Source organism: Balaenoptera musculus, chromosome 2 (assembly GCF_009873245.2).
Source record: "Balaenoptera musculus isolate JJ_BM4_2016_0621 chromosome 2, mBalMus1.pri.v3, whole genome shotgun sequence".
Lineage (NCBI taxonomy): Eukaryota > Metazoa > Chordata > Mammalia > Artiodactyla > Balaenopteridae > Balaenoptera > Balaenoptera musculus.
The window spans coordinates 82,409,077-82,985,792 of record NC_045786.1 but is presented as its reverse complement, the minus strand read 5'-3'; the positions used below and the strand labels follow the sequence as shown (position 1 = coordinate 82,985,792).

Sequence of the window (576,716 nt, the reverse complement as noted above, 5' to 3'; positions counted from 1 at the left end):
TGCAGTTTTTTTCTTGTAGTTGATTTCTAATCTCGTAGTGTTGTGGTTGGAAAAGATGCTTTATATAATTTCCATTTTCTTAAATTTACTGAGGTTCACTTTGTGACCCAGCATGTGATCAGTTCTGGAGAATGTTCCATGTGCACTTGAAAAGAATGTGTATTCTGCTGCTTTTGGATGGAATGCTCTATAAATATCAGTTAAGCCCATCTGGTTTAGGTGTCATTTCAGGCCTGTGTTTCCTTATTGATTTTCTGTCCGGATGATGTGTCCATTGATGTAGGGAGGGTATTAAAGTCCCCCACTATTATTGTGTTTCTATCAATTTCTGCTTTCATGTCTGTTAACATTTGACTTACATATTGAGGTGCTCCTATGTTGGGTGCATATATATTTACAACTGTTATATCTTCTTCTTGGATTGATCCCTTGATCATTATGAAGTGTCTTTCCTTGTCTCTTGTAATGGTCTTTATCTTAAAGTCTATTTTGTGTGATATGAGTATTGCTACTCCAGCTTTCTTTTGATTTCCATTTGCATGGAATAACTTTTTCTATCCTCTCACTTTCAGTCTGTATGTGTCTCTAGATCTGAAGTGGGTCTCTTGTAGGCAGCATATATATGGGTCTTGTTTTTGTATCCATTCAGCCAGTCTGTGTCTTTTGGTTGGAGCATTTAATTCATTTATATTTAAGGTAATTATCAATATGTATATTCTTATTGCCATTTTGTTAATTGTTTTAAATTTGTTTTTGTAGGTCTTTTTTCTTCCTTTCCTCTTTTGTTCTCTTATCTTGTGATTTTGTGACTATCTTTACTGTTGTGTTTGGATTCCCTTTTCTTTTTTGTGTGTATATCAATTATATATTTTTGGTTTGTAGTTACTGTGAGCTTTTGATATAGCAGTATATATATGTGTGTGTGTGTGTGTGTGTGTATATATATATATACACACACACACGCACATTATATAAAATTATTTAAAGTTGCTGAACTCTTAATTTCAAATGCATGTCAAGTATCCTGCATCATTTGTACTCTCCTCCTCGAAACTATTATTACTAGTTTAGATATCATATTTGTGTGTGGATGATTTCCTACCTTTTCTATATGTTTGCCTTTATCAGTGAGCTTTCCCATTTTGTAATTTTCTTATTTCTAGTTGTGGCTTTTTCTTTTCCACCTTGAGAAGTTCTTTAGCATTTGTTGTAAAGCTGGTTTGGTGATGCTGAATTATTTTAGCTTTTGTTTGTCTGTAAAGATTTTGAATTTTTTGTCAAATCTGCACAAGATCCTTGTTGGGTAGAGTATTCTTGGTTGTAGATTTTTCCCTTTCATCACTTTAAATATATTGTGCCACTCCCTTCTGGCCTGCAGAGATTATGCTGAAAAATCAGCTGGTAGCCTTATGGAGATTCCCTTTATGTTACTTGTTCCTTTTCTCTTGTTGTTTTTAATATTTTCTCTTTATCTTTAATTTTTGTCAGTTTGAATACTATGTGTCTTGGCATGTTCCTCCTTGGGTTAATCCTGTATGGGACTCTCTGCTGTTTCTAGACTTGGGTGACTGTTTCCTTTCCCATGTTAGGGAATTTTTCAGCTATTATCTCTTAAGTATTATCTCAGGTTCTTTCTCTCTCTCTTCTCCTTCTGGGACCCCTAAAATGCAAATATTCATGCATTTGATGTTGTCCCAAAGGTCTCTTAAACTGTCCTCATTTCTTTTCATTCTTTTTTTTTTTATTCTGTTCTCTGGCAGTGATTTCCACCACTCTGTCTTCCAGGTCACTTATCCATTCTTCTGACTCATTTATTCTGCTATTGATTCCTTCTAGTGTATTTTTTTATTGCACTTATTTTATTCTTCAACTCTGTTTGGTTGTTCTTTATATTTTCTAACTCTGTGTTATAAAGTTCTTGTAACTTCTTGTTCTGTGTGTCCAGCTTTTTCCCAAGTTCTTGGATCATCTTTACAGTCATTACTCTGAACTCTTCCTTGGGTAGATTGCCTATCTTCACTTCACTTAGTTGTTCTTCTGGGGTTTTATCTTGTTCCTTCACCTGGAACATATTCCTCTGCCATCTCATTTTGTTTACATTTCTATTTGTAGTTTTATGTATGTGGAAATTTAGTTACATTTCTCTACCTTGGAGAAGTGGCCCTCTGTAGGGGATGTCCTATGTATCCCAGCAGTACACTCCCCTCTTGTCACCTAAGGACCAGGGACCACCTAGTCCCAGGGTAGGTTCTGACCTGTGTTTTCAGACTCAGTTCTGCAGGCTGCAGGATCATAGTTTTCTTGCTTCTGGTGTCTGCCCCCTGGTAGATGTGGCTGGTCTAGAGGCTTGTGCTGGCTTCTTGGTGGTAAGGACCTGTGCCTGCCCACTGGTGGGTGGAGCTGGGTGTTGGCTGTCTAGTGGGCAAGGCCATGTCAAGGGGTGTGTCTAGATGCAGCTATGGGTTCAGGAAGTCTTTAGGCAGCCTGTCTGCTAATGGGTAGGGCTGTGTTTCCACCTGTTGGTTGTTTGGCCTGAGGCATCCCAGAACTGGAGCCTACAGGCTGTTGGCTTGGGCCAGGCCTTGGTGCCAAAATGTCAGCCTCCAGGAGAGCTCATGGTGATGGATACTCCCTAATACCTCCACCACCAGTGTCCTTGTCCCCAGAGTGAGCCACTGCCACCCCCGCCTCCCCAGGAGACCCTCCAAGACCAGTAGGTAGGTCTGGCCCAGGCTCTTGTGAAGTCACTGCTTTTGCCCTGGCCTGGGTCCCAATGTGCATGAGACCTTGTGTTCACCTTTCAGATATGGAGTCTCTGTTTCCCCCAGTCCTGTTGAGCTCCTGCAATCAAGCCCTGCTGGCCTTCAAAGCCAAATGCTCTGGGGGCTCCTCTCCCCAATGTGAGACCCCCAGACTTGGTAGCCTGATGTGGGGCTCAGAACTCTCACTCCTGTGGGAGAACTTCTGCAATATATTTATTCTCTCATTTGTAGGTCACCAGCCGGGGTATGGAATTTGATTATATCATGAGTGTGCCCCTCCTACCATCACATGTGCTTTCTTTTTTTTGTCTTTGGATGTAGAATATCTTTTTTGGTAGGTTCCAGTCTTTTTTACCAATGGTTGTTCAGCAGTTAGATGTGATTTTGGTGTGCTCATGAGAGGAGGTGGGCTCAAGGTCCTTCTATTCTACCATCTTGTCTGGAAGTTCTTTCTTTATATTTTAGATATTAACCCCTTATCGGTCATATTATTTGCAAATATTTTCTCCCATTCCATAGGTTTTCTTTTTGCTTTGTCAGTGGTTTCCTTTACTATGCAAAAGCTTTAAGTTTGATTAGGTCCCATTTGTTTATTTTTGCTCTTATTTCCTTTGCTTTAGGAGGCAAATCCAAAAATATATTGCTACAATTTATGTCAAAGAGTGTTCCGCCCATTTTCTCTTCTAGGTGTTTTATGGTCTCAAGTCCTACATTTAAGACTACATTTAAGTCTTTAATCTGTTTTGAGTTTATTTTTGTATTAGGAAATGTTCTAATCTCGTTCTTACACATGTAGCTGTCCAGTTTTCCCAGAACCACTTATTGAAAAGACTGTCTTTTCTCCATTGTATATTCTTTCCTCCTTTGTTGTATTTTAACTGACTGTAAGTGTGTGGGTTTATTTCTGGTTTCTCTATTCTGTTGCATTGATCTATGTGTCTGGTTTTTGTTTTTGGCCAGTACCATACTGTTTTGGTTACTGGAGCTTTGTAATATAGTCTGAAGTCAGGAAGCATGATTCCTCCAGCCCTGTTCTTCTTTCTCAAGATTGTTTTGGCTATTGGGGGTCTTTTGTGTTTTTGTATAAATTTTAAAATCATTTGTTCTATTTCTGTGGAAAATGCCACTCGTATTTTGATAGGGATTGCACTGACTCTGTAGATTGCCTTGGGTGGTATGGTCATTTTAACAATATTAATTCTTCCAATCTATGAACACAGTACATGTTTCCATCTCTATGTGTTCAGTTTCTTTCATCAGTGTCTTATAATTTTCCAAGTACAGGTGTTTTACTTTTACTCAACTGAGATTTTCAAAAGAGATATACTCTAAAAATAAGAGCAGACTAAAATAGACCAACCTTGAGCAGATCAAGATGATCTGCCCATATGTTATCGGACTGCCAGAAGAAAATTAAATCCTTCTTGGAAGATGATGAACTATTCAGAAGGCTTATAATACTTCAGACATTAGATCTAACATTCAGTTAAACTTTACTAGGCATATCAGAAAACAAAACAAAATGAAACTGTGACTGAAAAATAAATAATAGAAACAAACCAACAAATGAGTTACATATTAGAATTATCAAATGTAGACATTAAAATAGTTATGATTTTGATTTTTGGCAAAACAAAAAGATGGTGAATTTCATTAAACTAGGGTATGTGAAAAAATTTAAAGGGAAATTTTCAAACAGAAAAAAATACAATAATTGAATTAAGAATTTAAAGAATGGATTTAATAACAGACACAGCAGAAAAGAGGCTTAGTGAACTGAAACATAGGTCAGTAGAAAGTGTCCAGAATGAAGTCCAAAGAGGGAAAAAATATAAAGAATACTTTTAAGAGATTATAAGAGATATGTGGGACCCCATGTAAAGATCTAACATACATGTAATTAGAGGAGAGATTGTGGAAGATGCAATACTGGAAGAGCTACTGCATGAGAATTTTCTAAAACTACCAAGAGATATTAAGTCATAAATTCAAGAAGATCTGCAAACCTCAAACAGGATAAAATCAAAGAAAACCTCAAATAGGATAAAATCAAAGAAAACCATATCTAGGCACATCATAGTAAAACTGCTGCAAACCAAGGAAAAACAGAAAAATATTTTAAAAAGCAAGGAAAAACACACATTACCTTCAAAGAGGCAGCAAGACTGGCAGCTGACCTCTTAATAGAAGCAAGAGAAACCATGAGTCAATCGAATCACATCTTTGAAATAATGTAAGAAAATAAATGTGAATTGAGAATTCCATACCTAATGAATATATCCTTCAAAAATTAAGGCAAAATAAATACTTTTTCAGACAAACAAAAACTTAGAGTTCATCCCCATTTGACCTTCACTAAAATACTAAAGAGAGTTCTTTGGCAGAAGGAAAATGATCCTAGATAGAAGCACAAAAATGCAAAAAGGAAAAATGACAACAGAAAGAATAACAACAATAGAAATATAAATACATATTAATTAATTAAAACAATAACACTAATGTTTGTGGGTTTAAAAATATATGTTGAATTGAAACACAAAATAGCAAAAGCATAGAGAGTAGAGAGGTAAATGGTGTTAAGGTGTTATAAATCCTTGAGAGCCCTATGCTAAGTGAAATAAATTAGACAGAGAAAGGCAAATACTGTATGATTTCACTTACATGTGGAATCTAAAAAAACTGAACTCATAAAACAGAGAACAGATTGGTGGATGCCAGAGTCAGGGAGTTGGGGGTGGGAGAAATTGGTGAAGGTGGTCAAAAGGTACAAAATTCCAGTTATAAGATAAATAATTCTAGTTATATAATGTACAGCATGATGACTATAGTTAACAATACTGTATTGTATATTTGAAAGTTACTAAGGGAATAGATCTTAAAAGTTCTCATAAAATGAGAAAAATTGTAATTATATGAGGTAATGGGTGTTAACTGGACATGTTGTGGTAATCATTTCACAATATGTAAATGCATCAAATCTCATTCTGTTATACATATTAAACAAATACAATGTTATATGTCAATTATATCTCAATAAAATTAGAAAAATATTTTAAAGAAGTCTTATAAGGTCTTTGCATTGTCTGGAAAGTGGATAAAATATTAACTTAAAGTAAATACTAATAAGTCAAAGATGCATGTTGTAATAATTGAAGTACAAAACAGTATTACAAACTAACAAGGAAAGAAAATTGAATAATTACAAATACTTTATGATATAGTATTACTAGAGATAAAGTAAAACCTCTGTATGCAACAATTCTAGAGATAAAGAAAAAGATCTCTTCATTTTGACAAATTTAGAAGGAACTTTAATACTTCTAACTATTTCAGCATTAAATATTAGAGATAAATAATTACTGTATTATTTTATATTAATAGCAATAAAGAGGGACATTTCATAGTGATAAAATAATCAATTTAAAGGGAAGATGTAATAACCGAAGTTTACAACCAACTAATAAAATAACCTTAATTTTAAGATGTAAACTAACATAATTAAATGGAGAAATAAACAAATCCACAGTTGTGCATTCAATAACTACAGAATGCACAATATTTCCAAATACATGTGGAAGATTTACCAAAATTGGCCATATGCTGGAAAATAAAACAGTTTCCAATAAGTGATAAAGAATTGAAATCATAAAGTAATTTTCTTGACCACAGTGGAAACAAACTAGTAATAAAAATAGATTATTCCTAAAATAACTGAAAATATTTTTTAAGAAAGACATTTAGCACTAAGTAGACTAGAACATGTTCAATAGCATTGAAAGAATGTACAAAACCTTGGCTCAGTCACCATTTTTCATTTGAAACATTTCTGGATTTATCTGTATGCTTTAATGCATTTGTTAAGCTTGATTCTCCCATCCTCTCAAGGGCTGAGTGTTCTCCTGCACTGCAGAGAGAGAAAGCTCTTCTGACTTTCACTGCAAGTCTCTCCATTTCCTTGAATTTTTACCTAGAGGAAGTTTTGTATTTGTAAGTTTTTAGTGTACGTTTGCACATAAGTGTAAAGGAAAAAAAAGTCAATTGGGCATTGGAAACAGGATTAATACAGGCTGTATTCAATAATAGTGATGGGCAATTCAGCCCTGACCTTTGGGAGAATCAGGCTGAACAAACAACAAATTGAAAGGACTGGTGTTGACAAATAAGATTTCTATGAGCAAATGAACTGGTTAATGAACAAATTCAAGGTAACTATGACTGGGAAGCTTCTTTTCTTGGCTTATGCCTTGTCTGACTTAGTGAATGACGATACATAATTAGGATGCAGTGCTCTTGAATGAGAAGTAATTGAGTCATAATACCAAGTTTGACTGGATTTTGACTTACTCAACCAAAGTCGGGTGGGTATCCATTGTCTTAGTTCTTCCATAGTGCGCTCCACCTTTCCCTTTCTGGTCAATTCATCTTCTGCAGCAGATTAGTCATCAGGCTAAAGAAAAATGTATACTCTGACTCTTAGGAATTAATAGGGGTTAATCATTCACAAAATTCAGAAAGCCTACCATCCCTTCATGTGGATTGGGTTCTCAGCTCTACATGGTTGCATTCTCTTCTGCTTCATGGCTTTCTGCCTCTTCTCTTGTTTTTTCCTCTGCATAGAACACCCATCTTCACTTATCAGCCAAGTGAGATCAAATAGTACTTCCTCCCTGAGACTCATGACCCTTTCTGACAAAAATGAATGGCTATTTGTCTGTGCTTTACTGTTGTTTTTTGTGTTTGTTTGTTTTATCATGTCCCTTATAGCACTTTTGTCCAGATGTAATTGTTTATCTCTTTAAATATTTGCTTTCCCTTATATACCATGAACTCCACAAAATTAGGGTCCATGTTTTATTTTTTTTTTTAAAGTTTATGGCTGCTCTGTTTGTTTGTTTGTTTGTTTGTTTATTTATGGCTGTGTTGGGTCTTCATTTCTGTGCAAGGGCTTTCTCTAGTTGTGGCAAGCGGGGGCCACTCTTCATCGCGGTGCGTGGGTCTCTCACTATCGCGGCCTCTCTTGTTGCGGAGCACAGGCTCCAGACGTGCAGGCTCAGTAATTGTGGCTCACGGGCCCAGCTGCTCCGCGGCATGTGGGATCTTCCGAGACCAGGGCTCGAACCCGTGTCCCCTGCATTAGCAGGCAGATTCTCAACCACTGCGCCACCAGGGAAGCCCCATGTTTTATTTTTTAATAATAATACTGAGCTCTTATTATGTGCCAGGCACATAATATAGTCTTCACAACAAACCTTGTTATAGATATTTGTGTCATGTTCATTTTATGGATAAGGAAAAAGTCAGAGAGGTGAGGTAACTTGCCCCAAATCCACAGCAATTGAAGTGACAGAGCAGAGAGTGAACCTCAGTCTGTCTGAATCCAGAGCCTAATTCTTATCCACATTCTCCATCTCAGCAATTTCACCTCCGAAAAAGTCCTTTGGTGCTTAATAAAGGTTTGACTTTGAAGGCAAGATCTTTCCTAACCATATAAGTGCCCAGTAGAACATGTTTATAATAGTATGCAGGTAGAACTGATGAACCCAGAAACTATGTATCTAATAGAAATCTGTCTGTATATTTTCAAACCAATAAGTAAACAAGAAGATCCACCGAATTCCAAGGATGCATTTTATTAAAGAAGGCAGAGGGACAAGTTTACTGAAACCTTGAAGGAGTGTTTGCTTACAGAGACTGTCAGGAAGAGTGACAGTGCCAAGCACACAGCAGAAGGAAGGGCTATAAAACTTCAGTACTGAACAGCAGACCACGAGTGGGAAGTCCAGCTGATTTAAAAGTGCAGGCTGCTTTCCTCTGGAAGAAAACACTTTGGTAGGGTCCAGCCTTACGCTGCTACAGGAATTCACCACTCTTCTCTTACCCAAAGCCATTTATTCTGATATTTAAAGTGGGTCCATGAATTCTTTAGAAATCTAAAGAGCCAGAGGTGCCTCAGCGGCCCAGAAACACATCTCTCTTTAGCCTAATCACTGCCTAGTTGCTGGGAGGTTCATGCTGTCACTGAGGGGAGCTGCTGGTACTCTGAGTCAATTCTGGATTTGGCTAATAGTCCCATTTTATGAGGTTTTATACCCCCTTTGTGCCATTCGTTGTTTTCTATTCTTGGAGGCCTTGCCAATGACAGTATTGCACTGAGATACAGGTACAGTGCCACTTTCCTATAAAAGGAGGAACGAGAGCCAGTGTCAACAGCTCCTGTCAAGAAAGAGGTCAGAGTAACTGGCAGGGCTGTCTCAGATCAACTACTTAATCCCACTCCTAGGAAGGGTGGGAATAATGAGAACAGCTATTTATGATGTTTGGATGACTATGGAGACTCACTTTAAGGCTGCACATGGAGTACGAGTATAAAAGTTGCTCTGAGAGCCTGGGAAATCGTATGCAGAGGGAATTTCAAGACATTACTATCCAGTTCTTTTTTTTCCTCCTTGCCTTCTCATTTTTTCCTTCTTTCAGTCAAAAAGCGGTGCATTGGCTACATTTCTCTTAAAATACACAATTCTTCTTCCTGCAGTACGACCCCTTGGCAGGAGAGAGAATTGATATGGACACATGTAGCTGAAGCTTAATTCCCATTCCTTGATCTAGGTTAAAGGTCTGAAGACTGGGAAGAGTAGGAGCTCTTCCCTTCACTTTTTATTTTGCTCTCTTTTTTCTGTGTACATTTTATCTCTGCTTCAATAATCAAGGTCTCAGATACTGGCTTTCCCCCTCATTAATTCGTTCGTTTCCTGACCTCAGGTACTGTGTTCTACATCTCATCAAGGACAATGGTGTTCTCCTGCTATTTTAATACTCATCATGTGTAGGCAATCTTATGAAGACTCAGACCTTTAGTAGAACCTGGGATAGTGATGAAATTCAAAGACACTGCTTGTTGGGATACATACTAACAATACAGTGGGAGGGTACTGGGAGGGTTAAGTGCTGCTTTAAGGCCAAGGGAGTGGCTGGATCCCAGCAGCAGGTGCATTTGCTTTCATCTCTCCTTTGGTCCACCCCAATCAGCATGTCATCTCAACTCTAAAGGCCCCCAGTGATGACTGCTCCTCAGCCTTCAATGGACAAGAATTGAAGAAAAATTAACTTGAGGATATCTTCTACTCTATTATGGAGTTACTAGAGTTTGTGAAGTGCCCAGAATCTGTTTGTTGGTCAGTTCTTTGGCTAAGGCTGCCTTTGCCTCTGATTCATCCTTCTGCCTACTCATCCCCTGCCCTACCCACTTCTCCCATCATAGTTTGAAATGTTAATCCCTGTCTCTGATCACTGGCAGGCCTCATTCCTATTAAGCATGGTTCTCATTTCCTTATTTTTATAAGCTGGTAGCCATCCAGTTTCCTCCTAGGCTGCAATGTGCAACACAAAAACAAGTCATTTAAAATCTGCTTCTTTGGGTTATGGACCATTCCTGAATACCAACTAGGTAGAACCAGGAGTTGGTAACAGATACCCAACCCAAACTTGGCAGGTCTGGTGGGAGAAACTGAAGGAAAAGATGTCTTTATAAAAGATAAGAATCATCTGATTGGCTATACCAGTGTCTGGGGGGTTCCATATCAAATATGTTTCTTCTACTGGTCTCAAACATTGTTACATTACACTACTTAGCAAAGGGAAATAAGAAGTCTTTATATGCTGGGGGGTGGGTGGTGGTAAAGGATAGAGGAAGAGTATGGACTCTGGCGTTTGTAGTCCTCAGTTTGGACCACTCCATCATTATTATCTCTGTGACCTGAGCAGGTTCCTCAACCTTTCTAAGCCTCAGTTTCTTTATCAGTGAAATGGGAATCATAATAAAACCTTCTTTATAGGATTGTTATGAAGATTAAATGAAATAATGCAAACATGTAAAGTACTTAGTCCAGGGCAAAGTATAATGAGGGCTCAACAAATGTTAAATGTGAGATAAAATTATCTTTTCATTAACGAAGTTCACCTGACTCACTTATACCTGTTTATGTGTCCAAATACAGCAAGCAGTACATAGACTCAGACACTGATAACTCTGGGGTTCTGAGGTTCTTTGTTCCAATTGCAGCCTGTTGAGGATCGTTAAGGAGTGGGCCAGAGGATACAGAGAGGATCTCTGAACCTAAAACAATACAAAGTGTATTTGAGAGGATGAACTGACTCTCTGGCTAACCCCAAGAGAACATTTTCACAGCTTATCTGAGATTTGAATCTCCTTAGGTTGGGCCAGGTACAGTTTTTAGTCTGAGGTTAGTGTAATGGAGGTGTAGGGGCCTCTAGAGAGTGGCTTGGTGGGGCAGGTAATGGCAGCACAATATGTTCTATGCCACTAGTCCCATCACCACCACACACACACACACACACACACACACACATTACCATTCACATACATTTAAATTCAACACAAACCCAAAGACTCACTCTTAGGGGGCCTGCCATGGAGATGGAGATGTATTTATCAAACCCTCTGGGTTTGAATCCCAAGCTTCATCTCATCCAGGCTCTTCCTTGGCAACTTAATAAGCCTCTTTATGCCTCATTTCTCTGTATAAAATCGGAATTATAATAGTTCCTACATCAGAAAGTAGTTTAAATTATATAATGCATGTAACATGCTGAGCGTGCTGGGTACAGCCTTTAGTCAGTATTAGCCATTGGTTTTATTTTTGTTTTGATTTTTAAAAAAGAAAGATATCACCAGCCCAATCTGAAACCCCAAGGCAAAGATTATTCTGATCAAAGACAAAACAATCATATTTCATTCAGGGGTTTGTTTCAAAATATCTGCCGGATATTAGCAAAAGTAAAAAGCCAAATATTCAAAGAGACTGAAAGAAAATAAACCAAAATATCCACTGACTTTCTGTTAGTGATGGGATTGTGGTAGGTTGTTGTTTTCTTTATACTTTTCATAAATTCCAAATTTTCTACAATGAGCACATATTACTTTTATAGTCAGGAAAAATCATTGTGTTTTATAAATATTCATATATACAATTATCAGATGACAGTGCGTGGATTTTAACCTGTCTCCTCAACATCCTCACACTTGTCCTCATCTTTGCCAGACCCTCTGGTTAAATATGGTGCCTAATGACTGGAGAATTGTTAAAAGTGTGAATGAATGTGTGCTGCATGTGTGAAGATATTGATCTTCAATTTTTTGCTCTCTTTCATTTTTGGAATGTTAAAATACCAAAATGTAAAAATATCCCCCTTTAAGAACAATCAAATATTACTATTTAGTCCTTTTGGCTTCAGATATTTTGTTTATCTGAATAAAGTAGGATATTACAAATAAAATTCAGGTTCTCTTTATTTTCCTCTCCAAGTTCCATCCCCTTATCTATTCTCTATGGGAAGCCATTATTATATATTTGAAGGGTACCATTTCACTCCATAGTTTTATATTTTAATTGAGTGTAGATGCTCCATGAACAGCAGATAGTATTGCTTTATCTGCTTTGTAGTGCTTAGAGATTTTTTTCATAGCTTGCTTATTTTAACTCAGATTATATTTTCTAGGTCAGTGCTATCCAATAAAAATATATAAGCCACATATTAATTTAAAATTTTCTAATAGCCACATCTAAAAAAAGCAAAGAGAGGGAGTTCCCTGGTGGTCCAGTGGTTAGGACTCACCACTTTCACTGCCGTGGGCCTGGGTTCAATCCCTGGTCAGGGAACTAAGATCCTGCAAGCCACATGGTGTGACCAAAATAAATAAATTAATTAAAATTTTAAAAATTAAAAAAAATAAATAAAACAGAAAAGCAGAAAGAAACCAGCAAAATTAAATTTAGTATATATTTTATTAAACTCAATATATCCAAAATATTACTCTTCTAACATACATCTTTAACCATATTTCAAGTGTTTATTAGCTTTATGTGGCTAGTGGCTACCATATTGGAGAGGAAAATTCTAGATCTATTTATATTGATACACATTCACTTAATTGTTGTAGAACATCTCAATTTATTTACCCATTCACTTATTGATGAACAGTTAGGTTTTTTTCCCTATTGCAAATAATATTTACTTGAATTTTTTTTTCTATGTCTTCTCCTACACATGTACAAGAGTTTCTCTTAGTGAATATCATGATTGGAATAACCTGTTCATAAGAGTGAGCATCTAATTGTAAGACTGTTGCCAAATTGCTCTCCATAGTGGTTGTACCAGTTTACATTCTTTTTTTTTTTTTTTTAATTATTATTTATTTATTTATTTATGGCTGCGTTGGGTCCTCGCTGCCGCGCGAGGGCCCTCCCCAGCTGCGGCGAGCAGGGGCTACTGCTCATCACGGTGCGTGGGCCTCTCACCGCCGTGGCCTCTCCTGCCGCGGAGCACAGGCTCCAGACGCACAGGCTCAGTAATTGTGGCTCACGGGACCGGCCGCTCCGCGGCATGTGGGATCCTCCCAGACCAGGGCTCGAACCCGTGTCCCCCGCACCGGCAGGCAGACTCTCAACCACTGCGCCACCAGGGAAGCCCTTACATTCTTAACAACAGAGGCTAAGAGTGCTGAGAGCACTTGATTTGCACATCTTCACTGACAGACGCCCAGGGTGGAATCCCACCTTTAATTCTTACTAAATTGGCAAGCTATTTAATCTCTGTTTCCTTATCTATGAAGTGAGACTAATAAAAATACTACCTACCTCATTGTTGTTAGTAGTAGATGAGTTAATACATAAAAAGAAAGCACTTAGAACTATGCCTGGAAAATGGTAATCCCTCAATAAATGTAAGCTACTGTGGTCATAATCTCATTTGTTCTTCATAGTTGCTCTGTGGAGTAAGCAGGATAGGCACTCTTATTACCAAGATAAGAGATTGGATAAAACCCAATCCAGGTCTGGGATTCATTAAATGATATTTAATGACATTAAATAGCTACAAAGAGATTGTTTCATTCAATCTCTCTCTTGTTTTAGAGAAGAAAAAACTGGGGTTTCCTGGGATTTTAATTAGCTTCTCCAAATTGGCTAGAGTATTAGAACTAAGTCTTCTTATTCTTAGATATTACGAGTTGTGTAAATCCTTCCCTTTACTAGAAAACATTGGAGGAAACATAATTTAGGCCATGATCAGATACCAAAGTTAATGGGAAATAACTTTGGAAGTATAAGCTTGTTTAATTAGAGCAAAGATTTAGAATACCTTCTCTTACATCCTGATATTCAGCAAGAATTTCAGTTCTGTCTGCCACCACTATCACCAACATTGTTAACACTACCACACAACCAATACCACTATATACCCTCTATCCCATTGAGATCAGACCTATATCAACTGGAGTAGGTGGTGTCATATTGGATAGTATTGACGGTGCCTCCATAATGCCTAGTGAGAGTAAATTAGAGCCTAGTGTTAGAAGAGATGCCCCAAGCCTAGGCAGGAAGGACAGATACTAGGACTGGGAAAGCTTTCTTTCTCTACCTTAAATTCTTCTAAAATTTTCCCCTTCTTTTCACTCATTGTGTGTATGTTTTCCCTTAAGTTTTTGGACATATTTCCTATGGCTGCTTTAAAGTCCTTGTGTGCAATTTCCATCACCTGGATCCCTTCTGGGTCAGTTACTTTTTTTTTTTTTTTTTAACATCTTTATTGGAGTATAATTGCTTTACAATGGTGTGTTAGTTTCTGCTTTATAACAAAGTGAATCAGTTATACATATACATATGTTCCCATATCTCTTCCCTCTTGATTCTCCCTCCCTCCCACCCTCCCTATCCCATTCCTCTAGGTGGTCACAAAGCACTGAGCTGATCTCCCTGTGCTATGCGGCTGCTTCCCACTAGCTATCTATTTTATGTTTGGTAGTGGATATATGTCCATGCCACTCTCTCACTTTGTCAGAGCTTACCCTTCCCCCTCCCCATATCCTCAAGTCCATTCTCTAGTAGGTCTGTGTCTTTATTCCTGTCTTGCCCCTAGGTTCTTCATGACCTTTTTTTCCCTTAGATTCCATATATATGTGTTAGCATACTGTATTTCTTTTTCTCTTTCTAACTTACTTCACTCTGTATGACAGACTCTAGGTCCATCCACCTCACTACAAATAACTCAATTTCGTTTCTTTTTATGGCTGAGTAAAATTCCATTGTATATATGTGCCACATCTTCTTTATCCATTCATCCAATGATGGACACTTAGGTTGCTTCCATGTCCTGGCTATTGTAAATAGAGCTGCAATGAACATTGTGGTACATGACTCTTTTTGAATTATGGTTTTCTCAGGGTATATGCACAGTAGTGGGATTGCTGGGTTGAATGGTAGTTCTATTTTTAGTTTTTTAAGGAACCTCCATACTGTTATCCATAGTGGCTATGTCAATTTACATTCCCACCAACAGTGCAAGAGGGTTCCCTTTTCTCCACACCCTCTCCAGCATTTATTGTTTCTAGATTTTTTGATGATGGCCATCGTGACCAGTGTGAGATGATATCTCATTGTAGTTTTGATTTGCATTTCTCTAATGATTAATGATGTTGAGCATCCTTTCATGTGTTTGTTGGCAATCTGTATATCTTCTTTGGAGAAATGTCTATTTAGGTCTTCTGCCCATTTTTGGATTGGGTTGTTGTTTTTTTGATATTGAGCTGCATGAGCTGCTTGTATATTTTGGAGATTAATCCTTTTTCAGTTGCTTCATTTGCAAATATTTTCTCCCATTCTGAGGTTTGTCTTTTCATCTTGTTTATGGTTTCCTTTGCTGTGCAAAAGCTTTTAAGTTTCATTAGGTCCCATTTGTTTATTTTTCTTTTTATTTCCATTTCTCTAGGAGGTGGGTCAAAAAGGATCTTGCTGTGATTTATGTCATAGAGTGTTCTGCCTACGTTTTCCTCTAAGAGTTTGATAGTGTCTGGCCTTACATTTAGGTCTTTAATCCATTTTGACTTTATTTTTGTGTATGGTGTTAGGGAGTGTTCTAATTTCATTCTTTTACATGTACCTGTCCAGTTTTCCCAGCAACCACTTATTGAAGAGGCTGTCTTTTCTCCACTGTATATGCTTGCCTCCTTTATCAAAGATAAGGTGACCATATGTGCATGGGTTTATCTCTGGGCTTTCTATTCTGTTCCATTGATCTATATTTCTGTTTTTGTGCCAGTACCACACTGTCTTGATTACTGTAGGTTTGTAGTATAGTCTGAAGTCAGGGAGCCTGATTCCTCCAGCTCCATTTTTCTTTCTCAAGATTGCTTTGGCTATTCGGGGTCTTTTGTGTTTCTATACAAATTGTGAAATTCTTTGTTCTACTTCTGTGAAAAATGCCAGTGGTAGTTTGATAGGGATTGCATTAAATCTGTAGATTGCTTTGGGTAGTAGAGTCATTTTCACAATGTTGATTCTTCCAATCCAAGAACATGGTAGATCTCTGCATCTATTTGTATCATCTTTAATTTCTTTCATCAGTGTCTTATAATTTTCTTCATACAGGTCTTTTGTCTCCTTAGGTAGGTTTATTCCTAGATATTTTATTCTTTTTGTTGCAATGGTAAATGGGAGTGTTTTCTTAATTTCACTTTCAAATTTTTCATCATTAGTGTATAGGAATGCCAGAGATTTCTGTGCATTAATTTTGTATCCTGCTACTTTACCAAATTCATTGATTAGCTCTAGGAGTTTTCTGGTAGCATCTTTAGGATTCTCTATGTATAGTATCATGTCATCTGCAAACAGTGACAGCTTTACTTCTTCTTTTCCGATTTGGATTCCTTTTATTTCTTTTTCTTCTCTGATTGCTGTGGCTAACACTTCCAAAACTATGTTGAATAATAGTGGTGAGAGTGGGCAACCTTGTCTTGTTCCTGATCTTAGTGGAAATGGTTTCAGTTTTTCACCATTGAGGACAATGTTGGCTGTGGGTTTGTCATATATGGCCTTTATTCTGTTGAGGAAAGTTCCCTCTATGCCTACTTTCTGGAGGGTTTTTATCATAAATGAGTGTTGAATTTGTCGAAAGCTTTCTCTGCATCTATTGAGATGATCATATGGTTTTTCTCCTTCAATTTGTTAATACAGTGTATCACATTGATTTGCGTATATTGAAGAATCCTTGCATTCCTGGAATAAACCCCACTTGATCATGGTGTATGAGCCTTTTAATGTGTTGTTGGATTCTGTTTGCTAGTATTTTGTTGAGGATTTTTGCATCTATGTTCATCAGTGATATTGGCCTGTAGTTTTCTTTCTTTGTGACATCTTTGTCTGGTTTTGGTATCAGGGTGATGGTAGCCTCGTAGAATGATTTTGGGAGTGTTCCTCCCTCTGCTATATTTTGGAAGAGGTTGAGAAGGATAGGTGTTAGCTCTTCTCTAAATGTTTGATAGAATTCGTCCGTGAAGCCATCTGGTCCTGGGCTTTTGTTTGTTGGAAGATTTTTAATCACAGTTTCATTTTCAGTGCTTGTGATTGGTCTGTTCATATTTTCTATTTCTTCCTGGTTCAGTCTTGGCAGGTTGTGCATTTCTAAGAATTTGTCCATTTCTTCCAGGTTGTCCATTTTATTGGCATAGAGTTGCTTGTAGTACTCTCTCATGATCCTTTGTATTTCTGCAGCGTCAGTTGTTACTTCTCCTTTTTCATTTCTAATTCTATTGATTTGAGTCTTCTCCCTTTTTTTCTTGATGATTCTGGCTAATGGTTTATCAATTTTGTTTATCTTCTCAAAGAACCAGCTTTTAGTTTTATTGATCTTTGCTATCGTTGCCCTCATTTCTTTTTCATTTATTTCTGACGTAATCTTTATGATTTCTTTCCTTCTGCTAACTGTGGGTTTTTTTGTTCTTCTTTCTCTAATTGCTTTAGGTGCAAGGTTAGGTTGTTTATTTGTGATGTTTCCTGTTTCTTAAGGTAGGATTGTATTGCTATAAACTTCCCTCTTAGAACTGCTTTTGCTGCATCCCATAGGTTTTGGGTCGTCATGTCTCCATTGTCATTTGTTTCTAGGTATTTTTTGATATCCTCTTTGATTTCTTCAGTGATCACTGGGTTATTAAGTAGTGTATTGTTTAGCCTCCATGTGTTTGTATTTTTTACAGATCCTTTCCTGTAATTGGTATGTAGTCTTATAGTGTTGTGGTCAGAAAAGATACTTGATACCAATTCAATTTTCTTAAATTTACCAAGGCTTGAATTGTGACCCAAGATATGATCTATCCTGGAGAATGTTCCATGAGCACTTGAGAAGAATGTGTATTCTGTTGTTTTTGGATGGAATGTCCTATAAATATCAATTAAGTCCATCTTGTTTAATGTATCATTTAAAGCTTGTGTTTTCTTATTTATTTTCATTTTGGATGATCTGTCCATTGGTGAAAGTGGGCTGTTAAAGTCCCCTGCTATGATTGTGTTACTGTCGATTTCCCCTTTTACGGCTGTTAGTATTTGCCTTTTGTATTGAGGTGCTCCTCTGTTGGGTGCATAAATATTTACAATTGTTATATCTTCTTCTTGGATCAATCCCTTGATCATTATGTAGTGTCCTTCTTTGTCTCTTGTAATAGTCTTTATTTTAAAGTCTGTTTTGTCTGATATGAGAATTGCTACTCCAGCTTTTTTTGATTTCCATTTGCATGGAATATCTTCGTCCATCCCCTCACTTTCAGTCTGTATGTGTCCCTAGGTCTGAAGTGGGTCTCTTGTAGACAGCATGTATATGGGTCTTGTTTTCATATCCATTCAGTGAGTCTGTGTCTTTTGGTGGTAGCATTTAATCCATTTACATGTAAGGTAATTATCGATATGTATGTTCCTATTACCATTTTCTTAATTGTTTTGGGTTTGTTATTGTAGGTCTTTTCCTTTTCTTGTGTTTCCTGCCTAGAGAAGTTTCTTTAGCATTTGTAAAGCTGGTTTGGTGGTGCTGAACTCTCTCAGCTTTTGCTTGTCTGTAAAGGTTTTAATTTCTCCATCAAATCTGAATGAGCTCCTTGCTGGGTAGATTAATCTTGGTTGTAGGTTTTTCTCCTTCATCACTTTAAATATGTCCTGCCACTCCCTTTTGGCTTGCAGAGTTTCTGCTGAAAGATCAGCTGTTAACCTTATGGAGATTCCCTTGCATGTTATTTGTTGTTTTTCCCTTGCTGCTTTTAATATGTTTTCTTTGTATTTAATTTTTGATAGTTTGATTAATATGTGTCTTGGCGTGTTTCTCCTTGGATTTATCCTGTATCGGACTGTGCTTCCTGGACTTGATTAACTATTTCCTTTCCCATATTAGGGAAGTTTTCAACTATTATCTCTTCAAATATTTTCTCAGTCCCTTTCTTTTTCTCTTCTTCTTCTGGGACCCCTATAATTCGAATATTGGTGCGTTTAATGTTGTCCCAGAGGTCTCTGAGACTGTCCTCAGTTCTTTTCATTCTTTTTTCTTTATTCTGCTCTGCAGTAGTTATTTCCACTATTTTATCTTCTAGGTCACTTATCTTTTCTTCTGCCTCAGTTATTCTGCTATTGATCCCTTCTAGAGAATTTTTAATTTCATTTATTGTGTTGTTCATCATTGTTTGTTTGCTCTTCAGTTCTTCTAGGTCTTCTAGTTCTTAAACGTTTTTTGTATTTTCTCTATTTCCAAGATTTTGGATCATCTTTACTATCATTATTCTGAATTCTTTTTCAGGTAGACTGCCTATTTCCTCTTCATTTATTAGGTCTGGTGGGATTTTACCTTGCTCCTTCATCTGCTGTCTGTTTTTCTGTCTTCTCGTTTTGCTTAACTTGATGTGTTTGGGGTCTCCTTTTCGCCGGCTGCAGGTTCGTACTTCCCGTTGTTTTTGGTGTCTGTCCCCAGTGGCTAAGGTTGGTTCAGTGGGTTGTGTAGGCTTCCTGGTGGAGGGGACTAGTGCCTGTGTTCTGGTGGATGAGGCTGGATCTTGTCTTTCTGGTGGGCAGGTCCACGTCTGGTGGTGTGTTTTGGGGTGTCTGTGGGCTTATTATGATTTTAGGCAGCCTCTCTGCTAATGGATGAGGCTGTGTTCCTGTCTTGCTAATTGTTTGGCATAGGGTGTCCAGCACTGTAGCTTGTTGGTCGTTGAGTGAAGCAGGGTCCTGGCGTTGAGATGGAGATCTCTGGGAGATTTTTGCCGTTTGAGATTACGTGAAGCTGGGAGGTCTCTTGTGGGCCAGTGTCCTGAAGTTGGCTCTCCCACCTAAGAGGCACAGCCCTGATGCCTGGCTGGAGCACCAAGAGCCTTTCCTCCACACGGCTCAGAATAAAAGGGAGAAAAAATAGAAAGAAAGAAAGAGGATAAAATAAAATAAAGTAAAATAAAATAAAATAATTGAAGTCAAAAATAAAAAATAATTATTAAAAAAAAATTTTTAAGTAAAAAAAAAAAAAAAAAAAACCGATGGACAGAACCCTAGGACAAATGGTAAAAGCAAAATTATATAGATAAAATCACACACAGAAGCAGACACATACATACTCACAAAAAGAGAAAAAGGGAAATATATATATATATCGTTGCTCCCAAAGTCCACCTCCTCAATTTGGGATGATTCGTTGTCTGTTCAGGTATTCCACAGATGCAGGGTACATCAAGTTGATTGTGGAGATTTAATCCGCTGCTCCTGAGGCTGCTGGGAGAAATTTCCCTTTCTCTTCTTTGTTCGCACAGCTCCCGGGGTTCAGCTTTGGATTTGGCCCCACCTCTGCGTGTAGGTCACCTGAGGGCGTCTGTTTTTCGCTCAGACAGGACAGGGTTAAAGGAACAGCTGATTCGGGGGCTCTGGCTCACTCATCCCGGTGGGAGGGAAGGGTACAGATGCGGGGCAACCCTGCAGCGGCAGAGGCCCGCGTGACGTTGCACCAGCCTGAGGCGTGCCATGCGTTCTCCTGGGGAAGTTGTCCCTGGATCATGGACCCTGGCAGTGGTGGGCTGCACAGGCTCCCGGGAGGGGCGGTGTGGATAGTGACCTATGTTTGCTCACAGGCTTCTTGGTGGCTGCAGCAGCAGCCTTAGCATCTCATGCCCGTCTCTGGGGTCCGTGCTGATAGCCGTGGCTGGCGCCCATCTCTGGAGCTCCTTTAAGGGGCTCTCTTAATCCCCTCTCCTCGCGCACCAGGAAACAAAGAGGGAAGCAAAAGTCTCTTGCCTCTTCGGCAGCTCCAGACTTTCCCGGGCTCCCTCCCAGCTAGCTGTGGCGCACTAGCCCCCTTCAGGCTGTGTTCACACCGCCAACCCCAGTCCTCTCCCTGGGATCCGATCGAAGCCCGAGCCTCAGCTCCCAGCCCCCGCCCGCCCCAGCAGGTGAGCAGACAAGCCTCTCTGGCTGGTGAGTGCTGCTTGGCGCCGAGCCTCTGTGCGGGAATCTCTCCGCTTTGCCCTCCGCACCCCGGTTGCTGCGCTCTCCTCCGTGGCTCCGAAGCTCCCCGCCTCCTCCAACCGCAGTCTCCGCCCGCAAAGGGGCTTCCTAGTGTGTGGAAACCTTTCCTCCTTCACAGCTCCCTCCCACTGGTGCAGGTCCCGTCCCTATTCTTTGTCTCTGTTTTTTCTTTTTTCTTTTACCCTACCCAGGTACGTGGGGAGTTTCTTGCCTTTTGAAAGGTCTGTCTTCTGCCAGCATTCAGTGGGTGTTCTATAGGAGCAGTTCCACATGTAGATGTATTTCTGATGTATCTGTGGGGAGGAAGGTGATCTCCGCATCTTACTCTTCCGCCATCTTGAAGCTCCTTCTCGGTCAGTTACTACTGAATGCTTTTTTTTTGAAATTTAAATTTTTTTTTCACATCCAGTGATTTTTGATTGGCAACTGGACATTATGAATTATACAGTGTAGGGTATCTGGATTATGTTATGTTTTTCTGAACAGTAATTCTTATTTTAGAAGGCAATTAGTTTGGCTGGACTCAAACTCACAACTCTGTCTGCCTTGTGGTGGACAGAAAATGAACTCCCCACTCAGTTTATTCAGCTCCCAGCTACTGTATATTTCAGAACCCCTTCAGGTCTTCCCTAGCCATGTATAATTTAGTGGTCATCCAAAGTTTTAGGCAGATTTTGTATGCATATGTTGGGGGATTTCCTGTTGTGCAGCTCCCTCCCTTTCAGGATTATTCCTCTAACTTTCTGCTTTGCCTGCCCCAAACTATGTCTGATACCTCAAACCAGTAAGTTGGTGGCTTTCTGCTGCTGCACTTGTGTAGGTAGGAGCCTGAGAACCTTTAAATCATACTCATGGAAATTCTTCTTTTAAGGATAGGCTTTCCTCTAGTTTTGATTTTGGTCACTCTCCAGTTCTTAATATAATTAAAAAATATATATTGTCCAGATTTTACAATTGCCATCTGAGGGAGAGTTAGATCCACCAAGAGTCTCCAACTATTTCTGAAGCTGCAACACCCCATTAAGTGAGTTTTAATTTAAAATGATTCCACCTTCCCCCATGCTATTTACCCACTGTAGAAATTGAATATGAGTTGAAGGTGCATGAAAGCATTTATAGTATTTTCTCTTTGTCTGAAAATGTTTGAATTTTTCCTTAAACTTTTTAAATGAAAAGATTACTTCGTGAATGATGCTGCTTACTTCCTATTACTTGACAAAACGAACGTAACGTTTTATTGTTCTACTTTTAATGATATTAAGACTGATCTCGGTACCTGGTTGGAGATTTTCAAGCAGCCCAGGCAGAAGTCAGTACCTCAAAGGGGAGTGGAAAGTAGGACATATCTCAGTGGGATGAGGCACTGAATATGCACAATTGTGGAGCAAAAGGAAAGAAAATAAATTTTGATTTCACATATTATTTTCTGCATTGCTTCTGAGAAACCTGTGAACTCAGGTCAGGTTAGAAAAGGACTAAAATGACCCAAGCACTAAGAGAAATTCTGACAAAGACCCCAGAGAGCCCTTATAGAAGAATTGTCAGTAACATTATGGTGTACTTAGAATCATTGGAGTTTCATAATGGAAACAGCCTTATGGGGCCACATAGTTCAATGCCAAGGATTTCCTACAGGATACGGTCTTACTTTCCTGTGCTGCCTATTCTTTCCTCACTGGTAGGATGACATCAATAATCCCAAAGATACCATACAGCTCTAATAGTCTGGTTTATAATCACCATCCCTTCCCAACTGAGGCCATAACTTGAGTTCATGGCTGAACTAAACTAAAGCATGGATCTATTCTCTTCCACCCAGTACTCTTTCCACAAGAAGAGAAGCTAAAATTTATTGAGTGTGCTGAACATTGTACATATCACAAATAATTTAATCCTTACTATAACCTACTATAAGGCAGGTACTATTACTATCTCCATTTTAAAATTTATGAAATTAAGGCACAGAAAGCTAAGCAGTTTAATAAATGTGCCTCCAAAGCATATCTTTTTAAAAATTTTTATTTTGTATTGGAGTATCATTGATTAACAATGTTGTGTTAGTTTCAGGTGCATAGAAAGTGATTCAGTTATACATATTCATGTATCTATTCTATTTCAAATTCTATTCCCATTTAGGTTATTACAGAATATTGAGCAGAGTTGCCTGTACTATACAGTAGGTGCTTGTTGGTTATCTATTTTAAATATAGCAGTGTGTATGTGTCAATCACAAACTCCCAATCTATCCCTCCCCCCACCTGTCCCTCCTAGTAACCATAAGTTCGTTCTCTAAGTTTGTGAGTCTGTTTCTGTTTTGTAAATAAGTTCATTTGTATCATTTTTTTCATATTCCACATATAAGAAATATTATATGATATTTGTCTTTTTCTGTCTGACTTACTTCACTTAGTATAATAATCTCCAGGTCCATCCATGTTGATAAAATGGAATTATTTCATTCTTTTTAATAGCAGAGTAATATTCCATTGCATATATGTACCACATCTTCTTTATCCATTCATCTACAATGGACATTTAGGTTGCTTCCACATCTTGGCTGTTGTAAACAGTGCTGCTGTGAACATTGGGGTGCATCTATCCTTTCAAACCATGTTTTTCTCCAGATATATGCCCAGGAGTGGGATTGCTGGATCATGTGGTAGCTCTATTTTCTGAGGTATCTCCATACTGTTTTCCAAAGTGCCTACACCAACTAACATTCCCACCAACAGTGTAGGAGGGTTCCCCTTTCTCCATACCCTCTCCGGCATTTATTCTTTGTAGACTTTTTGATGATGGCCATTCTTACTGGTGTGAGGTGATATCTCATTGTAGTTTTTTCTTTTTTCTTTTTTTTTTTTAACATCTTTACTGGAGTATAATTGCTTTACAATGGTGTGTTAGTTTCTGCTGTATAACAAAGTGAATAAGCTATACATAAACATATATCCCCAAATCTCCTCCCTCTTGCGTCTCCCTCCCACCCTCCCTATCCCACCCCTCTAGGTGGATGCAAAGCACCGAGCTGATCTCCCTGTGCTATAAGGCTGCTTCCCACTAGCTATCTGTTTTACATTTGGTGGTGTATATATGTCCATGCCACTCTCTCACTTTGTCCCAGCTTACCCTTCCCCCACCCCGTGTCCTCAAGTCCATTCTCTAGGTCTGTGTCTTTAGTCCTGTCCTGCTCCTAGGTTCTTCAGAACCATTTTTTTCTTTTTTTTTTAGATTCCGTATATATATGTTAGCATGCAGTATTTGTTTTTCTCTTTCTGACTTACTTCACTCTGTATGACAGACTCTAGGTCCATCCACCTCACTACAAATAACTCAATTTCGTTTCTTTTTATGGCTGAGTAATATTCCATTGCATATATGTGCCACATCTTCTTTATCCATTCATCTGTCGATGGACACTTAGGTTGCTTCCATGTCCTGGCTATTGTAAATAGAGCTGCAATGAACATTGTGGTGCATGACTCTTTTTGAATTATGGTTTTCTCAGGGTATATGCCCAGTAGTGGGATTGCTGGATTGTATGGTAGTTCTATTTTTAGTTTTTTAAGGAATGTCCGTACTGTTCTCCATAGTGGCTGTATCAATTTACATTCCCACCAAAAGTGCAAGAGGGTTCCCTTTTCTCCACACCCTCTCCGGCAATTATTGTTTGTAGATTTTTTTTTTTAAACTAATTATTTCAGCTTACTTTTTTTTTTTTAACTTTGGGTTTATTTATTTAATTAATTTATTTATTTATGGCTGTGTTGGGTCTTCGTTTCTGTGTGAGGACTTTCTCTAGTTGTGGCAAGTGGGGGCCACTCTTCATCACGGTGCGCGGGCCTCTCATTATCACGGCCTCTCTTGTTGCGGAGCACAGGCTTCAGACGCGCAGGCTCAGTAATTGTGGCTCACGGGCCTAGTTGCTCCGTGGCATGTGGGATCTTCCGAGACCAGGGCTCGAACCCGTGTCCCCTGCATTAGCAGGCAGATTCTCAACCACTGCGCCACCAGGGAAGCCCTGTTTGTAGATTTTTTGATGATGGCCATTCTGACTGGTGTGAGGTGATACTCATTGTAGTTTTGATTTGCATTTCTCTAATGATGAGTGATGTTGAACATCCTTCCATGTGTTTGTTGGCAATCTGTATATCTTCTTTGGAGAAATGTCTATTTAGTTCTTCTGCCCATTTCCTGATTAGGTTGTTTGTTTTTTGATGTTGAGCTGCGTGAGCTGTTTGTATATTTTAGAGATTAATCCCTTGTCAGTCACATCATTTGCAAATATTTTCTCCCATTCTGTGGGTTGTCTTTACGTTTTGTTTATGGTTTCCTTTGCTGTGCAAAGGCTTTTGAGTTTAATTAGGTCCCATTTGTTTATTTTTGTTTTTATTTTCATCACTCTGGGAGATGGACTGAAAAAGATATTGCTGCGATTTATGTCAGAGTGTTCTGCATATGTTTTCCTCGAAGAGTTTTATAGTATCTGGTCTTACATTTTGGTGTTTAATCCATTTTGAGTTTATTTTTGTGTATGGTGCTAAGAATGTTTTTTTTTAATATAATTAAATTAATTAATTTATTTATGGCTGCATTGGGCCTTCATTGCTGTGTGTGGGCTTTCTGTAGTTGTGGTGAGCAGGGACTACTGTTCATTGCAGTGTGCGGGCTTCTCATTGTGGTGGCTTCTCTTGTTGCAGAGCATGGGCTCTAGGCACATGGTCTTCAGTAGTTGCAGCACACGGGCTCAGTAGTTGTGGCATGTGGGCTCTAGGGCACGCGGGCTTCAATAGTTGTGGCATGCATGCTCAGTAGTTGTGGCTCACGGGCTCTAGAGCACAGGCTCAGTATTTGTGGTGCACAGTTGCTAAGCACAGTTGTGGGCTTAGTTGCTTCACGGCATGTGGGATCTTCCTGGACCAGGTATTGAACCCATGTCCCCTGCATTGGCAGGCAGATTCTTAACCACTGCACCACCAGGGAAGTCCCACTAAGAATGTTGTAATTTCATTTTTTTTTCCCCAGGTAGCTGTCCAGTTTTCCCAGCACCACTTATTAAAGAGACTGTCTATTTTTCATTGTAGAGTCTTGCTTCCTTTGTCGTAGATTAATTGACCATAGGTGTGTGGGTTTATTTCTGGGCTTTCTCTCCTGCTCCATTGATCTATATTTCTGTTTTTGTGCCAGTACCATACTGTTTTGATTACTGTAGCTTTGTCATATAGTCTGAAGCAGGGAGCCTGATTCCTCCAGCTCCCTTTTTGTGTCTCAAGATTGCTTTGGCTGTTTGGGGTCTTTTGTGTCTCCATACAAGTTAAAAAAATTTTTTTGTTCTAGTTCTGTGAAAAATGCCATTGGTATTTCATAGGGATTGTATTGAATCTGTAGATTGCCTTGGGTAATATAGTCATTTTGACAATATTGATCCTTCCAATCCAAGACGACAGTATATCTTTCCATCCGTTTGTGTCATCTTTGATTTCTTTCATTAGCATCTTATAGCTTTCGGACTACAGTTCTTTTGCCTCCTTAATAAACCTCCTACTTAGGTAAGTTTATTCCTATGTATTTTATTGTTTTTGATGTGTAAATGGGATTGTTTCTTTAATTCCTCTTTCTGATCTTTCATTGTTAGTGTACAGAAATACAACAGATTTCTGTGTATTCATTTTGTATCCTGCAACTTTACCGAATTCATTGATGATCTCTAGTAGTTTTCTGGTAGCATCTTTAGGATTTTATATGCATAGTATCATGTCATCTGCAAGCAGTGACAGTTTTACTACTTCTTTTCCAATTTGGATTCCTTTTATTTCTTTTTCTTCTCTGATTGCCTCGACTAGGACTTGCAAAACTATGTTGAATAAAGGTAGCAAGACTGGACATCCTTGCATTGTTCTTGATCTTAGAGGAAATGCTTACAGCTTTTCACCATTGAGTATGATGTTAGCTGCAGGTTTGTCATATATGGCCTTTATTAGGTTGAGGTAGGTTCCCTCTATGCCCACATTCTGGAGAGTTTTTATTATAAATTGGTGTTCAATTTTGTCAAAAGCTTTTTCTGTATCTATTGAGATGATTGTATTGTTTTTATTCTTCAATTTGTTAATGTGGTGTATCACACTGATTGATATTGAAAAATCCTTGCATCCTGGGATAAATCTCACTTGATCATGGTGTATGATCCTTTTAATGTATTGTTGGATTTGGTTTGCTAGTATTTTGTTGAGGATTTTTGTGTCTATGTTCGTCAGTGATATTGGCCTATAATTTTCTTTTTTTGTGGTATCTTTGTCTGATTTTGGTATCAGGGTAATGGTGGCCTCATATAATGAGTTTGGGAATATTCCTTCCTCTGAAATTTTATGGAAGAGTTTCAGAAGGATAGGTGTTAACTCTTCTCTAAATGTTTGATAGAATTTGCCTGTGAAACCATCAGGTCCTAGACTTTTGTTGGGGGTTTTAAAATCACAGTTTCAATTTCAGTACTTGTGATTGGTCGGTTCATATTATCTATTTCTTCTTGGTTCAGTCTTGGGAAATTATACCTTTTTAAGAATTTGTCCATTTCTTCCAGGTTGTCCATTTTCTTGGCATATAGTTGCTTGTAGTAGATTCTTATGATCCTTTGTATTTGTGTTGTGTCCATTGTAACTTCTTTTTCGTTTCTAATCTTATTGATTTGAGTCTTCTCCCTTTTTTCTTGATGCATCTGGCTAAAGGTTTATCAGCTTTGTTTATCTTTTCAAAGAACCAGCTTTTAGTTTCATTGATCTTTTCTATTGTTTTCTTCATTTCTATTTCATTTATTTCTGCTCTGATCTTTATGATTTCTTTCCTTCTACTAACTTTGGGTTTTGTTTGTTCTTTCTCTAGTTGCTTTAGGTGTAAGGTTAGGTTTTTTGTTTTGTTTTGTTTTGTTTTAAATTTTATTTATTTATTTATTTATTTATTTATTTATGGCTGTGTTGGGTCTTCGTTTCTGTGCAAGGGCTTTCTCTAGTTGCAGTGAGCGGGGGCCACTCTTCATCGCGATGCGCAGGCCTCTCACTATCGCGGCCTCTCTTGTTGCCGAGCACAGGCTCCAGACGCGCAGGCTCAGTAGTTGTGGCTCACGGGCCTAGTTGCTCCACAGCATGTGGGATCTTCCCAGACCAGGGCTCAAACCTGTGTCCCCTGCATTGGCAGGAGGATTCTCAACCACTGCACCACCAGGGAAGCCCGGTTAGGTTGTTTATTTGAGATTTTTCTTGTTTCCTGAGGTAAGATTGTATTCCTGTTAACTTCCTTCTTAGAACTGCTTTGCTGTGTCCAATAGGTTTTAGATTGTCATGCTTTTTTTTTTTCATTTGTCTCTCGGTATTTTTTGATTTCCTCCTTGATTTCTTCAGTGATCCCTTGGTTATTTAGTAGCATATTGTTTAGCCTCCACTTGTTTGTCTTTTGTACAGTGTTTTTCTTGTATTTGATGTCTAATCTCATAGCGTTTTGGTCGGAAAAGATGCTTGAAACTATTTCAATTTTCTTAAACTTTCCGAGGTTCTTTTTGTGGCCCAGCATGTGATCAATTCTGGACAATGTTTCATGTGCATTTGAGAAGAATGTGTATTCTGCTGCTTTTTAATGGAATGCTATATAAATATCAATTAATATATATAAATATCAATATATTAAATATATAAATATCAATATATTAAATATTATATGTAATATATATTTATCATTATATATTATTATTTTATATTATAAAAAATAATATATTATATATATATACTAACATGCTAACATATAAATAATGTATAATATATTTATATATATTTAAATATATAGGTATATAGATATCAATTAATTACCCATCTGGTCTAATGTGTCACTTAAGGCCTGTTTCCTTATTGATTTTCTGTCTGGATGATCTGTCCTTTGATGAAAGTGGGCTGTTAAAGTCCCGTACTATTATTGTGTTACTGTCAATTTCTCTTTTTATGGCTGTTAGTATTTTACTTATATATTGAGGTGCTCTTATGTTGGCTGCATATATATTTACAATTGTTATATCCTCTTCTTAGATTAATCCCTTGATCATTATGTAGTGTTCTTCTTTGTCTCTTGTAACAGACTTTATTTTGAAGTCCTTTTATCTGATATGGGTCTGCTACTCCAGCTTTCTTTTGATTTCCTTTTACATGGAATACATTTTTCCATTGCCTCACTTTCTGTATGTGTCCCTAGATCTGAAGTGGGTCTCTTGTAGACAGCAAATATACAGGTTTTGTTTTGTATCCATTCAGCCAGTCTATGTCTTATGGTTGGAGCATTTAATCCATTTACATTTAAGGTAACTATTGATATGTATGTTCTTATTGCCATTTTGTTAATTGTTTTGGATTTGTTTTTGCAGGTGTTTTTTCTTCCCTTCCTATTTTGTCCTCTTCTATTGTGTGTTGATGATTAACTTTAGTGTTGTGTTTGGATTTGGATTCCTTTTTCTTTTTTGTGTGTGTGTCTATTGTTGATTTTCAGATTTCGGTTACTATGAGGTTTTGATATAGCAGTCTCTATATAAACAAGATTGTTTTAAGTTGTTGGTCTTTTTTTTAAAATTTATTTATTTATTTAATTTTTAAATTTTTGGCTGTGTTGGGTCTTTGTTTCTGTGTGAGGGCTTTCTCTAGTTGCGGCAAGCGGGGGCCACTCTTTATCGCGGTGCGTGGGCCTCTCACTACCGCGGCCTCTCTTGTTGCAGAGCACAGGCTCCAGACGCGCAGGCTCAGTAGTTGTGGCTCACGGGCCCAGTTGCTCCACAGCATGTGGGATCTTCCCAGACCAGGGCTCGAACCCGTGTCCCCTGCATTGGCAGGCAGATTCTCAACCACTGCGCCACCAGGGAAGCCCAAGTTGTTGGTCTTTTAATTTCAAATGCATTTCCGATATCCTGCATTTGTGCTCTCCTCTTCTTACAATTGCTGGTTTTGATATCACATTTGTGTGTGGATGACTTCCTACCTTTACTGTATGTTTGCTTTTACCGGTGGGCTTTCCCATTCATAATTTTCTTATTTCTAGTTGTGGCCTTTTTTATTTTATTTTTTGCCACCTAGTGAAGTTCCTTTAGCATTTGTCACAAAGCTGGTCTGGTGGTGCTGAATTCTCTTAGCTTTTGCTTGTTTGTAAAGCTTTTGACTTCTCTGTCGAATCTGAATGAGAGCCTTGCTGGGTAGAGTATTCTTATAGGTTTCATGACTTTAAATTTATCTTGCTATTCTCTTCTGGCCTGCAGAGTTTCTGCTGAGAAATCAGCTGTTAACCTTATGGGAGTTCCCTTGTATGTTATTTGTTGGTTTTCCCTTGTTGCTTTAATATTTTTTTCTTTCTCTTTCATTTTTGTTAATTTGATTACTATGTGTCTTAGCAATGTTCCTCCCTGGGTTTATCCTGCCTGGGACTCTCTGCACTTCCTAGACTTGGGTGACTCTTTCCATTCCCATTAGGGAAGTTTTCAGCTATTATCTCTTCAAATATTTTCTCAGGTCCTTTCTCTCTCTCTTCCCCTTCTGCAACCCCTATAATGTGTATGTTGGTGTGTTCAGTGTCGTCCCAGAGGTCTCTTAGGCTGTCCTCATTTCTTTTCATTCTTTTTTCTTTATTCTGTTCATGGCAGTGATTTCCACCATTCTGTCTTCCAGCTCACTTATCCATTCTTCTGCCTCAGTTATTCTGCTATTGATTCCTTCTAGTGTATTTTTCAATTCAGTTATTGTATTGTTCATCTCTGTTTGTTTGTTATTTAGTTCTTCTAGGTCTTTGTTAAACATTTCTTGTATCTTCTCAATCCTTGCCTTTATTCTTGTTCTGAGATCTTGGATCTTCTTTACTATCATTACTCTGAATTCTTTTTTGGGTAGATTTCCTATCTCCACTTCATGTAGTTGTTCTTCTGGGGTTTTATCTTGTTCCTTTGTCAGGGACATAGTCCTGTGCTGTCTCATTTTATCTAACTTTGTGTGATTGCAGTTTCTGTCCCGCTGGCTGCAGTGTTTTAGTTCTTCTTGTTTCTGCTGTCTGCCCCCTGGTGGATGAGGCTGTCTAAGAGGCTTTTGCAGGCTTCCTGATGGGCGGACTGGTTCCTGCCCATTGTTGGGTGGAGCTGGGTCTTGTCCCTCTGGTGAGCAGGGCTGTGCTTATGAAGACTTTAAGCAGCCTGTCTGCTGATGGATGAGGTTGTGTTCCCACTCTGTTGGTTGTTTAGCCTGAGGCTTTCCAGCACTGGAGACTACAGGCTATTGGGTGGGGCCAGGTCTTTGGGAGAAAATGGCAGCCTCCAGGTGGGCTCATGCCAATGAGTACTCCCCAGAACTATCGCTGCCAGTGTCTTTGTCCCCAGCGTGAACCACAGCTGCCCCCCACCTCTGCAGGAGACCCTCCAGTACTAGCAGGTAGATCTGGCCCAGTCTCTTATGAGGTCACTACTTTTTTCCCAGGGTCTTGGTACACACAAGACCTTGTGTGCACCCTCCAAGAGTTTCTGTTTCCACCAGTCCTGTGGAATTCCTGTGATCAAACCCCACTGGCCTTCAAAGCCAGATTCTCTGTAGGCTCCTCCTCCCATTGCCAGACCCCCAGACTGGGGAGCCTTATGTGGGGTTCAGAACTTTCACTCTGTCTCATTGTGGCTTCTTCTTTGTCTTTGGATGTAGGGTATCTTTTTTGGTAGGTTGCAGTATTTTTTTATCAATGGTTGTTCAGCAGTTAGTTGTGATTTTGGTGTTTTTGTAAGAAGAGCTAAGCTCATGTCCTTCTACTTTGCTATCTTGTCTTCCCAAGCATCTGTTGACTTTCTTCTTGGTTGGTCCTTTGACAGCACTTGAAAATAGGTCCTTGAGAGCACAAATTTCACACACATATTTTTCCAGAAAATATACAGTCAGCCCTCTGTATCCAGTGGTACTGCATCCTTCCAAAGCATATCTTGAATCCTTTTATTTTTCTTACCATCACTGTCACTACAATAGTCCAAAGCCTATGCCAACTCTTACCTAGATTCTTGTAATCTAACTGCTCTATTTGTTTCCACTCTTGCCCCTCCCAGTTCATCTCCTCTCAGCAGCCAAAGTGATCTCTCAAAAATGTAAAACAAATAATGTCACCTTTCTACTCAGACTCTCCAGTGGTTTCTCACTGCACTCAGAATAACATGTCGACTCCATACTGTGGCCTTTGAGGTCCTATGGAACCAGGTATTTATTTGTCTTTCTGATCTCCCCTCTTGCCATGATATCCTAGATGATGCTTCTAAAATCCCTGTCTTCACATTCCCCAAAGATGCTGCTCCTGCTGGGCTCCAGCCCTCCACACTGCTCAGCCTGCTCCTCTCCAGCATCTTCACATCTCATTATTCAGCTTTCAGCTGGAATGTAACCTTAGCAACATTCTCCCTGACCATCTGAGCTAAAGAACAAAATGCCTCCTCCCAACACTCCGTCTGAGGCAATCATCTATGCCACCATGCTATTTTGTTACCTACACAATTATCGCTATCTAAAATTACCATATTATTTACTTATTTTTTTGTCTCTCCACTAGAATATATACTCCATATGTTAGTCTAAGTTCTCTAAGAAGCAAACACCAAGATGGTAATAGATGTGCAAGGGTTTTTAGTAGAAATGCCCAAGAGAGAAAATGCGAAGGGAACACAAATTTGAGAGAGTCGTCAGAACGTGACTCAAGTGTGAACCTGAGTGAAGGAGAGACGACAAGAAGGTTAGGCTGAAGTGAACTAGACTGCTGTACAGTCTTAGGAATACTCAGTAAGGCCATCACTGAGTTCTCAAGTTGTAGTTGACCATCTTAGGAGTACCATGTCTCCCAGGAATGGACTTGCCTTAGTCACAGTCAGAGTCACAGCCAGTCAGAGGCATGGAGCAGCCCATGCAAAGTGTGGTCTGGTACAAATGATACACTGGATTTCAGAGTACAGAATCTGAGGTGCTTGGTCAATTATACTACCATAGTTGGAGACCTATAAGGCACATTTTCATGCCTGCCACACTTTACAAGAGCAAGGACTGTGTGCTCTCTGTCTATTCTCAGCACTTTCCATGATATCTGATATACAGAAGATGTTTAAGACATACTTGTGGGATGAATGAATGAATAAACAAAAGAATGAAGAATCCTGCCCAAGATCACATAGGTGGAAGAACAGAATTTGGGAACCAGTTTCTCCAATTTCAGATAATTAAGTGCTACCAGTGCTTTTTGACTATGCCTACTATCTTATACTGTCTCTAAGACTGTAAACCAGAAAAAATAAAATCAGTTATGTATCCTTGATTGGGCCTACATGGTATATTTACATCTCTTCTGAAACATATTGTCCAAATGTTCTATCTTTTTTTTTTTTTTTTAATATTTATTTATTTATTTATGGCTGTGTTGGGTCTTCGTTTCTGTGCAAGGGCTTTCTCTAGTTGTGGCAAGTGGGGACCACTCTTCATAGCAGTGCGCGGGCCTCTCACTATCCCGGCCTCTCTTGTTGCGGAGCACAGGCTCCAGACGCGCAGGCTCAGTAATTATGGCTCACGGGCCCAGCTGCTCTGCAGCATGTGGGATCTTCCCAGACCAGGGCTCGAACCTGTGTCCCCTGCATTGGCAGGCAGATTCTCAACCACTGCACCACCAGGGAAGCCCCAAATGTTCTATCTTTAACACAGTGTTTTTCTTGGACCTGACAAAAAACAGAAAAGTTTGCAACCACCATGCAGAAGAAATAGTGTTAACTGCCCTCCCTCTCACCAAATGTATTAGATATACAAAGTGGAATCTTTTTTTTCTTCAAGAGCAGTTACAAAGTGGAGAGAAAAAACAGAAGGCAGTGCTCTTCCAGAAAGATTAAGAGTGGGCATCAACCCTGTACTCTCAGTAAATGTCATGTAGAGAAGAGCAATGCATTCATGTTACCACTGTGTGATATGATAATCAATAAAGTCTGGGATATTTCTATAAGGGAGTTGTTGAGTTTTATCACACAGGACAAACATCTAACTTGACCATCTTACAAAAATGCTCAAAAACAGAAGAGACATCTTAAAACAAGTTTCAATGCAGGCAAAATAATAGAAACCACATAAAATTATTTTTAAATGTTATACTTTGAAGCTGATAACTTGAGATCAAAGACAGTGGTAAATTGCTTATCTAAAATATCTCCTTCTCCGAAATCTGGATAGCAAAAATAAACAACTTTGCTCCAGACCTTAATCATTTTCCCTAAAACCAAAACAGAATAAATAGTACTAGTTGTCCATAGAAGAGTCCACAGCAATGAGCAAGTGAAAAAACACACACCAGTGGTGTGTAAGAGAACTTGGTACAAGTATGATGCAAAAGAGCTGATTTTCTAAAATTAAATCATTGTTTTAAAACCCTGGAGCCTTCATTCTGTGTAGTGACTTGGAGCCCAGAGAAAAAAAATGCCTCTTTGATTAGCCAGGGATCTTTGAGTTGTTTTGACTCAAGGATCAGAATGGCTGCACTGCTTGGAGACAGGTGAGAAGAAATGAAGTGGAGAGAGATGGTTAGTCATAGAAGAAGAAGTGGAATTTGCAATGGGTAGGTCACCATGGTTTGAATAGGTGGAAATTAGGCAAATGGGAAATGATTTAACATGGTATGAGAGGGAGAGAGGATAGCAGTCTGATGATGGTGGAGGGTTCTAGTGGAGACAAGGGTGAGAATGCTAATTTTGCCTAATGCTGTTGTTTCTAATCTTGGCTTATACACAAATTCATTGACTTCCACCCCAGACTTACTAAATTGAAATCTCTAGTAATGGGGGCTGCAAACCTTTTTTATTTTAGAATCGATAAATGATTCGCATGGTCATCCAAATCTGGCTGACTGGGTCAGTTTGAATTTCAGGTCTCCAGTTACTAGGAAATTAATGTCAGCAAATTCCATTGCTAGTGTAGATACAGGAAATATGCACTTCTATTTGTCCAACTGAAACCAGGAAGAATACCCTTGAGCTTACTGCTTTCATTCCTTTAAGATGTCATTCTGAAATTTGATTTCACAATGTTGCCTTCTTATCTCCCTTAAGTGGTGGAAAGAAGAGGCTGGATACCACACAAGTGTTTCAAAGGTGTGATAAAACAAAATATTGGGTTGACCAAAAATTTTGTTTGGGGTTTTCCGTAAGATGTTACAGAAAACAAACTTTTTGGCCAACCCAATAGAAAAAAATAAAAATAAAAAAAACCAAACCAAAACAAACAAACAAAAAACAAAATAGAGATGATTGTCAAGCCGAATAAATCAAACTGACCCACATTTTTAGCAGTTTCATTGAAATATAACTGCCATACAAATGAGAGCATGTGTGAGTTTTGACATATGTATACACCTATAAAACCATAACCACAATCAAGATAATGAACGTTTCTATGACCCTCCAAATTTCCTTTAGGTCCCTTTGAAATCCCTTCCTTCCAACTTTCCCTGTTCCCCTTTCTTGTCCACAGGCAATGACAATATGCTTTCTATCAATTTAGTTTGCATTTTCTAGAATTTTATGTAATTAGAATCACTGAATGGTCTCTCTTTTGTATGGCATCTTTAATTAAGCATAATTTTAGACTCATCTAAATTCTTATTTTATCAATAGTTTTTTCTTTTTGTTTGCTAACTAGTATTTCATAGTATAGACATTCCAGTTTGTTTATCTCTTCACCAGGTGATGAGCATTGGTTTGTTTCAGTTTGGGGCTATAACAAATAAAGCTGCTATATACACTCATGATAGGTCTTTACATGGACATATGCTTTCATTTTTTTAGGGTAAACATCTAGAACAAGAATAACTGGATTATATAAGTATAGGCATTACTTTATAAGAAACTATCAAACTATATTCCAAAGTGCTTATACCATTTTACATTCCTGCCAGCAATGTCTAAGAGTTCCAGTTCCTCCACAAGCCAAATAACACTTGATCATAATATATTATCATTTTTATAGATAGCTGGATTTCATCTCTTAAAATTTTATTTAGGATTATTGCATCTATGCTCAGGAGGGATATTGGTCTATAGTTTTATTTTCTCATTGTATTTGTCTGTTTTTGGTGTCAGGATAATGTTGGTCTCATAGAATGAATCAGGAAATATTTTCTCCTATTCAATTTAATTTTCTGTAGGAGTTTGTGTATATTTGGTGTTATTTCTCCATTAAATATTTAGTAGATTCATCAGTGAAGTCATCTGTGCCTGGTATTTTCTTTGTCAGAGGTTTTTTTAAACTATGAATTAAATTTCTTTCATAAATATAAAGCTATTCAGGTTATTTCTTCTTGAGTAAACTTTGATAGTCTGTATCTTTCAAGGAATTTGTCAACAATAGTTTTAAAAGCCAGAAAACTGTGAAGCAATGCATTAGAAATTCTGAGAGAAAATTATTTTCTATTCTCGGTCAAACAATTAAGCTTGAGGTAGAATAAAGATATTTCAGTCATGCAAGCTCTCACCCTCCAGAAGCTACTGAATGATATGCTCCACCATAAGAGGTTAAATCAAGAGAGAGGAAGACATGAGAACCAAGAAATGGGGTGTCCAGCACAGGAAATGCTAGAAAACCAGTCCAAGTTAGAGCAAAAGGACTCCAGGATGGAAACCTCCAAAAACAATAAAATGAAATTAAATGAAATGAGTAAAATAAAATACTGATGCTTTTTACTATGTGAAAAAGAGAATTAAAAGAGCTTTTTAGTATCTATCACTATATTGGGGAAAATTAATAATAAGTATGTAGATAACTAAGCAAATAAAAGAATGAGGCAGTAATGGAGAAAAACAAAATTTATATAAAAAGAAATTATGATACTATATTAGCCTAATAATCAACACTATTTATATAGATAAAATAATATAAACATTAAATAATCATATAACAAAAATTAGTGATATTAAAATTGATAATGTCAATTATTAAAGTGATATACTGGGATAAAGGGATATCGGGTAGGAATGAGACAGAAAAATTCTCATCTGTCAAAAACATGAGGTCAACAGAGAATTTCTATAAAGAGTATAAACATAGTATATATAAAAGTGAAGATAAATTCCAGAAGAGAAAGCCAAGAAACAGTACTGAGGCATACATATGTATATAGCTTGGGACTATATTTTTCCTTTATAAGCCTTGTAGTGCTATTTAACTTTTTAAACTATGTGCATTATTTTGATAAAAATAAAAATTAATTTTAAATAGACTAAAATTGTCACTAAATTCCACTACTACTGTGGTGACAGGAAACTTTCTAATGAAATTTCTTTATTATATCACAATACTTATGACTAATAATCCTCACATTACTTATAGGACAAAGATCACAAGCTTCTTAGCTTGATACTTGTATCAGTTAGATATTGCTGGGTAACAAATCACCCCAAAACTTAGTAGCTTAAAACAATAAACATTTCTCACAAGTCAACAGGTCAGCTGTTTGCTTCTTATCTCATTAGGGCCCACTCATGTGTCTACAGTTAGTTAAGGATCAAGTAGACAGCTCTGCTAACAGTGTTTTCTCATTTGTTTGGAGTTTGCTGGCTCTTAGCTAGTCTAGGGTGGCTTTGGCTGGGACAACTGGACTTCTTCCATATGATCTCTTATCCTCCAGCCTATTAGCTGGGCTCATTCTCATAGCAGCTAGCCAGGGTTCCAAGAGAGTGAACAGGGTGCAAGGTCTCTTGACTCCTAGGCTCAAGATTGGCACAAAATTACTTCTGCCTAATTTCATTGGTTGGTGCAATTATAAGTGCAGTCCAGATTCAAGGGGTAAAAAATAGATTTGATCTTTTAATGAGAAGAGCTACAAAGTCACACTGCAAAGGGTGTGGGTCACAGAGAATTGTGACCACTTTTGTACTCAGTCTCCCTCAACCCTTAAGCACCCATTTGCCTTCCTACATGGGTTTCCCAAGTCCATATACATTGTCTTAGTCAGTTCAGGCTGTATAACAAAAGTACCATAGGTTTATTTCTCAACAAACATTTATTTACTTCTCACAGTTCTGGAGGCTGGTAAGCCCCATATCAAGCCTCCAGCAGATCCAATGTGAGGTGAGGACATGCTTTTTGGATTGTAGACAAGCTTCCTTCTCATTGTATCCTCACATGGCAGAGAGAGATCATCTCTCATGTCTCTTCTTATAAGGGCACTAATCCCATTCATGAGGTCTCCACCCTCATGAACTTATTACCTTCCAAAGGCCCCAACTCCAAATACCATCATATTGGGGATTAGGGTCTCAGCATATGAATTTTAAAGGGACACAAACATTTAGTCTATAGCTTACATAAAGGCTTCTATGCTGTTGTCTCACCCAAAGGGCACTTCCTTACCTTCTACAAGATATTCAATCTTCCCACCCATTCAGATTCTAGATCAAGTCCCTTTCCCCCCTTTAAGCCCTCCCTGGCCTTCCCAAGCCTTTTGTGATCTCCTATATTGTCAGTATCACCCATTTGTCACTTACCTCTATGGTAAACTTAAATTATTATCTTAGCCCTGAACTGGATCCTACTTTCCTTGATGACAAGAATTTGTATATTGTGATGTTTTAAAAATACCACATTGTACCTGGAAGACTATCCATAATGGTTTAGTAAATGAATGAATTAATTAATAGATGGGTATATGGACAATCAGGCTGCCTCCTCTGACTTGGAACAGAATGATGACTATATATATTGAATGGGAAGAGACTTGGATAAACCTTATACTCTGTAAAACCATGACTCCAGGGTGTGTAAGTTGAGCCATTTCCAGGAATACAAGAAAAATAAAATGTTAAAAGGAAGACAGGAAGGAGGGAGGGAGGAGGGAAGGAGGGAAAGAGGAAGGGAGGGAAGGAAGAAAAGAAGGAAAGAAAGAAAGAAGGAATGAAGGAAAGCTACTCCCTCTTTCACCCTCACTACTGTCAAGTCACTCAATCTCCTTCTGGACTAAAATTAAGAATGCTGCTCCAACCTCTCCTGCTGAGAGTGTCCTACCTATGTCTCTTATGTTGGAAAATGCACTTCCCCTGCCTGGGCGCCCCTCTCTTTGGGCCATGTGGAAAGGGGGCTGAACAGAAGCCATAGTGAGAGACTCTGCTTCCCCTTGCATTAGGGCAGGGACGTCAAGAAGCTGTCCTGCCTTTCTCATACTCCCTTCCTGCTACATGAGTAATTTGGCTCAAGGCACTTTGGACAATCTTGCAAGAACTAGAGACTAGACATCCAACATTCCTTTTTATCAATCATTATGAGGAAGCTGAATGCCAATCTCAGAGAAATTTTGCCTTCCTGCCCTCCACTGGCTTCCCTTCAGGAGATAGAGAACCTATTACTATGTCACCCAAGCTCTTCCTGCCCATCTGCTTTTGTTGAAACCTCCTCTCTCTCCCATCTGTATTTGACTGCAATATATTTTGTTGCTCATTTTCTGGTAATATTTTAAAGCTTAGATTTTTTTGTGTGTGACTCTTCTGTGAGTTCCATTAATTCTTCCTCTAAAGGTACCATCTTTTCTATTACTTTTACTCATGTGGAATTTGTCACTGGATTGTGCTGTCACCACTAAAGGTTCTCACAATCTTTCTTGTCAGTTGCTGAGTGGGTTTAAGATCCTTATGACTAGTAACAAGACCATCCAAATCAATCCCACTCTCTAAAATTAGAATTCTCCACACCTCTGGTCAGTCTGGAGAGTGGGAACAATTTGGGGCCTTTTTCTTTTCCTGTTGCTTCAGAGTTTAAAAGGGGCATCTCCAGTTTAGTTTAACCCTACATTTTGAGATAGCTGAAAATAGTTGTAAAAAATTTGATGCAGTTTAAAATGTTTTCAAAGTTTAAAATGTTCTACATGTTTCATAAACGCCTCTTCATTCCTGAGTTGAAAGATATTATTTTGACAGTTAAGAATCAATTGATATAATTACAAAAAAAAAAGGAAGGGTAGGAGAGGTGGGCAGCAGATAAATTGTGCTGGCTGTTTCTCTTGCCCATGCTGAATACATGTATAAAAGAAAACATAATTAGGAAACCAGAAGAGAGAGTGAAAAGTAACTTTAGCTGTGAAGCTATTGATCCTTATCTACCCTTTCAGATTCTGGGTAAGAAAACCACATAGTTGGTCCATGTTGACATCTCCAGGCATTCTTTTCTTAAAGAAGATCCTGATGTTTAAAATCATGTACACATATAGCCTTCTCTCTGAATATTGCCCAACACCACCTAGTAAACTCCCTGTAATTCCTCTGCAGTTTATTGGCCTGTTCGTATCATTCCCTTTGCATCTCTCAGTGTACAATCTCTCAGAGTGGTGTGTCCATGTTCCCAGCTAGATGGAAAAAAATTTTTAGCTATCTCAACCATAGAAAGATTTTCTTTTTTAAAAAAATTTACTTATTTTTTGGCTGTGTTGGGTCTTCATGGCTGCACATGGGCTTTCTCTAGTTGTGGCAAGCAGGGGCTACTTTTCATTGTGGTGCACGGGCTTCCCGTTGCGGTGGCTTCTCTTGTTGCGGAGCACAGGCTCTAGGTGCACAGGCTTCAGTAGCTGTGGTGCTCAGGCTCAGTAGTTGTGGCTCACGGGCTCTAGAGTGCAGGCTCAGTAGTTGTGGCGCACGGGCTTAGTTGCTCTGCAGCATGTGGGATCTTCCCGGACCAGGGATCGAACATGTGTCCCCTGCATTGGCAGGCGGATTCTTAACCACTGCGCCACCCTATGAAGCTAATAAAGCTTCATCTCAAGATTCTTCACTTGTATGAGCTTTGTCCAAGGTTCTATACCTAATTTTGTGTTCATGTCATTTTTCTTAAAAGTGCTCCCCTAAATCATATCATATTTATATATGATAAATCATACATAAATCATATAAGATTCAGGTCCCACAAAACCCAGATCTGCCACTGGTCTCTACTTACTCCTGGATCTTCTCTTACCCATTAATTCATTTAAAATCAAAATACAATGAAAGAAGAACCAAACTTACTTTTTCTTTGAGTCTCTCCATCAAAGAGACAATTCATCAAAAGATTTTTTAAAGGCACCTTCTCTTTCTTCTTCAGTTTTTCCCATACTTATATGTGCCATCAGGTTTTCTTATCAATTGATAAAAATCTAGCCCCAAATTAAAAACTTTTGGCTTCTCCCTGTAACTTTATTATCTTCAAAATGGAGGGTTAAGTCAAACTGGGGGACAGCTCTTAGCCTTTCACCATGACTCAGGACACTGCTAGTCTCCAAATGGAAGAATACAGGAAGGGGACATTTAAGATGTATGTCTTTGTAGCCCCCAAAGGGCTGGACACTTTTCTGCAAGTGTCATCATTTCCTTAGGACTGGGGTTTCAAAGTCTTAGGAATAAAAATGAGGTTATGATCCTAGTGTCAGTCTTTCTGCCCAGCAGAGAAGACCCTACGTGCATAGTTTTGTGATAACTTTTGCCAATGTTTACTCACAAGATGAGTCTTCACATACCTGAGTAAGTGATAGCAAGGCAAGGAAACAAGAATAATTGGGCAGGGAGTCATGACCCTGCCCTACTAACTGCCTGTATTGAGATTGATAATCAGAGGGGCCAGAGCCTGAAGATCCTTGAATAAGGTAAGGAGGGAAGTGAAAGAAGCAGGTCCTCAGAGCTATATGTGGCCCCCTTCATCTGAGCAGCCCAAGTCTTCTCTTTAGCTAGGAAAACGTGTGAAATGCAATTCCTATCTAATCTTCCCCATCTTAGACCTTTTATTTGGCCTTATGCTTTTCACCAGCCCCCCAGTTTTGTTTTAGGAACTTTGGATGTAACCATGTAAGAATCAGCATTAAGAGCACAGGCCAAGCAGTCCTGGGATTGTTTATTATATCTGGCTTCTGTCACTCATTCTGGCCTTGGGTTAACCTCATTAAGCTTCAATATTCTTATGGACAGAACAGGGTTAGAATTAATGTGGTTGTTAGCAACTAAATGAGATGTCTGTAAAGTCCTTAGCAAATAATAGACATTCAATAAATATTAGCTCTTGTGGTTGCTATGATTATTTTTTGGAAGTCTCCTAGACAGAGTGAATCATTAGGTATTTAACAGGTAAGAGCCAAGTTATATAATACCAAAGAGGATGGAAAGACATGCCTATTGCCTATTCACCCTATCCTTCTCCTAGACCACTAGGAGCCCGGAGATGGGGGCAGAGGATGAGGGGCCAGAAACAGGAAAAGAAGGAAACACATAGAAGACAAGTGTGTTGAAAGAATATAAATCCTCAAGGGCCAGAATGGTCTAGGGATAGACTTTGAATTCCTGATGACCACTAGAGGAGCATCCTTAATCTATATATGAGCACCTTCTTCCAACTCCACAGGGGTTTCTTCCTCCAGATGAGTTTGATGAATCTCAAAGTCTGGGAGGGGCAGCAGAGAAAACTGGAGTCTACAGAATAAGTTCTTCCTATTGGCAGAAGCGTCCTGGTTAACTAGTCAAGTCAGATAAAATATGTCCACTTACTGAAACTAGCAGGTTTATGGCATTTTGAAAGTAGAGATTATTAGTCTATTTCATAAGAGAAAATTGTGAAGTGCTTTTTAAATTCAATGTAAGTACCACAAACTCTCATGGCTAGAAGGCAATTTAAAGACCATTCATTTCAATCCTGTTGTTTGTCAGATGATGTAACTCAAAGTTCAGAAAGGCCAAATGACTTGCTCATGGGCACATTGCAAGTTTGACCAGGTAGCCAAAATACAATTAGCTGGGACAGACAAATAATTGGCTTGGCTTTTAACTTCTTATTAACTCAAACTTGATCACTCAAATTGGTTTAGAAATGTAGACACAGATTAAGAAATGCCCGTAAGTGAATGGAAAGAAAATAAAAAGACTTGGGTCATATTTATACTGATTTTCCTTCTCTAAAGGATAATGTTTATAAAGACATTGATTCATAAGCCATAAACTTTAAGAGGAGGTAGTTTTACATGTTCCTCTTCAATTTTTTCTTCAAACATGGGAACGTAACACAAAATACCGATTATTAGTGCCCTGCTATTCCCAGACCTCCCCTCCTGCTGTGTCCGTTAAGGGGCACACCACCTCCAATTAGATTCAAAAGAGGAAGACTTCTTTCCTCCAGAAGAGTAATCAATCTAATAAAAAACAAACAACAACAACAAAAAACAAAACAAAAACAAAAAATTGGAGTTAGGCAGAGGGGGAAGAAGAGAAAAAGTCTTAGTGGTTTGAGGTGGAGGAGGACAAATTTTATCAGGGTGTTTGAGAAATTTGTTTTAAGCTATATGTCTTGATCTTCTTCAATAGACTTCGTTTCTAATTACTGTTTTTCTCTTAAATTGGACTATGCTTCTTCCAAAGGGCACTTTTGTAAAACGACCTCTCCTAGAAACCTTTCCCCTAAGCCTCCCCTTTTATAAGGTTTACAAGTAATGGTTTACTGAAACCAATTTGTACTTGCTCACAAGAGCAAATTCTGGGCATCTCTTCTCAATTCCATTCAGTGGCCTCACATTGGTAGCTTGAAATTGCCATGGTGGAAATATTTACACCACAGAAACTGGCAAACACTACAGATTAGGGCTTGTTTTTCTCCCCTCAGAGAGCCAGTTTACCAGCACCCACTGGACAAAAAAAAAAAAAAAAAAAAAACCAACAAAAACAAAAAAACCCCACAATGATACAATGATAAAAGAATCTTCCTCCCAATTCCCATGTTCAGATTTTGTTTTTTAACCATGATAGCTGTGTTCTCTCTTTGGACTCTCTCCACTGGAAATAAATGCTCCTAAAAATATAGCATTGGGAACTGGAAGAAAAGCAATGGAAAACTAACTTCTCAGTTCTTTCAAGTAATAACTCCAGTGTCATTTGTTTGAGTTAATGTGTTAAAATGTGTCACTTGCGTAACAGAAAAGTAACTGTAGCAATCCAGACACTCCAGTTTTCTTCATTCAAAGGGAGAAAAACCAGCCTTTGTTCCAAGGTCACACTCTATACACTAGAACACTAGCAGCTGTTTCATGAACACGTGTACATGTCAAGGAGGAGAGGTTGAAGGAATGTTTATAGTTTCATTCAAACCCATCCTTCACCATTACAATAACAATGTGTGCTCTAACAATAGATGAATATCGTCATTTTAGTGTGTGAAAGATAGCTTATTTTTTCTTCCTTAAGTATTTAAATTTATTATTATAGCACTCTTCTAGGAGACTTGGCACCTATAAAATATTTTTAAAGGATTCCTATTCCCTTTTGTCATAAATACCTTTAAAAATAATAAAATAACTGTTCCTCTAACTGGAAAAATATACAAGACAAAAGTCTGCACCCAAATTCAGTTAACTGCAGGTTAAAAACCTGCTTGTACATAAGGTCCCTGTTCTCAAGGTATTTGCAGTCTCCTTGGGGGAACTTTTTTGAGAAATTTTGTTCTGAAATTCCTTAAGAATCATAACACTTTTCATACATAATCTTATTAGTAGCATCTTTATCCTCCTGGCTTAGATTTAACTTATAAGAAAAAAAAAAAAAGCCAAATGTCACTTATCACCAAACTATAAAGTGGGCAATGAAACTGGACAGTACTTTTTTTGGTAAAAAGAAGCAAAGAGAAGAGTAATAGGGCTGTTTTTCTTTCGACTCATAAACTGGCTCTGTAGGTAACTCCAAAAGAGGATTTCTGGAAGAGAACCAGGCAATGTAACATCATCAGAATAAGTGGGTATCTTCCACTCATTCATATAACAAATATTTATGGGGAAGTCAATAAGGGAGATGGCTCATTTGGATGCATAAGTTCTTAATTTCCACTGCTTTAATTGAAAGAAATCAGTCTCATTACCATATATCCTATTTATAAAAGTTCTCAAACTTTTTTCATGTAGCATACACTGTGTTAAATGCTTTCCATGCATTTATCCAAGCTCTGTGAGATATATATCATTGTTACCTTTAATATATAAATGAGAAAACTGAGGCTTAAAGTGGTTAAGTCAGCAGCAGCCTGGAATTTGTAACATGAGTCTTTCTAATTCTCAGCCCTGTACTCTTAACCACTGTTAGGAGATCTTCCTCCTGTCCATACAAAAAAATCACACGCTACCTTCCATCGCTAAATGAAAAGCCACTAGAATGAAGCAGGTGAGAATTGAAACAGGAGTTCAGAAGAAGCAGCCACCTGTGTGGGCTCTGATGCAGTAGAATTGTGTGGAGGGGCAAAACTTTGGCTCAACAGGATTAGGAGAGAGGAAAGAGTAGTGGTTGCAGGCAGCAGCAAGAGCAAGGGCAAAGGTTTGAAGTAAGAACAGTTAAGTTGCTTTTGCTAGGGGAGGATACAAAGGAACAGAGCAGAATAGGTAGAATGACAGCAAGGCAGAAAGGTAAGTGACTGCGAGTGGTGGTGGTAGCCCAGGAAGACAGGGTATCTGGGCAAAACAAACAAACAGAAACCAGCCATGTTGCTACCTAAACCTAGAGGCAGAAAGCAAGAATAGCATCTAGGGCAGAGGTTCTTACCCCAAAGTTCCCAGGGAAATTTGAAAAAAATCCCAGGCCCAGACTATAACCCATATCAGTGAATCTGGATTTCTGGGGATGAAGTCCAGGCCTCATTTTGTTTGGTTCATTTTGCTTTAAGTTCCCCCAAAATGAAAGCCACTTGTCTAGCACCTTCCGTTAAAGTAGATGAAACAGATAGGAATGGAGTTTGAGTACATAAAACACAAGTTGGCAATCTGAGAACCAGGCCACAAAGAGGGACACAGGCAGAAAGGCAGTGAGGACACAAACATGGACTGGTACCAAGAGATCAGATGGGGTAGAAGAGCCATGAGAGAAGTGGACCCTATGTGTAAGCAAAAGGTGTTTGGGCTCAAACCAACTCTGTTCACACCAGTCTGATGGAGAATCACATCCAGATGCAGAGGGAGTAGAGTGACATGAGTAAAAGTATGGACTCTACCACCTGTTAGCTCTGGGACCCCAGGCAAGTTACTCGACCTCTGTGAGCCTCAGAGCTCTCATCTGTAATGGGAATGCTAATCCTTTCTGCCTTTCAGGAATATACGTACCCTAGGCATAGGAGAAAGGTTATGAGCTGATGGTCCTCTAGGAGATACCAGCTCTAAAAACAGGTTGAAAACTGAAGTGAAAAGTGCTCATCCCTGAGAACAAGGAGATGGCAATAGAAAAGTAGATTGCTGCCAGGTGGTAGGAAAGCTCACTCATTTTTTTGTAGTAATGATAGGGAAAAAGAAGCACAACATTTTTGGAAGGCAATGTGGAAAAATATATCACGGGCCAGAAAGATGTTTATACCATTTTATCTAATAATCCCACTCTTGGAATTTATCCTAGAGAAATAAATCAACAGAAGAAAAAGAAGCTACACTGTATAAAGATCTATAATATAAAAGAATGGAAACAACCCAAATTGCCAAATATAGGTCAATGGCTAAGTAAACTGTTAAACATCTACTCAGTGGAATATTAACTTTGGGATTCAGGAACCTTGTCTTATCTTTTAATTTTTAAAAGTTCATCCTTAATTATACAAAGAATATTTTTAAATATTTAAATATACAGAAAAAGTTAGAGTCCCCTTGACCAATCTTAGTTTCCTGTCTAAATGTGGCCACTGTTAACAGTTTGGTATAGACTCTCCCAGACATTTTTTAGTATATTTACATACACACACACACATATACACTTACATATGTATATACACATATCTGTAGAGCTATATATTTTGTTTAGTGTGTGTTAAGAAAAAGCCATCTTGCTGTTCTTGTTTTTCTGCAACTTTTTTGTTTAACATCTTTATTGGAGTATAATTGCTTACAATGCTGTGTTAATTTCTGCTCTATAACAAAGTGAATCAGCTATATGTATACATATATCCCCATATCTCTTCCCTCTTGCGTCTCCCTCCCTCCCTCCCACCCTCCCTATCCCACCCCTCTAGGTGGTCACAAAGCACTGAGCTGATCTCCCTGTGCTATGCGGCTGCTTCCCACTAGCTATCTATTTTACATTTGGTAGTGTATATATGTCCATGCCACTCTCTCACTTCATCTCAGCTTACCCTTCCCCCTCCCCGTGTACTCAAGTCCATTTCTTTGTTGGCTCATTTTCTTAGCAACAAGCCTTGGAAAGTTTCCATGTCAGTACTGATAGAACACATTCTTTTTAGAATGAATATATCTCAGTTTATCTAACCATTCCCAGTATAGATGAGCAGTTATGTGGTCTTCAATTTTCAAGATTACAAATGTAACAATGAACCCCCTTGTTTCTGTCTCCTGAAGCACATGTTTCTTGAGGGCAGATATGGAAGAGTGCAATCAATGGTTGGGTGCAGAGTGTCTGTGCATTTCCAATGTTAGTAGTTAAATGGCTGCACTGGCTTCCTCCTGGCCAACAGGAGAGGGCAGCACCCATTGTCCTACACTCTAAAGTGGGTGTTATCAAACTTTCTAATATTGCCAATCTGCAAGGTAAACATTATAATTATCGCTTTAATTTGCATTTCCTGACTTCTTGTTAGGGTAAGCCTCTCTTCTGGCCATTTATATATATATTTTTTGGCATGTTACCTGTTTGTCACCTTTGCCAGTTTTTCTAATTTATCATCATTTTGATATCCCTGTCACATAACAGAGTCAGTTGTAAGGCAAGTGCTCAAATATTTAGTGAATTGACTTATACTACTAAAAATAATAATTAAATCCTCCATAGAAACACAAAGTATTTATGACATAGTATTAAATTGAAGGGAAGAATATAAATTATGTGCAATATGTAACAATATTCATGCATTTCAACATAGGCTGGAAGGGAACACAAAATAATAACAACAAAGCTTTTGAAATAGGAGTTAACATTTACATAGCACTTAACAGATGTTAAGTACTGATCAAAATGTTTCCCGTGTTGTATTAATACCTTTATTCCTCAGAACAATCCCTATTAGATTTCTTTGAACTTGCTAAAAATCACAGTTTGTATAAGTGGCAAAGCCAGGATTTGATGAAACTGAGCAGTCTGATTCCAGAACCTGCATTCTTAACGACTACATTATACTAATATAACTTTTAAAAATTCTTTATCATTTTCATGTTATTATTTTTACAATAAAAAAATACCAGTAGAGAGAGTTTGGGGGGCTTTTTCAGTCATGGATCTTCATGGGGTATCTGCACCTTAGTAGTCATCATGGCCCTCTACTTTGCAAGTTCATAAACTACAGTCTGACAGTACATCAGTGTGGCCAGGTCCCAGGGAACCAAGCCATGTTAACCAAACTCACGAGAGACTGACTATAAGTCAGAACTATGTCAGTTTTGTTCATTGATATTGAGAGCTTTCGTTGCCAAGAGAAATGCATTATTCACAGCAGTCCAAACATGCTCTTCCTGCTGGGAAAGTCTAAACTGGAAACCAGATTAAAGATTAAAATTTACTCAGTGAGAGCAGAGTAAAAGCAATGGGAAATGGATGAGCTTGGGCAATAGTGTCATCACAGAGTAGTTACAATGACTCCCGGTCCACAGACACAAGGGTACAAGAAAAAGTGACTTTTTAATGATGTAATTTCATTCTTAATCTTCCTCCCACCAAGCTACTGGGAAACCTAACTTTGTTTTCTTTTTTTCCCTCTCCTCCCAGTGATTTCTGGAATCCTATGCAAAGCCACGCTTGTTGGGGTAGGGGTGGGGGTCACCTGGTATGTCATGTGGTCCTTGGTCCTCTACCATCAAGCTACCTAAGTTGCCAGTGAGATATTCTCTGTCCCTTCCAGCATGCTGTCTGCTACTTCTGTGCCATTCATGGCATACAGGAAGCTTTCAGCTGCCCCCAGACCCCACTCGGGGCCAAGGCTGCCTGTCATTCTATCAGCCTAGTTGCCTGTGCAACCATTCCTGGGATGTGGGGTATATGTCCTGTCAATCAGGGACACACTGGCCTTCATACTTGCCTCCTCTCGCACTCATTCTTCCAGGCAACACCAGGAGAAATGCCTTTCTTAGGTGGGGTAAATCCTGCCTTCATGATTCTGGCCAATTTCTATACTCATTCAGCATTCCTCTCTGGGCCTTAGGCTTGTGTACCTATCTAAGACAACTATTAGGATACTTTCTTTTTGTACTGGTGGATATCTCCCTTGACATAATGACCTCAGAGACAACTGTTGGCTTGGGGTTGGGGTAGAGAACTAGAAATACTAAAAAAATTTAAGTATAGATCTGTGCAGATTTAGATAGGAAAGAATGAAAGAGGGAGAGAGGAAGGAGGGAAGGAAGGGAAAGAAAAGAGAGGAAGGAAGGAAGAAAGAGATAGAGAACCTCAAGATATGCTGCCACATAACCTCATTTAGAGATGAGAACATCCAAGGCCTTCTCTGGACAATGTTGGTACTTGGTTGGGTTTTCAGTAGCCACCTGCCCTTTTTCTGATTTTTATAGCAACTGTACAAAACCTTTGCCTTTCCACTGTTACTTCTGACAGACATACTGCATTTACTTTCTATCATGTTTTCCTTCTGTTGCCGTCCCCGTAGGTGTCCTATGGACAGCCGGGGCCGTCTGCTTGCATAACAGTTGGCAGTACACAGTGAAGTGTCCCAATGTGCTCCCAATAACTCAACGGAAGGGTAGCTGGAATAGCATTATTGAGGCCTTGTTGCCCTGAGGATAGGGCCTGCTTCGTGGGTATACAACCTGTGCCATCAAACATAGGACCCCACACTTGGTTTAATGCTCTGCTATCATCATCCTTAAATTCTTAATAATTTTTTAACAAAGGGCCCTGCACTGTCATTTTACGCTGGGCCCCACAAATTACACAGCTTGTTCAGCCAAAAGGTCATCATCTCAAAAGGGAATTTGCAAGGTCTGCATTTAGACACCTGTCTCCAGGGTTTCTGAGATAGGAAACTATAGAGAGAAACCAGACTTCAACCGCATTAAGGATTCAGTTAATGGCTAATTTGTGTAAGTTTGGTTAAGAAGTATCGATTCAGGTAATTTTTTTCAGTTTCAAAACTCTTGGGCTTTTTGAGTGCTTTTAGTAATTGTTAACAGTCCTGTTTGTGAGCTTAATGTGCACATTATCGTCTCCATTTATGGCTATATCCATACCTTTATTTATGGATGTAGCCCCGCATATACAAACTGATTAGAATAATAGGATGATTGCAAACTATATGTTGGAATTAATTCAAACAACTGTTTTCAGAATGACTGATCGTTTACTGGGATGGTGTCTTTCTGTAGCCCAAATGTCTATGGAAGCCTAACTGGATCAATGCCATGAGCCACCCTAAGCTCATTAAGTTTCTGTCCCAGGCTGACTCATGGGTCAATAGGCACCCTTTACCATACGCTTCCCATTAGCTGTGGCATCAATCTGAGACAAGAGCATGACACCTAATCTTTAGGCTCCCTAATGTGGTTTAGAGAGATTGCTGAGAATCAGTTTTATCAGCCAGTCCTGCTCCATTCCATCCTGTCAGGGTTAATAAAATACTCAAGGAGTTGTGGATAAGATGATAACTTTATGTCTCCAAAGAGTTATAGTTTTTTTAAATATTTGTATCATTTCCTGTCAAGTGAATAATAAGTCAGGCATGGAGTTATTATTAATCAAATCAATGTATTATCCCGCCTGCTTGGGAGAGAAGCCACACTTCAAACTAATCCCTGTATTTATGGGAATTGACAGATGATTCTGTCTTCAGACAAGGATCTATGCAACCTTCCAGAAAACTTGGAATGTCTTTCATCACAGAAGGAAGAATGTTGTGATCTATTTCCTGAAATAATTTATGGCTCTTGGAGATGAGCTCTGGGTACCCAGCCTTCGGCTGACATACAACGACTTCCCCTATAAGTAGCATCATGTGCTGAATGTCTCTTGACACTTAACACATTATGAATGTGACGTGCATATATTGGCCACCAAATCAGGAAGGCCCTATCTTCTCATTAGCACTGCCCTTCTTTCCTTACTACCGTTACTTAAATCTGTCAATAAGGAAATCAGAGTTTTTGTTCTGAACATTTACACAGTCTAGAGTAGAAATGTGTTATGTATTATGGTCCAATGAATGGTGTCCACTGACAAACTCTGAATTTAGGGAGTTACAAAGTAATGGAAAGAGTAGAGGGAGGCTGGAACCATGGGTTCAAGGATTATCCCTGCCATTACCAACTGTCTGTCCCAGGGCAAGTTATAAATACTTAACCTCTCTGAGCTTCATTTTTTAAAATATTCAGATTGAGACTAATGTCCAAGTGTATAAATATACTAATATACAAATTCAGATGAACTGCTTCATGGGGTTGTTCTGAAGCTTAAAAATAGATTATTTCTGTGAAAATGTTTTGTAAGGGGTGGTCTTAAAAACAAATGGTGATCAAAATTAAGACAACATGGGAAGATTCTGTGTAGATTTTATTAATTCCTAAGACAGCAATACTCAATCTTGGCTGCTTTTAAGATTCCCAATGCCCAAGCTGCATTGAGATCAATTAAATCAGAATCTCTAGAACTGGGATTCAGACATCAGTATTTTCTTAAAGCTCTCCAGGTGATTCCTATACAGTCAAACTTGAGAATGACTCAAGGAAAAAGAAAACCACTTTCATGCTTCGCTTCCTGTAGCTTGACCAAGCAACTTAACAAATGATTTGGTTATAGGTTCCCTCAGGCACCCGGGATGCTTCTAGGCACGTCTCAATTGCTAAAGAAATATCTGTTGATAACCCCTCCAAGTGACTATGAAAAGAATTGAAAACTCCTCACATTAAGTCCATATTATGGCAACTCATTTCTTGTTTAGTGAGTTATTTGTGGGCAAAGGATGGTAGTGCCTGTCAAAAAAGTTAAAAGAACTTGGCATGAGAAGTCAGGTGGCATGTTCACCACAACCACATAGAAATGAGTAGTGAAAGGAGGCAGGAGAGAAAAATGAAGCTGTGCTGGGGGCCCCGGCCAGCACGTGTGCATGCAGCTTTCCTTGCCAGCATGTGGTGTGCAGCGGGCTGCCTTTGGTGTCTGGCTGATGGTGGAGGATGCCAAAAAAGTGTGAAAGCCTTATAAATGTGTCCGCTGAACATCACTGACAAGCCACTGGACTCCAGCTCTCCCATCTATCTCTGGCAGGGTTGACGTCAGCCTTCCAAGTCTGGGAGAGCAGCTGTGTGATAAATCATTCAGTGGCCTCGGAAAGTTAGGAGTTTTCTTGTGGTAGATAGGTGGCTGCCCTCCAGGTAGTGATGGCTGTGGGAGAGGGACAGATCCCAGTGAGCAGAGAGTCCCATGCAGGGAACGAAGTGAAGGTTTAGGAAGGGTCTCCAGAAAACCTAGAGGGACCGATATTGTCGCACTGGGCTGGGAATTTTATATATGTGATCACATTTAATGCTCACAGCCATTCTATGAGATGGGTATCTTATTGTCTCTGTTTTTACAGATCCAGAACTTAAGGTTCTGAAAGCTTAAATCAGTCTCTGCAGATCACATATCTAGGAAGTGACAGAGTGGGGGACTTAACAGAGCCAGTTATCTCCCAGTTTGTGTCGTCTCTGCCCTAAGGACTTGTCCTCCAAAGGTGATCAATTAACAAAGTTCACTCAAGCCAAGCAAATCTTTGTGGTTTCTATCCATTCATATGCCCTTCTCCCATCCTTGAGCCACTACCTATGTTATTTTCATCCCCCAAAGTAAATCAACCTACTATGTGACTGTGTCCTGTCAAAGAAAGCCTTGCTACTTAGAGTATGGTCCAGGAACCAGCAGCATCGCCTGAGAGCTTAGTAGTAATGCAGATCAAGCTCCACTGCATTTTAACAAGATTGTCGAGGGATTCATTAAAATTTACAAAGCCCTGGTCTACCCAGAAAGCTTTATCTGAAAAGGAATTTAGATCAGTGATTCTCAAATTTGTATGCATTAGAATTACCTGGTGGTTGGGGGTAAAATGAAGATTTCTAGGTCTTTCGCCAGAGGGTTCTAACTTGGGAGCTATGGTGTGGGACATGGGGAATATACGTGTTTTAGCAAAGCAGCCCAGCTGATTCGGCTAAAGGTGATCTGAAAAGACGGCTATAATCAACATTGGCTCAGGAAGGTCAGCACCTGCCTTCATTTACAGATGACGAGACTGAGGTCAAGGAGAGGGAGATGATGACAAGGTCACGAGGTCACCGGCGATAGAACTAAGATTAGACTTACGTTCTTGAAGCAGACTAACCACACCAGGTTCAGGACTGTAGGTCTTGGAGAAAATCACTGCCAAGACTCTGCCCCTTTGTTCTTTCTAGCACTTTAGAATTCTTGATGCAATTGCAGTTGATTGACTCCTTGATGAGAAAGGAACATTCTGGACATGGTGTTGGAGGAAACAATGAGAGTCACTGGATCTCACTGAAGTCTTTCATAGACCTGGTTTTTAAAGTTTGTTTTATTTTTAATGAGTTAAGGGATTGCTTTGGCAAGCTAGAGTTGAGAAGCACAGGGACCCGAGTGAAACAGTAATACTCACACCTCCATCTGTATGTGCTTATGTGTACATTATCTCATTTAACCACTGCAATAACCCTGTGAGGTACCATTTTACAGCCAGCAAACTGCAGAGTCAGGGATGGAACCCAGCCCTCTAGCTTCAGGGATCTCTCTGCTGTACAATTACCACCTTCTGGGGAAAGTTAAGAAATTCCACCTAAAGACTGTAAGCAGTTGGTGGACCATAGTTTGTAAACCCAAGAGACACAATTAAAATCCTGCTTAGGTCATACTTTTAATTTTATCACCCTGACCATGGAACTCTAATATCATCCCTGGCACTTTACTGCATCCCTTAGGAAGAAAGGCAAGAAAGAAAAAAAAAACTTTGGGGTGCTTTTATTTGGAAACTGTACTTTTCTTTTTGACATGACATAGTGGAAAAAACATAATTTTTTGTTAAATCATGCCTCTCCATTTATTAGTTGTATGATACTGGGAAAGTTCTTCTGATATCTATAAGCCTAGTTTTTCTTATCTGTAAAATGTGTCATTGTGAGAATCATGCAGATAATGTTAATATATGGTCTGACGCAATGCTTGAGATACATGTGAGGACACGATGAGACGATAGTCATCTATGAACCAGGAAGTAAGCTCTGGCCAGATACCGAATCTGCTGGCACCTTGACCTCCAGAACTGTGAGAAATAAATATTCGTTGTTTAAGATATCCAGTTTCTGGTAGTTTTGTTATAGCAACCCAAAGGACTGAGATACCTCCTTCAATCTGAAGCATTCCCACAGGCTTTCTTTGTCATGTTTTAGGGACACAGTCCCTCTCCTTTTTTTGTTAGTATTGGGTTGGCCCAAAAGTTCGTTTGGGTTTTTTGTAAGATGTTTCAGAAAAACCCGAACGAACTTTTTAGCCAACCCATAGAATATTCCTCATTTTGAGGGTTTTTTTTGATGTTTCCTTATGGTTAGATTCAAGTTGTATATTCTTAGTCAGAATACTCCATAGATGATGGTGTATCCTCAGGGTATCACATGGAGCTGTAAGATGTCCATCTGCCTCAGTAGTCATGTTGATTTTGATTACTGTGTCAAGCTGTTGTTCAGTTTCTCCATTATGCAATGAGTGCTTTTTCTCCATCACAACTAATAGGTAATCTGTGGAGATTTAAGACTGTGCGAATATTCTTATCTTCATTAAAACTTTCCCCTATATTTAGCAGTTATTGATGATTCTTGCCTGATGCAATCTTTACTGTGATGATTGAAAATGATAATTTTCCAGCTCCCATACCCCCACCACATTTACATGTTGGCTCTCAGCATTCTATGGTAAGCAAGGGCCCTCCATTCTTCCTCATTCATTTATTCATTTATTACCAGTATGGACTCATGGATTTAAATTTTTTCAAAGGTTTATAATTCATCATCATACTTAAGTATTTTGGTGCTCAAATTATCCCATATTTGGCCAGTTGGAACGCTTTTCAGCTAGCACCTTGGTCCTTGTGACATGACCCCATCTTTTTTAATGCTTTCTTACTTGCAAGAATAACAAGATGTTCCAGGCTCACATTTTACCTACATTGCCCCATCCCTGAGGTCAGCCATTTCTCCAAAGAGCCTTGGTTCCTTTTAGTAGTTAATGGTATTTGAGACCAAGGTCTGGGTTTTAGGTATGATCATTGCTACTGAGGGGTCTTTGATTCTCGGCCATTTCAACAGATAGAGCTAGGAAATAGTTACATGAAAATATACCTGTATATATACATATACAAACATACATACAAACACAAACATACATACATACAAACATATACTTGTATGTTTGCATGTGCATATTACAAGCATAGACATAATTAAGAAATCATCAGTTCACACTGATACCTCTAATTCCAGTCTATATCCATGAAGTTCTATCTTGCCTTCTCTCATGCTATATTTGTATGTCCCTTCTGCCACAGTGAGAACTCTGACTCTCATCAACATTAACCCATTTACTCATTTGCTCAATCCTATAGTATATCTAAAATAATTTCAGAATTGCTTCGCTCATATTTCTGTAATTGAAAAAACACTACTAAAAAGAGCTCAGAAGTTATTTGCAATTCTCCCCTCACTTCTCATGCTCAACCTTGGCCAAGATGGTGGGTATATGGTCAAAAATTGTGTTCCTAGCCACTCTCCCCATATGACGCCTTAGTCCTTTAGAGCCCCAAGGACTGCAGTAAGGAAATAGAGTGGCAAAAGATCTAAATGAATCCAGGATGTCTAAAGAACCCAGGGGGTTGGTGTGTTCTATTCTGAGAGACCCACAGGTCTGCTCTATGATGGGGACCAGCACGCATGGCCTGATTTGTTTCAATTCTTGTAAAAAATACAAATGGAATTTTTTTGGGCTCAGAAATTAGGAGGCATCCTCCTCCAGATTGTTCCCCTCTTTGATCTAGTCGATCCTCCACTATTTGTGAAGTGAACCATAAATTTGGTCTTACTTCACTTCTCAAAACCTGCAGGCTACCCACTTGTCACAGAAGCCAGAGTGCAGCCTCCCGTCTCCAAGCTCATCTTCCAGAGTTTAATCCATGTCCTTTGGACGGGGCCAGTGTATTAACTGGCAGACAACTGGAGGAAACACAATTTTCCTGTAACCATTCTGAATTCCTCCTTTGATGTCAGGTTACAATTCTCTCTTGCATACTGCAGTGCACACAATTTCATCTGAATCAGGTCCAGCTCTGATAACCCTGGGAAGCCACAACATGCCAGAGGAGAAGGATTTACACACGCAATTCTTTTCCACAGCAAGAAAATAATCAAGGTAGAAAAGATTGTCATGGAAACAGCTGTGCTTCTTTCCAAGAGCTTTCTGCTGTCTGTTTGAGGTGATACTATTCAGTCTTGACCCCTTTGGTTACAATCTTCTGTTCCTAATCAGCGCATGTTCAGTAGAGAGTTAATAAAACAAATGCAGGTCCCTAATGACAACAGGAATATTATCTTTGGGTAGCAGCAAAATACCCATATGATCATTGATGTGATTTGCACTTCTCTTGGCTTTCAAAAGTAACTGGGAAAGGAAAATAGAGATAGTGAGTGTTGGAGTGTGACAGTATCTAGTGAGGACTGGGAAGGGACTTTGTTCTAAGGCTTATCCCTGGTCTCAGAGCATGAATTTGATGAGTGCACCTATCTCAAAATCCTGCCTTTCTTCTCTGTATCTTTTTCCATCTTTTTTAAAAAAATTTTTTTAAATTTTATTTATTTATTTATTTATTTATGGCCGTGTTGGGTCTTCGTTTCTGTGCGAGGGCTTTCTCTAGTTGCGGCAAGTGAGGGCCACTCTTCATCGCGGTGCGCGGGCCTCTCACTATCGCGGCCTCTCTTGTTGCGGAGCACAGGCTCCAGACGCGCAGGCTCAGTAGTTGTGGCTCACCTGCCTAGTTGCTCCGCGGCATGTGGGATCCTCCCAGACCAGGGCTCAAACCCATGTCCCCTGCATTAGCAGGCAGATTCTCAACCACTGCGCCACCAGGGAAGCCCCGCTCTTTTTCCATCTTTATCACAATTTGCTCCCTCTATCTGGGGGGGACTTCCTAAGACAGATTCAAACAGAAAGTATGTTTTATCACAGCACTTCTTCCACTTGAATCTCTACAATGCGCAAGAGTGTGAGTCACGTTTTCCTAGTTTACCTCATCTTTTATGCGTACTTATTAGCCATAACACAATTCATAACCCTTGAAATATAAACATAATGATCTTGCTCTTTCCAGTTCTAGCTGGCCATAGCAATCATAGACTGTGGTAGGCAATACTGGAAACTACCCTTTCCAATGATCTTCACTTTCTGTGTAATTCCCTCACCTTGAGTATGGTCTGGATCTGAGGACTTGCTTCTAACTCATAGAATATGGCAAAAATGATGAGATGTCACTTCCAAGATTACATTACAAAAGGCTGTGATTTCTGTCTTCCTCTCATTCCCTCACTTGTACTCTCATTTGCCCTCTCACCTATTTACTCTGATGAAGCCAGCTGCCCTGTTGTAAACTACTCTATGAAGAGACCCACAGGCAAAGAATCAAAGGAGGCCTCTGGCCATTAGCCAGTGGAGAAACAAGGGCCTCAGTCCAATAGTTCACAAGGAACTGAATCTCATCAACAACCATGTGAGTGAGCTTGGAAATGGATATTCTCCAATTAAGCCTTCAGGTGGGACTATAATCCCATCCTTGTGCGAGACCCAGAGTGGAGGACCCAACTAGGCCAGGCCCATGGAAACTATAAGATAATGAGTGTTGTTTAAGCTACTAAGTTTGGGGGTAATTTGTTACACAGCAATAGATAACTAATGCACAAAATCTTACTCAACTGTGCCATGAAGCTGACCTTGTAACACATCAGTTCATCTCACCAGCTCCACCTGCATTCTCTCACCCTCATGAATGAAGCCCATTTCATTCTGTGTACCTTGCTTTATAATGTCATTCAATTTCCATTTTTTCTTGGCCTGTTCCTTAGTCCACTCTGCCACCACTCAAAATCATTTCTGCTGTTGCACCTTAATAGCTCATAGCATTTTCCTTTCTCTTTATCGTCAATAAGCCTCAGCACATTCTTCCATAGTAGATGCTCAGTAAATAATTGTGGATTGATTTAGATGTAAACATTCATTTCAAATCATTCACTTAAAAGAGTTATTGAATACCTATTCTATGCTAGGTACTAAGAATGAATTGATGAGTAAAAATATACACAGGCCTTGCCCTCATGGAACTTACCATCTAGAGAGGGAAGCTGATATTTGCACTGGTCATTTACACAACAAATGTGTTAGATATTAAGTTCCCTGAAGGAGAGCTAAAGATGCTGCAAGAAGGTTAGAAATAAAGATTTTACCTAGTAAGGGAAATCAGGGGAGATGCTCAGAAAAAGTGATAACTGAGTTAATTTTTCAAAACTGAGTGGGCATTAACTTAGCAAAAGTGAGCAGGGGGTGGGGGGACAGAGGGAGGAGGGAAGCATTCTAGACAAAGGGAACAGAATGTGCAAGGTAGTCTTTGAAGTACTTGAGAGTCCATGAGTCTTGAGATTAAAAAACAAGGAAGAGTGTGATGTGAGATGAGTGAAGAGGTAGATGAGGGTTAGACCTGATCCTATCTTTTCTAGGCCATCTTTGAATAATGGACGTTTCAGGAATATCCAGAAAGTTCCTGTACTACAACTACATTCTCTTGGTGTCATTACAGCCCAGCAGGTCTCAAATATGTTTTAGTCCTATTTTAGGTAGCTGCTTTTTGAAGCTTGCTTTGATGGTACCCTTGAAAGAAATCAGGACCATGAAAAAATGAAAAGACATGGCCCATGACCACAAAGAGTGAGTGTTCTAGTTGGGGACTCATCATGGAAAAAACTTACCAGTCTCTGAATCACAATAATACAGTGCACGTAAAATAAAACAAACCCCTAAATGCCAATAGAGAACTCAAAATTAAATAACCCTAGAGGATAAAGGGGAGATGAATGATGAGTAAATCCCACTTAGTCTTGGTTCCCCCCCAAGCCCACTTTCAAGTCTCTCTTTGGCTAGCCAGTGAGTATCAGTCCTCTCAAAGACGTCTGTGGTACAGTTTGGACCATGAGAGGGGAGGAAGAGATCTCCAAAAATAGAAATGGAGACAAGGCCCTGTGAAACTGATGGAAGATAGCAAGAGAAGAATCAAAGATACTTCTAGGGAACTCTGCTGTTCTCTTAGGGATACTGGAACACTTCTGCTCATTTTGTATGGAAATGTTAGAGAATGGCAGACACAAGTGACTCATGTGCCTGGCACAAGTTGATGGTCAGTATACACTTACTGAACAGTTGGAGAAGGGTCATTCCTCATATAGGAGATCCTTCGCCCACCGTGGGGATAGAGGTTTCCATAGGAGGAATTATATAGCTTATGAACTCAAGGCGTCCTGAAGCCTTGTTTAGAGATTCTGTCTCTCTCTCCTCTCCTCCCTAACTTTAAGATACAGTCAACTTGTATGGATGGCCCCAGAAGACCTCCTGTAAGAGGATAGGTCATATGGGCAGAAGAGGCAATGCATGAGCTTATAAGTGAAAGCCCTGTTCGTTAACTCTATTTGGCCATATGAGTCTTGGGAATCTGACTCTTGAACTCACTCCTAAATACTGGGAATTTCAATGGATCTTGGACCACCCTGACAGTCTTCAGTGGTCCTGACTGCAGGATTATAGGCTCAAATGCAACCATCCATGAAACAACAACTTGAACAGCAAATTCCAAATATGCCTTAATCTTGGGGAAAAAAAAATACCCACATGGAATTTTTAGGCATATGCAGATTTTCAGTGATTAAAAATGGCCACCATTTAAAAATTACTTCCTATGTTCCTGGAACACTACTCTATATGAGTTATGTCACTCAATCCACACACAAAGCCCTTTAAGATGGTGCCATCATCTTAATTGTACAGATGGAGAGACTAAGGCTCAGAAAGTTTAAGAAACCTTCTCCAAGATCCCAGAGTAAAGGCAGCAAAGATAGAATTTTAACTCAGGTAGGTTTGTTTCTGGGATTCAACAGCTCAACCCAACGTCTTTTCTTCTGGGAAGGCTTATGTGAGTTCCCTGCCCACTCTGCCCCCATCGGACTTTGAACGCACTTTTATTACAAACGGAAAATATTATATAGTAGTAACTTAGGATTTCATGAAATCCTCTTTGAGGGTATTCCCTACCACTGTGCCTGACACATGGTGGGTCTGCCAGTGTTTATAGAATAAATAAATGCAGATTAAGGTCGTTTCTCTCTAGGAACAAAGCATGCACTAACTGTAGAGAAGAGAATAGCAATTATGCCCACAAGCTGACTGGAGACTACTTTCTCCTCCCCTTCTGACTCCAGAAGAGGACATTCTTCTCTGAGGCAGGTTCCCAGCCTCTTCTGCAGCTGCCACAGGGGCTTGGAGGACCCCTGGAAGCCAGAACCCTCTCCTGTAACCCCCAGCCCCCGGTCAGCCCCATCAGAGCACCCTGGTCTGAGCACCGATCCTGAGGCTGTAGGCACACATTCTCTGGCTTCTGTAAAAACATCTCGCTCCATGGGGTGAGACCCAAGAGTGACTTAACATGACTCAGTGAGAGCCCAGGGAAAGTGAGGGCTGCTGTGGTTTCTCCTCTTCCTGTGGAAAGATCAGTTGATCCTGGGCCTGGGCTTCTCATGGGGCCTGGGCTGCTAGCCTGATGTCTCTGCTCTGTTCACTCGGCTCCACAGCCCCTCCTTCTCTTTCCTCAGGGCCAGGCTGACACCTTAGGGGACTCACATCTGAATCATATCAGGAGGTCAACAGGGAGGAAATGAGAGGTGAGGACAGATGTCCTTTCCCCCAGCTGGGTGGATAACAGTCTTAGTAGTCACAATAACCAGCAGCCTTTGGGCATGTCCGGTATACCAGCCACTGTGTCGAGGGCTGCAATGCACAATAAATGTTCACTCTTCCTGTTATTGAGTGCTTACTCTGTACCAGTCACTATTCCAGGAGCTTTAGAAGTATTAATTCATTTAATCTTCACCGCAATCCCATGAAGTAGGTCCTATTATTACCCTCACCATTTTGCAGGTAAGAAAACCAAGGCAGGGAGAGAATAATTAACTTGCTCAAGGCCACAGAGCTGGGATATGGTAGAGGGGTTTGAACTCGAGCAGCCCGGCTTCAGAGCCCATTCAACTATTTACGTATATAAGCTAATCCTTGCAAAAGCCCTTGCAGTGATTATTATTCTTCCCATATGCAGATGGGGAAGCCAAGGTTCTAAGGATGTTAAATGACCAGGGTGAGATGTAGAAGCAATTAACTGATATAGGAAGAATATGACTGTGTTCTGGTTCCAGAGCCTGAGCTCATTCCCCAGCATCATGCAGACCTGAAGCTCAAATTGGGTCTCTAACAGAAAATATTTACAAATCACTACAAGGGCAGAATGGTTAGGGACGGTTCTCTAGAGGTGCTAGGGCTACTGATCTTGTCCTTGCACAATATGCTATTCTCAGAATGGCTGCTGCCATCACCCACCAACAGGCCAAATGTCCCTACTCAAAACTCTCACAAATATGAGGCAAGCCAGCCTGGGTCCCAGCTCCACCAAGCCTGGCTCTCTGAAACTCACTTCAGGACCCAGGAAAGAGCTCAGAGACCAGGGCACAGGCCCCATCTGTGCTCCAGCCCTGACCTTAAGCTCAGACTGAGAAGCTGCGATGCCAGATGAAACCCCTGATGTGTGTACTATCTTCCCTCTAATTCCCAGCCCCCTCTGTTGTTTTTTAAGGAGTGAAAATGGATGGCTGCCTTTTCAGGAACATCAGATGCCTAGTACAAGTGCACAATAATTTTCAGGACTGAAATTTCTGATTACTTGATAGTTTTGAGCAATCCCTGGTCCATGGGAGAGGGTCCATGATGCAGACCAGAAGGGGCCACTTGCTTACTTCTTGCCTGTGGGGGAACCATACTCACCTTGATTCCCCTCCAGACATGTAGTTCAAGTTACCTCAGCCAGAAACAGCAACTGGGGCCCAATCTGCACTGTGTCCCCTTCACAAAGGTTTGCATATGGAAAGCATTTGGGGCTGTGTCAGTCTCGGCTGTGGGGACAGGTGGGGCACAGCTGGCAGCCTGGCTCTCTGCTGCCAGGCTGCAGGCGGAGGCCCTGCCTCCTTCCACAAGGTGTTTCCAATAAAGAGGGCACATTTCCTTCATTAGAAAGAAAACAAACCCAAATGGGCAATGTCATGGTGTTTCTCAGGAAAAGAGGAAAACCGTCTTCAGATGTCCTCGGTGAGCTCCTCTGATGCACCTTTGTGTGGGGCTGGCATGGGGAAGAGAGCAGTACATTTATGCGGAAAGCGAGAGGAGACCTCCACAGTTCCACCACCAAACCTGCTTCCCCAAACTAAACGATGCTTGTTTGGCTGCATCATAGACTGTCAGGACTTGAGGAGGCACAGAGTCCAGCCTCCCTGTTTGGCAGATGAGGACACAAAGCCCAGGGAGGCCAAAGAACTCGACCAGCAGTTAGGGCAGAGCTGCAGCTAGAACCTGCAACTCCTAAACCCAGTCCAGGGTGCTTTCTGGCATATTCCATTGCACACAACCATCTCAACAATTGAACACACATCTACTCATGTGTAGTTGATGCTTTAAAGCAATGGTTCTCAACCTGGATGCATGTTGTAAATGCCTGGGAGGCTTTGAAGAAACACCAGTAATACCCAGGAGTCATACCCTGAGATTCCTATTTAGCGGGTGTCTGGCATGAGGCCCCAACATGGGTTTTTTTTTTTTTTTATAATTTTTATTATGAAGTTTATGAAGCAATGAAGGTAATGTTTTCCCCCTACATTTAATTTATTAATTTATTTATTTATGGCTGTGTTGGGTCTTCATTTCCGTGCGAGGGCTTTCTCTAGTTGTGGCAAGCGGGGGCCACTCTTCATCGCGGTGCGCGGGCCTCTCACTATCGCGGCCTCTCTTGTTGCGGAGCACAGGCTCCAGATGCACAGGCTCAGTAATTGTGGCTCACGGGCCCAGCTGCTCTGCGGCATGTGGGATCCTCCCAGACCAGGGCCCGAACTCGTCTGCCCTGCATTAGCAAGCAGACTCTCAACCACTGCGCCACCAGGGAAGCCCAACATGGGTATTTTTAAAAGCTCTTCAGGTGTCCTGCATAGGATTGAGAGCTCAGGATTGCGCTGGCAAATATATAAATAACTCCCAAGCTCACATGCGAGGTGCTATAGATGGTCCAAGAAGAATGCAAGTGTGATCCTGACTGCGCTAACCTTTTTTTGCCCAGGAGACTAATCCAGGTAAACACTACTGTTTATTCCACCTAAGCAAAGCTTGCTCCCCTTTTCAGGCCAATCTCAAATCACCCCTCTTCCATAAAGCCTTTTTAACGAGACCCCAAATGAAGTTGGCATACCTCTTCTCTGAACTCCTACACTACCCACAGGCTTTAGGCAAACAATTCAGCACCAAATTACATATGCTTTCTATTGTTATGCTGTAGTAATTATGAAATGGAAGCTTCCATTTATTCAGTGTATACTATGTGCCAGCAACTCTGCTTTATGCTTACCATACATTGCCACCAATATTCCCAGGAGCTCTGCAAAGAGGGCATCAATATACCTATTGTACAGATTAAGAAACTGAGACTCATAGATGTTAAGTATGTTGCCCCAAACCAGATAGCTAGTAAGGACGTATGAATCGGTATGCCTCCAAAGTCCTCTCAAATGCATCATTTTACATCAAATATAAACACTATTTCTTTATTATAACATGTACTCCTGATATGTTACTCTGCAAGCTGTAAAGTTCTTTGATGTACATTCTCTTACTTAATCCTGGCTATAGCTCTGCTATCAGCTCTATTTGACAAGCAAGGGAATTAAGTCTGAAAAATCAGGTAAAATGCTCAAAATCCTATGGCCTAGCCAGGAACCCAGTTATTCTGATTCCAAGTGCAGGACTATTTCTACTACTGTCATATGCCATGTGCCAAGCTCTGTTCCATGTTGACCTGAAGTCCCATGAGGGTCTAAACTGTGTTTTGTGCTTCTCCTGTATTTCCTTTATATACCAGATATACAGCCTGTTGCTTTATTAATTGATTTGCCAAGAAATAGCAAGAATGTCTTCATGAGGCATCCTGTCCCTAAGGACCTGAAGAACAGAACGCTAAAAACACTTTTGGGACTGGAAAGAACTGCTGAGGAGGCATGACTGGTTCTTTTTAGTGCCATGACTAAGTCATGTTCTTTAAAAAAAAAAAAAAAAAACCTTCCAGTCACTCTTTATGAAGGTATGATTCTCAACTATCTACATCAGCTAACAGAAGCAAAGAGCAATGTGAATTAAGTGACCTGCTTATGATCATGAAATGAACCAGTGGAAGAGAGAAAATTTCCATCTGCTTCCTTCCAAAGTCTCTGATATGAATCCTGGTCACCTACCTATGACATAGCAGTATCTTTTTATTTATTTAATCATATCCGAACTCATTTCCCAAAGGACTCAAAGTGGTTTGCAATATGAATAGATACAACAAGTAAAGGTAAAATAGAAACAAGTAAAGGCAACCAAGGCTGAGAAAAACGTAAATGTAAAAAGTCAGGTCCAAGGAAAACTACTTTATTAGTCAGATAGGAAACAGTGCCTAAAGCCCAAAACACTGCAGTGAATTTAAAATAGATCTTCCATGCGTGGGGTTCAGTTGATGAGGTGCTTTTAAGGGCTGAGTAATTCCTGTGGGGTTTTACTCCATGCCAGATATTGACCCAGAAGAATGATTAACGCAATGAAACTATAGAATTTATCCCCAGGATGTGGTCAACACACTGTATTCATGCATCCGTAGTTAAATGGGAAATGTGTCCTCCAAGTCTAATGTTGCCAGAAAGACCACGTCAATGCTTTGCTTTGTGCAGAACAGAATTTTTATTTCAACAAGTCTGAATCATGTCCATTCATTCATTTAGCAAATATTGTGACAGTAAGTCATCTGCCAGGAGCTGGGCAATGCACTGGAAATTCGAAGGCAAATAAGACATGGACACTTTCCCACAGGACTTCTCTGTCAAGAGGAACAAACAGGCTTATACATATATAATCGGCACAACTGTAAGGGGATTCTAGAGGTATCAATAAGGGGTGTAAAAGCAGAGATGGGGACAACCACTTCACTGAGGTTAGCAGGTGTTTCTTATCTTCTAACCAACATAATCTGGTTACAAGAGCACTGGGGTTCTGGGTTGAGGGGGCCATCCTTAGTAAAGTGGACCTGGGGGAAACCATAGTATAAATAACTTACCTTTGTGACTTGCTGAACAGTTCCATATTTCTCATTTGTTTGTGTGAAGAAATAGGCAGGCAAAAGGCAGCAGTGCCAGCTTAAAAATGGTGGCCAGCAGGAACAGGATGAAAGAATGTAAAGGAATGCTGTAACAAATATTTTTGTAACGTCTAGGTTAGTGAGACTGATTTCTTGGCATGGCATAGGCATTTTACTCTTGGCAGTCCTCCGTATGATAAAGGCACGTTCAGAGTCAAAATCAACTTTCTAGCAGACTATGCATCCATTCGAACCACCTATGATCACATTTAAAACAAAAATCTAGTATCTTGAGAGAGACGGAAAATGGCGGGTGTGTGTGCAATGATCAGCACCAAAAACTGAAAGCTAGTAACAAAAGTGACCAAATATTTTAATTCTTTGGATCTCTGGTGCAGATTCAAAAATTGGGAGCAATCTCTTCTGGCTGACCTGGCTGAAGAAAACTTTAATGGCTATTAAAAAAATGTAGTATGAATGCAGAAGAATTTACAAATCTATAGCTGCAAAAGCAACCTGCATATAGAGTTTACTGTGATTGATTCCAGTATATGTGTCTGGAGAACTCCCAAAACAGAGCTTTATGGAAAACTGGCACATGCTTGGTGTTAGCTCAAGGCAGGTGCTGACTTTCTCCTGTAGAAACGAAAGCAGATAAGGTAACTTTTAAAGAAAATAACAGAAAATAACCTTCTCTTTTCTTGCTTGTATTAACTGATAGGTTGGAAGTTGAAAAACAAACTTAAAAATCTAAGAATTACTGAATACTGGATATATCAGGAAATCAGATAAAGTGGAGAGCCTTAAAGAGAAGTGTGCACACTTGTGACCAAAAACTAAGCCACCAGGAACTAGGAAGATTGAACCCATGACTTAAGTGTTTATGAGAGATGACACTCGGTTAAGAGTACAGGCCACAGGGGAACTAGACTCCTTGGGTTAGACTCCCAGCTCCTCCATTGTATGTCTCTGGTCAAGTTACTGACAGTTGTCTCACTTGAAAATAATGACACCTACCTCACCGGGCTGTTGTGAGGATTGAATTAGATAATGCACGTGAGGCTTAGCACAATGCCCGGCACTTAGTAAATGTTAAAATAAAAAAAAAAAAATTCAGCTGCTGTATTATAAGCATTCTCTCACATAATTCTCACAACCCTGCATGGAATGTCCAATGATCCTCATTTTCCTGGTATGGGGAAGGTAACTGTCTTAGCTAAACATTCCCACAGGTGATGGACTTTCTAAGTGATAGCCACGCCCTGCCTTCTTCCTCCCCTCCTTTTCCCAGGAAGTCATGCTATCCGTAGTGTAGATAGTCTTTCACTTGTTTCCCAAAACTCAATCTGTCCCATGGCTTTCTCCCCAACTATTCCCCCTTCATAATTCTCCATGATCCTCAAGTCCCTCCTTTTACTATGGAAACATATTTTGTTTTGTCATTGAATTTTGTTCATCAACATTTATTTTCAAATTATATTCCATTATAAATTACTATAAGATATTGGGTATAATTCCCTGTGCTATAGAGTAAGTCTTTGTTGCTTATCTATTTTATGTATAGTAGTTTGGGTCTGTTAATCCCATACCCCTAATTTGTCCCTCTCCCACTCCCTCTCACCTTTGGTAACCATAAGTTTATTTTCTATGTCTGAGAGTGTTTCTGTTTTGTATATACATTCATTTGTATTATTTTTTAGATTCCACACATAAGTTATATTATATGGTATTTGTCTTTCTCTGTTTGACTGAATTCATTCTATAGGTCCATCCATGTTGCTGCAAATGGCAATATTTCATCCTTTTTTATGGCTGAGTAATATTCCATTGTATATGTATACCACATCTTCTTAAGTCAATCAGCTGTTGATGGGCCCTTGGGTTGTTTCCATGTCTTGGCTCTTGTAAATAGTGCTTTTCTGAACATTGGGGTGCAAGTATCTTTTCAAATTAGAGTTTTGTTTTTTTCAGATATATACCCAGGTATGGGGTTCCTGGATCCTATGGTAGTTCTAGTTTTAGTTTTTTTAAGGAACCCCCATACTGTTTTCCATAGTGGCTGCACTATTTTACATTCCCATCAACAGTGTACAAGGGTTCCCTTTTCTCCACACCCTCTCCAGCATTTATTTTGTAGATTTTTTGATGATAGCCATTCTGACCAATGTGAGATGATACCTCATTGTGGTTTTGAATTGCATTTCAATAATAATCAGTGATGTTACACATCTTTTCATTTGCCTGTTGGCCATCTGTATGTCTTCTTTGGAAAAATGTCTATTTAGGTCTTCTGCCCATTTCTTGATTGGGTTCTTTGTTTTTCAGTATTGAGTTGTATGAGCTGTTTGTATATTTCAGATATTGACCCCTTCTTGGTAGCATCATTTGAAAATATTTTTCCCAATCTATAGGTTGTCTTTTTGTTTTGTTGATGGTTGCCTTTGCCGTGCAAAAGCTTGTAAGTTTGATTAGGTCCCATTTATTTAATTTTGCTTTTATTTCTTTTGCCTTGGGAGACTGATCTAAGAAATTATTGTTACAATTTATGTCAAAGAATGTTTTGCCTATGTTCCTTTCTAGGAGTTTTATGGTGCCATATCTTACATTTAGATCTTTAAACCATTTTGAGTTTATTTTTATGTATGGTATGAGGGAATGTTTTAATTTCATTGATGTACATGTAGCTGTCCAGCTTTCCCAATACCACTTGTTGAAGAGACTGTCTTTTCTCCATTGTATATTCTTGCCTCCTTTACCATAGATGAATTGACCAGAGGTGTGCAGGTTTTTTTCTGTGCTCTCCATTCTGTGCCATTGATCCATGTACATCTTTTTGAGCCATGCTGTTTTGATTACCATAGCTTTGTAGTATAGTGTAAAGTCTGGAAGGGTTATACCTCCAGCTTCGTTCTTTTCTCTCAGGATTGCTTTGGAAATTCTGGATATTTTGTAGTTTTATAGAAATTTTAGGATTATTTGTTCTAGTTCTGTGAAAAATCTCATGGGTATTTTGATAGGAGTTGCATTAAATTTGTAATTGCTTTGCATAGTATGGCCATTTTAACAATATTAATTTTTCCAATCAGAGAACTGGGATATCTTTGAATCCTCTTCAATTTCCTTTACCAATGTTTTATAGTTTTCAGCGTAAAGGTCTTTCACCTTCTTGGTTAAGTTCATTCCTAGGTAATTTTTTGATGTAATTTTAAGTGAGTTTTTTTTTTTTTTTGCTTTCTCTTTCTGATATCTCACTGTTAGTATATAGAAATGCAAGAGATTTCTGTATATTAATCTTGCATCCTGCTACATTGCTGAATTCATTTATTAGTTCTAATAGTTCTGGGGCGGAGACTTTAGGGTTCTCTATGTAGAGTATCATGTCATCTGAAAATAATGACAGTTATACCTCTTCCTTTCCAATTTAGAGATCTTTTATTTCTTTTTCTCATCTGATTGCTATAGTGAGGACTTCCAAAACTTTGTTGAATAGAAGTGGTAAGAGTGAGCCTCCTTGTTTTGTTTCTGAATTTAGTGGGAAGGCTTTCAGCTTTTCACCATTGAGTATTATGTTGGCTGTGGGTTGTCATAAATGGCCTTTATTATGCTGAGATATGTTCCCTCTATATCCACTTTGATGAGTTTTTTTGTTTTTTTTAAAAAATTTATTTATTTATTTATTTTTGGCTGCATTGGGTCTTCATTTCCGTGCGAGGGCTTTCTCTAGTTGCGGCAAGCAGGGGCCACTCTTCATCGTGGTGCGCGGGCCTCTCATTATCGTGGCCTCTCCTGTCGCAGAGCACAGGCTCCAGACGCGCAGGCTCAGTAGTTGTGGCTCACGGGCCCAGTTGCTCTGCGGCATGTGGGATCTTCCCAGACCAGGGCTCGAACCCGCGTCCCCTGCATTAGCAGGCAGATTCTCAACCACCGCGCCACCAGGGAAGCCCCCACTTTGATGAGTTTTTATCATGAATGGTTCTTGAATTTTATCAAAGCTTTTTCTGAATCTATTGAGATAAATCATGTTTTTGTCTTTACTTTTATTAATGTGGAGTATCACATTGATTGATTTGCATATGTTGAACCATCCTTGCAACCCTGGAATGAATTCAACTTGATCATAGTGTATGTTCTTTTTTATGTATTTTTGGGTTTGGTTTGCTAATATTTTGTTGAGGTTTTTTGCATCTATATTCATCAAAGATATTAGCTTGTAATTTTCTTTTTTGGTAGTGCCTTGGTCTGGTTTTGGTAATGGTGGCCTTGTAGAATGAATTTGGGAGTGTTTCCTCCTCTTTGAATTTTTTAGAATAATTTGAAAAGGATAGGTATAAGTTCTTCTTTATATATTTGGTAGAATTCCCCAGTGAAGCCCTCCAATCCTGGACTTCTGTTTGCAGGTTTTTTTAAATTAAAGATTCTATTTCACTCCTAGTGATTGGTCTGTTCAAATTATCCGTTTCTTCTGAATCACATCTGGCAGGATGTATGTATGTCAGGATGTATGTATACATCCTTGGCAGGATGTATGTTTCTAGAAATTTGTCCATTTCTTCTAGATTGTCCAATTTATTTAGCATATAACTGTTCTTAGTATTCTCTTGTGGTTTTTTGTATTTCTGTGCTATCAGTTGTCATTTCTCCTCTATTTTAAATTTTGTTTATTTGTATATTCTCTCTTTTCTTCTTGGTGAGCCTTGCTAGAGGTTTGTTAATTTTGTTTGTCTTAAAAAAAAAAAACTCTTGGTTTTATTGATCTTCTCTATTGTTTTTTATCTCTATTTATTTACTCTCTGATCTTTATTATTTGCTTTCTTCTGCTGACTTGGTCTTTGTTCTTCTTTTTCTAATTCTTTTAGGTGGTACGTTAGGCTGTTTATTTCAGACTTGTTTCTTGAGGAAGGCCTGTATGGCTATGAATTCCCACTTAGAACTGCTTTTGCTGCATCCTATAGATTTTGTAAAGTTATATTTTCATTTTCTTTTGTCTTGAGGTATTTCCTGATTTCTTTGATTTCATTGGTGACCCATTGGATTTTTAGTATCTTGTTGTTTAGTCTCCATGTGTTTTTTCTTTTCTCGTTTTTCTTTCTGTGGTTGATTTCTAGTTTCATATCTTTGTGATCAGAAGAGATGCTTGAAATAATTTCTGTCCTGTTAAATTTGTTGAGGCTTGTTTTGTGTCCTAGTATGTGGTCTACCCTAGAGGGCATTCAATGTGCACTTGAAAAGAAATGTGTATTCTGCTTTTTTTGGATGTAGTGGTCTGTAGATATCAATTAAGTACAACTTGTCTATTGTGTCATTTAGGGCCTTTGTTGCCCTAATTTTTCCAGATTTTCTGTCTGGATGATCTGTCTATTGATGTCAGTGGAGTGTTAAAATCTCCTACTATTACTGAATTATTATCAATTTCTCCCTTCATATCTCTTAGTATTTGCTCTATATATGGAGATGCTCATGTATTGGGTGCATATATGTTAACAATTGTAATATCTTCCTCTTATATTGATCCCTTTATCATTATATAATGCCCATCTCTGTCTTTTGCTAGAGCCTTTGTTTTAAAGTCTATTTTGTCTGATGTGAGTATTGCTACCTCTGCTTTCTTATTGCTTCCATTTCCATGATATATGTTTTTCCATATCATCACTCTCAGTCTGTGTGTGTCTTTTACCCTGAAGTGAGTCTCTTACCAGCAGCTTATTCCAGGTTTTTTTTATCCAGTCAGGCAGCCTATGTCTTTTGATCAAAACATTTATCCCATTGCCATTTAAAGTGATTATTGATAAGTATGTACTTATTACCATTTTATTCCATGTTTTCCAGTGGTTTTTGTATTTTTTCTTTTTCATTTCTTCTTTTTTTTTTCTGTTGTGATTTGATGATTTTCTGTTGTAGCATGCTTGAGTTTCTTTCTTTTGGTTTTTGTGAATCTATTGTATGTTTTTGATTTGGGTTACCATGGTGTTCATGTATGTTGATCCATAGCTTACCTACTTGCTTTAAATTGATAGTCATTCAAGTTCAAACACATTCTAAAAGATCTATTTTTTAAATCCTCTCCTCCACATTTTATGTTTTTGATGTCCTGTTTTATATCTTCAGGCTTATACTTCTACTGCTTGCTGTAGTTATAATCTCTCTTACAATTTTTTCTATTTGTTTTTCAATCTATGTACTGGCTTATTTATGTAATCTTCAATCCTTACTTTATATCTGCCTTTTCTATTGTGGTTTTCCCTTTCCTATAGATTCTTAGTACTTTTCTATTTAGAGAAGACCCATCAATATTTCTTTTAGGGTAGGCTTAGTATTGCTGAATCCTTTTAACTTTTGCTTATCTGAGAAATTCTTTATCTCTCCTTCTATTCTAAATTATTATCTTGCTGGGTAGGGTATCCTATGCTGCAGGGTGTTCCCTTTCAGGGCTTTGGATATATCATGCCACTTCCTCCTGCCCTGCAAAGTTTCTGCAGAGAAATCAGTTGATAGACTTATGGGGGTTCCCTTATAAATGACTCTTTGTTTATCTCTTGCTGCCTTTATAATCCTTTCTTTATTTCTAACTTTTGCCATATTAATTATGATATGTCTTGGCATGGGTCTGTTTGGGTTTATCTTGTTTGAGACCTCCTGTGCTTCCTGTACCAGGATATGTGTTTCCTTTTTTAGGTTTGGGAAGTTTTCAGCCATAATTTCTTTTTGTAATTTAATTTTTATTTTATATTGGGGTATAGTTGATTTACAATGTTGTGTTGTTTTCGGGTGTACAGCAAAGTGGTTCAATTTTACATATACATATAACCATTCTTTTTCAGATTCTTTTCTGTTATAGGTTAATACAGAATTCTGAGTAGAGTTCCCTGTGCTATAGAGTAGGTCCTTGTTGATTATCTATTTTATATATAGTAGTGTATATATGTTAATCCCAAACTCCTAATTTATCCCTCCCCTACCACATTTCCCCTTTGGTAACCGTAAGTTTGTTTTTGAAGGCTGTGAGTCTGTTTCTGTTTTGTAAATAAGTTCATTTGTATCATCTTTTTAGATTCCACATATAAGTGATATCATATGACATTTATCTTTCTCTGTCTGACTTACTTCACTTAGTATGATAATCTCTAGGTCCATCCATATTGCTGCAAATGGCATTATTTCATTCCTTTTTGTGGCTGAGTAATATTACATTGTATATATGTACCATATCTTCCTTATCCATTCCTCTGTCAATGGATATTTAGGTTGCTTCCATGTCTTGGCTATTGTAAACAGTGCTGCAGTGAACATTGGGGTGCATGTATCCTTTTGATTTATGGTTTTCTCCAGATAGATGCCCAGGAGTGGGACTGCTGGATTATATGTTACTTCTATTTTTAGTTTTTTAAGGAACCTCCATACTGTTCTCCATAATAGTTGTACCAATTTACATTCCCACCAACCATGTAGGAGGGTTCCCTTTTCTCCACACCCTCTCCAGCATTTATTGTTTGTAGACTTTTTGATGATGGCCATTCTGACCGGTATGAGGTGATACCTCATTGTAGTTTTGATTTGCATTTCTCTAATAATTAGCGATGTTGAGCATCTTTTCAATAACACTGATGAACATAGATGAAAAAATCCTCAACAAAATACTAGTAGACCAAATCTAACAATACATTAAAGGATCATACACCATGATCAAGTGGGATTTATCCCAGGGATGCAAGGACTTTTCAATATCTGGAAATCAATCAGTGTGATACACCATATTAACAAACTGAAGAATAAAAACCATACGATCATCTCAGTAGATGAAGAAAAACCTTTTGACAAGATTCAACACCCATTTATGATAAAAACCCTCCAGAAAGTCAGCATAGAGGTAACCTACCTCAACATAATAAAGATCATTTATGACAAACCCATAGCTAACATCATACTCAATGGTGAAAAGCTGAAAGCATTTACCCTCAGATCAGGAATGAGACAAGGATGTCCACTCTCACCACTTTTATTCAACATAGTTTTGCAAGTCCTAGCCAAGGCAATCAGAGAAGAAAAAGAAATAAAAGAATACAAATTGGAAAAGAAGTAGTAAAACTGTCACTGTTTGCAGGTGACATGATACTATACATAGAAAATCCTAAAGATGCTATGAGAAAACTACTAGACATCATCAATGAATTCAGTAAGGTTGCACGATAGAAATCTCTTGCATTTGTATACACTAACAACAAAAGATCAGAAAGAGAAACTAAGGAAACAATGCCATTTACCATGGCATCAGAAAGAATAAAATACCTAGGAATAAACCTATCTAAGGAGGAAAAAGACCTGTACTCTGAAAACTATAAGATGCAGATGAAAGAAATCAAAGATGACACAAACAGATGGAAAGGCATACCATGTCCTTGGATTGGAAGAATCCATATTGCCAAATGACTATAGTACCCAAGATTCAATGCAATCCCTATCAAATTACCAATGGCATTTTTCACAGAACTAGAACAAAAAATTTAAAATTTTTATAGAAACACAAAAGTCCCCAAGTAGCCAAAGCAATCCTGAGAAAGAAAAATGGAGCTGGAGGAATCAGGTTCCCTGACTTCAAACTATACTACAAAGCTACAGTAATCAAAACAGTATGGTACTGGTACAAAAACAGAAATATAGATCAATGGAACAGGATAGAAAGCCCAGAAATAAATCCACACACCTATGGTCAGTTAATCTACAACAAAGGAGGCAAGAATGTACAATGGAGAAAAAATGGTCTCTTCAATAAGTGGTGCTGGGAAAACTGGACAGCTACACATAAAAGAATGAAATTAGAACATTCTCTAACATAATACACAAAAATAAACTCAAAATAAATTAAATACCCAAATGTAAGACCAGATACTACAGAACTCTTAGAGGAAAACAGAGGCAGAACACTCTTAGACATAAATTGCAGCAATCTTTTTGGATCCACCTCCTAGAGTAATGAAAATAAAAACAAAAATAAACAAATGGGACCTAATTAAACTTAAAAGCTTTTGCAGCACAAAGGAAACCCTAAACAAAATGAAAAGACAACCCACAGAATGGGAGAAAATATTTGCAAATGAAGCAACTGACAAGGGATTAGTCTCCAAAATATACAAATAGCTCACACAGCTCAATATCAAAAAAGCAAACAACACAATCAAAAAATGGGCAGAAGACCTAAATAGACATTTCTCCAAAGAAGACATACAGATGGCCAAAACGCACATAATTTCTTTAAATACATTTTCGATACCCTTTTCTCTTTTCTCCTTCTGGATCCCCTGTTATACATAGGTTGGCATGTTTTATATTAACCCTTGGATCTTGTATTTTGCTTTCACTTTTTTTTTCATTTGTCTTTTTGTCTGGTGTTCTGATTGGTTGATTTCCATTATCCTATCTTCCAGATCACTGATTCATTCTTCTGTGTCATTTAGTCAGCTATATATTGCTTCTAGATTGCTTTTTATCTCAGAAATTGAATTATCTCTTTTTGATTTGCTCATCCTGATAGCTTCTAGTTCCTTGTTGCAGTGATCTGTGTTTCTATCGATAATCTTTCTCAATTTAGTTGGCATTTTTATTACCACCTTTTTGAACTTGGAATCTGTTAGACTGGTGAGCTCTGTTTTACTATTTATTCTTTCAAGGGATTTCTCTTGTTCTCTTAATTGGGAGTAGTTCCCCTGCCTTTTAATTTTACTTAACTTTCTCTGTCTCTATGAATTAAGGAGAAATAGTTATTTATCGTGCTCTTGAAGGGGTGTTTTCATGTGGGAGCATCACTGTGTAGACTGTGTGTGATCAATGTTTTAGATGTGAGAGCTGGTTATGATGTGGATACCAGCCATGTCTTTCCTCAGAGTGTGTTGGCCACTATCACCTTGATAGGGGATGTGGTTGGTGTTGGGGGCTCTAAAGCCTGTGCAGGGTGTGAGGCAGGACTTTCTCTTGCTCCATAGCTGTTGCCACCCTGTCAGGGGCTGGATCTGCTCCCCAGGTGTTGGAGTAGAAGCCCTGAGGATCGGGCTTGATCAGGTTCCATTCCCCTTGAGTGCCTGCCCTGCCCCAGAGGAGATGATCACTGAAGCCAGTGAGACCCATGCACTCACAGAGTCACAGAGGACTGATGCTTTGCCTGTGTAGGCATCTGTTGTTCCACTGGGACACAGTCCAATCACATCCCTCCTCCTACGTGTTCATCTCAGATCTAGTGGAAGGCTGTGGTGTGGAGTGGGCAGGGTCAGAGCATTCACAGGTTGTGAGATGGATCATGGCATGCAAGTCAAGGTATCTCCTGCTCTACCACCAAAGCAAGCAAGCCACCACTGCCCCACCTGGACCACACCCCAGGCTCCCTGGGCTGTCGCTGAGCTGCTAGACCAAGTCTTCTCTCTAGGCCTGGCTGGCTCAGACCTCAAGTCAAGTTGTGGCATCAAGTGATCAAGACCAGGGCGTTTGCTGGGCTGTAGTGGAGACGGGAGCAGGCACCAATTCCCAGTGCCACTCCAGCAATCACTGACAATGGCTGCTGCTGTCCCACCCGGACTTCACTCCAGGCCCCCGTGCTGTCTCTGAGTAGCTATACCAAGTCTTTTCCCAGTGCCTGGCTATCTCAGATCTCACATCAAGTTATGGTATAGAGTGAGCAGGGCCAAGGTGTTCACCCCGCTTGGATTCGGGAGTGTGGTGAAGTGGCAGCCAGCAGTGCAAAGCTCTCTCCTCCCTGATTGTTGGCAAGCCAGCACTCACACACTCTTCGCAGGTAGAGTCTAGGCTTTCCCAGCCCTTCTATCTGTCCCAGCAGTTCTCTCAACAGCCAAGGGAGCTTGTCTCCTCCACATAGACCCCAGGACTGGGAGCCCCAGTCTTTGGCTTGACCTGCTCACTCCTCAGGGTGAGGGTCCACCTTTGTGGAATTATTCTTCCTTTCAGATCCCTCCCAGAGGTGGAGGTTCCGACTTTATGCCTTTTTTCCATCCTACCCATTTATGTGGAGATCTTTCTTACAGGTTTGTTTGCATAGATGTTCTTCTGCCAGTTTCCAGTTCGTTTTTCATGGGAATTGTTCCACATGTTTTGATACATTTTTGATGTGTTTGTGGGGGAAGGTGAGCTCCACATCCTCCTACTCCACCATCTTGATCCTGTTCATCAACTTGTTTATGCCAAGGACACACAGGACTACTCCACATTAAGTACTGGTATTAGGGAAACCACCTTGACTATGTGGATGATAGCCTGCTGGTCTTTGGATACTTCTCCCACCATTATCTTTTCCTTAGTTTCCATTTTTCCATATTTTGTCAGCCTCAAAATATTCCATTCCATATCTGGACAAGGTTCCCAGGGAAGATGAAAACATTTTAGAGATCACAGATGATTCTAACTTCCATTATCAGACTACAGTCCACTTTAAAGACTACAGGCAGTCAATAGAACCTGCTTTGTAACTCAGAGAAGAGAGGAGGCCAGAGGGGAGAACACCTGTCTTCAAATATTTGAGGTACTGTCATGAGGAAGAGAGACTGATTCAGCCTCTTCTCCAAGGGCGGAAGCAGGCACTGGGTGGTGACTGTGGGGAACCAGATCTCAGGTTGAGAGAAGGAGCTGTTTCCTCGCAAAGGGGCTGCACTGTTAGGGGGTTGGCTGCCTTGAGCTCATGAGCACTGCGTCACTGGGAACATTTGAGCAGAGGTTGAATGCCACCTGTAGGCTTGTTCTGAAGGGGGTCCCTGCATGAAGTAGAAAGTATACTGTCCCCTGTTAGAATGCAGGAGTGTCACCTGGAATAGTTCTATAGGTGTTTAGCAGATAACTGAAAGAACAGTGAGACAGACTATGAAGAGCAACCTGGATGGGGTATTAGGTGGTGAAAAGAGTGTACAGGCTGAGTAAAGGAGGATGCTTAAGAAAAACTACCCACCTTACCACTCTGTTTTAATCATCACTGATATCCAGAGAAACATAGTTCCTCTTTGGAGCCACCCAGGACTCAGACAAGGCACTCTACTCGTCCTCTTCCCCCTTTTTTCCGGTGGGCCCTCCCATCCAGCAGCAAGTCAACTAAATGCCTCTGGCTGCTCTATGATGCTATTTTGGAGAAAGTCCCCAGGCCTGGAGGATCAGGTAGAAAGTCCATGTAAAGGGTAAGTGGCAGTAAATAAGAATGAGTATATAATTGAGAATAGCCTTTAGGGGTTTAGATCTAATATCCTTGATTTCAGCCTAATGGGTGGATGGATTAAGGAACACCACTGCAGTGTAGCTAAAAGGAGGCAGAGTTGGGGGTAAGCATGGGGTGATAAAAAGCACGAGAGCCCGACAGGCAGCTTGGACTGGATGCATGTACCTCACATTAGAACTCCTCAGAATGGGCTGATGATGATGACTGCTATACAAAATAGCAAGTCAAAGAATTATTCAGTGGATATTTGCTCCACAGAAATTAGATGTATGAGGTATCACATTCTTTTATCTTTCTATATCCAGTTAGACTTGCTCTGAACCTCTAGTCTCCCCACCCCATCCCCTTGGCTTCTATAAGAATCTCAGGTCTTACTTGGTCCCAGGAACCAGGAGAGGGCCTAGTCATTAGTCCCTAATGGATGCTATTATTTCCAAGGCTCCCATGTCACCACTGTTGGTGTCTGGCTCTCCCAGCTCTCAGCTGGCGACAGGGAACATGGACCATTGCTCTGAAGGCCTTGGTACTTGCTGATCATACCCCAGGCATCACTCTACCTGCCACCTCTTGGGGTTTTGGGAGGCAGGTGGGATTAGGATCTCTGCCATCGAATAGAATGCACAACCCCTTCATCTCCCAAGTTGGAGAAATGCAGATCGATCTTTCCAGCATTCAGTTACTGGGTCTTCTCCTTAACCCTCAAAGTCCCTCCTTCTCTCCAACAATCCAACTCTATCTAGGCTCCCTGAGCCAAAAATTTCAAAACGAAGTGCTGGTAAATCTCTTCCTGGGAAAGCGAAATACAGCCCTCTGGAGTGCAAACATGTGGTCGCTCTTCTGATGACCTGGACAGTTTTTAGTTATTTATTTGTATTTATTTAGCTTTTCATATAAGCCAGACACTAGGACAAGTGGTTTTGCAATAAGCATTGTTTCATCGAATCCTCACAAAAGCCATACAGGTAGGTAAGATTACTATTCCAGTCAGATGTGTAAGACAAGTGAAGCTTGAAGTGATGGTTAAGGAACTTGCCTGAGGAGGTGGAGCTAAACCCAGGCTAAGGATCCCAGAGCCCTGACTCACAATCACCACACCATCTACTTGCCTCTATGAAATTAATAAATTAATCCATCAATATATAACTTTCTCATTCTTTTTGTGAGGATGCTACAGCAGAAAATAAGACACAGGTAAATTAATCAGGTTAACATGCCAGAATGATACCAGTTAAATCCCAGAGACTCCACACAGTAGGGTTTTAAGAACCTGAGATGCTTTCTCAGCACTCGGCAGACCCTGTAGGCCCTGGGGAGCTGCCCTGGAGCTTTTTTATCTTCTCTGTGGGCTGCAGGGCGGAGTGGGGGGTGGGAAGTGCATCTGCCTGGGTTAATTGTAGCAGTGCTCTCGTTGTTCTTGGCATCATGAATGCTCTGTGAAGAGACCCTCTGAAGTGTTCCTTTGAGAGAACGCACCTTGCTCCTGCCTCTCTAGGCTCTCCCTGTCCCTTGGCTGCAAAAGAGATCATTGTGTTTCTTTTCTTTTTTCTTAAAAATTAAAAATATTTTCTATCCCCTAATAACTATTAAAACTATTATCCTCTTCAAACATCTTTTAAAAGGTAGTCACCATATGCAGTATTTTTTCACCAGCCATTCTTCAACTTCCTAGAGTCTAGTACTTACTATATGTCATATTTCAATATCTCTGAAATTAGAAATAAATCTTACATGCAGTGGCATCTTTACAACTCTAATTGGCATTCTTTTGTTTGTTTTCAAGTAGTGTATAAATGAATGGTGCATCTTTGAAATGATGGCATCTTAAGAGTCAATGAACTATGATATGTATAATGCACAGTGGAAAGATTCCAGATTAGAACCTCCCCAAGGTCAGGTAAGAGAAACTTTCTTATTTATCTAGTGCCCTCATCTCCCACACTCAGTGCTTAGCCCAGTAGTGCTAAATGTTTTAGCACATTTCATTTGAGATGATGAAATGTCTACTAGATGTAAACTATGTGTCAACCTTTGACAAAGTCCTGTCAATCACAAAGGTACTTCCAGTGATCTTTTCTACCACTGAAAATCTAACTAAACCACCAAACTCCTGAACTATAATTATTTATAAAAGTTTTATTTACAAAAATATTTGATCAATAATGTCAGTAATTCATACAGATAAGAAATCATTCACAATACCTCAGGATATTTTGTTATTAATGTTGTACAGTTAGAAACTATTCCTATTGTTCAAACACATGGTTTTAGAGCTTTAGAAAACAAACTATTAGCTGATATAGCAAAGCAATACCAAGAAAATATTTTGACCTGCCCTATAGTATCTATGGATTACTTAGCTTAGAAATCTTGTTTTCATCTAGTTCAGACCGAGTAGGTACATTATAAAGAAAAATAGGTATTGTTTTCATATGTGACTTAGAATGTGATCAGAACAGGGCTGAATGCCAGCCTCCATTAACAGTAAGGCAGCGTCAGTCATTAATGGCCCTGTCCATTCTTATTGGTCAGTGTCCTTGCTGAACTGATTGATAATAATTTTAATATCTCTTCCGATCACCTAAGTATGATCCCAAATTAATTCTTCTTCAATCATCGCTTAATAAAAATGTCATCATCTCAAGAAAGTAACAGGAATTTTATTCAAAACTTTTCCAAGGATGTGCTGGAGTCAATGTAATTTCTGTCCAATCACTGTGCATCACTTTGTACTTATATATTTATATAGTGCTGCACACTGAGGAGAGAGTCAGAAAGGGGACCATAAGTAAAATCGTCAACCATCAAAGAAACACCCTACTCTCTGCTCACATTTAAGAAGACAGGGAGCATAGGAACATTTGTGACAAGGATGAAATGACTACATTTCTCCTTGGTCATTACTTTATCTTCCAAAGTAAGTTAACCACCATCTTACTATGCATCCTGGTCCAATAACATTTTTTTAAAAATAAACCCAGGGCTGCAGTTTATTAAAAACTTAAACTTGCCCTTATAAACCTTACGGGAATCCAAATTTAGATAGCCAGAGATTTCTGGCCAACTCATCATTACTATTTCTTGAACTCTGGACATTTACGTACGTGGCTCCAAGCTGATTTGCATTCTGCACCAGTTACAGGAATGGATCTGCCAGGAAGTTTTGAAACGCGAGGACAGATAGGCCTCTTTCTTGGTTAATTCATAGCTCCAGTCCTACAGATCAGCCCAGCCGGGTCCTCCAAATCTTTTGCAATGAGCATTTTGAAACACATGGGTCATTTAGTTCTGGCTTCCAGGCAGTTCAGCAAAATGCTTAGCCTAGAGAATTGCAAAAGTTTATGATTTCTCACCGAGGAATGAAATGTGACGCAGTAGAGTGCACTGCAGACATTTAATACCAGATGTTAATGTAAAAATTGGAAAATTGTGGCCTCACATGATTATCTGATCCCTAACCCGCAAAAACCCATTACAGTCCAGAAGGCATAATCATTTCTGGCTTCTCCCACTATTAAACTTTGTGTCTAATTTTTTTAATGTGAAATAGTAATTCTGAGTTACTTAACTGAGATAATTAGATCATATCAGTCTTGAGGCATTTTGTGTACACACTAACAGAGTAATGCAATTCCTAACCATAAAAATCAGAAGTAAAGCAATTCTGATTTGTTGCATTTTCTAGTAATTTAAAAAAATAGTGTGAGGCATGTTTATTTCCCTTGTCTGTACTCCACCCCTATCTAACTTCATGAAATGCATAAGGGAAAGGAAGGAAAGGAGGAGATCTTGCTAACTTGCATCGAGAGGGAAAGAGAACACCTGAAATACAAATTTCCCAGCACTTTAACATTTGTTTTCACTCTTTCCCTGAATCTGTATCCTTAAGAAGTAGAATGACTGTTTTAGAAGGAGGATGGACTGTTTAGAAATCCCAGATCTATGAGGAGAGCTTGGTGTAGAATGAGTAGTTGCAGGTAAGAAGCTGCAGATTTGGTGTCACATCTCAGTGAGTTCTAGCTCTTTTACTTCCTGTGTGATATTGGACAAAGTGCTTAACCTCTCTGTGCCTGAGTTTCCTCTTCCTAAAAGTGGGTTCAACATGAACATTCTGCCCACCTCACAGGGTTGTTGTAAGGCTCAAAGAATACATAAACTGAAAAGTTCTAAATAACTATGAAGGAAATAGCTCAAGCTCTGTTGTTTCAACTGGAATCCTGAGGAAGCTGGGACCCAAAGAATCTCCTCTAAGCCCAGGGACAGGTAGAGAGAACTTTAAAGTGGCCTCTTTTACTGGGCATGAATATCTTACTTTTATTTCCTTATGCTTTTGATATTTTAAAGGGCAGAGAGGAAAGCAGATACAAGATCTTAATGAATCACTAGTAAGAAATTGGTTCAACTGACCCAGACAAAAGCACTTCTATAGGGTTTAGCACCTGTGTGGTGAGGCTGAGAAAGACCTGGAGATAGCAGGACACCAGGGACTGTTCTAGAGAAATAGAAGCCGGCAGAAAAGCCAAGTCCTGCCCTCAAGAGAGCATCCGATCTGATCTCTTTCTCCCTCTCTCTTGTTCTCTCTCTCATTCTCTCTCTCTCTCTCTCGTTCTCTCTCTCTTCCCCATCTCTCTTTCTCCCTCCCTCTCTCCCTCCCTCCCTCCTTCCAATCAAAAACAATTGCAAATGCATAGCAGGCAATACTGGCAAAAACAGCTCAGAGAATGGGTGAATAAGAAAGGATCTTTGAGACCATGTGGACCAATTTCTCCGTTGATGGATGGACACTAAGGCCTGGGGAAGTTGGGTGGCATGCCCCGCCCCACACAAATCAGCAGCATCACTGCCACAAGAAGCCAGAGCTTGTGGCCCCCATTCCCAATGAATTTTTTAATCTAATTTTCATTTTGTATCGTTGATTTACAATGTTGTGTTAATTTCTGGTGTACAGCAAAGTGATTTAGTTATACAAATATCCATTCTTTTTCCGATTCTTTTTCCATATAGGTTATTACAGAATATTGAGTAGAGTTCCCTGTGCTATACAGTAGGTCCTTATTGATTATCTGTTTTATATATAATAGTGTGTGTATGTTAATCCGAAACTTCGGATTTATCCCTCCCCAGCCCACCTTTCCACTTTGGTGACCATAAGTTTGTTTTCGAAGTTTGTGAGTCTGTTTCTGTTCTGTAAATAAGTTCATTTGTATCTTTTTTTAGATTCCACATGTAACTGATATATGATATTTGTCTTTCTCTGTCTTACTTCACTTAGTATATAATCTCCAGGTCCATTCATCTTGCTCCAAATGGCATTATTCAATTCTTTTTTATGGCTGAGTCATATTCCATTGTGTATATATATCTGTATATATCTATATCTATATATGTATCTATCTCACATCTTTTTTATCCATTCATCTGTCGACTGACACTTAGGTTGCTTCCATGTCTTGGCTATTATAAATAGTGCTCCAGTGAACATTGGGGTGCATGTATCTTTTCAAATTATGGTTGTTTTTTCTCCAGATATATTCCCAGGAGTGGGATTGCAGGATCATATGGTAGCTCTATTTTTAGATTTTAAAGAACCTCCATACTCTTCTCCATAGTGGCTGTACAAATTTACATTCCCAGAAACAACGTAGGAGTGTTCCTTTTTCTCCACACCTTCTCCAGCGTTTATTTTTTGTAGACTTTTCAATGATGGCCATTCTGACTGGAGTGAGGTGATACCTCATTGTATTTCTGATTCGCGTTTCTCTAATAATTAGTGATGTTGAGCATCTTTTCATGTGCCTTTTGGCCATCTGTATGTCTTCTCTGGAGAAATGTCTATTTAGATCTTCTGCTCATTTTTTGATTGGGTTGTTTGTTTTTTGATATGGAGCTGTATAAGCTGTTTAAATATTTTGGAGATTACTCCCGTGTCAGTTGCATCATTTGCAAATATTTTCTCCCATTCTGTGGGTTGTCTTTTCATTTTGTTTATGGTTTCCTTTGCTGTGCAAAAGCTTTCAAGTTTAATTAGGTCCCATTTTTTAATTTTTGTTTTTATTTTCGTTAGGAGGTGGGTTAAAAAAGATCTTGCTGTCATTTATGTCAGAGAGTGTTCTCCCTATGTTTGCTTCTGTGAGTTTTATAGTATCCAGTCTTGCATTTAGGTCTTTAATCCATTTTAAGTTTATTTTTGTGTATGGTGATAGAGAATGTTCTAATTTCATTCTTTTACATGTAGCTGTCCAGTTTTCCCTGCACAACTTATTGAAGAGACTGTCTTTTCTCCATTGTATATTCTTGCCTCCTTTGTCATAGATTAATTGACCGTAGGTGTATGGGTTTATTTCTGGGCTTTCTATCCATTGATCTATATTTCTGTTTTTTGTGCCAGTACCATACTGTTTTAATTACTGTAGCTTTCTCGTATTGTGTAATGTCTGAGAGCCTGATTCCTCCAGCTCCATTTTTCTTTCTCAGGATTGCTTTGGTTATTTGGGGTCTTTTGTGTTTCCATACAACTTTAAACATTTTTTGTTCTACTTCTGTGAAAAATGTCTTTGGTAATTTGATAGGGATTGCATTGAAACTGTAGATTGCCTTGGGTAGTATAGTCATTTTGACAATATTGATTCTTCCAAATCAAAGAACATGGTATATGTTTCCATCTGTTTGTGTCACCTTCGATTTCTTTCATTAGCGTCTTATAGTTTTCAGAGTACAGGTCTTTTGTCTCCTTAGATAGGTTTATTCCTAGGTATTTTATTCTTTTTGATGTGATGGCAAATGGTATTGTTTCCTTAATTTCTCTTTCTTATCTTTTGTTTTTAGTGTATAGGAATGCAAGAAATTTCTGTGTCTTAATGTTGTATCCTGCAAATTTACTGAATTCATTGACAGACTTTAAAATAAAGACTGTTACAAGAGACAAAGAAGAACACTACATAATGATCAAGAAATCAATCCAAGAAGAAGATATAACAATTGTAAATATATATGCAACCAACATAGGAGCACCTCAATATATAAGGCAAATGCTAAGAGCCATAAACGGAGAAAGAAAATTGACAGTAACACAATAATAGTGGGGGACTTTAACAACACACTTACATCAATGGACAGATCATCCAGACAGAAAATCAATAAGGAAAAACAGGCCTGAAATGAAACATTAGATCAGATGGACTTAACTGATATTTATAGGACATTCCATCCAAAAGCAGAAGAATACACATTCTTCTCAAGTACACATGGAACATTCTCAAGGATAGATCATGTGCTGGGCCACAAAGCAAACCTAGGTAAATTTATGAAAATTGAAGTCATATCAAGCATATTTTCTGACCACAGCACTATGAGATTAGAAATCAGCTACAAGAAAAAAACTATAAAAAAACACAAACACGTGGAGACTAAACAGTATGCTACTAAACAACTAATGGATCACTGAAGAAATAAAAAAATACCTAGAGACAAATTACAATGAAAACACAACAATCCAAAACCTATGGACATGGCAAAAGCAGTTCTAAGAGGGAAGTTTATAGCGATACAAGCTTACCTCAGGAAACAAGAAAAAGCTCAAATAAACAACCTAACCTTACACCTAAAGCAACTAGAGCAAGAAGAAAAACCCAAAATTAGTAGAAGGAAAAAAATCTTGAAGATCAGAGCAGAAATAAATGAAATAGAGATGAAGAAAACAATAGAAAGATCAATGAAACTAGAAGCTGGTTCTTTGAAAAGATACACAAAATTGACAAACTTTTAGCCAGACTCATCAAGAAAAAAAGGGAGAGGGCTCAAATCAATAAAAATAGAAATGAAAAAGAAGAATTACAATGGACACCACAGAAATAGAAAGGACCATAAGAGACTACTACAAGCAACTATATACCAATAAAATGGACAACATGGAATGGACAAATTCTTAGAAAGGTACAATCCTCCAAGACTAAACCAGGAAGAAATAGAAAATATGAACAGACCAATCACAAGTACTGAAATTGAAACTGTGATTAAAGAACTTCCAACAAACAAAAGTCCAGGACCAGATGGCTTCACAGGCAAACCTCATCAAACATTTAGAGAAGAGTTAACACCTATCCTTCTGAAACTCTTCCAAAAAATTGCAGAGGAAGGAAAACTCTCAAACTCATTCTATGAGGCCACCATCACCCTGACACCAAAACCACACAAAGATACCACAAAGAAAGAAAATTACAGGCCAATATCCCTGATGAGCATAGACAGAAAATTCCTCAACAAAATACTAGCAAACTGTATCCACCAATACATTAAAAGGATTATACACCATGATCAAGTGGGATTTATACCAAGGATGCAAGAATTCACTATCTGCAAATCAGTCAGTGTGATACACCACATTAACAAACTGAAGAATAAAAACCATATGATCATCTCAATAGATGCAGGAAAAGCTTTTGACAACATTCAACACCCATTTATTATAAAAACTCTCCAGAAAGTGGGCATAGAGGGAAACTACCTCAACATAATAAAGCACATATATGACAAAACCCCAGCTAGTATCATTCTCAACAATGAAAACCTGAAAGCGTTTTCTCTAAGATCAGGAACAGGACAAGGATGTCCACTCTCGCTACTTTTATTCAACATAGTTTTGCAAGTCCTAGCCACAGCTATCAGAGAAGAAAAGGAAATAAAAGGAATCCAAATTGGAAAAGAAGAAGTAAAACAGTCACTTTGCAGATGATATGATACTATACATAGAAAATCCTAAAGATGCTACCAGAAAACTACTAGAGGTCACTAATGAAATTTTCTTGATCTCACATTGACTATGGAGGAGGTTTTGTTATCTACTTTTCAAATACAATCTAATAGTTTTTCCTTTGAGGAATTAAATTGATTTTGCAAGGAGCCATATCACCTTTAGAGATATATATCTGGAAACTCTTATCTCCCTTCCTCGATTCTTCCTCTATTCCTTTCTTTCTCTCTTTATCCCTCTTGCTTTCTTCACCACTCTTTTTCTTTCTTTTGATCATAGATATATATATACCTGAGGGCAGATGAGAGAAAGAGAAACAGCAGATCTAAAATGGGAAACACAGTTTGTTCTTTTTTCCATTTTTTTCATTTTTTTATTGAAGTAAAAAAATTGATTTACCATATTGTGTTAGTTTCAGGTGTGTAGAATATTCAGTTCCTTTTTTTTTCAGATTATATTCCATTACAGGTTATTACAAAATATTGGGTGTAATTCCTTGTGCTATACCATAAATCGTAATTGCTTATATATTATATATAGTAGTTTGTATCCGTTAATCCCATACTCGTAATTTGTCCCTCTGCCCCTCTCTCTCCCCTTTGGTAACTATAAGTTTGTTTTCTATGTCTGGGGGTCTGTTTCTGTTTTGTATATACATTCATTTGTAATATTTCTTAGATTACACATATAAGTGATGTCATATAGTATTCGTCTTTCTCTGTCTGACTTATTTCCCTAAGCATAATATTCACTAGGTCCATCCATGTTTCTGCAAATGTCAGTATTTCATTTTTTATGTTTGAGTAATATTCCATTGTATATGTATACCACATCTTCTTTTTTTTTTTAACATCTTTATTGAAGTATAATTGCTTTACAATGGTGTGTTAGTTTCTGCATTATAACAAAGTGAATCAGTTATATATATACATATGTTCCCATATCTCTTCCCTCTTGCATCTCCCTCCCTCCCACCCTCCCTCTCCCACCCCTCTAGCTGGTCACAAAGCACCAAGCTGATCTCCCTGTGCTATGCGGCTGCTTCCCACTAGCTATCTATTTTACATTTGGTAGTGTATATATGTCCATGACACTCTCTCACCCTGTCACATCTCACCCCTCCCCCTCCCCATATCCTCAAGTCCATTCTTTAGTAGGTCTGTGTCTTTATTCCCATCTTGCCACTAGGTCCTTCATGACCTTTTTTTTTTTTTTCCCTTAGATTCCATATATATGTGTTAGCATACTGTATTTGTTTTTCTCTTTCTGACTTACTTCACTCTGTATGACAGACTCTAACTCCATCCACCTCATTACAAATACCTCCATTTCATTTCTTTTTATGGCTGAGTAATATTCCATTGTATATATGTGCCACATCTTCTTTATCCATTCATCCGATGATGGACACTTAGGTTGCTTCCATGTCCTGGCTATTGTAAATAGAGCTGCAATGAACATTTTGGTACATGACTCTTTCTGAATTATGGTTTTCTCAGGATATATGCCCAGTAGTGGGATTGCTGGTTCATATGGTAGTTCTATTTTTAGCTTTTTAAGGAACCTCCATACTGTTCTCCATAGTGGCTGTATCAAATTACATTCCCACCAACAGTGCAAGAGAGTTCCCTTTTCTCCACACCCTCTCCAGCATTTATTGTTTCTAGGTTTTTTGATGATGGCCATTCTGACCGGTGTGAGATGATACCTCATTGTAGTTTTGATTTGCATTTCTCTAATGATTAAGGATGTTGAGCATTCTTTCATGTGTCTGTTGGCCATCTGTATATCTTCTTTGGAGAAATGTCTATTTAGGTCTTCTGCCCATTTTTGGATTGGGTTGTTTGCTTTTTTGTTATTGAGCTGCATGAGCTGCTTGTAAATCTTGGAGATTAATCCTTTGTCAGTTGCTTCATTTGCAAATATTTTCTCCCATTCTGAGGGTTGTCTTTTGGTTTTGTTTATGGTTTCCTTTGCTGTGCAAAAGCTTTTAAGTTTCATTAGGTCCCATTTGTTTATTTGTGTTTTTATTTCCATTTCTCTAGGAGCTGGGTCAAAAAGGATCTTGCTGCGATTTATGTCATAGAGTGTTCTGCCTATGTTTTCCTCTAAGAGTTTGATAGTGTCTGGCTTTACACTTAGGTCTTTAATCCATTTTGAGTTTATTTTTGTGTATGGTGTCAGGGAGTGTTCTAATTTCATACTTTTACATGTACCTGTCCAATTTTCCCAGCACCACTTATTGAAGAGGCTGTCTTTTCTCCACTGTATATGCTTGCCTCCTTTATCAAAGATAAGGTGACCATATGTGCGTGGGTTTATCTCTGGGCTTTCTATCCTGTTCCATTGATCTATATTTCTGTTTTTGTGCCAGTACCAAACTGTCTTGATTACTGTAGCTTTGTAATATAGTCTGAAGTCAGGGAGCCTGATTGCTCCAGCTCCATTTTTCGTTCTCAAGATTGCTTTGGCTATTCGGGGTCTTTTGTGTCTCCATACAAATTGTGAAATTTTTTGTTCTAGTTCTGTGAAAAATGCCTGTGGTAGTTTGATAGAGATTGCATTGAATCTGTAGATTGCTTTGGGTAGTAGAGTCATTTTCACAATGTTGATTCTTCCAATCCAAGAACATGGTATATCTCTCCATCTATTTGTATCATCTTTAATTTCTTTCCTCAGTTTCCTATAATTTTCTGCATACAGATCTTTTGTCTCCTTAGGTAGGTTTATTCCTAGATATTTTATTCTTTTTGTTGCAATGGTAAATGGGAGTGTTTTCTTAATTTCACTTTCAGATTTTTCAGCATTAGTATATAGGAATGCAAGAGATTTCTGTGCATTAATTTTGTATCCTGCTACTTTACCAAATTCATTGATTAGCTCTAGTAGTTTTCTGGTGGCAGTTTTAGGATTCTCTATGTATAGTATCATGTCATCTGCAAACAAGGACAGCTTTACTTCTTCTTTTCCAATTTGGATTCATTTTATTTCTTTTTCTTCTCTGATTGCTGTGGCTAACACTTCCAAAACTATGTTGAATAATAGTGGTGAGAGTGGGCAACCTTGTCTTGTTCCTGATCTTAATGGAAATGGTTTCAGTTTTTCACCATTGAGGACAATGTTGGCTGTGGGTTTTTCATATATGTCCTTTATTATGTTGAGGAAAGTTCCCTCTATGCCTACTTTCTGCAGGGCTTTTATCATAAATGGGTGTTGAATTTTGTCGAAAGCTTTCTCTGCATCTATTGAGATGATTATATGGTTTTTCTCCTTCAATTTGTTAATATGATGTATCACGTTCATTGATGTGCGTATATTGAAGAATCCTTGCATTCCTGGAATAAACCCCACTTGATCATGGTGTATGATCCTTTTAATGTGCTGTTGGATTCTGTTTGCTAGTATTTTGTTGAGGATTTTTGCATCTATGTTCATCAGGGATATTGGCCTGTAGTTTTCTTTCTTTGTGACATCTTTGTCTGGTTTTGGTATCAGGGTGATGGTGGCCTTGTAGAATGAGTTGGGGAGTGTTCCTCCCTCTGCAATATTTTGGAAGAGGTTGAGAAGGATAGGTGTTAGCTCTTCTCTAAATGTTTGATAGATTTCGCCAGTGAAGCCATCTGGTCCTGGGCTTTTGTTTGTTGGAAGATTTTTAATCACAGTTTCAATTTCAGTGCTTGTGATTGGTCTGTTCATATTTTCTATTTCTTCCTGGTTCAGTCTCGGTAGGTTGTGCATTTCTAAGAATCTGTCCATTTCTTCCAAGTTGTCCATTTTATTGGCATAGAGTTGCTTGTAGTAATCTCTCATGATCATTTGTATTTCTGCAGTGTCAGTGGTTACTTCTCCTTTTTCATTTCTAATTCTATTGATTTGAGTCTTCTCCCTTTTTCTCTTGATGAGTCTGGCTAATGGTTTATCAATTTTGTTTATCTTCTCGAAGAACCAGCTTTTAGTTTCATTGATTTTTGCTATTGTTTCCTTCATTTCTTTTTCATTTATTTCTGGTCTGATCTTTATGATTTCTTTCCTTCTGCTAGCTTTGGGGTTTTTTTGCTCTTCTTTCTCTAATTGCTTTAGGTGCAAGGTTAGGTTGTTTATTCGAGATGTTTCCTGTTTCTTGATGTAGGCTTGTATTGCTATAAACTTCCCTCTTAGAACTGCTTTTGCTGCATCCCATAGGTTTTGGGTCGTCGTGTCTCCATTGTCATTTGTTTCTAGGTATTTTTTGATTTCCCCTTTGATTTCTTCAGTGATCACTTCGTTATTAAGTAGTGTATTGTGTAGCCTCCATGTGTTTGTAGTTTTTACAGATCTTTTCCTGTAATTGATATCTAGTCTCATAGCATTGTGGTTGGAAAAGATACTTGATACGATTTCAATTTTCTTAAATTTACCAAGGCTTGATTTGTGACCCAAGATATGATCTATCCTGGAGAATGTTGCATGAGCACTTGAGAAAAATGTGTATTCTGTTGTTTTTGGGTGGAATGTCTTATAAATATCAATTAAGTCCATCTTGTTTAATGTATCTTTTAAAGCTTGTGTTTTCTTATTTATTTTCATTTTGGATGATCTGTCCATTGGTGAAAGTGGGCTGTTAAAGTCCCCTACTATGATTGTGTTACTGTCGATTTCCCCTTTTATGGCTGTTAGTATTTGCCTTATGTATTGAGGTGCTCCTCTGTTGGGTGCATAAATATTTACAATTGTTATATCTTCTTCTTGGATCGATCCCTTGATTATATGTAGTGTCCTTCTTTGTCTCTTGTAATAGTCTTTGTTTTAAAGTCTATTTTGTCTGATATGAGAATTGCTACTTCAGCTTTCTTTTGATTTCCATTTGCATGGAATATCTTTTTCCATCCCCTCACTTTCAGTCTGTATGTGTCTCTAGGTCTGAAGTGGGTCTCTTGTAGACACCATATATATGGGTCATGTTTTTGTATCCATTCAGCCAGTCTGTGTTTTTTGGTGGGAGCATTTAATCCATTTACATTTAAGGTAATTATTGATATGTATGTTCCTATTCCCATTTTCTTAAATATTTTGTGTTTGTTATTGTAGGTGTTTTCCTTCTCTTGTGTTTCTTGCCTAGAGAAGTTCCTTTAGCATTTGTTGTAAAGCTGGTTTGGTGGTGCTGAACTCTCTCAGCTTTTGCTTGTCTGTAAAGGTTTTAATTTCTCTATCAAATCTGAATGAGATCCTTGCTGGGTAGAGTAACCTTGGTTGTAGGTTTTTCTCCTTCATGACTTTAAGTATATCCTGCCACTCCCTTCTGGCTTGCAGAGTTTCTGCTGAAAGATCAGCTGTTAACCTTATGGGGATTCCCTTGTGTGTTATGTGTTGTTTTTCCCTTGCTGCTTTTAATATGTTTTCTTTATATTTAATTTTTGATAGTTTGATTAATATGTGTCTTGGCGTGTTTCTCCTTGGATTTGTCCTGTATGGGACTCTCTGTGCTTCCAGGACTTGATTAACTATTTCCTTTCCCATATTAGGGAAGTTTTCAACTATAATCTCTTCAAATATTTTCTCAGTCCCTTTCTTTTTCTCTTCTTCTTCTGGGACCCCTATAATTCGAATGTTGGTGCGTTTAATGTTGTCCCAGAGGTCTCTGAGACTGTCCTCAGTTCTTTTCATTCTTTTTTCTTTATTCTGCTCTGCAGTAGTTATTTCCACTATTTTATCTTCCAGGTCACTTATCCGTTCTTCTGCCTCAGTTATTCTGCTATTGATCCCATCTAGAGTATTTTTAATTTCATTTATTGTGTTTTTCATCGTTGCTTGCTTCCTCTTTAGTTCTTCTATGTCCTTGTTAAATGTTTCTTGCATTTTGTCTATTCTATTTCCAAGATTTTGGATCATCTTTACTATCATTATTCTGAATTCTTTTCCAGGTAGACTGCCTATTTCCTCTTCATTTGTTAGGTCTGGTGTGTTTTGACCCTGCTCCTTCACCTGCTGTGTGTTTTTTTGTCTTCTCATTTTGCTTATCTTACTGTGTTTTGGGTCTCCTTTTCACAGGCTGCAGGTTCGTAGTTCCCGTTGTTTTTGGTATCTGTCCCCAGTGGCTAAGGTTGGTTCAGTGGGTTGTGTAGGCTTCCTGGTGGAGGGGACTAGTGCCTGTGTTCTGGTGGATGAGGTTGGATCTTGTCTTTCTGGTGGGCACGTCCACGTCTGGTGGTGTGTTTTGGGGTGTCTGTGGCCTTATTATGTTTTTAGGCAGCCTCTCTGCTAATGGATGGGGCTGTGTTCCTGTCTTGGTAGTTGTTTGGCATAGGGTGTCCAGCACTGTAGCTTGCTGGTCGTTGAGTGAAGCTGGGTCTTGATGTTGAGATGGAGATCTCTGAGAGATTTTTGCCGTTTGGTATTACGTGGAGCTGGGAGGTCTCTTGTGGACCAGTGTCCTGAAGTTGTCTCTTCCACCTCAGAGGCACAGCCCTGATGCCTGGCTGGAGCACCAAGAGCCTTTCATCCACATGGCTCAGAATAAAAGGGAGAAAAAAATAGAAAGAAAGAAAGAAAGAAAGAGGATAAAATAAAATAAAATAAAGCTATTATAATAAAAAATAAGAAAAACAAATTATTAAGAATAAATGTATTCAGAAAAAAATTTTTTTAATTTTTAAAAATAGATTTATTAATTTTTTATAATAAAAAATAAGAAAAAAAATTAAGAAAAAAATTTATTAAAAATATATTTTTAATTTTTTAAAATAAAAAATATGAAAAAACTTATTAAAATTTTTTTTTAATTTCTAAAAATAGAAAATAAGGAAAAAATTATTAAGAAAACATTTATTAGGAAAAAAATTTTTTTAAGTAAAAAAAAAAAAAAACGGACGGACCTAACCCTAGGACTAATGGTGAAAGCAAAGCTATACAGACAAAATCTCACCCAGAAGCATACACATATACACTTATACACTCACAAAAAAAGGAAAAGGGGAAAAATTAATATATCCTGCTCCCAAAGTCCACCTCCTCAATTTGGGATGATTCGTTGTCTATTCAGGTATTCAACAGGTACAGGCACATCAAGTTGTTTGTGGAGCTTTAATCCGCTGCTTCTGAGGCTGCTGGGAGAGATTTCCCTTTCTCTTCTTTGTTTGTACAGCTCCCGGGGTTCAGCTTTGGATTTGAACCCGCCTCTGCATGTAGGTCGCCTGAGGGCGTCTGTTCCCCGCCCAGACAGGACGGGGTTAAAGGAGCAGCTGCTTCGGAGGCTCTGGCTCACTCAGGCCAGGGAGAGGGAGGGGTACGGATGCGGGACGAGCCTGCAGCGGCAGAGGCCGGCGTGACGTTGCAGCAGCCTGAGGCACGCCGTGCGTTCTCCCGGGGAAGTTGTCCCCGGATCACGGGAGCCCGGCAGCGGCGGGCTGCACAGGTTCCCGGGAGGGGCGGTGTGGAGAGTGACCTGTGCTCGCACACAGGCTTCTTGGGGGCGGCAGCAGCAGCCCTAGCGGCTCCTGCCCGTCTCTGGGGTCCGCGCTGATAACCGCGGCTCGCGCCTGTCTCTGGGGTCCGCGCTGTTAGCCGCGGCTCACGCCTGCCTCTGGGGTCTGCGCTGATAGCTGCGGCTCGGGCCCGTCTCTGGAGTTCGTTTAGGCGGCGCTCTGAATCCCCTCTCCTTGCGCGCTGTGAAACAAAGAGGCAAGAAAAAGTCTCTTGCCTCTTCGGCGGCTGCAGACTTTTTCTCGGGCTCCCTTCCGGCTAGCTGTGGTGCGCTAACCCCTTCAGGCTGTGTTCACGCCGCCAGCCCCAGTCCTCTCCCTGCGATCCGACAAATCCCGAGCCTCGGCTCCCAGCCCCCGCCCGCCCCAGTGGGTGAGCAGACAAGCCTCTCGGGCTGGTGAGTGCTGCTCAGCGCTGATCCTCTGTGCGGGAATCTGTCCGCTTTGCTCTCCGCACCCCTGTGGCTGTGCTCTCCTCCGTGGCTTCGAAGCTTCCCCCCTCTGCCACCCGCAGTCTCTGCCCGCGAAGGGGCTTCCTAGTGTGTGGAAACCTTTCCTCCTTCACAGCTCCCTCCCACTGGTGCAGGTCCCGTCCCTATTCTTTTGTCTCTGTTATTTCTTTTTTCTTTTGCCCTACCCAAGTACGTGGGGATTTCCTTGCCTTTTGGGAGGTCTGACGTCTTCTGCCAGCATTCAGTGGGTGTTCTGTAGGAGCAGTTCCACGTGTAGATGTATTTCTACTGTATCTGTGGGAAGGAAGGTGATCTCCGCGTCTTACTCTTCCGCCATCTTGCCCCCCCTCCCACCACATCTTCTTAAGCCAATTGTCTGTTGATGGGCACTTGGGTTGCTTCCATGTCTTGACTATTGTAAATAGTGCTGCTATAAACATTCAGGTACATGTACCATTTTGAATTAGAGTTTTCATCTTTTTGGGATATATGCCCAGGATTAGGATTGCTACAGCCAGAACTTGAAGGGCCAAGATCTCAGAGAGTAGCTGCACGCATTAAGAGAGTCTCATATTTTATACTGCTTTTTCTCCCAGGGCATTTACCAATTCAAATCATGGGGCATGATAATATGGAAGAAGGTGGCCTAAAGCTGTGGTAATCTCACTGAGCCAGAGAAACAGTACAGCCAGGACTTGAGGAGTTAAGTTCCCAGAGAAAAAGGAACCAAAGAAAAGTGAGTCTGACTTTCTGCATGCAGTTTTTGTTTTGGTGCATTTTTATGTCTTCTAAGCTATATGTGTGTAAGTTAAGAAACCAAAAATCAAAGCAAAAAGCTGTTAGCAAGACGCTAAAATGCTAAACAGACATTTTAGTAGCCTTTGGTGCTGACAATATAAAAGCTGGAGTTCAGAACCTTCAAGTAGAAAAGGCCAATGAAATACCCCAAATTTTCAACTGAGATTTTCTTCTTTTATTGAGGTATGGTTGATTTACAATGTTTTATAAAGTTCAGGTTTATGTAATAGTGATTCACAATTTTAAAGGTTATACTCCATTGATAATTATTATAAAATATTGGCTATATTCCCTGTGTTGTACCATATATCCTTGTAGCTTATTTTATACATAGTAGTACCTCTAAATCCCCTACCCTATCTTGCCCCACCCCCTTTTCCTCTCCCCACCGGTAGCCACTGGTTTGTTCTCTATATAGGAGTCTCTTTTTTGTTATATTCACTAGTTTTAGTTTTTAGATTCCATGTATAAGTGATGTCGTGTAACATTGTGTTTCTCTCTCTGGCTTATTTCACTTAGCATAATACCGTCCAAGTCCATCCATGTTGTTGCAAATGCCAAAATTTCATTCTTTTATGGCTGAATAATATTCTATTGTATATACATACCACATATTCTTTATCCATTCATCTGTTGCTGGACACTCAGGTTGCACCCATATCTTGGCAATTGTAAATAATGCTGCTATGAACATTGGAGTGCATTATCTTTTTGAATTAGTGGGGATTTGGGGGGTTTTTTGGGTTTTTTTGATATACAGGAGTGGAATTGCTCAGTCACATGGTAGTTCTATTTTAGTTTTTTGAGGAACCTCCATACTGTTTTTCACAGCAGTGGAACCAATTTACACTCCAACAGTGTACGAGAGCTTCCTTTTTTCCACATACTTGCCAACATTTGTTATTTGCAGACTTTGTAGACTTTTTGATGATAGCCACTCTGACAGGTATGAGGTTATATCTCATTGAGGTATTAATTTGCATTTCTCTGATTAACAATGTTGAGCATCTTTTCGTGTGTCTGTTGGCCATCTGTATGTTTTATTTGAAGAAATGTTTATTAAATTGGGTTGTTTGGTTTTTTGCTGTTGAGTTGTATGAGCCATATATGTTACTTCTTGTTTGTTTTTATTGAAGTAGAGTTGATTTACAATGTTGTGTCAGTTTCAGGTGTACAGCAAAGTGATTTACTTATACATATACATATGTATCTATTCTTTTCCAGATTCTTTTCCCTTCTAGGTTATTACAAAATATTGAGTATAGTTCCCTGTGCTATACCGTAGGTCCTTGTTGGTTATTTATTTTACATATAGTGGTGTGTATATGTTAATCCTAGTCTCCTATTTTATCCTTCCCCCATCTTTCTCCTTTGGTAACCATACGTTTGTTTTCTATGTCTGTGGATTTATTTCTGCTTTGTAAATAACTTCATTTGTATCTTTTTTTTTTTTTAGATTCCACATATAAGCGATATTGTAAGATATTTGTGTTTCTCTATCTGGCTTACTTCACTTACTATGATCTCACTAGGTCCATCCATGTTGCTGCAAATGACATTATTTCATTATTTTTTATGGCTGAGTCTTATTCTATTGTGTGTGTGTACATATATATATATATGCACACATACCTATATACCACATCTTCTGTATCCATTCATCTGTCAATGGACACTTAGGTTGCTTCCATGTCCTGGTTATTGTAAATAGTGCTGCAATGAACATTCAGGTGCATGTATCTTTTCAAATTAGGGTTTTTTCCAGATATATGCCCAAGAGTGGGATTGCAGGATCTTATGGTAGCTCTATTTTTAGTTTTTCAAGGAACCTCCACACTCTTCTCCATAGTGGCTGTACCAATTTACATTCCCAGAAACAATGTAGGAGGGTTCCTTTTTCTCCACACCCTTTCCAGCATTTATTATTTGTAGATTTTTCAATGATGGCCATTTTGACTGGAGTGATGTGATACCTCATTGTATTTCTGATTTGCATTTCTCTAATAATTAGCAATGTTGAGCATCTTTTCATGTACGTTTTGGCCATCTGTATGTCTTCTCTGGAGAAATGTCTATTTTGTCAAATGCTTTTTCTGAGTCTGTTGAGATGATCACATGGTTTTTATCTTTCCTTTTGTTAATGTGGTGTATCACATTGATTTGCATACATTGAACCATCCTTGTGACCCTGGAATGAATCCAAATTGGTGTATGATTATTTTTTTTCTATTGTGGATTTTGTTTGCTAATATGTTGTTGAAGATTTTTGCATCTATATTCAACAAAGATATTGACATGTAATTTTCTTTCTTTGTAGTGCCTTTTTTTGATTTAGTATCAGGGTACTGGTGGTCTTGTGAAATGAATTTGGGAGTAATCCTTCAATTATTTGGAATAGTTTGAGAATGATCAGCATAAGTTCTTCTTTATATGTTTGGTAGAATTCCCTAGTGAAGCCCTCCAGTCATGGACTTTTGTTTGCAGGGAGATATTTTTTTGTTTGCTTGTTTGTTTGTTTTTTATTACAGATCCTACTTCACTTCTAGTGATTGGTGTGTTCAAATTATCTGTTTCTTCTTGAATCACTCTTAGCAGGCTGTATGTTTCTAGAAATTTTCTAGAATGTTTAACATAATGTTTAACATTATGTTTAACATAAAGTTTAATGTTTAACATTATGTTACTAGTATGTTTCTAGAAATTTGTCCATTTCCTCTAGATTGTCCAATTTATTTGGCATAAAACTGTTCATAGTATTCTCTTGTGATTTTTTTGTATTTCTGTAGTATTGGTTATTGCTCCTCTGTCATTTCTTATTTTGTTTATTTGGATCCTCTCTTTTCTTCTTGGTGAGCCTGGCTAAAAGTTCATCAATTTTGTTTATATTTTCAAAAAACTAGCTCTTGCTTTCATTGCTCTTTTGTCATTTTTATTTTATTTTACTCATTTCCTTTCCAATCTTTATTATTTCCTTCATCCTGCTGACTATGGGCTTTGTTTGTACTTTTTCTAATTCTTTTAGGTGGTAGGCTACCTTGTTTATTTGAGACTTTTCTTGTTTCTTGATGGAGGCCTGTATCACTATGAACTTCCCTCTTAGAACTGCTTCTGCTGCATCCCATAAATTTTGTAAAGTTGTGTTTTTATTTTCTTTTGTCTTGAGGTATTTCCTGATTTCTCCTTTGATTTCATCTTTGACCCACTGGATTTTTATTAGCATGTTGTTTAGTCTCCATGTGTTCTTTTCCCATTTTTCTTTCTGTAGTTGATTTTTATGTTTATACTGTTGTAATCAGAACAGTTACTTGAAATAATTTCTATCCCCTTAAATTTGTTGAGCCTCATTTTGTGACCTGGAATGTGGTTTATCCTGGAAAATGTTCCATGTGTGCTTGAAAAGAATATGTGTTCTGGGTTTTTTGGATGTAGTGTCCTACAGATATCAATTAAGTCAACCAGTCTATTGTATCATTTAGGGCCTCGGTTGCCTTATTGATTTTCTGTCTGGGTCATCTGTCTATTGATGTCAGTGGGCTGCTACAGTCTCCTACTCCTATTATATTACTGTCAATTTCTCCCTTCATGTCCCTTAGTATTTGCTTTATATATTTAGGTGCTCCACTATTGGGTGCATATATGTTAACAAGTTTAATATTATCTTCTTGTATTGGTCCTTTTATCGTATATAATGCTCTTCCTTTCTTTATAGCCTTTTTTTTTAAAAGTCTATTTTGTCTGATATGAGTATTGTTACCCCCACTTTCTTGTTGTTTCCATTGGCATGAAGTATCTTTTCCATCCTCTAACTTTCAGGCTGTGTGTGTCTTTCACTCTGACGTGAGTCTCTTGTAGGCAACATATTGAACAGTCCTGTTTTTTAATCCAGTCAGCCACTCTATGTCTTTTAATTGGAACATTTTTTTCATTGACATTTAAAGTAATTGTTGATAGATATGTTATTGCCATTTTATTCCTTGTTTTTCCAGTCTTTTTTTTTTTTTTGGTTTTTGGTTTTTGGTTCATTTCTTTTTGATTTTCCTGTTTGGGTTTGATGATTTTCTTTTATGGTATACTTGTGTTCCTTTCTTTCTGGCTTTTGTGAATCTACTGTAGTTTTTTGATTTGTGGTTACCATGAGGCTCATTATGTTGACCCATAACTATATTTAGTTGCTTTAAACTGATAATCATTTAAATTCAAATACATTCTAAAAGATCTATTTTTTAACTCCTCTCCCTCATATTTTGTGTTTTTGATGTCCTAGTTTACATCTTCATGCTTTTACTTTTACTGTTTACTTTAGTTATAATCGCTTTTACAATTTCTTTTGTTTGTCTTTTAATCTATGTACTGGTTTATTTAAGTGATCTTCAGTCCTTATTATATATTTGACTTTCATATTGGGATTTTCCCTTTCCTATAAATTCTTGATTCTTTTCTATTTAGAGAAGCCCCTTCAATATTTCTTTTAGGGTAGGTTTAGTATGCTGAATTCTTTTAGTTTTTGCTTGTTTGATATATCCTTTATCTCTCTTTCTATTCTAAATAATAATGTTGCTGGATAGAATATCCTAGGTTGCAAGTTTTTCCCTTTCAGGACTTTGGCTACATTGTGCCACTCCCTTCTAGCCTGCAAAGCTTCTGCAGAGAAATCAACTAATAGCCTTATGGAGGGGTCCCTTGTAACCCTTGTAAATGACTGTCACTTGCTGCCTTTAGAATCTTCTCTTTATCTCTAACTTTTGCCATATTAATTATGATATGTCTTGGCATGGATCTGTCTGGATTCATCTTGTTTGGGACCCCCTGCGCTTCCTGTAGGATATCTGTTCCCTTGTTTAGATTTGGGAAGTTTCAGCCATAATTTCTTCAGATATATTTTTGATACCCACCTCTCTCTTCTCTTTCTGGAACACCTGTTATGCGTAGGTTGGCACATTTTACATTATCCCATAGATAACATATGTTGCTTTCATTTTTTATTTGTCTTTCTGTCTGCTGTTCTGACTGGGTGATTTCCATTATTCTATCTTCCAGATCACTTATTTGTTCTTCTGTGTCATTTAGTCAGCTATCCATTGCTTCTAGATTGCTTTTTATCTCAGAAATTGAATTATCCCTTTCTGATGGTTCATCTTTATAGTTTCTAGTTCCTTGTTGCAATGATCTGCATTTCTATCAATAATCTTTCTTAATTCAGTTAGCATTTTTATTACCACCTTTTGAACTGAGGATCTGGTAGACTAGTGAGCTCTGTTTCATTATGTTTTCTTTCAGGGGATTTCTCTTGCTCTTTTTATTGGGAGTAGTTTCTGTATTTTCATTTTATCTAATTTTCTGTGTCTCTATGAATTCAGGAGGAACTGTTATCTTTTGTCGGCTTGAAGGGTGTTTTTATGTGGGAGCATCCCTGTTAAGACTCTGTGTGTGTAATATCTTCAGTGAGAGGGTTGGTTTTGACATGGACACCAGCCACATCTTTCCTTAGGGTGCTGGCTGTTTTCCCCTTGATAGGGGGTGTGGTTGGTGTTGGGTCTAAAGTCTGTGCAGGGTGTAAGGTGGGACTTCCTCTCTGTCCATGGCTGTCGCTGTCTTGTGAGGGGTGAGGTCTGGTCCCCAGTAGTGAGAGTAGAAACCCTGATATTCAGGCTCAATCAGGCTCCGTTCCCCCTGAGTGCATGCCCTGACCTAAAGGAGGTGATTGCTAAAGCAAGTGAAGCCCATGCATTCACAGAGGATAGATGTGCTGCCTGTGTAGGCCTCTGCAGCTCCACCTGGATGCAGCCTAAGGTCACATCCCTTCCCTTGTTGTGTTGGTCCTAGATCTAGTGCAAGGTTGTGGTGTGGAGTGGCTGGGCCAGAGCATTCACTAGTCTAGGACTGGGGTTGGGGCTTTGTGACTGCAGGAATTGAGGTGGCTAAGCTGCTGCCAGAGATCTGGGCTGTCTCTGTGGCAGACATCTCCCAGGACCTGTCTACCCCAGATCCAGTGCTAAGCTGCAGTGTGGAGTGGGTGGAGCTGGAGCACTCACTGCGCTGGGAGACTAACTGTGGCATGCTCCTGCAGCTCCGCCCAAGCACACACTGACAACGACCACCACCACCCTAACTGGGTCACACCCCAGACCCCAGTCTGTCTCTGTGTAGCTATCCCAAGTATTTTCCCAGGGCTGGTTGGCCCAGATCTCATGCCAATCTGTGGTATGGAGTGAGCAGGACTGGGTGTCTGCCCCATTCAGATTGGGGAGTGCAGTGAGGTGACAGCTGCCAGTGCAAGTCTCTCTCTGTCATGACTGTTGGTGAAACAGCACATGCACACTCCTTGGAGTAGAGCCTGGGCTTCTCCAGCCCTTCTATCTGTCCCAGCAGTTCTCCCAGTAGCCAACAGGCTCTGTCTCCTCTGTGCTGTTCCCGAGGACTGGGACACCCAGATTGTGGCTCGACCTGCTCGCTCCCCCAGGTGAGGGTCCACCAATGCAGAATTTCTTTTCCTTTCAGATTCCTCTCAGGGGTGGGGGTCCCTACCCTATGCATTTTTTCTGTCCTACCTTGTTACGTGGAGATCTTTCCTGCAGCTTTGGTATAGGAGTTCTTCTGCCAGTTTCCAATTAGTTTTCCTTAAGAATTGTCCCATATGTAGATTTTTTTTGATGTGTTTGTATGGGGAGGTGAGCTCCACATCCTCCTATTCCACCATCTTGATCCCTCCTCTGGGAAACACAATTTGTAATTGCCTATAAGAGCTCAAAACGTGGACAGAGACTTTAAAAACACATAGTTATCAACTTTAGTCCTGAATATAGAATTTTTTTCTTTCCAAATAATCTGATAATATTTATGTAAATCTAAAATTTTACTATTCCCCAGTGCATCACCATCACCACTCAGGCTTTTTTATCTTCAGGCTCAAAATAATTCCTGGCACTTGAATGACCTCGGAATGGGTACGTGAGTTCATTTGCATCTCATGGGGCCAAAGTAAACTGATAAATGTGTTTCTCTCACAGCTATCCACATTATCTGTTTATAAACAGCCTTATTTAATTTGAACTGAATTTGCAAACGTGGACCATTCCTAATCTTTCCCATCCCTTAAACATAGGTCAAATTGGTTCATTTTATTCTTGACTCTGATCCTAAGAATGATGTACATTTTCCCTAGGCATGTAAAGGAGAGAAAAAAAAAAAAATCAGTTGATCAATGGAACAAAAACTCTCCCCAATGAGTTTCCAATAAAGAGACTAAACATCAAACACCACAAGTGCCAAAATATTTAGTAAAAGTTTGCAAATCTTTCAAAAATGTTACAACGCAGTGAAACTAATGACAAATTAGACACTGAAAACTAACATCTAGTTAAGTCTATGCAGGCATGTAGGAGAACAGGGAATATCTAAAAGCATTAACTATGATTAAACCACTGTATTAGGCTCTTTTATATATATCTCATTTGATCCCATTCAGGAAAAGTTATCCCAGACTTGGAAATTAAGGCCAAAAAAAAAAAAAAAAAAAGGATTGTGTGATCCATTAATATCATGCTAGCCCATTATCCATCTGACTCTTTTGGGAAATATAACTTTGACTAATAATGCAATAAGGACCAGATTAAGGATTCTGTAAAGTTGGAGGATGATTTATAGAAAATTGATAAGGCATGATGATCATTTATTTTTGTTTTCTGATAGAGAAATTTACCTCCAAGGTTATAGTTACTATATAAAAATACCTCCAAGGTTATTTCCCTTTAGAATACTAACCAGTTTTAGATCTTATTTTGCAATCTCATCAATGCCTTTTCCACTGATTACTTAAATTCCAGTTCTTCACATTTGCTCTTGTATTCTGATTGAGTTAAATGGCACTTAACTCATCATCTATTCACATGAGAATTATGTTTTCAATGATTTAAGAATTTGTGCTTTGACAATCCTCGAACAACCACATGAGGTAGGTAGTATATCCTCATTTTACAGAGGAAGAAACTGAGTCTCAGAGGAAGCACATTACCTGCCCAAGCTTACAGAGGTAAGAAGTGACAGAACTGGAGTTTGAACACAAATATGCTTGAATTCTTTTACAGATACTGTACTGATGACTCACATATGCACTCAAATTTGGACTGGAACATCTCCAAAAACTCAACCTCATGTGTTTGAATTATGAATATGACAGCTGAATATCAAAACCAACTAACTCTGAATGACCTACACCTGCATATTTAAATAAGTAATTAAAAAGACTGTTTATTAATTTGGTTTCAAATCTGAACTTTTTAAAACTGGAAATGTTGAAAGTATTTGCACATACATTACATGGAATAGTATCATCAAAGTGTGAAACTCCAGTGCTTTGCTGAGTCCATTAATAGCTCTAGATGAGGCAGAGAAAATAACTACTGAAGTTGTTATAAAAGTCATTGAAAAGTATTTTTAGAATACTTTCCAGAGTCTCTCTTTGACATTTCATGAACATGTCCCTGAGAATTTTTTGAATTAAATTTGACCAAATTGTCAGCCTATTCCACTGTAAAGATGTTCAGTCTACTTTGTCTGTAGACTAGTAGAACAATGTGGAATACCAACATGTTTTTCTGCTCTTCAGGCCTGAAGGTGATTTGTTGTCCTGGCTGAACACACAGGTAGGGATCAAGGCTGGACAGTGAGAAGCTGCCATAAGTCTGGAAGCACCTTAGTGTACAATGTGTACCTTTTAAATCTTAAAAGTGTATCTTGGGAACGGCTGATCTTACATATATAAGTGTTAATCTGTCACAAGGATGCTTTTCAGCTGGGATATATGCCTTGTGAATGCACCCTTTTATTCACCTGAAGACCCATTGTCTGTATATGCAGATTTACAAGTGTTTCTCCAGAAATAAGATTCTAAAGTACAGATCGATTGGTATCTAGGTTGATAAAAAAAAAAACCTGTGCTGGTATTGTGAGGGTTTTGTCCACCAACTCATGAATTGGACAGTGACCTCTGACCTGGTTTTCAGTAGAGCACGTCTCTGTTGGATGGCACTGGCCACTGTCTGACACAGATTTAGGTTAAGCGAGGCCATCTGCCCCACCCCTAGCCCCTGATCTTAAACTCTGGAGCCAGCTAATTTCAGGTCCAGCCGAAGTGAAAAGATAACTGTGTGGTTCAAATTCATCTTGACTCACAGTTTCACTGTTTTATCCTGGCTAAAGCTGCTCACTGTGTCTGTGGTTTTCTTACATAAATTTTCAATCCAGCTAGTGCTATTATACAGTGTCTTTTCCAACCCTGATGTCGGGGGTGGATTTTTAGCTCGCATATTTTTTCCAGATGTGATAAGCTCTCCATAGCCCTCTTGGTGAGCAAAAGCATATCCAGATCTTCTCGAGCTTGATCTCCGAGTCTGAGGCTTTCGGCTACGCAGGGGTCTTGCCTTCTTTTGAGCCTTCTGCCACTGGCGGATCTGGAGACAAAGGAGACCCAGAGTGAGATAAAGCATCCAGATGATAGACTCCATGCAGTGGGCTGCTTTGTGAAGTGAAAGCCTTTTCTGTAAAAACAACATCAATGATAACCAAGTACTCAACTTCACTGCAAAATCAAGTTTTTCACCTAAAAGCCAAGCAATTTTCTACCCAAAAGATTACACTGGATACTGGTTAGTTTTTATCTCTACTGAGAGAGAGACTATTAAGCAAACAAGAAGTGTTAAGACAAATTTCATTATTGTCCCCATCTCATACATCCACCTTAAGTGAACAGGAACATACTTTTGTACAGAAAGATTTTCTAACGTGCACCAGCCAAATACAGTCAGTAGAAAAATTTACAGACCCATTTGCCCCATATAAGTCTTTACTCTCTCTTTTAGAGGTTCTCAGGATCCAACAGTCATTAGTAACTGGACTAAGAGAAAATTTAGAACATGAGAGTCAGAAAATTTCAAACTCTTGTGGTAGGTCAAAGTACCACGGGATTTTCAGTGTTTTGATTTATTTGGGGGTTTTTTTGTGGTCTTTTGAAGAGCTCAACATTGTTTGGGTGGGTTTCTAGCGTTTCTTTCATTTCCCTGTAATGCCGAGGAGGAAGAGATCCAAGGTTTGGTGCTCAGCACCTTGTTCTTTAGGTCAGCTGATCGATTGCTTGGCTTCTGACTTTCACGTCAGGAGAAAGCCATTAAGCAGAAAATCATGATGTGTATAAACATAGGAAGAAATGAGCATCAGCTTCCTTCAGCTCATCCGTCAATCATGTTCTGAGTTTACATCAGAATGAGCTCACAGAGCCAAAGGGAAAGGACAAACATAACAGGGGAATCCATGAATCATTTCAGACGGAATCTCTTGGTACTTTGGCCCCCAGAACACGAAGGACTTCATGATAAGGGAATTTCTACCTCAGTTCTTCTCAGCATCATCAGCCTGGTCACTCACCCCCTCAGTGTTTCCCCCTTCTCAAGACATAGCTACAAATGCATCTCTTCTGTCGCCTTTTCTCATCTATCTATCTGGGTCCTGACCTAACTTGACATTGTGTTGCTTATACCCCTCTTTCCATAAAATACTGAAATATGTTCTGTTAATCCCTTGACTTAGGTATTTCTAGAATCTATTCTTTCTGTTTTTCTTCTAACTTTATATTTTCCAATCCAGCTATCATGTTGCTGTTCCCTTTCTTAATCTGTTCAGAAAGTAACCTCTCTCCCATGTTTAACAATCTGCCACTATATTTCTACAGAAATTTAGAGCCCCTTCACCTCATACTTTGCTTGTCTCCCTTTACTTTCCCCAAGTCAGTAACTTTCCCTCTAGCTTGCCTTTGCCTTGGAGCAAATGTCCAAAATGCTGCCAGCAAGCTTGTTTTTTTTAAAGTCAACTTTTAAAAATATCCAATTTAACTTGTAATTTACAACTCCCCACCTACATTTAGTGTAGACAGTTATCTTCATTGGCACTCCCAGGGCTAGTATGTTCAATTGTGGGCAGTTCCAGCTACTGTGATGTGATGCCGTGCACCTGTAGGTGTTTGTTTGCCGATGGGAAGTTCATTAGCTCTTTTCTGGACTTCTAATCAGGCAGAGGACATGATTCCAAGAGCAAAGAACCAACCCCTCAAGTACCCAGCAGCACTACAACATACCTGATCACTCAGGGTTGGGAATAAATCCACCTTCAAAAATCTGAATGCCACCACAGGCATAACTGAAGCCACTATCGTTAAGAGAATAACAAGCCAGATGCACTTCTGGGTCAAGGAATGTCGTGCATTTCCTATTATTAAAGAAAAATAAACATTGTGATTATAAATAAAACTGAATTATTGAATTAATGGGTTCTTTGTCTATTCCCATAAGGTCTTTTTTGAAAGGGACTTTTGGACTACCTAGGAGAACCACTGGGTATCTTCCCCAGTATATCATATGCTCAGTGGTGATAAGAATGCAAGAATGGTAAGATCACCCTTGGGAACTGCTTCACGGCCTGATCACTAGCGGACTGCCAGCCAGAGCCAAGCATTCTCTGATCCAGGCTCAGTCCAGCTTCACTCATGAAGCAGAATTCTCTCATCCAGCCTCAAAATCCCTCAACTACAAAGCAGCCATTATTTTTAAAGGCACATTTACCCTTATGGATTCAAACAAAACTATCATATCAAAACTACACAATGTACGTTCTGGATGCAGGTACAATCGCAAATACTGGTCTTCTCAACTGGCTATGTCATCAAAGGTGAGCTGTATCCACTACAGGGTCAACCTTTTAAATTCAGGCAACAGCCCCCAAAAACCTGCCTCAAAGGGACTTACCAACCTCTCTAGTGTTCACTCGGTTATGAAGTACTCAAGGTTCCAAGGAGATCAGAGACGCCCCTGGGTTTGTGAAAAGAGCATTCTCCACACTGGGAAACCACTGATTCAGCCATACAATATTCTAGTTCAATAGAGTAGTGAAACTCATTTCCAAGCCTGGAGCCAGTTTTCTTATTTATTTTATACTCACACCTCGTATACTGGGATGTTTGTTTAAACAAAGCAATAAGGGTCAGTAAGGCAGGCAGACAAACTATACAGAAGATGTCAACCCTACTTATGTTACCAAAATGAACTGTTGTTCCTGTTGGTTTTCTAGGCATATGATACCTCCAATTATCCAGGTTCCCCCTCCCAATGCTATAGTTAACACAATTTTAATGGGCTTTGGGTGTGATGCTTGGCTCCTTATTGGAATGTCTGCATTTTCTGTCTTAGGAGGATAGACTCTGCCTACCAAAGAGCACTTGATTGCATTTGCCTGGGCAGAAACAAACTTGACTCAGTAAATTAAATGTCTCTTTGAGCTCCCTGAAGCTCAGTACCCCCAGGCATGGCTGGAAAAACAAGCATCACTTTAAAACCACACTCCTGCTTGCTGCTGGCTACTAAGGAAAAAAAAATTTTCTTAAACCTCAATGTTGATTTAAGTTTTGAAAAGTCTCATTGGAACCCAGTAATTAATTCCTGGAATGGCATGTGCTTAGACAGTGGTCCCCACACAAACTACTTTCTCCAGTTGAGGCATTCCAGTCTCATTATGCATGTTCGAATGCTGTCTTAGGATTGGAAGTCTTCTGGTTAATGCACTGAACTTTCAGATTTGGCAACCAAAAAGAAAAGAAAAACCTTAAAAGTAGTTTAAATGGCTCTTTTTTTCCTAATATGTTTGTTTATTCTTATTCACAACCATCATGTTTATACATGGTTGGAATCTTTTGATAAGTAAAGGATTAACATTACATATTAAGTAAGAGAGGTACAACTTAAAGATTTCCATGTACACACAGAGGAAGGCCAAAATTGAATACAATACTCTTAAGCATATACATGCATTTAAATGGAATTGCAATTTCAGGTGCCTCTGGAAATGTATAACCCTATAATTGCTCTTATTTTGCTTTCTACATGAATCAGTCTTCTAAGAATTATTTTTCTAGACTGGATTTCCCAACTAGTGGATGCAAATCTGTCTTGCCTAATCGAGCTCAAGTAGGTTGTCACTATGTATCTCTCTTTTCCACAGTTTGCTGGGATGAACTCAGAAACATCACTGTTAACCAACTTATTTCACACACACTAGAGATTTCAAAACTTCTTTAAAAGTCTATTAATAGCCCCACTGTGTAAAGCTCAGTGGCCCTTGCTGGGAATCATTTTGAAATGTGGAGTGCAATGACAGTATACTCCAAAGATAGACCAGATATATACTCTTTGTAGAATCATAGAATCTCAGGGGTTTAAGGGATTTTAGGAGGTCTTTTGCTACCCATCTGCTGTTCGATGTCCCCAACTAGTAATCAAGCCACATTTGCTGTAATCATCATCTTCATCATCATTGTGGCTAACATTTACTTAAAAAGTATTATGTACCAGGCTACATGCTAAGCATTTCATATGCATTATGTCATTTAACCCTCACCACTTTCCTATAAAAGTAGGAACTATTAACATCCCCACGTTTAGAACTGAAGACATTAAGGCATGAAAAGGAAAAGAAACTTGCCTAAGGTCACACAGCTTATAAGTGGCAGAGACGACACTTGAACACTGGCTGTCTAACTACAGAGCCTATTCTTGGTGCCACTCATGGCCTATGTCCAGCAATTTTTAAAAGGCTCTAAATTATACATTATTTCTTTTCTAAATGCAAATAAGTTCCACAGGTAAACTTTGGCAGAAATGTTGGTGATAATGTGGCATAAAAGGGAAAGCCTGGCATTTCTTTCTCTTCCCTCTATCATACATGAACTTCACAGGTTTTTCAGGTATCCCTGATCTGTATGTGCTATGCCTCTTATTTGGAAAGGGACAGACTACTGCATCTGGGCTGTTAGGAACCTGTAAGCAGCTATCTCAGTGATTCTGCATCTAGTAGGGACAGCAAAACCTAATCATTTGGAGCTCACTTCAAGCCTGTAAGCCCTCAGATGTCTGGTTCAATCAATTCCTAGAGACAGAATTATTGGTCATCCCTAATCCCACCAAAAAAAGAAAATAAATTACAAAGACAAATCAATGACAACTGGACAGTAGGCCCCAGCAAATAGCAGGACTCACTTACCAACAAATGGAAACTGGCTTGGGAAGATGCCAAAGAGGCCATTACTGTGCATGGTAAATAAAATGGAGAAATAAGTGGCAATACTGCCCCAGACGAAGACATGATTAATGATAGTCCAGTAACTGGTATCCAAGGCTATCTGTAAATAAAGTCAAACACAAAGGGGAGATGGTGGAGGATTAAAAGGGCATCATTTTACTGAGTAATGTTTCCGCAGAACTGTTCTGTGAGAAGACAGTTGCACTTGTCTAGTTTCCAGCCAATCATAGGCCTCGCCACTTTCTGCACAACGCAGGGGACTAATGTGACATTTCTGGTAGACAATTGACTTTAGGACTTATATCTGCAAGCCATTATATCTAGCAACGTTGAGTCAAACATCAGGAAATAAAATGTTAAACTTTTTTTAAGTGAGAAATAAGAAAGCAGAATGGTTTCTAACTTCAAAGCTACTTTCCAAGTTGCTCTCAAAATTTTTCTATTGGAAAACTATTTTTCATAGTGGGCAAGTGCAACATTTTAAAATCTGTACATAGGGCTTCCCCGGTGGCGCAGTGGTTAAGAATCCACCTGCCAATGCAGGGGACACGGGTTCGAGCCCTGGTCCGGGAAGATCCCACATGCCGCGGAGCAACTAAGCCTGTGCACCACAACTACTGAGCCTGCACTCTAGAGCCCGTGAACCACAACTACTGAGCCCATGAGCCACAACTACTGAAGCCCGTGCACCTAGAGCCCGTGCTCCGCAACAAGAGAAGCCACCACAATGAGAAGCCTGTGCACCGAAACGAGGAGTAGCCCCCGCTCGCCGCAACTAGAGAAAGCCCATGCGCTCAGCAACGAAGACCCAACGCAGCCCCAAAAATAAATAAATTAATTAATTAATTTTAAAAAACACCTAAAAAAAAACTGTACATAGATTTTCATATGACCATTTTGACACAGGTATAATCTGTTTACATCAATATTCTAATTCATTCTGGTTATCATTTCTCTTAAGTTATTCAAATAATAGCAAAGAAAAATCCTTAATCCACTCTTGGCATAAAATTCAGAAGCTGGGGTTCATGGTGATCTGGGAACATGCTCACAAGCCCTTCTCCCTTCCAATAACTTGTTATGGCAGCGCAGCTGAAAAAGAGTAACCTGTTATGGGGAAACCAAGAAAGCCACTGGTAAATATGAACACTTGAGTTCTCAGAGAAAAAAAAAAGTAGGTTCTAGCATCCTTATTTGCATATCAGAGGCACAAAATGGTCCAAGTGAAGGTTTGCATTTCTAGCACAGTCTGATGCAAGGCCACAGATTTACTGCCTGCCTGAGGGGCTCTACCTACATAGTAAACAGATCCCTCTCTGCACATGGAGATATACTTCCCCTTCCCACATGACGTTTACTGTCCTTTAAAATGATGCCCCATAAAAAGAATGCTGGCAGCCTTGATGAAACTGCAGGGGTGCTAAAGGGACAGCCTTTACTTTCTTCAAGAGGCCTGAGAACAGAGAGCCCTGCTTTCCATGCCTCAGCAAAGAGATGCTGGCTTTCCAGTTCATTTGTCGAGACATTAGACCAAAATCTGCAGCTGTACCTTTCACCACCTGTCAGTTCATCACCATTAAGAGACACCACTAGCCTGACCTGTGTGGGTATGAGTAGGCAAAGAAAAATCACAACCAATTTAAGAGGACGCAATTGGAAAAAAAACAAGAACAAGTGGCTCCTGTTGAGGCAGAACTAATGGGAAAGACAGACAAGCACTATAACAACAACAACAAAAGTAATGAGAACTCTTAAGGAGATGCAATTAGATCATAGAAAAAAATTCTGGAAGAAATAAAAGCATTATTTCTGAATTTAAAAATTCAGTAGAGAAACCAAACAATAATAGTCACTGATGAGAACTGAATTAATATTCTGGGAAAAACAAATGGAAACAATATCTCGTAACAGGGCAAAAACTTGAAGAAATGGGAACCATGTGCAAAAAGATATGAGACACGGATGGCAAATCCATAGATGTCAGATCCATGGTCCCAATATAAGAAATAATGGCATCGTAGAAAGAGGAAAAGAAAGAAAGAGAGAAGTAGCAATCAAAGAAATGACAGAGAAAACTGCTCTGGGATAACAAACACCAAAGATTTTCAGATTGGGAGGGTACTGTAAATTCTAGGAAAATCAATGAAAGAAGTTATGTTCTGGTGACATTTGTGAAGTCCAAAGATAAAGAACATAAGCTTCTAGACACAGAAGATATTATTTACAAAGGAAAGAGAATCAACTTAATATCAAACTGCTACACTGCAATGGATGTAGTGGAAAATCATTTACAAAGTTCCTAAAGAAAAATGCTCTGACTTAAGAATCTTATGCCCATCCAATATATCATTGAGTAAAGATACAGAAAGATTTGAACTCAAAAGTATAACATCTATGTACCCCTTCTGCAGAAATTACTCAAGCTTAGACAGAGAGGAAAGGATGTTAATGCCGCTCTCAAAATGAGCTTATTCACAAAATTCCTGAAACTTATTCTGTGTGTTAAGGACAGCAGTGTCTGATTGAAGCCATGATTTCATGATGGATGCCTTAGCTGTGTCAGAGACTTCCAAGTCACTCCATTATCTCCTCCTCTGCTACAGAATTGAACACAGGGGAACTAGGCATGGAGAGTTCACAAAGCACCCATATGCTTTATTTAGTTGTGAAACAGACAAACAGAACTCCTCTTTGAGTGGAGAAATCTGGTTCTGATTTTGGATGCTACCTGTCTGACTGAATTTTGGACTTCCAAGATGTAGAGTGTTAGATGGCTTTGGTTTGAACTCAATGATACTCACTTAGATGGATCAAGGCATGGCAGAGATGCCATTTAAAAGCAGTATATTTACATTTGATTCATTCAATCTATTAAATATTTATTGAGTCATGAAGAGAAAGTCTGGGGTTTAACAAGATCTTTCATTGGATATAAGAGGCTAAGATTTGTAAAAGACATTGTTTATAGGATAGAAAAAGGACTCACCACAGGCGATTCAAACTGTATAAAAATTAAGCCCTTGATTTATACTTTCCCCTTCAAAAAAAACACCCCCCCAAAAAACCACACACAAAAAAAGACAAAAAACATAGGTGACATGGCTTAACGTATCCACCCAGAGGTACAGACTTTAATGGATTGGAAAGCTTTTGTAAATTCTAACTCAATATCTAATGGTATTGTCCACCATTTGCATAAAAGAGGAAATAGAAACAAACTCAAGATGCCTGATGAAGATCAATGGATCATCAAAAATCATTCTTACCAGATGGGGATGTAAATTGGTGCAGCCACTATGGAAAACATTATGGAGGTTCCTCAAGAAATTAAAACTAGAGTTGTCATATAATCCAGCAATCCCACTCCTGGGCATGTATCTGGACAAAACTGTAATTTGAAAAGATACATGTACCCCAGTGTTCATAGCAGCACTGTTTACAATAGCCAGGTCATGGAAGCAAGTGTCCATCAACACCAAGTATCCATTGACAGATGAACGAATAAAGAAGATTGTGTGTGTGTGTGTGTGTGTGTGTGTGTGTGTGTGCGTGCATATATATATATATATACACCCCCACAGTGAAATACTACTCAGTCATTAAAACGAATGAAATAATGCCATTTCTAGCAACATGGATGGACCTAGAGATGATCATACTAAGTGAAGTAAGTCAGAAACAGAAAGACAAATGCCATATGCTATCACTATATGTCAAATCTAAAATACGACACAAATGAACTTATTTACAAAACAGACTCACAGACATAGAGATCAGACTTGTGGTTGCCAAGGAGGTGGGGGGGGTTGGGAGAGGGATGGATTAGGAGTTTGGGATTAGCAGATGCAAACTAGAGTAAGTCCTCTACATACGAACCTTCAAGTTGTGAACTTTCAAAGATGCGAACATGCGTTCACATGTCCAATCATGTAAGTTAGTTCATGTGTCTGGCGTACATTGTCACGTGTGTGCATCCTCTACAAGTGGTTGTGCTTTTGTGTACTTTACTGTAGAGTACTGTATAGAGTACAGTAGTACAGTATCTTTATTTCAAGCTAGATCTGCAAGAGGACGACTTCATTGAACTCCTTGCTGTGCAACACGAGGAGCTTACTAATGAAAACCTGATGTAATTGGAGGCCCAGAGAAAGGATGAAGAGAGACAAGAGGAAGAAGAAGTAAATGAAGAACTGAAGAGATTCACGATGCAGGAAATGGCATGGGGTTGTTTTTTATTTGAGGTGGCACTGTTAGTTTTTGAGGCACAGGACCTGAATGTAGAATGGTACGTGAAGGTTGCAGTGGCCGTTCAGAATGCAGTCCAGTGCCACCATGTCATCTATGACTAGAAAAAAAGAGCTACCACCCAGACATCACTGGACTGTTTTCTCAAGAGGGTAGATAGATTGAATCCAGCAAGGAACCAGAACCTATGCCATCAACATCAAGCATGAGTGAAATTGCAGCTTGTCCTCCATCTCCTATTGCTGACAATCCTTCACCTCTATCACCTCCCACCTCCTCTCCCTCCTCGAGTCAGTAACTCTTCTTGCCTGTTCACTCGATGCCAGCCCCTGTGTGCCAGCTGTTGTACTGTACTACTGTACTTTTCAAGGTACCGTATTATAAGATTTAAAAGGTTTTCTTTATTTTTTGTGTTTGTTTTTTATGTATTATTTGTGTGAAAAGTATTATAAACCTAATACAGCACAGTACTATATAGCCGATTGTGTTAGTTGGGTACCTAGGCTAACTTTGTTGGACTTAGGAACAAATTGGACTTACGAACCGAACACACTCTCAGAACAGAACTCGTTTGTATGTAGGGGACTTACTGTATTATATATAGAATGAATAAAGAACAAGGTCCTACTATATAGCACAGGAAACTACATTCAATATCCTGTGATAAACCATAATGGAAAAGAATATGATACGTATGTGTATAACTGATTCACTTTGTTATAAAGCAGAAACTAACACACCATTGTAAAGCAATTATACTCCACTAAAGATGTTTAAAAAAAAAAAGAATATGAAAAAGAATATATTTATGTATAACAGAATCACTTTGCTGTACACCAGAAACACAACATTGTAAATCAACTATACTTCAATAAAATGAATTTTTAAAAAATCATTCCTACCAGAAAAACTTCTATGAATTTGAGATTCGGATGTGCCACATACATAGCATTGAACCTCTTGATAATTCCACAGAAATGTACTGCCAAGTAAACGTTATATCTCACTTTGAAACCTGGAAGTTACTAAGTCTTATAGAAGTCATGGGAAAGTTTCTGTTATCATTGGAAAAGTTTTCTTCCAAGAAGACAGCACAAGGAGGAAGTAGTAGTATAATCATTTCTCTTTACATGCAACGCGCAGTCTCAAGAAGTGATTGATTCATTGTGAGGTTTCCGCTAACATGGAGGTTATAGACATCCAATGCTAATCTCCTACATCTGGAAATTTATGTTAAAGCTTCCTGTTTTAATCTCAAAATGTGTAGTTAAAAAGAAAACCCCAGTATTCCTTTAAAATTACTGTCAACAAATGAAACAGAATTTTAAAAGGTGTAAAGCCATCAAGTTAAGATATTTCCACCAGTAGGTTACCTGCACACTGACCACAATGACCAAAGACGTGGCCATGGTCACTGCAAAAGACTGGTAGTCTGCAATGTGCTGTCCGTCTTCTCCAGCCACGTTGTAAAAGGCCCCGTACGGGATGAAGAAAAGGACTAATGAGGTGTAGATTCCATGTGCCACGCAGATGAAAAATTTATGCTTGTTAAAAAGTAGATTCAGCTGTCCAGGTTTGTAGAGCTGGGGACAATCCATGCTATTCTGGTCATTAACATCCTGTCAACAGAGAGTTACTTCAGTGGAAGAGGCTTGAGGAGAATTTAGAGAGACCCTGAATTTCCTATCTCCAGAAATAGCACATGCATATCTAAGCATGCCCTAATATACACTACTCATTATTTTGTTTTCATTCCCACTGTAACCCAAAGATAATAAAATGATCCCATTTTATATAGAGAACTTGAATCTCCAAGAGAGACTCATGAGAGGCCACACAGCTCTTATGGCAGAACCAGAACTTGATTGCACGCAGATATCTGGCTTCAAATTGAAGTTTCTTTCCTGTACTCCCCTGCAGCTGCATTCATGCCCCCAGAATTTTAGTACATCCTGTGCAACCAGTGGGCCCCAGGGGTTAATTGCCAAGGCAGTGAGTGGTAGTGACCAGGGGATGTCAGCAGAGAGCTGCAGAGTCAGAATTGGCCAACCTGAGTTCCCAACTTTGGGGGAAGCGTGAGCAGGAGAAAGGGAACTGGGAAAGGGGGAACTGGATGTGGGTTTCCAGGTGGAAGGGAGCTGAGCCTGAAGAGGTGAGTGTTCTACCCTGGGAGGATTCCACGGGCAGTTACCAGGTGTTCAGGGCAAAGAACTTAGACAGAATGAGAAGGTGTCATGTCTGGGCCCAACAGAGTCCTGGGAGAAACTAAAGCTGTGCTTCTCAAACTTCATGTGCACACTAATAACCTGGGGTACAGATTATAATTCAGTAGGTTTGGGGTGGGGCCTGAGACTGCATTTCCAACAAGCTCCAAAGCAATGCTGATGACCACACTGTGAGCACCACAGCCAGAAAGTATGGCAACGACTGACCACTGGCAACATCACAAGATCACGGGTAAGGTGAAACAGCCAAAGAGGGAGCAACGTAGGCATGAACTCTGGGAGCAGACCAAGTTCCCCTTCCTGCCTGTGGGATGACCCAGGCCTTGCCAAATGGAGTCCCATGAAGAACACTGATGTAGTCTCTTTGGGAAGTCCATTTTTGAGATGCTAGTGGGTGCTTCTTTCCCCAGTCCAGTGACTGATAAGGTTATATACACAGGCTTTGAAGCCAGACAATCCTGAGTTCAAACCCCAGCTCTGCTGCTTAGCAGGTGTGTAGTCTTGGACCTGTCATTTAACCTGTGTGCGCCTCAGTTTCCTCATCTCCAGAAGTACAAATGACAGCATCTCCCTCACAGGATCACTGTCGTGATGAAATGGGTATGTATTCAACAGAGTTCTTACCACAGTTGTTGTAATTAAAAAACAGATGCTTTTATAAATAATAACAAAAGAATGATGATAGTAATAGTAACAACAGTAATAGTGTTGCAATCTCAGGGTCAAGTGGCCTACTGCTAGGTTGAGTTCTGTCACATATTGGCCATGTGACTTTAGGAAAGTAACCTGAACTTCTGAGTTTTGGTTTCCTCCTTATAAAATGAGCAGACCCATAGATGGTCACTGAGGCCTTCCAGCATAGCACCCCATGATCTGGAGATCAGTTTAAGTGCCAGAGTTGACAAAGCAGGAAAGGATAGGGGTATATACTCAACTTGATGGCAATAAGGGGCCTTATTATACACACAGTTGACCCTTGAACAACATGGGTTTGAAGTGAGCAGGTTCACTTACACACAGAATTTTTCAATAAATATGTACTATGTGATCCGCTGTTGGTTGAAACTGCAGATGCGGAACCATGGATGTGGAGGGTCAACTGTATAACTGTAGGAGGATTTTTGAGTGCATGGGGATGGGGCCCAAGGCGAGGGGGACCCCTAACCCTTCTCTTGTTTCAAGGATCAATCGTATATTTTTTCTCTATATCTCTTAGCCCTTAGGTTGTTTCCATATCTTACTTATTATAAATAATGCTGCAATGAACATAGGAGTGCATATATCTTTTCAAATTAGTGTTTTCGCTTTCTTCGGATAAGTACCTAGAAGTGGAATTGCTGGATCACTTGGTAGTTCTATTTTTAATTTTTTGAGGAACCTCCATACTGTTTTCCATTCTGTTCAGATTTTATACTTAATCATAGTTCAGTCTTGGTAGGATGTATGTTTCTAGGAATTTATCCATTTCTTTAAGTTGTCCAATTTGTTGGTGTATAAGTGTTCATATTAGTCTCTTATGATCCTTGTATTTCTGTGGTCAGTTGTAATATATCCTCTTTTATTTCTGATTTTATTTATTTGAGTCCTCTCTCTTCTTTTCTTGGTGAGTCTACCTAGAGGTCTGTTAAATTTGTTTATCTTTTCAAGGAACCAGCTCTTAGTTTCGTTGATCTTCTCTATTGTTTTCTTAGTCTCTGTTTCATTTATTTATGCTCTAATCTTTGTTATTTCCTTCCTTCTACTAACTTTGGGCTTTGTTTGTTCTTCTTTTTCTAGTTCCTTGAGGTGTAAAGGTAGGTTGTTTATCTGAGACATTTCTTGTTTCTTGAGGTAGGCATTTATTACTATGAACTTCCCTCTTAAAACTGCTTTTACTGTATCCCACAAATTTTGGTATGTTATATTTCCATTTTAATTTGTCTCAAGGTTTTTTAAAATTTCCTTTTTGATTTCTTCTTTGACTCATTGGTATTCAGTAGCATGTCGCTTAATCCCCACATATATGTGAATTTTCCAGTTTTCTTCATGTTAAGTAATTTCTAGTTTTATACCACTGTGGTTAGAAAGATGCTTGATATGATTTCAATCTCTTAAATTTATTAAAACTTTTTTGTGGCTTAACATATGATCTGTCCTTTAAAATGTTCCACGTGCACTTGAGAAGAATTTGAATTTTGTTGCTTTAGGAGGGAATATTCTATATATATACATTGGGTGTATCTGGTATAACATGTCATTTAAGGCCAAAGTTTCTATATTGATTTTCTGCCTGAATGATATATCCATTGATCTAAGTGAGGTATTAAAGTCCCTTCTATTACTGTACTACTGTCTATTTCTCACTTTATGTCTGTTAATATTTGTTTTATATATTTAAGTGGTCCTATGTTGAGTGTGTAAATATTTACAAATGTTATATTCTGTTGTTGGATTGATTCCTTTATCATTATGTAATGCCCATCTTTGTCTCTTATTAGCCTTTGTTTTAAAGTCTATTTAGTCTTATATAAGTTTAGCCATTCCAGCTTTCTTTTGGTTTCCATTTGCATGGAATATCTTTTTCCAGCCCCTCACTTTCAGTTTCTGTGTGTCTGCATCTAAAGTGAGTCTCTTGGAGGCTGCATATAGATTGGTCTTGGGTTTTGTTTTTTGGTTTTTTTTTAATCCATTCAACCACTCTATTTGTTTTGATTAGAGAATTTAGTTCATTTACATTTAAAGTAATTACTGATAGGTAGGTACTTATTGCCATTTTGTTAATTGTTTTCTGGCTATTTTTGTAATTCCTTTCTGTTCCTTTCTTCTTCTCTTGCTCTCTTCCTTTGTGGTTTGATGACTTTCTTTAGTGATATGCTTATATTTCTTTATATTTTATGTATTTACTATAGGTTTTTGCTTTGTGGTAATACGAGGCTTATAAATAATACCATATCTATAATAGTCTATTTAAGTTGATAACTGCTTAAGTTTGATTCCATTCTAAAGCTCAACATTTTTCCTCTCCCCCCACATTTAATGTTTTTGATATCACATTTTACATCTTTTTATCTTGTGTATTACTTAATTATTGTAATCATAGTTATCTTTACTACTTTTGTCTTTTAATATTCATACTAGCTTTATAAGTGATTAAACCACTACCTTTACTATATACAGTTGACCCTTGAACAACACAGGGTTAAGGGCAACAATGCTCACACAGTCAAAAATCTGAATATAACTTTATGGTCGGCTCTCCATATTCATGGTTCCACATCCGTGGATTCACCCAGCTGTGGATTGTGTACCCACACAGTTCAAAACTGTGTTGTTCTGGGCTTCCCTGGTGGCGCAGTGGTTGAGAATCTGCCTGCCAATATAGGGGGCATGGGTTCGAGCCCTGGTCTGGGAAGATTCCACATGCCGCGGAGCAACTAAGCCCGTGTGCCACAACTACTGAGCCCGCGCGTCTGGAGCCTGTGCTCCGCAACAAGAGAGGCCGCGATAGAGGCCCGCGCACCGCAATGAAGAGCGGCCCCCACTTGCCGCAACTAGAGAAAGCCCTCGCACAGAAACGAAGACCCAACACAGCCATAAATAAATAAATAAATAAATAGCGAATAAACCTGTGTTGTTCAAACCTTTTGACTGAGATTTGTTCCTTCACAAGTTTTCTTGTTACTAATTAGCACCTTTCTTTTCAGATTAAAGAAGCCCCTTTAACATTTCTCATAAAGCTGGCTTAGTAGTGATGAATTCCTCTATCTTTTGCTTGTCTGAAAACCTCTTTCTCTCTCCTTCAATTCTGAATGATAACCTTGCCAGGTAGAATATTCTTGGTGAAAGTTCTACCTTTCAACTTTGAATATATCATGTCACTCCCTTTTGGCCTGCAAAGTTTCTGCTGAAAAAAATCTGCTGATAGTCTTATGGGGGTTGCCTTGTATGTAATAAGTTGTTTTTCTCTTGCTGCTTTTAATATTATTTCTTTGTCTTTAACTTTTGACAGTTTGATTACAAAGTGTTCTTCTGTGGGTCTCTTTGGGTTCATCTTATTTGGAACTCTCTGAGCTTCCTGGGTCTGGATGTCTGTTTCCTTCCCAGGTTGGGGAAGTTTTCAGTCATTATTTCTACAAATACAATTTCTGCTCCTTTCTCTCTCTCTTCCCCTTCTGAGACCCATAGAATGTGAATGTTGGTCTGTTTGATGTTGTCCTGTAAGTTCCTTAAGCTATCTTCACTTATTTTCATCCTGTTTTCTTTTTGCTGCTCTGATTGGGTGAGTTCCTGCCTTCAAGTTGACTGATCCTTCCTAATGTTTCATCTAGTCTGTTGTTGAACCCCTGTAGTGTATTAATCAGTTCAGCTCTTGTATTCTTCAGCTCTATGACTTCAACTTGGTATTTTGTTATATTTTTCATCTTTTTGTTGAAGTTATTTTGTTCATCCATTCTTCTCCCTCTTTAAGATCTTCTCTCTAAGATCATTGCTTTCCTCTGCTTCTTCATTTTGTTTGACGCTCTGTGTTTGTTTTCATACAGCTGACAAAACAAACACTTCTCCCTGTCTCCAAGAGTGGCCTCATGTAGGAGATAAACCTTATTGTTCAACCCTGCCCCAGCTCTTTGTTGTCTCTCAAACCTTCATGCTTGTTCAAACAGCCTATTATATTTTTAAGGGCTCTCAGTAGTTGAGAATGTGCCAAGACATGTCAGTGTCAGGGTCAGATTACAGCACCTAGATTCAGGCTGATTGGAATCTAGACCCTCAAGCAGCAGTTTTTAAAACCATGCAAATATATACCTGTGGGACTGCAAGAATGAGCCTCGTTGGCCACGAGAACCAGGCAATCTAGGAGGTTCCCTATGCAGCAGTCACAAAAGTCAGGGCTCCAGATTAATGCATAAGCTCTTTTCTGGGAGATAGCAGAAAGCTGGAGCAAGGCAGAGGGAGCAGACCAAGATGGCATCCACAGCTTACATTCCTTGAGAGCAGTTTCCTAAGCCACTAGGAGTGTGCCAAACCTGAAGCCTGCCCCTCAGGCTGAAGCTCCAGGACAAACAAAGAGGTCCTTTTTCCAGAAAGACTGGGAGTGTGTCTCAGTCTGCTGTCTGTGCAGTGCCCTGGGGGCAGCCTGCCAAGAACCAACTTTTCATTTGCTACTGTTTCATGGGACCCAGGAACGTAAGCCCCCAGCCACAAGAGCCAGGTGATCAAGTGGTGTCCCCTGGACAGCAGCTACAAGAACCACGGCACCAGACACATGTGAAGCTCCTCTCCAGGAGACACTGGAGCTCTGGCATGTGGCATAGGGAGAGCATGAAGATACTGCCTGCCCTCTGAGGTCTCTGGAAAGGATGACAGTCAGCCCCTAGATGCATGTTTAATTAGACGGCTGCCCCTCGAGGCCTCAGCTATAATGATTAGCTAATAGGCCTCCTTCACAGAAAGACTGAGCTCCTGAGTCTGTTGCCTCTTGCTCTGCCCTGGGAGGGGTGGTAGATATTTAAGAACTCTCTCTCCACTGGTTACAATCCTGTGAGACCACGAGTGTAAGCCCCACTGGCCACCAGAGCCAGATGATGTAGGAGTGTTCCCTGGCAGCAGCCGTAAAAATCAGGACACCAGATAGGAATATGAGCTCCTTTCTGGGTAACGCCGATTACTATAGTCCCATGGGACCAGGAATGCAAGTTTCCCTGGCCTCCAGGGCCAGGCAGTCAAGAGGTGTCCCCTGGACGGCAGCCACAAAAATAGGGGTACCAGACACATGTAACAGCTCCCTTTCAGGAGATATTGGTGCTCTGGAGTATGGCAAAGGGAGAGTACAAGGATGGCGTCCCCCAGTCTCTGTCCCTGGAGTGTGTCCCAGCGGGCTCCTAGATCTGTGTGTGTTAAATAAGATGCCTTCCCCCAGGCTGATGATTTAATATAAGCTGGTGAGCCTCCATCACTGGGCATGATCTGCTGCCTCTGAGCTGGGCCCAAGGAGCAAGTGGGTCTGAGCACACGGGCCCATTCAGAGCCATTTCTTAGATCGTTTCAGTCTTGTGGGTCTTGGGACATGAGCCTCATTGGTTTTAGGAGGTTCATCTCTCAGGTGCAGGTGCAGGTCTTAAATGTTAAGGTGCCCAATGTGGGGTGCACAGCCTTCACTCCTAAGGGAGAAGCTTCAGGTTTTGAGTTTTCTCCCTGTTGAGGATTGTCATGCTGAGGGCGGGGGTGGGGTTTATGGTGACATTGTGTGCCAGCCTCTCCAACTGGCTTCCATGTGGTTTTCTTCAGCCAGCCTTTAGGGTTTTTTAAGAGAAAATTTTTCCTTCTGTAGCTGTAGACCCACTGTGTCCACAGGAAGAGGTGAGTTCAGGATCTTCCTATAACACCATCTTGAATTCTCCCCTTATTATATATTTTTTCAAATTGCACAATAACCATCTTTTCCCAGAAGTTGCTTTATTTTTAATATTTTACTCCACATTCTGGGCAGCTACAAAGTACCAAGGAAAGGAACACTTGTAAACATGGGCACTTGGAAATGAATGAGCTTATACCCTTACATCTAAGCTCTTCAAGAGTTCATTACTTTTTGTAGAATTTCACAAAATATGTTGTTCACAAACTGCCCTTTTTACATACAAGAAGTGAGGCTTACAACTGACTATGGGAATGGGAGAGTAGAGTGAGCTCATAATGCGAAGATTTATATTTTGCAATAGATGGCTTTGGGCCAGAAAATGAGGCCTAGCAAATGGATCTAACAACAGCCTGGAGAAAATCTGATCTCTTTAAAAATACTTCAAAAAATTTTTTTAAACAACACACTCTGTGCCATGGAAGCTCCTCTGGCTAGCCTTTCACTTCCCCATAGGCAGCCAGACTTTGTCCCCATCCAGGAAGTACCCTCCAAGGGTCTGAGTGTGCCAAGGATCTACCATTTTATAAATGATTCCCTCCCTTCTCTCCCCTCAAGCACATGGAGCTAAACCAAAGAAAACTGCTCGCTTTCTCTCTCCATGGCTGTGGGGCTCCTCTCCCATTGGCAGGGTGTTCTTCTGGCCTGGAGTTCCTGTTCTGGGCTGTGCTGGACAGTGTCACCACAGATGCTAGCTCTCTGCACTCCAACCCAGCTCCATGATTTTCTATGTATCACTGCACGGTTCTCTGCACTTTCAGAGGCTAATACAGTATTCCCTGGTGTGTGAACAACAGGTACTAGTTCTGGGGCATATTGATCAGTTCTATGTGAAAAATAAATAAGTAAACGTGCAGTTCTATGAGTTTGGGAAATGCTGGGCTACAGTGAAATTAAAGAGACTGTTTCTTGCAGGACGTCTCAGAGCCTTTAGAGAAATAATGTAGGGTGTGAATCTTTAAGAGGATAGTAATCAAGCTCTGACCTTTTGGGGGAGGTGGGAGATCTGGAAGGGTTTTTGAGCCATGCAATACCTATTAAAACAACTGCATTCCTAGGACTCTATGATTCGTGTCTTCTACTTAGAAACTAAAAGCAACTAAAAGGCATCAACAGAGCAAAATACATTATAAAGGCAGAGATAAACACGTACCTGGTCAAAAATCCCCATGGCTAAAACAGGCAGTGATGTGTAGACAATGTTATAAAGGGTAATGAACCACTGGTCATAGACAGTCTGAAAAGAAATGAACATGTCAGTGAGAAATATCATCCATAGGTGTGAGAATATTCACTTTTAGGCTCTTGGACTGACTATCTCAATTTCCTGAGTTGGATGGGAGTTTGGTGTTAGAGTCAGACAGACATGAGTTCTCCCCAGGCTCTGTCTCTTATCAGCTCCACTGCTTTAGTGGGGTACTAGATCTTTCTAAACTTCAATTTCTTCATCTCTAAAATGAAGCCGTACTCTCACTTGCAGAGTTGCAGTGGGGGTGGATGAAAGGGTATCATACATGCAGAGCACATAAAACAATGCTGGACACACACAAGGCCCTGGCCCCTGTGGTGGGTTATTTCATTCTTTAGGTTTTTAATGGCTTATAATAAGTCCAATTACCTGATCTAAGTGATAAACAAGGATCCGCTAACATCTTCAGAGGGAGATACAGAAATGAACCTGTCAGCCCCACCCTCTGTTCAAATGGAGAGCTTTTTCTTGGGAGAGGTTTAAACCAAGGTAGACCTGGAACTAGCTGCTCACTACAGTGGGTATAAATAAGTAAGACAATAAAAATATCCCCTCACACCTATAGAGAGCACTTCCCTGCATGAGCCTCACTAAAAGTCAATGAGGCATGTGAAACGGTCATTATATCCCCATTGTATTAATAAGTGCCTAGAGATATAGAAACAGAATGTAATAAGTGTTACAGAGCTTATCACAGGCAAAGGCAAAAATTAAAACCTAGGTCTCCAGATCCTAACCAATGTCTGTTCTACCACTCTATCATACATTCATTCATTCATTCAATATTTATTAAGAAACCACTATGTGCCAGGTACCAGGTTCTAGGCAATAGTATTTGAACATGATACAATCAGATAAAAATTCCATATGAAATATGCATTGTAACGGTGTCAGGAAACAGACAAACAATTTATACAGTAACGAAGATATATATATATATATATAGTTGGTGAGTGAATGAGTGAGACGGTAATCAGTACTAGGGTGGAAAAGGGATAGGAAATATAGGAGGGCTGTAACTGTGATAAGGTGATTGGAGAAGGTCTCACTAAGAAGTAATATTGGAGAAAAAATCTGAAGGAAATAAAGAATCGAAATTTGCAGCTTTCTGGGACAGGAAAATTTCATAGTGCAAGTAGAGTGCATGAAAAATCCCTGAGGCAAGAAAGCATCTGGTATGTTCAGAGGACAGCAAGACAGTCCATCTGGCTGGAGCAGAGTGACCTACAGGGAGTATAATGATGTCAAAGAAATAAAGAGGAGGATCCTATGGAGGTAACCATGGCTTGTTCCCTAAGTAAAATGAGAAGACATTAGAGGATTCTGAGCAAAGAAACATCCTGATCCGATTTGTATATTAACCTGAGCACTCTGGATGCTGTGCTGAGAATAGACTGAAGAGGGGCAATTGTGGAAGTTGGGAAACCAATTAGGAGGCTACTGCAGTGCTCCAGATGAAAGATGAAGGGGGCTGGATCAGGTGATCAGCAGGGAGAAGTGCTAGATTTTGAATATATTCTGAAGCATATTTTCTTCTTAGGGCAATTCTGAAAGCAATGAGGAATCTTAAGTGCAAATGTTCCAGACAGAGAAACTAAAGGTAGGTTCTACATAGTTATATAGGTAAGGCAATCCTTTAAATCATGTCCTGTACATGTACACTATATTGATGACAAAGTATTTTGGTGTCTTTATTGTTAAATCTGGATTTGGACTACTCCAGGTCTTAGCATTATTGTTTACTCTCGAGATGGGTGTATATTTGTTCAAGGAAAGGGGAAGTGGAGGCCAGCGTTCAAAGGCCAAATCTCAATCTGGACTCTTCTGTTGAAGCTCCACAGGTGGTTTTATTCAATACTGAATAAACCAGACACTATGAAAAAATGGTGATTACTGTATTCTGAGCAAGGTTAGCCCCATGGTAAGAAGTAAAGAGCATGGACATTCCCACTGTCAGTCATCTCAAGGAGAGTTCATTCTTAGGGCAAAAAAAAAAAAAAAAAAAAAAGAGAACAGAAAAGAGAAGTGGGGTAGATGAGGGAAGGAAGGAAATTAGTTTACTCTCTGTGTATCTCAGAGAGTTGAGGCCTGGAATCGACATAGGAAAGACCTGCTCAATGTCATTCTCTTTGAGGGGAGGCTAAACGACAAGGCAGGAAAGTTGAATTCAACCACCAATAAACGGCTGAGACAGGATTTAGGCAAAGCGGCGACATTAGTAACTACCAGCAAGAGGCCTATGCCTGTGACTGAGGATAACCATTCTAGTAACCAGTTTTTAAGTTCTCTGAATGGTGATTCCCTGTTGTTATTCTTTGAGGCCTGCTAAACTCTGTTCTTTGACTCTGACTCTGCTGTGAGGATTTGAAAGGGGGGCCTGTGTCCAGAGATGCGCTAAGTGTTTAACAACTAGCTCTTAAAAAGAAAGAAAAAGCCCTGATTTGTAGCATTGACCAATTTCCATGGTGTAAATATTTTCCCGTGACTGTTGAAGCAGTCCTATCACTGAGTTGAGAAGCGATGTGCCATAGCACGCCATTGTATATAGTATTTCCACCACACAGATCCAACAGATAGAAATAACCTCAAGGGCAAAATCAGCAAAATAGGGTAAGCTAATTTAAAAGGGATGAGTTTTGAGTATTCATGAACTTCGTGTTGCATATAATTTATTTAAATTGTAAGTTTATATAATTTAATTTTTCATAACAGCTGTGTTTAACCACTGGCTCACATAAATCCTAAGAATTTAACAATCAGTTCTTAGGAGCCAATATGGGCCAGCTCGAGCATACCACAGCCTATGTTTATGCTTGGAGCAAAGTAGTACAGACAGCAGCATCCACCCAGAGGATCTTAGACTCAATGTGGCAAGAGAGAACCTACAGAAGGGCAGGGCAATAGCCTGGAGTATCAGGCAACCATGAGAATAGACCAGAAAAGTTTGTCAGCACTCCCTGGAAACCCCAAGATATTTTAGCAGAGCTATCTGAAACAAGCCTGGGTTTATGGTATGCATATAAGATAGGGGCATGTGCCGTCAGTAACAATGGATTCATACCAAACTCCCCACTGAAGATAACAACAAAAGCTAAGGAAAAAAAGTATCTTCATCAAAGCTTCAGTGAACTAACTAGTCGGGAACACCTGTCAAGATAAAGGAGAGGATAAGAATTTAAGAACCACTTCAAGGCATAGGATGATGTTTTCTTTCTCCAGAGACTGTGTTTATCTCCTTCTATCAGCTGCTGAGGTTGGGATGAAGACCTGATGTTTTCTGCACCACCCAGCTGTTCTGCCTGTGACCCTATTGCCAGGAGGCTGCCCTTGGGTCCCAGTCCAGAGTGGGGAGTATTTCAACAGGATCTCTACCCTTGACAGGCATTGAACCTTATCCCTCTAGACTCAGGAAATGATTAAAAGAGAGGACCATGAGCTTCACAGTTGCCTCCTGTAGATCATCAACATCCTCAGGGCACATGGCTCAGAGCAGTGCAAACCTCCAGGGTCCCAGCCCAGAGTAGAGTGTTAACAGAGCCCCAGACGCCAACTCCTATCTTCTGGACTCCTGTTTGCTCAGCCTCTCTCTCTTCCTTCGGATGAGCAAAGGTGTCCAACAAATCTATTCCTAGAGATACACGTTCAGAATGTTTGCCTTCGTGTACCAGGAGACATATGAAAATGCTCATACCAGAACTGGTTATAACAGTCCCAAACCAGAAACATCCATCAGGAGTGGAATGTAGAAAGACACTGTAGTATATTGATATCATAGAATTCTACAGAGTAATGAAAAGCAAGGAACTACAGCTATATCCAAAACCACAAATGAATCAAAAAATATATACAATGTTGAGCAAAAGAAGCCAGACAAAAAAGTATGATTCCATTTCAATAAAGTTTAAAAATGTGCCAGTCTATTCTATGTTGTTTAGAGATTTATACTCATAGGATAAGATTATAAAACAAAGTGATTATAAAATATCAGGGCAATGATTAACTCCAGAGAGTTGGAAAATGAGGTGTGACTGAGAAAAGGCAAGGGAGCTTCTGTGGTTTGGCAACGTTCTGGTTCTTGCCCTGGATCGTGGTGACGTGTTCATTTTACAATCTGTTAAGCTGACATTTATGTATTATGTACTTTTTTGGTAGATTTGTTATATTTTACAATAAAAAAGGAAACACATGACCTTATTTTTTAGTCATAGCCTGGCGAGACTTTGGGCACTGGGAGGATTTTTAAAATCCTGATGCCCGTGTCACATCCAGGCCAATTAAATCAGTATCTTTGGAGGTGGGATGATCCAAGCATTGGTAATTTTAAAAATTTCCCAGGTGATTCCACTGTGAAGCCAAGATTGAGAATTTCACTTACCGCCATCCAAAAAAAAAAATGCACTAGCTGACACAAATCCTCAAGCGGTAGCTGATGGCATCTTCTGACTTTCATTTCAATTCATTTTAGGATTGCAGTATGGAAAATATAAGAGGGGGAAGGCAATTAAATTGAAGTCTTATAGCGTCAGGCAGAACCTGGTACTGTCAGATCTCTTCTTCTTCCTCCACCTCATCCACCATCTAACTTCTACTCACTGAGAAGAGATGATTTTAGGTACAAGGAAGAAAGAAAGAATCTGGAAAATTACGACAAGCTAAACTATGAGTAACTGATTAAACCTGCAATTATTTGACGGTAGCATTTGTAAGCTGGCATTCAGATTTGAAGCCTCATTTCACAACTGGAGCAAGAGAGACAGGAAGGAAAATCAGTGAGAATAAAGTTTAAATGAGTTTTTGCAACTTCTTGCGAGAGTTTTTGCTGCCACACAGAATCACAACAACAAAAAGAAAACTAGCTGATATGTACTGAACACCATATGTACCAGGCATTATTTTAACATATATTGACTCATTAAGTAATCACAACAATCCTGTGAGGTTGGTGCTATCAACAGCCCCCAGTTTACAGATGGGGAAACTAGTTTGAGACCCATTAGGTTAGGAGACTGCCCAACGTCACACAGAACACAAAGATTTTTAAGGTGGGGTATGGAAATTTTAAGGGGTCCACAATGGCAAAACTATTTTCAGAATGATGCTAAGAACTTGATTATTTGCCCTTTTCACTCTCATTCTCGCATGAGTGTATATGACTTGTGATATCACAACCAACTGAATGCAGAAGCGGATATGAGAACCCAGCTGCTTCCTATTGTGCTAAATAGTAAGAACTTAAGTATAAAAATTGACTCTCTTCTCACAGCTTATTTTTTGGAGAGTACAGTAATTTTTTTCATTAAAATATGTTATTTAGGTAAACATGTCATGGGTTCATTATTTTTTAATAAATTAATAAATGTTTAAATTTTTTCTCCATTTTAATTTCTGATATGATAAATATTGATAGATAGGGTCCTGAGATCACAGAGTTTGAGAACTGCTGGCCGAGCAAGTGTCAGGACCAAGTTCCAGCCCTGGTACTCAGCATTCACAGCGCTGACCATGGCATGAAACCACCTCTCGATCAGTGGTATCATTTGGCAAGTTTCTTTAAAATCTTCTTTGCTCACATCATTTTACACAGTTGAGAGTGTGCAATAAATACAGTTTTGTATGCTGGTTTTTGTCATCTGAAATGGTAACATTAGCACTTGCCCAAGTTAGAAACCTTCCAACGGCTTCCATTTTACTTGGAATGAAATCCGGGCTCTGCACCATGACGTAAAGCTCTTCCTGAGCCATGCTTGTCTGCCTCTTCAACTTTGCTTCACTGTACTCTCGCCCTCACTCACGGAGCTTCAGCTTCACTGATTGTCTTCCTCTAACTTACCAGGCTCATTCCTACATCAAGGGACAATTGCACTTGCCAAGCCCTCTGCCTGGAATACTTTAGCCCCGGGGTATTCAAATGAAAGTTTCCCTCTAAACACTCAGGTCACAGTTCCAGTGTTACCTTCTCAATGAGAACTTCTACATTACCCAGTTCTTTCTTAATAACAATTCTGAAATAAGCTCACTAATTTACTTCTTTATCATCTGTCTTCATCCCACTAGAATATAATCTCCATGAAACAGAGACTTACGCACAACGCTAACTCCTGTGTCTAGAGCATCATCTAGCCAATGGTAGGTGCTCTATAAATATTTGATGAATTAATTATTTTACAACTTTTTATAAATGTTAGACATTTAACTTGCTACTAGACCCTCCCCTGAGGATGTGCCACAGGCTTCTCAAACTCAGTGTGCCCAGGCCTGGACTCATTCTCACAGTTCCTTAACCAGGCTCCCTTCTTGTGTTCTGACACCACCACATCCATCCCAGGGCCCAAGTCAGAAATATGATCTCTCTCCCTCTCTCCAACACCCGACATCAAATTAATCCCAGATCCCCCCGATTTAACCATGCCAGATGGCTTGTGCTGCAGCCCAAAGCACTCTTCACTTCTGTCAATTTCCTCCTATTGTCCCCCCTGTTGGGATGGCCATCCTTTCCCTCCTCACCTGCTTCGCTCTGATTGATCCCTGAAGGGTCAGCCCAGAGACAGATCTTCTGGGAAGACTTTCTGAGCGCTGCCCACTTCCATCCTCCAGGGCTGGGTTCCAGGCCACTCCTTGGTAGTCCCATGACACTCCACACCTCACCGCTTCATAGCTGTCGACTTACAATTATTTATATGCTGGTTCCCAGGCCCTCCCCACTAGACTTCAAGCTTCTTGGTGAAACCAAGCAGGACCCTGTGGGGCTCCCGGGCGTGGAAGCCTTTCCTTGTCCCCCATTTCTTGTTTGTAGGAAACAGACTCCAGCCTCCATGACCTTCCCTGAGTTCCAAAGGGAAGATTCGAAGAGTTGCTAATCAGGGAAGGGAGGGGATGCAGAGACAAGGAAGGAGCCGCCAAGAAACAATAGCGCAGCCTTGGGGCAGGTCTTGGTTCTGCCTTAAGGGATACACATAACAATCTCTTTGAGCTCTTTACTGAACTAAAACCCCCAACAGATGGAAGATGTCAGCATTCTTCATTCCAGAGAGGACCACCTGAGGCCAGATTAAAGGAACCAGAGAAGCTCATCAAGAGATTACCTGAGACCAGATTAAAGGAGTGCAGGCCCTGAACACACCCTAATCTTATCAGCAACCCCACCCTTGAACCCTTGCTATAAAACTCCTAACCAAACCCTCCTGGGTTGGGACACACAGTTTTTGGGGGCAGAAGCCTGCTGTGTCCCCCTTTGCCTGGCAAAGCAATAAAGCTATTCTTTTCCACTTCACCCAAAACTGTCTCCAAGATTCAATTCAGCACTGGTGCACAGAGGCCAAGTTTTTGGCATCACTGAGAGCAGGCTATACAATTTATTCATCTGTGGGAGCTCAGGAACCTAACTCAATGCCCGGCAGATGGTAAGTATTCAACAGAAGGAAGCTGGTATCTTAAGGGTAAAGGTATTGGAGTCAGAATTCTGATAGAACTGCGTGTCCCTGAGCAAAATACTCAATCTCTCTCAGTCTTAGGTTCCTTGGCTATAAAATGGGGATTTGAGGGGGGCTGTGAGTATGCAGTGAAATGAGTAAATGTCAGTACAGCAGCACCTGACGAACAGATAGTGAATACATTTATTATGCAAGGAAGGGAGGGAGGCAGGAGCATGCAAGGATTCAAGCTTCAAGTGATATGTTTAATGGTAAATAAAAAGGTATATTTTCCTACAAATTATACTTTTCTATGAAAATACAATTCTTTATTGCTACAACTAACCATAGACATTTATGTCCATAATAAACTGCTATATTAATGAAATCAATAGAAAATTAGAGCACGATTTAAAGAAAACCAAATACCTTGATATAATTATCATTTTCCTCGTGAATACTTAATTATATCAATCACTGTTTACTCTAACTCTAGTTTTGCCTCAAATGTATTAAACTGAGTCATTCACTTTTAAAAGACACCTTTCCCAGTTATGTGTATTGATTTAGCACAGCTTAGCCTTTAGGGGCTTCCATAAAAAATAAAATCACAAGCAGTATTTCTTCTACAACAGGCTTCTTCCTCTCCTTGCAAGAGATCTCCAACTACTCAAATAGTTATCCTAGTAAATGCTCCACTTCCCCTTTAAGTCCTTAGCTACACTCAGAAAAGTTTAAAGACCCCCTCTGGTGACTAGGACCAAAAGAGAGGGGCATACTAGCCACATCATGACCCACATGGACCCCATCCCTGTTTCTCCCCTTCCACGCATGCTCAAGCCCTCTACTATTTCCACTACCCCCTACCAAACACTCTCTCCCTCCCTCCCCTCCCCTCACATGTGGGTTGATCAGATGCCCCAAAGATATGGGTGGGGTGAAGGAAGGAGGGGGGATGATTCCTCTGTAGCCTCTCACGTGGGAAGCATTCTGGCCGGAGACTAGACCAGACCAGTGCTGACATTCTGATTTTGGGTGACTCAAATTGTTTGTATAAACAGGAGTCCTGAACAAAAATAATTGTCCTGAGGCCCCCATTCTCCTAGGGGCAGCCATACCACCTCTACTTCCAAATTTTCTGTTACCCATTTCCAATATTCTTCATAAGAGGGAAAAGCCATGCTCCTGTGCCATGCCACTAGTCTGTTTGGAAGCCTAAAAGTGTCTCTTCACAAATCAGGAAAAAGACAGTGGAATGTTCATTTTTCCAACTTCACTGTTTTCCTATTTAAGGAAAGCTCCTCCTGGCTCCCTTCTCTGTGGGAGCAATTTATCAACCTTATCAACCATTTTATATAGAGTAAAAATACTCCAGCTATAAATTATAATCTAACAGCTTGGGGAACACAAAATCTATGATTTATAGAATACCACATTTAAATAAACCTTAATAAGGATCTTAAACAGTTACAAAGGGCTTTCTCTTCTGAGACCATTGGCTTAGCTCCTTGTTCAAATGACATGTATTCCCCCCTTCTGCTCTGTGTTGCAAAGGAAAACTATATAATGATATTTTTCTTTTTGGCCTTAAAAAATTTGTCATTTAAAGAAAACACATTGTGGAATAAATATGAGGTGCTTAGCCTCAGCACATCTGTTACTGATTTGTGTAATTAGCAGAAACCCACCAGCAGGATCCAGGAGGAATGGCCCAGACCTGAGCACTCGCCCCTCCCAGGGTTTTCCGCAGAGCACATCTGGAAGGGGAGGGGAGGGGAACCGCCAGCCTGGTTGACATGGGCTCACAGGTAACCAAATCCATGAAGTCATCCAAGCCTTGAGGTTAGTCGCACTCTTTCACGTCACTTTCCAAACTTTTCATTATGAGTTTTCTTATATTGTTTGACAGAACTAATGTTTTTCTGGCCTTGACAAGATAATTGTTTCCATATCACAGCAGAATTAAAAAAAAAAAAAGTGCACAATGATAAATTGTCATTAGATAATATCAGAAGTACACAGTGCCAGTAGTTGCATAGTTTCAAATGTGAATTTCCTAAATAGGGCTTCAACCAATGGTTTTTTTTTGTTGTTGTGGGTTTTTTTTTTTTTTTTGAGGCGGGGAGGCAGGTGGTTGAGGGGTTCTTATGGCTCTATCTCTGGTGGGGGATAGTTTATTAAAAGTCCTGAGGGCATAAGGTACTTTTCAAATAAATTACACGTATAAACAGTGCACACAAATCCACAGCGGATTCCACGAAAATCATGCAGGCTTTGATAACAGATTGAGATAAAGCATGTCCTTAGAAAGTATCCATGATTCAGTTTTAAGACTTATCTGACCTTTATCCAAACCCCTCTGGTCCAGAAATCTGGTTGGAAATCTCATCAGGGCAGATTATATTTAAATGGTCTTTTAGTGGCAGTTTGGTTGGAGTGTTTGCTGGCAGAAGGTGGCCTCCAGCTTCCCGATGATTCCAGGAGGAAGTTGCCGCCTTTCTAAGGATCTAAGCTGTGGGAGATACTCCCTACAGCATAAGCTCTCTCTCAGTAAGAGAGTTCATTTTCTCCCCCATAGTCCTAGCGTACTGACTGTTTCTGGACGTTTCTCCTTTAGATTCCAAATAAAGCAAACATTTGCCTGATTAGGGGTTAGGAGAATACAGTTGTGTTTTTTTTGTTTTTTTTTTTAAAGATATCGCCATTCTCTCAAGTCTATAACAATTCCAGTGGCCATTTATCAAGCGGAGCAGAAGTACCACTGAAGAAAAAGTCAGAAGACGTGATGAGCTCTAGTCTCAGCCTTGTCTACCACTGATCGTCAGCTCTTGGGGAACTCAGGTTCCTCCTCTATAAAATGAGGGGCTAGGGGCTTCCCTGGTGGCGCAGTGGTTGAGAATCTGCCTGCCAATGCAGGAGACACGGGTTCGAGCCCTGGTCTGGGAAGATCCCACATGCCGCGGAGCAACTGGGCCCCTGAGCCACAATTACTGAGCCTGCGCGTCTGGAGCCTGTGCTCCGCAACAAGAGAGGCCGCGACAGTGAGAGGCCCGCGCACCGCGATGAAGAGTGGCCCCCGCTCGCCGCAACTAGAGAAAGCCCTTGCACAGAAACGAAGACCCAACACAGCCAAAAATAAGTATAAAAATAAATAAATAAATAATAATTAAAAAAAAAAAATGAGGGGCTAGACTCAGTATCTCTGACATTCCCTGCCAGAGCAAAGATTTTAGATTTCCACAAGACATACACTTTATGTTCTGTGTCCCAGCTACTTCTCCCAGGAAAGCCTACCCAGCAAAGCGAACAAAAGGAGTCTGGTCCCTCCCAGGCAGATTCTTTCTCCATGGGTCCTAAAGCAATCACAACAAAGGTGAGGCACTGAAGTCAAGCAGAGGAAAGTCTATAAACCAAGCACAACCCAGCCTGCACCAAATCATCATCCATCTGAGATGTCCTAAGTGCCACCATCTCACGAGCAGTGAATCGTCCCACCCACCGGCCCCTTGGAGCCTAGCACACCACAGCTGGATGGGCTTGCACACCTGCCTCAGCCCACCTACCAGGATGGGGCACTGCCTGGAGTCTACCGGAGCTATCATCAGAGAATAAGAGACTGGAAAAAATTCACCAGGCCCCACGAGACAGGCCAAGGGAGGAAAGAAATAGCACATGTCACTTCATTAAGTAATTAAATTGGTGCTTTAAAAGTCAACAATGTGTCTATGAAAGAACAATCTATTTACATTTAGTCAGGTGTTTTTGGTTGCAGAGTAGATTACTTCAAAGCAATCTGTTGAGAGATACAGGGAAGAAATATTTAGGTGCTTATGAATCATGCTGAGATTGGACAGGGTTGGTCCCAAGATATGGCCCGTCCATGGAAAATTTAATTTTAAAAAAGTCTTGGTGGAAAAATAAGCGAAAGGTGACTACAGAGTTATTCAACATCAGTTTCACATTTATGAAAGTAAAATCGTTCCCAGACTGTTAAGTTCCCTGAGGGCAGGAACTGCATCCCTCTGGTTCATTCTTGTGTCGCTGGAGGCCTGCAGAGCCCTTGGCCCCAAACTGGTACTCAGTTTATTCTTTTGAAATGAATGAGCATTCAGAGACTATAGGTTCTGTGCTGGAGGATGTGAGTGAGTCTCATTCCTGTGGGGATTAGACAGAGAAGTGACTGCAGATCAGGCCTGCCAAGCAAGGGCCTCTGAATACATGCCTGCTGTTACTGAATCTGCCGGGTCTTGGAGCTTTTATTACTACTGGCTCCATTTCACCATGGAGCTTTCAATTCCACTGAAGCAATTTAGGAGAAGGATGGCAGCGGTGGGAAGACCTTAGACGGCCGACTTTCATTAACAGACTGGAAGTAAGCAGCTTTCTAATGGGCTCTAGGAGCTAAGAAAGGCTTGTCGCCCAACATGCGGCTTTGGAGGCCCAAGCCAGCTAAATGATTTCAATGGGGGAAAAAGTGTCACTGCAAAAGTGTCCCCTATTCAAAAATTCTCATTCTCTGTAGACTAGCATTTCTCCCAAATATGTTGTTTTCTTTTCACTTGCCTCATTTACAGCATATTGTCCTTAGAAAAACAGGGCTAAGAAAAAAAGCCAAAAGATTTTTCAGTTAAACCTGTTGTTAATCAGGAGCTTCTAGTGAAAAACAGGGGATGGAAAAGAGACAATGATCCTGACCAATCTCAAGTCCATATCCGAGTTGCTGTCACAGCCAGTTCTCAGTATTAGTAACACACCAGCCCGCTCACATGGGGGTGGGGTGAGGGGACACCAGCGTTTCCATCCTTATAGTGGTATAACATCTGTTCTGGAAGATACTTCTTGCTGTATGCAATAAGTAATGCCATGCAGTTTTTTAAAGGTATTTCTGAATGAGTTGGTTTTAAATGGAATTTTAGAAATTAAAAAGAGATTAAATTCAGCTAACTGCAGGTCAGTTGGAAAGTGTTCAGGTATGACAGGAGGCTTTCCCTCCTTTTCCTCTAGTCTCACACCTTTACACAAACCAGCCCCTGCATCCCTGCAGGTAGCTACACCTGCAGGCCTCCAGACCTCCGCTTAATTTTGAAAATGTTCATACGCTCACTTGAGATTAATTGAGCCCCTGAAGTCACACCAGATCCTCACACATTCCTCCTTTTTCCCATGCTCTCATACTAAGTTCAAATACAGTACTTCTATCAGACATATTTGTGCATATCTTTATTTCCCAGTGAGAAAATGAGTTCCAGGTGGGTAGGAACTTGTCCTATTCATCATTTTGTTTTCTCTTCCCAAGACAGTAAACAAGCATTCCTACTAGCAATACAATGTTGTGTGACTCATGGCTATGAGCAAGGGATGAAGTATTCAATTTAAAATGACAAAAATTGTAATGTTTATAAAATCAGAATAAACAATTTGTAATAAATTCATATTTCAGAATGCCATTAAGAAAAATAACATTTTTGAAGAATGTAAAACAAGAGGGATTTCTCAAAATGTGGTTTTTTAAAAAGAAAAAAGCAAAGAGTATGTTCTCAGATATATAAAAGTCAATATATATTCACATAAAATTATGTTTATAATAAGGAAAAAACTTTGAGGATAGTGAAAAACATTTTACAGAAGTTTAAATGTAAACCTCCCCCCACCCCCCCTGATTCCTTTAGCATATAAAACAGGACTAATTTATCCCTGGACTAGATTTAATTAAGAAAATGGAAGTTTTTGAAAGAGAGGAACATAAATAGCCTGTTCTTCTGGGAATAATATTCTTAGCACCATTTTGTCCTTTGTACATTTTACTGCCTCAAAACATTGAAACTAGGATAAATAGTTTTGAAACTGTCAGAGACATCCAATCCAGAATTTCCCTAAGTGGGTTCTATATGGTACTATATAGTTCTGTAGGACTTTATGCATGTTGCTTGGGGAAAACAAGGTTCCATGCCACGTGAGTTTGGGTAATAATACCAAATATCATTGACTCTGAGACACTATTTATTCTAAGAAACACCATTATTGATGCCAAGATTAGACCAAATGGGGAATCTAACATTCTCATAACACTAAGGCAGCAAAGGGCTGAATCTTTAGTGTGAGAGTAAAGGAGAAACAAATCTTTATGCAGAAAGGGACTGCAAGGAAACTTGCCTGTGTCATCCTTGGAACTAGCTAAAGGGAGAGACAAAAAAATTTCTCCTGAAAACTTGACTCTCAAATGGTATTCACCAGAGTTTACATTCCAAATTCAAAAAAATCCTGGAACAGAGAGAAAGATCTCAGGTAGGTAGTATCCCCAGGGAACTGGCAGATGCCACACAAATGCTCTCTGGAAAAAAAGAGACTTCAGGAGTGATGTCATCAAGATGGCAGCATAGGTCATTCCCAGCTTCAGTCCCCCTCACAAGAAGACCACCTAGCAACTATCCACAGACAAGACACCACCGTGAAAATCCCAGAACTGGGGGCTGAAGCTGAAGTGCCCTGTTGGATCACAGAGACTGAGAAGCATCACATTAGAAGGGAAGGAGGAGCAACTATACCCTGACTGTGTCACCCCTCCCCCAGGCTGGTACAGCACTGCACCAAAAGGGCCCCTCTGGGCCTATGGTTTCTCCACTGGGAGAAAGAGAACCCAAAGTGGATCAGATACAGACAGATAAGGGGGGGACGGGGCTTACAGCAATCAGCACTCAGCAGCACTGAAGCAGAGATGCCAGCCAAGGTCTCTGCCCATCTGCAGAGCTGAGCCAGTAGCCCTTTCTGGCCAGGAACTTTGTTTGGTCCAGGCAGTTCTGCCTGATATGGGTACCCAGTCAACAAGCTATATTTGCTGTGGAGACTGTTCTGCGGCCCCACCTAGGCAGAGAAGAAAATTCACAACCTGCTGAGTATAGCCCCCAGTCCTACCCAACCAGGAAGCCTGGCCAGTGAACCCAGGTAGCCAGGGAGCCCTCCATGCTACAGCCCTGCTTACACAGAGCCCCAGGCCAGAAGGCCTACCCAACTCTTAAGTATAGCCTCTGGTCTCATATAACCAGGGAGTCAGAACAGTGACCCTGGGTAGCCTCAAAGCCCAGCCTATGGTACCACCCAGTCAAGAAACCGAGTCTACAGCCCCACCCTGAAGCACAGCCCAGCATACAGAACTTCCCAATTGCTAAATGCTGCCTATAGCCCAGCCCAGTCAGGGAGCTCAGCCAGTGAGCCCACCCAATCATGGAGCGTAGTCTGTGGGTCCCATCTGATGCGGGAGCCCAGACAGGGACCCAGTCCAACCTTGGGACACACCCTTTGGTCCCACCTTATCACAGAGCACAGCCTGAGGTCCCATCCAACCTTAAAGCCCTGCCTATGGCCCTGCATACACAAAGAATCCAGCCGTGAGCACCATCTGGTCAGGAAGCACAGCCTGAAATGTCATCTACTGTGAGCAATCACAGAGCCCAGCCAGCAGCAGCCCCCTGACCTCAGAGCATAGGCAGTGACTTCACCCAACTAGAGACCCTGACAGCAAACCCCACTGCCCACAGATGCTGCCAGCTGACCCATCAAGTACCCCAAGCTGCAGGAGATCTACGAACTGCCTGACAAGGAATTCACAATAATCCTCTTAAAGAATTTCAGTGAACTATAAGAATACACGGGGGCTTCCCTGGTGGCGCAGTGGTTGAGAATCTGCCTGCCAATGCAGGGGACACGGGTTTGAGCCCTGGTCTGGGAAGATCCCACGTGCCGCGGAGCAACTGGGCCCGTGAGCCACAACTACTGAGCCTGCGCGTCTGGAGCCTGTGCTCCGCAACAAGAGAGGCCGCGATAGTGAGAGGCCCGCGCACCGTGATGAAGAGCGGCCCCCGCTCGCCGCAACTAGAGAAAGCCCTCGCACAGAAACGAAGACCCAACACAGCCATACATAAATAAATAAATAATTAAGAAAAAAAAAAAAGAATACACAGGCAACTAAAATTAAGAAAACAATGCATAAACAAAATGAGAAGTTCAACAAAGAAATAGAAATCATCAAAACAAACAAATAGAAATCTTACAGCTGAAGAATACAATGAGAGAAGAAAGCAAAAAAGAGCATCAACAACAGACTCAACCAAGTAGAAGAAAGAATCAGTAAACTAGAACATAAGTCATGTTAAATTATCCAAACTCAAACAAATAGAAAGTAGAATGGTGATTTCCACAGGCTGGAGACAGAGGGAAATGGGGAGCTGTTTTTCAATGGATATAGAGTTTCAGTTTCACAGGATGAAAAAATTCTGGAGATCTGTTGTACAACAACGTGAAGTACTTAATACTACTGAACTGTACACTTAAAAATGGTTAAGACAGTAAATTTTATGTTTATGTTTTTTACCACAATTAAAAATATTTTTAAATTATTTTTTAAAAACTGACATAGACCACAATTAAAAAACCTACTTCATATGGTTATTATAAGTATTGAGCTAATACAGTCAAAACATTTAAACAATGCCTGGCACATAGTTAAGTGCTCTCTAAGTGTTAGCTATACTTGCAATTTGCTTTTATCCCTACTTGTTGGTGTCAGCAATATCATGATTCCACCTAGCAGATGACATCAAAACGTTTATGCCATTACATGGGCACTGTCATTGACTTGCTGCCTATTCTTCTCCAACAGACAATAACAAATTACTACTTGCCACTCTCCTGACAAGCCTATCTACTTTTCTGAAAATCCTGGAAATAAAACCTTCAATTCTCCACAATGTGGACAGCTAATAAAATTTATGAGATCACATTTTGCCATGTCCACGAAGAATGCACCTCTTAGACATCCCTTTCCGTACCTGAGATATAAGTTCCAGCAGGCATCACAGTCTGACACATACAAGGGCTTAGTAAATATTCACTGAATGAATGAAAGCCTAAAATAGTAGGATTCAGGGATCCTGTCCAGTAAGTATAAATCTAAGTCTCAATTTGATCATATCATCATAAAAATTAGGGCAAAATGGGTAGCAGTCCAAGATTTCTACTCAGTAGCCCAATTGGTCTTACGTGGTGACTCCTCCCCTCCTTAAAGAGGATTATTGGCTTATTTAAATCAGCCAAGACCTAGGCAAAGCAAAATAAACCAGGGAAAATCCACTCTACGTCTTTCCTGGAATGAAGCTATATATAAGAAATGTATTACTTGTGGTCCAATTAGCCATCATATATTCATATTAACACCACTGAAAAAAGACATCTTTCTACTTTCTGGAATCAATGCCATAATCACACTAAGATCTTAAGACACTGAGCCCACAGTGCTGGTCAGGCTGCACACATTTACACAGACCAGATGCAAAGCCTGTAGAGATGGCCCTTGGTGCAGGTAGAGTAAGTGACACCTGCAGGAGTGACTGGACGCATGTTGGAAGGACTCCTTGCTGGATCTACCTCAAGCAAGCACAGGAAAGAACTCTAGAAGCAACCAACAACATTGAAATGACTATACGCCTTCTATATGCCAGGCGCCGTTCAAGACTATAGGCTGTATGGATGACTCAGATGTGCTTCCTTTCCTTGAGAAGCTCAGGGTTAAGCTAGATAAAATCATAAGAGACTGGGTGAATCAGGAAAAGAAATCCTCTCCCCTGAAACAGATACCCATTTTTCTCCTGACCTTGTCTTAGTGCATGTATAAGCCTCAGGGGCCATGGCTTTGGCAGGGTTGATAAGAAGATTCTAAGCCCTCTGGAACAATTCTTTTGGGGGGAAAAGCTGTTTGCTTAACTGGCCCCTCTGCCTCAGAAAAGGTGAGTAGAGTCCAGAGTGGACAAAATGAGAAGTCAGCAGATTGGATTTCACTCCGGGCTCTGGGTTCAAAAAGGATACCTTCAGATTTTCTTCTATATTGGCCAGCCCCATGGTTTCAAAGTATGGTACCCCACTTGCAACATCAGCATCTACACGGAACTTGCTAAAAACGCAAATTTGGGAGCTCTGCCTCAGACCTACTGAATCAGAAAGTCAGGTGGGGCCCAGAGAGCTGTGCTTCAGAAGCCTTTCAGGTGATTCCCATGCACATTAAAGCTTGAGAACCACTGGTCCAGCTCAACTCACTAGCATGAGGAAGAACACAGAGGCCCGTTTAGGACTGACAACGGATTCAAATGAAGATTGTGCGATGAACTAGTTTTCAGTGTAAATAATAAAATAATAATAATAAATAATAAAACGAAGAAGAAAAGAACACAGAAAAGAAACATGCTCAATTAAATCAAACATTTAAGAAACCTAATTACAGCCAGGTGGTGTGTCTTATAGCTGAGTTTATATCAGATACTCATGTCTTTGGAGCAATCATTGTTCTCCCTTGCTGTTCTCTTTTAAACTGAAAATACTGTTGAGAAGATTAAAAATCTAGTTGCTTAACATTTGACTCTGACCAGTTTTATCAGATCCTGAAAGCAGAGCAGAAAATCACCTAAATGTAGAGATTAGAAGTCACTGAACATTCATTTCAACTTCATAGTTTTAACAAAGACAACTTTGGCAGTGAACTTGCCTATCCAAGCTTGGTGTGTCTGCCCATTCAAACCACTAACTACTCTTCTGCGTCCTAAAAGCTCTAAATAAGGGTTAAGGCATCTCTTCTGTGTTTTGTGATCTTTCAAAAGCCCCAAACTTTTACAATATGAAAACTGGATCTCTCAAAAACACCACTTAGCAAATAGCCTTGCTGCATTCTCATCTGGAGGAAAAGCCAACAGCCTAGGAGGGCACAGGCCACATTCCCATGCTTGTCTTTGCTGGACTAAGGTGGGACGGTGAGCAGGTAAATATTCTCACCCCAGTGCCTTCTCTGAAGCGGCGCTAGGAAAACTTTTATTTCTGAGAAACTAAAATCAAGACTTTGCTTTACTTCAACTGTCTAGATATTACCAAAAATACCAACAAAAATATCAACAGAATCTGCTTTTAGTTTGGGGAATGTTATTCTTAAAAGAGAAAATTAGAAATGGGTATGGATGTGCCTTTAGGAAATCTCAACTTCTCAGAAAAAGGGGAAAATGTACAAAACCTATTTTCATTACAAAAAGGACTTGCTAATCTCCCTTGGCACATTTAAGATAACATAAAATGCCAAGATTTAATTCATACTCAATTTTTCTGGAATAAAATAATTGAAAAAATTAGCTCCATGTATATCATTGAAACCAGTAACTAAAACAAGAGGAAGGAAGAACAATTGAAGAAATCTCTAATGACAGTTATGGTTACCATTTCATTCTCAAGGACAACCTTTTTCTTTTGTTGCTGTTGTTTAAAATATTGATGCCATTTTTTATTCAGAAATATATTTAAATGCTATAAGTCTTACATTTCACAGTTGATACCCAGGGTCAAAACTTTCCTGATATCCAAGATATGGGGTTAAGTAACCTTTAAAATGTCTAAAAGTAGATATAAAAATAGAATCCTAATTTACAAATTTGCTAATTTTTCTTCCTTGCTACCAACGTAATCTATGGATCAATTTTTAGCTGATGAATTGCTGTCAAACAGCCTTGAGGTCAGGGTAGCAATTCCTTCCCCTGATTTAAAAGATTTACGTTCAGTGTGTTGGGTGAGTGATCATCTTTCCAACAGATATGCCTCAACTTTTCTTATTAGTGTTTCTCAGATTCTGAATTAAAACTCTGCATCAAGCTTACCTGTCATCATACCCAAAATTTCAATAAAACCTTTAAAATGCGTAGGAAGGAGTCGTCATTAGTTACTATGTAAATAAGCAAAAAATAAAACTCTAGCTAAACATATATTCTTCTTGGGTTCAAAGCTCAAGTCAACTATCAATTACATAATTTGTCACACTGTCATTTATATTAGACATATAGAAATGATCTCTACTGATTAGGAAAGAGCCATGTATAACAGTCATCTACAATCCAGGGGATCGTATAAGAGAAAGAAACTTTTTTACCAACCTGGGCTGAGAAACCACAGAAGAAACCAAACCAGAAATGCACAAGCGTGAATGCAAAATTCTTATAGAAGAAATAGCATAAGAATTTGCACATTCGGAAATAGGACCACCTTCCATGAACAAGGAGAAGCCTCTGGAGGTATCTAAACTGTGCAAATGCGTAGTCACTGGCTAGGACTGCCTGCAGTCCTTCCTGGCCGCTGATGCCGACGCCAATGTGAGCACCTACAAAGGAGAAGAGGGACAGTTTCACTCCCCAAACAAAGACACAACCTCTTCGGGGAACCTATCCCTCCTCTTTCTTTAATTTATTTTTTTATTTTTTGGCCACGCCACTCGGCTTGCGGGATCTTAATTCCCCGATCAGGGATCAAACCCGGGCCCCCAGCAGTGGAAGCGCCAAGTCTTAACCACTGGACCGCCAGGGAATTCCCCTATCACTCTTCTTGTATGTTATTATTTATTCGCAGAAACCCATAGCATTTATAATTTTTCCCGTACATTGTCTCATGAAACACTCATGATAGGTATTTATCCTAGTTTTACAAATGAGAAAATTGGCTCAGCAAGTTCAGTAACTTGAACAAAGTTTTACAATTTGTAAGTGGCAAAGCTGGGACTAAACCTTAGTGTTGGGACTGTGTATGTAATGTTCATTCCTCTACACCATAGCTACTTGTTTCTCCAAACAGTGACCAATACATAAATGATTTCATTAAAGACAAGGTGTTTTCTTTTTTTTTTTTTTAATGAATGCTAATAATGGTGGATGAATTGAGCCCTAAAAGTATTCATTTCAGAAACACTGGGAAAATTAAATTGCAATGCAATCTCCATTACATATTGCCAAGTGCTGAACCTGGGAGCTCCAGGTCTGCAGCACGCCCCATTGAGCAAATGTTCCCTTACTTTTGATCATGCTGACGTCATTGGCTCCATCGCCTATGGCCAAAGTGACAGCATTTCTGTGCTTCTTCACCAGCTCTACTACTTGAGCTTTCTGGAGAGGGGTGACTCGGCAGCAAACCACAGTCTTACACATGCAGGCAAGTTCTAGAAGATCGTTCTTGACATCATTTTCTAGAGCATGGGCCTAGGTTATTTTTTTTTTAAATCCACAATAGAACGAGAAATAATAAATGAGAGATGTCATTTGGGAAGCAGATTTCTTGTTTCTCAGCTGATTTCTAAACAGTTTAATTCACTTCAACAAGTCATTGTTGACTCAGGGCCACACAAACAACAAAAGAAAAGAGTATTGAACTCCTACTTAGTGCCAAGGAATTTTACCATAAAAGTAAAAGACGCAGTGCCCTGTGTGTCTTCCTTGATGCATTATCGTGCTGCGTTGGAGAGATACAGTTGAATGCCGGAAAAGGTCCGGAATCCACTAAAATAAGGAAAAGCAAAGGACAGAACCAATCCGTCACCTCACCAAGTTTAGAATGAACTACATAATGATGATTTGTTTGTTCTACATGATGACATTTTTGTTTCCTTTGCACTGTTGTTTTGTATATTTAGTGTTTTTTGTTGTGGTTGTTAATGTGAGAGCAAATGAGAAGCAGATGATCTGGAGATTAGCCCTTGAAGAACATAGTGTCTGAAATCAAGAGAGGCCTGTGCAAAGGGTGGCATGCAACCTGTTTCTCAGACAGGGTTCCCCAATCATTTACACCCTTGCACTTCTCCAAATACATCAGAGCCTTTAGACATACCAAAGAAGGACTGGAAAAGAGAACATAATCCTTTGCAATTAACTACAATTTTTTTCTAGAAAACATCTCTACATTATTTAATAAACACATTAAGAGAAAACAGGAATCCACCTAAATTTTGACTCATCATTATCTTTGAATGACTCTTTAGCAAGATGTTCACAGCCCATTCACACTCTGGCCCTTATATTCCTTTTGAGTCTGTCTTCTACCACCACCTTCAGGTTTACTCTTTACTCCTGTCAGGCCAAGTTGCTTGCTTCCATAATTTGGCAGGTTCTTTCTTGCCTTTGTGCCTTTGCACTTGCTGTCTCCTCGACCTGAAAACATCACTTCCTCCAGGAAGTCTTCCCTGATTTTCCCATGAGGAACTCAATGTGCTGCTTTGCCTCTATGCTCTCAAAGCACTGTGTCCATTCCTCCTTATAGTATTTGTCATACCACTGTGAGATTAGCTCTCACCAGATGACAATTCCTAAGACAAGGACTGTGTTCTCTTCACATCCTTATCCTCAGGCTCTAGCACGGTGACCTGGGCATGCTTAATGAATGTTAATGGGATGAATGGAAGGATGGGTGAATGAGTATAAAAACATGACTCTAGTGTAGAAAATTCTCATGTCAAAGCCTACAATTCTTAGGGGAAATTGTGAGTTAGCTTTCTCAAATATAATTACCCTCTCTGAAAAAGAAAGCGTATAACTGGCTGTCTTGCTCAGAATGGTTCCCATCTCTCTCTTTTCTTTTTTCTTTATTATCAACAAGTGAAAAACCTAGACACAGACTGTGAGAAAGAAAGACCCAATTACATTCTGCAAAGCATCAAGATTTGAGCAAATTGGAATCATGATTTTTTAAAAAAAACTTCTGACCATACTAGCAGAAACACAGTCAATTCTCCTTAAATTAAAAATGACATTTCATGGTTTCATAAGCTTCAGGCTTTGAAGCTGAGGGGGTTCTTGAAGAGTGTCTATCTTAGCTCTTTCTTTCAACAGATTTAGAGACAGAGAGAGAATCATGTGTGTTATCACCTTAGTACTCTAACCGCCCACACACTGGCCTCTCTGAGCCTGAGGGAAAGTCAAAGCACAAGTCATTAGGGACCCTTTCCCTATTGTGGTTGGTCCCTGGGCAATTCAGCTCGAAGACCACCAACTCTAAGTCCCAGCTGACAGGCTTAGAATTTTCAGTTGCTGCTCATTTGTGCAAAGGAGAAGTTCGTGTCATCTGGACAAACTTTCAACTAAGCTTGGCCTGCAACTGAGCTCTGTAACTTTCCATGGTGTAGAAGGCAACACATCATTACGTCTGGAATCCAGCTGGATAACGCTCTAAGCACTAAGAGCTAACAGACAGCTGATCACAAGGGGGGAAATACAATATACTCATTTCCAACTTCTTTTGTCCTCTAAGAAACTGTCTACAAGAAGATACGTTTATTTTCCAAACTCCAAAAAGTGAAAAATGATCATCAAAGCCGGAGAAAGATGTGAGATTAGCTCTTTGTGCATATAAATGATAATTTCACTGGAGTACAATCAGAGCTTTTGTTTTCTAAATTAGAAACTCAGAAGAGCTTTTGATATTTGTTCAAGATTTGGAACCTGAACTACATTAAAAGTACAATGCAAGTTTATTCTATTACGACAAGAACCAGATTTCCTAATCAAAGCAAATTGTTTGGCATCGCTCTAAAATACTGCTATTTAGAAAAACCACTAGAGGTATCTTAATGGCAATAATTTGGTGTGGTAATTATATGAAGGTCAGGTTGTGCTCTGCAAATCACAAACATTAGCAAGAGCAATAATTGCAATACATCCATCCAGTTGCATTATTTTAATTAAACAACAGGGAGCTGTGACACCCTCCCTCAGAAAAGCACTTAAACAGTACTGCTAAATGGTCTGTAGTCATTTAGACAAGATTGATATCCTCTGAATTCAGTATTTCTTCAGATCCTCCCCGTCACTGTGGTGGTTCAAGCAATAATGTATGAAATATATATTAGAAGTTTCCCTTTCCTTTGCAAACAGGAAATCAGTGCATATGCCCTATTTCTAGTAGTGTCATTTGTTTTGAATACACAAAAGAAGATTTCATTATGACAGCACAAAAGAAATGATTATTGGGGTGGAGAAAAAGAAACAAAAAAGCCTTAAACGAACTCACCAAACTGTGGCCATTTATGATTAAGGCATAATCCCCTGTTACGGTTTCTTCTACAACTGAGTCCAACTCCAGCGGCTGCTTTTTTTCAAAAACTACATGGCCATTGGAAAAACTTCTGTTTTGTCCAAACAAATTTTCCTTTGCTTTCCTTAAAGGAGAGGGGAGGAAGGCAAATCATAACAAAGTATACAGAGCATACCTATTAACTCTAAGGAGAGACTGGCCTAGAGGTAAATTCATTTCATCACTATTCAGACAGACTGCTGCATGAGATACAGTTTCAGTAAGCTAGCTGGATAATTCTTTGTGATGAGGATACCATAGCAAATTTGCAAATTCCAGGAAGTAGGAGGGTAAACATAAGGAAAACAGAATCATCTCGAACGTTTTAAATTACCTAAAAGCTAAATCATCATCCTGAGCTGGCTTGAACTAGGGGCTCTTGATAAATTTGATACGTAAGGTTACCTGAGCTTCATGGACTTAAGAACCACTGATCTGGCACCTGATGTTGTTAAACAATGCAAAGGGAAAGACTAAAGACAACTGATGAAATCTTCTAGGAATTCCAGGGAATTCTGTATATAAAATAAATTAATCAACTTGTAGAACAATGTAATATGATCCAACTTAAAACGGCAGTCTTCTGAGAAGCACATCTTTTAGAAATTTGACAATAAAAACAAATAATGGCATTTACTGAATTGGCATAGTCATTATAACATAATGGAATATTTTAAGTGAAAATTGTACTCATCAGCTGAAACAATAGAATAAATCTTCTGGGAAAGAAACTACAGACACCAACGTGTAGAGGGTAGTTCCAAATGGAAACTCTCTCCAGTGTCCTAGATCTAATCAGCACTAGAACAACCCTGCCCACAACTCAACCATCTCTGCTGTTTAAGAGGAAGATTGTACGGTGACTTAACACCGTTAGAAGTGGCATTTTATTCTTCTCTTCAAAATGCAAAGACAATGCCTTTAAAGGAAGGAAAATTTCCTCTCCGAACCCCCTGGATGACAGGCTCTGAAGTAACATAGGGCAAGCTGACATGATTGCTAGAACTTTCGATCACAACCAGGGAACTACACAGTCGGCGCTCCGGAAGTTGAGTGCCAAAGCCAGCCACCAACACTTTAGGCCACAACTAGCATATACAAAACAAGTGCCCAGGACAGAATGGGGAGTGAGAGACAGGCCAGAAAATGGATGTTTTGTCTTACAGCAAAATGAAATGGTTCCCCAAAGACCCATCTTATGTAGAAAGCATTTATTTAAATGTTTTTTTGCTGTGGCTCCTCTGAAAGAAGACAATGTTCACATTACAAAAACAATCATTTTAGCCCTCAGCTTTCTAATTATTTGAAAATGTAACACTAATTGTTTACAAGTTAAGTTTTTTTTTTAAAAAAACACATCTTCTGGCTCAACATCTCCTTCTGCTGTCCAGGACCAAAATCACATCCTGCATTTAGGAACCCAGAGAACCCAAAGGTTACATGCCCTTGGCTCCAGGGATGATGATATTATACGTTTTAGCAATCAGTTTGCAGAATCAAAGAAAAAGATTTATAAAGTCAGAGTGCTATGTGTGAAGTTTAGGGAGTTAAGGAGGGGAGCGGGAGGGAGAACAGACATGAAAAATCATTGTTTTAAGTGGGAGATGCAGGGCTTTTGCATCAGATAATCATGTCAGGGAATCCTCCTCACAGTCATGAAAATTTACAGTCCATATAATGAAGAAAGCAAGAGAGACAAGTTCCTCCAAAATGAACATTTCTCTGACAGTGTTGCAGAGCTCATAAATTAGGTCCTCAGAAAGCACCAAAGGGCAAACATCTCCTGAAGTTTCCTTTTCAGTAAAGTTCTCACTTGCTGTATAAATGACTCAAACTCTGTTTTCCCCCAGAGAATGAAAACATTCCAAAGAAGGGTGAAGTTCATCAAAGTATTGGCTGAAATTCTATTTACTTAGGATTTTTTTCCCCTAAACTGTCTTCCTAACATCTCACATGAACCCTTTTCCGGGCAGAAAAGGGACAGTGTTTCCGGCTCTGCTTAAATTCCCACCGCACTCCCTCCACACAGGCCAGCCCTTTGCCCATGCTCTATAGCTGTCATTTCTTTTTCTTCCTGGAACTTAGCTCTTCAAACACCAGCTGGTCCTCGCCAAACAATTTATTAGGAGGGAAAAAGCGACACATAACTCCCTTCGTGGAATATGAACTATACATTTTTGCAGGCATGATACACAATGCTTTACTACAGAATACAAGTAACAAGTGCTAAAACAGAAGAGTGCCTGATTTTTCCAAGCTCTGTAATGAAGGGCAGTCTGTTACAATGTTGGCATGCAGAAAGGCATTATCGGTTGAGGCGACTTTGGCATTCACAGCCCCATGCCACCACAAACACAGCAAAGCACAGTTAGGCCCACGTTGGCTTACATGCAATCTATAAAGAAAAGAGATGGTAGGAGAAAGAGTCATTTTGTCAGTCTTCTTAAGGCGCTCTATATTCAAACCTTAAAATGACCTGTTAGAAAATAGAATGAAACCATGACGTCATGTTTAGACGAATACAATTTTGACTTTGATATGAGCATTGGGCTTGAAATCTGGAGATCTGGCTTCAGGCCCAAGGTCTGCCTCCGATATCTCATATGCCCACAGTTGAGTTATCTGACCTCTAGCCAGTTGATTAGTCAGTTACAGACCCAGGCGAGAACCCAGGTCTTCAAATTCCTAGTGCTCTGTCTACTGCACCAAAAGGTTTACACGTAGTTAGCTACAGGCTGCCTCTAGGTTGGGAAAAAGGCATAGTGCTAGAGCACCAGTTAGGGGAAAAGAGTACCCTGCCAACAGTAGAGAAAGGGAGAAAGTACATGAAAAATTGATGTCAAGCCTGAGTTTCATCCCTTATTAACTGTGTGACCTATAAGATACTCAACCCCCGAAGCGGTATCTTTATTAGAATCTAGGGGAATGATACCAGCGAATCACACTGGTTGATACCATTATGAAAACTCGGGCAGCTGTACCAGGCTGTACTGGAAGGTCTCCAATATTACTGAGTACTCTAAAATTTTACAATTTATGATAGAAACTAAACTTACTAAAACATTTTGCCAGGGTGACTAGAAATTGGGAATTAGGAACAAGGTGCATTTTGTTTGGCCTGCATAATGTTTAAAAAGAATCCGTATGAATTTACGGACAACGTGTTGTTCGCCTTCACCAAAGCCCCAAACACTCCATAATGCCTTGTGCGGCCCAGATCACACAACTAATATTACCTGCCTGGCCCTGGAGCCATTTGCATTTATGAACCTTGCTCATTCAAACAATAACTTTCCATCAAGTAGGTGTGCAAAAAATGCAATATGTATTTTGTTGATTAAAGAGGAAATGTCAGTTCCTAGGTATATCACTAGGATACTACTCAGAAGCAGTAGGGTCACTTCCTGGTTTAATTAATTTTCCTAACAATAAAACATGTGATCAATGCAACAAAAATGAAACATGTAATGGGTTTGCTTGTCAGCCCAAGCCAAATGACACCCTCAGTCCGCTTTTCTTTGGGCAGAAGACATATGTATTGAGGAAATGTAATCAATGCAGTAATCTTTGGAGAAAGCATAACAGGGTTTAATTGTAGATTTCTGGGCATGCCCTGAATACTAAAGCAGCTATGGCAGCAAAGTTAACCCAGGACTCAATGTGTCTAAAACATTTTCATGACATTAGATTTGAAACAAGCTGTATGCATGCATGATATGCATGAAAATTACATATCAATGTTTATGAAATAATTGAAACATATTTGACAGGTTTAAATATGAGCATTTAGGTCATTTCCTCCCAATAGTTACTATCACTTAGATCCTATTCTTTCTGATACTTCTTTTTAATGTTTTTGCATGAACCCCCACTGAACTCAAAGGTGTAACACAAGAAAATTGAGTGGTGTAAATTTACGATTTCAGTATTTCATCCCCAAAACCATGGCTTTAGATATAAGTAGCCAAGATTAGGATTATAGAGAGCAGCAGCTCCAGTAATAACTTTTCTTGGATGCTGCTTTTTCCCCCTAACATTAAGCAAATGCATACTATAAATGTATTGATTCTTCTCATACAGAATTTTCTATCATTCATTGCCTCTCTGCCGTAGAGTCTCAGAATGGGGTAATCTCCAAATCTGAGTTGAAATAAACATCATTTGCCAGCAAGTTAAACAAGGTGTGGCCTCAAGAGGCCTGAAATAATTAGTCTAGATGGAAAATCTTTATTTTTTTCCCTCTGAATGTTTTTTTTCTTCTCACTAAAAAAAATGGAGATAATCTTTTGGTTTTTTTTCCTAATTGTAAAAGTATTGTATGGACGCTATTACAACTTCAGATAACACAAAGAGCCATAACGAAGAAAGCAAACATGATCCACAATTGTGGCACCAAGAGAGAACAACTGTATGTATATGATCTCGAGAACTTGATGGGGAGGTAGGTAGATAGATATGCATATAGATGTATAGTGTCTTATACGTATACATACATACATACATATATACTTTTTTTGAAAAAATGGATCATGTTATGCATGAAATTTCATAAACTCATTTTTCACTTAAATATATCGTGGACATCTTCCAATGTCAAAAAACACATAATCACTTTTAAGACTGCATAGTATCTCACTCCATCTATATATCAGGGTAATTAACAAAATCCCTGTGGCTGGGTATTTGAGCGATTTCTAATATCCTATTATCATAATCGATGCCACAATATGTATGTATGTATACAAACACACACACGTACACACAAACACACATACATTTGTCCATTTATTTTTCTTAAGGACAATTCCTAGAAGTAAGAATCATTGGGTCTAAACTGTGCACATACATAATTTTGAAATATATTGCTAGTTCACCCTCTAGAAAGTTTCTACCAACTTACACTCCCAACAACAGTATATAAGAATTCATATTTCTCCACATTCCTTCCACGTAATGACAGTTATGTCACCTACTTAGTCAACCACATGTGGCTGGATAAAATCTTGAGAAATTAACTTCGGTTCCCCCACCCCTTCTGCAATCACCACGGCCACCACAGATGACCCTGTTTACTCAGAAACATACCTTGCCTCGGGGGATCTGACAGAGCCAAGTACAGAGAAAACAAAAGAGTCAAGATTTTGTTTTCTGAGTACCAAAATAGACTCCTGAAACTCACAGCAGCATTGTCATCCTGAATTCCAGCAATCTGGAATTCCACTAATTGGGCTTTTTGAGAGGGAAGAGGAAAGTTTCTTCAAGTGTCAAAAAACTAATCCTTAAAGGAATCAGGGCATAAAATGTGGCCCTAAGCAACAGACTAGAAAAAAATGACTCCTTTTCTCCATTTCCCATCCAGCCTAGAGGAGAGGGACTTTGAAGAGGAGGTTAGATGCTCGTGAATCACTAAAAGAAGCCTGGGTGCTGACCCACACCTTGAACTGGGAAAGGATAATGGAATTCTCAGATAAGTTTTTGGGAATCTGAGTATGGACGCGTTGCCACTGAAGCACGGTGACATGGAGGGTAGTAGAAGAAAGGGATTTCAGGAAGAGAGGTAACCATGTGAGAGCACTTCTCAGACACAGAGAGCTAAGGAAGAGCCCCTAAACTTCCATGTTTCCCCAGGAGGATGCGGACGTCAGCCAAGAGGGACAGCCAGCAACCCAGAGACCAGAGACCAGACATGGACACAGAAATGGGAAGTGCCAGATGCCACTGGATAGACGCTGAGGGTCAGTGACAGGTAAGGCAATTGCACATCCTAGACGTGAACTAAATTTACCCAAAGTGCCTAACTTAATTGTTCTGTCATCAGGCAGAAAAGGGGTTCAAGTTCAGTTTTAGAAAATTCAATGAGTTTCTGTTCTTGCACAGCTCAGTGTATTCCAGGCTGTGAAGTCAGACAAGCTAGAAATGACAGAGCCTCCTTCTACATCTCTTCACATCAAATCGAATTCCAAGTCCTATCCATTCTACCTCCGAAACAGCTGTCAATTTCATTCCACTTTTTCCTTGCCCGTTCTTACCACCTCGCTGCCTTAGTTCAACCCTCATCACCCCTAAACTTGAGTATTCCAACAGCTTCTTGATCCATCTCCCCATCCCATTCATTTTTCCGTCCAACATACTCCATCTATCCTGCCACTAGAGTGTTATTTCTAAAGTGCAAAATTGGATTTGTCTCTTTTCTGCTTAGAAGTCCCCTCCATCCATCCAGTACCTTCACATAAAGTGTATTCACTTTGGCTTAACACTCAATCTATCACCACTTCATCTCTGAAAAATTATCCCCACCCATAACTCTGTAGTACACTCCAGCTACAACTTGACAGGTTGCTCCTGGAATATAACATATCTTTCACGTCTGTATGCCTTTGTGTGCGCTGTTCCATCAACCTGCAATATTGTTATTCAATGTAATCAACAGAGGAAGAGGATCCATAAAATTTGTACTGGGAGTCACCATGTTGTTTTCAGTATCTTAAGAAGGTTAATGAAAAGTGTAGAATTTTCTCTGATAAGAATGTAGAGACTCCCTAAGTTTTTAAAGTTTTATTTTCCTTTCAGCTACCTTACAGCAACCTGGTGTAAAAACCTGCTATATCACACTGGTTAGAAGCTGTGACTGAAGATTATGTGTGTCTTTGCCAAATAAAAATTAGGAAATCTAATTAACTGTGACTGATATAATTTTATTATTATTATTTATATAATTTTAATAATAGACTCCATAGGGTCTATTGGGGAAATATTTTTAAAAATTAGTCCTTTTTGGTGGAAAGATTGAGAACAATGGCTGAAGAAAGAGGGCAAGAGGAAGGGAGGAAGTGGAAAGAGAGGAGGGAAGGCAAGAAGGATGCCCACTGAATGGCCGTAAAGCTTTACGTTCTTATATTAATCCCCCAGATAGAATAATTTATAAGGTAGGTATTTGTATGTTGTCCCATTTTACAAATGAGGAAACCAAACAAAGAGAGGTCGAATAGCATCTCAAAAGTCACTTAGCCAGCCAGGAGCATGAAGATGAGATTCCAACTTGCCTCCAGTTCACACAGAGTCTGTACTCTTCCTCTTACACCTGCTGTCTCTCCCTGAACTCCATTCTGCTCTAGTTGCTAACCTGGTGTCTGACCTCAAGTGAAACAGCCATATGCCTCAACAACTGCATTTTTTATATTAGCTATTTAAAGAGAGTAAGAATACACCCAAGGTGTGTTTACAGAGATACATGACAAGTGAGTGGGTACACAGGCTCTGGGGCCACGCTGCCTAGATTCAACCCCAGCTGAACCACTGACCGGCTGTGAAGCTTTGGGCACATTATTTACCCTATGTGTGCCTCAACTTCCTAATCTGTAAGACAAGGATAATGATAACGCCTTCCGCTGGGTTGCTTTGAGAATGAAACAAGAGAATGCATGTCTACTGCTTACCATAGGGTCCCAGGCACTATCTCAAAGCATTTAGCAATAGGCTCCTTAGAATCTTGATCTGTTTACATTGATCTTCCTTCAGCAAGAGTTAAATTCCCCCCAAAACAAAAAGTCATATAAAGAAAAAGATTTTCTCGAGGTAAAAAATTTAATTACTATTCATTATTAAATAAATCGTTAATATTTTCCCAATAGACCCTATGGACTGTCTTGTTAAACTTATAGAAATAATAATAATAAAATTATGTCAGTAATCATGAGATCTCCCAACTTTGATTTGGCAAATACATATGGAGTCTCCAGTCATAGCTTCTAACCAGCATGATATAGCCGTTTTCTGGAGTGAGTAAGACAGTGTAAAAAAGTTGGGAGATTCCATCTATAAGTATCAAGTGGGGTGCTGACAGTTAAGGCTTCCTTTCTTTTCAAAGTTCAGGAACAAAAGTTAAATGATGGAGGCACGTGAAGGAAGCCCATCGTGCCCCATTGCTGCCCCTCGAGACTGTAGCAAAAGCAAGCGGCAAAGCAGTTGGCCTCTAAGCCATTTGGCCAGACCCAAAGTGGGCTGAGTTTAGAGAAGCTCCTACGAGCACCAGCAAGCAAAAATTGTTATAAGACAGCACTTTTTGAAGTTCTGGGGAAATAATTAGGCAGACTTTTAAAATGTTCTTCTTCAAATGGGATTTTCCTCTTTCTCAACTATCAGATCTTCCTTTCCCCTCCCCCTCCCTCTCTTCCTTTCCTCCTTCCTCTAGCACTTACCTGAGTTCTTCTCTGACCTCCACGGCTGTGTTCCCTGCTATGATGAACACATCATTCATGTCATCAGTCAGCATGTTGCAGGCATAGCCAATATTGATGGCAGTTTCTGATACATAATAAAGCCGACTTCAGTTAGAACATTACTTAATAACGTAAGTACCTTCTCATAAAAGTTTTGAGGCCCTTGCTCTATTTCCTTAGAGCCTACAGGCCTCCTTAACTTCAAAGGGGGCATGATCGGTGACAAAATACAAGAAGCCCAGGGAGAAATTCAAAGATTTGTTAAATCCATGGAGAAATAGCAACATCTGTGAATCCTCAGCATTCTCATCTAGTTTTTTAAAAAACTTTTTGATTCCCAAAATGAGTACTCATGAAAATACCCCAAGATCTTGTGATTAGTAAAATGTATACATTTTAAAAATTTTACCAGAAGTCTCAAATACTGCCTTTAGAGAGCTGAAATACTAAACTTAGCTATTATTCAATCTGATAGACAAATTGAAAAAAAATCTCACAAAATGTTCAGCTGAACAGCAAAAATGATCTTACAAAATTTTTTAGTTCTTCCACATGCAACATTGCCATATTTGCATTAAGTGAATAGAAATTTGGAATTTGGCTATCACCTCAAAAAAAACCAGGACTGCTGCTACTAGATAACTAGAGTATTACATGATATTGACCAGTCCTTCCTCTAATTTTGTAGAAATGGAGCCTAGGATAGTTAAGTACCCCCTTTCATCTGCAATATAATCATCTGATTCTAATTTTACTGAGTCGTTAGACTTCAGCGAATTCTATAGAATCATTAGGTTTGTCCTAAGTCAAGGAAGACAATTGATAAAACCTCAGCATGTCCTTTGTAGAAACCACAGAAATGAAAGCTAAACAGTAAACTTGTGGCTATTCATAACTAATTGAACAGCTGTACCCACTGATCAACATCAAACTCTAGGAAGTCTAATAACACAACCACAGAGCTCGACTCTCTATGGTTTATTTTTTGTAATCAGTGATTTGAGTGAACATATAGAGAACTGATTTATCATATCTGCAAATACTCCAATGTTCTAAAAAAGTTAGATAGAATCTTAAAAACGTATGTGCCAGTTAACTGAATATTTCTGGTCCACTGATGGCCAAGCAGAAAATCATTTTTGTTTTAACCACTGCTAGCAATAGATCCAAAATGTATTGATCCCCTTTTCTTTCTTAGGAAACACAGTATTCTGAACGTAATGATTCTCTGATGACTTGGCGTATTGTCATGCCTGAAAGTGGGTCAGCTCTCCTTGTACAACTGCATGGGCAGTCCTGGAATTCAGCCAGATTGCACTGGTACAGCTGTGGTAGTTGTTAAAATACCAAAATATTTCCATACCAGCTGATAAACAGCTGCTTCCTTGAGCCTCTCCAAAGCCTACCCCTCCTCTAAGATTCCCAAACCTTCCTACCATGAAGAAACTAAAGAAGTAATGCTGAGGTCTCCAATGTCCTGCTTCAGAGCTGTGCCACTCCCTCTCTTAACCAGGAGCATACAAGCCAATAGTTCAACATTTTTAATACCATTGTTGCCTATGGGTATAACTATTATTTTTAAGAGGCAATTGAGCTGAAACTCAACTGGCCCCAGGGTATACTATAGAAGATATTTTGTTAGTTTGATAGTAAATTCTTGCAATATATGAGCTTTCCTTTTTGTATTTCAACTCTTTCCTATGCGGAGGACTGGGCAAATGTCTCCTTAATTGAGCTTTCTGGTTAATTAAAATTTTACCACAGAAATTATTGCCCCCTTGTCAAAACATCATCATCTATTTTCAAATTACCTTGTTTGTCTCCTGTTAGGACCCAGATCTTAATATTGGCTAGTGATAAGCTTGTAACCGTTTCAATAACACCCTCTTGTAACTTATCTTCTACAGCAGTGGCACCTAGTAGCTTCATTAAAAAAGAATACCTCATGTTAATGCATGCAAAAAATACCCATAACATCCACGGCTTTCAGTCACAGAGTTTAGAGGTCAAGGGACATGAATTGAAGATGGAGAGTATGATGCACTGATATAACAAGCATCCTATTATGTACAGAGGTGCGCTGGGAAGGACCCTAGAAGGAGGTTCCCTAATCAAGGCAACTGATGGGCATTCCAATTAATGCAGAGATCCTGGGAGTTAGAATTTACATGAGGGATCTGATATGCTCAGATAACATATTAGCATAACACGGGCTTCTAAGGACTTAAGAATCCCCCAGTTATATTAACATGGAAGGGTACAAAGGAGAGCCCTCGTCTCAGAGTCAGGATCACAAAAAAAGTAGAGGCATTCTCTTAAATTAACAAACCATCAGATGCCATAAACTAAAAAGTGAAGGTTCTTGTGCAATATTTCATCCAAAGATGAGCAAGGTGTGCTCCCTAGTGCCTCACAATAGCTAAGCATCCTGGCCACTAGGGCCTCAGGGAAGAGTGGTTTCTAGAATATATCACACTCTGGACAGTACAGATATCATCAGAATCTCATGGGTCTAGGATGGCTTACAGCTAGAGCCCCACTCTTCATGGCAAGTTTCCCTGCTCTAAAAAGGTGGGTTATAAAGCATGGAGGAAAAAAAAAAAAACAACACATAACATCAAACAAAACATGACATACCAGAGGCTGACAAAGAATAGGGAGTCTACTACCTTCTACTCTTGGGGGACTTCCAATTGCATAAGCTACTGTTAATAGAAATAATCCTCTGGCCACATATGGCAAGCTCAAAGTCAACATATAAAGCATGATTCATTGTTTGAAAGAGTAACATCTGCTGTGTGCAAGATGATTTAGCCAATGGATTATTCCCATGCTAGATCTCTAAACACATATTACCCCTTCTGTAAACACAAACCATCATGCTTCTAAACTCATACCATCAAATCCCTTTCGATTTCTTCATACAGCCCTGCTATCCGTTCATCCCTCTCATCTATGGCAGCATTTGCATCTTCAAGCATCTTATGCCACTCTTTGAAGTACTTGTCATCCAGATCTCTGTATGCGATGGCCAAGGTTCGAAGGCCTTCTCCTGCAAATTCCTGCCAGGGCAGACGGAGACTTAGGAACCATCCCAAAACAATAGTCACAGCAATAAAACAACAATGACAACAATGGGTAAGAAGTTCTGCACTCAAATTCATTTTATCTCAAGAGCACTACTTAGTCATCCTGACCTCCAACTTTCTAATCCCCTTGGAAAGGGGAGATGATATTTTTATTTTGTGTTTTGTTTGGGTTGAAACATTCAAGGGACCTAGCATTCCCCCTTAAGACTGCTGAAATGCCCTCTGAAGGGTCCTAGTTGAGAGGTGATCAGTGGTGCCCATGACTTGAGGTAACTACTTGAAGAAACATATTGGTTTCTAACCTATCCTCTGCCTGAAGGAAGCACTGCTGGCAATGTGAGGGACCCAGCCTGTTTCAAGGCCTATGGCCCTCGACTTTCAGGGGAGAAGAAAGGACCCTCAGAGGAGCCATAGCTCTCAAATCAAAGGTAGGAGGCTCTCTCAAGGGGCTGCAGCATGACATCTCACCGAAGTCTTGTCACCTTCCTCCTAATAATACAGCCACGCCTAAAATTAACTCTGTCCTACTTGTGTTTATGTTTGAAATTTTCCACAATAAAATACATTTATTCAATAATAGATGAATAAATAGATGTCAGGTGATAGAAATTTAAGGATGTAAATTAAAGTTATAATAATAACTCTAGGGGAAAAGTGAGAGAGAAAGGCAGAAAAGTTTAATATAAATGTTCGCTTCTGGGAAGTAGTACTAGGAATGGAGGCTGACTTTTACTTTTCATTCTAGAACTTCTGTAAATCGTTTTTTGCTATATTAAAGCCTAATTTTAATAATAAAACTGTTGAAAGTTTAAAGTGACAGTCAAGTCCAGTTAGTTTTTTAAAAAATCATTATTTTTCTAGAAACTATTTTCTATGGAGTTAGTATTTAATAATAGGTCAAATTTATCAGAGGATCATACTCTTCCTTTAGTGTCTCAGGAAGCCAACAATCTTAAATTATACCTCTAGTGCTTTATCCTTCTAACATGAAAATAAATAAATAAAAATAGGAGGCTGGTAGTTGCTAAGTGTTTCACACAGCTGCAATAGCTAGAAACATATGTTGGTTGAATGCTTGGGGAAATGCTAAAAACCTCCCACTTTGCCTAGGCCTCCGGTGGTCATTTTATGGGCCTCTACAGTGTAAGCATTTTCATAGCCATTTCTGCTCCTTTGGGCATTGCCACAGAGCATGTCTTCTCTGTTGTGTTCTGGCTTATGAGACAGACACAGGTTTGCAATCAAGCATAAATTAAACCATGACACACCCTAATTAGGTAAATGGAAAGAAAAGTCAGTGCATACTGCATGATGTGGTTTAGCCCAGAGAGACCATGAGAAAAATTATCCAAATTTATCTCGTAGGCAGTGGTAGCACTTTGGATATTGCAATCACATTGTACAAGCCCTCCTCCAAGACCACCACTGGGTCCCCTACTGATCTGAAAATCTAGTTACTGCCTTTTATAAGGATCTTTTGTCCTCTTAATTTGCACAAACACTTCTTTGACTTTAACTTTTTTTTTTTTAACATCTTTATTGGAGCATAATTGCTTTACAATGGTGTGTTAGTTTCTGCTGTATAACAAAGTGAATCAGCTATATGTATACATATATCCCCATATCTCCTCCCTCTTGCGTCTCCCTTGCAACCGCACTGGGCATTACAGTGCCTTTCTCTTTGTTCTGCACAGCAGTGAATCAGCTCTAAGATGACACTACAAAAGGGGACAGATGATTTAAGTTATTTAATTAGTGCATGAAACACAAGTTGAATTCTAAATGAACATTTGAACAAGGTCGTTTCCTATCATTAAACAATTCAAAAATCAATAATTAAATATAAATTTAAAACCACAGAATTTAGAAGTCAAAATGAATAAAGTGAATGAAGCGAAAGGAAGTCAAATTGATACTACCTGGAAAATAAATGTTTTGCACAGAAATATAAAAAGATCAAATTTGGCTTCCCATACTTTAGTATGAAAATCCAGGGCCTTGGTGTTTGAGCAATGGCAAAATCAAATACTTATGATTCCAATGTTGTTTTCATAAAAAAAAAAAAAATTTAAAAAGACCATGCTAGCCTTCTGGAAAAGATTAAAAGAAAATCAAGAATGCTCTATTGGAAAGACAAAAACAATAGCTATGTTTGTAACCAATATTACCAAACCATCATTCTTTAAACTTAAAGTCAGCCAGAGTTTTTTTATTTGTTTATTTGTTTGTTTAAAGATTCAGGGAATGTTTTATGTTAAATATAGGGCTTGGCAAAGAAAATGAATCCTCAATAGTTGGTTTTTTTTTTTTTTGGAAGTTTTTAAAATTTTTTTATCTTTTTTTAAACATCTTTATTGGAGTATAATTGCTTTACAAAGTTGTGTTAGTTTCTGCTGTATAACAAAGTGAATCAGCTATACGTATGCATATATCCCCATATCCCCTCCCTCTTGCGTCTCCCTCCCACCCTCCCTATCCCACTCCTTAATAGTTTTTTAAAGGAGAGAAATCAAGGAGAAAATAAGAGTTTTGAGCAATTGCCCTTAAATTTCATATTGGGTTAAACAGAACCTCAAACAAATAGAGACCGTTGAATCTCAGGTTTAAATCAGATAATGTTCATATTAATTCATAGACTCTTACTCTTTTGCAAAAAAAAAAAAAAAAAAGCTGTGCCAAAGACCAGCCCTGCTCCCTTTACAAAGCTTTTGGAAAGAAACTATGCTTAATCTTAGGATGTATGCATTTGGTAACTTCAACCTAGGGAACACTAGTGAGGCATCATGATTTATGACCTGAATAAGAGAACCCTTAGAGGAGAAAGTTGGCTACAGAGATTATTTTCCCCTCACCACATAAACACGACCCTGAACTATTCCCTGGAGGTAACCATAAGAGATTCCATTAGTACCAGACACATCGGAACCCAAGGGAAAGCAACTCTCCAGTTCCTCTTCCCTAAACCAGTCCAGTCACCCAGGTGAAACAGTCCCCAGCTGTAGGGAAGTTAGAGCAGGTTTCCCTTGGGGTCTTGAGTCTTCTGGCCGGAGTTCAGGAGCCCACACTCAGTGGCTACTTCTCAGCTGCTGTGTGTTAATCCACCTGCGGTGAGACTGACCAGACTCTCAGCAGGGTAGGGGGTAGGTCCACATGCCAGTTTCTAAACATTCACTGGCACAGTTTCCTGTGGAACCGTTCTTCACATGCTTTCTATTTCAGAAGTCAGATCATTTAACTGATATTTTAAAAATAAGACCTAACCATAGGAAGCAGCCAAAGGGCCACCGTGCTAACCTTATGACAGAGGCACTTACACTGAGATGGTCTGACGTCAAAGCCGGGAGGTCTTCGTTGGATGGATGAAGTCTTTCAAACAGAATAGTGTCTGCTCCTTTGGAATAAAGCTTTATCTGTCCTTCTGGGTTTCGAACTGAAAAAAAAGTTGGGAAAGTAGATTATATTCAGCGAAATCCATCAAAACTTGACTGTCCCTGGGCTCTAGCCAGGCAAGTTGGAAATGGGCATGTTTTAGCCAGTAGTAAAATATTCAGTGCCTTTGGTTAAAAGGTCATTACCTAAGTCACCTGGCTTTACTCCTGTTTTATTAACTTAGAAATATTCCATCTACAGGAAAAAGTGTTTTCATTCTGATGTGTACAACCTTGTTATTTTCCTTGACTACCATTTCTGAAGGGCTGATACGTTTAAATTAAGCCTTCTGTATTGAGCAGAACTGAGAGCTTTTTTTTGCCTGTCTCCTAATGTGAAATTCAAGACTGACTGTAGGAATCAGCTATCAGTGTCATGCCAAATGATCTCCATATGGAATTCTAGCCATTCAAAGCCATGGTTTATGCATTAGTTCGCAGTCCTTGCTGACATATCCCTTCACCCCCCTTTACTCCTTGGAAAAGCCCTTTCATTCTTGGGTCACAATCCTGGCTTCAAGCACACTTCACAGGGGGCTTTCGAAATTAAAGTTTCTATCTTCTTCCCACTGGAAGTCTTTATTAGTAGGGCTGTGTTTTTAACCTGCCCCCCCAGGTTTGGGAATGACAGCCTCGACTAGGCTCCAATCCCTCATCTCCAATTCTCGTGCCCTCCCCTGGCTGTTGCACATATTGCTGTCAGACAAATCTTTCTTTAAGCTAATCTTTCCTTACGCCTACCTTTGCAGGCTTGGTTTTACAGCTTGGCAGATACCAGACACCTAATTATTTATTGAATGAATGAATGGATGAATGAATGAATGACATAGCAATGTATTTCTCCCCTACTATTTCTGAAGGGCTGATATCATCTAGGACAACTGCCTGTGTCACAACTTCATGGTCTGAACACTGACCCTCACAAGCTTCATCCAGTCAAAGATTGTTACATGCTTTCCACTCAATTATACCTTTTCTCTAAAAATAGAACGCCTCAAAACAGATGAACATAAATATTGACTACTATTAGTTTAAGAGGATACAAAGTTTAGAGCTTGATTTAAAGGAATATAGATACAATAGTACAATAAATTACTTTTCCCTCTAATCTTTTCTTTAATTGAAGTATAGTCGACATACAACATTATGTGTTACAGGTGTACAATATAGTGATTCACAATTTTTAAAGGATATACTCCACTTATAGTTATTATACAATATTGACCTTATTCCCTGTGCTGTACAATATATGCTTGTAGCTTATTTTATGCATAATAGTTTGTGTCTCTTAATCCCCACCCTTAAATTTCCCCTCCCCCCTTTCCTCTCCCCACTGGTAACCACTAGTTTATTCTCTATATCTGTGAGTCTGCTTCTTTTTTGTTATGTTCACTAGTTTGTTGTATTTTTAAGATTCCACATATGAGTGATATCATACAGTATTTGTCTTTCTCTGTCTGACTTATTTCATTTAGCATAATACCTTCTAAGTACATCCATGTAGTTGCAAATGGCAAAATTTAATTCTTTTTTATGGCTGAGCAGTATTCCATTGTATATACCACAAGATATATACCACATCTTCTTTATCCATTCATTTGTTGATGGACACTTAGGTTGCTTCCTCTAATCTTTTTTTTTTAACATCTTTATTGGAGTATAATTGCTTTACAATGGTGTGTCAGTTTCTGCTTTATAAAAAAGTGAATCAGCTATACATATACATATGTTCCCATATCTCTTCCCTCTTGTATCTCCCTCCCACCCTCCTATCCCACCGTTCTAGGTGGTCACAAAGCACCGAGCTGATCTCCCTGTGCTATGCAGCTGCTTCCCACTAGCTATCTATTTTACATTTGGTAGTGTATACGTGTCCATGCCACTCTCTCACTTCTTCCCAGCTTACCCTTCCCACTCCCAGTGTCCTCAAGTCCATAGTCCATTCTTTACGTCTGCGTCTTTATTCCTGTCTTGCCCATAGGTTCTTCAGAACCATTTTTTTTTAAGATTCCATATATATGTGTTAGCATATGGTATTTGTTTTTCTCTTTCTGACTTACTTCACTCTGTATGACAGACTCTTAAGTCCATCCACCTCACTACAAATAACTCAATTTTGTTTCTTTTTATGGCTGAGTAATATTCCATTGTATATATGTGCCACATCTTCTTTATCCATTCATCTGTTGATGGACCCTTAGGTTGCTTCCATGTCCTGGCTATTGCAAATAGAGCTGCAATGAATATTGTGGTACATGACTCTTTGAATTATGATTATCTCGCTTCCTCTAATCTTTAATGACCTTTAGTCAACACTTAATCTAATCGAATTTCCTCCTAGCTTGAATAGATGTAATGCACCCTGGAAAATTTTTTTTTTTTTTTTTGGCATTTAAAGTGTACAATCTATTCATTTAAAAGAAATCATTTAAGTGGTACAAAAAAATGGTACCCATTCTCACAGTTTTGTATATCTAGGATAAATTATTATCCACAAAAATATGTTACAAATATTCACTCAAAAAGAAAGAGAAAATTGGGATAAACCCATTTTAGTATACAAATTTAATATCAAAGTCTCTATGCAAAATTGATTTGAATAAGTTCTGTTAGCCACTTCTAGTTTCTTTGTGATGTAAAATCTTTTAAAGCATAAAAATCAGCCTTTCTACATTATTCCATTAGACATACATAGAAGTTAAAAGAAATGAGAAGACAGAACAATCAACCAGGAAGGTGAATTTACTGAGAAACAGTCATTCGTTCTCCCTCCTCCTTTTCTTTTCCTCCTTTTCCAGGTCTCTTTCGGTTCCGATCAAGAGAAATCTTGAGAGTTCTGAGAATATTTCTTTGAGGGCTTCAAATCACCATACCTACATCCTCTGCCACAACTACACACACGGGAACAAAAATAAACCTCTGCTATCTACTCACGTAGGAGGGATTCATGCAAAATAAACTCCTACATGGAGACCAACAGGTGAGTTTTCTACCTGTTCTTTCTAATGTCCTTCCATTATAGTAAATCCCACACATTATGAGGAAGAAACGGTTATGTGAGCTTTTCCTTGAAGTCAAAAAACTTGCATTCATTTCAAGTACCTGGTGATCATAGGGTACAGCCAGGGAAGGTGCCATCCCCCTTGGGGGGAGGGGCGGTGGATGGGCTCCCGCACCCATGCACCTCCTGATGCACAGATTCTGGAGAAACAAAGGGCGGTCACACCGCAGTCAGCCTGTCAGGCTGTCGGGCCACTGGGCAACCCGACCAGCCTGGAAGTGCCCCATCAGTTTGCTGAAAGCAAAACCCTGTCCCCCCTGTGAAGCCAGGCAATTTGGGTCAGAGAGTCAGAGGAGACCGGTAATCAACTCCTCCTCTCTGCTCACCTCCTTGGGGTTACAGCAACCCCATCTCCAAACCCAAATCTGACCCTGGAGTGCCAAACTGGGAGTGGCAGGTGGGCTCTGCCGGTGCTTCAGCGCCCTCTGGAGGTTGTCTGCTCTAATGGCAACTCTCAGCCCTTCCTCCTCCTCCTTCCCTAGTCCTGGGGGCTGCCTTGGCCTCCTGCAGCTGCTGGCCTGAATTCATTCTTCTTTTTTCTCCAATTACAATGAAGTGTCTTACAGAGGTTTGGAATCTCTTGAAGAAGGAAGATCTTTTAGCCAATACACCTTAACCGTGAGAAGTTGGTTTCAAGAATGAACCTGAAATACTGTATTTTTCTCCTGATGATTCCAAGGAGAGACAGCTCAAGTTTTCTAAATCATAAGAAAAACCAAGGTAAATATGATATTCTGATTTTTTTTTTAATCAGTCATCAATTTTATACACATCAGTGTGTACATGTCAATCCCAATCGCCCAATTCAGCACACCACCATCCCCACCCCACCGCAGTTTTCCCCCCTTGGTGTCCATACGTTTGTTCTCTACATCTGTGTCTCAACTTCTGCCCTGCAAACCGGTTTGTCTGTACCATTTTTCTAGGTTCCACATACATGTGTTAATATACGATATTTGTATTTCTCTTTCTGACTTACTTCACTCTGTATGACAGTCTCTAGATCCATCCACGTCTCAACAAATGACTCAATTTCATTCCTTTTTATGGCTGAGTAATATTCAATTGTATATTTTTTTATTAGGATTTTTATTAGGATTTGTCTAGGGCTTGTCTTATCTTCTAAGACCCGTAGTCAACTTTTATAATTTCCAGAATATCTAATCCTAGGAAAGTCTGTCTCTTTCTTTTCTTATACAACAATCCAATTTAATAATTTCCCCCATATTTTCTCCCTTCCATTACCAAAGCTATAAAGGCAAAGTGTATATATCCCACATTTGCCAGTATGACTTCTCTATGACTGTTTATTTCTTATAGTCCAAGGTAGGATATCGGTTCTCAAACTTTTTGGTCTCAGAACCCCTTTACACTCTTAAAACTTCATGAGGACTCCATATAGGTTCTACCTATCAATATTTACTGCATTAGAAATTAAAACTGAGAAATTTTATTGTATCAATAGTCTTAAGACACTAATTGTAATATTACCAAAAGAATAATTATTATAATAACAATAAACCTATTATATATTTACATAAATAACAATTCTATGAAAAATAACTATATTTTCCAAAACCAAAACACTTAGTTTGGGGAGGGGCATTGTTTCATATAGTTACAGATAACTTTATTTATTTATTTTTTTGGCCATGCCACATGGCATGTGGGATCTTAGTTCCCAGAAGAATGTTTCATATAGTTACAGATAACTTTATTTATTTATTTTTTTGGCCATGCCACATGGCATGTGGGATCTTAGTTCCCAGACCAGGGATTGAACCCACACCCCCTGCTTTACAAGTGTGGAGTCTTAACCACTGGACCACCAGGGAAGTCCCTTACAGATCTCTTTAATGTCTGGCTTAATAGAAGACAGTTGGATTCTCATATCTTCTTTTGCATTCAATCTGTTATATTATCACATGTCATATGGCTTTTGTAAACCTCCACAATATACTCATTAGAAAAAAAATTGAAAGACAAGTAACATTAGTATTATTATGAAAATATTTTTGTCCTTGTGCAGCCTCTGAAAAACTATCAAGTTTTCCTAGGGTTCCCCAGACCACTCATTGAGAACCACTGGTCTAGGGAAATCACAGACCGATCTTGATTTGTGCAAATCCCTCACCATCTCTGTGTCTCAGTTTCTACTTGTGAAAAGGAGATGTTTAAACAACCTAACTTCTAAGGTCTTTCTAGCTCTACAATTTTCTGATTTAATAAAGATTTTCCATATCTGATGCCTTCTCTTAACCCAGCATTAGCCCCTTTAAATTTTGAGTTTATGTAAACCCAATTTCATGGAATCCTGTTTAATTTTACTCACTAAACATTTCCTTTAGCAGCTCAGCAAGTTTTATATCCCTTTTCATTCAAGGCTTATAGTTACTTCTGCTAGGAAATCTCTAGGCTAATAAAATCTCAGTCATTTCAGAAGTTAGCTTTTAAAAATAAATTAAAAATAACATAGCAGTTTTAAATGTTCAAGATAACATGTGGGCAGAGCCTGGACAAAGGTCATACATTTTTAGTTATAGAATCTGCTTCCATTGCCTGTCCTTTAAATACTGGTGTTCTTCAGAGATTTACCCAGGATTGACTTCTCCTCCCATCCTTCACACTCTCATTGGGCAGTCACATTCTTTTTATGGCTTCAGTTTTCATCGACAGGATGATTGCTCTCAAATGTGTATCTCCTGCCTAAATCCATTTCCAGCACTCCCTCTGCCTGTACATGCAACTACCAACTGGACATCTCCTCTTAGATGTGCCCAAGCACATCAAACTCAAACTGGACACGTTATCTATCACCAATGACTAGTTACTCCTCCTATGTCTCCAGTCCTAATAACCAGCTTCAGGACTTCCCTGGTGGTCCAGTGGTTACGACCTCACCTTCCAATACAGGGGGTGCGAGTTTGATCCCTGGTCAGGGAGCTAAGATCCCACATGCCTCGTGGCCATAAAAAAAACCAAAACATAAAACAGAAGTAATATTGAAATAATTTCAATAAAGACTTTAAAAATGGTCCACATTAAAAAAAAAAAAAAAAGTCTTTAAAACAAAATAATAACCAGCTTCAGCATTCACTCAGTCTCCCAAATCAGGTATCTGGCCATCACTCAAAGCTCCTCCCCCTTCACCACCCATACATCCAATCGAAGCCAAGAACTTCTCTCTGACACCTTCTCTCTTGCCTAGATTATCACATTAACCTAAATGGTTTTACTCGTTCCCTCAAACTCGTCTGCAATACAGCCAGAGTCATCTTCACACTACTGCTTAGAATCCCGCAATAGCTTCCTTCTGCCCTTAGATCAAGTTTGGACTCTTTAACATGTCATAAACAGGAATCATCAGGCCCCTTTTTAGCCTATTTCCTATCCTGCTTCACCATTTTCTCCTGGATGCAACCACAAAATACATTTTTCAATTTCACATTCTCCTTTAGCTTCAAGTTCCTGGAACATGGTAGGTACTGAATAAATATTTGCTTGATTGAGTTGAATTATAATTATGCAAAATTCGTTGAAAGCAGCAGCTATGCCTTTGTGATACAAAGGAAAGAAAAAAGTCAGAAATGGTTCCAGGTTTATGCTGTAAGGGTAAATACAATAGCAACACTGTGAAGGGTGATGAATAATTCTACTTTGTTATATCTCAGTTGGGTGGCTGTTCATACATCCACATAGAGAAATGCCTGTCATATGTCAGTGTGATTTGTACTTTGATAATCCTTAAAAGGTTTAGAGTTAAGAAACCTTTATCTAAAGATCTTGTAAGGGCTTTACAAGGAGCTATTGTAATCTATTCTTCTTTAATAATTATCTGTCACTTGCCCCTATTAATAACTATCTTTGAATTTTATCTCTGTATTTTTATTTACATAATTAGTAGCATTAATCCTTCTAAAACTACATACTGAGATGTACATGCTTATCAATATAGTATGTTCTATACCTTCTGACAAAATTCTTTATAGAAATCTATTTTTATTTAGATACCTCTGGATTAAATCAGGGCTGTTGCCCCAGAATGAAAGTACCCCTGGTACTTAAACTACACATTCATGATTCAATGAATGACTGTCAAAAAAAAAAAAAAAACCTTGAAGAAGGAGGAGAAGACCTAAGAGGGGGAGGAGGAGAAAGAGAAGCAGCTGCAGCAGCAACAACAAATGTCTGAGCCTTCAGGTCGGGGTGTTGCCCAACCAAGCCCCGTGACAATCATGAGGCTAACATTGTTTTTCACCTTGTTATCAAACAGAGACTTGTCTACCCTCGTGGAGTCTCTCTTTCAAATTCCTCCTGATTAAAAAACAAACAGAAATGAAATAAAGCCCCAAGCCTCCATGCATTCTGTGGTGGAACATTACCTTTCTTCATACGGGATCCATTAAGGCAAACATCTGATGTTTGTGGTTAGGCTGTGATTTCCCCATAGCCTGTAATGGTGACCAACACTGGGGAAAAGCTAAAAGTTTCCCTGTGTAGCAATCTTAGGTTTTGTCAACACCCTCAGAGCAAAGAGAAACCAGTTCTGGGCCAACCCAACGTCAATAACACTTGCCCTGAAGCTGTAAATAGAAGATAGTTCCTGCTGATACAACATTAGGCCAACACCCAGAGCAGCATGTGTGCTCATCAGTAACACTGATAGTGACTGCCTACAGCCTGTTGTCAAAAAAAATAAAAATAAACATCCTCAGATGATGTTTCTTTCCTGCTGAGAGCAATCGCCCAGAGCTAGTTTCTAGTAGTTAGAGACCAAAAGCCCTGCTATTACATATACACACATGTTTTTCAGAGTAAAAATTGATTTAATATGATGATCAGGATATTCATAAGTTACAAGGTGTTGGGTTAAATGTTATTTAATGAACATTCATAGAGAACCCACTGTGTGCTAAGCTCTGTGCTTGGCTCTGAGTAATTTACGAAGACTATGGCGCAGCTCCTGCCTTCAGGTAGCACCGCTCTAATAACAGAAAATCGTGAGCAGCCCGGGATTGGCATCACACTGGTGCTATGAACAAGGTGCTCTGGGGAACAAAGGAGAATGCGGTTATTCGGAGGGTAGGAAAAGAATTGAGAGAACAGGTGATACCTGAATCAGACATTACCAGATGAGTATGAGTTTTCCAAGAAGAGAAGAGGAGAAAAGGAGAGGTCTAGGCTGAGGAAATAGTACATGCAAACGGTGTGAAAGTGCACAATGCATGCCAGGAATGGTGAGGTCTAGTGAGGCTGGAGCACATAGTTTCAGGAAGTGGAAGAAAAGCAGCTTGAGGTCAGATTGCAAACAATCTTGAATGTCATGCTAAGGACATCCTTTAAGTTCTAGGAAACCAGCAAGATTTTTTAAGTTGGTGATGGCAAAATCAGGCCAACGTTTTAAAAAGAATACCCTGTTGTCAGCACAGAGGATTCTTTTAAGGGGAAACAGGTTTAAAGATATTGCAATAGTACAAGCAAGCAGTGATGAGAGCCTTAACTAAGGCAGTGGCACTGGGAATTAAGAGAAAAGGACAGTAGGCTTTTATGATAAAAACGGGGTTTTGAGGCTATTGTTAGAAAGATTACTCTGTTGCCTTGAGGAGGAGAGACTTAGAAACAGGATGACTACTGAGGATCCTATAGACAAGGCAAGAGATGCTGAAGCCTGAATGAAGAGAGTAGCAGAGTATCTCAGGGGAAAATAATGAGTAGTATTTGAGGATCTCCTTGTCCAGGGCAATGGTCCCCAGACTGGTTCTCTGCCCAGCAGCATCTGCATCAGCAATACCTGGGAGCCTGTTAGACATGCAAACTTTTAGGCCCCACCTCAGGCCTACTGAATCAGAAACTCTAGTGCCTAGGCCCAGCAATTTGCATTTTAACAAGCCCTCCTGGTGGTTCTGATGGGAGCTGAAGTTTCAGAACCACTAGCCTAAGGGGCACAAAGGAGATGGAAGTATCAAAAGCAAGTGAGCTACAATAGGGATTAAGAGGCTAGATGTTGGAGAAAGATGTTCAAATATTTGAAACCTGGGTTCAGATATTTCCTCTGCATCTTACTGGACTTGTAACAAGTTGTGTGACAATCTTGGGCAGGATACTTAAAATCTTTGAGCCCTAATTGCCTCATCTCCTGATTGGGGGTAATACACTATCGCAAGAATTTAATAAAATAATTCATTGTAAAGTGTTCAGTGCACTCACACAGGCATATAGCAAAAGGTAGTTAACAATTTTAATAAGAACTACATAAAGAGCAATAGTTGTGAGAAAGAAAGTTCTATATTAGACATACAAAATTTGAGGTAACTGTAGTACAACCCAGTGGCAGAATCCAGGAGAAAGCTGAAAGAGTGTGTGGGGACCTCAGAGAGAGATTGAAACTGAAGAACAATATGGGAAAGACACAGAATATAGGCAATAGCTACCACCATGTGAGTGGTCAAGATTATCCAAGGAGAGCACAGGAAGTGAGAAGAGAAAAGGACACCAACACTGAAGAGTGGGACAAAGAATAGTCAGCTTGAAAAGGAGCTTGAGAACAAAAACACAGGACAAGAGGAGAACCAGGAGCCAGCGAGCTCACAGAGGCCAAAAGAGGAGTGTCGAGAGAAGAAGGTCAACAGTCCCGAATATCACTAAGTTCAAAAAGATAGAGAGATGACAGTAGAAGATAGATGTTAGATAGATAGATAGATAGATAGATAGATAGATAGACAGAAAGAAAAAAGGAAGGAAGGGGGAGAGAGAGAGAGAGAAGGAAAGAAAGAAAGAAAGAAAGAAAGAAAGAAAGAAAGAAAGAAAGAAAGAAAGAAAGAAAGGAAGGAAGGAAGGAAGGAAGGAAGGAAGGAAGAAAGGAAGGAAGGAAGGAAGAAAGAAGGAAGGAAGGAAGGAAGGAATAAAGAAAGAAAGAAAAAGAAAAAAAGAAAGAAAGAAGAAAAAAGAGAAAGAAAGGAAGGGAGAGAGGGAGGGAGAGAGGGAGGGAGAGAAAGAAAGAAAGAAAGAGAGAGGGAGGCAGAGAAAGAAGGAAAGAGAGAAAGAGAGAAGGAAGGAAAGAAAAGAACTCAACTGACGAAGAATGAATGAGGGAAGAAAAAAAAAGGGAGAGAGAAAATAGAAGAAAGAAGAGAGAGAAAGAAGAAAGAAAGAAAAGAACGAGAGAGAGAGAAAGAAAGAGAGAGGGAGGGCTATTGCATTGGGCAGTTATGAGGTGATTGCAAACTTCTGAGAAGGCATTTCTTTTTTAACAGTGGAAGCAGAAGACTGACCCTAATAGGCTGAAAGGAGAAATCAAGGTAAGGATCAAAAACTGACCTTGAAAAATTAAGTTGTGATGGAAAGAAGAAAAATGGGGTGGCAAAATCAGTGGAGGTCAGAACATGAACAATAATCTTTAAGGAAACAGGATGATGACAGAGTTGCAGGCTGAAGGAAGGAGCCAGTGATGAAGAATAAGGAGCAAGCAGGGAAGGAAAAGGGATGGGAACAGGTAGAATCTTCAGCATTGAAAAGGAGCAAGAGGAATTTTTCTCTGAATCAGGAAAAAGATTGAGTAAAGTTATAGCTTGGGGATGAAGGAGGAAGATGGGGAAAAGGGTAAGGTTATAGTGTGCATCTCTGAGGGCCTCTTTTTTTAGAGAAATAGCAGGTGAATTTAGCTTCCAAGAGTAAAGGAGATTCATGGCAAGGTTGAGGACTTGAGGAAAGGGCAAAGATTTAGAACAGCTGTTATAAGGACTGGAAAAAGGAGCAAAATAAGAATGAGAGGGATGTTGATGCAGCACTGAGGGTTAGCACTGACTTAGGAAAGCATGGATTCATTGTGGTTCTAAATTCAGTAATGGGTGATCATCTCCAGCAATGCAAGTGAACAGAGTCAATGGATAATAATGAGAAGACTGATGATGATTTTCACAAAACAACAATATCAACAATAACTGGCATTCCTGAGCCAGTGCTGTGTAGTGAATGACCTTCCTTCATAGTCAGACCTCCTAGGTTTAAATCCTAGCTATTCTGTATCAAGCTATGTGACCTTGGGAAAGTTACTCAACCTCTCTGTTTCAGTTCTGTTATCTTTAAAATGGGCATAAAAATAATAGTACCTACTTTGTAGGGTTGTTGTGACAATTAAATCAGTTCATTCATGTATAGCACTTAGACCAGTACTGGACACACCATAAGCCCTTGTTACATGTTAGTTATAATCACCACTACTGAGTTGAGGCTAAGTTGAGGATAACAGAAGTTCAAAGGTTAACAAATATCACAACTCTCAGCACATAACCAAGAGTAAAGTCATCCTTGAGAAGTTTCCATATAACCAGAGTACTATCAAGAGATCAAAAATACTCTCAGCCACCAACCATACCTATGACAGACATCCTTTTTCTGAAATTGTTGAAATCCAAAAAGGCAAGCAATTGATAAGTAACTAGTGTTCCCAATTCTTCTATTGTTATTGTCTCTGGGGTCCGAGACTTAAAAATGAACCCCAAATTTTTTGCAGCAGTCACTAGGGCCCCTTCATCAGGTGATTGAACTTGGTAAATCAGCTCTCCTAAAAGGAAAAGAAACAGGTGGATTAAGTAACAACAAAAAAAGGAAAAGAAACAAAGGTATTAATACTGAGAATAATAACATTCATAGAACACCAATGCCAATTCCAACTCATTCTATAACACCCAACCCAAGTGTCAGCTCTAGAAATCAGACCTTTTCCACTCACCAACCAGGTGACCAGGTGCCTGTGCTGTGGATCCGCAGGACACCATGTATACCACCACTGGAGCCCTTGTCATCTTACAGGAAAAGGCTCATTCCTGAGCCTGCCTCCCTACTATGCTGAAAGTTTCTTAAGGCAGAGACCACACCTTTGTATTTTCAGTGACTAGAAATGTGCCATGAAAGTTTCACATACTAAAACACTTAATATATATTAACGCACATAATCCTCATGGCAATGAGGTAGGGATTATTAAAATTATTACAGGCATACCTCAGAGATATTGCAGATTTGGTTCCAGACGACTGCAATAAAGCAAATATCACAATAAAGCGAGTCACATGAATTTTTTGGCTCCTCAGTGCATATAAAAGTTACATTAACATTATACAGTAGTCTATTGTATGTGCAATAGCATTATATATAAGAATGTACATACTTAATTAAAAAATACTTTATTGTGAGAAAATGTTAATCATCATCTGAGCCTTCAGTGAGTCATAACCTTTTTGCAATAGTAACATCAAAGATCACTGATCACCATGATCACCATGACAAATATAATAATAATGAAAAGGTTTAAAATATTGTAAGAATTACCAAAATGTGACATAGTGACACAAGGTGAGCAAATGCTGTTGGGAAAATGGTGCCAACAGACTTGTTTGATGCAAGGTTGCCACAAACCTTCAATTTGTAGAGAACACAGTATATATGAAGGCAATAAAATGAGGTATGCCTGTATTTCCATTTTATACTGGTGAAAACTATGACTGAAAATATTATGTGATTTTTGCAAAATCACACAGCCAGAGTGACAGAGCAGACATTCCAAATTCCTCTTCAGTCTGCTACTAATGACCATTTTATGAGAACGCATGCAAGAAATCCCTTGAAATGTAAGGAATCAAACCAGGATGTTAATGATTGGTACCTGGTATTGTGTATGTGTTGGAGTGAGGGTGAGAGGGGAGAAGAGAGGAAAAGAATGAAGTGGGGGGAAAAAAAACATAAAAATACACTTTAAAACCAGCATCAATAAAGTAAGCCTTTCTATATAAAATTGTACTACCTTTGTATGTAAAAATAAATTAGAGAAAGTAGGCAGAGCTAGATCCATATTTACTGATTTATAGTAATATACAAGATAAATTGTTCAGAAAACTAGTTGCATATTAATCTATATATTATGATTCCTTTTTGTTAAAAACAAACCACCTACACATCTACATATATTCATATATAGACAAGCAAATAGAAAGTGTGAAAGTATGCACACCAAATGTTAACATTGGTTACCCCTGTAGAGGTGGAATTAAAATTCAGGGAAGAAATTATTAGCTCTGCCTTTATAAATCTTTGTATTGTATGGTTTCACTTGCTACAATAGGCATAAATTAATTTTTGAAATTCCAAAGAGAAAAAAAATTAAAGCAATTTCTTGATCTACCCATGAAATGATATGATAACTCCCACTTCTGGCAGCACTGTGGAGTAGGTGCCAGGATCAACCTTCCCTGTTGCAAAGAGCTACATATTCCACAAAGACAAAACATTTAAATATTTTTGAATGCACCCAGGACTGGCTAGAAAGCAGTCATTGTTCAGGTCAAAGACTGAAAAAAAAAATGGAATAAAGGCAGGGCATTTTCTAAACCAAGAGAACTTGCTCATTGGTTTCCAGTCTCTCAAGGCTTTGGTTAGAAAAGACACAGGCCAGGGAAAGAAGTCTAATGGGAGACCACCTCTTAAAATTGAGCCCCCAGAAAGGATACTCTCTCAGTATAAAGGTAAACTGAAAATCAGTGCCTCCTTTAAGAGTCATGTACGACAATGTTCATTGCAGCTCTATTTACAACAGCCAGGACATGGAAGCAACCTAAGTGTCCATCAACAGATGAATGGATAAAGAAGATGTGGCACATATATACAATGGAATATTACTCAGCCATAAAAAGAAACAAAATTGAGTTATTTGTAGTGAGATGGATGGACCTAGAGTCTGTCATACAGAGTGAAGTAAGTCAGAAAGAGAAAAACAAATACCGTATGCTAACACATATATATGGAATCTAAAAAAAAAAAAAAAATGGCTCTGAAGAACCTAGGGGCAGGACAGGAATAAAGATGCAGACGTAGAGAATGGACTTGAGGACACGGGGAGGGGAAAGGGTAAGCTGGGACAAAGTGAGAGAGTGGCATGGACTTATATACACTCCCAAATGTAAAATAGATAGCTAGTGGGAAGCAGCCACATAGCACAGGGAGATCAGCTCAGTGCTCTGTGTCCACCTAGAGGGGTGGGATGGGGAGGGTGGGAGGGAGACGCAAGAGGAAGTGGATATGGGGATATATATACGTATATGTATAGCTGATTCACTTTGTTATAAAGTAGAAACTAACACACCGTTGTAAAGCAATTATACTCCAATAAAGATGTTAAAAAAAAAGAAGAATGAATATTGTCAGTAAACTAGAAATTTGAGAAATGTCTGAAAGATAAAAAGCAGATTTGATAAATGAAGAAATAAGAAAGGAGAAAAACACAGCTCAAAGCACTTGAAAAAGAAAATTAATACAGAGGTAAGAGCAACCCCCAAAGAGTCTCCAAATCAGAATCAACAAATGAGAAAAGCAGAAGTGGTCTTGGAAGCACCATGAATAAAATTATTTGAAGAATTCCATTCAGCTCTCCCAGACCATTTGGGCTCCTCCTCCTGCCAGCTTACTCCGAACAGCAGGCTGCAGTGACATTTGCCCCAGGATGAAACCTTGAAAATGTTCTTCTACACAAAGTACACAATCCACCTAAAGAAACTTTTAAGATTTGAATGCTGGGGCTGGAGACCAAAGCTGAAAACAGCCAGAAGTAGCTTTAGAATTCCACAAGGATAAGAGAAATAAATTAATGAGAGAAAGGAACTCCATGACTCTGATATTTTCTTCCAGCCCAGACCTTAAGTATAACTTTGTCTCAAATTAGGGATCTGGCACAGATTCCTAGCACTAGATCTGAAAAAGTAAGATAGCTAAACCGAGGTATCATATGAATTCCAGGAGAGGGGAACCCCAAACCCAGAAGACGATCTATGTATTGTGCCTCTCCCCCACAATCTTGGGAGACAGGCCACTGTAATCAGAACCTACATTCACCAAGAGGCAAACAGGGATTCTCAAACACAAGTAGGAACAGGCAACCACAAACCATCAAACGTTTGAGAACGACATGAAAGTTAGACACAGAACTCAAAAAACAACATTCCATAAAATGAAACATAATAGAGGAAACAAAAGAAGATTTCAAATTAAGAATAATTAATATCCTCAAAGAGATCTAAGAAAATATCATGATATTGAAATAAAAACAGATAGCTATTAAAATAAAATAGAGCTTTAAAAATGAAATAAACTCAAAGGCAGAGATAAAAGAAATTTACTTGAAGGCACTGTGCTATCCTCAGATAAAAATATAATAAATCATTATTGGCATTATTATTATAAATATCAGTTTAAGTTATAAATATAATTATGTGAATCCTCACAGCAATTAAAATCAGAGGAATGAGTTAGTCCATCATCATCAAGGACAAAACTATGGCTTGAATGCAGTCCCAACAAAGAAAAAAAGAAGAAAAATATATAGAGAGAGAAAGAAAACATATATTCAAATGTACATATGCATATACACACATACATATATATATCACACACATACATATATACAGTCTGCAGACTATATATATTTCACTTTTGAGTTGAAATTACTTGAGTGGTAATTTTCACCCAACAGGTGATAGTAGAAAGAAATAAAACTTGTAAATGGAATAGACTGGGCCCAAATGGAGCGAGAAGCCAATTCACCATCCATTGTCCACCTGCCTCATTGCTTCAATATTAAAGCGGCCCAGCTGATTTTGTTCTCTTCTGTGAACCCTGAGCTCTGAACAACCATCCTGGTAGTGTGGAACTTGTTCATAATGGGGACTAAACACAAGTATTCTGTCAGTGTAAATCTGTCCCATTACTGGGAAAATTCATTCTAAGCATACGCCTGATGGCTATCTGCATCTATTAGATGTGCATGTTAATAGCGAAAGCTAAGTGGCTCAAGAGTGTTTCTCTGATTGTCCTGCCTACCAGGAAGCTCACAGTCAAATACGGTGCTCAATCATAAAAAATATTTCATCCCCTTTAACTGGCATATCTAGGCCCTCATCTTTTTGTTGTTCCTATTTCTTTTCTTTTTCTTTTCCTTTAAGTCTCTCCATATCTTTTGGAAGACATTCAGGATATAAATAAATACAAAGAAAAGTGAGTGATAGGTAAACCCCTCATGCAATGCTATATTCTGAATTAGAAAATCCTTCCAATTCCAAACATTCTTAATAAAAATATCAATACTGATTTAAAAAACAAGGCTCACTACTCAGACACACTTTGTACTTACCTGCACTATTTTCCTCTGACATTACGGTGTGGCAGAGTGCAAGTAACCTAAGGAATTCATGCACTTTGGGATCACCCATTTTAATGGATTCCATCAGATGGTGGTCAAAAAATTGAAATGTTCTCTCTGCTTGGGGGTTGACTGAGAAACCCACAGCCTCTTTTTTCTGTAGAAGAACAACAACAACAATGAAACTGTAGACTTCATTCCAACAACAATCTTTTAAAATTCAAAAACACTTCCTCTAAGTATTTTTAGTGCTTGTATGATTTTTCAGCCTCAAAAGCCTGGCACTAAAATGGCTTTCTGTTTCCTCATTACCGTTAAATATTATCTTCTCATTTCAGAGCTATGTAAACCTTCATCACCAGAGCAGTAAACCTTCCAAAAGCATATGGGGAGGAAAAATATCCAATGGATGTACAGATTCTCAAATGTTTACTTCAACTCCAAAATACAAAGAAACCCTGAAAACTGAAAGTTTTTTTCAAAACTTACTTGATGGCAAAACCTGACCTGACTTGAACTCATTTTGGCAGCAATATCTGACCTGGAATGGTATGTGCCTAATTATAGACTTTTAAAAGTCTACTTAGTGTGAATTAATATTTTCTGTTATAAAAATATTAATGTGTTTGATTACAGAGTACTTTCTCTGATCTCACTAGAGTTACTGCATAATATAATGACAGAATGAAAATCAGGATCTTGAGATATTTGTACTCACGTGTTCATTGCAGCATTATTCACAATAGCCAAGAGGTAGAAACAACATAAATGTCCATCAACAGATAAATAAAGAATATGTGGTTATATATATACAATGGAATATTATTCAGCCATTAAAAAAAGAAATCCTGTCTTTATGCTATGACATGAATGAACCTTGAAGGCATTATGCTAAGTGAAATAAACCACTGACAAAAGAACAAATATTGCATGATTCCATTTATATGAGGTATCTAAAGTAGGAAAATTCACAGAAACTGCGTGTAGAATGGTAGTTTCCAGGAATTAGAAGAATAGGGAAGTGGGGAATTGCAGTTCAATGAGAATTACAGAGTTTCAGACATGCAAGGTGAAAAAATTCTGGGATCTGCAGTACACTGTGCTCATTGTTAATAATAGTTTACTGTCCACTTAAAAATTTGTTGACTAAAAAAAAAAAAACAAGACGAAAGAAATAGGGTTCACTAAAGAACAGAACAAAATAGTAGAAGATAATTCAATACTAAATAAGATCTCTGTTAATTCACAGACTTCTGAAAAGCACAAAACGTACTTCTAACTTTTAAAAGTTTATTATTCAAAGCACTAGACCTGTGATCATGTCTTTGCAAGCGCAGTTAATGGGAAAATACTTTTAATATACACTTTGTCTTGGAGACCACAGAATAATATTTTAAATATAATACTTATATATCCAAGTATATGAGAAGACATACCAGTATACAAGATACTCCATTAGTTGTGTTTATCCCAGAATCATGGAGACTTATCTAATCACAGATTGTTTTGTTCATGTAATAAAGTTTGAAAACAACCACACACTGGGGGGAAAAAATGATCAGCTCACTACTAAGGAGTAAAATACATACTGGCTTTAGACTTCCCTAAACCCCGCCCAGGGAAGAAACTATGACTTAAAGAGATTACAGCCTGTCAAACTGTCATTCAAATATAAAGTCACCAGGTAGTTCTGAACAGATACTTTTCATGAACCCATCTTGAAATAGTTGTGAGAAAGAAAGTTTCTTTGTTTCTTTGAGGATACTTCAGCCAAATAAGAGATAACTGGAAAAACAGTGGGAAAGGGAGTAGTTAGTGGTAAGCACCAAATCTCTCTAACTGAAGAACTAAATATAAAAGAAATAGATTAGGATGGCAAAATAAAATGTATATATTATATACATTGACTATGTAGAAAAGACTGCTAAAAATTAGCAGGAGATCCTGATTTCCTCATTTTAGTATCTGAAGGTCAGAAGATATCATTTAAAAGCTCAAATCAACTAAGAGAAATCTATGTATATTTAAGATTAAGAAGCATCATTAATACAAGTAGTAGGAAAATATGAGGGAAAGAAGGATAAATATAATAATTTTACCATTTTTCATATTAGGAAATTGATAGACACTGCTTATGAAAAAAGAATTGAGTATTGTATAAACTCTTGAAAGTATACAGTAGAGAAACAATAAAATACTTTCCTAAATATTACAAGAGAAGCACACACACAGAGCAGAGTCCATACGGAGAATTATTAAAAATTATAAAGACACAAAGTATAACCTAAAATATTTAACAGAGCCAATGTAGATGGCCCAAACTCACTTATTAAAAAATTGGATGCAAAGCAAAATCCAACCCTCTGCTATACATGAGACACATCTAAAACAAAGTTATTTAGGAATATTGAAAATAAGAGGTGGGCAAATGCAAATCAAAAGAAACCAGGAGGGGCTTCCCTGGTGGCACAGTGGTTGTGAATCTGCCTGCCAATGCAGGGGACATGGGTTCAAGCCCTTGTCCGGGAAGATCCCACATGCCGCGGAGCAACTAGGCCCGTGAGCCACAACTACTGAGCCTGTGCACCTGGAGCCTGTGCTCCCAACAAGAGAGGCCGCGATAATGAGAGGCCCGCGCACCGCGATGAAGAGTGGTCCCCGCTTGCCGCAACTAGAGAAAGCCCTCGCACAGAAACGGAGACCCAACACAGCCAAAAATAAATAAAAAATTAAAAAAAATAAAAAATAAAAAAGAAACCAGGAGACATGACCTCAATATTAAATAAGGTTGAATCCAGGCCAAGGAGAATTAAATGAGTCAAAGAAGAGCACATTCATAATAAAAATATAACCACTGTGAACATCGATGCACCTCAACAAAGCATCAATACTCATAAAATGAAGACTTCAGGGTATATAGGAGCTAGAGAGAGAGAGAAATTATCCGAACACTTTAGTTAACCTCTTTAATCCAAACGATAATATAGATAAAAGATAAATAATGAAACAGAAGGCCTAAATAATATAATTAATAAGGTAGAACTAAAATGACATACAGCTAATTTTATACGTTGAAAACAGAAAATACATAAGCTTTCTTTTTAAGGACCCTGGAACACAGACAATAATTGATCATATTACGCCACAAAGAAAACCCAAATAAATTCCAAAAAAGTAGAAATAATACAAATCTATTCTTTTTGTTTTGTTTTGCTTTGTTTGTTTTGTTTGTTTGTTTTTATAGTTAATAATACTTTATTTTATATTTAACAGTTGCTAAGGGAATAGAATTTCAAAACTCCCATCACAAGAAAAAATAACTTGTAATTATAGTAGTGATGAATTTTTTGTTTTTTGAATTTTATTTAATATATTTTTTTATACAGCAGTTTCTTATTAGTTATCCATTTTATACATATTAGTGTATATACAAATCTATTCTTTTATTAAAAGTACAATAAAGGTGGGGAGGGAGTCCCAACCGCTTTGAAATTTTAAAGTTCTTCCTTAAAAACTCATGGTTCAATGTGGATATTCAAATTGATATAACAAAAATAAAGATACTTTAATACACTACAGGCCAAAATCCATGTAATTAAAACTAAAGCAGTGTTCAGAGGGAAATTAATAACCATAAATACTTGTATAAAAAAAGGAAAGAGGGACTTCCCTGGTGGTCCAGTGGTTGAGAATCTGCCTTCCAATGCAGGGGACGTGGCTTCGATCCCTGGTTGGAGAATTAAGATCCCACATGTTGTGGGGCAACTAAGCCCGCACTCTGCAACCAGAGAGCCCACGCTCTGCAACCAGAGAGCCCACGCACTGCAACTACTGAGCCCGTGTGCTCTGGAGCCCGCGCGCCACAACTAGAGAGCCCACGTGCCACAACTAGACAGAAGCCCGTGCGACACAGCAAAAGATGCTGCGTTGTGCAACTAAGACCCAATGCAGCCATAAATAAATATTTTTTAAACCAGGAAAGAACAAAATTTTTTAAAATTTTATTCAAGTAGAGTTGATTTACAATGTTGTGGTTAATTTCTGCTGCACAGCAAAGTGACTTTTTACATAGTCTTGTCAAAAATCAAAAACTTTGATAAAACATTGTGTTGGTATAGGTAGGAGAAAGCAGGTACTCTTGTACATTGCTTGTGACAGGGTAAATGGATGTAAATTCTAAAGAGGACAATTTGGCAATATTTATCAAATTATAAATGCACATATATTTTGATTGAGCAGTTCCCTAGAAATGGAACTTGTTAGAGAATATAGGATCCATGTGATATAATGTATACACTGTTATTTTTGCTGCATTTTCTTTACAAGCAAAATATTGAAAATATTCTGAATGTCCATTCTTGTCTCCTTACATAAATTAAGGAACATTGGTATAACAGACCATTATTCACCATAAAGAGAATAAGGGAGCACTTTTTTTTCACTGATATAGAAAGATCTTGATCATTGTTGAGGACGAAAGTTAAGAACAGTATGTATAGTTCACTACCAACTATGTAAAAAATGGAGAAATATATTTGCTTGTATATAATAAATATTTCTGAAAGAGAAAAAAAAACAGGGAACTCTGTGGTTGAGAAACCTGGATGAGAAGGAATTTTGAACCATATGAATCTATTTTTTTAATGTTACATATTAGGTACCTCATCTGGTCATAGTGGAAATCAGGTGTTAGGAACTCATCATTTCTTAAAAGCACATACAATTTGAAATTAAAAGTAAGAATGAATTTTATCACCTCCACACCTTAGTCATGTCTGTCTTCTGACCCAGAACATCATGTACTTCGCCTGACAAAACAAAAGTTGAGAATTAAAAATAAATGAAATTGAAACTAGATTTAGTCACTTAGTTTTAAGAAATACACTTGTTTATTAAAGCACTACTACTAGATGACATCATGAGCTCAAACCTAGACATTTTAAGGAGTGTTTTCAAACTGTAATGGTAGATACAGTGATTAACACAGAAAGATACTCATGTTTGCCCAAGATAGAACTAAAATGCAGTACACATTAAAACAAAATAAGATCGCAATCATGTTTTTCTGTAAATTTTATCATTCTGTTGTTACCATTATCTATGATGCTTGCAAGAGACAAATTTTGTTTTTCACTTTATACCCACTGTTGGGGAATCCAAAATGATATCCAAGACAGACCAATTCTCATCAATGCTAGAGCTTGGTGAGTACATCTTTGTCTATCTTGGTTTGGGCCAGATCCATCTTTAATATCTATAATGGCAAGGTCAAATTAGCAAGTAAACATGAAACCACGTCAGAGCCTTCTGCAGTCAGAAAACATAGCCACCTATGTGCCAAACATTTAAAAATAACTATTCTTAGTATAAAGCCGATATGTGCTTATTACAAATATATTGGAAAATACAGGCGTTTTAAAAACAGGAACGAAAACCTGTAAAAAAAAAAAAATGAAACAAAACAAACAAACAAAAAAAAACAGATTTCCATTCCTGTTTTATAGAGGACAGGACTGAAGAACAGAATTCAAAGTGACATGATTCAACTAAAACTAAAAAGTCAGCATAGTAGGTTTTTTAATTCAAATCTCTCTCTTTTCACTACACAATACTGTGACCCAAAAGCCACTTGATAAAGAGTTACTGGTTGTTTTTCTGGGGCTCAGGTCTAAATCTAGAATACTGTGAGGCTGCTGTGTGGGAAGAGGCCCTGAGCTAGAGAGTGAACCTAGCCCAGCACCTGGAATTTAAATCCCAAACTCACCACGGTTATGTGCCAGTCATTGCCCTTTATGCTATAACTCTGATAAACGTTAAAAGCAAAATAAAACTGTCTTTGTGTAAAATGGTCCTCCCAAAGAAAGCCTCTTCACAAGGCTGCTGATGAAAGTGAAGAAAAATTGAAGAAGTCTAAGAAAATAATAGTTCTGAGAAAGAAAATAGAAGCTTTAGATAAATCAGAGTAGAATATCAAATTTTCCCAAGGCCTGGATGTATGATATAAACAAGGTCAACTGTATGGGGTGGGGGGGGGAAGTGATTCTGGAACATTCTATGAGTGCTTTAGTAATAGTAAATGTATTATAAATTAGAATGGCTATATAAATTTAAGGGTCTAAAGGGATTACTTAAATCTTTCAGTTACTTTCCTGCCTTTTATGAGGGAAATTACAAGCTATCATGGGATTTGTAAATTTGGAGATTTGCAAAGATCTTGGGATATATACTTTGTGAAAAGCAAGGGACTTCTCTAAAAATCACCCTGTGACAAACATATCTACAAATAAATCTTGGTCCACGTGTCTGATAATTTCTTTAGGGTCATTTCCTAGAAGGGATATTATTATAATTATTATATTATCAATAAGTGCCATGGCAAAAGAATCCAAAAGGTCTACAAAATTCAAAATATCTCCAATACCCTAACAGAAATTTTCTCATTTAAACTGCTCTTTGGATTGTATATTTTGAAAACCTCTGAAAATAATATCAGAAGAATAAATTTTAAGAAAACGTTCTATTTTATCACCTTAATAATAGTGGTATCAGAAATGCACAATGTAACTGAGGGCTTGTGGAAGTCCAGCTTGAAAATCATCTGGTCCACTACCAGAGAAGGGTGGGGCAGGACAGGGGCAGGGCAGAAGAGAGGTGAGGAAACCATGGCGACCGTGGGTTATGGGGTTGGGATAGCAGACGGAGGTCAAAAGGTAGGAGAGTATGAAAATCAACTTCTTGTATTTCTTAGTTTTGCTCAGGGTCAAATCTTACTTTAAAATATTTGGCAATGTGTGAAGTTTCCCATCAGGAGACAAAGGAAAGTCTTCCCTCTCTTTCTCAGATTTCCTTTATTTCCTGAGATTTCTGTATTGAGAAACTGTACACTCAGAGTCCAGTGAAGTGAGATTGGGAGTCCAGAGGAACCCGACAGGACCCTTCCAGGAAGCTTTCGTGCTCTCAACAGAAGGAACTGTCTGCTAACTAGCCAAAGTCGGGGTGACAAGGGTCACATATAACTAGAATGCCTGAAAATCCAAAACAGAGCAGGTATCTTAAAAGAAGCATACAAATAGGAACTGGATATTGATGAAACAGTTTGACCACTCAGAGTAGCCCTATACAGTGTGAATTCTCAGGAATGAATTGTAAATTCTTATGAATACAGACACTAACATCAATTCCAGAGCTGTTAGGAAGCAAGTATAAAATACTGCTTTTACTGAAATAAATCAGGCTGTGAAGAACTTGTCCTCCCTGGGATACGGGTCTATCAGGCACCACCGAACAGATCACACAGTTGGTGCACTGAAAGGAACCTCAGACAGTATCACATCTAACCCCCGTCTCTACCCATGAATGGTAACAGATCCAAAGTATCATCTGAATTATTCAACATTCATCCAACAAATATTTAGCAAGTGTTTATTATGTGCCAAGCACTATGTTATTAGATGCTGGTGGTGCCCATATTCATCAGAAAAAGAGATTTTTTAATTAAAAAATAAAACAGTGCTGCTTATTTTTTTTAAGGACTGTTAACAATATCAGGAAAAAGGAACTGTTTCCCTTACCGTAGATTCTCCCATTAATGGAACATTTTTTAAAAGTCATGATGTTTTCAGTGAGGGTACCCGTTTTGTCAGAGAAAACATATTCAATCTGGCCTAGTTCCTCATTGAGCGTGGTCGTCCGAGCTTGAGCAGGTGTTGCCTTCCCAGAGTAATACATCTTCCGATCCCAGTTTATAAAATAACTGTGTCCCAGACGAATTACTTCCACACTTTCATCATTAAAATGGAAAAAAACGAGAAATACTCCATCAATTTCAGAAGATACAAAGCTTTGCCAAAGCAAGAAGTCTGCCAAAGTCTTCAGAGTTTAGAAGAAAATGTGGATGCTCTGTCTCCAGGTCTTAGTGAACTTCAGAGGCATCTCAGCGGAGTCTGTTCATAAAATGTTCTAAGTCATTTCCTTGTAGCACCTTGAAACAATGAGCTGGCTTTGCATAAAGCCTTAGGGAATGTTCCATGCTTCTCTACTTACATTAAACAGGCCCAGTAGAGATTTCTCCTATAGCATTTTAGTTGTTTGATGTGGCTTCACTTTGCCAAAAGAGGTAGAAAGGAGTATCTCCATGAAGCACTAAGCAAACCATAATAGCTATTGAGTAAAAACAGGTTGTGTTGTCATATTACTTTGCCCATTGAAAAGAGCACTGTCTCATGATCTAGTGGTGATTTACGATTTTCCAGCTCTAGAAGTGGAATTTCTGAAGCCAAGGGTATAATCGTTTTCAGTCTTTGTACACAAGGCAAAATCAACTTCCAAAAAGGTTACAATGTAAGTTTCTACCATTAGATTACTGAAAATTATCTTTTAGTCTATGCCAAGTCAAATGGTATCTCATTACTGTTTACTGCATTTCTTTTCTTATCAGTAAGTTGAATTTTTTTTTTCAAATTTTATTGGCCAGTTATATTTCTTCTCAGAATTATCTAATTGCATTACCTGCCTATTTCATCTTTCCTATTCAGGTATTAGTGTATTTCTTATTGATTTGTAAAAATTGTAGATATATATATGGCATATGTATCTATATACATTATGCTAATATGTTACCCAGTTTATCATTCATCTTTTAATTTTGTTTCCACTATTTTTGACACAAAGAAGTTTTCTCTCTTTAATCAATCAAATTTATCAATAGTTTATAGTTTCTGTTTATAGTTTCTTTTCAAGGAGCTTTGCTTAGGCCTTCCCTATGGCAAGATTATATATATACAGATATCTATACTCTTTTTCTAGTTCTTTGTTGATATTCTCCCCACATTTAATTATTTATTGCAATTAGAATTTTCTGAAGGATGTGCATAGAGAAGCTAATTTCAATTTTTACAAAGTTTATTCATCACCATTTGAACACTGAATCCTTTCCCCTACTGTACTGAGATGCTTCCATGTCACATATAAATTATTTCTTCAGTAGAATCTGTTTTAGGCATTTCAATTTTGTTCCTTAATGTGTTAATTAATGCACCTCTTATTTTCATTATTGTAGCTTTATAAAATTTGGCATACCTGGAAAGAGGTAAGAAAATCTTTATTCTCTTCTTTTTCAAAAATTCTCACCTGTAATCACTCATTTATTCCTCTCGATAGAATCAATGTATTCATCAAATAAACTTTAGAATCAATGTATCAACTTTCTCATTAAACTTATTTGGAATTTTTATTAAAGTTATATTAACCTCTTAATTATTTGAAAAGAATGGATATTTTATAACATTTAAACACAACTTCAAGAAAAAGGATAAATCTCCCCAGGAATTCAATTTTGAAAAAGTACTTCTATTGGTAAAGAGTTTAGTTTTGTTTTGCTTCTCTTTGTTTTTCACAAAGGTCCACACCATAGCTTGATAGATTTGTTCCTGGACATTGTATCTTTTTATTGATGGGAAAATTTTTTAGTTGCTTTTGGCTTAAAGGAAAGTGTTTTTAATACTAAAAGCTTTTCTTAATATTAAAAAAAGTGATTATGTTACAAAACACAACATTGCACTGAATTATCTTACTAAGAGTTTTACAGAGTTATTCTTTCGGATTTTCTAGGTTTATAATCACATTGTCTCTGCTCTTCCTTTCTAAGAGATTTTTTTCAGTTTCATGTCTCATTTTGTTCATAAATATTTTAGTTGCATGTGTTAGTACATTAACAAGAAGATCCAGAACAGTATAAAATAGTAATAGTAAAGCAGGGACCCATAGCTTATTTCTGATGTTAATGGGAATTAAGCTTTGGTTTTCTCATCTGTAAATTGAGAAAGTTAACAGCAGCCTGATTATGCTAACTCTGAACATTTGTCTCCTTAAAGACAAAAGATGACACCCAAGTCCTTTCTGGGCACTAAATCCTATGCTTCTAGTTCTATAAGTACATGAGACATCTATATTTCCCTCCCCAGCAATGGTAGGGTGTCAGTTCGTTTTCTAACTATTTAAGTGGTAACACTTTTTTTCACCCAAACTAAAAAATCACACTATGACTCTGTAGAATCATAAGATATAAAAATGAATGTCATATTCTGCATGTATTTATTTATACCTTATCTTATCATGATTTATTCTTCATATCATTCCCACCCCACTTCCTTGTAAGTTCCTTGCTGGCTGTTCTAATTCAGCTTTGTTCTTCCTATTCCATTCACTCAGAAAGCATTAGCACTTACCATGGACCAGGCAGAGTGCCTTACCTGTCATAGGCAGTCAGTTAGTGTTGAATGAGAAATCTGACCCTCTATTCCCTAATTGCACCAAGAAGGACATTAAGACCTAGAGAGGTTAAGTGACTAACCCAAGGTCACACAAATAATTAACCACAGAACCAAGACTAGAATTCAGGCATTTGGTAAAGTCAATGCAGACCTGACCTTAAGAATGCCATAAAAATGGCATTATGCAGGTAACTGATCAATCACTTGAAGCTTTCATTCATCTAAAAGTAAAGTATCTCCCTAAAAATCTAAGCAAAATTAATGGAGAACAGAATTTGATCCTTTTGTGTTGCAGGTCAAGTCAGTGGAAGTACTCTAAATTAATTTGAATTCTTAGACCTTAAAATAGTCTGTAGAGAGGCAGAGTATCCTTTTTGTTTGGGAAAAGAGCATTTAGGAGAGTCACAATGGAACATTTAGCTCTTTGTTTTATAATAGCAGAGAAAAGGAGACAAATGCTCAGAGTCAGTACAATCAAGCTGCTTAGTGTTTTCTGCCTGGACGCTCAAAGAACAGGGCTTATGATTCTGCCCATTCTGAGGCAAAATAAGCACCGTGGAAACGAGTTTCTTTTGTTTTGGAAAAAACACTAAAAAGCTAATTCCTTGGGAGTACAACAGCTGCACTTCTTAAGATGATGTATTAAAAAACTGTAGCTGGGTATGTTTTAACACTACAGTTAAATTTACAGCATAGAAATACCCTACCAAAATTAATGTCCTATGCTCACATAGAATTGTTAAGCATTCAAAGTAAATTCTACACTTTTATCCTCAAGTGACATGGCACTAATTTATTCCTTGTACCTATTCAAAGGCGTAATGGAAGCTTTTGTAGAAGGCCTTCATCCCTCCAATCAGAAATACCTGGGATTTCTCTTTTTCCAGATCTCGGTCTTAGCAACCTGAAGTTCCCTGGAATGCTTTTTCCCTCAAGCTGAACTCAGAATCACTGTTCTTATTTGGTGAGCAAAAATGCTCACATTTATTTTCATCAATACCATGGCTTACCAACAGGTAGAACATTCTAGCCTCTTTTTTTTTTTTCTCTTGATGTCTTGGCTGATTAATAAATCATGCACAGCTCAGACATAGACAATGAGCCAAGTGTTAGAAGACTTCGGTTTGGATCTTGGCTCTGTCCCTAACCAGCTCCACAATCCTGAAAAAATCATCTCATTTATAAAAGAAGTTCAGCAATAACTACTTCAAAAGATTTTGGGGAGACATAAATGAGATATTGCACGTGAAAGCACTTTATGTAAAATATGAAATGCAATCTAGAGGTAAGGTGATATTATTTGGAGCAGAAAGGAACTCAGAAATCAATTATCTCAATCTGCTCATTTTAGAGCACATATTTCATAGACAAACTAAGGCACAGAGAAGCCAAGTGCTTTCTCCAAGGTCACACAGCTATTAGTGGCAGTGACAAGACCAGAACTAGGGCTCAGACTATTCCAAATAGGTTTTCTTTCTGCCACTGTGGGGCACACATTAGAAGGAAAAGGAACCTGGGAATCCAGCCTTGGTCTTTAAAAAAAACAATCTTAAAAATCATTAAATGAAAAATGCCAATGCACTTCAAAGAAAGAGTGTATACGAAATACACTTCCTTCGTGAGGACACATGAAACTGCATGTGTGCAGATGGTAAGGCACTATGAGCATTTATTGTTCATTTCGACATAAAAGGAAAGCTATAAAAGCTGACCATAGGTCCTCTGGCAAAGAGCAGGATTTACTACAGACTTTATAATTGGATACAAGCATGAGAGGTCCTCAGAATCAACGATGAGCCAGTAGGATACATTTTAAATAGAGCCCGCTCTGACCACAGCTCCAGAAGGCCCAAAGCATTTTGCGGTGTTGTGGCCCCATGCCACTACTTCCAGTCAATTTCCCACAACTTGACATTTCAGTTTCCTGACTGTTCTCCAAAACAAGGGTGGATTTTGTGCATTAAACTTCCCTTGTTTCATCATAGCTAGGATTTTGGAAAGAGAGAAAAAGAAGCTCGTAAAAATTAGTGGGGATTTAGAGCTGGTGATTTTGTTTATTGTTAAAATACTGGTGATGAAGAATGTCAAACAACCAAGTCTCATCTTGGCTCCAGTGTCTTTGGGACCATCTGACTCAGTCTTGGTAGGATTAGGATCAAGAATGTCTCAGGTACAGATTCTAGGGCCAACTTCGAAGCCTTATCAAATATATATATATATATATAAACACATATATACACACACATATATGTATATACATATATAGAGAGAGAGAGAAACAGAGAGCGAGAGAGACAGCGAGACAGAGACAGAGAGAAGTGTGCTTATGTATAGATAGATAGGTAGACCATTTTAGCTCTAGTTTATAGGACCAAATCTAGAAATGACAGATCAAGTTGTAGAGGGAGTTATGAACCATACTTCTTATTCAACAATGAATAAGTGCCACCAACTATATTTCAACTCCTTCATGTACTCACTGAAGAGTTACTAATAATAATAGTAAAAATTAATATTCATTAAGCTCTTACAATGTGTCAGGCATTTGTCTTAGAGCTTTACAGGTTTGTTTATTCCTCATACAATCTTTTTAATTAGAACTATTACTTTCTCCATTTTTAAAATGAGGACCCTGAGATACTAGAAGGTGAAGTAACTTGCCCAAGGTTATGGAGCTAGTAAGTGGTAGAATAGGGTCTGAATCCAGGTATCTGGAGCCAGACAAGTGCCAGAGAGGCACCATCTCAATAGATCTCCCCAAATATTCTTCCATTTCTTTCCCAACATCAACCCAATTCTAACTCATCAGGTTGCATGAGATTATATCATGGTCCATGTATTCCAAAGGAAAACATTCCTAAGAAACCAAATCAAGAAGAAAAGAGAATGCATTTTTTGTAATTTGAAAATGTAAAAGTTAAACGATTTGAAAAGCTTAGTTGCCTCATTTGTAACAGATGTAGCAGATCATGAGCAGTTAGAGGGAGACAGCTATCTCACTGTTGTAATTTTAAAGCAAAAAAAATGATTACACAGAACAAAGGCTTTTGATGAAATGGCTTCACCAAAGTATAAACTCTCATCTTACCTCACATATAAAGAAATTGGTACAACTGTGTTGAGAATAATAATATATGACCAGAATGTTAAGAATCCTGAGAACACAGAGTTCTTCTCTCCTTCATTCCAAAAGAGGAAAGTTCTGAATTTGTCCCCAACTTGATTCTCCCAGATTGAATTTCCTATTGCAAGAATAATTCCCAAGCATATCAGAAACCCAAAAATCTGAAATGAGAATAGAGGTCTGGTTAAGGTTAACTTGAATCCCAAACTGGTCATATCAAGGCAATCTACCACTTCTAACTCCAAGAAATTGTCATTTGAAAAGCAAGTTATGCAAAGCTCGTCTTACTTATCATTAATCATACAAGTAAAATGTAATATATTTATGTTGGGAACTTGGCTAAATATTTTACATACATTTTCTCACTTAATTCTCCCACTGACTCTCTGAGATAGGAACAAACATTATTCACACTTTACAGGCCAAAACCAAAATAAAACAGAAGCCCAGACAGATTATATAACTTCTTTATGGTCACAAAGCTAATAACTTCACATCCTCTATTTGTGAAAAGTGCATATATTTAAGTGGCTTAAGTAAAGAAGATCATATGTACTGATTTGCTCTGGTCAATCCCAGTTTACATCTATTTTCCAGGCGTAATATTAATAGTATTCCCTTCTTTCACCTTCAAAAGCATCCTGTTTGAATAATAAACTATCTGGTAACCCAAGGAATAAAAGCAAAAGGAAGAAAATATCAGTAATAAAGGACTGTCTCAGACTAGTCAAGTCTCTTGGCTACAGACCTAGCTGCACAATCCTTACTTAAAGTCAACAAGAAAGATAAGGATTAATTAAAATACGGCATGACATATACTAACAGTTTTCAGGTTGCTTCTGAGATTTAAAAAAAAGTAGGAAGCAACCTGAAAACTGTTAGCCAACTCTTACATTGTGATTAGTATCAGTATTAGCAAAGCAGACATTTTAGAGGTAAAGCAACTAGGAAGACAGCAAGGCCAGTCCCTTGTAAGTCCAAAATCCCGAACTTGGAAAGGAAGGACACAAAGTCACCAAACATATAACACCTGAGTTGAACACAATGTTCTGGGAACCTTGCTAAGTGTCACCGTGTTAGGAGCAGACACCAGTCACTGTTGAGGGAGGAGTGGGGCTAAAAACAGGAACGTATTTCTCTCCTATTTCCTTTTTCCTCCAAGAAAGATTATTCAGGCATTCTAGGACTGCCTCCTTTATTCGCTCATGGACAAAATAGGCACATAAGAAGACAAAGTTGGGGAAAACCTGATTTAAAATATATTAGTATATTAATATACTTCAAATTAGGAAAACCTGATTTAAAGTATATCAGAAAACCAGGTATTAGAGAAAAGTAATACTGTGAATCCCCCAAATCCTACCAATTTGGTGCCTGTCTCACAGTATCCTCTTTTTCAATGGCTAACACTACAAATTAATGGAGGTAAATTACTTTAAGAACATTAAATTTGGTGATGCTTGGTATCAAATGCCCTAATTTAGGATGGACTCGGCTTCTAATTCCCCAATGGATCATTCAATTTTCTAGTAGAAAAAGCTAGAACAGTGCCTGCTTCACAACCAGTAAGCTTACTCTGTGGTGGATACATATACAATCCCCATGCAAGCCCTACAGGTGGGCTCAAGGCCGTTTAAATAGGGAATTCTAGGAGGTGGGCACATTCCTTCTGGGAATGTCCCCTTGGCCTCATGGACTCTATGGGTATGAGAGGAGGAAAGCCCAGGTCTGAGGGTGACACTGAAAGTAAAACACAGAGCCTGGCCAATATTTTGTGCCCCAAAAGAGTTCATTCCCTTTTTTCCTTATTCAGGGTCCCACCATAATGTATCAGTTGAGCAAATATTTACTGAGCGCAGATTCTTTAACGTTACTTGTGAGTCTGTGATGGGGCTGGTAGGGAAACATGGTTCAAAGTCCTCACTGTCCTCATATTTCAAAGTCAATGTTCTAAACTCAACCCTAATATAGGGAGGCAAAGCAATATGACACAAAAGTCAGATAACAATCTGATCCACAGCATGAGGAAGCACAAGATTAACCGATGAAAGGGTGGGATGTGAAGAAGACCTGACTATTTGGAGTTCACAAGTGGTAGAGAAAATCATTTCAAAAAATTCAGAGGAGAAAAAAAATTCAGAGAAAAGAGATAACCATGGGCCCAGGAGGTTTAGAAGTCTTCATGAAGGAGGTGAACAGTGACTTGGGCCTCAGAGGATTTATAAGCAGAACCAGCTACATAATTTTCAGGGCCCAGTGCAAAGTAAAAATGCAGGACCCCTTCTCCAAAAATTATGAAGAATTTCTACACAGCAACAACAGATCAATAAGCCAAGTGTGAGGCCCTTCTGAGTGGGGGCCCTGTGTGACTTCACAGGCCACATATCCGTGAAGCCAGCCCTGTCCATAAGCTATGTAGAGAGGGCATGAGCAAATGTAACATGACCAAAAGACCAAACTACCTTAAAAATTATGTTTTGTTTTTTAAAAACAAATGGTCTTGCAAGGCCATGAAGGCCTCCATAAGCACTAACCTACGTCTCATGAGAAACTCTACCAACGGCTGAGAAATCATAATCTAGGAAGTAGAAGACAGTAGAACTGGGCCCCAAATGCAAAGTCCCCAAATACAAATTCCACAAGGAGAATGTAGATTTCTGAAAGAATTCCCAGAAGAATGTAAGAAATATATTAAGATAACAATGACTAATGATAGTGCCTAATTTTGTTACAGTAACTTACCCATAATACTAGAGTATTCATCAATCTATCAATGCTTGTCCTCTTAAACTTTGTCTTACCACTGTTCTGCATTAGTTTAGTATCAGGACCTGCAAAAGAAAAAAAAAAAAAAAGAAAGAAAAAGATATAACTTTGAAATGATTAGATGATGTATTATTATTATTATTATTATTATTATTATTATTATTATTATTATTATTATTATTAATTCCTACTTATATCAAATGTTCCTGAAAGGAAAATAATATGTTTTTTCAAAATAATTTGACTTTTATTAAGAGCAGGATTATTACTAAGTTGTTTATGATTCTCATCTGCTGGCTTAACAACAATCCTGGAAATTGCAAGGGAACTGGTCCTCTTAGAAGGGGAAAAATCCAGACATAACTTGAAGCTAAAAGGTTTAAGAAATGCTATTTTTCAAAAATCTGTGTATGGATGTGCTTATAGTTTGAAGCAATTAAAGGTTAAGAAGTCAGTCAAACTGAGGAATAATTTATAAATGTCTAAAAGAATGTAGTAATAAACACAATTCAGAACACTAAGGTCAAAAATGGAAAGTTAAGATAAGAAATCAAATTCTGGATGTGTTTCCCAAAGACATGTGAGGTGACTTTAATGGAGAAACTAAAATAACTCCAAACAATACAACAGCAAGTAATTTAAACCTTTATTGTGTATTGCACACTATTTATATAATATGCATTTTTTTGTAAGGGCAAAAATTGTCTTAAATTCTGTTAGATTTATTTCAAGTAATTCTCTTAAATCCCATGTCAGACATTTACTAAGTGCCTTGTTCAAGAAATTCTGAGAATATTATTAACTGCTTTAGAGGTAGATTATTAGATGATTAACAAAGAATATTAGATTATATTGCTAAGGAAATTCCTTGTGGACAAAGAAGATGCTCAATAGAAGCGATTACATTTTAATTATATCAGACTTCCCTAGTCTTCCCTCTCCACTTCATCTTTCCACAATTATCACCAATCCATGCAGCACTTAAAAGCAGAGGAGAGGGGCTTCCCTGGTGGCGCAGTGGTTGAGAGTCTGCCTGCCAATGCAGGGGACACGGGTTCGAGCCCTGGTCTGGGAAGATCCCACATGCCGCGGAGCAGCTGGGCCCGTGAGCCACAACTACTGAGCCTGCGCGTCTGGAGCTTGTGCTCCGCGACAAGAGAGGCCGCGACAGTGAGAGGCCCGCGCACCGCGATGAAGAGTGGCACCCGCTCGCCGCAACTAGAGAAAGCCCTTGCACAGAAACGAAGGCCCAACACAGCCATAAATAAATAAATAATAAAATTATTAAAAAAAAAAAAAAAGCAGAGGAGAAGGGAAAGGGAAGAAAAGAGAGAAGCGGGGCACACATGGAATTATACGCCATTCTAGAAGTCAGGGAAGCATGGGAACATCCTTAAAAGACTCCTTTACTTGAAAGACAAATTGGAGCAAAGATTGGGGTCTCGAACAATTCACTGTCCTGAGTTGGAAATTGTACCCCAGTGTCCTATTCCCAGCCACTACTGTGTAAAGGAGACCACCCGCATTTTCTCAGAATCGTTTATTGAAATCATATGGACATTGAGGGTGGGAAGTATTTCTTTTAGTAAAGATCACAAAGAGCAAATAGAGTTTGTGATTGCTAAAAGCTGAAATATTGACAGACCAGTTTTGTGCCAAAAATTTACATTTCTTAGGCATACATACACACAGACTAGCAAAGAATCCACTGAATGTGTTCTTAAGCACTTATTTAAATATATCCACAGATGTTGACACACATCTCTTCTTCCCCTCATATTCACAGTCCTGAGAGAATTTTCCATACTCAACAGCCTCTTTTTCTTTATCTCCCACTCATTTCTCAAGCTAGTTTCTGGGCCAGTGACTCCACCAAAACAAATCTAGTGTTACCATCAATATCCTCCATGCCTTCTTGGACCTCTCAGCAGCCTTTGACACTGTTGATTACTCCATCCTTTTGAAACACACTCTTTCCTTAGCTTCCATTTTGCATGTTCTGCTTTCCCGCCTACCTCTTTGGTAGCTTCTTTTTTGTCTTCCATTATGTTCATTCCTTTCTTCCCAGCCATTAAATAGTGAGACTTCTTTAGAATCAGGCATAGGCCATCTTCTCTTCTTTCTCAATCCACCTTCCCTGAGCAATCTCATCTAAGACCACAGCTCCAATTAACATCTGTAGGCCAAATGTATATCTCCAGCTCAGATTGCTCCTCTGAGCCCTAAACTCATATATTTACATCCATATATTTGATTGCCTCTATGATATCTTCACCTGGTCTTTCTAAGGCTCCTCAAGTGGTCCTTGTCAAGCCCAACTTGTGACCTTTCTCCAAGGTTCCTTATCTCAGTGAATGGCACCACTATCCATCCAGTTGTGAAAAGTGGGAGAAACCTAAGAGTCTAGTCTATCACATCACTCCCACCCTAAATCCAAAGTACCATCATCTCTCAACTGGACTGTAGTAAAAGCCTAGCAACTTTGTCTCCCCACATGTACTCTGCCACCACCCGAATCATACACTTTTTCCAGGACCCTATTTACCAACTTTAAAAATACCGTAGGCAGGAGTGAAACTTTCAAATTTAACACTTACACACACGCCATCTGTTTGAAAAACTTGCAATGGCTTCTGAATGTTCTCAGGATAGAGACTAAAATTCTGGATACAGACCACAGGACCTGTATGTTCCGGCCCCTATCCCTGTCTCTAGTCACATGTTCATCTCTATCCTCCAAGTTTTCCATGCTCTACACTGGCCTTCTTAAGTTTTTTTGTTTGTTTGTTTGTTTGTTTTTACCTCCCCAGCCTCATTCCTACCATAGAGCCTTTGCCTATGGCGTGACTTTTAGCTAGCTTGTTCTTTCCCTTCATATTCCTCCACTACATACTCCTGTGAGTCCATGTTCTTTTTCTTCAGAGCACTTATCTCAGTTTGAGATTATATACTCATTACTACAATTATTTAAGATTAATGTCTCTCTCTCCTACCAGACTCAAAACCACATGAGTGAAGAGACCACTTTTTTTGTTCACATTCTTAATTGCAAATAAGTAAGTAGCATAGTGCCTGCCACATAGTAGGTACTCAATAAATAACTGTTTAATGAATGAATTTATTTATTAAGTACCTGCTATGTTTTAGGCAATGTGCATATGTCCTTTTCACCTATTATCTCACTAATGCTTAAAACAAGCCAAAAAATTAGGTACTATTATCCTTAGTTCACTAATAATGAAACTCAGGATTAAAGAATTTAAATAACTTGCCTGAGATTTTTTTTTTGTCTAGTTAAGCGTCAGAGCCAAAATTAGAACCCAGATATATCTAATTCTAAGGCTCTTGCTCTCAACCACTATTTTTAAAGCTATATGAAATAGTCCATTAATTCATTAATTCACTGACTCATTCAAACAATGTGTGTTTAAGACTGTGACTCATTCAGAGTCCAAACAGGAAATAGATGACACAATGATCAAGGGTAATTAGAGAAAGGTTTATTTATAAAGGGAATCTTTACAAAAGTGTGAGTGGGTGTATCGGAGGTACAGAAGTAAAAGGTTAATGCAGTAACCAAGGACTTAGTAGCAATCAAGATGTTTCTCTATCTACACCAGAAGGGTAGGATGAGGGGAGGGGGTGGTTATTAGACCCTAAGGAGAGAGTTGTGTAAAGTCTGCAGCCTTTAGAGGAAGAGTGACTTTATGTTGAGGGACTCAGCCAGCTTGAAGGTAGGCAGTCTGGGGGAATAAATACCTTGACCTCAATCTTCTTCCTTTGATCTCTTCCCAGGGACCCCCAATGATAGGACCAAAGTTCAAGGAAACCTATTAGTGTAAACCATACAAGTCAGCCTCCCAAGGCAGAGAGAAGAGTGTGAAATGTGAGAGTAGATCTGGAGGGGCAAATGGGAGACATCACAAAAACCTACTATGCACAAAACCCTACTATGCACCAAGATGGTGCTGACTCCTATGGACGCCTTAAATGAATAAGACTTCTGACTTGTACCCTCAGAAACAGGACTTTCTCCTCTCTTGAGATAAAGGAAAACCATACCAGGGAGGCATGGCCTAGCTGTTAATGTATATTAGACCCTCATAAATTATAGATTTGTAAAGTAAACCATGTTTATGTCAACTATACTCCTTGCACAATCCTTAGTGGCAGGTATAACTAGAGTAATAATACAGAAAGAATAGTTAATAATTTGTTTTGGGTAACTTTCATAAGATGTAGGTGTCCACCTAGAACTAGTTCCCCAAATTAGATGTCTCATGACTTAGGGGTTCTGGGACACTCATTTGTTCAACTCTGACATTGACGAAACCAACGATTCCTCTGCCTGCCGTTATTCTAGTTGAACTTTCTATTAACGTTTGTGCCTAGACTAAAGTCAATGTAGGCATACTCTGCTTTACAAATACCTGCCTCATGAAGATCCCCTGCCAGTGATCATCAAGGTCACATCACAAAAGAGGGTGATGCCCCACTCCTCCCTGCCGAGATCCAAGAGCAGTTCATTTTCCCAACTCTCAGCCTACGGCGCAGATAATGCACTCTGAATTGATGCCGAAAGAAGGGAGACACAGGGAAGGAAAGAAAATAGCATTTGTCAAGCATCCGCTTCCATATGCATTGCCTCACTGAGCCTTTACAGTGACTCTCTAATGTACTCATTCTTATCCCCATATTATAGCAGAGAAAACTAAAGCTTAGGAAGTTTAAGTAACCAAGGTTTAACATTCTCCAGCTGGTAAACAAATCTAAACCCAGATCTGTCCAATCCAAATTCTGTGAACTGTCTGTTACACTTTTTTGGAGGGAGACCTGTCCAGCTTACCACTCCACTTTCTTCTATGTAGGAGCATTTTCCCACAGAGCCAACATTATGAAGGAAAGCTTGACCCCTGAGGGGCTCTCAGCAGCTGTCCTAGCATAACATGCTATAGCTGAACCATACTTCCGAATTAGTCATTCCAAACAAGATCACACAAATGCAAACAAAAGTTTGGGCTACAGCCCACTCCTAGGATGATGCACCCCCCCATTTCTCTAATGATAGGGAGCAAACCAAGAGGGTCCGTCACATCAGAGGACCTCCAAGAAATCTCCCCTTCATTAAGTGGAAAGACTAAAGGGGGAAGGTAAAGAGAGGTTAACGTATAAGCCTAGCACTCTTTTTCTCAATACAAGATGCAAATAAGGAAATAGATGATCATAGGTTTATTCCCCTGACTACAGAGTAAAAGCATCTGGTGAAAACATTATGAAACCAGATTCATCCCCAGATAAAACTGTATATACAGCCTCATTTCTAGGGATTTCTCAAGTCCTTACAATGGCAATGCCCCAAGCAGCAAGAGCCTTGCTAACACCCACAGCTGAGAGTATTTAAGAGGAATTGGGAGGATTTCTCTAGATTTGGAACAGTTTTGAGTCTTTAATGAACATTTTGTTACTGTTGAAGGAAGTCAGTTAAGAAGAACATTCCAGTTTTGATTGCACATATAGTCAATGGGCCCAAAACACATCTTAATTTGGTGTCACAATAAACAGGATTTTTAAAAAATCAAGGACTGGCAATTGAAGCCATGAGTGAAATTTGAGAGGCTTTATGAAATGGTGCTACTGTAAGCTTCCTTAGCAGGAGAGTGCCATCTTGGGCCCTTAGAGACAAAGTAGAGACAGGAAAAGTGGCAGCAGGCAGGGGAAGAGGCACTCCCCCGCCTCCCCCAAGTCCTATCCCCACCTCCAGCATGCACAGTCTTTCCAGGACCCCCTGTCCTGCTGACGAATAGTAGAAGAAGCTCTGAAATAGACACAGAAATGACTGCAGGATCTCTAAGAAGGCTTTTCCAAAAGGATTGCTTGAACTTGGCAAACTACAAAATTAACAGCAGAGCTGGGGCTTTCTTTCATGCCCATCCTCCACTTTAAAGGCAGGCTGATTAATACATATAATGATGGGGATGATTGAGACGGGGTTAGAGAATGAGAAATTAAACAATAGGTATCATAAATAGTGCTACAATGAACATTGTGGTACATGTCTCTTTTTGAATTAATAGCCAGGACATGGAAGCAACCTAAATGTCTATCGACAGATGAATGGATAAAGAAGATGTGGCACATACATACAATGGAATATTACTCAGCCATAAAAAGAAACGAAATAGAGTTATTTGTAGTGAGGTGGATGGACCTAGAGTCTGTCATACAGAGTGAACCAAGTCAGAAAGAGAAAAACAAATGCTGTATGCTAACACATATATATGGAACCTAAAAAAAAATAAAAATGGTACTGATGAACCTAGTGGCAGGGCAGGAATAAAGACGTAGACATAGAGAATGGACTTGAGGACATGGGGCAGGGAGGAGGAAGCTGGGGTGAAGTGAGAGTAGCGACATACATACACTACCAAGTGTAAAATAGCTAGTGGGAAGCAGCTGCATAGCACAGGGAGATCAGCTCAGTGCTTTGCGATGACCTAGAGGGGTGGGATAGAGAGGGTGGGAAGGAGGCTTAAGTAGGAGGAGATATGGGGATATAGGTATGCATATGGCTGATTCACTTTGCTGTACAACCGAAACTAACACAGTATTGTGAAGCAATTATACTCCAATAAAAATCTATCCCAAAAAAAAAACCAGTAGGTATCTAGCATCTGAGTAATTAAGGCCCATGTACTCTTAAGAATAAGTTCATGGGGCTTCCCTGGTGGCGCAGTGGTTGAGAATCTGCCTGCCAATGCAGGGGACACGGGTTCGAGCCCTAGTCTGGGAACATCCCACATGCCACGGAGCAACTGGGCCCGTGAGCCACAACTACTGAGCCTGCGCGTCTGGAGCCTGTGCTCCGCAACAAGAGAGGCCGCGATAGTGAGAGGCCCGTGCACCGCGATGAAGAGTGGCCCCCGCTTGCCGCAACTAGAGAAAGCCCTCGCACAGAAACGAAGACCCAACACAGCCAAAAATAAATAAATAAATAAAGCCAGAAAACATCTTTAAAAAAAAAAAAAAAAAAGAATAAGTTCATGATGTCAGTGTTTCCTTGCAGAGTGGGGCCACACAAACTATTTCCAGAGCAGCAGAGTCTTATCCTGGTGCCCTGCACTCTGCAGTCAACCCAGAAGGGCACCTTGCATGCAATAAAAGCACCGTGCTCATCCAACCTGGAGAGCTGCAGACTGTGCTCACGTAGATCTCAGGAAGGGCTCTCCCATAACAGACCCTGGAGAGTCTTCTGTACCTGCAAAAATAACCATTCCAAAACACCAGCTGGTATTTCTCAGGACACAGCCCCTCAGGATTATCTTCTCATTGTTGAGGGAGTGCTTGCTGCCCTTCCAAGAGAGGACTCCGGTGAATTTATCTAGTTTGTTGTTAGGCGCCTCACAGACAACAATCCCTGTAAAATACAAAAAACAAACATCTTTATGACTCACCTCAAACTCTCTTTAGAGGTCCACAGTACTGCTTTAGCACCCAACTTCTAACATACAGTACACTTTCCTTCTCTTTTGGACAGCACAGTGTTATATATACACATATGTACGTATATCCTAGGCTGTGCTAGGAAAAATCATCTGGGAGGGGTACAAAGATGGAACTCAATCAGATATTTTGAAACATAATTTTCTGCACTGTCCAAATAAGAACAGAAACCTCAAGAGCCATGGGATGTTTATTCCTTTAAAAAGAAAAAGAATCACTAATCTCTACTTTTGGTTTGTAACAAATGATTTTTGAAAAGATAAAGCAGGGATGATCCTAAAAGTTTTTCTTATTTCATTTCTTTTTATTTAATGTAACTTTCATACAGGTTAAAGTGGCATACTTCCAGTTTCACAATCAAAGTTAATTGGGTCTTTCTAGGCTGATAATCAGAATTTCGGGGTTCCTACTATATTCCACCCCCAAGAAACCTGGGTCTTGTTTGCCACATGTGCCTGAGAATGCGTGTGATTCCTTTCAGCTGTTCTATGCTTCTTATTTTGATTAGATTCAGAGATCTGGGGACTCTCAGAGGCACCATATAACTTGCCCCAAACTGTCCAGAAGATGTTTCTAGTTTTTTTTAATACCAAGCCCATCCCAAACTAAGGGCATACCCATTCTAAATCAATGAATCAATTCGTTCCATTATTTCAATAAGGAAATACACTTTTAGGGTGAGGGTTCTCTTGATAGAAAAACAAACCAGAAATAATCTTTCATGGACCCTGTCACAAAATATATCTATTAGATTCAAGTACATTTGCATTGCAAACGGTTGGGGTTAACTTTTTATAAGTTATGAGTACAAAGATTTGAAAGACAGAGAGAGAGAGAGGAAGAAAAAGAGAGAGGGAAGGAATGAAAAAGGAGATTGAGGGTAGATCCAAACAGGGTTCAAGCCAGCCAGGGGTAAGATAAGTGTCTACAAAATTCTCTCTTGAAAACAATAAAAATACATTTATTTAATGAGAAGCCAAAAGGGTAGATTGCAACATAAAAAGTGGCATTTGGAAAATGAAAAAAGGAAGCATGTCTTCAGCATTGACTGAAGGGAAGAGAGGCCAGCCAGGCCTACAGAACCTTGTATTGCACTGTTACACCCCTAACAAACACCTCCTGAACTTAGAGGCTTCTTAGATGGGCTCCCTTCCTTAGTAGGATGCTATGTTTTCCTTTTAAAACTCATGGACCGAGGTGACAGCAGCCAGTTTTCACATGGCCTGATCACTCCTAACCAACCAGATCACTAATATTCATAGACCTTGCTTGAAAAAACAAAAACAAGAGTCTGGAAGGAATGAGAGACTCGAGGGCTCTGGGCTGCTTTTCCAACTCCATCTACCTTTCTCCAGTATCATAAAAGTGTCACTGACTGAACACCCCCAACTGGGACACACACTGGCTTCTTCCCAGAAGAAGATCCACTGCTAACTGTGAGCGTGCTGGCAGGAGGATTTGGATGAGGCTAAATAACCTGTACAAAGTCACTTTTTATACGAAGGGAAGTGGCTAAGTCCTTGTTTGCTCCCATTACAGCATATATCACAGATATTCAAAAGTAAATGAAAACTGATTTCAACTGGCCCAAGTTGTTTAGACGGTTACATTGTGGAAGAGAAGACTTTTTCTAAACTCTAAGAGTTTCAGTATCTTTTTTTCTTGACCAATAATGTACATTCCTGAATTTTGTAGAACCTTGAATTGGGTGTCACCAGCAAAACCGACATAAAATTATGGGTCGACAGCAACCCTCAAAGCTTATCCCAAATTCTTGACCCAAGACTCAATTTCTCAGGCTTCAAACTTGGCCACTTAAAAAAAAAAAAAAAGTGCTTTGGGCAAAAACAACATGATACACAGTTCCTGCCAACAGGAATATAAAAAACAGGCTCATTTGATCATTTTTATTGTCGTAAGCAAAGACTGACATGGAGGCAGATACGGCCTTGAACATGTTGGCTCGCCCCTCCCTGGCCCCAAGGCTCATCCACTTCTGGCCTGACACCAAGGGTGTGGTTCTAGACAGAAACAGGCAGTAAGGCCAAGGGGCTCTGCCTCAGTTTTTGGAGGCCCAACTCCAATGCAGCCCTTCTGGAAGAGTGTGGGCCCAGTGATTTAAATACATACTAAATACAGGGCCTAGTCAAAACAAAGTGGCAAGAACAAAGCCAAACTACTTTTTTTTTTTAATCTTTAGAAGTGCTCAGCTTCCCCCTTTCAGCCCTGTCAGCACAAAACACAAGCTTCCCAATGTCTTTTCTGCCTCTTTCCAAAAGGGGTGAGCAGGTTTCTTTGAGGGGAGTACTAGATTCACTTCTATAGCCCCATAACCCATCATACTGGCTCCATAATGGGATCTTAATAAATACTTGTTGGAGAGATGGATGGAAAGATGGTTTCAAGAGAGAGACTGGGAGGTGATATGAGTATTAGAGCAGATCTAAGATGAATGAAAGAAGTGGTATATTTCCATGGTAATATGATAAAGGGGATTGGAAGACCTAATCACCCAGCATCAATGGGGGACTTAGGTTGGCCTAACTCTAAAGGGATACAAATAGATCTGAGAACACTGAGAACAAGGTGGGCAACTTAAAGCACATCAGAAGCAACCAAAACTATATTCCTCACATAAAGCATAATAAGGACTAGAGAAAAACTGTAGGACCTTTCTTCCCTTTGCTAATTGTGTCAAAGAGTAAGAGGCAGTAAACAGTCAGATGACAATGGATGAGAAAACAGTTTAGGAAAAATGGCATTGTTTCTCACATAATTATTCACTGAACACATGTTTAGAGAACAAAGTCATCTTTAATGAGCAATAAAATAACTGGGAAAAAAATCATGTCAATAATGAGGTATAAATATAATGAAACTAGCTAGTCACAGTTGTTCGCTTCTCTGAAGATAACAGACGTGTAAGCAGATAGCAATTCATCCAGTGTGCAATCACACAGAAATACTCTAGGCCATACCGAACAAAATCCACAAGATTTCACTCTGAACCCTGCCGGCATTCTAAATTTAGTCAGCTGGATTGTTGGTTAATTACCATCCTAATAACCTTCTCAAACTAAAGTGTTTATCTTAAAGTGGAAATCTATAGTTTATCATGAAAATGGAATTCAGTACTCAATACTTCAAGATTTTTCCAGAGCAGTTGGCTTTATTTCTTTATGGATATTATTATTAGCAATGTTTCTTGATTATCTGCGCTACAACTCTTCCCTAAGACAATTACCTATTAAATAAGACATCATTGGACTTCCCTGGTGGTGCAATGGTTAAGAATCTGCCTGTCAATGCAGGGGACATGGGTTCGATCCCTGGTCCAAGAAGATCCCACATGCTGCAGAGCAACTAAGCCCATGCACCACAACTACCGAGCCTGTGCTCTAGAGCCTGCGTGCCACAACTACTGAGCCCACGAGCCACAACTACTGAAGCCCGCACGCCTAGAGCCCATGCTCCACAACAAGAGAAGCCACCGCAATGAGGAGTCCACGCACCACAACGCACCGCAATGAAGAGTAGCCCCCGCTCGCTGCAACTAGAGAAAGCTGGCGCGCAGCAACGGAGACCCAACGCAGCCATAAATAAATAAATAAATAAATAGGTAAATTTAAAAATAAATAAATAAGACATCATCATTGCTGTTCAAGAGTTTCTCCAGCCAAGAGCTTCTTAGAGTTTAGAAGACTGCCCTCTACTGTTGCCCTGATGATTGTGACAAATACTTATTTTTTCTTAGAAAGAAGAATGTCACCTTCCCATTTTCTAAAACCTCATTATTCTTCAACTATTAAGCCTTAGCCACCCATCATCACCACCATGATGGCCACATCAACACCAGCAGTAAAGAGAAGAGTTATTCCTCCTTGTCTTCACAAGGCATCTATGCCTTACACGGTCACATCGGCTTTGCTGTTAGGCTGTGCTTCTGTCCAGGTGAATAGGAAACAGATTTGATAAGTTTAAAAAGTCGCAAGATGCTAACCAAGCCTTTCTGTGTGTTTGGTTTTTTTTTTAAACCACAAAGAGATGCTTGTTTTTCTGTTTTAATTACACAGATGCTCTTCTTTAGAAAGGATCACAAAAATACACAAAGATTCCTGAAGTAAAGAGTCAACCTTTCCCTGGTTCGAAGCTCAGTATTAACAGTCATACAAAATATGTAAACTTGTCATATTTGCAAAAAAACAGATCTTAGTCCAGCCAGTAACAATATGCAAAAGATTCTTAAGCACATTTGGACAATTTACATCCGGGGCTTTCCTCAAGGCATAATAATGACCAGTTTACAAATGTATAATTGAAACTATTTCCAGTTATTATTTGTAAATCTTGTCAATTCCTGTAAGACTTCAATATGAAAAATCAAGATCCACTCTATTTTTATACTTATTATAATTTTAAGTCAAGTTATGTATCTTTTTTTATAAAATTCAACAGACTACATATCAATTTTTTTCTGATGTGTGAAACGTATAAAAATATTTATATGAGAACTTTTCAAATAAATGGATTTACCTACCAAAACCCACCTCTGTCTTGCATGTGCTGGTCTCTACGTTTGGCCAGCTCTTCTGTGAGCTCTTCTCAGGGATCCTGACATTCAAGGTCACTGAGAACATTTGCTACTTTTTAAAAACATGATGATGTCATCTGAGTCCTGAATGGACTTGATCTCTGGAAATTCATTTTGCATTTTCAGGTTTAAAATATTCTTGAAATGTATATCTTACCCTGATCAGGAGCTAAGCAGTCATGCTGATTCCCCTGACTCTCCCATGCTGCCTTTCTGTTTGCAGTTTAGAGCCTCTCATGTCCTTTCATAGACTAGGCTTTGCCAGCCGTCCTAGGTTCATATTCTAACTCCTCCACTTAGTAACCCTGGGACCTTGGGAAAGTTATTCAATTTATCTGGGATTCAAATTCCTTGCCCATAAGTTGGAAGTAATAATCTCTTCCTCCCAGGGCTGTAAGGATTTAGTAAGATAATATGTGCAATTACTTAGCATGGTGCCTGGTACATAGTGAGTACTTCTTCATGTGTCAACATCATGTGTAGGGCCTGAGAACTTTAGGACTTTTATCTAATTAAAGGCTTCTTTGGGAATGAGCTCTTGTTCAAGTCTGTCTTCTCCCCTGGGCTATAAGTGCTATGAAAGCAAGGCCTGCGTCTGACCTATTAACCACTGTATCTCCAGGCTTACTAAACACTGTACCCCCTTGCCATTGTGTTAAATATACATTTAGTGGATAAATGAACAGGTGACTGAGTGAATGGATAAAAGAAAGAAAAGAATGAATGAAAGCTCATGCCATGCCTGGGCTTCTCTGGTGGCGCAGTGGTTAAGAATCCGCCTGCCAATGCAGAGGACACGGGTTCAATCACTGGTCCGGGAAGATCCCACATGCCGTGGAGCAACTAAGCCCGTGCGCCACAACTACTGAGCCTGTGCTCTAGAACCCTCGAGCCACAACTGCTGAAGCTCGTGCGCCTAGAGCCCATGCTCCGCAACAAGAGAAGCCACCGCAACAAGAAGCCCTTGTACCGCAACCAAGAGCAGGTAGCCCCTGCTCGCCGCAACCAGAGAAAAGCCCGCGTGCAGCAACGAATACCCAACGCGGCCAAAAATAAATAAATAAAAAAAATTTTTTTTAAGTAGTCTGAAGTGACAATCTTTAAAAAAAAAAAAAGCTCATGCCATGCCTAAAGAGGCCACCAACAAGACACTGTCCATGGGCTTAAGAGCAAAAGTGGGGAGGCAGGGAGACTTAACAAGAGACATCCTGGAGCCAGACCCATGTCAGTTTTGACTCTTGGTCTTGTCCCCAGTTTGGAGTTCCCAGTGGGGACTTCTCTAGGGTTAGGACTGGGAAACTCAGGTCTTCAGCTACTTAGAACATGTGATATGTCCTTAGGACACAAGGACAAAAAACTGTAGTTTGGTGTTAAGAAAGTGTTTTGACAAATCTCAGAAGAAAAACCACATGGTAACTAGAAGCAAAAATAAGGCCATACCCAGATTTGCCCAGAAGTCACAAGCTAAAAGATATTCTTAGCACAGACAGAAAGGGCATGCCTCACATGTCTGTCTCATCTATTAGACCTTGCCATAGCCAGGCAGGGCATTTCCAAATGTACACAATGCTGATATCATACTTTTAATTTAAGCTAAAAGATGCAATATCTGGTTTTAATTCCCATGATTCAAGGAAATCTTTTTTTAGTCACCAGAAGAAAACTTGAAATCTACTGATATCCCATTATGACAAAGGTTAACAGAGGAGACATAAAAGAGGGGATAGAAGAAGACTGGAGGAGTAAAAGGATCAAAAGAACCTTGATAATACATGTGAAGATGTGTTATAATTCTACATACTTTGTATTGCAGCTTGTCCTTAGGGGTGCTTAATGAATAAACTTAATAAACTAATTAATAGAGAGAGAGTGATGAAAACAGAAAAGATAAAAAATAACAGAAAAAGAGACAATGTGGATAGAGGAGATAAGTAAACTAACATAAAGAGTGAAAGAGGAAGATGTAAAGAGAATAGTTAGAAATAATGCAAAAAGGGAGGAAAGAAAAATGGTGAAATGGGGTCATTAGAGAAATGTGTGTACATAGTATATGGTGTGTGAACGTGTGTGTCACAGAGGCAGGGAGAGACTGAACTTAAAACTAGGGCTTGGAGAAAAGGAAATGAAGGAAAAGTTGAAGGTTATAAGAAAGCAAAAGCAATCGTGGGAAGGATTTGGGGTTTGTTAACTGTCCCAACTCTTTCAAAGACTTTTCCACATCTTGCATCACTCTCTTCGTCTTTAAATTTGGCTGCCAACAGGGGAAATCTAATTTGTATATTGTATCTAATTTACAGTATTTCCCCCTAATCCCTCCGTTCATTTTCAGATGCTTTCTTGGAAACAAGAAATCATATTTTAATATGGCTAAACCCACAGAACATCATATTGCCTTGAACTTTAAGGTAGATTGAAATTCAACCCAAGATTTAAGAATGAAAGAGTAACTTTAGCAGAAATCTGGTATTTAGCCCAGAAGCGTACCAGCCTCATAAATTTGGCATTACATGTTCTCTGAAAAGTGACCACGGTTTACGTATAAATGAGAGACAAGAGAGGTCTGTGTTGCCTTTATCTGGGAAAACGATTATATGTTCGAGATTTGGTGAATTACCTGTGCTATGTGAAGCGAATTCAGGCCACAAGTATTAAGTAATAATTATTAATACACTTTTAAAATAAATTTTATGAAGCATTAACAGAAGACTATTTATGTATATATGCAAGTCCTTTGACCTCTCAGGACCTGTTATCCCATCTGTGATAAAGGAATTATTTTAGGTGAGGAAGTATTTTCCTGTTTCAGCCCAAGCAGCACCACTTGTACTGGTTTAAATTTGGGATTTTTGTGATAAATTGTGTTTGGAGAAAAGACTCTGAAGAAAAGACATTGTAAAACCACCAGATGACCCCTCTCCTAGCCACTGCCCTCCAGGAGAAGGGGACCCAGCACCCTTGCTTTGCCTTACAAGTTCCCATCAGGAAGCCTCCTCCTCACCCCATCGTTTCACACTCCACTCTCAATCCCTTACCTTAGGCCACTCCTTTGCTCTATCATGTCTCCCTGGGGCCTGAGGCTGATCCTGTCCCCCATTCTCCGGCACCTGTGACCATTTATTCATGCATTCAGCAAGTATTTATTGAGCACCTATTCTGTGCTAGGCTTTGTTCTAGGGACTTGGCATATATCAGTGAGCAAAACAAAGATCCCTGTGCAGCTTACATTGCAGCAGGTAGGCGACAATAAATAATAAACAGAAAATAAGCAACTTGTAGAGTATGCCAGCTGGTGATAAGTGCTATGAGAAGAAAAAGTCAAGCAGGGTAGGGAGGACTAAGAGGTGTATAAGGAGTCATGCTGAGGAGGAGGATTCTTGGCCCCATTCCTGCAGTTCCAAGTAAGAAATCTACCTAATCCAGCCTGGCCCTTTATACACTATCCTGGAACTGACCTATGGTCAGAGGATGTGTGTGGTAGAGACAGTACTCAACAAATATCCATACTCGTTATTTCCCAGCCTCCCTTGCAGTTAGGTCAGGCCCATGTGACTCACGCTGGCCAACGAAACGTGAGAGGAAGAGCAGCTGAAAGTCAGTTTGTCTCTTTCATCTCATCCTTACTCTGATGTGCTCACCTTAAAGGCCATTAGTCTAGGCATCACGGCTATGAGATGAAGAAGGCCACCCAACCTGCATCAGATGTGACATGAGGAAGAAATAAACTTCAACTGTTTATGTCACTATGATTTCAGGGTTGTTTGTAACTGAATCATAGTGTAGGCTATCTGTACCAGCATCCGTGAAAGAAAATGAACTGGTAATTATAACATCATTTTCTGCTTTTTGATGGTAAAGTAAGCAAAAAGTCATGAATTTTTACCTCCTCATAGACTGACAGAGGTGTAAAGGTACAATTCTGCCAGGAAAGAAATGAGTAAACTACATTTAGGTTGCCCTTTTAGGACTCCATAAATATTCTATGACATATTTTAAGAAAGTATTTTGATTCGTGAACACAATTTACTTTTCTTGGATTCATGTAACAGTAACATTTCATTGAAAAAATTACTTAGTAGAAAATGTGTAATTTGTTTTAATCTAATCAAAATATTTCTTGGGCCATTCAGTTTCCTGGCTATTCCCCTGACTTAAATCTCACACTGGAGGAACAATTTTTTTTCTATAAACATTTTCTACAACACCACTCATTTAAGAAAGACTAAAATATTAACTGTACCAGAGGGAGTTTACAAGCAAATGCAAAGCACAGGCAGTATAAGCTCTAAGCTGTCCACTGAGAAATTTTAAAATTAAATTTGCCTGTGCTCTAACTCATGGGATCATGCTAAGACCCTTGTCCACATTTTCCTTTAGTGGACTCCAAAGAAAACATTTTGAAAGATAGTCTCAAACTCATAAATATTTGTTAATAAATAAAACCAATCTATAGGGAAATACTGATATTCAAGGCCAGACCTATAAGTGTGTAAAGCAAGAAACCACTGAGGGGTGCCAGAAAGACCCCAAAGATTCTCCCACAGTCTGTCAGGGTGCCTAGAATCCTACCATTAATGGCTCTCTGCTTTGAGTCGAAGGATTTTGTTTCTCTGCAACAGCTTTAACAGAAAAGAACAAGACACAGCTGGAGTAGAACAGGCAAGAGAGACCACGCTGAGGAGCAGGGGACTGGGTTGAAAGATGTGAAGATGGTGACAGCAAAACCATGGTCTAAAATAAAGTGCAACAGCTGACCAACTGATTAATAAATCAGAATATTCTTCTAGAACACGTGCTATCTTTAAGACATTATACCAGGCACTCTGAAAGACACAGAAATATATGAGGCAGGATTACTGTCTTCGTGAAGTCTGCAGTCTAGTGTTTGGCCTTTGTTTTGGAGCCAGAGAATGGATGGTTGGTTAAAGCTAGAAATAAGAGTGTGGCCTGTCTTCATCCTCAGCATGTCTGCATAAGGCTCCAAGGAGACCTAGGTCAGGCAAGTGAAGGGTATTGTGGGACTAGAGAGAACGAGATCTAGAGAAGAGGAAACAAGGATGAAAGGAACGATGAACTGATAAAGTCATTCTCCCCTTGGAGAGTAAAAGAGTAAAACACTTTTACTCTTTAGTGTGAGAAGAGATTACAGGCTTTGATGCCTGGAGAATTTTATGCCTTTCCACCAAATAAAAAGAAACATAAATTGAATTTCATATAATTAGTTTGTTACACTGCTTTGTTACAAAAGCTTTTTGAGATTTTTGTTTGTCAGTTTTAAACACTTACCATCAAACTTTGCAAGTCTGCTAATATCTGCTCCAAGTTCTGAGGTAAGTGATAACGCATGGCGCACTTTAAGGTTCGTTTCCCTGTGAAATTAATTGACACGGCATGAACTTTTAAATGGAACAGTCCAACAGCATCTTACACAAAGCCATCAGGGACACTTCAGCAATCTCAGCACATGCAAAACCCAACACAAGAGATTCAAGAAACTCCCTCTGAATGTCATTCACACCTCCCACACTACCTCGGGAAAATGGACAGGGCTTTGCAGGCTCCTAAGAGTTGGCATTCCACCCACGGCACATCTGTGTAACAACAGAGTAATCTGTTTTGCTATTTGAAAAAACAGAGGATGTAATAAATATGCTTTCATTCAAACCTACTTAGACATCATGCATGACTTACAAAACACATTAGGAATGGGAACACAGTTGCCAAATAAAGGAGGCCAGTATCACTCCAGAGTCTGCTATCTATGTAGGAGTTTTACTTGTAAGAGATGGTCATGGCTCATTTCACAGTAGCTGAAATTCAAATGGGAAAAGGAATACAGCTTTCTTTTTCTTGGAGAATCAAGCCAAGAATCCCGTAAGTCTAGAATCATACAACTAGACAAGAACTAAGTAGATCACAGTGAGCTGGTCATCTTCCTCCAGGCAAGACCACATATACATTGGACAGATGGCTCTCTGGTATTCGTGAAATGACCAGCAGTGAAGATTCTATGGCCATCACTCAAGTCTTGTGTTTAAAGAGTTTGCAATGCCAGTTTCCTCACTGAGTTCAACCTAATTCTCTTCTACCGTAACTTAAGATCATCTGTCAGAGTTCTACCTTTATGGAATGTTTAGTAGTGGGCTCATTCAGTCAACAAATATTGATTGAATGTATACCATAGTCACTCATGAACCTCAATGTAGCCCCTAAACGTTATTGTCCTCTTGCAGGAAACAAGTGGTAGGTAAAAAAGCAAATATCGCCTTTTAGAAGTACATGCCAAACCATGAAATAATTGAATTTAGAGAACTGAGCAGGTACCTGAGACTGCATTTAATCTAAACTTCCCATGAGTGAGCTTCACAATGATGTTACGACAATATATACCCAACCCAAGGAATGCCCATTGGTGAAACAGCTTTCTGCAGGAAACATTAAGTTGAATGTATAATTGAAATGTCTTTGTTTAAAAGTAATCTTATTGATCTAAATCTATCAATTCATAGGAGGCAGAGATGAGTAGGGATTGAAATAGTCAAGAATAACTTCATAATTGAGGCAGATATTGAGCTGGGCTTGATGGAAAAGAGTGAGACAGTGGTGTTGAGGTTAAAGGACCAAAATGAGTTTGGTCATTTAAAAGACTTTTCAAATAATTGAAACAGTCAGTCACACCAGCTGGACCAGACAGCCCTCGTTCCATGACCATAAATCCCGTCACTCATCAAAGTTCATCATCATGTTAAGTTACTTCCTCAGGATTCTCTCTACCAGCTCACTTCCACCTTCAGATGTGGAAGCTAAAGGGGAAGAATAATCACACATAGACCTTACTGATAAAAAAAATTTCTTTTCCAAAACTCCTGATTACTACCTTCAGTGTCATGCCATACTCTTCCTTAATCTGCCTCAATATCTTGATAAACTTCAAAATGATTTTCAGCATAAGAAACAATACAGAAAGATCCTTTGTACCCTTTACTCAATTTCCCCTCTGGTACCATCTCACAAAACTATATCACAATATCATGAGCAGGATACTGACATTGACAGTCAAGATCCAGAACATTTCAATCACCACAAGGATTCCTTCAGTCTCCCTTTATGGACACACTCACTTCCCTGCATCCTGAAACCCATCTTTAACTCCCAGCAATCCCTAATCTGTTGTCCACTATTCTAATTTTATAGTGATGTTATACAAATGAAATAATACAGTATGTGACCCTTTGGGATTGGCTTTTGTCCACTCAACATGATTCTGTGAAGATTCATCCAGGTTGTCGCATGTATCAATAGTTTATTCCTTTTTATTGCTCAGTAATATTGCATGATATGGATATACCACAGTTTGTTCAACCACTCACCTGTTGAAGGACATATAAGTTGTTGCTAGTGTTTGGATATTACAAATAAAGCTGCCCAAAACATTTGTATATAAGTTTTTGTGTAAACTTTTGTGTAAACTCTGGGATAAATGCCTGGGAATGAAATTGCTGCGTGATATGGTAGTTACATGTTTAGTTTTTTAAGAAACTGCCAAACTGTTTTCCAGAGTGACTGTAGCATTTTACATTCCCATCAGCAATGTGTGAGTGACCCTGTTTCCCAACATCCTTGCCAGCATTTAGGGTTCTCACTATTTTTTCTTTTAGCTATTCTGATAGATGGGAAGTGATATGTCATTGTGGTTTTAATTTTAATATCCCTAATGGCTAATGGTGTTGAACATCTTTTTGTGTGCTTATTTGCCATCTGTATGTCATCTTTAGTGAAATGTCCCTTCATGTCATTTGCCAATTTTCTAACTGGATTGTTTAGGTTTTTTACTGTGGGGTTTTGAGGATTTTTAATATATTCAAGATACAAGTCCTTTGTCAGGTAGATAGGTTGCAAATATTTTCTCCTAGTCTGTAGCTTATTTTTTCATCCTCTTAACAGGGTCTTTTGCACAGAAAAACATTTTAATTTCATGAATTCCAGTTTGTCAAATTTTCCTTTTATGTATTATGCTTTTGGGATCAAATCTAAGAACTCTTCGACTAGCCCTAAATCTTGAAGATTTTCTACTATGCTTTTCTCTAAAGGTTTTATAGTTTTATATTTTACATTTGAATTCAGTTTCCTTAATAGTTACAAGGCTATTCAAATTATCCATTTCATATTGGATGGATTCTGATAATTTGTTTTCCAATGAAGTGGTCCATTTTATCTACTTTGTTAAATTAATGTGTATAGAGTGGTTTGTAGTATTTCCATATCCTTTTGATGACTTCAGGATCTGTCATAATATCCCCTGGTTCATTCAAGATATTGTTAACTTGGGTCTTCTCTCTTTTTTTCATTCCCTGTCTTCTTAAAAGTTTGTTTATTTTATTGATGTTTTCAAAGAACTAGCTCTTTGTTTCATTGACTTTTCTCTATCATTTTTCTATTTTCAAATTCATTGGTTTCCACTCTTTATCTCCTCCCTTCTGCTTGATTTGAGTTTATTTTGCTATTTTCTAGGTTCATGAGATGGAAGATTAGATCATTGATTGGAGGCTTTTTCTCTTTTCAAGTGTATACATGTATTGCTATAAATTTCCCTCTTAGCACTATTTTAGCCTCTGCCCAGACCAAGGGTAAGATCACACAGGCTGAACTCTATTTGGATAGCTCAATACAGCATTTATTTCGAAGGCAGTGGTTAAAACCATGGGCTCTTTTGTCAGCTGCCAGGTTTGAGTCCTGGCTTAACTCTCTAGAAGTTTGGAACAAATTCTTTCATCTCTCTAAGCCTTCATTTTCTCACTTGTACAACAGGGCTTATATAGTACCTACGTTAGGATTAAATGATGAAATTCATCTAAAGCACACATATAGTATCTTTAAAATGTAAGCATTCAATAAATATTTTGATGTCAGACAGACAAACCGAATCCACTGAAACAGAATTACTATACAGTCTATAACTAAATTCCAAATTAGCATCAATGTCAAAACTTCATCCTACTCCATTTCTCTCTTCTCTCTCTACATCTTCATTTGACCCAGTTCCAAAAGTTGCCTTCTAAAGTAACATCAGTCCTCTTTCTTCAAGGGATCTTGATTGTCACTCCTCTCATTTTCCTTAGAGAATCACTTGAAATTAAAAACAAACAAACAGACAGAAAACCCTTCCAGGGAATCTCAATGAAAAGTCCCTGTGTAAAGCTATTTACGTATATATGTTTAGCTTGCTGTTTCTGAAAGAAATAAATTCAAGAGAAAAAACAGAGGTTTCACAAGATCTGCAAAGTAATTAGCAAATGGACTTGGCAATTTAGAGTCTTATTTCTTCCAAGAAAATAAAATGAAGAATTAGGGCCTTTTTAGATTTTTTTTTGATTGAAGTAGAGTTGATTTACAATATTTCAGGTGTACAGAAAAGTTCTTCAGTTATATATATATATATATATATATATATATATATATATATATATGTATATATATATTCTTTTTCAGATTCTTTTCCATTATAGGTTATTACAAGATATTGAATATAGTTCCCTGTGTTATAAAGTAGGTCCTTGTTGTTTATCTATTTTATATATAGTAGTGTGTATCTGTTAATCTCAAATCCCTAATTTATCCCTCCCCCCTTCCCTTTGGTAACCATAAATCTGTTTTCTATGTCTGTGAGTCTATGCTTTGAAATAAGTTCCTTTGTATCATTTTTTTTTAGATTCCATGTATAAGCTATATCATATGGTACTTGTCTTTCTCTGTCTGATTTACTTCACTTAGTATGATAATCTCTAGGTCCATCCATGTTGCTACAAATGGCATTATTTCATTCTTTTTTATGGCTGAGTAATATTCCATTGTATACATATACCACATCTAAGAATAAGGTTTAAGGTTTAAGTTAGGTCCTGTTTCTAAAGCTATTACTCTTTTTTTTTTTAACATCTTTATTGGAGTATAACTGCTTTACAATGGTGTGTTAGTTTCTGTTTTATAACAAAGTGAATCAGTTATACATATACATATATCCCCATATCTCTTCCCTCTTGCACCTCCCTCCCTCCCACCCTCCCTATCCCAACCCTCTAGGTGGTCACAAAGCACCAAACTGATCTCCCTGTGCTATGTGGCTGTCTAAAGCTATTACTCTTAAATAAATTGAAAACCAATCTAAATAATTATTTTGACCTTAATAACTTACCCATCAAGCTCAGCAGTTTCAATATAACAGAGGCCATGTGGCTCACTACTTGATAGGAGAAGCAGATCAGCCTATTTTGAAAAACCAGGATAAAGAATACTTGAAAAGGGAAGATTGATTGAAAGCCTTCTACACTGTATCATCCCTCCACTACTAACGAGCCATCAGAGCCTTAGAAAAAAAGTGAGAGGTGAAGTTCTGTTCCACCTCTCTACCATATGCTCTGAATCAAACCCACCCTCCACTTCCTTGCTCCTGGTTTGCATGCCCTTGACCATCAGAACATAAGCAAGGGGAGAGATAGCATATAAATTAATAGCCACTTTAATTTTTTTAATAGAAATGTTTAAATTTTTATATATTTCTATATAAAATTTATATATCTCATAGAAATATATAAAATTCTATTTTCTTTTTTTGATAATTACTAATGGGAAATATAAAACTTTCCCCAATAAATAACTGGAAATACTTATATGCACATACTTTAATTCCGTGGTTATCAGTTAATAGCGGAGGCAGGAAAAGAAGATGGGGAAAGACAAAAGTAAAGTAGGATGGAGGAAACTGAAAACAATAGAAAAAATAAGAGAGGCAAGGAAATTTTTAAAAGAGAAAAGGATTAAAGGAAAAACAAGATTAAAACATAAACAAGAGAAAAGAAAAAGATGGTGGCGTGTAAGAAAAAGGAAAGAGAAGAAAAGCAGGGGCTAAGCAAGACGGCAGGGTAGAATAGAGAACATGGTAAACAGAAAACATTCAGAGGTGGGAAGCTGGTCTTTCACAGAGATAAATTATTCTATTCAGCCATCCATTTGTGTTTTGGAAATGACCCATCACAATTCAGTTTTAGAATTCTGGTAGCTTTCTACATTGGGAAATTGTTTATTTGAAATTTCAAAATTGATTTTTAAATGAGAGTTTTTATGAAATTCTGAAGGTTTTACATGTTTAAAAAGAATTGACTAAAATTCTAGCAATTTATTTTGACATATTAGCCTAACAATTTTTTAGATCTGTCTAAATGTACAACTGACATTCCAAAACTGTAAAGGTTTCTTACCTTTGTTTTTTAAATATTTGAATTGCCCCATTCTCAAACCTTGGAGGTTAAATTTAGAATCAATCCACTCATTTCATTGTCTCAAGCTTTTAAATTTTCAACTCAAAAATAGGCGTGGTGTAGGTGCATGTAGGGGGGAGGGGGTATAGTTTTGTCTAAGTTGTAATAAAACAGAACTACAAAGCAACTCAGTGACAACCCCTAACCGAATAAATGGGTTTGCACTATCAAGGCTCCGCCTCAACTCTGGATGAAAAAGCCAGAAATGCCTGTCAAGGCAGAAGTTATTTATTTTCTGACTTCTCACAATGTGACCTGAGCAAACCCGCTCTGAAGAGAACATGTGAAGAGTGTATGCCACTCCTGAGCCAAAAATTACCCATCTTGAGTTTAAAGTGAAAAAATGTTATGAAAGTTTACCTTGACTATATTTCTCACATTTAAATTTCAATGAATAAAGGCACAATAGCAGTAGAGCTTCATGCTCTTTGGCCTATGGTTCTCCTCCCCAAGTTTAACAGGATCATTTCAAAAAAAATCCAGAATTCCCTAATTCTATCATCTGTGATTGAAATAGTTATGAGGTTTAGAGAAAGATACCCATTTGTACATAGAGTTGCTTTTCTTCAAAACTCTGCCTAGTAAGAACCATTACTTTTTTCTTGTTACAGTTTAATTTTGAGCTCAGCTGCCTTAAGACATATTTTCGATAAACAAAGGGAGGAATTGTTGGCCACAGTTGGCTCAGAACATGTGACTGAGTCACCACTGCCACCTTCTGACCAGACTCTTTCCTAAGCAGTGACTCAACTTCCTAGAGGCATAAACTGAGAACTGTAAACCCCACGGGTTCTGGGCTAACTCTTCCTGTTCTCTCTACCCCCTGGGAACCTGGGACTTCTACCTTCCTGTCTTCTACCTTCCCCGCCTCCTCCTGTCACCTCCATTGTCACCTTTCTCTATGTCCTCTGAACCTTCCTCCTGTTTTCCCACTCCCTGATCTCTGTCCTGCCTTCCCTCATTCTTCCTCTGTTCCCCCTGCCCCACTGCTGAGCCTTGGTCTTTCCTTTTGCTAACTTCTCCCTTCAAGTTTTTTAAATTCATTAGTTGAGGAGGAAGTGTGAAGGGGCAGGACCATCGGGGCATCCAGTGGAATAAGTGACCAGCTCACTCATCATCATGCCGTCCTATTTCCATGTGCACTCAGTAGTCATTCTGGAAAGGAAGGGCAAGAGAGCTGTAGTAACAGCCCTGTTAGTCCTGGGTTGCCCTTTGGTCAGAGGTTCTGGGAAGGGAGTGGGGCAACACATGGGTGGTCTTAGGGCCCAACAAACCCCATGACTCTGTGAGCCTCAGGTCAATCCTCCTTAAAACTGATCCCTTTAGTATCTCTCAGGGACCCAATTCCTAGTCGATCCAGAAACTGGTGTTTGAGCTGTGGGTGTTTATAATACCAGTAGCCAAAATTTGGTGAGGACTTACTATGTGTCTGGCACTATGCCAATAGCCTTACATGCAATATTTTATTTAACTCAAAGAAATCCTGAATGTAGGTCTTGTTATCTCCACTTTACAGATAAGCAATGTGAGACTCAGAGAGGTTCAGTAACTTGTTTGCGGCCACATAGTTAAGTAGAGATGTGAATCTAGGCCATCTAAGGCATTTACTGCCAGGAGTACTAAATTAAATAAAAACTTCTTACCTTCAAGGATTTTATAGTTTAGTAAAGGCAGAATATGACAAGGGTTCTAAGTGTCTTATTAACAAAGTGCTGTGGGAGGAATGCAAATGAGAAAGGGAGTACGTCGGGTTGGTAGTTGAGGAAGGGCCTAATGGAATATTCTGGACGGAATGGAGGGCAGGTCTCCGCAGGCAGAGGCATTCTAGCAGGAATGCAGCACGGGGAAGGGAAGGTGTGATTATTGGAACTCACGGGGGGACCAACCATACCCATCTTCCTTAGACCCCCATTTGCACTTTCTGCTGTCAATTATTGGTGCCTTTTCCCCACGCCCTTCCAGGAAAGGCTCAGCTATGTCTCCCAAGAATCAAGGAATGTTTTTCAACACAATGTTCCTTCTCCCACCTTCCACAGGTAACAAAAAGCCCAAGCAGGGGCTTCACAGAAACCTGAAACAAACATACCAGCCAGAGGAACCTTGAAAACCTTGAACATCTTTGAGTTCTAGGCGCCAATGGCACTGGACTCCTAGATTTACTAGGCAAGATTAATGTTTGTTGAATTAAAGAACAAATGAAGCAAAACCTCAAGTGATTATAACACCTGAAAGCTGTAGAATTCTTTAAGGGTTTACAAAACACTCTCGCATAATTGCGTCACTTTATTCTCTCAACAACCCCATTAGGGGATAATATTGTTCCCATTGTGTGTGTAAGAAACCTGGGAAGGTAATTTCTGGCCTCACAAGCACTAGATGAGCTAAATTAACCCATGTAATGCCCATAGCCTTTACAAAGTCATGGTGAAAGTTTCATCACATGTAATAGATGATCCCAAAACTCCAAGCAATATAAGGCCATACTCATGGCCGCATGGAGGTTAAAGGGCAAAGCTCGAACTCGGAACTCTGATCCCAAAATGTATGCTCTTTCCACAGGTTGGCTACAAAATCACTGGAATACAACTATGAAAAACTGACAGCCTTTCACTTCGTTGGTGTTCAAAAACCAAAACTACAATGGTAAAAGAATATTGGGATTTGATTCATGACGTGATGGAAAGATAAATTTGTAGAACTGGAACACCATATTTGGATCTCCCTTCGTTTTTTGTAAGCCATTCTCACATGTGGAATTCTTCTTTATCATCTACAAAATTATCTTTTCTTTTATTCTTTTACAGTGCAAAAATAAGAATACAAAATGGCTCATGCAGTATACTTATGGAAAAATATGTTGATGTGGACAAAAGTCAGAATGAAGTCATAAAAATGAAAATGGGTAAGATTATAGTTAATGTTTTCATTTAAAATTTAAATTTCAGATCCAGCAAATGCATGTTGAATGTCTCACATATTTTTAAAAAAGGAAGATTTATTTCAGCAATTAGAGTAAAACAAGTAACTCTGATTTGAAGCTGTAAAACTTAAAATAACTGAAAAAGGCAATTCAACCACAAAATGGCCTCCCCGGAAGGATGTCCAAAAACAGTGCTGAAAAAGACTGGAGAAAATGCCCTGATGATGGGTCAAGAGAAAGCCAAAGCCTGCCCATGGTCAGCACTGGAGTTTAGGCTAAACTAGCCCTTTCATTTCTTAAGGTGAAATTTTCAGTTCTGTAACAGAAGAATGTCTTTGTTTTAAAGCAAAAATTTACTGTTGTAAACACCTAAAACATGAAGGCCTTTTTGTGGAGGGGATGGAGGTTGGACTGTTTTTCAAATAAGCTAAACAATTAAATTCATGTGATGTTCAAATATGCTCATGTCCAGTAAGAGGTTTATTTCTACCACCAGATGAGAAAAGCCAAACAAGACAAGAGCACTGCTGTCAAATAAAGGAGGAAGGTAGGCCTGGCTCCCAGGGTCCAGGGTCTGGACTTATTAAGAAGTCTGCAGTGTGTTTTTCTCACACAGTTTACTTAATTCTTCTAATGCAAGTCAATCTCATTGTGATAATTGAATTATGCTCTATGTTTTTTTTTTTTTTTCTTGGTCCTGAAGTAAAAATAGGAGCTCTGGAAATTCAGCTCAAAAGTGTTTCAGAGTTTTTTTTTAAAAAGGTAAGGGGCAGTTTTCCTTATTGGGAAAACAAAGGTGAGTAACTTCTGAACATGCCAGCTAACTGGTCATCTCAGGCAAGCTCCTTTCCTTGCTTAAAATGTACTGATATGGTGACATAAATCCAGTTAGAAGTTCTAAATGTGGACAGCTAGAGGTTATGCATCAGAATTGGGTGCAACATTCTCTGACCACTTCACCTCCATCATCCAAGCCTAGAGGCCCTGACTCTGGAAGCCCAGTCGCAAGGTAATGAGGACCTAGTCTTCCAGTGGAGGCAGGAGCAGCATATGGTAAAGAGAGGGGTTAAAACTCCTGGCTCTCCTATTGACAAGCTATCTGATGGCACTGTGCCTCCATTTTCTTATCTGTAAAATGGGAACAATAATAGTACATAACCTGCCGCCATTGGGATAATGTGAGGATTAAATGAGTTAAGTCATATAAAGAGCTTGTAATATTGGCTGTCATGTGGCACACAGTCAATAAAGGCGAGCTATTATTATCATGATCTTCATGATCTGGTTTCCCAAGATGTACCTCTGTGCAGTAACTCCGAAGTGAGTCTCTTTTAGAGACCTGTGATTGTTGCTCCCCAAATGTAAGCTCTCTGACAGCCCCTGCCAACTGATGCCAGGGAGTAGGAAGTTATATTAGCACTTCTAAGTGATTACAGCAGTTCACCCACAGAAACATTTATTTGTCCTAGAAAAGAGTTTCATAGGTGCCACGTAGCCGCACATGGATAAGCTTTGAACAGAGTGACCTAATCAAGAGGCACTGTGGTGTTTTGGCATTTGAAGGAATCCCTTCCTCACTTACCCAAAGATTAAACCAACAAAGCTATAATTGTATGAGTCAGACAGAGATCAATGGAGACAAAAATATCATCTTTGTCACTGATCAAGCTATTGGAGACCAGGCTTTAGGTCTGTGGGCCCAGTGGGCTGGCTAACACTTCACCACTGTTAGACTCATCTAGTCATAGTTGAAGCTCTCTGGAAGCTTGAAACTACCTGGACCCTCCCGCTACCCCCACCATGGGGATTTACTCCTGTAAAATTGGTACTTCGAACGAGCAGGGCAGAACGTACTCTCTGTACACAGACAGAGCCCAAAGAGAAAGGGAAGGAAGGAGGTGCCAGGTCATGCACACCACTCCCTGCCCCAACACTCAACAATCGGAGAAGTCACTCCTGGGAGAGGGGAGCAAGCAAGGGGGTGCAAGACGCTCAGTGTTATTTTGGCGCTGCCCCTCCAAGTGAAAACAGGAAGAACGAACCTAGGAAAGAGTAGGGAGTAAGCATTTCTACCCCATCACGTAGCCACAATAAAAAGGCTACATCTGCACTGTCCAGTAAGGTAGCCACAAGTCACACGTGGCTATTTAAATCTAAACTAATTAAAATTAAATAGAATTTAACATTCTGTTGTTCTAGCCACATTTCCAGTGCTCAGTATCCACAAGGTGCTACTGGCTGTTCTATATTTGGATGCACAAATATAGAACATTTTCTTCACTGCAGAAATTTTTATTGGACAGTGCTGGGACACGTGAATCACTGACTTCATGGAAACTCATCTAAATGTGGGATTCATTTTAAACCAATGATAATCATGCATGCATGGAACTGGTTTCCTTCCATGTGATGCTTGCACTTACACTTGACTTCCATGCTTCATTCCACAGAAAGGTTTGCAATAACAAGCAAGCATGTGTTATTTTCTATAACACAGAAAATACAACTAAATTAAAAACAAAGACCAAGGGAAGTGCAAATTAGAATATTAAGGCTAGAGGGCAAGTTGGAGCACAGATATGCTGTCCATGAGGTCCTTGGAGTTAAGAGATTTGAGACACAAATTTGACTCCTGCCTTTATGGGATTCACCTCTAAGAATCTGATAAATGAACATATTAGAGTATAGTATCAGTGAATAAGTGAGTTCAGTCCAATATTTACCTCTGTTAGAGTATATCCATAGGGCTCTTAAAACACATTATTTTTACTGAATACCTTAAGCAGAAATTACCTAGCATTTCCCCTGAAATATTCAATTCCAAATAAAATAATAGTTAAGTGTTTGGGATACTTTAATTTTTCCTAATTCCACTATATCTAGCACCATGCCTAGCATAAAGTAATTTCCAAAAAAATTTTTTTGAATGCACACATCCTAGAATTCTATATATGCCCATTAAAAAAAAAAGTTAAGATTATCCACTAAGAAGCACCAAAACTTTTTCATTGTAATTATCTTGATTGAAAGTAGAACCAAAATGAGTTATATGGAGTCCTTTCTTCTTAAGCAAAGAACCCTGAATATATGTGATCTTTTCTTAATTAGGGCATATTAGTACCTCATGGATCCAGAACACCCTGAATTTTGGAAATTTATATCCACTTTTCTTTTTTTTCCTGTCTTCTTTCTTAGAAAAGATTGACATTAATTCATTCAGCCAACACTTACTGACTGCCCCCTATGATCCTACATGACACTAGATGTTATGGACCAGGCAAATCAATGTGCTCTTTGCTCGTAAGAATCTTGTAGTCTAGTCTCAGCTCAGACAGAGAATCACAGCAACTACGGGCTGGAAGGGATCTCTGAGATCACATAATGCTCTTGCACCTTGATTTGACATGTGAAGAAACAAACAAAAGGCAGAGAAGATAAAGTGCTGTCACTGAAGGAATGGAGCAAAAGTTCTCATCCAATTCCCCACCCAGTGTCCTTACACTGTATTTTACACTGAGCCTCAATCTTTCCCACGGGGTATGTTCTTCTAACAGATGCTACCCTCAGTGTACTGCTCCTAGTATTTAATGAGCTGGAAAATAAGCTTGACATGCCACTTTAAATTGTGTCCAAAAAAGTAAGTAGGTTTTGAAAACCTGGCAGACTGCCCTACGTCTAAGGAACCCAGGTTATATCGGGTGGACTTTGAGACCTCCGTTTTGGCTGCACCAACACCTCTTGCTTATTTTTGGCTCTCAGCTATTTTCCAGAGGCTTGAGGTTGTCAGAGAAACAAGCAATTCTCTATTTAAAGTGTGCACTCTTTTTGAAAGGCCTGTCCACTGACTAGTCACCTCAGCATGGGTTGTTCCAGAGAATCAGTATACACAGATGATACATTAATGAAAGAAGACTGTTTCTGAAAGTGAATGTTTAAGAGTCTTAACTGAGTTGTTCTTGTAAATAGATCTTGGGGCCATTTGTTTTACGCTGTGGGAAAATGTCTCAAATTTAATGAAGAACACAGCTTGATAAATAAAATGGCATTAACACAAAAATTTTCATGAGTAATCTAATATATATTTGACATAAAGACTACAATAGTTAAAATTTTTAATCTCTGATCTGGATAGCTTTTATAGCCTTGCATTTAATACGAGCTATAGTTAGTCACATATATTTTAGTTTTAACTGACCCCTTGAATTTTATTAAGGAAACTGTAACACAGGCAGCTTGAGAATATAAATTATAGTGCATTTGATATACAAAGTAAAACCTCATAAATAGCATTTATTAAGAACATTCAATCAACATTTTCTGATCGTGATTATTCAGGAAAGAACATCCATTTTCTCTTTCTATAGCTAATCTTTTCTTCTATGATACTGCATATTAACATTATTAATTCCGTTATTGGGGAGATAATATTCAAACTGGGGGGATAATATTCAAACTATGTGAGAACAAACTATTTTTAAAGTACTCTGGAGCATTTTAAAAGCTCTTATTTAACATCAAACAATTGACAGCCTGATTTTAAATAGTTTTTACCTATTAATTTCCCAAAGGAAATAACAAGGTGATAATCACTCAGCCTTATCGGAATTATCAGGTTATTGAAAGTAATTAATCAATACGTCTCTCAAATATTTTATAATTGAGACTTTTTTAATAATACATCCTGGTTTTCCCTCCTTAATTATGCTAAATTAGCGCAGATTTACTAAATTTGCAAATGTAAATATTTTAGTACATATGCTATTTTAACCTGAGATAAATTTCTTAAACAATACTAAATACTCACAGCAACAAATTGGTTATTTTCTAATTTAATGATGTCTCCCACTTTGACATTCATCCATTTTTCATTCTGCAGTCTAAGAACAAAAACAAAATTAATTGTTTTCGGGAACAGAGAAGAATCAAGAGAATGTATTCACAATGGAGCATCATATGACAGAAGAAGCAGATAAGACTTTTTTTCTAGAATACTAAATTCAAAGAACCTTGCATAACAAAGTCTTATACCTGAGTGATGTGGGAACTAAGGCCCAGAGAAGTCAAGTGATTTGCCCAAAGACACCCAGTGAGTTAGTTATCCCTGGGGCTAGACTCAAAATGCCTAACTCTTGGCTGTGTGCTCTTTCCACCACCCCATGGTACCAGCTTTATACAGCAGCTATTAACTCTTACTTGCATATCCTTGGGCAGAATATTAAAAAAAAAAAACTCAGGGGGAAGGAAAGAAATAAATTCAGTCACTAACATTCTTTTCAACCTCTATATTAATAAATATAAAAACATGACTGCTGTTGTCTCAGAAGTCTGTTTAACTGGAGGCAAGAAATGAAGGAGACAGAAGCAACGGGGCAATAGCTAAAATGAAAGTAAGAGCAAAAGAATAAAAATTCTGGAAAGGACAAGAACAGCAATGGGTGACAAAAGAAGCCTTAGAAAACTGAACAAGAAAGACCACCTACAAATCATCCACAGCACTCTGGCCAAAGGGCAGGCTTGGTGGCATTCTAATGGCTAGGACCAACAGCTCAGAATTGAGAACACAGTCAAGATGTTGCACTGTTTTCTTCAAGGCTCACGTATATAATGGAGTCGCAGGTCTACCCTTCACCAAGTTCAAAGGGGTTTATGACAAAAAGCCATTGTGTCTAGTTGGTCAGGCCCCTCGCGACAGTTAGGCAGACAGGCCATCTGGAAACAGACCACCTGTGGCAGTATCCGTGATGCTAATCATCCCTTCTGAAGTTCTCTGAAATGTAAACCAGCTTTGTTTTCCAAGTTGGAGACCTTCATCACACTTCTTTCTCAGCGATTCCCTTCTAGGAGAGAAGGCTGGGACGAGTAGGCCAGGTTCCCCAACAAGTTAAGGTGGGCAGGTTAATTTCATTGTGCAGTTTTTAAAAAACAACCTAATTTACTTCTTTTATAAGCTGGAAAACAGTTTTAAATATTTATACAACTGTGAAATATGCCTCACACTATCAACCCCGCTGGGTCATTTGGCTTAAACACTCAAAGAATTTCTCTTTAATACGGATCCAAGTACATGTTGTTCTGGAAAGTTTTCAATTGCAGCATTTTCATCTCTAGCCAGAATTCAATCATTTTTCCAATGCCATACTTTTCTGCACTTTATCTAGTTCAATGAAAATGAAAGACCCTAGGAAGTCTTTAAATCTCATTTTATTTATTTTTACAGGTATGGATAGATTATGTGCTGGTCTGTTTCTCCTGGGGTATCTCCTTTGGAGCGTTAGTGACATTTCTCAGGGGACAGTATCTTAGATAAAATGAAAGTGCATCTGCTTCAAGAAGAAGCTGAGATGATACTAAGTCTCATTTGCAAACTTCTATTCCTCCTACCTGTATACTATAAGCTCTACAAAGGACCACGTCCTACCTCTTCCACCAAAATCGAAAAATCAACCCAAGTTAAAAGGAAACTCTACAGGATCTCTTATACATTTTAAAATGCACAGTTGAGAGTTAAGTTTCCACAGGTAAGTAACAATAGCCACTATTTGGGGTAATAAATTCTAACTTGTCTAGTGTCATAGTATTTCCCCCCATAAAACCAAAGCAATTGGAAATATGTTTTTAAAAGTCTGGTGATATCCATGGGAATTACTTGAATTAACTGCTACACTTGGAAAAATACTGGAATAAAATCTCTTTAAGAAAAAAATTTGCAAAATCCCAGGGCATGCAAAGAATCCTTGATAAGGAAGAATCTGATATGGTCAATATGAATTCCTACTGGGACAATACAGAGAAGTGATAAAGCAGAGAAAAATCCCTTCCCTCATGCCAGATTCTCATGCCCATTCTCCTCCTACCCACACGCACCGCTATCTGTATTTTACCCGCTACTTTCTAACGTATTAAATATTTCCAAAAATAGAAAAACACTCAGAATAAATCATCTGACCAACCCCCACTAAGATCTGACCATTAGTCTGCTAATGTCATCCAACAGGCCAAGAAAGCAGAAAATATCTGTAATACCATGTATGAGCCCAGTCTCCCTTACTTTATCTCACTCTACTCCTTTTTCTCTCTTTCTCTCTTGCCACCTGTCTGCCCTCTGCCCAGAACATATACCTCGGAGCTCCTCTTCCCAAAAGGCCCCTCTGTAACTCCAGATATCTTCCAACACCTACTCTTATCCTTGGTCACCTACCCCTTTCCACCTATTCCAATGGAAATTCCTTCCCTAAAAATGAGCACTCCAAACACTTTACTTCCAAAGTCTATGACTAACAGTATTTGAAATCTTAAAAACCTTCTGGAATGTACATGTACAAATTCCACAGGACACAATATCACCTCTGTGGGCTATGAGCTATAGAGAAGTTCACAAGGCAACAATGTTGTTTGTGACAAAATTTTTCAGAACTTGAAGCAAAATATTGTTGCAAAGGTACACAAACATGGGAGAAATTTCCTCAAAGGAAATATTATCCAAAACTAATGACCAATATGACAAAAAAACAGCAAGTGGTATTCCCTGGATGTTGACCCTGACCCTAGCGCTATCTAACTATTTCATCAACAACCTACACAACCAACCCACAGACACATTTGTCAGACTTGTACACAGCATCCTACCAAGAAGAGAGCATAACTCTTACAAAGAAGATTGTGATAGAAAGTTATGACTTGAAGAGGCTACCAGAAACTGAACAAAGAGGAAGAGGAAGAGGAAGAAGTACAAAACAGATTATTTTGGAGAGGAGAAAGTAATACTCTACAGATGTAATTAGGGTTTTGAAGAAAAAGGGCCTGGAGACATCAGTAAACCATATGTTGTGTGTGATGTCTTGGTTAAGCCTCTTATTTGAATATATATATCTGTAGAACAATCAATATGTATAACACAATCAGAGGAGTTTTTTTAATGTTATTTCCTATTCTTTCTTACCAGGTAATTATAACTGCATTTAACTAGGACCTCAGAGATACACTTCAGTTAGCACTAAGGATCATAGCTACAAAAGTACCCAAACTTACTAACAAGCATAAACTGATGAAGATCTGCAAAGGCATTTAAATCAAATATATTTTAAATCTCACCATTTTTCTCTTCCTACACACTACCACCATCACTGACTTCATAACATCAAAGACATATCAGAAGACTGGAGGGACAGATAGGAAAATTTCCTTTAAGGTTCATCTTCAAAACATTTCTAGACTTCTAAGATTTTAGCTTGTATAGTAATTTCATTTTGCCATCATCCTGAAATAACGAAAACAGACACTCCCTGGCCCTCCATGTGTGGTGCAGCTGTTCCCAAGACTCATGTTTGAAGCAAGCTTGGGTCATAGCTCTGTGCAGGGAACACAGGGTGGCCTTGTGAGACGTGAAAATGACACTTGGCACCATAGACTCGGCACCTTCAAACTTTGCTTTTACCATTGTCAAGAAAAGCCCTCCCACTCTACTAGAGGATTTGTAGTATATAAATACTCTGAAAGCAAGTTAATTCATGTAATTGCACTGAATCAAGAAACTCCAAGATTTTTAAATATGCTTCAATTATCAGTATCATCACATAATTGCTTCAGGCTTTGAAACGGAAATAATCTAGCTAATGCTTCTTTGAACCAGATTTTTCAAAAATAGTTGGGGTAATAAGTTAGCTTTTACCTTATAAGCTCACAAGCCAATCACTACATAATAAGCCAAAATTCAAGAAAAGGACTCATAAAATTCAAATTCCAAAGGTACCATAAAACATATGGGGTTAATTGTCACAGAATAGTGACTAGAATTATTTTGAGGAAAGAATTTTTAAAAACACACCCACTAACTATATATCTACTCTCAGAACATCAGAGAATCTGAGTTCTGAGAAAAGGTGGTGAGAGATAGCAACTGTATCTAATAATCGTTGATAAATTTGTCTGAACCTGCTTCTTCCTGATAAGGCATAGCATACTAGGAGCTGCTACAATTTGCTGAGGACCTCCTTGAGAAAATGAGAGTGGGATAGCACCTACCATTCTCCATGTCACTGAACCACTGGCTCCAGAGGCTAGAAATCAAGTATTTACCGTGAGCAAGATACCAAGCCCATTGCTGAAGCTTAAGGGGCAGAAGGAAGAGATCTTCATGGGTCTCCTCAAGTCTTCTGTCATCCTTTCCACAATCTAATTCTCCTGATTGCCCATTAGCATCACAGATTCCTGAAAAGAAGATTTCCTCAAAAGCTACAGAAGTTATGTTGGCATACTAGAGAAAGAAGATAATAAAGAAGGTCAGTATAATTGACCTCACCTAATTAACCAAACAATCCACATACACTGAGCTTTCTTTCTTCCTTAATCTCAAGCCCATGTCAGATCTATAACATACAAAAGTATTCAACTGCTCATACAGACTTTGTTTTATTCACCACTGTATCTTCAGGACCTAGAATAATGCCTAGTTTAGAGTAGGCGTTCAGTATTTGTTGAATGAATGATAAGTAAATTAATGAATATAGAATCATTATTTCTAAAAACAGTTGTTGAATGATAGCATTTCCCTGAATGTCTAATAAGAATTATAGCAGGGGGCTTCCCTGGTGGCGCCGTTGTTGAGAATCTGCCTGCCAATGCAGGGGACACGGGTTCGAGCCCTGGTCTGGGAAGATCCCACATGCCGCAGAGCAGCTAGGCACGTGAGTCACAATTACTGAGCCTGCGCGCCTGGAGCCTGTGCTCCGCAACAAGAGAGGCCGCGATAGTGAGAGGCCCGCACACTGCGATGAAGAGTGGCCCCCGCTTGCCACAACTAGAGAAAGCCCTCACACAGAAACAAAGACCCAACACAGCCAAAAATAAATAAATAAATAAATATTTAAAAAAAAAAAAAAAGAATTATAGCAATGAACAATTTATTTAGTGCTTACTGTACTCCAGGGAGTGTGCTGATCCCTTCCTGTATAGGGTTGCCAAATAAAAATAAATGACACCCAATTAAATATGAATTTCAGGTAAACAACCAATAATTTTTTAGTTTAAGTGTGTTCCATGTAATATTTCAGATATAGTTATACTAAAATATTGTCATTATCTGCATTTCAAATGTAACTGGATGTCCTATATTTTAACTTGCTACATCTGGCAACACTGAATAGTATCTTATCTCATTTAATCCTCACAGCAGCCCTATGAGATAGGTACTGTTTCTACCCCCATTTTAGCAACTTTAATCAGAATAGGAAACTGAAGTTCAAAGAAATTGAGACCTTTGCCCTATTTTGCAACATCTGTCAAAAATTCAAATGTCCACATACTTTGACATTCCACTTTAAAAAACTGATCATACAGGTGCTCAAAGATGGATATACAAGGATGTGTATTACAGTATTATTTGTAATAGCAATCTATGAGAAACCATCCCTGCCCATCAATAAGAATTAGACAGATATACCAGGGTACACCTATCCAATCATGGCTCATCTACTCAATGGAATACGATGCAGGCATTAACAAGAATAAGATAGGTCTATATGCACTGATGTGAAATATCCTCCAAGTTACATTATTAGGTTGGAAACAAGCACATGCACAACACTGCACATGTGTTGTAAGATTCTGTGTTTTGAAGCAAGGATAAACCTACACATATGTATGTTGTTCCATGCATAGAAAATTTCTTGAAAGACACACAAGAAACTGTTCAGTGGTAGCCATTAGAGAAAGGAAATGAAAAAGGAGAACCGGGATGTAAGGGAGACTCCATTTTCATTGTATACTTTTCTGGACTGTTTGAATTTTTGGCATTACAAATATTGGTATTTTAAAGGACAATTGGAGAGTAAAAATAGAAGAAAAGAAAACTCTTCCAAGTTCACATGTGAGTGGCAGAATCAGAACTACAACCTGAATCTGCCTGACTACAAAGCCATGCTTTTAATAAATCTATACTTATTGTTCTTTTTTTAACTATATTTTCCATGATAATTATGTACTGCCTATTTAGAAAGAGAATGGCCCCTAAGGAGCTGAAGAGATTCAAGCACAGCGATAGTGCAGACTCCCAGCGTTTCAATCCAGCCGATCCAAAGACAGCTGGCCGTCATGGTCCCCTGACAAAAGAGTCCAGTGGACAGCAGCAGTTCCTGGTTCTTTTCAATTCCGCTGCTGTCAGAGCCACACTACAGTAAGAGATACAGTTTGGCCCTAATCCTCTAACAACAGACTGGTGAACAGAATCTCATTACACTGAGAATGAGCATAATACATCATTGGAATCTATTTATTTGGAAGAATGCAGATGTTTTCCTCCTTTTCCTCCCTTCTTATTAGCACCATGCTCATGCTGAGGTAGAACCACACAGGGAGGGTTAGGTCTCACACCCATTTCGTAGGGGAAAAGGGTGAGAAGAAGGAGAAATGATAAGTTATAATCCTACAGCACGGATAATATCGTTTAACAATTTTCTGAGAAAAAGTAATCAATATCAGAGAGGCCCTGCCTAATTTGTACAAATCCTTGTAGAGCCTTTTGTGCATCATTTGGGTGCAGAAATACACATACAATTTGGCCTTACTATTTTGAAAACAGAATGATCAATTCACTTACTAAGTTTTACCTGAACAATAAATAAGCCCACTGACAGCTGCGCAAAAAATCTATACTCTTTAATCATTTCCATAAACTGAAACACTTCTCCTGAATGAGTCTCCCTAGATCCTTTCTGTCTTCTCTGTAAATTCTTAGAATTCCATTAATATATGGCTAATAGATGAAGAAACCCCAAGGAAATCAGAAGAAAATTATTTTAAAGGAAAACTATTACATCTGCTCTCACATACTAATGCTGAGGGAATACCTTAGATTGACCATGGAGAAAACAAGAGTAATTTAGGCCTAGGTCACATTCCTGGGCAGCAGAGTCAGAGGGAGATCTGTGTGGAAGAAGTTTACTGGCAAGTTCTCTTGGGAATAACACCTGTGCGGAGTGAAGGAAACAGCTGGGCAGAGGGAGGAGTTAGGCTGTTGATTCAGTCACAGTAAAGGCTCAGTCAACCCCAGGGAAGCTCTGGAACTGGAAAGGGCCTTCAGAGTTGGATCAAGGGGACCAGGCCTTTATACCTTGGCTTTGTTCAGTCATGGGATGCGGTCTGACCCTAGCAATGAGGTGTGACCTTAAGAAAAACAGCTCTCCTCAGCCAAGAGCAATTCCCAGAGAGAGCTGACAGCTGAGGGCTGTACATAGGCAGCACACCCAGCAGCTGGAGAAATACATTCTGCAGTCTGGAGGAGGGATGTAGGTGGAACAGCAGAGCACTTTTGACAAATTGGGAGCTCACTTTCCAATTTTGCTATCAACATACTCTTGTAATTAGAATATTCCTTTTTAATTCTAGGCTATTTCACCTTTCTTTAGCTCCAATTTCAATTCCATAAAGTCAATACAACCAGCTGCTATGAGTCTTTAAGCTCCCTACCTCCATTTAAAAACTTTGGGGAAAAAAAAAATCTGTGAAACTTTGGGTCATCCTTTTTTCCAATGATTATTAAACGAAGTTGGAAGATAAAACTGTATTACCTTTCCATTAAAAATATTCTACAGATAACCACTGACTACCCAAATATCCTAAGAGTAATGTCAATGGGAAAAAATCATTATTCCTGAAATATTCCTACTATGAAGAACATTTTTTTTTAACATCTTTACTGGAGTATAATTGCTTTACAATGGTGGGTTAGTTTCTGCTTTATAACAAAGTGAATCAGCTATACATACACATATATCCCCATATCTCCTCCCTCTTGCGACTCCCTCCCACCCTCCCTATCCCACCCCTCTAGGTGGTCACAGAACACCGAGCTGATCTCCCTGTGCTATGCGGGCTGCTTCCAGCTATCTATCTTACATTTGGTAGTGTATATATGTCCATGCCACTCTCTCACTTCGTCCCAGCTTACCCTTCCCCCTCCCCATATCCTCAAGTCCATTCTCTGCGTCTGTGTCTTTATTCCTGTCCTGCCCAAAGGTTCTTCAGAACCAATTCTTTTTTTTTTTTTAGATTCCATATATATGTGTTAGCATATGGTATTTGTTTTTCTCTTTCTGACTTACTTCACTCTGTATGACAGACTCTAGGTCCATCCACTTCACTACAGATAAGTTAATTTTGCTTCTTTTTATGGCTGAGTAATATTCCATTGTATATATGTGCCACATCTTCTTCATCCATTCATCTGTTGATGGACACTTAGGTTGCTTTCATGTCCTGGCTATTGTAAATAGAGCTGCAATGAACATTGTGGTACATGACTCTTTTTGAATTATGGTTTTCTCAGGGTATATGCCCAGTAGTGGGATTGCTGGGTCATATGGTATTTCTATTTTTAGTTTTTTTAAGGAACCTCCATACTGTTCTCCATAGTGGCTGTATCAATTTACATGCCCACCAACAGTGCAAGAGGGTTCCCTTTTCTCCACACCCTCTCCAGCATTTATTGTTTGTAGATTTTTAAATTATGGCCATTCTGACTGGTGTGAGGTGATATCTCATTGCAGTTTTCATTTGCATTTCTCTAATGATTAGTGATGTTGAGCATTCTTTCATGTGCTTGTTAGCAATCTGTATATCTTCTTTGGAGAAATGTCTGTTTAGGTCTTCTGCCCGTTTTTGGATTGGGTTGTTGGTTTTTTTTGATATTGAGATGCATGAGCTGCTTGTAAATTTTGGAGATTAATCCTTTGTCAGTTGCTTCATTTGCATATATTTTCTCCCATTCTGAAGGTTGTCTTTTCGTCTTGTTTATGGTTTCCTTTGCTGTGCAAAAGCTTTTTAAGTTTCATTGGGTCCCATTTGTTTGTTTTTGTTTTTATTTCCATTTCTCTAGGAGGTGGGTCAAGAAGGATCTTGCTGTGATTTATGTCATAGAGTCTTCTGCCTATGTTTTCCTCTAAGAGTTTTATAGTGTCTGGCCTTACATTTAGGTCTGTAATCCATTTGGAGTTTATTTTTGTGTATGGTGTTAGGGAGTGTTCTAATTTCATTCTTTTACATGTAGCTGTCCAGTTTTCCCAGCACCACTTATTGAAGAGGCCGTCTTTTCTCCATTGTATATTCTTCCCTCCTTTACCAAAAATAAGGTGACCATATGTGCGTGGGTTTATCTCTGGGCTTTCTATCCTGTTCCATTGATCTATATTTCTGTTTTTGTGCCAGTACCATACTGTCTTGATTACTGTAGCTTTGTAGTATAGTCTGTCGTCTGGGAGCCTGATTGCTCCAGCTCCGTTTTTCTTTCTCAAGATTGCTTTGGCTATTCGGGGTCTTTTGTGTTTCCATACAAATTGTGAAATTTTTGGTTCTAGTTCTGTGAAAAATGCCATTGGTAGTTTGATAGGGATTGCATTGAATCTGTAGATTGCTTTGGGTAGTATAGTCATTTTCACAATGTTGATCCTTCCAGTCCAAGAAATGGTATAGCTCTCCATCTGTTTGTGTCATCTTTAATTTCTTTCATCAGTGTCTTATAGTTTTCTGCATGCAGGTCTTTTGTCTACTTCGGTAGGTTTATTCCTAGGTATTTTATTCTTTTTGTTGCAGTGGTAAATAGGCGTGTTTCCTTAATTTCTCTTTCAGATTTTTCATCATTAGTGTATAGGAATGCAAGAGATTTCTGTGCATTAATTTTGTATCCTCCTACTTTACCAAATTCATTGATTAGCTCTAGTAGTTTTCTGGTAGCATCTTTAGGATTCTCTATGTATAGTATCATGTCATCTGCAAACAGTGACAGCTTTACTTCTTCTTTTCCGATTTGGATTCCTTTTATTTCTTTTTCTTCTCTGATTACTGTGGCTAAAACTTCCAAAACTATGTTGAATAGTAGTGGTGAGAGTGGGCAACCTTGTCTTGTTCCTGATCTTAGTGGAAATGGTTTCAGCTTTTCACCATTGAGAACGATGTTGGCTGTGGGTTTGTCATATATGGCCTTTATTATGCTGAGGTAAGTTCCTTCTATGCCTACTTTCTGGAGAGTTTTTATCATAAACAGGTGTTGAATTTTGTCAAAAGCTTTTTCTGCATCTATTGAGATGATCAAATGGTTTTTATCCTTCAGTTTGTTAATATGGTGTATCACATTGATTGATTTGCATATATTGAAGAATCATTGCCTCCTGGGATAAACCCCCCTTGATCATGGTGTATGATCCTTTTAATGTGCTGTTGGATTCTGTTTGCTAGTATTTTGTTGAGGATTTTTGCATCTATGGTCATCAGTGATATTGGCCTGTAATTTTCTTTCTTTGTGACATCTTTGTCTGGTTTTGGTATCAGAGTGATGGTGGCCTCGTAGAATGAGTTTGGGAGTGTTCCTCCCTCTGCTATATCTTGGAAGAGTTTGAGAAGGATAGGTGTTAGCTCTTCTCTAAATGTTTGATAGAATTCGCCTGTGAAGCCATCTGGTCCTGGGCTTTTGTTTGTTGGAAGATTTTTAATCACAGTCTCAAGTTCAGTGCTTGTGATTGGTCTGTTTATATTTTCTATTTCTTCCTGGTTCAGTCTCGGAAGGTTGTGCTTTTCTAAGTATGTGTCCATTTCTTCCAGGTTGTCCATTTTATTGGCATAGAGTTGCTTGCAGTAATCTCTCATGATCCTTTGTATTTCTGCAGTGTCAGTTGTTACTTCTCCTTTTTCATTTCTAATTCTATTGATTTGAGTCTTCTCCCTTTTTTTCTTGATGATTCTGGCTAATGGTTTATCAATTTTGTTTATCTTCTCAACTAACCAGCTTTCAGTTTTATTGATCTTTGCTATCATTTCCTTCATTTCTTTTTCATTTATTTCTGATCTGATCTTTATGATTCCTTTCCTTCTGCTAACTTTGGGGGTTTTTTGTTCTTCTTTCTCTAATTGCTTTAGGTATAAGATTAGGTTGTTTATTTGAGATGTTTCTTGTTTCTTGAGGTAGGATTGTATCGCTATAAACTCCCCTCTTAGAACTGCTTTTGCTGCATCCCACAGGTTTTGGGTCATCGTGTTTTCATTGTCATTTGTTTCTAGGTATTTTTTGATTTCCTCTTTGATTTCTTCAGTGATCTCTTGGTTATTAAGTAGTGTATTGTTTAGTCTCCATGTGTTTGTATTTTTTACAGATTTTTTCCTATAATTGATATCTATCTCATAGCATTGTAGTCGGAAAAGATACTTGATATGATTTTGAAGAACATATTTTGATGAAAAATTTGCAAGCAATTACCTTAGCCTGAGCAGATCAACCATTCTCTTCACCTAAATTGCCACACCTTATTTTGAGAAATCAGAGAATATGCTCTTACCTAGCTCGTATTAAATGACAACCTCTATTTCTGAATAATACTTCCAAAAAAGATGGTTCCAATGGAGGAAAATAAAACCTGAGCATCTTGGTTCCAGGATAGAAGGCCTGTATTATGTTTTCCCATTGCCTCTAATGATGTTCTTAATCATTTTTCCTACATAGAGCCAAATTAAGAGAGAAGCAAACATATGTTAAACCAGAAAAAAATAGTTGCTTAATATGCCAAGTAATAATACGTGCCATACTGACACAGACAGAGCAAAGGTGTCTCTAGGTGGTGTCTCTTGGGGGGTGTGATTTGTTTCACTCTGGTCAGAGAACCTAGCATCTCTGGAAATAGCATTCCTGACTCTGCAGCACAAAACACAGCTGAGGATATCACTGCAAGTTTGGGAGTTAATTTTCTTACTAGGTTTGCAGTCACATTAAGTCCTAAACAATTTTTAAGAAAATGTTAAAATGTTACTTTAAAGTAGGTTGTAATATTTATCACTTTGAGTTCCTCAGAAATAAGATAGCATGTAGGTAGAATTCTTCATTAGATCATCATCCAATGGCATGTGAGGTACCATCACCCTTCACTTAATGAGTTCAAGACTGCTCCCTAGGGGACTTCCCTGGCAGTCCAGTGGTTAAGACTCCGCGCTTCCAATGCCAGAGGTGCAGTTTCGACCCCTGGTCAGGGAACTAAGATCCCACATGCTGCATAGTGCAAACAAAAAACAAAGAAAGACTGCTTCATACATATAAAATGAGCATTCTGAGCCAGGCATTGAGCTGAGTGTTGAAGTTACAAGTAGAATTAGATACAGACCGTGGTTTCAAGAAACCTAGAGACTAGTGGGATATAAATCTGGCTCTTAAATAACCCTAATTAAATCATTTTTGCTTTCTAATACCTAGAGCATGTGGACGTTCTTCCACTCAGCAGTGAGGAGTACCTGTACTTCAAGAGAATGATCTCAGTGTTAGATTGTTCGCCATAAAGCTGTCATCAAAAGCCCAGTGAGAAAGTTGACAGACCAGAGAAATTGTCTAATAAAGGATATATTAACTTTCATTCCTCAAGATATTCCCAGCTTTGTCCCCTTATACTGTGAGCTCATCAGAAAACTATATGCCTGGACTGTATTACTCTGGTCCCTCTAGACTTAGCTTCTCAGAATCATGACTTAACATCATGCCAACAGATTTCAATCAGGATTTACTTGTGGTCATGAGTAAAATATCTCTGCTTTCTGAGTCTTCAGCCATTATGTCATTCACATTTCTCTCAGGACCAAGATAAATCTTATTGCTCGCAATTACTAGAATACTTCCTTTCATTGGGCCATCAGTTTTGTACCCTAGACACTTTCATTATGAGGAGAAACAAAGTTCAAGGTAATGTTTGAAATTCATGAATGACAAATTCTAATGGACTGTTTAAACAAAAACTAGGAAATTTTAAAGTAAAGATTCTGTCCTGGGAGATCAGCTCGATGCTTTGTGACGACCTAGAGGGGTGGGATAGGGAGGGTGAGAGGGAGGCTCAAGAGGGAGGGGATATGGGGATATACGTATGCATATAGCTGATTTGCTCTGTTGTACAGCAGAAACTAACACAACGTTGTAAAGCAATTATACTTCAATAAAGATATTAAAAAAGAAAAAGATTCTGTCCTTTGAGGATGACATTGTAGGGAGAATCGTGATACTTTCAGAAACAGAATACTATTCAGAATGGACCAGAAGTAGGAATCAATTTTTTTTAATCCTTACATTCTTAAAGAGGAGAATCTTGACCTTAAGTTTATGAAAGACATGATGTAACATAGTAGAAAGAGTCTGTGTCATGAGAAGCAGAAGACCTAGACTTGAGCCTAAGTCTACTACCAACCAACCATGTCACTTGGGCAAGAAGTTGACCAAAACTGGAATTCCCCACTATCACTTACATTAATTGGCTCATACCAACTCCTCAGAATGCTTATTTGTTCATAATACTAAGCTTTTAAAATGGGATAAACCCACCTGACATTTAAACATGTATCTATGATGACACCTGTGAATTTTACAGAAGCTTATGAAGAATTTTGTAAACCATAAAATAACATATACCTTAAAGTATTGTGACTATTTATTATTAAGCACCTCATTATAAGGATGGTACATTCCAATTTTTAAGTCTTCAAAAGAGCTATCTATATTTAGTATCTCCACTTCAAGATTGCCCCTGCTTTCTCCAATCAGGATTTTGTCTCCATCCCTCCAACTGCAATCCATCTTCATGGTGTTAAATCCAAGAATCAGTTCTCAGTCTTCATTATACCCAGCAGTTAACCACCCCCTCCTGCTTCAAACACCTTCTTTTCTTTAAATCCAGAGTACCACATTCCCTTGGTTTTCCTCTTACTTCATTAGTCACTCCTTCTTAAACCCTTAGCCAGCCCTTTCTTTTCTTCACATCTTCAAACCTTGGAGTGCCCCAGAGCTCCTCTCTTCACTCTCTAGAGTCTGGACTCTCACTCCAGGTGGCCAGATGACTTTCAAATATATCTTCAGATCAGACTTCTCCGCTAAGCTTCAGCTGCTCATTCTACATCTCTACAGAATGGTTAATATCTCAGTAGAACTCTGGTTTCCCAGTCCAGTCAAAAAAAGTCAACACTACAATAACACACTCCTTTCCCAGTTTTCCCCATCTTGGAACCTCGGCCAAGAACCACTCCTCCTAATTTCTCTCTTCATACACTTCCAACATGGCAGCACTCCTACTGGCTCTACCTTCAAAATACATCTCAATCTGTGGGTATTAGATAATGTTAAGGGAGTACTGCTACTTCATTGGGTGTAGTAATGGTATTATGGCTAAATATATTATAAGTCTTTATCTGTTCAAGAGAAACGCTAAAGTGGTGTTTACTGATAATGTGGTATGACATATAGGATTTACTTTTAAAATACCCCAGAAAATAAAAAGTGAGAATAGATACAAAAATAGCAGAAAGTTGATGGTGTCTTCAGCTGGGTAATACATAAAAAAGAGTTCATTGTACTGTTCTATTTTCATGTGTTTGACAATCCATAATAAGAAATATTCCTACTTTGTATCTTCTGCACGACTACCACCATCATTTCACCTGGGCAACAGTGGAAAACTCATAATTTGTCATCCCCATTCTGCTCTTGCCCTTCTTTGCTGTCTACTGTCCACACACCAGCCAGAGAAATCTTTTGGTCACACCATGTCATTCTCCTGCTTAAAACCAGCTTCACATTACATTTAGTATAAAATTGGAATTTCCTACCATGATCTATAAGAATTGGCTCTTGCCAGCCCCTCAGAACTCCCCTTTATCACAATACCCTAGCCACAGTAGACATTTTACTGTTGAGTTCATTGCCACTTTGGGGCCTTTATACTTATTGTTTTTGCCCAAGATCTTGGCATGGCTAGCTCCCTCTCAACTCAAATCTTATCTCCTTAAGGGACCTTCTTTGGTCACCTTACTTATTTATTTATTTATTTGTTTCTTTGTTTTTCAAATTTGAAGGATCACTTTTATTTTTTTAATTGAATGAAAGATTCTTTAAATTCTATAGTGCTTTACAATTTTCAAAAGTTCCACACACATGATTTCATATAACCCCATAATAACCCCCTTTTTAATCCCCTGTCCCTTTATTGCCCCCCCTTCCCCTCTACCCACTGGTAACCACTAGTTTTTTCTTTATATCTGTTAGTCTGCTTCTTTTTTGTTTTATTCACTAGTTTGTTGCATTTTTTAGATTCCACATATAAGTGATATCATACAGTATTTTTCTTTCTCCTTCTGACCTAATTCACTTAGCATAATGCCCTCCAAGCCCAACCATGTTGCTGCAATGGCAAAATTTCATTCTTTTTTATGTCTGAGTATTCCATCATATATATATATATATTTCCCACATCTTCTTTATCCATTCATCTGTTGATGGACATTTAGGTTGCTTCCATATCTTGGTAATTGTAAATAACACTGCTATGAACATTGGGGTGCCTGTATCTTTTCAAACTAGTGCTTTTGGTTTTTTTGGATATATACCCAGGAGTGGAATTGCTGGGTCACACGGTAGTTCTATTTTTAGTTTTTTGAGCAATCCCCATACTGTTTTCCACAGTGGCTGCACCAATTTGTATTCCCACCAACAGTGTAGGGTTCCCTTTTCTCCACATCCTTGCCAACATTTGTTATTTGTGTTCTTTGTGATAATAGCCATTCTGACAGGTGTGAGGTGATATCTTATTGTGGTTTTGATTTGCATTTCTCTGATGATTAGCAATATTGAGCATCTTTTCACGTGCCTGTTTGGCCACCCTATTTAAAATCATCTCCCCACCTCTCATCCTATTACTGACTATCTTATTATCCTATTTTGTTTTCTTAGTTGCACTTATGACTGAAGTTATAACTGAAACCATCTTACTTATTAATATTTTGTTTATTGTCCATGTTTCCCACTTGATAGTAGGCTCCTTAGGGCAGGGATTTTTCTGTCCTGCTCATTTCTGTATCCTTAGTATGTAGAACAGTGCCTGACATATATCAGGGACGCAATACGTATCTGCTGAACGAATATTTGAATGGACTAGTTATTTACATAGTTACTCGTACTGTGTGCTTAGCACATTTAGCTCTAGGGTTGCAGTGAGTAATAGTTCCACATGGCTACACCTGCTGCAAAGGCCCTAAAAATCTAGTAGAGATACCCACAAAGTACAGAAAGATAGTTAGTATAGGATGAATCATTGCAGGGCAAAGGATAACAGTTTAGAAAATAAAAGCATTATTCATTTTCCTCAAAGTGTGTACTTATGAGTTCCATTTCTTAATGGCTGTAAGGCAAGAGGGCACATCCCAAAGGGATGCCAACTTCTTTCATAGATTTATATTTCCAATTTCTTCATTATGATCTACTTCACGAATGTAAGTTGCTGGTTAAAAGAGTAAGTGGATTCTGCTGAATTCAACAAATATTGAACACCTACTACATGGAAAGCAGTAGATCAAGCACTGAGAATAAACACAGTATGGCTCCTGGTCTGAAGAGGACTTCCCTGGTGGTGCAGTGGTTAATAATCCGCCTGCCAATGCAGGGGACACAGGTTCAATCCCTGGTACGGGAAGCTCCCACATGCCGCGGAGCAACTAAGCCCGTGCACCACAACTACTGAGCCTGTGCTCTAGAGCCCGCACACCACAACTACTGAGCCCTCGTGCCACAACTACTGAAGCCTGCGCCTAGAGCCCGTGCTCCGCAACAAGAGAAGCCACCGCAGTGAGAAGCCCACACACTGCAACAAAGAGTAGCCCCCGCTACTCTTAGGGGGGAGCCTAAAATAGACTATTAAACTGCTGTGCTTAACTCTAGTTTGGTGACAGGTACCTGCTCTGGGAGTAAAATGAGGGTACTGATCATTCTACCTGACTGAAATAGATATTGGAAGGATTTCCAGAAACAGTTAACACCGGAGCCGAGCACTAACGGATGAAAAGCGGGGAAAGTAAAGTGTAACATTGCAGGCTGAAGTAAGGCAAGTAGCTCCATGTGATTGTAGATAATGTTAGAAAGACTAGCTGGAAGCTTGATGGGAGTAGGCGCTTTGATGGTACGGATAGAATAGGAAGTTACTAAGGAGTTTTTAGCAGCAATATGTTTTGATGTGAGTTGTTTTGTTGAAAGAAAACTGTCAGGAATATATTTGGCTTAGCATAACCCAGTCCTGCTTAGAGGAACTATACTCGACATGCACACTATGCTAGCAAAGACCCTGAAGTACTATCTCTGTACACCATGTAGGGATGTCATTGTTTCCCACTGGAAAAATTTACTAGAAGACAAAATTTTAAATATATTCTCAAACAGAGCATAAAAAATACTATAGACCAACAAAAGACAATGAATATAAATAGACAAGTCACTAAAAAGAGAAATAATACCATTGATAAATACTTGAAAAAATAATCACCTTCACTAGAAAACAATGAATTTTTAAAACAAGACATCTGTTATGCAAGACAACTTATGCAGTTGACCTAGATTTCCTAAAAGATAATACTCAAAGTTGTAATGGTGCTGTGGTAAAACCACTTGTTTGTTCAAATGGGAGGATAAATGGGCACAAACTTCCTAGAAAGCAATTTAACAGTATGTATTAAGAATCTTTAAAAGAGGCAAAGTTTAGATTCCCTAGAAATATACCCTAAAGAAACAAAGATATATATGAAACTTGCATTCAAAAATGTTTCTCTGAGAATTATTTATTAAAACAAAAAATTAGAAACAAGCTAATTTCCCAATAATAAGGGAATGATCAATTATAGCACATCTATTATTTAGCTATTAAAAATGTTTTCAAATAATTTTTAATGACATAAATGAGTTATGTCAAAAGAAAAAAGTAAAATACAAAGCTATATATATGCATATTTGCAAAAAACAAAAAAATACAACACAAGGGATAATACTTTTCTCCAAAAAGTAGAAATTCTGATTTTTCTGTGTTTTCACATTTTTTATTGATTAATTTGCAAAAAACAAAAAAATATAACACAAAGGATAATACTTTTCTCCAAAAAGTAGAAATTTTGATTTTTCTGTTTTCACATTTTTTATTGATTAATTTGCAAAAAGCAAAAATATACAACACAAGGGATAATACTTTTCTCCAAAAAGTAGAAATTTTGATTTTTCTGTGTTTTCACATTTTTTTATAGATTAATTTTAAAGATTCACCTCTTCCAGGAAGCCTCTTCTGACCCCTAGACTGGGCTAAGTACCCCCTCTTCAGTACTTCCATGTCAGTCCATGAAAACCCCCATCATTGTTCACGTTATACTGAAACTACCTACTTGGTTATCTCTCTTCCCACAAAATGAGAATTCATGAAACTAGCAATGGCATTTTAATCATCTTCGGTACACTGAAGATACTCAATATTTAGGGAACTAAGACAGACCTAAACATTCCTCTTTGGCTCAGAACAGCCATATGTCTGGTTTTAATAGTGCTGGGACAATAATTCAAGTGGCCCCAACGAGACTGGCTCTATTGTTGAGCCCTATCCAAGCCAATAGGGTTGGGTGTAAGCAGGAACTGTAACATTCTCCCCTACCCCAACCTAGGACATGAACTAGAACTCCCAAAGTAATCCACTCTACCTGGACCCTGCAGGCCTAGGTAAACCCAGCTTCTGCTGAAGGTCCTAACACATGCACTGCCTCATCTGCTACCCCATAGACCACAGCTCTGGAAGTCCCCTGGAACAGCTGAAGGCTTGGGTCGAGGGTTGGAATATCAAATGGTAGTTCCACTTCTCATATTTTAGAAGCAAGAGGGATGGTAAAGGCCTTCTAATATAATCCCTTCATTTCTCTCTGGCATTCCTCAAGTTCCAAAGTCTCTAGAATTTTCTGATCCCTGGATCCATCTAGATAATAAATAGATCTGTCTAGAGTAGACTCTGGTTTTCTTTGTTAGAAAGATGAAAACTTTCTGCCAGAAATCTACACTGTGTGCTCCACCCAGCTCCAGGATGAAGTTTTTCTGCTTCAGAGCAATGACAAGATGGCTTCTATGCTTGTCACAGCCCTTTATGCTTTCTAGCTATCAGGGAGTTTCAGGCCTTATGGTTTTATTTGTAATCTGCTAATATATATCTAAATATGTATATAACAATCTTTTCTCTTCCGAATTTCTTTCCTAATCACAAGAGCCACTGCTGGGAATTGTATTTTCGACTTGGTTAACTGGGAGATTTTAAGCCAGGGATGGTGGCCAATAATTAGGTACCATTTGAGTAGGACTTACATTAGGTCGACATTATCAGTACCAGGTTTGAAACTGAACATGAACAAATCTGTAGGCCAATTCTAAGTATTTATGCTGTGATATTTTGTATTTATTTGCATAAGCTCTGCTATAATTTCTACCATTTTAGACATCTAATGTTCTAAAATGCTCTCTACTTAGAAGGCCTATATTGAGTATTGTTTTCTTATCATTTTTTGTATCTCAATTCCAGTCTTCTTTCTTCTTTACTCCTAGAAGAAGAGTGAGAAAAGTGATATAGAGAAAGGACAAAATTTGGAATGAAGAGAAAAAGAACAAAAACTCTGTAGATATTCACCAATACACAATGAAATGGCATCACTGATAGTCTATATATAAGAAAGAATGACAGCATCTCTGTGCCTTGGCACCCACAAGAATTAAGACCAAAGGCAAAAAAAAAAAAAAAAGTCTATGGAACTACTTTCTATAATGAAGTGTCAGGTGAAAAAGAGAAAGCCCAACACAGAAAATAGGACCGATGCTGAGCGTATTTCTCAAAGTGGGAAGTGATGTTGTAGCATATGAGTTACCTGAGGGGGAGCAAACAAAGGAAGCCAGGTCCCTTTTTCTATATATTCTTTTTCTTCCTCTTACTGGAAAATTAGGTTCTATTATTCTTTTAAATATTAACCTATTTCTATCATCCAAGTTTCAGAAGGAAATGTTAAGTGAAAGAGGGCAAATTTCCATTAAAATCATATACCTAATAACTTACATAGCTGTCACCCCAAAACCTATTTCTAATAAAGCAAGTGTTGGCAGAGCTAAATCCTCAAGGGGATTAAATCTGGAAGGTCCAGGTCCCGCTGATAGAGGCAGTAAACAGACTATATGGCAGAGGTCAGTAATTTCCAACAGATATCTAATAACCAAGTCTAGAAAGAAGAAAACCTCAGCTCTCCCCTTTTGGCAGAAAAGCTTTACTTTTTTACATTTTAAAACTCTTTACAGTTCATATGGTTTCCAGACCTGCTCCCCAGAAGCGAGGGCAGTTTCCTGCCTGGGTCTCTCAGCTCCCCACATGTGATTTCTCAGGCAGCCAGCCAGATGGACATTTGGTTTGAAAATTAAGCCTTAAATTCAGCAGTGTGAAAGGGGAAAGTATGTCTGAACACAAATGCCTGGCACGGGGCAAGGTAACCAGATAAGGCAAGCTGGGTTAACAGGATTCATTAGCCAGGCAATTCAGAAAGTCCTGCTGGAGGGAAACATCTGCTGCAGACACAAGGAAGCCCATCTCCGCATCCCCGTCTCAGTGTCTAGGGCTGCCCAGTTTCCCACATTTTTGTTTTTCTGACATGCTACAACCTGGGAGCAGCTGAGAAAGAAACAGTAAGCATTGCTTCAAATACTTCCTTGAGCTCTGCCAATTCAGAAATGAAGCCCAGATGGAGCTAATCCTCTCTCTTTCTTTAAATGTCAGGCACAGCCTCATGCACCTTAAGGTGCAGAGGCATCAGGGAGATTCCAAGTAACAGAGAGCATTTGGACTAAAGATGGGTCTGGTATCCAATGACCCTATAGCAGACATCATTCTCCAGTGGTAATGACAGCAGACAATGATGTGCACAGAACATGCGATATGTGGACACCTCCTCTTGTCTCATATTAGTTTCAGGGGAGAAGGAGGGTAGAGAATACTAAGAAGATATTCTGGTCTTGCCTCAAAATGATTTGATTAATTTAAATGCATTTGGTTCATCTGTCACATAATTACTGAGCATCAGCTACATGCAGGATGCTGGTCAGTCAGGTGACGAAAATAGAGACTGTCTCAGTCTCCAGTAACTCACAGTGGCATGACAGACAGACAAGCACAGCGGGACAACCCCCCTCTCCCACATCTATCCTGGCCCCCTTCCACTGGCTCTTCCTCCACGCAGCAGGCGTGAGCTTTTCCAAAGGCAAATCCTTCCATGTATTCTCTCTGTTCTTAGGAAAAACACTCAAACTCTCAATGTGGTCTGCAAGGCCCTGCAGGCTCTGACTTCTGACCACTTTTCCAGCCTCACCTCACACTGCTTTTCTCTCAGTCTTGCTCTTTGTGCTTCTGCCATTCAGTCCCTCGTAATCGCATCCTCCTTCCCTCTGCAGGGCCTTTGCACATGCTGCTCCCTCTGTCTGTAATTCTCCTTCTCATCCCATCACCCCACACACTGTCTGATTAACTCCTAGTTGTCATAAGTTCTCAGCTTAAATTTACTACTTCCTCAAAGAACCCATTTCTAAACTTTCTTACCTCTGTCTACTGCCCCCCCCCCACACACAAAAAAAACCCCTTTCTTTAGAATCATAGTCTTTTCCTTAGCAGCACTTGCTTTGGCATGTAATTACACACTACTTAGCGTGACTGCAGTGGTTCCCCCTTACTGCGGTTTCACTTTCTGCAGTTTCAGTTACTTGCAGCCAACCGCAGTCTGAAAACATCAAATGGAAAATTTCAGAAATAAGTAATTCATAAGTTTTAAATTGTGCGCCGTTCTGAGTAGCATGATGAAATCTTGTGCTGTCCTGCTCCATCCCACCTGGGACGTCAACCATCTCTTTGTCCAGTGTATCCCACCCTTTAGTCACTTAAGAGCTGACTAGGTTATCAGATCACTGTCAGGGCATCACAGTGCGTGTGTTCAAGTAGTCTTACTTTACTTAATAATGGTCCCAAAGTGCAAGAGTAGTGATGCTGGTGATTCAGATATTTTCTTACTGTGCCTAATTTATAAACTTTCTCATAAGTATGTATGTATAGGAAAAAACATAGCACATATAGGGTTTGGTACTATCCACGATTTCAGGTATCCACTGTGGGGGGGTGGTCTTGGATAAAGGGAGACTACTGTATTTTATTAAGTCTACCTTTCCTGCTAGACACTAATCTTCATGGTTGCAGAGACCATGTCTATTGGGGTTCACTGCATTTCTAGTACCTAACACAGTACCTGGCATATAATAAGCATCAAAAATATAGACAAATAAATGAAAGGTAAGAAGACCTTTATGACATTATGCGCTATGATAGAGACAAGCAGAATTTGTGGGAGTGTCTGGTCAGGGCATTAACTCTGGCAACCTCGTGCTCTGAATTGTCTTCTGACACTTTCTGTTACAATTTCTCCCATTTGGAAAACAAAATCCTCATTGTTGGAAGATCCTACCTTTAAGTCCCTCTCTTCTTCCCCTAAATCATTCTGTAACTTTCTTGTATCTAACTCTCCTCTTCCACTATCATTTTTTATTATTATTATTTTTATTACCATTGTATCTATCCTTACATTTCCAACCTCCCATTCTGTGTTAATTCTTTTTATCCTGTGGAGCCTCTGACTTCCCTTCTTAGGCTCCTCACCATCACTACAAAGGTGAAGAGGATCACAGAGTCACAGTACCTAAGGGCTGGAAGGGACATTGAAATATCTGGCCCAATGGTACTCAAACTTCAATGTGCATAAGAATCCCATAAGGTGCTAATAGAGTCCTATCCCAGACTCAGAGATTTTGATTCAGGAGGTCTGGTAAAGGAAGTCCTCAGACCTCATTGTTAGAAGCACTAAATGGTCCAGTAATGTTCATGTTGGCCCCTCAGGGGCCACCACTGAGAGTAAGAAGGCAGCTGAGGACACCTGCTCTGGGGACCCAGCTATACTTGTATATGTTCTATATATTGGACTTCTATAAAGATTTCTTTTGAAAGTAATCTGCTGATTGGAAAAAGTTTTTAGATTACTGGTATCCAACTCCCTTGTTTTACAGATGAGAAAATTGAGGTCCTTGGTCCTTAGTCACACAGCCAATTTAGTGACAAAGCAGGGACCAGACATCAGCTTCCTGACACTAGACTGGTGGGCTTTCCCCAATACCCTCACTGCTGTGCCATCCGGCAGTCCTATAATGAGCAGCGTATATATGACAATGGCAGTCATAGCTGGACCACATTTTACCAAAGCACATAGTTGGAAATATGGGAAAGAGATGAGGGAGAGAATGGATTTATGCTAGCTCATCTATTTCTTTTTTTCATCCAGCATGTTCTTAACTTCCATGTGCAATAAACCTATGAAGAGGTAGTTATCCTTTATGACCAGTACCCTTCCCTAATTCTCTTCTGCTCTCCCTATGCTCTCATTCCTCCATTCAATTAGCTCTTCAATGGATGATCTTTGCTGGGAGCCAATTCTTCCATGAGTTATTCTGACATAATGATATCTCTGCTACTAGCCTCCCAAAACTTGGGTTAGGGTCCTCCCATGTGTGTTCTCCCAGAGCACCTCATGCTTCATTTTATCATGGCACCTATTGCTGTAAAATAATAGTCTGTTTATTTGTCCACCTCTTCCCCTGGACTCCAGGCTCCTTTAGGGAAGGAACATGGGTCTTAATAATCCCTGTATCCCTAGTACCTAGCATAGTGGCTGGTACAGAGAAGAGTTACATAAATGTAGGTTTAATGATAGATGGGTGAGTAGTAAATATGAGTCCCTGCCACCACTCTCAAGTCCCCTGTAAAATGTCTACTTCATGTCTCTGATGAAGCCCTAGCATGTGTAGATTGACACACAGAGCAAATTAGATTATCTGAATGAAACACATCTCCTATTGCCAACACAGCCCGTTCGATTTTGCTGATGTTCATGTGTTCTCCTCCATGAAGCCCTTTTAATGTCAATTTCATTTCTCAATGCTTCATTTTTCTTCTTTACCCCTGGAACTTCCCCATACTAGGCTTAACACTGGATATTAGTCAAATTTAAAACCAATAAATGCTTATTTTGAATTAATGCTCACTTTTCTGAAGCTTAGACACAGTATACTTTACTGCACATATATTCTCCGTTAAAAAATACTATCAACTTTCTTCACATTTTCAAAATCTATTCTTTCTCCATGATTAGAGTCCATTCCTCCTGCAATGTTCAGCATCACAATCCCAGTTACACTCTCCCTTTCTTCCTTACCTCTAGTAACTAGTCCACAATGCCACTGCCAGAGTTTTCTTCCCATGTGTTGCTGACAATATCACTCTTACAGCCTCCAAATTTCCCAGATGCTTCTGAGTCTTTAGATCTAATTTAGAGATCATTATTCTTACTTTCTATTCACACTGCCCTCTTTTTTTTTTCTTCCATTATTACACCTCTATTCCTTGTCAAAATTCAAGAGAGAATTTTTTAAGTTCCTGACATGGAATAAGGAACTAGATCTCAGTTTTAGACAATACTGCTCAAGTTTAAAGGTGGTTTAATGTTCCCCTGAATCACAGCTTCAAGGCACCATTTCCACCCAGGCTCCCAAATCCTACTAAGGTTTTCTACCACCTGGCTTTGGTTTATCAACAGAGCCTGTATACCAACAAGAATTTTTGAAAGCTGCACATTCCTAATGAGATGAGTCATTTTGCTCACTCATCTTACCTGTGAGTAAAAACAATGAAATGTGAGAGTATCCTGCAATTCTAGAGATAAACCTATTACATACAATATAGGTATGATTGCATTCTACTGGGGGCAGAAATTACCTTTTATTTAACTCTGCACCCCCAGCACATAGCATTCTGCCTGACACATGGTAGGCACTTAATAAATGTCTACTGAGTGAAAAAATGAACAAATGAACAAACACAGAACCTCTGATTAAAAGCTAAAAACCAGTGAGCATTAGTTTCCTAAGTCCACTATGACAGATTACCACAAACTAGGTTTTAAAACAGTAAATCTTTATTCTCTCACAGTTCTACAGGCTGGAAGTCCAAAATCAAGGTGTGTGCTGAGTGGTGCTCTCCCTAGAGGTTCTAGAGAAGGAACTGTTCCACACCCCTCCCCTAGCTCCTGGTAGCCTCAGGCATCTTGACCTGGGGCTCTATAGCTCTAACCTCTGCTTTCACATTATCTTTTTGTCTGTGTATCTTCTTCCCTGTTCTTCTCTTATACACTTGTGATTGGATTACCAGGATGATCTCATCTCAAGATCCTTAACTTAATGATACAGGCAAAGACCCTTTTTCCAAATAAGATCACATACACAGGCTCCAGTGGACCTATCTTTTAGGGGGCTGGGGGCATCATTCAGGCCATGACAATAGGGTATAGTATAATCTCAATTATTTTTTAAATACATAGTGTGTGGAGGAGTAGAGAGTAATAAGAAGAGGAGAAAACAAAGTTACAAAGATGGGAGAGAAAAGGGAGTACGAAAATGCCTTCACAAGTTCACTGTAGTTCACTCTGATCTGGATAATGGAATCAAGAGAAATTTCTGTATTTTCTTTATACTCTTTTAAGTTTTCTTAATTTTCTACCCACAAAAGACAGATAATATACCAACCTAAAATGCATGGGTTGTTCTTGGATTGGAAGAATCAACATTGTGAAAATGACTATACTACCCAAAGCAATCTACAGATTCAATGCAATCCCTATCAAACTACCACTGGCATTTTTCACAGAACTAGAACCCAAAATTTCACAATTTGTATGGAAACAAAAAAGACCCTGAATATCAAAGCAATCTTAAGAAAGAAAAAAAGAGCTGGAGCAATCAGGTTCTAGGATTTCAGACTACACTACAAAGCTACAGTAATCAAGACAGTATGGTACTGGCACAAACAGAAATATAAATTAATGGAACAGGATAGAAAGCCCAGAGATAAACCCACGCACATATGGTCACCTTATTTTTGATAAAGGAGGCAAGAATATACAATGGAGAAAAGACAGCCTCTTCAATAACTGGTGCTGGGGAAACTGGACAGATACATGTAAAAGAATGAAGTTAGAACACTCCCTAACACCATACACAAAAGTAAACTCAAAATGTATTAAAGACCTAAATGTAAGGCCAGATACTATCAAACTCTTAGAGGAAAACATAGGCAGAACACTCACATGACATAAACCACAGCAAGATCCTTTTTGACCCACCTCCTAGAGAAATGGAAATAAAAACAAAAATAAACAAATGGGATCTAATGAAACTTAAAACCTTTTGCCCAGCAAAGGAAACCATAAACAAGATGAAAAGACAACCCTCAGAATGGGAGAAAATATTTGCAAATGAAACAACTGACAAAGGATTAATCTCAAAAATATACAAGCAGCTCATGCAGCTCAATATCAAAAAAACAAACAACCCAATCCAAAAATGGGCAGAAGACCTAAATAGACATTTCTCCAATGAAGATATACAGATTACCAACAAACACATGAAAGAATGCTCAACATCACTAATTATTAGAGAAATGCAAATCAAAACTACAATGAGTTATCACCTCATACCAGTCACAATGGCCATCATCAAAATATCTACAAACAATAAATGCTGGAGAAGGTGTGGAGAAAAGGGAACCCTCTTGCACTGTTGGTGGGAGTGTAAATGGATACAGCCACTATGGAGAACAGTACGGAGGTTCCTTAAAAAACTGAAAATAGAACTACCATATGACACAGCAATCCCACTACTGGGCATATACCCTGAGAAACCCATAATTCAAAAAGAGTCATGTACCACAATGTTCACTGCACATCAATTTACAATAGCTAGGACATGGAAGCAACCTAAGTGTCCATCGACAGATGAATGGATAAAGAAGATGTGGCACATATATACAATGGAATATTACTCAGCCATAAAAAGAAACAAAATTGACTTATCTGTAGTGAGGTGGATGGACCTAGAGTCTGTCATACAGAGTGAAGTAAGTCAGAAAGAGAAAAACAAATACTGTATGCTAACACATATATATGGAGTCTAAAAAAAAAAAAATGGTTCTGAAGAACCTAGGGGCAGGACAGGAATAAAGATGCAGACGTAGAGAATGGACTATGGAATTGAGGACACTGGGAGTGGGAACGGTAAGCTGGGAAGAAGTGAGAGAGTGGCATGGACATATATACACTACCAAATGTAAAATAGATAGCTAGTGGGAAGCAGCTGCATATCACAGGAAGATCAGCTCAGTGCTTTGTGACCACCTAGAGGGATGGGATAAGGAGGGTGGGAGGGAGACACAAGAGGGAGGAGATATGGGGATATATGTATAGCTGATTCACTTTGTTATACAGCAGAAACTAACACACCATTGTAAAGCAATTATACTCCAATAAAGATGTTAAAAATAAATAAATAAATAAATAAATAAATAAATAAATAAATAAATAAATAAATAAATAAAATGCATAGGAGAAATGAAGCCATTGAGATTATCTCAGGAGATCTAAAGCAAAATGCCCTTGTAGTAGAAATGTGTATACAGTTCATCAGCAGTAAGTAGTTAATTGACAAATGCTGTCAAAACATTTGTTTGGTTTGGTATAGACAACCAGTGGGCTCTGACTGAAACCAAATTTACTCACTATAATATTATGATCTCTTTCAGCTTTCAGATTTTAAGATCTTAAGAAGGTTTTACAGTATTAAAGTTAATGTTCTAAAATCTCCAAGGCCTCTGTGGTTTAGGTTTAGGTTTGTTTTTTCAAAAGAAATTCTAGATCTCTCCCTATGACAACAGAGAAGAGATACATAAACCTATTTTTGAAAAAGAGAATCAAGTTTTAAACGTTACATAGAATGTGGTGTATTTTTAACTTCCATTGTCATCTCAGATAAGTGGGTCCTAGCTCCAGAAGAGCCTGCTATTTTGGTGAGCAGCTGCATGGGTTTGAGTTCAGAGCCAAGGCAGAACCAAACTACTCTGATTAATAAAAAGGAGACAAATATGAGGGGCCCCAGATACTGAGAGGAGACTGGAGACAGCTATACTGAGCACTGAATGGGGCAAGGAGAGATGATAAAGGCCAGCAGCAGAGAAAGAGAAATTTGGGGAAGAAAAATGTCAAAATGGGATTTCATACTGTTTGCTATGGAGTTTGTGAAATAAATTTCCTCATTTATATCCCCCACAAAGTCTTCATTCAACTCTACCTTGCTCTCTAATGCTTTCACCTGGGGGGTTCTTCAAGGGAGCTTTAAGAGGAGAAAAAGAGAGCCACTAACATCTGGGTTATATAAACTTTAAAAAGAAATTAGGAGATGCCACTGAAAAAAAACCCATGTGCAGAGTTTTGAAAGTACTATAATTTCCTGTTATTTCAAGATGCACCTCATTTGGGGAAACAGTCACCATTTAGAAATTCAACACAAAAAATTGTATTCATGCAATGTAATAATTGATTACAATGGAAAATCACTTATAAGAACTACAACAGTGTCACAGCTCACATATAGAAACCAGCGCATTGGCAAATGGACGCTTCCATTTGCAAAGCTGACATGCAGAATCGCCCAGGAAATGATCAGTCCAAGACTTAAGAAACTGAAATTAATTTATTGGGGGTGAAACTACTTTTGAAACACTTTTACTCTGAGTTAGCACTGTGAGCTAAAAATTAAATCAATTTTAAACCATTTGCACTGAGTCCAAAAAGTACTGAGACTACTCCCATTAGTTTGCTTTTGAATTCATTGTCATTTAAGCCCATAATAGTGTGTTTTATTAACACTGTTTAAAAAAAGAATCAATATTTTTCACCTCAAATTTTCCTTTCAAATATCCAGTTTTCTTCATATAGACCCTGAATAGCTGTCCCCTAGACCCAATGGCACCATCAAAACATAAATTATCTACATGCGCTAGAGGTAAAAAAAAAAAAAAAAAGAGTTGGTGCTCTGCCTTGTGTTTAACCACAGAAGTCTCCACTCCCCCTGCAAGTCCACAGGCCCTGATGAAGACGAAATAACTCAAAGCAGGGTTCATCTGTTCTCCCATGTAATCAGTAGAATTCCAGAACCTTGCACATTCCCACTCCCCCACTTACAAGAAGCACACAGACATACTAAATATGTGTCAGCTTCAGATTCATTAAGTTCAATGACCTTGGGCATTTTTTGTTGAGGGAGCTCAAGGACAAAGAGAGCATATTTAATAAGAATAATAAGCCACTCTTACCCAAGACCAACATTTTGGATCAAATCCAATACAGGGGGATAACATCTATGAATTACTCCTCTCCTGATTAAGGTATTGCCAAGAATTCAACAGCAAATGATAGTGCTTTTGACCACAGGTCTACATACCTCTAATCTGGGAGGACAAAGAAGATGGGAAGAGTTCCTTCAGAGCTGCCTGAAAGGATCTGCTAGCCACACTTCTGAATCTCTGCCCAAATTTACTCAGGGAATTCTGCAAACCAAAACTGATGCAGATACTTTACAGATGAGTGCAATATAGCTAGTAATTGCAATATAAAACTTATATTCAAACTGTTTCAAATTATTGATGTGTGGGGATTTACATGTGTCACTAATACATTTTTGAAAGCAGAACATTTTGGGGTTTTTTTCATATTGTGCTATGATTAAGAAAAGATAAATTTGAAACTTGATGGTTGGTGGTCTGACATGAAACCCTTGTTTCTGGAAACTCCCATGTGTGACGGAAGTGAAACCTCCCATGCTTTAGTCAATATGCCCAACCTGTTCCTGCTCACACTTAAACCTTCTGATAAAAGTTGCTATCAGTAGACTGAGTAATAATGCTTCAAGTTCCAATTACTTAATATAGGAAATAACAGTTTCAATGTAATCATTCTCAGTGGATTTTGTAAATATATCACAAAAACCCAGTCTTATGGAAAAGGGTAACTATCAATTTAGAAAGATGAAGAAACTATACTTTAAAATTAAAAACAGAGTAACTATCAAGCAATAGGGAAATGGTTATGTGAATTATAAGACATGAACTCAAAGGAATGCAGCCCTTAAAACTGCAGCCCTTAAAAATTAGGTATATAAAGACAATAGAAAAAGATTTGGAAAACGGTAATGATATGATGTGAAGTAAAAACAGAAGGAGGTCTTTAAAAGAAAAAAAAAATGGAAGGAGGGAATTCCCTGGCGATCCAGTGGTTAAGACTTGGTGCTTTCACTGCTGAGGGCCCGAGGTTTGACCCCTGGTCAGGGAACTAACATCCCACGAGCCACGTGGTGCAGCCAAAAAACAAAAAGTAAAAAGAGAAGGATAAAAACATATACACACAATTATGAGAAATCTTGGCATAGAAAAAAAAGACAGAAAGGAAATATAAGAAAATAGTAATAATTACTTTTGGATAGTGGAAGCATGAATGTTATTTTCTTCCTTCTACTTTTTCCTATTTTCCAAATTTCTCTTAATGAACGTATGCTACTTTTATAATGGAAAAAACCCCTACATACTAAAGAAAAAAATGAAACGAAATTTTCTATCCTAATATCCAGTGGGAGTTATCACTTAAACCAGAAAAGTTGATTAAACAAAGAGAAAATTTGCACCTACTGAAATAATATATTTGTTTGCATAATTATGCAGCATCCAGGAATACCAGACTTGAAGAGTACAGACAATACTCTGCAGTAAAGAAAGCCCTTGTCTCTCCCTATAAATACTCACAGTTTCCAAATGAGAAATGATTGAAGAAGATTGATGGCAAGAGTTCTGTGAAAGAGCCTGGGAAATTTAAGCCAAGTGTACCAAAGCTCAGGAAAGTATAAAGTGGAATTTGTTACACAAAAAGCTGATGGGCAAGAGCAGTTTGAAATCTAGAGAAGGCGGGAAAACATCCCGCCTGAAAGAGGGACGACTGCACCAGAGCATCTGAGCTCAGATTGTTCTAATGCACAAGTGTAAGTTCAGAAGATGTTAGGGAAGTAAAAAATACTAAGAAAAACTAACGCTGACTTTATTTGTTCATAGTGACACAAGCCACTATGCCGACAGCCAGCAAGATCAAACAGAGAATCCTGAGCTGGGAATCCAGAGGCCAGGCTGATAGCATAGAGCTCATTTTCTTCTCGGCTCAGTTCTCTCACCTCTAAGAGCAGTGTCATCCAATAGAAATAGAAGGCCAGCCACAAATGTGGACCACAAAGGTAATCTTAAATGTAAAATAGATAGCTAGTGGGAAGCAGCTGCATAGCACAGGGAGATCAGCTCGGTGCTCTGTGACCACCTAGAGGGGTGGGATAGGGAGGGTGGGAGGGAGACACAAGAGCGAGGATATATAGGAATGTATGTATATGTATAGCTGATTCACTTTGTTATACAGTAGAAACTAACACACCATTGTAAAGTAATTACACTCCAATAAAGATGTTAAAAAATAAATAAGTAAATACATAAATTTTCTGATAGCCACATTTAAACAAGTTTTTCAAAAGGTAAATTTAATTTTAATAATATGTTTTATTTAACCCAATGTATACAAAATACTATAATTTCAAAATGGAATCAATATAAAACAAATTATTAATGACATATCTTACATACTCTTTTTGGTACTATGCCATCAAAATCTGGTATATACTATATACTTAATAACACATCTGAATTTGGACCAGCCTCATTTCAAGTGCTCAAGAGCCACATGAGACTAACGGCTACCTAGCTGGGTAGCAGAAGACCTCCACACTCCTTCCCTTGTCCCAAATCCATACGACTAGAAATGCTGATGGGACAGAACAAAAATTGGAAGTTGCATAAATACATGAAAGTCAGAAAATGATTCAGAGTTGAGGACAACACATGTAATGGGGAAAGAAATAAAAGATGAAAATGAGAAAAATTAAAATCTGAATTTCTGAAGGAAAGAAAAATATGGCAAAATAATTATTGATTGGCCATGTATTTGACTAAAAATGTGAGCCTTACTACAAAAAAAATGTAAATCAGCATTACAGAATTATTCCTGTGTGAGGATTTATGTGAAAAACTATGCTTATCATTTTGAAAAATTAATGGAATTCCTTCCCTTGGATGTCTTTTAAAATTTGAGAGATACAGGAATAGAGATACAAGTGTAGGTAAAGAGATGGCCTTGACTAGAGGTTCTCGATTGTGTCTGCATAGTAGAATCATCTTGGAAACTTTATAAAACACCAGAGCCTCCCCTGCAAGCTCCTCATTTACTTGCTCTGGGCATGGCTGGGGTACAGATACAATGGGCAGCCCAGGTTGAGGAGTGTCATATGGGATGACCTCTGCGGGAACTTTCAGACTCCCTCTCACTGCCCCTCACCCGCCCAGGTGCTCTCATGGTGGCCAGTGGCCCGGGTTGTTAGCATAACCTGAGAAACCCTCAAGAGAAACACTAAGTATCACCTGGTACGTTTTCCACAGGTTCAGTCAGCAGATGGCACTCGTAGCCTGGGGGACAATGTGCACTTCCTATACAGCAGGCACAGTAATTTCTAGAAATTGGAATTGTTCGCTTCTACTTAGTTTTAAAACTTAAGACACCAAAAGATTTTATCAAAGGCTAATTCAATACCTATTTCTTAAGCACTTTCGCATATTTAACAGATTGTAGATACAGAAGATTGGTCCTGACTGGAAAGGAATATAAGTAACAAAACCTTGAAAAGGAAGGTTATAAAGGGAGAGTTTTGTCTCTCTAATTATTATGTGGCTTAAGTTTACATTGTTCATTCGCTTGCACAATGCTAAGAACATAGATGAATAATGCTCCAGGCACTAAAAGTGAGGATATATATATTTATTCACATATATATTACATTTAGATAAAATATATATATATATAATGTTTATATTTCTATAATTGTGTACAAAGCCCTTCAAATGCAAAATAAATAGAGAAGAAGTGGTCAGACCACAAAGTCTACATTTACACATCACAACACGAGTAGATAGAAGTCTAATTTAGGCTCTTACTTGCCATGGAACTCTGGACAAGTCATTCCTTTTCTAGGCCTTAATCTCTCCATCTCTAAAAAGAGGCACTATCACCCACACCCTGGGGTTTTATGAGAGTTAAATGTGGAAGCACTGGAGCCCACACATGGTAGTCACTGAATAAACATGTGTTGAATCTGAATGTAAATGCCATGTTCCTTGCTTCTGAGTGCAGAAGAAGGGAGACCTGAAGGCCAGAATGACAATTAATTGCCCAGAGTAGCACATCGATCACTTACATAGACCAGGTTTCCTGACTGGTGCTTTCATCGTACCCCCTTTCCCTCAGGAATCTCCTCCCCGAAGCTGACCATGCCTCCCCTCCCTCCAGGACAAGCCAGTGAAGGCTCCTGCCCTAGCATGAACCTCAAGTCCAGAAGCCCTCTGCCAGAAACACACAGGGAAGCCACAGTGCTTAGCAGTGCCCACCCCAGTGTGATACCCACATCCAGCAACATCTGGATGCCTCTGATCCCCTCCAGGCTTTTTACTTTATCCGTGCATCATGACCCATTGGTGTCTAGCATAGACCCAAAAGCACTTTCCTAACATTTTCCATTAACATTGCCATGGGGTTAAGTATGCATTAACTACTGTCTTAGATCAACTTCCCTAAAAGCAGATCCTGAGATGAGGATTCATATGTAAAGGGTTCTTTAGGAAATCACTTCTGGGAGAAACTGGTAAGGAAGATGAGAAGCAACGCATGGAAGGGGAAGAAGCCACGCAAGGGTATGACTGCAGGCAAAGTCCCATCCTCAGCCTGATCTCAACAGGCACTTGGGGTGCTAATTGCACCTCAGAGCTTGTCCAACTTGAGGCAGGGGTGCTGCTCTTTCTTACTCCTGCACCAATCGGTCATTGGCTCCAGTAGCCCAAGGACAGTGCTCTGAAGAAAGTAGCAAATAATGCAGACAGGAGCTGAGGGTGAGCACAGGAAGACAGTAGTGGTCTGCGCAGAGCGCTGAGAGCATCCTCTGCGACCACCAGCTCCAAAAGAGGACTCAGAGCTCCCTGGGCTATCTCAAATCTAAGCCCATTTGATTTCTCCAACTTCTCAAATTCCAAGAAGTGAAAAGCCAGTCTCCATAGCCTGAGAACATTCTGCAAAGACCAAAACCCCAGCCACTGGAATTGGCTAGTAATGGGACTCAGCAAAATTTTACAGATCAAGCTCCTCTGGTAGATTGCCCTCTCAGCAAGAATACTTGTTACTGCTCAGTTTGAAAATTCCATGGACACTGTGCTAGGCTCAAGGGACACAGACATGATCAAGAGAGATGCCCTAAAGGAGCTCACAGTAGAAGGTAATCTTACCAATGGAAAGTCTTGCGTGATTTTTAACCGAATCCTAAAGAATACTCCATTCTCAATGATGTGTGCTTCTACTTTCAACATCACAGGATCAGCAACAATACTTTTCAAAACATCACCCCATATCAAATTACAAAGAGATGTTACCTCATAAGGAATAGACAAGAAGCTAAATGAAACCACAAGAAAGTAAGACCAATGCTACTTCTAATTATAATGACAATGATAGCTAGCATGTGTGGGACACATACAATCATCAAGTTTCTGAATATCTAAGTTACTGGATATTCCCATGGCCTCCAGATAGAGGTGTCAATATCTATCACTGCCCAAGTAGTGTCACAAAATTTAACTGGTAATTTGAGAGACATTAAAAGATATGCTCAGGCTATTAGTTCAAATTCATTATGTAATTGTACATATTTTTAACATATTTCATGAGAGATGATACTTCAAAGTAATGAGACTGATTATCAAATGTTCCTTGGGGAATTAGTCAGATCATATTGTCAGATGTAATTCCCAGTCAGAACTGCAAGGCTTGAGAAAATCAGGATAGGCAACAGTCCAGCTCAAAGTCACACACTACATTAGCTTACAAAGAGTCACCACCTCTTAAGAACTTGCTCAAGACCATAGAATTACTCAGGGTCAGGACTAAACTCAAGTCTCCCTGAGTGCAAAACCCATACTTTTAAACACCATGCTATAGTGGCGACAATTCAAAACCTGCTGACATTGGAAATGAACCACATGGTTCCAGACATCTTTATGGCTTATCCATGTCACATCAAGATCACACTTTCAGAGGCTGTGTTTCTACAACTGTGGTTTTAGATTAAGATCATTTTTTTTCACTGTGCATTTAATCCCATTTTCTAAAATAATCCAATAAAGGAAACTATATGTATTCATTACATTATTAATAATCAGTCAATGTTTTGGTTGCAGAAGGAGATTAATTACTATAATCCTACAAGTTATTGTCTAGATTACCTAGCCCCTCTTGATATCCATTTCTTGGAATTTTCTATCTCATGTGATTAATATGTTTTATGATATTCCCTTTAAAAATTATGTTCTTCACAGTATCCAAGTGCTTCAAAATCATCAGCAGATGTGACTGACTGCCAGATTAAAGTACAATGTTAAAAATTTACTTTGTCACATGTTAAAAAAAAGGGACAAAGAAAGAGACTAAGAAACATGGAATGAAGGTTTGAAATTTCCCTTTTTGCTAAGTTTTCTGGAGGTGTTTTTGCTGTTGTTTGTGTATAAATACACATTTTAAACCATTTCAGATTCAAGAACCATTCCCGTATATATTTCTTTATAGATGGATGAATTTAACAGCAATTCAAAATCTGTGTTATGGTGGATAATTCGTTCTAAACGCAACTATCAAGTTAATAAAAAATGCTTATCACTATCACTTGATATGTGTTGAAGTCTCTCTAGCAATATTCCCAGAAATTACCAAAGCAAATTATTCAAATACATTACACATCTGCTACAAACATCACATGTGTGCCAGTTCTAAGTAGTATTAGATCTAGAAATGAAAAGTAACAATAATATGTCTGTGTTCCACAAAGGAAACTCCAAAGGAATTTGAAGTAAAAGTTGAGTGGGTAGCACAAGCATTTGCTGAACTTAAAAAAGAGCCATGAAGATACAAAGGACTTACACTGTAATTTTTAATAAGTTAAAGGGGGAGGGGCTTCCCTGGTCGTGCAGTGGTTAAGAATCTGCCTGCCAATGCAGGGGACACTGGTTTGATCCCTGGCCCGGGAAGATCCCACATGCCGCGGAGCAACTAAGCCATGCGCCACAACTACTGAGCCTGCGCTCTACAGCCTGCGAGCCACAACTACTGAAGCCCACGCGCCTAGAGCCCCTGTTCTGCAACAAAAGGAGTCATGACAATGAGAAGCCTGTGCACCGTAACGAAGAGTAGTCCCTGCTCGCTGCAACTAGAGAAAGCCCGCGCACACCACAAAGACCCAACACAGCCAAAAATAAAAGCAAATAAATAAATTAAAAAAAAAAAAGTTAAAGGGGGAAAGAAATATATATTCAATTAAATGTGAAAGCCACCAATTGTCCAGACCTGTTTTGTGACCAGACATCTTAAAAATAGCATAAAGAATATATTTCTTACTTGCTGTCAATGAGCACTTCAGATTGCCGATTATTCACTTGATTATCACTCTTGTGGCGAAACTGAAAATCAAAGTGTTTGTGAAAAAACATATTAAATCATACTTTGTCAGCACAAATAGTGACACTGAAAATACTTTGAGTTCATCTGCTTGGACAATATCACCATCGGTCTAAAATGAGCATGACTTATGCTGACCTTGGACCCAGCTCCACGTGTTCTAAATCTGAATCAAGACCCTTCCCACTAAACTTCATTCTAGGTGTCACCAATGCAACAAGTCTAGCCACATGCTCTTCCAATTCCCACACACTTATAGTTGCTTTGAAGAAAACAATGTGCCCTTTACTCTGTCACACAGTTCCAGAGAAAACCATACATTAATTGTGATGTCTTCAACAAGGAATGGGGCTTCCATTTCTCTCACATATGTGCTCAATACTTTACTGGAAAATCATTCATTCTGTTTTATGGATTTCTTTGAAGTCAAGCAATTACTTGTAACAACATGTATTCTTGTTCTCCAGAAATTCTAATTGTTAACAGTGATCTTATGAAATACTGAGCATTTAAAACAAAAATCAGAATACAATACTGAACCACATTTGGTGTGGATTTATGTTTTTATGCCCAAGTGATCCTATTTCTTATTTTGTATTCCAGTAATGAAAATATCTTATATTGCTTAGAAGAATCCACATATTATGAGCCTTCTACTAAACTCATAAATTAGCGGCCATTCAGATAAGGCTTTCTACATGAGCTGCCAAGACCAGATAGTAATAGGCTAAAGTAGAGATAAGATGTTATTTCAATCAATTAGCCTAAATGCACAGATGAACAGGAGATAAGAAATTTTGATTTTATATATTATAATCATCAGGATTATTACTTTTTCCTTAAAAAAAAACTCATAATATTGTATCAATATCACAATATATAAATTGCTTCCATCAGCCCTTCCCTTTTTCAACGTCCCTCCCAAATTCATCCCAATCTTTCTATTAGACTGTGCTCAGTGCCTACAATTACACTGATTGCCAGGTATAAGTCAATGAATATTACTAGGGAAAAAAAGATACTTAGCATTGGTTAACATGAAAAGAGTTTATAGTACTAGTAGAGGAGTAAGTTAAGCCAGCCCATCATTGGCGTGCAAACTTCTTTCCACCAACACTGCCATAGACGGGGAACATCATTTTGACAGAATATATAATTTGACAGGGGTGGAGAGTCTCTGCTCCTCCACACCTACACCCTGTCCTTCTACACTCTGCCCTGTGCCAGGGGAAGCTGACCTATTTAATCCTTGCCCTTTGGCTATTGATCGGGCTTGGCCAATAGGTGGTACTGACAGAAACTCATGGGGCCAGAGGAGAGGAAAATGGGGTATGTATTCCTGGCTTCTTTTGAGCTGAGTCAGCAGTGGCCACTTCCTCTACAGGTAGCCCTCAGCTGTAGCTCCAGGTCCAGCAATTGCTTCCTCCTTTTGCTCCTTCAGGTCTAGAAGTAGTATGGCCACCTATGTTGTTGCTACCCTATGTGCTTTTTCTCACTCACAACCCTTTAAGTAGTCCCTTCATTATTAATCTTTCTCCAATCTACCCCCATTCCAAGGTGACACCTCTTTCCTGCCAAGACCCTGACTAACCAGCACATACCATCACAAAAATAAAAGCATATTCAAGCATTAACTGCAGAAGACACAAAAAGAGACTTAGTATTTAGTCACATCTGTATCGAACCTGAAAATAGTCCCCTAAATTGACTAGCTGGCATCACAGAAAAGGACCAAGCAGTTTACCACCTAAAAGCTGAGGGGCCCACTCTCTGGGCCTCAGGATGCTCAGGCTTTGCCAAGGGGTCTTGGCATTGGCACAGATGGAGTCTGGAAGGACTAGAAACAGTAATCCCATGTATGAGTTCAGAGGAGATATAAATCTGTCAGTCACTGGCAAATAGAGAGCTATTGAGGCTAGGGTACATGCAATCACCTAGGAGAGAATAGAACTTGTCTGCATTTAGAATGTTTGGTTTGCCCAAGGCTTTGTTTTAAATCTTTGAATTTAAATGACCTTTGGATTATGGAGACTTCAAAACTTTCTGCTGTCTTATACCTTAATTATTTACATTAGTTGCCCGACTTTTGAAGTTATTTGGTATTGTAATTTCTGGTATAATGAGCAGAGGATGTGGGAATGCCTAATATCTACCAACTGCCAAAACTTAGACAAAGACTAGAGATATAGGATAAATAATACTTCACTAGGTGGAAGCAGGTTTGTGATCCAATTCTGGTCTTACCACTAACTGGTTGTATGTTCATTAGAAAATCTTTAGTTCCTTACAGGCTTTAGTTTCCTCAAGTACAAAATGAGGGTGTGAGTCTAGTTATTGAAGCCCCCTTGCTATTATCATAAACAGGCTCTAGCTCTATGACATCTATTTTAATCATCAAATAAGTAACCATAGAGTTTCTTATGGTATTTACCAAAAGAGCTTCATTCAAAAATTTCAAATGGATCTCTATTTTCTACTTCTGAGAGGTCACAATTGAAACTGAGACCTTAGGAATGCTCAAAAGCAAATACTTACATAATCATCTGTGGCATCTTTGACAGCTGTCATAGTTACCACCAGGACCAAAGGTACAATGGTGGTAAACCAGGTCAAGGAGGAAATTTCTGGAATCAGCTGAAACAAATATTTCAAGTAGTTTAGGGCTTTTAAATTTCATAAAGATAGCTTTCAATTTTTGTCACTCAATTTTATGACTTGACAGAAATTAATGAAATGATATTCAGATATTTGTACAAATATGGAACAGCTTTTCAATAATTTAAGTGTTTGCACTCAGGTATAAGACGCATAGAATAGAAGTATCATTGAAACAATTTTCAGACTGCCTGACAAAAATTAAATTTTTATAGCAAGTTGAGAAGTAAGCTTCTTGAAATCTTTCACAAATGACGATCTTTCTCTAGGATGATAAATGTCACCTATCTTTTCTCAGCTTCTCATTTCAACTTTTCACAGTTTTACCAACTCCTTACCAATTCCCAAAGAGAGAATCCTTGAGCACCTACCTTGCACCAGACACTGTGCCAAGTACTTTTAGATATTATGTCATTTGACCCTCAGAGAAGTTTTTTGCATTAGATTCTGTGCCAAAGGTGTTTTGCACAAACCCAGAGTGCTTACATTCCATGTAAATAGCACCCTGAGTGCACAGCATAGAACACACTGTGAATGGCAGCCTAGAGTCAGGAAATGCCACGGCCCTGGGTATCATTTTCCCATTTTATAAAAAAGGTATCTGAGAAGTCAAACAACTAAGCCAAGAACATACACTGCTAAAACTTGAACCTAGGTCTATTTAACTCCAAAGCTTGGACCTGTACCTGTAAAGCCACCCATCTGAGAGAGACATAGTAACAGTTGACATGACTCCCTTACAAAAGTAGTTTTCAAGTGGCGTTCATTTTGGAGCTACGTCAGGGCCATCAGGCAGGGAAGGATGGGTGGAGATGGTCAGTGTGTGGCAATCAGGCCCCATCAAAACAGCACTACAATAAATTTATTGTAGTGCTGTTTTATGTAATTTTATGTAATAACTTCCAAATAAAATTTTAAAAAAAGACAAACCTCAAAAGCCTCTGAAGTACCAACAAAAATATTAGGCTGGGTGGCAGAAAAGCTGGATTCTAGTCTGAGTTCTATCATTAACTCATGGTAAAACCTTTACACCTCACTTAACTTCTCCAGGTCTCATTTCTTCACCAATAAAAGAAAGGAGGTTGTACTGAACCATCCCAAAGATCCCTTCCAGATATAAAACTCTCTGAACAAGAGCCTTTGGCCATAAATAAGAAACCCATTAGAGAAATGAGCTCAAAATTTTAGGACAGTGTAAAGGGTTCTATGAAGAAACCAAAATTCATGGGGGAAAAAGAAAGTCTCCTCAAATATTGTAAGGTATACTTTCACTGCTTTTTTTTTCTTGTTCAGCATCCAGTTCTTCTCAACTCTATCCTTAATTCTTAAAGAACTACCCCACTCCTCTACTTTGAGTACACATAATTTTGGTGGACTGATTCCATCCAGCTGGCTCCTAGGCTTTGGCATGTGATCTAGGTCAAGGCAATTCCTGAGCCACAGTGATTGATTTAAGATAGGAAGGTAACAGCATGGTCCAATTACAACTAATCCCAAGACCTGCTGGAGCAACAGAAAAAGTGATTCATTCTCATTCTCTCTCTCCCTCTCCCTCTTTACTCTTCCTCCTCCCTCTTCCTCTCTCCCCTTCTCCCCCTCTGCCTCTGCCTCCCTTTTACATGGGAGTTGAAGCTAGGAGAATAAAAGTCTAAAGTTTTCAAGGAGCACCAAGTAGAGAGGGCCTGTAAAGTAAACATGGAGGAAGTAGAAAAAGAGAAGTCACGTCCTGTTAAAATAGTTTGCCCATGAATTGTCATACATAAAATACACTAAGTGAATTTAGATGCCTACCACTTACAACCAAAAGATTCTTAACAGTTATTCTATTGAATAAATAGTTATTCAATTAAAGAAAAAATAGTACTCAAGGTATAATCCAGATTGTACATATCTAGTCCATCTTCTTATTTTCTATAATTAACACATAGCCCAGTACATTCTGAATCTACCAGTTTGATCTGATTAAATCACTCTAAATACTAGGTAAATAACTGGCTAACATGAGCTGTTTATATGTATGTACATTCTTTGATTTATGCCCTTTCTTCCTAAAATATCAATAAAAGCTGAAATTTCATTTAGGTTCAAATTTTAGTCAAATGGGAAGAAAAAGAAAGGTTTCAAACTACCAATTAACCACTCAAAACTATCAAAAATAGTCACAGTGAAATAACATATAGCATACATCATTTATTATATATATATATAAAAAATTCATCATTGTTCTTAGATGCAAATGAAGTTTGCCAGATTAAGTTCCACAAAGTACTACTCAGCTAGACTCTGCTTCAACTCTCTCAATACCCATACTGTGAATGTGATAGGGAGATAAAGAAAGGAAGGAGGCTATGAACAGTAATTATTAGGCTCTGGTTTGGTTCAAATAAAGTACAAGGCAGCATTTTAAAATGACCTCAGTGTTTAAAATGATGAATGTACTATTTTTTACCCATTCCTAGCCCTCCCACCCTTGTGGAGAGAAACAGCAATAATAACTAAATAATTAAAAATCTGATAAAGCTGATTTTCTCTAAGCATGAACATTTAGCTAAGTAAAATAACTTATTTTTTCAAGTTATATGAATATTTCAAACAAACAGACGATGAAGAAATACAACCTAAACATTACCTGTAAAATCAGAAGGAAAAGGAAATACACATTTGCCACTCTTTGAAACTGTTCAAATAAATTAATGGGCAAGAAGGTGAGAATGTTGTACTTGGATGTGTGGATACGATTATCCTGAAAAAGAAACAGCATCACATTAGTTTGGGGCGAAGCACTGCTCATTATCAAATAGTTCTAAACTTACAAGACTGAGCATGAGTTATGCCAGAGCAAGAAAGATAAGCCAACTATCTAGGAAATTTCAAACTCTGTGTGGGCCAAGGGTTTCATTTTTCCCAAGATGACATGCTCCTGATACTACGTGCAATTACTGTTCAACTCCATAAAATCATCCATGACTAAAAAATTTATCAAGTGCAAAAGTCTGCCCCTGACTTTTTTTATTCTTATGCTTCATTCATTTGGCAGTTATTTCTTGAGAACCTACTGTATGCAGACACTGAGCTCATGCTGGATCTCGTGAGGTAAGAAGGGACTTTAAGGATCACCTGGTTCACCTTCCCAAAGCATGACACTTTAGATAACTCTGACAAGGGGCCCCTAGGTCTGTCTTTGAAAGTCTTCTGATAGGAAACTGACCACCTTGCCAGGCAGCCTATTTCCATTTCAGAATGGGAATTGCTAGAAAGGTCTTCATTATGAGAGACTCAAATCTGCCTCCCTGTAAATTTTGCCATATGCCAAATTCTATCCCTGGGGCCACCTAAATCAAGTCTAAGCCCTTTCCATGTTGACAACCTTCAAATACTTGAAGATGACTCATAGGACTCCCCTATATCTTCTCCACTATGATCTAGACATTGCCGAAACCCTCAGCCATTCTCCATGACTTTTCATGGACATCTTTTCCAGGTCAGCCTCTTCTGCATCCATCCCAACCTTTCTGCATCTCTCTTAAAACATGGTGTCCAGAACTAAACACATACTGCAGATCTGCTTCAACTGATCCGTGTACAAAAGAAACTTTGATGTTCCATATTCTGGATTATTGTACTAATATGCCTTAAAAATTCATTAGCATTTTGTCAATTAATCTCACTGTTTATTCATATTGAGGTTTTTTTAATTTTAGAATTTTATTTATTTTTGTATACAGCAGGTTCTTATTAGTTATCCATTTTATACATATTAGTGTATATATGTCAATCCTAATCTCCCAATTCATCACACCACCACACCCCCTCGCCACTTTCCCCCCTTGGTGTCCATACGTTTGTTCTCTATATCTGTGTCTCTATTTCTGCCCTGCAAACCGGTTCATCTGTACCATTTTCCTAGGTTCCACATATATATTCATATTGAGTTTTGATGAACTAAAATCTCTAGGTCATTTCTTCATAAATCACTATCAAATCAGGGCTCCCCTTCCTAAACATTCACAGTTGATTTTGTTTTAAATACTGATGATTTTTCATATATTCCTATTATACAAGCCAAATGAAAGCAATTAATCTTGAGTGTTCTATCCCAAAGTAGTAAACATTCCTCCCAGCTTTATGTCATCAAAAAATTTCAAACACATGCCTTTTATATAGTCTTCCAAAGCTATATAAAACTAATACATTAAAAAGTTCAGAGCTAAAAACCAAAAAACAATTTTTTAATTAAGGAAATAAAACTATGGCAAGCTACTAGAGACTTCTCCACAGATTAATGTTAATATCTTTTTCAGGTGTTTATATCTACCTAACTATATTCCCATGAGGCTTAACTCTATCTTATTCACAAAGATAGCAGGAGAAATTTGGGGTGACAGATCTTACTGACATTCAGAATCAACGTACCCAGAGAATTTCCATCCACTAATATTTTAAAATGGAGGTTAGTCTGTGTGACCTATTTTTTTAACTTAATTTTACTGAAGTATATTCTATTTACAATTTTGTGTTAGTTTCTGGTGTACAGCAAAGTGATTCATATATATATATATATATATATATATTCTTATATATATGTTCTTTTTCATATTCTTTTCCATTATAGTTTATTACAGGATATTAAATATAGCTCCCTGTGCTATAGAGTAGGACCTTTCTGTTTATCCATTCTATACATAATAGTTTGCATCTGCTAACCCCAAACTCCCCATCTATTCATCCGCCACCCCCTCTTCCCCTTGGCAATCACAAGTCTGTGCTCTATGTCTGTGAGTCTGCTTCTGTTTCGTAGATAGGGTCATTTGTGTCATATTTTAGAATCCACATATAAGTAATATCATATGGTATTTGTCTTTCTCTTTCTCACTTACTTCACTTAGTATGATAATCTCTAGGTCCACCCATGTTGCTGCAAATGGTGTTATTTCATTCCTCTTTATGGCTGAGTAGTATTCCATTATATATATATATATATATATATATATATATATATATACACACATATATATACACATATATATATACGTATATATATATGTGTATATATATATGTATATATATATATATATACCACATCTTCTTTATCCATTCATCTGTCAACAGACATTTAGGTTGCTTCCATATCTTGGCTATTGTAAATAGTGCTCAATGAACATTGGGGTGCATGTATCTTTTCGAATTAGAGTTTTGTCTGGATATATGCCCAGGAGTGGGATTGCTGGATCATACGGCAACTCTATTTTTAGTTTTTTGAGGAACATCCATACTGTTTTCCATAGTGGCTGCACCAACTTATGTTCCCACAAACAGTGCAGGAGGGTTCCCTTTTCTCCACAACCTCTCCAGCATTTGTTATTTGTAGACTTTTTTATGATGGCCATTCTGACCAGTGTGAGGTGGTACCTCATTGCAGATTTGATTTACATCTCTCTAATAATTAGCGATGTTGAGCATCTTTTCATGTGCCTATTGGCCATCTGTATGTTGTGTTTGGAGAAATGCCTATTTAGGTCTTCTGCCCATTTTTTGATTGGGTTGTTTTTTGTTGCTGAACTGTTTGTATATTTTGGAAATTAAGCTCTCTTCAGTCGCATCATTTGCAAATATTTTCTCCCAGTCCGTAGATTGTTGTTTCTTTTCGTTCCTGGTTTCCTTTGCTGTGCAAAAGCTTATAAGTTTGATTAGATCCCATTTGTTTATTTTTGCTTTTATTTCTATTGCCCTAGGAGACTGACCTAAGAAAACACTTGCATGATTTATGTCAGAGAATGTTTTGCCTATGTTCTCCTCTAGGAGTTTTATGATGTCACATCTTATATTTAAGTCTTTAAGCCATCTTGAGTTAATTTTTGTGTATGGTGTGAGGGTGTGTTATAATTTCATTGATTTCCATGTAGCTGTCCACCTTTCCCAACACCACGTGCTGAAGAGACTCTTTTCTCCATTGTATATTCACACCTCCTTTGTCAAAGATTGATTGACTGTAGGTGTGTGGGTTTATTTATGGGCTATTTTATTTCATTGATCCATATGTCTGTTTTTGTGCAAATACCATGTGGTTTTGATGACTATAGTTTTGTAGTATTGTCTGAAGTCTGGGAGGGTTATTCCTCCTGCTTTGTTCTTTTGCCTCAGAATTGCTTTGGCAATTCTGGGTCTTTTATGACCCAGAATTGGGTTCCATATAAATTTTAGGATTATTTGTTCTAGTTCTGTGAAAAATCTCATGGGTAATTTGATAGGGATCACATTAAATCTGTAGATTGCTTTGGGTAGTATGGCCATTTTAACAATATTAATTCTTCCAATCCAAGAGCCTGGGATATCTTTCCTTTTCTTGAATCATCTTCAATTTCCTCTATCAATGTTTTATAGTTCTCAGAATATGTCTTTCAGCTCCCTGATGAGGTTTATTCCTAAGTATTTTTTTTGATGCGATTTTAAAAAGGATTGTTTTTTTGTATTCCCTTTCTGATATTTCATTGTTAGTGTAAGGAAATGTAACCAATTTCTGTATGTTAATCTTGTATCCTGCTACCTTGCTGAATTTGTTTATCAGTTCTAGTAGTTTTTTGTATGGAGTCTTTAAGGTTTTCTATATATAGTATCATGTCATCTGCTTATAATGACAGTTTTACCTCTTCCCTACCAGTTTGAATAACTTTAATTTCTTTTTCTTGTCTGATTGCTGTAGCTAGGACTTCCAATACTATGTTAAGTGACAGTGGACATCCTTGTCTTGTTCCAGATTTTAGCAGGAAGGCTTTTAGCTTTTCACCATTGAGTATTAATTTGGCTGTGGGTTTGTCATAAATAATTTTTATTATGTTGAGATATGTTCCCTCTATACACACTTTGGTAAGAGTTTTTATTGTGAATGGATGTCAAATTTTATCAAATGCTTTTTCTGCATCTATTGAGATGATCATGTGGTTTTTGTCCTTCCTTTTGTGGATGTGGTGTATCACATTGATTGATTTGCATATGTTGAACCATCATTGTGACCCTGGGATGAATCAAACTTGATGATGGTGTATGATCTTTTTTATGTGTAGTGGATTCAGTTTGCTAATATTTTTTTTAAGTTGTTTTTTGTTTTTTGTTTTAATTAATTAATTAATTTATTTATTTATTTATGGCTGTGTTGGGTCTTCGTTTCTGTGCGAGGGCTTTCTCTAGTTGTGGCAAGCAGGGGCCACTCTTCATCGCAGTGCGCGGGCCTCTCACTATCATGGCCTCTCTTCTTGCAGAGCACAGGCTCCAGACACGCAGGCTCAGTAGTTGTGGCTCACGGGCCCAGTTGCTCCGCAGCATGTGGGATCTTCCCAGACCAGGGCTCGAACCCGTGTCCCCTGCATTAGCAGGCAGATTCTCAACCACTGCGCCACCAAGGAAGCCCAGTTTGCTAATATTTTGTTGAGAATTTTTGCATCTTTATTCATCAAAGATATTGGTCTGTAATTTTCTTTTTTGGTAGTGTTTTTGTCTAGTTTTGGTATCAGGGTGATGGTGGCCTCATAGAATGACTTTGGGAGTGCTCCCACCTCTTTAATCTTTTGGAAGAGTTTGAGAATGATCAATATAAGTTCTTCATTGCATGCTTGGTAGAATTCCCCAGTGAAGCCATCTGGTGCTGGACTTTTGCTTGCCAGGAATTTTTTTTTTTTTTAATTACAGATTCCATTTCACTTCTAGTGGTGGGTCTGTTCAAATTATCTATTTCTTCTTGATTCAATTTTGGTGGGCTGTATATTTCTAGAAAGTTGTCCATTTCTTCTAGGGTGTCCAATTTGTTGGCATATAATTGTTCATAGTATTCTCTTAAAGTTTTTTTTTTTTCCCCCTGCGGTATCGGTTTTTATTTCTCCTCTTTCCTTTCTTCTTTTGTTTATTTGGGTCTTCTCTCTTTTCTTCTTGGTGAGCTTGGCCAGAAGTTTGTCAATTTTTTACCCCTTTAAAGAACCAGCTCTTTGTTTTATCAATTTTTTTCTACTGTTTTTTTTTAATCTCTATTTTATTTATTTCCTCTCTGATCTTTACTATCTCCTTCTTTCTGCTGACTTTAGGTTTTGTTTGTTCTTTTTCTACTTCTTTTAGGTGGTAAGTTAGGTCGTTTATTTCAGACTTTCCTTATTTCTGGAGGAAGGCCTGTATCACTATGAACTTCCCTCTTAGAACTGCTTTTGCTGCATCCCACAGATTTTGTATGGTTGTGCTTTCATTGTCATTTGTCTCAAGGTATTTTTTAAATTCTTCTTTGATTTCATCATTGACCCATTGGGTTTTTTTAGTAGCATGTTGTTTAATCTCCTTATAATCATTTTTTTCTCATTTCTCTTTCTGTGGTTGATTTCTAGTTTCATGCCATTGTGGTCAGGAAACATACTTGAGATAATTTCTCTCCTCCTAAATTTGTTGAGGCTTGTTTTGTGTCCTAGTATGTGGTCAATCCTAGAGAATGTTCCATGTGCACTTGAAAAGAATGTGTATTCCATTAGTTTTGGGTGTAATATCATGAAAATATCGATTAAGTCTAACTGTTCTATTGTATTATTTAGGATCTCTGTTGCCTTATTGATTTTCTGTCTGGAAGATCTGTCCATTGATGTGAGTGGGGTGTTAAAACCTCCTACTACTATTGCATTCTCATCAATTTCTCCCTTTACATCTGTTAGTATTTGTTTTATGTATTTGAGTGATCCTATATTATGTGCATATATGTTAACACATGTAATATCCTCTTCTTATATTGATCCTTCTATCACTATATAGTGTCTTTATCTTTCTTTGTGGCCTTTGTTTTAAAGTCTATTTTGTCTGATATGAGTATTGCTATCCCTGCTTTCTTGTCATTTCCATTTGCATGAAATACCTTTTTCTGTCCCCTCACTTTCAATCTATGTGTGTTCTTTGCCCTAAAGTAGGTCTCTTATAGGCAGCATATTGTAGACTCTTGTTTTTTTAATCCAATCTGCCACTCTATGTCTTTTGATTGGAGCATTTAGTCCATTGACATTTAAGGTAATTGTTGATAGATATGTATTTATTGCCATTTTAAACCTCGTTTTCCAGTTGGTTTTGTATTTATTCTTGTTCCTTTCTTTTTCTTTTTGTTCTTCCTTTTGTGGTTTGATGGTTCTCTTTTGTATTACGCTTGTGTTCTCTTCTTTTTGGTTTTTGTGAACGTATTGTATGCTTTTGATTTGTGGTTACCTTATTTTTCAAGTATGTTAACCCATTCCTATATCTACTTGCTTCAGACTGGTAGTCATATGAGCTCAAACACATTCTAAAAAAAAAAATCTATATTTTCTTACTCTCCTCCCCACATTTTATTATTTTGATGCTCCTTTTTACATCTTCATGTATATCCTTCTGTTCTTCATTGTGGTTATCATCACTTTCACAAAATTTTTAAAATTTTTTTTAAAATCTGTGTACTGGCTTAAGTGATTTACTTTCCAATTGTGATTTTCTCTTTCCTATAGATTCTTGCTTCTTTTCTACCTAGAGAAAACCTTTTAATATTTCTTTTAGGATAGGTTTAGTATTGCTATATTCTTTTTAGTTTTTGCTTGTCTGAGAAATTCTTTCTCTCTCCTTCTATTCTAAATCATAATCTTGCTGGGTAGAGTATCCTAGGTTGCAGATTTTTCCCTTTCAGGACTTTAAATATATCTTGCTACTCCCTTCTGGCCAGCAACATTTCTGTAGAGAAATCAGCTGCTGGCCTTATGGGGGTTCCCTTGTAACTAACTCTTTTTCTCTTGCTACCTTTAGAATCTTCCCGTTAATTTTTGCCATTTTAATTATAGTATGTCTTGGTGTAGGTCTGTTTGGTTCATCTTGTTTGGGACCCTCTGTGCTTCTGGTACCTAGATATCTGTTTCCTTCTTTAGGTTTGGGAAGTTTTAAGCCATAATTTCTTCAAATACATTTTTGATCCCCTCTTCTCTTCTTCTCTTCTTACCTATTATGTGTAGATTGGCATGCTTTATATTATCCCATAGGCCGTGTATATTGTTTTCATTTTTTTTTTTCATTTTTCTTTCTGCCTGCTGTTCTGATTGGGTGATTTCCATTATTCTATCTTCCAGATCACGTATTCATTCTTCTTCATTACTCAGTTTGCTACTTATTGCCTTTAGCTCAGCTTTCATCTTAGCAAATGAGTTTTCTAATTTTTCTTGGTTCCTCTTTATAGTTTCTAGTTCCTTTTTACAATAATCTGCATTTCTATCAACAGCCTTTCTTAATTCCTTCAGTATTTTTATTACTTCCTTTTTTAACTTGGGGTCTATTAGACTAGAGAGGTCTGTTTCATTGTTTGTTCTTTCAGGAGAATTCTCTTGATCTTTTAATTAGGAATGGTTCCTCTCCTTCTTCACTTTACTTATATTTCTCTTACTCTATGAGTTTAGGAGAAACAGTTATCTACTGTGGTCTTGGAGAGATGTTTTTATGTGGGAGCATCCCTGTGTAGCCTTGAATGAGTCTAGTATTTTTGGTGTGTGGGCTGCTTTTAGTATGGATGCCTGCTGCATCTTTCCTCAGTGTGTGCTGGCCATTTTCTCTTTGGTAGAGGGTGTGACTGGTGTGGTGATGAGAGCCTGCACTGGATATTGAGGGCCTCCTCTTTGTTCTGTGACTGTCATAGTCCTGTCAAGGGCAGGACCTGCTCCCCAGTTATTGGATTAGAAGCCCCCAGATCCATTTCTGAGCTGTGGTGTGAGGTAGGCAGGACTAGAGCACTCCTTCTGGGGGACAAGCCACTGAGTATTCCTCCCCTGGAACTGTCCACCAGTGAGTATGCTCTGTGGTGTCGCCTGATACATGTCGTGTGGGCTCACAAAGTACACAGTCCTGCCTCAACTGTGCGAATGCAGGCAGTTGGCCCTGGTGTTCCTCCAGTGTTGTATTCACAAAGCCACCAGCACAGATCCATAGGTGCAGATCCACTGAAGTCAAGTACCAGGACCTCAGTAGTCATGCACCTGGACCTGCCATGGGAGCTATGGAAGCAGCCCAGACACGGCCCCACCTCCATGTGTGCACGCCTGCCCGCAAAGCCCATGGCTGCTAATGCCGGACCTGCCCCAGACACGGGAGCACCCATAGTCCACTTGGATATCCTGCACACACTGAGTTTACACAGGCCTCAGTGGCTGTGGTGTAAATCTGTGGATCGCACAGCCATGGAGAGAGGGCTCAGATTTCAGCCCTGCTTCCTACATCATGCAGCCCCTGGGGATCAGCTCTGATTTCAGCCCCGCCTCCACCTGTGGGCAATCCACTGGCTCTTGCACTCTCCCAGAGCTCATAGAGGTGGAGCCACACCCGCTGTGAGCACACCAAGAGTGAGGCTGCTATGGTGGGGGCCCCGCTCCTCCCTTCATGCCCCCATTAACAATGGCACTTCACTTCTATGGTGGGCCTGGGCTCCTTCCATGTATACTCCCTGATTGCCACCTGTATCACACTCCAGCCACCTCAGGCTGTCTCTGTGCAGCCAACCCCAATCCTCTCCCTGGGTCTGTCCTTTGAAGCCTGAGTTTCAGCACTCAGCCCCCGCATGCACCAGCAGACATGCGTCTAGGGCTGGGGACAGAAGGGAGCTGGCACAGACCATCTATACTGGTCTTTCTCTGTTCTGCCTGCTGCAAACACACTGCTGCACTCTCCTCTGAGCCTCTGAAGCTCCCTTTCTGTCCCAGCTGATCTCCCCACCAGTGAAGCAACTTTCCAGGGTAAGGGAACCTCTCCTCTTTCACAGCTCATTCCCAGAGAAACAGGTCCTATCCTGATTCTTCTTATTTTATTTTTTTCTTTCATCCTACCAAGTTATGTGGTAATCTTTCTTGCAATTCTGGCTGTCTGAGATCTTTTGCCCACATTCAGTAGGTATTCTGTGAGAATGGTTCCACATGTAGATATATTTTTGATACACTTGTGGGAGGAGGTGAGCTCCACCTCCTTCTATTCTGCCATCTTGATTGGAGCCTCCTGCCATGTGACTTGTTTTAAATGAACCTACACTGACTCCTAGCAATCACTACTACCTGTTTAAAGAAAATACTGTCATCTGTTAAATGGCCATTTTTAACATCTACCAGGAATCAATGCATCCAGCTCTGTGAAACAAGCTGTGGGAGAGTAGGAGAGGTGTCAATAGAAAGATTGCAGCTTAGTTGGTCTGATGCATAGAATTGTGCTGAAAACTGTCTGTGAGCTGATGATGACTATTTTGCAGTGAGTTCTCTACCCAAGAGATGGACTGGGTAGGAAGGCTGTGAGAGCTGTTGGTCACAACACATTTTTCTAAAAAAGGGACTTGGAAAAATAATGGGGAAGAGGAAAGCTAAGGAGAAAAAGCAGTTAACCAAAAGGATCACATATTCCTAATTCTATTTTATATTTTCCTTCTAAGTTGAAACTAAAATAGAGGTTAAGCCTATATCTTGCTAAAAGACAGACAGAAAATCTGCTGGGACCATGACATTCAAAACTATAGCAGGAATTATAAAGAAACTCTCCTACAAAATTGAATTCCACATAGGTGAAGAGTAAATTGTATGGGATAAAGTGATAATGCCAAATGGGGACTGTGACATTTCCGTTTAAACTGATGTATAACAATGATGGTGTTTGTTCTACGGACTCTGTTGTGACTTAGTCACAGATGATGTGAACCCTCATAGCTGACTGGGAACAAGGAACAAAGGCTCCCCCTCCTGGAGAATCTCTGCACCCTTTTACCTTTCTTTGTTTTTCAATCGAAAGGAAAAAAAGTTTCCATTTCCACTGTCTTATCCAAGAATGTGAGCGTCAGTAAGACCTTAATATTCAGTCATTTCATTGAGCCAGTCTACTGGCTTACAGTCAAACTGTATCACAACTCACTCTATAATACAGCACGGAAGATCTTCACCACTATCCTCTTAGCACTACTTTTCCATGAAGGACTACTAGACTGGAAGTCATGGCTTTAGTCTGTTAGCCAGGTGGACCAGTTAACGTGACCCCATGATAAGGTAGGTTTAACCACACGGTCACAAGCAATCTTGGACCAAGACAGGCCTCCCATGTGGTGGGAAAGAGCCTGACCCTAGAGGAGCATCAGGGATCATCTTCTCCCTGTAAGAAGCTCACTTCCAAGAGGAAGAGGGCAGAGCTGAGCTGAAGAGACCTACATATTCTGCCAAGATTGATGCATCAAGTGAATAACTCCACGTCTCATGGGGCAGAGTGAGAAAACGGGTGGACAGAGAAATGTCACCCCAGTAGAGACCCCTCCATTTGGAAGGCAACATCAGAATGAGGAAAAAGCATTGCTCCTCGAAAATACATTAATACAAAGACCCTGAGATGAGAAGGTGGCACACCTGCAGATCTAAAAGAGGGACTAAGAGGCTGGACTACAGAGGTCAGCACAAACTGAAGTTAGAGAGAGAAGTTTCTTGCAATCTATACTAAGGATTTTTGTCTTTATTTCAATGTCTTAAGTAATCCTGATAAGATTCTAATTTTAAACGATTACCCTAGCTATGGGGGCAGTGGGGGAGGGGGAGAACAAAGATGGAGGTGACAAAGAATAGACGTGAGAAGACCAATGAGGAGGTCTTTCAGTTAGTACAGATGAGAGATGGTGGGTGGCTTAGACCAGGGTGATGGCAGAAGGGGCAGCAATGAATAATAATAATAACAACAACAACAATAATAGCTGATATTTATCAAGCTCTTACTGTGTGTACTGTTCTAAGAGCTTTACATTTCATAGCTCATTTTATCCTCACAACATTCTTATGAAATAGGTATTATTATCCCCATTCTACAGAAGGGAAATCCAAGGTACAGTGATATTAAGTAGTTTACTCAAGATTGCACAGCTTATAAGTAGTGGAACCAAGATTTGAATCAAGGTACTCTGCTTCCAGAGCCCATTCTCTTCAACACTGTGCTTCTCCAGTTCACTGCAAAGCAGATGTCTCTTCTGCTTTCAGAGCAATCAGCCCTTGCTTTCTCCTCTACTCCGTATTTCTGGCCTGCTGTCACTTTCTCGCCAAAGAAATACTGTCATGTCTACCCCCTCCTCTTGAGTCAACCCCCTCAGTAGGAGCCCCAGTTACCTACTGCCTAATGTATGACCACACATCCTTGTACTCCCTTTCAATCCCCCTCAAAGCTCAATATATGCAAATAGTATAGCTAACTACTCCCTTATTTCAGCTCTCCAACAGAAGCAGCAAAAGTCCTTTACATTTGCAACACTGACTACTTGGTGGAGGGGAAGAATAAAGTAAAAAATGATATATTCTTCAAGGGGGCCATCAAATAAAATATTCATAAAATGAGAAGCATTATTTTTTATAATCAGATTTTGTTGTGTAATCATATTGCTTAAGAAAACAAAGCAAATAGACAGTAACAAACACTACTAAACTAGGAAACAGAACATTTGAGGAGTTTGCCTCAATCCTTCTACTGGCAAAATGGAGCTAATAATATTTCTCATTATACACTTATACAACTGTTGTGGAGATAAGGTGATATCATAGACATGAAAGCATCTTTGCTAAGTTGAAAAAATACAAATAGAGGATTTTTGTGAGCAATCCTCAAATAACCCAAATGGGTTTAGGAAATCCAATGTCCTAGGCAGGATAAACCGGGTATGACATAGTAACAAACAATTTCAGAATCTTCATGGTTTAACATAATAAGGGTTTATTTTTTGCTCATACTACTTGTGCAGCATGAGCCAGCAGGGAGACTCTGCTCATCACAGTTACTCACAATGGACCAGCCACCATCTCAAACGCTTCCAGTTGCAGTACCAGAGGGAAAGAGAGAGTTCTGAAGAGTCTCACACCACAAGTTAATGCTTCAAACCAAATGCTCACAGCTCATTGACCAGAAAGAGTAACCATGTGTCCAAAAGGCAGAAAGCCAGAAACACTAATGGACACCACTAATGGCTATCACAACCAGAAATGGAAACTAACCCTAATATCTGAAGAGTGCAAGACACAACAGCTACAAAAAGTAAATATCAAAAACAAACCTTAGGGCTCCCAATCCAGTCCTGTTTTAATGCCATGTATAAGAGACATTTGACTATTTCCCCCTTCCCCTCAGCTAACAGTACTCCAAAATTTCTTAGTCCTGTGATCTGGATGGACTTAACTCCCCTCCATAACTCCAGGGTCAAGCCCAGATTAGTTTAAACCAACTACATGGCCCATCCTCTTAATTACAATTTTGATTTCAGGGATTAGCACATCACTATGTCATGTAATTAAGGTCTTACTAACACTCAGTTCTGGGAATTTGCTGGAGATGTAGCCTTTCTCTCTCTTACTAGATTCCTGTCTGGAAGCAAGTAGCCTTAGCAGTCACTGACAGCATCTCAGGACCATGAGTGGAGGAGGCTGCAAAGAATAAATCCTGCACTGAAGATGCAGGGCCAGGAAATGCAGAGAACAAAACTAGACCAAGCCTCTCCTGGGGCTAGCCCTACCTCTGGACTTTTTAGTTATATGATCTGTCCATGTATGGTATTGTCTAAGTCAATCTGAGTTGAGTTTTCTTTTACACCCAACCAATCGAATGCCAGGTAAGACCGTTAATAATATATACAAGATCAGTTTACATTTTTATATAATAGTTTACTTTTATCTCTATATTTGCTTTAAACAGTGAGTCATGGAAGGCTGAGCCTAAATGCGTTTGGTGGTTGTCTGGGGACACTGCCTGCGTCTGTGAATCCCACAGGCCAAACCCCAGGAGCTTTCACAATGAGTACCAAATTTTCAGCACTAGCAAAAGATCTTCCCACATTTGAGGAAACATTTTTATGTCATGACAGGTATAAAAAGTAACTGAGGGATCTTGAGCAGGGAAAAAGCCTGTTTTTCTTACCAGAAGAGGAGACAGATATAGTATTGTTACAGTACAATCTGGATTCCAGAGAGAAAAATAGCCCTGACTCTTAAGGGAGAGATTATCTCTAAACCATAAAATGAAAACCAAAAAGAGACTGTGCCCACAGACTACTTGCATTAAAAAGGAAGTGGCCTAAAGGCATTTGCACCATGCAGGAAATATGCAAAACGCCCATGTTTATGCAAAGATCCCCAAAGAATGCATGTATGGGGCAAGCGGGCCTGGAGATTGGTTGTCTGGCACCTCACTGGTACCAGGCAGAAGCACAACTCCTCAGTATTAGTCAAATGTCGCCCACTGAGGAGTCTACAGCGTTCCAGGTTGGGAGGAATGGAGAGGTGATAATGCTCCTCTATGAACTATTAAGGGAGGGTCAACCCACAGAAGGGGCTTTACAGAGAGCTGTCGACAAACCTTGGCTACAATCATTATCATCACCACCACCATCACCACCATCAGCAGCAGTATAACATTCTCCTGAGCCTGGGCTCCCCACCATGAACAAAAACTTGTGGGAGTGAAAGAGCAGAGGCCACAATTCCCCCAACGTTCATCTATTCATTCAACTAAGGGCCTTCTATGTGTCAGTCACTGTGTCATTGAGCCAGGACTACAGAACTGAATAAAGTCCCTACTCTCCTACAGCAAGTTTGCACTTTAGTTGTAAAGAGAGAGGCAGACAATAAACTTGTAAACTGATGACACAATTTAAGATAGTGATCAATGCTATGAAGAAAACAGTGAGCAATAGAGCAGGAGCACCTTGCCTGAAAAGATTCCCTTAAGAAGCCTGCTTGTTTGGCTTTCCAGGTTAATGCAAACTCAAGATTACGCTATCTGATGAGACGCTGGGGTACCAGTCCCCCAGGGGATGCCCCAAACAGTTCTTCAGGCTATCAGGAAAAAAAATTAAGAAGAACTTCCATAATATATTTTAACAAAAAATTCAAAAGTTAAGTTTCCCTAATGTTTAATGTGCAGATTGTCTTTATTATATATGTATACACATACATAATCATTCAAACATATATACATTTATATAAATACATATATATGTAAATATTATAATTATATATATATATACAGTAAATACGAGTATATTGGGAAAGTTTTCTTTTTACAAGTAGGAAGCATGCTCAAAAAGTTTGAAGACTGTATAGTTTTGCTTGTTATTATTGGTGTATTTGTTTATTAGTTTGGTTGCTCTCTTTCTATTTAATTACTTTTTAATTTTTTATTTTAATAACTTTATTTATTTTATTTATTGATTTTTTTCTTTCTTTCTTTTTTATTTCTTTTCTCCCTTTTCTTCTGAGCCATGTGGCTGACAGGGTCTTGGTGCTCCAGCCAGTGTCAGGCCTGAGCCTCTGAGGTGGGAGAGCTGAGTTCAGGACATTGGTCCACTAGAGACCTCCCAGCCCCTCATAATATCAATTGATGAGAGCTTTCCCAGAGATATCTGTCTCAACGCTAAGACCCAGCTCCACTGAACGACCAACAAGCTCCAGTGCTGGACAACCCATGCCAAACAACTAGCAAGACAGGAACACAACCCCACCCATTGGCAGAGAGGCTGCCTAAAATCATAATAAGTTCACAGACACCCCAAAACACACCACCGGATGCGGTCCTACCCACCAGAAAGACAAGATCCTGCCTCATTCACCAGAACACAGGCACCAGTCCCCTCCACCAGGAAGGCTACACAACACATTGAACAAACCTTACCCACTGGGGCAGACACCAGAAACAATGGAAACTACGAACCTGCAGCCTGCAAAAGGGAGACCCCAAACACAGTGAGTGAAACAAAATGAGAAGACAGAGAAATACACAGCAGATGAAGGAGCAAGGTAAAAACCCACCAGACCAAACAAATGGAGAGGAAATAGGCAGTCTACCTGAAAAAGAATTCAGAGTAATGATAGTAAAGATATCCAATATCTTGGAAATAGAATGGAGAAAATACAAGAAACGTTTAACAAGGACCTAGAACTAAAGAACAAACAAACAAAGATGAACAACACAAGAAATGAAATTAAAAATTCTCTAGAAGGGATCAATAGCAGAATAACTGAGGCAGAAGAACGGATAAGTGACCTGGAAGATAAAATAGTGGAAATAACTACTGCAGAGCAGAATAAAGAAAAAAGAATGAAAAGAATTGAAGACAGTCTCAGAGACCTCTGGGACCCCATTAAATGCACCAACATCGTATTATAGGGGTCCCAGAAGAAGAAGAGAAAAAGAAAGGGACTGAGAAAATATTTGAAGAGATTATAGTTGAAAACTTCCCTAATATGGGAAAGGAAACAGTCAATCAAGTCCAGGAAGTGCAGAGAGTCCCATACAGGATAAATCCAAGGAGAAACACGCCAAGACACATATTAATCAAACTATCAAAAATTAAATACAAAGAAAAAATATTGAAAGCAGGAAGGGAAAAGCAACAAATAACATACAAGGGAATCCCCATAAGGTTAACAGCTGATCTTTCAGCAGAAACTCTGCAAGCCAGAAGAGTGTGGCAGGGCATATTTAAAGTGATGAAAGGGAAAAACCTACAATGAAGATCACTCTACCCAGCAAGGATCTCATTCAGATTTGACGGAGAAATTAAAAACTTTACAGACAAGCAAAAGCTAAGAGAATTCAGCACCACCAAACGAGCTTTACAACAAATGCTAAAGGAACTTCTCTAGGCAGGAAACACAAGAGAAGGAAAAGACCTACAATAACAAACCCAAAACAATTAAGAAAATGGTAATAGGAACATACCTATCGAGAATTACCTTAAATACAAATGGATTTAATGCTCCAACCAAAAGACGTAGACTGGCTGAATGGATACAAAAACAAGACCCATATATATGCTGTCTACAAGAGACCCACTTCAGATCTAGGGACACATACAGACTGAAAGTGAGGGAATGGAAAAAGATACTCCATGCAAATGGAAATCAAAACAAAGCTGGAGTAGCAATTCTCATATCAGACAAAATAGACTTTAAAACAAAGACTATTACAAGAGACAAAGGACACTACATAATGATCAAGGGATCAATCCAAGAAGAAGATATAACAATTGTAAATATTTATGCGCCCAATATAAGAGTACCTCAATACATAAGGCAAATGCTAACAGCCATAAAAGGGGAAATTGACAGTAACACAATCATAGTAGGGGATATTAACACCCCGCTTGCATCAATGGACAGATCATCCAAAATGAAAGTAAATAAGGAAACACAAGCTTTAAATGACACATTAAACAAGATGAACTTCATTGATATTTATAGAACATTCCATCCAAAAACAACAGAATACACTTTCTTTTCAAGTGCTCATGGAACATTCTCCAGGATAGATCATATCTTGGGTCACAATTCAAGCCTTGGTAAATTTTAAAAAATTGAAATCGTATCAAGTATCTTTTCTGACCACAGCACTATAAGACTAGATATCAATTACAGGAAAAAATCTGTAAAAAATACAAACACATGGAGGCTAAACAATACACTACTAACTAAGCAAGAAATAACTGAAGAAATCAAAGAGGAAATCAAAAAATACCTAGGAACAAATGACAATGAAAGCATGATGACCCAAAACCTATGGGATGCAGCAAAAGCAGTTCTAAGAAGGAAGTTTATAGCAATACAATCCTACCTCAAGTAACAAGAAACATCTCAAATAAACAGTCTAACCTTACACCTAGACAAATTAGAGAAAGAAGAACAGAAAAATCCCAAAGTTAGCAGAAGCAAAGAACATAAAGATCAGATCAGAAATAAATGAAAAAGAAATGAAGGAAATGATAGCAAAGATCAATAAAACTAAAAGCTGGTTCTTTGAGAAGATAAACAAAATTGATAAACCATTAGCCAGACTTATCAAGAAAAAAAGAGAGAAGACTCAAATCAATAGAATTAGAAATGAAAAAGGGGAATTAACAACTAACACTACAGAAATACAAAGGATCATGAGAGAATACTACAAGCAACTATATGGCAATAAAATGTACAACCTCGAAGAAATGGACAAATTCTTAGAAAAGAGCAACCTTCAGAGACTGACCCAGGAAGAAATAGAAAATATAAACAGACCAATCACAAGCACTGAAATTGAAACTGTGATTAAAAATCTTCCAACAAACAAAAGCCCAGGACCAGATGGCTTCACAGGTGAATTCTATCAAACATTTAGAGAAGAGCTAACATCTATCCTTCTCAAACTCTTCCAAAATATAGCAGAGGGAGGAACACTCCCAAACTCATTCTATGAGACCGCCATCACTCTGATACCAAAACCAGACAAAGATGTCACAAAGAAAGAAAACTACAGGCCAATACCACTGATGAACATAGATGCAAAAATCCTCAACAAAATACTAGCAAACAGAATCCAACAGCACATTAAAAGGATCATACACCATGATCAAGTGGGGTTTATCCCAGGAATGCAATGATTCTTCAATATACACAAATCAATCAATGTGATACACCATATTAACAAATCGAAGGAGAAAAACCATATGATCATCTCAATAGATACAGAAAAAGCTTCTGACAAAATTCAACACCCGTTTATGATAAAAACCCTCCAGAAAGTAGGCATAGAGGGAAATTACCTCAACATAATAAAGGCCATATATGACAAACCCACAGCCAACATCATTCTCAATGGTGAAAAACTGAAACCATTTCCACTAAGGTCAGGAACAAGACAAGGTTGCCCATTCACCACTATTTTCAACACGGTTTTGGAAGTTTTAGCCACAGTAATCAGAGAAGAAAAGGAAATAAAAGGAATCCAAATCGGAAAAGAAGAAGTAAAACTGTCACTGTTTGCAGATGACATAATACTATACATAGAGAATCCTAAAGATGCTACCAGAAAACTACTAGAGCTAATCATTGAATTTGGTAAAGTAGGAGGATACAAAATTAATGCACAGAAATCTCTTGCATTCCTATACACTAATGATGAAAAATCTGAAAGTGAAATCAAGAAAACACTCCCGTTTACCATTGCAACCAAAAGAATAAAATACCTAGGAATAAACCTACCTAAGGAGACAAAAGACCTGTATGCAGAAAACTGTAAGACACCAATGAAAGAAATTAAAGATGATACAAACAGATGGAGAGATATACCATGTTCTTGGATTGCAAGAATCAATATTGTGAAAATGACTATACTACCCAAAGCAATCTACTATCAAGATTCAATGCAATCCCTATCAAACTACCAAAGGTATTTTTCACAGAACTAGAACAAAAAATTTCACAATTTGCATGGAAACAAAAAAGACCCCGAATAGCAAAAGCAATGTTGAGAAAGAATAAAGGAGCTGGAGCAATCAGGCGCCTGGATTTCAGACTATACTACAAAGCTACAGTAATCAAGACAGTATGGTACTGACACAAACAGAAATATAGATCAATGGAACAGGATAGAAAGCCCGGAGATAAACCCACGCACATATGGTCACCTTATCTTTGATAAAGGAGGCAAGAATATACAGTGGAGAAAAGACAGCCTCTTCAATAACTGGTACTGGGGAAACTGGACAGCTACATGTAAAAGAATGAAATTAGAACATTCCCTAACACCATACACAAAAATAAACTCAAAATGGATTAAAGACCTAAATGTAAGGTCAGACACTATCAAACTCTTAGAGGAAAACATAGGCAGAACACTCTATGACATAAATCACAGCAAGATCCTTTTTGACCCACCTCCTAGAGAAATGGAAGTAAAAGCAAAAATAAAAAAATGGGGCCTAATGAAACTTAAAAGCTTTTGCCCAGCAAAGGAAACCATAAATAAGACAAAAAGTCAACCCTCAGAATGGGAGAAAATATTTGCAAATGAAGCAACTGACAAAGGATTAATCTCCAAAATATACAAGCAGCTCATGCAGCTCAATATCAAAAATACAAACAACCCAATCCAAAAATGCGCAGAAGACCTAAATAGACATTTCTCCAAAGAAGATATACAGATAGCCAACAAACACAATAAAGGATGCTCAACATCACTAATCATTAGAGAAATGCAAATCAAAACTACAATGAGGTATCACCTCACACTGGTCAGAATGGCCATCAGCAAAAAGTCTGCAAACAATAAATGCTGGAGAGTGTGTGGAGAAAAGGGAATCCTCTTGCACTGTTGGTGGGAATGTAAATTGATACAGCCGTTATGGAGAGCGGTATGGAGGTTCCTTAAAAAACTAAAAATAGAACTACTGTATGACCCAGCAATCACACTACGGCATATACCCTGAGAAACCCATAATTCAAAAAGAGTCATGTACCACAATGTTCATTGCAACACTATTTACAATAGCCAGGACATGGAAGCAACCTAAGGGTCCATCGACAGATGAATGGATAAATAAGATGTGGCACATATATACAATGGACTATTACTCAGCCACTAAAAGAAAAGAAACTGAGTTATTTGTAGTGAGGTGGATGGACCTAGAGACTGTCATACAGAGTGAAGTAAGTCAGAAAGAGAAAAACAAATACCCCGTGCTAACACATATATATGGAATCTAAAAAAAAAAAAAGTTTCTGAAGAACCTAGGGGCAGGACAGGAATAAAGACGCAGATGTAGAAAATGGACTTGAGGACACGGGGAGGGGGAAGGGTAAGCTGGGAAGAAGTGAGAGAGTGGCATGGGCATATATACACTACCAAATGTAAAACAGATAGCTAGTGGGAAGCAGCCGCATAGCATAGGGAGATCAGCTCGGTGCTTTGTGACCACCTAGAGGGGTGGGATAGGGAGGGTGGGAGGGAGATGCAAGAGTGAGGGGATATGGGGATATATATGTATACATATAGCTGATTCACTTTGTTATACAGCAGAAACTAACACACCATTGTAAAGCAATTATACTCCAATAAAGACGTGAAAAAAATTTTTTTTGAAGATTGTCAGACTAAACATTGTCATGGTCAAAGGAAATGAATAAGACCCATGTGTCACCAAGACTTGGACACAGAATGGAGAACGTGTGACTGTGTGTGTAATGGTGTCTCCGTGTCACACTATGACACCAGCTAACAGGTCTTGTCTCCTTACATATGCCAAGCACTGTGCTGAACACTGTACATACATCATCTCAGGTAATCTAAAAATTCAGGGAGCTGTTACAATTTCAGCACCATTTTACAGATGAAGAAACTGAGGCTCAGAGCAGTTCCAAGGGTTGCCCATAAGAGTTATGCTTCATAGAGTCATGTGTTCTCCCAAATGGTATGTGTTTCCTGGGAAATGAGTCAGAAACAAGGAGTCCTTAGACTCTCTCTTGATCAATGAACTCACTGACCCTCGTAGAACATTCTTCAGCTGGTGAAGAGAAGAGTCTCCTTAAACTAAAGCACAGTGAAGGGTGCACACTAATCCAATCAGCTAGAGTAGTCGCTTTCAGCCTTTTCAATCTAGGGAGAATGTCACAGGGCTTGTCTAGGGAGTGTCATTTCCCATCTAGACCTCAGAATCACCGACAGTGGCAGCAAGCTTTCAGAATGGTCTCAGTCTCGCCCCAAAGCAATCTGCCTGACAATGTCATAAACCTTGTTCTGTTTTCCACTCTCAGGCCTTGGTTTAGTGTTCCAGCATCTTAAAGACTGTTCTAGAGCTAGTAAGTGGCCTATGAATAGTAATATATCTACAAAAAGCTAATATTGGACAATCACCAGGGGAACAAAATAAATTTCCCTCTGACATTAATTTAATCACACTAATTTTTTTTTCTCCAGGGTGTTTAGATGCATACAATATAAAAGACTTTTAAATCGTTCCAGATAAAATGTTAACTTTTCTATTGTGACTTCTGAAAAAGGACTAAAAATGCTCTTAAAATTATACAGAGGGAGACAGATCTAGTATACGCCTTCTCCAGAGAGATAAGAGGTAAAACAAAAGAAAGGCATAGAAAAGAAAAAAGAAGTCAAATGTTGTATTTCAGTGGGACTTTCACAGGGCATCCCTAATGATTTGTTTGTCTGCTAGTTCTGCTTTTCCAAAGTTCTTCTATGCCTCCCCCTTGAAAGTCTGCTACCTGCTGGGGAGCAGGCCTTCAGCTTTGGCTCACTGCTTCATCTCAGTCTAGGGCTTTAGAGGCCTTGGACGACCAAAGTGGGCATTTCTTTGAGTTGATGTGGGGCTGGCTTGCTGAACTACAACGGCGCCTTTGGATAACTTAGTGCATACAAACCGCTTTGTTTATTAGGACTAAAAATTAGACCATGTAGTACAATCCGGGAACTAGGCCAGATTTCAGGCAGGACCTCAGCATTTATGACAATAACAAAGGCACAGTGGAAAAGTCCAGTTAATGAGGAAAGGCACCCATAAAGAATTTCCCAAAGGGCCAAGGGGTTATAATAACATACTACATATAGTCTAATCCTTCCTAAGACTCTACCTCTTATACTAGGGTTCTACACAAATAACAGCAGCTCTGGGGAAGTATGCCATTTTCTCCTGAATCCCTGAGGATCAGATGAGAAATGTGTGCAGCTCTGAGTTCTCACCCTCTGCAGGATGCTGGGGCAACTGGGACCCCTGGCCAACTCATGGAGGTGTCCTCCTCCAACATTCTGGGCTTTCCTGGCCTCCAGCCCATTCTCATTCAGGGTAGGATGATAAATCTAAATTGAGACAAACCCACACTACCTGGCTTTGTGATTTTGTTGTTGTTGTTGTTGAGTGGTGCTTGTTTGGGAATAAAGGTATTGAAGGGAAAGAACAGAGGACAAGTTGGGAAAGAGGGAAGGAAAATTGTCTACATGGAATGGGGGAAGAGAGAGGCTTTAAAACCATCTTCTATCATTAAAACACAATAACAATAATTTATAAATAAATGGAAGTGTCAATCTTTTATTTTTTTGTGATATTTAATGAGTTTTCATCAAATTTGCAAGTTTTGCTTAGGATGGCTTAGGTTAAAATAAAGACTAAATTTGCTTCTGGTAATTGGCAATGGGATCCCCTAATGACATACATCAAAGTAGGCAGGTGTCCTCTGTAGGAGCTGACAAATAGATTCATTAAGAAACTCAAGCTAGTGCTGAGCAGAGGAAGGGCTGCCAAGATGTGAACAGAGAAAATGCACAGTGGTTTCAAATGTGAGTCTCCAATCAAAACTCACTAGGACATATGGGGAGGGAGAAGGGTAAGCTGGGACGAAGTGAGAGAGTGGTATGGACATATATACACTACCAAATGTAAAATAGATAGCTAGTGGGAAGCAGCCGCATAGCACAGGGAGATCAGCTCGGTGCTTTGTGACCACCTAGAGGGGTGGGATAGGGAGGGTGGGAGGGAGGGAGACGCAAGAGGGAAGAGATGTGGGGATATATGTATATGTGTAACTGATTCACTTTGTTATAAAGCAGAAACTAACACAGCATTGTAAAGCAATTATACTCCAATAAAGATGTTATTAAAAAAAAAAAACTCACTAGGACAGATACACTAAGTTTCTGAACTGATTTGCAACTGAGCTGCTTCTCAGAGGAGCAATTCCAAGAACCAGGCTCCAGGGCAAGTTACAGTGGGCATTTATTTATTTAGTAGTTAATGATCCACCCGTGCATCCTAGCTGGGGAGGCCAGCTAGGAACTGTACAACAGGGTACAAAGCTGCTTTGAAACAAAGCAGACCAGATCCTTTCCCCTGCTCCCTGAATAAATGAATGGATGAATGAATGAGGGGCTCCCAGCTGCAGCACCCGTACCTTCTCCAACATCTCATCCCACATCCTTCAAATTCCTCTTCCACATTCCTCCTCCTGATTCACTCCACCTGGGGTAAGTGTGCAACAGCAAAGGTCACCCAGACCCTTATACAAATGTGCTGGTTTGGGGGAGGGAGAAGCCAGAGAGGTTGATGGATTTGGCAGAACAGAATCAGGAGGCATTTCATGAGAATGGAAGACTGTGCTCTGTGTCCCTCCCATGGAGGGTCACCAGCGGCACCAGAAATAGGACAAGGAATTTGAAGGGAATAAAGGAGGAAAAACCTAAAGGTGTGACTATGGCATGTAGCCTGAAGCCTTTTTGGGAAACAGGTTTTCCCAAAATGGCTACTGTTTATAATAGCAAAGGATATCAAACCCATTTCAGATATTATCTTCCCTCAATAGTCCCTTCCAGTGAGATGATCTGCTTATATACTCAGTAAGGAAAGTGACATCCAGAAAGCCAGAAAACACTTGCATAGGCCATGCCAGAGTCAAGGTCCATGGCACAACGCAGGCTTCTAGGGAATTTTCTGGTTCCAGACCTGAAGAAAAGCCCCCAGGGGCCTGTGGTTTAGCTCCTTGAAGGTTGATATGAATGAGTCTTATCTACCTCTATGTACCTCACCCCTGTGCCAAGAGCAGAGCAATTCCTCAGTAAATTTTGTCCCTAGTAATTTAATTTGTAATAATACTTAAAAATTTTTAATAGTTGTGTTTTTTAAATAAGTGCACGAATAAATGAACAAATAAGAAGTTCACTGTTGCAATGATCCAGAGAAACCTTCTACCAAAAAAAAAGTTCACACCTATTAGTATATGCCTGGCAATGTGCTAGGCATGGGGTAGGGGGTGAAGGAGGATACAGATGCATCACTTTGTGTTAAACACTGTTCTCTGGCCACTGTCCTCCATTACAACCCTAATACCCAGGGAAAACAACACATTAATTTCTAACATGTCAAGGTGAGGAGGATATCCTTCCTATGAGAAAGATCTAGGAAACAAGAAAGCACCAGGCAACTAGGCAGACATGGGGAGTAAGATTTGGGCAAGCGAGCTTGAAAGCAGAAGATGTGACACAGTCCACCCATAACTAGCTTCACCTGAAAGCACTTCACTTACCATTAGCATATAATTGAGGAAGGGGCTTATCACAACCTACAGTGCTAATCACTGCGAATTCAAACTGGATTTTGCATTTGTGACAAAGCCCCCCAGTTTCCCTGAAAATGCCACTGAAATAAGACAAGTTTCTGTTGCAAAATTACAACATAAAATACATTCAACATATGCCTTCTTACTCATGACAGACACACACAACCATTTGGACAGGAGCTATTGTAAAGAAGAAGGAAGAGGCAGAGAACAGGAGGAAAGGGAGGGAGGAAGGCAGACATGTCATAAAGAAAGGAGTTACATATGGAAGAGGACAAACCAAACCCCAAACTTCAGATGCAGAGATTAAGAAGGAAGAGCCTCCTCGCACACCTTGTTTCAGGACATCTTCAAGAGCTTCTTGAAGACCTTTCCCCCCCCAAATCTAAGTCATATTCACCATAAAGAAACAACAATCCAATTAATAAGGACTGGGTAAATGCCAACTGTCCCAGAAGATAACTGAAAAAGGAAAAAGGGAGGTCTTGGAGTCCTGAATCTGAAAGGTGGCTCTACATTTTACCAACTAAGTGGCCTTGGAAAAAAATTTTAGTCCCACCAATCTTCAGTTTCCCCATCTGTAAAATGTGAGTAATAATATTTACCATGCAGAGTTGGGAAGATCATATGAGGTAATGCATATAAAAGCACTAGCACTGTGCTTCCTAATTAAATACTTTTTTCCCTCCTCACCTCTTTGCTCTTTCCAGAATCTTCAGGGCACCCCTAACTGAAATAAGAATAGAGGATCTGTCCAGTGCTTCTGAAACTCAAATGTGTATATGAATCATTTGGGTTCAAATGCAGATTCTGACTCAGTAGTTTTGTGATGTGGCCTGAGATTCTGAATTTCTAACAAGCTCCAGGGGAGAAGATGATGCTGATTAGAGGCTCGCTTTTCAAGAAGCAAAGTATTAAATAGCCTCTAAGAGTTTTGATAAATACAAATTTCTATAATATAAGAAAGGTACATGTATTTTTCGAAAGGCTGTGCAAATAATTTAGTGAAATTCGTACATATCCAAAAAAGTCCCATTTGTCCACTATAGATGAGGAACCTTGTGAGATACTTGATTTCACCAGTAGACTATGGAGCGGAATCAACATCAGAGCTAAAACACTGAAATGCCTTACACCACTGCTTAGACTATAGAAAGAAAATGTCCTTTTGACTCAGCTGAAGATATTTTTCTAGATTTCTCATTCAATCCTTAGAAAAATACATTGGATGAAAATTAAAATCAGAGATTCTTCATGCATTTTCAGTTAAAGCTCTGGCAAATAAAAAGATCAGATCAAGCATTAAGTTGGAAAACAAAAGACCGTGGAAGAAATTCCACAGGTATGTGGAGGCACGGGGGAGCATGGCAGGAAGAGAAGGGGAAGAGGGCAGGAGGAACCCTTTTTTAAAAATGAAAAAATGCAAAATGTAAAAAAACTGACCATTTGCACAGGAAATAACATATAGGCCCTGTATAGGTTCAGGAATTTATTTATAATTATTTGTTCATAAAGCATAAATTCAGAACTATTCCTAATGTCAAAATACTTTAGTTATTTTTAATAATCACACATATAAAATTCACATTTGAATTAAACAAACAAAAAAAATTCAACTGCCTTTCATACTCAAAACATTCAATTCCAGAATAACCTAGAACTTTTGAAGGAGCACATCATTTTCTTCAGTCAGTTTAGGTTTAGATGGACTTAAAGGAGACTGGTACTGGGCTTTCTGAGTAGCCAATGATTCCACAAATCCAGACAAGGGTTCAAAGATTTGCAGTGCAAATTAGTAAGTTTCCAAATCAAGTTAGACCATTTTTATACTATATAAATGCAACATGGTATATTTTTCAAAAGACATTTGTTAACAACATGAACAAGTTTTTTAAAAAGAATTTATCTCACAAAACACCGAGCTGATCTCCCCATGCCATGCAGCTGCTTCCCACTAGCTATCTATTTGACATTTGGTAGTGTATATAAGTCCATGCCACTCTCTCACTTCGTCTCAGCTTACCCTTCCCCCTCCCCGTGTCCTCAAGTCCATTCTCTACGTCTGCCTCTTTATTCCTGTCCTGCCCCTAGGTTCTTCATAACCATTTCTTGGGGTTTTTTTGGTTTTTTTTTTTAGATTCTATATATATGTGTTAGGCATAGGGAGGGTGGGAGGGAGACGCAAGAGGGAGGAGATATGGGGATATATGTATATATATAGCTGATTCACTTTGTTATAAAGCAGAAACTAACACACCACTGTAAAGCAATTATACTCCAATAAAGATGTTAAAAAAAAAAGAATTTATCTCTTATTAGAAAATTATCTCCCTTACCCAGATATAGTGAAAACATTAATTGTAAGTCTAACGCCATTCAATTTTATACTTAATATTACAATGTCTTGTACTGTTATTTCATTTCTGTATATAAAATAATCTCAAAATCCCAAGGGGATAGTAAATCCCTGAGGAGCTAAGACCCTACCTTATACTTTTTTAAGTCTCTAAAGGATTTAACAAAGTGATAAACAATTCCTAATTACTCAATACAAGCCTGATAAACCCAATTTTTTTAAATGCAAAATAATACATGAGGGAAATGCAATTCCATTTATCAGAACAAACAGGAGCTAATGTAATTGTTAGTAATTCACAACACAAACAAGTAATTTCCAGTACATAACTTCGAGAAGTACATTTGCCAGAGAAAGATAGGCCCTAGCATAAATATAGATTTTTCACATTTTTTAGCATAACATCTTTGTGCAGTTCATTAACTTTTCCATATCAGAGAGTGAGGGAGAAGAAAAAAAATCAAACATTCTTTTAGCTTATTTTCTCACCTAGAAAAGTCTGAGCAGTGCTTTCTCTGCCAGACATTATGAAGTCCAGCCCATTTGTGCTCCTAAACTCACAAATGTCTTGCTTATAACAATGGCGTTTTTGTGGCATTTGGCCTACAAGAGTGTTTAAAATATTGCAGCACAGGACTTTGTGGTTTGCAAGAATCATAGAAACATGACTTGGAAAGGAATCTTCAAAGTTCAATTATTCATTCCATCCTTCTGCTTCCATATAAAAGTTATCTAAACCAGCAGTATAATAGATTTAATATTTTTTAAAAGGCTCTCTGCTTTTTAAGATAGAGAGCAATAATATAGCATAATTAAACAAAAATTGGGTTGGCAGCCAGGACAGTTAATTATAGAAATCGGAAACTAGTTAAGGCAACAAGACATAATTATTAATGGCCCAATGGCAACCTGTTGGGAGGTATGATACGGCACATGACTCTGTCCTCAACTGTGTTGTGCTCAATATTTTAATTAAAAGCTTATATTGGTGACTCTTAACCTGGCTGCTCATTAGAACCACATGGGGAGATTTTTTTTTTTTAATACCAATGCCTGGACTCCACCCCCCAGAGCCTCTATTTTGATTGGCGCATTGGCTTAGAATTCAGTGAAGATGCAGAAGACATGTACGTAAGTCCACATGTGACACAGCAGAGTAAGGCCTGTTCTATGACAAGCAAGATGCAGAGACAAATGTGGCACAGTCCTGATCATTAATAATGAAAATGAGATTAACAGGAGTCAACAATCACCAAAAAGCCAGAGCAATCTTGGGCTGCATTAATAATCCTTCTACTTCAAGCTGATCAAATAACTTTTGGGATATTGCTTGACTTTGGAGCAACCCACTTTAAGAAATGATAGCAAAGCTGAAGCTCTTTGAAAAGAAAGGGAATTGGAGATGATTGTTCTGGAGACTAGTCTACTCAGTGAGCCAAACATCAGAAGGGTTGTCACATGAAATAGGAGACACATTTGCTCTGCTTTGGCCTCAGAAGAAAAACTAACCCAATGGCTAATAAAGCAAAAGAAGATCAATTTGGATCAAATGATGGACAAACTGTCTAACGATCAAAACTATGCAAAGACAGAAAAGGCCCTTTTCAGAAGTGGTGTGTTTTCCTCCTCTAGAGGGATACAAACAGACTGGATATGTCATCACTAAAAATTCTGTGGAGAGAAGTTGGTGGAAAAGCTTTAAAGGATAATTCTATGCTGAGATTCTATGATGAACTTCAGCTAACTTCCTTACTGTACCAGTCAGGCTTTCCCATTTGTATAAAACAATTCCTCTTCCATGCACTTTTGGACTATTGGGACAGAATGATGTCACCACCTGCAGCATATCTAGATTGTACCTGGACAGCCACATCTATAATGAGGTGACCTTGATTCACAGCAAACTTTACAACCAAAGAGCACACGTAAAACCCAGAACAACTAGGGCTGCTAGAGATGTCAAATCAGGGTATCAGCAGGTAGAGATTTAGATCACCGATCTAGATATAAGAATCTGATTGCTGTTCTGTGCTTCAAAGAACAGTCTCTCACCATTCAAGCCAGAACATTCTTACAAAGATATACACACATTCTTATAACTACAACCCTTCCTACATGCACATAAACATGCAACACGCAAACATTTATATATATGGCCCCTAATCAACTCCTAGTATCATTTTTAAATTACCTCCAGATTTAACTTTAATGCCTAAATAGTTTACTTTTGTAAGACACTGCATATAGAAAGTCAGATATAAAATTCAACAGTAACCTGAGCACAGGTTTTATAATAGTAGACATGAATTTGAGACTACATTGTTAACACAAATGATTTGATTAATCTTTCCACTACAGAACATAAAATGTGATAGTTACTATCTTTTAATAATATGAATCACAGAAACAAACTATCTGGTCCAGTAAAGAAAATTACAAAAGAGTGTTAAAAACCTTGATACCGTTGGGGTTGTGGTTTTTCCGTTAGCCTCTCAACTGTTACTGAACTTGCCCAATGTTATCCACGTGATTGATTTATGGATTACTTTCATAAACCATTTTCCAACAAAGGAAACTGCAGTTGTAGTTCTTGCTTCACACAGAAGGTTACTTTCCTTCCTGCTCCATCTTTTCATTTCTCAGTCTTAGTTTAAATCTATCCCACCACAGCGAGGCTACAGCAGAGCTCCAAAATTCTAACACCAAAATTAGCTTATTTTAACTCTTAATTCCAATTACACATTGTTTGGAAACTTTTAAATTTTATATCATTGCAATGAATAAAGTAAAAGTAAAATAAATAAATAAATAAACCTAATCTACATGGCTTTATTTGAAACTTACTTCACAGAACAGATGGAACGGAACTAGTTTATGAGGATGCTTAAATTATCTCAAGCCTGGAACAGGTAAATGACAAACACTTCAGAGTTTCAGAGCTTAACTGGATTTTTTAATTACCTTAATGTGCCATTTTAGAACGTTTAGGAATAGGAATTCAGAGGCTAAAACAAAAGTTTAAAACAGATCAACCAAATCAAGGAAACCAAAAAATCAGACAAATGCTTAGCCAAAGAATAACACTATTTAAATAAATCAGATGTCAAAAAGATAAAACATTTATACTTTTAAAATCCTGAATCCAGAATGAAAATGAATTTGAGAGATGTCCAAAAATTATCTTTTCTCTTCAAGTAATTATTTGTAAAGAAAGATAAAAACCTCTGTCATGTAGAACGTAGAATAATTTACACGGATATTAACAGTACCCAAAACAGAAGGCATTTCAATGTTTGCTAAAAAGCCACTGTTACTATAGTAACGTCGCAATACAAAACACGCAACAACCAACAACCAGAAACCGATAACAAATGCAAGTTACTGGCACTTTCCACAACTAATTCGAGCTCGGTCACAGAGTTTGTCATCATCTGTACTCTTTGGTTGGTGCAGAAATTGCTTTGATTATCAGGCTTCTTGGTGAGGATCTACAGCATGTTGGCAGTGCAACTATGCTGCTCATGAAAAAAGAAAGAGAAATCCAAATTTTCCATCGGGCCAAGGATTAAAGCAGGACTAGGATGTGTCTCAGCATGTGGATATGCCAAGAGTCTCCCAAAGAAAATGTTTAGAGTTTTACCTTCCCACAGGCTTTTTGTACTTGGATAGTCAAAACGTCAGAAAATTGATTCAAAAATGTTTCACTTCATTTCAATGAGCCTGAAAGCTTAAATACTATTTCTCTTTTTTACTGCAAATTATTAATGAAGGGGGCTATACCCTACTCCCTTCTTTTTTTGCATGTTTTTTCCCCTGCCCTCTGACTTCCAAACCCTGGACTTTTAAAAAAATTTAAACTGCTTTCTTCAGGTCCTCCAAGTGCTTCCTTCTGACTTAAAGATGTTTTGCCTTAGCTCGTGAGCGCCTAGCATCAGATATGGTTTCCCGCCCCCTGTTCCCTGAGGGGCTCCACCCTGCACCCCACCCCACCTCAGCTTTCGTCTCACCCTTTCTCTGCTTTCCTCAGCTCTCCACTGCTTCTTGGGCTCCCTCCCTCCCCCTTTAACTGTGGGGGAGTTTCTACCGCCACACTTTCAGCCGTCCAGCCTTCAGTTCTATTTCTTCTCCTAGCTTTAAGCACCTCCTTCCAATGGATATCCCTAATCTACAACTCTAACCCCACCGAAGTTACATTCCATATTAACCTGGGCATTTCAATTTGGATATCGAATCTATTTAATCCCAAGTGCTAATAACATCCTTTTTCACTCTGTTGACTACTCAGCTCCTGAGAGCCTATTACCTCATATTCAAATTCTTTTTTTAAACAGTCAGGTCTCACCTACCTGAACTATCATTTCCCATGACACACCCTAATTCCCACGAGTTAGGTTGGACTTCGGGACTTTGCTCCTGTCTCTCGTTCCTAACAGCGGTGGTACAAATAAACAAACGAGGCTCGAATCATTTCCCTTTTCCTCTGGTGACACTTCCTCAAATACTTCACTCACCCTTCATTCCCCTAACACTTAACAGGCCACAACACACATGTAAAATTTAGCATTACCTTTTCAGTATTACCTATTGTCAAATTCATTCTTATGTCCTGGTCTTCTCTTCTGGAGTAGATTATACATGCTCCTTGAAGGTGGAAAGCAAAATTTATACCCGCTTTTTTAATAACCCTGGTAGCACTCAACACATTGCCAGTCTAAGCAATAGGGCCTTCTAGCATGCAGTTTGGGGCCCACCTAAATATACCCTGCCCATCCCAGTTTCCTCTTCTACTCCTTTGAGCTTCACACTCTTTTTGTTCATGGCCTCAAAACCTCTTTGGAAAGTGATTAAGTCAAGAAACACACATGTTACTAGGCATAGAGCAGGCACATTGTGAACATACTGAATTTTAAAAATCATTTCTATTAAAAAAAGGGACTAGGACTCATCGATTCACCCACAGACACAGGAATACAGGTTTTATTGTTATGCCAGTCTGGTCTCAGAGAAACACAGACACATCATTACAATGTGGATCTAAAGAGGTCCGGTGACTGTCCAAGCTCACACACCCAGAATCATGGTGGGCCATAATTTTTTACTCCACTCAAACCACTGATTCTGAGTTAAAAGAGAAGTGACTGTGGAAACAAAGAAAGCCCCATTTAAGTGGGTGGGAGGGACATGGAAGGGGCTCATGCTGAAGGGCATCTTGGTGGCATCATTGTAACACTGACTGCTAAGAATCAGCCATGTTGCCACACTGAATGAACACTTTTTGGAAAACCCAAATGGTCATTGTTCTACCAATCACAAAAATCATAAGAGCAACAAGAGCCTCCATCCAATAACCATAATATCAACAAGCCATCTCAAGATTCTAGGAATGAACTAAGGTGTTCGAATCACAGTTTTTGGATGGCAAGCTTTCTTTCAAAGCATCCAAGGGCTTCCCTGGTGGCGCAGTGGTTGAGAATCTGCCTGCCAATGCAGGCGACACGGGTTTGAGCCCTGGTCTGGGAAGATCCCACATGCCGCGGAGCAACTGGGCCCGTGAGCCACAACTACTGAGCCTGCACGTCTGGAGCCTGTGCTCCGCAACAAGAGAGGCTGTGATAGTGAGAGGCCCGCGCACCGCGATGAAGAGTGGCCCCCGCTCGCCGCAACTGGAGAAAGCCCTCGCACAGAAACGAAGACCCAACACAGACAAAAATAAATAAATAAATAAATTTAAGGAAAAAAAAAAAAAAAAGCATCCAAAACTACTTGGTTAAATTTTCACCAACTTATATAAGCCTGTACACTTCCTGAATAGGATCAATAATTCAGCTCAGGAAAAAGCCCTTTAGAAACTTCCCATCTACCTTCGTGCATGAAATACATTCAGACAGAAGTTGTTAAGTGTTCACGTTTACTGAACTTTCTGAGTTTGAGGCAGGATAAGTTTCTCAACACTCAGACGAGTTCATTCCCCTTCTCAAATTCTGTTAGAGTTCAAGAGAATTGAATGGGGGTAGGGTATGCCTGTGCTGATGTGAGACATAAAAATAACAGGAGCCAGTGGGAACCAATGTTTTCCAACATTTCTTTATTTCTTAATAAAGTTGGAAAATAGCTATAATTAATCCAACACTTTTTCTGACATCTTTTGACATCGACACATTTTAATACAACTGTTTTCAGTACTTCTACAATTCACTCTGAACTCCTTTTAATAGGGATCATGAGTGGCTGTCTGGCTCGCTCTCACGTTTTTCTAACATTATTAACATATTTTAATACAACAACTGTTCTCATTACTTCTATTATTCATTCCCATCATTAACCAAGAAAACTTTGAACTCCTTTCTAATGAGAATAATAATTCTAGCATTCGGCTCACTCTTCCTTCATTCTCCAATCTCACTTTGTGTTACACATCTTGACAGTCTGAAATCCCACTTGTTTTATGTTTTCCACCTTCCAGTTTTCACAATATCATGTGTCATTTCCCAATTAATTTCACTTAGAATCATTAACCTTGTCTTTTGTGTTCTAAAAGCTTTATCTTTTAAAAGCACTTTTGATCATTTTCTAAGCCTGTGCTATGTCCTATAAAGTGCTTTGAAGCTTAAGGGTCTGTTGATAAATTAATGTCCTCTAGGTATTGAAATATCTTCCTTCAGCCTTCAAAGAGAAAAGTTTGCTTGGCCAGTCTTTGTGTTTGTGGAAATCATACCAGTTATCTGAGCTTTGTGTAAATTTTTCTCCCAAGTTCTCATCTACAAACGCTAAGGGTACGATTTAAGGTCATTCTTAGCCTCACATTTGTAAAATTTTATATCTCCTTTATCTGCCTTTGTCTTCTGAGTATAAAAACCTTACCAGCAGGTATGTAAGAGAAGGAGAGGAGATTCAGAGGATTTGTTTGGGGGTTTTTTGTTGTTGTTGCAGTTTGTCTTTCAAGATTGGTCAAAAGAACAGCAGGGTATCATGGAAACAAAACAGGCTTTGAATCTGGCCAGTCTAAATTAGAATTCTACCTATTAGCAGTGTGACCTCAGACAAGTTACTAAGTGGAACTCCACTACAACCCTCTGGGTTTTGTGGAAGATTAGTTATATGTGTAAAGTACCTGGTACACAGCTAGACTCACAGCTGTAAGAATGGGAGCCATTATCCAGCTGTGTGACCTTGAGTAAGTCACTTAAGTGAGATCTCTGTGCATCAATGTATTCATACACAAAAGTGAGATAAGTAAAGTGCTCTCTTCATAGAGTTGTGAGATTAAATTAGTTTAATATAATACAGTGCTTAGAACTCTGCCTTTCAGATGGTAAGCACTATATATGTGTAAGCTACTATTATTATTATATCTAACTTTGTTATTATCATCACTGTTAACCATATATCTGTCAATATCCACACTGAGAGTGTCAGAAATATTTCCTGAACTCATCAAATGCTTTGCACAGAGTAGGTAATCAATAAGTATCTCATCAAATTATTATCATTGCCATATTGCTTATTCGGCAGGTGCAGGGGGCTGTTCTCTACAACCACAGTTGGTTACACTGTTAATCTTCTTGCTTTAGGTGCATTTGTATCTCTGCTATTGCATTCCCTGCATAATTTATCAGCAACTTCCACACATTCAGTATCACAGATTTGCTAACTTTTCAGCATGATATCTGCTGCAAAAAGTTTACAACTTTAGCCAACTTCTCAGTATCTTCTGAACATTATTTTCACTGATATCTTACTTTATCCAGTACTTTATAGGGAATCTAAAATTTATCATGCATACTTGCCCACAGCCATGTTAGGTTAAAGAAAAAATCCATATAAAAGGTTTAGCATAGAGCCTGGTACATAGTAAGCATCTAATATATATTAGCTAGTCTTACTATTATCGAATATTTATATAAATTAATTCATTTAACCCTTTGGTAGATAATCCTATAAGGAAAATTCCCCATTTCACAGGTGAAATTAATGGTATGCAGAAAAATAAATAAATCAAGATCACAAGTTAGCAAACGAGAAAGAGAAAAGATTCAAACTGTGGTCTATCTTATCCCCAAACACTCTTTCCACTACATTCGAGGAAATTTCACCATTTCTCCTTTCATCTTTTTTATAATTTTCAGTTTATTCCCATCTCCTTTTCAGCCTTACGGGGGAATACTACTTCATCAATTATTATAAGCATTCTTGCTGAGATCTGTTGGGGTTTCTTCAAATCCATTTCCATTTGCAGTAATACCCTTTAAACTAGGCAAGACTGAGCAAAAGACCCGTGGGTTCTGCCTTTCTTAAAAGGATAGTCCACGTATGACGTGCTCAAAAATCCTTAAAAATCAGATAGATATGGATTCAAATCCCATCTCTATAAAGACTAGCTCATAGAGTCATTGTGTGTTACTCCAGTCTGTTCAGTAACTATGAAATAGGTACTTTTATTATCCCCAATTTGTATCTGAATGGGCTGAGGCTGAGAAGGGTTCCACAGCTCACTGTCTGGCCAGACATCCTGTTGGGATTTCCCAAATCAACACACCACCAGCCAGGTCTAGTGGGGACCCTTGCTCATTCTAGGAGGGCCTGGCTCATCCCCTCTGAGCCACGGTAGGGGTCACTAGACCTGAGATACTCATGCCCCTCTCTGCTCTGCACCTTCCCTTTCTCAACTTTTGCTGTCATTCTTGGTTTTGCCAGCCCATAATGGGTTTTGGTTTTTTCCTTAGTATGTTTTAACTCCGAGACAAAGCTGCCTTATTCCGTCTGCTGTAGCTGCAGAAAATTGTTCCACTGCCTTGTCATTGTTAGGAAGCCCAACAGAGAACCCAGCCCCAGCTACACACCTGTGTGCTTTTGTTCAATATCATGCAAGCTCAAGAGAAAACCATCTCTGTATCCTTGGCATGTTATTATTAAAAGAAAGATCAAAAGCAAATATGGCAAATGGTTAACATCTATTTAATCTGGGTGGTAGGCACACAGGTGTCATATTATTCCCTGTACTTTCCTCTAAGTTTGAAATATTTCATAAATTAAGTAAAAATAACTATAAATATAAAAGACTGTATCATCTGACAAAATGCAGACAAAATATGGCTTTCCTTATCTAGTTACTACTCACAGAATGAAAATACCTCTTACACGTTGGAAAATAAGGATAAAGCCAACTACGTAAATGCATAATTACCCAGTAGTAGATTACTTATTACTGGGTTTTTGCCCCCAAGGTCTTAAAATATAGACATCTACTCCTCTGATTTAGGGTTTGGTGGTCAAGGCTTTCAAGGGTCATCCTCTAGAGCTAAAGAACTGGTGGTAAAATGGATAGAAAGGCATGGGGCCAAGTCTGGTGATGACCAGAAGGGCTAAATGACCAGCAGTCAGGAGGCTGCACAGAGTGGCATTAATCACCATGGAGAAAGTAGTCCCCGGTCCCCCCACCCCTGGCAACAAAGCATATTCATCAGCCTCCTGCGAGGGATTCCTTCTCTCAAGGACAGATTTACCTGAACCAAGCTTACAAGACTGATGAGTAAAATCAGGGTGCCAATATATTACTTTAATGAGAAATCTGTCATAGAGGCAGTGTGCTGACTCCCTGGAGAGACACTTACACTGAACATCAAATTATAATCACAAGTTTACGTGATTATCACAGTATGAGAAAAGAGGGGTTGTTAGCTACCTCTACTGCTATCAAGCTACAATAGCCCAATGTAGCCATCCACACATATGGAAAACACTGCCAACAGGAACTAAATACTAAAAATAATCCATTGGCCAAAATTCTCTCTCCTCTAGCTAGTTCCTAGTTGGAGACTGCCAACATTTGCCCCATGACACTCACATTTCTATGCCTTGATAGTCATCAAACCCCTCTGTGAATTGAGACTTTCTTTCATTAATGTGCTGGTATACTCAATCACAGCAGGTCTTCTAGGCCACATGTCTCCCACAGCATCAATTCTACCAGTTATCTTTCTTAGAACTTATTTAAAAAACTTCATGTAGCAACTTAGGTTGAGTCAAGGAAAGATGAGGAGGTTTTTATAAGGGCCCATGAAATAATTCACAAAGTGCTCACCAGAGTATCCCAAGTTTCTAGACTAGTGCCAGTCACTTAGTAGACTCTCAATAAATATTTCTTATGGGAATGAAGAAAACTCTCGTTAAAAAAAAAGTAGTTCAGTACAAGCTTAAAGATCACACATTTTAACTAATCATTCTCACTGCTCACTTGATAAATACAATCATTCAGGTCTGGGAACTTTCTCCTACATGCACTTTTCCACATTCAGCCTGAGTTGCTTTGAGAAAATCCCCAAATGTTATTCATCACCCATCAGCCACTATTACCACTTCTGTTACCAAGTACTACCATGGAGGCCTGCTTTCATAGCATTCTTACATTATTTGAGTGCCCAATGGGCACCAAGATGAATTAAGCATAAATTCTTGAGAAAGAAGATACTTCATCTTATTCCCATACCAATATGAATACCAACCACTCAGCGCAGAATAGAAATAAATGTATAAACATTACTAAAATCTGAATTTATGGAAACATATGGCACCTTGCTATTAAAATGGGCCAACAAAGTTTTTAGTGAAATCAAAATTCTAGAAGGCAAGAATCCTACTATCCTTAAGATCAGACCTACCCCAGCATGTGTGTGCTATGAGTGTTTTACTCACTGTGTACTGGTACTTCTCATTATATTCACGGTCATTGGCTTTTACTATCCGTTCCACTTCTAAAGAGAGAGAAATCAGGTATGAAATTAAATTTTCAACCAAAAGAAACATACAACTGTTTAAACTAATATCGAATAGGTTACTTTGATTGTCATCAAGGTTAGAAGAATTCTTTCTTTTGAAATCTGAAGGGCATTGGTTTTTTTCCAGCCTAAACGTTGGAACGTGTATTGGAAAATCCCAAAATGGAAAGCTGAAATGTTTTTCATTGTCTTTCTGATGCCAGCCATAAAGCAAAACAGTATGTGTCTCCAATTTCTATATCCCTTCAACTCCACAAAGACCCTTTCTGTTAACTTCAAGTAGTTCCTAAAAAAGAAGGAGCTGCTAAAAGTCAAATGCCACACTGGAAAGGAATCTTTTTTTGTTTTTGTTTTTTTGCTTCAGAGTTACAAGATATAACATAGCCAAACAAAACCATACTGAAGTGGCCTGTGAGGTCAGTGACCTTATAGTCACAGAGCCAAAGGTGATATTTCTAAACAACCCATGCATATTGAGAGGAACTTGACATTATCAGGGGACTGAGACCTACCCTTAGCTGGAAGTGGCCAAAAAAATAAAATCTCTTCTGAAAGCAAGTGGAGAGCTCTGGTCCAAGGTAGCAACTTAGGAAGATCCTGAACTCACCTCTTCCTATGGACATACTGAATGTACAGATATATCTGGAACAATTTCCTCAGAACAAAACCTAGAAACTGGCTAAGAGACTCCTTCACATCAGGCAAACAAGAGGGAAACCAATCAAAGCAGGTAGGAAACGCTGAGACACAACCTCACTATAAACCCCACCCTCAGACAAAGCAGGAGGCAACTCAAAACCCAGAGCTTCAACCCAAGGAGCAAAGGGCTCAGACCCCACATCGGGCACCCCCACTTTTCAGACAGGTACCTGAGAGACAGCCTCCAAAGCATCTGCTTTGAAGACCAATGGGGCAGGGCTGTGGCAAACTGAGGAAGAACTCTTAAAGTGCCCTCAGGCAGACTCACCCCAGGGCCCAGCACAGAAGCAGCCCTTTGAAAAGCACCAGAAAAAGACTCAGTTACTAACTTTAAAGCATTGGTCTAAGGGGCACGGACCTCTGGGATACTATCCAGGGACGGTGGCTGATAGGTACCATCTCCATCCTCTCCCTCTGCCTTGCTAATGCGGACGGGTGCCATCTTTTTTTTTTTTTCCTCCTTTATTCCTTTTTTTCTTTTTTCCCCCTTGTCTTTTTTTTCTTATTTTTCTTTTCTTTTCCTTTTCTTTTTTTTTTTTTTATTTTTATTTTCCACTGGGTGCCGTCTTTGCACTCCCACTCTGCCACACTGCAGAGCCCCAGGATCTCCTGGATGGGAGCGTCAACACACACCTGGTGCCCCAGTTTTTACATCTGATGCTGGTTTTCACAGCTGCCACCCAGGGAACACTTCTTGATTGCCTGACTCTGAAGGCCACGGGCTTGTGTTTCTGGATCCCATGGGACTGTAACAATCAAAGATTCTATTCTTGGCAGACTACCACCCCCAGGGCACTGCACAGACAGCTGACTGAAACACATTCTCAGTCTTTCTGAGAAAGAGGCCTGTTTGCACGTCCAAAAGCTTTGGCCTGTGGGGCAGGCTTCTCTGGTTTGGTACTCTTACAGGGGACTACGGAGAGGCTCTCAGGGAATGGAGGCCAATGGACACAATCTTTGTGCTCTCTCTCTCTGCCTCGCTCCAGCTCACCAGGATCTTCCAGAAAGGAGCTTATACCTTTCTCTGGTGCCCCAAATTTTCTGGCTACTGCCAGGGGACACTTCTATATCACCTGAAAGCAAGTACAAATAACAAAACAATAGGACAACAAACCCAAAGATTATCATAGTGCAGAAATTAAAATTTGTAGAGGGCAAGAAAAGACAATGCCCCAGAAACACCAGCAGAGCATGTTCTTATAGTAAGGGTAGCACGTTCTTGCTCCGTGTTTACTTAATCTAGAGTTGGCAAAAGGGTAACGGTGGAATAATGAAAGCTATGTAAGGAAGATCAGCCAAGTAACCAACAGACATCAATGTTGGACTCTCCTAGTAACTAACTTGACCATCTCAACCTGGGAGTCCCTTAATCCCACAGTTCCCCACCTGGGTAAGTGACAGGTTGTAAAAAGTATAAGGATGTGGTAAGAGTCTGACTTTAGAGAAGGTACATACAACCACAGAGATAAAGGAGACTGGAGAGTGGAAAGTAGGGATGAAGAAAGGAAGAGCAAGAGAAAAGCAAAGAGAAGGAGAGCTGGAAGTAGAAGGGAGATGAGAAAGAAGAGGGAGATGGAACAGGGAAAGAAGGAAGATAGGAGAATATCTTACCACCTGCTCCCTGTATACCAGGCACCACGAGTTATAAGAACTGATTCCTTTTTCCCAAAATTCCAAGAGGAATCTAAATGTCTCAACAGTCCCTGTGGCTCAGCTTTCATGTATGAAGTGCACCTCTGAGGACTGCTCCTGACAAATGACATCCTGTCTTTGGTTATGGTTGGGCTCCTACTCTTTGTAGAGTGTTCATCTGTTTGATATCTGCCTACATGGCTTCCTTCCTTACCATCTAATAAAGTCAGTTCCCTGTGTATAACTCTGAAATTGAGAACCCACCAGGAAGCAACCTCTCAACCAACCATCCCCTGAAAGAAAGATTTCAAAGTCTGACTGTAAAAGCATCATCCTCTCTCATCATTCCCCAACAAAGAGCAAAAATATCAAAGCCCAAAATGGAATTTTGGAGGCTGAGAGACTTAAAAGCTTAGAAAGCTGGAAGATTTGTTTATTCATCCCCACCTTAACCCAGGCATAGTAAAACTGCCGACAGGAAAACAGTGGATATTACTTGGGTGGGTGGGGGGTCTCTTCTGCGTGGCAAAGGCTAACCTGGCCCACTGGCCTCCTGCATGTAATTTACAGATTAACTTTAGTTTAAACCAAAAATCAGATGTGCTAACTTGTATGTTGATGGCTTTAGTTTAGAGCATATACATTCAGATGATGGTCATTTTTAAATTTCACATTTATATGAAGCACATCCAAGCATAGAATTCTATAGTTCTGTGTCTAATTTTACTTATTCCAAACACCAGAATCTTGACTCCTGTCCAGTGTCTCCATATAACCACCCTCCCCAAGGACTAAGAATAGCCCTTTCCCAAAGTGGCCAAAGGAGTAATTTCTGTGCTGGGAAAGTTTGGATCCTCTCCTGGGTATCCACAGTGCTCTTATCCCATGAGACCTTGTCAGAGCCAGGAAGTCCTCTCCTCTTTTTGCTTCTAAAATCTTCTTATTAAGACTTCATCTTTGTCTCTATACTTCCATTAAGTATTATCTTTCTGAACTGAGCCTTCATGGATAAATTCTGGGAGAAGATTTTCCATCCCTTCACTAAGCTCTGCAAAATTCTGGCTTTGGGTTTTAAATCCCTACAGTTTTCTGCCTTTAACCTGAACATGCTAGGCCTGAATTGTCTTTGTAGGAATTCACGTTCTTCCATGTGCTACAACAGTGCGTGAGGGGATATAAACCCCTGTTGGCAATAAGTCACATCCTGCAAGAAGGGGAAGCTGAGCACAAATCCCCCATAAACAACGCCCACTATGGATTGCTCAGAGGTTCAGTGACTTAATGCCCAACATTTTGTAGGCATCCTTCCAGGTGTGAGAAGAATGAAAGGAAAGTGCTCATCAAGGGATTTATGAGTTAACAGAGTAAGCTCGTTCCTGCACAATTGGTATCACTAAATGTGTCTGGTTCCAAAAACGAGTAAAGTGATACACATGGATGTATAAAATATAATAAACCAGAGTATGTTTACAGTGGAATAAAAGAACTTCCAGTTCAAGTTAGCATGTCCTTCTACCTCCCTTACCTCTCAGGTCCCACTGAAATGACAGAAAATATTTTTTTAAGAATAAAAACATACAGTGCTGGAAAATAAGAATGGGGCTATCAGAGGCTCATAAATTTTAAAGAAAGTCTACAAAATAAAATAGAAATCAGATGGGATCAATTTGACCAAAAAAAAAAAAAAAAGATAGGAACAATGCTAGCCAAAAGACTTAGAAGAGTTGTTTTCCCAATGGAGCCCCAGAGAAGTTCCAAATTCAGCCAATAAATACAAAGATTGAGAGTGTGTTGTAGATAGGGTGACAGTCCCAGTGATGCCTAATGTCTTGGCAAGATAATTAATAGGGTGGCCTTTTACTCTCAAAAGTGTCTCAGTGTGGAACATAAATTATCTGATCACCTTAGTTTTGGAGAATTACCAAAATAATTATAATTGAGCCAGTTGGGCCCTCTCACACACCCCTCCCTTACCCACTGAAGAGACTAGGCAACATGCCTAGGGAAGAAACCAAGAGGGGGTGTTCAGGCCTAAGAGAGAAGAAGCTCTGAACCTCCACATCAGCTACAGCAGACTCAGGCCCTCGTAAAGCCTGCCTTATTGGGGCAATTGTGGGATTTGCCAGATACCCTGACTAAACCACAATGCTATAGACTGAATGTTTGTGCCCCTCCCAAATTCATATATTGAGACTTAATCCCCAATGTGATGATATTTGAAAGCTTTTGGAAGGTAATTAGGTCATGAGGGTGGAGCCCCAATGAATGGGATTAGTGTTGTTAAAAAAGAGGCCCCAGAGAGCTCTCTTGCCCTTTTCATTATTTGAAGACACAGCAAGAAGATAACCATTTATGAACCAGGAAGCAGCCCTCACCAGTCCCCAAATCTGCTGATGCCTTGATCATGGACTTCCCAGCCTCCAGAACTGTGAGAAATAAATTTTTATTGTTTACAAGCCACCTAGTCTTTGTACTCTGTTATAGCAAACAGAATGGACTAAGACACACAGAAAAACCTCTCTGTGTGCTGGCTATATCACTGGTCCTCCTATTTAAAGGAGAGGCCTGACAGGGAAAAAGACCTTTGAAACTGCACTAATCCATCTAGTCCTTCATTTGTAAATACAAACCAGCAACCATAAGTCACCAGACATCTGAGAAAAACCAAGAGCACAAAACAGAAGGATCCAAGGGGAAGAGATAATGCTGAAAACACGTGGGGAAAGGGGGTTGTTTTTCTTTTTAATTCTAATTAGTACCTCAAAGATATTCAAGACATGGCATCCATGAAACAAGAACAAGCTGATAGGAACAAAGAAAACAGAGAACAAGAGAAAGCTCCTGGAAATTAAAAATATTTAATGCACGAACTGTATAGTAAGAAAGACAGAATGAAGAATAAGACTTAAGAAATCTCTTAAAATATATAAGAAAATGACAAAAAAGAAATGTGAAAAAAAAAAAAAACACACTTAGGAGAAAGGAACATAAACAATGGATGGGAGGAAATAATCAAATAAATAGAAGAAAATTTCTCTGCACCAGAGTAAGACAACTCTTCAAAGCAAAAGGGCCATCAAGTGCCAGTCAGGATGAATGAAAATGGACCTACAGATCTTCATAAAATTTTGATAAAAAACAAAGAGAAAAATAGTAAAAACTTCCAGAAGGAAAAAAATGGGTAGCCCCAGAGTCATAAGAATTAGAACAACATGAAATTTCTCATCAGCAACAAGGATGATAGAAAACACAGGAGTGATGCCTTCCAGTTTTAAGGAAAAAAATGTTTTTAAACTTAGAATTCTATCCTCAGGCAAATAATCAATCAAGTATGAAAAGGCAATAAAAACATCTTCAGACATGCAAGAGCGTTTACACACAAGATCATCTCCAAAATAATGTAATGTTGTACTCAAGAATGTACAACAGGAAAAATAATGGTTTAAGTTTTTAACGTAAAGTTGAGTGGAAGAAAATATAGAAGGATGATGATCAGCTAGAGTCCCTAATGAAAATAAAAATGCCTGACATGATGACCCACACACCTGTTCCAGGTGGACCACCAATTCTACAGAAAAAGGGAAGGTCTGTCTATTGCCCTTTACTTCATAGTCTGTAAGGTAAAAATAAACTAATTTCTTTGGGAAAGTATAATTATGTTAGTTGTTGGCTCAAACAATAATTTCTCTAACAACTCCTCATAAAGTAGTCATTGTTTGAGATAAAGAATATAATATGAGAATTTTAGAGCTGTGTTTTATAACAGGCCTATGGATATCATCTCAAACACAATTCCAAGGGCCCAATGATAGAGTCTCTGTACTCAGTCCCTGCTGAGCTGATGAAGTTCAGAAATGTATTTTAGGATATTTAAAAGAGCAAATGAACTACATGTCCTTTGAGCAATCATCCTAATTATTATTTCTCTCAACTGCACTTGCGCTAAACACTAAATGACTATAAGCTTGAGATTGAACTTCCTAGAAAATACCTGGAGAGCTGCTATGCTGTGCTGCTAGCTGAGTATAGATGTGTAAGACAGATGAGCAACGCTTAATAGTGTTAGCATTCTTTTGTGACAGCTGAGGAGCCTACCAAGACACGTGTTTGGATAGGAAGCCATCCTTCACCATTTCAGTGAGCCAAGACAATAGCCATTAGCAGAGGCAAAATTATCTTAGACATTGTTTTTAATCTGCTCCAGAATATAGTAAAAGAAGTCATTAAACCTTCAAAGTTCTGTTTCACACAGGGTGTTGGAAATAGTCTTTACTCCCCAAATCTCGTCAAGGCCAAAATAATTTGATGTCTGCCTCAATCAAATAAAATATCAATGAAGCACTCATAGAATGCTTATCTTTGAGCCACGTGCTTCCTGTTACATAATCCAAGATAACTAACTGAGGATATGTCACCTATTTTATGAAATGGTTATTTATAAATCAGTTAAATGTTAGGGAACATTTATCAAAAAGAGTAACCTGAGTTTCAGAATATGACCTGGAGGTACCCACTCCCTCCCTGAAATAATTATCTTATAGGGCTGACAGTTTGTTTGACTTGGTTTCAGACAATAAAACCATATCCATTTATGTATGCATGTATGCTTGTCTTTCCTTTTCGAAGGAGGAGATGCATCTAGAAAAATCCAACAGTGTTATCAGATAACTAAGACCTAAGTTTAAAAGGTGGGAGAAAAAAAGGGGAGGGGGAATTCCCTGGTGGGCCAGTGATTAGGACTCCATGCTTCCACTGCAGGGAGCCCAGTTCAATCCCTTGTCTGGGAACTAAGATCCCTAAGATCCCAGAATCACGGGGTGCGGCCAAAAAACAAAACAAAACAAAAAATTAAAAAAGATGGGAGGGACCTAACACTACTCTGCTGGGAATTTTTAATTACAATCAAGATGCTGTTCTCATGTCACCAAGACTTTTTAGACCCATAAAAATAGGTTTGATGAAAGAGCCCTCAGAAGAGGCCAGGATCACGAAGGAAGAGGCCTGAGATCTTCCACCAAACCATCTGCGTGAGCACATTTTTAACTCAGGACCTCTCCTTACCTATGCTTCCTCTGTAAAATAATGCCACTTTCTGTTGCCATCATTAAGTGAGAAAATGTAGGGAAAGCACTTTATAAACAGAAAAATACTTGAAGAGTCTTTTTTTAATGAAAAAAAATAGCAAATAAGAGGTGAAAAAAAGGAAATCATCCAAGTTTGGCTAGTCAGTCTTAACGTCACTATTACTATTATTGCTGAAGAGGGTCTGAAGTAATTTTCTGAATATTCTCAGTAGAAATTGACAAATGCCCATTGATTCTACTCTAGGTCCTCAAAGGCAACACCCACTTCCTAATCTGGGCTCTTCTCCCTCATAACAAAATAAATTTTACATTATCCAGCTTCCACTTCCAGGAGACAAGAGAAGACAGGTCACTTACATCTTTTTTGATGAGTTTGTCTCTGAACAATGCATAACACCTTAGGGTTTAAGACTAGTTAGTGAATGCAGCAACTCTGTTAACAAGATCAAGAGTAAAGGGAAGATTTAGGAGGCTTCCACCAGGCCCATGAGTGATCACAGCAACTATGAGCCCATAATTAATGAACACACTGTCTTTCTTCAATTAACTCCAGAGCATTTTGTCCTTTACCAAATGTGGTTTAGGAGACAGCCTCCAGGAAGTTGGCTTTAGCTCCCCAAAATCATGAAATGATGAAGCACCACAGAGAATTTAGGGGTCTCTGTATATAACCCTGATGGCATGGACTGACATTTCCTTATCAAGGTTGGTCCCAGTCCAGAAGCTGAAGAAGGTCTTGAAACATGGAGAATCACTTGGGGTTTGGGGTTGTTGGTTTTTTGGGGTTGCGTCAGAAATCTCACAAAAATTCCCTCAAGCCAAATCAATAACTTAAGCTTTTTCCCTTCTTAATTTTCTTTCATTCGTCACAATCTGGTCTGTGGTTGGGAGCCAAAGCAATTCATTAAAGACATGAGGAAAGAACAATGAGTAGGGAGAACTTTAAAGAAAAGAGTTCCCTAGCCTTCAAGATTTCCTGATTTGATTCCAAAAGCACATTCTGATACAATTGAAAAATATGTGTCCTGAATCAGGGTTTCCTACTGAAACCCAGTGGTGACCTGCAGCTGCTGGTATTTTTTAACATTTCAGCAGCAAACTAAAGAGAGAATCGAGGCAAAAAAAAAAAATCTTTCCACAAGTTTTAAAAAAAATTCTTGTCCTCAAAAAAGAGCTTGGAAACAGAATTAGGGGAGTCAAACAAATACTAAAGGCCCTTGAGTTTGTTTTCCTCTGGGCTGAGCCAATTTGCTCATCAGGTCCAGATATTTGGAAAATTTGATTTATTGGGAGCTTTGTTCCTCTCATGGCTTACGATAGCTTCACAAAGAAAAATAAAAATATTTTACCAATTCATTCTTCTTCGAGCATACGTGAATTATATTATACACATTACAAGTAAAATCGACAAAAATTTTCTTATGGGCCCTCACCATGTGGTTTTCTGTAAGTATAGATTCACAACTGGAGATTTAAGACTTACTGTAATATAGTGAAGATATTAACAGCTAACATTTATTGAGCACTGGTTAAAAGCTAGATACTATATGAAGTGTTTCACATGCATTAACCCTCAAAACAATCCTATTAGGTACGCACTATTATTAGCCCCACTTTACAAGTGAGAAAAATAAAGCCTAGCACGATTATGCAATAGAGTCAGATTTCAAACACTGAACTTCCAACCTTGTAAAAGGAGCTTGGAAGAGATTCTAGGTATAAGGAGATGGTGGGTGGTACCATGCAGAGATGATTGGGAAATTGTAAATTAATGTATGCCTGTGTCCAGAGGTCAAGGAGAGGGAGAAGAGGCCTCTCTAGACAAAAGTGATACTCCAGGATGTACTGCAAGTCACAGGCTCCTTCCCAATTAACCTTGGTGCCCTGGGACCTCTTACATTTCATTCCTTCCAGCCTTCTCTCTGCCTCACAGTAGAGGCCCCCTCAGAGAACCTGACTGCCCTCTCCTTGGAGACTTTCAGCAGTCATTGCTGAGAAGACTCTCCCAAACCCCTGTCCAAAACTTACTGCTTTCTTATCAACCTTTCTCTTATGGATCCGATGTTAGACTGCTGGTTTTTTAATCTACATTCTTTTACAATTTGATCATCTACAGCAAAAATTGCATTGTTATGAACTATGCCAGGATCAGAATGTTTTCTGTACAGATGAAAAATAGCTATATTTTTCTATAGCCTGCCTATGCAAAAAAGAAGAAAAAAAAAGAAACCTCAGGATCTACCCTAAGGATCCCAAGAGCCTAGAAAAAGCTGAAGAACATTTAATTTCCCTTTGTGAGACACATTCCAGCCATCCAAGGGAAATCAAGCCACCTGTCACAAAGTGAGAGGAAAGAACCCCAGGTGGGGAAGACAGAGACACGTGAGAAGGAAATCTGAGAAGGGTTCTTATCTGCTTCATACCTTATCAGCTTACACAGGAAGCTGTGTCTCTCAAAGCTTCTGTTTGTCGTTTTGAGATGCATAGGGCTATAAATATGAGTTTCTTTAGTACATACTGGTCTCAGGTCTCAATCCCTGAAACCGTGTGGCAAATAAAATCTGCTGGAGCCAAGACAAAGTGATTTATTGCAGAAATGTTTAATGAACTCCTTTGAGCAAGGCTCTATTCTAGAGAGTGAAGGAAAAACAAACAAGACATCAATAGTCTTCAAAGCGTAAACGTGCCTACAATACCTGCACAGCAAGGAAGCAGAAGAGAGGCCTAGGGAGGCACAGAAAGCAGAGAAAAGGAAAGTCAAGTCCAGGTGGGTGGTCAAAAGGCAACCCCACCTGTCCTAGGCAGCTCTGAAGGGAAGTTAGTCAGCTGTATACAAACTGTGGAGTGTGGTAGGTTGTTTTTGCCAAGCACCTTATCTAAGCTGAGCCATAGTCATTTACTGAAAAGAGAAGACATTTCGTAGAGGTGGTCTGCCACCTGAGATGGGGTGAAATATGGGCTTTGCAAGAGGATATCTACAGTTCCTCCTCAGATGTGCCTTCTAGGAGAATACTGGACCAAGTGTGAAAAGACAGAAAGAAAAAAATAGGGGCTTCGATTTATTTACCTATTCGTGAAGCATTCAGATAATACACATTTTAAAGGAGATAAAACAGAGCCAGAACTTATGGCAGAAAAGAAATCTGCCTACTTCTCCGCCCCTCCTCTGCACACACTCTGGTCCAAGCCACCTCACCTCTCCTCCCAGCTGTCGTAATAACCCCTCCTCAGGTCTCCTCACTTCTACCCCTGCCCCTATCATCTATTTTCAACAGAGCAACCAGAGTGACCCTTTTAGAATTGCATGAGTTTCCGATTGCTGCTCTAGCAAATCACCACAAATGTAGTTGCTTAAAACAACACAAACATATTGTCTTATTGTTCTGGAAGTCGGAAGTCCAAAAATGGATCTCACAAGGCTAAAATCAAGGTGTTTCTTCAAGACTGAGTCCCTTCTGGAGGCTCTAGAAGAGAATCTGTTCCTTGCCTTTTCTAGCTTCTAGAGGCTGCCCACATTCCTTGGGTCATGGATGCATCACTCTGACTTCTGCTTCCACCATTCCATTGCCTTCTCTGATTTTGACTCTGCTGCCTCCCTCTTATAAGAACCCTTGTGATTACAATGGGCCCACCCTTATAATCTTTCCATTTTAAGACCCTTAACTTCATCACATCTGCAAAGTGTCTTTTACCATGTAAGGTCACATAGCCACAGGTTCTGAGGTTTAGGACATGGACATCTTTGCAGGAGGGGGCATTAATCTGCCTACCACAAAAATCATCTCTTTTCTCTGCACAAGATGTCCAGTGTTGCTCTATCTCAAGAGAGAAGCCAGCTCTTACAAAGGCTTCAGGGCCCTGCTTGATCTTCACACACCCACCCTGTTACCTCTCTGACCTCAAATCGCTACCAGAAGCAGACCCTCCATGAAGCTAATGAAGCTTAAGCTTCAGCTCACATCACTTGCACTTTCCATCCCAAGGCCCTGGGAGTAGCACTAGAAATTTGATTGCATTGCTTTTACTCTGTTTTGCTTTTTGATTTGCAGTTAAAATATTTTAGCCACAAGAGCTAAGACCATTATCTCCTCCACTCTATTTCCTCCTGTCACATTTTGCCTCGTGTGAGATGATGCTGGAATCCATATGAGGGGCTGTCAAGTGGGAAATACATTGAGTATGTGTTTAGTGGAGTATATTTATGTGATTCACTGTCACTTCTGTATAGAGTTAACTTACTGGTGGTCACACCAGAGTAGGAATGGTTCTTCTATCTCCATGGGGAATCACCCAGCATTGCAAGATGAATGTGCAGGGCCCAAGGTCATACGGCAGCATGACTGTGTCTGATAGCACCTGGCACCAGAAGAATGTGGATAATGGAGGAGACAGGGGTTTGCAATACAGAGCCAGAAGTTAACCTACACAGGATTCTTCCAATCATCGCACATGGAAAACTGTATGGGGAAGATTTAACTTTCATCAACTACTAGTCAAAACAGAATTTATCTCATGTTAGCAGTATTAGGAGAATGAACTGTTGAGTATCCTCAATACTATATGTAATAAGCATATCATATATATTTTTTTACATGGGGATTGCAAAATATAAAATTTATTAGGATTCCTGTGCTTATAGAGCACAAACCAATTTGTACTAGTACTAAATATAGTAAGTACATCTGTCACAGCTCAGATATGAAGGAAACTTCATGGAAGTTTTCCCAAGGTTGACAATTCTAAATCTTTACATGACATTATGAAGTCATGAAGCTGAAAAACTATTCTAATCTATCATAAGCTAACATAATTTTTAAACTAATTTAGATTAGTTCAAGATGGCGGCGTAGAAGGTCGTGTGCTCACTCCCTCTTGCGAGAGCACCGGAATCACAACTAAATGCTGAACTATCATCGACAGGAAGACACTGGAACTCACCAAAAAAGATAGCCCACATCCAAAGACAAAGGATAAGCCGCAATAAGACAGTAGGAGGGGTGCAATCACAATAAAATCAAATCCCATAACTGCTGGGTGGGTGGCTCACAAACTGGAGAACAATTATTCCAGAGAAGTCCACCCACTGGAGAGAAGGTACTGAGCCCCACATCAGGCTTCCCAACCTGGGGGTCTGGCAACGGGAGGAGGAATCCCCAGAGAATCAGACTTTGAAGGCCAGCGGGATTTGTTTGCAGGACTTTGACAGGACTGGGGGAAACAGAGACTCCATTCTTGGAGGGCACACACAAAGTAGTGTGCCCATCAGGACCCAGGGGAAGGAGCAGTGACACCGTAGGAGACAGAATCAGATGTACCTGCTAGTGTTGGAGGGTCTCCTGCAGAGGTGGAAGGCAGCTGTGGTTCACCACAAGGACAAAGACAGTGGCAGCAGAAGTTCTGGGAAGTACTCATTGGTGTGAGCCCTCCCAGTGTCCACCATTAGCCCCACAAGAGAGCCTGTAGGCTCCAGTGCTGGGTCACCTCAGGCCAAACAACCAACAGGGAGGGAACTCAGCCCCACCTATCAGCAGACAAGGAAATTAAAGTTTTACTGAGCTCTGCCCACCAGAGCAACACCCAGCTCTACCGACAACGAGTCCCTCCCATCAGGAAGCTTGCACAAGCCTCTTAGAGAGCCTCATCCACCCGAAGTCAGACAGCAGAAGCAAGAAGAAATACAATCCTGCAGCCCACAGAAGGAAAACCACAATCACAGAAAGATAGACAAAATGAAAAGGCAGAGGACTATGTTCCAGATGAAGGAACAAGATAAAACCCCAGAAAAACAAGTAAATGAAGTGGAGACAGGCAACCTCCCAGAAAAAGAATTCAGAATAATCATAGTGAAGATGATCCAGGACATCAGAAAAAGAATGGAGGCAATGATTGAGAAGATGCAAAAAATGTTTAACAAAGACCTAGAAGAATTAAAGAACAACAAAAAAAAGAGATGAAAAATACAATGACTGAAATGAAAACTACACTAAAAGAAATCAATAGCAGAATAACTGAGGCAGAAGAACGGATAAGTGACCTGGAAGACAGAATGGTGGAAATCACTGCATGGCACAGAATAAAGAAAAAAGGATGAAAAGAAATGAAGACAGCCTAAGAGACCTCTGGGACAACATTAAACACACCAACAATCACATTATAGGGGTCCCAGAAGGAGAAGAGAGAGAGAAAGGAGCCGAGAAAATCTTTGAAGACATTATAGTCAAAAACTTCCCTAACATGAGAAAGGAAATAGCCACCCAAGTCCAGGAAGCACAGAGAGTCCCAGGCAGGATAAGCCCAAGGAGAAACACACCAAGACACACAGTAATCAAACTGACAAAAAACTAAAGACAAAGAAAAATTATTAAAAGTAACAAGGGAAAAAACAACATAAAAGGGAACTCCCATAAGGTTAACAGCTGATTTCTCAGCAGAAAATCTGCAAGCCAGAAGGGAGTGGCATGATACATTTAAAGTGATGAAAGGGAAGAACCTACAACCAAGAATACCCTACCCAGCAAGGATCTCATTCAGATTTGATGGAGAAATCAAAAGCTTTACAAACAAGCAAAAGCTCAGAAAATTCAGCACTACCATACCAGCTCTACAACAATTGCTAAAGGAACTTCTGTAAGTGGGAAACACAAGAGAAGAAAAGGACCTACAAAAACAAAACCAAAACAATTAAGAAAATGGTAATAGGAACATACCTATTGATAATTACCTTAAATGTGAATGGATTAAATCCTCCAACCAAAAGACACAGACTGGCTGAATGGATACAAAAACAAGACCCATATATATGCTGTCTACAAGAGACTCACTTCAGACCTAGGGACACATACAGACTGAAAGTGAGGGGATGGAAGAAGGTATTCCATGCAAATGGAGATCACGAGAATGAGAGAGTAGTAATATTCATATCAGACAAAATACACTTTAAAATAAAGACTGTTACAAGAGACAAGGAAGAACACTACATAAGGATCAAGGGAACAATCCAAGAAGAAGATATAACAATTGTAAATATATATGCACCCAACATAGGAGCACCTCAATACATAAGATTAGAAATCAATTACAGGAAAAAAAACTAAAAAAATACAAACACATGGAGGCTAAACAATACACTACAAAGTAACCAAGAGATCACTGAAGAAATCAAAGTGGAAATCAAAAAATATCTAGAGACAAATGACAATGAAAACATGATGATTCAAAACCTATGGGATGCAGCAAAAGCACTTCTAAGAGGGAAGTTTATAGCAACACAATCCTACCTCAAGAAACAAGAAAAATCTCAACTAAACTATCTAACCTTACACCTGAAGTAACTAGAGAAAAAAGAACAAACAAAACCCAAAGTTAGTAGAAGGAAAGATGTCATAAAGATCAGAGCAGAAATAAATGAAATAGAAACAAAGAAAATAATACCAAAAATCAATAAAACTAAAAGTTGGTTCTTTAAGAAGATAAACAAACTTGAAAAACCTTTAGCCAGACTCATCAAGAAAAAGAGGGAGAGGACTCAAACCAATAAAATTAGAAATGAAAGAGGAGAAGTTACAATGGATATTGCAGATAAAAAGCATCATAAGAGACTACTACAAGCAACTATATGACAATAAAATGAACAACCTGAAGAAATGCACAAATTCTTAGAAAGGTATAACCTTCCAAGACTGAACAAGGAATAAATTGAAAATACGAACAGACTAATCACAAGTAATGAAATTGAAACTGTGATTAAAAATCTTCCAACAAACAAAAGTCCAGGACCAAATGGCTTCACAGGTGAATTCTATCAGACATTTAGAGAAGAGCTAACACCCATCCTTCTCAAACTCTTCCAAAAAACTGCAGAGGGAGGAACACTCCCAAACTCATTCTACAAGGCCACCATCACCCTGATACCAAAACTAGACAAAAATACTAGAAAAAAGAAAATTACAGACCAATATCACTGATAAGTATAGATGCAAAAATCCACAGCAAAATACTATCAAACAGAATCCACATTAAAAGGATCATACACCATGATCAAGTGGGATTTAACCCAGGGATGCAAGGATTCTTCAACATATGCAAATCAATCAATGTGATACAACATAGTAACAAATTGAAGAATAAAAACCATATGATCATCTCAATAGATGGAGAAAAAGCTTTTGACAAAATTCAATACCCATTTATGATAAAAACTCTCCAGAAAGTGGGCACAGAGGGAACCTACCTCAACATAATAAAGACCATATACAACAAACTCACAGCAAACATTCTCAATGGTGAAAAACTGAAAGCATTTCCTCTAAGATCAGGAACAAGACAAGGATGTCCACTCTCACCACTATTATTCAACATAGTTTTGAAAGTCCTAGACACAGCAATCAGAGAAGAAAAATAAATAAACGGAATACAAACTGGAAAAGAAGAAATAAAACTGTCACTGTTTGCAGATGACATGATACTATACACAGAGAATCCTAAAGATGTTACCAGAAAACTAATAGAGCTAATCAATGAATTTGGTAAAGTTTCAGGATAAAAATTAATGCACAGAAATCTCTTGCATTCCTATACACTAACAACGAAATATCAGAAAGAGAAGTTAAGTAAACAATCCCATTCACCACTGCAACAAAAAGAATAAAATACCTAGGAATAAACCTACCTAAGTAGGTAAAATACCTGTACTCAGAAAACTATAAGACACTAATGAAAGAAATCAAAGATGACACAAACAGGTGGAGAGATATACCGTGTTCTTTGATTGGAAGAATCAACATTGTGAAAATGACTCTACTACCCAAAGCAATCTACAGATTCAATGCAATCCCTATCAAACTACCAACGGCATTTTTCACAGAACTAGAACAAAAAATCTTAAAATTTGTACGGAGTCACAAAAGATCCCAAATAGTCAAAGAACTCTTGAGAAGAAAAAAAACAAAGAAACGGAGCTGGAGGAATCAGACTCCCTTGCTTCAGACTATACTACAAAGCTACAGTAATCAAGACAATATGGTACTGGCACAAAAACAGAAATATAGATTAATGGAAAAGGATAGAAAGCCCAGAGATAAACCCACCTATTGTCAACTAATCTATGACAAAGCAGGAAAGGATGTACAGTGGAGAAAAGACAGTGTCTTCAATAATTGGTGCTGGGAAAACTGGACAGCCACATGTAAAAGAATGAAATTAGAACATTCTCTAACACGATACACAAAAAAAAACTCAAAATGGATTAAAGACCTAAATGTAAGGCCAGACACTATAAAACTCTTAGAGGAAAACATAGGAAGAACACTCTTTGACATAAATCACAACAAGATCTTTTTTGACCCACCTCCTAGAGAAATGGAAATAAAAACAAAAATAACCAAATGGGACCTAATGAAACTTAAAAGCTTTGCACAGCAAAGGAAACCATAAACAAGATGAAAAGACAACCCTTAGAATGGGAGAAAATATTTGCAAACAAAGCAACTGGCAAAAGATTAATCTCCAAAATATATAAATAGCTCATGCAGCTCAATATCAAAAAAACAAACAACCCAATCCAAAAATGGGCAGAAGACCTAAATAGACATTTCTCCAAAGAAGACATACAGATGGCCAAGAGGCATATGAAAAGCTGCTCAACATCACTAATTATTAGAGAAATGCAAATCAAAATTACAATGAGGTATCACCTCACACTGGTTAGAATGGGCATCATCAGAAAATCTACAAACAATACATGCTGGAGAGGGTGTGGAGAAAAGGGAACCCTCTTGCACTGTTGGTAGGAATGTAAATTGATCCACTATGGAGAACAGTATGGAGGTTCCTTAAAAAACTATAAATAGAATTACCACATGACACAGCAATCCCACTGCCGGGCATATACCCAGAGAAAACCATAATTCAAAAAGACACATGCACCCCAATGCTCATTGCAGCACTATTTACAATACCCAGGTCATGAAGCAACCTAAATGTCCATCAACAGACGAATGGATAAAGAAGATGTGGCACATATATACAATGGAATATCACTCAGCCATAAAAAGAAATGAAATTGAGTTATTTGTAGTGAAGTGAATGGACCTAGAGTCTGTCATACAGAATGAAGTAAGTCAGAAAGAGAAAAAAAAATACCGTATGCTAACACATATATATGGAATCTAAAAAAAAAAAAAAAGTTTCTGAAGAACCTAGGGGCAGGACAGGAATGAAGACGCAGATGTAGAGAATGGACTTGAGGACACGGGGAGGGGGAAGGGTAAGCTGGGATGAAGTGAGAGAGCAGCATGGACGTATATATACTACCAAATGTAAAACAGATAGCTAGTGGGAAGCAGCTGCACAGCACAGGGAGATCAGCTCGGTGCTTTGTGACCACCTAGAGGGGTGGCATAGGGAGGGTGGGAGGGAGACGCAAGAGGGAGGGCATATGGGGATATATGTATATGTATAGCTGATTCACTTTTTTATAAATCAGAAACTAACACACCATTGTAAATCAATTATACACCAATAAAGATGTTTAAAAAAAAAATGAAGATGTGGTACATATATACAATGGAATATTACTCAATCATAAATAGGAACGAAACTGGATCATTTGTAGAGATGTGGATGGACCTGCAGACTGTCATACAGAGTAAAGTAGGTCAGAAAGAGAAAAACAAATATTGTATATTAACAGATGTACGTGGAATCTAGAAAAATGGTACAGACAAACCTTTTTGCAAGGCAGAAATAGAGACACAGATGTAGAGAATAAATGTATGGACACCAAGGGGGAAAAGCAGGGGTGGGTGTGGGGGGCATGAATTGGGAGATTGAGATCGACATATATACACTAATATGTATAAAATAGATAACTAATGAGAACCTGCTGTGTATTACAGGGTACTCCACTTCGCTGTACAGTAGAAACTAACACAACATTGTAAAACAACTATACCTTAATTTAAAAAGAAAAACTAATTTAAATAATGTGCTAGAGGAAAAATTGAATTACCTTTCTAGTGTCGCTATAGAAAATTATATAACAAAATAATGGTCATGAAAGAGGCAATCAAAAAATATGGGGCCAAAAATACAGGAAGAAAGGTATTATAAAAGTGTATCAGGCAGTGAATTAATGAAGTTATTATGTTATTTTTCTGGGTTTTGTGAAATGTATGGTATGTTTCAGATTTTCAAATTTGTGGTATATAGGGATTTATTTTCTCATGCTAAATGAACATGTCCTTTCATACCTAATTTTGTATTAGTTTAAAGCCTCAAAAAACTGGATCCAGCCATGATAACCACCCTCTCCCTTGCTCATTCAACTCCAGTCACAGTGGCCTCTATGTTGTTCCTTGGACATGCCAGGCCCACTCCCACCTCAAAGCGTTTGCACTTGCTGCTCCCTCCACCTAGAATGCTTATCCTCCAGATAACTACATAGCTCCCCTCTCACTTCTTTCAAGTCTTTGCTCAACTATGTCTTTCTCAATTCAGCCTTCCCTGATTACCCTTTTTAAACTGCAGCGCTTCCAATGTACAAGATGACTTACTTATTCATTTATATTGCTGACTATCTTTCCCTCTCCCCACAAGAATGTAAGCTCCATACAGATTGAAGGGTTTTTTTATTTTTTTAAATCTGTTTTGTCCACAGTTGTTTTTTTCTGTTTGGAACAGTGTCTGGCACATAACAGGTGTTCAGTAAGTATTTGTGAAATGGCTGGCTGGCTGACTGGATGAATGGATAAATGAATAAATGAATGAATGAATGAACTATCAATCAAAGTTTAGATTATCATAAGACAACCTGCACTACCACAGTGAGACAAGATCATGCCAGCCAAAGTCACTGAAATGTGATGTCTTAATTGGTTTATTTACTGCATGAAGGTAGATTTACAATTCATAGTAGGCTTTTAATTTCTGAATTATTAAAAGTATTTTTCTTTATAGAAAATACCATGTTTGGGACTATCTCATAAACTTTCAGATTTCATTCCACCATCAAAAGAAAATCCAGATTTCAAAATTAAGCCAAGAAATAAAAAATTTTATTTTCCTTTACATTAGGAAGTTCTGTTTGAATGAATAGTGAAAGCAACATTAGTTGAGAAATAGGTCCACCAGAGAACTATAACTCAAGTAGCATTTAATAAAACTACTTAAAATAATAATGACAGCCACCATTCATTAAGTGCTTGCTATATGCTAGATACTGGCTCAAATACTAAATTAAAGGTGTGTTCTAAGGTGTGGGTCTATGGAAGGAATATAAAAGCATTTTTTAATAATAAATGATTATAATTCTTGGGATGAAATTTTTCAATTAAGAAATTTTTTTACAAAACCAAAGTATGACAATTAATATTATACATTTGGGAATCCTAAATAATAAAGAAATGGAGAATTGAAGCAATGTATTTGGAAATATGTTCTAAGCACAATAAATATGTATGACATAGACTGCTATTCTGAGTTTTATTATTTTATTATTCACTGTAATGAGGTAGTTCAAGATCGATTTATATTTGTGTATGTGTCATAGCTAAAGTTTAAACTCATTCTAGCAGATATTACTCAGCCATAGAAAAGAACAAAATATAATGCCATTTGCAGCAACATGGAGCGACCTAGCAATTGTCATACTGAGTGAAGTAAGTCAGACACAGAAAGACAAATATCATATGATATCCCTTATATGTGGAATCTAAATAAAAAGTGTATAAATGAACTTATTTACAAAACCAAAGTAGAGTCGTGGATGTAGAAAACAAACTTATGGTTATGAGGGGATAAGGGGTGGTGGGGGAGGGATAAACTGGGAGATTGGGACTGACATATACTCACTACTATATATAAATTAGATAACTAATAAGAACCTGCTGTATAGCACAGGGAACTCTACTCAATACTCTGTAATGACCTATATGGGAAAAGAATCTAAAAAAAAAAAGAAAGAGTGGACATATATATGTATATATAACTGATTCACTTTGTTGTACACCTGAAACTAACACAAACATTGTAAATCAACTATACTCCAATAAAATTGTTTTTAAATTAGAAGAAAAAAAAGAATATAATAATAATGGATACATAATAATGAAGCCAACCTGGCTTATATTTGTCTTTATACCCACACAATTGTAAAACATTATTTTTAATATTTTTTAGAGGAAGGGGCCCATGAAGTCCCCATGAAAGACATAATGTGACCTTGGTGTGATTCTTTCCATACAATACTCCATGAGCATGCTAAGGGCTTCACTGTGGAGTAATGCAAGTTGCTCCACAACCCTCGCATTTTGGAATCAAGAACAGCCTTAGCTAGCTTAAAGAAAGCCCCAAAGTATCTACTTTTTGCTTCCCATATTACCAAAGTACCTAAAATCTGAATTAGGTATTTTACACATGAACAATGCTCTTCCTGATTGCTTTGTAGGAAAGCACATATACGCTTTAAAGTAATTGTCTCTGGACCTCCCATTTGAGCTTATACAGAAAGGGTGAATTACAAATAACAAATAGAAAATAGATTGTAAGCATGTTTTAAATACTTGAGTCAATTAGAATTTTTCACATCTTGAAGAATGTGGGATTTATGTGAATATGGAGATAATAAATAATAAGGCATATATCTAGGAGAAAATTTTTGTTTTCGCACAACACTCATGGTTGGCTTGTTAAATTCTGACATACATCGTCAATGTCCCAAGTTCCCTGATAATGTTGTAGAAATTTATATAAATGTAAGTGCACCTTTCTTAAATGTTGCAGATATTAAATAACTCATTGAAGTAAAATATCACTTCTGCATGATTTTCCCCCCGACAACCCCAGGCTGATTAGAAGTTCTTTAGTCTGTGCTCCTCTGGAAAATATACTGGCAGTGATGTTTAGAAAACTGTTATTAAGTTATCATTGTTACTGTAAACTTATTTGTGTGAGGATACATGTGTTTTATTGAATCATAAAAAGCTATGTGAAGTCAAGAAAAGTTGGCACTACCTAGCATATCATAGGCACTCAAAAATGTTGTTGACTAACTGAATAAGTAAATGAATATTTTAGATTGAAAAAGGTCTCCAGTCTATAACCAGATCTATAGGAATTGATATAACCTAAAGATGCCTCATTCCCAATCACGATTATGTACATGATGGTGACACCAATGTCAGTCCCTCAAGTCATTTGGCCATTCTAACAAGTCCAAGAGGAAGGAACTGACCTCAGCTTTCTCTGCCAATCAGCACCACAGTGGATACAGACCCAGCTATGTGGCCAAAACATTTAGCCTCATTACACAGCTATTTACAAATGAGCTATTTACGGCTCATTACAAATACCTATGACTGACTGTAAAATGAAATTCCGTATGAGGAAGATCAGCAAGTTGCATTCCCCATCAAAACAGTTTCAAGTAACTAATTTATTAATTGTCCATTTGAAAAAACAAGTATTGGGCTTCCCTGGTGGCGCTATGGTTAAGAATCTCCCTGCCAATGTAGGGGACATGGGTTCGAGCCCTGGTCCAGGAAGATCCCAGATGCCACGGAGCAACTAAGCCCGTGCGCCACAACTACTGAGCCTGTGCTCTAGAGCCTGTGAGCCACAGCTGCTGAGCATGCGTGCCACAGCTACTGAAGTCCATGTGCCTAGAGCCCATGCTACGCAACAAGAGAAGCCACCACTATGGAAGCCTGCACACCGCAACAAAGAGCAGCCCCCGCTCACTGCAACTAGAGAAAGCCAGTGCACAGCAATGAAGACCCAATGCAGCCAAAAATAAATAAATAAATAAATAAAATTTGTAAATATATATATATAATCTACATAGTATTTGTGTCCAAAATATTCACTCCAAATAGATTTAGGAGCTGGACTGGACTTTTCCAAAATTCAATGTAATGAAAAACTATTCTAAATCTAAAAGAAAATAAAGGGATTAAAAGCCAAACACAGGGCTTCCCTGGTGGCGCAGTGGTTGAGAATCTGCCTGCCAATGCAGGGGACATGGGTTCGAGCCCTGGTCTGGCAAGATCCCACATGCCACGGAGCAACTGGGCCCGTGAGCCACAATTACTGAGCCTGCGCGTCTGGAGCCTGTGCTCTGCAACAAGAGAGGCCGCGATAGTGAGAGGCCTGTGCACCGCGATGAAGAGTGGCCCCCGCTTGCCACAACTAGAGAAAGCCCTCACACAGAAATGAAGACCCAACACAGCCATAAAAATAAATAAAAAATAAATAAATTAAAAAAAAAAAAAACAAAACTTGCTTCCTTCTAAAAAAAAAAAAAAGCCAAACACAATGTCTGAACATTGGTTAGATATTGTACCAAAAATAAAAACAAGCTCTGAGACATGAGATGTAGGGACAAATGGGGAAACTGAAAAATGGAATGTATGTTACTTATTCATCAATGTTACATTTCTTAGGTGTGGTGATGATATTGTAGTTAAGTAGGAGAATGTCCTTGTTCTTAGGGGATCTGTGCTGAAATATTTGGGGTGGAACAGGGAGGGTGGGAGGGAGATGCAAGAGGAAGGGGATATGGGAATATATGTATACATATAGCTGATTCACTTTGTTATAAAGCAGAAACTAACACAACATTGTAAAGCAATTATACTCCAATAAAGATGTTTTAAAAAAATATTTGGGGGTAAGAGTCATGATGTCTACAACTTATTTTCAAATATCCTAATGACAACAAAAAGTGTATGTGTGTGCATGTGTGTGGGTGTGTGCTGGTGGCAGTGAGGGGGAGGAGAGGAAGCAAATGTGGCAAAATGGTAATAACTGTAGAATTTAGGTGAAATGTATTTGGGTGTTTACCATTCTTTTAATTTTTATGTAAAATCCAACATTTTCAAAATTAAAAGTTAGAGGAAAATGTAAAAAATAATAATGTTATAGAGAAAGGTTTAAAGACAGAAAAGGTATCTATGATTACAGTATTATGTTTTAAGAGCAGGTTCAAAGTAATGCACACCATAGTTCCATTTGGGAATATATGGATGAATATACATTAATGTATTAATAGAGGTCACTGATTGGAGCCCTCTAAATTGTGCAACTTGGCAGTCTGGAGTGTTTATCTCTAGATTGTCCAATTACAGTCACTTCTATTTTCTTATTTTTATTTATAAAAAATTGCTTATTTTATACATATACAGTCACATATATGTACAAATTATTTTAAAAGAGTGAGAATGAACTTATCAAAACCTTGCAACACTAGTTTCTGTTGGAAACTTGTCCCTGTCAAAACTGGTTAATCTGATGTTTACGCTATTAAGATTATACTAGTGACTGGATATAAATAAATCATTTTATTTGAAAAAGAAAAAAATGATGACAATAATTCTAGACTCTTAAATTGGCACTGGGAATATGAAAGTATTGCCCCAGAGGGCATAACTAATGACCTATGGGTGCGAACTACATTGAGACAGATTTCAGCTCATTATGAGATTGAACATTGCCATGAATGTGTCCAACAAGGGAACAGACTGAACCATGAAATAATTGCCTATCAAAATAGCTTAACAACCTGTCAGAGATATGATAAGAAGGAGGGATAGGGTATTAGATATACTCTAATCCAGCCTTTGGTCTCTAACAAGTCCATAGTCAAAAATAAAGAAAATAGGGACTTCCCTGGTGGTCCAGTGGTAAAGAATTCACCTTCCAATGCAGGTGATGCGGGTTCGATCCCTGGTCGGGGAACTAAGATCCCACATGCCGTGAGGCAACTAAGCCCACTTGCCACAGCTACTGAGCTTGCGCACCTCAACTAGAGAGCCCACATGTTGCCAACTACAGAGCCCCTGCGCCCTGGAGCCTGCATGCCATAACTAGAGAAGAGAAAACCCGCACACCACAACTAGAGAGAAGCCTGCACACACAAAGAGCCCGCGCACTAAAACAAAAGATCCCGCATGCCTCAATGAAGATCCCGTGTGCCACAACTAAGACCCGATGCAGCCATAAAAAGTTAATTAATTAACTAATTAAAGTTTTAAAAATAATAAAGAAAATAGCAGTAATAAACTGAATACATTTCCACTGAAGGAAAAACTACACAATACTCTGTCGCTGACTAACAAGACATAAGACAAGATTAATACTCTCTGGTCAGGATGCTGTATTTTTTAAAATTGGAATACTATTAATACTGTTCAGCTAGACCAATTACTCAACTAAAAACAAAGTGTGTTACTTGCCATCATGAACCCAAATTATTTCTAAACATATGAACTTAGTCTTAAGTGTTGGTGTATTCATACAATGGAATACTGTTTTAAAAGAAAAAATGAAGAGGAACAAACTACTGAAACATACAACCATATGGATATATGTCAAAAAAACCTTATGCTGAGTGAAAGAAGCAAGACACAAGAATACATGCTGTATGATTTCATTTATATCGATTTCAAAAACAGGCAAAACCAATCTGATAGAAATCAGAAGGTGGTTGTGTAGAACACAGGGAGAATGAATAAAAAGGGGCATAAGGGAACTTTCTCAGGTGATAGAAATGTTCTATCTCTTGCTTTTTGGTGGTAATTACACACTTACATACAACCGTTAAATCTCATCAAATGGAACACTTAAGATCTGTGTGGTTTTTGTTTATAAATTACACCTCCGTGAAATTAAAATAAATATTAAAAAATCATATTTGCTTTGTGCCACCTAAAGAACTCAATACTTACCAAGTGATTTCTTTTTACTGCAGAACATTATTGCACCTGATTTGTTTTCACCAGGCCTCAACAGCTGGCCTACATAAGAAAACAAGAAATGTATGCAACATTAGTATTTGAGAAATGCTCATTAACCGTAAATTGCCATCATTCAGCTTTCTTCCTAGTCAAATCTAGATGACTAGGAAGTCATTAACACAATAAGGAATAATAGACTCCATTTATGAGACTTAAATCTAACAAGATAAGAATAATTCTATAACTCACAGACATAGAAAACAAACTTATGTTTACCAAAGGAGAAAGGGGGAATGGATAAATTAGGAGTTTGGGATTAAAATATACACACTACTATATATAAAATATATAACCAACAAGGACCTGCTGTATAGTACAGGAATTATAGTCAATATCTTGTAATAACCTATAATGGAAAAGAATCTAAAAAAGAATATATATATATCTGAATCGCTTTGCTGTACACCTGACACTAACACACCATTTTAAATCAATTATATTTCAATAAAAAAATTTTTTAAGGAAACAATTCTATACAAAAATTATCTATTTGTATTATGGTGGCTATATGGAACAATGTAAGGTAAGCACAAGTGTGACGTTCAATTGAGCATTAAAATGGAGCCAAATTTTCGAATATATCCAAAACCCTGTGAATCAGAATATCTCAGAGGTGACACTCCATTACCTGCCTTTTATTCAAGTACCAAAAGTGATTCCTTCCCAAAACAGTCACCCAAGTCCAGAAAGTGCAGAGTCCCATATAGAATTAACTGAAGAAGGAACACGCCAAGACACATAGTAATCAAATTGACAAAAACTAAAGACAAAGAGAAAATATCAAAAGCAACAAAGGAAAAGCAACAAATAACATACAAGGGAATCCACATGAGACTATCAGCTGATTTTTCAGCAGAAATTCTACAGGCCAGAAGGGAGTGGCATGATACATTTAAAGTGATGAAAGGGGAAAACCTACAACCAAGAATACTCTACCCAGCATGTCTCTCATTCAGAATTGATGGAGAAATCAAAAGCTTTACAAACAAAAGCTAGAAGGACTCAGCACCACCAAACGAGCATTACAACAAATGCTAAAGGAACTCTTTAAAAAGAAAAGAAAAGGCAACAACTAGAAACAGGAAAATTACAGAATGGTAAAGCTCACCAGTACAGGTGAACATACAGTAAGGGTAGGAAATCATCTACACACAAATATGATATCAAAACATTAATTGTGAGAGGAGGAGAGCACAAATGCAGGATATTTGAGATGCATTTGAAATTAAGAGACCAGCAACTTAAAACAATCATGTATACATATAGACTGCTATATCAAAACCACATGGTAACCACAAATGAAAAATCTATAATAGATATACACACAAAAAAGAAAAAGAATCCAAACACAACAATATAGTCATCAAATCACAAGAGAGGGGAACAAAAGAGAAAAGGAATTAAAAAAACCTACAAAAACAAATCCAAAATATTTTTTTAAATGGCAATAAGAACATACATATCAATAATTAACTTAAAAGTAAACGGATTAAATGCTCAAACCAAAAGAAATAGACTGGCTGAATGAATACAAAAATAAGACCCATACATATGTTGTCTATAAGAGACCCACTTCAGATCTAGAGACACAGACTGAAAGTGAGGGGATGGAAAAAGGTATTCCATGCAAATGGAAATCAAAAGAAAGCTGGAATAGCAATACTCATATCAGACAAAATAGACTTTAAAATAAAGACTGTTACAATAGACAAAGGACACTGCATAATGATCAAGGGCTCAATCAAAGTAGAAGATATAACAATTATAAGTATATATGCACTCAACAGAGGAACACCTCAATATATAAGGCAAATGTTAACAGACATAAAGGAGAAATCGACAGTAATAAAATAATAGAGGGGGACTTTAGCACTACACTTACATCAATGGACAGATCATCCAGACAGAAAATCAATAAGGAAACACAGGCCTTGAATGACACGTTAGAACACATGGACTTAATTGATATTTATAGAGTGCTCCATCCAAAAGCAGAAGAATACACCTTTTTTTCAAGTGTACATGGAACATTCTCCAGAACAGATCACATGCTGGGCCACAAAGGAAGTCTTGGTAAACTTAAGAAAACTGAAATCATATCAAGCATCTTTTCTGACCACTACACTATGAGATTAGAAATCAATTACAAGAAAAAAATGCAAAAAACACAAACACATAGAGGCTAAACAATATGCTATGAAACAACTGATGGATCACTGAAGAAATCAAAGAGGAAATAAAGAGAATACCTAGAGACAAATGAAAATGAAAACACAACAATCCAAAACCTATGGGATGTGGCAAAAGCAGTTCTAAGATGGAAGTTTATAGTGATACAAGCTTACTTCAGGAAACAAGAAAAATCTCAAATAAACAACTTAACCTTACACCTAAAGCAACTAGAGAAAGAACAAACAAAACCCAAAGTTAGCAGAAGGAAAGAAATCATAAAGATCAGAGCAGAAATAAATGACATAGAGACAAAGAAAAAAATAGCAAAGACCAATAAACTAAGAGTTGAAAAGATAAACAAAATTGATAACACTTTAGCCAGAGTCATCAAGAAAAAAAGGGAGAGGGCCCAAATCAATAAAATCAGAAATGAAAAGGAGAAATTACAACTGACACCACAGAAATTCAAAGGATCATAAGAGACTACTACAAACAACTATACACCAGTGAAAAGGACAACCTAGAAGAAATGGGCAAATTCTTAGAATGGTACAATCTCCCCAGACTGAACCAGGAAGAAATAGAAAATACGACTAGACCAATTATATGTATGGAAATTGAATCTGTGATTAAAAACTCCCAACAAACAGAAGTCATGGAACAGGTGGCTTCACAGGTGAATTCTATCAAACATTTAGAGAAGACCTAACACCTATCATTCTGAAACTATTTCAAAAAATTGCAGAGGAAGGAACACTCCCAAATTCATTCTATGTGGCCACCATCACCCTGATACCAAAACCAGACAAAGAGATACCATCAAAAAGAGAAAATTACAGGTCAATATCACTGATGAACATAGACACAAAAATCCTCAACAAATACAAGCAAACCAAATCCAATAATACATTAAAAGGATCATACACCATGATCAAGAGGGATTTATCCCAAGGATGCAAGGATTTTTTAATATCTGCAAATCAATCAGTGTGATATACCACATTGACAAATTGAAGAATAAAAACCATATGATCTAAATAGATGCAGAAAAAGCTTTTGACAAAATTCAACACCCATTTCTGATAAAAACCCTCCAGAATGTAGGCATAGAGAGAACCTACCTCAATATAATAAAGACCATATACCACAAACCTACAGCTAACATCATACTCAATGGAGAAAAACTGAAAGCATTTCCTCTAAGATTGAGAACAAGACAAGGATGTCCACTCTCATCACTTTTATTCAACATAGTTTTGAAAGTCCTAGCCACGGCAATCAGAGAAGAAAAAGAAATAAAAAGAATACAAATTGGAAAAGAAGTAGTAAAACTGTCACTGTTTGCAGATGACATGATACTATACATAGAAAATCTTAAAGACGCTACCAGAAAACTACTAGAGCTCATCAATGAATTCGGTAAAGTTTCAGGAAAAAAAATTAATACACAGAAATCTGGTGCAATCCTATACACTAATAATGGAAGATCAGAAAGAAAAATTAAGAAAACAATCCCATTTACCATCGCATCAAAAAGTATAAAATACTTGGAAATAAACCTACCTAACAGGGCAAAAGACCTGCACTCCAAAAACTATAAGATGCTGATGAAAGAAACCGAAGGAGACATAAACAGATAGAAAGATATACCATGTTCTTGAATTGGAAGAATCAATACTGTCAAAATGACCATACTACCCAAGGCAGTTTACAAACTCAATTCAATCCCTATCAAATTACCAAAGGCATTTTTCACAGAACTAGAAGCAAAAAATTTAAAATTTGTATGGAAACATGAAAGACCTCAAATAGTGAAACCAATTTGAGAAAGAAAAACAGTTGGAGGAATCAGGCTCCCTGGCTTAAGAGTATAGTACAAACCTACAGTAATCAAGACAATATGGTACTGGCTCAAAAACAGAGATATAGATCACTGAAACAGGATAAAAAGCCCAGAAATAAACTGACTCACCTATGGTCAATTAATCTATGACAAAGGAGGCAAGAATACAATGGAGAAAGACAGTCTTCAATAAGTGGTGCTGGGAAAACTGAACAGCTTCATGTAAAAGAATGAAATTAGAGCATTCTCTAACATCATACACAAAAATAAACTCAAAATTGATTAAAGACCTAAATGTAAGGGCCAGATCCTATAAAACTCCTAGAGGAAAACACAGGCAGAACACTCTTTGACATAAATTGCATCAATATCTTTTTGGATCCCTCTCCTAGAGTAATGGAAATAAAAACAAAAATAAACAAATGGGACCTAATCAAACTCGGAAGCTTTGCAAAGCAAAGGAAAGCATAGACAAAATGAAAAGACAACCCTCAGAATGAGAGAAAATATTTGCAAATGAATCAACGGACAAAGGATTAATCTCCAAAATATACAAACAGCTCATGCAGCTCAATATCACAAAAACAAACAACCTAATCCAAAAATGGGCAGAAGGCCTAAATAGACATTTCTCCAAAAAGCACATACAGATGGCCAATAGGCACATGAAAAGATGCTCAACATCATTAATTATTAGAGAAATGCGAATCAAAAATACCATGAGGTATCGTCTCACACCAGTCAGAATGGGCATCATCAAAGTCTACATATAATAAATGCTGGAGAGGGTGTGGAGAAAAAGGAACCCTCCTACACTGTTGGTGGGAACGTAAATTGGTACAGTCACTATGCAGAACAATATGGAGGTTCCTTTAAAAACTAAAAATAAAACTACCATATGATCCAGGAATCCCACTCCTGGGCATATATCCAGTGAAAACCATAATTTGAAAAGATACATGAACCCCAATGTTCATTGAAGCACTATTTACAATAGCCAGGACATGGAAGCAACCTAAATGTCCATAAAGAGATGAATGGATAAAGAAGATGTGTGTATATATATATATATATATACACACATACATACATACAGTGGAATATTACTCAGCCATAAAAAAGAACAAAATAATGCCATTTGCAGCAACATGGATGGACCTAGAGATTATCATATTAAGTAAAGTAAGCCAGACAGTGAAATACAAATATCATATGACATCACTTCTATATGGCACCTAAAAGAAAAAAAAGACACAAATGATCTTATTTCCAAACAGAAAGAGACTCACAGACACAGAAAACAAACTTATGGCTGCCAAATAGGAGAGAGGGTGGGGGAAGGGTTATATTAGGAGGTTGGCATTAACATATACACACTACTATGTATAAAATAGACAGCCAACAAGGACCTACTGTATAGTGTATAGTACAGGGAACTATACTCAATAGTATGTAATAATCTATAAGGGAAAAGAATCTGAAAAAGAATACATATATATATATATATATATATATACACACATACATATACACACACACACATCTATATATATACATACATACACACGAACACACACATGCATGAAATAGGCAAGGGAAACATAAGCAAAAAATGGAATTACATCAAACTAAAAAGCTTTGCACAGTGAAAGAAACTATCAACAAAAAGGCTACCTACTGCACTGGAGAAGATATTTGTAAATGATATATCTGATAAAGGGTTAATATCCAAAATATACAAAGAACTCATACAACTCAACATCAAAGAAAAAAAAACCAACCCCATTAAAAAATGGTCAGAAGACCCGAAGAGACATTTTTCCAAAGAAGACATACAGATGGCAAACAGACACATGAAAAGATGCTCAACATCACTAATCAGCAGGGTAATGCAAATCAAAACTACAGTGAGGGACTTCCCTTTTGGCTCAGTGGTTAAGAATCCACCTGCCAATGCAGGGGACATGGGTTCAAGCCCTGTTCTGGGAAGATACCACATGCCGCGGAGCAACTAAGCCCATGTGCTATTAAATACTGAGCCTGCGCTCTAGAGCCTGCAAGCCACAACTGCTGAGGCCACATGCTGCAGCTACTGAAGCCCACGCTCTGCAACAAGAGAAGCCACCACAATGAGGAGCCTGCACACTGCAACGAAGAGTAACCCCCGCTCAGCGCAACTAGAGAAAGCCTGCGCGCAGCAACGAAGACCCAATGCAGCCAAAAATAAATAAATAAAATTTATTTTTAAAAAAAGGCATTAAGCACCCCTATGTTCATCACAGCATTATTTACAATAGCCAAGATACAGAAGCAACCTAAGTACCCATTGACAGATGAATGGATAATGAAGATGTGATGTATATATGCAATGGAATACTATTCAGCCATAAAAAAGAATGAAATCTTGCCAGTTTCGACAATACAGAAGAACCTAAAGGGTATTATGCTAAGTGAAATAAGAGAAAGACAAATACTGTATGATTTCACTTACTGGGTAAAACAAATGAACAAATATAACGCAACAGAAACAGACTCATAGGTACAGAGAACAAACAGGTAGTTGTGGGGGAGGGGGGCAGGGGGAGGGAGGATGAGTGAAATAGGGAGATTAAGAGGTATAAACTTCCAGTGACAAAATGAGTCATGAGGATGAAATGTACTGTGTGGGGAATATAGTCAATAGTAATATAATATCTCTGCATGGTGATAGATGGTAACTAGACTTATCATGGTGATCATTTTGTAATGTACAGAAATATGCAATCACTGTGCTGTGCACCAGGAACTAACATAGTGTTGTAGGTCAATTATACTTCAAAAAACAAACAACGAACTCGCAGAAAAAGAGATCAGATTTGTGGTTACCAGAGGCAGGGGGTGGGAGGAGGGGGAATTGGATAAAAGTGATTAAAATGTACAAATTTCCAGTTAGAAGATAGTAAGTACTAAGGATGTAACGTACAACATGATTAATATAATTAACACTGCTGTGTGTTATATATAAAAGTCATTAAGAGAATAAATCCTGAGTTCTCATCACAAGAAAAACAAGTTTTCAAAAATTTTTTATCTATATGAAATGATGGACGTTCACTAAATTTACTGTAGTAATCATTCCATGATGTGGGTCAAATCATTATGCTGTACACCTTAAACTTATACAGTGCTGTATGTTAATTATTTCTCAATAAAACTGGAAGAAAAAAAATTATTTAGAAATAAATAAATAGGGGGCAGAAATAATGTCATTATTATCTTTTATTTTTTTCCCTACATGTCTAATTTCCTTCACATGGTAAACTCTATTAAGGATTTAGAGTGAATAAATAAAGGGCAAACAAATAACTTCAACATTTAGAACCCAAAGGACCATGGAAATGAACTCAAGCACCTTTGCAAACACATGACAGGGTAGGCAGAGGTTCTGAATTCATACTCTTTAGGTTAGAAAGAGAAATGACTTGTTTGTTCCTGCTCAAAGACATGGTGTGACAGGATGCATTAAACACCCATGAAAGAAGAAGCTGGTCAGTCATATGGAGACCAGAAAAGAGGAAGAGCAGCGCTTATGGCTTAGCAGTTACAAGAAAGGAGGATGCAGAGGAATTTCATCAACACGTACTGTTGCATTACAAATTTCTAGTGTCTAAAAGGCCTGAAACCATCAATATTTCTCTCTGTTGTGCTCCCAGATTCATGAGTTCCCTTTCACCACCTCCAGGAAAAGCAGCAGCCCATTGAGGGAATAGCCACCCTTGGGGTGCCCATGACAAATAGGGCCAACAACACTTTGTAAAACCCACTGCTTTTCCAGGAACCAGTCACTAAAACTGATGAATCCAACAAGATGGGAGTACTACTGCCAGGTGCTGCTAGAAGCAGGGATAGGTCCTCAAATATAACCCATCAATAACTCTTCTGTTCTTGTTCCCATGCCTTCTACCAACTGCCACCAAGGCTGCCTAAAACAATCCCCCCCGCCCCCTCCTCACTGCTCCCCCTACCCCAGTCTTAGGCAGCAGATGCCTCTAGGACATGCCTGCTGACCAGTGACTGCTTTCCCCTGCATTCCTTCTAACAGGTTTCCCCACTCCAGCCTTGGCCACCCATAGACTAGGGTCCACATTGAAGCCACAGTGATCTTTATAAAAGTTAAATGGCATCATATCACACCCCTGCTTAAAACCCTTCAATAACATCCCACTGGCCTTAGAAAAAAAGATCAAATTGCAGCATGACTCCTTGGCCCCTCTGCAACCTGGTCCCTGCTAGTCTTTCTACCCTGATTTCTCACCACTCTCCTTACAGCCCCCATTCTTCCTTGCACCACACCCCCCATGTCTATACTACAGAAATAACTCAGCTTCTTTCTATTTGAGGGCCTTGACACATGCTCTTCCCTCTGCCTGTCATAATCTAACCCCATCGCCAGCCCCTTCACCTGACTAACTTGTACTCATCTTTTCAATATCATCTCATACATCACTTCCTCTAGGAGTTCTCCACTGGTCTCCCAAATCAGAGGTAAGAGCACCTCCTATGTGCTCCCATAGAATCCAGAACTTCCCATTTCAGAGCCCTTATCATTATAGAATGTACTTGCCTATTATATTGGCTGTTTTCCCATTAGTCTACAAACTCCAGTGGGGCAGAGACCCGATCTGTCTTGTCCATAGTTGTATCTTCAGTGTCTAATGCACGCCTGGCATGTGGCAGTGCTCAATAAAAATTTGCTAAATGAAAGAATGATTAATGTTCTCAGTGTCTATAAGGAATGAAGCAAGGGCTTCCAGATGCTAAAAGGCATTTCCCTTTCAGCAACTATCCCTTCCTAGACCCCAACCCCAAGTTCAAGAACATCTTAGATCTTCCCAAACTGGGAACCATCATGGCTTTCTTGGCTGCTCCCTACCTCTGGCTGGTCCCTATCGTCCTGTGCATCCCCCACCTCCAGCCTAGGAAGAACCTCAAAAAATGAGAAGTATTTGGTTGGCAATAGGAAGAGTGTTGCAGGCAAACTGAAGAGCAAAAGAAAGGAGAAGGAATTTGCAAATCTTGGGGTAGAAGGGCAAGAGGAGGCACTCTGGCTCTAAAAGAAGATGCACAAAAAGGATTTTTTGAGGAAAAGGCTTTCTGTGAGAAATAACATGGACAAAAGCCGGTTTTTTATCCATGAGGGACTATCTTTGTTTCAACAAATAGTCACAACCGATACAAAATGGCAACATGGAGAAGGATGAATGGATTCTGTGACAATGACACCTTGATCTGGTGGCCCCAGCTGGCCAGAGGGTTAAGGCTCATCAGCAAGTTCTAAGCCAACTTGTTAGGGCTTGAAAACTCTCTCTGGAGACCAAGTAAACATATTCTGTTTTCATAGGCTCAGAGTCCCTCGAGCTGGTGAAAAGAAGAATGATTCTTTAAGTAGGACGGCAAAAGGGACTCTCCACCCTGACAGGTGGCAATGAGAATGCAGGCAGAAGAAAGAAATTCAATCTCTCAGGAAGTTATTAGGAGTACTGGCCACTGGCCAACGTTTTCTTTCTTTCTCCTTATTGGTTTGCTAGATTGCTTTGAGGGATTAGCACTAACAGATAGCCAAAACAAAGGATGAACTTAAATATATATTTGTGTAATATAAAGGTAACTAAAGAGAAAATATCCATGTAAACCCTTCTGTCTCTTATTTTAGATCTTCCTGTAAGCACTTTTCACTTTAAAAGCCCCTAGACAAATAAACATAAAGCAAAACCATATCCTTCCTAAAATTACCTTTAAACCATACAATTATTTCCTTGCTTTTAATTTCTCTAATACCATCTTCCAAAGTATCTTTGAAACCTTTTATTTTTAAAATAATGAATAAATCCATTTTTAAATTTTAGCCATTTTTATTTTTGTAGAAAATATTCTCTATTTCATATTTAATCCAGAGTGATAATATAATTACTGTTGTACGAATGAAACAATATTTCTCTAAGGTTTGTGAAAAGTGTTTCTTATTAATGATCTTATTCAAGTGTTTTTACTCTCTAACACATGTGGTTACAACAAAAACTAAGGATTCAAGTCCATGTTTCCTGCAATCCAATCTTTTCCTTTTAATAGAAGCAACCCAGGTATATTTAATGGAGGATTCATACTAATGTAGCAGATTCTAGTGTAAATTTGAGGAAGTAAAATTTAGTCCTTTTATTGTTGTACACTTATCAATTCACCAAAATACCCCAGCTGACACTCGCTCCACCTCTAAAGGATGTCAGAGTAAAGAAAAAGCCAACTTTTATTGAACTTTCAGATCAGTGAGGGTCTACAGAAATACACTGAAAAAAAAAATCAGGTGACAAAGAAGGATTTGTTAAAACGAAATCTAGCTCTAGAAGTAGGAACTTCGGATTTTGAAATTCAACATTTGCAAGTACTGAAGCAAACACTGTTTACATAAAAACATTCCTCCTTTTATGAAATCACCCCAAAGCAGAAGAAATAGAAAAAGGTAAGTTGCTGAATAGGTTTTATCTTCCCTTGCCTTCATCTTATTCAAGGGATTAAAATGGTGGTTTTCTTGTGTGAAAGTCTTAGTGGGTTTTTACAAGAAAGACAGGTCTGGGGAAAGTAGGAAGAGAGGTAAATGTAACCAAAATAATAGTTAAGTGTTTTACGTATATTAATTCATTTAAGTGAGTACTTTTTTTGGAAAAGACTGAGAGTGACGCTTGCATGAAGAATTTGGGGTTTTTTACATTTCAAGTTCAGGTTTTGAATCTTGGTCACAGAAAGTAATTCTTTGAATGGAAAAAAGGGCAAAGTAAAGAGAAAACTCCAATTTGTTTAGGGAAGATAAGAAGTTGGTTTCAGATACCTTGAGATTGAGGACATAACAAGACATCCAAGTTGGAAATGCTACTTAAGCAGCTGTGAGCAGAATAGTGCATACTGCTCATATTATGATTCATCAAGGAGGTCCCTACTTATAGTGAAAATGGGTACACCTGGCTGCAGGTGACTCAACACTTTAAGCCAAAGATTAAAATGGAGAGTCTCTTTAATGATCAGAGGCCATTCAACAATCAAGTTATTATAGTTAATTCCCCCTGCTCCAATTCCACGATCACCAAGCAACCTACTGATAATAACTTGCTTTCCCCCAGAAGTCTGCCTACAGGGGAAGAATACACCAGTCATGCATGCTGAAGTGAACATTCTGGTCCTCCTGACAGTTATATTATACATTTTCAATGAATAAATTGTCATTCACCTTACTCTAGATCATCAGTCTCCTGAGCTAATATTAGTCTTCCCCAGAAAGGTAGCTCTGTTTTTGGTATGCTGTTGACTTAACGGTCCAAAGTCTACAGGACATATGACCCACTCTAGCCATAACAAACTCACCAACCGGCCACCAAGGGAACAGCCTGCCGACCTGCTCAAGGGGCAGCAGGATGTGGTGGCTGCAAGCTTGTCCTTTGGAGTCAAACAACCTGACCTTGGATTCCTGCTTTTTTCTACTAACATTACAGAATCCAGGGCAAGTAAGCTCTCTAAGCCTCAGAACATACCTGGACAGGTTGTTGGGGACAGTGACACATAATGAAAATGCTCGTTAGATAGTTATCTTGAAGGCAGCCCTCTGAACTTCCCCTGTCAAAATGTCTATATAAACATTAGGGTGAATTGAGGACAGTTGAGTATAACCCCTGTAAGACATTCTGCAGCAAAATAAAAGAGATAAGTGTGAATGGGTAATGAGGCTTTAAAGAGAAGATGTGCTTACAGTGGGGAGCCAGGGCTGTGGCAATAAACAAAGGGGACAGAACCAGTGGGGAGAGAGATTGAAAACATGAGGGAGAGCGACAGGAAGACAAAGGAATCAGAGGAGATTGGGAAAGAAAGGAAAGAGGTAGGGGCCAGGACAGCGGGGGAAGAGACAGGAGGAGTAGCTGAAGCCAGAGAGTAGCGCAGGCAGATTCTTGGCAGCTCTCCTTTCTTGCCCAGAGTGCTGCTCAGGGAGCCCCCCCTCGGCCTGGCTTCAACTCAGGGTCAAGGGAGGAGCTGGGGTGTCCCCGCAGGGGCATCCTCTATGTCCTCTGAGCAGTGGGTCCTCTCCAGTTCTCAGGACTCAGGGACAAGATGGGCCAAGGGGGAAAGGTCCCACACAGCTTCAAGGAGCCCAACCCCAGTCCTCAGCCCCTGTGAGGACCTCCTGTCCCCCACCCGTCTATTCTCCAGTCTCCGTTCTGTTCTGCTTGCCTCCCTCTTTCCCCAACTCTGCCTTCTCTTCCTCTTCGGAGACACTGTAACGTACAGGAGAGAATTTTAGGATAACAGATCCCAATCCTAGCTCAGTTACCTTCTATCTAGTGTTACTTTGACCAAGTCACTTACCCTTCCTAAGATTCAATCCCCGAATCTGTAAAATAGAGGTAATAATTCCTTCCTCTCAGGGCTGTTTCGAGGATAAATATACATGTAAATACAGCTCACTCCATAAGAATGTGGTTCCTCCCCCTCCTTCCTTCCTCCCCATCTGTCCTCTCTCCTCCTACTCCCTCCCCTTTTCTCAGCTTTCACTCTCTCAGTTTCCTTTCCCTGTTTCCCTGACTTTCCTTCATATTTCTCACTAAGGCACTTGCCTCTCAACCCAACCCACCAAGAGGACTGACCCACCAAGAGCGGAGGGGAGGGGAGCTGCCTGGAAGGCTTAGGTGAACAATGGAGAACCCATCTGCTGAGTAACAGTGGGGTCTGAGGATGGGAAGTGGGACGGCAGGATTAGGGAATCAGCCCTTTCTCTCCTCCTGCTGCCCTCTACCTTCTCTGGTCCTGCCCCTGCCCCTTTCCTCCCTCTGGCCCTAGGTTCCCAGAGGCTGAAAAGCAAAGCCTCAGTGAGTCTTCCCACCTCTGGACATGGTGACCTTGCAGACATATCTGCTGGCAACCCTGCCTACCAGTCCAAGAATATTCCCCAGGAGCCCCCTGTTCCAGGTCTCTAAGGGATGAGGGGTGGGAGATGAAACACAGCTCTAAGACTCCAGGGAAGGGACATCTTGATGCAAAAGGGAAATCTCAGCCTTGGGAGGTTAGACCAGTGAGAGATAAGGTAAGGAATAAGCCCAGGCCTCAGTCCTACATGTGTGCAGCTCTGAGTGTGACGTGAGGGTAGGAGGTATAGATAATGTTTTATTTATTTTTTAACTAATTTTTATTGGAGTATAGTTGCTTTACAATGTTGTGTTCGATTCTGCTGTACAGCAAAGTGAATCAGGTATAGATAATGTTTTAATCTTATTGACAGCTGCAAACAGCTGTAAGGCTTACAGAGTGTAGATATTGGGCAAAAATAGAAGTAAAAAAATTTAAGCCAGTCTGTGTATGTGTTTGTCAAAGTGATGGTTAGCACAGCCAAATTTATAAACTGCTTACCAATTATATCTAATTACCATGCCTCAACAATAAATTATTCTATTTCCCATATAATGTATATCAGATTGCTTTTGTTGTAAGTTGTCATGTCGACACTGAAGTCTGTTTATATTCTGTTAGGCACGCAGCTGTTACCACAAAATTCTAAAGTGGTGGGAACACTTCTTCCCTTTCTCCTCTTGTTTATGTCCTGCTTATTTTCCAACTTGGTCTCCTAGTTTCCTTCTCTCTTTCCCTTCTCTTCATTTCCTCGCCTGCCCTCACTGCCTCTCTTGTGCATTTTCAATGTCCTTCTCCTCATCCTGCCCTTTCTCTCCCAAACACACTTCCCCTGGCTTGGTCATCTTCCTTCCCCTTCTCACTTCCCCATTTCTCCCCCAGCCTGGAGTCAGGGGGCCAGGTTTGGTCCTGTTATCTCTCTACCTCCAGCAAGTTCCCCTCCCTTCTAAGCCCTGGTTTTCTCATCTGTAAAGAGACAATCAGGGTAACTCATGGGATCATTTAGCAAACTAAATGAGGTCATGCCTGTAAAAAAAAAAAAAAAAAAAAATTAGCACAGTGCCTCCTGCTACAAAGTTAATACTCAAGAAAGGAAAGCTATTATTATTTTTATTTTTCTTAAATGTATTTTTAACTCTACATACGTAGAAAACATCAAATTTGACAGCATCCTTACTGATACTCAATCATCAAAAACTTATCAGATGCCTATTCTATGTCAAACCTGGGTTGGGTAGCGGGAGGAAAGGATCATTAGGCCCTACCTCTGTCCTTCAAAAGCCAAGAGTCTGGGGTAGATGAGACCAGATACATAGAAAGTTCATTAGTGCAGGATTATGACAGAAGGAGGGACTGAGAACTATGGAGACAGAGGGAAGGGAGTCACCAAGCCTGCTTTGCAGAGTCAGCTATGAGCTCACAGATGGTGATTCCAAGTCAAGTCCTTTTGAAAAGAAGAGTTTGCTCAGTAAAACAAGGGAAGTACAGGCAAAAAGAACAGCATGTGGAAAGACCAAGCGTTGTGATAGGAAGCAGTGATAGTCATGGCAACCAGATTACAAGGGGCATGGAGGAGTGTAGTGTGATATGGGGCTGGCAGGGTAGGTAAGAGATGGATTCTGAAAGAAGCCATCATTGTCATCATCATCACTCCCATTCACTTGGTACTTAGCCTCATGCTAAGCACTGACAGGTATCATCTCATTTAATCCTCGACAAAATTTTACGGGCAGGGACTATCCCTATTCGATAGATGAGGTGACACAGAGCATAGCTACGATCAAGATCCTGTGGTTGATCCTCAGGTAATGGGGAGGCAGAAGGGCTCTCTCTGCAGAATGGTACACTTAGAATCCAGGCCCCCTTTTCCACCGTCGTTGCTTCCTCGTGTCTCTCTATGCAAGCGTATGCTGTCAGGATTTTTAGGAAGGCTTTACTCTCACGACAAGGACTGGCATGGAAAGAGGTAGGGGAGCAGTGACAACAGGCAAGTGGAGCTGGATTCTGGAAATATTCCTGCAGTTGGAATTGACAGACTTTATAAGGGGTCTATATGCTGGGGTGCAAAACAAAGAGGAATCTGGGATAACTTCCACGTTTTCAGCTCAGGACAATGAGAGGATTAGAGGTGCCATTAACGAAAATGACAAATACAGCAGTGAAGGGAGAAGGTGGAAGAACAGGAGCAGGAATTGATGTGGGAGAATATTAAGTTCAGTTTGAACACACTAGGCTTGAAATGCCTCTTGATCATGGAAAAGATCCTCAGCATGAAAGAGAAAAGACAGATTTGTAGACTTGGATCATCAACATATGAGGAGACATTGAAGTCATGGGGAATGAATGATCTCATTCAGGAAGAACGAGAATGAAGAGAAGTGAGGGGAGGACAGCGGGTGAGGATGAGTCAATAAGAGGACAAGGACAGAGTCCTAGGGAACACCCAACCTCAAAAGAAGGGTTAGAGAAACATGTATTGAAACAAAACGCTGTGGCTTTCCTCCTACGCCCTCTTCTTCAGAGGATCTAGCACAGAGCCTAGCACAGGGTAGGTAGGTGCTCAACAAACCAGCATTGAGTAAAGAAGAGGAGAGAGGAGAAAAAGGTAGCCTCAAATTAAAGAAGGACTATATTTCCAAAAACACAATGGTCAATAATATTCATTATTGACCAATATAATATTTATATTTAACATTTAATTAGAATCTTATTTGTTAATATTTGGAAAATACGTACTATTGCTAAGAAGTCAAGTAAGACTTTAGGCATACGTTACAAATGTGGAACATTTGGAGGATACCGTTTTCTTTGACATCATTTCTCGGGAAATCCTGAAAACAAATACTAGCATCTGATTCTTGTACACGCTGTGCAAGCATCTAGGATACATACATTAAGAAATTTTACTTCAAGGACAGCAACAATTTCTGATTTGCTTTGAAACGATAGGTTAAGTCTTTTCCTACTAAATGAAAATTTCCAATTTACCATGTAGGAAAAAAATAAAATCCTCCTGAGCACAAAGAAACCCCCCAGGGCACAAAAAAATCACTTGGTCCCTCATTTTTAAAGATGCATGCATGCATGATGAAACAACATAAAAGCACACGATAGATAAATATAGGTCCAAAAATCTCTCTGAATCCACATTTTGCTGTAAAGGCAAGCAGGGAACAACACAGGCGCAAAGGTGGCCGTTCTTGGACACAGGTAATCCCATACACAATACCGTATTTCCTCTCCTCCTTTCTAATAAGCCTTCAGCCGCTAATTAATGTTTCTTGCCCATCTCCTTTTTCTTTGAAACAGCTAATTGTTAACCAGGGACCTGAGACTCTCTCATGTCTATCAACAAAACAGCTAGAAGAATCCATTTCTCTGTTCAGACAAATCTCAGCCCTAAAAACATACCCCTCAAGCCTCAGAGGGAGAGCTTAGTGACAAACTGTTATGTCCAAAGCATGAATTGATCATAAAATGAACAATACCTTGAATAGGTGCATCAGATACAAACCCTCTGGGAAAAAACTCAAACCAACTGCTGTCAAAGGAAGTGACAAGTACCCACAAACCAAGAAGAAATGGACATTGATGCTACTCCCATTGGCCATGTAATAGGTGATGCTAACAGAAGAAAAATTTGACCTTCAAAGGAAAAAAAGAAAATGCTCTATTTCCCAAATCCAACTAATTTCCCCCAAAATTACTTTTTAATAAGAGGAGAATAATTAATACTCTTTGCTAAATTTCAACACACAGAAAATGAAAACAGCAAAGCAAAACAGCAACCTGGAAAAGGGAAACCAAAAGCACCAAACAGCCCAGAGCTACCTCTCTTCTTGGTCTCACCAACCCTTCAGTGCTCCCCAAACTCACCTCAGCCTGGACCTAAGCCTCTCGCCCAAAAGGGAGGTTTCCCAGCAGTGCAGCAAGATCAAACTGGTACCCATTTCATGACCATATCAATGAGAACAACGAGAAAAGCGAGAAAAGCGAGGCTATTCTGAAAGCTCTAGTGATTACATAGAAAAGAAACTGGGTCTCTAGGGGACATTCTTGAAAACCTGAGATCAACTCCCGGAAAAACACTCTTGACCACTTACCACTACCGGAAGCTGCTAGATGGCAGATCAGAATCAGCATCTCATCAGTAAAAGAGGAAGGTGTTGCAGGAAAGCAGCTTCCCTGCCAGTGAAGAACTGAGGGAGTAAAAACGGTCCTTGGAAAAATACCAAAAGCCCAGAAGAGTTTCTCCTGGAATAGTTGCCTACTGCTGCTACCAGGGCAGAACTGGTTAATCTTGGAGAAACAAAAGGAAGCTCCCTACAGGCTGTCTTCACCAGGATGGCGTCTTCTGTGGGAATCAAGAGTTCACAAGGACAGACGCAGACAACGAAAGGGGTCACCAGCTACGGCTTCTGCTTAGCAAACTTTTATCAGCCCTCGACTGAGGGAGATTAGTAAATATCTTTGGAGTTCCTACCTGTTTTTCCCAGAGATGAAGGAATTAGCAATGTCAATTTTTTTTAAATTATTACAAGGGGAGTTCAACTCTCTTATGGATGAAAGCTAAGCACACTCAAGCAACATGTAATATGCAGAGCGATGACTTCTTCTTTCCCAACATCCTTAATTTCAGCTCAGAGGAAGCAAACAATTAACCCTAAGGGTGCTGAAGAACAAACACACACGGGAAATAGATTTAAACGTGTTAGTTTAGAATCGCTTTGAGACGGTTCTGGTTTTTAAGATGGGATTAGATGAAAACAAAATATTTTGGTTCGTAGCTATTTTTAAAAGAAAGAATTATGGCTATTTTTCAATACATCTAAAGCCGTTTATGGATTTTCCAGAAGTTGCATCAGATTTGCTGTTAAGTACTGAAACCAAATATGTTTTAATCATGTCTCTCTAACCAGAGCAAGTTGATCCCCTGTGTCAATCCCACTCTCCTGAAACAATGTGGTACTGAGCCCTCAGGTTTCCACAGAGAGCTAGATCAGAGAGAAGGGAGGGACTTTCCCTGCCAGGGCTCCACAGTCACAAAAAAAAGGACAGATTTCTTGACACAAGAGTGATGGCTTTCTTCCTTGCATGATAAAAAGGACCAAGAACAGCCTATATGAGGAAGAAATCATTTCTTTAAAATATTTACAATGAAAAACTTTTTTCGAATTTAAAAAGAATTGAGTATAGCCTCTATACCATTTTTTAACTTATCATATTGACAACTATTATAAGTCTGGTTATTACCTTTGCTGAAGAACATTTAAAGAAATCTACACCTTTTCTTACATTGTTAGTGGGAATAGAAGTTGATAAAATATTTTTAAAGGAAAACTAAGTAATGCCTATCAAATATAGAAATGTGTATGTTTCTATCTCTTAGGAATTTACCTTACAGATAATCCCAAACATATGCAAACGTTATCTGTTCATTATAGCACTGTGACAGCAAAAAACTAAGAATGGCTTAAATATAGGGGCCTGGCTAAGTAAGTCAAGGTACATTCATACAAAGGAGTACTACTCAGCCATCAGGAGGGGATAGAACTGTAGTGAAGAATCTGATAGCCTGGGTTCAGATCTGGCTCCATCAGTAACTGGTCAGGTGACTCTGAGCAAGTTCCCAAACCTCTCTGGGCCTCAGTTCCTCATCTGTAAAAAGGTGATAATTATAGTGCTTACCATAGAGGATTATTGTGATTAAGACTGTGCTTGGAGCATAGTAGATGCTCAATAATTATTAGCTATTATCAATGAAAGAGGTAGGCCTCTTCAGACTGACTTGGAAAGATGTCTAAGAGGTATTGTCAAGTGAAAAGAACAAGTTGCAGAAGAGTGTGTATAGGGTAACCCCATTTGGTAAAAATATTTTAAATGTGCTTGCTGCTTACTGTTTCTTCCAATTAAAATATAAGCTTCTTGAGAGCAGGGACTTTTGTTCACTGTTGTAACGCCAGTGTCCATAATAGGCATTTAATAAATATTTGTTGACTGAATGAATGATAACTAGAAAGCCAAGCAAGAAGAAATAATTAATAACAACTACCTCCGAAGAATGGTATAGGGGTGGAGGGGCTGGTGGGCCTCTCCACCCCCATACCATTTTCATTGGTTCTTACCCTTTTGTACTGCTTAAATTTTTCACAGTCAGCTTGTATGCCAACCAATGAAAATGCAGCTCTTAGAAGATAGTGATTTTGTTTGCAGGGAACATCTTGAGATCTACGGCTGACCCCACTAGCAGCACACTGATGGGGGAGCAAGTGATGATTTTCCCCATAATCTGATAAATTAATGAGTCAGAAAGCAACTTACAAAAGAAGGAGAGCAAAGAGCTCTTTTTCTCTTCTTGGTCTTCCATTGATCTTTCCAAAGTTATTGCTATAATCTCCAAGCCAGATCCTCTGCCTTAGTCCATGGGGACCCCTTTCCATTATCTAAACATCAACTGCACATCCCTACCTTGGCATCTTTGCTCAGGCCATCCTCTCCTTTTGGGAGACCTTTCCCAATCTGTCCTTAAAGGACCACATCACATATTCCCTCCTCACCCCCAGTCTTTTCTGACCATCTTCCTAGCATCTCTGGTCCCCCTCTCGTGGGCACTGCCAGAGACCAGGTTTAGGTTTGGTACTGTCCACAGGTCCTTATCCTACAGTGTCTGCTATCTTCCCTCCCAGCTTATAGGTTGCTTAAGGTAGGACTGTAAGAACTGTGTCTTCAGTTTTGCAAGCCCCCTCACACACACACAGACACACACACACACACACACACACACATGGCCCTACACTGTGAAGGAGAGAGTCAACATTAAGGAGCTACATGTGGTGATTTTTTCCATTTGCCCAAAAGTTTCTGACATTCTTGTCATCCTTCCTGAAATTTCAAGACTAGAGTTGGCTTTCTTTGGATTACTAAGCATAAAAAATAATTTTACAGTGTCATAGGATTATGTACTTACAATCACAGAGCATCAGATTTATTTGTCCCATCAATTTAAGTCCCAAAGCTCTTTATCCATCTCCGGAATATAAGATTACAGCAGTCACCACTATTCCTCTGCCAGGCTCCCTTGTCACCCACATTTCCCCTTGACTCTCTTCCTCATTTCATTCTGATCTGTGCTTAAAGTCACCCACTCCGAGAGGCCTGCCCTGGTCAGCCCACCCAAAACAATACACACACCCCTATCACTCCCTATCCCTTATCTTCCTTTATTTTTCTCCATAGGAAAAATACACAGACATCATACTGTGTATTTTCTTGTTTCTTGTCCAGTATCCCCCTCCAGAAGGTCAGCTTCAGGAGAGCAAGGACTTTGTCTTGTTCACTGATGTATATACCCAGGGCCTAGAACTGTGCTTAGTAAGTGCTTGATGAATGTTGAACAAACAAATGAGTAGTAATAATATATTTGGTAGCTCTTTGCTGCTTACTAAATATGTATGCATCCTCCTCTAGAATGTGAGCTCTTGTCTCATTCTCTGTTGTATTTTAACAGTGACCAGCAGATAGTAATTCATTCACAATTGAATTAAAGTTGAACTTTCAAGTATAATTCTCTTTATGACACTTTCCATTTCTATTAAATTTCCCTTTATATTGTGCCCTCAACTTAATTTCTCTCAGCTCACCTTGTCAGTCCCCAAAGTAGTACCAGGTGACAGGCCTAATTTAAATAGACTTCATCACAGGTGATATCTTAGAGTGAGATATCAGAACCCTTTGTAGCTACATCTTGAAGCATCAAATTCAGGGGAGGAGGAGGAGGCTAGGGGAAAGGATAGAGGCCTATAGCACATCAAAGGTGAAGAAAGCAGCTGCTCATTCTTCAGGGCATGAACATAGGATCTGCACTTGCTCTGGATAACCCAAAAGAAAAGTATATCTCTGCTCAAAGTCACAGGCAAAAATAAGGGTTTAAAAGTTCTGCTTTTTTCCTCTCCTAGGGACACAACCAAAAGAATTGATGACAGGGTTTCAAACAGATACTTGTGCACTGATGTTCATACCAGCATTATTCACAATAGCCAAAAGATAGAAACAACCCAAATGTCCATCAACAGATAAACAGATAAGCAAAATGTGGTATATACATACAATGGAATAATATTCATCCTTAAAAAGGAATGAAATTCTGATACATGCTACAACATGCATGAACCTTGAAAACATATGCTAAGTGAAATAAGCCAGATACAAAAGGACAAATATTGTATGATTCCACTTATAGGATGTACCTAGAGTAGGTCAAAAAAAAAAAAAAAAAATAGAGGTTACCAGGGACTGGGGGAAGGAGAAAACGGGAAGTATTCTTTATTGGGTATAGAGTTTCAGATTGGGATCATGAAAAAATTCTGGAGATGGATAGCAGTGATTCTGCTATCTGAATACACAGATTCTGAATGCACTGAATGCCAGTGAACCATATACTTAAAATGGTTAAAATGGTAAATGTTATGTTATTCCCACTAGATAATATTACCTGAACAGGACTTAAACTTTAATCTTCATTAGGCAGCATGTATATTGTCAGAACACCAAAAGTTCTGTGTTTTTAAAAGGCCTTATTTTGCTTTAAAACCTTACTTTTCACAAATGTCCTACATGTCTATAATCTAGAGTTTCCAAACAGCTTTCTCAATGAACACCTCAATTTGTCCTCACAACAATCCAGTGAATTATGTTAAAGGAATTTTGAGAGCATTATATCTGAGCATTTGAGAGAAAAGTTTTTCCTAATTTATTCACCCTCTTACCTGGTCCTACAACTTCACACGTATTTCATCACAAGGAGGAGATGGAAATTTTTATACTTAAGAATCTAAATCACCAACAGATGGAGAGATATACCATGTTCTTAGATTGGAAGAATCAATATTGTGAAAATGACTATACTACCCAAAGCAATCTACAGATTCAATGCAATCCCTATCAAATTACCAATGGCATTTTTTACGGAACTAGAACAAATCATCTTAAAATTTGTATGGAGACACAAAAGACCCCAAATAGCCAAAGAAGCCTTGAGGGAAAAAAACGGAGCTGGAGGAATCAGACTCCCTGACTTCAGACTATACTACAAAGCTACAGTAATCAAGACAATATGGTTCTGGCACAAAAACAGAAACATAGATCAATGGAACAAGATAGAAAGCCCAGAGATAAACCCACGCACCTATGGCCAACTAATCTATGACAAAGGAGGCAAAGATATACAATGGAGAAAAGACAGTCTCTTCAATAAGTGGTGCTGGGAAAACTGGACAGCTACATGTAAAAGAATGAAATTAGAATACTCCCTAACACCATACACAAAAATAAACTCAAAATATATTAAAGACCTAAATGTAAGACCGGATATTATAAAACTCTTAGAGGAAAACATAGGAAGAACACTCTTTGACATAAATCACAGCAAGATCTTTTTTGATCCACCTCCTAGAGTAATGGAAATATAAACAAATGGGACCTAATGAAACTTCAAACCTTTTGCACAGCAAAGGAAACCATAAACCAGACGAAAAGACAACCCTCAGAATGGGAGAAAATATTTGCAAATGAATCAACGGACAAAGGATTAATCTCCAAAATACATAAACAGCTCATGCAGCTCAATATTAAAGAAACAAACAACCCAATCCAAAAATGGGCAGAAGACCTAAATAGACATTTCTCCAAAGAAGACATACAAATGGCCAAGAAGCACATGAAAAGATGCTCAACATCACTAATTATTAGAGAAATGCAAATCAAAACTATAGTGAGGTATCACCTCACACCAGTTAGAATGGGCATCATCAGAAAATCTACAAACAACAAATGCTGGAGAGGGTGTGGAGAAAAGGGAACCCTCTTGCACTTTTGGTGGGAATGTAAATTGATACAGCCACTATGGAGAACAATATGGAGGTTCCTTAAAAGAAATACCGTATGCTAACACATATATATGGAATCTAAGAAAAAAAAAAAAAAAGGTCATGAAGAACCTAGGGGCAAGACGGGAAAAAAGACACAGACCTACTAGAGAATGGACTTGAGGATATGGGGAGGGGGAAGGGTAAGCTGTGACAAAGTGAGAGAGTGGCATGCACATATATACGCTATCAAACGTAAAATAGATAGCTAGTGGGAAGCAGCCGCATAGCACAGGGAGATCAGCTTGGTGCTTTGTGACCACCTAGAGGGGTGGGATAGGGAGGGTAGGAGGGAGGGAGATGCAAGAGGGAAGAGATATGGGAACATATGTATATGTATAACTGATTCACTTTGTTATAAAGTAGAAACTAATACACCACTGTAAAGCAATTATACTTCAATAAAGATGTTTAAATAAAAAAAAACTGACAATAATTAGGTTTTTATAAATATATTAAAAAAAAAAAACTAAAAATAGAATTACCATATGATCCAGCAATCCCACTACTGAGCATATACCCAGAAAAAACCGTAATTCAAAAAGACACATGCCCCTCAATGTTCATTGTAGCACTATTTACAATAGCCAGGTCATGGAAGCAACCTAAATGCCCATCGACAGATGAATGGATAAAGAAGATGTGGTACATATATACTATGGAATATTACTCAGCCACAAAAAGGAACAAAATTGAGTCATTTGTTGAGACGTGGGTGGATCTAGAGACTGTCATACAGACTGAAGTAAGTCAGAAGGAGAAAAACAAATATCGTATATTAATGCATGTATGTGGAACCTAGAAAAATGGTACAGATGAACCGGTTTGCAGAGCAGAAGTTGAGACACAGATGTAGAGAATAAACGTATGGACACCAAGGGGGGAAAACTGCAGTGGGGTGGGGATGGTGGTGTGCTGAAATGGGCGATTGGGATTGACATGTATACACTGATGTGTATAAAACTGATGACTGATTAAAAATAAATAAATAAATAAACACAATCCGATACAAATCCATTACTAGACCAAAAAAAAAAAAAAAAAGAACTTAAATCCACACAGCTTTTCTGAACAGAATAAATAGCATATTTCTTAGAACCTGTGAATATGTCTAGCTTCACTACCAAGACAGCTAAGAAAACTAAAGAATTACTGGGTTTTTTAAATTTTATTTATTTATTTATTTTTGGCTGCATTAAGTTTTTGTTGCTGCACACGGGCTTTCTTTAGTTGCCTCAAGCAGGGGCTACTCTTCATTGCGGTGTGCGGGCTTCTCATTGCAGTGGCTTCTCTTGGTGCGGAGCACGGGATCTAGGCGCATGGGCTTCACTAGCTGTGGCACGTGAGCTCAGTAGTTGTGGCGCACGGGCTTAGTTGCTCTGTGGCATGTGGGATCTTCCTGGACCAGGGCTCGAACCCGTGTCCCTGCATTGGCAGGCGGATTCTTTTTTTTTTTTTAACATATTTATTGGAGTATAATTGCTTTACATACATAGGTCCCCATATCTTCCCTCTTGCATCTCCCTCCCTCCCACCCTCCCTATCCCACCCCTCTAGGTGGTCACAAAGCACCGAGCTGATCTCCCTGTGCTGTGTGGCTGCTTCCCACTAGCTATGTATTTTACTTTTCGTAGTGTATATATGTCCATGCCACTGTCTCACTTTGTCCCAGCTTACCCTTCCCCCTCCCCATATCCTCAAGTCCATTCTCTAGTAGGTCTGCATCTTTATTCTGGTCTTGCCCCTAGGTTCTTCTGATCTTTTTTTTTTTTCTCTTTCTGACTTACTTCACTCTGTATGACAGACTCTAGGTCCATCCACCTCACTACAAATAACAAAGTTTCATTCCTTTTTATGGCTGAGTAATATTCCATTGTATATATGTACCACATCTTCTTTATCCATTCATCTGTTGATGGACATTTAGGTTGCTTCCATGTCTTGGCTATTGTAAATAGAGCTGTAATGAACATTTTGGTACATGCCTCGTTTTGAATTATGGTTTTCTCATGGTATATGTCCAGTAGTGGGATTGCTGAGTCGTATGGTACTTCTATTTTTAGGTTTTTAAGGAACCTCCATACTGTTCTCCATAGTGGCTGTATCAATTTACATGCCCACCAACAGTGCAAGAGGGTTCCCTTTTCTCCACACCCTCTCCAGCATTTATTGTTTGTAGATTTTTTGATGATGGCCATTCTGTCTGGTGTGAGAGGATATCTCATTCTAGTTTTGATTTGCATTTCTCTAACAATTAATGATGTTGAGCATTCTTTCATATGTTTGCTGGCAAGCTGTATATCTGCTTTGGAGAAATGTCTATTTAGGTCTTCTGCCCATATTTGGAGTGGGTTGTTTTTTTTTTTTTTGATACTGAGCTGCATGAGTTGCTTGTATGTTTTGGAGATTAATCCTTTGTCAGTTGCTTCATTTGCAAATATTTTCTCCCATTCTGAGGGTTGTCTTTTCGTCTTGTTTATGGTTTCCTTTGTTGTGCAAAAGCTTTTAAGTTTCATTAGGTCCCATTTGTTTATTTTTGTTTTTATTTCCATTTCTCTAGGAGGTGGGTCAAGAAGGATCTTGCTGTAATTTATGTCATAGAGTGTTCTGCCTATGTTTTCCTCTAAGAGTTTGATGGTGTCTGGCCTTACATTTAGGTCTTTAATCCATTTGGAGTTTATTTTTGTGTATGGTGTTAGGGAGTGTTCTAATTTCATTCTTTTACATGTAGCTGCCCAGTCTTCCCAGCACCACTTATTGAAGAGGCTGTCTTTTCTCCACTGTATATTCTTGCCTCCTTTATCAAAGATAAGGTAACCATATGTGCATGGGTTTATCTCTGGGCTTTCTATCCTGTTCCATTGATCTATATTTCGGTTTTTGTGCCAGTACCATACTGTCTTGATTACTGGAGCTTTGTAGTATAGTCTGAAATCCGAGAGCCTGATTCCTTCAGCTCTGTTATTCTTTCTCAAGATTGCTTTGGCTATTCGGGGTCTTTTGTGTTTCCATACAAATTGTGAAATTTTTTGTTCTAGTTCTGTGAAAAATGCCAGTGGTAGTTTGATAAGGATTGCACTGAATCTGTATATTGCTTTGGGTAGTAGAGTCATTTTCACAATGTGATTCTTCCAATTGAAGAACATGGTATATCTCTCCATCTATTTGTATCATCTTTAATTTCTCTCATCAGTGTCTTATAATTTTCTGCATACAGGTCTTTTGTCTCCTTAGGTAGGTTTATTCCTAGATATTTTATTCTTTTTGTTGCAATGGTAAATGGGAGTGTTTTCTTAATTTCACTTTCAGATTTTTCATCATTAGTGTATAGGAATACAAGAGATTTCTGTGCATTAATTTTGTATCCTCCTACTTTACCAAATTCATTGATTAGCTCTAGTAGTTTTCTGGTAGCATCTTTAGGATTCTCTATGTATAGTATCATGTCATCTGCAAACAGTGACAGCTTTACTTCTTCTTTTCCGATTTGGATTCCTTTTATTTCTTTTTCTTCTCTGATTGCTGTAGCTAAAACTTCCAAAACTATGTTGAATAATAGTGGTGAGAGCGGGCAACCTTGTCTTGTTCCTGATCTTAGTGGAAATGGTTTCAGTTTTTCACCATTGAGGACGATGTTGGCTGTGGGTTTGTCATATATGGCCTTTATTATGTTGAGGAAAGTTCCCTCTATGCCTACTTTCTGGAAGGTTTTTATCATAAATGGGTGTTAAATTTTGTTGAAAGCTTTTTCTGCATCTATTGAGAAGATCATATGGTTTTTATCCTTCAATTTGTTAATATGGTGTATCACGTTGATTGATTTGCGTATATTCAAGAATCCTTGCATTCCTGGGATAAACCGCACTTGATCATAGTGTATGATACTTTTAATGTGCTGCTGGATTCTGTTTGCTAGTATTTTGCTGAGGATGTTTGCATCTATGTTCATCAGTGATATTGGCCTGTAGTTTTCTTTCTTTGTGACATCTTTGTCTGGTTTTGGTATCAGGGTGATGGTGGCCTTGTAGAATGAGTTTGGGAGTGTTCCTCCTCCCTCTACTATATTTTGAAAGAGTTTGAGAAGGATAGGTGTTAGCTATTCTCTAAATGTTTGATAGAATTCGCCTGTGAAGCCATCTGGTCCTGGGCTTTTGTTTGTTGGAAGATTTTTAATCACAGTTTCAATTTCAGTGCTTGTGATTGGTTTGTTCATATTTTCTATTTCTTCCTGGTTCAGTCTCAGAAGGTTGTGCATTTCTAAGAATTTGTCCATTTCTTCCACGTTGTCCATTTTATTGGCATATAGTTGCTTGTAGTAATCTCTCATGATCCTTTGCATTTCTGCAGTGTCAGATATAACTTCTCCTTTTTCATTTCTAATTCTATTGATTTGAGTCTTCTCCCTTTTTTCCTTGATGATTCTGGCTAATGGTTTATCAATTTTGTTTATTTTCTCAAAGAACCAGCTTTCAGTTTTATTGATCTTTGTTATCATTTCCTTCATTTCTTTCTCATTTATTTCTGATCTGATCTTTATGATTCCTTTCCTTCTGCTAACTTTGGGGGTTTTTTGTTCTTCTTTCTCTAATTGCTTTAGGTGTAAGGTTAGGCTGTTTATGTGAGATGTTTCTTGTTTCTTAAGGTAGGCTTGTATAGCTATAAACTTCCCTCAAAGAACTGCTTTTGCTGAATCCCATAGGTTTTGGGTCGTTGTGTTTTCATTGTCATTTGTTTCTAGGTATTTTTGGATTTCCTCTTTGATTTCTTCAGTGATCTCTTGGTTATTAAGTAGTGTGTTGTTTAGCCTCCATGTGTTTGTATTTTTTACACATCTTTTCCTATAATTGATATCTAGTCTCATAGCCTTGTGGTCGGGAAAGATACTTGATACGATTTCAATTTTCTTAAACTTACCAAGGCTTGATTTGTGACCCAAGATATGATCTATCCTGGAGAATGTTCCATGAGCACTTGAGAAGAATGTGTATTCTGTTGTTTTTGGATGGAATGTCATATAAATATCAATTAAATCCATCTTGTTTAATGTATCATTTAAAGCTTGTGTTTCCTTATTTATTTTCATTTTGGATGATCTGTCCATTGGTGAAAGTGGGGTGTTAAAGTCCCCTACTATGATTGGGTTACTGTCAATTTCCCCTTTTATGGCTGTTAGTATTTGCCTTATCTATTGAGGTGCTCCTATGTTGGGTGCATAAATATTTACAATTATTATATCTTCTTCTTGGATTGATCCCTTGATCGTTATGTAGTGTCCTTCTTTGTCTCCTGTAATAGTCTTTGTTTTAAAGTCTATTTTGTCTGATATGAGAACTGTTACTCCAGGTTTGTTTTGATTTCCATTTGCATGGAATATCTTTTTCTATCCCCTCACTTTCAGTCTGTATGTGTCTGTAGGTCTGAAGTGGGTCTCTTGTAGACAGCATATACACGGGTCTTGTTTTTGTATCCATTCAACCAGTCTATGTCTTTTGGTTGGAGCATTTAATCCATTTACATGTAAGGTAATTATCGATTTGTATGTCCCTATTACCATTTTCTTAATTGTTTTGTGTTTATTATTGTAGGTCTTTCCCTTCTCTTGTGTTTCCTGCCTAGAGAAGTTCCTATAGCATTTGTTGTAAAGCTGGTTTGGTGGTGTTGAATTCTCTTAGCTTTTGCTTGTCTGTAAAGCTTTTAATTTCTCCATCAAATCTGAATGAGATTCTTGCTGGGTAGGGTAATCTTGGTTGTAGGTTTTTCTCTTTCATCACTTTAAATATGTCCTGCCACTCCCTTCTGGGTCGCAGAGTTTCTACTGAAAGATCAGCTGTTAACCTTATGGGGATTCATTTATGCGTTACTTGTTGTTTTTCCCTTGCTGCTTTTAATATTTGTTCTTTGTATTTAATTTTTGATAGCTTGATTAATATGTGTCTTGGTGTGCTTCTCCTTGGATTTATCCTGTATGGGACTCTCTGTGCCTCCTGGACTTGATTAACTATTTCCTTTCCTATATTAGGAAAGCTTTCAACTACAATCTCTTCAAATATTTTCTCAGTCCCTTTCTTTTTCTCTTCTTCATCTGGGACCCTTATAATTCGAATGTTGGTGCATTTAATGTTGTCCCAGAGGTCTCTGAGACTGTCCTCAATTCTTTTCATTCTTTTTTCTTTATTCTGCTCTGCAGTAGTTATTTCCAGTATTTTATCTTCCAGGTCACTTATCCGTTCTTCTGCCTCAGTTATTCTGCTATTGATCCCTTCTAGAGAATTTTTAATTTCATTTATTGTGTTGTTCATCTCTGTTTGTTTGCGCTTTAGTTCTTCTAGGTCCTTGTTAAACGCTTCTTGTATTTTCTTTATTCTGTTTCCAAGATTTTGGATCATCTTTACTATCATTATTCTGAACTCTTTTTCAGGTACACTGGCTATTTCCTCTTCATTTGTTAGGTCTGGTGGGGTTTTGCCTTGCTCCTTCATCTGCTGTGTGTTCCTCTGTTTTCTCATTTTGCTTAACTTACTGTGTTTGGGGTCTCCTTTTCGCAGGCTGCACATTCGTAGTTTCTGTTGTTTTGGGTGTCTGTTCCCAGTGGCTAAGATTGGTTCAGTGGGTTGTGTAGGCTTCCTGGTGAGGGGACTAGTGCCTGTGTTCTGGTGGATGAGGCTGGATCTTGTCCTTCTGGTGGGCAGGTCCACGTCTGGTGGTGTGTTTTGGGGTGTCTGTGGCCTTATTATGATTTTAGGCAGCCTCTGTGCTAATGGATGGGGTTGTGTTCCTATCTTGCTAGTTGTTTGGAATAGGGTGTCCTGCACTGTAGCTTGCTGGTCACTGAGTGAAGCTGGGTCTTGGTGTTGAGATGGAGATCTCTGGGAGATTTTCACCATTTGATATTACGTGGAGCTGGGAGGTCCCTTGTGGACCAGTGTCCTGAACTTGGCTCTCCCACCTCAGTGGCACAGCCCTGATGCCTGGCTGGAGCACTAAAAACCTGTCCTCCACACGGCTCAGAATAAAAGGGAGGGAAAAAAAGAAAGAAAGAAGAAGATAAAATAAAATAAAATAAAATAAAGTAAAATAAAATAAAGTTATTAAAATAAAAAATAATTATTAAGAAAAAATTTTTTAAGTAATAAAAAAAAAAAGTGGACAGACAGAACCCTAGGACAAATGGTAAAAGCAAAGCTATACAGACAAAATCACACACAGAAGCATACAAATACACAGTCAAAAGAAGAGAAAAAGGGAAAAAATATATATATATCGTTGGTCCCAAAGTCCACCTCCTCAATTTCAGATGACTTGTTGTCTATTCAGGTATTCCACAGATGCAGGTACATCAAGTTGTTTGTGGAGCTTTAATCCGATGCTTCTGAGGCTGCTGGGAGAGATTTCCCTTTCTCTTCTTTGTTCGCACAGCTCCTGGGGTTAAGTTTTGGATTTGGACCCGCCTCTGCGTGTAGGTCGCCTGAGGGCGTCTGTTCTTCGCTCAGACAGGATGTGGTTAAAGGAGCAGCTGCTTCGGGGGCTCTGGCTCACTCAGGCTGGGGGGAGGGAGGGATACGGATGCAGGGTGAGCCTGCGGCGGCAGAGGCCAGAGCGACATTGCACCAGCCTGAGGGGCGCCATGCGTTCTCCCAGGGAAGTTGTCCCTGGATCACGGGACCCTGGCAGTGGCGGGCTGCACAGTCTCCCAGGAGGGGAGGTGTGGATAGTGACCAGTGCTTGCACACAGGCTTCTTGGTGGCGGCAGCAGCAGCCTTAGCGTCTCATGCCCGTCTCTGGAACCGCTGATAGCTGCGGCTCGCGCCCATCTCTGGAGCTTCTTTAAGCAGCGCTCTTAATCCCCTCTCCTCGCGCACCACGAAACAAAGAGGCGAGAAAAAGTCTCTTGCCTCTTCGGCAGCTCCAGACCTTTTCCCAGACTCCCTCCCGGCTAGCTGTGGCGCACTAGCCCCTTCAGGCTGTGTTCACGCAGCCAACCCCAGTCCTCTCCCTGGGATCCGACCAAAGTCCTAGCCCTCAGCTCCCAGCCCCCGCCTGTCCCGGCAGGTGAGCAGACACGCCTCTCGGGCTGGTGAGCGCTGCTCGGCACCAATCCTCTGTGCAGGAATCTCTCCGCTTTGCCCTCCGCACCCCTGTGGCTGCGCTCTCCTCCGTGGCTCCGAAGCTCCCCTCTCCGCCCCCCGCAGTCTCCGCCCACGAAGGGGGTTCCTAGTGTATGGAAACCTTTCCTCCTTCACAGCTCCCTCCCACTGGTGCAGGTCCCGTCCCTATTCTTTGTCTCTGTTTTTTCTTTTTTCTTTTGCCCTACCCAGGTACGTGGGGAGTTTCTTGCCTTTTGGGAGGTCTGTAGTCTTCTGCCAGCGTTCAGTACGTGTTCTGTAGAAGTTGTTCCACATGTAGATGTATTTCTGATGTATTTGTGGGGAGGAAGGTGATCTCCGCGTCTTACTCTTCTGCCATCTTGAAGCTCCTCCCCCAGGTGGATTCTTAACCACTGCACCACCAGGGAAGCCCAGAATTACTGTTTTAAGTAAACAGGTTAATCACCTATATAGCAAGCAGAACGCCATACCCATAGTTTGAAATCTATAGTTGGAAGAAATGGATTTAACAAACATATTTTCATTCAACAAACGCAGGTACTCTGTTAGGCAATTTGTGAAACATAGAAAGATGAACAAAATGCGATTTTTGCTGGAGACTCTTGTCGTGTGCTGGGAGGAGTCAGACATGCAGATGAGAAGATTCTACCAGGAAAGGGAAAACAACAGGCTCTGCTATTGCGAAAGAGACCACCGAACAGGAGAGTTAGTCACTCTGTGTTGATTAAAATCTAATCATAATGAAATGTACTAACTAAGATTTAATCAATTCCCTGGAATTTAGCCATTACAAGAGTTTTAGGCTTTTTTGTTTTTTGCTTTCTCACTTTTTAATGCCTGCGTAGGAAGATTCAGCTGACTGAAGTATCAAACCAAGACTTGGTGTCAGGCTGAATGACAGAGAAGTATCTCTGGCCTAAAATTACGATTGGACACATACAATAAAAAAGGAAAGACAATCAGAACACATTATACCCCGATTCTATAAACATCCCCCTGCAGTGAGCAGACTAGAAGCCACCTTGAACCTACTGAAGAAGCATCTCTTTGAGAGGAACCCTGGAATCTATGCTGTAAACCCACAGAGTAAAACGTGGGAAATGCTGAGGTATGAACCATATAATGTTGTGCAACTACTTAACTGCCTTAAACTCTAGCTTCCTGGTTCTAAAATTAAGAAACTTAAAACCTTCTTAAGCTGTTTGTGAAGATCAAATGAGATATTCACTAAATGGATAATAAATGAATATAAAGTATAAGTGCATGTGCAAATTGCACGTACAGTGATAGAACAGGAATAAATAACACATAACCCAGCACCTGTCACACAGTCATTGTCCGGCAAAGGTCAGTGTCCTTCCTGCTATCTCTCCAGAATCTTCCCAAATGGCTAGCACATTTCCTAAATCAGAAGAGAAGGGTGACCTCCAGGTTCTGAGCTTCTCCACATCTCCAGTTCTTCCCATCCTGTTACAACCCCCTGCTTTCTCCTCTTCTCTTTAGCATATCCTTTCAACAAGCCATAAAACAGCACAAGAAATATACAGTTTTAAAGAATGAACTCAATAAGGATAAATAGAAGTTTTAGTATTTTCTTCCTGCACCCCAGGGAATTGTTTGAAAACCACTGCTCCATGACAAGGTTCGGCTGGTGAGAGAGGGGCACTAAAAATGTTCCTGCCCCACCCATGTCCTTTTCATTTCAGTGATTGAAACCTACTCACTTCCTATTCAGAAATGAGTTCACCAAACCTTGAAATCATACATACCTTCACTGTCTTTAATATCAAAAAAAAAAAAAGAGAGAGAGAGTTTTCTAACCTCTTGTAGTTTCATTTACTGCCTGGTACTTTCTGTGGTGTGTTGAGCTGAAGTTCACCACAAGAACGTAACTCAACTTCTCCTCCCCCAAGCTCCCCACCAATACTTCCTGTTGGTTGGTTAACCTTTTGTGTAAGGAAGTAAGTTTCCTTACATTGGTCAACACCAACGACTGACCCATTACTGATGGTGCCATTTCCTATGTGGAACTTTCCATCCTCGATGAAAAGACTCACAGTTGAGTTTTAGTTATTACTCAACTAACTCACAAAAAGAACAGAAAGGAAACCAGAGAATGCACGAAGGAAGACATTTCTTTATAAGTTAAGCCCTGATAGGGACCCAGATTTAGGAATAGAAGAGTTTCCTGCTCAACTATTAAAATTTCAGGAATTAAAAGTAAACTAAAAATAATATAAATCCACTACTATACTAAAATTAAGGTGGTATGATTTTTTAAATAAGATACCCAAATTCCTGGATGCTAAAAGTTACCTTTGGGGATGAACTCCTCCCAGCAATTTGGACGTTCCCTCAAGGGCTCTTCTGAATATCCCTTTCAGTGCAGGCACTCAGACACAAAGCAGAACAGTGGGGTTCAGAAAGTTTGTTGTTATCCAAGCCCACTCACCAAAACCAGGTGATTTGCATTTAACTTTCCCTTTCAAATGTATTCTGAACCATGTGTTCCAGAACTAGATGACCCAGCTCTAAACCAGACAGCCTAACCCAAGCAGACCATTGGCATCCCTAGTTGTAAAAGTCATTCTAACAGTTCGTTTCCAAATGACAAATGCTCCACAGCCAAAACTGAACCCTGGAATAGACTGCTGGCACCAGTGAGAGAAACACTCCCAAAAATGATGTATCTCTTGCTATCAGGGAAGCACAGTGTCTTCTTGGCGCATAATAACCAGAAGATATTTGGGGGCTCTGCTTTTTCATAGATTGACATCATAAGTCATTACAATAATAGGGGGCATTTACGAGAAAGGAGGAGTCAATCTGGATCAGTTTCAGGGTTCCAGTGGTGCTTGCCATCTCAGAACCTTCAAGACACCGGAGCAGCCAGACAATCTTTTGACACTCACTCCAGCCCTACTTTCTCCTTAGCAGGCTATCATCCAGCAAGAAACAAAGACCAGGGCCACATGGCTTTAAGGAAGCTCTTCCCTCCCTCTCTTTACCCTTTTAGCCTGCCCTGCACATCAATAGGTGTGAACACTCCCTACCCCATGCATGTCATTTGGAAAGTGCAGGATCAAAGTTCAAGATCAAAGAAGTTTGGGCTCCTAATCAGAACTATCTCTAGGACATTTCACACATTTGTCACCATTTTCTAAGCCCCAATTCTGAACCAACCCCTCTGCAAGGCATTAGGGATGCCAGGATAACCAAGACCTGGTCTCTGCCCTAGCAAGAACCTTTCTAGTGGAAGAGAAGTGAGTTGTCGATAAGTCACTGTGATACAATAGAACAGAAGCTCTAAGAGACGTGTCCCCTTTCCAAATATGTTTTGGAACATAGGGGAAGGAGGACTTACTTCTGTGTGTGTGGAAGTGTCAGGGAAAAACCTCAGGATAACATGTGAAGCTGAGTCCTAAGAGATGAGTAGAGAGGATCTGTTTAGTTCTATGAGCTAACAGTCCAAGAGGAAAATGTCACTGATAGTTTTTATCTCCTCTCCTCAGCTACTACCCCATCCCACCTCAGAGAAAAGCAGCCCTCTACTGTCACCTGGGTTTCCATTCCAAATGGCTAGAGTGAGTCACAGTCACACCTCCTACAGCATTCATGAATGTGGAGGACAGAAGTGAGGTACTAAGGTAAAGGTAAAGGTAATTAAGTAAAGGTAAATTTATCAGTAAATTCATCAGTGAAGGTAATTAAGAGGTCCTGGTGGATCAGAAACCAGGCAAGGGTTAGGCAGGAATTGAATCCTAAAGGCCTCAAGTGGGCACCCCACCTCTGAGGAAAGCAAGCTGAATGCATTCTGTCCTGCATGAGGTGCTGTACTGTAGAGGGTAAGGAAATGCACCCTATTATGAAGCTGGAATACGGCACAGGGGGCATGGTGCAGGAGGTGAAAGCTCAAGATGGCAGGAGGGAGGCTGTCTGAAGTGGCTGCAGAATTATCCCACCCTCTAGAGATATCCCCTAAGGGAGGTGGACAGACCCTATTAAAGGCTTTCTTTGGGGAAATATGAATTCCAGATGAACAATGACAAGGTGCGCATCCCTCCATTTCTGAACACATCCCCACAAATGCTGAGCCACCTTGAGGTAGAACGTGCTCCAGTCTCACTGTAGGCCTGTGACCTACAGTGGCTGAGTGGATGATGCAGCTACTCTGGTGCACCCCCATGTTCCTATGCAACCTTAGGTAAGGAAGGTGGTGTTTTTCAGACATTCCCTTATTGGTAAGCCAATGTTTCATCTTGTACCCAGTCTGTCAAGGGAAGCAGGCATGAATATGTTCCCAGAAAAGCAGGAGAATGAGACATGCGATTACGTCACACCAGAGAACAATGAAGGCAGACACCAAAGTCCTGGTTTTTTCCTAGCTTGGGTGTAAGCTTCAAGAGAGACCTGAAAGATATAGAGGCACCTAGGAAATCTGGCTTAGTGGCCTGTTTCCTCCTGCTCAAAAGGGTGCTCTTGTCCACCATGGCATCAAATCCAGCAAGAATGGAGCAACAGGAGAGCACTGAAGGAGGAAAGGGGCTTCAGACACCTGAGGCTATATTCCTGCCCCCTCATGGCTGGTGAAGGGCAAGGCCTGGGTCAAGATGAAGAGATTTCCTCATGCAAAGAGAAGCCAGAGGACCTAGTGAGCCAGGAGGTAGATGGGCCCCAGGCTGAGCAGCTGGAGTTTGTTCCCTGTGGACAGATATTCCAAGATGAAGAGGAAGAGGAGCTGAGCCTTGCCTAGCTAAGAGACCACGTATTTCTCATTCCCGAGGGCAAGGAGACCTTCCCGACTACACATGTGCAGAAGGGCTCCTCAGAGGTCAAAAGGGAGGGGGCGTCACCTCATAGTAAGTGATGTCACTACCCATAGGCCTCTTTGCTAGAATCCATCTTGGCTAAGAGATGCGCAAGCACACATGGGAGGACCCTGAGATAAACCAAATACGAACTCAGAATTTGGCAAAGCAAGATGATTGGCCAAAGGAAACCCACAAGAAATGCCCCATATAAGTGATTCACACTACCACGAGGGCGCGACTCTTTCTCTGAGCCCACCCGTGTGTCAATCCACCTGTACACTTTTTCACATAATAAACACTTCAGTTGTTTCACTACTTTCTGCCTCTGTAGAAATTCATTTTCTGTAAAGCTGACAGACCAGGGCCTTGTCACTGGTCACTGGTCCCTGGTGGTCTATTGTCTAGGATTCAGCGCTCTCATTGCAGCAGCCTGACTTCAATCTCTAGCCGGGGAGCTGAAATCCTAGCCACTGCAGGCCAAGGCCACTGAAATCACTAGCATGGATCCAAGGCTCTCACCTCCTCACTGTAACAGAATCAAATGAGTCCTCCATTTACCTAGATGCCATCTTGGAGAGGAGCAGGGAGAATAGAAGGACCTAAGAGGGCTTCCCTGGTGGCGCAGTGGTTGAGAATCTGCCTGCCAATGCAGGGGACACGGGTTTGAGCCCTGGTCTGGGAAGATCCCACATGCCGCGGAGCGACTAGGCCCGTGAGCCACAACTACTGAGCCTGCGCGTCTGGAGCCTGTGCTCCGCAACAAGAGAGGCCGCGATAGTGAGAGGCCCGCGCACCGCGACGAAGAGTGGCCCCCGCTCGCCGCAACTAGAGAAAGCCCTCGCACAGAAACGAAGACCCAACACAGCCATAAATAAATATAAAAATAAATAAATTTTAAAAAAAAAGAAGGACCTAAGAAATCTGGAGTTTCTCTGAGCTCCTGTAAGATGCTGCACTCGCCCATCATGGCATTTGCCTTGCTGTAATCTCCACCTGTCCACTTGTCCAGGCCTGCAACACCTGAGGGTGGCAACTCAATGTCTCACACATAGCACTGGGCCTAGCACAGAATATAAGAGCCCAGGACCCCTAAGATGAGATTTCCCAGGCCTTGATGCAAATCACTCAACCTCCTTGGGTCCCAATTTCTTCATCTATAAAACAAGAGTCTCAGACTACAATGTCTAAGCAAACATCCTAAATCTAACATTCCATAATAATAGTGATAGGTAAGAACTCCTAATAGCTATGCAGTACTTACTATGTTCTAAGTGCTTCACACATAGCAACTCAGTTCCTTCTTACAACAATCCTGTGAAGTAAGCCTTTTTGCAGATAAGGAATTGGAAAAACAGAGATATTAAGGAACTTTGATAAGATTGCAGAGCTAGAAGGAGCCAGAACTGGAATTTGAACGTGGAAGTCTGGTTCTGGATTCTATGTGCCTAACCTAGCTCTGTTTCTGTGTAATGATGCCTCCTTTCATTCCTTATAGGAACTGGTGCGAATTTATTCATCCCCAAAAGCTGAGATGTGTCTGATTCCCCATTGATGTGCTAGGAATACAAACTCTAGTTCATTACAATTAGTAAAGAAAGACAGCTGCACCCTGAAACTTTATAATTTAATTTTTAACACCAATATCTAAAAGCATTGGTATACTTCAATAGCGTTATCTTCAAACTATTAGTAATATTATTAGGAATAATGCTAACAATACATATATGTATAATTAACAGCAATTATAATATAATTTGTAGTACTTCCAAAAAGATTATAAAATCATGTTGCTATTACTCTTGCATGTTCTCAGATACTTAATATCAGAAATAAAAATGTTTTGTTCTGGAAATTTTAACTGATTATATTTGTATTAGACCAAATTTTTATATGGTTTGTCAGATTTATTTTGCCCCTTCAGTTATTTTTTTAAGTTAATGCAAAGAGAAAAATTATATATATATACATTTATGCATATATCCAAATAACTTTGCTGTACACCTAAAACTAACACAGTATTCTTTATACTATACTTCAATTTTTAAAAATCACTGAATTAAAATTTATTATTAATCTAAAATTAAAAACTAATTATCAAATCAGTTACTGTAAAACTTTTAAGTATATTTGGAACAACCTGGGTGTGTGAATCTACTTTTCCAGTGGTAAATTTTATGAAATTTAAATACAGACCAAATATCTCCAGTGAAAGTTAAGCACAGGGATTGAGGTGCACTATCTATGTAAAACACACACCTGATTTTAAAGACTCAGTATGAAAAAAAAAAGAATGTAAAATATCTCATTGGTAATTGTCTATATTGATTACAAGTTGAAATGGTAATATTTCAGATATACTGTATTTAATTGAGTAAAATGTATTATTAAAATTAACTTTAATGATTAAAAAAAAAGTTAATGTGAAAAACCACTGGTTCTATGCCTAATGATAACAGTCACGCTATAATAGTAATTTAGCAATTAGCCTATGGTTTGGCATCCAGGAAGCTGACATAAAAATAGACAATTTATTGACAATATTTAGACATTGGCTGTACTATTAAGTAATTAATATCCTATTTCCTGAATTGCATGATTTGCATGATGAAAAGTACAGAACCAGGCATTCTAAGTTTGTGCTGGAGATATAAGGATTAATTAGACATAGAGTCTTACATTAAAATGTTGGAGTTTAGTAGAAGAAATAAAGCATAAAATAAATTATTAGGACAAATTATGCAGTGATAAGTGCCCTTGTAAAGACAGAAAGAAATTTGCGATGGGAAAGGAAAAAGAGAGAGAAAAGAGACTCATAATCAGAACAGACTGGGGACAGAAAGCATTTGTGTTGGGCTTTGAAGGGTTGGTATGATTTATGTATACAACAATAAGGAGTGCAAATCATTTGGGTTGAGAGAACAGCAAGAGCAAAGTCAGAGGAATCAAAAAACAGTATAGGCAAGGATTATCAAATACTGTGCTTCAGTCTGCCAAATTGAACATATAGAAGGCACTAATGGGAATTAAGGAAGATATGATAGGGTTACAATTATCTAGGCAAGTGGTAATAGTTGCCTAATTTAAGGCAGTGTCAATGGAAATGGACAACAAAGTATAGATTCAAGAAGTATTCCAAAGAAAGAATCAACATTTGGCAACAGGAAGGAAAGAAGGAGGGGAAAAGTCAAAGATGATGCTCAACATAATAAAGGCCATGTATGACAAACACACGGCAAACATCATTCTCAGTGGTGAAAAACTGAAAGCATGTCCTCTAAGATCCAGAACAAGACAAGGATGTCCACTCTCGCCATGATTATTCAACATAGTTTTGGAAGTCCTAGCCATGGCAATCAAAGAAAAAGAAATAAAAGGAATCAAAATTGGAAAAGAAGTAAAAGGGTCACTGTTTACAAATGACATGATACTATACATAGAGAATCCTAAAGATGCCACCAGAAAACTACTAGAGCTCATCAATGAATTTGGCAAAGTTGCAGGATACAAAATTAATGCACAGAAATCTCTTGCATTCCTATACACTAACAATGAAAGATCAGAAAGATAAATTAAGAAAACAGTTCCATTCACCATTGCAACAAAAAGAATAAAATACCTAGGAATAAACCTACCTAAGTAGGTAAAAGACCTGTACTCAGAAAACTATAAGACACTAATGAAAGTAATCAAAGATGACACAAACAGATGGAGAGATATACCATGTTCTTGGATTGGAAGAATCAATATTGTGAAAATGACTATACTACCCAAAGCAGTCTACAGACTCAATGCAATCACTATCAAATTACCAAAGGCATTTTTCACAGAACTAGAACAAAAAATCTCACAATTTGTATGGAGACACAAAAGACCCTGAATAGCCAAAGCAATCTTGAGGGGGAAAAAATAAAACAGAGCTGGAGGAATCAGACTCCCTGACTTCAGACTATACTACAAAGCTACAGTAATCAAGACAATATGGTACTGGCACAACAACAGAAATATAGATCAATAGAACAGGATAGAAAGCCCAGAGATAAACCCATGCACATATGGTCAACTAATCTATGACAAAGTAGGCTAGGATATACAATGGAGAAAAGACAGCCTCTTCAGTAAGTGGTGCTGGGAAAACTGGACAGCTACATGTAAAAGAATGAAATTAGAACACTCCCTAACACCATACACAAAAATAAACTCAAAATGGATCAAAGACCTAAATGTAAGACTAAACACTATATAACTCTTACAGAAAACCATAGGAAGAACACTCTTTGACATAAATCACAGCAAGATCCTTTTTGACCCACCTCCTAGAGTAATGGAAATAAAAACAAAAACAAACAAATGGGACCTAATGAAACTTAAAAGTTTTTGCACAGCAAAGGAAACCATAAACAAGATGAAAAGACCACCCTCAGAATGGGAGAAAATATTTGCAAATGAAGCAACTGACAAAGGATTAATCTCTAAAATATACAAGCAGCTCATGCAGCTTAATATCAAAAAAACAAAAAAACCAATCCAAAAACGGGCAGAAGACCTAAATAGACACTTCTCCAAAGAAGACATACAGATGGCCAAGAAGCACATGAAAAGCTGCTCAACACCACTAATTATTAGAGAAATGCAAATCAAAACTACAATGAGGTATCACCTCACACCAGTTAGAATGGGCATCATCAGAAAATCTACAAACAACAAATGCTGGAGAGGGTGTGGAGAAAAGGGAACCCTCTTGCACTGTTGGTAGGAATGTAAATTGATACAGCCACTGTGGAGAACAGTATGGAGGTTCCTTAAAAAACTAAAAATAGAACTACCATATGATCCAGCAATCCCACTACTGGGCATATACCCAGAGAAAACCACAATTCAAAAAGACACATGCACCCCAGTGTTCATTGCAGCACTATCTAAAATAGCCAGGTCATGGAAGAAACCTAAATGCCCATCAACAGACGAATGGATGAAAAAGATGTGGTACATATATACAATGGAATATTACTCAGCCATAAAAAGGATCAAAAGTGGGTCATTTGTAGAGATGTGGATGGACCTAGAGACTGTCATATAGAGTGAAGTAAGCCAGAAAGAGAAAAACAAATATTGTATATTAACGCATATATATGGAATCTAGATAATGGTACAGATGAACCGGTTTGCAAGGCCGAAATAGAGACACATATATAGAGAGCAAACTTATGGACACCAAGGGGGAAAAGGGAGGAGGGACAAATTGGCAGATTGGGATTGACATATATACACTAATATGTATAAAATAGATAACTAATGAGGACCTGGTGTGTAGTACAGGGAACTCCACTTCACTGTACAGCAGAAACTAACACAACAGTGTAAAACAACTATACCCCAATAAAAATAAATAAATAAAAATAAAAACAAAGATGTTGCCAAGTTCTGAGCCCTAATGGCTAAGGTAATGTTGGTGACATTGACAAAAATCAGGAGAAAGAAGGTGGAACGAGTTCTGTTCCATGTATTTGAGCTGTATGTACCAGTCACAGCTAACTCATCACCAAGCAGGAGGAGATACTATTTCAAGCACAACAGTCACTCTGTGATTCACCATATGTGAAGGTGAAGTTACTTTCACTCTCACAGAAGTAAAACAAAAGCTGCACATTATTAACCAGATCCTTCAGGATGCCTGAATGTTAAGGTGGGCTGTCAAGAATGACTCAGTCTTAACTCAGAGCCTCAACATCTAACATTAGAGGAAAGTTTTAAAGGCTTTATGTTCCCACTCTTTAAACCTTAACTGGTTGAAATCTGAAAGCTATTTTTCTCTTTTGAGATGTAGTTGTGACATATTCATTTTCAAACTTTCTCAGTTTCATCTACAGTAAAAACTTTGTGTGACATATTCTCAACTTGTAAGTTGATCAAGGAGGCGCTCTAGATTTCATCATTTGGTTTTATCCTCTGTCAGTATTCTGAATAGTCTTTCCATATTGTTCTCAATCTTTAATCACACCACCATCACTTGATGGTATCACACTTGAGAAAATTTCCTTTTTAACCCTGTTTCCATGAATCATTTTCACTGTGGTTTGTGGGAATTGCTTGAGATATACCCAGAGCATTTGACATGTCACATCTATCTATCAAGATTGTTCTGGATGACCTTTTCAGTGCACATTCGTGTATGTGCCTAGATTATTTCAAGTTTAAAACAATCTGGGCACAAATCACATATTTTTCCAAAAGTGGGAAGCAAACTGATTGAAAATCCAAGTGCAAGATTTCCACATGGGACTTTGTCTAGCAACACAATAAGCAGATGCTTTATGCTGAGCAAGGAATAAGAGTCTACTTCCTGGACATATTTTTATAGATCATCATAATTGAAACCTGACATACATAAAACTGTAGGTAAATACTGATGCCATTGGAGCAGAGCGCCATAAAGAGAAATTTCCTAGGCTTCTCTTGTATCCAACTAGGAAACTTTCAGTCCCGTTAAGGGAACACAGATGTAACTTCAAAGGGCCTCAAAAAGAGTGCAAATTCTTGCTGATAAAACTTCATCTCCCCAAGATTAAACTGTACAGTCCTCAGACATTTAATAATCCTCTCACATACACTTCAGTGAAAGGGGAAGTTGTTTTATTTACTCCAGCCTTGAGTGTGGAGACTTTCTTCTTCTGAACTATTGATCTAAGCATGACATTTAAATACGCACAAGTAGCAGCAGTTCCATTTGAATATCCTGATTGTGTCAATTACTGTGATGTTAAGCATGCCCATTCCACCCTGGAGCTTAAGTAAACAGGACCACCACTCTCTGCTCTTAGCAGAGGATTTATGGGAGCCATGTGTCTGGCATTCAGGAAGATGTTGTCTTGCTCTCACCAGTGATTACATATACAATATTGTCATATAATTTTCAGATTTTTCAAAGACTTCAAAGCTCACAACCTTCTGTGAACTTGCTATCTGGACATGTTTATCATGGCAGGGAATAAAGGGAGGGGTGCTATGCAGAGACTTCAAATTATGAGCACTTCACAGATGCATTCTGTATGTCTATAAAATGTCAAAATGTCCAGGAGAAAAGTGGAAAGGCTAGTCAGTCTACCACCCGTACAGGGAGAGAGCCTGGCTGGAGCAAATGTGGCTTAAATATTAGTTTTAAAGGGCCAATGATCAAGATATTTTGTCCTAAATTGTTTCCTTTGCTAAATGAGTGGCATTTAATTGGTAAGTAGAAATGACTTCACTTCCTCTCCTCTCTCTTTTCTGGAAGTGACCAGATGTCCCATTTGGGGGAATTATCTTTGTGACATGGTACTGAGAACACAGAACAGGCCTGTGTGTTGCGTGACAGTCGAGGCTCTGGAGTCAGGCTTGCCTTGGGGTGAAGCCCAGCCCTCCCACTTTGCAGCCAAATACCATTGGGTAATTTACCCTCTGTGTTTCAGTTGCCTCATCGGTAAAATGGGGATGATTATAATGGATCCTACCTCATCAAGCTGTGAAGATTGAATAAAACAGTATGTATCTAGTATGTGGAAAGTATTCAGTGAGTATTATTATTATAATTGAAACATTGCACAGATGAAATAAAGGTACACACTTCTCACCTCAGGGATTAGGCCTTGAAGGACCAATAAAAATTCCTTTTGGGGGGATTCTGAATTCTATATTCCCATAGCTTTTGTTCATGCTTTACCAGAGCACTTACATTGATGTCTTCCTCTGCATCATGCACTGCAAGAGGCTTCTCATACATATTATAGACACGGAATCAAGCAATGTGTTAGTGTCAATCTTCCCATGAATACTTTCCTGTTTATTCTTTCATTATGTTTTGCTCACCCAGTAAGAACCTATTATGTGCCAGTCAATGGGCTATCCAAATGCAGCTGCCCAATATCCCTGGCTCTTACCAATCAATGAGTAAATTTTTCTAGAAAAGCAACATTTAGAGAGATGACTAGATTCCCTATGCCAGAATATTCTGGGATGACTCATTCCAAGGGATGGCAAGTTATGCAACTATCTTTCTGTGCAGTGGTGGCTGAGGAGAGCCACTGTGTCCTTTGAATGCTGAGCTTCATGGTGCATCATCATGACTCAGAAGTGACCAATAACCAAGTGGAATTTAAACATCTTGGCTAAGTACCAGCAGCATTTTGCTCCAGTTATTGGAAGCTCCTCAGAGTGAATGTGGTCCTGGGGTAAGATCTGAATCACTGTCTCTGAGGGTAAAAATGCATATTGCCAGGAAATGCATAGCAAACAACAGAGGCACAAGAATAGTCTCATTTTTTGTCTGTCTGCACCATGAGCATCTGCTGTCTCTCCTCTGTTAAGAATGGTCACCAGGCTTCTCTCATGAAATATCACACATGCCCCTTATTGCCGTACCCAGGGTTACAGCTGGGAGGGGTGCCATCTTAGAGACAAGTGATAGTCAGAGAGGGGAGAGGGAACTGAAAGGAATCTAACATTTATTAAATCCCAAAGCCAGGCCTCCTGAGTGCCACTTTAATGATCTTTTCACTGTACCACACCTGGTGGCAAGTTTTAAAGATTTTCTTCTCAGCTATTCTTTTACCAAAGTTCCCACTGATCAACTTAATTATCAACATTGTGTAAAGGCTGTGAGCACAGCCTGCCAACTGTAATGCTCATCTCGGTATCACTCTTGCCACAGAGAGAATCTATCACTTTTCTTCCTTCTGCAATCTGTAAACCATGCTGGGACAGTCTCTTTCATACACTGGAGGTAAGAGCGTGGACTGGTGCAGCCTCTCTGGAGGGCAGCCTGGCAGTGTTCCAAACAACTTACACATGGGTTCCACCTTGGGACTTAATCCTCCCATTTCTGGAAATGTACACTAAGAAAGGATCAGAGATGTGGCAGATATGTATATACGGTTAGCAAATCATGAGGTATCACTTGTCCATATATACATATAGAGAGATATATAGATATAGATAACCAAATGAAATACGTGTTCACTCACCAGTTAGCCACACTGTTACACCCTGAAGGGCACCACTGCCCACCTGTTGACAGGTACTGGAATTGAAGACACAATGCCAGGATGAACTATCACATAAGAAGTGTATCTTAGAAAGTCAACTGAATTTCACTGACTACAAGTATTCCAATGTCAAACCATAAATTAGAAAGAAAAAAATTTAGTAAAAAAATCACTTTCCAGTCACTTTTTATATATCTTTTTCTCCCTTTGCTGCTCTCTTATTCCCCCCTCCCCCATACCAACCACCAACAGCACTACCACCTTCATCACCCAAGAAGTCTGTCTGCATTGTAAATCCTTTCTTTTTTTTTTTTTTCAAAATCAAAGTAGGCATTAACAGGACTCAATTGCTGGTATGGAGAAAACTGTATGAATAAATAAGGTAATTAAATGTATCCATTCTATAGATTAGTCAACACTACTTTGAGTGACTATGATATATCAGAGTGCACATAACAGTGCAAACATTAGGTAGTCCTCACTGTCTACCATCCTTCTACAAAACCTCAAATTTGAACTTGAGAAAATTCAGATTACCCTAGACTACACATATTAGGGGAAGTAACTTCATTTAACCACTATGTTCTAAATAAAGTATTTTTGTTAGAAATCACATTTTATTTTGAGTCTTAGAGTTCACCTGCGCAGTGTGATATTTTCTACCTGATGCGCAGATAGAAGTTAAACTTGGACAAGCAGAAATATGTAGCTTCTTGCATAGAAGATAACACAAACAGTAGAGAGAGATTATCCCATGGGGGTTCTGAGAGGAAGTACCTAGGACCTTAAAGCCAAACTTCCACTGTCTAGGCCCAGCTTCCTCTACCCACAGATCCTTCAACTCAGCCCCTACCCACAAGATTCCAGGACCAATCTAGTCCTCTCTGATCCCGCACATCTTCATCTTACTGAAACTAAGGTTCAAGGCTCATATATTTCTGCAGCATCTACTTCCTTATACTCTAGTAATTTACCTAATTACTTGTAATTTTCTGTTTAATGATATCTATCTTCTCCTTAAGACTCTAAACTCCCTAAGAACAGAGACTGTGTCTGTCTCATTCACAGCTTTATCCCCAGTACCTAGTGCAATGCCTACCATATTGTTGGTGTTTAATAAATTTTGTTCCTGGGATACTGTGACTTATAATAACAAATAGAAACGTGGTCTTCATCTCTGTTACTGGCACAGACCTCCTAAAACCCTTGGAATTTCCTAAGTGATTAAAGCAATTGAGGTGGCTTGTCTTTTGTTATGTTAAAGAGGTGACATTTGGAGAGCATCTAAGGATGGGGGTTTGTTGCCAATAGAGCCTACCATCTAATTAGAGGGTTGGGACATTCAGTCCAACCCCTTAACCTCCAGATACCCCAGAAGCTGGGTAACTTTCTCTCCCACACCTAGCCTTTTGTGTAAGTCTCTGCCTGGAACACACCTCTTGAAGTCTGGGGTTCTAAGTCGCTCTTACCAGGCAATCCCCCACCTCCAGGGACTGAAGTCCAGTCCCTGAGCATCCTTAGGCCTCTGAATCATGCTGGTTTCCACGCCCCTGCAAGCTCCACTCTCCCCACTTCCAACAGTTGCATCTTTCCCCAGGTGTGGGCCTCATCCCCTCATAGGCTGTATTTATCTACCAGGCCCTGGGTCCTCCTTATTGAGCCTCTTTTAATACCATTAGAGCTCCAGTTCTCACTGTGGAGACCTGAAGAGAGACTCCAAGCAAAGAGAACCTCAAAGTAACTCCAAATTCAAGACCTGAGACAGTGTGGAGAAAACTATTGTGATATGAGTTGTCAATGTAAAGAAAGTTACATTGAATCATCCACCATAATATACTAAACTGTCTGAAACTCCAATAAAAGTCTCAATAAGAGCATTTAAAACACAGCCTACTTGGGAACATATTTTATTTACAGATACGTACAGAAAATATTTTTAAAATTCACAAGTGAAGCAAAATAATATACAGTTAAAATAGTGTAAATGTAAGAGGGAGTAGCCAAGATGGGAGGGTTATAGCCAAGAGGGCAGAGTAGGAAGACCCTGAACTTACCTCCTTCCATAAGTACACCAAAATGACAACTATTTACAGAGTGACTATGGATTAGAATGACCTGAAGACTACCAGAAAATATTTTAAATAAGTACATGCAGTGAGATGGGTAGGAGGGGTGGAGACATGGTATAGTCAAGACTCATACCCTCAGGTGGGCAACCCACAAATGGGAAGACAGACGGAAGAAGTTCTTCCCAAAGAGTGAAGGCTCTGAGACCCATATCAGGTTCCCAAGCTGGGGCAGGAGGGTCCTACACTGGGAAGATGAACCCCAAGTACTGGCTTTGCAGGCTAGCAAGAATTGTGTATGAGATAGCCAGAGGGTTGTAGGAAACAGACATTCTGCTTCTAAAAGGTGAATGCAAAATCTCACACACTCTAAGACCCAGTACAGAGGCAGTAGTTTGAAGGAAGATTGGGTCAGTCCCACTTGCTGATCTTGTAGAGCTTCTCAGAGAGGCAAGAGGCAACTAGGACTCCTGCTGTGAACACAGAGGCTGGCAGCAGCCATTTTTGGCAGCTTATTCTACCACAAGGACACTGGGGCTGACAAGCACCATTTTGGACTCCCCAATCTAGTCTATTAGCATCAGGAGCTTACCCACCCAACAACAGGTCAGCATCAGTCCCAGGACTCCTTAGACCAAGTAGCCAGCTGCACAGGGACCCAGCCCCACCCATTCGGCTGCCACCAGCCCAAAAATACCCCAGCCCCTACATCCAGGCACTCTATGATGTAGCTCTGCCTACCAGTAGCCAATGGCCTCAGCAAAAGGCAAGACCTGTCAGCCAACCATGAAGGGGGCCAGCTAGGTCTAAAAACATACCCACAGTAGTCAATCCCACAACAACAGTAGTGTCCATGAAGCTCACATAAGAGACACTCCCCTAGAGCATATAGCTCTGGTGACAAGAGGAGAATGTGCTACTGAGTCCCATAAGATGTCTCCTACGTAAGGCTACTTCTCCAAGATCATGAAATGTAAACAACCTACCTCATACATACAAAGAAACACAGAGAGTTAGGCAAAATTAGGGGATAAAAGAACAATATAAAACCTCAGAAAACACTAACTGAAGTGGAGATAAGCAATCTATATAATAAAGAGTTCAAGGTAATGATTATAAAGATGCTCAGTGAACTCAGGAGAAGAATGGATGAACATAGTGAGAAGTTTAACAAAGAGTTAGAAAATATAAAGAAGAACCAAAAGACTGAAGAATACAATAAGTAAAATAAAAAATACACTAGAAGGAATCAACAGTAAATTAGATGATACAGAGGAACGACTCAGTGAACTGGAAGACAGAGTAGTGGAAATCACATGAGCTGAACAGAAAAAAAAAAAAAAGGAAAAAGAATTTTTTAAAATGAGGACAGTTCAAGAGACCTCTAAGATAACATCAAGCATACTAAAAATTGAAAGATAGGAGTCCCAAAAAGAGAAGAGAGAGAGAGGCAGAGAATTTACTAGAAGAAATAATAGCTGAAAATTCCTTAATCTGGAAAAGGAAACAGACATCAAGATTCAGGAAGACAGAGTCCCAAACAAGATCAACCCAATGAGAACCACAACAAGACAACTGTAATTAAATGCCAAAAATTAAAGATAGAAAAACAATCTTAAAACAGCAAGGGAAAACCAACTAGTTGCGTACAACGGACTCCCACAATTTAATCAGTGGAGATTTTACAGGCCAGGAGGGCACGCCAGGATATATTTAGAATTCCCTGCAGGGCACACCATCAGGGCAGCTGCAGTGGGTGATGGCTTGATGGGGGCAGCTTTCATTGTTTACTGGAATGGCAGGCAACATTTTTTTGTCCACAGTATTCTCTACAGATTAAATAAGATACAACATATAAAGCTGACAACACAGTGCCTGGAATATAAGTCTTCAAAAATACTGTTATTGGGTCTGAACCAAGATGGTGGAGTAGAAGGATATGCTCTCACTCCCTCTTGTGAGAACACCAGAATCACAACTAGTTGCTGGACAATCATCGACAAGGAGACACTGGAACTCACCAAAAAAGATACCCCACATCCAAAGACAAAGGAGAAGCCACAATGAAATGGTAGGAGGGGCACAATCACAGTAAAATAAAACCCCATAACTGCTGGGTGGGTGACTCACAGACTGGAGAACACTTATATCACAGAAGTCCACCCACTGGAGTGAAGGTTCTGAGCCCCACGTCAGGCTTCCCAACCTGGGGTTCCGGCAATGGGAGGAGGAATTCCTAGAGAATCAGACTTTGAAGGCTAGTGGGATTTGATTGCAGGACTTCGACAGGACTGGGGGAAACAGAGACTCCACTCTTGGAGGGCATACACAAAGTAGTGTGCACATCGGGACCCAGGGGAAGGAGCAGTGACCCCACGGGAGACTGAACCAGACCTACCTGCTAGTGTTGGAGGGTCTCCTGCAGAGGCGGGTGGTGGCTGTGGCTCACCGTGGGGAAAAGGACACTGGCAGCAGAAGTTCTGGGAAGTACTCCTTGGCATGAGCCCTCCCATAGTCTGCCATTAGCCCCACCAAAGAGCCCAGGTAGACTCCAGTGTTGCGTTGCCTCAGGCCAAACAACCAACAGGGAGGGAATGCAGCCCAACCCAACAGCAGTAAAGCGGATTAAAGTTTTACTGAGCTCTGCCCACCAGAGCAACAGTAACCTCTATCCACCACCAGAACCTCCCATCAGGAAACCTGCACAAGCACTTACTTAGCCTCATCCACCAGAGGGCAGACAGCAGAAGCAAGAAGAACTACAATCCTGTAGCCTGTGAAACAAAAACAACATTCACAGACAGATACACAAGAAGAAAAGACAGAGGGCTATGTGCCAGATGAAGGAACAAGATAAAATCCCAGAAAAACAACTAAATGAAGTGGAGATAGGCAACCTTCCAGAAAAAGAAATCAGAATAATGATAGTGAAGATGATCCAGGACCTCGGAAAAAGAATGGAGGCAAAGATCGAGAAGATGCAAGAAATGTTTAACAAAAAACTACAAGAATTAAAGAACAAACAAACAGAGATGAACAATACAATAACTGAAATGAAAACTACACTACAAGGAATCAATAGCAGAATTACTGAGGCAGAAGAATGGATAAGTGACCTGGAAGACAGAATGGTGGATTTCACTGCTGTGGAACAGAAGAAAGAAAAAAGAATGAAAAACAATGAAGACGGCCTAAGAGACCTCTGGGACAACATTAAATGCAACAACATTCGCATTATAGGGGTCCCAGAAGGAGAAGAGAGAGAGAAAGGACCCGAGAAAATATTTGCAGAGATTATAGTCGAAAACTTCCCTAACGTGGGAAAGGAAATAGCCACCCAAGTCCAGGTAGTGCAGAGTCCCATACAGGATAAACCCAAGGAGAAACACGCCAAGACACATAGTAATCAAACTGGCAAAAATTAAAGACAAAGAAAAATTATTGAAAACACCAAGGGAAAAATGACAAATAACATACAAGGGAACTCCCATAAGGTTCACAGCTGATGTCTCAGCAGAAACTCTACAAGCCAAAGGGAGTGGCATGATATACTAAAGTGATGAAAGGGAAGAACCTACAACCAAGATTACTCTACCCGGCAAGGATCTCATTCAGATTTAATGGAGAAATCAAAAGCTTTACAGACAAGCAAAAGCTAAGAGAATTCAGCACCACCAAACCAGCTCTACAACAAATGCTAAAGGAACTTCTAAGTGGGAAACACAAGAGAAGCAAAGGACCTACAAAAACAAACCCAAAACAATTAAGAAAATGGTCATAGGAACATACATATCAATAATTACCTTAAACGTGAATGGATTAAATGCTCCAACCAAAAGACACAGGCTTGCTGAATGGATATAAAAACAAGACCCATAAACATGCTGTCTACAAGAGACCCACTTCAGACCTAGGGACACATACAGACTGAAAGTGAGGGGATGGAAAAAGATATTATATGCAAATGGAAATCAAAAGAAAACTGGAGTAGCAATACTCATATCAGAAAAAAATAGACTTGAAAATAAAGAATGTTACAAGAGACAAGGAAGGACACTACATAATGACCAAGGGATCAATCCAAGAAGAAGATATAACAATTGTAAACCAAGAAGATATAACAACTGTAAATATATATGCACCCAACATAGGAGCACCTCAATACATAAAGCAAATACTAACAGCCATAAAAGGGGAAATCGACAGTAACACAATCATAGTAGGGGACTTTAACACTCCACTTGCACCAATGGACAGATCATCCAAAATGAAAATAAATAAGGAAACACAAGCTATAAATGATACATTAAACAAGATGGGCTTAATTGATATTTATACGACATTCCATCCAAAAACAACAGAATACACTTTCTTCTCACATGCTCATGGAACACTCTCCAGGATAGTTCATATCTTGGGTCACAAATCAAGCCTTGGTAAATTTAAGAAAATTGAAATTGTATCAAGTATCTTTTCTAACCACAATGCTATGACTAGATATCAATTACAGGAAAAAATCTGTAAAAAACACAAACACATGGAAGCTAAAGAATACACTACTTAATAACCAAGAGATCACTGAAGAAATCAAAGAGGAAATCAACAAATACCTAGAAACAAATGACAATGAAAACACGACAACCCAAAACCTATGGAATGCAACAAAAGCAGTTCCAAGAGGGAAGTTTATAGCAATACAATCCTACCTTAAGAAACAAGAAACATCTCAAATAAACAACCTAACCTTACACCTAAATCAATTAGAGAAAGAAGAACAAAAGAACCCCAAAGTTAGCAGAAGGAAAGAAATCATAAAGATCAGATCAGAAATAAATGAAAAAGAAAAGAAGGAAATGATAGCAAAGATCAATAAAACTAAAAGCTGGTTCTTTGAGAAGATAAACAAAATTGATAAACTATTAGCCAGACTCATCAAGAAAAAAAGGGAGAAGACTCAAATCAATAGAATTAGAGATGAAAAAAGGAGAAGTAACAACTGACACTGCAGAAATACAAAGGATCATGAGAGATTACTACAAGCAACTATATGCCAATAAAATGGACAACCTGGAAAAATGGACGAATTCTTAGGAATGCACAACCTTCCGAGACTGAACCAGGAAGAAATAGAAAATATGAACAGACCAATCACAAGCACTGAAATTGAAACTGTGATTAAAAACCTTCCAACAAACAAAAGCCCAGGACCAGATGGCTTCACAGGCGAATTCTATCAAACATTTAGAGAAGAGCTAACACCTATCCTTCTCAAACTCTTCCACAATATAGCAGAGGGAGGAACACTCCCAAACTCCTTCTACGAGGCCACCATCACTCTGATAGCAAAACCAGACAAAGATGTCACAAAGAAAGAACACTACAGGCCAATATCACTGATGAACATAGATGCAAAAATCCTCAACAAAATACTAGCAAACAGAATCCAACAGCACATTAAAAGGATCATACACGATGATCAACTGGGGTTTATCCCAGGAATGCAAGGATTCTTCAATATACGCAAATCAATCAATGTGATACACCATATTAACAAATTGAAGGAGAAAAACCATATGATCATCTCAATAGATGCAGAGAAAGCTTTTGACAAAATTCAACACTCATTTATGATTAAAAAAACCCTCCAGAAAGTAGCCATAGAGGGAACTTACCTCAACATAATAGAGGCCATATATGACAAACCCACAGCCAACATTGTCCTCAATGGTGAAAAACTGAAACCATTTCCACTAAGATCAGGAACAAGACAAGGTTGCCCACTCTCACCACTATTATTCAACATAGTTTTGGAAGTTTTAGCTACAGCAATCAGAGAAGAAAAAGAAATAAAAGGAATCCAAATCAGAAAAGAAGAAGTAAAGCTGTCACTGTTTGCAGATGACATGATACTATACATAGAGAATCCTAAAGATGCCACCAGAAAACTACTAGACCTAATCAATGAATTTGGTTAAGTAGCAGGATACAAAATTAATGCACAGAAATCTCTTACATTAATTAAATCTCTTGCATCATTAGTGTATCTCTTCCTATACACTAATGATGAAAAATCTGAAAGTGAAATTAAGAAAACACTCCCATTTACCACTGCAACAAAAAGAATAAAATATCTAGGAATAAACCTACCTAAAGAGACAAAAGACCTGTATGCAGAAAATTATAAGACACTGATGAAAGAAATTAAAGATGATACAAATAGATGGAGAGATATACCATGTTCTTGGATTGGAAGAATCAACATTGTGAAAATGACTCTACTACCCAAAGCAATCTACAGATTCAGTGCAATCCTTATCAAACTACCACTGGCATTTTTCACAGAACTAGAACAAAAAAATCTCACAATTTGTGTGGAAACATAAAAGACCCTGAATAGCCAAAGCAATCTTGAGAACGAAAAATGGAGCTGGAGGAATCAGGCACCCTGACTTCAGACTATACTACAAAGCTACAGTAATCAAGACAGTATGGTACTGGCACAAAAACAGAAATATAGATCAATGGAACAGGATAGAAAGCCCAGCAATAAACCCACACACATATGGTCACCTTATCTTTGATAAAGGAAGCAAGAACATACAGTGGACAAAAGACACCCTCTTCAATAAGTGGTGCTGGTAAAACTGGACAGCTACATGTAAAAGAATGAAATTAGAACACTCCCTAACACCATACACAAAAATAAACTCAAAATGGATTGGAGACCTAAATGTAAGGGCAGACACTATTAAACTCTTAGAGGAAAACATAGGCAGAACACTCACATGACATAAACCACAGCAAGATCCTTTTTGACCCACCTCCTAGAGAAATGGAAATAAAAACAAAAATAAACAAATGGGACGTAATGAAACTTCAAAGCTTTTGCAAAGCAAAGGAAACCATAAACAAAATGAAAAGACAACCCTCAGAATGGGAGAAAATATTTGCAAATGAAGCAACTGACAAAGGATTAATCTCCAAAATTTACAAGCAGCTCATGCAGCTAAATATCAAAAAATCAAACACCCCAATCCAAAAATGGGCAGAAGACCTAAATAGACATTTCTCCAAAGAAGATATACAGATTGCCATCAAACACATGAAAGAATGCTCAACATCATTAATCATTAGAGAAATGCAAATCAAAACTACAATGAGATATCATCTCACACTGGTCAGAATGGCCATCATCAAAAAATCTACAAACAATAAATGCTGGAGAGGGTGTGGAGAAAAGGGAACCCTCTTTCACTGTTGGTGGGCATGTAAATTGATACAGCCACTATGGAGAACAGTATGGAGGTTCCTTAAAAAACTAAAAATAGAATTACCATACGACCCAGCAATCCCACTACTGGGCATATACCCTGAGAAAACCATAACTCAAAAAGAGTCATGTACCGCAATGTTCACTGTGGCTCTATTTACAATAGCCAGGACATGGAAGCAACCTAAGTGTCCATCGACAGATGAATGGATAAAGAAGATGTGGCACATGTATACAATGGAATATTACTCAGCCTTAAAAAGAAACGAAATTGAGTTATTTGTAGTGAGGTGGATGGACCTAGAGTCTGTCATACAGAGTGAAGAAAGTCAGAAAGAGAAAAACAAATACCATATGCTAACACATATATATGGAATCTAAGGAAAAATAAAAAAAGGTCATGAAGAACATAGGGGAAAGACGGGAATAAAGATGCAGGCCTACTAGAGAATGGACTTGAGGATATGGGGAGGGGGAAGGGTAAGCTGGGACGAAGTGAGAGAGTGGCATGGACATATATACACTACCAAATGTAAAATAGATAGCTAGTGGGAAGCAGCCGCATAGCACAGCGACATCAGCTCGGTGCTTTGTGACCACCTAGAGGGGTGGGATAGGGAGGGTGGGAGGGAGGGAGATGCAAGAGGGAAGAGATATGGGCATATATATATATATGTATAACTGATTAACTTTGTTATAACGCAGAAACTAACACACCATTGTAAAACAATTATACTCCAATAAAGATGTTAAAAAAAATTAAAAACTACTAGCGTTCATTGACGAATTTGGTAAAGTTGCAGGATACAAAATTCATATATAGAAATCTGTTGCATTTCTATACACTAACAACAAACTACCAGAAAGAGAAATTAAGAAAACAATTTCAGTTACCATCACATCAAAAAGAATAAAATACCTAGGAATAAACATACCTAAGGAGGTAAAAGACGTATGCTCAGAAAACTATAAGACACTTATGAAAGAAATGGAAGATAACACAAATGGAAGGATATACTGTGTTGATGGATTGGAAGAACAAATATTGTTAAAATGACCATACTACGCAAGGCAATCTGCAGATTCAGTGCAATCCCTATCAAGTTACCAATGGCATTTTTCACAGAACTAGAATAAATAATTCTAAAATTTGTATGGAACCATAAAAGACCCCAAGTAGACAAAACAATTTTGAGAACAAAGAACAGAGCTGAAGGAATTATGCTCCCTGACTTCCGACTACACTACAAAGCTACAGTAATTAAAACAGTACGGTACAGGCACAAAAACAGACACATAGATCAAGGCAACAGGATAGAAAGCCCAGAAATAAAGCCACACGCTTATGGTCAATTAATCTATGACAAAAGAGGCAAGAATATACAATGAAGAAAAGACAGTTTCTTCAATAAGTGGTGCTGGGGAACCTGGACAGCTACATGTAAAGGAATGAAATTAGAACATTCTCTTGTTAGAGAATACAGAAGTTTATATACAAAAATAAACTCAAAATGGATTAAAGACCTAAATGTAAGACCTGAAACCATAAAATTCCTAGAGGAAAACATAGGCAGAACACTCTGACATAAACCATAGCAATATTTTTTAGATCTGGTCTCCTAAAGCAAAGGAAACAAAAGAAAAATAAACATATGGGACCTCATTATATTTAAAAGCTTTTGCACAGCAAAGGAAAACATGACAAAACTGAAGACAACCTACTGAATGGGAGAAGATATTTGCAAATGATATGAGTGATAAGGAGTTAATATCCAAAATACAAAAACAGCTCATACAACTCAATATTAAAAAAAAAAAAAAAAGGGCAGAAGACCTGAATAGACATCTCTCCAAAGAAGACATACAGATGGCTAACAGGCACCTGAAAAGATGCTCAACTCGTTAATCATCAGAGAAATGCAAATTAAAACCACAATAAGATATCACCTTACACCTCTCAGAATGGCTATCATCAACAAGAACACAATTAACAAGTGTTGGTAAGGATGTGGAGAAAAGGAACCCTCATACACTGTTGGTAGGAATGTAAATTGGTGCAGCCACCATGGAAAATAGTATGGATATTCCTCAAAACACTAAAAATAGAGCTATCTTATGACCCAGCAATTCCACTCCTGGGTATATATCTGAAAAAAATGAAAACACTCATTCAAAAAGATACATGCACCCCTATGTTCATAGTAGCACTATTCACAATAGCCAAGATATGGAAGCAACCTACATGTCCATCAAGAGATGAATGGATAAAGAAGATGTGAGATTTTATATATCTATACACACACCCACACTTACATACAGTGGAATACTACCCAACCACAAAAAAGAATGAAATTTTGCCACTTGCAACAACATGGATGGACTTAGAGGGTATTGTGCTTAGTGAAATAAGTCAGAGAAAAACAAATACTGTATGATATCACATATAAGTGGAATCTAAAAAATACAACAAACTAATGAATCTTACAAAAAGTAACAGACTCACAGATATAGAGAAAAAATTGGTGGTTACCAGTGGGGAGAGGGTTGGGGGGAGGGGCAAGATAGGGGAAGGGAATTGAGAGGAACAAACTACTATGTATAAAAGAAATAATATCCAAGTATATATTGTACAACACAGGGAACATAGCCAATATTTTATAACAACTTTAAATGGAGTATAACCTATAAAAATTTTGAATTGCTATGTTGTACACCTGAAACTAATATTGTAAATCAACTATATCTCAATAAAAAAAAAGAAGTCTATGTCCAGCCAAATGGCCCACCATGTGTAAGAGAGATCAAAGACCTTTCAGACATGCAAGTTCTAAGATAAATTAACTCCCATGTTCCCTTTCTGGGAAAAGTAAAATAAAAATAAAGTTCTTAAGGCAAGTCTAATGTGCAGACAGCTTTGGGATGTATTAACTGAGAATGTTTTACAAAAGGACTGATCTCTCGCAGACCATTAGACTGTCCTCAAAAGAGCAAAAAGCCACCAGCTTCTTCTAGAACTCCACCATGGAAGGAACTGTGGGTCAGAAATCTCCACCCTAGTATCTGTGAGCCCCTGGATGCTTTTGGCTCACACCTGTTCCCTGGGGCCTCCTCCTCTCATTTTCTTTTCCCTTTTTCCAAAAGCTGCCTCCCTCTGCCCCAGCCCTTGGGGTTCTGCCCTTCTCTGAAAACCAACTGCAGCAAGAGCAGCCGTCTCCTCTTCCTCTTCCTGCTTTGCCGTCCCTGTAGATAATAAGCACACAGGCTGCTTCCCTTTTAAGGGATGTTAACTGATGACTGCTACAAAGGAGGGGGGTGGGGAAAGGCCACAAACGTCAGGGGAGAGATAAAGGTTCCAGACTCTCCCAGGTCTTCCCTTCACGATCCTGGTCCATGGTTCTGGATTCCCATCAGAGAGACGAGCCAGGCGGGAATTTCAATAGTAAAGAGCTGATGGTGACAAGATGGCAATGTAGGAGGATGCTGGGCTCACCCCCTCCCAGGAGACACACTGATTCTGTAGCTATACCTGAAACAACTATCTCTCAAAAACAAACAAACAAAAATAAAATAAAATAAAAACTAAAAACCGCCTAACAACTCCTACACATCAGGCAAAGTAGGGAAGGCCCACACGGAAGTGGGTAGGAGGGCCTGGGACGCAATCCTGCCATAAATCCCACCCCTGGGGCAGCAGCCCACCATCAGGAGGGAACTCAGACCCCAGGCTTCCCCTGAAGAGTGAGGGTTTGAGACCCCTATCAGGCACCCCAGCTTTTAAGATTTGCGCCCGAGAGCCGAGCCCAAAAATATCTAGCTTTGAAAACCAAGCGAGGTCACGGAATCCCACAAGGCTGCAGGGGAGACGGACGAGAAGCAGCTCTTAAAGGCCCCGTGGGCTCGGACCCCCCTGGAGGCCCCAGTCAGGAGGCGCCCAGACCTCGTGTGAATGAGGCTCACTTGCTAATACTGAAGCATCGGCCTGAGGGGCAGGCATCTAATTTAGCACAGCTGAGAGCCTGCTGGCCTGTGGGCATCACCCTGATGCTCTACCTCTGCCTCACTCTAGCCAGTGAGCACCATCTTTCTGTTGTTGTTGTTCTCTTTCCTTTCCCAACAGGCACCATCTGTACGCTCTCTCTCTGCCTCATTGCAGCAGGTGGGCGCCGTCTTCACACTCCCTGCTCCGCGCTCCAGAGCACCAGTATCTCTTGCAGGGGAGCTTTTATACATGTCTGATGGCCCAGTTTTTGTGGCTGCCGCCAGGGGATTCCGCTTGATCACCTGGCTCTGGAGGGTAGGGGGCTTTCGATCCTGGGTCTCATGGGACTGGAACCATGGGAGAGACTGTTCTTGGCAGCCTACCACCCCCAGGGCACTGCGCAGACAGCAGACTGAAACCCACCCCAGTCCTCCTGTGACGGAGGCCTATTTGCTTGTCCAGGAGCTTTGGCGTAGGGGCACAACTAGAGGCCGGTGGACACCCTCTTTGCACTCTCCCTCTGCCTTCCCCCAATTCCCTGGTTTCTCCTAGAAAGGAGCTCATACTCTTGTCTGGCACCCCAGTTTTTGTGGCTGCTACCAGGGGACACCAGAGGGTGGCCAACTGGCTTACACCTATGGGTGCCACAGGTCTGTAACCAAGAAAAGAAGAGTTCTTAAACAGCTACCACCCCCAGGGCGCAACAAGAGGAAACAGACCCAGAGCTCAGTCTTCCTGTGAAAGTGGCCTATTACCTTATCATGATAAATGCAGCCTGAGAGGTCAGCTTCTAATTAAACATACACCTGAGGGCTGACGGCCATCCCTTCCAGAGACTTTGGAGGCAGGCACTGTCTTCGTGCTCTCCCCCAGCCATGCTCCAGAGAATCAGTACCTCTGGGACAGGAGATTTTATATGCATCTGGTGCCCTAGTTTGTACATCTGGTGCTCAGGTTTTTGCAACAAGGGGCCCAGGACATGCCTCTTGATTGCTGGTAGACATAAACATATAGTAAAGGTAATGGATTAATCGCATATAAAGCTAGTAGGAAAGCCTACACTATAATGTTGGTGGTAGAAACGCAATGGAGGGGGAAAGTGAAAGACCTTATCAAATAATTCTAGTGAACATGATAGATTTTTGTATTTGCACTTAAGTCATGTTTTTCTTCATTTTGGCATGAAAGAATGCTGTGATATAGATGGCGTGATTTGCAATTATCTATACTTTTTACACCTTTCCTCCTATCCACAGTGCCTACCTTTCCCCAACCCACAATTCATATCTACTATTTCTTCCAGCACCTTTTTCAAAGCTCACCTACTCCTGGAAGCCCCTCTGACTGGTCCCAGGGGATGCGATCACTCCTCTCCTCTATACTTATGGGAACAGTTGGTTCCACATCATATTACACCATATGCATGTAATACTGTGCTTGGCCTTGCTGGGTCACTTCTGGGGATTGTACTGCCACTTCCTCGAATTAGGGTCCCTCATGCATCAGCCCTGTCAGGGCCATCATGAATACACGTATGAACCTCAGTAGCCAGCTAGCAAGTAGAACGCAGTGAAAGAACAGGATGAAGAGTAGGGGGTCCAGCAGCTTGGCACCTGGCATGGAGTTTCCAGGCCTGCTCCCAAGCTTTCAAATAAGTGGCTTTTGACAGTAAGACTAACTCTACATTTGTCTGACTGCTGGGATGAGCCTGAAAATGGAAGATACTTAGTTCCTCTAGCCCAGCAGAATCACAAAAGACCATAACTGATACTAAATAGTACTCTTTGCAAGATTTTGCTGAATTACTCAGGGGTACGGTATTACCTCTATAATTCCTGAAAATATTTGCCAGTTCCTAATCTGAGTTAGAATGAATCTTGCAATTTAGTTTACTTTTCAATTTTGTCTATTTTTTTTACTTGTTTTTAAAATCAAGATCAAACAAAAATTGAACTAAGAATAAAGGGGTTAAGACACTTTTAGTAAAGAAATTTTAATTAACTTTAGGTATAAAATACATTCTACTGAATCTTAACTTTTTTTAATATTTGCCCTCCATAGCATCTTGTCTGATTTGAGATAACCTATAGATTGATTCAGGGGCATAGTCTCTCTCTCTCTCTCTCTCTCTCTCTCTCTTTGGGGGGGGGGTATAATATTAGATTACTGAAAGATGAACAGGATTGAGAATGAGATTTTTTTTTTTTTTAACTTAAATTGGTATGATCTGGAAAGTATATCCATTTAAAAGATTTCTGCACTGGGCAGGAGACAGTACTAGGCATGCTCCACAGTTCCTTCCTAGTAGGTTTATCCCTTTCTGGGACCTTAGAAACATTATTCCTGGAGTGTTACTGCCATCTAGTGGAAATTTTATTAAATGCTTTCTCAAGGCGAATTTTCCTCCCTACTTTCCCCTCACCAGCCATTCTTTTCTTTTTGCCTTCTCTGCCTGATAGGTGCCCTCAGGTGCACTCAGAATACAAAATGTTTGGTCAGTCATTTGGAACATCCTTGAAATCTGGGGCCTTGTGCCAACAGGACAATATTTCTATTCAGCCAAAAGTGATTTGGCAGAACCACATAAAGGGAAATTTTAAATATTTTGTGTAAGTAAATAAAAAATAATTCTAAAAAGTGAAAAATTAAAAGTATATATGGTACATATATACACTACCAAACGTAAAATAGATAGCTAGTGGGAAGCAGCCACATAGCACAGGAAGATCAGCTCGGTGCTTTGTGTTCACCTAGAGGGGTGGGATAGGGAGGGTGGGAGCGAGGGAGACACAAGAGGGAGGGGATAAGGGGATATATGTATATGTATAGCTGATTCACTTTGTTATACAGCAGAAACTAACACACCATTGTAAAGCAATTATACTCCAATAAAGATGTTTAAAAAAAAAGTATAGGGCTTCCCTGGTGGCGCAGTGGTTGAGAGTCTGCCTGCCAATGCAGGGGACACGGGTTCGAGCCCTGGTCTGGGAAGATCCCACATGCCGCGGAGCAACTAGGCCCGTGAGCCACAACTACTGAGCCTGCGCGTCTGGAGCCTGTGCTCCGCAACAAGAGAGGCCGCGATAGTGAGAGGCCCGCGCACCGCGATGAAGAGTGGCCCCCGCTCGCCACAACTGGAGAAAGCCCTCGCACAGAAACGAAGACCCAACACAGCCAAAAATAAATAAATAAATAATTAATTTAAAAAAAAAAAAGTGTATATGGTAACCATAAGTTTGTTCTCTAAGTCTGTGAGTCTGTTTCCGTTTTGTAAGTAAGTTCATTTGTATCATTTCTTTTTAGTTTCCACATATATGATTTTCCTGGGGGAAGGGGTAGTTAGGGAGTTTGGGATTGACATGTACACACTGCTATATTTGAATTGGATAACCAACAAGGACCTACTGGATAGCACAGGGAACTCTGCTCAATATTATGTAACAACCTAAATTGGAAAAGAATTTGAAAAAGAATAGATACATGTATATATATAACTGAATCACTTTGCTGTACACCTGAAACTAACACAACATTGTTAATCAACTATACTCAAATATAAAATAAAAATTTTTTTTAAAAAGCATGCTAATAGATATGATAATATAGGCTTGATGCAATGTCATCAGAATGTGTTCAGGAACACTAAGTTCCAGGACTTTAGATAGAAGTCCCAAGAGGTGATCAGATCCAGGCTATTGTCAAGCTATAGAAGAAAGTGAAAAGAGAGAACAAGAGTCAAGAAGTGTTATTAAAAATTGTGAGGAGATTGATAAGTGCACTAGAGCATCAATAAGAATGCTAACGTCCAAGAAAGATTGTATGAGAAGGAAGAGAAAGAAGAAGGAAGACTGCTGGTTTAAATTGTCTAAGGAAATGGAAAGGAAACGTAGTATGTAGTTGGAGGAGAGTATTGGTTAACATTTAGTTTTATCAACGTGTCAGTAAAATAGAACTACATATTGAAAAGCATACTTTGTAGAAATCTAAAAAAATTTAAAAAGGTTTACAAGAGCTGAAAACATTCATTTGAATATGACATGAAGTATTACGGAGACTGCTATTCTGCAAGACTGACGATCTCAGCCACATACGATTTTATAGTACGTGTTGCAAATAAGACTAACTGAAAAATTCTGGAATATAATTTAACTTGCGCCCTTTTAAAGCAACATAATTAAAACTCAAGGAAAAATCTGTACACTGATTTCTGTCTTAGGAAACTTATATTCACATAACGATTTGTTTCAGTATAAATTCTTTGAACAGAATTTCAGGCCCCACTCAATATCCAGTGCAGGCTCTTGTCACCACAACACCAGTCAAACCCCCTTTCACAGGTCTGGCTTTAGTAGCTGTGGGCTCTGTGGGCACATACACATGGGGGTAGGGCCAGACCAGAGTTCAAGTTGCCTACATAGTTCCCACAGTGAGTTCAGGTGCACAACGACTGCAGTCCTGGGACCTAACTTCAGTGGACCTGTGCCACTGGCCAGGTGAAAACAACGCCTGAGAGTCACCAGGGCCATTTGCCAGTGTACCCACAGTTAAGGCAGGACTGAGAGCAGTTCCAGCAACAGTATATTTTGTGAACCCACACAATGGGCGAAAGGGGACACAATGGAGCACAATCATGGGTGAACAGCTCCAGTGGCGAAATGCTCAGTGGCTGCTCTCCCAGTGTGAGTGCTCCAATCCCGCCTACCTCACAACGCAGATCAGAAACACAGCTAAGAAACAGATCTGGGGACCTCCACTCCAACAACTAGGGAGCAGGCCCTGCAGCTGACAGGGCAGTGACAACTTCAGAGAAAAGGGGAGGCCCCACTCAATATCTAGGGCAGGCTCTTATGAACACAACACCAATCAAACCCCCTATCAAGGGGATAATGGCACAAGCCTCTGGACCAACCTCATCCACCAGGGGGCAGACACCAGAAGCAAGAGGAACTACGGTTCTGCAGCCTGTAGAAAGGAAATCACAAACACAGTAAGTTTGACAAAATCAGATGACAAAGTAATATGTTGCAGACGAAGGAGCAAGATAAAAACCTACAAGAACAACTAAATGAAGGGGAGATAGGCAATCTATCTGAAAAAGAATTCAGAGTAATGACAGTAAAGATGATCTAAGATCTTAGAAACAGAATGGAGGCACAGATCGAGAAGATACAAGAAAAGTTTAGTAAAGACTTAAAAGAACTAAAGAACAAACAAACAGAGATGAACAAGACAATAAATGAAATGAAAAATACACTCGAAGGAATCAATAGCAGAATAACTGAGGCAGAAGAACGGATAAGTGACCTGGAAGACAGAATGGTGGAATTCACTGCTGCAGAACAGAATAAAGAAAAAAGAATGAAAAGAAATGAAGACAGCCTAAGAGACCTCTGGGACAACATTAAATGCAACAACATTCACATTATAGGGGTTCCAGAAGGAGAAGAGAGAGAGAAGGGACATGAGAAAATATTTGAACAGATTAGAGACGAAAACTTCCCTAACGTGGGAAAGGAAATAGCCACCCAAGTCCAGGAAGCAGAGAGAGTCCCAGGCAGGATAAACCCAAGGAGAAACACACCAAGACACATGGTAATCAAATTGACAAAAACTAAACACAAAGAAAAATTATTGAAAGCAACAGGGAAAAATGACAAATAACATACAAGGGAACTCCCATAAGGTTAACAGCTGATTTCTCAGCAGAAACTCTGCAAGCCAGAAGGGAGTGGCATGATATATTTAAAGTGATGAAAGGGAAGAAGCTACATCCAAGATTACTCTACCCAGCAAGGATCTCATTTAGATTTGATGGAGAAATCAAAAGCTTTACAGACAAGCAAAAGCTAAGAGAATTCAGCACCACCAAACCAGCTCTACAACAAATGCTAAAGGAACTTCTCTAAGTGGGAAACACAAGAGAAGCAAAGGACCTACAAAAACAAACCCAAAACAATTAAGAAAATGGTCATAGGAACATACATATCAATAATTACCTTAAAAGTGAATGGATTAAATGCTCCAACCAAAAGACACAGGCTCACTGAATGGATACAAAAACAAGACCCATTTATATGCTGTTTACAAGAGACCCACTACAGACCTAGGGACGCATACAGACTGAATGTGATGGGATGGAAAAAGATATTCCATGCAAATGGAAATCAAAAGAAAGCTGGAGTAGCAATACTCATATCAGGTAAAATAGACTTTAAAATAAAGAATGTTACAGGAGACAAGGAAGGACATTACATAATGATCAAGGGATCAATCCAACAAGAAGATATAACAATTATAAATATATATGCACCCAACATAGGAGTACCTCAATACGTAAGGCACCTGCTAACAGCTATAAAACAGGAAATAGACAGTAACACAATAGTGGGGGACTTTAACACCTCACTTACAGCAATGGACAGATCATCCAAACAGAAAATACATAAGGAAACAGAAGCTTTAAATGACACAATAGACCAGATAGATTTAATTGATATTTATAGGACATTCCATCCCCAAACAGCAGATTACACTTTCTTCTCAAGTGCACATGGAACATTCTCCAGGATAGATCACATCTTGGGTCACAAATCAAGCCTCAGTAAATTTAAGAAAATTGAAATCATATCAAGCATCTTTTCTGACCACAACCCTATGAGATTAGAAATCAATTACAGGGAAAAAATCATAAAAAAACACAAACAAATGGAGGCTAAACAATACACTACTAAGTAATGAAGAGATCACTGAAGAAATCAAAAAGGAAATTAAAAAATACCTAGAGACAAATGACAATGAAAACACTACAATCCAAAACCTATGGGATGCAGCAAAAGCAGTTCTAAGAGAGAAGTTTATACCAATACAAGCCTACCTCAAGAAACAAGAAAAATCTCAAGTAAACAATCTAACCTTACACCTAAAGGAACGAGAGAAAGAAGAACAAACAAAACCCAAAGTTAACAGAAGGAAAGAAATCATAAAGATCAGAGCAGAAATAAATGAAATAGAAACAAAGAAAACAATAGCAAAGATCAATAAAACTGAAAGCTGGTACTTTGAGAAGATAAAGAAAATTGATAAACCATTAGCCAGACTCATCAAGAAAAAGAGGGAGAGGACTCAAATCAATAAAATTAGAAATGAGAAAGGAGAAGTTACAACAGACACCACAGAAATACAAAGCATCCTAAGAGACTACTACAAGCAACTCAATGCCAATAAAATGGAAAACCTGGAAGAAATGGACAAATTCTTACAAAGGTATAACCTTCCAAGACTGAACCAGGAAGAAATAGATAATATGAACAGACCAATCACAAGTAAGGAAATTGAAACTGTGATTAAAAATCTTCCAACAAACAAAAGTCCAGGACCAGATGGCTTCACAGGTGACTTCTATCAAACATTTAGAGAAGAGCTAAAACCCATCCTTCTCAAACTCTTCCAAAAAAATTTCAGAGGAAGGAACACTCCCAAACTCATTGTATGAGGCCACCATCACCCTGATACCAAAACCAGACAAACATACTACAAAAAAAGAAAATTACAGAGCAGTATCACTCATGAATATAGATGCAAAAATCCTCAACAAAATACTAGCAAACAGAATCCAACAACACATTAAAAGGATCATACACCATGATCAAGTGGGATTTATCCCAGGGATGCAAGGATTCTTCAATATACTCAAATCAATCAATGTGATACACCATATAAACAAACTGAAGGATAAAAACCATATGATAATCTCAATAGATGCAGAAAAAGCTTCTGACAAAATTCAACACCCATTTATGATAAAAATTCTCCAGAAAGTGGGCATAGACGGAACCTACTTCAACATAATAAAGGCCATATGTGACAAACCCACAGCAAACATCATTCTCAATGGTGAAAAACTGAAAGCATTTCCTCTATGAGCAGGAACAAGAAAAGGATGTCCACTCTTGCCACTATTATTCAACATAGTTTTGGAAGTCCTAGCCATGGCAATCAGAGAAGAAAAAGAAATAAAAGAATACAAATTGGAAAAGAAGAAGTAAAACTGTCATTGTTTGCAGATTACATGATACTATACATAGAGAATCCTAAAAATGCCACCAGAAAGCTACTAGAGCTAATCAATGAATTTGGTAAAGTTGCAGGATACAAAATTAATGCACAGAAATCTCTTGCATTCCTATACACTAATGATGAAAATCTGAAAGGGAAATTATGGAAACCCTCCCATTTACCACTGCAACAAAAAGAATAAAATACCTAGGAATAAACCTACCTAGGGAGACAAAAGACCTGTATGCAGAAAACTATAAGACACTGATGAAAGAAATTAAAGATGATACAAACAGATGGAGAGATATATCATGTTCTTGGATTGGAAGAATCAATATTGTGAAAATGACTATACTACTTAAAGCAATCTACAGATTCCATGCAATCCTTATCAAATTACCAATGGCATTTTTTACAGAACTAGAGCAAAAAAATCTTAAAATTTGTATGGAGACACAAAAGACCCTGAATAGCCAAAGCAGTCCTGAGGGGAAAAAACGGAGCTGGAGGAATCAGACTCCCTGACTTCAGACTATACTACAAAACTACAGTAATCAAGACAATATGGTTCTGGCACAAAAACAGAAATATAGATCAATGGGACAGGATAGAAAGCCCAGAGATAAACCAACGCACCTATGGTCAACTAATCTATGACAAAAGAAGCAAGGATATACAATGGAGAAAAGATGGCCTCTTCAATAAGTGCTGCTGAGAAAACTGGACAGCTACATGTAAAAGAATGAAATTAGAACACTCCCTAACACCATGCACAAAAATAAACTCTAAATGGATTAGAGACCTAAATGTAAGACCGGACACTCTAAAACTCTTAGAGGAAAACATAGGAAGAATATTCTTTGACATAAATCACTGCAAGATCTTTTTTGATCCACCACCTAGAGTAATGGAAATAAAAACAAAAATAAACAAATGGGACCTAATGAAACTTCAAAGCTTTTGCAAAGCACAGGAAACTACAAACAAGACGAAAAAACAACCCTCAGAATAGGAGAAAATATTTGCAAGTGAAACAACAGACAAAGGATTAATCTCCAAAATATATAAACAGCTCATGCAGCTCAATATTAAAAAAACAAACAATCCAATCAAAAAATGGGCTGAAGACCTAAATAGACATTTCTCTAAAGAAGACATACAGATGGCCAAGAAGCACAAGAAAAGCTGCTCAACATCACTAATTATTAGAGAAATGCAAATCAAAACTACAATAAGGTATCACCTCACAGCAGTTAGAATGGGCATCATCAGAAAATCTACAAACAACAAATGCTGGAGAGGGTGTGGAGAAAAGGGAACCCTCTTGCACTGTTGGTGGGAATGTAAATTGATACAGCCACTACGGAGAACAATATGGAGGTTCCTTAAAAAACTAAAAATAGAATTACTATATGGCCCAGCAATCCCACTACTGGGCATATACGCAAAGAAAACCATAATTCAGAAAGACACATGCATCCCAATGTTCATTGCAGCACTATTTACAATAGCCAGGTCATGGAAGCAACCTAAATGCCCATCAACAGATGAATGGATGAAGAAGTTGTGGTACATATATACAATGGAATATTACTCAGCCATAAAAAGGAACGAAACTGGGTCATTTGTTGAGACGTGGATGGATCTAGAGACTGTCATACAGAGTGAAGTAAGTCAGAAAGAGAAAAACAAATATCGTATATTAACGCATATATGTGGAACCTAGAAAAATGGTATAGATGAATTGGTTTCAGAGCAGAAATAGCAACAAAGATGTAGAGAACAAACGTATGGACACCAAGGGGGGAAAGTGGCGGGGGGGGGGGGGGGGGGGGGTGGCGTGATGAATTGGGCAATTGGGATTGACATGTATACACTGATGTGTATAATATTGATGACTAATAAGAACCTGTTGTATAAAAAAATAAATACAATTCAAAAATTCAAAAAAAGAAAGTGAATAAAAACTGTGCATCCAAAAACTGTTCAAAAATATCAAATGGCCCAATATATGAATATTTGGAGCCATAGAGGGGAAAGAGAGAGAATAATTGGCAGAAGAAATATTTAAGAGATAATGACCAAAAATTTTCCAAAATTATGAAAGACATCAAACTATAGATCAGAATTTCATAGACCCCTGGACAAGACAAATTAAACACCACACACACACACACACACACACGTAGTCTAACTGCTGAAAACCAAAGATAAAGCGAAAATCTTGAAGATAGCCAGAAAAAAATAAATGACATACAAAGAAACAAAGATAAGAAATAAAGCAGTCATGGTCCTTCCTACTTGATACCCAATTGTATGGATTGTAGATCTTGACAGCTATCTCTGGGGAGCAAGAATTGTAGGCACAGATCACTGGACAGTAAGAAAAAGGGAGGATGGAAGCATGCCTTGCAACTAGGAAGGCATATTCATGCAGGAGTTCATTTGCATAGTCTTTGGAGGAAGACAAACCTTAATTCCATCCTGAATATGTCATTGACCAGTTGTTTTCAGTTTTCCTATCTATCAACCAGAGATAACGATGTATACTCTGGAGGGGCATTGGGAAGACTACACTAAAAGATACATAAGCACTCAACACAGGGTCTGGCATAAAGTTAGTGTTCATAATTGGAAGCTTAATTATTAACATAAGTTTTGTGCCTATGTCTTAACAGAAAATTCCAAGCAAGTGCAGAGGCTTCAATAAACTGCCTTGGACTCATCTCGACAGTCTACTTCTATCTCCTCGCAGCAATATTCCCAACACATTTCTGTGATCAGGTCTAACAGCTTTCTGTTCAAAAATCTTTCAAAGAAAATCCATACTCTTCTACTTGCCATTCATGGTAATTTCTACTCTTTCAGTCATTCCTACTAATTGATGTAACTTAAATTCATTATGGACTACTCTCTTGAATAGAAGGTACATTCTTTCATCTTTGAAGACTCTGAACAAAATTTACATATGTCACCAAGTCACTGCTAACAGTGATTGCCTCCAGAAGAACCTGAGGGACTGGGGTTCGGAAGGGAGGAGCATTTACTTTGCATGGTTTTCCACTCTGACTTTTATTGTTCTTAGTTTTCAACCATGCTCATGTGCTATTTTAAAATAAAAATAATTTTTAAAAATTATCAGGAAAAAAAAGAAACCCAGCAGTTAGAAGCTATGCAAACCAGAAGACGGCAGAGTGACATCTTGAAAGTACCAAAAGAATAAATCTATTCATACCACAATTCTTTACCCAGTGAAAATACCATTCAAAAATGAAGGTTAAATAAAGACTTTTTCAGAAAAACAGAAGCTGAAAGAATCTATTGCCAGGAGATCTACAGTTCAAGAAATGTTAGGAGAAGTTCTTTAGACAGAAGGACTATGATATCAGACTTGGAGCTACACAAATAATCTTGCCACATAAGTATGGCAATTATAAATTATAATTTATTAGTGAATAGAAACTAGTTATCCATGACTGCTGTGTATAGTAGCCAGAGAGAACTCAGTGGAGACATTATAATCTGAAATAAACAGAAGAGAAAGATAAGACAAGCCAATTAATGTGTTTTACCATGCCCATAGTCCCTTTAGCGGAAAACTGCCAAGTTTCCACAACTGAATACCTTGTACGGTGATCATGTTTTGAACTGGGAGACTCCACCCCCTCCATCTTCCCACCTCCATGCATCTCCACGAATACACATAGCTGACTGGACCAAGACTGTGCACCTTATTCAGTTGCAGTAATCTATAGGCTGGACAGCAGCCTATGGATATTTGCCTTAAGAATTCTACACAATCATGTATATGGGTGATTTGTTTGGGCCACCAGATTTGTTATCTCAAGAATATGTGCTAGATAATAACCTATAATGGAAAAGAATCTAAAAAAGAATATATATATATACACACACACACACACACATATATAACTGAATCACTTTGCTGTACACCTGAAACACTGTAAATCAACTATGCTTCAATAAAAAATATGAATATGAAAAAAAAAGAATATGAGCTAGAAAATTGGGAATGTAATTGAGCAAGGAGAAAGCCAAAGCTGAAAGATTTGCAGGGAGAAGGAAATAATCACATGCCATAAGGTAATAGAAGACACCATTTTAAGCAGCATCCATGCAGTGGGCAGGGGGAAATGATTACAGAACTGAGGGTTTGTGGCAGGAACACCATTCAACCCACAACACTTTATAGACCAGTGCCTATAGGGATCAGAAAACTTGAGTTACTGCTCCATAACTGACTTGCTGTGTCTGACCTTCAGCACATTGGTTAACCTCTCTGGATCTCAATTCACTGACCTGAAAATGAGAATAATAATATCTGCCCTATCTGCTTCACTGTGAAGTAGTGTTCACCTAGTGCACTTTAAATAAATGCTAAATGAATAAATTAATAAGTGAATGACTAAATAAATGAATTCATATGGAGGTATTCAGTACACCATAACGAATCAGATGTGGAACTCAGGAGAAGGTGAGGGCTGAATATTTAGACTTGGGATTCCTCAGCATCAATAGGAATAGATGAGGCTATCTAGAGAGAAGGAGACAGAGAGAAGAAAGGTAAAGACACACCCTAAGAAATTTTTACATTTAAGAAGTAGGCAAGAAGATGATATTACAAGACAAGAGAAGGGCAAAGGGGTAAAGAAGTAACCCACACATTCAGGAATGGAAAAGAGTGTGTTGTGACTGGGACAGGGAGCTGGAGGTTGTCGTGGGATACTGAAAGAGGACAGAGAGGGTTGAAACCAAATTTTATGAAGCACGCATGTTAGCACTAGAAGCAATAATGATTCACTAGGATTTTCCCTCAGTTAGAATTCAACACCAAATCAAAGGCATTCTGATTAGAACTAATGAGAGCAAACGCCTTTTTCTCAAATTGTATTTTGTCTTGATTGTATAGTCAGTAAGCATCATTGGGATGCAAAAAAAAAGGGGAGCCCTACTCCCTCATCTCTAAAACCAACAACCAATTGTTTTCAGTCTCTCCTTTCCTTCATTCTCCAAAAGAAAGGCTAATCTCAGTATATTCCATCTTCACCAGACTCTTACCTTTTCCCTACACATCCTGTACATCTGTACCTGAATGCTACTACATTAGGCATTCAACAGGATGGCAGGCACCCACATTTCAAGAAATACAATTTGATTCATGGCAGACAACACAGTCAGAGATGAACCCTCCTATAAACCACTGAATGGACTGGTCACACAAACTTCCTATCTGTACTAAGTAACGTTACATAAGCAACAGGCTTCATAACCTACACATTTTTTGTTGACAATAGTCCCTGTGCATTAGGTGCCTCAAGGGCTACAAAATTAATACAAGGTGCTATGAGAGTTCAGGTAACTTACCTAAGCGTCCTCAGCCAATACATGACAGACGAGGACTTGAACCCAGGTCCTCTGACTTCAAGGCTCATGTTCCATTACTTCATTCCAGGAAACTGAATCCTAATTGGGAAGGCAAAACTAACAGTCATGAAATAATCAAGAGCCAAGCTGTGTGGTAGGTTTATAAGTCCAGTACAAGGGATAGATACACATAGGCTGGAGTATTTAGAAGAAAAGTTTATAGGAACACTCTTTTCATGTGAAGTCTACATGATAGTCCAATATGTAAAACAGATATACATAGAGCTCCTCTGATTGGAGCTGGGTTGGGTCCCAGAGTCCCCTTCCCATGCTCCGCAATGAATTTTCCTCAGTGGCTCCTCAGAAGTCCTCGGGCTCTGCTGAGCAGCTGGGAAACCACTGGGTTAAATCAATCATTCCCAAAGTATAGTCCCTGGACTAACAGCTACAGCATTTTCTGGTAACTTCTTAGAAATGTGAATTCTCTGGCCCCACCCAAGACTTACAGAATCAGAAATTCTCCAGGTGGGGCTTAGCAAGCTGTGTTTTAGCATGTTCTCCAGGTAATTTCTATGCCCATAAAGTTTGAGAACCATAAAGTAGGAGGAGAGACCACCTGCTTTTATAGAGCATTTGAGGTTGGGATTGGGGACATAGAAGGGAGTTGGGAACTGCCACTGGGAGCCTTTCCCTAAGACACCAGCAGAGATGAATGAATAGGGGTGAAGCATCAGGGAAGTCCAGACCCAGGCTAGCAGGTGTCAACGTGCACTCCAGTTATCGCATCTGTCTCCTGAACTCCTCCTGCAGTGCCTCAGAATGGGTCAGAAAAGAGTGGGCATTTGCGGTAACCTAGTGCTCTGGGTAGAACGTTTAAGGAAACAAGGAGTCTAGGAGGCTGAAGAGACTGGTCAGGAAGGCACTAGAATCTTGATGAAGGTAACAGGTAGGCTCAGTGGCTGTGGGGGCGTGGGGGCGTGGGGGCGTGGGAGCGGAGGGGACTAGGCAGCTTCACTAAGGGTGTGGGGTAAGGAAGCTCCATGTTTGAGACCTCAGTGATAAAACAATCTTGAGTTATATCGAAGTCCAAGAGGTTTGGTTCAATTTCATGCTTCACTATTGAATTTGTATTTCTAAACATTCAAACTTACATAGAAATAATATCTATGGATAATAAACCAATAAAAGTTGTATTTTTTCTGCATTCAAAAATATTTTAATTTCTATCTTTTTTATATGTTGGTAAAATGTAGTCTTCATCCTTCCTCGAAAAGGACTATACTTTCCTTTCTGTGTGTATTTTTCCTTCTTTTGTGTATATTTTTTGTGGTGAAATATACATAACATAAAATTAACCATTTTAACCATTTTTAAGTGTATGTTTCAGTTATACTTTCCTTTTTTATAATTTTTATTGGAATATAGTTGATTTACAATGTTGTGTTAGTTTCAGGTGTACAAAGTGAATCAGTTATACATATATATACATCCACTCTTTTTTAGATTCTTTTCCCATATAGGTCGTTACGCAGTATTGAGAAGAGTTCCCTGTGTTATACAGTAGGTCCTTATTGGTTATCTATTTTATATATGTACCTGTGTATATGTCAGACCCAGTCTCCCAAGTTCATCCTCTGCCCCTCCTCCCCCGGTAACCATAAGTTTGTTTTTTACATCTGTGACTCTATTTCTGTTTTATAAATAAGTTCATTTGTACCATTTTTTTAGATTCCACATATAAGAGATATTATACTTTGCTTTTTAATGCTAAAAATGTCATCCTTTTATGAAATAGTAATAAAAACAGACTGCAGGGCTTCCCTGGTGGCACAGTGGTTGAGAGTCTGCCTGCCAATGCAGGGGACACGGGTTCGAGCCCTGGTCTGGGAGGATCCCACATGCCGCGTAGCAGCTGGGCCCGTGAGCCACAATTACTGAGCCTGCGCGCCTGGAGCCTGTGCTCCACAACAAGAGAGGCCGCAATAGTGAGAGGCCCGCGCACCGCGATGAAGAGTGGCCCCCGCTTGCCACAACTAGAGAAAGCCCTCACACAGAAACGAAGACCCAACACAGCCATAAATAAATAAATTTTTTAAAAAAACAAAAAACTGACTGCAGTTGGCTAGGGGCAGCTGGTTTTACTTGAACATTTTTTAAGTTGGTACTTTATTTTGAAATGCTACTGGACTGAGAAAACCAGAAATCTGTGAACCACTGCCTTAAAGAGTTGGGATTTAGAGGGGTGGAGAGTTCAGGGGTGGAAATAGGCAAGAACAAAGTCATACAAAGAGGAATATGCAGGGCATTTTTAGGAGGGTGTAGACCAGACTCTTCAAAACAAAGTGTTCTTGAAAAGGAGTAGTTGCAATTAAGTTTTGATCCATTTTCAAATACTTAGTGCCTCATGATGTTCGGTTCATAGTAGAAACTCAATAAATATTTGTTAACTGAGTGCAGTGAAAGTTCAAGTCAGCAACAGAAGAGCCAGAAATTAAAGTCTGAACTTCATTTGATAAACCAGAGCGTCCCAGCAGATGTTTCTAGAATGGGTAACCAATGTGCTAAGCTACCAATCTTCTCCCTCCTCAAGGGAGCCAGGGAGGACCCAGGGCATCTGATCAGCTCCAGCCTAGATGTGTTCTAGTATGCTGTACAAATACGACAATTGTCTATAGACGCCATGAGTGGAAGAGGATGGGAAGCAATGAGGGGGTCACTGAAGACAACTGAGCATTGGAGAGATGATGATAGCAAAATTTCCACAAAGACCATTAGGCTGGTGGTAGAGCACAAAGTGGAACCCAGGCTGGAAGCTAGAATCATTGGGAAAAAGAGTTCCGAGATATATATAACAAACATTAGCTAATTGCTTCCCCAAATTCATTTCTTCTCCCCACTTCCTCTTTAATAAGACCCTGATTTTTCCATAGTATGGTGTAGGTGGGATTAACTGTACCCCCAGCTCCATGGGTGAGCCCTGATCGGCTTAAACCAATCAGCATTTCTCTCCCCCCAGCCCACAAAGACAGGCACATAACCCAGTAAGAGCTTTCTTCTTTTTTCTTTTTCTTTCCTTCCTTTTTTTTTTTTTTTCTCCTACGGAAAAGAATCTTACATTTCTGTCTGAAGTCGACACTGGAAGCAGGTATCCCTAAGGGCTTGGCAGCCATCTTTGGACCATGAGGGGAGAACCAGCCTGAGAACAGAGGAGGCAGAGCAGAGAAATGGAGAAAGGGAAACTGGCTTACCTGAAGCCTATTCTACCATTGGACTCTGAGTCTCAAATTCCTGTGTCTGCTTAAGCCAGTTTGGGTGTCGTTCTCTTTCAGTTGCAGCTGAAAAACTGTGGATGCACAAGGCTAAAGCGATTCTCAGAGTAAGAGAGGAGAAAGTGGGCATTTGTGGCAATCAAGGACTCTGGGGAAAGAGTAGCTGTTTAAGAACAACACAAGAGAGGTCTAGGAGGCTACACTGAAGTCATTAGTCATGAAGGGACCAGGTGGCTTTGGGATGGAAAAGGAGGGCTGGCTCTAGTTTCAACATGAAAAAAGAGGTGCACTACAGAATCGCTTCTGTCCTGACCTCTACTTTTACACTACAGCCTTCTCCTCAGGGATAACCAAGGCCCCCGGCTCTTCCCCAGGGCAATGACTCAACCAGTCATTAGATAGTAGCAGGATTAGCCATGAAAGAGTCAGGAAAAGGGAAAGGGTTGCTAGAGCAGGTCCCAGGGATAAGAAGAGGGGGATAAAAAAATGGGGGAAGGGGAGATTGTGAAAGGGGGAGGAAAAATAAAATTGCTAAAGGAAAAAGAAAACATGGATAGAAACCCACAGAATAGGAGAACAGCATAACATGTTGCTACAGTAAAGAGTGGGCCTGGGAACCAAAAGATACCAATTCCAAAATCCCATGCATCACTCACTAGCTGTCTTAATTCACCTCTCTCAGCGTCCCTTTCCTGTCTATAAATGAGCATGAAAGTGCCATCTTTAGCTGACTGTGAGGTTCCAAAAATATCGTACAGGAAACCCCTAGCAGAGTTTCTGGCAGGGGTAAGCATTCATTACTTGTGGTTGTCTCATAAGAATAAAACGGATGAACGCAGGAAGACAGAGGAGGAAGAGAGTAAAGCGCTGCTTTACTTAAATTCTGACCCTTCTCTGTAGCAAGCAGCCAGTATTCACTCTGTATAGAAGCAGCACTAAGGGAAATTAAAAGAAAGGATCACCCTAAAAGAAATGGCTTCTGAACCAACTTGAGGACACAGGAGCGGAAGGGAAGGCTGGGACGTAGTGAGAGAGTAGCACTGACATATATACACAACCAAATGTAAAATAGATAGCTAGTGGGAAGCAGCCACATAGCACAGGGAGATCAGCTCGGTGCTTTGTGACCACCTAGAGGGGTGGGATAGGGAGGGTGGGAGGGAGACGCAAGAGGGAGGGGATATGGGGATATATGTATACATATAGCTGATTCACTTTGTTGCACAGCAGAAACTAACACAACATTGTAAAGCAATTATACTCCAATAAAGATGTATTTTTTTAAAAAAAAAAAAGAAAAAGAAATGGCTTCTGAGAAATGCCAATAACTTTTACTTAATTTCCTCTGTGTTGTGCTAGTTTCTCACGGAGCCACTTAGTAAATTGAATTGAACTGGAATGACAATACTTGAGAATTTTCAACATACAAGGAGGGGGGAAGGGGAGATCACTTAAAGAACAACGTATTATAACTAATCAAAACCTCACCGGAACTTGGTTTCATGTAGCAGTGTGGCGCTACCTCAAGCTTAATCTGGGCTAGCTGGGCCGAAGGGACGTCTCGGATTGGAGCGTCCCATCCTCACTCACTGCCCAGGGGCTGGGACGAGCGGGAGGCGGCAATCGCAGACGCTTTTGTTCACCCCTGAACTCTGTCACAAGAGCCCGCCTGGCAATTAGCCTGGGGGTTGGGCGGGGTCCGGCGGGGTGCTGGGTGTAGGAAAGCAAATGTGAGAAACAGAGAGTAGGCGGAATGCCCCCAGGACCAGAAAGGAGAGACGGAGTTCTGATCTGGCAGTGGCACCTGGTGCCCGCTACTAATAAACCATAGGACTGTCTCCCACTTAGAAGGTTCTCTATTGATAATGACAATCTGTCGTCTCTATAAGGCACTCTATTCGGGCAGCAATAAATAACACTAGCCCTGTGCCTGCATTATCTCCTCTAATCTTCTCAACGTCTTCTAAGGTGTCTTACGGTCACCATTTTGATAAGGTCACACCACAGGGGAGTCCAGCCTTGGCCCCAGACCTCCAGACCCGGGCGGAGAGGCAGCCGAGGCCCCAGTGAGCCGCGGAGCCGCCTTCCCCGCCTGGGGAGGACCGCAGGGGCGGGCCTGGCGCGCAGGTGGCTGCACCCCGACGAGGGGGCGGGCTCAGCCGGCCGGTCGCGCCCCGAAACCCGGGCGGCCCAGACACCGCTCCACCTGCCCGAGAGCCCGCAACGGTGCCGGCAGCCCAGGCGCTCCGCCGTCGCCCCCGCCTCGCCGAGCGCCCCTGCGCCGCCCGCCAGTCGTGCGCCCGGAGCCCGCCCCGCCGCCGCGCTGCACGCCCGTAGTGCGCCCTCTGCCCTCGAGGGGCCAGGGGGCCCGGCCGCCGTCATGCTGCCCGTCATCTACGCGGTCCTGGCGGGGGTGCTGCTCCTGCCGCTGCTGATGAACCTCTACTCCCCCTACTTCTTCCAGGACGTGAGCTACTTCCTGCGTTTGGCCAGGATGGCCCGGCAGGTGCGTCGCAATGGGCAGCGCCAGCCGGTGCGCACCATCCTCCACGCCTTTCTGGAGAGAGCACACCAGAGCCCGCACAAGCCGTTCCTGCTCTTCCGCGACCAGACGCTCACCTACGTGCAGGTGGACCGACGCAGCAACCAAGTGGCGAGGGCGCTGCGCGACCGCCTCGGCCTCCGGCAGGGAGAGTGCGTGGCGATATTCCTGGGCAACGAACCGGCCTACGTATGGCTGTGGCTGGGGCTGGCCAAGCTGGGCTGTGCCATGGCGTGCCTCAACTGTAACATCCGCGGCAAGTCCCTGCTGCACTGCTTCCAGTGCTGCGGGGCGAAGTTGCTCCTGGCCTCGCCAGGTGAGCCTGGGGACCGCCGCGCCCTCGCACCGGGCTCCTCCGTGCCTTGACGAGCCCGCTGCAGCGTGGCGGCGGAGGGGTTAGGAAGGAGGGGGGTGGTTCGGCTCGGAACTGGAGGTGTAGAGGGAGGGGATGGCAGCCCTTCCTCAAGACGCCAATTAATGATCATTAGAACCTTCTGTCGTGGAAGCTGACCGTGCCAGACCCTTTGTTAAGCACTACACATACAGCCTTGCTGTGAATGCTCACACAGGTAGGGTTGACTTTTTAGTTGAGACCGCTCAGGCCAAAGAGGTGGAACCTTATGCCCCAGATCACAGAATTTACAGGAGGAGGTTAACCAGATCTATCTACCTCCAGAATCCAAGCTCTTAACCAGTGCTGACAACATCTGCATTGAAATGCAGAGGGTCATGAGTGTGAATTCCGGAGGATCCAGAGAGACTGTTCTCACCTCTGCTGCTTGATTGGCTGTGTGATCATGGGAAAGTCACTTTCCCTCCCTGCATCTCGGTTTCCTCCTCTCTAAAGGTCTTCAAGGCTGCTTCCAACTCTCAAATGCTGTTAGCCTCCCTGGATTCTCACGGCAGAGAGAAGGTGACCCCACCTACTCCCCAGGGAGAAGACTTTGGTTACCTGCTGTGGGCTCTGGTGAGCCCTCATTACATCTATAGCAACAGTGACCTTTGGTTCTGTAGTTACCTCCTGCCACATTTCAACCAGACCCGAAATGGTAACTTCATGCTCCAGTGGTCACCAGGTCAGGAAGAAACCAAGAACCTGTTACCCACAGGACTGCTGGGTTTTCCTTCCCAGAAATCTTGTCCCTGCACTTGAATAAGGACCAGGGGGTTGCTTCTCACTCTATCAGTAAGAGGAGGCTTAACCAGGTGCAGGCTAAAAGCCATGGAGGAATAGGGAGCCAGGAAGCCTCACCTTTCTGGAATGTCTTTCTGTGCCAAGCCCTATGCCACATGCTTTTATTACCCTGAGAACTAACATATCATTACCCCCTGCCATACAACTGAGGAAACTTAAAATTCCGACCTAAGTCTGTCCAGTTTCAAAGCCCATGACTTTCCCTATATTACGCTACCTTCCTCTACATGAGTGGAAAGTGTTAGAGCTGGAGGAGACCAAGCATCCGTCTGCTCTCCTTCTTCATTTCATAGCTGAGGAAACTGAAGCAAGCTAAGGAGTTCGCCTAGTGTCACACAAAGATGAGATGTCTATTCACTTGTGGGAAACCAGGAAGCTTACACACCTGTTTCATAGGGCATAAAATAAGTAATCCAAAAAAAAAAATGAAGGCTTTGTATAAAAGTTTAAAAGCAGGGGGATAATTTTAAAGGCAGCCACATTATTTAAAAGGGATGGCTTTTCCTAGAAAATTCCCAACAATTTCTAGTTGCCTGGGAAAAGAGACAACGTCACTATTTAGTAACTGGAAGACTCTCTTAAACCTATTACTTTACCAGTTGATTCAGAAGAAAGTTATTAGCACAGTGATCTGTGTACCACTTCAGGAGGGATTTAAATACTTTTTACCTGCATATTATCCCAGGCCCTCTGTGAGGGAGGTCAAAGACTGGGAGTTTTATTGACAAAGAAGCTTGGATTTAAATGACTATAATAGAGTTTGGTTCTGTAATCAAATCAGAAACACAGCCAGGTATCTCCTTTCCCGCCCAGGCAACAGTCTTCTGTCATTGAGTATTATGCTTTGGTCAGCGTACATGGAAAGTATAAGGAAATTCTGACATTCAGATCAAATTTGAACAGACTTTCCAGTGGACCTACGGCACTCTCTACAGTAAACTGACCTTTGAGAGAGGCCACACATTTGAAAAACATTCTGTTTTTCCAAATCACTGAGAGACCATTACACAGCATGCAGAATTACATTCTGATCTGAAACGGTTCCTGCAAAGGGGGTAACAGAGTCCAAAGTTGCATGCTTGTTAATAAATGTGCCCATGCGTAAATGTGTTGAATGGACTGATTCTTAGAATTCTTTAAAGTTGGAAAGAATCTTAGAGATATTCTAATGTTATAATCCTCCAACTCTTAACGAGTGTGTTATACTGCAATAAAACGTTTAGAAGTCACTTTAATGAGCGTAAGAATCACCTGGGAAGCTTATTAAAAAATAAAAAAAAACAGATTCCTGAGCCTCATCCCCCAAAAACACTGATTCAGCAGGACTGTAGTGGGGCCCAGGAAAGTGTATTTTTTTTTAAATAAATTTATTTATTTTGGCCGTGTTGGGTCTTCGTTTCTGTGCGAGGGCTTTCTCTAGTTGTGGCAAGCGGGGGCCACTCTTCATCGCGGTGCGCGGGCCTCTCACTGTCGCGTCCTCTCTTGTTGCGGAGCACAGGCTCCAGACACGCAGGCTCAGCAGTTGTGGCTCACGGGCCCAGCTGCTCCGCGGCATGTGGGATCTTCCCAGACCAGGGCTCGAACCCGTGTCCCCTGCATTGGTAGGCAGATTCTCAACCACTGCGCCACCAGGGAAGCCCAGGAAAGTGTATTTTTATATCAAGCCCCATGCCACACCTAGATGATTTTGAAGCAAATCATCTAAGGACTAGGCTTTGAGAAACAATCAGTCTAGTTCCCACTTGTTTAATAGTTGAACGAACAAAGGCCCAGAGGGGTGATATCAATTCCCTAGGGTCAGAGAGAGCTGGGGACAGAACCCAATTTCCTTCTCACTTCTAGGACACTTTTTATATTCTATTACACCATTTGAACATGGTACAGAAAGATGAAAAGATTTAGAAATGTTGGAGGGGTGACAGTTCAACAGGGTTTGATTCTTTACTTCGAATTTCAGCCTCAGGGCTCATGGGCTAGTAAGAGCTCTTGAGTTTCAGCTATCTGTCAAATTCTGGAGTGTAGGTAAAGGACCAGCACAGTGGTATTTATCATGAAGACTGATCCACTTGTCATGAATTTGGGGGACTCTTCACAAAGTTTAACAGGGCTCAACCTTATCAGGCATTTCAGTACCCAATTTTTCATCAGAACTTACTATACTTAGAGAAAGCCAAAGACTCACAAACACTTCCCTGAATCAAACAGAACCACCCATCTCCCAGAGAATATAATTTTCTCTCTGTGGTACATTTCAGGATCCTTCTCCATAGAAGGGTATGATGTATGTAATCACATGGAAAAATTGCCTTCAGCTATTGAAACCCACATAATGTTGTAGTTGATAGAAACCAATTTGTTGGGCCAGTAGTTTTTCAAGCAACTTCCCAAACATAGAATATGGGTAAGACAGCAAGCCATATTTAATTTCATACAACATAGGATGTTTTGTAAAAAAAAATTTTTTTAAACACCCAAAAGGGCCCCCAAAATTGTAAGTTTGCTTTGTTTTCATTTATGCTCTCATTAAGATTGTCACTGAGCTAGCTCTTCTACTGGAAGAATAACTCATTCATCAGCTCACTGGCCAGGTCTGCATTGCACGGCTCAACATAATCATGCACAGCTCCCCCAGTGTTGGCACTACTCTTGTACAAGGCTTTAGTAACAAAGATACTATGTCTTTCGAGACTGAGATCCAGAGAGGTTATAAAATATTCCAGATTACCTTTGACCTGGTTTTGCAGGGTTGTGAAAAATAAAATTGGACCTCCTTTAAACAGTGTGATAAGATAAAATGCTTCCAATAGCTTTCAAAAGTGTTGCATCATTGAAAGTTCCAAAACAGGAGAACATTCTAAAACTAGTGTCAGGACCAAGGAGAACTCTCATCAAACAAACTTTTGAGGTTAGATGGAGAAAAGCAGATGGCACGACAATTTGATATCACATCAAGAAATATTTAGAGAGTCCCCGCAAGGTACAAGCTAGTTGCCATGGTGGGATGGGGAGAGAAGCTGAATTAGTTCAAGGATCTTACAGTCCAGTAGAAGAACTAAGCCACATATACACAAATGATTGTGATGCCCAGGAGAATGTGATAAGTATGCTGGGAGAGCTACAGAGTGCTGTGGAGGAAAAAGAGCAGAGGGTGAAGGCTTCTTGGGGACACTGACAACAGAGCTGGGCAAATGCAGCTGTAGAGGGGGAATTCTAGGTAAGAGGAGCCCAGAGGCAGTTTTCATCAGGTCCCCAACACCAGTGAGATGCTTCATTAAAGAGTTTTACTATGTAAGGACAACAGCAGGCTGGACTTAAATAACAGTCATTTTTAAGCTGTTTACTGAAGAGACTCTACTGTAGAGAAAATAGGGACTCAGAGAACCCAAGGAATGGCCAACAGCAGTGGCCTCACTTCCACGCAATGAGATAATTTTCTAGTGCAAACTTATTCAAGGATCAGGGCATAGAGATATCCTGTCTCCATTCCTCTTTCTGGGCTGCCCAAGGAGCAACTTAGATGTGTTGCTTCAATGCACTTTGTCTCAACAGCTTACAGTTTTCTCATATATCTTTAAATAATGCCCCAGTAAGTAAATGTTTGTGGCATTAATGAGTTCCATCATTTTGGTTGGCTGTAACAGGCTTTCTTCTCCAAAGTCTAAGAACTATTGGGATGGGCATGACGGCATGAAAAATGATGTTAAAAAAATAAAATATATCCTAATCTGAGAAAATCCATTTAGACCCAATCTCCCCCCAGGCCCAGCCTCTCCTTACCACAGACTTGTTTTACCTCCCAGTTTACTTCTGGCAGAGGGCTACAAGAGAGAGGGGCTCTCTCCGGGACTCACTGCCAGAGAGGGAGCTGGTGATGAGCACAGAATGGGCTGGGGAGAGTCTGTGTCTAGGATGGTAGAGGCCAGAAACCCAGACATCAAATGAGGAGTATATTCAAGAGCTAGGATCCCAGCCAAGTAACCCAAGCTCTGAAGAGAGAGCTAGCTTAAAGATGTTCTCTAAAATTTTTCTTCTTGCCCTGCTCATAACTAAAGGTGGCAAGGGGGATGGTTGTACCTCTCCATTCAAAAACAAACGAGCACATTGCTGGCCTATCTGGGAATGCTTATCAGTTTATTTTCTTGTTTAGAAACAAGAAGGGAGTGAAGAGGTGAAAACAAAATTAACTCTAAATCAGCTGTCAATGTTATTGAATCCGAAGAAGGATAGCATTTGAATTACTCTGCATAAGGAGTGTAATTGGCCAGTGTTTGAAAAGGACCCTCCCACAGCCTCTGAGAAATAGGGAAGTACACAACTAGTAGACAGGTGACTTGGTTGCTTATGGATGTCAAAGGATTATAATTATGTAAGGGCTGGAATGACCTGGTAACCTCATGACGAGCCGTTACCCTTGATTCCAGGCCTATTTAGAACGCAAGACACTTTAACTGAGAGAAATGAAAAATAATATTAAGAAATTATATAATTATATAAGTATGAGGTGAGTATGTATCCTGTTAAAAATCTGCTTACTCCTAGCGGGACTTAACCTTGATTAAACAGCTTTCTAACCTCAGGGTGATTTGTGTTGTGGGGAAGGGGAGGGTATGCATGCCTCTATTTGAAGGGTGTTCTAGCACATCTTGTTGAGGTACAGACTAGACGCTAGGTTATTAATTACTATAATTCCAAACTGCCAGGGATAGAAATGCAAAATCACAGTTACAAATGGTATTTTTAAAACTATTTTCAGTCTCCAAGAGCTGTGTTAGAACCAGTTTGTTTCAGTTGCCTTTCTGAGTGAAGAAAAGATAAGTCTTCAATTCTGATTTGTTCATCCGTCAACCATTTCATCCTGAAATTCTGATCAAAACCCATTTCCTTTCATTGCCTTCTTTTCAGATCTTACTTTATTAGTAAACATTCCTGGGGTGTTTTATTTAACTAACTTGGTCAGTTACCCATTCAGTGAGGCAATCTAATGGCAGAACAAGCTGCTAGATTGAATGCCTTTCCTATTAAAAAGCAGCAGGTTTAGCCAGTAGCGTCTTGCCACTTTGATGATGAAGACTGATTCAGCTCACCACCTGCCCTCTCCCCCTGCTTTCTAGGAGTGGGCCTGTGTACTCAGAAATTTCTCTTCTTCCCCTTCTTATAAAAAAAGGTTATGGGTGAGGGAGGAAAATTCCTATGCTACCCTGCTTTTTTTTCTTTTCTTTTAAACAAAATGAATTTTAAGGGGGATCAGTGATTTCATAATCAGTCGATTTTCCATCATCCAAAGGTGTACTGCTTTCTCTGAGGTTCTATTTCCATCCATAATTTCAGCCTAGACTAATGAAGAAGTGACAGATCCACTCCTCACCCTTTAGGCAACTTTCCCTGAATCCTACTTTTCATAAAGCTTAAGGTTATGCTCTTCATCAAAAAATGAATGAGAGATTATCCATAGTACTGTGTAAAGGCAGATCCACATGCCTGAACAAGCACTGAGCATGTCAAGTAGACAGTGTCTTACAAAAAGTCAAGGCACTTTACCAAAACTTGGACTTGAATATCTAGTACAAGGAGGTGGGACTCCTAGAAGCCCAGTATAATTCTTTTTATTTTGTGTATAACCTTCCATACATAGACTCACTGAGCTTCTGTCCTCATTTGTAAAAACAGGCTTACCATCATCTATAACACAGGGTCATTGGGAAAATTATGCAAGGTGATGTATGTAAAGCTACTATACAAATTGTTCTCCACAAATGAAATTTGTAAATCTTTTATCACTAAGAATGAAAGCTGTGGTGGATGCTGTGATGTGCTGCCCAAGTCCCCACTCCAGGACTGAGGTACTCATTCCTCAGCTGCTGAAAGCATTGGTAGCTGACAGCGGTCAGCTAAGAGCCTTTCCAGGGCTTGCCCTTGGTTGAAGAAGGCTGCTTTGCCCAAGGTCTAGCACTACCACCCCTAATCTGCATCCAATGACTGGCTGGTGGGCAGGCATGGAGGTAGGATCCACTTCACTTCATTTGGGACAACCTGAAGGGCCATCCCGGGCCCAGAGTCCCTGTAGGATCAATTGAGGGAGGCCACTGTGTGACTGCATCACAGTGCAATCTCTCCCTCTATCCAATCTACTTTCCGTGCAACCCCACAGGCGTCATTCCCGAGAGCACACCTACACACAATTCTCAGAGTCCCAGGGAGCTCAACCTGCGACAAGTAGATTTATTTGATCTTATATGTCCCTGTTGATTGCCACTTTTATCTTAAGTAAGCAGACTTTACAGTAAGAATTACAAAAAAAATACACGTGTGAAGCAGAAAACATGGGGCCCAATCATGTTTAGAAAAGACACTAAATATCAAATACACAGTTAATGAGTTGCATTCACATCCAGAATTTCCCTTCAAATTTCAGTTTATATGTGTGTGTATAGATATGTTTATATAAATATTAGCATCTTTAGTTTAAGGGAAGAAAGGCTGCTACCATAGGACATATGAGGTATGCCCTGACATGGCTGGTGAGCCACTGGAACCTCAACTCAATGTCCAAATGCAAATTCTGCACCAACAGCCCAGAGACCATGTAGGGAAATTGTGTTGGGCGGGGGCAATGGCCTTTCCTTCACATAAGCTGACCTCTATGAAAGGTCAGGACTCACAAACCAAAAGCCTGCAGAAGGCCAGGTAGGAACATGAGGGAAGTAGAGGATACAATTTGCCAAATTGCTTGAACTGTGATCAAGCATGATACCTGCTTAATTACATCTCCTTTTACTTTTATTATTACTATTATTAATTTTTGATATATCACTAATGCCTGAGTAAATTTTCTTTTAAAAAATTACAGAAAAAATTAAAGTCCCTTTTGACCTATAATTATTCTCTCATCCAGAGTGTTACCAAATCCAGTCTATTCTACCTCCCAAACATCTTTAAAATGCATCTACTCTTTCTACCCTCTGCTGCTACTTTAATGCAAACAAGCTTGCTCTACCAAATGGTCTCCCTACCTCTGGTCTTGCCCCCTCCAACCCATTTACCTGACCTAAGCCAGGAACCTGGTCCCAACCTACATCCCAGTTTCTTCTCCCAACCTTCTTTCCCTCCCATTCTACACTTCAGTCAGCGTTATCCTCTTTTAGCTACTTTGGCACCATTCTGTTTGCGTCTGGGTCTTTGCATAAGCTGTCCCCTCAGCTACAAACAGGCTCAGTCGATCTCAGTGGATCTTCATCTTGCCAACTCCTGCTCACCCTTCAGGTCTCAGTTTAGATAACACTTCCTCTGGGTTGTCTTTGTGCCCCTCCCGTATGCTTCCAAAATACCACCTCCCCCTCCCCTCCTGTGACACCTATGACACCTTATTTTAATGGATTATTTCTTTGTCTGTTTCTTCCCACACTAGACCTGGGCTCTATGAAAACAGGGACAGTATCTGGTTTACTCACTGCTGTATCCAGTGCTTAGAACCATGCACATGGGGAACAGTCTTTAAACAGATGTTGAATAAATGTTGGGAAAGAGAGAGAAATAATCCAGGTAACTTATGAACACACTATTTAACTAAGTAGCCTCAGTCTCAAGTGAAGGGAGAGAGGGAGAAAGATTTCTTAATTCTTGAAGTAGCAATAGAAGTTTTGTTTTGTTTTTAATTTACTTTTGTAGTCCCTTACTTGTATGCAAGGCATACCTCTATCACAAAAATGATTTAATTTTGCATTTTATTTTATTAGAGGTTTATCAACTCACAGTATTGCAATATCTAAATCCTTTAAAATCAACAGCTTTAGCTTATTCCTCTGTCTCTTCCACATTGACTAATACAATACTTTGTGCAGATTCTTTCAACTGTAAACATTTATTGGGCACTTATCTAGTGAGGGAGGGGTTGCCAAGATGATTATGTTATAATCCCTTAACCTCAAAGTTTTCACTGTCAAATAGAGGAGAAAAAGAACTGAAGCGTGTCACACTACGTACTAAACACATGTGATAGAAGTATATGCAAGCTCCTGAGGGAGGGCCATAGAGCTAAGTGCAATGAGGCTGAGTCTTGAAGAATGAGCAGGAGTTTTCCTGGTGACCGGGGACTGGAGGGCATTCCGGGCAGATGAAATCACCTGGACAAAGACAGTAAGAAGTGAGAATTATGGGTACACTCACTTCACATAGATCAGTGTGGTTAGAGGAAATGGGACAAGAGGTAGATAGAAGGAGATGACGTCAGAAAAGTCGGGGAGGGGGGCGTAGACTGTGAAGGACCTCAGGACCTCACACACTGCATAGAGAGTGGCTTCTGTCACAAAGGAAGCCATTGAAGGATTTTAAACAGGGCAGGAACAAGAAATTGGGCAGTGGTGTCACTGATATTGGAAGCAGGGAGAGGTTAGAGGCAAGGAGATTGGTCAGGAGGCTACTGCAATTATCTAGCCAGGAAATAATGAGGATCTGAACCAAGGCATTGGCAAGCGACATTAGCACTCCAGTTACTGTTTCTACAACAGTAATATTTTTGATGATCTTCTCAAAATACTGAAGAACTACAGAGCAGTCAAAATACAAGAGGGAAGAAAACATTAAACGCAACAACATTCACATTATAGGGGTCCCAGAAGGAGAGAGGACCAGAGAAAATATTTGCAGAGATTATAGTTGAAAACTTCCCTAACATGGGAGAGGAAATAGCCACCCAAGTCCAGGAAGTGCAGCGAGTCCCATACAGGACAAACCCAAGGAGAAACACACCGAGACACATAGTAATCAAATTGGCAAAAATTAAAGACAAAGAAAAATTATTGAAAGCAGCAAGGGAAAAACGACAAATAACATACAAGGGAACTCCCATAAGGTTAACAGCTGATTTCTCAGCAGAAACTCTACAAGTCAGAAGGGAGTGGCATGATATACTTAAAGTGATGAAAGGAAAGAACCTACAACCAAGATTACTCTACCCAGCAAGGATCTCATTCAGATTCGATGGAGAAATCAAAAGCTTTACAGACAAGCAAAAGCTAAGAGAATTCAGCACCACCAAACCAGCTCTACAACAAATGCTAAAGGAACTTCTCTAAGTGGGAAACACAGAGAAGAAAAGGACCTACAAAAACAAACCCAAAACAATTAAGAAAATGGTAATAGGAACATACATATCGATAATTACCTTAAACGTGAATGGATTAAATGCCCCAACCAAAAGACATAGACTGGCTGAATGGATACAAAAACAAGACCCATATATATGCTGTCTACAAGAGACCCACTTTAGACCTAGGGACACATACAGACTGAAAGTGAGGGGATGGAAAAAGATACTCCATGCAAATGGAAATCAAAAGAAAGCTGGAGTAGCTATACTCATATCAGATAAAATAGACTTTAAAATAAAGAATGTTACAAGAGACAAGGAAGGACACTACATAATGATCCAGGGATCAATCCAAGAAGAAGATATAACAATTATAAATATATATGCACCCAACATAGGAGCACCTCAATACATAAGGCACCTGCTAACAGCTATAAAAGAGGAAATCGACAGTAACACAATAATAGTGGGGGACTTTAACACCTCACTTACACCAATGGACAGATCATCCAAAATGAAAATAAATAAGGAAACAGAAGTTTTAAATGACACAATAGACCAGATAGATTTAATTGATATATATAGGACATTCCATCCAAAAACAGCAGATTACACGTTCTTCTCAAGTGCGCACGGAACATTCTCCAGAATAGATCACATCTTGGGTCACAAATCAAGCCTTGGTAAATTTAAGAAAATTGAAATCATATCAATCATCTTTTCTGACCACAACGCTATGAGATTAGAAATGAATTACAGGGAAAAAAACGTAAAAAAGACAAACACATGGAGGCTAAACAATACGATACTAAATAACCAAGAGATCACTGAAGAAATGAAAGAGGAAATCAAAAAATACCTAGAGACAAATGACAATGAAAACACGATGATCCAAAGCCTATGGGATGCAGCAAAAGCAGTTCTAAGAGGGAAGTTTATAGCTATACAAGCCTACCTCAAGAAACAAGAAAAATCTCAAATAAACAATCTAACCTTACACCTAAAGGAACGAGAGAAAGAAGAACAAACAAAACCCAAAGTTAGCAGAAGGAAACAAATCATAAAGATCAGAGCAGAAATAAATGAAATAGAAACAAAGGAAACAATAGCAAAGATCAATAAAACTAAAAGCTGGTTCTTTGAGAAGATAAACAAAATTGATAAACCATTAGCCAGACTCATCAAGAAAAAGAGGGAGAGGACTCAAATCAATAAAATTAGAAATGAAAAGGAGAAGTTACAGCAGACACCACAGAAATACAAAGCATCCTAAGAGACTACTACAAGCAACTCGATGCCAATAAAATGGAAAACCTGGAAGAAATGGACAAATTCTTAGAAAGGTATAACCTTCCAAGACTGAACCAGGAAGAAACAGATAATATGAACAGACCAATCACAAGTAAGGAAATTGAAACTGTGATTAAAAATCTTCCAACAAACAAAAGTCCAGGACCAGATGGCTTCACAGGTGAATTCTATCAAACATTTAGAGAAGAGCTAACACCCATCCTTCTCAAACTCTTCCAAAAAATTGCAGAGGAAGGAACACTCCCAAACTCATTCTATGAGGACACCATCACCCTGATACCAAAACCAGACAAAGATACTACAAAGAAAGAAAATTACAGACCTATATCACTGATGAATATACATGCAAAAACCCTCAACAAAATACTAGCAAACAGAATCCAACAACACATTAAAAGGATCATACACCATGATCAAGTGGGATTTATTCCAGGGATGCAAGGATTCTTCAATATACACAAATCAGTCAATGTGATACACCATATTAACAAATTGAAGAATAAAAACCATACGATCATCTCAATAGATGCAGAAGCTTTTGACAAACTTCAACACCCATTTATGATAAAAACTCTCCAGAAAGTGGGCACAGAGGGAACCTACCTCAACATAATAAAGGCCATGTACAACAAACCCACAGCAAACATCATTCTCAATGGTGAAAAACTGAAAGCATTTCCTCTAAGATCAGGAACGAGACAAGGATGTCCACTCTCACCACTATTATTCAACATAGTTCTGGAAGTCCTAGCCATGGCAATCAGAGAAGAAAAAGAAATAAAAGGAATACAAATTGGAAAAGAAGAAGTAAAACTGTCACTGTTTGCAGATGACATCATACTATACATAGAGAATCCTAAAAATGCCACCAGAAAACTACTAGAGCTAATCAATGAATTTGGTAAAGTTGCAGGATACAAAATTAATGCACAGAAATCTCTTGCATTCCTATACACTAATGATGAAAAATCTGAAAGAGAAATTGAGGGAACACTCCCATTTACCATTGCAACAAAAAGAATAAAATACCTAGGGATAAATACTTAGGGATAAGAATAAAACCTAGGGAGACAAAAGACCTGTATGCAGAAAACTATAAGACACTGATGAAAGAAATTAAAGATGATACCAACAGATGGAGAGATATACCATGTTCTTGGATTGGAAGAATCAATATTGTGAGAATGACTATACTACCCAAAGCAATCTACAGATTCAATGCAATCCCTATCAAATTACCAATGGCATTTTTCACAGAACTAGAACATAAAGTTTCAAAATTTGTATGGAGACACAAAAGACCCCGAATAGCCAAAGAAGTCTTGAGGGATAAAAACAGAGCTGGAGGAATCAGACTCCCTGACTTCAGACTATACTACAAAGCTACAGTAATCAAGACAATATGGTACTGGCACAAAAACAGAAACATACATCAATGGAACAAGATAGAAAGCCCAGAGGTATACCCACGCACCTATGGTCAACTAATCTATGACAAAGGAGGCAAGGATATACAATGGAGAAAAGACAGTCTCTTCAATAAGTGGTGCTGGGAAAACTGGACAGCTACCTGTAAAAGAATGAAATTAGAATACTCCCTAACACCATACACAAAAGTAAACTCAAAATGGATTCGAGACCTAAATGTAAGACCGAACACTATAAAACTCTCAGAGGAAAACATAGGAAGAACACTCTTTGACATAAATCACAGCATGATCTTTTTGATTCACCTCTAGAGTAATGGAAATAAAAACAAAAATAAAGAAATGGGACCTAATGAAACTTAAAACCTTTTGCACAGCAAAGGAAACCATAAACAAGACGAAAAGACAACCCTCAGAATGGGAGAAAATATTTGCAAACGAATCAACAGACAAAGGATTAATCTGTAAAATATACAAACAGCTCATGCAGCTCAATATTAAAAAAACAAACAACCCAATCCAAAAATGGGCTGAAGACCTAAATAGACATTTCTCTAAAGAAGACATACAGATGGCCAAGAAGCACATGAAAAGTTGCTCAACATCACTAATTATTAGAGAAATGCAAATCAAAACTACAGTGAGGTATCACCTCACACCAGTCAGAATGGGCATCATCAGAAAATGTACAAACAACAAATGCTGGAGAGGGTGTGGAGAAAAGGGAAGCCTCTTGCACTTTTGGTGGGAATGTAAACTGATATAGCCATTATGGAGAACAATATGGAGGTTCCTTAAAAAACTAAAAATAGAATTACCATATGATCCAGCAATCCCACTACTTGGCATACAGCCAGAGAAAACCACAATTCAAAAAGACACATGCACCCCAATGTTCATTGCAGCACTATTTACAATAGCCAGGTCATGGAAGCAACCTAAATGCCCATCAACAGATGAATGGATGAAGAAGTTGTGGTACATATATACAGTGGAATATTACTCAGCCATAAAAAGGAACGAAATTGGGTCATTTGTTGAGACATGGATGGATCTAGAGACTGTCATACAGAGTGAAGTAAGTGAGAAAGAGAAAAACAAATATTGTATATTAACGCATATATGTGGAACCTAGAAAAATGGTACAGATGAACCAGTTTGCAGGGCAGAAATTGAGACACAGATGTAGAGAACAAACGTAGGGACACCAAGGGGGGGAAAGTTGTGGGGGGATGCGGGTGGTGGTGTGATGAATTGGGCGACTGGGATTGACATGTATACACTGATGTGTATAAAATTGATGACTAATAAGAACCTGCTGTATAAATAAATAAATAAAATAAAATCCAAAAAAAAAAGAAAAGAATCTGCCTGCCAATGAAGGGGACACTGGTTCGAGCCCTGGTCCGGGAAGATCCCACATGCCGTGGAGCAGCTAAGCCCGTGTGCCACAACTACTGAGTCCACGTCCCACAACTACTGAAGCCCGTGCGCCTAGTGCCCAAGCTCCCCAACAAGAGAAGCCACCGCAATGAGAAGCCCACGAACCGCAATGAAGAGTAACCCCTGCTCTCCGCAACTAGAGAAAGCTCACGCGCAGCAACAAAGACGCAATGCAGCCAAAAATAATAAATAAATAAATTTATTAAAAAAAAAAAAAAAGAACTGAGGCAAATAGTACATTAAGGAATGATGGCCAATAGAAACTCCAGGAGAAAACTGTTCAAGAAGGGAAAGATGATTATTGTGTGTTACTTGGCTCTGCAGTCATATTTACAAATAATTACTTTGTCATAGTCTTGTCGATCCTGATTATTGGTTCTAGAGCTTCTAGAGCCAACACACAGACAAAGCTAGGAAGACAGAATTATAGTCTCAGAATAGATGTAAATACCATTAACCCAGACAATAAAGTGAAGATAATAATTGTTGGGGGTGGACAAGGGTAAAATGGGATGGGGATCAAAAATGATAAGTCAAGAGGGAGCAGGAAAAGCACATAATTTGGTGATGGAGAAGTGATTGCTAGAAGAAACAGCTAAAAAAAACTGAAAGTCATTGCCTCTAGGCAGCAGGATTATTTGTGAGATAAGGGCCTGTTGATTTTCATTATAAACTCTTTTGTACTATTTGATTTATATTTGTCAGGTGTATGATTGTTTTGGTTTAAAAGTTTTAAAACTTTTTAAATGCATCTATCCAGATGATATCTCATGTCTTGATGGAGACATCATACATAAACATGTGAAAAACAAAGCATATAAGATGAATCAGGTTTAGCCTCCCTAAGGTAATTCCCTGGGATATTGAGTCACCTTCCTATTAAGAATAAGCTTATTCACTTCAGTTATCACCATTCAAGACAAATAAGCTTAAAGCCCATCTCATCTTATGGTTTAGCGGCACAAAAATCCAAGTAGCAAACCTGAAATGTGGTTTGCATATTACATGAATGCCTTTTAAATTTTTTGACCTTGACCCACTGTAAAACTACATTTGTGTGTGACTCAGCACACACACACCCACATAGCTGAAACAAAACTTAAAAAAAAAAATACTTACCTCTTCCTGTGTGTGATATGCTCTGAAAATTTCTATTTCATTCTATTTTATTTTTTAGAATAATGGTCACTTTAAATGATTTTAACAATCCACTGCTGTATTATGACCCATAGTTTGAAAAACATGCTAATCGGCCCATTTTTTCTTAGGCCAGAGAATGTGCTTGTGAGATTTGGAGCTTATGTCTCAGATCAGCTGAACCTTCCTAGTAGAACTACTTGTTGCTGATATGTAAAAAAATGTGTTATATAAAGTTAGCTTCTACCATCTTTGTTAGTAGCATGGCTCCCTTCTTTTCATTTCTCTTTTTCCTTAAAATTTTTTTTTATCACTGGTCCTGTGGGGCACATATTAGGAATAACTAAACTCATTTCTGGAGTATTTATATATATATATATCTCAGATATGCATAAAAGTCATACACTTATATAATCTTGGGTTTTACCCATATGTCCATTTGTTTGCACTTGCCATGTAAAGTACAGACTTCAGCCAAACATCTGCTGCTTATGAAACCGTTAAAACCCAACCTCCCCTCAAATATTGGGATCTTGTGATATTTTCAAATTTGGTAAATGCCACGTTAAAAATGCATAACTCTAAGCATCACTATATCTACACGTTTTAGCAAAGTTTAGGGAAAACAAAATCACTGCAAAATTTATTGCACTAATAGACTTGAATGAACTAATTTAGTTTGTTTGGATTTTTTGTCTCATTAAATTAAGAACTACAAGCAGCTGTTGAAGAGGTGCTGCCAAGCCTGAAAAAAGATGGTGTGGCCGTCTATTACGTGAGCAGAAGTTCTAACACCGATGGGGTCGACTCTTTCTTAGACAAAGTGGATGAAGTGTCAACTGAATCTATCCCAGAGTCCTGGAGGTCGGAAGTGACCTTTTCCACTCCTGCCTTATACATTTATACTTCTGGAACCACAGGTAAAAATAAAGAGAGGACTCTCCAAGAAGTGGACCTATCCTGAAAGTGTTAAATGTTGGGTTAGATCTTCAAATGCTCTCTTTCTTCGGTAAAACTTATCAGATAACTAATACTTCAGGGGATTTAGCTCTTTGCCTGTGGGAACTGATCTTGTTTCATAGCATATGAAACCATTTGGGTTTCTCTAAGCTATGCATATCTCCCCCTAATTGGTGTATAGAACAGATAAAGAGGTTAACCAAGAACTACAAAAATAGTTATGATGATGGATAAGATTTGGCATTGACTAGGTTGTTGGAAATTTTTTAATGATTGCTGCATTTTGATTATATTATATCCAGAGTCCATATATAATGTATAACCAATTATAAATGGACCACCAAAGAAGACTGCAGAACAATAATGGGGTTATATTTATACAAATATTTTGACCACTATCTTTCCATGCAACACTGACTTGGAGCTGTCTGGTGCTGTGGGTGTAGGATGGCTCTTAGCTGAGGGCCTAAAATAGTGTATTTCATCAAATCTAGGATGCTTTACACCTTCAGTGTAAGCTGCACCATTATATTATAAGCCACTAAGAGAAAACACTGTCAATTATCAGTGTTACTGGAACCCTGCTACATGGAACAGGCAATATTAAAGGTAGGATGTACTAGGTGCTCTTCTAGGAGCTTTACAGCATTTGTTCATACAATTCTCCCACCACTCTTAAGGCGGGTACTACTTTTATTCCTATTTTACAGATTCAGAAACCGATGCTTAGAGAGGTTTAAGAACTTTCCAAGATCAGAAGTAGAAGTGTCAGGGTTCACCTTGGTAGGCTGACTTCACAGCTCATGCAACTGACCACTCTGCCAGAGCACCTCCTAGTTCATCCATTTAACAGCTATTTGGTGTCTGCCTATTCTAGGCCAGGGGAAATGTTACTAAAATGTAATCATATGAAGCCAGAGTGATATATTTAAGAGGAGGGCAGGAAGCTAGCCCCAGCATGCTAATTATTAATATTGGGAAGTTGACTATGTGAATCATTTATCTCTTTTGGTTAAAATTTTAACTTAAGCAGGTAATACAAACATGCATTCTCCTTGTAAAATTCCATAAGACCGTACAGAAAACCTGAACGAACTTTTTGGCCAACCAATAGATAAGGGTTCCTTTGAGCCTCATGAGGAGGGGTGGCTGGGGATGACCTATTAAAGCTGATTCCCAGAGCATAATGTCTGTCACTGTTTTGTCAAAAGTTATATATCGCCATGCCAACAGAATGGTAGGATGACACAGTTAACCAAATGCTTCCACTACATCCAGACACTACCTTAATATATGGAAATTTTACCCTCATTTTTAATAGAATGGTAAAACTAAACTGAAAACTTTGGTTTGGGAAATAATTGAGATAAAACAAGCCCTTTTAGTTAGTGATTGGGTGTTCTAGTCTTAATACTATATAGGTAAGTATATAGTATTAAGACACTTCTTCACAATTGCAGGTTTTGACATCAAATATAAAACCCATTTTAGGGGAAAAAGAGAATAAGCAGTCTAATTTAATCCTATAATTCAGAATTTAGATTTAATTGGAATATAATTGGGTTGATGTTTATGTTACTTTTCTTCTCTCTGAATAAAATATTTGCTAAGTTACTCTTCCAAACATTAATTAAAAAAATTCATTTAAGCAATCAGAGAACAAAATGTTTTCCTTGTTCCTCAAAGGCAGTCAGTAGCACAAAATTATATAATAGTTACCAGATATTCTTATTTCTTCATTGAAACAAAAATTTTAATTAGGAAAGTTTCTGAAAGTACTTCAAACCAGCAAAGGATGTGCATTTCTTTTTTTTCTTTTTTTTTTTTTAATATAATTCAGAGCTTTTACTATCTGGACAATTTTTTTCCAAGGTGAATACAATTGATTTATTGATGCTTTCTTCTGTTTCAACAAAGACCATGAATTGTGAATTGTGTTTATGATGATGGTAGTTTGCCAGCCATACTGCTTTGCCTTATAACAAATTACTTTTATTCAGGCAATATCCAGCTAAGGTACCATCAAATACTGAAGCATCTGAATCTACAGAGAATTGCCTTCCTCTTCCCAAAGCCAGTTTACCCACTCAGGTCTTGAACTCTAGCCCCAGCCCCTTGGTAATGACTTCATGCCCTTCCCAACTGAACTGACTCCCATGGGAAACAATATAAGCATACACTTTCAATTGAGTCTTACCAAAAACTTACATAAATTATAGTTAAGAAAATGCAAATGTACTTGGTGTAATAAAACTACACTGAGATACCATTTTTCACCTTTCAGATTGGCAAAAATCCCAACATTTGGAAGGGCTATGAGGAAACAGGTGCACTCATGTATTACTGATGGGGGAGTAAATGGGGACAGCCCTTATAACAGGCAATGTGGCAGTGTCTATCAAAATTACAAAGACTTATACCTTTTCACCTAGCAGTCTCACAGCAGCAAATTTATCCTACAGATGGAGCATCATTCATAGTGCACAGTGCCATGTGGACCAGGTTATTCACTGCAGCATCATTTGAAATCGCAAAATAATATGAATAAATTATAACACACACACAAAAGACTTGATGCAGCTGAGACAGAGAATAAATGAATGAAAAAATAGGGGAAAGTTCTACATACAAATATGGACAGAACTCCAAAATACATTAAGTGGAGCAGGGGCAAGTGCAGAAAAGTGTGCTTTTTTTAAAAATGGGGGAAAGGGCAAGAACATATGAGCAAATGAGCTTATATCTGTATAAAGAAACTCTAGAACAGTACCTAAGAAATTCATAAAAGTGGTTATGAAGGAAAGAGATAGGATGGATAGGCTATTTACTCTCTCTGAATCTCAGCCTTCTCATCTGCAAATTAGAGAATATAATTCTACTTATTAATTATGAGAATTAAATGAAATTTTGAAAATACAGTTGATACTTGAACAATGTGCAGGTTAGGGGTACTGACCCTCCACACAGTTGAAGATATGCGTATAACTCATAGAAGGCCCTCCATATAGGTTCCTAGGTATCTGTGATTTTTCATTCAATGATTCAATCAACCATGGATGTATTTACTATTGAAAAAAATCCTCATATAAGTGGCCCCGAGCCGTTCAAACCCCTGTTGTTCAAGGATCAACTATACCTTGCAAGGTGGTAGACCCAGAGCAGAAACTCAATAGACATTCTTTCCTTTTTCCTCAACTTACTACTGTAATAACCATCTAACTCAGAGGTCAGCAAACTATGGCCTGTGGGCAACAAACAGCCCCGCCACCGGTTTTGTAAATAAAGTTTTATGGCAACAGAGCCAAGTTTGTTCCTTTTTGTGTGTGGCTGCTTTCAGCTATAATAGCAGAGTTGAGTAGTTGCCATAGAGACTATGACCCTGCAAAGCCTAAAACATTTACCATCTGGTTCTTTAGAGAAAAAAATTGCCAACTTCTGGTGTAACTGAATGCAATCCTCTAATCACCAGCTGATGAATCTTCCCTAAGCCACATCTCTCTCCCAGGCCACGTGTCTGTGAATGACCACTCTTGGTTCACTCATGGCTTCTCTTGTGTGTTTACAAAGGTCTCCCGAAAGCTGCAATGATCAATCATCTTCGCGTTTGGTATGGAGCCAACCTTGCTGCTGCCAGCGGGATAACGGAGAATGATGTAGTCTATACCACACTACCCTTGTACCACAGTGCTGCGCTTTTGGTTGGCTTACATGGATGTATCCTGACCGGTAAGCTTTTTCTCTCAACAGGGTGTTGGAGCCCAGTACACATTCAACGTGCTCATAAGGAAAAGTAATACAAAATTTGCTACTTTCCTGTGTGCCCGGAACGGTGTTTAATTCCCTGTTGATAACTAGCTTGTCTGGCTCACAATAGCAAGCATCCAAAAGAATTTATAGGGAATTCCCTGGTGGTCCACTGGTTAGGACTCCATGCTTTCAATGCCAAGGGCCCGGGTTCAATCCCTGGTCAGGGAACTAAGATCTCACGTGGCCAAATAAATAAATAAAAAGAATTTATATTTTCTCATGCCTGCTTGTCTAGTAATATAATGCTATAATTGTTCAGCATATCAAAGAGGAAACTTCTTTAAAATATTTTAGGTCTTTATCCAGGTTAAGGTACTTGATCCTTCGATTCCATAAATAATTCTCCTATGTCATTTCTGTCTTCAGAAATCTGCATGTTGATCTCCATTAGCATCTGATTTCAACTTCTCATTCAGTTGTCCCATTCTACTTTATTCTTCCCTCCTCCCACAGGTCCTCAGCTCTGGTCAGAATACTTAGCTTTCCATCTCTTCTCTCTCCTTCTGAAACTTTACCATTTAAATTAGAATTGTCATCCTTTCTCCTGTCAGTAGGATTTCTGCCCTTTGTGTATATAAAGTCTCAGTCCAATATCCACCGCTTCCAGGAAACCACCTCTAACTTTCTAACTAAGCTAAAAACCTTAATTTTTTCTCCCATGTGACATTTTATTTTAAATATTTATTATATATAGTAACATATATGCATATGCATATACAAATACACATATGATTCTCCAAGCCTCTGTTCCTTTCCCTCATCAACTTATTGATCAGCTATAAAACACTTAGCCCAGCATCAGTACCAGTCTCCAAATCAGCAAGGAATGCCTGGGTCTGATCATGTTGTTGGGCCCTTCAAGAACAGGGTGACTCTGAAGCTCTCATAGGGACAAATCAATCACTCACACATTTGCTTAAGCACAATTGATATATGCTAAAAAAGAAAATATAGTATTTTTTAAAATTTCTCCTAAAATATTGGACTTTTGTATATTTAGGAGTAGAAATATACTAATAACGTGAAAAATATTTGTGACTTTTTTTTATTTCACTTTACTACATTTCATACCTATCGTTAGATTGGATATGATCGATATATTGTTTTTACCCATTGTATTAGTTTCTTATTGCTACTGTAACAAATTACCACAAACCTAGTGGTTTAAAACAACACAAGTTTATTCTCTTACTGTTTTGAAAGTCGGAGGACCTAAAATCAAGATGTCAACAAGGCTGCATTTCTCCTGGAAGCTCTAGGGAAGAATCCATCTTCTTGCCTTTCCCAGTGTCTGGAGGCTGCCTGCATTCTTTGGCTTGTAGCCCCTTCTTTCATTTTCAAGCATTTCACTCCAATCTTTTGTTTCTGTCAACCTTTCTCCTTCTTCCCTTGATCTTCTTGACTTCCCCTTATAAGCACCCCTGTGATTACATTGGGCTCCCCCAGACAATCCAAAATAATCTTCCCATTTCAAGATCCTTAATTCAATCACATCTACATAGTCCCTTTTGTCATGTAAGGTAGCATAGTCACAGGTTCTAGGGATTAGGATGTGGATGTCTTTGGGAACCATTATTCTGTATACATCACCCATCAAAGAAGAATATCGCCTGCTTGCTCAAGACCCTGGCTCTCCATCGCTTATAAAACTGTCAGGCTCCTCCACCTGGCATTTACAAACTCTCCAGGATTGCACCCCTAGCTGCTTCTCCAGGTTCATCTCCCTTGACCCACCCAGTCTTCACCACTCTAGTCACAGGTCAGCAGAGTCTTGGCCATCCCCCAACCTTCTGGACTGTCCTGTCTTTATGTTCATGCTTTTTCCTCTGCCAGGAATGCTCTCATCTTTCTCGATATTCACTTCTCAAGACCTAATTCAAATCCTATGCCTTTCTCAGCCCTTGCCCCCAAGCAGAATTAATCTACACACAGACACACACACACAGGCGCACGCGCGCACCCTTAGGTCCTCACTGAACCTCATTTATTGCACACTGACTCTTATTAGAAAAAGTTGTGTCTTCTCCCCCACTAGATTGGAAGCTCCTATAGGACAAAACTGTGTCTTATTCATTTTTTTTGCATTGAATATAATTGGTACCTAATACTTGTTTGTGAATATAATTCATATATAAATTTTTTAAATTTATAAATGTCAAAAGTGACAAATATAATTAGGGACTTTTTTGGTAGCATTTCTTTATTAGTACTTTCTATGACTTCTCTGTAGGTGCTACCGTTGTTTTGCGGGCCAAATTTTCAGCCAGCCAGTTTTGGGATGACTGCAGAAAATATAACGTCACTATCATTCAGTATATCGGTGAACTGCTTCGGTATTTATGCAACTCTCCCCAGGTAACACTCCCCATGTTTCATTATCTTTTCAAAACGCATAAGATGGGAATTCAAGTCACTTTGGGTCATGCTAGGTTTCAGCTGCTTCTTGTATATCGGTTTTCAGTTTACACTACAGTTACTTCTCATGATAAAGAGCCTGGCACCACACCTACCACAGGGGATTTACCAGATGGCAGCTGCTGTAATAACATTATTATTCCCTACCTTTGTACGTGTTTTCACATCTGACCCTCTACCTAGCATATCCTCTGCTTCTTTCTCTACCTGTTTAAACCCTACTCATTGTCAAAGCCCAGTTCAGATGATACCTCATATATTAAACTTACTTGTTGGGTCACCCCAACAAAAGTCATTGCTCCCTTCCCCTACCTCATTTGTTTTCTCCTCCTTTGTGGCCCTTGTCAGATTGCAGGTGTTTGTCTTCATGCCTCCCATCCTCCCTAGGCTGTAAAATCTTTGATGGCAGGGACCACATCTTATCTCCTTGCCCTCTCTTATACCACAGGCATGCAGGAAACTTTTACTTAATGTTGATTAATGAATAAACCCCCATATGGCTTTGAAACCATCTGACAAAATCTGTTACCAAGCTTAGAACAGATGCCCCAAAGGTAAGTAACTCCAAGGGCTTTGGATCTGTTCTATTTGCAGATATCCAGATATCTTGAAGGGGTTGTTTGAAAGAGTTCCTTCTGCCCAGTCCCTCAGCTCTCATCAGAGAGGGCAGCCTGCCTGGGGGCCAGATCAAGGTTTCTCAACAATGGCACTGCTAATATTTGTGGCCAATTTATTTTTTGCTGTATGGACTTATCCCATGTACTATAGGATGTATAGTAGCATCTTTGGCCTTTACCCAGGACATGCCAGTGGTACCCTCCCCATACCCCCAGGTCGTGATAATCAAAATGTCTTCAGACATTGCCAGATGTCCCCTGGCAGGCAAAATCAACCCCAGATGAGAACCACTAGACTATATAATGCAATAAACTCACAAGATTCTACTTTCTTTAATCCTTTCACTCATCATAAGAAAACAAACTCAAAGGATCACTGAGTTGATCAATTGCTATTTATAAGCAACTATTATGTTCAATTTACATACAGTGGGAATTTTTTGGTTTCCCAGTGCACATAAAAGTTATGTTTATACTATACCGTAGTTTGTTAAGTGTGCAATAGCATTTTATCTTTAAAATGCAGTGTACATACCTTAATTTTAAAATACTTTATTACTAAAAATGTTAACGATCATCTGACAATGCCAGTTTGCCAAAAACCTTCAATTTGTAAAAAAAAAAAATGCAGTATCTGCAAAGCACAATAAAGCGAGATATGCCTGTAACAGAAGCAGTGTGACATAAAGAATTATAAGATGCTCTTGCCTTAGTTCTTTCTCTCCTCACTTCATTCAGTCTCTGCCCACATGTCACCTCATAAAAGAGACCCCTCCTACAAATTCTCAAACATACCACCCTACCCCTTACCATGCATCTCGTGGGTTCTGCTTTTCGTGGCACTGTCACTTCTGACATAGTGCATGTTTATATGACTGTTATATTTCTCCAGTTAAATGAAAGCTCCATGCACCAGGAGCTTTGTTGATTGACAGATCCCCAGCACTGAGATCTGTATCTGGCACATCCTATGCATCAACAAATTTTGCTGAATGATCCTCTAAATTCTTGCCCCTGAAAGATGTATAACTGACTTGAGGGAATTAATGTGTTCCCCCCAAATGTTTGGGCTTAACACATATTATTCTGATTCAGGGGGTACATTCAACAGATTTATGAGGGTCATAATTAGCTGTAAGCCGGGTGAGGACTTTTCCCATAGCACTGGGTGAATCTTGAGGACATTATGTTAAGTGAAATAGCCAATCACAAAAAGACGAACAGTGTATGATTCCACTTATATGAGGTACTTAGAGTATTCAAAATCATAGAGACAGAAAGTAGAATAGTGGCTGCTTGGAGCTGCAGGGAAGGGGGGAATAGGGAGGTTAATGGGTATGGAGTTTCAATTTTACAAGATGAAAGGAGTTATGGATATGGATGATTGTGATGGTTGCATAACATTATGAATGTATTTAATACCACTGAACTGTACAGATAAAATAGTTGAGAGTAAATTTTACATTGTATGTATTTTACCACAATTAAAAAAAAATCACAACAGGAGACCCAGGTTCTATGAATTTAAAGGGAGCTTAAAGAAAGATTTTATCAAAAGGACTTCTCAGAAGTGGATACAGACAACCCTGCAGTCTGCAGAATGGAAACTACAATCACAGAAAGTTAGACAAAATGAAAAGGCAGAGGATTATGTCTCAGATGAATGAACAAGATAAAACCCCAGAAAAACAACTAAGTGAAGTGGAGATAGGCAACCTTCCAGAAAAAGCATTCAGAATAATGATAGTGAAGATGATCCAGGATCTCAGAAGAAGAATGTAGGCAAGGATCGAGAAGATGCAAGAAACATTTAACAAAGACCTAGAAGAACTAAAGAACAACCAAACAGAGATGAACAATACAATAACTGAAATGAAAAATACACTAGAAGGAATCAATAGCAAGAATAACTGAGGCAGAAGAACGGATAAGTGACCTGGAAGACAGAATGGTGGAAATCACTGCTGTGGAACAGAATAAAGAAAAGAAAAGAAATGAAATGAAGACAGTCTAAGAGACCTCTGGGACATTAAATGCACCAACATTTGCATTATAGGGGTCCCAGAAGGAGAAGAGATAGAGAAAGGACCTGAGAAAATATTTGAAGAGATAACTGCTGAAAACTTCCCTAACGTGGGATAGGAAACAGTCACCCAAGTCCAGGAGGCACAGAGAGTCCCAGGCAGGATAAACCCAAGGAGGAACATGCCGAGACACGTAGTAATCAAACTGACAAAAATTAAAGACAAAGAAAAAATATTAAAAGCAACAAGGAAATAATGACAACATACAAGGGAACTCCCATAAGGTTAACAGCTGATTTCTCAGCAGAAACACTGCAGACCAGAAGGGAGTGGCATGATATATTTAAAGTGATGAAAAGGAAGAACGTACAACCAAGAACAGTCTACCCAGCCAGGCTCTCATTCACACTTGATGGAGAAATCAAAAGCTTTACAAACAAACCAAAGCTAAAGAATTCAGCACCACCAGACGAGCTTTGCAACAAATGCTAAAGGAACTCCTCTAGGCGGGAAAGAGACCAGCAACTTAAAACAACCTTGTACATATATAGACTGCTATATCAAAACCTCATGGGAACAGCAAACCCAAAAACTACAATAGATACAAACACAACACTAAAGATGGTCATCAAACCATAAGAGAAGAGAACTAAAGAGGAAGGGAAGAAAAAAGACCGACAAAAACAAACCCAAAACAATTAAGAAAATGGCAATAGGAACATACATATCAATAATTACCTTAAATGTAAATGGATTAAATGCTCCAACCAAAAGACACAGACTGGCTGAATGGATACAAAAACAAGACCTGTATATTTGCTGTCTACAAAAGACCCACTTCAGACCTAGAGACATATACAGACTGAAAGTGAAGGGATGGAAGAAGGTATTCCATGCAAATGGAAATCACAAGAAAGAGGGAGTAGCAATACTCATATCAGACAAAATAGACTTTAAAATAAAGACTGTTATAAGAGACAAAGAAGGTCACTACATAATGATCAAGAGATCAATGCAAGAAGAAGTTATAACAAGTCTAAATATACATGGACCCAACATAGGAGCACCTCAATATATAAGGCAAATACTAACAGCCATAAAGGGAGAAATTGACAGTAACACAGTAGTAGTGGGGAACTTTAACACCCCACTTTCATCAATGGACAGATCACCCAGACAGAAAATCAATAACAAAACACAGGCCTTAAATGACACATTGGACCAGATGGACTTAATTGAAATTTATAGAGTATTCCATCCCAAAGCAGCAGAATACACATTCTTCTCAAGTGCACACGGATCGTTCTCCAGGACTGACCACGTGCTGGGCCACCAAGTGAGCCTTGGTAAATTTAAGAAAATTGAAATCATATCAAGCATCTTTTCCAGCCACAATGCTATAGGTTAGAAATAAACTACAAGAAAAAAAAAAACTGTATAAAACACAAACACTTAATTGTGTTTGGAGGCTAAACAATATGCTACTAAACAATCAATGGATCACTGAAGAAATCAACGAAGAAATCAAAAAATACCTAGAGACAAATGAAAATGAAAGCACACGATTCAAAACCTACAGAATGCAGCAAAAGCAATTCTAAGAGGGACGTTTATAGCAATACAATCTTACCTCAGGAAACAAGAAACATCTCAAATAAACAACCTAACTTTACACCTAAAGAAACTAGAGAAAGAAGAACAAACAAAACTTAAAGTTAGTAGAAGGAAAGAAATTATAAAGATCAGAGCAGAAATAACAGAAGTAGAGATAAAGAAAGAAAACGATAGCAAAGATCAACGAAACTAAAAGCTGGTTCTTTGAAAAGATAAACAAAATTGATAAACCTTTAGCCAGACTCATCAAGAAAAAAAGGGAGAGGATTCAAATCAATAAAATTGGAAATGAAAAAGGAGAAGTTACAACTGACACCACAGAAATACAAAGGATCATAAGAGATTACTACAAGCAACTGTATGCCAATAAAATGGACAACCTGGAAGAAATGGACAAATTCTTAGAAAGGTACAATCTCCCAAGACTGAACCAGGAAGAAATAGAAAATATGAAACAGACCAATCACTAGTACTGAAATTGAAACTGATTTAAAAACTCCCAACAAACAAAAGTCCAGAACCTGATGGCTTCACAGCCAAATTCTATCAAACATTTAGAGAAGAGCTAACACTTATCCTTCTGAAACTGTTCCAAAAAATTGCAGAGGAAGGAAAACTCCCAAACTCATTCTATGAGGCCACCATCACACTGATATGAAAACCAGACAAAGATATCACAAAAAAAGAAAATTACAGGCCAAAGTCACTGATGAACATAGACACAAAAATCCTCAACAAAATACTAGCAATCAAATCCAACAATACATTAAAAGGATCATACACCATGATCAAGTGGAATTTATCCCAGGGATGCAAGGATTTTTCATTATCCGCAAATGAATCAGTGTGATACATCACATCAACAAATTGAAGAATAAAAACCATATGATCATCTCAATAGATGCAGAAAAATCTTTTGACAAAATTGAGCACCCATTTATGATAAAGACTCTCCAGAAAGTGGGCATACAGGAAACCTACCTCAACATAATGAAAGCCATATACAACAAACCTACAGCTAACATCATACTCAACAGTGAAAAACTGAAAGCATTGCCTCTAAGATCAGGTACAAAACAAGGATGTCCACTCTCACCACTTTTATTCAACATAATGTTGGAAGTCCTAGCTCCAGCAATCAGAGAAGAAAAAGAAATAAAAGGAATCCAAATTGGAAAAGAAGTTAAACTGTCACTGTTTGCAGATGACATGATTCTATACATAGAAAATCCTAAAGATGCTACCAAAAAACTACTAGAGTTCATCAATGAATTTGGTAAAGTTGCTGGTTACAAAATTAATGCACAGAAATCTGTTGCATTTCTATACACTAACAACAAAAGATCAGAAAGAGAAATTCAAGAAACAATCCTATTTACCATCACATCAAAAAGAATAAAATACCTTATAATAAACCTACCTAAGGAGACAAAAGACCTGTACTCTGAAAACTATAGTAAGACACTGATGAAAGAAATTGAAGACGACACAAATAGATGGAAGGATATACCATGTTCTTGGATTGGAAGAATCGATATTGTCAAAATGACTTTACTATCCAAGGCAATCTACAGATTCTATGCAATCCCTATCAAATTACCAATGGCATTTTTCACAAAACTGGAACAAAAAAATCTTAAAATTTGGTGCTTGGAAGGGGAAATAAGATAGACCAGAACCCTGAAACAGCTGAATAGACTCAGCTCACCTCCCTTATATTGTCTGCCTTCCCTCCAAAATTAGGTAACCTCTGTGGTCCTTTCCCAGCCTAAAATGTCTGTCTCTGCACCACCTCCATTCAGATAGAAAACAGAATGGAGGGGGGCTTCCCTGGTGGTCCAGTGGTTAAGACATCGTCTTCCAATGCAGGGGATGCGGGTTCAATCCCTGGTTGGGGAACTAAGATCCCACATGCCTCGTGGCCAAAAAACCAAAACATAAAACAGAAGCAATGTTGTAACAAATTCAATAAAGACTTTAAAAATGGTCCACATCAAAAAAATCTTAAAAAAAAAGAAGAAAGAAAACAGAATGGAGAGGTGTGTAGCAGCACAGAGTAGAGAGTGGCCAGTTTGTCCAGGACAGGGGTAGACCAGGGGAAAGAGGGACAGAGAGCAGAATCAGGGTAGGTTTGCCAGAGAGGTGAGTTGTGAAGGGTGCAGAAAAGTTTTCCAGCCATGCAGGGAAAGAAGGGCTAATGATTAGCTGGAACAGCATGGCAGAGCAGTGGAATAAAGCACCTGCCATATTGGGAAATGCAAGCAGCATGGCAGGAGGCGAGACTGATTGGCTGGGCCAGGTAACAAGAGTTTTACTGTTCTGAGACTCAAGTGTGAATGTGATAAAGCACCACGAAAGGGCCTGAGAGTGATGTGGGAGGTGGTTTTTAAAGACAATCCCTTTGGGTGCAGTGGGAAGATACACTAGACACAGAAAGCTCTCTTCTGTAAAACGAAGAGGTTGAGTTTCACCCTTTCACTCCTGTCAATGGGTGCTTTCTTTTCTCCTCAGGGAGTCAAGCAGAAGTATAGCATATTAGTTGTTAAGGACATGGACTCAGGAATTTTTCTAAGGTGGTGAATAGCTTCTGCCCTTTCACCTCTTGGAAGTCTTCCCCAAAACGAGGAGGACAAGAAAAAGACACACAAGCTCTATCATCCTAGAAACTAAGAGACATTGCAACCAGGAACTACATAGTACAGAGAGCTGAAAGATGAAGGTCATTGCCATAGCAGGGCTGAGAGGGGTGAAACTTGAGAGGCAATTACCAACAAGAAGGAAGGTGATTGACTTCCTAAAGCCTGAGAAATTGGAGGCACCAAATACAACTGAAGTTTGGATGAGGTACCAGGCTTGAAAACAGGAGAATTTTTGAAAGTCTGTGTATGAAACAGCTATACCTGCCGCTCCCATATCCCACTTCTGTAGGAGGCAGGAGGCTTATTCTCTGCAGAAGAGCTAGAGAAGCTTTGAACTCAAGGATCCCAAGAGCAGAGGAGGGCAGGGGTGAGGCACTGAGAGCAGAGATTGAGTAACTGTCTACTTACTGACCAGGGAGACCCCAGCTCCCTTCCCCTGCCCAGCTTCCAGAACTCCAGTAGTCAGTTTATGCTTGCAGGCAAGAGAGCAGAGGAGGGTTATGCTTAGGTAGAACTAAACTTTCTCAGAAAAGAAACTGGACATTGGCTCACTGCCCCATCACCAGACAGTGCAGCCAACCTGGCAACAGCCCCTCCCCACCACACAAAGTGGCTCAAACATCTTTTTGTTGCCTTACTTCTAAATATGAACAGATACCAAAGGAAAGCCTCTAACAGGAAAGATCATTTTCTAAAAAGAAGAAAAAGCAGCATCAATTCAAAGAGCAGGAGAAGACTTCCAGAAATCAATAATTAATATTCTCAGAAATATTAGAGAAGATTTTATATCCATTAAACAAAAATAGTATGCTACCAAAAAGAAAAAAACAGAGTAAGACCTCCTGAAAAATAAAAATACGATTTAAAAATTACTTAATCCATAGAAAGTTTGGAAGATAAAGTTGAGAAATCTTACAGAAAATTGGAGGAAAGACAAAGTGATGGACATGAGGAGAGACAAAATTAGAAAATTAGAGGATCAATCCAAAACATCCAATATCTGATTAATAGGAAATAGGGAAAAGGATAGTGAAAATGGAGAGGAGAAAATTATTAAAGAAATAATACAAGAAAACTTCCCAAAACTGAAGGACAGATTGAAAGGGCTAATTGAGTACCTAATAAAATGAGTGGAATTTTTTTTTTAATTCTTAAAATATACTATGATGATATTTAAGACTATCAAAAAAAGAGAGAGAGGGACTCCCCTGGTGGCACAGTGGTTAAGAATCCACCTGCCAGTGCAGGGGACACGGGTTCGATCCCAGGTCCCGGAAGATCCCACATGCCGCGGAGCAACCAAGCCCGTGCACCACAACTACTGAGCCTGTGCTCTAGAGCCCGTGAGCCACAACTACTGAGCCCACGGGCCACAACTACTGAAGCCTGCATGCCTAGAGCCCGTGCTCCACAACAGGAGAAGCCACCACACTGAGAAGCCCATGCACCACAACAAAGAGTAGCCCGCACTTGCCACAACTAGAGAAAGCCCGCATGCAGCAACAAAGACCCAACGCAGCCAAAAATAAAATTAATTGATTAATTATTTTAAAATGATTGCCTATTTAAAAAAAAGAGAAAGAGAGAAGATTCTATAAGAATAACAGTTGACTTGCCAACAGCAACACTCAAGCTGGAAACTACAGGGAGCAGTGCCTTCAAAATTCTAAGTAAACATTATTACCTATCTAGAATTTCATATCCAACCAAATTATCAATCAAGTATAAAATAAGAATATTTTCAGACATTCAAAGTCTCAAAAAAATCTTACCTCCTGTATACCCTCCTTTAGGAAGTTTCTAGAGAAAGTATTCCACCCAAACAGGAGAGTAAAAAAAGAAAAAGGAAGACACAAGATCCAGGAAAGAGAGGCAAAGGGTATCCCCAGGCCTGGAAAACAACTCGTTCAGATTGGAGCAAAAGGATAAAAGGAAGAAAAATGGAAAAAAGGAAATTATATCATCTGATAGAAGGAGGAACATTGTATTTAGATGTTTTTGGAGGGTAAGGAAAGAACTACAAACAGAAACTAAGAAAATGAAGCAAAGGGGCAGGGAGGAAATTAATCCCAGGAAAAACAAACATTTGTTCAAGAATTTGTTCATAGTATATTATACTTAGCTCATCAGCAGTGGATTAGGGGCAAAGTAATATGAGCACTGAATATTGATTTAACCAAAAATTGTGATATTGAAAAATTGGGAGAGAGCTTAATCCCCATCCAGCACAATAGGAAATCAGTAAGTAATGTCTAAAGTGATTAATCAAAAGATAGTGGTATAAGCATTTAATTTAGAAATATGCAGGTGAGAAGAAACAGCTACAGGGGTTAAAATTGTCTGCCTCTGGGTGGTGGTAGGCTGAAGGCAAAGGATGAGGACAGATAAGTGGAATAACATTTCTTCATGTAAATCCTTTCAGTACTATTTGGTTCTTAAACTCTGTGTGTGTGTGTCGCTTTTTTTTTAACTAAGGAAAAGAGTGCTCTCCGAAGTCATGTAGATTTGGATTTGAATCTGGGGACAACTGTGTTTCTACCTGTGTGATCTTGGGCAAATTATTTTAAACTTCTCAAAGCTCCGTTTCCTCAATTGTAATATGAGGCAAATACTTGATTACCTCTCACATTTCAGTAGGGCTCCTTAGAACCTTAAGATAATGCAGGGCAATTGCCTGGCACATAGCAAAGCCCTCAATAAAAGTCTGCTGCTTCCTCTGATTACCTGGTGCCCTGCACCCTCTCTGGACACCCTGACCTCTCACCCTTCATCAGTCATTCAATCCATGGTGGATTAAAATCCCCCAGGTGTGTTTGCATGTTGCACCTCACCTCTAATGTGGAATAGAATGTTCGATCTTTGTTAAAGAAAAATGAGAAGGTGACCCTTGACCTTTGGGGAGTGGCTTTGGTGGTGAGGAAATACTGTTTCTTCTTTTGGAGAAACACCAGTACTCTCAGGCCCTGGTGAGCAAAAGCTTAGATGAGAACCAAACATCTCTGAAGCCTCCAGGGGCCTCTCGGTTTGTGTCCACAAACATTTCCAACCTACAGCCTTAATCCCTTCTGCTGGTGTAATAAGATCCCTCAGTTTACGATGAAAACTAAGCTGATGGCACTGTGACCGTGAGCCCAGCTACCTGGCACCCGTAGGTGACAGCTGCACCTCTGAGGCTGGCCCGCATCTCCAGAGCACTGCCGCCTCCTGCACCCTAAACCCTGCCCTGGTGCTGATGTCCCGGCCATTAACTGTTGAACAAGGAAGTTGAGGGTTTCCTGGTGGAGGTTATTTCTTCTTTTACTGCAGGAATTGCACTATATGCAAAGCACAGGCCCAGGCACGGTGGATGATGTATAGAGAGATTTGGCCTCAAAGGAGCTTACAGTCTAATGGGAGAGATAGATGTTCACCACCCATTAGACAAGGAAATGAACTAAGAGGGTGATTGTGGGCTGCATATAGAAGAAGTAAGGTCTCTGGTCTACACACTGGAACGCTACTTTGGAGCTTCTCACGCAGGCCTGGGACCAAGTCAACCCCAGGTCAGGTGGTTATTTTCAAGCAAAAGTAAGTATTCCACAAATATTTGTGATGGTTTATTCTCAGAGTGGCAGTGAGGGACAGCAGTGTGGGGGGCAAAGGTAGCCTCTGGAAAGCTGACAATCCTTGCTGAGGAGAGTAGTACCTTACAGACAGGATGACCCTATAAACCACTATCCAACCAGGGACATTTGAGAATGAAAGGAGTGTCGTTAATAAGCACATCAGAACAACAGGTGTAAACCAGGATCAGCCCTGGCAAACCAGATATATAGTCTCCTGACTTATAAGTACTTGATAATTATAAAAGGGAATTGATTCAGTGACTTAGGGACCAATAGAGCTGATGAAGAGAATAGGTTCCCACTCAGTCAGAACAAATAAGTTCGTGCAGGTTCAGAAGGCTTCTCAGGTAAGTCTCCTCAACACCCTGGTGAAGAAACACTGGGACAACACGCCTAGTCTCTCTCTCTCTACACATTTCCTCCTCAAAAAGACGGCACAAGGGGCCCTGTTTTAACTAGTGAAAGGCATCGTCCGCCTCTCTGGTTAGGACTCCTGAAAGAACTTCACCACCTGAGTTTTGACCAAGGAGCTACTTAAAAATTAAATGCATACATGCTGCGCCACGGGCTCCTTGGCTCCTTTCACATGGAAACCAATTCAAGGTTTGTTTGGTTTGGTTTCTAACTGCCGTATCAAAGGTCCTCCCCTTGTCAGAGAACTGCCAGCCTCTCTCTGCAAACTTTTTTTTTTTTTTTTTTTCAAAAAGGATCTCTTATTCCAAAATCACTTCACAGTGATTTCACAGAGGAGGAAATAAGGTACAAAATACTCCCTAGAACATTTGCTCTTTTAAGCAAGTTGCTGTTCAGTCAAAGAAATTCACATTTGATAGGAGAGGAGAATCCTAGTTACCTAGCACTTCTACCCTGCTCCGCCCTGTTTTCGGTTAGAGTAGAGGTCATCAAGTTACAGATTTTGCAAGTTAAAATTATACTTATTTACCTGTCCCTCCCTCCAGGCTGTGATCTCCTGACATCACATCAAGTGACTTATTAATATAAAATATCATTAAAATTACCCAAGGTTTGGACATATTTGTAGGGTCTCATTAATGGAAAGCAGACCAGTCCTCACCCCCCTCTCTTGCTCATACAAGCTCTGCTTTCAATTCTTATACCCAAAACAGGCTTTCCTTTGTGATTTTTTTTTAACATCTTTATTGGAGTATAATTGCTTTACAATGGTGTGTTAGTTTCTGCTTTATAACAAAGTGAATCAGTTATACATATTCATATGTTCCCATATCTCTTCCCTCTTGTATCTCCCTTCCTCCCACCCTCCCTATCCCACCCCTCTAGGTGGTCACAAAGCACCGAGCTGATCTCCCTGTCATGAAGAACCTTGTGGTTTTTATTTATAGCAAAGCATATTCCTCCCAGGCCACCTCAGGCAACTGGGAGCCAGCTTCCTCTCTCTCTTCCCCTTCCCATCCCATCAGAACAGTTTCACTGTGTTGGTTCAGCTCTACCTGATCTTGTGACCACTGGGTCTATCTGTTAGACGAACGCATGATCAAGAGTCTTCTCCCCAGTCCTGCCAGGCCCTCACATGAATTCTCTTGAATGACTGTAGAAAATGATTCTCTTTCTTTGCCTGGACTGTGTTCCCATTTTCTTCGTCATTGTCAAGTGAAGATTATTGCTTCAGATTGTGTCAGTCTCTGACAGACCTCTCCCATGGGGCCTTTCCTTTCTGGCAATTCACTGAGATCCACCAACCTCATCAAGAAAACAATCAACACATGACTTAAGCTTCAGATTGGATATGGATTAAATGTTGGCATCACTGAGTTCCATCAAGTGACAAATCAAAATGGGAAAATCCAAGCCTTTCAACTATTAAATCAGAGTTCCAACTGTCGGCCCATACTGTGTGTGTTGGGGCGGGGGGGGAGGTGTAATATGTGTGGATGACAGAAAAGGCATGCACTGAGGTCAGCTCATAACCAACATAAATATGTAGAAACATAAAGGCCATTATTAATATGTAAGTACAGGCTCCAAAGATGTTTCAGCTTGGTCTCTTCTTCGTCCTGCTACAGAAACCAAACGATCGTGACCATAAAGTGAGAATGGCATTGGGAAATGGCTTGCGAGGAGATGTGTGGAGAGAATTCATCAAGAGATTTGGGGACATTCACATTTATGAGTTCTATGCTTCCACTGAAGGCAATATCGGATTTATGAATTACACGAGAAAAGTCGGTGCTGTTGGAAGAGTAAACTACCTACAGAGAGTAAGTACATTGAAAAATGAGGGCAGCCAGCTTTCAGTACATGGAGATTTCTTAAAAGCTATGTCATGATGATGTTATCATCAGAATTCCATGCAGTCTCAGAGCCATGGCCCATTCATATCACCAAGAGAGGTTTTGCTCAGGCTCTGTGACAATGACCTAAAAATGACAGGGTCCTCTAATTTTAAAATATTAATTGCTATTAAAAACAACCCATTATGCCTTTGCCATCTGCAACTTGTGTGAAGTCTTCTAATGCCATTTATACTTGTATATGTTAAAACACCTGAAGGTTACCAGTTCTGTATGTTTACTATACACCGTGAAATGTGGTATTTCCCTTTCATCACGCTGTACGTTACCACCACCAGGGGAATTTTTTATACATATAGGTGCAGGGCTCCCACCCCCTGAGCTTTGGATTCAATTGTTCTGAGGGGGGCCCAGGCATCAGTATTTTTTTAAAGCTGTTCAGCCAGGGTTAAGAACCACTCCTTCGAGAGAACCAGGGTGCATCCGAGTTGTAGGATTCTTGTAAACATTTGTTTTCACCTAGTAACTACACCAGAAAGATATTTCTTATGTGTAAGCCAGCTCTCACAGCATTCTCTTTTCCCTCTAAGTCATTTTATTGCCTCATCTCCAGACAATCTCTTTGCCTTTTATTGTGCTCGAGCATTCAGTCTTCCAGATGACCACCTATTCTGCAAAATTCCAGAAATATTCAGCGAATGCTGAACCTTCCCTTGCTTGAGCAGTCATTACTGTGGTTATGCCTTGGGCAGCTCATCCTGCCTGGGCATGAAACAGCCACACCAGAGCTCCCAGGCAACCTGTACCCCCAGGGACTGACCAGCAAAGTACAGAGGACAATAGTCCATGTGCATAAGAGATCTGGCCCAAGAGATCAAATTCCACTACCATCACAGACTAGCCCAAGGTCATGCCCTTTGTGTTTCTTAGGCCTCAACTTCAGAATCTATAAAAGAGACAGAAAGAGAAAATATAGAGCCTAGTGCCTGGCCCAAACTCAGTGTAATAAAGGAAGAGAGTTGTTGAAAGGATTACATTATATAGGATATAGCCCAATGCCTGTCATATAATAGCCTTGAAGAGTTATTAGTTGTAAAGATTATTATTGTTCCATTCCTTGTATTCTGGCCTGATCTCCAGGCATTCCCAAGTCCAAGGAACCTCTCTAACAATAACAGCCAAACCTACACTACACATGTCCCTCCACTGTGCTCCACACCTGTGCCATCCAATACAGTAGCCACTAGCTACATGTGGCTATTTAAATTATGTAAATTTTTAATCAGTTCTTCATTCACCCTAGCCACATTTCAAGTGCTCAGTAGCCACATGTGTTTAGTGACAACCACGTTGAGTAGTACAGTTATAGGACATTACCATCATCACAGAAAATTCTACTGGGCAGCACTACTACAGACTGAGAATCAATTTCCTACTCCGCACTGGAATCGCTGCTGAGAGGGTTAATCTTCTCTAGTTAGCATCAGGCCAACCTGAACTAGCCCAAACCTTGGATACCCAAGCTAAATGCAGTTCAAAACAAAAGAGGGGGCTTCCCTGGTGGCGCAGTGGTTGAGAATCTGCCTGCCAATGCAGGGGACACGGGTTCGAGCCCTGGTCTGGGAAGATCCCACATGCCGCGGAGCAACTAAGCCAGTGTGCCACAATTACTGAGCCTGCGCTTCTGGAGCCTGTGCTCCGCAACAAGAGGGGCCGCGACAATGAGAGGTCCGCGCACCGCGATGAAGAGTGGCCCCCCTCTCACCGCAACTAGAGAAAGCCCTTGCACAGAAACGAAGACCCAACACAGCCATAAATAAATAAATTAATTAAATTAAATAAATTTTAAAAAAAACAAAACAAAAAACAAGAGAGGGCAGAAAGCTGAGCTGAGGCCTGGTGCAAGCTATCTATGTTGTCACTACTAACCCTCAGAAAACGTGAGTTGCAGGGAAACTTTCATTTCAAACTAAACCTGAGGACCCGAGAAATTGATGCTGTATATTACTAGTTCTTTGCTTCTCATCCATTGATTGCCATGTTTTATTGTCAGTTTTTCTACTTTAAACAAAACCATATTTTTTTAACTAGAAAAGAAGGAAGACAATGACCCTGCATTTGATAAGGAAAAAAGCATTACTTACCACCCCCAATTTTTTTTACATTCTTGCAAATAAACAAGATCTACATTTGTTGACTATGAATGCTATTTGGTTTTTAATGGTTAACTGCTACTACCAAAGCATATGATTGGTTAATTTATCACACAGATTTGAATACAAATTTGAAATGGACATAGTAATCATGGTTAATAATTAAATCTAAATACTGTCACATTTGTATTTTGCTGCCAAGAGAGAAAATAATATACTTATTGCTCTTACTGAATTACATAAATTTAAATTCTTATGCCCTTGAATTATAGTAACATGAAATATGGTGGAATTTTAATAATTTTATAGCCATGGGCATGAAACAAATTTTACCATCATATCATTGAATCTTAAATGTATTGGAGAACATGTCCCTGAAATGCAAAACATCTAACGCTAGTATATTAAGGTTAAACAAGATTTTTTTATAACATTTTTATTGGAGTATAACTGCTTTACAATGGTGTGTTAGTTTCTGCTTTATAACAAAGTGAATCCGTTATACATAAACATATATCCCCATATCTCTTCCCTCCTGCGTCTCCCTCCCTCCCACCCTCCCTATCCCAACCTTCTAGCTGGTCACAAAGCACCAAGCTGATCTCCCTGTGCTATGTGACTGCTTCCCACTAGCTATCTATTTTACATTTTACATTTACATTTTACACTCTCTCACTTTGTCCCAGCTTACCCTTCCCCCTCCCCGTGTCCTCAAGTCCATTCTCTAGTAGGTCTGTGTCTGTATTCTCGTCTTGCCCCTAGATTTTAATGACCATTTTTTTTTCTTTTTTGATTCCATATATATGTGTTAGCATACGGTATTTGTTAGTCTCTTTCTGAGTTACTTCACTCTGCATGACAGACTCTAGGTCCATCCACCTCACTACAAATAATGCAATTTCATTTCTTTTTATGGCTGAGTAATATTGCATTGTATATATGTGCCACATCTTCTTTAACCATTCATCTGTTGATGGACACTTAGGTTGCTTCCACGTCCTGGCTATTGTAAATAGAGCTGCAATGAACATTGTGGTACATGACTCTTTTTGAATTATGGTTTTCTCAGGGTATATGCCCAGTAGTGGGATTGCTGGGTCATATGGTAGTTCTATTTTTAGGTTTTTAAGGAACCTCCATACTGTTCTCCATAGTGGCTGTATCAATTTACATTCCCACCAACAGTTCAATAGGGTTCCCTTTTCTCCACACCCTCTCCAGCATTTATTGTTTGTAGATTTTTTGGTGATGGCCATTCTGACTGGTGTGAGGTGATACCTCATTGCACTTTTGATTTGCATTTCTCTAATGATTAGTGATGTTGAGCATCCTTTCATGTGTTTGCTAGCAATCTGTATATCTTCTTTAGAGAAATGTCTATTTAGGTCTTCTGCCCATTTTTGGATTGGGTTTTTTGTTTTTTTGATATTGAGCTGTGTGAGCTGCTTATAAATTTTTGAGATTAATCTTTTGTCAGTTGCTTCATTTGCAAATATTTTCTCCCATTCTGAGGGTTGTCTTTTCATCTTGTTTATGTTTCCTTTGCGGTGCAAAAGCTTTTAAGTTTCATTAGGTCCCATTTGTTTATTTTTGTTTTTATTTCCATTTCTCTAGGAGGTGGGTCAAAAAGGATCTTGCTGTGAGTTATGTCATAGAGTCTTCTGCCTATGTTTTCCTCTAAAAGTTTTATAGTGTCTGGTCTTACATTTAGGTCTTTAATCCATTTTCAGTTTATTTTCATGTATGGTATTAGGGAGTGTTCTAATTTCATTCTTTTACATGTAGCTGTCCAGTTTTCCCAGCACCACTTATAGAAGAGGCTGTCTTTTCTCCACTGTATACTCTTGCCTACTTTATCAAAAATAAGGTGACCATATGTGCGTGGGTTTATCTCTGGGCCTTCTATCCTGTTCCATTGATCTATATTTCTGTTTTTGTGCCAGTACCATATTGTCTTGATTACTGTAGCTTTGTAGTATAATCTGAAATCCAGGAGCCTGATTTGTCCAGGTCCATTTTTCTTTCTCAAGATTGCTTTGGCTATTCGGGGTCTTTTGTGTCTCCATACAAATTGTTAAATTTTTTGGTCTAGTTCTGTGAAAAATACCATTTGTAATTGGATAGGTATTGCATTGAATCTGTAGATTGCTTTGGGTAATATAGTCATTTTCACAATGTTGATTATTCCAATCCAAGAACATGATATATCTCTCCATCTGTATGTATCATCTTAATTTCTTTCATCAGTGTCTTACAGTTTTCTGCATACAGGTCTTTTGTCTCCTTAGGTAGGTTTATTCCTAGGTATTTTATTCTTTTTGTTGCAATGGTAAATAGGCACGTTTCCTTAATTTCTCTTTCAGATTTTTCATCATTAGTATATAGGAATGCAAGAGATTTCTGTGCATTAATTTTGTATCCTGCAACTTTACCATATTCATTGATTAGCTCTAGTAGTTTTCTGGCCGCATCTTTAGGATTTTCTATGTATAGTATCATGTCATCTGCAAGCAGTGACAGCTTTACTTCTTCTTTTCCGATTTGGATTCCTTTTATTTCTTTTTCTTCTCTGATTGCTGTGGCTAAAACTTCCAAAAACTATGTTGAATAATAGTGGTGAGAGTGGGCAACCTTGTCTTGTTCCTAATCTTAGCAGAAATGGCCTTAGTTTTTCACCATTGAGAACAATGTTGGCTGTGGGTTTGTCATATATGGCCTTTATTATGTTGAGGTAAGTTCCCTCTATGCCTACTTTCCGGAGAGTTTTTATCATAAATGGCAGTTGAATTTTGTTGAAAGCTTTTTCTGCATCTATTGAGATGATCATATGTTTTTTTTCCTTCAATTTGTTAATATAGAGTATCACACTGATTGATTTGCATATATTGAAGAATCCTTGCATTCCTGGGATAAACCCCACTTGATCATAGTGTATGACCCTTTTAATGTGCTGTTGGATTCTGTTTGCTAGTATTTTGTTGAGGATTTTTGCATCTATGTTCATCAGTGATATTGGCCTGTAGTTTTCTTTCTTTGTGACATCTTTGTCTGGTTTTGGTATCAGGGTGATGGTGGCCTCAAAGAATGAGTTTGGGAGTGTTCCTCCCTCTGCTATATTTGGAAGAGTTTGAGGAGGATAGGTGTTAGCTTTTCTCTAAATGTTTGATAGAATTCACCTGTGAAGCCATCTGGTCCTGGGTTTTTGTTTGTTGGAAGATTTTTAATCACAGTTTCAATTTCAGTGCTTGTGATTGGTCTGTTTATATTTTCTATTTCTTCCTGGTCCAGTCTCGGAACGTTGTGCTTTTCTAAGAATTTGTCCATTTCTTCCAGGTTGTCCATTTTATTGGCATAGAGTTGCTTGTAGTAATCTCTCATGATCCTTTGTATTTCTGCAGTGTCAGTTGTTACTTCTCCTTTTTTCGTTTCTAATTCTATTGATTTGAGTCTTCTCCCTTTTTTTCTTGATGAGTCTGGCTAATGATTTGTCAGTTTTGTTTATCTTCTCAAAGAACCAGCTTTTAGTTTTATTGATCTTTGCTATGATTTCCTTCATTTCTTTTCCATTTATTTCTGATCTGATCTTTATGATTTCTTTCCTTCTGCTATCTTTGGGGTTTCTTTGCTCTTCTTTCTCTAATTGCTTTAGGTGTAAGGTTAGGTTGTTTATTTGAGATGTTTCTTGTTTCTTGAGGTAGGATTGTATTGCTATAAACTTCCTTCTTAGAACTGCTTTTGCTGCATTCCATAGGTTTTGGGTCGTCGTGTTTTCATTGTCATTTGTTTCTAGTTATTTTTTGATTTCCTCTTTGATTTCTTCAGTGATCTCTTGGTTATTAAGTAGTGTATTGGTTAGCCTCCATGTATTTGTATTTTTTACAGATTTTTTCCTATAATTGATACCTAGTCTCATAGCATTGTGGTTGGAAAAGATACTTGATACGATTTCAATTTTCTTAAATTACCAAGGCTTGATTTGTGACCCAAGATGTGATCTATCCTGGAGAATGTTCCATGAGCACTTGAGAAGCAAGTGTATTCTGTTGTTTTTGAATGGAATGTCCTATAAATATCAATTAAATCCATCTTGTTTAATGCATCATTTAAAGCTCGTGTGTCCTTATTTATTTTCACTTCGGATGATCTGTTCATTGGTGAAAGTGGGGTGTTAAAGTCCCCTACTATGATTGGGTTACTGTCAGTTTCCCCTTTTATGGCTGTTAGCATTTGCCTATGTATTGAAGTGCTCCTGTGTTGGGTGCATAAATATTTATAATTGTTATATCTTCCTCTTGGATTGATCCCTTGATCATTATGTACTCTCCTTCTTTGTCTCTTGTAAGAGTCTTTATTTTAAAGTCTATTTTATCAGATATGAGTGTAGCTACTGCAGCTTTCTTTTGATTTCCATTTGCATGGAATATCTTTGTCCATCCCCTCACTTTCAGTCTGTATGTGTCCCTAGGTCTGAAGTGGGTCTCTTGTAGACAGCATATATACAGGTCTTGGATCCATTGGTTTGGATCCATTCAGCCAGTCTATGTCTTTTGGTTGGAACATTTAATCCATTTACATTTAAGGTAATTATCGATATATATGTTCCTATGACCATTTTCTTAATTGTTTTGGGTTTGTTATTGTAGGTCTTTTCCTTCTCTTGTGTTTCCTGCCTAGAGAAGTTCCTTTAGCATTTGATATAAAGCGGGTTTGGGTGTGCTGAATTCTCTTAGCTTTTGCTTGTCTGTAAAGGTTTTAATTTCTCCGTCGAATCTGAATGAGATCCTTGCTAGGGAGAGTAATTTTGGATGTAGGCTTTTCCCTTTCATCACTTTAAATATGTCCTGCCACTCCCTTCTGGCTTGCAGAGTTTCTGCTGAAAGATCAGCTGTTAACCTTATGGGGATTCCCTTGTATGTTATTTTTTGTTTTTCCCTTGCTGCTTTTAATATTTTTTCTTTGTATTTAATTTTTGATAGCTTGATTAATATGTGTCTTGGCATGTTTCTCCTTGGAAACATGTGTTTCCTGGACTTGATTAACTATTTCCTTTCCCATATTAGGGAAGTTTTCAACTATAATCTCTTCAAATATTTCTTAGTCCCTTTCTTTTCCTCTTCTTCTTCTGGGACCCCTGTAATTCAAATGTTGGTGTGTTTAATGTTGTCCTAGAGGTCTCTGAGACTGTCTTCAATTCTTTTCATTCTTTTTTCTTTATTCTGCTCTGCAGTAGTTATTTCCACTATTTTATCTTCCAGGTCACTTACCCGTTCTTCTGCCTCAGTTATTCTGCTATTGATTCCTTCTAGAGAATTTTTAATTTCATTTATTGTGTTGTTCATCATTGTTTGTTTGCTCTTTAGTTCTTCTAGGTCCTTGTTAAACGTTTCTTGTATTTTCTCCATTCTATTTCCATGATTTTCTATCATCTTTACTATCACTACTCTGAATTCTTTTTCAGGTAGACTGCCTATTTCCTCTTCATTTGTTTGGTCTGGTGGGTTTTTACCTTGCTCCTTCATCTGCTGTGTATTTCTCTGTCTTCTCATTTTGCTTCACTCACTGTGTTTGGGGTCTCCTTTTTGCAGGCTGCAGGTTCGTAGTTCCCATTGTTTCTGGTGTCTGCCCCAGTGGGTAAGGTTTGTTCAGTGTGTTGTGTAGCCTTCCTGGTGGAGGGGACTAGTGCCTGTGTTCTGGTGAATGAGGCTGGATCTTGTCTTTCTGGTGGGCAGGACTGCATCCGGTGGTGTGTTTCGGGGTGTCTGTGACCTTATTATGATTTTAGGCAGCCTCTCTGCTAATGGGTGGGGTTGTGTTCCTGTCTTTCTGGTTGTTTGGCATGGGGTGTCCAGCACTGGAGCTTGCTGGTCATTCACTGGAGCTGGGTCTTAGCGTTGAGACATATCTCTGGGAGAGCTCTCATCAATTGATCTTATGAGGGGCTGGGAGGTCTCTAGTGGACCAGTGTCCTGAACTCAGCTCTCCCACCTCAGAGGCACAGGCCTGACACTCAGCCGGAGCACCAAGACCCTATCAGCCACATGGCTCAGAAGAGCAGGGAGAAAAAAAGAAAGAAAGAAAAAATAAATAAAATAAAGTTATTAAAATAAAAAATAAAAATTAATTATTAAAAAGTAATAAAAAAGGAAAGAAAGAAGAGAGCAACCAAACCTAAAAAGAAATCCACCAATGATAACAAGCTCTAAAACTAACTGTAGTAAAAAAAAAAAACAACAAAAAAAAAACAGACAGACAGAACCCTAGGACACATGGTAAAAGCAAAACTATAAGGACAAACACACACAGAAGCATACACATACACACTCACAAAAAGAGAAAAAGGAATAAAATATATATATCATTGCTCCCAAAATCCACTGTCTCAATTTGGGATGATTCGTTGTCTATTCAGGTATTCCACAGATGCAGGTACATCAAGTTGGTTGTGGAGACTTAATCCGCTGTTCCTGAGGCTGCTGGGAGAGATTTCCCTTTCTCTTCTTTGTTCGCACAGCTCCCGGGGTTCAGCTTTGGATTTGGCCCCTCCTCTGCATGTAGGTCGCCTGAGAGCGTCTGTTCTTTGCTCAGACAGGACGGGGTTAAAGGAGCAGCTGATTCGGGGGCTCTGGCTCACTCAGGCTGGGGGGAGGGAGGCATATGGATTGTGGGGCGAGCCTATGGCGGCAGAGGCCAGCGTGATGCTGCACCAGCCTGAGACGCGCCGTGCATTCTCCCAGGGAAGTTGTCCCTGGATCACGGGACCCTGGCAGTGGCGGGCTGCACAGGCTCTTGGGAGGGGAGGTGTGGGTAGTGACCTGTGCTTGCACACAGGCTTCTTGCTGGCTGCAGCAGCAGCCTTAGTGTTTCATGCCCATCTCTGGGGTTCGCACGGACAGCTGCGGCTCGCACCCATCTCTGGAGCTCATTTAGGCGGCGCTCTGAATCCCCTCTCCTCACGCACCAGGAAACAATGGCCTCTTGCCTCTTTGGCAGCTCCAGACTTTTTCCCGGACTGCCTCCCAGCTAGCCGTGGCGCACTAGCCCCCTTCAGGCTGTGTTCACGCAGCCAACCCCAGTCCTCTCCCTGAGATCTGACCTCCGAAGCCCGAGCCTCAGCTCCCAGCCCCCGCCCACCCCAGCGGGTGAGCAGACAAGCCTCTCGGGCTGTTGAGTGCTGGTCGGCACCGATCCTATGGGTGGGAATCTCTCCGCTTTGCCCTCCACACCCCTGTTGCTGCACTCTCCTCCGTGGCTCAGAAGCTTCCCACCCCCCGCCTATCCCCATCTCCACCAGTGAAGGGGCTTCCTAGTGTGTGGAAACTTTTCCTTCTTCACAGCTCCCTCCCAGAGGTGCATGTCCCGCCCCTATTCTTTTGTCTGTTTTTTCTTTTTTCTTTTGCCCTACCCAGGTACGTGGGGAGTTTCCTACCTTTTGGGAAGTCTGAGGTCTTCTGCCAGCGTTCAGTAGGTGTTCTGTAGGAGTTGTTCCATGTAGATGTATTTCTGATGTATTTGTGGGGAGGAAGGCGATCTCCATGTCTCACTCCTCCGCCATTGTGAAGGTCTCTCCTAAACAAGATTTTAAAAGCCCACATGTGATGTGTCCACCAAATAACATGCATGAGAATGTTTATAACAGCTTTATATTTAATAGTCTAAAACTAGAAACAATCCAAATGTCCATTAACAGGAGAAGAGATAAATAAACTGTGGTATATTCATACAAGGAAAGTTGCATGGCAACAAAAAGTACACCATTGACACAAACACCGACAGGGAGGGATGGATATCAGAGACACGATGTTGAGTGAAAGCAGCAGATACTAAGGTATATTTATTTCATTTATTTGATGCTTAAGACTACTTGATGGCAATAAAAGTCAGAATAGTGACTTGACAGAAAGAGGCAGGAGGAAACTTCTTAAGGTAATGAAAATGTTTAGTATCTTGATCTGGGCAGCAGTTACATAAGGGTATGCATATGCAAAAATTCATCAAGCTGTACACTTAAAGTATGTGCACTTTGTATACTTTATGTATGCTATGCCACAATAAAAAAGAAAAATTTGTGAAAGAATATGTGCTCAGAATGATCCATTTTAATTTCTCTAGAAAGTCGTAACTTATGAGCTGATTAAATATGATGTGGAGAAAGATGAACCCGTTCGAGATGGAAATGGATATTGCATCAAAGTTCCCAAAGGTACAGTGGATTTTTGTTCAATTAACCTGTGCCTTTTCTTACCTTAACCCAGTGACTCTTAAGAACTAACATATCACTGCTAAAGTGAACACATGGTAAAATTTATCAGAGTGGGGGAAAAAAAGAGGTTTATTTTCGTACTCTCTGAAATAAATTCCAAAAGGTAGTAATTTACCACTACACATAATATAACTATAATTTGAAACCTAGCTTAATAATTTCTTGATTATGAGGTAAGCATTTTGCAGAAGGGGATATGTAATTATGGTTGCAAAACTACGGTTAGCTTTAGCGGGCCTTTCCTTTAAGCTTAAACTACTATGCGTTTGTCTAATTGTGTGTGTAAATCATTATTCAGTGAAAGATTAGTATTAAAAGAATTACAAATGTGTGGCCATAGAGAATAATGTACTGTGTGTGTGTGTGCATGGTGTATATATGTGTGTATATGATGTACATGGAAATACATGTACACATGCATGTAAAATGACTCTTCCTGCAGCCAGCTTGCTGCCACTGGGTTGTATGGCATCAGTTTTAAAAGAAGGTTAATTCTATAATTTGCCTACTGCTAGTACATAAAATAACAATTTACTTTCTTCTGTCTTAGGTGAAGTCGGACTCCTGGTTTGCAGAATCACACAACTCACACCATTTAGTGGCTATGCTGGAGGAAAGACTCAGACAGAGAAGAAAAAACTGAGAGATGTCTTTAAGAAAGGAGACCTCTATTTCAACAGTGGAGATCTCTTAATGATGGACCACGAAAATTTTATCTACTTCCATGACAGAGTTGGAGATACATTCCGGTTGGTTTCTCTGAATTATTATTATTATTATTATTATTTTAATGTCTCTTAGCTTTCTTTTTCTTAATTAATTAATTTATGGCTGTGTTGGGTCTTCGTTTCTGTGCGAGGGCTTTCTCTAGTTGCGGCAAGTGGGGGCCACTCCTCATCGTGGTGCGCGGGCCTCTCATTATCGCGGCCTCTCTTGTTGCGGAGCACAGGCTCCAGACACGCAGGCTCAGCAATTGTGGCTCACGGGCCCAGCTGCTCCGCAGCATGTGGGATCTTCCCAGACCAGGGCTCGAACCCGTGTCCCCTGCATTGGCAGGCAGATTCTCAACCACTGCGCCACCAGGGAAGCCCCTCTCTGAATTATTGAGCCAAAAACAAACACAGGCACAATTTTGCTTACTCCTAAATTAGAGTCGCATTCCACTTTGGTTATGGTACTCCATTTCCTTCTATCTCTTTGGCGTGTCAACTCAACTTCCTGTATTCCCAGAAAACAAGGAGCAAAACACATGAGGTATCACTCTGCAATGCATAGTTATCTTGGTTGAGCAACACCAGATGAAACTAGGAGAGAAAACCCGTGTCTGGTTTTGGGCACCTAAATAACTGAGCCCATCCAATTCCTCCCATTTATCCTCAATTATTACCAGTCACTCGGGTCAGCCAGGAATTTTCATACTGTTTCCAATCATGAGGATTTTTTCTCAGATAAAATCAAATGCAAATTAATGTGAAGCTGATCTAGTTGAAGAGGAGGTGAGGGTTCTGAGCCTCGTCTGCTCCTCTCCCTCCCACTCTCCATTCCCAACCAGATGGTTTCCCACAGAACCCACAAGTCAGCACAGTGGAGTTTGAAAATCATCGTAGTAGACCATGAAATTAATTCTCAGCAACAGCATGGTCCTCCAGCTTCATGACACTTCTGTTTAACCAGCTTCCCTCCTGTATAAACTCCCTCAGGCCAGACCCTGTGTCTGCTTGTTCGCCCCCCAGCACCTAGTGCAGCGATTACTTTTTGCATGAATGAATGAGGAAGAGATGGAAGTTGTCTGGCTGTAGTAGAAAGAGCATGGATATGAATGAGAAGAACTCAGCTCCAGGCTCCCGCTTACCCCTGAGCAGCTGTGTTATCAGGCAGGTAATCTTTCTGCACCTCAGTTCCTTCACCCATGAAATGAGGGTCCCAATGATCCTTAGGGTTCCTTCCATCTCTAATATCCCATGACTCTGAATCTATATCATTATTTTATGCCACCTTCATGTTACTAAAAAAGATACTTCTGGGAGATCTAAAGAATTTTTAAATGTAAGACAAAATTTAACTCTTTATTAAATGAAAAAGTAGCACCTGATTGGGCACTAACATTATTTTCCCTACAAATAGAGTATGATATTTTCTTTCTTATTAAAAGCTTTTTCATTGCCATAAGACCCTGAAATACAAGTATGAAATTCTATTTAATAGAAATTTACTACCTGAATTAAATAGCAGTCAAAATTAGTGATGAGGGAAGTGAGAGACCTAAACACAGCAAAAAGTCATTGAGATTTATTTTTGATTTCTAGTGCCTTTCTTAGGCCAAGCCCATATTTTTACATTAGAACATCATTCTGTGTATCACATTTCACGTGGCAAGGTTAAAATTCCACATTTTATTCTTTAGGTCTATGCCTTTGTCTTTCATGCCTCAAGCAGGGTGCCTCTCCCATGACTAAGTTGGAGAGTTTGGGGGCCAAGGTGAGGAAGACAAGCGCAGCCACCCCACAGCGGTCTGGAGGAAACGCCTGTCACAGACAACCTGCACCGCAGACCACCAGTGACCTCTGCTAACCTTGCCTTTTCTTCCAGGTGGAAAGGGGAAAATGTGGCCACCACTGAAGTCGCTGACATAGTAGGACTGGTTGATTTTGTCCAAGAAGTGAATGTTTATGGCGTGTCTGTGCCAGGTATGCACAAGATATTATAAATCAATGCCAAAACTCCTACACTAACTGAACATAATTTTAACCCCCGGGCAAAGTTTGTCATCACTTCCTCCTGCCAGCTGGAGAATCAAACAACTCTTTCCCAGCCTCCTGGGAGTAAGGGGCTTATGCCTGGTTTATGTGCCATTATAAATCAGACAGGTCAGTACATCTGAACCTGGCCTTCCTCTGTGGTTCACTCCCCAGCTGTTCTTGGGCTCTCAAGCAAGCCAAATCTCTCCATGATGCAGGGTCCATGCAGCACTTGGCATGCCTCAAGAAAAGAGGTATCATGCTTGATAGCTTGGAAGTGGTATCTTGGCCTCTGAACTGCAAGGCACAAATAAGAGCAAGTGCCATTGCTAGAGGAAAAAAGCCAGGAAGGAGCTGATTTTTTCCAGACTCTTCTTTTAAACCAAGTCCCTGACCCCAGCTTGCTCCACTGAGTTTCAGAATCATCACACAAAGTGCTGTCACCAAGCCTCTGTCTGCAGATCTGCCTCTGCCAGCAGAGTGGGGAGAGTGAGGTCTGATTTTGGGTCCTAGCTCCAACACCTGCTGGCTGTTTGACTTCACACAAATCACTAAATTAGAGATAATACCAATCCTGCAGTTAAGATTGTCGAGAAAACTAAAACTAATTCATTTTAATTACATAAATACTAAATGTATATTTATCAGACACGTACATGAGGGTTGTCATGAAAAGAAATCATTTTAATTATAGATGTCAGAGAGAATTAAAACCTCCAAAACACTATCCAAATATAAGGTACTAGGGGAATTGGTATTGCCTAGAACTCAGTATTTGGGATTCTCATCTATACTCAAAATGGAAATCCCAAAGTCCCTTTTGCCTGAGCTATGATGGTTTCACATGACATTGTGCTGTCCTTTTATTTTTTAAAGAATATTTGAGGCTCTCTCTTGCCTGCTCCTCTCCAACCCAGTGACAATGACTTGACAGGAAGTGTAGCCACATCTCAGGTCAGAGTCTGAGGGGTGCAGAATACTTCTCATGTTGGATTTCAGGCTCAATTAACACAAGGGCCCATATGTGGTTGTCAGCCATGGCACCATGCTGGCCTCTCACAGACCCCACCTGGAATATGTTGCATGCCCTTGTAAATGCTGGATTTTTTAAAGTAACAATACAAAAGAAGGAGTATGAGAAGGTAAGAGAATATGGGAAATGGAATGGAGAGGCCTAATCCACTGCTCTTCAAAGTGGCGTCACCTACAAATTGGCACTTGCCATCTACCTCTACAAGGATCATACTACGAGCCGCTGTAGCTGCTGACCTTCAACACGCCCTGAAAGGAGTTCAAGGTGGAGATCAGGAAGGAGGCACTCTGTGCTCTGGGAAAAACTGGCAGAACAGGTCTTCAGATAGATATTTTCAGGAGATTTTATGAGCCCAATTCTTGCATCTCCTCATATCTAGAAAAGCACTAAAACCCTTCATGGTGACATCTGCTCCTCGTGACTAGGAGTAACCTTCATGAGACTAGCAGATACCTTCTGCAAAAAATACGTGCCTGGTTGCATGTACTCCCCCTTCACTAAAATCCCATGTGTACTGACCTTCTGCCCAACCTCTTTGGAGCAGTTTCTCAGAGCTATCTGAGATGCTGTCTCCCAGGCGATAGTCCTCATTTTGCCCCCAAAGAAAACTTAACTCACACCTCTCACGTTGTGCATTTTTTTCATTTGACAGTAGGGTCCCTGGACCAGCGACAGCATCATCGCCCAGGAGCTTGTTAAAAATTTGGTATTTCTCATGTTAAAAATGCCCACCCCAGAACTACTGAACCAGAATCTCTGGGGTGGGGCTCAGGGAGCTGTGTTTTAACAAGCCCTCCAGTGATTCTTAAAACAAATGAAGTCTGGTTTTGGAGTGATGAAAATGTTCTAGAGCTAGATACTGGTGATAGTTGCACAACATTGTGAACGTACTAAATGCCACTGAACTGTATACTTTAACATGGTTAAAATAATGAATTGTATGTTTTACCACAATTTTTAAAGAACACTAAAGTCTGAGAAGCCTGGAGGCCTAGTGGTTCTGAAAATTTAGGCAGTCATCAGAATCATCTGGGAAACTTTTTAAAGCCCAGATCTGGGGTTTGGGACTCAATCTTTGTGTCTTTTTTTTTAATTCCCAAGTGGGTCTACCACCCAGTAAAGTTTAGGAGCCATTGATATAGAACAAAGAAGAGGAGGCAAATGGGTTTCAAATGATTGGGAGACAAGTCAGGTAGAACAAGGAGCAGCTGTGTTTATGTTGCTCTGGAGAGCAGAATAAAACGGATGGATTGAAATGACCAGGGAGCAAATTTTCGCCTGAGAACTCTCCTGTAACCAGAGGGACCAACAACAGAATGGTCTCTCTCCTGAGGTAGACAATGCCCCACCAACTGGGATGTGTAAAGAGGCTGGCTGTCCACCTGGGATTCTGTGAGAATTCTTACAGCAGTGAAAGATTAGAGATGAACCCTAAAGTCTCTCCTATTTTCAGATTCTGTGATTCTCAGTGCCACTCTTGCAGCCTAGAAATGTGGCAGGTCTATCTAGAGAAAGGCATCAGTCCACCAGGGTGATTCTCACTCCCAAAGGGCTGAACAAGGCCTTCACAGACCTCAGCTTTGGACCAGGAGGAAACTTCTAAGTTTGGGCCTAGAATAGAGATGACACCAGAACTGCCAAACTCCTCTCTAGAGCTTTATATTATCAATAGAACTTTCTGCAGTGTTCTGAAAATGTTCTATATCTGCACTGTCCAGCATGGTAGCCAATAGCTACCATAGGGCTGTTGAGCACTTGAAATGTGACTAGTGCAACTGAGGAACTGAATTTTTCATTTTACTTAATTATAATTAATTTTAATAGCTACATGTGACCAGTGGCCACCATACTGGATAGTGCAACTCTAGAGAACCTCTGGCCCGAACTGCTGCAGACAGGAACTTTCCCCCTGGAGCTGAACTAGCCCCAGCCAACCTCTGGGAGTCAGGACAGAGACCTGAGATCCAACAGCCCCATTCGCCTCTCGGTTGGGCATTGCCTCTGCCAGAGCAAGAAGCAAGGAGCCAGTTGACACTGAAGATTTCTGTTGCATCAGCCTCTGCCTTAATTCTAAAAGGAGTTCATTGGAGACATTCATGATTCCTGAGACCGGTACCTTTGAGACAGCTACCAGGGACCCCTAGAGAAAGAGGGTATGGTGCCCTGCCTCCCTCCTTCAGATAAGAGGCAAAGCAAATGAGGATGCATTTCCTTTCTTATAATTTTTCCTCTTGTTTTCTGCCTTCTTTAGCGTCATGGGTAAACACACAATCACCATGGGAGAGATTTCGAAAGCTGGGGCCCAGGTGATGAAGGGCGGCTCCTTCCCGCTCTCTGATTACAGTTAAGTAGTTCAGGGAAGCGGACCTGGACTCCCACTGGGTCTGCCGGATCAGGTAGAAGAGCAATTAATATGTAATTACCACTGTCCTCACAAGAAAACAATGGTAATTGTTCTCAACACCGGGAAGAAAGAGCCGTTAGGATCTGTTTCCCCTGTGGAGAGCACAACCTCTCTGGCCTAGAGGGCATCAAGGTGGGGAGGCGGGGGTGCTGTGGGCACACACCGCTCAACCTTGATCTGCCTTCACCCTCTGGTCCCGCAGCCTCTCTGAAATGCAGAGGCAAAGCTATTAGGAACCGTGATTATATAAGTCTCAGAGGTGACATTTGTGCCTGGAAGCACAACAGACCTGACCTGCGACCCAAAGAACAACCTGAGCCCGGTTATCCTTGACAGGGGAGCAAGGGTTTTTCACCGGAGTCCAAAAAATTTTTTGAGCCACTAGTTCAACCTTTTTCTCATTCTGGTGTTTACATCTAGGCTGCCAAGAAGGATGATGTCAATAGGATCTTTAGCCAGCCTGCCTCAATTCCATTTCTGGCCCTGCCTAGTATTGGCTGCATGAACTTGAACAAGTCTTTTAATGTCATTAAGCCTCAGTTTCTTCACCTGTAAAATGGAGATAACCTTTGTACCTCTTCATAAGGTTGTCGTGAGAGTTAAATAAGATAGTATATAAAGCACACTTAGTAAAGGACCTGGCATGTAATAAAGATTCAACCAATGAATACCTTGTTGTTTTGTTGTTATCATTAATTCAACTTTAGAATTTAACTTCAACATATATTTGAAATAAAAACTCCAGCTATCCAAAAGAAACCCATGCCATAATGCTGTCTCAGTTCTCTGTTCTTTGACCTAGCAAAGCATCATAAATAAAATAAACAGCTACAACCCACCTAATTTTTTCTCACTTTAACTCTAGGTCACGAGGGTCGAATTGGCATGGCCTCCATCAAGATGAAGGAAGACCATGAATTTGATGGAAGGAAACTCTTTAAGCATGTGGCCGATTACCTGCCCAATTATGCAAGGCCCCGGTTTCTAAGAATACAGGTGAGACTCCTTATTATAATGTTGTTATCCTCGCTCTTGGAGACACCTGCGTCTTAGGGAACAATTCCTCTTTTACCATGGCAAGCACAACGGCCAAATTTTCACTACCCTTTCAGGAAGCTAAATGAAGCAGCAGAAATACCAGAAAATACAGCTAGCTGAAACCAAATCCTAATCCCTTTTTCCCTAAAACCACAGGCAGTTCATTCAGCAACAGTGTTAGCAAATAACTCAGAGCCTGTTTGATGAGGTATAACAAACACATAAAATAGAAATGCTCTGACCCTCTTATTTATTGTTTCCAGTTTTAAAGAATGGAAAAATCCACTGAAGTCCTGCACCTTTCTATGATGTGAACTTTAATTGGGCATCATTAGCCAGTAGGAACTACCAAAGGCTAAACTGTCACGGATAGAGGTTTTTTTTTTTTCTTTCTCAAACATTAACCCCTTAGTTTAACACTCTCACTTTTGGACCTTGAGCTCTGTGATTCTGTACCTGAAGATTTGAGAAAAGAAATGTTAGATTACCAGATATTGCTAAGGTTAAACGGTTATTTCTGTTGATGTTCATAAAGCACTGACATATGCTTTACAGTGATGGTTGAGAGACATGAAAGTTGAAATATCCTCAGATCATCACCTATTTATTGAAGAAGAAACAAGTCTTCAGTGTCACAAACAGGCTGAAAAAAAAAAGTTGTCTGTGTGTAGATGATTCCTTTCCCCACCCCACCATTAATCCGAATATTCTAGTAATACTGGAAGCTCACCAAGTGACAGACTCTTCCGCTCCGTATTCCACTGTCAGCAACCTCTCTCTCCCCACAAGTGATCGTCAAGCTTTAAAGGAAGGAAAAATACCTCCACAGAGGGCCCCCTAGTGGAGGTTCTGAAGACAGGATATCTTGGTATCACACAGAACCTGCTTTCGCAGCTCTCAAATGATTGTTTGATGTTTTTCAGAACACCATTGAGATCACTGGAACTTTTAAACACCGAAAAGTGACCCTCATGGAAGAGGGCTTTAACCCTGCAGTTATCAAAGATGCCTTATATTTCTTGGATGACAAAGCAGAAATGTATGTGCCGATGACTGAGGACATTTACAATGCCATTAATGATAAAACTCTGAAACTCTGAATATTACCAGGAGGGTAACTCAGTGTATTTCTAGAAAGAAACTGAATGGACCTAGTACAGCCACTTGATATAATCCCACTTTAATTTGACTGAAGATTGTGCAGTGCAATTTTTTTATGCATACCAGTAAGGGGAGACTTTTTAAAATTACACCCGAACCTTTGCAAGTGAAAAGATTTAGATGTAATTGTTTTTCAATTTGCACCTACTGTTTGTATTTGCAAACTAAGCTTGTTAGAGGGAGGATGTTATTTTTTAAAATATGTAATAAAATAGATGAACACCAGCATATGCGATGGCACTTCTTCCTGGCTTGATTCTAAATGCAAACCCTGAGCCTGACAGTATCATTGGTAATTTTTCACAGGTGTCCCGTTTATAATGCTAATGGTATTCTAAGTAAAAACTGGTAAGGAGTTGGGAGGTGAGGGGGTAGGTCCCCAATGAACAACCCAATGGAAATCCAGCTCTAGTGTAAGGCCAAGCCTACCCCCCAGAAACATCCTGGCCACTGTCTACAGCATTAGCCAACAAGTGATAAAGCCACCTATAGTCTTTGAAGGAGCTTAAGTCTAGAGCATCAGAGCTCTATACATTAAAGGTATCCAGCAAACTTTTTAGCTATATCAAGGGTTGCAAACTCAAGTGTCTTCAGGATTTGTATTGGTAATGCGGATGAGAAGAGCAGGTCCCAAATGAACGTGGAAAACTTGGGGACAGCCATGACGCAGCTTCAGTCAGCTGATTATTGTCATGGGGCTCTACAGCCCAGGTACTTCCAAGATCTTCTGATTATTCACAAAACAGAAATCCAGATATTTATGTGAATCTCCCAATTTTTAACATGTAAAGTCTCACATTTTTTATAATTTCCACGCACCCCAAAGAAAATGTAACTGTGCACCAGAGAAGTCCCAGAGGTCCAGCTCGCACCCCCAGGCTCACGTGCTCCTCAGTCTAGAGCTGGTTTCACTCCACAGCCAGTGTCCGGCCAGAGAGCCTGTTCAAGGACCGAGGGCTTTTGGCGTGGCACAGGAGGATCTGGGAATTGCAAGGAGCTCTCTCAGACAGGCTCTTTGTCCTTAGACTCAGCTGCCACCCTTTCTGAATAGAACCCCATAAGCTCTGCATGTGTCAGTCACAGAGTTCCAGGAGCAGGTCCTTGGTGGTGGCCCTCAAGATGACATATTCCTTACTAGAGCTTGTCCTAGGTCACAGGAGCGTAATGCTCACTAAGTTCACATCTAGGAAGTGTGACTCGAGTTCACCCCAGCCTCCCTAAAACAGGTAGAGTTTCCTTCCCTAGAGAACATCTTCAGATGACCAGGAGCTAGAAAGGAGCCCTAATTCTCCCTCAATTTAGTCCCTGAAAAGCCCCAGGCAAACATATTCAGGGATTCTCAATGATACATGATGAGGGGTGGCCATCTCCACCCCCAACACAGTATTAGAAATATTTTTTAAACTCTCTCCACATTTTTAGAGACTCCTAAGAAGACTCATGACCAGAATCCCGCTCATTATGCCCAACAGTAAACATTCCCTGAGCACTTAATATGCATAAGGGACTTGAGGATGGCCTAAGGAAAACTCTGGATATCACTGCATCTCTGTGAATTTAGGCAACAATTTAGAAGAACTGTTGCTTGTGGGTCAGCATTTGGGAATTTCTGCAAAATTCTAGGTATCTCTGCTTTTGCTTTATTGATCTCCCTGTGAAAATTTTAACCCAAGTGATGGGAAATAGCCCAGCCTTTGCTTTTGAAAGTATAACATTGTGCAATTGTGTTACTGGGAATCTTGCTAAAGTGAATCAGGTTGTAAGCAGAGATTGTTAAAGCTGTGATGTCATTCTGTGTCACAGGGAACATCTTTTTTGGGTGACAGGTCAGCACTTACACCAATATCCAGAACAGTAGTGTTCTGGAACCAAAGCCTGCTAGGGCCTGACCACCTTTGACCCACATCTTTGACTTCCCAGTTAGAAACTCAGAAACTCTCCCTCCCAGCCGGATGACTTCCTCAGTCTCTCGCTTCCCCAAACCTCCATGATTGAGGCCAGGAAACACAGCTCTATTGGAATGGATAGAGACACCAGCACAATATCCTCAAGACCTGGGTTTGCATATGTGTAAACAAAATCAAGCCATCCTGTGACAGATAATCAACTTTAAAGACAGATTTTTCTCTTTTAGAAGGATCAAAAATTGTGTCCGTAGAAATGTCTGTACAAGTCATCTTCCTCATTTGAAAGTACAAGTGGATTTTTTTAATACACTGATACCCATGTAAATCATTCAACAGATCTCTGATTTCAGGTGTATTGTTTGGAGACATATAATGAGTCTCCAAACCAAAACTCACATAATGAGTCTCCAAACCAAAATAATTTGGGGGTAAAACTAGTAAATTTCAGCATCTGAAATGGAAGCTAACAAGAATCGGTATAAAAACACAGTGACCCTCCCTAAGAGATGATCTGTTACATGTGTTGCTCGTTCGTACATCAGCTCTACGAGCATTTAGTGGGTCCCCGCTAAGCACCAAGAGATGAGCTCAGCGCAGTATGATGGTGTTTTCTAAGCCTCTATCTGGGAAGTCATGTCAGGGTTTCAAAGAAAGCTGACTGGAAAGACCCCTAGAAGGAAGGCTAGAGTCCTTTCCATGTGCTTGAACTTTTCAAAAATAATTATTTTGGGGCTTCCCTGGTGGCGCAGTGGTTGAGAGTTTGCCTGCCAATGCAGGGGACACGGGTTCGAGCCCTGGTCTGGGAAGATCCCACATGCCGCGGAGCAACTAGGCCCGTGAGCCACAACTACTGAGCCAGCGCGTCTGGAGCCTGTGCTCCGCAACAAGAGAGGCGGCGACACTGAGAGGCCCGCGCACCGCGATGAAGAGTGGCCCCTGCTCGCCGCAACTAGACAAAGCCCTCGCACAGAAACGAAGACCCAACACAGCTTAAATATATATATATTAATTAATTAATTAAAAGAAAAAAAAGAATTCTTAAAAAATAAAAATATAAAAAATTATTATTTTGTCACTGCAGTTGGTGGGGCTGCATGAAGACTGTAAAGAGACAGCTAACAGGAAAGGTGTCCCTCAGCGTCACTGCGGCACTGTTCCAGGGGAGGCGGGCCGACTGGCCAACCCAGGTCTTCTAGTTGACATGGGTGCTGTCTCCCCAGAGCGCACAGAGCGCCATGTTGTAATATGGATATATAGCTGATGGTGCATTCCATTATGATTGGCAGTTTCCCTCTGCACAGACGTCATGCTTCTATGAAGCTGTAAGCTCCATGAGAGTACAGAGTCCATCTATTTCGCTCATCATTATATTCCCAGTGCCTGGCACCAGGTAGGCAATAATTATCTACTGCTTTTTCATCAAGCAATCCTGATAAACACCTGGTTCCCTATGCAAGCTTTGCTATATGTGCGTGGGCACTGGGGGAGGCATGTTGGAGGCAGAGAGGATGAGCTAAATAGATGGTCTGAGTCCCCTAGTTCAGGCACAGCAGTGAGTCTCAAACTTGAGCAGTGATGAATTGGGAGACTGGGATTGACCTATATACACTAATATGTACAAAATGGATAAGGAATAAGAACCTGCTGGGTACAATAAACAAATAAAATAAAATTCAGAAAGAACCTTAACTCTTAAAGGTATTTTTCAATAGTTGAATTTATAATTGAAGAGAGTGACACTTTCATCATAATAGTCATTAATCTAGAGAAAGAATTTTGTAAGAGAGGACTTAGGAGATTGATATAGTCTAAAATAAACTATTTAAAGCTTTAAAAAAAAAGAAAATTGAGCACTGAGAGTCACCTTCACCAAGAAGTCTTATTAAGACGCAGACTGATGGGCCCATTCCCCAGAGTTGAAATGAGAATTGGCATTTGCAGTTCTAACAAATTCCCAGGTGATGCTGACGCTGTTGATTAGGGGCTGCATTTTGGTAAACCCCTGACAGACAGAAAAACACCCTGAGTTACACATCTTGTGCGCTTAGTTAGTGTACTTCACTTCCTCGCACATAGATTCTTTTGTTAACTGAAGCTCAGATCTTAGATCTGGTGTGACTCAAAGTGCAGGCATCAGGAAAGGCCTAGTAGAAAGCAGCACTTTGTCATCTTGAGCCTGCAATTGTTCTTGAAAACTCACATTAACAGTGTCTATTTACTAGATACACACGTACGTATTATTTGCTACAGCAAAACTAAAAGCAATCCTAGAGAGTGTCTAGTCAAACCTCTTTGTTTGATAAAAGAAAAAAAAAAAAGCCTGGGGAGGTGACGTACATACCTAAAGTTGCACAGCTCACTGGCATCGCTAAGCTCCGGCCTAGCACTGATAGAAGAGACAACCTCTTTATAGACCAGGGAGTGGTCCCAGACCATCAGCATCAGCTGGGAGCTTGTCAGACATGCAAATGACCAGACGCCACCCCAGACCTACTGAATCAGAACCGCTGGGGATAGGCCCAGCAATCTATGTTTTAACAAGCCCTGCGGTTGACTCTGAAGCAGGCTCAATTTGAGAACCACTGGCTTAGAGCAGGGCTTCTCAAGTTTTAAGGTGCATAAGAAGAACCTGGGGTTGCCAATGCTTCTAGTGCACGCATCCCTCGGAACAGCAAGCAGCTCTAGAACATTCTCAAACATTGCTGCACATTAGAATCACCTGAGGACCTGTCAAAACTCCCAAAGCCCAGGCCCATCTCATAACAATTAGATCAAGATTTCTGGGAGTGAGAGCCAGGCATCAGTACTTTTTTTAAAGACTCCCAGGTGATTCCAGTATGCAGCAAAGTTCTGCGACCGCCGATTGAGAACAAGGGTAATATGAAACTATAAGCTCTTGACAAAGATTCTCTCCCGGGCCAAACTCTACCCAGGCTCCTCTGAGCCCTCCTCCCTACTAGGCCTCAACCTTGGCCTAGAAAGACTTGAACAAAACAGTAGCATAATTTCTAACAGCTCAAGGCCACACCCCTGGGATGATCCTACATCCCCTTAAAATGCCTGCCTGAGAAAACACAAGGCTGCCAAAAGATTTACCGTTTGTTCCAGCCAACACCTGAAGATAGGGCCCCTGTCCCCCAGCCTCTGTGGGAGGGTAGGAGGCTAACTTCCATAAGCATCAGTTAGCAAACCCAGATGGGCTTCCCATGGACCGACCCCCTCTTCCTGCTTTTTGTAATTTTTCACATCCCTGACTCATACTAAGTCCCTGCGTGCATACTTCCTGTTCCCCCATTCTCCCTCTAAAATGCCCAGTGACCGCTGTACAGATCAAGTTGAGTCCAGTTCACGCCAGACTCTTTTTTCTATTGCAGTAGTTATTACTGATTAAAAATCTGTCCTTACTACTTTAACTAGTGGCCAGCTTTGTTTACCTTTAACACTGTTAATATAACCAATTTCAGAACCACTCCCTGTAAAAGCACCATCTGAAATGGAAAGAAAATGATTTTTTTGACCTAGAACTCACCATGGGTAAGCTGCTTGTGAGCACAGCTTTTATCTGACTATAGTGTGCAGAAAAAAAAAAAAAAAAAAAGTACAAATTCCAAACCTAGAGAGGGAACATTTAACCGTAGTGAAGGACTAGAGGAGTCTGCTGAATGGTGAACTTCTGATCGAGGACAACCATGAACAGTATGGTCTGCTGGGAACAGCATGGGCTTTACTGAGGACAAGGAGACCTGGGTTTGCCTACGTATAAGCTGTGTGACCTGTGGCCTCCGTTTTCTCATTTATAAACTGTAAGCCACAGTGCCTAACTCAAGCTGTCTGCCTTCTTCATACCAAGGGCTCCTCCAAAGTTTTTTGCTCACAATTCAAGTCAAATCTTCAGCATACTAAAAAGCAAAATCCCTAAGTACATTCATTTAGGTTCCAGAACATGCCCTGGTTAGTTAATCATTATTTCAGTGGTCAGCAAAGGAAACCATAAACAAAATGAAATGGCAACCTATACACTGCAAGGAAATATTTGCAAATGACACTACCGACAAGGGCTTAATTTCCAAAATATAAAAGCAGCTCATACAACTGAGTAACAAAAAAAAACAAACAACCCAATCTAAATAGACATTTCTCCAAAGAAGACATACAGATGGACAATAGGCACATGAAAAGATGCTCAACATCACTAATTATTAGAGAAATGCAAATCAAAACTACAATGAGCTACCACCTCACACCAGTCAAAATGGCCATCATTAAAAAGTCCACAAACAATAAGTGCTAGAAAGGATGTGGAGAAAAAGGAACCCTCCTACACTGTTGATGGGAATGTAAATTGGTGCAGCCACTATGGAAAATAGTATGAAGGTTTCTCAAAACACTAAATATAGGGTTGCCATATGACCCAGGAATCCCACTCCTGGGCATATATCTGATTAAACTATAATTCAAAAAGATACATACAACCCAATGTTCATAGCAGCACTATTTACAATAACCAAGACATAGAAACAAACTAAATGTCCATCGACAGATGAATGGATAAAGATGTGGTACATATATACAATGGAATATTACTCAGCCATAAAAAAGAATGAAATAATGCCATTTGCAGCAACATGGATAGACCTAGAGATTATCATACTAAGTGAAGTAAGTCAGAAAGAGACAAATACCATATGATATCACTTATATGTGGAATCTAAAATATGACACAAATGAACTTATCTATGAAACAGGAACAGATTCACAGACATAGAGAACAGACTTGTGGTTGCCAAGGCATGGGAGGGAGGAGGATGGTTTGGGAATCTGGGATTAGAAGATGCAATCTATTATATATAGAATGGATAAACAACAAGGTCCTACTGTATAGCACAGGGAACTATATTTTACCCTGTAGTAAACCATAATGGAAAAGAAAAACAAATATTTCAGTGGTCAATTAAGTGACACAGGATATGTTTTTTTCAGAGACAAGCACAATTTATTTCCACATTATATTTCATGAAACTTGAAAGTTTCAGTGTCACAAGCTAAACCACAGAAGCTGCCTGTCAATACACCACCCTAGACCCTTTCTCTCCGACCAGCCTGCTGGAATCTTCTGGATCATGCTGGCTTAAACTCTCTATTTGTATCCTATCATAGGTAATGAACTCCTATGAGAATCTGATAAGAAATCATTGGCTTTCTCCCAAGAAAAATGCACATAAACATAAGCACATAGATTCAGCATACAATTTTGAGGGCTTCAGAGTCTCCCTGAAACACATTCATGGACTCTGGCTGAACGCCCTGGTCTAAACCATTGCCTGCAGAGGGCAGCAGGGCAGCTGGAGCCCACATGGAGAGCTGCATTCGGGAAAGCTGGGGACACTGTAGAACTTGATCAGTTTTTTGAAGGCACTTTTCTTTAGTATCATCATCTCTTCTGGAAACCTAGAAAAGATTCTGACCCGGGAGGAGCAGCCATTCTTCACAGAGCCATCTGTGGGCAGCGGCTTCTGATCGCCTACAGGCACGCTGTTGCAACTGAGGGAACGCACGGCCTTCTTCTTATTCTGCACAGACAAATAATTGAACAGGAAGGAGGACAGCTTGTGCTTGGTGAGGTCTGGGGCCTCTTCTGAAAAGCAGTCATCAAGTGGGTCCAGCAGGGTTTCAAGGTGGCAGGTGCCTTCCCCTCTCACGGGACTGGCTCCCACATGTGGAGGCTGCGTGATGATCTTCCTGGCCTGGGCTGGGTCATCTCCTGCCCCGCTGACAGATGGAAAGGACAGTTCCTTGGCCAAGGCTCTGGGGCCCCTGGTTTGGGGGATGAGGTTCCCTCCCTGAGGGCTAGGCTGGGAAGTACAATGCTGACTCAGGACGAGAGTGGCAGCATCATGAATGAGATTCCAGTCTCTCAGGATGTCATCCCTGGTGGTGAACTGGGATGTCACAGTGAAACGGATGATCAGCTTGTCCTGGATAGTGGCTGGGATGAGGAAGAGACGGCCAGCTTTAGCTATTTCCTTTAACACCCTTTCTGTGAGGCAATTAGGACCCTGTTTGAAGGATAAAGAGAAGTAAAGTCTGTATCATTTTCCCTGTAAGCATCTCCAGAAGCCCAGTATTTACATTTCCGAGAGGCTGAAAATTACCAAATAACATCCTTCACATGAGATGGAAGATGGCATTACCTTTAGACGAAAAACCACCAAGCCAAGGTGCCTCTTGGCAGGAATTTCAAAGAAAGGTTCGTTTCTGACCAGAGATTCAAAATACTTAGCCATTTCAGTACCCTAGAATTGTGAACATCGAGAGAACTGAGATTAATAACAGGCAAGAGACAACCGTGCATAAACTTCCACACTGTTAAAGGGGTTTAAACCAGTCACACCTTTGAACTATAGAGACCTAAGTGGCTTCTGCCTGATTTTCTTCTCCATTTGATTCTGCTCATATTCCAAACTATAAAACCTCCAATGGCTCCCTATTTCTTGTCACATTAGCTCCACTTTGAGAACTCATGTCTCAGGGCCCTCTTTCAACCCACCCGCAGAACCAGAAGGCTTGTGGGATCCTGTTCCCCGACCAGGGATTGAACCCGGGCCCTCGGCAGTGAAAGCGCAGAGTCCTAACCACTGGACCACCAGGGAAGTCCCAGAAGACATGGGCTTTGCCATCAAGGCAATGTACCCTCATATCCCGGCTTCACATACCTTGGCTTACAGACAAGCCAAGAGGGCAAGCAAGGGCCACAACCCAGCCCATGTTCTGCATTCCCAGCCAGGTGCCTCTTACGGGCTACAAATGCTCAGAGGAAGAGACTTTTGTTTCTCCTGTACATGAAGGCACCATGTGAGTTGTCAGCAGCCCTGCCCTCATATCCTAAGTCTACATCTTCCCCTTGCCTCTCAGGCCTTTTCACCTCAAATGCCCTTCATCCCCTTTTCTCTGACATTCCACGAAGAACATATTTTTACATATCATACCCATGTACACCATGGAGAAGGCTTTAAACCTGTTTAATGGGTACAGAGTTTCTGCTGGGGATGATGGGAAAAGTTCTGGAAATAGACAGCAGTGACAGTTGCACACGTTGTGAGTGTGCTTAATGCCACTGAACTGTACGCTTAAAAATGGTTCAAGTTGTAAATGTTACGTCATCTATATTTTACCACAATAAAAAAGTTTTAAAGCTTTGTACCATATTAATCTTCCACTGAAGTTATCATTTTTTAATTTCCTTTTTTTTTTTTTTTTACTTAGTATTACTAACTAAACAAGGACAGGACTTGCCCTTTCTTTCATTTTTAAAAATTTCTCCAGGCATCCAGAAGGATCTCAATAAAATATTTTCTAAATAATTGCTATCACCTGGTTCTCATACTGGGTACTCTATTTCAAGAGAAGTCAAAGGGTTTAGCTAACAAGTTGCTACAAACCCGATCCAGAACCACTTTCTCTCTCCACTGCATGGTCTGTTTAAAATGGTCTCCAATCCCTACCCTAAGCATTTTTCATTGTCAAGTCATAAGGCTCTCTCTGGGAAAGCACCCTGCTAAATGTTTTCTCACTGTTTTATACTTTTGCAATTTACTTTCTAATTTTGTCATGATTCTCCGCTGTGCCTCCTTCCCTCCAGGCCCATTTCCATCCTGTCCTGCCAATTTTGAGATCTTTCTGTGTAAATGTTTCTTAAGTCTACATGAGTAAGACATCTCAGGTACAGATCTAGAATCAGGCTAGCCAAAGACCATGAAACTGATACTTCTGAGCAAGGAAAGAGAGCCAGAAGTCATCTTTGTTCAACCTCTTCAGTTTCTAGAAAGAGCCAAAGGAAAGTGGCGTCCCCAAGGTAGCAGTGGCAGAATGCAGGTCTCTGGTCACCAAGCGCACCCCCTACCATGTTCTGTTGTCTCCTGTAACACACACTCTTGGCAACAAGAGAGGAGAGGGGCCAGAGGAGAGAGGAAAGAGCCCAGGCAACATCCCGCCACCAGAAACCACCTACCTTTACGGGAGATGAAAGCAGGGCTACAACCAGTGCCCTTGTACCATCCTAGGGCAGAGGCGGGAAAACTGCAGCCCCCAGGCCAAATAGAGCCCCACCTCCTTCACACCCAGTTTTGTAAATAAAGTCCTTTGGAACACAGCCACGCCTATTTGTTAATGTACTGTGTATGGTGGCTTTTGTGCTACAATGACAGACTTGAATACTCACAACAGAGACCATATGGCCTGCAAGGCCAAAAATATTTACTATCTGCCTTTTAAAAAATAGCTTACAAACCCCTATTGTAGGTGATAGGAGATGAAGGTGACGACAATGCTGACTTATTTTCATTAGAAGAAGGAAAAATTGGAGGAGGAGGAGGAGAAAAGGAGAAGAAGAAGGAGAAGGAGAAGGAAGAGAAGGAGAAGGAGAAGAGGAAGCAGAAAAGAAGAGGAGGAGGAGGAGAGGAAAGGGGGAGGGGAAGGGGGAGGAAGAGGAAGTGGGAATAGGAAATATTTGAGTACTTAGTGGAATATTAGGTCTTGCACTAAGTAAGGGCTTTATGTGTATTATTTATCATCACCATAAACCTTTGAGAGAGGTATTATCATTTTCTCATTTTATAAATTAGGAAGGCAAACACGGAAAGTTTAAGTAATTTGTCCAAGGTCACCAAATAGTAAAGGGTAGAACTAAAAAATCAAACCCATATCCCATTCTCTAAAGCACTAATCTATAACAGGGAGATACACAACTTGGTTTTATATGACTTTCAAGAGCTCACATAATAGAAAATAGCCCAGGACTGTAAAGAAAGGAGGCCCTCCTCTCTTAAGTAGGGCAATTACCATCTCTGAGCCTCACCCATAAAATGGGGTTCATCAGGGTGACTGCCCCAAGCATTGTTGTAAGAACCTAATGAAACCCTATAAGTTATTTCTTTAAGACACTGTGCAAGTAAAAATAATTATGATGGCAGTCAAGCTGAAGAGATAAAATTAACTCACATCAAACAACTTCATTTTAGTTCCACCCTTTACTTTTGTGGGCCATTGGTAGCTTTTAGAGCTCAGTTTTGCAGGTGTGCTTGAGTAGGTGGTCCTAGGAATGCCGAGCAAGCAGAGACGAGGGCGGATGGAATAGTCAGGGAAGCTCCTGGGAGGAGCGGAACTTAATCCATTAGCAACATTTGGAGAAGAGAGGGTGATCCAAGAGGGCAACGCACAGGTGAAGGCGCAGAGGCACACTGAGGATGGAGTTGGAATGGGTCAGTGAGAAGCCTGAGCTTAGAGGCTGATAATTGGGTCCTCGAAAGCCAGGCCCAGGAGTCTGGGCCTAGTGTAGGCAAAGGGGAGCCGATGGGAATTCAGGGCTCTGAGTTGGGAGAGGCAGCATGAGGGTAATCAGCCAGCACCTGCAGGTTGAATATCCAGTCCTGAGTTGGAACCACATGATAACCTGTAACCTCCACCACCTCATCCCCCAGCTACCTACTTGCCAGTCTTGAGTCTGAGGATAGAGAGAGAGCAAAAATGCCTAATGTCCCTGGGTGACAGCCATTCATTGATAAACATCCAGTTAACCAACACCTTGATGTTGATAACAAGTGTAAAGTTACCAACAGTTAGCCAGTCATACGTACTGATTCAACCACTGCATTTGGCCTTGTGTTTGCTTAATGAGGACGGAATTCCCTAGAGGAAAGGTGGCCAGGGAAAGACACGCAGAGGAACAAAGAACAACATCTTTGGAGTAACCCTGTTGTATTTATCAATACCTTTGTGTTTCTCATAGGCACTCATAAAAATGAGAGAAAATTGCTGCTGACCAAAATTCTTAGTTAAGTTCCACCCCTTCCATGAAGACTATGACAGAGGAACTGTGCCTGTCTCATTCACCTCTGGGTCTCTTTCCTAGCACAATAATTCTGTTGTTGAATTGAGTTGACATAAATTGTACCAAATATGCCTTCAGTAAATACCTCTTGACATCATGCAGGGATGTTTGTTCCAGACTTGCAGGTCTACATGTCCAAGCCAGGCGAGCCCTGTTTCTGGCATAACCATAATAGTGACTAAAATTTTCAGACAGCCATGACAATCAGAGTAATTTTTTAAAAGATAGGCTCCTACCCGGGCCACAAGCTGCCCTTTGATTTACTTTCTATTTCTTTCTCTGCAAACCAGGCTCTCGGGCCATCCCTCCCCAGTGCTCGATGGTAGCAGAAGGGATGGTGAGACAGTCAGGTGGCGGGGGTTGGGGGGACACACCAGACAGCCCTCAGTGTCATCTTCTGCTCAGTGATCCTCTAGCTAGCAAACAGACGGCCTCCCTGAATCATCAAGTCCCAGGAGCTCACAAACAGGCCCAGGCACCTGAGCCATACATCACACATCCCCCCAGGGAAAGGTCTGCAGAGCAGAAAGCAGCCTTCCTCCCCACTAGGCCACAAAGCGAGCCTGGGCTCCTCCCAAGGTCTGCCCACTACATACATGTCTGATGTGCGCTTGAAGATTCTTCACCCCGAAGGACCGGATCACAAACCAGAGTTTAATAGAGCGAAACCGCCTGCTCAGGGGGATCTGCCAGTGCTAGAACAAAGGAGCACAGTGCCATGGTTAGAGACAGGGACCCCTGCTGCTCCCACACACACCCCTGAGCTTTATCATCTGTCGTCTGCACAACCCTCCATGGATGCAGAGTGTCACCAGGATGCCCGAGGCTGTTGCTAAGGAGAAGCCAAGGCAAGATACACAAAGGCTACCTCATCATGTGACCAAACCTTTGTCCAAGAGCAGCACAGGTAGAAACCAAGTCCATGACCCTGGGCCAAGGAGAAGACACTTTGCTTTAAATGCTGCTTTAAAAATCTCATCCCAGGCTGAAATTCAAGATAGGGACAATACGTTTTTTCTCTAAAAGAACCTAAGCTACCTTGAATAGCAGAAAATAGAGTTTGATTTCTCTTCCCCACAAAAATGTAAAGTATAGGGTTCAAGAGCTCAGATGCTGGAGCCTCACAGACCTGGGTTTCTCCTCCATCTCTACCTCTTACTTGGGCATTGCTGCCTCTCTGGCTCTTCGTGAGACAAAGAATGAACAGCACCTCTAGGGATGTGGTGTGAGGAGAACCAGGGTGAAGGGCTTCACAGGAAGTTGTCAATAAGTCCTGGCTATTTAGATGATAAAAATGTGAGCCACAAATCACAATGGTGTTTCTGCCTAGAACCAAGATGATTATTATTTAATTTCACTGCCCTGACCTTATTTTTCCTGTGACGTTCTATGCCCTCAGGAGGACACCAGCCCTCAGACTGCAAATAAACATCTATATCTCGGCCTTTGTTAGACTAAAACTGACCCTCTGTTCCTGATGACCAAATTCAACAGAGCTTAAAGTTCAAGGTTGCGGGCACCAAAGGTCTGAAAATTTTCAAACCAATTCCAAATCGATTTCTCAGATCTGTAAACAGAGCAAAGGGTTTAGCACACATTTGCAATTATTCTGATGAGTAGTGTGATTTCTAATGACCTCTTTGTCAAATGTCAGAAAGCATCACCACAATTTCTGTTGACTAAAAATAAATATTTTTCCCATCGAATATTTATCTGTTCCTCCATGGGATTGCCTAATCCTCAAAACTGTGCACACCTTCATCCTTTGTCCCAGTTTCCTGACCCAGGCACAGTTTGGACATGACCCCTTGGTTGATGGACAATGTTTCTCTATATCAAGCACTAAGCCTTTGATTTCCAAGCAAAACACTCCAGGGCTGAGGACCAGCATGGGGACTTTCTTTTCCCTGTAACAAGGAGAGCGTCAACTCCACCCTTTGTTAGATGGACACTCCAGATGGAGACTAATGAATGGATAATAGTGGCCTCTGAAAACATTGTTTTCCAGATGGTTATGGCCAATTGACTACAATAATTCACGAGCCAATTAAATGAGAGGCAGAGATGATTTTAATTTTGATTTCTTTACAGTCTGACAATATCCCCAGTTGTTCCTCCTGTCAGTATTCCACAACCAATCCATGCTGACCCAGCAGGGTGGTTCTAGCAGATATTTTCTGCTGGAACAGGAAATTTGGACATGGCTCTTCTTTAACTCAAGCCATTCCCAAGTCTCCTCTGTGTCCTTTCAAGGTTTTGCCAGTCTCACAGCCAAGAACAAGACAATTCCCCCTGCACTAGTTGGGGGGAGGAGAGGGAGCTTCCTGATGTCAGAAGAATCTAGCCTTGATTTTAGGTGGCTCCAGGGCCCGAGGGATGAAGTCCCTAAGTCTTCTCTCCCAGGATGCTGCTCTATTTCTGGCTCATCTCAAAATGGTTGGGCTTTTATTTAAAGCTTCAGCCACCTGGGTGAAAAAGAGCTTGGGGCAAGGGGCAAAGTAGCAGTGAAGACCCCCAGGATCATAACAGACAGCAGCTTCAGTTTTCTAGGAGTTTCTTTGAGACTTAAAAATTAAATCCATAGGATTAGAGGTGAGGGAAGGAAAAGATAAAGTAACACATTCTGGACCAGGGCTAAGAAAAGTATAATTTAATATTTTTATAAGTGATCTGGAAGAGAGAGAGCAATGTAAAATCTCTGAACTGATGAGAATGAACCACAAAAAGATCCTGAGATACTGTTGTGGACAAAAAACAAAAACACAAAAAAGTAACATAAAATCCAAAATGGGCCAAGGTAAGAAAATGCTCTTAAGTTATGATGATCCAAGTTCACTTATAGAAAAATGGGCATTGGGCTCCGCTGGTGGTGCAGTGGTTAAGAATCCACCTGCCAATGCAGGGGACATGGGTTCGAGCCCTGGTTGGGGAAGATCCCACAGGCCGTGGAGCAACTAAGCCCGTGCACCACAGCTACTGAGCCTGCGCTCTAGAGCCTGCGAGCCACAACTACTGAGCCCACGTGCCACAACAACTGAAGCCCACGTGCCTAGAGCCCATGCTCCGCAACAAGAGAAGCCACCGCAATGAGAAGCCCACGCACTGCAACAGAGTAGCCCCCGCTCGATGCAACTAGAGAAAGCGCGGGCACAGCAACAAAGACCCAACACAGCTATAAATAAATAAATATTTTTCTTTAAAAAAAGCATATATTAAAAAAAAAAAAATGACTCCCATGTGGCAGACATTGCTCTCTGTGCTTCACTGTATTAATTCATTTATTCCTCACAGCAAGGCTAACTAAGAAGCTAGTACTGTTATTATCACCATCATTTTACAGATGAGAAAACCTAAATAGCTTAAGCCATTTGCCCAAGACCACACAAGTTAATAAATGGAGGAGCCAGAATTCAAACACAGGTCATCTGTGTTTTTAACCTCTTCACTATATAACAAATCTCTGCAGCTTAAAAGGAGAGCTTTTAGAAATATCACACCTACCATTTATTAATCATGTACCACATTCCCAGTAAGAAGTGATCTACATATATGTTCCCATTGCAGCCTCACAATACCCTGTGAAATCAGTGCCACCATGCCCATTTTGCAGATGAGAAAGTCAAGGCTGAGAGAGGTCCACTATGTCTCCCAAAAGCCCACTGCTGGTATGGAATTCCAAATCAAGCTTGTCTCACTCTGCCTAGCCTTGGCCATGTTATATGTAACTTATTAGTTTACATCCCTGTCTCCCTTACAATTAAAGGAAGGGCTCATCTTCAAACTGAGGAGTAAATCTGAAGAAGTTGTCTCCCCAAGAGATAGTACAGATTGAGAATGTGGGCAGGGTCGAGAGATTGAGGTGCAGCTAGTGGGCAAGGCAGGAATGCCTGGAGGCATCCAGAACCTCGGGAAGGATAACTATTGCCCCATCCCCACCGTGGAGCCTCCCACAGTGCCTCGATGGGGACAAAAGGATGAAAACAGTTTAAGGAAGGAGCCTCTTTTCCTATCCATGGAAATTCTCCACCCTGCCCTGCTGCTAGGGAGTGAGCAGAGAAGATTATCCAGGACAGAGGCAGAAGGGAATTGGGAGAATTTGTAAATGCCACAAATACTCAGGAAACTCGCATCCTACCTCAAAGGTTGGTTTCATTCTCTAGGGTTTTTAAAGTTTTCTGGGTTTCATTCTATATGCTTAGGCACAGCTTGAAACCAAAGGTACACAGTGGCAATATTATGGGATGGGCTCATAGTGTGAGGGAAGGAGACCCTCATCAGACTCAGGCCGTTTCCATCTCAGAGGCTGCCATGCTGCCCGTTCCTGGCCACTCACCATGAAGTCGGTGGCCGCACCCGAGTCGGCGTGCCTGAGGTAGACGGGGTTCACGCTGAAGGTCTGCTGCAGCTTGTACTTGTCCTTGACCCTGTGGGTTTCCAAATGGGCATTAGTAGCTGAGGATGGCTTTCCCACAGGCTGGGAGCTTGGCTGCCACACTCACCAGAACCCAGTACAGTCAAAGTGCACCATCATCCACTTGGAAGGATTAAAGGTGAAGGAATCGGCGTACTCGATGCCCTTCAGAAACCCCCGGAACTCAGGGCACAGGAAGGCAGTGCCCGCGTAGGCAGCATCGATGTGGAGCCACAGCCCCTCGTTGGCACCTGAGGAGGCAAACATCACCTACTGGGGGTGGCACTGGGGGTGGGAATGGGTTGCCACCAGCCAGCTAAAAGGCGTCTCTTACCTGGCCCATCCAGCTGCTGGGCTGCAAGGGAAGGGCTGGGAAAGGATGCCCATGGCTGATTGAGACACGGAGGCATGTGGACATGGGGGGAGGGTGTCAGTGCAAGGAGTGGGGCTGAGTGAGGCACGGCCACCCCTGTAGGGAAAGCCTACAGAGCCTCACCTTTCACTGACCAGAGGGTCGACACCCTCTTGGCCTCCACCCAGAGCTGTCTGGAACAGAAACCAACTTACCACTGGCCCAGAGAGCAATGTTAATGCATCTAATACAAATGTTAGAGAGGGGGTGTCTCTCTTTCCTAGTGGATTTCTCGCTTGAGGATTTTGAACAATCACATTTGGGTTTCTTTTCTGCCTTTATTTCCCCCTCACCCCGTGGTTTCCCCTACCCTACCTTTTCATTTTCATTTTCTCAGCCTAGACTAGAAAATATTCCACTATGACTCACTCACCCTGTGTTTTGGATATGTCCTGCTTTAAGCAGATTTCAACATACAAGTGAGAGAGTGAGAGACCTGAGGTCCTCCCACTGTTGCCTCTGAGGACAGGATGCAAGGGGGTCAGCTCTAACCCTTGGTCCCACCACTGGGAAAAGCAGTGACCAGGCTGCCTGGAAGAAGGTACTCATGACCTCTGGTGGCTCTTCCTACGCTCTGTGCATTGACCACGGAGGGACCAGAGAATTGCACTGAGCTGGTTTCAGGCTCTTGCTCTAGGGAACATTTTAAAACTCATTACTTGTCTTCCTAGCCAGACAGGGCAGACACTTACAGATGGGGCCCAGCTCTGACAGGCAGTCAAATGCACAGACCCCAGTGGTCCCCAGTGTGGCACAGACCTGGAGGAAAACAGAGGAAGTTAACATGGGAAGGTGGGCTCGTGTGACACATTCGGCCTGAAAAAAAAGATTTCATCACAGATATTATCAGCCCCATCCGTCCCACTAGAACAGGGTATGTTTCACACTGTATTTTACCATGACCCACAGTAAGAAATACATTTTGTATAGCAACCTAGGACATATACACATGTGTATCTGAAATAAAAGTTTTACCAAACAATGCATATTCTCAACACAGGAACGTACTCTCATATTTTCCGTTCTATTTCTTTTTTTTTTCCCCTTATTTTTTTAAAATTAATTAATTATTTATTTTTGGCTGTGTTGGGTCTTCGTTTCTGTGCGAGGGCTTTCTCTAGTTGCGGCAAGCGGGGGCCACTCTTCATCGTGGCACACGGGCCTCTCACTGTCGCGGCCTCTCGTTGTGGAGCACAGGCTCCAGACGCGCAGACTCAGTAGTTGTGGCTCACGGGCCCAGTTGCTCCGCGGCATGTAGGATCCTCCCAGACCAGGGCTCGAACCCGTGTCCCCTGCATTGGCAGGCAGGTTCTCAACCACTGCGCCACCAGGGAAGCCCTTTTCTTCTTTTAATGTTGGTTCTGACCCACAAAATTTATTTCCTAACGCACTAACTCATAATTTGTAAAACATTGTATTTGAGGACCTTTCTGCTCTTGTTTGCAGCATGTTACTTACCTGAATTCTGCCAAAATTCCTTGCTCACCTCCCAGCTCTATCATTCTAAGCTCAGAACATGGTCTGACTTACAAAGACGGGCACCAAGCCCTGTTCTCTGTCCTCCTTGATGGCTTTCTGAAGAACTTCCCCTCGGAGTGAGAAGTCGTCATCCACAGGCAGGAATTTCATCTTGACCAGAGAAATCAAACCAGCCTTTTCCACCGAGGAGTGGGCCTAGAAGGACAATGGAAAGCTCTTAGCAGAGTCATCCTGGAACGAGCACTCCCAGAAACTGCTGAAACCAGACCAAGGGAAGCAATCACAACATGTGACATTTGCCTTCCCCCAGGGTTCCTTGGACAACCTCTGAGGCCTGGGCTGCCCTGAACCCAGCGGGCTCATGTCTACAGAGAAATCACTCAAGGACTAAGACTCCAGAAGCCAAGCCCTACCTGAAGGTTTGGCTTATGTTGGGCAACTCACCTGGTCGGAGGCATAGGCAACAAGCCGGGCGTTCAGGGAAGACTCATCCGCCCCGGGCTCAGACGCTTTTATTTCCAGGATTTTGTTCTTCCTTGCTGCCAGCAAGGCGATCAAGGTGGATTCACTGACTGTGCTCTGCAATGGAAGAAGTTTCCCAGTCGCAGCCTCTCCACGTATTCCCTTGGCAAATTCCCCAGGTTTTGTAGGTGTGTGTGTGTGTGTGTGTGTGTGTGTGTGTGTTTAATAGCTATTCCTGAGGAAGTACACAGCTCCTGCCTAAGGAGTTGCCCTTCCCCCCAGCTCACATGCCTCTTCTACATTCTACATTCACAACTTCCTATGCATTCCTGGGACACCTCCCTCTCCTATAATTTTCAGGGTAGTAATGAAAGCAAATTTTCAACATCTTTATTAGGCCACAAAGACCAAAAAGAGAATGTTCAGAGAATGCTAGATACAAGTCTGCTTGTAGATATGTTCGTTCCCCATGTTAAAAAAAAAAAAAAAAAGAACTTTCCATGTATTAGGTGTGGAAATGGAGTTTGTTTCCACAGAGATATCCCGGAGAGAGAGGGTCCTGGCCTACTTTAGAGATAACTTTGGCCTCAGTTTTGCTGCCGATGGCTCTTGTGACCTTGAGCTAATATTGCCCCTCCAGAAGGCTCGTTTCCATTTATAAAATAGAGAGCATCCCTTTAGCTGCCTACCAGAGTGGGAGTATCGATTAACCAAAAAAAGGGTTGGGTAGGATTTTGCTCTGGCCACGATTGTGGGAATCCTGGGGGCCACCTCAGCAACGTCACAGAAATCTTGATGATTTCTCATCATTCATTTGCTCAGTCTTTGGTGTCTTTGCTTCTTGAAATCCTTAGGTGACCTACAGCTGATTGCTCCCTGCTGAAAAACCTAGAGACTGTGTCACAGGAAATGCTATAGACCAGATCCCACAAGATATTCAGTGGCTGAAAATTACTCCACAATTAGGAAGCCAGCAGAATAGTAATAATAATATAATAATACCACCTTCCATCTGTATAGCTATTCCTAGTTCACAAAACACGTTCTGCTATCGCATTTGCTCCTCATCAAACCTGCGACACTTGTGATTCCTGTCTACATATGACAATAGTGATGCTCAGAGAGGTTACAGAACTAAACCAAGTTCATGTGGCTGATGGATACGGGAGAAAGCATGTTTGGATTTAGACAGGGTCAGGTTTGACTCCTCATTCTTCCCCTTACCAGCTGTGTGACCTGGAGCAAGTTTTTAACCTCTCTGAGCTTCCGTGCTCTTATTTCAAAAATTGGGGATGACACTATTTACCTACAGGGTTCTTGAGATAATTAGATGAAAAGCAAGATCATGCCCAGCAGGCATTTAGCATGTTCTTCCAGATATAATATTTGAAGCTATAACTATCTGCTAACAACCCAGAAGGTCCACAACATGCAGTAATTTGTCTTTCTTGTGAGGGTCAGATTTTAATCTTGGTACAAGACTGGAGTGAGAGAGGGAGTCACTTAGCTAGCAAACGGGCCCAGCAAACTTTCCAGTTCTCATCTCAGGGCAGCATGGCTATTTTTATTTAATAGAGGAAATCTTTGAATCCTCACATCCACCTTTTGAAGGAATTATTATTATTATTATTATTTCTCTATCTTATATATCATAAGATCAAGAAAATTACACATTACAGAATAATTCAAGAATTTGGGGGTTCTCAAAGGTCTCAGAACCAAACCCTCATGAATGTCAAGGGTTTATAGATGCAAAAGTACCTAGCAATGTGCACGGTCTACAGGAGGCACTCCTCAAGCTCCACTATGCTGCACTACTCTTGATAAAAAAAGAAATATTTGAACAACTGTCATATGACAGATATTCAAAAGACAGGATTATAAGATACATCGATCTACGTTGTTAATTTCTCTCACTGCCAAAAGTCTCCTGGACCTAAGAGGGAGGGAAAGAAGTTTCTACTTGTCTTCTCTTTTCTACTTACCATAAGGTGTAAAATGGGACAAGAGAGGGGAGATGTCAGATTAGAAACTAAGAAACTTGAATCAAGGAATACTAGAAATGTGATAATGTGTTGACTTTTTAATTTTTTTCAAAGAAAAACTAAAAGAAGAGTGGAGACAGTCGTGGCCATGGTGTAAAGGCAATGGAAGTCAACATGGTAGTGGCAGCAAAGGTGGGAGCGGGGACTGTGGTGGAGTTGGTGGTGTGGGTGATGGTGGTGTCAGTCATGATAGTTATGACGGTAATGGTGATGGTGCTGGCAGGGACGGTGGTGGTGTGAGTGACATGGGGGAAACTCCATGGAAAACGTGAGAATCACCCGGGCAAGTTTGGCTTATCTTTCCCTACTTAGTCCCTGTGCTAGGAGGAGCTTTGCCAATGGAGGCACCTGCAAGACGCCTCCCCCCTGGCTGCCAGGGTGGTGGTGCAGGAAGTGCTCTGGAAGCCCCAGCATTTTTGCCAGCCAGTCCATGACATTCATCTCCAGTTCCGTGCACACAGGGCTGGAAGCCTGAAAGAGGGAAAGCAATGTCATCTGGATTGCCCCAGGGCACCAAGATGTCCCCACCAGCCCCAGAAACACATCCATCTCTGCCTTGACCCTCCCCAGGCCTGTCTTGTCCCTGGAGAAGGCGCCACTTTTAGGTCCTGTGGCGCCTTCATCCTCTGCCAAACCAGAAAGGGGAAAGAATGTGGGGCTTTGGTTCATGCCATCCTCAGTGAGGTGGATTCTCCTGTGACTCCAAGGCCCGATGGAAAACCAGCCCTAGAAATGATTGCTTCCATTTGGCTCCCCAAGTCCCTAAAATACCCAGCTGAAAAGCATTCTAAAGGCCAGGGGGAAGTTTTAAGACCAAGAAGGAAAGCACTTCCTCCTGGAAAAGATAGCAACTCTCCCAGCTTCCAACCCACTCCACCCACCCACCCCTACACACACACACACACACACACACACACACACACACATCCTATAACAGTTCAGGCTTAAAATAGAGAGCTGTTCTAGGAGGCTTGTGGCACAATTTAAAGCTGATTGGTGCTTAAGGAGTTATTAAGGGAAGCCTTAGGGCATATCCCTAACCCCTTAAAGACAAGAGCAAGGGGAAGGTTGTACCCACAGGCACCAAAGTGTTTAGAGAGTGTAACAAATTGTGGCAATAACCAGATCTTGGTCCAAATCTCATCTCTGTCTCGATGAACTATGTGGTCTTGGGGAGATAAATTACTTAAGCCTTCATTCTTTAATTCACCCCTACAAAATGGGGCCACTACTTATAATTTCACAGGGTTAAAGAATAAGATGAGATCATTTACATAAAGCTTAAGCTCAAGTAATGTAGCCATTGTTAATATTTAACTTGAAACCCTGTTCGGAGACCCGGACAAAATATGTCTGCCCCAGGATTTCACTTCCTGCCATGTCCCCTTTTCCACTGGTTATAGCTGCAGCCATGGTTACTCACCCAGGTAAATCCCAAGCAGTTGATGGCATCAGCCAGCATGTCTCCCAGCAATGATGGCCAAGAGGTGAGAGCTGGGTAGTAGGCGTGCATATGGGGGCTTTGCCAGTGTACCACCTGGAAGCAGAGCAGGTACACGGGTGGCACCAGGGGCAGTTACCAGCGGCTTTCCTCTTCCAGAGACCCTCCCTGGCAAGGGGCAGCGCCCACTCTAGAGACTGGCTGACACTTTTAAGACAACCAACAAGTGACACAAATCCATAAAAGTAAGGCATAGTCATAGTGTTCTTGCCGCCCACGTTTCTCATATTCTGAGCTAGTTCATCAGTGGAGCTTTGCACACACGCAGAGACCAGAAGGGAATATGCAAGATGAAAATTGCTATGGGAATTAGAGTTGTGGATTCTGGGTAGTGTTTGCATTAATCTCCAAAGCTTACCCCCCGCACGGCTCCTACCCAGTAATAAGAGGAAGGGGAGACTGTGAGCTCTGGAAGAGCAGGTTGCTTGTCTCATTCAGTCTCTTGCAAAAAGTATCCAGAGTTCTTTGGGCATGCACTCTTGCAGAGGGCCAGTGTGCCTGGGTTCAAAGCTGTCCTTAGCTTCCCAGTGGGGATGGAGAGAGGAGAGTAGAAGACAGAAGTGCCAGCCCAAGGGCATGGGAAACTGCCTCCAGGTTAACCCTTGAGCCCACAGTTAGATTAACCGGACGAAAGGAGGGGCCCGTGGACAGGAAGGGCCTCCTTCAACTGCTCTCAGAAACATTTTCAGTGGCTCATTGGCCTCACTGATTATCTAATCTGGCTTCATCTCACTGTTCTACAATCATACCCTGTTCGTATCTGCGTTCATGTCTTTGAGCAAAGCTGTGTCCCCTGACAGGAAGGCACTTCTCATACAGACGGGACCTTCCAAAATCTGCTAACTCTTAGAAAGCCACTAAATATTCATTTCCTCTATGAACCCTTCCCCAGGTCCCCATCCACCTTTGATCCCTTCCCCGGGCCCATGGAATGTTCTCATTCTAGATGTTTCACGCTACTGAGAACTCACAAGATAACATTTTAGTGTATTATCGAGTTATTTCATGTACACAAATCCCTTTAACCCTTTAAGAGCAAGGACGGTGTCCTGGATAGTGTGTATGGTAGAAGGAGCATAAGATTTAAGCCCAAGGACACAGGTTCCAGTCCTAACCCTGCCGTAACCAGCTGCGTGACCCCGTAGATTTATTGTGAAGCTAATGAACTTAAGCATCAAGGTCCCATGTTTGCATGGGTCTCTTTCAAGATCCATTCTTAATTTTTTTTTCTTAAGTGGGGGGGGGTCCCAATTTTTTCATCCAATTCCCACCCCATAAAACCAGGATCCTCCCTGTACCTCTCTCAACCTCAGTTTCTCATAATAAAATAAATCCTGTCTCCTGGGGCTGTTGTGTGGATCAGCCTGGGAGGAAATTTGTAAAATGTAAAGCACTAATGTTAACGGTAAGCTGATCACATGGTGATGGACATATCACATATCCTGACTTGACTCTTAGATAATCAGACCTCGTCCTCCGACTTTCACCGGGCAGACGGCATCATAGGTAATGACAATATCTTCCACTTCCTATGCTTTATCTTGTTTAATTCTCACAGCACCCCTATTAGGTAGGTTCTAACATTATCCCTGTTTTACAGATAACAGTTGGGGCTGGTGGAGAGAGAGAGCATTCCCATGATCACGTACACCTCATAAGGACAGATGTCAGAAACCCAGGGCTTCCTGACTCTGAAGCCCAGCACCTAAGCAGTTTGGCACCCTGCCTTCTCCCCCTGCTCTCCTCTCCCTCCCTCATGAAGAGTAGGTGGGGTTTCTCTAACCAGGGTTGGAATTAAAGCAAAAAGACAGTTTTTCTTCTCCTTGTGTCTAGGAGGTGGCATGGAGGGGAAAATTAATCCAGTTTTAAAGGAGGCGCTGACCCTAATGAGAAAGCAAAGGGCTGACGGCTTTCAGGCCAACTCTCAGAGGCTGGTGCAGCCTGAGAGATGAGATGAAAGATTGGGTCTTCATTACTGATGTGATTAGTGACAGTATTTTGGAAACCCTGGAGAAGGCCTTCCACCTCCTGGCCCTATCAAGAGGCAATTGTCTGTTCTAATAAGATACATAAGATAAGATAAGTCAGAGGAATGCTTATCAAAACAGACAGACCTCTTGGTCCAGAAATGAGCCTCTTTAACCGTACCCCCAGCAACTGCTGGAATTTCTTTCAGTCAAATGAATCAGCTCATTTCCATCTCTTCTGACAGCTGCTTTCAGTCTCACTACCAAATTACGGTTGGCCCCTCCACAGATTACATTTTACAGAATGAAATCCATGAGATAATCTTATCAGGGAGCTAGCCTCCCTGGTAGAGTTTTACTGATACGGAAATTTTCAAAATATGCTTACAAAATAGGCTGAATGGTCAGAGAGAGATGAATATTTGGCTTTGTACAAACTTGCCATCACTTTCTGTGTTTGAAAGAAAACAGAAATATCTCACCTCCGCCTCCAGGTGTATTTCTGTCACATCTAAGTCCAAAGCTCTTTGGGGATGATGGGAGCAAATACCAAGTCATCCTGGGGAAGAGCTGCTGGACAGACGTGGTTCATGACACCAGTGCCCCAAGCAGGGAGACCTGTGACTCTGGGAAGACAACTAACTTCTCTGAGCCTCAGTTTCTTCATAAAACATGGATCGTAAGGTCCTTTGGGGATAAAACAAGCCAGTCTACCATGTGGCTAGTACAGTGCCTGGCACGTGGCGTGGAGTACAGTAAAAGGCAGCCCTTCCATGAGAGGAGGATGGTCCACTTTCAGCAGGAGCGCCTGGCACAGCTCCCAGTGCTCGGGGACATTGTCACAGCACACGGCAGCTTCAGCACAAGCCCCAGGCGTCAGCCAGCCTCTGTCTGTTCCCTGGCCCCACTAGCACTGTCACCAGGCTATGCCCCTTGCCACTGAGAGTATAGATGATTCAGGGAAAGCTCCTTCCTACTCCTGAAAAGCAGTTCAATCAGGAGACCTCCCTTGGTTAGGAAGGATGGGGTTCTCCACTTCATAGAGGAGAAAGGAGGGGGCTGACCTGGACTCGCTCAGCTTCCCGGCCCACCCAACCTGACAACCGGGGTACCCTCGGAGAGGTGTGCTTTGGCTTCCCTCCCTCCCTTTGGCACATCTCAGGATTCTGTAGGAGAGTTCCCTGGCTCTGCCAACGGGGGCTTCAGGGACCATCTCCCACCTCCTCTCTCCATCTTGCTCCCCACATCCATCCTTTCCCCTCGGACCCAATCTTCACTACTCACCTCATCCCATCCGACTTCCACCCTTCTGTCAGACAGGCCCTGGGATGCAGTCCTTACTCCCTCCTACTCCCTACCCAACTCTACAGGTCAGCCCTGGCACCAGAAACCTAATTTCAGTCAAAGTCCCGGCCCTCCATATGCCCAGGAGACAGTCTGGGATGTCGGTGGCCAAGGGGCTGAGGGCTTATCTTAGGGTTACCCAAGGCTTTCCAGGCCCATCGCCCCCACCCCCCACCTATACCCCGACATCCAGAATCACCCTGTGGTGACTGCTTCTCACCCCGGGCATGATGATTCGCTCAATGTCCCCAAAGATGCTGTCCCAGCTGTCAGGCTCCTCAGGCGCACTCTCAGGCAGCTGGGCCCGCAGGTAGCCAGGCCTCACATCCGGAGTCACCCGTCGCTCCTGCACGCTGCTCAGGTACTGGCAGATGTAATCCACCATCTCCTTTCCTACAAGGGAGGCAGAGAAGCCAGGCTCATGTCCCCTGACTGGGCCTGGCCAATTCGTGCCCGTCGCCCTAGCATCGGGATCAGGAGACTGGGTGAAGAAGGAGATGGATTCATGGGTTGAATGGCGGTGGGTCTGACCCCCAGCACACAGCTTGTCTTCAATTAAAAAATTTAAAAGTGTGCAAAGGAGTGAATGAATGATGGAGGGAATAAGAGGGAGAATAAGAATAAGAGGGAGAATCTCCAAGGCATCAAGCTCTAACACCAAAGTAAAGGATTTCTTTTTCCTCCCCTTCCCTTTTCCATATTAATCTTGATCAGCTCTCCCACCTTTCTTTTCTTCTCAAAAACAGAGGGTCTATGCATTCATCACCTTACAGATTCAGTAGAAACGCTGTGGCTCTTTCTATCCAGAGATTGAACACACACGCACACACACCCCCTATACTTGTGCCTTGTTGGCACAGATGGCAAGCTCCCACACTAGGGTCTGATACAATGTAAAAAATATATTTGTTCACCATTCCCATTGGACCAGTAATTCCCCACATTTTTGGACCCATGAACTTCTTTGAGAATCTGATTAAAACGGTAGACTTGTATACACACAATTTTGTGTGTAATCTCTGAGGTTCATGGACTCCCTAAAGCACAACCATAGGCCCAGACTAAGAACCCTGCACTAGCCTGAAATCTTGGGAAAGGCAGGGCCATGTCTTAATCAATTTATCTCCCTCGCTTCTGCCTCCACCAATACCTCAGTACCTAGAACAGTTTTCAGATGCTCAACAAATTTTATCAAATGAATGAATAAAAGAATAAGGAAGAAAGACAGCCAAGTCGAATACTTGAAGCCACTGCAAATTATCTATTCTTTCTTCCCTTTCATTTCTCCAGGAAAGGGTCTCTGTCTTCAGAGCCTCTGTCTCTTCATCTCTGTCTCTTTTTCTGTCTCTCTCGTTGCTTCTCTTCCGCTCTGTGTCTGTGTGTTCATCTCTCCTCCCTCTGTGTCTCTCTCAATATCTATCATTCCTCCTTAGTACTCCCTAGCCTCCTTTTCCCCCTGCAAAAGAGGGAGAGAGAGTGAGAGAGACAAGGAAAGGCAACCCGATGTCTTCCCACTGCATCAGCTCATGCAAAATTCTTATAAGCAGGACCAGTCCCAGACAAAGCTGTGAAAACTTCCAGCACCCTTCTCTCTTCTTTGTGCTCTCCTCCAACCCTCCCACGGCCCGATGACTTTCATGACTGCAGCAGCATCCCTCCAGAGCTCTGAGAGCCCTGGACCTAGCCCTCCACTTACCCAGGGACCGTATGGAATGTTTTTGTGTTCCACTCACAGGATAAACATCCACAGGATAAACATCCACAGCTGATCAAACCAGCTCTCGGCTGAGTGCCTTTGGAAAGCAATGGAATAAGCTAATGTCCACTGAAGTGTAAAGACCGATAGTCATTCAGGCTGGATGGGAGGGGAGTTTGGGGGAGAATGGATACATGTATAGGTATGGCTGAGTCACTTGGCTGTGCACCTGAAACTATCATAACATTCTTAACTGGCTATACTCCAATATAAAATAAAAAGTTTTTAAAAAAAAAAAAAAAAAGACTGATAGCCACTTAGTGAGTTATGTCTGGGTAGAGGAAAGAGAGGAAAAGTTGGATTTTAACATGGGACCATGCCTTACAGCAAAGAAATTTTAGGCAAAATAACCTACTAGAGGGGATGAGGATATAAAAATTTATGGAGAGAGAAATTATAAGCAACTACTTACTTTCCCTCTTAGGACAGCCGTGCCTGAAGACAAGATAACCATTTGGTTTTGCTCATCACACAAGGCTTGAGACAGAGTAGGTGCTCTTTAAATATTTATGGAATGAATGACTAAATGAAAGAACTCTACAGACAGATTCACACATAGAGAAATGAAGAGGAAGGAAGATGAGATTTTGCATGACTGCAGAATACTTAGGGAAATTCTTTTCTACTTCAGAACATGAATAATCCCCCTTTACCCATTTAGTATTTCAGAAACCCAAATCCCCTATTCCGTGGGAAAGAAGAAAGGAAAAGTCTGGCACAGTAGTGTGGACGCACATGAGAGTTGGTGTATGAGGGGGAGAATGGAACAGAGGTTGAGAAAAGTTTTAAACACTGATCCCACATTCCCTTCTCAGGAAAAATTTTGTGGAAGCCAACTCTCAGAAGGAAATTCTAACACTCCAGTCAAAAGACACCCCAAAATCTAAGCAGCAGTTCCTACAAGAGTGGCAGCAGGGAAGAGGGCCAGGGATGCCCATGCTCACCTCTCCTTCTGTACTCCTCAGGTTCCATCGTCTCCCTGGGGCTTGGCTCCTTCTCACAGACAACACGGAGGAGGTGGAAGGTGTGCTCCTGGGCAGCCCATGTGCGCCCTTTATTTAAAGGGTTCTCCTCTCTTCCACCTTAGCTCCGCCCTTCCGTGGCCCTTCCTCTAGGTTTAATTAATTCCACCCCTTCTTCCCCCAGTCCTTGCTGGGAACAGTGACCACAACTTTAGCTGGTCCAGAGATCGAGGATAAAAGGCACTTCTAAATTAAACAGTGCACTTCGCAGGCAGCCTCCAGGTGAATATGGTAAAGAGCCCTCACTTCTTTCTGGTCCCAGATTCATACAAGAGATCCCTTGCCTCACACAAAGCTCCCAGCTCAGTAGCCCGGAACAAAGGCAAGGGTGTGCAGAATAAGTAGCAAGGATTGTTATTATCATTCCTGCCACTGCGTTCCTGGCAGGGAGGGAGAAACAGGCACTTACAGCAATACTGCTCTTCTGGCCACACTGCGCTCAGGAACAGGCAGATGTTATCATCTAACACGACGGATTTTTGTTGTTGTTGTTACTACATAATACTTGTTGCTGTAGAGAGATGAGAAAATGCAGATAAGCAAAAAACAAAAAAACAAAAATTGAAACATCACCCAGATTTAACACGTTTAGCACTTAAAAGGCTGTGTATGCGTGTGCTTGTAAAGGGATGTGCAGAAACTACTGTGGGGAGGGGAAACACTACTCTTGGAGCTTTATTTCTGAGTAAAGAGTGATCGAATGCTTTCAGGTTGCCAAAGAGAACAGACTATTTGGTTTGTTTCCAATCTTCATCTTCCTTGTCCTCTGGGTGGAGTTTGATGGTTACTCCTTCCAAGGCATCGCCCCTCCTGCTCCACCTGCCACCTCTCTGGCTGTTTGTCTCCTCCATCTGGCCCTTAAATGTGGGCATGCTTCAGGGGGTTGCCCTCCTCTCATCTCTCTTCCTCGGTGGCCATATCCATTTCTATGACTTTAAATGCTACCAGGTGATATTCTTATAAGTATAAACCCTGTGTCAGATTTATACCATGAGGCCCTCCCAGTCTTCTGAGCTCCCAAACCTTACATCCAACTGCCTACCTGACAAATAAGCTTGCATGGCTCTTAGGAACCTCAAACTTAACATGTTACAAAACCGAATTTTAGTCTTTCTCCAAAAATCTGCTCCTCGTTCAGTCTTCCCCATCTCGGTTTATTGTATCTCCATCCATCCAAGCATCCATCCATCCGCACAACAGAATATTATTCCATAATAAAAGGGAATGAAGTACTGACACAAGCTACAACATGGATAAACCTTGAAAACACTATGCTAAGTGAAAGAAGCCAGTCACAAAGGGCCACATATTATAGGATTCCATTTATATGAAATGTCCAGAATAGTCAAATTTGTAGAGACAGAAGGTAGATTACTAGCTACCAGGGTTTGACAGCTAAGGGGAACAGAGTTTGGGTTTTTTTGTTTTTTGTACTGGAGGAGGGGATGGTAGTGATTAAAATGTTTTAAAATTATTGTGATGGTTACCAACTCTGAATATACTAAATGCATTGAATTGGACACTTTAAATGGGGGGATTTACTATGACAAAGGAGACAAGAATATACAAGGGAGAAAAGACAGTCTCTCCAATAAGTGATCCTGGGAAAACTGGACAGCTACATGTAAAAGAATGAACTTAGAACATTCTCTTACACCATATACGAAAATAAACTCAGAATGCATTAGACCTACATGTAAGACCAGAAACCATAAAACTCACAGAAGAAAACATAGGCAGGACACTCTCTGACATAAATTTTAGTCATATTTTTTTGGATCTGTCTCCTAAAGCAAAGGAAATAAAAGGAAAAATAAACAAATGGAACCTAATTAAACTTAAAAGCTTTTGCACAGTACAGGAAACCATCAACAACATGAAAAGACAACCTGATGAATGGGAGAAAATATTTGCAAATGATTTGACCAGTAATGGGTTAATATCCAAAATATATAACTCAACATCAAAAAAGCCAAAAAATGGGCAGAAGACCTGAATAGACATTTTTCCAAAGAAGACATACAGATGGCCAAAAGGCACAGGAAAAGATGTTCAACATCATTAATTATCAGAGAAATGCAAATCAAAACCAAAATGCAGTATCACCTCACACCAGTCAGAATGGCTATCATCAAAAAGTCTACAAATTGGGCTTCCCTGGTGGCGCAGTGGTTAAGAATCCGCCTGTCAACGCAGGGAACACAGGTTCGAGCCCTGGTCCGAGAAGATCCCACATGCCTTGGAGCAACTAAGCCCATGTGCCACAACTACTGAGCCTGTGCTCTAGAGCCCATGCTCCACAACAAGAGAAGTCACCGCAATGAGAAGCCCACGCACAGCAAGGAAGAGTAGCCCCCGCTCGCCACAACTAGAGAAAGCCCATGCGCAGAAACGAAGACCCAATGTAGCCAAAAATAAAAAATAAATAAAATTTTTAAAATAAAATAAAATAAAAAATAAAAGATTCAGATTTTTCTTAATAAAAAAGTCTACAAATAATAAATGCTGGAGAGGGTGTGGAGAAAAGGGAACCCTCCTGCACTATTGGTGGGAATGTAAATTGGTGCAGCCACTATGGAAAATCGTATGGAGGTTCCTTAAAAAACTAAAAGTAGAGCTACTGTATGATCCAGCAATCCCACTCCTGGGCATATATCCAGAAAAAAAGAAAACTCTAATTTAAAAAACTACACGTGCCCCAACGTTCATAGCAGCACTATTTGCAATAGCCAAGACATGGAAACAACCCAAGTGCCCATCAACAGACGACTGGTTTAAGAAAATGTGTTATATAGATACAATGGAATATTACTCAACCATAAAAAGAATGAAATATTGCCATTTGCAGCAACATGGATGGACCTAGAGAATATTATGCTTAGTGAAATAAGTCAGAGAAAGATAAATACTATATGACATCACTTACATGTAGAATCTAAAAAATAAAGCAAACTAGTAAATATAAAAAAAAAGAAAATAAATAAATGGGAGGGTTTAAAGTATGGCAATCTCAATAACGTTACTGATGAAGAAGGAGAAGGAGAAGAAGAAGGAAGGGGGGGAGGAGGAGGAGGGGGAGGAGGAGGAGAGGAATGCCCCGGGAACATAAGGTCTTTGGTGAACAAATGTCCTAGTGGATTTGGACTCCACTGATATTGTCAGTAGTATAAATCTTTCCTAGGAGCAAGAGTAGGAAAAATAGTAATATTGACAGTGATAATAGGTAACATTTATTGAGCACATGAAAACCAAGTTAGGAACTTTAGATGAAAAAGTATCGGTTACTTTTGGGGCTTCCCTGGTGGCGCAGTGGTTGAGAATCTGCCTGCCAATGCAGGGGACACGGGTTCGAACCCTGGTCTGGGAAGATCCCACATGCCGCAGAGTAACTAGGCCCGTGAGCCACAATTGCTGAGCCTGCACGTCTGGAGCCTGTGCTCCACAACAAGAGGGGCCGCGATAGTGAGAGGCCCGCGCACCGCGATGAACAGTGGCCTCCACTTGCCGCAATTAGAGAAAGCCCTCGCACAGAAACGAGGACCCAACACAGCCATAAATAAATAAAATAAAATAAAATTTTAAAAAAGTATCAGTTATTTTCTCTTCGCTTCTGCTCCATTTTCTCCCTTTTATTCTTCTGCAACTCCAATTATGCCTATGTTAAACTTTTTACCTTATCTCATATATATATATTTGTGTATACATATTACATATTATATAATATGTTATATAAATTATATTTTTATATTCTTTTCTTTGTTTTCCATCTTCTTTTCCCTCTGAGTTTCAGCTTGGAAATTATTCTCTGATGTATCTTTGATTTCTTTCTTCAGATGTTTCTAATATGATGATAAACCTGTTTATTGATTTCCTAATATCAGTTATTATATATTTTTCAGTTGTAGAATTTCCATTTGGTCTTTTTTGTTTTCACAATTCTTATATTCAACAGAGGACACATCCAGATATATAAAGAACACCCACAAATCAATTTTAAAAGACAGTATACCCAATAGAAAAATAGATAACAGATTTGAGTAGGTACTTCTTCAAACAGGATATCTAAACAGTCAATAAATATGCAAAAGATGTTCAATCTCATTAGTCATCATGGATGCTACCACAAAATCCAGAATGGCTAAAATGAGAAAGACAGCAAATATCAAGAGCAATTGGCTCTCATACACTCTGGTGGGAGTATAAATTGAAATAACTATCCTGGAAAATATTCTCTCATAGTATCTTCCAGAGCTGAACGTATTATATGTATATATATATATATGCTATAACCCAGCAAGTTTACTTCTAGGTACTTAACCAACAAAAATACTTTTATATGATCTACATAAGACATGTGGAAGTATGCTCACAGAAGCAGTATTCCTAACAGGCAAACACTGGTTTCAAATGTTCATCAATGCTACGGGTAAATACATCCGGAAAAAAAAATAATAAGTTGCATCCAATCCTCACACTATGTACCTCGATAAATTCCAAAAAAATTAGATTTAAATGTAAAAAATAAAAGCATAAAATTACATGAAACCATCACTATAATCATGGTAACAGACAGTTTCACAGGTGTACACATATGTCCAAAGTCATCAAATTATATACATTAAATATGCACATTTTTTGGTATATCAATTATACCTCAATAAAGCTGTTTAAAAAATGACAATGAAAATTACATGAGGAAAATTTAGGTGCTTTTCTGGTTAACTTCAGAGTGAAGAATATCTTTCTAACTATGGCTCAAAAGCCAGAAACTATAAATTCAACCATATTTTTAAAAAAACCCAGGGACTTCCCTGGAGGTCCAGTGGTTAAGACTCTGCACTTCCAATGCAGGGGGCGCAGGTTCAATCCCTCATCGGGGAACTAAGATCCTACATGCCGAGTGGCACAGCCAAAAAATTTAAAAAAAAAAAGAAAAACCCATAAGGAAAGTCAAAAGACAATGACAAACTGGGGAAAAATATTTGCAACTCACAGCACAAGGGCAAGAAGAAAAAGACCAGCACTCTGACAGAAAAAATGGGTGAAGACTGGTAAGAGAAATTAGCATAAAGGAAAACACAAAACCCATAACTGAGAAAATCAACCTAAATCTATACTCAACTACATATCAGAATAGCACACCCCCAGTTTGCTAATACAGCGTGTGGGCAAGGCTGTAGGGAAACGGGTGCTCACATGGAAAGAGAGGTGGCAGGGCAATCTGGAAATATCTACCAAAACTGCAAATGTATACTTGCCTTTGACCCAGCTATTCCACTTCAGCATATCCTTGTACATGTGTGAAATGACAAGCGTACAAGGTTATTCTTTGCAGCACAGTTTGTAGTAGCAAAAGATTGAAAACAACACAACTGTCCATGGCTAGGAAACTAATTAAACTAAGGCACATGCACACAGTGCAACTCTACAAAAAAAGGAGTCTGCTCCAAGGGATGAGGAAAACAGCACGGTGCAGAACAGAGTGTACCACTTGTGAAAAAAAAGCAGGGGGAAAATGAGAACGCAGACTATATTTGCTTTTATGTGCCCCACACCCCGTGCAAAAAAAAAAAAAAATTGAAATTATAGTAAGTAATTAATAATGGTAGTTACCTAGAACAGGAATTGAGCAGATGGGCCCAGAGGTGGGAGGAGGACTTTTCACAGATACCTTTTATAACTTTACTTTTTGCTATATTTATTTATTTACTTTCTTATTTACTTACTCATTTAATGAGCATTTACTACCTATTAAAATTAAACTAAATAATTTTTAAAATGTATTTACCTTATTTATTTATTTTTGACTGCGTTGGGTTTTCGTTGCTGCGTGCAGGCTTTCTCTAGTTGTGGCGAGCGGGGGCTACTCTTCCTTGCAGTGTGCGGCCTTCTCATTGCAGTGGCTTCTCTTGTGGGCTCTAGGCACGCAGGCTTCAGTAGTTGTGGCACACGGGCTCAGTAGTTGTAGCTCGCGGGCTCTAGAGCACAGGCTCAGTAGTTGTGGCGCATGTGCTTAGTTGCTCCGTGGCATGAGGGATCTTCCCGGACCAGGGCTCGAACCCGTGTCCCCTGCATTGGCAGACGGATTCTTAACCACTGAGCCACCAGGGAAGCCCAAAACTAAATAATTTTTAAAATAATGTAATTATAATAAAATTTAACCTTCTTAAAATGGCCTTCAAGACCTTACATGACCTGCCTTTTTCCCCGAGCTTCTCCCTCGCTCACACCCCCTACTCCCTTTTGCCACAGCCTCAGGATCACCTTTTAGCTTCTCAAATAGCTCAATTTACTCTCAATTTATTTCCAATCTCATGGGCTGCTTGCCTAAAAGGTGCAACTCAAAATTCAGCTTAACAGCTCTTGTCAGAGGCAATAATGACGAGGCTGGGCACCAGGATCAGCTCTGTGGATCTCCCCGTGGATTCCTTTTCTCAAAGGAAGAACAAAACATTCCCGGTAGTTTGTTCAGAGGACACTTGGCAAAATCTGGAGACATTTATCGGTTTTTTTTTGTTGTTTTTTGTTTTTTCCAAAATCAAGGCTGTATTTACCTTCATTGGTTGATGTGAGAACAGAATGTTTAAAATAACCGGAGTCCATTTATCGTTTTTAAAGCAGAGGAGGGAGGCGTTATTGGCACCTACTGCGTAGAGGCCAGGGATGCTGCTAAACACCCTACAATGCACAGGACAGCCCACAACACAGAACTACTCAGCCTAAAATGTCAATAGTGCCAAGGTTGAGAAACCCTTGTCTCCTTGAAAAAAAAAAAGGAAAAGAGCTAGGATTAATTTCTGACACTCATTACTTGGGGAAGTTTTTTTATCTCCCTCATTCCCCTGTCTGTAACATAGGCACAATTAGAATTCTTTCTTTTTTTTTTTTTAAACTTCATCTAGAAAAATTAGGAGCTCTGATACACAAGGAGGAGAATGTAAAACACCCCACCATCCAGAGAACCAGAGCTGATTCTCACCCATTCATTCAACAGGTATTTGTCAGGGACCTTCCTTGTGTCGGGCACTCTTGTGAATGCTGAGGACGTCATGGTGAACTCCTCATGCAGCTTACAATCTGGTGGGACAGAGAGAAAATAAACAAAGGAAACACATAATATGTCAGAAGTTATAAGTGCAGGGAGAAAAAAAAGAAAGCCAGGGAAGGGGTAAAAAGGGTGTAAGACAGGATAAGTCAGAAAAGATCTCCCAGGGCTTCCCTGGTGGCGCAGTGGTTGAGAATCTGCCTGCCGATGCAGGGGACACGGGTTCGAGCCCTGGTCTGGGAAGATCCCACATGCCGTGGAGCAGCTGGGCCCATAAGCCACAACTACTGAGCCTGCACGTCTGGAGCCTGTGCTCTGCAAGAAGAGAGGCCGCGATAGTGAGAGGCCCACACACCGCGATGAAGAGTGGCCCCCGCTTGCCACAACTAGAGAAAGCCCTCGCACAGAAATGAAGACCCAACACAGCCATAAATAAAAAAAAACAAAACAAAATTTAAAAAAAAAACAAAAAACAAACACCTAAAGTCACCAGATTTTCTGTAGCATTTGACAGTTAAAAAAAAAAAAAAAAAAAAAACTCCCAGAAAAGGAGACATTTGAGCAAAAGTCTGAAGGAGGTGAAAGAAGGGACCTTAGGTATATCTGGACAAAAAATGCTCTAGGTAGAGGGAATGGTACATGCAAGGTAGTACGATGAGAGTGAGCCTCTTGTGTTTGAGGAACAGCTAGGAGGATACTTAGCTTGGAGTTGAGTGATGGAGCCAGAGACTAGGAGGAAATGGGGTCAGAAAAGTAATGGGAAGAGGTGGGTCAGATCAGGGAGGGCCTCTCTAGTCATTATAAGTACTTTACCGTTTACTCTGAGCAGGATAGGAAACCGTGAAAGTATCTGAGCAGAGGAGTAACATGAGCCAGCTTCATTCTTGAAAGAGTCACTCTGGCTGTTGTGTTGGGAGTTGATTTGGGGGAACAAGGAGTCAGGCAGACCAGATAGGAAGCGATTATAATTATCTAGAGAAGAGATGATGGTGGTACTACTGGACCAGTGTGACGTGATCTGACTCTAGATATATTTTGAAAGTAAGACAAGCAAGATTTGCTAATGGTTTCGCAGATGTGGGATATGAAAGAAAGAAAAGAGTCAAGGGTGATTTCAAAGTTTGGAGCCAAGAAACAGGAAGGAGTAGAGAGGAGTTCAGTTTTGAGCACGTCAAGTTTGAGATGTGTATTAGAAGTGTCAGTGGGACTATCAAGGGAGTAGTTAGATTAGTCTGGAGTTCATGTAGAAAGCCTGGGCTGCGGATACAAATTTGGCAGTCATCAGCCTACAGATATTTAAAACCTTGAAACTGGATGAGATCATCAAGCACGTGAATATTCAGATAGAAATACAAGGATGTTGTGTCACGTAGCCTTCCAAATACTTTTGTACTTAGAGTTCTCACACTTTATTCTCCACTCCTGCCCACTCATACTCCCAGTTTTCCTCCCCATCCCATCTCACCTGCCATACTCATACTCACATTGTACGCCTACTTGTAACTCCCTCCTTGTAACTCGGTGTATAGACTCGTCACGTGCACACACCTCACACTTAGACATGTAACATAAAATTTTTGAATGTTTAACATTTTAATGGTTGTATAATATTCTAGCACGTGCATATACTGCAATCTTCAACCAATCCTGTATTTGGACAATTAAGTTTTGGGGTTTTTGCTTTTTTGTTACTATTAATAAGAATGAGGTAGAACAATTTTGCCCCTTAGATATTTCCTTAAAATAAATTTCTAGAAGTAGAATTGCTGAGTAAAGGAGTTTTGGTCGGTTTTACAAAATGCCTTCCAGAAAGATAGAGGAAGTGTATCAGTGTTTCCCCATCTCTCCACACGTAGGGACAGTGACTTCTGTTCTCTCTTTCTTTTAGATGTGAACAGATTATATAAAATAAAACTAAAAGTTGTAGTAACAATTCTTCTTTTATACAATTTGCTGTTTGTAATGTTTTATTAAATTCTGCTTAAGAGATCTGAGATGTGAAGTCTTCCATATTTGGTCCATCCTTCCTGCTTATAGCTGAATTTAGCGAAAAAAAGAAGTTAATGGTGTGTGCCTTAAAGCCAGGCAACAACAGAAATAAAAGCCTGGAACTCCAACTTCACTGAGAAACTCCACAAAGGAGTATTATGCTTGTCTGATTAACGGGGGGAGTGTGAACTTCAAATAAAGTGGTGCAACTGTCACTAAGGAAACGAGATTTTACTGGAAACAGAGGGATTACTAGGACTTAAGACAGGGAGCTGTGCCCTCCAAGGAACTACTTAGAACTGAGGAATTGGTTTCACTTTCAACCATGTATTGAAAGGGGATTTTTGTGCCCATCGTAATGGTATTTTGCCCTCTGAAAAAGCACTGGGTACAGATGTGATACGGATGTAGGCTAGGGTTAGTCTACAAGAGGCTACATGATAGGAGGGAAAAGGAAGTCCAACTTCTTCCAGGGAGCAACCAGCTGTACAAAGAGCAATCAGGCTTAGCTGCTCACTTAGGAAGGTAGCATAAGGATGGAGTTGACAAATACTGTCTTAGGACAGCAGAAAATCACACCTTTTTGTCCAGAGGAAGAGGGTGGGGCTGGGATGACTGACAGTCCTTTATATACCTTCAGCAGGTTCTATCTCTTCCACATATTTCTTCAAAATATACTTAGCAAATGTTTACTATGTACTGACCACTGTACCTTGCACTTTTAATACACACGATTAGATTCAATCTTCACAACCTAGTGAAAGCCATCTTCTATCTCATCCTTGAGAAACTTAGTCTCAAGGAAATTGAAACAATTGGCTAAAATTACACAAAATAATAATTGAAGGGGCCAGGATTTGAACCCAGGATTATCTGATCCAATACCCATGTTCTTTCCATCACACCAGGCTGCTTCTCTCAACTTTGGTATCTACAGACCTCTAGGGTAAGGGGCTAGTGGAATTTTAATTTTTGGAGGCTCTGCTAAATGCTTCTGAACACTTTAGAACACATCATGTGCAATAATCCAAACCCTCATTGCCCTTTCAAATGTAATTTAAAACACACAACTATAAAATATCAAAAGAAAAACTTAGTGCAAGAATGGAAAAAAATTACATTAAGTAGTACATTACATCTTCTAAAAATGGTTTAAGTGTGAAAATTAAATCTTTCCCTCACTAATTATCTGGAAAAGCATATATTGTAAAATGGAGACAGTATTCAGCTAAAAGAGAAAAAGATTCAAGTTGTAAATTAAAATTCTATTCCACCTTTAATAGGCTCCTTGAGTGTTAGACCAATATAACACTTGAAATTCTACCTCAGCCTGGTATTGAGAGTTGCACATAATAGATACTCAGTAAACATGTACTAACTGAGACAATTAAAAAAAAATTTAAGTCAGACAGTGGGAGAAGATATTTACAACTCATGCAACCAGCAAAAGATTAGTTTCCAGAAAAATATTAAACTTCAACAAACCAATAAGAAAAACTACCCAATAAAAAACAGGCCATGAACTAGCAATTCACAGAATAAATGCTAATGGACCAGAAACAATAGGGAAAAAATGTTCAGCCTCACTAATAATAGGGAATTGCAAATAATGAGAACAATTTCATATCAATGAAGGCTGGCAAAAACAGTGTGATAATATCATGTGTTGGTGAGATGTGGGGAAATGAGAATTCTCATCACTATTTAGAGCCACTCTGGAAAGCAATTTGACAATGTCTGGTAAAACTGCCTACCCTCAATCTAACAATTCCATTTTCCGGGGAAACCTGGCACATGCATGCACATAAGAAGATAAACATATGAGGATGTTCATTACATCACTATTTATAATAGCCAAAAATAGGAAGTGACATATCTATACATAGAACAAAGGATAAATACATATGGTATATTTATTTAATTTTATAAGTCAAAATGAATGATTAGATACTCTGATATGAATGTCTAAAATATTGATGAACTGAAAAAATCAATATGCAGAGTGACATATATATAAAATGATAACTTTAACAAAGTTTAAGAACCATAGAAACCTTACCCTATATTTATCAAATGTGGTACGCAGAAAAAGCATGAATATGTAGATAGAACAATACATTTCAACCTCAGGAGAGTGGCTGTCTTTAGGAGAGAGGAATGAGTTGAGAAAGGGGAAAAAAGGGACTTAACTACATCTGTAACATTCAATTTCTTAACAGAAAGGATTTGAAGCAAAGAAGGTAATTTTAAGATTTATTAAATTTGTAGAACACTCCCTAACACCATACACAAAAATAAACTCAAAATGTATTAGAGACCTAAATGTAAGGCCAGACACTATAAAACTCTTAGAGGAAAACATAGCAGAACACTCTATGACATCAATCACAGCAAGATTCTTTTTGACCCACCTCCTAGAGAAATGGAAATAAAAACAAACAATGGGATCTAATGAAACTTAAAAGCTTTTGCACAGCAAAGGAAAACATGAACAAGATGAAAAAACAACCCTCAGAATGGGAGAAAATATTTCCAAATGAAGCAACTGAAAAGGATTAATCTCCAAAATTTACAAGCAGCTCATGCAGCTCAATATCAAAAAAACAAACAACCCAATCCAAAAAGGGGCAGAAGACCTAAATAGACATTTCTCCAAAGAAGATATACAGATAGCCAACAAACACATGAAAGGATGCTCAACATCACTAATTAGAGAAATGCAAATCAAAACTACAATGAGGTATCACCTCACACCAGTCAGAATGGCCATCATCAAAAAATCTACAAACAATAACTGCTGGAGAGGGTGTGGAGAAAAGGGAACCCTCTTGCACTGTTGGTGGGAATGTAAATTGATACAGCCAATGGAGGTTCCTTAAAAAACTAAAAATAGAACTACCATACGACCCAGCAATCCCACTACTGGGCATATACCCTGAGAAAACCATAATTCAAAAAGAGTCATGTACCACAATGTTCATTGCAGCTCTATCTACAACAGCCAGGACATGGAAGCAACCTAAGTGTCCATCGACAGATGAATGGATAAAGAAGATGTGGCACATATATACAATGGAATATTACTCAGCCATAAAAAGAAACGAAATTGAGTTATGTGTAGTGAGGTGGATAGACCTAGAGTCTGTCGTACAGAGTGAAGTAACTCAGAAAGAGAAAAACAAATATCGTATGCTAACACATATATGGAATCTAAAAAAAAAAAAAAGGTCATGAAGAACCTAGGGGCAAGACAGGAATAAAGACGCAGACTTACTAGAGAATGGACTTGAGGACACAGGGAGGGGGAAGGGTAAACTGGGACAAAGTGACAGAATGGTAGTGTATATATGGACATATATACACCACCAAATGTAAAACAGATAGCTAGTGGGAAGCAGCCGCATAGCACAGGGAGATCAGCTCGGTGCTTTGTGACCACCTAGAGGGGTGGGATAGGGAGGGTGGGAGGGAAACGCAAGAGGGAGGGGATATGGGGATATGTGTATATGTATAGCTTCACTTTGTTATACAGCAGAAACTAACACACCATTGTACAGCAATTATACTCCAATCAACATGTTAAAAAAAATTTATTAAATTTGGGTGGTAGGTACATGGATGTTTGTTAAATTATTCTCTATGCCCTTCTATATGTTTTGAAGTTTTCATTAAAACAACTGAGTATTAAATTGTATCTAACAAAAGTAGTAAACATTCTTAATATGCTTCAGTGTTTGATGCTGAGAGTCTATTATACTTGGCAGAAATGTTTGGAAGTAGAGTCAGTTCTCTGGCAGACCGAGAATTTTTAATAAAAAGAGACTACAGATTCATTTAAGTGTAAGCTTTCTTAATGTATGTTATTTTTCTATAGCAAAATATGCAAATGCAATTTAAACTTTAAATAATTCTTGAGAGTTATAAGGATGGCAGGCAAAGGATAATTATGAAAAATAGTAATACAAAAAATGAATGCTTTACTGACTTTTATCTGGCATGCAAGAAAAATATTTTCTTACAGAAAAACCAAGGAGACATTAAAATAATTCATAAAATTCAAAATTATAATCAATAGTAATCAATCAATGTAATTAATCAATAGTAAGACTGTAATTGCGTATATTAATATATGTAGAAAACATTACATATCAGCCATGCACATGAGATCTAAACTGTTCAAATGAAAATTTGAGTAAGCAATTAATAAAGCACAGTGGATAGAATCACAGAGATCAGGTCAAAATTTTTCCAGGAAGAAAACAGTAGTTTTGGGGGGAATTACAATACTTATCTCAAAATGAAGAGCCCCAAGAACTATATCTAAATTATATTCACTACTTGATTATCATTAATGTGAAATATTTTTAAAGGATCTCAGGGTATCAAAATGATGTAAAAAACTATAAGACTATATATTTGGAAAATACTTTTAATAAGTCACAAAAATAATGATATCAAAATTTTGACTTGGAACCAGAAGCGTATTTTCCATCACAAATTACACAAAGTAATCTGAGAATGAATTCAAAGAGCTTACGTCAAACTGAGTCCATGTACATTGAGATGTTCTCACCTAACATAGAGAAAGCAAATAGCAAACATCATTCAAAACTACAAGAGACTAGTTATCTATAATGAAATCCAAGTACAGTAAATATGACTTAATGAAATAACAAATATATTAGTTAGTTCATTCCTAAGTTGATCTGACATGATGGAAGGAGATATTTACTCAATAGAAGCTAGGTGAATAGAAATTTTTTTTGTCTATTTGCTCTATAAGCCTGAGTCCTAATGCCTTGGGAACCCATCCATATGGATATAAAGGTTCCTACAATTGTTTTGTGATTTTTATCTGAAAAGGGTCTTCTTCTTGATACATTTTGTCAGTTCTCAACATCTTTCAGGTATTAAGACACAAAGAAACTTTATAGATTTCATCTGGAAGAAACTTTGTACAGAGTAATACAAAAAATTAGTCATATCAGCATAAAGCATCCATGAATATGTCTATCAACTCATCAGTTCCTGTTATGGGCAAGGGTTTCTTCTGATTTTCAATAAATAATATCATAAATGACCATGTTGAAGAAACACACTGGCATAGATTTTCATTAGCAATATGTTTTGGATGAACATTTTGTATACAGACCTTTTTGTTAAAAACAAGTATAGTCCAAATTATATATTTCACATTTATTTCCTTCTCTCTCTAGCTGTTATTTTGAACGTCACAGAAGAAAGCTCTCCAACTCCCAACCCTCCACCATCATAAACAAATAAAGTAATCCGGTGGTAGAGTAAAAGAAAAACTACCTGCTGTTGATATCAGGAAAGATTGACATAAAAAAATAACTTCTAAAAGCCAGTAAAAATAAATGACATCACAAGCCCTTTGGGGAAGTAACTGAGACATAAATAAAGTAACAATAAATGAAAATTAGTTGAGAAGCACAGTCTCTGCAGATACCAGTCGTCAGATGAGGCTTTCTGAATCATCACAGACCCAACCTAGAATTTGTAACCCCAGAGTTCTAGCGACTGTACACAGTGAAGTTTTAAAATCTTAAACAAGTAATTAGGCAATCAAGACATCTAATGAACTCAGTGTGTAGACAGTACATAACCAGTACTATTCCAGATGCACGGAACAGAAACTAATTCATTACAAGGAATTAATTCATTAAGCCCTAACATTTAGGGCATTAGAGCTTGATTCTCTTGCAGAACCCTGGTTGAGAAGGGCTGCTCAAGAAGGTGTTTGTTCATTTAAAATCAATATCTCATTCCCTTCATGAATATACAAACAGAAACATCCTTAACCCAATACAAAAATTAATATCCCCATGCATCTTTCTTTACCACACAAATACTGAAATAAAGGAAAGTGTGGACTGTTTTCTAAAAAAAATAAAATAAAGAAGGTGTTTGTTCACACATAAGTGGAAATAATTAGCCATCAATGTGGCAACCTGATGACCTTTAACTATGAATCCATCATTATGTACTGGAAACACATTAAGTGTGGAGTTCTGAAAACTTTTATTATTATTTTATTCTGTCAGTTCTTTTAATCTTCTGCCCATAACATCATTGAGAATAAGTAGAATGCAAAGCTTTCCCAGTCCACCTCAAAACAGAAGCTAAAAAGAGAAAGAGAAAAGAAAAAGCAAATGCTTTTTTTAGTTATAAATTCTTGTTTAAGTTCTGATTTCATAGTACAGTGAGTCAGGTGTAGATGATTAAGGAATTAAACAAGTCCAACATAACAGACTCTGAAAAACGTAGACTTCCCCCAAAGACATTTCAATATCTACCTGATACTATCATACACTTATTCCTCTTAAGTATCAATTACTTTCTCCCATCTATGGCAAATGTTATTATAGATCAAAATTCTTTCTTGCACCAGGTAAAGTTTCTAGCAGAACAAAAGACTAGAAATCAAAGAAGGCATTAAATTCACTTTCAGAAGCTAGTTTCCAACACTTTCTCAAGGATCTTCAGGGCCAATCTTGTCTTGGAAGCAAAACTATACAGTGGGGTGAACACGTTGCCCCTGCTCCACTCTGACACTGCATACGTTAGGGTGCCCTTCCTAACATAACAAACCCATAAACGCACTAACGTACTAAAAAACAGACATAGAAGAGCAGCTTCACGCAACTGAAAATACGACTTGGCATTTGTAAAACCCAGTTTTAGATACTTTAAAGACACAGTGTGAAGAACTTATAATATTTTCATACGGTGGAATATGGCCGTAATACACAGAACAAACTTTTTAACATGTGAATAAAATGTGGTCAAAATATAAGTCTACACTGAACATATGTGGAAAAGATATTTAATTGTAAAATAGAAAAGTAGGGCAGAGTACAGTTTTAAGGGTAATTGCTTCTTTATACAGTATAGGTAATCTAGAAGGGTCTTAGGGTTAAACATTTTCATAAAGCAATAAAACATTAAAAAATAAAACAAGAAAAAGGACTTGAAGTTATGTTTACAAAAAAGAAGGAACACTATGTCAGAGTTTAATGTCCATACATTGTGGAATTGAACAATATTGTGATGAGAGCCAGTCACAGCACAGACATACAGCTTTCACAGGGAAAGTAAAAGCTATGTTAGACATATCTGTAGCATCACCATAGTACAAAAAGTTCCTGTTCTACATACAAAAGCAATTTTTTTCCATAAGAATAATTTCCTGGCGGGGGGGGAAATGAGTCCATGAAATATTTCAGAAACCCATATGCTTTGAGTTTTCCAAAAACATTACCTTAAAATCCAGTGCCTTAAAGTGCTTTCATGTGGAAATCATGATGGAAGGCACAGAATAGTTTCACGTCCCCACTATGAAATTTTCAAAAAAGCATAGATTTTGCAGTTTGCAAATTCAAGGTATCTTGTAAGCTGCTCCTTCCAAGAACATTGTCGTTCCAATAAAACCAGCTGCTAGCTTACTTAGTTTCAATGACCTATAGAATAAAAGGGTTTGTTTCTTTCCTAGTAACTTACATCATCTTTGTGGGGAAAATACCTATGCAAGTGATGCATTTTGAAATTATAAAACATGCAGAATATGTACAAACAGAAAGTTTTAAAAATATTTGCTTCATATACATGTAAATCTACTTGGGTATAGCTGAAATTGAACAAATATAAAAATTTGCTTTCTAAAAATTGTTTTCAGAGAATCTGAGACAACTTAAAGCTGTACAAGATTTCCTGGGAGAAATCTTCTCTTCATATAGAAGTTTATACCTACAAGAGTTAATTCCAGCATCAGTCCACCACATAATTATTACACAACATTTGGTCTAATTAACAACGATCACCCTTAAAACTGTTCTGTTTCTGAGAAATTAAGGTTTGTACTAAAATCAAAAAGAATTCACAAAAAACAGTGGCTTATTGTGTTTTGGGATCTCTTCAACAATCTTTATCAACTCATTTGGAACTGTAAAAAACAAAAAAAACTATTTACAGAATTCAGTTTTAAATACATTTCACAACTTCTAAAGTAAAGTTTTATGTTACAAGAATTCAGAGCTCATGGCTTAAGTCCAATTATCAAGCTGCAGTCTCTTTTATTATCCTGTCTTCCCATGACTGCAACTTACTGTGTACAGTTCAAGACTGTATTCTTTCTTGACCAAAAGTAAACTCAAACTATATGTTCATTTCAATTAAACAGCTTCTTTATTAGTCTGAAGACGAGTCATAGCTTCTAATTTCTGTCTGTAGGCCTCTGCTTCCTGTTCTTTCTTTAGAAGTTGCTGTCGATATTTTTGTGCTTCTCGATTAGCTTCATCCAGCTGTTTCTGAAGAGCTTCTCTCTCCTAATTTAAAAAAAAAGTTTTTTTTTTTCAATTGTTGCACAAATACAATAACACATACAAGCATGCATCTTTCAAATAAAAAAATTTGTAGGAGCTAAAAGTAGCCACCTATTGGTATTTCTGAGACATCTTGCCTTTTTCACCAATTCCCTTATAATTAAAGCCCTAATTTCGAGCTCCACACTAAGAGATACAGATTAGTTTCTGACCTCAAGGAAATTATTTTCTAATTAGAAATAAGACTAACATAATGAACCCAAATTGGGTACCTGTACTTTTATACATACTACAAAAACTAGTGAAGAACTTTAACAAGGAAATATACCACCATACCTCTTCACATCTTTATCTGTGATGTTAAAAAGCTACTAATTATAAAAAAATTAATACTTATTGAGCACCCATTATATATATAAACAAGGTGATTTCCAATAACATGTCTCTAAGATAGATATTATGCCCATTTTACAGATAAGGAAAATGATGCTCAGAGACAATGTAGCTTTCTCAGGGTAACACAATAAGGAGTCAGGGTTATGAGGTTCTAATATTACTGCTTTTAAAACTATCTTCCCCGGGACTTCCGTGGTGGCACAGTGGTTAAGAATCCGCCTGCCAATGCAGGGGACACGGGTTCGAGCCCTGGTCCAGGAAGATCCCACATGCTGCGGAGCAACTAAGCCCGTGCACCACAACTACCGAGCCTGCGCTCTAGTGCCCACAACTACTGAAGCCCTTGTGCCACAACTACTGAAGCCCGCGCGCCTAGAGCCTGCGCTCCACAACAAGAGAAGCCACCGCAGTGGGACGCCCTCGCACTGCCACGAGTAGCCCCCGCTCGCCGCAACTAGAGAAAGCTCGCACGCAGCAACGAAGACCCAACGCAGCCATAAATAAATAAATAAATAAATTTTTATAAAAAAAAAAATAAATAAAACTATCTTTCCCTATGATAGCAAGCAAGATTCCTCATCTTTAAAATGAAGAGTGCTGGTCTAGATTAATGTTTCCTAAATTATACCATTTTACAAACCAATGAAATACTAATTTCTCTACTGTGATTCATTATATTATATGCTGTAAAATATATGTATTAAATTCCTGAATAAATTGAGAGGAAAAACACAAATCTGGTGCAGTGTAAGTGGTATTCTTTCTCCTCTCCTCACTCTGCCCCTATACAGCTGCCTAAGGGAAAACACTTCAAAGATTCCTTTCCCTTACCACTAGTAAGCACACGGACAAAAACTCAACTTGCCCAGGTCCAAGCTCAACCTCATTACAGAAGCCCAGGCCTTCTGCTTGGGGTGGGCGCTGAGGGTAGGACTACTAATGACAAAAAGAGGCCAGGTTCACACTGGACAAGACACTTAAAAGAGAGAACTGAAGGTAAAGGCGAGGGGTAAGCAGCTTGCTAGGAAAGAGGACACTGTGGTCTCTTCCACTGCCTCCTAGACCCTTGTCCATTGTGAACACCAAAAGATTCCCTACCCTCCACTATTCACATGGTCCACAAGGAGGAACATGTATAATACTCCTGCCTTCCTGTGATCCCACTGCCTTCCCCACACTGGGAATGAAGCTAGATGTAACATTTCTTTTTCCCATGGGTCCACCAAATGTGGGAGTGATTGATTATACAAGTAGTCTCCAAATCTTCCAATTACACAAAATGTACAAGTAGAAGAAATGCCTAAGCCCTACCCAGCTACCCTTTTCTCCTTACTTCAGGCAAGATGCCAGCCTCACGTAAGCAACTGACACCAGTCCCTGGCAGTGAACTATGCAGGACTTTGGGCACCAGTGGAAGGGTGGGAGCTAGATCCCTACCTCTGGCAGGAGCACTCACAGCCATGCATAAGTGTTTTACACTTTTACATGTACTAAGAAATAAGATTCTTTGGCAGCCAAAGTTTTGAATATGGATAAAAACTTGCCCTGATTTGGCTGGAAATGTTAGAAGAGATTAACTCTAAGGTATCCTCTAGTATTACCTATTTATTCACATTCAGAAACAGCAAGAGATTCACAATTATTTCAGAAGATGAAAGCAGTAAGGAAGATATCTTACACTTCAACTCCAAGCCCAAGCAATATATTATGATTACATTAGGCAAAAGAATAACAGAACAAAGAAAGACTTAGAGTTTGCTTTTTTATTTCCAAACAAGATTCTTGAATTCTGCTTCAGCTATTAGCAATTATCTTTTCACAGTTTTATATGTAATTTTCTAATATTCAAATTTATTTTACTTTAGCTATTATAAAGCAAAAAAACATCATTAAAGTGATTTATCTTCTACCATACCGCAATATAAATTTTAGAAGATAATAATAATACAACTAACAGTTACTGAGCATTTACTATATGCTCACCACTGTACTACTCCTTCACATGCATTCTCATTTAAACCTTACAACACTCTGATAACGTAGGTGCTATTATTTTCCCCTTTTTACTGATGGGGAAGCCAAGCCTTGAAAGGCTAAATAACTTGACCAATCACACTCAGAAAATTATCATTCAAACCTAAATCTGCTTCCAGACTCATATTCTTAACCATTAAATGTTTTTTTTTAAAAAGAGAGAAACTAGGCAGGGTGTATGAGCTCTCTACTTGTCCATTGAGCTGTCCATTTTCTAACTGCCATGGGTCAAATATGATCCTGTTTTTATAAAGTTTTACTGAAATACAGCCATACCCACTCATTTCCAAATTGCCCGTGGCTGCTTTCCTACTACAACTGCAGAACCGAGTGGCAAAACACACATTGTAGGATGTGTATAGGGTTTAGCAACATCCCCAGCCTCTATCCACTAAATGTCAGTGGCATGTCCCTCATTGTGACAACCAGAAATGTATCCAGACATTGCCAAATGTCCCCTGGGGTCAAAATTGCTCCAGTTGAGAAGCACTGCTTTACAGAAACTTTTTGGGTTAATGGCTAAGCAATCACTTAGAAAGGAATATAAAAGTATACCCCCAAGATAACTCTATTGGTCACCTCGGAAAATAAAATCAAAAGAACTACTTATGTACTATAAGGAAATGATTACCTGGTTTTAGAAAACATTGGAGGTCTCTCTTCATTCTGTATCCCCTGCCCACCTCTACCATCTCTACTCACTGTAGGCTTCAAAGTCTCTCTGTAATAGCTCTAACATTGTGCAACTTTGGCTTGAACATTTCCAGTGACGGAGAATAAGACTTCCATTACCAGAAAGCTCTAATTACTAAAATTAAGCCAAAATTAACTCGTGAAGTTCTTTATATCAAGCTAAAATTCCATCTCCCTGAAGTTCTAATCTCCTTGGTTCTAGTTAATTTATATACCTCAATTCATACTTTCTTGTTACTTGCGATTATTCTCCTCGGTCTCTGAAAGACTGTAAGAATGGAATTAGGTTGATCTTTGATGAAAACAGCAATTCTCACTGGTTGTTAGGTAAATAAAGGTACAGCCTGCACATTCATTATTTTGAAAATGTTGAATTGACATAAATCCACTATACTTCAATTAAAAGAAATGTTGAATTGGGTCAGTTTATGTTCAATAAAAATTCAAGTAATTTAAAAATTTTTTATTAAATAGTTAAAGCAAAGTACATGACAAAATCTTTCTCACCTTATATGCCAGAAAAAAAGATCAACTGATTTATCAGTAAAAGACATTAAAGATTTTTAAATAATAAGTATACTGATACCATTCAATGAAATAAATGGTTAGTTTATAAAAACTTCAGTGTACTGCATATCACCTTAAATTCTGAAGAAATGAAACAACTCACCCTCAATAATTAAAGTCACAATTTTATCAAACATTCTGGTTAAACCATGAATCAAATTCTTCTTAACTCAATAATATGTCCTTTGAGATTGTGGCCAAAGATGCACCAATCTTATATGTAAACAAATTTGGGCAAGGATATTTTCTAATAGTCCTCAGTCAGAATTACGTTGCCTTTAGGTGGCATTTTTTTAAATCCTCTCTTTTCTATGATAACAAAGAATTCCTAAATATTCACCAACATCTACTATTCACACATATTAGATATTATGAATGTGTATATAATTAGTATGCTGACTTTTTCAACTCTCATAAAAACCCCAAAATACAGATATTGTTATCTTAAATTCCAATTTGGGAGAAAATAAAACAGGAACTCAGAAAGGTAAGATAACTTGCCTCAAAGCTAATAGGGAGGGGCAAGAGGTGGGATTCAAATCCAGCTCATTTAATTTCAAGTCCAATATTCTTTTCTTTACACTGCAGTTGCTCTTTCAGAGTTATTCAAGAATGATCTTATTTTCATTTGATATAAGTTAATATCAACTTTGGAAAACATAACTTTATTTACAGTCATGTGAGAAAAAAATCTGTGAGGTAATAACTATGGTTTGGTTACACTTACAAACTAGTTTACAATCACAAACTAGTTTGGCAGAGGGAAAAGAAGGTGAATCCTAACAACAGTTAGTCTAAATTTAATTTCCTTAAGGGACTTGAGTGAAATAAGCAGTTACCTATGGCTTTTTACAAAATAACTCAGCTGACAAACGTCAACATTCTTTAAGAGGATCTTCCAGCCCAAATAGGCATTCGCCTTTCACTTTTGAAAGAAAAAAATTTTTTTAGTCAATATATAGTGACATTCCCTTTAGTGACTTGGGAGAATGATGTATGTAAATTTAATAGAAAATAAAGGATGCAGTACAAGAACAAAAGACATTCCAATGTTACCATGATGACAGACTTTGTTACAAACAAATTCTTTACTCATTCATTCATTCATTCAATATTTATTTATTGAAGGCTTGCTATATGTATAAGGCAAAAAAATTAGACAAAAAAGTACTCATTCTATATCAAAACAATACTGTCAGTAATAAATATAAAAGACAAAAAAAAAAAAAAGAAAGAAAAACAAATGGAATTTATTTTGGATGACTGCAGCAAAACACACCGGGTAAAAGACTCCTTACTTCTATTTCTGCAGACTCCACCCGGTTTTCAATTATTTCAATACATTGTCTCTTGGCTGGTGGTTCTTCACTTATAACAGTTTCTTCAGCAATGTCTGTTGCTGGTACTGTTAATACTAAAATGAAAAAACGTACACATTACTTCATTTACAGATAGGTTTAGAAGAATTAAAACTAGTCTTGAGATTGTTGATGCAACTCATCTAAAATAAATATATTCCAAAAACAATAATTTCAAAACACTGATTTGCTTTTTTATGAGAAATGTCCATATTTGTCTTCAACTTCTTGTCTATTTATTGAAAACTACTTATTGTTTAAGGTACCTACTTATTTTTTTTAATTTTATACATAATACATTCATTGGCTCAAAATCAAAATAATACTTAACAAGCATAGTTTGAGAGGTCTGACTTCACACTTGCTAAAACAGATACTTTTACTGGTTGCTTATACATTGTTCTTGTGTTCATTTATGTAAAAACAAACATGAATATACATTCTCCTTTTTCTCTCTCTTACACAAAAGGTAGCATACATACAAAACATATATTCAAACATACATAAGATAGATACATCGTTCTGTGTCTGCTTTTTTCACTCCATATATCTAGGGTATCTTTCACCAACACATAGAGAGCTTTCTTTCATTTAGCTGCATTATATTCCACTGTGAGGATACACCATTATGAACAATGTCTGTTTATAAACTTTGCTTGTTTTTCCACTGGGTTGTTAGACTGTCCCAATTTTTAGTATCTCTTCACATAAATGTAAATATACAGAGAGCGAGAGGCTGTCCTTGCTTTGCATACCAGTGCGGGAACATAAACATGACTGTGCAAGCTAAAACTATGCAAAACAATCTTAATCATCAATGGGAAAAACTGCAACTGTCCTACAGTCTTTAATGTTGTCAAAACATTAAAAACTCTCCTACTGTCATTTATAAATGTAAACAAATAAAAAATAGTAAAACTATCATTTATTTAGTACAATGTAATTAAAAACATTAGAAATATTGAGAATTAAAGTATTTCTTTTAACTCATACCATATTACACTACACTTATAAATTCACTCAAGAAGAGCTGAGAATTATATCTGTTTCACTGAACTATCTACATAGTCTATATATTCATTTGCCAGTTATAATTTTTAAATTATGAAAGCTTTAAAAGTTTATTTTAATATTCAGTAGGTTCCTCTCATTGCTCTTCTTTTCCAGTTATCCTTATTCTTCTTCCCTCCTCCTCCATCAAAATAAACTTCAGAATCTGTTTGGCTAATTCCAGAAAAAGACCTATTGGTCTTTGTTATGGCTTGAATTGTGTCCCCCTCAAAATTTAAATGTTGTTAAGTTCTAACCCCCAGTACCTCAAAATGTATTTGGAGATAGGGCCTTTAAAAAGGTTAAAAAGGTAAAATGAGATTTTGGTTTTATTTTTGGCTGCGTTGGGTCTTTGTTGCTGTGCATAGACTTTCTCTAGCTGTGGCGAGTGGGGGCTACTCTTCGTTGCAGTGCACAGGCTTCTCATTGCAGTGGCTTCTCTTGCTGCAGAGCATGGGCTCTAGGCACGCAGGCTTTGGTAGTTGTGGCTCGCGGGCTCTAGAGCACAGGCTCAGTAGTTTTGGTGCACGGGCTTAGTTGCTCCGTGGCATGTGGGATCTTCCCCGACCAGGGCTCGAACCCATGTCCCCTGCATTGGCAGGCAGATTCTTAACCACTGCGCCACCAGGGAAGTCCAAAATGAGGTCATTTAAGTGGGTCCTAATCCAATATGACTGGTGTCCTTATAAGAGGTTAGGTCGCAGACAACACACACAGACTGAGGGATGACTATATCAGGACACAGCAAGAAGGCAGCCATTTGCAAGCCAAGGAGAAAGGCCTCAGAAGAAACCAAACCTGCCAACACCTTGATCTTGGACTTCCACCTTCCAGCACTGTGAGAAGATAAACTTCTGTTAAGTCACCCAGTCTGTGGTAGTTTGCTATGGCAGCCCTAGCAAACTAATACAGTCTTTTTTTCCTATCACATTACATTTATCAATTAACTCAGGAAGAATTGAAAGCTTTAAAATAGTGAGTCATCCTATCCAAAAACATGTTTCTTTCCATTTGTTCATCAATGAGATTAGACTGTGTGTATAATGTCAGGTTTTGGAAACAATGTTATATCTGCTTAAAACAAATACTTTGAAAGTTTCTTCTTTTCTATATAATTAGAATTAGTTCTTTAAAGTTTTGTGAAAAGTACCTGGGCTTGATCCAAATCTTGGACCACCAGCAGAAGATTTCTGCATAGCTGTGAGAAAAGCCTCCTAGGCTCCACAGGTCAAGGGTTTCTTCCTCCACTGCTATGGCAACAAAATCGTTCCTTGAGACCTGGTCTCTCTGCAGGGCCATACCTCCACTATCACTCTAAACCAAACCTGGTTTAGGAGAACTTCTACCTCCAGCCCTTCCCTTCCCTAATTCCTTCACAGGCCATGAAGAGGCTTGGTCTCTGCAATCCTAGTCATTTTCTAAAAGGTTATGTGTGCACGTACTTTTTCTGGTGGGGGTTGGGGGTGTATAGAGTACTGGGTACAGGGTGATGCTTGTTCAGATAGGAACTTTCTGCACCTTCTCTTTCTGCTTCCTCCAGCTTTCATGCTCTAGTCTATCTTAATCCTCCTTGCAGCACTTCCTACTCAGATTGGGCCCTGTCTTACTGGAAGTGTATATTTATTGCTGATTTCTGAGCTCAACCCCTTTTCTTGATGCACGACTGGGGGTTTCCCTGAGGGTTCTACTGCCCTGGCTTAGATCTTAAGATGTTTTTGGCAAGCACTTAAAGTATGGAATTTTGTGGTTTTCTCAGTCTTTTAGTTTCACTAAACATGAAACTGGGGCTTATGTTTCATCTATCTTATTACTACTCTCTTATTACTCAAAAGGAAAAAATTGGGACAATTATCAACAAAGTTGCTAAAAGTTGTCACTGTTCCTACCATAACTCCTAAGTCCAACTTTTTTTTTTTTTTAATTAATAGCTACTCTATTTATTTATTTATTTATTTATTTTTAGCTGTGTTGGGTGTTCGTTTCGTGCAAGGGCTTTCTCTAGTTGCGGCAAGCGGAAGCCACTCTTCATCGCGGTGCGCGGGCCTCTCACTATCGCGGCCCCTCCCGTTGCGGGGCACAGGCTCCAGACGCGCAGGCCCAGCAGTTGTGGCTCACAGGCCCAGCTGCTCCGCGGCATGTGGGATCTTCCCAGACCAGGGCTCGAACCCGTGTCCCCTGCATTGGCAGGCAGACTCTCAACCACTGCGCCACCAGGGAAGCCCCCAACTTCTTTTTAAGTAGCTTTTTTTCACATGGTGTTTTTAAAAGCCCGTATGAGATCTGATTTGTATTAAATGGCCTAGTTAAGTACTGTCCAATACTGACTTTGAATTACTTATTTAAGCTCATTTTCCAACCAGAATACTTTGGGGCAATTCCTCTTTCTACCTAGTATACACTCAGAGAAAGCAAGCTAATTTTAACAGTAGCCTAAGCAAATAAAACTAGGCAATTAAGTCTGCTGCAAAAGGTTGCAAAAACAAAATTAAGGCAAAAACAAATGCTTTGAAAAACATGTCACAACTTCCTGAGGATTAAGAATAAATGCAAACTTTATGTAAATGCCGTCTACCAACCTTGTTGTCCATCTGGCATGGTCACAATGATGGGCTGACCTATTCCGCTGGTTGGAATGGAGTGCAAATTTCCAAGCTGAATTCCATCTGTAACTATTGTGATGACCTGTTGACCCCCTGAACTAACTACTTGCTGAATTGCACCATCCACAGATTCTGCTGTAACTACCTCCTCCGTAGCCACTACTGGAAAAAAAATATATATGTAAAAATCAGTGAACATATATAAAAGTATGAACAGAAGTTTATTTTTGCTCTGCTACCTTTGCTGTCCTTACTTCTTTCTTATACAGAAAAGCTTTTACATGTTTTTTAAATTCAGTCTCCAGTGGTGTTGTAGATACCTATGTAAACAGTTGACTACAAGTCCCACAATTTACAATAAGTGAGTTCCAACTATCTATGCATGCACATGTTTAAATAAACTATCTTCATTTAGTTCTATGAGGTACGAAATTTAGAAGCTCTCCTAAGGTCACAGATATGACAAAGGTTATGCCAGCTTAATAAGATTCCACAATCCAAAAAAGAAAATATTGTATGTGGTTATACTCCATTCAAATTTACATATATGAGTTGATATACATTTCCTATCCAACAAAACATGGATATTTGTATTCTTCAAGTAGAGAGAATAAACAGTATTCCCTTTTTGGACTGTGTGAGCAAGGGTTGCCTTCATAATAAGTGGCAAATAGATCTGGTACTGTAGGCTATGAAATAATATATTAACATTTACATAAATAAGATTCAAAACTATGTTCTCAGTGTTTTATGAAAGGTTCAGAGAGGATTCTGGCAGCTGAACACAGCACTCCAGGTCTTGCCTAGGTAAAGAAATTGCCAAAATCCTTTCCCACAAGCAATCCTATGCCCAACTACTGATCCCAAAAGACTACACATAGCAGCTTTACTCAAAATAGTCAAAAACTTGAAACAAATCAGATATCTGTCAAAAGTAGAATGAATAAATAAACTGTGGTAGATTCATGCACTGGAATACTACACAGCAATTAAAGTAACTCCTGATGTGATGCAATAGGAGATTACAAAATATCCCTGTGTTCTTACTGGAAATGTTTGACCTGAATCTAATTATTAAGAAACAAATGAATCCAGAATGTGAGTGATCCTGCAGACAACTGGCTTAAACTCTACAAAGATTTCAGTGTCATAAAGAACAAGTGAGGCAGTAGGACTGTCCTAGATTGGGGGAGACTAAAGAGACATAATAATCCAATATAGTGTGTGAACTTTGATTGGATCCTGGGTGAAAACAAACAGTTATAAAGGACATTTTGGGGATAACTGAGGAAACTTGAATATGGACCATATGCCAGATAATATTACTAAATTAACGTTGATGTTTTTAAGAAACATAATAGAACTGTGAATATGTAGGAAGCTGTCCTTGTTCTTGGTAGATACATGCTGAAGAATTTAAGGATGAAGTGTCATGATGTCTGTAGCCTAGTTTCAGATAATTTGGCAAAATAAAAGCGTGTGTCTGTGTTTGTGTGTGTGTGAACATGCAGGTGTGGCAAGATGTTAACAGGTGGTGAATACAGATGCAAGGTATAAAGTTTATTCTCCAATTTTTCTATGGGTTTTAAAAACTATCAACATTAAAAAACGTTTTAATATAACTAATTCTGAAAAAACAATGACAAAAAAAACTATTTCTAAATGATACGGTTTTCTGAAATGTGTTATTTGAGGCAACACTTTACCAAAAGTGTAATGAAATAAAATCATTCTCTCCTGAAGTCATGCTACCCTTCAGATACACAGTTACTCTGAAACACGCTAAGTTGCTACCAAATTCCAGCAGAATGTCATGGATATCAACGACCAAGGGATTTACTAAATACAGAGATGCCCTAATTAAACAAACTCCTTTTTTAATAAAAGGCAAGATAAGTACTGGGACCCTAGTTTTCAAGGATGAACTCATGGTAACAGGCCTGGCTGCAACCCTGTTACTGTGTTATTTGGGTAATCAAGGGTCCCAATGCAAACCACAGATGATGTTCAAAATGCAAAAACCTTTATGTTTTGAGTTCTCTCATTTTTGTTTGTCTTAAACCATAATTAGGCTTTATCACCAAGCACTTAAGAAAATTTCAGGAAGATAATTATAAAATGAAATGTAGGGCATAAAACAGTAATGTATTCAATAGAACAACTACTGAGGTTTTCAAAGACATTAACTATTGCTTTGATCTTTTAAAAAAATATCCATATGAAAAACAAATGTTCACTATAGTTGAATGTTAACTATAAGTAGCAAATATTTTTAAAAACATAATCATATGTAAGAAATTTCTGAGATCACATATAATCAAGGCACAACTCAAGAACTTTCATCTTTGCACTATTTGCAATGACTGTCATTAAGATAAGAGAGTTCTTGCCTTTCATCTAAAAAGCTTTCTTTTTAAGTTGTGCTATGGTAAGGAATTTAAGAAAAAATTATAAGGAAACCAATTATGTAAGAAAACAAAGAACCCCCTCAGTAATCCTAAGAACAACCCAGCAGTGAAATGTTGAAACATGTAAGAATAAAACAGAAAGCCTAAAAACTTTAAAAACAATGTTATTTAAAAAAATATACATAGATATATCCAAATATAAAACCCCCAGATAAAAAAATAACTAATAAATATTCATTGGTCTAATTTAAAAGTCAAGTTGTAATATACAAAGAGAGCCTAGATAATCTACAGCATCTTTGAAAATGTTTGAGACCTCTGGTTCAACATGACTTTTGAATTTTAATGCCACAGAAGTCAACTAAGACAAGGAAAAAACTGTCTTTGAGATGTTACTAGAAGATTGAAAATTCTATATGCATATAAATATTTCAATAAAATAGAAACTATGCTTACTGCAGAAGAAAATAACATTTCAAAAGTAGGACTGCCTGCAATTGAACCTGAAATTTTTTTTTAAAAGGCAAAAACAAAACAATCTTATGAAGCCCAGTAACATATACCTGAAAGCCAATTCACTTTTATTGATCTACTTTAGGAACAGACAAAAAAAAACAACATGCAAAGGGGACCTGACTCAAATTTCACTATTAGGAGAAAGGAGGGAAACAGCCACCGATGCATGATACCTTTGGAAAAAAACACCTTATTAACAACTAGCTGAAGTTGCTCTAAACACAAAAAGAAGGGTAGTCACACATGTCCATTTAATGGGATTATATAGCTGGGCCGCAAGAAAGAGTAAGGCTAAGCAATGCAAAATCAATACAAGACTGCAGGCTAGAGCCATAAAATATTGTTTTATGAGAGTTTCATATGGACTAAACTACACTGCAGATGTAAGGCCTACATCCAACCGATTTTAACTTCTGATTCTACATCCAAATAACTCTCAAATCTATTCACTTCTTATTATCTCTTTGCCAAATCCTAATCCACGCTACCATTATTTCTTCCCCAGGTGACTGCATTAGACTCCTAACTAAACTCCCTTCCAGAGCCCACCAAAGTAATCATTTTAAAAGTCCTATATAATCTTACCTTCAATTACCATGAGTTACTCTCCCACTTAATGAGCTCAGCCACGCTGGTCTCTGAGTCCTCTGAAAGGACAAGCTTTCCTGCCTCAAAAGCTTCACATGTGTCCTCCTACCTAAAATGTTCTTCCCCCAAGTTTTGCTCCACTAATTCCTACTTCGTCTTTAGTTTAAATGTCTCTTCCTCTAGAAAGACTCACCAACTTGGTCAAAATCCTGTATTCTTTATATATGCCACGAATCACAAGTATTTATCTGAGTGAATAACTTTAATATCTCATTCTACTGAAAGACTACATGTTCCATAAAGGTTGGGACTGTATATGATTGTTTACCAGAACATAAGAGATATTCAACAAAAATCTGTTCAATGAATGAATAAATAATATTTTTCTAATTGTAAATGAACAGCTATTTGTAAACCAATATATGGAAAATTTAGCTCAAGAACAGTTTTGAGTTATTGCTTTAACATAAGCATGATATATCCCTCCATGAATTTTTATTATTTGTACATTTTTATTTTGTTCTAAAGCAAGAAGAGAGAGTAAGGGTGACAGCTTCCTGGAATTTTGATTTTCCAAATAGGAAACACCTGTAACAGACTGGCGTGTAAGCTTTGGTAGAAAAATAGGATAACATGATTGCCTCTGTTTATTAATAGTGTACTACAAAGTGGTGGTTTTCTTATGAGGAAAAAGGCAGCTGCAATCCCCAAAAGAAAACTTTTACCTTTTTGTATCTTCATTTTGGAATACCTTCCAAAATGGAATAACTTGAAATGAGTTCTTATCTATCTAAATCCTTAAATCCCACTCATTCTTTAGGGTACAACTCAACCTCACCCCATCCCACTCCACCCCAATCCCACCTCACCCCGCTCCCCTAGCCCCATGCCCCAACTCCAGCTAAAAGTAATCTTTGTCCTCTGAAGAACTATAGTAACTGTATAATTTTTTTATAAATCTCTTATAGAACAATTTTAAAACATTTTAACCTACTCTAACTTTTCACTTGTTTATTTCTCATTTCTCTAACAAGATTATATGTTCCTACTAACTATAACTCTTCCCTCACCTTCTCCCTGACTTCAGTTTCCCTCCTCCATTCCTAGATTGGAATACTAAATTTCAAATGTGTTAACAATTTTTTTGGAAAAATAGTAGCTACAAGCTGGCTCCAAAAGAGCTGCCTGATCATTCTACTTCTGAAGTAGAGACATCTAAGCTCCAAGCTTAAAACCCTGAAAGGAAACAAAACCTCCCTGATGTATAGTATCTGTAGCCATTTGTACGTTCTGATGGCTCAGAAACAAATACAGAAAAAATAGCATAGGGAAGCAGTCACTCATGGGTAGCTCAAAATTTTGTTTTCTGCACATAGCAGTCATAAAACTTAGTGTAAAATACATGCTCAGGTACCTTAAAGTGTATAGGATGGCCAAAAGTAAAGAAATCAGCAGTCACAATGTTTAATCCCTTTAGTTTCATGCACAGGAAAATACACTATGAGAACACTTCAACTATGTACGTTTCAGGAAGATGATTGCTTTTTCCAGAATTAGTGAAATGAGCATAAGAAAAAAATAACAAAGTATATTTTAATGGAACCTCTGCACATCTTCCCAGTCAACTGAAATGCTCTATTGTGTCTGAACATACAGAACTTGCACATTATTTTCTGATGTTAAATCTCCTACCTGGCCAGGCAACTACTGTGACAAATCAAATAAAGCAAAAGAACCCAAATACCAAAGAGGAAAAAAATGAACTGAAATTAGACTGCAAATTAGACTCATTTGGTATTAGAAGGTGAAATATCGGCCAAAACAAAAATATAATTCCTAAAATTATCAAGCATAATGATGGGAACTACCAGCAAATATGGTAGATACTTTCTTAACTTAGAGGTAATTTAAAAGATGAAAAAGAAACATTCCCTTAGTTCAAACAGATAATCACATTTACTTCCCTGAAACAGTATATATGTGTTTTTTATAAACAGAGGTCAGTAATATTTTCTTTAAATCGAAATTTTATCAAAGCTTACCAATCAGCACCTGTTAGAGATAAAATTTCATAGGAGTTGCCATAATCTAAAAAATGTTTCTAATCTGAGCAGAAGTCAGTGTGTTAGGTAACAGTATGTATAAATAAGGGAAAACTTAAAGAGGCACATTAAGTTAGAGATACGTAAGCCCTACTGGGTCTACAGACTGTGGGCAGTGAATAATTACTCTGTTTTATATTTAAAGTTCTCAGCATGATAACATTCTTCTCATCTCAATTTGAGAAATGTGGTCTTGACAATCACATTTTTGTTTTAATTATATCCTAATTACCTGAAGCCTGCTCCTTAATTACTCAGTCCTTAAAAAGACTAAATAGCAGGCATACAGATATACTCAACTATTAAAGCTATTAAGAAAGCCATTCCTCTCTCCCACATCTTTTCCTTAGTAGAGATTCACCTATGCACCCCATAAACAGTTGAATAAATATTAAGTTACACATAAAAATGAAATAAATAAGAAATATATATTATTCAAGCAAATCTTTGCTGTAGTATACTCACAATCTTTAGATATTTACTATACAATCTATTAGTAGTAAGAAATAGATCTTTTAAAATTTGGATCAAATTCTTAAATTTTGGTGTGTCATCACACCAAAATCACTTTTGAGATCATGTTAAAAATATGGATGTCAGGGCCCCACCCTAAACTTACTGAATCAGAATCCACTGGGGTAGAACTGGGGCAAATGATTGTTGAGAAGGTGATTCTGATTCACACAAAATTTAAGAATGCTGCTCTTGTTGATATTATCATATTAATTCAAACTAATTGAGAGGAGTTCAAATTAGTAGAAAACTTGAATCACAGAATATTTAAAGTAACACAGCCTTCTAATCATTGGGTACATAAATTAACAAGATAATTTCCAACTATTTCCAAGCAAAAATTCTACTAGTTTGTTTGAAGAACCTAGGGGCAGGACAGGAATAAAGATGCAGACACAGAGAATGGACTTGAGGACACAGGGAGGGGGAAGGGTAAACTGGGACGAAGTGAGAGAGTGGCATGGACTTATATACACTACCGAATGTAAAATAGATAGCTAGTGGGAAGCAGTCGCATAGCACAGGGAGATCAGCTCGGTGCTTTGTGACCACCTAGAGGGGTGGGATAGGGAGGGTGGGAGGGAGACACAAGAGGGAGGAGATATGGGGATATATGTATACATATAGCTGATTCACTTTGTTATAAAGCAGAAACTAACACACCACTGTAAAGCAATTATACTCCAATAAAGATGTTAAAAAATAATAATAATAATGTAAAAGAGAAGGACAATTATTATATTAATGTTAGAGCTGCCTGATACTTCTCCTGAATTATTCCACTCCAAAATTATGAAGGATGTTTTAAACAAGTATCTTGAAAACTGTGTCTGCATACTTTTAAAGGCTGTAAATTTTTTCACTGATTTGTTTCCAAAATGAGTAAGGTAATTTCATGTATCAAAAGACAGTTGTATCCTCACTTAAAAAGAAGTTAAAAATAAATAACTTAGTATTTTGATTTATGTATCACTTTCTTATGAGTTTGCTGAGTGTGAGTAGTCCCTTATATTAACCCAGGATATCTTAATAAAATATTTCTGAAACCTCAAAGCTGAAAACTAAACCTCAGTCAATGGTCAACGATAGCATCTTAATTCAAATGACTATTGCGAGATGAGATAATACACGTAAAGCACTTAGCATAATAACAAGCTTATAGCAAGAACCCTATACATATTAATCATTATTTTTCTATAATTCATTATGCCAAGTTAAATTTATGACTTACATCAAGTGTTTCATCATGTTTTTCTGGCCTGGCGTGGACCTAGATAGACCTAATGATTATTTAATATAATTATGCACATTAGCATAGGACTGTGGGCTCAGGAACTGAAATAAAAACTCCCAAAAAACCAATTTAATAAAAATGAACATTAGCAACAAACTCTTCAGGGTATAGAGATTTATCAAATTTTTTTTTTTGTACTTCTATCAAACAGACAAAGAATCATGAAAATTATGTATGGAGATTAAAAATTTAATCAAACAAGTTAAATGCTTGGAAAAATAAAGGTTTATGAGAAAAGAATAAAACTGGAAATATTTACATAAAAAATGCTAGTAAGGAAGCAATTCAATGAGAGATTCTAATCATCAAACATTGACAATCTGAAGTTATATTTGCTTGTAACATCAAGAAGACAGAGGTATCATTTGGTTTCACAATGAAAGCATTATATACTAGACTGATTTCCTTTATGATGTTCCCATTGGACTAACATTAAGATTTGTTTTATATGTCAAAGATAGTCCTAATGTAAACATGAAAGAACTATTTAAAGCCACAGTTCAAATGAAACAGCATGGTATCCTAGGCTATCATAAGTACCTCCCCTCTATATATAGGACCATGTCAGCCAGCTAGCTTCCATTTCAAATGCAGTCCATTTGCTGCTACACTGGCTATTTATTATCAGAAGATGTGTTTACTGTACTACTTAGCCAGTAAAAGAAAAGAATAAGAGCAGTACCAATTAGTGTACTGATGGCTCTTATATTTTGTTTTTCAATCATTTAAAAAGGGGAAACAGGAGAACATTTATTTCAAAAGACTGCTCCAAAAGATACACCTCAGAAGTAAAACTAGGAATAGTGATGCTTTTGTTTCATATAAGACAAAGTGATGATTACACAAATATTTATTCCTATCACAAACCAAATTATAAACATTCTAGAAGAGACTCGTCCACTGATCACCTGAAGAAACTGCATAGAGGAAACAGTATATTTAGTGGTCACAGACACACAACTTGGGAATCAGTCAGACCTTGAGCACAAACTTTCTTTCACCACTTAATAGCCACGCTACTTTGGACAAAATTATTTAACCTCCACAAACCTCAATTTCATCATATATAAAATGGGAGTACTACTTTATTTCCCATATCCTGAGATGTCCTTGAAAAAACATATAAACATTTCTAAATCAGGATGAGTCTGACAAATGATGTTAAAAGAAACTGGACGGCCAAGAGGCAGAGAAATAACTTGACTGAGCATGTGCAAACTGACCTGCAAGAAGATATTTCTTTATGTGATTACACACCTCAGCTGAGTTGTTTATACTGGTGGCAATGTACTCACCTGAATTTTAACTTAATTCAAGCTCTTAAAATATCTTCAGAAAGATTTCACTATGATGTAGTATTGAAATGAAAAAATTATTGTGCTCACAGAAGACTGTAAGTCACATGCAATAAAAGTCAACTAAAATTACCAATTCTCTCAGACTAGACCACACATAACATTTTCAAAGGTAGAAGTTAGAGAAGTTGGTATGACCAATTAGTGGAGTCAACATCTAAATGTCAAAACTTTGAGCTGACTTTGAAGAAAAGATTAATTTTCAGAGATATGTACTTTAATAAAGGCAAAAAATTTACAAGTTTAATCAAATAGAAATCCACCAATGAAATTAATTTTCTTCGATATACTTATGCAATTACAAAGGTGCTGAAGAGATCCAGGCATAGGTCATAAAAGCAGCATGTCAATAGGATGATACACATAGCTGCTAATGGCCAAAAGTGATTCAGAAAAATCTTAAGACTCCCAAATATAAAGGTTTAGATTCAAACATTGATTACAATGCTAAAGAAGCTGGAGAATGAATAAATGTTTACTATTACTAGTTGAGGGGCATGGGGGGGGGGAAGGGAGGGGGGAGAGAGAGAGAGAGAAGAAGGAGAGAGATAAGTAACCACCCCCCCCACCACCAAAAAATACATCATCCAATCATCACCTTGAAGAGTCAAATCCAGTAATATCTATCTTTGATCTTTTTGGTGAGGATTAAATGAGACATGTAAAACATCAGCCACAGTGCAGAGCACACACAGTAAACATGCAATGAACTGTTGTTGTTATTATTAGTCACATTTTGAAAAAAAATTAAATAATGAATGACAACAATATTCTTTACTTTCATAAACATTGGTCCAAATAAAATGGCTTAAACTACAGTAAGAAAAATACTTTTGTGGAGTTTTTTAAATTCCCTAATTAAAAAAATATTTTACTTACATAATTATAGCAAGAACTATTTTGGTTAAGTATAAAGGTAAACCATATCAAACCAGCTATTAATACTGTTTGTAATCATTTAACCCCAGGTTATCCTTTAATGGTGGTTGTTGGTATGCTATTTCCTAGTTTTGTCAGTCATTAAGATTTTATGTCATTCTAATAGAGATGCCAAAAATTAAAAGTTATGAAAAAGACAGCAGGTTCATATATATTTAGCTAATTTATTTATACAAAAAGTCAGACTAGTAAAACAAAGCCAAATGGGATACACAGACATGTTTTCTGTGAACCACACAAGTTTGTTTTTAATTTTAATTAATTTTAATTTTAATTTAATTTTAAATAATTGCCAAGATTTAATATTCTTTTAAAATCCAGATTTTCAGCTTCCCTTGAAAAAAACAGTCTGGCAACACTGACTGAGCATTTTACTATAATCAGTTAGAGCTGAGTAGGAGATGCACCCTTGCCCTGCGCCACTCTCCTCAGACGGCCATAACCTCAACCCTGCCCCCTTTAGTCTTTTAAATTTCCTTCCTGGCCTGTGCAAATATTTGAATCTCCAACTTTCGATGTACACATTTGACTTGTTTTTCTAACCTGGAGTTTCTGAAGAATTGGACAGTGGAGCAGATGCTTCAGCTAAGGCAGCTAATGTAGCTAATACTGATGTAGAGGAGTTTCCAAACTGAACAGCAGATACACCCGTTTCATCTAAGAGAAAGGAGAAAACATGTTTGAATTTTTAAGGAATTTAATCTAGTGAATTTTTCTGATAATCTGTTTTACTTTATTCAACTCTTAAATGAAGCTTAGGTAATATTAGTTTTGTGAAAAACAAGCTTGGATAGCATTAGCTTTTGAAAGGTCATATTGCAGTACATTTTGCAATATCACCTTTCTTTAGATTATTTTGCCTCATAAAAATTTTTTTGCCAATTATAACAAAGAAAACCAAGGTGGCTGATATAATCTTACCCTCATTCTCCAACAGTCCTTTCTTAAAAGGATGAATACCTACTAAAGCATAAAATCCCAACAGCTATCCTATATGCATCTCAATACCTGTTGCCTTGGATGAATTTTCTGAAGATACCAGACCTGTTAGGTTCACCACCCCTCCAGGTCCAATGATAAACTGTGGTGTTGCAGCGTGTATCGTCACAGTGTCGGGACTCTCTGGGTTTGTGTTGATTTGGTTCTGCATAGCAATCTAGGGGACAAATTACCACAGTGTTTTCAGAATTATAACCAGAACATATTGGACAGACTTTCAATGTAACATCCTGTAATCTAAGAATCATATAATAAAAATGGAAATCTTTGTTTATGGTCTACTGAAAGTATAGTGGTAAATCACAGATATGCATTTATATCCTGAGTTCCCCTATTAGGTAAAGCAGCAAAATCCCATGTGAGGAGAAGTAGGTATCTGAAAGGATTTTATAGAACTCAGTTGAGTGAATTCCCTGGTGGTCCAGCGGTTAGGACTCTGCGCTTTCACTGCCAAGGGCATAGGTTCAATCCCTGGTCAGGCAACTAAGATCCCGCAAGCCACTTGGTGGGGCCAAAAAAAAAAAAATCTGTGTTCTATATATAAATAGAACACAGTTGAAAGATATCCTGCTGCCCTGCAGCTACAGAAATTAAATTACTTAAATCAAATTATGTTCTCTACTATATTTAGCAATATATAACACTACCTATATAAAGCACATCCTTCCCAGTTAATTGTCCTCTATCCTCAACCCCAGGCTCCAAACTGCACTCTTGGGAGTAAAAGAATTGGAAGAAGCACAGCAAAATTTGCTTTCCTGAACACATAACATCTTTTAAGTAACTAGCTGAAGTTCAACAGACTCAGATAGTCTTAGAGAAGAGTTCTACTGGGAAGGAGAACAAGAAGATAGGCAAGAAGAAGCAATAAGTAAAGAAGAAAATTTACATCAATGTTGTCTAGCTAAAGAAAGGAGAAGTAATGTTGGTTAGTAGGAAAACTTGTTCAAAAACCATAAATAACTATGTTCATAAACAGATTTTTTTGAGGATGGTGAAAAAATAAAAGAAACCAATCAGAATGATGAAGACTACATCACTCACTGAGGGGACATGATTATGGTTGCTAAAAAAAATGTTAGTGGAAGTATAACAGACTTGAAAAACCATAAGGTATCCAAACATGCAACAAAATAATTAATAGACTAAAATGTATAGAATGGAATTCAGAACCTTACAAACACTGAAAGTAATCACTTTATCTAATCTTCTAATGTTACATGCAAAGACTGTGGTCTTACAATTAGGAAAATGAACAGCAATAAACAAAGAGGAAGTGAAAAAGGAATAGCACTGTCCAAAATAAGTCCAAAATGAAAAACTACAAGCTAAATAGTTCAAATCATCCATATGACAGAGATCCTTTTATTTTCTTAAATTAAAAGCCAAAAGTTACCTGTAGTATCTCTGCTAAATCTTCATTCCCATTGTCTATTGAAATATCAAATGCAGTTTTACAAAATTTACTTTGCGTGTGTACATCAGCACCATATTTGATTAAGAGTTCCACCACCTCTTGATGATTGTGTTCTGTGGCCCAATGTAGAGCTGTCATCTTCAACATGTCCTTTGCATTGACATCAGCGCCATGCTATACAAATATTTCAAAATAAGAAATTTCTAAAATACGAAATATAAAGAAGTCCTGATATGAAAATACTAGCCACTGTGCTTTAAACCAAGAATCTGCTACTAATATGACCAACTCTCTATTTTTGTGTGTTGAATAGTCTACACATTCCAGGAATCACCACACATCTGTCACATAATCAGTTTCCTATCATGTTGGCTTTCCTAATTGCATTCCTTCTAATTTCTTAGGAGTACAGCAATTATTTTTTCAGTCATCCAGCCATGAGTGTGAAGGGCTAGAATGGCATAAGGTGTGAAGGAAAACTATGAACATTCCTCCAAAACCCTCCAGCGCCTTATTTACACAAAAATATCCCTTGCTTTCAAAACCAGTGCAATATAATGAATTAATAGGGAGCTATCAAGAGATACACTATCCATTATGGTCGTCACTAGACACGTGTAGCCGAATACAGATATGCTGTGCATGTAAATACACACTGGAATTCAAAGATCTCACACCAAAAAAAGTATGTAAAACATCTCAATAATTTTTAAATTGATTTCATGTTGAAATTATAATATTTTATATATACCGAGTTAAATAAAATATAATATTAAAATTATTTTGTTTTTACTTTTTTAATGTAGCTAATAGAAAATCTAGAATTACACGTGATTTTTACTCATGGCTTATATTGTATGTTTTTTGGATAAGTTGATCTAGAGGCCAGAATAAAAAGAATTAAGAATATCTAAATCTATCACTCTCTGTTTCAGAATTTTCTCTTTGGCATTTAGATGATTAAAGAAAAAGCCCTGCCTGTATTATTTGTTTGTTAATTATTCAAGCCTAACATTCCCTTCCATGTGGGCTTTAAATGTGTTGAGTAAGACAAAGCTGTAATCCCTCACCACAGCAAAGATCAAGATCTAAGAAATCAATTGTCTGACTTAACTAAAAACATACACTGAGGAAGTTTTTCCCCCCACAAAATAACACTTTAAGATAATTTTCATTTAAATGAATGCTTACACACAAAAAATGAGATAACATGGGGGAAAAAAGTAGACATGCAATAAAACTGAGACAGGCTGGGACCTGGGCCCCTTTGCTGCAGGGCTTGCACCTGGACAAACATCTCCTCCAGCAATAGAATACAAAGAAACTAATATAAGGGACTAAAAATAACTGCGCGCATGTGCAGTTGGGCAAATTATGAACAATAAGATACAAAAAGACCAAAACCCAACTGCCACTTCTGAGGTGTTGGGAGCAAAAGCAGGGCACTGCATACAGCACCACTAAGGGGGTGGGCAGACCACCCAAGCCACCCCTCCCATATGACCCCTGGACTGGCCCCTACCCTCACAGCATTTAAGGGACCAGCTCCTCCCCCGTCAGGGAGCAAGCAAGGGAACCTGTTACTTGTTTTCGCTCCCTAGTGCTACAGCGCGAGTCCTAATAAAGCCTTGCCTGAATTACTTCTCTGGCCTCTTATCAATTTCTATTGATTAAGGAGTCCAAGAACCCTGTCAGTAACAAAACTAGTTCCCTTCTCCCTCTTATAAAACCACTATGGTTTTATAGCCTTTGGGGTCTTACTTTCAAAAGCAAAGCGCAAAAAGAGAACACATACCTTAAGCAAAACCTCCACTATGCTGGCATGGCCCTCAGAAGCTGCCATGTGCAGCGGCGTTCGGTCCACTTTGGTTCTGGCATCCCTACTTACACCAGCTCGGAGTAGTACTTCTGTGGTGGAATAATGTCCGTACTGTGCTGCCAGATGAAGTGGAGAAGTTCCCAGCTACACCACGAGAAAAAAAATCCACATCTATAGTCATTTTTAAATACACTTCTATCTTCTACTTTATATATTCTGTTTACAGAGCAAACAGATTCTCTTTATATCAAATGTTTACATAGTAACTCAAAACTGAAAAGGAACAGTCTCTGCATAGGGGCCTTCAAGAATTCCCATTCATTTCTCAGTGAGGAAGAAATGACAATATTTCATTTAATTCAAACTTGCTTTCTTTCTTTTTTTTTTTTAAAGAAGTTTTTTTAAAATTATTTAATTAATTAATTAATTAATTTCTTTATGGCTGTGTTGGGTCTTCGTTTCTGTGCGAGGGCTTTCTCCAGTCGCGTCAAGCGGGGGCCACTCTTCATCGCGTTGTGCGGGCCTCTCACCATCGCGGCCTCTCTTGTTGCGGAGCACAGGCTCCAGACGTGCAGGCTCAGCAATTGTGGCTCACGGGCCTAGTCGCTCCGCGGCATGCGGGATCCTCCCAGACCAGGGCTCGAACCCGCGTCCCCTGCATTGGCAGGCAGATTCTCAACCACTGCACCACCAGGGAAGCCCAAACTTGCTTTCTTTATTTTGTTATCAGATAGTCTAAACAAAATTAATTTCATCAGGAATTAGACATAATTAGGGTCTGAGAAATTTTTGAGCATTAGAACGTTTTCCTCACACCATTCACACAAAACTTTTCATCTATGAAATTCATATCAAATAAATGTAACAGTGTACATTTTTACATTAAACTGTTTCTAGGACTTAAAAATAAATTAATTAAAGCACCTCAGTGATCTTTTTAAAGGAGTTCATATAGTCATTTTTCAAGGAAAAAATCTGATGTGAGGTGCACTTGCCAAAGGTGAGTTAAGACGGAACCAAAACATACAGCAGAAACTAACACAACATTGTAAATCAACTATACTCCAATAAAAATTTTAAAAAGGAACCAAAAGAGAGCCCAGTTCTCCTGAAATTGGTTCCATGTGGCCTACTCATGCTACATTCAAAATATACAAGAGAAGTACATACTAAAATGCGAAGAAGAGTCTTATCAGAGGTATAATTTTTAATAGGTGAAAATTAGAATTACATCACATGCATTTAGAAGCACAAAAAGTCCCTACAACTCTCTGATTACCAAGGCACTCATGTTCTAAAGAACCAAGATAGTTCACTAGAACATGCAATTTGCTAAGACCACTACTGTAATAATAGCAACTAAGGTTTTTATTTAAGCACTTTCCATAGCAAGCACTATTCTAAGACCTTTACACCTATTGCCTCATTTAATCTCCTCAAAACACAGGTACTATTACTATCCTCATTTGGCAGTAAAAGAAACTAAGGCATGACCAGGGGATAAGGGGGGGATAAATTGGGAGATTGGGATTGACATATACACACTACCATATATAAGACAGATAATAAGAACCTGCTGTATAGCATAGGGAACTCTACTCAATACTCTGTAATGGCCTATATGGGAAAAGAATCTTAAAAAAAAAAAAAAGAGTGGATATATGTGTAACTGATTAACTTTGCTGTATACCTGAAACTAACATAACAATGTAAATCAACTACATTCTAATAAAAATTTTCAAAAATTAAAAAAAAACAAATAAGGCATAAAGAGGTTACTAATTTGCCTGAAGTCACACAAGTAAGAGTCATAATACAAAGCTAGGTATGTGCTCTCAGTATATGTTAAAAATGGAAATCATTTACCCTGGGAATAATTATTTTATTACTATTAAAAGCCTTGTATTTTTAAGGGGCGGTCATTCCAGCAGATTAAAGAAGATTCTTAAACAATCCTTTCTTTCTCCATGCTCTATCGTATTTTTCTAAAACTGGCCCTTTCTATACTCTTAAATTCTAATATTTAATGAAATATCTCCATAGCCTATTTAGCAACCATGAGTTCTGCTCAGTGTGATATAATGGTTTCTTTTGTAATTTTTTCTTCTCGAGACCTTACCTTTTTGGTTGATGATACAAAATATATATATATGTACATATATGTAGTTTGAAGGAGGAAAATAAGGTAAATACCATCACAGTCTAGAAATAAAACATTACCAGCAATTTAGAATCTTCCCACATGCCACTCCCTAATAAACCCTTCCCTCAACCCCTGAGGTAATTACTAGTCTGAATTTTGTAATAAACATTGCTTTACTTTGCTTTTTTTAAATTACTATGTATCCCTAAATAATATACTTTGGTTTTGCCTGCTCTGAACCTTACTTAAATAGAATCACATTGCATGTATTTCTCTTGAGACTTGCCTTCTTTGGCTTAATATCATAAGATTCACCCATGTTGATGAATACAAGTATAGTTCACTGATTTTCTCTGCTCTATGATTTCTACCAAATGAATAAGCCAAAATCAATTTAACCAATCCACTGCTGAGCATTAAGGTTTCCAGTTTTTTATTATGAATAATGCAGCTACTAAAAACAGTCTTATACATGTCTCAAGTACATGAGCAAGAACTTCCCTTGGAAATATTCTTAGAAGTTCAATAGCTATGCCAGAGGGTATGTACACATTCAAATCTACTAGGTACTGCCAAAGTGTCCTCCAAAATGTTTCTATCAATTTATGCATCTCCTCACCAACGGTTGGTACTGCAAGACTTTTTTGTTTAGTTTTTGCTTATCTGATGGATAAGCAATAGTATTTCATGATTTTACTTTGCATTTGCCCAATCATTAATGTAGCTGAGCATCTTTTCATGTTTATTGGTCATTCAAACATTCTCTTTAGTAAAGTACCATATCAAGTCATTTGCCCTATCTTCTTTGTCTTGTTTTTCATCGCTGTCATGGGAATCCCTATGTATTATGGACACTAATCCTTCTTAAGATTTTTTTGTCTTTTTTTTTTTTCAGGGTTTATAGATATTTTTTTAATTGAAGTATAACTGATTTACAATATTATATTAGTTTCAGGTGTACAGCATAGTGATTCAGTATTTTTATAGATTATACTCCATTAAAAGTCATTACAAAATAATGGCTACAATTCCCTGTGCTGTACAATATATCTTTATTGCATATCTATTTTATACATGGTAGTTTATATCTCTTAATCCTATACCCTATTTCGTCCTTCCCCACTTTACTCTCCCCACCAGTAACCACTAGTTTGTTTTCTGTATCTGTGAGTCCAGTTTCTGTTTTGCTAAACACATTTGTTTATTTTTTAGATTCCACAAATAAGTGGTATCATACAGTATTTGTCTTTCTCTGACTTATTTCATTAGGCATAATACTCTCCAGATCCATCCACATTGCTGCAAATGGCAGAATTTCATTCTTTTTTATGGCTGAGTAATAGTCCACTGTACATATACATACCACATCTTCTTTATCCATTTGCCTGTTGATGGACACTTGGGTTGCTTTCATATCTTGACTATTGTAAACAGTACTGCTATGAACATTGGGGTGCACGTATCTCTTCGAGTTAGAGTTTTCATTTTTTCCAGATATATACCCTGGAGTGGAATTGCTAGATCATATGGTAGTTCTATTTTTAGTTCTTTGTGGAACCTCCACACTGTTTTCCATAGTGGCTGCACCAATTTACATTCCCACCAACAGTGCACGAGGATTCCCTTTTCTCCATATCCTTGCCAACATTTATTTGTAGACTTTTTGATGATAGCCATTCTGACAGGTGTGAGGTGATATCTCATTGGTATTTTGAAGGCTCTTTTTGTCTTGATGTACTACAGGATCACTATGATGAGTCTAGATATAGATTATTTTTATTGATCCTGCTGGAGATTTTCTGGGCTACCTGAATCTGTGAGCTGCCATCTTTCATCAGCCTTGGAAAAGCTAAACTATTATCCTTTAAAATTATTTCATCCCTATTTTCACTCTCCTTGTGGATTTATGATTAGACATATGTTAGATTTTCTCATACACTAGCCTTCATGACTCCTGACATCTTTTACATTTTTTTGTTTTTCTCTGCACCACATTCTGAATGATTTTTTTTTGTTTTTCAGTTTACTAATTTTCTCTTCAGCTATTCCTAATCTGCTATTAAAATCTTATCTAAAGTCCTTATAGGTCTGCTTATGTTTTCAGTTGTTCCAGTGGCTTATTGTCCAAGCTGCCTTGTGTCCTTGTGTGTTCAGTTTTTGTTGGTTTTTTTTTTCGTTTGGCCGCACCACGCAGCATGCGAGATCTTAATTACCCGACCACAGATCAAACCCGCACCCCCTGCAGTGGAAGCACGGAGTCTTAACCACTGGACTGCCAGGGAAGTCCCAGTGTTCAGTTATTTTTGACTGTTCATTTTCCTTGGAATTTCATTTGTGGATATGAAGCGTGGGATGAACGCAGGTTCCTCCAAAAAGGATATTCATTTGCTTGTGTCAGGAACCAAGGGTAACCTCTAGTCCAAAGGTAATTTTAAATTCATTCTTCAGTTCAGAGTTTTGCAGAATACATAAGTATTTATGAGTTAAGGCCACAAATGTGTGCAAAGGATGGCTTTTGACTCCAAATTCTCATCAACAAAATTCTTCCTCTCTCCATTTGGTACCTTAGTTCAAGCCAGTTCATTTGCCTTGCAGTACCCTAACAACAGGGGCAGGGGCAGGATCAGGTAGGAGGAGGGAGGGGGTATTTCTGGTTTACCCTTACAACGAAGGTACATCTCTTTAGGATTCCAGTATTATGGGGAAAGGATCTCTAGGAGACTTCCCTCTATGAGCAGTCTCAGGTCTTTATCTTAAGTAACCTGTGCTGGGGAAGTAGAAAACCAACCGGCAAATTTACTGAGTTAGCAAATGTTCTAAGGGTGAAATTTCTCTGGGTTATGGCCTTTGCTTAGTTTTTCAGGTTGATAATCCCTTACTTTCTTTCTAATTCATCAGTGCCCTTAAGATTTTTTTTTTAATATACTCAGTCAAAAAATCTTTATCTTTTAAAGACAGATGCTGAAATCTATGGATGAAACAAAATGGTTCCTGAAATTTACTTTAAAATAATACTAAACAAAGAAAGTAAATGGGGTCATAGAGGAAATAAGATTCACTTGATTTGATAATTTTTGAAGGGTATACAGGGGTTGATTTATGTTTGAAATTTTCCATAATAAAGAATATTGTTTTGAATGAAAAATTAAAAAGAACATGGAACAAGTAAGCTAAAAACAACAAAATCAAAACTCTGGAATTTTTAGTTGTTACCAGTGGGAGAGTTAATCCAGATTCCTAACCCTCCATATTCCCAAGAATATCCCTTTTGATTTACCTGCAGAATTAAATAGAGTTATGGTTTCTGTCTTCTTCACAATTGCCTTCTGTAATTACTAAGAACTCTTCCCTTTCCTTTCTTCCTTCTGGGTGATGTTTGCAATAGTTTTACAAGTATCAATTGAAATGCAAACATTTTTCCTTTTTTAGCATCAATTATAACATTAACACCAAATTTGTTTTTTCTGAATTATAAATTCTACCTGTGCTATTTATAAGGCCTTTAAATTAAATCCCAAGCAGCTACATTTTACATTCATCCTACATTACTGAACTCCGTAATTTAAAGAAAAACCCATGTGTAGACAGAATATTTGGATAAGGTTGTCTATATAAAAAAAATTATATGAACCATTCTCTTTAAAAGCAAGCTATAATTCTAAAATTGCAAACAAATTTGCAAAAAAATTAAATTTTCACCACTTATAAACACAATACTGACTAAACTTTTAACTGGAAAAACTCAAAAATGAGAGGAAGAAGGAGATGAAGGAGGAGGAGGGGGGGAGGGGGAGGAGGAGGGGGAGGAGGAAGGGGAGGAGGAGGAGAAAACAAAAAACAAAAAAACCCCACAACATTAAAATCATTCTTTACCCAGTCTGTAGTAAAAGGAGCTCCATTAGCCATCAAAATACGAACTTCATCATCTTGACCTGCTCGAGCCGCTTCTAAAAGCTTCTTTCCCAAATCTACCAGGGACATCTAAACAAAACATAGATGAATTTAACATCTCCATTTATACATTATGACATAACTTCTTTCCCTTCTGTCTTTACTAATAAGTCAGTTCTCAATTAGACCTTCAAAAGGTTGTGATATAGTTCCTCTGAAACTACAGATCATACAAAAGCAATTTTTATTTGAATTTTGGGAACAGATTTTTCTTTCTTATCAAATTTTTAGCTAGGATAATAAAATTAATTTGAATTCTCCGAACATAGCTGGTAAAAAATAGAAGAGGTAAGTGGCAAAGAAAGCTTATCTAAAATTTAAAACTAGCAACAAACTGTTTTCACTGGAGGAGTTGCAGCAATAAAGTTTTCTCACAAATGTAAATAGAAATAAGGTAAATATATTACCCTCTTTAAGTGGTACAAAATTTAAAATAAATCTACCATAACTTTTTTTAGCAACAGTGAATGTGCTCAGAATTTGAAAATAAGTATTTTCAACCCTCGTACAGGCAATGTGCATGTAAGTTCTTTCAGAAAAAGGCACAATTCAGGGCTTCCCTGGTGGTGCAGTGGTTAAGAATCCACCTGCCAATGCAGGGGACATGGGTTCGAGCCCTGGTCCAGGAAGACCCCACGTGCCGCAGAGCAACTAAGCCCATGCACCACAACTACTGAGCCTGCGCTCTAGTGCCCGCAAGCCACAACTACCGAGCCTGCGTGCTACAACTATTGAAGCCTGCATGCCGAGAGCCCGTGCTCCGCAACAAGAGAAGCCACCGCAATGAGAAGCCCATGCACCGCAATGAAGACCCAATGCAGACAAATAAATAAATAAAATTAATTTATTAAAAAAAAAAGAAAAGGCACAATTCACATTCAATGAAAATAATGAAAAGAGAGTCTAACAGTATTATCAATAGAGTATGTATCTCACTAAGAACCTATAAAGTAAGTATGCCCCACATCCTGAATACAAGATACCTGAAAATGTCACAGCCTAGGGTGGGGGTGTGTGTGTGTACGTGTGTTTGTGTCATCTTGAATAAGAAATATTGAAATATGTGTTAGGGAAAGATCATGTCAGGAGTACCTAGGGGAAGAAAGATTTGAAAGTATCAGAAATGCTCAAATTCAAAAGATGACACTTCTAGAAGAAGAAAGTTCCCAAATCCAGAAAGACTATTCAATGATGTTATATGTATCTGGAGGAAAGGCAAACAGGTAGAATTTGAAGGTTGTGCGGATGGGAAGATATGGAACCCCTGAAATTTACACAAGAAAAAAATGTGCCTGGGGTATGAATTTGTCTCAAAAAGTGAATACTCTTTGAGTTGAGGGGAAATAAATTATAAGAGAGGAATGTCAGGTTGATTAGTATATCCCAATCTGGTATGAACAGGAATTACTCAGGAAAGAAGGGAAAGGAGTATGTGTGTGAGAAGAATGTTGACAGAACTTGGAGAGGTTATTTATACCAGAAAGGAACAGAATGCATCACATAATTAGAGGTGTTAGGAAATCTAAAAAGGTTGATTAAACGTTGATTTAAAAATGTCCCCAAAAGAACACAAGTTTGTGCTTAAATTATTGTATTTTTTAGTAGATTTCATAACACAGAAATAACCAAACATAAAAAGAGTGACCAGGAGCAGATGTTAATACTGGGAGGCTCACACATGATTAGGTGAGATGTACATGTCCAAAACAGGCATTTGTCACCAGACAGTAAAGAATTTTTTATAGTTGTTCTCTTTGTGAGAATAGAAATATTCATAATATATCCTAGGGTGAAGAATAAGAAAAACAACCACATGCACTTGTGGGTTTTACGTGGGGGGTCTTTTATGCCTTTTTGTGACATTCACGACGTTTTCACCCTTGAATGTCTGATTTCCTTTCCTTTTTCCTCCCATTCTCTCATTCATACGTTGGTGGAGTCACTGGAACCCAAAATATTCCTTAATCCCACTAAAAGCACTAATAAAATCAAGAGATTACTGTTCTTTAATGAAGGATTTTTCCTAGGGAATATGTACCAGCTGGATATGAATTAATAGCATATTCAATAGGCAAAGAATCTGAAATAATAATGTTCTACTAAAGGCAGGATAAGGTAAAAAAAAACTGATCTCTCTTCTACAGAAATACAGTAAAATCTAAACTGGCCATACTAACAAAGACCGTGTTCTATAGTCTGGATGACCAAAATTTAATATTAACCTGGTTTTACAATGAAGTAAGTCTTTCCCCCAAATACACATTTTTAAATATGTCTTACACAGTAATATAAAATCAATCTGCATTCATTCAGCATACATACTGCCAGATGGTTTAAATATCTGGATATCTTTTATGAAGTGGTGGTTTAGGGCTTTACCTCATTCTTCAGAAATTAGATTGTCTGCCTTTTTCTTAGTGATTTGTAAGCATTCTATATACATTCTGTATATTAGTGCTTCGTCAGATATAATATGTATTATAAATATCTCCTTCTAGAACCCTGATTTCTTGACTCCACATCCCATGTTCTTTCCTTGATATCACATACTATCTTGTACAAGTAAATAACTGCCGTCTCATAAAAATACAAATAAAATAATCAAACTAAAATCAAAGATAGCACAAAAATGAATGTAAGAAACATTGAAATATTATTTAAAAGGTCTGATTCGAAAAGAGAAAAAAAAAAAAACCCACCAAGCACCCAACAGATCAATAGTCAAAGGGCAGACCACACACTTTCTAAAAGAGAAAATAGAAATAATTCACAAGAGTAAATATGTTCAGTATCACTGATGCTCAAAAAATGTGAAGTAAATAATTTTTAAAGTCAATTTGCAATATTTAACAGAAGTTATAAAAAAATGTAACTTTTGTTAAATATCAGCCTAATCCTAATGACCTAATAAATGATCCCAGTTCTGAAGACCTATCCTAAAGGAAAAATGAAAATATACTGAAACGGACAAAAAATATGTATGTGTGTATGTTTTTATAACGTGAACAAACTAAAGGTAGGAAAACAGTTAAATTGTGGAACCTAACAGAATAGGATGCAGTAATTTAAAATAATAGTTTTGAAGTTATATAATAATATTAAAAAGTTATGCCATGTTGAGTGAAAAGATAAGACACAAAACTAATTTTTGAATGTCAAAATATACATATACAGAACAAAATACTGAAAATATTAACAGTTGTTAGGGTGGTATGATTATGGGAAAATTTGCCTCCATTTCACAAAGTTTCTGTAATATCTTCCAAATTTAAACAATGGGGTTTTTTTAAGGGACAAATTGTGTGACTGCTAACTAAGTAAACACGGACATTAAACAAAGTTATATACTACTGACTTACTAAACAGAAAGAGTGGAAAAAATAAAGAATATGGGGGCTACTAGGGACCTAAAATAGCAAACATATTGATCTGCTTATAAGAACTGCAACAAAACAATGATGCATTTGAACAAATCAACTTCTTACATAATTCTGCAATTTTCTTAACTATTTAAAACATCATATTTAAGGACCTAGGATGCTTAAGTTACTGTGGTTTTGAAATTCCGTGAGCAATACAGGTGTGCAGATTAATGTAGCTAGATACTTTTAAATTGGTGGTTCTCAATGGTAGCAGCACTGCCCCCTAGAGGACCCTTTGGATTTGTAGAGAGGCATTTTAGGGATTACTGGGAGGAGGGATGGGATGAATACTTTATCAGCAATTAAAAGGCAAGTGCCAGAGATACTACAGGTCCAGCAATGCAGGAAGCAATCCGGTATGGCAAAGAATTGTCACATGTCTTGTTGACTTTCAAAGGTCCCACTGAATATATCTAAGACTAGAACTTAACTAATATGTAAACAAAACGAATTTTCCCACAGTATTAATGCACCCCAAATTTTCTAGACTGCAACGATGCATCTCTTTGTTTTATTCAGAACTTTACTAAGAGTTTTCCACCATTTTGGAAAATCATGTCACCAATGCCAATGTCACTTGGGTATCTGAATCACCAATATGTATTATAATCAGCTTTCACAGCTACCACATTCACAGTGATTCATAGTCATTCTATGTACAGGCGCAAGCATTTGACTACCTCTTGTTTCATCTAGTGTAGTCTGCTCCAGTACTTATATATTGAAATACACATTTTATTATAAATTGCTTTCCTTCTACTTCTCCTTTACATTAAAATTAGGGCATCATAATGATTTTTTGAGGTTGTGCAGATAGATAATATTAACTATGATTTTCATTTCAAGTTAGTAAAATGGGCAATACAAAATACTCATTATAAAGGAGAGCAATGGATGTAATAATATTGATTATCAATGGAAGAAGATACTTGTGAGATCAAGTAAGACCAAAATCAAAGATTGTTCTAATTTTCTTGTCAAGAAATTTAGTGAAAGTTACAATGACAAGAATACCAAAATGTAGCAATTTCACTCCTGATTCTCACTGGACAGGAACATGCACATCATAGTAGAGTAATTCTGACCCTTAGAGGAACTCAATTGAGTTATGACAACAAAATTGACCAAGGGGACCATAGTTCCATGTCGAGCCCTCAGTTTACTTAGTTCGTTACCTCTATATTAAATCCTCAGAGATAAAGTGTTGGATTTACATAAGATCAGTTAAAGGCTTAGCAGAAAAGGTTGCTTTTTTGGTGTGGCAAATAACTTTTCCACAAGCATATGGAGAAGCCTAATTAAATTCAATAAATTTTAATGAATGTTTAAAATACTTACTGAAAATATATTGTGTGTATGGTACTGAATGCCATTTAGTTTAATACTCCATTCTTCTTGAGAAGAAATCCAAAAAACTCCCACTAATAAATTCCACCTTGAATGTCTTTACTACTTCTAAAAAAGCTTATCATATAACCTGATATAAACCATTTTTAACTCCAATTAAAATGTATTTTAATAAGATCTATAGAGGAACTTCAAGCTGTCTATAAACTTGCTACTTTTGCTCAAAAGTACATGCTGAGAGGGCCATCTAGTGGTAACAGGAACTACTACCAATAATTACATTTGTAAAGTTTAAAGTCTGTTTTGATTTTCTATAATTCATAGTTCGAAGAGCTACTGTAAGAATTATAGCATCTATTGGACATGAAAACTCTCTCTAAGACTACAAAGTACTAGTTCTATGTGAATTGTTATTAGCACTCAAAAAAAGAATATGAATAAAAACACTTAGAAAATGTAAGCCTACTATATAACATACTTAATGATAAACTTTGTCTCACTAAAAATTTTAGAATAGGACTTCCCTGGTGGCACAGTGGTTAAGAATCTGCCTGTCAACGCAGGGGACACGGGTTCAGTCCCTGGTCCGGGAAGATCCCACATGCTGCAGAGCAACTAAGCGCATGTGCCACAACTACTGAGCCTGCGCTCTAGAGCCCACGAGCCACGACTACCAAGCCTGCGCGCCACAACTACTGAGCCCACGCACTGCACCTACTGAAGCCCGCATGCTCTAGGGCCCCGCGTGCTGCAACTACTGAGCCCACGTGCTGCAACAACTGAAGCCCTCGCACCCTAGAGCCCACGCACCACAAAAAGAGAAGCCACTGCAATGAGAAGGCCACATACCACAACAAAGAGTAGCCCCCGCTCGCTGCAACTAGAGAAAGCCCATGGGTAGAAACGAAGACCCAACGCAGCCCAAAAAAAAAAAAGTTAGAATAAAATTTGCAATATCACCCCTATGCTCAATGAGTACAATTATAAATCCAATAAAATTCTTCTAAAGTTTTGCATCAAGAAATTTAGCACTGTGTATGCATCTAAAGTTTTTATTTATTTTTTGTATAATTTTTTAAATTTTATTTATTTTATTTATTTATTTTTGACTGCATTGGGTCTTCGTTGCTGCATGCGGGCTTTCTCTAGCTGCAGCGAGTGGGGGGCTACTCTTCATTGCGGTGCGCGGGCTTCTCGTTGCAGTGGCTTCTCTTGTTGCGGAGTACGGGGCTCTAGGCGCACAGGCTTCAGTAGTTGTGGCACGTGGGCTCAGTAGTTGTGGCACACGGGCTTAGTTGCTCCGCAGCACATGGGATCTTCCCAGACCGGGGCTCGAACCTGTGTCCCTTGCATTGGCAGGCGGATTCTTAACCACTGAGCCACCAGGGAAGCCCTGCATGTAAAGTATTTTTAAATGTTCATACTCTTTCACCTAGTAATACCACTCATATAAATCATAAGAAAACTCTTTGAAATATAAATATATTAACAGCAATGTTATTTAAAATAGGGAAAAACTGAAATGCCCTACTACAAACAATAGTTAAATTAAGATAGATCATAATGGAATGTTGTAGTCTTTTATTTATATTTTTTACTTTTTATTATGGACAATTTTGAGCATATATAAAAATAGACACAACAGTATAATGAAACTCCACATAGCCACCACCTAGCTTAAATACAGATTATGCCTAGCCCATTTCCCACCCACACTCACAACGTTGTAATAGGGGAGAACAAATCTGACTCTATATTGGATCTGTTTCTTTTACTTTAACCTTTGCATTCTATTGCTTTTGCTACAAGTTAAGAATGTTGTCTATAGCCTGAAATGTACAGGATAGCCCATTCTCAAGGCTCTGACCTTTAAAGGTATAACACTTTTCCATTCACACAGAGATATAAAATTGCAGAACAGATAATAACATGTCTTATTGGAGGTTTACAGGAGCATCATGACCTGACCTAGTGGACAGATGCAAGAACAAAGGATTCCGACACCAAGAAGTTTGCAACAACCAACCACGCCCCCTCCTCTTTTAGTATAAAAGAAGCCTGAATTCTAACTAGGGTAAGATGGTTCTTTCGGTCACTAGTCCACCATCTTCTCAGTCTGCTGGCTTTCTGAATAAAGTCACTGTTCCTTGCCCCAACAACTAGTCTCTCAATTTACTGCCCTGTTGTGCGGTGAGCAGTACAAGCTTGGACTCAGTAACAACATCGTATCATTTTTTTTTTTTTTTTTTTTTGGCTGTGTTGGGTCTTTTTGCTGTGCGGGCTTTCTCCAGTTGCAGTGAGCGGGGGCTACTCTTCATTGTGGTGCACGGGCTTCTCATTGCGGTGGCTTCTCTTGTTGCGGAGCACGGGCTCTAGGCGTGCGGGTTTCAGTAGTTGTGGCTCGCGGGCTCTAGAGCGCAGGCTCAGTAGTTGTGGCACACAGGCTCAGCTGCTCCGCGGCATGTGGGATCTTCCCGGACCAGGGCTCGAACCCGTGTCCCCTGCACTGGCAGGTGGATTCTTAACCACTGCGCCACCAGGGAAGTCCCCATATCATTTTATCTGTAAATATTTCAGTATGTCTGTCCAAAAGATAAATGTATCTTTTAAACATAATAATATAGTTATCTAAAAATATTATTTACAAAGAATATGTAATAGTATAAGAATCAGGACTCTAATTTGAATATATCATGATCTTAACTATGTAAAAAATGCATAGAAAAATACCTAGAAACAATATACCGTGATAACGAAAATTACGGATTTTTTTCTCTTTCTTTCTAGTCTTCCCTATTTCTTAAGTTTTCCATAATGTGCAGATATTGCTCATGTAATTAAAAATAAACTTTTAGGCCCTTCTCACCTTCTGAGATGGCCCACACCCTGTCTGCGGAGCGTGTTTCTCCCAAGGCCGCTCTCGCTTTCTGAGATGGCCCACACTCTGTCTGTAGAGCGTGTTTCTCTCTAAATAAATCCCCTTCAATACTTCCTGAAGAGTAGCCCCTGCTCGCCACAACTAGAGAAAGCCTGCGCACAGCAATGAAGACCCAATGCAGCCCCAAAATTAATTAATTAATTTTCAAAATAAATAAATAAATCCACTTTTACCTATCAAATAAATAAACTTTTATTAAAAAGTTTTTCATCAAAATTAGATTACAGATAAGCCTTTAATGTAGAAAATTAGATGTTGAAAGAACATTAATGGTAAAAAGATGTAAAATGGGACTCCAAGTAAAATTAAGCATATTATTAACCATGTGTATATGTATGAAGATATTCTTGGGCATCAGATTTTACATTCTCGTAAGAAAACAACTTCAGTAATAATAAAAGTAGTGCCTGGCATCTTGCTAAGTCTTAATCTGCATCTAACCAAGACAGTTATTGACTCCATTTTGCAAAAGAGGCAAGCGAAAGGTAAAAATTACCAAAGAGCACGGGTTTTGGTCAAAAGATAAGATGCATATTATGACCTCCTTTCAATGTAGAAAACATTGGGAATCTGCTGGGATGTAAAATAGCATGTCCTCCAAGGATTTAAGCTTAGTTTCTCCCTGTGTAATTCCTTTGAAGGGAAAAATCATCATATGAACTCCAATATTATTTGGATTTTTCTCCCATTCCCATTTTGTCTAGTGGAATTTTTCCCGTTTTTTAACCTTAAAAATAAAACGACGTTTTCAAATACACCTTAAAAAAAATGATCTCCCATTTACTTTTTTTTCAGAAAACCACTAGAAGATATGCTCCACCAAAGCCAGGGGTAAACAAGAAAGAAGAATTAAGGGCTTCAGGAAACAAGGGATCCAATATAAACAGAGTGGAAGAAGACCCCACAGATGATGGTAAAGGGAGACCCCAACATCCTGCAGACTTGGAAAAAAAATCCAGGCTGGAGCCAGAGGACAGAGTTTCCAAGGAAGGAGGTTCCCAAGGAAAAGACATGCTGGTAAATCTCCTAAGAGTAAAACTTTTCTCTTTTTTGAGGTGGGTTAATCATGGATATAAGAAATCTCAGCAAAAGAAAAAGACAAGACAATTTCTTTTTCAGAGGGAAAAATAACTATACAAGAAAGGAATTGTAATACCAATATATACATATATGACAGGGGTTAGCAAAGAATAATAGTTCTAGGGCTGTAGTAACCAGTGAAAACTAATCCAAGCAAAATTTTTGGTGTAATTCTATTGAGAGGATAAAGGGCAAGGAAAATATGCATAGAGATTGTTTGGTTTAAAAGAACTAAAACTTCATCTTCATAAGTAGGAAGTCAAAGATATCTAAAATAGAAAAATCAAGAAATAGCATACCCTTGTGATTTAGAAATATGAAGGGAAGTACTAGAGAAAAAAAAATACTAAAACATAAGATAGATGCCTCTGGGAAAGAGGGTTCTAGAATGGGAAGGGATGACACAAGGGACTACAGGTTTTTTACCATAAGCCTTGTATTTTTTACTTTTTCAACTATGGACATGTACACTCATAAAAATAAAATTACAATAATATGTGTTCACTGTATACAAGAAATGTATAGTTCAAAATTAAAGTCATCCCCACACCTCCTTGTGTTTTTACTCCTCAGAAGTAACCACTATTTAAATGTTTAGTGTGTATCCTTCCTGATCTCTTCTATGCATGTTGAAACACACATAGACACAATGCCTGCTTCTTTTTAAACAAACAAACCAAAAAAACACACACGAAAAGGGAACATATTACATTGTTTTACAGCTTGCTTTTTTTCTCTTACCAGGGATTCCTAGGCAACTAGAAAAGGAAAGAAAATGGATACTCCCCTAGAGCCCCCAGAAGGAACACAGCCCTGCTGAAATCTTAATTTTAGGTCTCCTGACCTCCAGAACTGTAAAGTAATACATTTGCATTGTTTTAAGGCACTAAGTTTGTGATGATTTGTTACAGCAAACAGGAAACTATTACACTATAGACAGAGGAAACAAATACACGGAGTATGAGTCCATTAATTATTCGATCCCATTTTAAATTTTCATTTTTACAAAAGTGCTGCAACACCACATACATAAAACATGCACTTGTGTTTGCATTTTTATAGAAATTATTCTGAAAAGTTTAGTTGCTAGATTTTTTTAAATCACGTTTTAACTGTAACAGACATTGTCAAATTATCTACCAGAAGATTATACCGATTTACACTCCCACTATCAGTGTACAAGAGTGACTGTTTCTCCGTAAGGTTCCCCACTCCCCTAAGAACTTGATCCTGGGTCAAGATCTCCTAAAGTCAAGGCCAAGGATCCAGTGAAATCATATTCACAAAGCTTATGAAAAAACTTCCTTCCATAATAACTTTCTTCAGGTATCATGATCTGAGGAAATTTCACTACTACACCAGGAGAGCAAGACTTAAGTACAAGACACAACTCTTTACCATCTTTAAAGCCTCTATTAAAAGGACATTCTTTGCCCCCAGCTGGGAGTCAGGGAGAAAATGCCCTTCTTGGATTCTCCCATGACATTTTTCACCCACTTTACCAGTGAAAGCCTGCTCAAAACCCTGTGTGTTCTCATTTGACCCACCAACTCACCAATTATTAAATGACAATAATTCCTGACATTTATAAAACAGACAGCCTAAGAATTTTACACATATTAACTCATTCAATCTCACATAATATAAAGTAGGAATTATTATCATCATGATTTTACAGACGAGAAAACCAAGGCACAGAAGGTTACACTGCCCAAGGTCAGCTTGCTAGTGGGGATCTGAACCAAGGCAATCTGGCTCCAGAGTGCAGACTCATAGTCACTATGCTCTACCCCTGGCCTGAACCTCCTAGTAACCATAGGCCAGATGTCCCCACTGAATGCAGGCACTACCAGTGCTACTCCCTGGCCTAAACACTAACCACTATCTCTACCCACCTAATTTTATTTCACATTGAACATAGAGGTAAAACAACAAAACTCGCCACCAAATTATACTCTGATTTGCATTGGTCACCAAATAGTTCATGTTTATGTGTCTTATCTAAATTACAACATGCCTGGAGGCTAGGATGGTAGCTAATGTGTCTTTCCACAGGATTCTTTTCCTTTTCCCCTTAAATATTGGCAGTTCCTCAGTGTTTCATTTTTCAGCCCTTTTTTCCTTTCTCTACATTCTCTCCTCTAGCAGATTTTATCTTTCTTAGCCATGGTTACCTGATGACTTCCAACTCTATCTTCAGTCCAAGCCTCTCTCCAGAGCACTAGACCCAAGTATTCACCTGCATAGACACCTCCACCTGTACATCCCAAGGCACTTCAAAATTCAAATTGTCCAAGTACTGGCTTGTTCCCTAGGGTCAGAAACTTTGGAGTCGTTTTTGACTCCTCCTCCTTCCACAACCCCCTCAATTCCAAACAATCATCAAGACGTGCCACTTTTACTCCCTAAATCTCAAATCGTCTACCTCTTTCCACTGATACACAGTAGGCCTTCAATAAATATTTGTTGACTGGATTTTCTCCTCTGCCACAATCCTTGCCCATGCTTCCAACCTTTCTCTCTTAGAGCACATCTAAACTAGTGTCTATGCCTCAGTCTTGCCTTCCTCTAATTTATCCTCCACTCTGTTACCAAACTTCTTAATCATTCTTAAAGAGAAATCATGTCCCTCCTCAGTTAACTCAGATAAAGTCAAACTCTTTGCCATGAGATTCAAGGCCTTTCACATTTGGCGTCTGCAGCTGTTGCCCCCCACTCACACTGAATTCTATACTCCAGACAATATGTTGCACTAGGCTCTTTTTCTCATCTTTGGGCATCTATACACAACATTCCCTCTGCCAAAAACAGTGTTCTTCTCTCCATACCCACTTTGCCATATTTATTCCTACTTGTTTTTCAGAGTTCAGTTTATCTCCTCGGAGAAGCCTTTCCTAATGGCCCCCAAATTAACTCAATTATCTTTCCTGTGTGTTCTTCTAGCATCCTAAGTTTATCTCTATCATGGCATTTATCAAACCACATTAAATGTGCCCATTTACTTGGCTACAGTTTGTCACTGCGCCTGGGCTATGGTGCCTGGTAAATGCTCAATAAGTATTCTTTCACTGAATAAATAAACAATGTTTGGGTACCGTAGAAACTGCAGAAATACTTGGGATAACTGATAAAGTCACAACATTTGACTTTTTAAATGTAAATTAGGCTGAGAGCTTCACAAATTCTAGAAAACAGCAGAATCAATAGAACGCTCAATGAATTCCTATCAACCTGTAACTAAATTCCTCATAACTGAATGAGGCTGGAACTTGCCTGGATATTCTCCTTTTACTGGCAGCAACTCAAATTGCCAGATTTGATCCAAAATAATCTGAGGTCAAGTCTATGTTTGCTGAGTCAAAGGAGAAAATTGTGAACATAATCAGTAAGTATGGATAATGGCTTCGTCTGGGACCCTCAGAATCACTCTTGGACCTGCCAAGTTAGTAATCTGGACAGCAAGCCAGAACTTATCTAATAACCAGCAACAGGAGAGTGAAGCAAGATCAGCTCAGGGCCACTCTCAATGACAGTGGATCAAATCAGTACCAAACTGAGTTCAAAGGTTTCAACTCAGTATGTTCTAGAACTGAACCGTCCAATACAGCAGCCGCTAGCCATATGAGGCTACTGAGCATTGAAATGTGGTTAGTCCAAACGTAAAATATCTCATTAATAATTTTTATACTGATTACATGTTGAAATATTTTGGATATATGGGGTTAAATAAAATATATTAAAATTAATTTCACCTGTTTTTATTTTTTAAATAAATTTTACTTTATTAAAATTTTATTAAAATTTATCTTAAATAAATTTTTGTGGCTATAAAAAGCTTTAAACATGTGGCTCACATTATATTTCTATTGGACAGAGCTGTTCTAGAACCACCAGTCAAAAATTCTTACAGGCACCTACCTTAGAATTTGCAAAAAGTTGCAACATTTTAAAGTAAGATATGGGGCAGGGGTATGCTGTGGGGAATGAGAGAAATAAGTAAGGGACATTAAGATGCACAAACTTCTAGTTACAAAATAAATGAGTTATGGGTATGAAATAGACAGTGGGGAATATAGTCAATAATAATGTAGTATATTTGTATGGTGATAGATGGTAACTTGACTTATTGTAGTGATCATTTTTAATGTATAGAAATATCAAATCATTATGTTGTGCACCAAGAAACTACCACAGTGTTGTAGGTCAATTATACTTCAAAAACAAACAAAGTCATAGAAAAAGAGATCACATCTGTGGTTACCAGAGGCAGGGGGTGGGGGGAGGGGGAATTGGATGAAGGCAGTCAGAAGGTACAAACTTCCAGTTAAAAGGTAAATAAGTACTAGGGATGTAATGTACAACATGACATTAATGTTGTACAACATTCATGTTGTACAATATTAATGTAACGTACACTATGTTAACATGGGTTAATATAATTAACACCGCTATATGTTATATATCAATATAAAAGGTTTTTTTTTAAATTTTTGAATCTTATTTTATTTTTTCATACAGCAGGTTCTTATTAGTTATTCATTTTATACATATTAGTGTATATATGTCAATCCCAATCTCCCAATTCATTACACCACCACCACCCACCCCCCCCCCTTTCCCCCCTTGGTGTCCATACGTTTGTTCTCTACAACTGTGTCTCTATTTCTGCCCTGCAAACTGGTTCATCTGTACCATTTTTCTAGGTTCCACATATATGCGTTAATATATGATATTTGTTTTTCTCTCTCTGACTTACTTCACTCTGTATGACAGACTCTAGGTCCATCCAGGTCTCTACAAATGACTCAATTTCGTTCCTTTTTATGGCTGAGTAATATTCCACTGTATATATTTACCATGTCTTCTTTATCCATTCATCTATTGATGGGCATTTAGGTTGCTTCCATGACCTGGCTATTGTAAACAGTGCTGCAATGAACATTGGGGTGCATGTGTCTTTTTGAATTATGGTTTTCTCTGGGTATATGCCCACTAGTGGGATTGCTGGGTCATATGGTAATTCTATTTTTATTTTTTTAAAGAACCTCCATACTGTTCTCCATAGTGGCTATACCAATTTACATTCCCACCAACAGTGCCAGAGGGTCCCCTATTTTCCACACCCTCTCCAGCATTTGTTGTTTGTAGATTATCTTATGATGCCCATTCTAACTGGTTTGAGGTTATACCTCACTATAGTTTTGATTTGCATTTCTCTAATAGTTAGTGATGTTGAGCAGCTTTTCATGTGCTTCTTGGCCATTTGTATGTCTTCTTTGGAGAAATGTCTATTTAGGTCTTCTGCCCATTTTTGGATTGGGTTGTTTGTTTTTTAATATTGAGCTGCATGAGCTAGTTATATATTTTGGAGATTAATCCTTTGTCCGTTGCTTCATTTGCAAATATTTTCTCCCATTCTGAGCGTTGTCTTTTCGTCTTGTTTGTAGTTTCCTTTGCTTTGCAAAAGCTTTCACGTTTCATTAGGTCCCATTTGTTTATTTTTGTTTTTATTTCCATAACCCTAGGCAGTGGATCAAAAAAGATCTTGCTGTGATTTATGTCAAAGAGTGTTCTTCCGGGCTTCCCTGGTGGCGCAGTGGTTGGGAGTCTGCCTGCCGGTGCAGGGGACATGGGTTCGAGCCCTGGTCTGGGAGGATCCCACATGCCACGGAGCAGCTGGGCCCGTGAGCCATGACTACTGAGCCTGCGCGTCTGGAGCCTGTGCCCCGCAACAAGAGAGGCTGCAACAGTGAGAGGCCCGCGCACCGCGATGAGGAGTGGCCCCCGCTCGCCGCAACTAGAGAAAGCCCTCGCACAGAAACAAAGACCCAACACAGCCAAAAATAAAATAAATTAATTAATTAATTTTTTAAAAAAGAGTGTTCTTCCTATGTTTTCCTCTAAGAGTTTTATAGTGTCCAGTCTTACATTTAGATCTCTAATCCATTTTGAGTTTATTTTTGTGTATGGTGTTAGGGAGTGTTCTAATTTCATTCTTTTATGTGTAGCTGTCCAGTTTTCCCAGCATCGCTTACTGAAGAAACTGTCGTTTCTCCATTGTATATCCTTGCCTCCTTTGTCATAGACTAGTTGACCATAGATGCGTGGGTTTATCTTTGGGCTTTCTATCCTGTTCCATTGATCTATATTTCTGTTTTTGTGCCAGTACCATATTGTCTTGACTACTGTTGCCTTGTACTATAGTCTGAAGTCGGGGAGCCTGATTCCTCCAGCTCCGTTTTTTTCCTTCAAGACTGCTTTGGCTATTCGGAGTCTTTTGTGTCTCCATACAAATTTTAAGATTTTTTCTTCTAGTTCTGTAAAAAGTGCCATTGGTAATTTGATAAGGATTGCATTGAATCTGTTTTTAAGTTTTTAAGGGAATAAATCCTAAGAGTTCTCATCACAAGATTTTGTAACTATATAAGATGATGGATGTTCACTAAATTTACTGTGGTAATCATTTCATGATGTATATAAGTCAAATCATTATGCTGTATACCTTAAATTTCTACAATGCTGTATGTCAATTATATCTCACTAAAACCAGAAGAAATAAGTACGTATATAAATATATATATGTTCAAATATATATATATATATATATATATATATATATATATGGCATTCTTTTAGAAAAACTGCATCTGATGAATTTTCCTTGTTATGATACTGGATAGACTTTCCCTCTAAAAACTATAGGAGGATATAGCCTTTGCCCTTGTAAGACTTCACAAACTGATTTGGGGATGAAGGCATCCATAGATTCTACTAAATTCTCTTCATCTTTGCAACCCACTGTCCCTTTACCCCATTCAACTACTAGTCTCTTTTAAATCACATGTATTCACCCCAGGAAGAGACTGAGGCTTGAAAGGATTATGAGCAGAGAATGAAGATAAGGCTAGAACTCTATTAGACCTGGACCATTAGATGGTTTTGAATTAATCAGGAAAGCATACCTTACCTGTTTACTATAAAGTGAAACCAACAAACTGATAGATGTTGTAAGTCACAAGAGTGAAACATCAATATCCTGCCCAACAACAAGAATGCATACACTTTGATCTTTTCTCTCCAAGATTTCTCTCATAGTCATCCCTTCCTCTCCACTACCTCTAGTCTTACTCACTGCCTCATACTTTAAACATCACAGTAGCCTCTTAGCTGACCTAACTCTAGTTTCTCCATCCTGCTGCCAGGCAATCCCCTTAAAATACAATTTCATTCAATTTAAACATTTCTATATGAGTCTCTACACAGTACCTACCCTCAAAGAATTCACCATCTAGTAGAGAAGACATACATTTCATGACCCCTTTGTCTAAAATTCTCATCAGTACAATCATTTTGAAGAACAATTCATTGATATCTAGTAAAGTTGAAGAAGCATCTACCCTTTGATCCAGGGATTCCACTGCTAGGAAGCTAGCCTATTTCCTTGTGTACTCTACAATATGCATACAAGGAGAGGAACATGTATAAGAACATCTATAGAAACATTATTTGTAATAGAAAAAAAGAAACTACAAGCAACTTAAGTGTCCATCAACAGAAAAACATTTTTAAAGTTTTTATTATAAAAATTTTCAAATATAGAAAAATATATGTATATGCATATATGTGTATATATGTGTGTATGTACACAAACACACATACCCATATGCCTATCACCCACATTCTAAATTAAAAGTTGGCCATCTTGCTTCATCCTACTCCTTTCTATAAAAAGTACTTTACAGCTGACACACACTGCAGTTGGTTGTTACATCTCTAAATTAGCTTTATTCTAGGTAAATTTCCCTTTCCCCCATCTACCCCACCTGTTTTTCTCCCCCATGACATTAAATGACCAGTTCATCTGTATCTCACATTCTGGATTTTTCTAACTGCTTCTTCAAGGTAGTACTTAATTTCTTTCATCTTGCATATTTCTTTATAAACTGAAAGCCTTAAAAGTTTGACTAAACTCAGATTTTAAATTTTAGACAAAAATATTTCATAGATGATGCTATATACTTGATATTGAATCACATCAGGAAGCATACATTTTTTTGGTTCATTTTTAGTGATGCTACAATTAATAATTAGGTTGGTGATAGCCTGATCCTTCCACTGATCAAAAGTTTTATCGTCTTACTTTGAGACCAACCAGTACTCTGTGGAGTTGCTTTGGTTCCATGTGAATATCCAATTCCCAATGAACCTTTTGCCTAATGGTTTTAGCATCCATTAATGATCCTGGCCCAAGTCAATAATTTCATAACAGGTTGTAATAAATTGTGATTTCTAAATCTATAATTCCTTCTATATTTATTACCTGGCATTCCTCATTAACTGTAATATAGTTTCTACTAAAGGGGCAGTTCGAATGTTTAATTACCAATTTTCAGAGTACAGAACAGGTATAAAGGCCATTTCCATTTGTTTTGTTTTGTTTTTTGTTTCAATACTCTCCTTATTCTTTTTGATGTTCAACCTGTCCCAATTTTGGCCAACAAGAGCTTCTCTGGGTTGGCTTTTTGTTATCTTTGAAAGCTTTCTTGCTTCTGGCAAAACATGTACCAGTTTCACTATGTATGCTCTCTGCCCCAGTCTTGGAATCAGTCATTTCTTTGAGGAGTGCTGGATTCTAAGTAGAAGTATTTAAAGACCAAAATTGGAGTGAGAGTAGTACTCATATCTACCAAAGAGACACACTGTTTCTAGGTCCTTTCAATGGACAGAGATAAGAAAGAAATATGTATTTCGATAGAATTAAGAAATAAATATTTTAAATCATGATTTCATATTGATATTTATAATTCAAGTTCAACATTGTCAGGTTTTTTGCATAACTTCTTTGATTGTACACAAGTATCTCTATTGCCTCCTAATATATAAACATAAAAACTTATGGGCTTTATCCTACAATACATAACAATGCTGTCAAAATAAAAATACCAATAATTCCTGAGCATATATCCAGAGAAAACCATAATTCAAAATGACACATGCACCCCAATGTTCACTGCAGCACTATTTACAATAGCCAGGACATGGAAGCAACCTAAATGTCCATCAACAGAGTAATGGATAAAGAAGATGTGGTACATATACACAATGGAATATTACTCAGCCATTAAAAAAGAATGAAATAATGCCATTTGCAGCAACATGGATAGACCTAGAGATTGTCATACTGAGTGAAATAAGTCAGACAGGGAAAGACAAATATCATATGATATTGCTTATATGTGGAATCTAAAAAAAGAGTACAAATGAACTTATTTACAAAACAAAAATAGAGTCACAGATGTAGAAAACAAACTTATAGTTACCAGGGTGAAAGCAGGGCGGAGGGGAGGAATAAATTGGAAGATTGGGACTGACATACAAACTACTATATATAAAATAGACAACTGTATAGCACAGGGAACTCTTCTCAAGACTCTGTAATGACCTATATGGGAAAAGAATCTAAAAAAGAGTGGATATATGTATACGTATATTGATTCACTTTGCTGTACAGCAGAAACTAACACAACATTGTAAATCAACTATACTCCAATAAAAAAAATTTTTTAAATACCAATATTACAACTAGCAATAAAATGAATGAAGTTTAAGATTTCTTTGCAGTTCTTTTTGTCTTTAGCATATATGCCATTTAGTGTTGAGCTCAAAAGTCACTTGAGATAGTGTTTTTCTACATGTATTTAAATAACTATTTTGATATATACATTAGTTCATTTGTTCAAGTTCTCAATGTAAGGAATTGTCTTTCATCTACTTTGACTTAGTATAATTTTTGCATATGTAAAATATTTCCACAATTCAAAAGTCAAAACTAAATAAAAAGGTAAACCCAGAAATCTCACTTCCATCCCTGTTTCCTTCATGTCATTCCCACCCACCCCACCACAGGGCAACAATTCTATTCTAGTTTGTCTTTTCGGTTTTTCTTTTTGCAACATAAGCAAATTAGTATATATATTCTTATTCCTCCCACACACACACCTCTTAACACCAAAAGAGCATAGTACATACATTGTTCTGCACTTTGCTTTTTTCTACTTAATATATAACCTTGAAAATCTCCTTAGAGATTTTCCTCATTCTGTTTTACAGTAGCATAGTACTCAACTATGTGAAAATACCAGTTTATTTTTAATTAAAAAAAAAAACTAGCAATTGTTTACTCTCCAGCAATCAAGTCAAGACTTCAACTTACAATTCAAGGTCCTGTATCAACTGCTTCAACCTCACATGTTCACCTCATCCAGTTTTCTCACCTCCCACTTAATAACCCCCAACAGTCATCAGAATCTAAACAGTTTTTCCTCATCCCATACATGCCCATCTTATTCCAGACCCAGTGCCTCCCCTCATGCTATTTTCCCAGTTTGGAATGGCTTCATCCCTTTTCTCCAAATCCTAGACTCCAACCAAAACCCATTTCAAAAATTCCTCTTCCCCAATAAGCTTTCCTTAAATGAGCTAACTCCTCAATAATCCTTCCTTTCCATTTTTCTCAGCAATTTATGCCATAATCCATATATTTCCCTTTCATTCATTACACAAATGTTTACTAAGCATACACTATCTGCCAACAGAAAGGTGAACAACGACAGACAAATCCCTGCCCTCGTGGAGCTTGTGGTCTGCAGGGAGAGCCTGGAAATCAACCAATCAATCAGTAAAAGTAGTAGTAGTAGTGATAAATGCTATGAATAAAATCTAAGACAGGGTAAGAAAATATAAGGCAGGGTAAGAAAATATAAGGCAGGGTAAGAAAATGGAGAGTACTGGATTAGGGACAGAGAACTGCCATTTTAGACAAAGTCTAAGGACAGGGCTCTTTGAGGAGGTGACATTTGAGTAGAAACACAAATGAAGGGAAGAAGCAAAGCAAGGAAGGTTTCCAGAGAAGAGCATGATGGATATGTCACTCTTTTAGCTGCTCAACATCAGAACACCTTCATACACCTAGGGAATTCTCCTCTTGAGTCTTCAAAGGCAGAAATGGCCACCTAATACTAAAGCTAGATATATACTTTCCCAGCTTTCCATGCAGCTAGGGCACAGTCATATGATCGCCTCTCAAACAGAGAAGTATCTATACTGGAATTTAACTTAGATGATAATGCATAAAAAAAGCAGGAAGTACACAGAATCCATTATGGCAAGAGTGGCAGCAGATTCCAACGACAGTAGTGGTAGCAGTTTCTTCCTGTGATAAATTCCTTTTCTGCGAAATTAACCAGAGGTAGTTTCTGGTGCTTAGAACTAAGAGTTCTGACTGTTCCTGGTGATCCAGGGAGATGCAATAACAAGTATAAGGGCCCTGAGCTAGAGTGAAGAAGAAGAGCAGGATATGCAATCACAGAGAGATGAATGGGCCCCTTCACGTAGGGCCTTATAGGCACTACTAAGGCGTCTGGATTTTATTGAGTTTACTAGGAAGCTGTTGGAATATTTTAAACATGTGTTGTGATGTGGTTGATCTAGTTTTCAAAAACTACTCTTGTTATTATGTGGGTAATACATAGAAGGTGGCATGAATTGAGGCAGTAATACTAGTTAGGAAAATATTTTGGGCTGATGGTGCCTTGTGCTAGGATGATACCTGTGTGATCATTTAGACATTTTACCTTTAAGTACTATCTATCTAGGTTTAAATCTAGCATCTTATTTTGTGCTTTCCATTGTTCCCTGTTGGGTTTCTTTTCTCTCTTTCTTGCCTTCTTTTGGATTGATTCATTTTTTTTTTTAACATTCTATTTCCTCTACTGATTTGGAAGTTATACCCTCTCTTCTTTCAGTGGTTCCCTAGATATTATACCATGCATTAAAGTCTAAAGTTAATCAAAACCCTTAGTTCCCGCTTCCCCAAAGAACCTATAGAGTTTAGAAAACCCAAGCAACACATCAACCAAATGCCATGTGTGGACTCTGGATTCAATTTGAAGAAACTAAATGTACATTTTTAAAAGTCATTTTTTTAGGGCAGTGAAAAAATACTTGTATGATACCATTAATGATGGATACTTGTCATTATACAGTTGTTCAAAACCATAGAATGTACAACACCAAGAATGAATCATAATGTAAACTATGGACTTTGGGTGATTATGATGTGTCAATGTAGGTTCACCAATTCTAACAAATGTACCACTCTGGTGGGGGATACTGACAATGGGGGAGGTTATGCATATATGGGGAAAGATGGTATATGGGAAATCTCTGTACTTTCCCCCCAATTTTGCTGTGAACCTAAAACTGCCCTAAAAAAAATAAGTTAAAAAAATCATTTTGGAGATAATTGGGGAAATGTGATCACTGCTTAAATATGTACTGATACTAAGAAATTATGTTGACTGTTTTTCTGGATCTGATAATGATATTGCAGTTTAAGTTTGTATCTTTTTAGAGATTAAAAACAATATATTTACAGATTAAATGATGTGATACTTGGAATTTGTTTTAGAATAATTGGGGGATATATCAATATATGAAACCAGATTAGTCATGAGCTGATCACTGTTGAAGCTAGGTAATGAATATGTGGGGTTCATTATACTCTTTCCTTTCCTTTTATATATTTAAAGTTTTCCACACAGTTTTTTTAATTTACCCTCCTTCTAGATAAGGACCCTAAAACCCCACTTATCCCCCTTCTCCTATTGCCTTGTTTTTTAATCCATTAGATATTTTTTACTGTTTTATGCAGTCCATATTCATTTTCATTTTCTAAATATACATCACTTTCTTTACTTTTCAGCCTTCATACATTTTATTCCTACCATGTGGGATTCACTCTGCCTGATGTATATCCTTTAGAACTGCACTAATATGGTGCATGTGACCATTTAAATTTAAATTAATAAAAAATTCAGTTCCTCAATCACAATAACCACATTTCAAGTGCTCAATAGTCCTATGTAACTTATAACTACAATACTGAACAGCACAAAGCATATTCCTATCATCACAGAAACTTCTATTGAATGGTGCTGGTTTAAATTATCTTTAATAAATGTTGGTAACAGTCTGTTTTTGTTTAAAATATCTTTATTTCACCATCATTCTTCAATGATATTTTCACTGGGTATAAAATTCTAGGTTGGCAGGGTTTTTTTCATTTCATATTGCAGACACCATTTCACTATCTTTTGATTTCTTTTTTGTTGAGAAGTCATCTGTTAGCCTAATTCTTGCTACTTTGATGGTTATCTTCTTTTCCTCCAGCTACTTTTAGATTTTTCTTTATGTGACTGGTTTTCTGCAATTTCATTATGCTGTGTCTAGGTGTGGAATTATTTCCATCCTAATTAGGATTCATTGGGATTCTTGAATCCTGGTTTGGAATCTTTCATTGTTTCTGGAAAACATCAGCAATCACCTCTTTAAATGTCCTATTTTTTCTCTCCTCTTCTTCTGGAATTCCAATTAAGGCTTTCTTACTCTATCCTCCATATCTCTTACCCTGTCATCTATATTTTCCATCTTATTGTCTTTAACCTACATCCTGGATAATGCTGTCTGATCTATATTCCAGTTCAGTAATTTTCCTGATGTGTCCAATCTGCTGCAAATTATATCATTAAGTTTTAATTCAGTTACTCTATTTTTTATTTCCAGCAGTTGTATTTGGTTTTTTTTCAAATTCACAATGCCACTTTTTTTTCCTGTTTCCTGTCTTCAAGTTTGTTATTTATTTCTATAAACATAGTAATCATGGTTGTTTTATCATGTATCTTCTAATTCTAATATATGATGCCTATGACAATCTTTTTCTGCTATTGTTTCCACTGGTTCTTGCCCATGTTTCCTTGTCTCCTTGTATGCCGGTTATCTTTGACTATGTGCTGGTCAGTGTCCTTCAAAAATTATTTGTGGGGAGGCATAAGATGAAGGAGCATTCCTCAAAGGAACACTGGCATTTGCTTCTGCCAAACACCTGAGGGATAATACCAGCCAGGGACCAACCTAAATTAAGTCGTGACTTAAGTTTCCCTTACATAGCTAGGCTGTGATCACAGTTTTGTAGAGAGTTTTGTCTCCTTTCTTTTTTTTCTCCTGTTCTGCTCAGTACCAAGACAACCTGCCCTGAAGTCCCTTGATATTTGACTGGGAGGTACGCAATGAAAGGGGATCAGGAGTTAGTTCTGGTTCACCCTTCCCTCTCAGGTGTAGACATATGGAGTTCAAGCCTAACAAGGAAGGATCTCTTATAAGATTTTACCTGTCCACATGTGGGTAGGCTCTGAGTCTTGATTTCTGTCCATCTCATCCCACAAGGCTGATAAACAGAAACCTAAATTTCCTGGTATCAGCAAACATACTCAAGGCAAAAGTGGCTTTAGTTCTCTAGGTATTCTGCTAACCTCTCTTGGTTTAGGCTTTCTTCCAGAATTTGACTTACCAGATTCCACTATCTCCCCAGTTCTTCAAAGCTCTTAAGGTAGTGCTTTATATATCTTATCCAGCATTTTCAGTTGTTTCCAAAAAGAGAACTGGTTTAAATAATCTATCCCACCATTACCCAGATTCAAGATATATTTCAAAGTAGAGTTAACAGGTCTTCCTGATGTATCAGATGTCAATGCACACAAAAAAAGGAGGAGTCAAAGATAATAACTAAGTTTTTAGTCTGAACAACTTGATGAAAAGTGGGATTATTTACTGAAATAAAGATGGCAAAGTGGGATAGGGTGGGTCACGTGTTAAAGAGTTTGGCCACATACTTGTTAAGTTTGAGATGCTTTAGCTAGGTTTTAAGTTTCTTGTGGAGAGAGACAAGACTTTCTTTTAGTGTCATTTGCACCCATAACTACTTTAGAGCAGTGCTACATAGCGGGTATTCAACTAGCAAGGCATTCTCCACGTTTAGCAGCATCTCTGGTCTCTACCCTTAGATACCAGTAGCAACCCCCTCCCCATTTTATGACATCAAAAAAATGTCTCTAGATATTGCAAAATCACTCCAACTGAGAACCACTAATTAAATCCTTTTTGAATTAAAGTTAATTTCTATACACTGTGCTATCACCATCCTTTCCATCACCATCCACTCAACTGGACATATTAAAGATATATAAGATATATATGAGTTGATCCAAGCCAAAACTGTAGCTAAACCCAATTCAGCATTTCCCAAAAACTCTAGAGGACTGCAGTACTGAGAAAAACATGGAGTGAAGGAGTAAGTACAGGTTGGAGGCTACAAAACAGTTTCACCCTCGCTCAAATAAGAACATCCCCAGGGACTTCCCTGGCTGTCCAGTGGTTAAGACTCCACGCTTCCACTACAGGGGGTACGGGTTCGATCCCTGGTCGGGTAACTAAGATCCCACATGTCACAAAGCGCAGCCAAAAAATTTTTTTTCTAAAACAAAAACAAAAAAACAAGACCATCTCCAATTGTTACATGATCCTATGTAACATTATTTGTAATTTTTAAAGCATTTTTAAAAGAAAACTGTTGCCAGTAAAACATCTTCTCATCAGATATAAAATGGTTAAAATTTTAAATCTCAAGCAGGAATTATTAACAGCTCTTTTTTATTGCTACTCCACACCCAAATCCCTGTTAACATAAACCCAGAAAAGAACTACTAATTCATTTGCAAGTCCTGGCATGTATGTGCTTTGTCTGTGCTCCCCTTTTATTTTTTTCACTTTAGCCAAATAGAAATCAAAACTCATATGGATAAATTAGGGCCTATAATATCAGATTCTGAACTACAACTCATTCAAATAAAGTTTAAACCCAAAATTATACAGCAAGAGCTTGTTTTAGGCAACATCCATGCATTTCATGATTCCTTTCCTTCATTAGGTTAAAATCTCTTTGTCTTACACAGCTACTCCCCAATGTACCATATAAAAAAAATACTTTTATGATCTACTATAAACTTCCTTAACTCAGCTTTAATATTGTTTTAAATATTATAATATAATCTCAAATACCTTAAAGATCACTTCGTTATTCAAAAGCCATTTTTATTTCTTTGAATTTCAGGCATCAAAAGTTGTAATTAATTTGGAACCATGCTAATAAATTAAGTTCCTACTTCCCATATAAGCTATGTATTTATCAGACATACATTCTCTATCTACATTCTATCAATATCTGTGCACACCGATGTCCCTATTTGACTGTAAAATTATGACATCATTACAAAGCTGTTCTCCAAGAACACCAGAATATAAATGTCTGTAATCTAAGCATAAAAAATGTTTATTGATGACTGTTTACTATTCATGTTTAAGCTCTAGTACCATATCTAAAGCACATAAATTATACACACACACATACACACATAAATTATACACACACACATACACACAAAACAGAAAAGGAGTAAGCATTCATCAATTGGCACGACCAGAACTTCTCATGCACATGTCAAAACCTAGTCTTCCTCTTGTAACCCTGATGACACTACCATCACCTTTACCTCCCAAACTAGAAATCCAGGAGCTATCCTCAACTCCTTCCTCTCCCTCATGTCTCTACATACAGTTGATCAAGTCCTATAGAGGCTACTTCACTTCTCCTTTTCTCTTTTTTCAATAGTTCAAAAATCCAAAACACAGAAATGTAAACATTGAAAAGTCTCAATGAAAGTATTTATGCCATTCCCATCTTCCTCCCAGGCACAATTATTCACCTTTACTAGTTTCTTGGGTATCCTTCCAGTATTTCTATAGTTACTAAAAGATTGCATTACTATATACACTGTTCTGCACTTGCTTTTCTTACTTAACACATCCTGAAGATCTTTTCCTATTAGTTCATAGAGAGCTTCCTCATTTTCTGTATAGCTGCTTAGTATGCTATTGTGTGGATACACCTCAGTTTATTATAGGTGGACATCATTGCTATTATAAACAACACTGCAATTAATAAGTTTGTAGATACATCATTTCACTTCATGTAACTGTAGGATAAATTCCCTTAAGTAGGATTGCTGGGACAAAGGTAAATACAATTGTAATTCTGATAGATACTAAACTGCCCTCATGTCATTTTTTAAATTAGTCCTTTACTCACCATTCTCTTTGTCACTGCATTCTCACGCCTGTATTAATGAAGTACCCCCTTGTCTCCCTCCTTCCCCAACCATTCTCCAACCTATTGTCAAGCTAACCATTATTATTTTTAATAAATTTTTAAGTATACAATATAATTCTAATTTTTAAATTTTAAAGATTATTGAAAAGGCTAAAGCTCCCTGATCATCCTCCCAATCTTTACTCCCAAACCCCAATCCTCTATCCACCACCCAAGAGTTGAGCACTATTACCAGTTTAGTATTTATCTTACCAGACCATATTGTTTGCATTTGCACGTATGTATCTGTACACCCCCTGCAAAATACAGTATTCTTCTGGGTTTTTTCCTTATTTATATAAATGCTATCATACTGTATATACTGCTCTACAACTTATCACTCAATAGTATATGTAATTTATTCATTTTTTAAATTCTTTTTTTTTTTTTTTTTTTTTTTTTTTTTTTTTTTATTTTTGGCTGTGTTGGGTCTTCGTTTCTGTGCGAGGGCTTTCTCTAGTTGCGGCAAGCGGGGGCCACTCTTCATCGCGGTGCGCGGGCCTTTCACTATCGCGGCCTCTCTTGTTGTGGAGCACAGGCTCCAGACGCGCAGGCTCAGTAGTTGTGGCTCACGGGCCTAGTTGCTCCGCGGCATGTGGGATCTTCCCAGACCAGGGCTCCAACCCGTGTCCCCTGCATTGGCAGGCAGATTCTCAACCACTGTGCCACCAGGGAAGCCCATTTTTTAAATTCTTACATGTTACTCCATAGCATGAATATACCAATTTATTTGGTCATTTTCCTAATAATGATCAGTTTTATTTTTCCAGTTTTTTTACTATTGTAAACAATTCTGTAGTGAACATACTTGTACATGCCTCCTTATGTACATATGTAAGTGTTCCTCTAGTGCAGAATATGGACAGATTTGTCGAGAATAGCATTTTAAATTAATAGATACTACCAAACTGCCCAAACCAATTTACACCTCCAAATTGGCTATACCAACCTATACGCCCAACAATAGTTTATAATATTATTTCCTCACAATAACCAATTTTAATATTACCAATCTTTTTAAATTTTTGTCTGTATGATGGGTACAAAAGGTTACCTGTTTTAATATGTATCTCTCAAATTTTTAATGAGATTGCATATCTTATCAAATGTTTGTCAGTCACGTTTCCTCTTCTGAAACTGCCTATTCATGTTCTTTACCCTCTATGTCACTGTTTCTTTGTAGGAGTGTATTTTATGTATATTTCTGGTCTATTACACATGTTGCAAATATTCCTCCCAGTCTGTTTTAAATGTCCATATTTTGAATATTGTCATTGTCTTAAACTGTAGTTTGGTCAAATTTATTAAAATATCTTTCTAAAACATAGATATAATCATGTATTTCAATCACCTATAGAATACAACAGAATTTAGCCATATGTATATTTAACTTGAAGTGAAAAATAGTTTAAATCGTTGGCCACCTACCATTCTGCTTTATAAATACAAGTCCCAGAATTAGTCTGAAACGTGAATCTCCCCCATTTCCTCAGTAGGTCTTAGTTCTCAAATGCTTCTTATAAAGTGAACCTCACACTGCAATGGGTGAAAGTTTAATGTTTAACAAGATTTTCTTTCTGGTACAACATAGCCCATAAATATAGGCCAACTTCCTCTAGGGCACAATTGAAGAAACAGCAATATGTTTCATCAGTAGAGGAAAAGTTGGCTGAATTGGACTTATTGAGAGACGATAGCTCTACTTCTCATGTGGCAACTTCCTACAAGTAATTTTGACTATACATAATTTTCACCTAATTGCATAATCATTGAATTAGTGATGACTGCAATGTATTTCAGATCTTTTAAAGATATGGCCCATGCCTCACTGCAGCATCATCAATTCACCATTTCCCCCTTGGGAACTCCAACAATACAGTTATCTATAATTACCCCTATGTACTATTCTATCTCATGGGACCATTCCTTTATTCATTATTCTGCCTGAGAAGTCTTCTCCTTATCCAATTTACCTGATCAAGTATTCATATTCTTCCTCCAAAACCCAGTTCAGACATCACCTCCTCCAACAAGCTCCCCTTGACCTTCTTAGCAAAAGGGATTAACCATTTCTCTATTCTCTCATTATGCCCTGAACCTACTTCCATTAATGTATGGATTCCACCATATTATGAACAATTGTTTAGAAGCGCTCCTCTCCCATAAGCCTCAGGTAATCAGGCAGGGTTTACCTTATTCTTATGTGTATTTTATCAGTAGTATCCAGCAGTTTCTAGCATCCCACTGAATAGCTATTTGCTAAATTAAACAAGTCTTCTCTATTCAGCGCTATAGTAAACATTAAAAACCTATACACAAAAAAGTTGAACTCAAAATCTTTAACCAAAAATATTTTACAACCTGAAAGAATATGTAGATTATTAAAAAAGCAGTCTGTAGTTCCACTTTTTTGGTTTGTTGTTTTTTTAAGTGGGTATGTACCACAGATCAGTGTTTTTCAAACTGTGGTCATAACCCATTAGCAGACTCTGAAATAATTTTAATGGGTTAAAGCCAACACTTTAAAAAATACCAGCATATATCAAATATAGTAAAGTCATGTTTCATGAATTTCTTCCAGCCATACACATGTGCACACATACACACAATACACAAACAACAATACATATGTATGCTAACAATGTTAAATACACTTCTTACCGTGGGTCACAATAAAAAATAATTTGGAAGCTACTTCCATAGTTGCTATATGGGTTTGGAGAAGCTTTAAATTAACAAACAAAAGTATATAGTCAGGAAGTCTTCTTCAATGAAAGACTTAACCAGCTGAAGCATCATCTAGCTCCCCACTACCTCTCTAATCTCATCTATCACTTCCCCTTATTTATTCTGCTCTAGCCACACAGGTCTTAGTAACTATTCAAACAAGCCAAACATGTTCCCAGCTTAGGATCTTGGAGATGTTGTTTCCTCTGACTAGAAAGCACTTTACTCGGATAACTGCACGATTTACTCCCTCATTTCAGGACACCCAAAGAGAGCAGCTTTCTCTGATCACCTAAAATAGGAGCCACTTCCCACCATTCTATCCCCTTATCCAGCTTTACTCTTCATTGCACTCATTACCACCTGACATTTGTTTACTGTGCCCTCTCTCCCCCCACCCTGAATGACAGCTTCAAGAAAACAGACTTTGTCTTCTGTGTTGTTCATTACTGTAACACCAGAGATTAGAACAGTGCCTGGCACAGAGCACTGTTAAGCTGAATAGGTTTTGACAGGCAAGGAAAAGGAAAAGGAAGAACACATAGAGTTATGCCTAAGCATGGTGTAATACAGAGAGGAAATACTACCTTGATAATGTTAAGGAGTAAAGAATAAGGTTGAAGAAGCAGACTGTAATATGAAAAGATTTGAAAGCCAGAAAGTAGAGTTTGGACTTTATCCTGCAGACAACTGGGAGTCGTTCTATGTTTTGAGCAAACGGTGATCCATTCAAACATTTATTCAGCACAAGTTCAATTCACTTTGCTTGGCACAATGGAGAGTGCAAAGGTCAACAGTACATGTTCTCTCTTCAGACTGCTTAGGTTTAGCAGCAATGGGTTCAAAAAAATTTTTAGGAAAATTATTCTGGCAGTCATATGAAGGATGGATTGGAGGAAGGTGACTAAAGTTAGAAAGGGCAAATAACAGGCAATGCAGAATCCCAAAAACAGAGATCCAGTAAAGAGTAATCTAAAGAATCATGCTGACTGATGGATATACAAAATAAAGGAGAAACATGTATCACAGACAACTTTAAGATTTAAGCATGGGGACTTCCCTGGTGGCGCAGTGGTTAAAAATCCGTCTGCCAATGCAGGGGACACGGGTTCGATCCCTGGTCCAGGAAGATCCCACATGCCGCAGAGCAACTAAGGCTGCTCATCACAACTACTGAAGCCCATGCGCCTAGAGCCCGTGCTCCGCAACAAGAGAAGCCACTGCAATGAGAAGCCCGTGCACCGCAACAAAGAGTAGCCCCTGCTTGCTGCAACTAGAGAAAGCCCACGCGCAGCAACGAAGACCCAACGCTGCCAAAAATAAATGAATAAAATAAATTAATTAAACAAAAAAAAAGATTTAAGCATGATGATGATAAAACGAAGAAAAACAGAGTAAGTGGAAGTTGGGTAATAATAAATCAAAAAGTGAAGGAAATTCCTTGAGCCTCTCAATGGAAGTATTCGGTAAACCACTGGAGATAACAAACCTGGAGAGTACACATTGATGAGCCATCAACATATAAAACATCCATGGAGAAGAGACAAAGAGAGGTGAGCAGAGGGCCAAGTACTGAGAAAAATAACGACAGTGGTTAAGAGGATCATGAAACAACCACCACAAAAAAAACATAAACGTAGTAGCCAGAAAATCAGGATGCACACTAACGTGAAAGGCAAGGAAAGAAAGTTAAGAAGCCTGGGTGGAAGTCAACAGTAACACATATACACTGACTGAATAAAATCAGGAGGAAGCCAATACCATTGGAAAAAAGGATGTCCCTTGAAGCAACAGTCTGAATACGTCACATTCACATGTAATGTCATTACAAAATTGCAGTAAGTTAGGGAAGAAGTAGTAAAAGGGCTGAGGGCAGCAAGAGCTGAGGGCAGCAATTTTAACTAAGGTCTTAAAATTTTTGAAATAAAAAAGAGAAATGAGGAAGATACCTAGAAAGAACAGTAGCAATAGTTAATCAAAGTTTATTTTTTTCTCCCGAAATATGGAAGTCTGTATATACTTGAAGGTAGGGAGGAAAAACCCCTGGAGATAACCATCAAAGTGATCACAGGAAAAGTTAAGTATGGCAGCAAGATTCCTAGAAAAACAAGATTCCTCTTCCATTCAGTTTACAAAATAAGGTGAAAGAATAGAGATTTGTCATGGTGAAAACAAAACAAAACAAAATGCAAGCTTGTATTCTATTTTCTTTTTCAATTAAGTAGAAGTCAATGGCACCTTCTGAAAGAGAGAAAGATATATGAGACAAAAGCAAAATATTAGATTAATAAAATGATTGCCAAGTAGCAAGGGTCCATTGGATCTGTCCAGCATAAATTTATAGTGGCCAAAAATTTTCATAATTACCCACCTTCCTCCACAAATACACTGTGACCTATGAGGAAAAACAGAGGAAATAGATGGGTAGGAAGATTTGACAACAGGAGCCCAGTAAAATATGAAAAAGTGACTGATGCAAGTTCAGGCTATATATAATGCATACAGGAATAAGCTAAGGGAGAGAAATTGAGGGTCCCTATGAAAAAAAATAGATAAAGGAACATAGGTGGAGTAATCGCAAAGATCAAAGAGTTCACACGAGCCAGTTAGGATGTAAGAAACTTTTTAGATCATTCACTTATACACCATACTGTATGCTATGGTCTGAATATTTGTGTCTCCCCACCCCTCAATTTTATGTTGAACTCCTAATGCCCAAAGTGATGGTATTGGAAGTGAGGCCTTTGGAAGGTGATTAAGTCTTGAGGGCAGATCACGAATGAGATTAATGTCCTCATAAAAAGAGACCTGAGAGAGGTCCCTTTGCCCCTTCTACCACGTGAGGATACAACAGAGAAGTCTGCAATCCAGAAGAGGGTTCTCACCAGAGCCCAATGATGCTGGCACCTCGATCTTAGACCTCCTAGACATGCTTTAATATTAAAAATGTTTTAATATTAAAATAAAATAGTACTCAAAATTGAGTAAATTCCACAGGTTCCTTAACTGCGATTCCAAAACCAAAAAAAGCTCTGAAACCCAAAATAATGCATTTGGCAGTAAAACCTTACCTAAACTGACATGAAGCTATTTATAGTCTTTATTTACCCCATTTAGTGTAAACATTCATACATTTTGCTGCAGAAATAGTAACTTGTTTGAAGAGGGCTAGTGCACTGGACTGTTGAAAGGTTACATAACACTACCTTAGCTATATCCAAAAAATTCTTAATTCCAAAACCTATTAGACCACAAGGGTTTTAGTTGACTATGATCCTACAATAATTGCTAACATTTACTGAGCTATTAACCATGTGTCAGACACTGCTCTGATCACTTTATATGCAGTAACTCATTTAATCCTTCCAAGCACCATGAAGCAGGTATCATAATTATTCAAATTTTACAAAGGAGGAAAGTGAGGCACAGAGAGATTAAGCAAGTCACAGAGCCAGAGAGTGACTAAGCTGGGATGAATACAACATTTAAAATATTACACATACGGTGAAGAAAACATAACAAAATATAGAACTGATTATAGTAGGGTGGTAGGAGTCAGTGATATTTTTCTCTATTCAATTAACATATTACTTTTAGAATGGTAAAGAATCAAACACTTCATGTGTTCATTAAATACAGAACACTTCATGCACTTACAAATTCTCATTTATGTGCAATTCCTTAGTCAACTTGCATAAACTGCACAGTATAAAATCCAAACTCCTCAGCTTATGCTAATATTTTTAATTTTTTATTGAAATATAACACCTTAATATCTTTTTAATCACAAGCAATACACAATAATACATATTCATTGTAGATGTTAGAAAATTTGTATAAGTAAAAAGAAAATAATCACCTATAAAATTACACTCAAAAATAACCACTTAACAATTTGGCACATTTCCTTCCAGATGTCAATGTATTTGTTATTTAATCAAAATAAAATCATGTTTTAAAATTTACTTTTTTCACTTAACATATACCAAGACATAATTTCATGTTTTTATTCTTCTAACCATCATTTTAATGGCTAGGCAGTACCCCACTGTAGGGATGTATCCTAACAATCACTGTGAAATATTTAAGTTGTTTATAATTCCACAGCATACAGTCACCGGCTCTGGGGGTCAAACTGTCTGGAATCAAGTCCATGCTTTACATTACTAACTCTGCTACCCTGGGCAAGCTACCTAATTTCTCTATGCCTCAGTTCTCTCTTCTGAAAAATGGGGATAGTATAACCTACTACATGATTAATGTGGGGAGGAGGGTCAAATGTGTCAATATAAAGTTTTTATTGTCAACAATGCTGCAATTGGTATGTAAACAGCTACCAATTTATTGGCATATCTTTACTACACCAAAATAAATTCATTTAAATAGGAATTTCCACATCAGAAGGTAGGCCTATTTTTCAGGCTTTGAATCTGCCAAATTACAGCTGGGTTTAAAACCTTCATCAAATAGCTCTCTCACTTAATACTCATTTCTCTTTATCCAAGAAAATGAAAACTATGATGCAGTTAAGCGAACCAGCTTGTTTCAATTAGCTTTTGCTCTTGCACTTTTGTACCTGCAAACCTAGACGGATTTCATAAAATCTGTTTGTAGGGAAATTAACAAAACCTGGCCCAAATCCTCATTCAGCACATCATTTCCTCTACCCTCCAATCCCTAACTTTAACACTGTCAGTGGGAGGGGACAGCCTGCCACCCAAAACAACCCATTATATTTTTACTGTTTTGAGGAAATTTTTCTTGGAAGAATGCTGAAATCTGCCTCCTTCTAACTTCTACCCCTTGATCCTACTTCTTTCTGGTCAAATCAAACCTGATTTTTCTGTGTGACAGACCTCCAAATATTTAAATACTGCTATCATTTCTTAGATGAGCTTCTCTTTTTTGGGCCAAACATCACAGTTTTTCAACTTTTCCTCCTTTTCATTTCCCCCACGATCAGAATTCTCTGGCTACGCTCTATAGTTCAGTGGTTTTTAAACCTGATTGTCTATGACCTAAGGAATGTGAGAAAAACAGAGTGGCCCTGTTCCTATCTTACTGAAGCTTGGGCCTCCATGGTTTTTTTTAATTAGCTCTCCAGGTGATTCTGATACAAAGTTTGAGAACTGATGCAAGGTCCCACTTACTAATATGATATATCGTATGCTACCTGAAAATCTGACATAATACCCCAGGTATAACACAACCAGTACAAAGTAAAGTGGGGCTAACACCTTGCTCTTTCTATATGCTGTTCTACCTACTTCAAAATGACATTTACTTTTAAAAAAATTATAAGTGTTGATTCTTATTAAATGTACAGTTAAAATGATCAAGTCTTTTCCACACTCTCTATTTGTGCATTAGCATCTTGGGCCCTAACTACCAAACTTTATACTCATTCCCATTAAAAGGTAAGAGAACTCGGGCTAAGAGTTTTAGATTTCTATTTCTAAATGGATCAATGGCCCTGCATGTGGATTTACCTTCAGTGGAGAAATCACTTCATGCTTAAGCCTCTACACTTACATTATGGACATACTCAGCCCAAATAAAAGTGCACTAGCCCACCAACGACTGAACTGACAGCTGACTGCACCAAAGCATCTTCTCTGTGCAGAACACTGTTGTCAACATTATGAGGTAACACATAGGCCCTAATACTAATACTAATAAATTGACCTTCTAGAGAGCATGATGGAACAAACATCTTCAGAAGAAGTTAAATATAATACTAATTATCGTTGTCCCAAGGTAGACACATTAGTGCTGTAGAAACATATGATTACTAGTTGGAAAGCTCTGGGACCAAAGAAATGACTCATTAGAAAACTAAGTTGCCCTGAACTCTAAGGTTTTGTTTCAGTTTGTTTTTTAGCAATTGCAGAGAAGAGATGGAGCCCATCCACACTCAAGCTACTTGCAAAAGGGCACTGCACCCTCAAAATTAATTCATGAGTCAAAATTTCTTGCAATGACTTCTGAATCCCTAACGACTTGTTTGCTTTACCTGTTACTATTTCTAACTTGAGGTGCTCAAGGGCCAAAAAAAAATGTCCATTCTATGGACAATGAGGCCCATTATAAATATATCTTAAGAGTTGAGGGTAGGGGGAACAAACCAAGATCCAATCTATTTATTTTCATTTGAATAGCAAACATCAAAAATATACCTGGCATTTTCTAACAATTACATGAAGAATGACCAGATGCTTCCTGTTGATGGAACAGAACTACAGACTGACAGAATCAGACTAAAGTTCACAAAACTAGAAGTGAATTTAGCTTCATTTCAAAACCATTAAACCAAAGTAAGTATGGTCTTAAATTTTCACACATTTACAATTTAATTGTCCCCCAACCTAGAAAACCCAGATTGATTCAAAGAGACAGACAATTCGAACTCTAAGTTACAGAGAATTAACTCTAAGTTCGTATACACATTACAATACAAAAGCACTGTTTCACCAAAGGTTTCACTGCAGGATTCCTTTTAAATCTGGCACTCTTATATTGCTTTGAAAGTGTCCTATCTTCAAAAATTCCATTTACAAACAAGTTTTCACAAGCAAATCTAACACGGAATTCATGGTTTACTTGTGTCCATCATTAAAAATAAGTTGTGGAATTAAAAATTAAGTTTAATCACTTAAAATTTTTTCAAATGTTCTAAATCCCAAACTGAAAAAAAGTTGGAGTCCAAGAAAAAAGCACAGGAATCAACCTTCTTATCCATATTTTTTATGTGTGTCTTGTATAATAACATCCTGATTTGACTTGTATGGTGAGAGCAGAATAGAAACGACACATTTTTTAGTTTTTAAAAAAAGGCATGAGTATACAGTGTTTTCCAGTGGTTACATGGTGTGACACCACATCAGATTGAATGCAGAAGTAGGTTTAAGGATCTAGCTATCTTCTGTTAAACCTGACATTAAAGACTTGCAGAAATGCAAAACAATGTCACTCTTGCCTAAAAGGTCACTGATGTGAACATGCAATGGATTTTTCTTTTGTTATTTTTGGAAAAATAAATACTTCAGAAGAGAGAAAAGTTAAGAAAAAAGATAAAGCCGTCTTTAGTTTCCTTAAATTCAAAATCTGAGCCTGAAAGTGGAAGTGTCAAGGTCGATGGTTACAGGTCAGTGAGAAGAAATTTAAAGTAAGCTGGCTGGGTCTATGTGTGAGATAAACTATCTGCAAAAAGAACTTCTGACCACGAACTTCTGCATAATAAACTATGGTGCTTCTTTAATTCTGGGATGGCAGACTACTGTACAAGGATCACTTACTCACTACATCAAACCATTTTCGAGATAAAAACTGTACTTCAGAAAGTAACTTGCCTGAATCGAGACAGCAAATCAGTGTCCAGAAAGAGCACTTAAAATATTTCCATACTACCAAGCCCCCTTCAGAAGTACTGTGGTCTCTGCCCCTCCTTTGAACAGATGTCTGTTCGCCACAGTCCAATCAGGTTTAAAGCAACAGTCTGTGTACTGGAAACAGGCTTCAACTGGGAAAACACACACAAAGCAGGCCTATATCGTTCCTTTGGTTTCAGTTTTCACGATGCACCCCTGAGGCTAGGCACGCTGGTTCAACACGGCAGGAGAGTTTCAACGAAACACACTAAATACACACTGATTAACTGTGCCCAGGCAGAAATGACCTGGCAAAATTCTCAACTTCGCCCCCGAGGCCCTGCACCCGCAGATCCCGGCGGCTAAGTCCCAAGAACAGAAGTGCCCAGCATCCTGAGCGGCTGGCTTCGTCCCCTCCGGGACTCGAGTCCCCAAGGCCGAGGCAGTCGCCGGGGCGGCCCAGCGCAGGACCGGCCGGGCGCTCCCGTTAACCCTGTCCGGACCGGCCGCTCCCGCCACCCGGCCCCGCGGGCCCAGCAGCGCAGCTCACCCGAAGCCGGCCGCCCCCGCCGTCCCTTCCCCGCTCCGGTGAGCCCGGCGGTGCGGTCAAGCCGCCCAAACAAAGAGAGCGGCGGCTCCCGGGGCGGCGGGCGCCAAGGCCGTGCCGCGCCTGCCTGCCTCCCTCCCTCCCTCGCTCCCTCGCCCGCCTCCAACAGAGCCCCCGCAGCCCCGGCCCGACCCCATCCCGCCCCGGGGCGGCCGCTCGGGACCGGCCGAGCTATGAGCCGCGGGGAGGCCGCAGCTCGCCGGGGCCGAGGAGGGGGCGGCGGCCGCCACCATGTCTGCCCGCCCCTCCCAGAAGCGGGGTGCGAGCCGACAAAGCGCGCCGGCGGCACGGGCGGAGCGGGGGCCCAGACCGACCCCGCCGACCCCCGCGGAATAAGCGGGGCCAAGAGCCCCGGAAACCCGGCGCCTTAATGCAATAAACAGGAAATCGCGGGGATGATCTGGGTTCCGGGGGAAGTGGAATTATTTTTTACCAGCGAAGAGATCAACTTCCACATCCGGTGGTAACAGGGCCCTACACAGACCCGCACTGACCTGGAAAAGCTTCGGGAGCGGCGACCGGGGAGCAGCAGGAGGTGGTTCGGGGACCCGAGGCGCCTCGTACCCGGCCGGGCTGACGCGGCCCAGCTAAACACAAAGCGCTTCAGCTGCACAGGGCGCTATTTTCCGAAAATGCCGCGTCTGGTCGGCGCCCAAAATCCCCACCGAAAAGTCCCCCGTGCTGCGCGCGGAGGGACACATGGTGTGCGAGTGAGTCAAAGCTCCCAGCATCCCTCCCGGACCCGGCCCTCGTCAGCTCCTCGTCTGAGCCTTTCCGCCCCTGCCCTGGTCAGCAGATCCCTCTCCCACCCACTCCCCGATCCCACTGCGGCGGGAGGAAGGGGGCGAGACGGCCTGATTTTTCTTTTTAACAAAGGGGAGGAAAATATGCCATTTCTAGAACTTGAGCCACACAAAGAAAGCGGCGGAATGATCCGCTGTCGGCGACCGCAAGTCCCGGCTCGCCCGGCGCCTGCGCGGCACGGGGGTAGGAGCTGCGGCCGGCCATGTGCGCGGCGGGGCCGCAGGCCGGCCACCTAGCCTTCCCGCCACTTTCTGCGGGGCTAGGCGTGGGAGGCTGAAGTGCGTGTGCTAACGTTATGTCTTCGGCGTGAAAGCTGAGAGACGGGGAATCCTGACCCCTTCCAGATTAAGCTGAGCCATCTAGCAGAGTCCTGGGAGACGGAAGGGCAGTGAGAAAGCTAGGATTTAACTTGAAGCGGCCCTAGATTCCACTAGGCTGACTGGGACAGGAGTCGCTGTTGAGGTACAAGGGGAGGAACTACGGATGTTATTTCTCCACTGCACCTAAACTGAACAAGTAAAGTTCGTGACGAAAACGTACATATTCCTGTAGTCACCCCCCCGCCTTTTTTTTTTTTTTTAAGCATTCTGTTGATGGTTATACTTAATAGACCTTTCGTAACTGCTCGCCGAATTCCCTTGGATTACTGTAACCTCAGAGGTAGAAGTCTTGTTTTTCCGTGGCTGGAATGTCAAGCTTTTTGTTGTGTTGTATTTTATTAAGAAAGCAGCAAAATTTTATTTGTGGATGGTGATTTACAAAGTAAGAGTCTTACGAGTTTAAATTACTTGTGATGATTTTGCTAAAATACCCACTACACTGGTAATGTTTTTAACAGATGAGTCTGGGAATGACTTTTCCAACCTTCTAACCTTACAATATTTGGCTTCCTACATCTAGGAATTGGGAATATGTGAGAGAGCGCCAAGATTTTAATCTAGAAGAGTTTACAAACAAATGAAATACCTGTTGTCTACTGATTTTGGGTGGCCTCAGATAAACAATCTTTCTCCACTTACCCTTTTGTGTTATTGATGTAGAGATTTGTAAAGTCTTTGTGTAGCTTATTAAAGCGTTGTGCCTAAAATAGAAACAAAGTGAATGGCATAGGAGCCGTATTCTATTTTTCTTTCAATTTAATATTTTCAGTACTTCTTTCGATAGTCCCATGCTTCTCTTTAACATTGAGTTTATCTGAGTAAACATTCAGCTAATGGTTGTTATAGAATCCTTGCCCTCATTAATCTTATGCTGTAGAATGCAAACAAGTAAATAGGCATCATCAGCAGTATAATGAGGGTAAACTGCTGAATGCTGTGAAATTTTATATAGGAGGAATCCCTTACTTACCTGTCAGGGAGGCATGGAATGGGACTGGAGAAGCAATTAGCTTTAATAAGGGAGTTGGGGAAGAACCTTCCAGACAGGTGAAGCAACAAATGCAAAGGTTAAGAGGAGAACTCTGGAGAAATTGTTGGGCAAAGAAGATAATGCTTTTTCAGGAATGCCTAGAGATGTGTCTGAAGAGGTCTAGTCATAAAGACCTTGAATGCCATTTGCAGAAATTAGCTTTTGAGAGCTAAGACGACGGCATTAAAAGATTTTAAGTAGAAGCAGTCAGATTGGATTTGTATTTTAGACAGATCACTGTTACGCAAAAGTCAGAGGCAAAGAAAACAGTTTGGAGAAAACAGCAATCTATGAGAGAGTAATGATTTGGACTGAGATAGTGGCAAACAGGAGTGAAGAGTATGACCAAAGATGTTGTTGAGAGCTTGGTGATTTGGTTGACTGGATAGGGAATGACTGAAAAGATGTCAAAGATGACTCCCAAGTGTGTTGAGGGAGCAGTTAGGAGGATGTCTTCACTGAGATTAGAAAGGAAGAGGAATACATGTTACGAGAGGAAGGTGGTTCTGTTTTGACTGGGTAGAATTTGAAGTGCTTACGAGCCAACCAAGCAGATATGTCTAGTAGGCACTTAGGTATTCTTTCGTGTAAGTTGTCTCGAGAGCAACTGTTACTGGCACTGTTCTACACATTAGAACAGATTAAGCAGGAACAAGACCAACAAGGTTCCTGCTCCTGTTTCTGTGGAGGGAACAGACTATAAACAAGTTTTATAAAAGAAGAGGAAAGGTAATATCACATAATATCCTTTATGAAAAGAATAAAAGGGTATTTGGTTGAAGCATTTCTCTGGGAAGAGAGAGCAGACATAATTTTGAAGATTGTTCAGAAATGGCCTCTCTGGGAGTTTCCTGGTGGCCTAGTGGTTAGGATTCTGGGCTTTCACTGCTGTGACCCAGGTTCAGTCCCTGGTTGGGGAACTGAAATCTGGCAAGCCGTGTGGCACAGCCACAAAAAAAAGTGGCCTTTCTGAGAAGGTATTCTTTGAGCTAAGACCTGAATGGGAATAAGTTGAGGGCAGTATTCAAGACCAAAGGGAATAGTAAGGCAAAATACTTGGTGAGAAAGCAAGAAGGGCAATGTGGCTGAAGTCTAGAGAGCAAAGAAAGGAATGGTAGAAGATGAAGTCTGCAGCCTTGGTAAGTTTCAGAGCTCTAGAAGCCACTGAAGGGTTTTAAGGTATGGAGTAACATGGATAGTAACAGTAGAGATAAAGTGGATGCATTGAGGATATATTTTGTGATTAGACCCGACCTATATTGCTAATGAATCAAACGGAAAGGGAAAAATCAAGAGTGATTCCAGGTTTGGGGCATGATTGTCTAGGCCAACACTGTCCAATATAAATATAACACAAGCCACATATGTAATTTTACAGTAGCCACATTAAAAAAGTGAAAGAAAACAAAAAGAAATTAAAAGTAATCTTGTTTGACCCGATATATCCAAATAGTATCATTTCATATGTGATCAATATTAAAAAGTATTAAATATTTTTAAATATTTTGCATTCTTTTTCTCATTACTAAGTAAGTGTTCGAAATCTGGTGTGTTTTTTACATTTATAGCATATCTCAATAATTGATTTCATAAAATTTACAATTGAAAATGTAGATTCACATACTCGAATCATTCCAAACATATTTCAAAAGTTTTGCAGTAATTGAATTATGTATAAGATTTTTTATTTTAAATTAAAGTTAAGATTAAAATTTTACTTCCTAAATTAGCCACATTTCAACTGCTCCATGGCCACTTGAGGCTAGTTGCTATTATATTGGACAGTGCAGGTCTACTAGAATAAAGAATAGTGGAAAATCAGACCAAAAAAGTTGTGTGGAACCAGCCTGGAAGGCCTTTGATGCCATGTTAAAGGATTGGGATCTTACCCTAGAGACAGAGGGAACAGTGGGTAGTTTTTAAGCTAAGGAGTGACACAACGTTGTGCTTAAGGCTAGAAAAAGTCCAGTAGGTGACCAGCTGATGACTCAGGACCAAGAGCAACCCTTCAGTAGAGTCTCCACATTCTAGGACCTACCTCAGCCCTTCAAATTCAGAAGTCAGATTTTTGTCAGTGCACTGGAGCAGTGCTACCAAAAGTATGGGCCATGGGCCACTGCCAATCTGTAAACCCTTTGTTATTGGTCCAAGGCATTTACAGAAATCGAGAGTAAGAATTTAGAAACTTTTATAGCAATTAGTGTTACACTAATTATATGTCTATGGTTCTGATAAAAATTGGGGGCTTGTATTGTTGTATATGCCTTTGTTTTCTTTGTTTATTTCCCTTCTCTAGTGATTTATTTTTATATTTTATAAAAGTATCTATGATCTTTCACCACAGATTATTTTTGAAGCACTGCTCTAGAGACACTCTGATG

General features: G+C 39.2%; 4 protein-coding genes across 13 annotated transcripts; 1 reads left to right on the top strand and 3 right to left on the bottom strand.

Moving 5' to 3' along the window:
* Positions 1-103,867: 103,867 nt before the first annotated feature.
* Positions 103,868-409,430, bottom strand: ATP8B4 (ATPase phospholipid transporting 8B4 (putative)). 5 transcript variants are annotated; one of them, XM_036844630.1, is made up of 30 exons: positions 407,657-409,430; positions 401,076-401,174; positions 329,459-329,527; positions 304,241-304,299; positions 266,949-267,062; positions 264,200-264,298; positions 261,605-261,666; positions 251,291-251,329; positions 225,042-225,114; positions 216,195-216,265; positions 211,289-211,371; positions 201,170-201,328; positions 193,891-193,979; positions 191,113-191,309; positions 185,325-185,533; positions 182,518-182,561; positions 177,745-177,910; positions 172,944-173,132; positions 161,395-161,510; positions 157,889-158,053; positions 156,803-156,914; positions 154,971-155,076; positions 146,710-146,857; positions 143,726-143,909; positions 142,818-143,041; positions 123,359-123,442; positions 114,963-115,208; positions 109,306-109,444; positions 106,352-106,482; positions 103,868-104,675 (listed from the first exon to the last, which is right to left on the bottom strand). In XM_036844630.1, exons 3-30 carry the CDS (start codon positions 329,484-329,486, stop codon positions 104,394-104,396), a joined length of 3,618 nt encoding a protein of 1,205 aa, XP_036700525.1. In that variant the 5' UTR covers positions 329,487-329,527; positions 401,076-401,174; positions 407,657-409,430; the 3' UTR covers positions 103,868-104,393. The 5 variants fall into 5 exon arrangements, with proteins under 5 accessions (XP_036700525.1, XP_036700526.1, XP_036700524.1 ...); XM_036844631.1 differs by lacking the exons at positions 401,076-401,174; positions 407,657-409,430 and adding an exon at positions 346,341-346,514; XM_036844629.1 differs by lacking the exons at positions 401,076-401,174; positions 407,657-409,430 and adding an exon at positions 341,928-342,020.
* Positions 406,515-461,447, top strand: SLC27A2 (solute carrier family 27 member 2). The gene is made up of 10 exons (XM_036844634.1): positions 406,515-407,202; positions 423,195-423,404; positions 427,012-427,170; positions 429,482-429,606; positions 442,208-442,402; positions 452,698-452,788; positions 453,399-453,597; positions 455,438-455,535; positions 459,889-460,019; positions 460,985-461,447. Exons 1-10 carry the CDS (start codon positions 406,725-406,727, stop codon positions 461,159-461,161), a joined length of 1,863 nt encoding a protein of 620 aa, XP_036700529.1. The 5' UTR covers positions 406,515-406,724; the 3' UTR covers positions 461,162-461,447.
* Positions 461,448-468,110: 6,663 nt separating this feature from the next.
* On the bottom strand, positions 468,111-489,373 carry HDC (histidine decarboxylase). Its single transcript, XM_036839354.1, has 12 exons — positions 489,337-489,373; positions 486,857-487,029; positions 483,248-483,361; positions 482,173-482,295; positions 479,762-479,896; positions 479,369-479,512; positions 478,531-478,597; positions 477,515-477,677; positions 477,349-477,439; positions 473,612-473,710; positions 469,321-469,422; positions 468,111-469,185 (listed from the first exon to the last, which is right to left on the bottom strand). Exons 1-12 carry the CDS (start codon positions 489,362-489,364, stop codon positions 468,439-468,441), a joined length of 1,986 nt encoding a protein of 661 aa, XP_036695249.1. The 5' UTR covers positions 489,365-489,373; the 3' UTR covers positions 468,111-468,438.
* A 14,583-nt stretch (positions 489,374-503,956) lies between these two features.
* GABPB1 (GA binding protein transcription factor subunit beta 1) lies at positions 503,957-573,428 on the bottom strand. Of its 6 annotated transcripts, none has more exons than XM_036842377.1 (9): positions 572,616-573,426; positions 535,455-535,562; positions 529,415-529,582; positions 527,599-527,793; positions 526,212-526,359; positions 525,747-525,860; positions 515,465-515,647; positions 511,779-511,894; positions 503,957-506,793 (listed from the first exon to the last, which is right to left on the bottom strand). In XM_036842377.1, exons 2-9 carry the CDS (start codon positions 535,560-535,562, stop codon positions 506,641-506,643), a joined length of 1,185 nt encoding a protein of 394 aa, XP_036698272.1. In that variant the 5' UTR covers positions 572,616-573,426; the 3' UTR covers positions 503,957-506,640. The 6 variants fall into 6 exon arrangements, with proteins under 6 accessions (XP_036698272.1, XP_036698274.1, XP_036698276.1 ...); XM_036842379.1 differs by having other exon boundaries at positions 503,960-506,793; positions 526,248-526,359; positions 572,616-573,424; XM_036842381.1 differs by having other exon boundaries at positions 503,961-506,793; positions 515,465-515,650; positions 572,616-572,695.
* Positions 573,429-576,716: the final 3,288 nt, after the last annotated feature.

Bases quoted from the DNA above. Each gene is read 5' to 3' on its own strand.
- HDC (XM_036839354.1), bottom strand. From the start codon at position 489,364: ATGGAACCTGAGGAGTACAGAAGGAGAG. The intron at 477,440-477,514 runs GTGAGTGTGGCA...GGAAACCCACAG, and splicing joins TTTGACTGTACTGGGTTCTG to GGTCAAGGACAAGTACAAGC. The intron at 469,186-469,320 runs GTAATGCCATCT...TCCTTCAAACAG, and splicing joins TGGTGGTTTTTCGTCTAAAG to GGTCCTAATTGCCTCACAGA.
- SLC27A2 (XM_036844634.1), top strand. From the start codon at position 406,725: ATGCTGCCCGTCATCTACGCGGTCCTGGCGGGGGTGCTGCTCCTGCCG. The intron at 407,203-423,194 runs GTGAGCCTGGGG...CATTAAATTAAG, and splicing joins GTTGCTCCTGGCCTCGCCAG to AACTACAAGCAGCTGTTGAA. The intron at 423,405-427,011 runs GTAAAAATAAAG...GTGTTTACAAAG, and splicing joins TTATACTTCTGGAACCACAG to GTCTCCCGAAAGCTGCAATG.
- ATP8B4 (XM_036844630.1), bottom strand. From the start codon at position 329,486: ATGTTCTGCAGTAAAAAGAAATCACTTG. The intron at 264,299-266,948 runs GTAATGTTTAGG...TATTTGTTTCAG, and splicing joins TTTTCCTTCTGATTTTACAG to CTGATTCCAGAAATTTCCTC. The intron at 216,266-225,041 runs GTGAGTATTTAG...TTTTCAAAATAG, and splicing joins AAAATAACCAATTTGTTGCT to GCTGATCTGCTTCTCCTATC.
- GABPB1 (XM_036842381.1), bottom strand. From the start codon at position 535,562: ATGTCCCTGGTAGATTTGGGAAAGAAGCTTTTAGAAGCGGCTCGAGCA. The intron at 527,794-529,414 runs GTATGTGTTCTC...ATATTTGTATAG, and splicing joins TAGTGGAGGTTTTGCTTAAG to CATGGCGCTGATGTCAATGC. The intron at 515,651-525,746 runs GTTAGAAAAACA...TTTTTTTTCCAG, and splicing joins CAATTCTTCAGAAACTCCAG to TAGTGGCTACGGAGGAGGTA.